The following is a 469915-nucleotide window of genomic DNA, read 5'->3' as shown; positions in this document are numbered from 1 at the left end:
GCCAGGGGCAGATTTCTGCATGAAAAAAGGACCTTTTCCTTAACCAAAAATTTCTACATGAAGATGAAAGAAGCATGGTTTTTATAAGAGAAAAACATGGAAGCCAGATTTCATGCCTGTAATCTCAGGACTCTGGGAGGCTAAAGCAGGAGAATCACAAGTTTAAACCAGTCTGGGCAATTGAGCAATTCAGCTAGACCCTGTCTCAAAATAAGGCATAGAGTTGTAGCTCAGTGTGAAGACCCTGGGTTCAATACTCAGTACTTAAAAAACAAAAATAGAGATTGAATATGTTTATAAAGATTTCCCCATTTCTCTCTGATTATATATTTATTCTAAGTTTAGGGGATTTGGGGGCATTTTGTGGTGCTGGGGACCAACCCTAGGCCTTCATGGATGCGAGGCAAGCACTCTTCCATTGAGTTATGTCCTCAGCCCTAAATTTAGGAATTTCTCAATCTAGAATCTCGGGTTTGTGTGAAGGTCTAAAAAATGCAGAAAGGGCCAATGTCCCATGATTTCCATGTAATTTCATTAAATTTCTTTGCATATGTGGTGTCTTAGTTACTTTCTTGTCACTGGGACACAACATCCACAATTTAGAGATGGAAAGGTTTATATTGGCTCAGTCTGTAGAGGTTTCAGTCCATAGCTGGCTGTCTCCAAGGCAGAGTGGCATGGCAGAGGGGAATTGTTCTTGGCATGGCAGACAGGAAGCAGAAAGAGATCAAGGAAGGAGGGAAGGAGTTAGACCTTCCAGGCCACACCCCCAGCTGACCTATTTCTCTGACCAGGCTTTACCACCCAACATCACATTTAGCTATAAAGTTATCAGTGGACTATCCACTGATGAATATCACACTTCCCTGACTCAGTCTCTTCCTATGAGCTCATGAGGCTTTGAGGGGACATCTAGATATAAACCTTAATACATGGATATGTGCATTTTCCTGGGGAAAGGGTCCCGAGCTTTAGTCAGAAACGAATAAAAACCACTATCTTAACTTGCTTTCAAATTTGTTTTGGAACCCAGTCTGAAGATTTAAGTACCCATTAGGTATCAGGCACTTTCCCTGCCACTGTTCATACAAAACATGGCAAAGCTCACAGTAGAGTAGAGAAACCAAGTAAGTTCATAGCACATTGAGATAAGTTGTGGGAGTATATATAAAGAGTTCGTTATCACTTGTCTGCCTTTTGGCTGAGATCAAGTGTAAAAAGTTTATTGTCTACCCCCAGTCCTGGTTGACTCCACTACACAATTTGATCGTTATGTCACAAACTTTTATGTGGTTACCATGCCATCTGCCAACATGGTCTTTTATTTTTAACAAACTGATAGCTTTTTTTTTCTTTTCAGTTTTTCAGTAGTGGCACTAAATGGTGTCCTTCCATCTCCATGATATTCAAAAATTTCTTAGACTCCAGATACAAAGAATTGAAGAGGCTTACTTTTTTTTTTGACCAGTTATAAATCAATAGCCATTAGAAGAATGATGTGGGACCCTTCCTGAGAAGTTTTGTATACTCAGGAGGCATTGGATCATCTAGAAAATAGATTGTTAAGATGACTCCTTGTTTAGAGATGGTCCAAAAGTAGTCAAGATTCCTTACTTCTCCCATCAGTGTTAATAATTTCCGTTACTACTACTAAAGACCAAAGGAAAAGCACCTAACACTTCAATCCTTGCTGCATACTATCTGTCATCTCCTTTTATAGGGATGGAAACTAATTAGATCAGTAACAGTACAGAAACCAGAGTTCCAGGCTCCATGTCAAGGACAGGCTAGACTTCAGACTTATACTCCATTTACTTCTAATTGTTTAATCGTAAATCACCTTATTTTTGTATGTCAGACCTATGTATTTTATTGCATTTTACTTATTCATTTAATTATTTAAATTTTGGGGGATAATATATATTATACAATTCAAAAGATTCAAAAAAGAGAGGTGATGACAGGTAATTTTTCTTCCTACCTTGTCTCTTCCATACCTAGTTCTTAGAGGCAACCATTCTTGCCAGTTTCTTGTATATCCTTCCAAAAATGCCCCTCAGCTTCATAGTAGCTTCTTACCCACCTGAACGTTCTTTATCAGTAATCAATATTTGGAGGTCTGCTGCACTGTAGTTAATGATTGCACCATTTTCCATTGTAACAATGTACAGTAATTTTTTTTTTACTCATTCCCCTGTTGTTTATTTGTTTTTTTAAATTGAGCCTTGCTGTTTGGTCCAGGCTGGGCTTGAACTTGCTATATAGCACAGGCTGGCCTTGAACTTGCAGTCCTACCTTGACCTCTCAAGAGCTTTGATAACAGGCATGTACTATGGTGTCCAGCTTCAATCTACTATTACTGAATACTTTAAGGTTGTTTTTACTCTTTAGAGATTACAAACCATGCTGCCATGATTATCCTCACAAATATGTTTTCCACATCTTCCAGTTTATCTGCCAAGTAAATACTTTAAAAATGCATTGCCTGTGCTTGCTTCGGCAGCACACATACTAAAATTGGAATGATACAAAGAAGATTAGCATGGTCCCTGGGCAAGGATGACACACAAATTCGTGAAGCGTTCCGTATTTTTTCACTGTGACAGCTCACTCACAGACACCACAAGATACTAATAGAGCTTCTGAAATAGATACACATAGAACTGGAGAAAAAAACATCTCTCAGTCTGAGGAAGATTATATTGAGAGAAGGAAAGAAGCTGAAAGCATCTTGAAGAAAAACTCAGATTGGATATGGAATTGGTCAAGTCGGCCAGAAAATATACCCTCTAAGGAGGTCCTCTTTAAACACCCGAAGTGCACAGCTACTCGCAGCATGAGAAACGCAAGTGTTATGAAGAACGGGAGCATTTTCTCAGCAGAATTTCTGAAGGTTTTTCTTCCATCTCTGCTGCTGTCTCATCTACTAGCCATTAGATTGGGGATCTACATTGGAAGGAATCTGACAACCTCCACCAGCACTTTTTGATGGAGAATTGGATCCAACTTTGTTCACGTGGTGGGGATTTGTATCTGAGATAGCGACAGGTAACTTGAAGAGCTATCATGATTCTTGGGTGGCTGCACCACTTGTTTATTCTGTACATGCTGCATTCCTGATTAGTAAAGGGAAAGAATAGACACCAAAATCATGACGATCTATAATTACACCTATGGGATCAATTAATAAGCATGGGTCACGCGGAAGACGCCGAGTCACCCCACTGCAGACAGGCAGGTCTGCCCACACCCTGCCGAGGTCCCCAGTCGCGCACAACACACGCCGCCGAATCAGCCCGCTTCAGACAGGCAGGTCTGTGCACGCCCTACCGAGGTCCTGAGTCACGCGGAAGACACCGAATCACCCCACTGCAGACAGGCAGTTCTGTCCACACCCTGCCGAGGTCCCCAGTCCCACGGAACACACCGAATCAGCCCGCTGCAGACAGGCAGGTCTGCCCACACCCTGCCGAGGTACCCAGTCGCGCGGAACACACGCCGAATCAGCCCGCTGCAGACAGGCAGGTCTGTGCACGCCCTACCGAGGTCCTGAGTCACGCGGAAGACACCGAATCACCCCACTGCAGGCAGGCAGCCACCTGATTCCACATTACCAAGGCGCAGAGGACACCAGACCACCAGACCAAGGTACTGAGTCCCACTGTTCCCGGCCCAGAGGTAGGGGCTTCTGAGCCGTCGTCCCACTGTTCCTGGTCCAGAGGAAGGGGCTTCCGGGCCACCATCCCTCCCACCGCTCCTGGCCCAGAGGGAGGGGCTTCTGAGCCACCATCCCACTGCTCCTGGTCCAGAGGAAGGGGTTTCCCAGCCACCATCCCTCTGGCTGCTCCCAGCCCACAGGAAAGGGCTTTTGGGTCACCATCCTTACCGCTGCTCCCGGCCCCTGTCCCACCTCACCCAGCTCAGAGGAAGTAATCCGTGCAGGCGCTAACAGCCCCCTGCCCCAGTCGAAATGAGAAAACATGTAAATAAGTCTCAAAACCAGACTTCCAGATCACCCACAGCAACCCCAAAGGGAAATGAGATGGAACACTCTGATACTCAACCACCTGGACCCACTGAACTGGCAACAAAAGGGGATCTGGAAAAAATGAAATCAGAAATAATTTCTCAGATAACAGGAGAAATTGTGCCCTTAGTGCAAGACATGATTAATAAATCTAGAGAGGAGCTGAGGAACATGATGGAATCCCAACATAAGAAACAAAGGGAATCCGTAAAACAGATGCAAATAGATTTCCAGGACATGAAAAACTCCACTGAAAGTCTACACAGCAGAATGAGCCAGTGTGAGGACAGAATTTCAGATATAGAAGATAAGATTGCAATTAGTGACCAGGAAAAGAAAAATTGCTTCAAAATTATAAGGGAACATGAGAAATCAATCCAGCAGCTGCTAGATGATGCAAAACAGAATAACGTAAGACTGATTGGGCTAAATGAAGAAACAGGAGAGTGCAGATGACATACAAAATCTCTTCACAGAAATAATGGCAGAAAACTTCCCAAGCAGGGGAAAAGAGCTTGACATACAGATAAGTGAGGCATATAGGACTCCAAATAGCCTTGATCAAAAAAAATCTACCCATAGGCATATAATTGTTAAGATTCCAGAAACACAACCGAAGAACAAAGTTCTCCAAGCAGTCAGAGAAAAGAAAGAAATCACATACAAAGGAAAGCCCATCAGAATCACAGCAGACTTCTCAACACAAACCATCAAGGCAAGAAGAGCTTGGAGTGACATATTCCAAGCCCTAAAAGAAAACAGCCTCCAACCCAGATAGGTGTACCCTGCAAAACTATCTTTCAAAATGGATGGAGAAATAAGATACTTTCATGACAAAGAGCACCTTCGGAACCTCGTGAATACCAAACCAGCACTCCAAAGAATTTTACACAATAGCCTAGGAACAGACATTGAGGATCACAACCCCAGGAAGCAAAGCAGAATGAACCCATCTGGCATGACAAGAAATTAAATGTAAAGGGGGAGAACCCAACAAAAAGAAAAAGGCATGGCAATGACAAGTCAATATGTTTCAGTTATAACCATCAACGTTAATGGTCTCAATTCACCAATCAAAAGAAATAGACTGGCAGAATGGGTCAAGAAGCAAAATCCAACAATATGCTGCATACAGGAAACACACTTAATTCAAAAGGAAACTCATAGACTGAAAGTGAAAGGGTGGAAAACAATACTGCATGGGACAGGAACCCGAAAAAAAGCAGTAGTAGCTATCCTCTTGGCAGATCAAGTAGATTTCAAACCAACACTGATTAAGAGAGACGAAGAAGGACACTACATCCTTGTAAAGGGAAGAATCCAAGAGGAAGAGATGACAATCATAAATATCTATGCACCAAACACTAGTGCACCCAACTACATAAAACAAATACTAAGGGACATGAAAAGTCATATATGCACTAATACAATTGTAGTGGGGGACCTCAACACCCCACTGTCACAAATAGATAGATCAACTAGACTAAAAATAAGTAATGAAATACTAGAACTCAATCGAACTCTTGAACAAATGAACTTAACAGATGTTTGCAGAGTCTTCCACCCCACAAAATCAGAATACACATTCTTCTCAGCTGCACATGGGTCATTCTCCAAAATAGACCACATACTCAGACATAGAACATGTTTAAGGAAGTGCAAAGGAATTGAAGTTATCCCTTGTATATTATCAGAGCATAGTGCGATGAAATTGGAGATCCATAGCAAAAGAAACTCAAAAAATTTCATAAACACATGGAAATTGAACAACACACTTCTGAATAACCAATGGGTCACAGAGGAAATTGAAGAAATCAGACAGTTCCTTCAATTAAATGACAATGACAGTACACATATCAGAATCTATGGGACACAATGAAAGCAGTCTTACGAGGCAAATTCATAGCAGTGAATACGCATATTAGGAAAACAGAACGAGCCCGATTAAACAACCTGATGCTGCACCTCAAGCTTCTAGAAAAAGAAGAACAGGACAACCCCAAAGCTCATACAAGGGAGGAAATTATAAAGATCAGAGGAGAAATCAATGCAATGGAGACTAAGAGAACAATACAAAAAAATCAATGAAGCCAACAGTTGGTTCTTCAAAAGAATCAACAAAATTCACAGACCTTTAGCCAACCTTGTCAGAAAAAGGAAAGAAAAGGCCCAAATCCATGCAATTAGGAATGAAAAGGGTGAAATGACAACAGACCCAGCAGAAATCCAGAGGATCATCGGTACCTACTTCCAGAACCTATACATCAATAAGATGGACACCACAGAAGAAATGGACAGATTCCTAGATACATATGAATTACCAAAGTTGAATGAAGAAGACCTAAAAATTCTGAACAACCCAATATCAACCAATAGAATTGAAAATGTAATTAAAAACTTATCAACTAAGAAAAGCCCGGGCCCTGATGGCTTCACTGCTGAATTCTACAAGACATTTAGAGAGGAACTGCTGCCACTCCTTTTTAAACTCTTCAATGAAATTGAAAGGGAAGCAATACTCCCAAATTCATTCCTGGAAGCAACCATCACCTTGATCCCCAAAGCAGAGAAAGACCCAACTGAAAAAGAGAACTATAGGCCAATCTCACTAATGAACATAGATGCAAAAATCCTTAATAAGATAATGGCAAACAGAATGCAGAAGATCATCAAGAAGATCATACACCCTGATCTAGTGGGATTCATCCCAGGGATGCAGGAATGGTTCAGTATACACAAATCAATTAATGTAATACACTATCAATAGAGCCAAGGACAAAAACCATATGACTATCTCCATAGACACAGAAAAAGCATTTGACAAAATCCAACATGCATTTATGATAAAAACCCTACAAAAAATTGGAATAGATGGTCTCTACCTCAAACTAATAGAAGCCATCTATGAAAACCCAACAGCCAATATCATACTAAATGGTCAAAAACTGAAATCCTTCACACTCAAATCAGGAACAAGACAAGGATGTCCACTATCACCACTCTTGTTCAATATAGTTCTGGAAACATTAGCCATGGCAATTAGACAAGAGAAAGAAATAAAAGGAATAAAGATAGGAAATGAAGAAGTCAAATTGTCATTATTTGCAGATGACACGATACTCTATATAGAAGACGCCAAGAACTCCACGAAAAGTCTTCTAGACTTAATAACCAAATTCAGTCAAGAAGCTGGTTACAAGGTTAACACACAAAAATCAATAGCTTTCCTCTACACCAATGACAGACTCACTGAGAGAGAAATAGGGCAAATAATTCTTTTCACAATAGCATCCAAAAACCTGAAATACCTAGGAATCATCCTAACGAAAGAAATCAAAGACGTCTTCTCTGAAAACTATGGCACTCTGAAAAGAGAGACTGAAGATGCTATCAGAAAATGGACAGACATCCCCTGCTCCTGGATAGGAAGGATTAATAGAGTGAAAATGGCCATACTTCCAAAACTGCTATATAGATTTAATGCAATTCCAATTGAGATCCCAGCAGCATACTTCATAGACCTCGAGAAAAAAGTCCAAAAATTCATTTGGAGCAAGAAGAGACCCAGAATAGCAAAATCAATTCTAGGTAACAGAGACATGGCAGGGTGTATCACAATCCCCAACCTACAAGTATACTACAAACCTACTGTGATAAAAACAGCATGGTACTGGCAAAGAAACAGGCTTGAGGACCAGTGGAACAGATTAGAAGATGCAGAAACAACGCCAGACACACTCAGCCATCTCATCTTCAGCAGAGGAGCCAAACACCCTCACTGGAGGAAAGATGGCCTCTTTAATAAATGGTGCTGGAAAAATTGGGCTTCCACTTGCCAAAGATTAAAACTAGACCTGTATCTCTCACCATGCACTAAACTAAAATCAAAATGGATTAAAGATCTAAATATTAAAATAGAAACTCTGAACCAGTTGGAACAGAGGTTAGGTAGAACCCTTGAAGACATTGGTGTAGGAAAAGATTTTATGAGCAAAACCTCAGTTGCCCGTGAACTAGCACAAACAATCAACAAATGGGATCTCTTCTTATTAAAAGACTTCTGCACAGCAAGAGAAACCACCAGCAGTGTGAAGAGACAATCCACAATGTGGGAAAAAATCTTCACCTGCTCTTCCTCAGACAAAGGCCTACTATCTCGAATCTATAAAGAACTTAAAAAGATCAGACCTCCCAAATTTAAAGACCCAATCCCAAAATGGGCATCTGAAATGAACAGACATTTCTCAGACAAAGAAGTAGAAATAGCAAATAAATACATGAAGGAATGTTCAACATCACTGGTCCTTTGAGAGATGTAAATGAAAACAACTGTATGATTCCACTTCACTCCAGAAAGAATGGCTGCTAACATGAAATGAACTAATAACAAATGCTGGTGGGGCTGTGGGGAACGAGGAACCCTGCTCCACTGCTGGTGGGAGTGTAGACTGGTGCAAGCACTATGGAAATCAGTATGGAGGTACCTCAAAGAACTAGGACTGGAAATCCCATTTGACCCCGCTATTCCACTGCTGGTTATCTTCCCCAAAGAATTAAAAGAATCATATCACAGTGATACATGTGCACCCATGTTCATAGCAGCACAGTTTGTAATAGCTAAAACTTGGAAACAGCCCAAATGCCCATCAACAGGAGACTGGATAAAGAAAATGTGGTGTTTTTATAAAATGGAGTACTACTCAGCCATAAAAAATGAGAAATTAGAGACATTTATAGCTAAGTGGATGCACATTGAGGCAATACTCTTAAGTGAAATAAATAGGACACAGATGTGTAAATACCAAATAGTTTCTCTGGTGTGAGAAACTGAGAGTATAAATAAGGACTAAATGTATAATAGGTCATGTGAAATAGGAAGAAAAGGGGCAAAGGGGAAGGAAGTGGGAGGGCTAGGGGAAAGGATAGAAGGGAATGGGATTAATATGAGAAAATGGAAAAATAGGAACAAAATGTTTGTAAATAGGGAGGGCTGGAGGGGTTGAAGGGAGGGCTGGGCAAGGGTGAAAAACAAGAACCAAGAGAGACTATGTAAAGGTGCAAATTTCCAATGATGAATGTCATTATATTGTATACCTAAAATGTACCAATGATTAGAAGGAATAATCGATAATGTAAAATAGGAATAAAAGGTCCAAAGGGGTAGGGGTAGTGGGAGGCACAGGGGAAAGGAAAGAAGGGAAAGGAAAAAATGATGAGAAATGGAAAAAATGGAAATAAAGTCTTTGTAAATAGGGAAGAGTGGAGGGCATGAAGGGAGGGCTAGGAATGGGGACAAAATAAGAACCAAGATGCATTATGTAAAGGTACAATTCCCAATGAGAAATGTAAATGTGTTGTATACCTACAATGTACCAATAAAAGAATTTAATACAAAAAAATTAATAAGCATGGCAGACTAATGTCTACTGTATGAATTTGGTGGTAAATTTTGTTTGGATATTAGATACAAATAATATAAATAATTTTAATATACTAGTCATGATGTATGTAATGTTTAAAAATATGTAACCTTAATTCAGTTAAAACACTTTAATATTTCAAAGAATGAATAACATTGATATTAAAATCACTACATTAAGGGGTTTGCCCAAAAGAAATATCGTGGCCTTATAATTACACTATTGTAGAATGTGTTTAATTTAGATGGATGCAGATTGTCTCTAAAGACTACTTAACTATATAAATTGTTCTTAATAGAGAACAAGGTGGTTAGAAATTCCACTGTGAGTTGGTACACTAAGAAGTTGTTGCTTTTCCAGTGTGAGGACTCCAGGTGGTCAGTTTTCTGACAAAGGCGGTTATTCAGCCTCTCTTACCCTTCATTACCCTGGATTGCTGGATTTAATCTTACTGTTTGTGCTCAAGTTTTGTGTGCTTTTAAAATTAGCTTTATTATAAGCAAATCTGTGTCTACTTTGGAAGTCTGGAAGTAGAAAAAAATAAATTATTGCCAAATACTTCGGTGATTATTGTACTTACATAAGATTAAGAATCAAATATCATGAAAGTTTCTTGGTTAAGTCAGGCCTGTTCCCCATTATGTCATTCTTTATCTTTTCTACAGCATGGTTTTTAGAAAGGCTGCATCTTTGATACGATGCTGTGTGTATTATACTGTATTTGTTTCACCTTTCCACCCTTAATTCAGGTGTGTTAAAATAAATGCAACATTTTAACTTTAAAAAAAATGCATTGCCTGGTTCAAAAAGTCAAGGCATTTTAAATATTGACATATTGTCAAACATGAACCATATTTCTTAATATTGTGTATCACAATTGTTGAACTCCAAGGAAAATAAATGAGGAAAAGTGATGGTCAGCAAATAAAGCCAAAAATCTAGCATGATAACCTTTACATTGCCTTCTTTTTCCACTGGGTGACTAGGAGGTAAGGTTACTTCTTTCAGAAAGCAACAAGAATGATTTTAGATAGGAATTTTCTTTCTCTTTTTATGATTGGCTAGGTCCTAAAAGGAATGTAAGACTTCATCCTAGAACAAAGCAAGCATCAGTCTCTTTGTATTCAGGGCAAAATGAGAAAAACCAAAAGATCTATTTTGTCATCCCTGTCCCAAATCAGATGCCTTTCTGTGGTCTTAAACATTTGTGACCAACAAGGACTTTTGTTGTGATTCACAATGCAATCACTGTTCTAAACATGCACATGGCCCACTCTATCTCAGCTTCAATTATAAAATCTTCAGCCAGAAGCCATTAAGTTCTGTTTTGTTCAGTCAGCAGCATAGTTTTTACCCAGTGAATTTCCTATTGGGATCAGGTGGCACTGGAGAGATTTCTCACTTATGACCCAGTATATTCGCTCTGCTGGAGGGTCCCTGATGAGGAGCATTTTGATTTAGTCATATGATAAAGTGACTAACATTGCCTTTCCTTTCCTAATCGCACTTTAGTTAAGGGGTAGGGAAGTAGGAGTAGCCAAATGGTTGATATCTTTCTCTACATGAACATGGGAGCTGTCCATTCACATAGCTTCATCCTTCTGTTTCATTACTGTTATGTCACTAATTCTTTAGTAGATAAACTACACCCTGTGGTCTAACCAGCTCGGGAAGCATCTCTTTCTTTCTTTTTTTTGGTACCAGGGATTGAACTCGGGTCCTTGCGCTTGCGAAGCAGGCGGCTGAACCACTGAGCTAACTCTCCAGCCTGCATCTCTTTCTTTTCTGCCCTTCTTTTCCTCTTTTTTTCCTCCCAAAAGTCCATTAGATGAATGGATGATTCTGGGCAAATCTCAGCAGAAACATAGAATTTGAGGCAGTGTAATCAGTGAGGTGCTGAACAACAGATAACAGGCTTTGTGATTTGGGAGTGAGGGTTTGAGGAGTTTTCTACACAGCACTCTATTTCTAAGTGACAATCAGTGTTCTAGTGTCTGCAGGTTAAATGAGAGGCTAGGAAGGACCAGTTAAGAGTAAACTATGTACAACCACTCCTAAAAGTAGGTTCTTTTTTAAAAAAATGTGTGCAGAATATATGCAGAAGAGCTCTCAAAGATATAACTCCTTTCATAACTCATCAACTAATTTTAAATTGGGATTATAAACTTGTTGCAGAAAAGCCAGACTGCTACCTGGCTGTAGCTACTAAAGTTCAAGTTGGGAGGAAGGGAAGCTAGTTAAAGCCAACTTGTTTCATAAGTGTGGTGTGTGTTTGTATTAAAGCCTGCAGAGATCTGATTAGTTCCTCTGTCTACCTAATAAGATTCTCAGTACCCTATCAGAATTCAGCTGGGGCATGTTGGAACTACCATAGCGCACTGTTTTCTCTGGTGCCAGTAGGCAAAATGTCAATATGCCTGCTGCATTCTTCTGCGGTAATAGGAATGAAGTCATTACATTAGAAAGTGAGTCACATGTCCACGATACTCTTCTCTCACCCCAAACACACTGACCCTCCCAGGTTAAGGTTCTACTTGCCAGGAGAGAGTGAGACAGAAGAACCACTAAAGGAGGCCTGAGGTTCTATGATATTTGAGGTGGTAATCACAGGGGCTGGTGTGGAGGCTGAAATACAAATTTGCCAGTCGGGAGGTAAACGCTAGGAGGCAAGTGTTAGGAGGGAGGGCACAGGAACTGACAGAAGCCAAGTGGCTGTGAACAAAGGCAGGAATCTGAGGAGGGCACTGATACTCAAGATCAGGAAGTATTCAGTTCAAGGACCTGCTCGATTAACAAAATGCAAGATGAATAAGGGAAATTTTTTGTTTTTGTTTTGAGTAAGGGAAGTTTTGCTTTTCAAAAATACTGTAAGAGAATAGCCACTTCCAAAGAATTCTCAGTACTTGTTAACCACAAATAATAAAAGGTGTAAGTTAAAAATCCTAAAACCATCATTACTTCCTATGTATAAAAACTTCTGTATTCATGTTTTAGTGAAATATTACTAAAATCGACCTTTCTTTTGCAAGCCAGAAAAAAATCTAGATGGCATTGTGAGATCCTGGAGAAAGAAGTAGAAGGAGTTGTTTGGCAGACTTGACAAGAGTTAGTAACACTTCTAAGAGAGTATTTATCAATAATCAAAAGGATGCATTATGTAGCTCAACCTTCTAGGAAGCTACCACTAAAGCAAGTAACTCTCACCGATCAGAGATTGCCATCTTAAATCCCAAAAATTATTATTTTTGTCATGATTTTGATCTAGAATCCCTTTGGGTGGCCACAAAGCTAAACCCTCTAGCTCTGCCCTCTAGACATGTTCTCCCATATACCACATTCTTTGAGCACAGAAAATCCACTTTCATGCTGAGTATTTCTTTTCATGCCAAGTCACTTAAAAGATAAGTACAAAAAGTGAAAAAACTAAAAGTTAATCCTTTTCCATCTGGTTTTTGCAAAGCAAACTGCAAGAGAAAGCACAGTCTCAACAGGCATTTTGCTTTCTCCTTTCTCTCTCACCCTGTTTAGGATTAAATGTTCCCCTTGTTCTTAACCAAAATAGAAATATGATCTTGCATTTGTTTACTGTGTTGTCCTTGCATTTCCTAGGTCAGGTTGGTGTAAATTGTGATTCAGTGACACGGCCTCTTCCCACAGACACAGGGAGGTCTTCAGGGAGCTTGCTGTAAGTATATCCGAGCACTGTTGAATCTCATAGGTAGACACTGTGTAAAAATAGAGTGGCGCTTTGAGATGTGAAAATGCATTGCAGCATTCAGTAGTGTCATCTCTGCACTCCAGGTTAAGTTCAAGAATTCTACGAAACACAGGTTGCCAAATACTAACTAAACTAATTGGTTATCTCTGCTATTCCTAAAGTTTTTGATCTTGGTGTTTCTCCAGTAAGAAGAAGGGATGTGCTCCATTTCTCATATAAAATGCAAAAAGTCACATCATATTATGTACTTACCAAGTGAGCAAGAAATTGTAAAGAAAACATTATCTTGTCTCTCAACAATTTGGAAAGAAATATTTATATATTTGTATTTACTTTTCTTTTGCCAATTCTCTTTGTTCAAGAGGTAATTACATATATTTCAAAAGACAAAGTAGGCTAACAAAATATTTGAAGATGAAGAAGTTCATAATAGGCACTCTGATTTTTCCATGATAAAGAAAAGAAAAAAATTTTCTAGTACACTAAAATGAAATATATTCAACAGACTGAAGAATTTCTAGTAATCTGTTAAGGTTGAAGATGAGCTCAGTAATTCAAGGATCCAACAAACTTCTACGCATGTACTATGAGATGTATCTGCTACAATGTTTATGGTAGCTATGTTTATATAGTAGTGAAACACTCAAAACCACCAAAACATCCATCATCAGAAGAGTGAGAGATGTATTGGGGTATATTTAAATAACGGGTTATATTGCAATTTGAATAAACTAAAGCATGATAGATAGATAGATAGATAGATAGATAGATAGATAGATAGATAATAGAGATATGGATAGATATAACCCAAGAACAATGTTGAGCAAGAAAGTGCCATTGCAGGATAGGTTCAGATTACCCTTTTTTTTTTTCCTGTGAGCATAGATGTGAAAGCAGCTGCATTTTTTTCATTAATTTTATTGGTACATTTTAGGTATATAATATGCTAACATTCATTATTGGGAATTTGTACCTTTATATAATCTCTCTTGGTTCTTACTTGTTTCCCCATTCCCCTGCCCTCCCTTCAACCCCTCTACCCCTCCCTATTTACAGATGCTTCATTTCTGTTTTCTCATATTCCTTTCCTTTTCCCTACCCCTCCTACTTCCCCTTCCCCTTGGACTTTTCGTCCTGTTTCACATTATGTATTATACATTTTGATCCTCATTTACACTTTCAGTTTCCCACACCAGAGAAACTATTCGGTATTTATACATGTGTGTCCTGTGTATTTCACTTAAGAGTATCACCTCAATGTGCATCCATTTAGCTATAAATGTCTCTAATTTCTCATTCTTTATGGCTGAGTAGTACTCCATTTTATTTTTTTAAAACCACATTTTCTTTATCCAGTCTCCAACTGATGGGCAATTGGGCTGTTTCCAAGTTTTAGCTATTATAAACTGTGCCACTATGAACATGGGTGCATATATATCACTGTGGTGTGATTCTTTTAATTCTTTTTTTGTGTGTTTGGTACCGGGGATCAAACTTGGGACCTTGCACCTACAAGGCAGGCAGCAGAACCACTGAGCTAAATCCCCAGCCCCAATTCTTATAATTTTGGGGGGAAGATACCCAGCAAGAGAATAGCTGGGTCAAACAGGACCTCTAATCCTAGTTTTTTGAGGTATCTCCATACTGATTTCCACAATGGTTGCACCAGTCTACATTCCCACCAACAGTAAAATCAAAGTGGATTAAAGAGCTAAATATTAAAACAGAAACAGAGCTAAATAAACTGGCGGGGGGCTGGAGATTTAGCTCAGTGTTTCCATTGCCTGCCTCACCAGCACAAGGTACCAAGTTCGATCCCCGGTACCAAAAAAAAAAAAAAACTAAACCGGCTGGAAGAGAGGTTAGGTCGAACTCTTGAAGACATTGCCACAGGAAAAGACTTCATGAACAAAACCTTAGTTGCACATCAACTAGCACAAAGACTCAATAAGTGGGATCTCTTCTTACTAAAAAGCTTCTGCACAGCAAGAGAAACCAGCCACAGCATGAAGAGACAACCCACAATGTAAAAAAACTTTTGCCAGCTGTTCCTCAGACAAAGGACTACTATCTAGAATCTATAAAGACATTAAAAAAATTAGACCTCCCAAATTTAAAGACCCAGTCCAAAATGGACATCTGAAATGAACAGACATTTCTCAGACAAAGAAGTAGAAATAGCAAATAAATATATGAAAAAATGTTCAACATCACTGGTCATTCGAGAGATGCAGATGAAAACAACACTGAGATTCCACCTCACCCCACGAAGAATGGCTGCTATCAAGAAATCAACTAATAACAAATGCTGGCGGGGTTGTGGGGAGAAAGGAACCCTTCTCCATTGCTGATGGGAGTGCAGACTGGTGCAACCACTGTGGAAGTCAGTATGGAGATACCTCAAAGAACTAGGACTAGAGGTCCCATTTGACCCAGCTATTCCCTTGGTGGGTATCTTCCCCAAAGAATTAAAAGAATCATACCACAGTGATACATGTGCACCTATGTGTATAGCAGCACAGTTTGTAATAGCTAAAGCTTGGAAGCAGCCCAAGTGCCCATCAACTGGAAACTGGATAAAGAAAATGTGTTTTTTTGTAAAATGAAGTACTACTCAGCCATAAAGAATGAAAAACTAGAGTCATTTATAGCTAAATGGATGCATATCGAGGCCATACTCATAAGTGAAATAAATAGGACACAGATGTAAATACCGAATAGTTTCTCTAGCATGAGAAACTGATAGTGTAAACCAGGGTTAAAATGATTAAAATGAATAATTGATAATTTGAAATAGGAAAAAAGGTCCAAAGATGAAGGAGTGAACGGAGGGGAAGGGGAGAGGAAAAGAGGGAAAGGAAAAACTATGAGAAAAGAAAAAAAATGGAAATGAAATCTATGCAAATAGGGAAGGGTGGAAGGGGTGAAGGGCACACAGGTAATGGGGAAAAAAATAAGAACCAAGATATATCATGTACAAGTACAAACACCCAGTGATAAATGTAAATGAATTGTATACCTAAAATGTACCCATAAAAGAACAACAAAAAAAATGGCTGCCATCAAGAAATCAACCAATAACAAATGCTGGCAGAGCTGTGGGGAAAAAGGTTCAGATTACCTTTTACCAACATTAACTATATATATATATATGTATACAATACTCTGTAGGGCCGAGGATTTAGCTCAGTGGTTCTGCCACCTGCCTCCCAAGAGCAAGGACCCGAGTTCGATTTCCAGGTACCATAAAAAAAAAAAAGTTACAATACTCTGTATCTTTCATAGATCTTTACTTTGTAATATAAGAACCCTGTATTAAATGCCAAGTGTGGTGGCTCACACCAGCACTCAGGAGGCTGATCCAGGAGGATTGCTGAGAGTTTGAGGCCAGATTGGGCTACATGGTGCGTTCAAGGCCAACCTGAACTGCATAGGGAGACTCGGTCTCAAAAAAACAAAAACAAACAAATGAAAATTCTATGTTAGTCAGGTTTTCATTGCTGGGACAATACCTGACATACACAACTTAAAGGAAAAAAGGCTTACTTTGGCTCAGTCTATGGTCAGCTGGCTGCAAGGCAGAAACACCATGGCAGAAGGGCATTACAGAGGAAAGCTGCTCACATCGTGCCAGTCAAAAGGCAGAGAAAACAAGGAAGAGTGAGAGGCAAAACCAGATATAGTCTCCAAAGTCATGCCCCTGTGACCCACCCAGATACACTGAGAAGTGTGCTTTTTTAATCTCTTAGGCCAATCAGGTTGACAATCCAGATTAACCATCACATCTAATATCAGGCTGAACATGAAACCCATACTTGGGGAAGGGAAGAAGCAGAACTGCAGAAAGACACACAGTGTAGCCATATGATGTCAATCCTGACGTCTGCCTCACCTGTGGACATTCGAGTACCTGAGCCATTTTTCTGTACTGTTTAAACTAGCTAGAGGTGGGATTTTGTTACCCATGGCCAGACATTCTAAGTGATGTATATATAGATGATTCAGTTTCCTTCACTGGATTAGGATTAGTTTCCTTCAGTGGATTAGGTGGTTTGAGAAATCAAAATGAGCTAATATATATCAATGTGCTTTGTAAACTACTAATTTCTATTTAAGGGCAAGTTACTACTATATTAATAATTTTGCTACTAAATGTAACATACAAATTTTAGATTCTGTGTGAATTATGCCTAGAAAATATAGTCATTGAACACATGTATTTTAAATTAATACAACCAAAAACCTTTTGAGAATTAGAGATAATTTTTCTTAAAGCATATAAAGCGTTAAATATTTATAGTATTAGTTGAGGATATCTTCAGCAATAAGTTTTTATACAAGCAAAGAGACAAGCCTTTTTGAATAGCTCTTATGTTAAATGGATTAAAAATGTTTGCTCTTAAATATAATCTTCTTGGCCAGGGATTTAGCTCAGTGGTTCCGTCACCTGCCTTGCAAGCACAAGGTCCCGAGTTCGATCACTGGTACCAAAAAAATATATAATCTTCTTCCTTAAAAACTGTGTAAGCTGGGTGTGGTGGCACATACCTGTAATCCCAACACTGGAAAGAGGATCACAGATTCGACCCCAGCCTGAGTAATTTAGCAACTTAGCAAGATCTTGTCTCCAAGTAAAAATGCTACGTATATAGCTCAGTGTGAAGGCCTTCAGCTTAATCTTGTCTCTTTATCTGTATTTATAAGGAGTAAGAGAGAAAGTCCATGTAAAGTACTTGGAGCACCTGCAACATAGTTGGAGCAAAATAATAGCAAGTTACATTTACTTAGCACTTACTGTGTCCCAGAGTGTCCCAAGCAATACACATTTATCAGTTCATATAGCAGAATTGTATTCTTGTGTTTTCTTGTATTTTATTATTTTTAAAGAAGCTGTATTATTTTAGGAAAAACCTCACTTATTATGATTTTAAAAAGTCAAACAACACAGAAAAATATGAAAAACACCCTAAATTCCACGTTATTACCCTAAATTCCATGTTGTTACCCTAAATTCCATGTTGTTACCTGCATGCTATATAAACAACCAGACTTTTCTTTGTGTAATATTGCAGGTGCAATATCATGTTTATGCATGATATATATGTGCATATACAGACACACAATGTATACACATTACATCAATTACACACGTTTATTTTAGTGGAGCAAAAGGAAAAATGGCATTATTTTTTAAATTGTAATTGATTCCACATCTTAGAGGATAAAAGAAGTTATTCAAGTATTATTTGTAAGTGGGTGGAATCTACTCAGGCAGCAGACATCTAAATACATTGTCTTAGCTACTTTCCTTGTTGCTGAGACAAAATACCAGACACTCAAATTTAAAGGAAGAAAAGTTTATTTTAGCTCACAGTTTGTAGAAGTTTCAGTCCATAGTTGGCTGGCTCTAAGGTAGAGTAGCACAGCAGAGGGGCATCCTAGATGAGAAATAGTCCGTGTCAAGGAAGGCAGAAAGCAGCAAGCAGCACTAGAAGCAGCAGCAAAGCAAGCCTCCCTTTCCCTTTTATCCATTCCAGGCTACAAGCCTTTTGGGTGGAGCCACCCACACCCAGAACTATGCTAATTCCAATCAGTGAACTAATTTAGTACCATACACCTTAATCCCACTAACTGGATCCAGCCAGCTCCAAAAACCCCCACCTCGTCTGGAGATATAGCTCAGTGGTGCTGCACCTGTGTGCCACATGCAAGGTCCTGAGTTTGATCCCTAGTACCACCACCCCCACAAAAAAATGAGTGCATGAGGCTTGAGGGGACATCTAGATACAAGTCACAACGTATATCTTTATATAAACAAGGCCATACTTTTTTTAAATGGTCTTAATTTTTTTATTTAAAGTAGCCCTTCACTTGCATAGCACATCACACTGATTCTTGTCAGCATAGGTACTTATTCCTAAGATTTTGCTTGTTCAGGATTCCCCAGCAGTTCTCTTTTTAAAAGAATTTTTTAAAATTTTAATTGTGATAAAACAAGGAAACATCAAATTTGCCATCTTATCCATTTTTAAGATCTAAAGCTCAGTGTTGGTAAGTACATTCACATTCTTTTTTTATTGTTTTGTTTGTTTGTTTGTTGTTTGGAGACAAGGTCATGCTATGTAGTTCAGGCAGGCCTTGAGCTCACTATGTAGCCCAGGCTGGCCTTGAACTTGTGGTGATCTTCCTGACTCAGCCTCCCCAGTGCTAGGTTTACAGAAGTGGGCCACCACACCCAGCCCCATTCACATTCCTTTTTTTTTTCTCGGTACCAGGAACTGAACTCAGGACTTTGCGCTTGCCAGGCCGGCCTGGCGCCACTGAGCTATGTCCCCGGCCCATCCATTCACATTCTTATGTAACAGAGCTCCAGAACTTTCTCATGTTGCAAAATTGAAACTATAGAGCAATTAAATAACTTCCTTTTTCCTCCTCCCTGAAGTCCCTGGTAAGCAACATTCTACTTTTTGATTCTATGAATTTACATCAGTCTTATCTCTTTTAAGTCAATTTATATTCTCCATGCCTAGAATATTCATGTTTCATAAATATTTGTTGAATGAAGGTATGAATCTGTATTTGAGGTATACACAAATAAGAGATCACAACCTCTTTTTACTAACCTCATTTGTACTAAAGAGTCAGTATTCTCTAAAGAACTCAAATTTATTAAACATTTATTGTATACGAAGCACTTTACATTAATTCTGCACTGGCTTCTACAGTACACTCCCAATACAGCAGCCAGGGTTATCTTCTTTTTTGGGGGCGGGGGTACTGGAGATCGAACTCAGGACCTTGCATTTGCGAGGCACAGTGCTGCTGAGCTAAGTCCCCGGCCCCAGTGGGATCTTTTTAAACATGTTGAATGGTATCACTACCCTGAAGTGACTCTCCAATACACTGGATTAAAAATCAGCCAGGCCCAGTGGCACACACTTGTAATCCCAGCTACTGGGGAGGCTGAGACAGGAGGATTGCAAGATCAAGCCCAGCCTGGGCCTGTTTCAAAAAAAGGCCAAAGTTTTCCCAGTAGATCGTGAGACCTGTTGTCTGTGGACTTCATTCCCTTTCCCTCTCATCACTTTCTGTTTTCTGTCAATGTCCTTTCATCTCAGCCACACTGGATTCTTTGCAGTTTCTCAAACATTCCAGCAACACCCACCTCAGGGCCATTGCCTTTGCTGCTGTCGGTACCTGGAGCAGTCTAATATCAGGATTGCTCAGGCCCTCACTTCCACCAGACCTTTGCTCAAACTCACCTTCCCCAAGAGGTGATCCTTGACTATTCTAACAACAACAGCATGTGCCAGGCCCCACTCTGGTTCTTCCTAATCATTTCCCACTATTTTTGTTAAAAAATTCACCATCATCTCACCTAACATATATTTTATTTATATATTTTGTTTATATTTATCTCTTCATAATAGCAGCTTTTTTGGTTTGTTTTGCTCACAACTATACCCTAGCTCTCAGAACTGCTTGATCAGTAAGTGTTCAATAAATAAGTTTAAAATAAATGAATCTAGACTGGGAGTCTAGCTCAGTGTGAGAGCACTTGGCTGGCACATGCAAGCCCTGAGTTTGATTCTCATCACCCCTCTAACAAATATGTTTATAGGGCCAGGGATGTAGCTCAGCACCTGCCTGACAAGTGCAAGGTACTGAGTTCAACCCCTGGTACCAGGAGGAAAAAAAATACTTGTATTTATATTAGTGACAGGAAGCAGGCAGGTTGTTTCTTTGGGCTTGTGAATAGGAGGAACTGACTAGAAAGAAGTATGAGGAATTTCCTCTAATCTTGATTATGTGTATGATTACACAGTTATACAAATTTGTTAAAATTTCTTAACATATACATTTAAATGATATTTCATATTGTATATAAATTATAACTTCAAAAAATAATTTTTTTAAACTTCAGCTACTGTGATCCTACCAAGATGACAAAGCTACAGTTCAAATCCAGGTGTATCTGATTCCCAAATCTATTGTCTTTGTATGAGGTTATACTGCCCTTTCCAATTTCTAAATCTGTTTTCAGGAATACATATCTCTAGGATAGCAATATATTTTTGGTTATTTCTGCCTCCTATTTTCTTGGGAATATTAAATCATATGGATGACTGGAACACATTTGTCTCCCTCAGGGAGGCATGGTATAATGCAAACAAACGCAGTCTACTTCCTGGAACAAGAGCCATTACCTCTCAGAGGCTTGGATTCCAATTCTAAAATCAGATACTTAACTGACACTCAATGATATTAGTGGTATGATGGTCAATTTTATTTGTCAATATAATTAGATTCTATAATACCAGTCATTCAATCAAATGCTGGACAAGGTATTATTGCAAAGGCATATTGTAGATATGATAAGCATCTATATCCCGTTGACTTTAAAGAAAAGGAGATTATGGTCCATAACCTAACTGAGTCAGAACCAGGCATTTGAAATCCTCATGAAAAGACTTGAGATTTCCTTGAGGAGGAAGAAATCCTGCCTGTGGAGTTGAATGTCAGCTCCTGTCTGAGATTTCCAGCTGGTCCTTCCTGGTGTCCTGCCCTGCAAACTTTAAACCTGCTTACCTAGCTCCAACAGCCACACAATCTAATAATCTAATTCCTTACAACAAATCTCCCCTCTTTTCTTTTGTGTGTGTGTGTGTGTGTGTGTGTGTGTTATCAATAGCACACAGGAGTGTTGAGCAAACATGAGTTCTTCCTTCCATTAATGTTTTGATGATAACCCTTGGAGTTAATTAGTCCCAAAGCACTCACGTTTAACTATATTTAAGCCATCTGCAGATCTGCAGGTATGAGCTCTGAATGATAATGGATATGTTACCATCTCTTCCTTCTCCCTTCCTGTGATAATACGGACTTTCTATTGATTTCCATATCCAAATTACCCGAGGTTCAAGCCCTGCCCTGTCTCTCTAACCCTTGCCCCATACTTCGCCCATTAGTTTGAGTCCTGAGTGGTGAGTAACACCTGGATCTCCCACTGCCACATGCAGACTGCTTCACTGGAAAGTAGTGGTTGCAACTTCCTGAATTGAAATAATTTGGACACTTCTTAGGTGTCTCTGCCTATCTCACCTGGCTGGGCTTTGGGAGGCAAGCAAACTTGGCAAGTCCTTCTTGAGGGTCCATGTTCCTTTCCAACCTTTGCAGATCTTAAACCTCCTCCAGCTCACCAACTCCATGCAGACCATCATGCTTCCCAATCATGGCATAAACTACAGGGTGGTTACAAAAACCTATTACAATTAACCATGAGTGATTCGGCCATGGGGCACAGTGCCATTTCCAAAAGCAAGGACCCAATTTTCCAATGCTGAGCTTGAAAATGTTCAGCATGTGTGTTTGTGTGTATGTATACATACCTAACTTTGTGACTTTGAATATTTTTAGAAACCAAATTCACTTTGCAACTAGCTGTTTTGCTGTAGTATTTTCTGTAGTTCCTAGCTATTATGTTTGTATGCATATCCAGTACATGTTCTGTAAATTTTTAATATCCATGAGAATGGGAACATGTTTAGCAGATACAGAAGTTTTAAAAATTATTTGGTCATGGCCCAACAAGACTGAAGGGCCCTAGGGCACCCTCTGCCTTCTCCCCCTGGCCAGACTGTCATCTCCATGGAGGAGCCCCAGGTAATCATGACTATAGAGGGAAAAGAAATAAGCCTATTGGTGGACACTGGCACCTCTCTCTCTGTTCTTCTCTTCAACCCTGGCCTTCCTTCTAGCTGTCATACCTCAGTAAAAGGAGTCACTGGAGAAGAGGTAACTTGCTATTTTACTCAACCCTTATGTTGTAACTAGGATGGCTTTCTCTTCACCCATTCCTTTTTAATTATGCCTGAAAGTCCTGTACCCCTCCTGGGGAGAGATATATTATCCTGTTTAAATACTGTAATCTATATGCACCTAGGTCAGGTACACTGTGCCTCCCTCTTGTAGAAACAGAATTAAATCCTGAAGTGTGGGCAGCTAAAGATAAAAGAGGAAGGGCAATAAATGCTGCCCCAGTACAGATTCATCTCAATGATCCTACTATTTTTCCTCACCAGAGGCAATATCCTCTAAGGCCTGAGGTTAAAAAGGGATTATTGCCTATAATTGACAACCTAAGAGCACAAGGATTACTTAAAGCCTGTAATAGCCCATGCAACACTCCAATCTTGGGAGTCCAAAAACCCAGTGGAGAATGGAAGTTAGTACAGATCTTAAATTGGTAAAGGAGTCAGTAGTGCCAATCTGCCCAGTGGTACCTAACCCATACACTCTCCTCTCTCAGATCCCTGAAGATGCCTGTTGGTTCTCGGTGTTAGATCTAAAAGACAACTTCTTTTGTATTCCTTTACATTCAGATTCTGAGTTTCTTTTTCCATTTGAAAATCCTCATGATCAGGCCTCTCAACTGACTTGGATTGCACTGCCTCAAGGATTCAGAGACAGTCTTCACCTTTTTGGACAAGTGCTTTCCCATGACCTGGCATGTTTTGAGTTTCCCCAGGTCACAGTCTTACAATATGTAGTTGATATACTGGTATGATCATTTAACCTCCATCTTTATCCCTTCCTTAGGATTAGATGTTATGCAACACATTGAGGCCTTAACTAATTACACTCAACAGGCCTTAAATGACACTTCAACTTGTCTCTCTCTTTTAAATGAAGAGGTAAAATTAATGAGACAAACTGTCCTCCAGAATTGAATGGTGCTAGATATCTTAACAGCAGCACAAGGAGGTACCTGTGCAATTGTGAAAGCTGAATGTTGTGTATACATTCCTGATACTTCTGCTAATATCTTGATGGCTGTTCAAGATATTAAACAACAGGTTAAGGCCATGTCAGATTCTGAGATTCCCTGGAACTTCTCCTTATCCTCTCTGTGTAAGGCTATTACTAGCTCTTCCTGGTGGAAACATCTGTTGGCTATACTCATAATATTCCTGTTGATCTTATTGTTTGGCCCATGTATACTTAACTGTCTTTCTGGCCTTGTCTCCTCCAGACTTAAAGCTATACACCTACCCATGATGGAAATGCCTGATGCCTATCGAGGACATTTAGACAGACCTTCTGAAGGGTATCCCTGACTGCTAACCACAACTACGACCCCCATTCATCCTGAAGTAGCTAGATTGGTCATCCCCCCTGGCCCCTCACAGCAGTTTGGGATACTTCTTCAGAGGGGGGAATATTATAGTTAAATGAGCTAGGTAGAAATATTATAGGCAGCCAGATAGGGCTAAGTCCTTGAGAGGGCCAGGACAAAGGTGAAACACACCACAGCTGCACATAGCCTGAAAACCAGGCCTCAAGATGGAGACAAGATGACCAGGCCCACATACTTCTTCAAAGAACTGGGCTTAGTGAAGCCAAAAACTGGCTTCTAAGATAGGCATCACCACCTGGGGGTGACCAGAGACCTCTGGACCCACCACCTCCTAGAAGAATCCTTGTTCTTTCCATCCACTCTTGGTATGTAATTTGCTTCCCAACTGGACCACCATTACCTAAGTGACTGTACTTGTAACCTCATTGGATGTTCATGGCTGTGGCCCACGTTGTACCCACATGGGTTTCACCCTATAAAACTTCTTTGTAAAGTGGGGTCCTTGGGGCACTCTCTCAGGACCCCTCCTGCCCCTCAGGAGCTTTCCTATCAATAAATATCTTCCTACTTTAAAAAAAATTACTTGGTCATGAGTTTCAACTTACTTCATCACAGAAACTCACATACGCATTGTAAACAACTACCAAGAGTGAATAATTTGTGATTCTTTTTCTTTTCTCACTTTGTCCCTGATGAAGGTAAAGTAGTGATCAAAAAGAAACCACAGAAAGGAAGAAGTCTTAATTATTCCTACACTTAATGGTGATTTTTAGGGCCGGGGATTTAGCTCAGTGGTTCTGGCCCCTGCCTCGTAAGCTGAGGACCCAAGTTCGATCCCTGGCACCAAAAAAGAAAAAAAAAAAAACAGTGATTTTTAGATAGAAGCTGAATTCTTGGCCAGATCACTTAATGTCCTTGGATGTCATCCCTAAATGGAAACAACTGGGCCCGTTGTTTTTCAAAGTTCCTTTTAGCTCTGAGATCCCATGAGCCTGGATGATTCAGCCTTGAGAATCAAAGTAGAGTCAATGTGCCCACTCACCCAAGAAAGGAGAAGATACAGGGCCAGTGATCAGAAGTCCTGTGGTTTGGTTTTATTTGCTACTGGGGATTGAACCCAGGACTCCATGCATGTGCTCTAACCCTGAGTGACCCCCCAGCCTTGAGGCCTCATTTGTGTGAGGTTCTCCTCCGTATTCAGTAGGTTAACTGGTGAAAACGTGGCCAATACAAAATGAGCACTCTCACATATAGTAACAGAAAGAGTTTTGTTTTTCTCTGTCCAGAAGAAAAAATGATTTTTCTGAGCAATCACAAGGCTTTGGATGTGAAAAGGGAGTGAACAGTGTTAATTTTTATTTTTCTCTTGATGATAGAAAAAGGTGTGGTGCTATACACCTGTATTCCCAGCATTCTGGAAGGCCGAGACAGGAAGATCACAAGTTCGAGCCAGCCTGAGAAACTTAGTGATTTAGCAAGACCCTGTCTCAAAATTTTAAATAAAGGCTCTGGGCATGGTGGTGCACACCTGTAATCCTAGCACCCAGGAGGCTGAGGCAGGAGGATCACCATGAGTTTGGGGCCAGCCTGGACTACATAATGAGTTCAAGACCAGCCTGAACTACATGATGAAACCCTATCTCAAAAACAACAATAAAAATATATTCCCATTGTGGTACAACCATTATCTAGCTCCAGTTGTGGGTTTGATTTGTATTTCCCTAATGATTAGTCATGTTGAACATCTTTTCATGTGCATATTGGTCATTTATATATCTTTTTTTGAAGAAATGTCTATTCAAATTATTTGCCTGTGTGTGTGTGTGTGTGTGTGTGTGTGTGTGGTGGTGGTGGTGGTGGTGATGGTACTGGGGGTTGAACAACCCAGGGCCCTACCACTGAGCTACAACTCTAACCCCCTTTTCGTTTTGTATTTTGAGACAGTGTATTAGTCAGATTTCCCTTTGCTTGAACAAAATACCCAACACACAACTTAAAAGAAGAGAGGTTTCTTTGGCTCACAGTTTCCAGAGGTTTAGTTCAAAGTCACTTGGCTCCATGGCACAAATAGCATGGTGGAAGGGCCTGACAAAGGACAGCTGCTCAGTACATGGTGGCAGAAAGCAGAAATAGAAAGGTTGAGCCAGGAACAAGAATACACCCTTCTAGGTCATTCCTAGTGACCTTTCCCCAGCCAGCCTCCCCTCCTAACAGCACATTCTGCTACTGAACCCATCAGTGGATGAGTCCACTGATGACTATAGCACCGGAATGATTCAATCACCTTCTAAACATGAGCTTTTGGAGGGACATTTTAGAGCTAAACCATGACAGGGTTTTATTAAGTTGCTAAGTTGCCCAGGCTAGGCTCAAACCTGAGATTCTCTTGCTCACCTCCCAGAGTGGTGGAATTACAGGCATATGCCACTATAGCCATCTCTTTGCCCTTTTTTTTTTGTACCGGGGATCGAACTCAGGTCCTTGCACTTGTGCGGCAGGCAGCAAAACCGCTGAGCTAAATCCCCGGCCCTCCTGGGCCCAGTTTTTAATTGGGTTGTTTGTTGTTGTTGCGTAAAAATTTTCTTCGGAAAACAGTTGTTAAAGTTGACATGTTTTGATTTTTTTTTCAAGCCAGAAGACATGTATTATGAAATGAATGCTTTTTTGTCCCCCCCAAAATTCACATGTTGAAGTCCTAGTGCAATTGAATTTGGAGATAAGACTCATGAGGAGTGGATAAAGGTTATCTCCCATAAGAGTAGGGCCCTGATCCAGTAAGGCTGATCCCCCTAGAAGAAAAGGAAGAAACACGAAAGCTCACTTTCTTTGCCATGTAAGAATACAGTTCAAACCAGGAGGAAAGCCCTCACCAAGAATGGAGGCAACTGGTATCTTGATCACAGACTTCCCAGCCTCCAGTATTGTAAGAAATAAATTTCTGTTGTTTAGGCCGCTCCTGTGGTGTTTTGTTATGGAAGCCAAAGTTGACTTTCAGAACATGTGTTTTATGATTAAACAAGTGAAATGTGCTCCTAACTATAAAAGGAATAAAGAACCAAAATAATTTGAAATGTCGTAATCCAGAGGGAACTGTCGTGTATCTTTCCAAGGTTATTTCTGTGCATTCAGAAATTTTTTTTAATGCAGGGCGTGATGGTGCACCTGTAATCCCAGCACTTGGGAGGCTGAGGCTGGAGGATTACCATGAGTTTGAGGCCAGCTTGAGTTCAAGGCCTGCCTGAACTACATAGTGAGACTCTGTCTCAAAAAAAAAAAAAAAAAAAAATTTTAACAATTCAGGTTGCAGATACTATTTTGTAACCTTTCTTTAGCCAAATAACATGAATATGCATGATTGTTTTAATGCACTACAAAGCACTCCAATGAATAGATATGCCCAATGTATTTAAGCAGTTCCTAGTGATAGGGATTTAGGTGGTTTCTACCTTACCCCTATTATAAACAATACTTCATGCAGGCCCTTCACACATATCTGTTCATGTTTGTCTAATTCATTCACTGATAAATTCCCAGAGGTTGAATTTCTGGATCAGTGATATGCATATTTGAAATTTTGGTGGCCTGTATATTGCCAAATTACCTTCCAAAATGGTTGAACCAATTTATACTCTTATACCCATTGTTCCACACCCTGGCCAAATTGGCATGTTTTCAAAAATAAAGTCCTTGTCTGCTTTTCTCCTATGAATCCTGCCAAAGTACATGAGGTGAAACTAAATGCAAGGAATATAAAGTTGACAGATGGGAGGTATTTTGGTCACTGGAATGTTTTATCTGAAGTGCACCATTTTCCTCTCAAAGCAAATGTGAGAGATAAGTTCTCTCCATTTTTTTAGTACAAGTTCTAGGAAGTAATTTCCTAAATGGATTGATTCCTTAGAGAGAGTGTGTCTGAGGATGTAGAAATTATTCAAACCAAATGTGCTTTGGGCTGATAGAGGATATGCATTTTTTTTTACATAAGAGTATCTGTCTGGCTTCTTTTTTAGAAAACACAAAATGTTTCACTTTGTACTATCCAAAAATGTCATACTACAGCCTATTTGGAATGAACTTGTTTATTTATCTGATGTTCCCACTGAGGAATTTCCCCTCCAACTTTGTACAGTGTTTTAAATTTTTTTAAAATTTAATGTATAGCTGGAGGCAGTGTTGTGTACCTGTAGTTCCAGCTACTCAGGAGCCTGAGGCAGGAAGAGCACTTGAAACCAGGAGTTCAGGGCCAGCCTGGGTAACATAGTAAGACCCAATCAACTAAGTAAATAAATAAAACTTTTAAAATTGAGGTATAATTTACATTCACTGTAAGTTTTTTCCTTAAAGTCTGATGGATAATAACTGAAATTTTTAACAAAAATCTTTTTACTGCAAATTACATGAGTGAGAACAAAAGCATAAAATTAAATGTATTTATTTTATTTTTTATTAGCATATATTTGTCATGCATATTGATCATATTCATCATAGGGAATTTGTACCTGAACATAATATATCTTGAATCTTCTTTTTTCCCCCATTTTCCTTGCTCTCCTTTCATCCTTTCTTCCTCTCCCCATTTACAAAAGCTTTGTTTCCAATATTTTCCTTCCATTCTCTTTTGTTTTCTTTTTCCTTTCTTTCCCTTCCTGCTTCCCCTGCCCTTGTTCCCTTTCCCATTTGAACATGTTATTCCTTTTTCCCAATATCTATCCTCCATTATGCTCTTTATTTACCCTTTGGGTTTCTCACAGAAGAGAAACAATGCGATATTTGAACTTGTATTTAATAAATCAAACAATTTATTTCACTTAAGATTATGATCTCAAGGTGAGTCCATTTTCCTACGTATGACTCAAGTTTATCCTTCTTTACAGTAGAGTAATGCATTTTCTTAATGCATTCATCTGTTGATGAGCATATGGGCTCTTTCCAAGATTTAGCTATTATAAATTATGCTGCTATAAACATGGGTATGCATGTATCACTGTGGTATAATGCTTTTAGCTCTTTTGAGAAGATAACTAGAAGGGGATTAGCTGAGTCAAATGGAACCTCTAGTTTTAGTTTTTTGAGCGATCTCCGTACTGATTTCCGTAGTGGTTGTACCAGTTTATGCTCTCACCAATAATGAAGAAGGATTCCTTTTCCCCACAGCCTCACCAACATTTGTTGTTGGTTGATTTCTTTATTATAGCTATTCTTTCTGAAGTGAGATGGAATCTCAGTGTTGTTTTAATTTACATTTCTCAAATGGCCAGTCCTGTTCAGCATTTTTTCATGTATTTGTTTGCTGTTTTTATTTCTTTATCTGAGAAGTGCCTATTCATTTCCGGTGCCCATTTTTGGACTGGGTCTTTAAATTGGGGTGAAAGGGTCTGATTTTTTTTGTAGTTCTTTATGTATTCTAGATGTTAGTCCTTTGTCTGAGGAGTAACTGGAAAAAAATATTTTCCCATTCTGTGGGTTGTCTCTTCACTCTGTCGGTAGTTTCTTTTGCTGTGCAAAAGCTTTTTAATTTGACGTGATCCCAGTTGTTGGTTCTTAGTAATATTACCTGTGTGATGGGGATTTTATTTCATAAAGTCTTTGCCTATACATATGTTTTCAAGAGTTTTAAACATACTATTTTTGGAAAGCACAAAAAAAAGAATGAATTTTGTTTTAATACAGTGTCTCACTATGTAGTCCAGGCTGCCCTTAAACTTGAGGTGATCCTCTCGGTTCAGTCACCTGACTGCTGGAATTACAGATATGTGCCACCACGCCTGGCTGAACTTTTAAATTCAGCTATTTCACTCTTGAATATATGATATGGAGCACATTATTTAAAACAATAGGATCTTTTTTTTTTCTCACTTAATAACCTGGCAAAATGAAATCTGCCCTACCTTCTCCATAGAAATATTGGAAGGACAGGGAAATCTCTAGTACTAGAGTAAATTGAATTATATATTTTAAAAATATGTGCATCCAGTCAAATATGTCTAATCTACTTATGTCTGACCTTAAACATTTTGTGCATTTGAGGATGTATTTCTCTCTCAAATGAAAGCATGTAAATCAGATATGTTTCACTATGAAAAAGTATTCTCTTGTTTTGGCATTGATATCAATTAAAAGCATTTTGAAACTGTTCAGCCTCACTGATGATATTAATGAACTTTACATGACAAAAAGCCAGAATATAGTTAGGATAATAATAAAATGGGAATTATGTATTAATAATTCACTAGGGGCCGGGGATTTAGCTCAGTGGTGCCATTGCCTGCCTCACAAGCACAAGGTCCTGAGTTCGATCCCCAGTACCAAAAAAAAAAGTAATAATAATTCCCTATATTTTTCCTTTTTAACTGTTTAATAAACTGAGTGTATCAAATTGTTATGAATGTGGTATTTTCAATGTTGGCAAAATTGTGTTTTTAAAAAACATAACAATAATATTTGCTTTAATTTAGAAAAAAGATCACTCCAAGTCCTGTAATTCTAGCAACAACTTGAATAGAATTCCTCCTATGTTCTCATGTGTCTTTTCTCCCCCTCCCTTTCCCTTCTCCCTTCCCTGTCTTTTTTCCCCTCCCCGCCCCTCTTTCCCTTTCTCTGTCCTTCCCTCTTCTTTCCTTTCCTTTCCTTGCCTTTCCTCCCCTCCCCTCTCCTTCCTTCCCAGTCCTTCCTTCCCCTCCCAGACTGGTTAGGGCTAAAACTTACCCCCTGCACTCTCAGTCTACTCTCAGGATGGTCAGACTGGGGAGCTCAGAACTCTCCCCTGTTCTCTCTCTCCTTGGCAAAAGGCACCTTCTTTGCTAAGACTGAGGGATTCAGCTCTTGCCTCTTTCAGAACAGCCAGTCCTTAAGACTTAACTTGTAATGAACTTAACAGAGTAAGCCCTGCCCTGCAAAAAGGGCTCAAGCGAGAAGAGATTTATTTTAATTTAGGGATGTGAGTACAGTATTAGTAAGCCCATTTGTCCACAGACATGCCACATTGTCCAACCAGCTTTATTATTAATGAAGCTAGCTCTTAATTTTTTGGGGGGGCGGGCAATGCTGGGGATCAAAACCAGGGCTTCATGCATGGAAAATTATTTTTTGTTGTGATAAAAAAAAAACATCTGACATAAAATTTACCATCTTACCATTTCTAAGTGTGCTTTTTTTTTTTTTTAATTGTTTTGTTTTTTGTTTTTTTTGGACCAGGGACCTAACCCGGGACCTTGCGCTTGCAAAGCAGGCAGCAGAACCACTGAGCTAAACCCCAGGCCCCCTAACTGTCATGTTTAGTAGAGTTAATTGTGTTCACATTGTTGTGCAACCAATCTCCACAACTTTTTTATCTTGCGAAACTGAAACTACCCATTAATCAACAACTTCCCATGCTCCCCTCTGTCCAGCCTCTGGCCACTACCATTCTACTTTCTCTATGAATTTGACTGTTCTGTATAACTGAGAAGGGTAGAATCATAGAGTCTTTGTCCTTTGTGTTTGGCTTATTTCACTGAGCATAAAGTCCTCAAGATTCATCCATGTGGTACCACAATGTCCTAACTTCCTTTTTAAGACTAATGAAACTGGCATTTTGTTTTGTTTTGGTACCGGGGATCGAACTTTCGACCTTGAGCTTACAAGGCAGGCGGTGGAACCACTGTGCTAAATCTCTGGCGAAACTAACATTTTGAACTCTGCCTGGTTCCTGCTTCTGCCTCTCAGTTGATTGAAAACCGAGAATGGAAAAGAGGGTATAATTCACTGTCATCCCCTCAAGTCCCTCTGACTGGTAATCATGTGCTGTGGTTACCCACAAAAAAAGGAACCTGAACCTAGATAAGAAACACTTTATTTAAAAGGAGTATTGCAAAAAAGAGGAGGGGCTGTTATATATTATAGGGAGAATGTTCTAATAATAGACCATAAGCTCTGCAGGCATCTCAAAGATCAAGCAGAAAGAGGCTTTTCTTTTATAGGGAGAAGTAAACCAGGTGAGAAAGAAGCAGGTGAGGGTCCCTGGGGAGTAAGAGGTCATTGATCAGGGGTGTTTCTCCCCTAGGTCCCTGAAGTCTCAGCAGGGGCCATTCAGGAGCATTTGTTCCTAGTTCTAATGCTTAAAGCCTTCAGGGACCTGGTGGAGGGAGGGTAGCCTGAAAAATTTATTAAGTTAGTGGGCATTTTGTACAGATTTGTCAGTGGGAACAAACAGTCCAGCCAATCATTTGTGAGACAAAGAGTGGGAATTTAGAAGGTCCCTTATGACTTTGTCATGGACAAGGTGAAACATTTACTGGACTATAAGGGAGGGACACTGTTTTCCAGCAGCACAGGACTTAAAGTTCAACATTGTCACCAGGAGGCTTTGCCAGTCCACACAGTGACAGAACCTCTCTTTCTTGCAGAAAATCCACCTCACTCATTTTGGGTGAGTTTAATCCTGTTTCCCTACTCATATACATATGTTAATATGGACTGGCCCAGGCCTTACCAATTCAAACAGCTTATTCTCCGGTTAATATTGAGGGTCCAGAAAAAGGGTACCCAATCCAAGTAGCACTGATCATTCTCTCCTGAAATCTGATCACATGGGTGCTGGCAGAAAGAACACTGATACTTCTAAGTCCCTGGAACTAGCCATGCCTGGCCTAGTTCCACCTCTACTAACTGGAAATCCCAGTTACTGTGGTGGGCCAGTAAAACTGTCTTTCACTTAACTATGTGATTGCTTTGTTTTGTTTGCCCTAAATAACTGTGTGGCATGCTCTGGAGCCTTGCTGGCATGGGATGTTCGAAGAGTCCTGGCTACTTCTAATAATGACTGAGTTGGGGGTTGTGGCACATACCTGTGATCCCAGTACTCTGGGAGGCCGAGGCAGAAGAATTGCAAGTTTGAGCCCATCCTCGGCAATTTGGTGACTTCATGAGGCCCTGTCTCAAAATAAAAAATAAAAAAATACTGAGAGTATAGCATAGTATGTGAAGGCCCTGGTTCAATCCCTATTATCATACACATACACACATGCTCCCAAGCACACACATACATTTGATTCCAAGATTTTTCCACTCCAGGATGAGAATGTTCACTTCAGAATTCTAGCTGTATTTCAAATTTGAGTAATTCCATCTGCATTTCTTGGAAACTTTTATTTCAAGAATATTCACTATTCTTACCTTTCCTCAAGAGACTTCTAAACAACCTGCAATCTCCTGACCATTTTTCACTATTCATGGAAAGTCTTGATTTGGGAACAAAAGTTAGGATCCAAACATAACTTTTAACAAGAAATACTGTTTGATTTTTTTTTTAAGTGAGTTACAATGCCCTCCATGTTAAAATGATTTTCAAGTTCTATTTGATGTTTTATATGAGCAATAGATGAACATAAAGAATGGAAGGAATTGTTTCTATGAGAACTGGGGGACAGATATATAAAAAGACATCACAGAGTAAATACAATGGGATACAATATAAATCATGAAGCTTCTGTTTACGTTGGACATTTTCCTAACTTCAACAGACATGTTTACTTAGTGACTAGATTGATCTGATAAATAAAAAAATCAAGAGGGCTGGGACTGTATGTAGCTCATTGGTACAGCATTTGCCTAGCATGTACAAGCCCTGGATTCATTCCCCAGCACCACCAAAACAAAAATCATGAAATGGGACATGAAAATGATTTAAAATATTTTGATTATAGAAGGGGAAAATGTAAGTATAATAGACCCCTCATCCAAGATGTCATTGTCCAGTTTTAGTTACCTGTGGCCAACCACAATCCAAAAATATTTATTGGAAAATTCCAGAAATAATTCATTAAATTTTCAATGACACGGCATTTTGAGTAGTATTTGGTGTAGTACATTGTCCAGCTCCATTGTCGAGGGCGTGAGTCATCCCTTTGTCCAGTATGTCCCTACTAAGCTACCCATCCTCCATTTGTCACTTCGTAGCTGTGGCTTACTCAATCCACTGTCCAGATATCAAGGTGCTTATGTTTTGCTTATTATTATTATTGTTATTATTATTACTTTGGAGTACTCAAGATTAAACATAAGGCCTTAGCATGAAGTTACATCCCCAGCCCATTTTAATTTTTAAATTTGGAACTGGGACTCCCTAAGTTGCCTAGTTGGGCTCAAACTTGTGACCCTCTTGCTTCAGCCTCCAAGAATGCTTACATTTAAGTAACCCTTATGTGGTACCTAATGCTGTGTCATGATACCTGTGGCATCTAGCTCCCTTCATCTCATCACACAGGCATTGTATCATCTCATGTCATCATAATGAAAAGAAAGGTGAGCTCACACACAATAATGTAGAGACAGGGGCACATTCACGTAACTTTTATTACAGTGGATTATTATAATTGTTCTATTTTATTATTAGTTATTGTTAATCTCTTACTGTGCCTCATTTGTAAATTAAATTTCATCATAGGTGTGTACGGGTGATGGTTTATCTTGGTTGTCAACTTGACTGGGTTGAGAGACTCCTAGATCAGTGGTGAAGCACACTTCTGGTGTGTCTGGGAGTGTGTTTCCAAGACAACAGGTCAGCAAACTGAGGGGAGACCTGCCCAGAGCGTGAGCTGCACAGGAGCCTGCATGGGACAAAAAGCAGCAGAAGAAGGCGCACACATGTGGGCGCAAGCTCAGCTCTTCACGAGCAGGTGCACTTTTAGCTGCTGGCGTTGCCCATGGACACCGGACTCCAGCTTCTTCAGCCTTTCTGTGTGGACTCATACTAGCAACTCTCCAGGGGGTCTTCCAGGCCTTTGCCTCAGACAGGGGCTGCAGCCTTGGTAAACCCTTTTGCTCTTTGGCTTCCAGCTTCTCTAAGTGGCTCCCTCCGGCTCTGATCATGTGAATCAATCTAATAAATCCCCTCTTATAGCTACATGTACCTTCTATTGGTTCTGTTTCTCTAGAGAAGGCTAATATAGTGTGTGAAGGGGGGAAAAAACCCTCGTACATAGAGAGCTTGGTTTTTATCCCCAATTTTAGGCATAGCTGGGAGTCTGGGAACATACCCCTCTGAATAAAGGGCGACTACTGGAATAGCTAATCTTCATAAGCAAAAGTGAAATAAAGCACTAATTCAACAAATGTTTCTGAAGAACCTACTGTGTACCAGGCACCAAGGAAATAGCAGGGAACAACACAGACAAAAATTTCTAGCTGAGTATGGTGGCACATGCCTGTCTTCCTAGCTGTTCTGGAGGTGGAGGCAGGAGGATCACAAATGCCAGGCAAACCTGAGCAACTTAGCAAGAGCCTGTCTCAAAATAAAATTGTAAAAGGGCTAAGGATGTAGCTCATTGGTAGAACACTTACCCAACATGTGCAAGGTTCTAGGTTCAATCTCTAGCATCACAAACAAACAAAAACAAGGAAGAAAAATTTCTCCCCTCACAGCTTCGAGTGGAGAAATGCACCAATAAAGTCAAAATAATAAGCACCATCTGGGATCTTAGGGCAAGAGAGCCTCTGACGCACTGGCCATCCTGCTGTTCTCTGCTTGTTACCACTTCCCTACACCGAGATGCTGCTGTCCTCTCTGGGTGATTTTTGGTTTCTCTTAAAACTCTGCAGTTTCCAAATTTTCTACAGTGAGCATCTCTCATGTTTTGATCCAGAACTTATTTTTAAAAAATATTTTATTAGTACCTGTTTGCAATATAAAATGAATACATCCATCGTGGGGAGTAGGTACATACACATATTGTGCCACAGAAAAGAACTTACTAAGAGAAAAACCTTGACAAACTAGAAGAGCAAAGTGTCAAGAAATCCAGACCGCTTTGTGAGGATGGCTGACCAGACACCTGCTGCCACCTCCCTCTCCTGCACAGAGAAAGTGTTTGTAGAAAACAGCGTATGAAGCTTTCTCTCTTGAGAGACTCTCCCTCTCTTCTCTTGTTCTTGAGCTCTTCTGACACATTCTAAAGCAGCTTATTTCAGAGTTTCATATGGGTGTTTTTCTCCAGTTTTAAATATTCTGCATGCTGAGAACCTTGTCTCTCTTCTTCCTGACCATGGATCCTTCTATCCTTTTACCTACAAAGATCACCATTTTTCTACTGCTCTGTGGACCAGAAAAACCCTACTTATTCAATGTTGCCCTTCTACCTTCCTTTTTCCCCCCAGTACTGAGGATTGCATGGGGCTACATGCCCAGCCCTTTTTCATTTTTTATTTTGTGACAAAGCCTTGCTCAGTTGCCTCAAACTTGAAATCCTCCTGCCTCAGCTTCAGAGAGTGCTGGAACTACAGGTGTGCATCACCACATCTGGCAAACCTTCAGTGTCTATCTGTTATTTGTCCATGGACTGAACTCTGTTAGCTGTTCTCTGATAAAATGTCAGTCAAAGCCTCCTCTTGTCCACTTCCACTTTCCCGCTGTTGGTGGGCTGAAGCATTATGTTACAGTCTTCGGGAATTTAGTTAGGTCATGATAGAAAAAAATTATGATTGATTTAATCAATTATATTTTTATAATCCACAGTTGCTTTACTTTTCTCTTTAGTTTAAAGAAATTCTTAGCATTTTCTCTATTGCCTTTCCCTCTGAATTCTTAGTAGGTTGCATTCTTTCATCAACATAAAGGAATAAATCACCTCATATCTGGGTGAAATTTCTTTCTTTTTTTTTTTTTTTTGGTACGGGGGATTGAACTCGGGTCCTTGTGCTTGCACAGCAGGCGGCAAAACCACTGAGCTAAATCCCCGGCCCTGAAATTTCTTAACAGAATGATTTTATCTACTGGTAACTGCATTAGTCTATTTTCTGTTGTTATACCAAAATACCTGAGACTAGGTGCTTACAAAGAAAAGAGTTTTATTTTGCTCACAGTTTTGGAGATTGAAAGTCCAAGGTGAGGCAAACCATGGTTCAGCTTCTGGTGAGGGCCTCACAGAGGGTGGCGTCACAGTGGCCAGAGCACAGGAAGAAATCACAGGGCGAGACAGGAAGCCAGAGGCAAGCAGGCCAAGATTTGCTTTTTCATATTTGTAACAACCCACTCTCACAGAAACTACCTGGGGTCCCATGAGAACTACATGAATCCCTACCAAGGGTAAAGTGCAAATGACCCAAGTACATTTTTCAGGGGACAAACCATAGCCAAACCATAGCAATATTGTACAAAATGTAGTCAAAATATACAACGAATGTTTACAAAAATATTTCAGGGAGACTCATTCCCATTAATCCCCTCAAAATACTCCCCCTTTCTTCAAACTTACTTATTCCATTGTTCTTGCCACTTTTTGAAGCAGTTCTGGAAACCCTCTTTCCAGTCTTTACATGACATTGTCAAAAATATGGTGAGTGCTAAATCAGGCATGGTGGCACCCTCCTATTATCCTAGCACTCAGGAGGCTGAGGCAGGAGGATTGCTATGAGTTTGAGGCCAGCCTGGGCTACATAGTGAGTTTGAGGACAGCCTGAACTACATAGCAAGACCCTGTTTCAAAACAAAACCCAAAAACAAATGATCAGGAAAGGTAAGCATTTTGAGTTGATTCAGGACATGGAGGCAGCCACAACAGCACAACTAAAGACACACATGAAAAAGGACTTCCAGAACTGCTTCAGAAAGTGGCAAGAATGATGGGATAGGTATGCTTGAAGTGAGGGGAAGCATTCTAAGGGGGATTAATGGTCATGTGTCTTTACTGTAATAATTTTTAAAAATTTAAAGATTCACCATATTTCTCAATCACGTCTTGTGTTTTTATGCTTTTAAAAAACTTTTAAAATTGAAATATACAGTAAAATACACTAATCTTCAGTATAAAACTCAACTTTTAAATATATGCACATCCTCTTGTATATTGGACATCATGTATTCTAACCTGTGTGTGTGTCAACTCACCACCAGCTCAAGATGTCAGGAAACCCAGCTTCTCTTACTCCTTCCCAGTAAACACCCTCCTTCCCTGCCCTCCTCAGTCCTCCTCACCTTTGCCTGAGGGAAATATTATTTTGATTTCTGGTTTTTTTAGAACTCTAAATAAATACAGTAGATCCACCTAGTATTCACTCTTTTTTTTTTTTTTTTTTTTTTGAGACAGGGTCCTGCTATGTAGCCAAGCTGGCCTGACTTGTGGCAATCCTTCTGCCTCAGCCTCCTGAATGCTGGGATTACAAGTATGTACCACAAGGCCTGGCCTAGTATTTACTCTTTTATGTTGGCTTTTTTTTTTTTTTCTTTTTTGGTTCTGGCTTTAAATCCAGGTCCTGGGCATGCTAAGCACATGCTCTACTACTGAATAGCCACCCCAGCCTGGCTACCTGAGTTCAACTTTGTTTCCTGATCAGATGTGGCATAGATTGCTCTTTTTTATTGCTGTGTTTTATTCTACTAAATAAAAACATTTGTGCTTATAAATCTATTTACCTGTTGATGGGCATTTTCAGTTTTTCTCTACAATGAGAAAAGCTGCTACAATACTCTTGCACATGTCTTTTGCTGGATCCTCATTTCACTTGAGTATATATCAAGGAGTAGACTTGCTGAGTTATAGAGTAGACATAGCTTTGGCTTTGGTCAAGTAGTTAACATATTTACGTGATACACAAGAAAATACACAAGAGAATAAAGTGAAAAGTCCCATCCCACAGTTTTCATTTCTAGCGACAAGTGATATTAGCAATGTCTTGTGTGTTGTTACAGAAACACATTCTATACATGGATGGTACAGTCTTGTGAAACTGGGCCCAATGATGCACACCTGGAGCTCCTCTGGAGGATGAGGCAGGATGATTGCAAGTATGAGGCCAGCCTGGGTAACTTAGTGAGAACCTGTCTCAAAATAGAAAGGGCTGAGGATTTACCTTAGTGCAGAATGCTTGTCTAGCATGGTTGAGCCCTTGGGTTCAATACCCAGTACCAAAAAATGTCTTGTGTTGTACACCAGAGAGACACACAATTCAAAATCGTCTACTCTTTGCTTCTTTCACTAAATAATTTATCAGTGAGATTAGTCCATTATCATTAACACAGAACTGCTTCATTCCATTAAATGACTACAAAATATAGTATTTTTGCACACCTAAGAGTAAAAAAAATAGTCTGGGGCACTCACACTCTCACATAATAGCTTAGCAGACCTTTACATTTTTCTGAGTCTTTAAATGGAAAATGGTATCTTATTGTAGTTTCCAACTTTAAATATCTTGTAATAGGAGAAAAGTCTTTTCATATGTAAATGTTTGGTTTTTTATTTCTTGACCTGAAAACTTTTATCATTTGTTCATTTTCTTAGACTGATCATCTTTTTTCTTAATGCTTTAAGAACCCTCTCTAGAGTGCTCGCTTCGGCATCACATATACTAAAATAAGAACCCTTTCTAGGGCCAGGAGTGGTGGCACACACTTGTAATCCCAGCACTTGGGAGGCTGAGGGAGGAGGATTGTCATGAGTTTAAAGCCAGCCTGTGGTACACAGCAAGACCCTATCTAAAAACCAAAACAAAACAAAACCAAAAAAAAGAACCCTTTCTAAACCTCTTGTTCTTTATTGCCCAGCATTTTCTCAGATGTTCACAGTTTTCCAGGGACCCTAGATACACTTACCTCGATCCAGTCACACTTTCCCACAGGTACTTGGGTGGCAGAAGATAACCTATTTTTTTTTTTATACCAGGAATTGAACTCAGAACCTTGGGGTTGCAGGTGCAGTGCCATTGAGCTACATCCCCAGCCAGGATTATCTGGTTTGAGTTTTCTAACTTTTGCTCCTAGGCAGAATTAAGGAGCTTAAAAGCCCAAACGGAAGTAGGAAGGAGTTAGGAGAGAGTAGCCGAAGGGTTGAATAATTTGAAGTGCAGATAATTGACTTTTGAATAGTCAGACTTTTAGAAAAGTATAAAAATATATCATATCTTTGAAATACAATCTTACTCCCAAACTAAGAAAGTAGAAGAATCAGGGAAAATTATCTGAAGTCCAGGCACTCCGACATGACCCTGAAAGCATGGTCGGCCCTCCATATCTTTGGGTCCCACCTCCATGGACCCAACCTACAATGTTTCAAAAGTATTTGGAAAAAAAAATCTAGCATGTTCCAAAAAGCAAAACTTGAATTTACTGCATGCTAAGTATATGCTGAATCCATGAGAATGAAGCAATGTGTTGGGATTATACTAGGTATTATAGGCAATCTGGAGATGATGGAAAGTATGTGGGAGGGTGTGTGTATGTTATACACAACTACTAGGCCGTTTTATGTAAGGGACTTGAATGGCCATGGATTTTGGTGTCCATGGGGTCCTGGACCCAATTCTCCATGTAAATATACCCAGGAGTAACTGCACTGTGCTCCCTCCTATTTCTTTCCTGGCCCCTTTTCACATGGCTACAAATCATTGGCCATTGATCATCTAAAATATACAGTAGTATCCTAGAGGAATAAGATATTTTTTTTAAAATGGCCTTAGCGAAACATTGAACATAAAATAAATTATCATTGTTCCCTCTTTACCCTGAAATAGATTGTTACTCTCTTTAAGGACATAGAAGTGTTATCAACTCTATGGGTTCATGTGCTGTCTATCAGAACAACAGGCAGGAGCACGTTGGCACAGGAAGAAAGATTTTATTCTTGACTAGTTTTTTTGCGGGGGGGCTACCGGGGATTGAACTTGGGTCCTTGCACTTGTGCAGCAGGCGATGAAACCACTGAGCTAAATCCTCGGCATGAAAGCTTTTATTCTTATGCTCACGCACAAGGGGAAATCGTGGGGGCAGGAGCCCAAGGCTGATGCACAAGTTTTATGGCATCAGTGGAGTAGGCAGGCCCCAGCCCTTGGTGGCATCACATGCAGGGGTGGAGCTTCAGCTGCTCCTGCATGTTCTTCTTCTTCATGTGGCACATATCTCATTGCCATCTTCAGTAGCCATCTCAGGATGCAATTTTATTATGTGAAGAAACTAAAGTTAACTGAAGGTTACTTTGGTGACTATTCTATGCACATATTTGTCCCTTACCACCTGCAACGCTATCATCTGGAAAATTCCTAATTGAGTTTTGGAGCAGGGCAGATCCCACCTCTGCCTCAGCAGGTTTAATTTTAATGATTTTTAAAAGTTTGTTTGCTTGTTACTGTTTTTGTTTTGTTTGTTGGCTCTGGCTTCTTGATATCTCTGCTGACCACTTAGTCACTGAAGGTTGAGCTGACTTCCCATCCTCCTCTCCAAATATGTTTTCTCAGTTTCATAGCCATGAAAATGGGTCCACTTTAACTCCCAGTTTCCTGGTATGTTTGTTAACCCTATAAGCCTTGCTGTCTCAGAAGGAAATGTTAACTTATATTCCAGGCACTTAATATGCATGTAGAAAAACTCATAGACCCTAACGTGGACTGGCTTACTAGCACTGAAATGGAGCCTACAACTACTTTTTAAATAGTAAGAACAATTTTTTTAACTTATATATGTTTTGTGGCACGTTAGTATGAGAAAACTACTGGACTAAAGCATTGGGAGACTCAGGATATAGTCCTAGCTTTGTCATTGACTGTGTAGTCTTGGACTTTTAATTTGTATTTACTTTTTATTGCATTTATTTTATGTATGTATTTATGTATGTGTAATTGTAGTAATGGATAGTGAACCCAGAACTTCGTGAGTGCTAGGCAAGTGCTCTACCACCGAGCTATACCTCCAGCTATTTTAAAATTTTATTTTATTTTGAGAGAACATCTCACAGAATTGTCCAGGCTGTCCTTGAACTTGTGATCCTCCTGCCTCAGCGTTCTGGGTAGCTGGGATTATAGGCTTGCATCACTGGGGCCAGCTTAGATTTACTTGTACTTCTATTTAAGGCAATTTGAATTATGCTGTCAGTGAATATTTTAATGTGACCTATTTGTCCATGCCTGATCCATACCCGCCACTGCAGCTGGGAATGAGATCAGCTTTCTCCTAACTAAAAAGAATGATGAGTCAGAAAGGACTGCTCAAAGAACAGCCCATGGGATGAACTGTCACCAGAAGAGGAAATGGATTTTTTTCTGTACTGGGAATTGAACTCAGGACCTTGTGCTTGCCATGCAGGCACTGCACCACTGAGCTACATCTCCGGCCCTATACTCTGCTAAGGTTGTTTTGGGTTTTTTGGTTTTTGTTTTTTTGGTACCAGGAATCGAACTGAGGGCCATGCGCTTGCCAGGCAGGTTCCACACCACTGAGAGGAAATGGATTCTGAGCAGACAAAAACACTGTATATCCACCATATCCATAGTTTCTTTATGTGTAAAATGAAAGTTGGTATAGAAAGTTCTAGTCTCCCTACACAAGTATTTACAAGCTTGAAAGTATAGTTTTGTCTGAATTAAACTATGAGAAAGCAGCCAGGGTACCACATGCCTGTAATCTCAGCATCTGGAAGGCTGAAGCAGGAAGTTCAACCGCAGCCTAAGCACTTAGTGACTCAGCTAGACCTTGTCTTAAAAAGGCAGAGGGTTGGGAGGCTGGAGAAGTAGCTCAGTGTGAAGGCGAAAGTCTTGGGTCTAATCCTTAATACCAAAAAGAAAAAGGATGAAAAACACTGCTCTTCCTTTGACTTCTAATTTGTGATAGCTGCTCCTGATGACTGTAGGGCAGTTCCATGAGTTTAGACCAGGAGTTGACAGCAGGTTCCTGAGTGACTTTCCTGTTTTTGTGAGCTGTCTGTATATACTTCCTGCAGAGAGGCTGTTTTATTAATAGAACATACGCCCTGAAACAACATATTTCTTTGACCCCATCACCGTCTTTATCTTTGGAAAGGCAATGATGTGTTACTGGGTGTTAAGAATAGTTTACTATTCTGTGTGCAGTTGTCAAAGTGAATTTATTTTTATTCAAAGTGGATAGGACCTGACTAATATGATGACTTTTCCAAATTCAAGTTTTTTGTAGCTTGTCTCCTTATTCCTGTTATTCTGGAATATGGGGTTGTACCACAGGAATGTACAAACATACCTAGCATATAATTTTACTCCAGCAACTGTTTTCTCTCTAGTCTCTAGAAAAGTATAACAATATGACAATGATTACAATATGACAATATTACAATGATAAGTGATTTGTTGTACATCTGTTAAGTGCCAAATCTATGTAAGTAATCAATAATTGTTTTTAGTGGGACTGGCTCCGGTTAAGATAATTCTGGCAAGGCCTTTAAATTATATAACTAAAAGGTAATGTCTAGTACAAATTTTTCTGCTCTACCATCCTAATTGTGAATTTGTCTATATATTATCTCCATTGAAAAATTGTGGTAATAATAGCAGCTCCCTGTCTCAAAAGGTTATTGGGCTGATTAAAATGAGATAATGCATGTAAAATCCTGGGCACAATGTTTAGCACAGACTAAATGGCAGTAACTGTTAGCTATTATTATCATTATTATCATCTATAAAAAGAATATAATAGCTACCTTAGAAGGTTGTTCTGAGGATCAAAAGGGATATAAAGTGTTAACATCTATGTGAAATCATATAAAGCATATAACATGGAATGTGGCACACAGGAAACATTTGGAAATAACTGTTGTTGGCTGTTGCTAATAGAGAAAAACCTGTGACTAATTATAAGAACTAATAGTAGTTCCAAAGTCAGTGCTAGCAACATTTCTCTTACTCGTGAATAAAAAAATCAAAATAGAATACTAGCTTTACTGCTATTTAATAGTTTAACCCTGTTTTGAGCCAGCAAAGTAGTGTTGCAACTAATTATACATAAAGTGTATTATAGTGAAAACAATTTCCAGCTCTGCCATCTATGAGCTATTCCATCCTGGTTAAATTCTTAATTTTTCTAAGCCTTCATTTTCTTATCTTTGAAATGGCTGTAATACTTATCTTTTTTTTTTTTTTTTGTACAGGGGATCAAACTCGGGTCCTTGCACTTGCGAGGCAGGTGGAGGAACCACTGAGCTAAATCCCCGGCCCTGTAATACTTATCTTATATATTGCCTATGATAGTAATAAAAATCATATGAAACTGAGTCGTAATTTCATGAGCTGTTGTGCTTCTGCTAAATACTAAGCCTATGCTAAGTGATCTATCTGCATTGTCTCATTGAGTCCTCACAATGGCCATGTGGTGTAGGTGCAATACTATTTTTATGTCTGTGGATCCTAGTCTTAGAGATGGTACATAGCTTGCTCAAAGTCACTTTTTACATAAAGTACAAACTAACATCTTTTCAGGCCCCAAGATTATTTTCAACTTCTCTATTATACAAATGCAAGTTATTATTATTTTTGCACGATAATAATAGAGTAAGTTTTATCACATAGCGGTATGGAAAAAACATACAGGTGACTATTTGGAGCAGTAATTTGCTAGCATGTTCATTAACATTTCTGACTTTTTAAAAGGGAATACTACTAAATAAAAATGATTGCCTCCTACAAAGATGAGCTTAGAATTAATCATTTTCTAGGACTCCCGGTTCCATTTTGAAATAGCCTGGTGAACTAGGTGAATAAAATCTCTTTTATTCTAGAAACCACCCACTTGATAGGATTTTATAAGGACTCATATTTGGGACAAATGAATTAGGATTTGGAATGGCTCACTTCTAAGAAAGCATTAGAATTTTATGAGAACGGAACCATGATCAAGCATGCAGCCATTATTATTGGTAAATTGATTTAGTTATTAAACAGCCTTTAAATCTGAATCTATTTCATCATTCTGGCACAAAACGACGATCTGCTTAATTTTAGACTATGGATTCTTATAAATAAAACTCTTGTAAGTGTTAACAGCTGAGCTTTTCCGTTATTAGACCCTTAGAGTCTTTGAAAGTAGGTGTTGAGAAACTTGTGGTCTGGGTGTAAGTTGGCATTTGCTGCTCACTTGAGCTAATTTTGAGCAACAAAATGACTGTAATACTTACACTGTCTTGGCTGTCTATTTATAATTACCCACAGAAATCCAAGATTTCTGATTCTTTTTTTTTTTTTTTTTTTGGTATAGGGGATCAAACTTGGGTCCTTGTGCTTGTGAGGCAGGCAGCAGAACCACTGAGCTAAATCCCCAGCCCAGTGATTCTTAATGAGATAGGGCCAGTAGTGTGCTGGAACCTGCTCCTACAAGCTGGAGACATTTGATTATTACATGTTCAGGAATTTTGTGAGCTGATTGTTAAACTTTGGTAGTTTTAAATCAGACTAATGGGAACATTTATATCACAGAAAATGACAAATACCACAAATTAGGCTCTTCATACACTCCATCCTCCCTATTCCTCCATACCTTGCTCTGAAAGCTGATTTACCAACACACAGCTAAGTAGAGCTGTCCTGTTACCAATGAACTGTCAGAAAATGAATCCCTGCAACCTGGGAGAAGCAACTTGCTTCTCATTATACCTAGAAAATGGCACCCCTTGCCGCCATGGTCACCAACTCAGGCAGATGTAAAACTCAAAATAGCAATATTCAGAGCTCAATTTTCATCTCCAAAGAACAGTTCATTTTAAAGTGTCAGCTGCTGCTTGGCAATGAGAGGTTGGCATGGAGCACCAAAATATCCTAAGGTCTGTGGGAAGTGAGTGACTCATTTTCCTGTCAGCAGAGCAAGGGGACATTCATCCCTTAAAACATGATGGAATTTCCCTTCTAATAGCATTAATCACAGTGAATATGATTGAAAATTATATAGTAGCAAGATGGGAGAAATCAGAGCTCATGCGTTTGAAATACCTGAAGAATTGAACTCCCCTGTCCAGGTCATTCATTATGCTCTTGTTTCCTGTGCAAACCCTGCCCTCTCTGAATGTCAGCCAGGCCAGACCTGTTCTAACTGGAACATTTCATCTCCAGAAAATGTTCTAAGAACCATGTTTACTCATTTTGTTTGTTTTCTGCACGTTTACCAGGCCTCTATTTAATTCACCTGAGGCCTAACATAATGTCTGACTCAATCCTGTGAATATTTATGTCTTTAGGCTTTGTGGTTCACAATATTGGAGTGACTGTAAATCCTGGAAAACAATCCAAGTTCTTTGCCAAGAAAGGAGATAGCAGTTTCTTCACACTATCACTATATAGTGCCTGGTTTGAATCTAGTGAGATTTCCCCCAAATACGGAATCTACATCATAAATCCTTAGTCTTTTAAGAAGACCTCAGGAAAAAAGGAAGCTATATCAGGCCTCTTTATGTGGGCACAGAGTTGAGGAATTTGTTTTTGTTTTGTTTTGTTTTGTTTGTGGTAGTGGATTGAACCTAGAGCCTTGTGCATGCTAGGCAAGGGCTCTACCCCTGAACTATATTCCCATTTCTTTTTAAACTTTGGTAAGTTGAGACAAGGTCTCGCCAAGTTTCCCAGGCTGGCCTCAAACTTGCAATACTCCTGCCTCAGCCACCAAGTAGCTGAATTTACAGGCGTGTGCTACAATGCCAAACTGGGAGCTTTTAAAATTAACATCTAAAACAGAAATTCTTAGAAATGCGCTCACATTAGAATCATTGGTGGGGCTTAAAAAAAAAAATCTCAATACAGTATGCAGGTCAGACTACAGACTAATTAAATAAGAATTTGGGGCTGAGCCCAAAATATTGATAATTTATAAAACTCCTTATATGATTTCAGTAGGCAATAAAATTAGTTTTCTGCCTGATAAGGTTTTGTTTAGTAGCTTTTCCTAATGTTTTAGAGATCTTCATATTTTTAGTGTCATATTGCCTAGTTGTTGGTTTTAAGACTAAATAGACAATGGATCATGTACTGAAAACAGATCTGAAATGGGCTAGCTACTTGGCATAGTTACTTGTCAGAGCCTTACTCAATAAAAATTTCATTATTGATAAGATCTGATATTGGTGAATATACAGAGAGAAAAGCATTTATACAGCTTCTTTAATAGCATAAATTGATACAGATTTTCCAGAGAGCAATTTAAAAATATACAAAGGATGATCAAAAAATACAGTTAAAATTTAAATCTTTTTTAACTTATAATAAAAGTTAATATAATAAAACTTATAATAACTTATAACTTATAATAAAAGACACATTGCCAAGGGTAATGGGATAAATGTGTTTGTTCAAAGCAAGAGAGAGTACTTTGGGGGGGATTAATGATAAATGTGCCTTTTACTGTAATAAATGTTTAAAATTTAAATATTCATCATTCATTGTATATTTTGATTATATTTCATTGATCAACTGCTTACAGTAATTTCTGTCAAATAAAAACATTATGGTGAATTCTCACCTACCTTATTTACCAGCTGTGGCACTGTGAGACTTCTGGCTCCACCCTAAAGTCAAAATGACCATGAAAGGTTAACATTTTGAATTGGTTCAGGACATGGAGGCAACCACAACAGCACACCTAAAGACACTCATGAAAGAGGACTTCCAGAACTGCTTCAGAAAGTGGCAAGAATGATGGGATACATGTGTTCAAAGTGAGGGGAAATATTTTGAGAGAGATTAATGGCAATATTTCTTTCCTTCCTTTTTTAAGATGGTGTCTCACTATGTACAGTAGTTCAGGCTGGCCTTGAACTCAAGGCAATCATCCTGCTCCAGTTTCCCAAGTGCTGAGATTACAAGAATGGCAGTGTGTCTTTTATTGTACAAACTTTTTTAAAAATTTGAACAATCACTGTATTTTTATCATACCTCATATCTGAAATTTTAGTATGTATATGTCCAGCAATTCCTCTTTTAATAATTTACCCCAAATAAATACGTGGACAGGTATACAAAAATGCTCATATATTATATTAATACATATTTCCTAGATTTAAAAAAATTTAGTGTCTCCAACTTTTGAAATGCTTAAAAGCTTCCATAGTATATATTGACATGCAAAGGTATTCATACATTACTGAGTAAAAAAAAAATGCAGTTGCTGAAAGCATGTCTACTGTAATTTTACTTACGTTAAAAATTAGATTTACCTGAGTATGGTGGTAAACACCTATAATCCCTGTGCTCAGGAGGTCGTCACAGGAGAATTGTGAATTGAAGGCCAGCCTGGACTACATAGTGAGACTCTGTCTCAAACAATAATAAAAAAAATTTTTATGAGCTTTGAGATATGTAAAGGTTATGCCCAAACTTCTAACAGTGATTATGTCTGAGTAAAATAATTGCCTTACTCTTTCTAGACTTATGTATTTGGATTTTTTAATACATAAATGTTTCTATTATAATTTACATAATTTAAATGTGTTAAATTAGTTTTACTCACCACTTTCTATACAGTCTAAATTCATTGACTTTGTACTTAACACACGCAATGATTTGTCCCTAAAAGACTTTTTGCCAGTCTTTTAGAAATGTTTTTAATGGGATTGAGTTTCACCCTCAGCCTGCCTGTGGGTACTCACTTAAGCTCACCTGTTCTCACCACATTTGCTTTCATGTGTTTGACCTTTGGGAGTGCCTTTTCCTTTGCCTAGGATGTTCTCCCCTTTCCTCCCCACTCACTAAAATCCAACAGAGCTATGAAGCTCAGATCAAGTGTTATTAAGTAGCCTTCTCCTTCCTTTGAATTCTTGTATTATGTCTGCTACTCAAGAAATGATCATTAAATGAAGGAACAAATTCTCACAGTAAAGTTCAAGATCCTGTTAAGTTTAGTGTTCTCATGTATAATGGAGATATGCTACATATCATGTAGTATAATGGAGATATACTACATTGGGCTGTTGTGAGGGTTGAATGAGATAATTACGAAAAACACAACAATACCAGAGCATCGTAATTCAGAGTTCAAAAAAAACTAGTACTATGTTTATCTTTTTAAATCTGTTGACTAGTTATCTCTCCATCTATGTAGTCAAGGTCTGGAAATCAGAAACTGATGTCATATAATTTAGTACCCTTTTCCAAATGGTGTAGTGAGGCCTTCTATATGATACATACTGGTATTTGTTATTGATGACAATGAGATTATGAAATACACATATTACTAACTTTCATAGTTGGGCAAAATTATAAATTTATGGTGCCATAAAAATATTAACATGGAGTTATAATATCAACATATTGCTGACTTGAAATAAAATAATACACTTTCTTTAAAGAAATCACAAATAATACAGTAAGTCATCCCTAGAATTTTATTTTCACAAACACAGTCAATACTTACAAGATGTTAGACAAGAATAGTGAATTATTTACAGAAAACACCAGATGAATTTGGTTTGTTTAATATCTTTTTTGGCAGCTAACACAATATGCTTTCATGGAAGACGCCATGTGTTGTAGAGTTTTGACATATGGGACTTTATATGCAGCCAAAAGGATGCGCTATTCTAAAGGCCAAAACAAGAATGACCACATCTTCATATATTTAGTTCCTCACCTTGTTCTAGTTTAAAGTCACCATGCAATTACAGGTTTAAAATCTCAGCAAAGTTACTGGCAGCCCAATTGGAACAATTGCTGCTCTCACTTAATCTCACCGGACAGACATGATCTGTGTGGCATGGCCCAGTGCCATCGAAACAACTGGAGTCACCTGATACGGAACATTACCCTTGGATAGAGAAAGTCAAAATGTTATTTTATCTTTGGAGGCCTAACAAATGTTTTCCTGAGCATGGCCTCTTCTTCTTTGGTTTGTTCGTCCAAATATTACTTTATAGTTTGTCTTTGTCACACTGATCTGTATTTCAATTCTAATTATGTCTGTTTTAGAGCCAATACCTCTTTAATTTAAAAAGTCAATCAAAATGTGAATCTTTACCTAGCATCCATGAGACCTTGGGTTCAACCCTCAACACTGCAAATAAAAAGTGAGTCACTTAGAAAAGATACATCGTGTTAGGGTTTATATCTAGATGTCCCCCTAAAGCCTCGTGCAATCATAGCAGAAATCTTTGGAGGTGAGTGGATTCTAAAGGCATTATAGCTGACTGGCTGTAATGAGTTGGGACCTGGTCAGAACAGGTAGGTGGGTCACTGTGGGTGTGACCTAGAAGGTTATATCTCCCTTCCCAGCTCCTTCCTGGACTCTGCCTCCTGCTTGCCATGACATTAGCAGCCTTCCTTCACCCAGACCCTTCCATCTTGCCTTCCTACCTTGGAGCTGCCCAACTATGGATTAAAAATATGAGCCAAAATGAGCTCCTCCATTAATTTTTGTGTGTTGGGTATTATGTCCCAGCAGCTAGACAGTTACTAAAATACATAGATTCCTTAAATATCTTATTTAAATTTACTAAGTATAAATGGGCCTAATTCTGCAATCTTTTAGGGGAGAGGAGACTGAGCAGGGGATCAAAACCAGGGCCTTATGCATGCTAAGCACAAAGGTCTTGTGCATGCTTAACCCCTAAGACACACCCTCTGGCCTAAAGCAGAAATCTTTTTTTTTTTTTGGTACCAGGGATCAAATTCAGGACCTTGCGCTTTCGAGGCAGGTGCCGAAACAACTGAGCTAAATCCCCGTCCCCCAGAAATCTTGATAGAGCTTTGAGAGTGCCCTTTCCTTTGCCTGGAATGCTCTCCCTCTTCCTCCTCACTCACTAAGATGCAAAGAGCTATGAAGCTCAGATCAATTGCTACTAAATAGGACTCTCCTTCCTCTGAATTCTTAAATTAAGTAATGTTTGCCACTCAAGAAAATGATCACTAAATGAAGGAACAAATCCTCACAATAAAGTTCAAGGTCCTGGTTTGATCTCCTGATTATACAGTTTTTGGTTTAAAAAGTGAGGCAACTAAAAATAAACCAACCAGCATATATTAGTTAATTTATGCAAAGTGTATAAAAATATTAGAAAAAAGATGGAGGTAGAGGACTTCATGATAATAACAAGTGAATAAGCAAGTTGCAGATTAATATATTTGGCGTAGTCCTGTTTCAGGAAAAATGACCAAACCCTTACATATTGGTGCCTACACTACAGAACAGGAGAAAAGCATGGAAGGCTGTTAATATGCATGAACTCAGGAGCTGAAGACACAGAATTTGGAATGTGGCCGGGAAGGAGGGAAATGATTAGCTTTGCTTTTATTTATTTTTTTAAGCCTTGTTTTTAAACATCTTTTATCACAGAAGCAAGTTATTGTTCATTTAATAATGTGAAATGGGTATTATGATTATTGGCAAACAGAATCTATAAAAAATTGAGATAAGCATTTAATAAGATTGCTGGGTAAAAAGCCAAATTTGTTGTATTTCTAAACACCAGCAACAAACTATTGGAAGATACTATTTACAATAACAGCAAAAGTCTGAAGAACCTAGGAATAAACAAAACATATACAAGACCTGGATGGGGATGATTATACACTTTATTGAATGTCATTAAAGAAGATTTCAATATCTGGACAAACTACCTTCTAATGTAGAGACTCACTATTTAATAAAATATCTATTATTGCAAAATTGACATAGCTACAATGCAGGTATCGTGATAATGACAATGTAGTGTTGCCTGAAGAATAGATAAACCACTGAAACAGAACAGAGAGCCCCAAAACAAAACCACATATAGAAACTTGGTTTATGATAGAATGTTAAAAAATAGTTGAAAAGAGTTGTCCTGCCCAAGGTTATACACCCGCCCTGTGTCTGCCCAAATCCAGTGACTGGTCACCTGGGCTTATAAAGTCCCAACCTCTTTGCCTCAAATAGGGACAATCTGCAGGGCTACAGCTTAGAGCTCCCTGCAAAAGGAGCTGAGGCTCGCTATAACTGCATCCCTCTGTCCAATCCTGCTCCATCCCCTCCTCCACCCAGCTTTTTGTCCAAAGACTGTCCCCTACTCTGAGTAACACATTGCCCGTTCTTTTAAGATCATGATACACGGTATATTAATCATCATTATTCCTTATTTATTTTGTTATGAAAATTTGTTTTTTTATGGAAGTAAGAAGAGTGTTTTTATATTTTCTTTATTAATATCTTCTTGTGTTAGTTAAAATTTTTTAAAAAGACTATTCCCTACTAAAACTTATCCTCATTCATCTTAGTTTCAGAGTCAACTCTCCTGGCGGGGGGGGGGGGGCTCCTTGCCACACAACCACTGATTATGTAGGTTGATAATAACAGTTTGAAATTGCCCAGGAAAGTTGAAGGTGTATATACCTTACAACACACAGTTCTATTCCTGAGCATACATTCTAGAGAAATTCTCACAAAAAGTTCAAAATAGGGGTTCTTCCTGGGGGTGAAGGATAAAGATATATGTGTATAGGGATATCAGGGCTTCAACGATTTAAGGAAGGGGTGGGGATTTAGCTTAGTGGTTGCAGAACCTGCCTCACAAGCGCAAGGTCCCGAGTTCAATCCCCGGTACCAAAAAAACAAAAATTCAGGGAAAGACTAAATTATCTCAAACAAGAACAAAAAATAATAATTACAAGTTTGGTGTGGTGGCACATGCATCTATCCCAGCTACTCAGGAGGCTGAGACAGGAGGATTGCCAAGTTTGAGGCCAGCTTGAGCAACTAAGTGAGACCCTATCCCAAAACAAAATTAGATAGATAGATAGATAGATAGATAGATAGATAGAGCTGGGGATATAGTTCAGTGGTAGAGTACTTGCCTAGCATGTGGGAGGCCCTTGGTTGATACCCCCATAAAAAAAAAGAAAAGATTGCCCCTGTAAAATGAGAAGCTAACTTGTCTGGGGACTGAGAGTGAGCCCACTGAAGGCTGGTTGGATTGAGGACAGTCATATGTCTGTAAAGGGGAATCTAGAAATGTGCTGTCATGCCTGCCCCAGGTTAGAATAGGTGGAAGGATCAGAGTGGCCCAGGTAAGAGGAGCAGCACTAGCACACCATTCCTAGACTGGCCAAAGCAGAAGGACTCACACTGTGAGAAGGAATTTCTGTCCCACAGAATAAGACCAGCTATTAGAAGGCCTTGAAAGCTGACTAAAATGAGGTATATATGATTCAGTGGAAGGAAGAGCTAGGAACGGTTTCAAGAAGAGGAAGAATGGACTAGATGGCTAGAGACTCCTGCAGCAGTTCCTGGGAACAGCATTTACAAATGTATGCTCTCATATTGACTGAAAAAAATGCTTTTAATAAATGGCATTGGCGAATAGGACCAGCTAGCTTGGAACCATCTCTGAACTTAATTACTGGACTTTTATTTGATTGCCCAGTTTGGTGCTAGTCTCTGATAACTATAGTGTATTCTCAGATGCAGCTGTTGTTTCTGATAGCATTGTTGTCTTTGCATGCTAAAATGGTTAATGTTATCCTTAAATAACTGCACAGACAGCCACTCTGTCCTTCAGATTACAATAGCATCTATGTCTGATCTTAGACAAGCCACGCTTGTATTCATGAATCTATGGATTGCAATTAGAGATCTCATCCTGCCATTCTGTAATGGTACTACACCAGTGACTCCTACTTATCTCAAAGCTGAAAGCCATGCGGGTAACAAAAATGTCCTGAAAATGTTCGATATTGCTTTTGTTTTTAGTGCCTGTTGCCCCTTTGCAGGACACTTGATTAAAAGACCATGTGAATGAATCTAAGGTTTCAGGCTAGTCCCTAGAGGAGAGCAGCTTTCCCTTGGTTTCCATGGCTTCCAATGATATTTCCAATGATTGCACTGGTTCCTTTCACAAAAGGAGAGGGGCACACAACAATTCTTACCTGTAGTTTAACCTCACTACAGCACCTGTCATTAACCATGTTCTTAGCCCTAGGGAGTCACAGACCCATGTTATTCAGCAAAGAAGTCACTGCCATTTCTGACCCTCTACTCTCTCTTTGCACCTTTCAAGCAGAAAGGGACTCTGGCCTTGCTTTTGTGGTCAAGTCTCTTTAGTCCCTGTAAGGATCCTTGTCTCATCCCTGTACATCTCCTCCTTCTTTTAAGCTCCAAAACTGCCTCATCTACTCCCAAGTTTCAAGAAATGCAGTTCTTCCTTGCACCCAGCCCCCTTGTCTGGGACGTTGTATGCTCCTGTGTAAATGGCGCCTCAACCTCTGGGGTAAAGGCAAAGCTGCCCCTTTCTACACTTCATCTCGAGGGAAAGGAGCTCAGATATAAATATGGATGAAAGAGAAGCAAAATGGGGTTAAAAATAAGTGTTTGAATGTTTGTTTTTCCTTACTTCATTTTGAGGTATAGCACACATAAAATATATAAAATTTAAATGTATAGTTTAATGAATTTTTACATATTGACCAGATAACCTCTACCCAGATCCAGGTACGGAACACTTCCTAAACCCACAAAGCGTTTTTAATCCCTCTCCAGACAGCACCACCATTAGCCTGGTCAAGAGATAAGTACTTTTCTGACTTTTATCACGATACATTAGTTTTGCTGTTCTTGAACTGATGGAGATGGAATAAGCAGTATATTTCTTTGGTGTCTCTCTTCTTTTGCTCATCGTCATGTCTATGAGACTTCTCCATGAAGTCAGCTATTTCTGCTAATTGACTAACTTTCTTTGGGTTTATCTCTTCTTGCCCCATGTCATCATTGGAGTGGTGAAATCAAGATTTAGTGTCAGGCCTGGTAGAGAGGACACATTTTCAGGATAGGTATAAGGTCAGAAGACCATCAGTCTTTAGCTCTACAATGTGGCCTAGCTGCAAGACCTAAGGATCTTTAGGACCTAATTGGCTTTAGAGCCAAATCTTAAAGGTGACTTTATTGGAGTATTGTAGTGGGCACCTGGATAACAACCAAGTTTTCATTTTACCTTTATTAATACTATATATATCTTCTGGCATCTCCACTTGCTGTATTTCTCTGAGGGTGGCTCCTCCAGATTATATGAACTTCTGTAAAAGTTTTACTATAGATCCTGCTAACTCATCTGTTCACGGCTCTCACTTCTGACCAAGGAGTGAAAGAATAGGACAAATCCAGTATTATTTTTTAAAAAGCAAGTTCTGCTGATGGAGTTGATGTAGCATCCTTATTGTGGAAAAAAAGAAAAACTCATTAACAGTGTAAATTTTATTTTATTTTTTCTGGTGCTGAGTTCCAAACCCAGGGCCTTGCACATGTTAAACAAGTGTTCTACCCCTAAACCCCCGCCTCCCTCCGTTCCTCTCACTCCCCCTGTGGTACTGGGGCTTTGACCCAGAAGTGCTCTACCACTGAACTATCCCCAGCCCCCTTTTAAATTTTATGTTGAGGCAGGGGCTCGGTAAATTGCACAGGCTGGCCTCGAACTCAGGATTCTCCTATCTGAGTTCCCCGAGCAGCTGGGATTACAGTACAGGCATGCACCATGACACCTGGTTCCCATTATTATCTTCTTGATTTCAGCTTCTGTGCTAGTCTTTCAGAAGATTCATTGATTTTTTTGTGGTTTGTTTTTTTTTTTTGGTACCGGGGATCGAACTCAGGTCCTTGCGCTTGTGCAGCAGGCGGCAAAACCACTGAGCATTTAAATGCCTGGCCCTGATGAATTGGCTTTTTAACATTTTGTTCTTTTTCCATGTGTAAGTAATTAACTAATATCCTGGAGCAAAACTTTTAATCCTTCTCATACACCAATAGTGAATGATGCTATTTTGATACATTAGTTTGTCATTTTATAAGAATGAGTTCACTCTTTCCTTTGCCTGACCTCTGAATTCCCACCCCCTTGAAAATGGAGGGAAGAGAAGAAAAACTAATGCATCTCTGGTATCTTCTGTTGAGCTCTGAGTTCTTTGCTATGATCTTCCTAGAGCTTCTGCTGCATGAACCTTTCACTCTCACCTAATTTCTTTCCAGTAAACAATCTGATCTTTACTTAACTATATTCTGCTGAAAATGTGATTCCCTCACTACCTAACTAGAGAGAAAATGTATTACATATGTGTTTTTGGTGATACTCAAGTTATTGTTGGATTTTGTTATTTCATTTTAAAGAATTCTTCCTGCTGTTTCATATTTTACTCTTGTTCTGGCACTGACGTTATTACAGATGTTTCAGGGAGAACATGGCTTACCTACATCTAAATTTCATTTACTCATCCTTTTCCTCATTACACTTGCCTTCCTTAGGGTAGGCCCACTGACACCTGGGCCTAGCATTGTTCCTGGCATACTGCAGCTCTTGGTAAATGATAACCACTGTGTCATTAGGAAGGCACTGACTTACAGGATATTGAATGGAGAAATTGATAGAATTCCTTCACCTTGAACCCCTACTTGAAAAAATCTTTTGCTGCTCTGCTTTTGATATCGCTTACCATTAAATTCATACTCAAACACACAGGGAAAGTAAATTCTAATGTGATCAGTATGACTTTCTCTGACACAGAGCCAAATATAGCAAATAGCTAAAAAAGATCTTCATTTTTTTTTCATAAAGAACTTGAAACTTCAAGAATGAGTCATACAAGCCTTGTTTAAAGCTAAGGTTTCTCCCATCATTCATCACTATTCAACAACATAGTGTGAGCACTGATTACACCCTACGCCAAGGGTAGTAAGGAAAAGATCTATGGCTTGGAGAGTAAGACTAACAGTTTAGAGAGACAGACTGACATTTACACAGATGACAACTCAACATAATGTCACAAGTGCTATATTCAAAAAATAAACTCCAGGCTCTGGTTGCACAGACAGGTGACGAGCCAACTCTACACAGGCAATCTGTAGACCCCACATGGATGTCACCAACAAACTGTCAGACTAAGTGAAATTCACAAAGGCAGGATTCTCTGTAACCAATATTCACAGTTTGAGTGCCTTAGGAAGCAGACTATGAGACAGAGTGTAGTGTTTAGAATGATTTTTGGGGAAAGACAGAAAGAAGAATCAAGTAGTTGTGAAGTAGTCAAGCTGTGATGCTGGCATAGCAGCCTCCATCAGTTCCTTGGGAATCTCAGGAGCTGTCACACGCCTCACAGTTGTTCCACTGGGGCTGAAGCAGCCAGACATTTTATATTCTCAATCAGTCATTCCTTGGATGTGGTATAGGCTACCTCTAGGAGGTGACCTGGGGAGGGTGGATCTCTGTAGCTGAGGTGATTCCCATAGGAACAAAAAATTGTACTCCCAGCAGCTGAGACAACAGATTCTTCCCTCTAGAAGAATCTGGGCAGCTCATGTCCATATTCAGCATATTACCCCATATGTCACTTGCATTCACTGCTTCATGTATGTCCAATGGACCTCTCTTCCTTAGAGGGAAAGGATTGTGGAAAAAACTACACCCTAGCTGCTAAGACTTGCCTTGGAGCTACAAGTTATACATAGTTTATCTCTTTTCCACTAACCATTTCTCAGCTAGTATCTCTGTTGGCTTTATGGCTTACTGGATGACATGACACAGACTCTCGTTCCCAAGGGGAATGAGCCTAGTCTCCATGCCCTAGGGATACTCCTTTTGCCTCTTTTGTCACAATTTGGCAAGAACATAACAAGAGGTGCCCAGGTAGATCACCTGAGTCCCACAACAGATTTCTCCATGCCCCAGATGTATACTAGCAGCTCTGCCTCTGCATGATGATCAGGATTAGTCATCCCTCTCTAGATGTGCCTTCTCTTTTTGCCAGCATGTCTCTTAACACAAGAAGCCTGAAGTGCTCAGGGGCAGCCTGCTGAAGTTTCAGTGGGACTCATTTTCTTGGAGTTCCACTTAAGGTTCAGTGGTCCTCCTTGGAGGAGTGGACTCCCCCCACTACAATCACACCTAGTCTAATGCATCAGCTACTGTAAATGGGGATAGGCAGCAGAAACCCTCTAGGTAGGCTATTGGGAGTGATGAAAATAGGATCATCTTTGCTTGGATCTTGTTATTCTCCGTCCCGTGAATTCTTTTCACTAGGAACATTGCACCCTGGAGGATGATATCCTTTTCTTACAAAGTGTTGGCTTTGGTGTTTAGGCCTGTTTTCAACAAGCCTATTCTAATTCTCTATCTGGCCAGCAACTTCTGCATAGTGTGGTACAGTATGTGATAAAGCCAGGGGAAATCTGTGCCTAAGGGCCCACTCACTCTCTTTCGCCACAATGTGGGTTCCCTGGTCAGATGGATTGTGTGGGATCCCATGTTGGTGGATTAAATGCACCACAAGTTCTTGGATACTAGTACTGGCAGAGGCTCTGTAGGCAGGGAATATTTGTCTATTGTTGTCTGAAAAAAATAGAATGCAAGAGGCCTAATGTATTCAGCTGCTCACTGAGTAGCTGTTTGTCCCTTTGGGGCATAGGGTCCCAGTGATGACTCAGCACTGGTTTCTATTGCCCTTACATTGGACATTCTAGTGAGATCAGCTCTGGTAAGAGGTAGCCCATGCAGGTGGGCTAATGCACAGACTTCATCTGTCTTCCCCGTGGAAGCAAACATTTCAGCAATGGGATGGCTAATGATAATAGCCTATCAACATCAACTAGCAGAGTCATTTGGTCTTTTAGTGCACCTTTCGTAATTATTCCTGGTGGGTACTAATGGGTAATCCATAGGTCTTTATACTTCATGCCTATTCTCATATGTCTATGCACAAATATATATGCTTCTTAATATATTTAGGACACCCAAAACCAATTATTTCTATTTTATCCTTTTGAGCATTCATCATTTAAACTTTCCCATTCTAACTTTTATATAATTTTCTCCTCAAAGACTACCATTGACTTGGTGACAGAATTCCCAAATGTCAAGATTCCTTTCAATTGAAAAAACACAATTTAAGCTTGTTTTCTTTAAAAGGTTAATAATTTGCTTTCACTTTTTCTTCATATATTCTAAGGACCCTATTCCTAATAGTGTTTAAAGAATATCAGGTTGACCCAGGCATGGTGGTGCAGGCCTATAATCCCAGCCCCTGAGAAGCTAAGGCAAGAGAATTGTTAGTTTGAAGCCATACTGGGCTACATAGCAAAACATTGTCTCTGAAAAAAAAAAAAAAAAGAAAGAATATTGTGCTGTATTATAAAATTTGTCTTTTAGAATGTGTAACTTATCAGGGCAGAGAAAATGTTGTACTTTATGAGATTAATATCCATTATAGAAATGTGGATGAAAAGCAAAGCCTTCTTATTCTGAGAAGTAAGTCCCTGACTTATGAACAAGTTCCATTCCAGGAGAAGATGCATAAATTGGATTCATTCTAAAGTCCAACAAAGTGAGTCTTATACGCCTTCAATACAAATATATAATGCAGACTTGCTCTGGCTCCAGCCTGCTGGGTTCTCTGGCGCGTGCACGTAGCTCCCCGCCCTCTCGTCACCACTCGCCCTCGCTCGCTCCCATGCCCAAGCCCGCTGTCCCCTGAGGCGGTTCTCTCCTTAGTCTGCCTTTGGCTCTGGAGCTATCTGCCCGCCCTAGGCCAGACTCCGGGTCGTCGCCTGAGCCTTTCATCTGAGAACTTCAAGGTACTTTGCACAAGTTTGCAACACAAGCCTGTGTTTTGCAGTACTTTTGTAAGTGATGGCGGCCATCCAAAAGAAACTGGTGATTGTTGGTGATGGAGCTTGTAGCAAGACATGCTTGCTCATAGTCTTCAGCAAGGACCAGTTCCCAGAAGTATATGTGCCCACGGTGTTTGAGAACTGTGTGGCAGATATTGAAATGGATGGAAAGCAAGTAGAGTTGGCTTTGTGGGATACAGCTGGACAGGAAGATTATGATACCCTGAGGCCTCTCTCCTACCCAGGCACCGATGTTATACTGATGTGTTTCTCCATTGACAGCCCTGATAGTTTAGAAAATATCCCAGAAAAATGGACCCCAGAAGTAAAGCATTTCTGTCCCAATGTACCCATTATCCTGGTTGGAAACAAGAAGGATCTTCAGGATGATAAGCACACAAGACGGGAGTTAGCCAAGATGAAGCAGGAGCCAGTGAACCCTGAAGAAGGCAGAGATATGGCAAGCAGGATTGGGGCCTTTGGGTACATGGAATGTTCAGTGAACACCAAAGATGGAGTGAGGGAGGTTTTTGAAATGGCCACAAGAGCTGCTCTGCAAGCCAGGTGTGGGAAGAAAAAATCTGGTTGCCTTGTCTTGTGAAACCTTGCTGCAAGCACAGCCCTCATGCGGTTAATTTTGAAGTGCTGTTTATTAATCTTAGTATATGATTACTGGCCTTTTTCATTTATCTATAATTTACCTAAGATTACAAATCAGAAGTCATCTTGCTACCAGTATTTAGAAGCCACCAATGATTATTAATGATGTCCAATCCATCTGACCTGCCAGGATCCTTCTGACACTGCTCCAACAGTCCTCTCTGCACTCCACCTGACACACCAGGCACTAATTCAAAGAATTTCTTAACTTCTTGCTTCTTTCTAGAAAGAGAAACAGTTCGTAACTTTTTTGAATTAGGCTGTAACTACTTTTTAACTAACATGTCCTGCCTCTGTAATCTGTCAGTTGCAGGGAACTCTGAGTCCTCACTTCAGAGCCTTACTCCTCATGGAGTTCATTAGCCTAGCTCTGGGGTGGGCATCCAGTTTTTTTTGAAAACATGCTCAGCCAGAAGCCCCAAGTCCATGCAGCTATGGCAGTTACAGTTCTGTGGTTTTGTGTTAGTTACCTTATTGTTACTATGTAATTAGTGTCACTTAATGTATGTTACCAAAAACAAATGTATCTACCCCAGACTAGATGTAGTATTTTTTTTATAATTGAATTTCCTAATACTGATATTTGTCATTCCCACAGAGAATGTATTGCTTTTTCTGGGGGAAAAAAAAAAAGTTATTTGGAAATAAAGTCAGATGGAAAATTCATTTTTAAAATTCCCATTTTGTCACTTTCTCTGATACAAGAAGGCTGTTGCCTCTTTTCAGCCCTACATATCCCAGTGCCCCTCTCCAGAACTGGGTTAGTAAGTAGGAATTTGGTTTGAAAATGGCATAGCCTGGGGCTAGGAATTTAGCTCGGTGGTACACCGCCTGCCTCACAAGTGCAAGGTCCTGAGTTTGATCCCCAGTACCAAAAAAAAGGCATAGCCTTTCTCACCTGAACTGCAAGGCCCAGCTGTAATTCACAGTGCTCCTTTCTCCTCACCTACCCAGGTGCCCTCCCCAAGAAGCCATCGGTTCTCAGGGATGGCACTCGGTTTTTCTCTTCTCTCCAGCTGACTAAACTTTTTTTCTGTACCAGTTAATTTTTCCAACTAATAGAATAAAGGTAGTTTTCTGAAAAAAAAATATATATATGTATAATATAAAGCATAAAAATATTATAAACTTTTACAGTTATCTTAAAATGGTGGTACAGTACAACTGTAAGTAAGCTATTTTTACTTTGACAGTTATTTTAAAATGGTGATACAGGGCTGGGGATTTAGCTCAGTGGTTCCGGCACCTGCCTAGCAAGCACAAGGTCCTGAGTTCGATCCCCAGTACCAACAAAACAAAACAAAACAAAAAATGGTGATACAATACAGTATAATATTTTCACTTTTGTTTCCATGGATATTGCTTTGTGCTTCCTAGCAGTCCCCTCCACATCACCATGGCTTTTCCTCTTGCATTTGGACATCCTGGGCTCTGACTGAGCAGTGTGCATTATTGCACTATACAGTAAGCACACAGCAGCACAACTGTAACAATGTCTGGCAGACATGTGAGCTACTTCCACAATTTCTTTATATGTGCAAATGTTCCTAATGTGAGGACCATTTGTATCGGCGAAAGTTTGCAACTTGAAGGTTCATAAGTTGGGAACTTGCATATTATTTTCCACATGAATTTTTGAACCATTCAAAAAATATTGTGGGTTGGGCCTGCCCTGATACCATCAGTAAGTGGCTGCAGATGCCAGTGAGAAGCCAGTGCAGACCAGAGTGGTGGGGCTGCAGACAGGTTCAGCCAGGGCCCCACCTCAACCCCAGTGACTTGGGCCCACATGCCCCAGCCAAAGGCCTGCCTGGAAAAGAGCAGTATAAGCACATAAGCAACAGCCAGAGGCCGGCCCAGATTCCATCCACAAGTGCATGCACACCCCAGCCAGAAGCCTGCTCAGACACCAGTGACTGGGGTGCACAGACCACAGCCAAAGGACCTTGCAGACAACAGCTATGTAGTGGGGCAGGGGGTAGGCAGAGGCACACTTAGATATCATCCTAAGTGTGCACAGGCCCCATCCAGAACTCCACCCAGACAACAGGGCAGCGGAGGGATCCAGAAGGCCATGACTCTGAACCCAGGAATTGGTGCACTGGTGAGGAGCAGCAAAAAGGCCACTCAGTGGCTTGCTGAGAATTGAAGACCACTGGGTGAGCAAAAAGTTGCCTCAACAAAGGTTCAGCAAGCTGCATCTGTTGAAATTAGAAGACATGTAAACAAGTCTCAAAACCAGACTTCCAGATCACCTAAGGCAAACCCCAAGGGCAATGAGATGAAACAATCTGATACTCAACCACCTGGACTTCCTGAACTGGCAACAAAAGAGGATCTGGAAAAAATGAAATCAGAAATAATTTTTCAGATGACAACAAAGATTGTGACCATAATGGAAGGCATGATTAATAAATCTAGAGCAGACACAGATAAAAAGAATAGAGGAGCTGAGGAACATGACGGAATCCCAACATAGGAAACAAATGGAATCCATAAAACAGATACAGACAGATTTCCAGGAGATTAAAAATTTCATTGAAAGTTTATGCAGCAGAATGAGCCAATGTGAGGACAGAATTTCAGATATAGAAGATAGTATTGGAATTAGTGACCAGGAAAAGAATGATTTCTTAAAAATAGTAAGGGACCATGAGAAATCAACCCAAAAGCTACTAGATGTTGCAAAGAAGAAGAACATAAAACTGATCAGAGTCAATGAAGAAACAGGAAAGAATACCATTACTTCACAGGAGTAATGGCAGAAAACTTCCTGAGCAGGGGAAAAGAACTTCACATACAGATAAATGAGGCATATAGGACTCTAACTAGCCATGATAAAAAAAAAATGTACACCTAGGCATATAATAGTTAAGATTCCAGAAACCCAACAGAAGAACAAAATTCTACAAGGAGTTAGAGAAATGAAACAAATCACATACAAAGGAAAGCCCATCAGAATCACAGCAGACTTCTCAACACAAACCATCAAGGCAAGAAGAGCCTGGAGTGATGTATTTCAAGCCCTAAAGGAAAACAACCTCCAACCCAGATTGACGTACCCTGCAAAACTATCTTTCAAAATTGATGGAGAAATAAGATACTTTCATGACAAAGAGTAACTGAGGAAATTCAAGAATACCAAACCAGCACTCTGAAATATTTTAAACAATATCCTAGGAAAAGGCAGTGAGGATCACAACCCCAGGAAGCCCAGCAAAATGAATCCATCAGGGATGATAAGAAATTAAATGCAAAGGGGGAGAATCCAACAAAAAGAAAAAGCCATGACTAAGATAAGTCAATCCATATCAGTTATAACCATCAATGTTAATGGTCTCAATTCACCAATCAAAAGAAATAGACTGGCAGAATGGGTCAAGAAGTAAGAGCCAACAAAATGCTGCATACAAAAAACACGCTTAATTCAAAAAGAAACTCATACACTGAAAGTTAAAGGGTGGAAAACAATACTCCATGTGACAGGAACCTGAAAAAAAGCAGGAATAGTTATCCTCTTTCCAGACCAAATGGATTTCATACCAACACTTATTAAGAGAGACAAAGAAGGACACTACATCCTTGTAAAGGGAAAAATGCAAGAGGAAGAGATGACAATCATAAATGTCTATGCACCAAATACTAGTGTGCCCAACTATATAAAACAAATACTAATGGACATGCAAAGTCAAATAAGCATGAATACAATAGTAGTGGGGGACCTCAATACCCCACTGTCACAAATAGACAGATACGCTAGACAGAAAATAAGCAACAAAATACTAGAACTCAATCAAACTCTTGAACAAATGAACATAACAGATGTTTACAGAGTGTTCCACTCCACAAAATCAGAATACACTTTCTTTTCAGCTACACACGGGTTGTTCTCCACAATAGACCACATACTCACTCATAGAACATGTTTAAATAAGTGCAAAGGAATCGAAGTTATCCCCTGTATATTATCAGACCATAGTGTGATGAAATTGGAGATCAATAGCAAAAGAAACTGCAAGAATTTCATAAACACATGGAAATTGAACAACACAGGGGAAATTAAAGAAGAAATCAGACAGTTTCTACAATTAAATGACAATATCAGCACAACATATTTGAATCCATGGGACACAATGAAAGCAGTCTTACGAGGGAAATTCATAGCAGTGATTACTCATATTAGGAAAACAGAGTGAGCTCAAATAAACAACCAATGCTAAACCTCAAGCTTCTAGAAAAAGAAGATCAGGATAAACCCAAAGCTCATACAACAGAGAAAATAACAAAGATCAGAGCAGAAATCAATGCAATGGAGACTAAGAGAATGATACAAAAAAATCAATGAAGTGAAGAGTTGGTTCTTCAAAAGAATAAACAAAATTGACAAACCCTTAGCCAACCTTATCAAAAAAAGGAAAGAAAAGGCCCAAATACATACAATTAGGAATGAAAAGGGTGAAATTACCATGGACACAGCAAAAATCCAGAGGATCATCAATACCTACTTTGAGAACCTCTACACCAATAAAATGAAAGACAGAAGAAATGGACAGATTCCTAGACACATATGAATTACCAAAGCTGAATAAAGAAGACTTAAAAATTCTAAACAACCCAATATCAAGCAACAAAATTGAAAACATAATGAAAAACATACCAACTAAGAAAAGCCCAGGTCCTGATGCCTTCACTGTTAAATTTTACAAGACTTTTAGAGAAGAACTATTGCCACTACTGTTTAGACTCTTCAATGAAATTGAAAGGGAAGCAATACTCCCAAATTCATTCCTGGCAGCAAGCATTACCTTGATCCCAAAAGCAGAGAAAGACCCAACTGAAAAAGAGAACAATAGGCCAATCTTACTAATGAATATAGATGCAAAAATCCTCAATTAGATACTGGCAAATAGAATGGAGAAGATCATCAAGAAAATCACATATCCTGACCAAGTGGAATTCATCTGAGGGATGCCGGGATGGTTCAACATATGCAAGTCAATAATTGCAATACACTGTATTAATAGAGCCAAGGACAAAATCCATATGATCATCTCAATAGATGCAGAAAAAGCCTTTCAGAAAATCCAACACCCATTCATGATAAAAACCCTACAAAAAATTGGAATAGATGGTCTCTACCTCAACCTGATAAAAGCCACCTATGAAAAACCAACAGCCAATATCATACTAAATGGTCAAAAACCGAAATCCTTCACACTAAAATCAGGAACAAGAAAAGGATGTCCACTATCACCACTGTTGTTAAATATAGTTTTGAATACATTAGCCACAGCAATTAGACAAGAGAAAGAAATAAAAGGAAATGAATAATTTAAATTGTCATTATTTGCAGATGACATGATACTCTATATAGATGACCCCAAGAACTCCACCAAAAGTCTTCTAGACTTAATAACCAAATTTAGTAGAGTAGTTGGATACAAGGTAAACACACAAAAATCAATACCTTTTCTGTACATGAAAACAGACTCACTGAAAGAGAAACTGGAGAAACAACTCCCTTCACAATAGCATCCAAAAAATGAAACACCTAGGAATCAACCTAACCAAAGAAATCAAAGACCTCTACTCTAAAAACTATAGCACTCTGAAGAAAGAGATTGAAGAGGATATCAGAAAATAAAAAGACATCCCTTGCTCCTGAGTAGGAAGAATCAATACAGTGAAAACGGTCATACTTCCAAAACTGCTATATAGATTCAGTGCAATCTCAGCTGAAATTCCAGCAGCATACTTCACAGACCTTGAGAAAACAATCCAAAAATTCATTTGGAACAAGAAGAGATCTAAAATAGCAAAAGCAATTCTAGGTAATAAAGACAAGATAGGGAGTATCACAATCCCCAACTTGAAACTGTACTACAAAGCCACTGTGATAAAAACAGCATGGTACTGGCAAAGAAACAGACCCAAGGACCAGTGGAACAGACTAAAAGATGAAGAAACAACTCCAGACACACTTAGCCACCTCATCTTTGACAAAGGAGCCAAACACCCTCATTGGAGGAAAGATAGCCTCTTTAATAAATGGTGCTGGAAAAATTGGGTTTCAACTTGCCAAAGATTAAAACTAGATCTATATCTCTCACCATACACTAAACTAAAATCAAAATGGATTAAAGATCTAAATATTAAAACATAAATACTAAACCAGCTGGAAGAGAGGTTAGGTAGAACTCTTGAAGACACTGGCATAGGAAAAGATTTCATGAACAAAACCTCAGTTGCATGTGAACTAGCACAAAGAATCAACAAGTGAGATCTCTTCTTATTAAAAACTTCTGCACAACAAGAGAAATCATCAACAGAGTGAAGAGACAACTCACAATGTGGGAAAAAATTTTACTAGCTGTTCCTCAGGCAGAAGTCTACTGTCTAGATTATATAAAGAATTTTTAAAAATCAGACCTCCCAAATTTAAAGACACAATCCAAAAATGGGCATCTGAAATGAACAGACATTGCTCAGACAAAGAAGTAGAAATAGCAAATAAGCATATGAAAAAATGTTCAACATCACTGGTCATTGGAGAGATGCAAATGGAAATAATGTTGAGATTCAAGCTCACCCCAGAAAGAATGGCTGCTATCATGAAATCAACCAATAACAAATGCTGGTGAGGCTGTGGGGAAAAAAGAATCCTGCTCCACTGTTAGTGGGAGTGTAGACTGGTGCAACCACTGTGGAAATCAGTATGGAGATACCTCAGAGAACTAGGACTGAAAGTCCCATTTGACCCAGCTATTCCCCTGCTGGGTATTTTCCCAAAAGTATTTAAAAAGTCATACAACAGTGATATATGTGCACCTATGTTCATAGCAGCACAGTTTGTAATAGCTAAAACTTGGAAGTAGCCCAATTGCCCATCAACTGGAGATTGGATAAAGAAAATGTGGGTTTTTTTAATAAAATGGAGCACTACTCAGCCATAAAAAATGAGAAATTAGACATTTATAGCTAAATGGATGCACATTGAGGCGATACTCTTAAGTGAAATAAATAGGACACACATGTGTAAATACTGAATAGTTTCTCTAGTGTGAGAAACTGAAAGTATAAATAAGCATCAAAAGGTATAATAGATAATGTGAAATGGGAAGAAAAGGGGTAAAGGGGAAGAGGAAGTGGGAAGGGTAGGGGAAAAGAAAGAAGGGAATGGAATTATTATGAGAAAATGAAAAAATGGAAACAAAGTCTTTGTAAATAGGAAGGGGTGGAGGGCTTGAAGGGAAGGAGGAGAATGGGGAAAAAATAAGAACCAAGAGAGATTATGTCAAGGTACAAATCTCCAATGATGAATGTCATTATATTGTATACCTAAAATGTACCAATAAAATTAATTTTTTAAATTGTGGATTATATTTACCTTTTTTACTTTTTGTAAATGAAATAGGACTTTGGAAAATCATTCTCTTTTTCTGGTAATGATCCTTGTGTTCTCTTTAACACTAAAAATACTAAAATGTTGTTATAAGTTTTATTGCTGTAAGCTGGCATCCTGAACTTACTTTCAACATGAGTAAAGGATGAAGTTACTTCTGACAGCTACAATAAAATAATATAATAATGAAGAAAGGGTTGTTATTAGAAAGAAGTTGTCCAACCAGTCAGGCCTGTGGTAGTTGCACAAATAGGGCCATGTTCCCTGTTTGTATTTGTATCTCACAAACCCTGTGGGCTCCTGCATAGGTAAGCTAACAGTGTAATCCACTTTGACTTCTGAGTTTAGAAATGTGTTCATCCTGGGGGATCTTGTTCTGATGTATAACAGGAAAGATTCTGGCATTACAAGTAGTCCTGGGCATCATCATTTCACAATTTTAGCTACCCTCATCCATTAATTACACAGTTATTGAAGTAAAAGACCAATAAAGCTCTGTGTTGTATGCCTTGAAAAGAAGTATAATTTACTGTATTTTTCTTGTCCTTCAAGGGTAGAGATGGCAGAGAATTTTGTTGTTGTTGTTCCATTGAAAGAAGTGTTTGTTTATTTTTTCCAGAATGCTTGGCTTCAGGCAGTGAGTCACAGTTCTCCCCTTCTTGTTTGTGACCTGCTGTTAGTTCTCTTTTTTCATCCTCTGTGGTCCTACTTCACATTTATACACTCTAGGGCATGGGGTAAAGCCAAAGAAATCAGAAGAAAAGGTTCTGTTGAGATGGGGAAATACCTGATAGAAGAGATGCGGGTCAATGTGCTTTCCTCCAAAACCAACGTGCAGCCAGGCATGGTAGCGCAGGTCTGTAATCCCAGCACTTGGGAGACCGAGGCAGGAGGATTGTCATGAGTTTGAGGGTGGCCTAGACTACATAGTGAATTCAAGACCAGCCTGAACTATATAGTGAGACCCTGTCTCATAACAAAACAAAACAAAAAATAACAACCAAACCAACATGCAACACATACTCTACCTGCTTTCATATTCCTCCATTATATGCTTTCATTAGAAGTAATAATTTAGTGAAAGAATTTGAATCCCAAGAAGACTCATGAATGTAGAGTTGAAACCTACTTCACTGGACAGTATTGAATAATGACTAGAATATTAGCTCCTCAAATGAAAGAATGATACATTTTTTGTATGTTTAACTATATAGACTTGGTTAATGAAGAAAGGTCATTTTTACAGAAGCATTTCATCTATTACATGTGGAAGGAATAACAGTGTTAGAAAATAATGATTTGAAACTGGGCACTGTGGTTCATGCCTGTAATCTCAGCACTCTGGAGACTGAGGCAGGAGGATCATGAGTTTGAGGCCAGACTGGTCCATTTAGAGAGATCCTGTCTTGGAGGGGCGCAGAATATAAATAATCATTTGAAGATTTAGAATAATGACTTGAAAGTTTTTAAATAATTGATTCAGGAAAAGATCGTCACTGACTGATGCTACTATTTTGTTCTGTTTTGTTTTGTTTTTTTGGTACCGGGAATCAAACTTGGGACCTTGCACTTGCAAGGCAGGCACCAGAACCACTGAGCTAAATTCCCATCCTGGTGATGCTACTATTGAAAGACTGATAGGGAACTTGATAATGGAGGGATTAGGCTGTCACCACATAGACGTTCTGATCAATCTTGGCATCACTAAGAGTAGAACAACCAGGTACTGTGATATATACTAGGGCAGTGATGGAGAACCTTGTAGAAACTGAGTGCCCAAACTGCAACCCAATACCCACTTGTGTATCTCAGAGTGCCAACACTGCAATTAAACCTGAATATTGAGGTTTTAGTTTAGAAAAAACCTCATACACTAACATCTTTTGTCTTAAAAGAAAAACACAATAACAGAGCTTTCAGTGATACAAACAGCATTTTACTGCAAGATAAAAGTTCACATTTGGTGTGTTTTCGTGCACTGTTATCCAATGCTCTGCTGCTGGGGCAATGCTGGGGCAGCTAGGCTTGCCTGCTGACAGAGCAGGCTCTGCATGCCTGCTGTGGCATGAGTGCCATAGGTTCGCCACCCCTGTACTAGGAGGTTCATGAACCTCCTATGAAATGTTCTTGCAGCAATAATTAAAAGTAAAAAGATTGGTGTGGTAATGTCTTCTAGATCTTGATATTGTAATTTTAAAAATGTATAATTGATATTGTTTAATAGGAAGATAAGGTCTAAAGGAGTAGGGGAAGTAGGAGGGGTAGGGGAAAGGAAAGAAGGGAAAAGAAAAAATATGAGAAAAGGAAAAAAATGGAAACAAAGTCTTTTCAAATAGGAAAGAGTGGACGGGGTGAAAGCAGGGGAGGGGAAGGGGAAACAATAAGAACCAAGGTACATCATGTATAGGTACAAGGTCCTAATGATAAATGCAACTGTACTGTATACCTAAAATGTACCAATAAACTTAATGAAAGAAAATAAAAAGGTTGGGGGGGCCGGGGATTTAGCTCAGTGGTGCCACACCTGCCTCACAAGCGCAAGATCCTGTGTTCGATCCCCAGTACCCAAATAAATAAATAGATTAAATTTAAATCTAATCAAGCCTCTAGTGGAAACTTCCATTCATAGAAAACATGGGAACTAGAAAAACAAGTTAAATGGTATGACAGTGAAGCAGAGAGATGGTTTTTAAGTGCAGGACATTCTTCAGGGCAACTTAATTAAAGGTTACTGCAACTCGTCAAAAGAAAGGTGGGAAGAGAAAGGGAGCAAGCTGCTCTGAGGAGGGGCTCAACAGACAAATGTTGTATGGAGATCCTGATTTAAACACAACTAGAGAAGACTTTTTTAAACATCTGAGAACTTTTGTTAAGTAATTTTTACATAATATAAAGGCATTATTGTTAGTCTTTTGGTGTGATAATAGCTTTATGTATATGAAATAACATTTGTTATTTTTAGAGATTCATAGGCCAAGTATTACAAGAAAGAGATAACTTGATATCTGAGATTTACTTTTTAAATGTTTGGCAAAGGCAAAGAAGGGACAAATGAAATAAGTGTAGCAAAATTGTTACAATTATATAATTATATTCACATGTAATTACCATCAGGGTGATGGGTATGTAGAAGTTTATTGTACTATATTTACATGTATGTGCTTGGATTTTTTTTTTTCATTTGTGCTGGGGGTTGAACCCAGGGCCTTCACACTGTGCTACATGTCTAGCCATTTTTTGTTTTTCATTTTGAGGCAGTATTTTGCCAAATTGCTAAATTGCCCAGGCAGGTCTCAAATTTGTAATGCTCCTGCCTCAGCCTCCCAGAGTTCTGGAGTTATAGGCATGCACTATCATGTCTCTAGCTCGGAATTTTTTTTTTTTACAACAAATATTCAGGTATGGGAGAGAGAGAAGAAGGAAAAAAAAGAGCAAGAATGTACACAAATATGAAAGGACATATAGACATCAAAAATCTTTTTTTTTTTTTTTTGGTACCAGGGATCGAACTTGGGTCCTTGTGCTTGCGCAGCAGGTGGCGAAACTACTGAGGTAAATCCCCAGCCCCATTAAATATCTTTAACCCAAAGCTCAAACAACTTTTACTCTTTTATAAAAGCCCACAGGCTTCAAATATCCTACTATGGAAGAAAAGAATTCAATGAGAAAATGATCAATGAAGGGTTGTGTGTGTGTGTCTGTGTGTCTGTGTTTATATCCTTCATTCCTTAAACAAATCTTTAGCAAAATAATAACTTTTTACTCTTCAGTATAGGTTCCTAGATATATATTTAATGTTACTGTATATTTTAATCTTACTGTATCTTTTAATTCCCCAAATGTCATCATTTATAACAACTTCTTAAAAGCAACAAGCTAAAAAGACACTTAGGAACCACTGTTAGTATAAACAGCAGACACAGAGATATACACTGGAACAGATGTCCACCCTAATCCCATCCCCCCCCCCAGGTAGTGGTGGTGCTGAGGATTGAGCCCGAGATCTCCTGTTTGCTAGGCAAGTTCTGCCACAGAGCTATATCTCCAGGCCCAGTACAGATGTCTTATTAGTTCACTGTAATTGTATACATGGACATTCAAATGTACCAAACAAGAACTGGTTTGGTACCTGCCAAAGATTAGAAATGCCAGATCCATAGGAATTAAAAGACCTAAGATTCATCCCTCCCCTGACACTGATGTATTATATGACCTTGGGCATGTTCATTCATTTCTCTTGGCCTTGTTCTCCATCTGTTCCATGTGCATAAAGCTTTCCATCTACGTACCTTGGGGACATAGTGAGGACAAATGAGAAAACATCAGTGCAATGCTTTGAAGTCCTCAGAAAAAAATTTTTTCTCACCACTGCAGTATGTTAATTTTTAATTTTAACAGAGAACACCATCAAGTTTCTGAATCAACAAACTTAGGTTTATAATCATTAACAAGTACTAAAAGGGATTATATTCACTTGCAAAGAATGCTGTCCACATATCTTTTTAATTATACTCAGATTCAATTCACCTTTAAACTTCACAGTTTCATGGAAAGGCTGTGTAAATTGCACTTAAATAGAGACAGTTTGCAAAATTTCAGCTATTTGCCTAAAGGTCTAGAAGGAAAGATTCCAAAACCTTGAATTCTGGTTAGATATGACTGTTAAAAGTTTTGAATTTAATTGCAATAATCACCTGGGAGGAGAATAGGTTAAAATTAGTAATTGCTTTAACTTTAGTTCTTAAATAAAATTACTTTCTAATCTCCCATAGGGTAAGAGCAGTAAAAAAAAAATATGCAGGAATGTTCATTTTTCACCTAGAGTCACTAATGGCAGTAATATTTCTACCTTCCCCTTCAATTATGAAAATACAGTGTATCATAAATGCATTTTAATATGTCAGCACTTGATTCTGAGTACTGAAACCAGGAAAAGCATAGACATATGGTTTTAATATAAATAGGAGAATTTAAAAAGTTTTTTTCACTTTTAGCTCATACTGCTTCAGTCCATAAATTCAAGGATATTTGGGTAAAGTTAATCACTTGCTTAGACCCCTCCAGTGGCTTCCCAGTGTGTTGTTCTTAAACCCAAACCCTCCCACACACATGCCCACCTCCATCTACAACTATGCTGCCCATGTTCACACTGGTCTTTTTTTCTATTCCTTCAACTTGCAAATTTATTCCTTGCACTTGCTATTTCTTCCAATAGCATTATTCTTCTTCCATTTCTTTGCATGCCTGTCTCCTTTTCAACACCCTGACCTCAGCTCAAATGTCTCCTCTTCAAAAACAACGTCCCTGACCCTCTACTGTACACAGCTACCTCCCCACCCTCTGTTACATCACCCTGTTTTGACATCATAGCATTTATCACTTTCTGATTTTATTTTGTTAATTTATTTGTTTTCTTGTTGTCTGACTCTTTCCATCTACACTGCAGAGGCATCATCTCTTGTTTGCCTCTGTTTCTGGCATAGTCCCATAAAAATATTCCAACTATTCATTTCATTTATTCAAACGTTCTGTCCTGCATTATTCTCTGGTACTAATCTTCATATTCTCCTGCTTATCTGTTTTGCTGGAATCTGTGCCTGAAACCATCTAATCCCCAGATGAATGCTCCAACAAAGAATAGGAAATTCACTCTGCCTGGTTTATAACACATTTTGAGAATGAAGTTGCTTCTATCAGAATTGGGGCTTAAGACTTTTTTACAACCCACATGCTTTAGGCTAGTAAGAGAGTACCAGTTGGCTGTAGAATTAGCTCAGTCTGAGCCAAGATCTCCGTCGAGAATTGGAATCCTAAATGATTAAAATGAATAATTGATAATTTGAAATAGGAAGAAAAGGTCCAAAGGGCTAGGGGTGTTGGAAGGGGAAGGGGAAAGGAAAGGAGGGAAAGGAAAAATTATGAGAAAAGAAAAAAAGTGGAAACAAAGTCTTTGTAAATAGGGAAGTGTGGAGGGGGTGAAGGGTGCATAGGTAATGGGGAAAAAAATAAGAACCAAGATACATCATGTACATTTACAAGCACCCAATGATAAATGTAAATATATTGTTTACCTAAAATGTACCAATAAAAGAATTTAAGGAAAAAAAAAAAAAGAATTGGAATCCTGATTTTCCCCAATCTGGCCTAGGTCTGAAGGTTCACTTGCTAATCCAATCAGAGTAACTCGAGCTTTATTTCTAAATGTTCTAGCAGCTCAGAAGCCTGTCGCTTCTATAACTTCATGTGTAAGTTCAACCAATGGGAACTGAGAGCTTACTGGTTCCAGGACTTAACTAGATCCTTTATGAGGCCTTTACAATATCACTATACAAAAGATATAAAAATAAAAAAGGTATTGCATTTGTCCTTAGGGAGCTAGCAACCTAGAAGGAGGAGACAGAGGAATAAATAAATAATAAAATTACAGAATGCAATAAACTCAGATAAGACTAAATATGGGTGTTAGGGGAGTAGAGAGTGAGCACCTTAGTCTAGGACAGGAATGATGCTAGGAAGGCTTCCCAGGGGGATATGCCATCTTCACTGAGACCTGAAATTGTGTGTCATTGATAACCAGTGTCAGGTGATGAAGAAAAGTCAGGGTATTCCAAGTGTTGAGTATAGTACAGTATATGCAAAGACCAGGAAATAATGGAACACATCAAAAGAAGCCAGTTGTGGCTACAGCAAGATTTGTAGGAAAAGGAGAGGAGAAGGAGAGAGTAAAGGTATAGAAACAGGCATGGACCAAGTCATGAAAACCTGATAAAACAACATTGAGAAATATGGATTTAATCCTGAGGGCTGTGGGCATCTCATATATATTTGTGGCAGGAGTGTGACATGTTCAGGTTATGTTTTACAACAATCACTGTAGCTGCAATGTATAGATTGGAACTTTGAGGTCACAGACAGCAGGCAAGGAGGTGATAAGGAACCCTTTTGCATTGATTGAGGCATGAAATGACAGTGGCCTAGATTGCTAGTGGCAGTGGTGAAGGAGAGAAAAGATTTGAAGTATATTTAGTGAGCAGAATGCACAAGACTTGGCATTTGGATAAAGGGAATGATGGACAGGGATGGATCAGAGATAACAGTAGGATTGAGTTCGATCCCGGTACCAAAAAAAAAAAAGATAACAGTAGGAGCCAGGCGTGGTGATGCATGCCTGTAATACCAGTACTCTAGAAGGGTGGGGCCAGGGGTTTACAAGTTCAAGCCTATCCTAGGCAACTTAGCAAAATTTTAAAAAACGGAGAGGGGAGGGGAGTTGGGGCTAGGGATATGGCTCAGTGCGAAGGTCCTGGATTCAGTCCTCAGTAGTGGGGAAAAAAAAAAAGACAAGTTGCTGGCATTGGAAACTAGGAAGATGGTGAGGTCAATCTACTACGTAGGAAATTAAGGATAACAGAAGGAAGAGAATGATAGGGGGAAAAGATGATAAATTTTTCAGTACATAGCACATGAGGTGCTTCTGGTACATCCAAACTGAGATATTTGCTTGGAGTTGGGCAGGTGGTCATCCAGGGCTGAGGAGAAGGGTTTGGGCAAAAGATGTAGTACTAGGATCCACTGACATAGACAAGGCAGCTAGAGCCAGGGGAATAGATGAGATCTACTGTACTGACCTACATAAGGTACATGGGATAAATCAGAGAGTTTTTTAAAAAGAATTTATTTTTTCAAGAAGATCAGCTAAGTAGAATAGAAATGTGCTATCTAAAAGACAAAGAAAGACTTGTACAGTGGCACATACCTGTAACCTCAGCACTCTGGGAACCTGAAGCAGGAGGATTGCAAGTTTGAGCCCGGCCTGAGCAACCTTAGAGAGACTCTGTCTCAAAATAAATAAAAAGGGCTGAGGATGTAGCTGCAAAGGCCCTGGTACACACACACACACACACACACACACACACACACACACACACACACACCCCAAAGAACAACACTGAAGCAATGTATTATTATTGCTGTCAGAATTTGGAATACCCAAGGTGCCTCAGAAGTTGGAACAAACAAGTAGGTAAGAAAAATTGCTTGGGAGGGGCAGGGACTGTGCTAATTGAAGGACCTTGTGTTTCTTCTACCTAATGTGCTTATTAAAACATGCTGTGAGAGGTACAGATGCTGACTGTAGCAGTTATTTCTCCCAAGGTGGTACTTTCTGTCCTATGCTTATGAGCCAGCATAGCAGCTCTCAGGCAAACAGTGAAGAACTGAAGTTAAGTTTGCCTTACTGAAGGTGCCATTTCCCAACCATTTTGTTTTAATTTTTATGAAGTACAATGGTTTGGGTAAGTGTTCCTCCAAAGGCCTGTATGTTGAAGGTTTGTTCCCTGCCTGAGGTACAATTGGGAGGAGGTGGAGCCTTTAGGAGGGAGGGCCTAGAAGGAGGATTTAGGTCATTGGAGGCATGCCCTTTAATGGTATTGTGGGACCCAGTCTCTCCCTCTCTTTTGCCTCCTGGCTATCATGATATAAGCAAGTTTTTCTGCCACATTCTCCCACCATGATGTACTGCTTTACCATGGACCCAGGTCAACTGGGCCAACTGACGATGGACTAAAACCTCTGAAATCATGAGCCCAAATAAACTTCTCTCCTTTGAAATTGGTTATTTCAGATATTTTGATACAGTAATGGAAAGTTGATTAACACAGAAAGGGATCCATAAAAGAACTAGTTTTTGTTTAGGTAAGAAATGCTACAGGAAAATGAAGCAGAAAGAAAAAACAGTTCTTTGGAAAGCTGCTTTGTTCCTTCTTCAGACATCATGAGCATAGAAATTATTTATGGAACACCTACTAAGCACTTTCTCTACCATTAACTAATTTAATCAAGTAGTCTGATGATATAGTACCATCTGTAACCTCTTGAAAACTGATTTCTGTAATGTCCCAGTTGTATTAGAATGCAGAGTTATGTCAGAGGGCCTAATTCATATTCTGAATGTTCTATATAAGTTCTATACAAAGATACAAGTACCAAAGAAGACTAAATTTGGAAGCCACACAAGAAATAATGAGCTGAGAACTGCAAAAGCTTTCTATGCAATTACATTCAGAGAGAAGAATAGCATTCCTGTGCAAAAAAGAAAGAAGAAAAAGGAGGTGAGAAGGAAGAGAAAGAGAAGAAGGAGGGAGAGGAGGAGAAGGAAAGCTATTAATATTGGAGTCTAATAGAGCACATAGCCAAAAGTTAAGATGGGTTAATTCAGTTCATAAATTGAGAACTTAGAGACCACAGGCATTTGGAAGAGAAGTACAAGGCATGTTAAAGACATCATACTTACCTTTAAAGTCCATTAATTTTTATTGATTATGTAAAATGACAACTACTTCTCTTGTAGAAACACTAAAAATATGGAAGAATAAAATAGAAAGCATAATTCTATATCCCATCAACCTTAGTATTTTGGTGTATTTCCTATTTATTTTTTCCAAATACATGTGTACATAATTCCTCTATATTATGATATATTTAAAGCTGTAGTGAAATTGTTGGCTACATTTAATTTATTTTTCCCTGAAAAGAAAAAAAAAAGCTGTTCTCTTAGAATTAAAAGGGCTATATTGTACAATTTTCTAAAAATTTACTTGCATACCATCTTATTTGTAAGTAAAAGTAATACATTCATATTAGGATAACTATGTAAACTTAAAAGAGATTATTTACGAGTATCTTATACTGAGGTAGAGCTGTAAGAGCAAGCAAAAGGGGACTTTCAGGAAAACAGTCTTAATGAAATAATATTAGAAGCCCAGATATACTTCTGCTACAGAATTTCCCTTTAAAAAAAAAAAAGAATTTCCCTTTTTAAATTTTAATTGACACATAATAATTTATACAAATTTATGGGATACAATGGGATATTTTGATGGAGGTATATATTGTGCAATTATCAAATCAGGTAGATTAGCATATCCATCCTCTCAAACATTCATCATTTCTTTGTGACAAAATATTAAAAGTTCTCTCCTTTAGCTGTTTTCAAAGACACAATACATTGTTTTTAACCATAGGTATGCAACTGTGCAATAAAACACTAGAATTGATTCCTCCCATCTAACTGTTACTTTGTGCCTCTTTACCATTCTCTCCCCATCCTGCCTCTCCTCTACCCTCCCCAGCCTCTGACAACCACTATTCTACTCTCTATTTCTACATATAAACAAGGCCATTATAGTGTTTGCATAAGATCTCAAGAAGACAGGCAACAAGGGGCCAGGGATTTAGCTCAATGGCACCGTACCTGCCTCACAAGCACAAGATCCTGAGTTTGATCCCCGGTACCACACACACACACACAAAAAGAACACAGGCAACAAAAGCAAAAAAAGACAATAGACAAATGGCATTTCATCAATTTAAAAAGCTTCTGCACAGCAGAAGAAACAACAAAGTGACAACCTACAGAATTGGAAAAAAATATTTGCAAACTATACATCTTACAGGAATCTAATAACCTGGATATGTAAGGAACTCAAGCAACTCAATAGCAAAAAACAAATAATTGGATTTAAAAATAGGTAAAAGGCCTAAATAGACATTTCTCAAAAGAAGACATACAAATGGACAACAAGTATATGAAAAAATGCTTAATACCACTAATCATCAAATAAATGCAAACCAAACCATGATGTGCTATAACCTCACTCCATTTAGAATAGCTACCCAGCCAGGGATTTAGCTCAGTGGTTCCGGCGACTGCCTTGCAAGCGCAAGGTCCCAAGTTTCCAAAAAAACCCAACCAAACAAACAGAATTTTCTGATGTCAGTGTTAGTCTTATTAATGTGTCCAGAGTATAATTATACCCTTAACTCAAAGGAAACATTCTTATGCCTTCCATCCAGGAATTCAGTAAAGGCAACATTCATAAGGAAAACTGTATTAACATAATTTAATAAACTGATAAGATGCCTCTTTTCCACAGTTCCTGCCAGGTGAGTCATCTTTACTCAATATGACAATCTTGCCAGGGATTTAGCTCAGTGGTTCCACTGCCTGCCTCACAAGCGCAAGGTCCCAAGTTTGATCCCCAGTACCAAAAAAACCAAACAAATATGACAATCTTATTTTTTCAACACCTGGGGAAAAATAGTTCTTTTCTTTGAGTATACTTCTAATTGATTTAAGTGCTTACCCATTCTAGTACCTGTGCTAAGCTGTGGGATATTACTGTGGGAACATGGATATGGTCCCTCTTTCCATAAAGCGGAGTTTTATGTACAAATCAGGGGAAGTGAAATACAGTGCAGTGAAAACAGTAAACAATGAAAGAAAACAGGGTGCTTTGAAAGAACATAAGAGGGTGTTTTAACCTACATTTGGTCACAGTTAGCTGGGAGGCCAAAGATGTGATACCTAGGTGAGTTCAAAGATGAATCAGGGCTGGAGATTTAGCTCAGTGGTTTGAAAAGCGCAAGGACCTGAGTTCGATCCCTGGTACCAAAAAAAAAAACGAATTGAAGGTAGCAGGCAGGAAGGGGGAGCAGACTGTTGCAGAAGTATGAGGAAACCTGGTGACTTCCAAGAATGGAAGAGCTGTAATGCAGAAGAGGAGTTAGCCAGAGATGATGAAGAAAAGGCAGGAGCCACATCCTGAAATGCTTTTTGTCATAAAGGAATCTTTACTTCTTCCTGAGGACAAAAGAGAGTCATGCAAGGGGTCTGAGTAGGAATGGCTTGATTAGACTGCTGGCTACAATGTAGAGAAAAAAGTAGAAGTCTAAAGAAAAAGACAGAGAATTGAGGCTGTGGAGGTCACCAGGAGAGAATATATAATGTCCCTGGTTAAGTTAGTAGCAATGGGAATGGCAAAAAAATTGAACACTTTGGAGAACTGGTTATTTAAAGTACTGCTAGCCTTTTGGGTCCCAGGAATTTTTCTATCAGTGTCATAATGACCAATACAAAGAAAAAAAGTCTGGCTCAAGGTTTTGTCCTTAAGGTAACTCCCCCAAAAAAGTGACTTTCAGGAAAACATAATAAAGTGCTAATTATAATAGTGATGTTTGGTTAAGAATGTTAAAACAAGATACAATTTTTTTTTTTTTTTGGTACCGGGGATCAAACTCGGGTCCTTGTGCTTGCGCAGCAGGCGACGAAACCACTGAGCTAAATCCCCAGCCCAAAACAAGATACAAATTTTGTGGAAAACAAGAGCGATTAAAATACAATGAACCTTTGACTTATGAACTTGATCAGTTCCCAAGGGCTGGTTGTGACTCAAGTTGGTTGTAAGTGATTACAGCTGAGATCTGGATCCTGCTGTCATCATTTAAGACTTTTGCACAGAAGTGAGATTTTTGTGCATAAAATATATGTGAAATATAAAAGGACTAAAACATACTTTGTATAAATGTATCCGAAATTTATAAAATTGTATAAAATTTATATTTACTGTAGAAATGATTACTTCTTAAAATCCATAGTCATCACCTCTGCATCTTCTCAGTCCCAATGTGCTTTGTGAGATAGGTTGCATGACCCAAGCGTCTGGGAGCCTTTCTGCTAGAACAGCTGTCAATGACTGAAAAACAAGCCAGCTCTCAACTGCACAATGTGTGTCAAGTCAGGCAGTTCTATAAAAGGAATACTTGATTTGATCTTCAGTGGCCAGGATCTGGTGCCTGGACGGTGATTATAACTATGTCCGGTATTTATATCAACCTCAATCACTCACTGTCTACCAATTAACTCTAATAAGATACTCCAAGCCCTATATTTAATTCACATGAATTACTTGTTGATTATCCACACTGCAGATTAACTGCAATGAATTTTCTTTGTCCTGGGTCAGCTCCTTGTGCTCTCTACTTTCCCTACTGTCCAGCTGGTGTGCACACAGAGTAAAAGGCAAACTAATGCTGATATTTATGTAAGTCAGTGATTTTCAACTAAGAGTGACTTTTTTTCTACCCAGGGAACACCTGGCAATGTCTGCAGACATATTTGGTTGTCCTAACTGGGCGAGGTGGGGGTGATTTTGGCATCTAGTGGTAAAAGCCAGGGATGCTGTTAACATCTTACAATGCACAAGACAGCCTATACAACAAAGAATTATTCAATCCCAAGTGTCAATAGCATTAAGTTGAGAAATCCTGGCCTAAACAAAGATAAATTAAGAAGCAATTTATAATTAAATATATTTTTTATTTATTTGTTTATCTAATTTTTTTTTTTGGTACAAGGGATTGAACTCAGGACCTTCCACTTGCGAGGCAGGCAGCCGAACCACCGAGCTAAATCCCTGGCCCTAAGTATATCTTTAAATTGAAGCATGATTGATGTGGGAGTGCATTTATTATTCCCTGTGCATGCCTTTCAGTGGTTACTTATGGGTTCATAGCCTTGGGATCAAGAGGTAGATATACTTTCTTTTCAGATGGAAATAGCTGATGCAGGTCTTTTGTATAATGGCTGGGGCACATTTATAGGCAGTAGAAATTCATATGAATGGGCCGGGGATTTAGCTCAGTGGTTCTACTGCCGGCCTCACAAGCACAAGGACCCGAGTTCCATCCCCCGTACCAAAAAAACCAGAAAACAAACAAACAAAAGAGATTCATATGGGGTCGGGGATTTAGCGCAGTGGTTTCGCCGCCTTCTGCGCATGCGCAAGGGCCCGAGTTAGATCCCCGGTACCAAAAAAAAGAGAGATTCATATGAAGAACTTCTCATAGAGTCTTAATGGGGGCTGGAGATGTTCTCAGTAACTTTTTGGGGGGTGATACTGGGGATTGAACCCAGGGTCTTTGCACTCAGCCACATCCTCAATCCTTTTATAAAATTTTGAGACAGGGTTAAATCATTAAGTTGCCCGGGCTGGGCTTGGACTTGCAGTCCTCCTGCCTCAACCTTTAATATTAAATTTTTTGGACTCTAAGAGGGCCAAGCCTCTGGGTTTTTGGTCTTTGTATGTTCATCCAATTTTTTATATGTTCCTTATAAAGCATATTTCATTATGCTTATTTGAGTCTGATTAAGTCACGTGTTCAATTTTGCATGACTTCATAAATTCTTGGCACAGACTACTTTTTCATCTTCATACTAAAAATATGGTTAATATTGACAATTTTAATTGCTCTTCACATTTGTTTCAGTAGTGAGCTTATAACATGGCCACATTTCCATTTGTCTTGATAGCTCTCAAAACACCATTCATTATTTTAAATGAATTTGTTATTGTACTTTATTTGGGAAAATTAAGTCAATTCATTACAAACTTATAAGCAGGTTTCCTACATAAATGTATTGTCGTTTCATGGATGCTGATCTGTACTTTGAACCCTACATAGCTTATTAGATCTCCAACTTGAGCCTTTGGTATCTGAAGGGTTGCTTCAGGGGTCTCAAAGAAACATGCTACTGTTAATGTTCATCTAGGAGTGTGGCCACATCTAGTTCAGAATTTAAAATCCTAATGGCATCTAAGGGAGTGCATTGAACAAATGTACTGGAACACAGTGTCCTTGAAAGAGCTCGAGGCAATGTCAGAAGACCTCAGTGGGTCCAAATTCTACAAACATTTAACCCAAACCTAAGACACTTGAAGTGCAAAGAAAAATGGGTTTTAGAACAAGTGTACTTCCCTTTAAGTATACTAGTAAAGGATATACTTTAAGCATCCAACTTGGTAAAAAATGTGTGAGCTACGTTTTTTAAACTCAGGCCTAACACAAATCATGGTCCTCTCCCCAGACTCTAGCTTCTGAAGTGGTTGAATTTAGAAAGATAATTTGTTGGTTCTTTTCTCTAGCATTTCCAGAAAGCTGCTGATTTCACCTTGGAAAATGTCTTCAAAATGCATAGTAAATTGCATCTTCTTTTTGACTCTCCTTCTAACCAAAATAGAGTAAATGGACCATAATTATCATTATTTAACATGACAATAAAAATAATAACATTAACAATGGGAATAATTTCCCGGAAGCTCCATTAATCAGTTTTTTTTAAACATAGCTAAAACTAAGAAGTTTAAAAGTAAACATGGCAGACTGTTTAAGTAAACTCATAGCTGAAAAGTTATGATAGATTTTTTTTATAACTACAGGGATGCTGTGTAACAAGTCCTTACATGGAAATATGGAGCTGGTGTAGTCAAATGGCCACAACCAAGGAAGTGAAGAGCAGTGATTTGGTGTCAAACAGACCTTGGGTCAAATCTCCATCTTGCCACTTACTAGCTATGTGGTCTTTGACAAATAACTTCAACTTTCTTAGCCTCAGTTTCTTCACATTCAAAATAGAGATAATAATGATACTCATCTCATGAACTTTTGGGAATATTAAGTGAGTGTGTGTAAAATGCTTACTCAGCTCCTCAAATATTAGTTTATATGTGTAAAATGTATTTATTTACCAACTGTATAGGGGACCAAACCCAGGGACTCACACATGCTAGGCAAGTGGTCTATAAATTATATTTATTCTTCTTATACAGCAAATAAGTAATTATGTCTTGGATACCTTGCTAAAGAATATAAATGAAGCATGGCAAGATCATGGTGCATTAAGTTTCAATTAACTTTGGGATAAGCTGTAGTAATTTTTTTTTTAACCACCTGTGCTAACTTTGTCAGTGTGATAAAATAGCTGAGATAAACTTATAAAAAGGAAAGGTTTGTTTTGGTTCATATTTGGTTTATTTTGGCTCATAATTTCAGTTGTTGATTAGCTCATGGCTTTTGTTTCTGTGTCAAGGCAGTAAATCATGATGAGAGTGTGCAACTAACAAAGCTACTCCTCACGGTGGACAGGAAGTGAAAAAGAGAGGAGGCCTGTGGTCCAGTATCCCTTCCAGAACCTTCCCTCAGTGTCCTAACTGCTGTCCAGTAGGCCCTCCGTCTTAGAGGGTCTATTGTCTCCCAAAAGGGCCACAGGCTGTCAATTAAGACTTTACCACATGGGCCTTTGGGGGACACTTATCCAAACTGCAGTACTACTATTTTTTATTGTGGTAAAATACTTATAAAATTCATTACTATTTTCATCTTTTTTTTTTTTCTCCCAGTACTGGGGATTGAACTCAGGACCTTGTGCTTGCAAGGCAGGCGCGATGCCACTGAGCTAAATCCCCAGCCCTATTTTGATCATTTTTTAAGTGTACAATTTAGTGGAATTAAAAACATTTACAGTGTTTTAAAACTATCACTGCTCTTTGCTTCTAGAACTTCTTTATCATCCCCAAAAGAAGTTCTGTATCCATTAAACAATAGTTCTAAATTCATGTTGTCAGTTTAAAGTGATTATTTCATTTACAGATTAATTTTTGCCATGCTGGGCATTGAATACAGGCCCTTATTCATGTTTTATCTTTTTATATAAAGGAAAGAACATTTCTCTTTAATATTAAATGAGTATATCATCACTTAGAAAATTAGAAAATGTACATAAAAATAAAAATGAAAATTAAATCTAACCTTCATCTCCACAAATAAGTAGCATCAATATTTTGGTATAGGGTTCCCACTAGTTTTCCTCTGACAAACATATACACATGTAAATTATGCACATGTATGTATTTGTAAATATACATATATATATATATATCTGAATTCTATATTTTAGCCATTTAAAAAATCTTTTAACTGGGTAACCTCAGGTCAGGAGAGGTGATAAATGACCATAAGCTCCATTTTGAAAAGGCTTTGATGGGAAAGGATAGAGAGGAGAACCAAAATGACTATGAAGACTACTTATCTCAAGACTAATTATTCCTCAGTGCACAACTGTCATGATCCTGAGAATTACTGAGCCTACAGCCTAATTTTCCTCTTTGTACTATCTCAGACTGAGCACAAATAAGTGAAAATCTTTAAAAACTGTCACATGTTGGGCCGAGTATTTAGCTCAGTGGTTCTGCCACCTGCCTCGAAAGCGCAAGGTCCCTAGTTCGATCCCCGGTACCAAAAAAAAAAAAGTAAAAACTGTAACACACAACCCAAAACTAATAAAAATGATTATCTCCAAAGGGAGATACCAGCATATCACTACCAAGGTAGTAGAAAAAGGAATGAAAGGAGACTTCTCTGAAGAGTTATTTCTATATAGTTTGACTACATAAATTACATAAAATTTTCAAATAAAATAAAATTGGAAAAAATTTATAAAAATTTAAAACATTCTGAAACTAATAACCCTATCTGGAACTGAAGTAAAACAATGGAAAGAAATGAGCTTCATTACCAAGTCAGTAACACAAAAAGACACAATGAAAAAGACACAAAGGAACTATTTTAAGGGTACACCTTAATGAAATATATTCTGAGAACAAATTGGTATATAAACAAACCATAAATTTCCCAGTGTGGTGGCACACATAAATAATCCCAGCACTTGGGAGACCAAGGCAGGAGGATAGGCATGAGTTCAAGGCCAACCTTGAGCCCCACATAGTGAGACCTTGTATTAAAAAAAATCATAACTGTATCCTATAGCCTATTTTAGAGGAAATATTCCCATTAGTACCACAAAACTATTTAAAATACACTATAGGGCCAAGGATTTAGCTCGGTGGTTCTGCCGCCTGCCTCACAAGCACAAGGACCTGAGTCGATCCCTGGTACCACCCCCCCCCCGCCCCCAAAAGACTATAGTTTAATGTAAATAAGTAATTATATTAACATTAGAACAAAGATTTTCAGTATAAGAGAGGCAAGTACAAAGTAAAGAATGAAGAATGTAAGTAAAAGAATCCTATAAGATTTCATTGTTTTGATGTTAAATTTGAGTTAGAAATAACATTATTGTAAAGACTTTTCCCTTTTCAAATATAGATAATCCCTGACTTACGATGATTTGACTGATTTGACTTGTGATTTTTTGACTTTCCAGTGATGAGTGATGTGTATTTGGTAGAAAATCCTGCTTCACGTTTTGAATGTGGATCTTCTGATCCTTTCTTGAGCTACTGACATGATGGTGAGCACTCTCATGATGCTGGGCAGCAGCAGTCACTAGGGGAAATGATTGCTCCTCTGCAGTGGACTCTGTTGTCAGGGATTCAGTAACTCACACACGGTAGTCAGTACTTTATTGTAAAACAAGCTTTGTGTTAGAGGATTTTGTCCAACTGTTGGCTAATGTAAAAGTTCTGAGCATGTTTAAGGTAGAATAGGCTATTTTCAAGTTACAGTAGGTTTACTGGAGACATCACCCCACTGTAAGTTGAGAGGGATCTATATAAATATTTCCTAATCCTATTGACAGCAAAGGCTTGGAAGCAACAATAATTTGGTAGCAATGATGAAATGTTAGATACACACAATAATTCTCTTTGGATGCACTGTTGGTTGAAAAGCTAAAGTGGCCGGGTGTGGTGGTACACGCCTGTAATCCTAGCACTGGAGAGGCTCAGGCAGAAGTATTGCAGGGGAACTCTAGGCCAGCCTGGGCTACATAGTGACAACCTATCTCTAAAAAACAAAAAAAGAAAAAGAAAAGCTGATGCATCAAGGACAGGACTGTCAGCCCATGACTGATCAGTTGTTGCATCTCTAGAAACAGAACCACTAGGAACTATGTGCTCCCAAAACGATTTGTTATGAAGCACACAGTGCTTATCAAGTATGGGAGAGGACAAAAAGTTCACCCTGAACCTAATCAGTTCTTCGGAGCCAGCTTTTATTTACAGTCATTAGAGGGGATAAAGAAGCAAGTTAAAGGACAGCACGAAAAAGCAAACATTCCTCAGGCAAGGTATTTCTGCAACTAGTTAATGGCAGGAAAGAAAGAGGAGGCACTACCAAAGGCTGTTTGTGGACACTGTTACAATCCTGAGTCTAACAACCATAGAAACACATTTTTGAGACAATCAGAAAATTGTATTATGGCCTGGATATTAGGTAATGCCAGAGAATTATTGTTAGATTTGTTATGTGCAATAATTATATTTTCGTTATATAAGAATATGTCTTTTTTTTAAAGACAAGGTCTTGCTATGTAATTCAGGCTGACCCTGAACTCATTGTGTAGATCAGGCTGGCCTCGAACTTGTGGTGATGCTCCTGCCTCAGCCTCCTGAGTGCTGGGATTACAGGCATGCACCACCACACTGGCCTAGAAAATGTCTATTTTTCAATATTCACAGTGAATATAAGAACATGACACGGTGTCTGAGATTCAATTTAAAACATTTAAGCAAAGACAAAGAGGAGCAAAGGAAGCAGACATGGAAGACATGAATCTGGGTAATGTACATGAGAGTTCATCAGATAGTCTTTATACACCAGGATATATCAAAAACTCACTGATTAAACTGCAATAAGCATTTAATTATAAATGTGGGAAGAGTTGGCTGGGCAGTTTTGTATCTTTAAGTTTCCTGGGTGGTAGTTGCTGGAGCTGTAACAGTTGGGCAGGGAAGGCCAAGTGTTAATAGCTAGAGCTGTGAAGCTCTCTGTGTCTCTATCCCGTGTGCTGTTGCCAGGCTTTCCCAAGTGTTCTTTCCACAGGGGCAAGTTTGGCCTTCCTCATCCAGGATGGCCTCAAGATAGGCAGAAAGCTCTCTGGGTAGCTGATGTCATCAAGAGCAACATTCTGGCTAAAAGGTGGAAGCTGGCTTGGCTTTTATGCCGTTGTCTGCAAAGTCACCTGGTGTCATCACCTCTGGACTCTATTGGTTGGAGCAGAATCAAAAGCCAGCTCATTTTCAAGGAGATTCATAGATTACACCTGTTGGTATGAGTAATGGCAAAGAAATTGTGGACATACTTTAAAACTGACACACCATCCTTAAAACCTCACCATTTGGTGATCAGTACCCAAAAGAAAAGACCACAAAAGAATTGACAGACTGTCATGTTTACTCATAAGTAGAGACTTTTCTGATTTCTAGGCCTGACCTATGGAAAAATTAATTGCCCTTGGAATTACCATATACCTTGTAGATTTCTCTAAAATTTTCTAAGTTGGTAACTCTTAAATTATTTTATATTGGTGGGCATGGTGCCACATGCCTGTCATCTCAGCGCTTGGCAGGCTGAGTCAGGAGGGAGGATCAAAAGTTTGAGGCCAGCCTGGGCTACACCGTGAGTTCAGGTTCAGCCTGGATGACATAGCAAGACCATATTTGTAAAAAACAAACAAAAACAACAAAAAAAACCCCTTTATATTACATGTGAAATTCCTAACCTACTATTATGTCTATAATAGATACTCTGCCAATACTAGTGATACCTGATACTTATTAGAATTCCTCAGATATTTTTACTAATTGAGCATACCATTAACAAGTGATAATTGAGGTAATTTTATGATTCGCTGACACATTCACATTTTGAAAGTCACAATTTGAAAAGAAGATACATTTACAATTTGAAAGAAGAATGGAAGCACTCTAGCAAACTAAAATTCATTATAAAATATGATGGACAGTCAATGGTTGGTGATAGAAGAAGTAAGTTGTTGCATTGGCCAGAGTGCCTATTTTGTTCTCCATTGTGTTTCTTACTTTCTATCACCTTTCTTCTTCCCCAGATTGCCTCTTTAAAAAACTTCCTTGATTTTGGTTTGAATGTTGTTAAAGTTATGTGGGTATTTTATTTTGAAAGATATTATAGTTTGTATATTTAACAGTAAGGAGGAATATGTAACCAAAATTAGTATTCTTTCTCTATACAAATTGGTACTTGAAGATTTCTTTCAAAAGAAACCCAGCCTTTTCTTAATTTTAGTACTTAATTCCTCATTTAAACTGAAGTCATCTTTCTAATTCAAAAGTTGTGTTCTTTTTTGAGTACCATGCATGGGGGTTAAGCTGATGTTAAAACAGTTTGCAATAAACAACAACAAAAAAAGAATCAGCTTAAGTCATTTAATCATTTCAAGTGTATTCTGCATCCTTTAAAAATAAGTTTGAGAGATTTAAAAGAATTGTGTTTTCATTAAGTTTTGCATATCTTTTGTTATGCCATGTAAATTCCCATTTTTCTTATGATTAAAGGAAGGTTATGATGAAATGATTAGCTTATTTACATTCACTTGTAGCAGTTACATGAGAATTTGAATTTTGTCATGTTTGAGTTTGTTCATTCCTGTGAATGATGGTACAGTTAGGTGAGATTTTCTGTCATGGTACCCAGACTCACCATTTGGTCCTCTTTAATCTTTGAGAGTTTCAATAAAAATTGTTCACTCAAAAAAAAAAACAAAAACACAAAACTTCCTTGAGCAATAGACAAAAATGGGAGCGAGGGGCCGGGGATTTAGCTCAGTGGTTTCGCCGCCTGCTGTGCAAGTGCAAGGACTCGAGTTGGATCCCTGGTACCAAAAAAAAACCAAATTGGGAGCGGCTCCCATACATGAAGCATGAATGTCATGCCAAAGCTTTTTAGGAAAATGTAATGAAGTTTGGAATTCAATCTGTTTTAAAAGATCTCTGAAGATTAAACAAAAAATACACCATGTTTTTGAATCTAAACTATTTCAACTCAGCCTGTGGGAAACCTCAGATTTTTCTTTTGTGATCCTGAAAATCAAAGCTGGCATTAAATTATGGTGTTGGACACAGTAACTCACTTGTAATATAAATTAATATGTGAATTCCCAAAGTGATCATGTTAATCAAATAATATCTGTAGCTATTTAAAGAGAGAAAAATCTAACATTATATGAAGCTATAAATTCTCTGAAAATTATTAGTCATATAAATAAGAAACTGATTATAAATTGTGAGTACTTTATTTAAACACTTTATTATTTTTCCTTGATGCTACTGTATCATTTAACAACAATAAAACTATATCATAGGGTTCCAGTGTTTGACTAGTATAGATTGTCTGACCTGCTGGCATTATATGAACTTTAGTGCCCTGGGAAAAAGTACTCCCAAAGTCATTCCTGGAAGTTAGCATTACTCTAATTCCGAAACCAGACAAGGATCCAACCAGAAAGAACTATAAGCCAGTCTCTTTAATGAACATAGACACAAAAATCCTCAATACATACTGCAAACAGAATAAAACAAGTCATCAAAAAGATCATACACTGGGCTGGGGATTTAGCTCAGTGGTGCCGCCTCCTGCCTCACAAGCACAAGGTCTCAAGTTCGATCCCCGGTACCAAAAAAAAAAAGATCATAGATCATGTCAAGTAGGCTTCATATCAGGGATGCAGAGATGGTTCAACATTCGAAAATCAGGGCCAGTGGTTTAGCTCAGTGGTTCTGGCACCTGCCTCGAAAGTGCAAGGTCCCGAGTTCAATCTCCGGTACAAAAAAAAAAACAAAACCCTGAAAAAATAGGTACAGAAGGACTATCTCAATCTGATGAAAGCCATTTATGACAGACTTACTGCCGACATCATGTTAAATGGGGGAAAACTTGAAAGCTTTCCCTATAAAACTAGTAACAAGATAAAAATGTCTGCTGTTACCACTCCTGGTCAATATAGTACTCAAAACAGTAGTCAGAGCAATCAGGTAAGAGAAAGAAATAAAAAGGATTTGTATAGGAAAGGAAAAAGTCAAATTCTCATTGAAGTACAAATCGTCAGTTAATACGGGAAGAAATGTTCAACATCCCTGGCTTTTAGAGAAATGCAAAATAAAACAATACTGAGGGCCTGGGATTTAGCTCAGTGGTTCCGCCGCCTGCCTGGCAAGTGCAAGGCCCCAAGTTTGATCCCCAGAACAAACAAAACAAAACAAAAATACTGAGATTCCTTCTCACTCCAGAAAGAATGGCTATCATCGAGAAGTAAAATAGGGTTGGGGATATAGCTCAGCAGCATGGTGCCTGCCTGGCAAGCATAAGGTCCTGAGTTCAATCCCCATTACCCCCCAAAAAGAAGTAAAATAATAAATACTGGCAAGGCTGTGGTAGAAAAAGGAACCTTTCGATATTGTTGGTTGGAATGTAAACTAACGCAACCATTATGGAAATCAGTATGGAGATTCTTCAAAAAACTAAAACCACAAATTCCATTCAACCTAGATATTCCTCTTCTAGATATCTTCCCAAAAGAGTTAAAGACATCATATCACAGTGACACATGCTTCCAATGTTTGTAGCAGCATAATTCACAATAGCTAAATCTTGGAAGTGGCCTATATGCCCATAAACAGATAAATGGATAAAGAAAATATGGTGTTTATACACAATGTAGTACTACTCTGCCATAAAAAGAAGAATAAACTTGAGTCACTTGTAGGAAAATGGATGCACCTTGAAACTATAATGTTAAGTGAAATAAATCAGACACATAAGTTTAAATATCATGTTTCTCTTATATGAGGAATCGACAGTATAAATAAAGAGCAAAATAAAAGGTAGATAAGAGGAAATAGGGAAATAGATCTTTTGCAAATGGGAAGTGGACCAAAAGATGGGGGAAGGCACAGGTAGGGGAGAAGACAGGGGTGAAAGAATTGTTATGTACATCCACTAGCTCCCCATGAGGAATGCAATCAGTGTGTGCTGCAAACATGTACTAATAAAAGATGAAATTTGAAAAAATAAATAAATTTCAGTACTTTCACTTTTTCCATTTATCCAAATTTATTTACCTGGGAATATTTGTGAAATTGATGTTAAGATTTCCATGTTTTTGGTCTAGTAAGCTTAAGAATGTCAGGTTCCCAGTCAATTATGATATATCATAGGACATAGAATTTGAGGTTTAAAGGCTATTGATTGAATTCAATTGTGTTTTTTATATCACGGGTAAAAAATAAAATCTTAAAAATTGCAAACAAAGGAGTCTGGAATGATGTAGAAGTCTCTTCATAGTCTCTGCAAAATGGCTTATTTATCTTCTAAGTCAAGTCCTATAAGAAAAATGCTTTCTTGCAGATGGCATTTTATTGAAATCAAAAACACACCCATTAAAAAGAGAAGAGCCGCCTGCTGCGCAAGCGCAAGGACCTGAGCTCAACCCCGGTACCAAAAAAAAAAAAAAAGGAGAATACTACATACATTTTCTTTATTACATTTTTTGTGGAATATATTTCGGCAAAATCGAAGACTTTAAAGAAATCATTTAACTCGGGAAGAAATTTTACTTTAATTGATGGCAATTGGAGTTCTATGAATGGGACAAATGTTGAACTCTAATGTTTAAACTGTGAACCTCTTTGCTCTTGGCAGAGCCTAGCTTCCCAACTGAAAGGCAAGGAAGTCTATGCAAGGATTAACAGGGATTAACGGTCTAGTTTTTCTCTTCTTTTTGAAGCAACAGATGAGACACATAATACCTTCTTTTAAGGTTATTACATACTTTTCAACACAAAAGACATTAAAAGAGGTGGCATAAGAAAGTAAAAGGTAGAGTCTGTGAAAGAAAATTTATGTTGGTAATGACTTTTTTTTTTTTTGGCACCCGGGATCGAACTCGGGAACTTGCGCTTGTGAGGCATGCACCAAAACCACTGAGCTAAATCCACAGCCCTGGTAATGATTTTTAACTACCTTTTCCACTGATAGCTGAGAAGCATAAATGAGTCCTATGCATATTAAAGGAAAAGAGGAACATCAAGATCTTAGAGACTACTTAGTGTATCTGTTTTGAAAATCAGTATTGAGACATGTTTGTTATATTACATTACATATAAGTTGGTTACCAGTAAGATTCCAATGCAAATGATTTTTTGTAAAGTAAGATGGAATTACAAGTGAAAGATGCATTATCCTTAAAAAAAAAAAGAAAGAAAGAAAGAAAAAGAATGCATATTTTTACTTCAAGGTAAACTACTGCAGAACCGTTTTTGATTTAATCCCACAAATAAAGATTTGACTAGTTATGGATCTAGCACAATGTTGCAATCCAAGATCACTTAATGCTGCAAACCAAAATGAACTCTATGTTCTGGACAAAAGGCCTTGAAGTCTAGTCTATATGGTTAGACTGACATACTTGAATAACACCATTATCAAGGTCCTAATTTAAGCTGTTTGTACTTGGTGGAAATTATTTTTGTACTCTTTCGTATACTTTATAAACCTTTCTTTTTCACAGTGCTACATATTGCCCTTACAAGAGAAAGAAAGAAAACCCAAAGATCTGAAACAGGTTTTATTTTAAAGGAGCAGAAGAGGAACATAAACAAGAAGTATTTCAAGATGAAATTAAAACTTTTTGTTTTTATTTGACAGAAGACTGTGGATTATGAAAAAAAAATCCCAATGATTAAAAGTGAAAATGTTGGCTTATATAAAGTGTGGAAAACCTATTGGTATGGGTATTAAAAGTAGTTACAAGATTATATACAGTTGAATAGTTGGCACTTATGCTCTGATCTCAGGTGGCTGGGTTCATAGCCCAGCTCTGCAGTCCCATAGCTTCATGATGTTGCGCAGGCAAGTTACCTATTAACTGGCATCATAATTTATTGTTCTGATAAGGATACACTGAAGAAAAAAAAGGAAGAAAAAGCTTGGGAGAACTGTACATAGGCCAGGCTGTGCAGCTAGGATTAGTTTTAGAAGTTTGGCCTCTTGGAAGTCAGGTACTTGCTTCCATAAGTAGCCAAGAAGGACACTTGCTTGAGAGCAATGAGCCTAAGGCTCTGAGGGCAGTGTCACATTGGCCTTCTTTTTAATTCTCATCCAGGAGGCTCCTAGTGCAGCAGATCCATGTTTTGTGGGAAAATCAGACCTACAAACTGAATGGCCTCTTGCAATTTTCTTTCTTTTTAATTAATTCAGAGCTGATACCGTTTTTTTTTTAAAATTTATTTTGTGGTGCCAGGGATCAAACCCAAGGCCTCACTGCATGCAAGGCACTGCATGCAATCTATGTTTCCATAGATTTACAATGTATCTATATTTCTAATGGCAATGCCATTCATTTTTTCATTTTATTTTTTCCCTTATATATACACTATATTGAAATCAATCTCATTTTTCTTAATTTTAGGAGAGTCTAAGCCTAAATCTTTTTATCCTCTACTTGGTCTTTTTAGTGATATATAACTCTCTTTCTCTATTTATATAGTTTCCTACAAATTTATTTCAATCTTTTAAAAAAGTTTTAATTCAATCCCTAGTTTTAGATTTGCTGTAGTCTTTTTTTAAAAAATGACCTTAAACTGGGCGAGTTGATACATTCTTATGATCCAAGTTCCTCTGGAGGCTGAAGCAGATGAACCTCAGGTTCAAGGTTAGGGTGGACTTTGTTTCAAAAGAAACATCTCAAGGGGCTAGGAGTGTAGCTAGTGGCAGGCGCTTGTCTAATATGCATGAGGTCTTGGGTTCAATCCCCAGCACCCGGTGTGTGTGTGTGTGTGTGTGTAGGGGGGGGCTGTTAAGGCTAGTTATTCTTTCTACCTGATCCCATATTTTTTCTCTGTTACTTGTCTTTATAATAATTGGCAGGAAAAAAATCCAAGGAAGTATGAGGAGTAAATAAAGCCTACTTAAAAGAGAAGGGAAACTTTTTCCCTTTCCCTACCCCATTCATACAGTGACTCCTGTGACTGCCTGCTTGGAGCCTTCCAGGGGATTCTCCAGCCCTATCAGAACCTTAATCCATTGGCTTCAGTTATTTGAGAGTTAATTCTTTTTATGACCTTAAACTCATGACACACTAGCACTTTTTTTTTTTTTTTTTTGGTACCGGGGATCAAACTCGGGTCCTTGAGCTTGCGTAGCAGGCAGCGAAACCACTGAGCTAAATCCCTGGCACCTAGCACTTTTGATTTGCCAAAACAATTTGCTACCATTTCATCCTGTTCAGCCCTTATTTTGAGGGACCTAGTAGAGCTGTCCCTGGGTATCCACAGTAGATGGAATCTCAAGGGCCTCTGCAGGTACCAAAATTCATGGATCCTCAAATTTCTTATATTAACATAGCATAATATTTTCATATCAATTATGTATATCCTCCCATGCACTTTAAATCTTCTCTAGATGATTTATAATATCTAATAAAATGTAAATGCTATATAAGTAAATGGTTATTATATTATATTGTTTAGGGAATTATGACAAGAAAAAAGCCTGTACATATACAGTATAGATGCAATTTTTTCTCCTGGAATATTTTTGATCTATGGTTGGCTGACCTCAGATACAAAACTCAGAGATACCAAAGCCGAATCAGCCCGCTGCACACAGGAAGGTCTGTGCACGCCCTACTGAGGTCCTGAGTCACGTGGAAGACACCGAATCACCCCCCTGCAGACAGGCAGCCACCTGATTCCACACTACAAAGACACAGAGGACACCAGACCACCAGACCAAGGTACTGAGTCCCACTGTTCCCGGCCCAGAGGTAGGGCCTTCTGAGCCGTCATCCCATTGCTCCTGGTCCAGAGGAAGGGGCTTCCCAGTCACCATCCCTTCCACTGCTCCCAGCCCACAGGAAAGGGCTTTTGGGCCACCTTCTGTCCCGCTGCTCCTAGCCCAGAGGAAGGGGCTTTCAGGCCACCATCCCTCCCACTGCTCCCGGCCCAGAGGGAGGGGCTTCTGAGCCACCATCCCACTGCTCCTGGTCCAGAGGAAGGGGCTTCCCGGCCACCATCCTTCCCACTGCTCCCAGCCCACAGGAAAGGGCTTTTGGGTCACCATCCCTACCGCTGCTCCCAGCCCCTGTCCCACCTCACCCAGCTCAGAGGAGGTAATCCGTGCAGGCGCTAAGAGCCCCCTGCCCCAGTCGAAATGAGAAAACATGTAAATAAGTCTCAAAACCAGACTTCCAGATCACCTACAGCAACCCCAAAGGGAAATGAGATGGAACCCTCTGATACTCAACCACCTGGACCCACTGAACTGGCAACAAAAGGGGATCTGGAAAAAATGAAATCAGAAATAATTTCTCAGATAACAGGAGAAATTGTGCCCCTAGTGCAAGACATGATTAATAAATCTAGAGAGGAGCTCAGGAACATGATGAAATCCCAACATAAGAAACAAATGGAATCCATAAAACAGATGCAAATAGATTTCCAGGACATGAAAAACTCCACTGAAAGTCTACACAGCAGAATGAGCCAATGTGAGGACAGAATTTCAGATATAGAAGATAAGATTGCAATTAGTGACCAGGAAAAGAAAAATTGCTTCAAAATTATAAGGGAACATGAGAAATCAATCCAACACCTGCTAGATGATGCAAAAAAGAATAACATAAGACTGATTGGGCTCAATGAAGAAACAACAGAGAGTGCAGATGACATAAAAAATCTCTTCACAGAAATAATGGCAGAAAACTTCCCAAGCAGGGGAAAAGAGCTTGACATACAGATAAGTGCGGCATATAGGACTCCAAATAGCCTTGATCAAAAAAATCTACACATAGGCATATAATTGTTAAGATTCCAGAAACACAACAGAAGAACAAAGTTCTCCAAGCAGTCAGAGAAAAGAAACAAATCACATACAAAGGAAAGCCCATCAGAATCACAGCAGACTTCTCAACACAAACCATCAAGGCAAGATGAGCTTGGAGTGACATATTCCAAGCCCTAAAAGAAAACAGCCTCCAACCCAGATTGATGTACCCTGCAAAACTATCTTTCAAAATGGACGGAGAAATAAGATACTTTCATGACAAAGAGCACCTTCGGAACTTCGTGAATACCAAACCAGCACTCCAAAGAATTTTACACAATATCCTAGGAACAGACATTGAGGATCAGAACCCCAGGAAGCAAAGCAGAATGAACCCATCTGGCATGACAAGAAATTAAATGTAAAGGGGGAGAACCCAACAAAAAGAAAAAGTCATGGCAATGACAAGTCAATATGTTTCAGTTATAACCATCAACGTTAATGGTCTCAATTCACCAATCAAAACTCAGAGATACCAAGCACCAAGTGTATTTTAAATCCATGGTTTTCAAAGTGAATAAAGTGGAATTTGGGTAAACTGTGGCAAATCCATACCCAGAAGCCTAATGGTCTAGCCAAGAGGAACATGTGTAAGAGAGGGCTCACTAGTAATGCCTGGGCCTGAGTGTCTTTGGGGTGATGCTACACAATCTCCTTACAGGCATTCATACAGAGAAACAGCAGAAAAACTCTGTCTAGTTTCTGGGACTATATTTAAACCAGTTTAATTCCAACCTACTTATTATCAAACTGGTTCATTTCTCTTTCTGTTTGGCTCATAGGAGCACTCTTTGATTGTAGCCCAGTACAGTTCTTTTAGTCTGAGAGAACTGAAAAGCAATTACTACCTCAGCAACACTGACAATAGCACAAGTTGGCTGGAGTTACAGTTATTCTGGGAGTTAAGTGGAGTCACCTGGATTTTTAAAGGCTTTACATGTTTCCAAATGTTTATTAGCCCATTATGTTTCCTTTCTGTGAATTATTGGTTTATGTCTTTTGTAAATAGGTTATTTGGACTGTTTATTATTCTCTCTTTTTTGGACTTATAAGAGCTTTTTACATAGTATAGATATGAACCACTCTTTCTTATTTGTTTTCTCTTAGGCTGTCATTTATCTTTTAAGTTTGTTTATGGTGTCTTTTGCCAACAGAAGTTTATCAATTTAAGTAGCGATATCTGTCATACTTTTCTTTGGCACTGTCTGGGTTGTTCTATCTTTGGATTGCTATGTGGTGGCAAAGAGATAGTCAGACACACATTGAAGTGGGAGAAAATTGGGTTCTAATTATGGGTTTTCCACCAACTAGTAGTGTGATCTGGGGCAAGTCCTCAAACCTAAATTCCCTCAACTATAAAATGCAGTTGAACTTGAACCAAGATGACCTCAAAAGATTATTTCTTGCATATTTAACCATTGCTGAAAATTCCCAGATTCTAGAGTTTTAGAAGCTTATTTTCTTTAAGTAGGTCAAACAGTCTCCCCAAAACTAACACTTCTCATTTCTCTAGCAACATTTTCAGAGTGTAAAATCTAGCTAGTGTCTGAATTATCAAAACTTCTGAATTTTTGGTCTTTTGATTCATAACTTGAATTTTAATATAAAATGTGATGAATTTATGTCATCTCTTATTGGTTAGAGACTTTCTAAAGAATAGATGCCACACTTACTATGTAATCTAACTATGTGTACTATGGAGCTACTGAGTCAATTGATATTATGGTTTTGATATTTTATTGATGATGATGATGATGATGAATTGTGTTCCTACTGATAGGAGAAAAAAAGGCTAGCTTTTATTTAAGTAGGATTTATAATATGTTTATCATCTTGTTTGGTATTCACAATAACTTTATAAGATACATAAGACAGGACTTATGTTTCCTTTTTTTTTTTTTGGTACTGGGGATCGAACTCAGGACCTTTTGCTTGCGAGGCAGGCAGTGGAACCAGTGAGCTAAATCCCCAGCCATTTATGCTTCCATTTTATAGATCATGAACTACTACATGGAGAGATTAAATGTTTTATCCACGGTCAGCAGAGTTATGGTTGTCTAGGTGTTCCCCCAAAGCCTCATGCAGTCATAGGTGGGGCTTTTTCAGAAGTGGTCAAATCTAGAGTGTGTGAATTGATTCATGGTGCAATGCTAGGATTGAGGGGACTATGACTAAGGGTGTGAGTGCTAGCTCCCCTAAGTAGCCTGGATAAAATATAAGGGATAGAAAGAGCTGTGATTATCCCTTGTTGTTTTGCTATCTTCTGCTAGCCATGAACTGTTTGTTCTTTGCAGTGCCTTTCTGCGAGCCCCTCTGCCTTGGAGCCAGCTGATAATGGACTGAGACTTCTACAAACTGTGAGCTAAATAAACCTTTCCTCCCTTAACTTGTGGATGTTGGGTATTTTATCTCAGCAATGAGAAAAGTAATTAAGACAATAAGCTAGTAAATGCTGGGGCCAGTTCCTGAACTTTCCTAAAAGATAATCATATTGATAAAAATTATTGGTTAGGTTTCATTATCACAAAAGACAAAATAAAAATTATCTGTGAGGTACAGTGAGGAGAAATCAAGTAAATGAAATAAAATATCAAGAATAAAAAAGAATTATGTGAAAATTATCAAATAAAATACCTGCATTTGAAAACTATTTCTTCTTTACACATTTATTTCTACATACAAAGTACAAATAAATATCATTTGGAAGCAAAGTGGTATTTCTATTAATAGTTGTTATGCTGTAGAGCAGGAAATATGTTTGTTTGTTTTTTGAGGTAGGCTCTCACTGTGTAGTCCAGGCTAGTCTTGAACTCACTATGTAGCCTAGGCTGGCCTTGAACTCACAGCAATCCTCCTGCCTCAGCCTCGAGTGCTGGGAGAACAGGTGTGTACCACCATGCCCTGCTCTGAATGATAAAAAGTTGTTTTTGTTTTTTTTTTATAAAAAGTTTTATATAAGAAAATGAGAAGCCTCAGAGGGAGTTTCAAGAGATATAAGAAGAGGAATTAAGCATCTATAATGGAAGAAAACTAGAAGAACCAGAAAAATAAAAGTAATTAAAAACTAAGAAAGCTAAAATGCTGAATGATGGAGCCAGACATGGTGATGTACACCCATAATCTCAGCACTTGGGAGGCTGAGGCAGGAAGATCACAAATTCCAGGCTAGCCTGGGCTACACAGTGAGTTCAAAGGCAGCCTGAACTACAAAGCAAGACCTTGTCTCAAAAAACCAAAAACCAAAACTGAAGGATTGATTCGGTGGTTGGTGTTAATTTAATGGCATAAAAACAAAGGGATTGGGGCCAGGGATGTAGCTCAGTGGCACTGCACCTGCTTCAAAAGCCCAAGGTCCTGAGTTCAATCCCCGGTTCCAAAAAGCAAACAAACAAACAAAACAAAAAGGGATTGGACTATGGAAACCAGATAGGAAGTATTTAAAACTATGTTATTATTTAGATCAGCATTTTTGAAGGAAATTTGCAGAAAATCCCCCCGAATAAATTTCTTTCCATGGGAAGAAAGTGTGAATATTAAAGTGTCTTCTAATTATTTCATAGTTCTTTTGTTTGAGACAGGGTCTCGCTATGTAGTCCAGGCTGGCTTTGGATTCACTATGTACCTGAGGCTGGCCTCAAACTCACAGCGATCCTCCTGCCTTAGCCTCTGGAGTGGTGGAATCACTGGTGTGTGCCACCACATCTAGCTTGTTTTTTGAGACAGGGTTTCAATGTATGTAGCTCAGACTGGCCTTGAACTTGCAATCCTTCTGCCTCAGCTCCCAAGGAACTGGGTACAACAGGCTCACACCACTGTGCCCAGTTCACATTCAGAATTATTTTAGAAGATCCCATTGAGGAGTATCAGTTTCCAAATACTGATTAAAACAGATTTAGATGAGATTTATCCAGTGTAATGGCTATGATCTGGTAGCCTTTGACAATATAGAGGATTTATTTTTACTCTGAAATAGGAATGATATGATGCTTTACTAAATTTTTGTAACATAGCTGGCATTTTAGAAGAGGGCATTTTGCCTTGTTGCACATCAAATTATGTTTAATATCCACGTGATAGCTATATTCATGGTGTTTTGGTGCTAAACAGTTTTTTTTAAAAAATAAAAAGCTATAGAAAAAAATTTAATTCATTAAGCATGAGTTTAATCGCATAGGAAACAAGTAATTTTATTACCCAGAGTAAGAGAAAATTCTTAACTGAAAGCCTGAATTGAAAGGCAATAAATATCAGTATTTAAACTACTTTTGTTGATTTAATATTGCTATGATTGGGCCAGGGATTTAGCTCAGTGGTTTCACTGCCTGCCCTGCAAGCGCAAGGACCCGAGTTCAATCCCTGGTACCAAAAAAAAAAATATTGCTATGATTTGGGAAGAGGTATGAATATTATAATATGACAGAAACAGATTATGATTTATACTACAGAGCACTGGAGAGGGGACATGAATCAGAAGAGGGCAACAGAACTGGAAATTATTAGGGTGGTCATTTTTCCCAGAACAGTCCTGGTTTTACATTTATTGTCCTTATGTAATTATTAATAATCTCTGCTTTGGATGACAGATTATAATAGCCTTAGAAATGATGGAAGCATTTAAAAGTGAACTACTAAGAATAGCTAACACTTTTGAGTCTGCCAACTAATGTGCTAAACACTTTACTAGCATTGTTTCACTTAGTCCTTCCAGTAATCTGTGAAGCAAATAATATTATGGTTCCCATTCCAGAAATGAAGAAACTCAAATTTATGTTTACCATGTTCAGGAACTTGCCCAAGGTCACTTAGAGCCGAATTTCTACTTCAGAAAGTCTTGTTTCAGAAGCCACACAAATAATCATTAGGCATTATTTTCTTTACACATTAAAAAAATTTATAAGACATTTGAAAGAAATTTAACTTTGATAGTTTATCAAATGGATAGTAGGGGAAAAAAGATTATCAAGCATATACAGTAGTTTCCCTTTCTTCATAATATTGCTTTCCATGGTTTCAGTTACCTTGGTCAACCTTGGTCTAAAAATACATATTTTAAAAATTCTTTTATTGGTACATTTTAGGTATACAATACGTTTACATTTATCATTGGGTGCTTGTACCTGTACATGATGTATCTTGGTTCTTATTTTTTTCCCCATTACCTGTGTGCTCTTCACCCCCTCCACCCTTCCCTATTTACACAGATTTCGTTTCCATTTTTTTTCGTTTCTCATAATTTTTCCTTCTTTCCTTTCCCCTTTCCCTCCCACCACCCCTACACCCTTGGACCTTTTCCTATTTCAAATTATCAATTATTTGCTTTAATCATTTTAATCCTTATTTACACTTTCAGTTTCTCACACTGGAGAAACTATTCGGTATTTACACGTGTGTCCTATTTATTTTACTTAAGAGTATGGCCTCAATATGCATCCATTTGGCTATAAATGTCTCTAGTTTCTTGTTCTTTATGGCTGAGTAGTACTCCATTTAATAAAAAAACCACATCTTCTTTATCCAGTTTCCAGCTGATGGGCATTGGGGCTGTTTCCAAGCTTTAGCTGTTACAAACTATGCCACTATAAACATGGGTGCACATATATCGCTGTGGTATGATTCTTTTAATTCTTTGGGGAAGATACCCAGCAGGGGAATAGCTGGGTCAAATGGGACCTCTAGCCCTAGTTCTTTGAGGTATCTCCATACTGATTTCCACAGTGCTTGCACCAGTCTACACTCCCACCAACAATGGAGAAGGGTTCCTTTCTCCCCACACCCCTGCCAGCATTTGTTATTGGTTGATTTCTTGATAGCAGCCATTCTTTGTGGGGTGAGGTAGAATCTCAGTGTTGTTTTCATCTGCATCTCTCAAATGTCAGTCTGAAAATATTAAATGGAAACTTCCAGAACAATTCCTAAGTTTTTAGTTGCATGTTGTTCTGAGTAGAGAAATGAGATCTCACGCTGTTCTGATCTGCCTGAGACATGAATCACCCCTTTTTGCGGTGTATTCACACTGTATACGTTACCTGCCCATAAGTCACCTACTGGCTGTTATTAGATTGTCATGGCACCGGAGTACTTCTATTCAAGGAACTCTTGGATAATATCTTATTACCTGCATCATTTATCTCACTTCATTCTATCATGAAGGCAGTGTATCATATCACATTACAGGAAGAATGAGTACAATCCAAGATATTTTCAGAGGGAGACCACATTCACATAACTTTTTACTACAGAATATTCTTATAATTGATTACTTTCCCATTAGTTGCTGTTGCTAATCTTTTAATAAGCCAAATTTATAAATGAATCTTTCTCATAGGTACGTATGAATCTGAAAAATAGTACCTACAGGATTCTGTACTATCTGCAGTTTCAGGCATCCACTGAGTATCTTAGAACATACACGTGTGTATATGAGGGGACTACTGTGCTATGGGAAAAAAGACTTCAAAACTTTTCAGTAAGATTTTCACAGATAGAGGCAGACTTTCCTTGTGATTCATAAAATACTTCTGAAAATATGCTTGAAAGAAGCATAAGGAATGATTCCATTCCCAAATATAAAAATCTCTTTTGAGTCTATAAATCCCTTTGTCACACACTTGTCACCCTGACCTCCTGTCCTCTACCAAGATGCTAAGATGGAAGTGAAAATAGGGAAGTCAAACCTCTAAGAAATATACATTCATATCATTTTGACCTAATTGATCCAGTGCTTCTAAACTTCTTTTGAATCTAATCCTATGCTAGTTTGCAGATTCATTTTTCCTAAGCATTGCTTTGGTTTTGGGTAATTAATTTTCTTTGCTAGGAGTTTGAAAAAGAAAAAAATGATCATTTCAAAATTTTCCTTGCCTTTTGCTACCTGGGTCTCCCCAGAGCTCCTGCGCAGCTGCTTGGTGGGTGTGGGGAAGTGACTGGGGGGAAGACCCTTTTTATTTTTTAATTTTTAATAAATTTTATTTTATTTTATCCCATTTCCCCCCAAGCCGCCTCCCCTCCCTATGTACAGAAACTTTGTTCCCATTTTTTTCCATTTTCATGGGAAGTCCCTTTGAAAAACAGTGGACTTACTCTCCTTTAGCAAAGGGCATTTTTTTCTGATGGAACTGTTCCCTGGAATGTCTAAGGCTTAAAACTATCTCTTAGATAAAGTGGCTTATTTTCAGCAGACAGTTATTCTTTTCTTGAGCCCTGGTTTTGGGAAGGGGAATCCCAAAGAAAACATACCCTGCTTTCCACAGAATCATTTAGAGAGTCATAGTGGGAAGATGCATCGGTACTATCAACAAACATTTATTAGTTTAATCTCTAAGATGGTTTTGGAATTCAGTTAATCATTATAGAATCAGCTAGGCAGACTTGCTTAAGGTGGGGTTTTATTTCTCTAATCATAAATAAAAAGTTCAGCCCATCTTTAGTTCAAGGTCCTCTTGGAGGATTTTCAAAGGAAACTAATCTGTAAAGCATGGAGCAGGAATGCCTTATAAGAAGGAACAAGTGGACGAGTTGGCTCTGTATGTGCTGCTCATATAAATTAGAACTAGTCAGTGATAAATAACAAAGACAAATCATTATTTCTGATTATTGAATACCTTCATCATATAGTTGTCACTTTACAGATACAGAATTCATGGGAAAGTAATTTATAAAGGGATTATTAAATAAATATTCCACAAAACAGGTAACTGTTGACAAATGTATCCTGGTTTCCATTCTCTTAAAGCCAATGTTTTGGGATCATTATTTTTTTGGTACAAGGAATGAAATTCAGAACGTTGCACTTGCCAGGCAGGCATAACACCACTGAGCTCCATCCCTGGGCCCTGGGGATCATTCTTACAGTATGAGTAAGCAGTTATTTAACAATCAAATGGGGTCATTTTATTGCCTATACTCTGTCCTCCATACACTGCTCCAAGGAATGAGACCACATAATCCCTCTTATTTCCTCAGCATCAGCATACGTTATCTCTATTTTCCCCTCCCATCAAAAGCAGCTTTAGAGAAACAATCCGATGAACTGGGTATAAATAACTATTCAGCCTTAAAATATTAGCTTTCTCAGGATTATGAAGTTTTGCTAGAGAAATAAACTCAGAGGGATAAAACGCCAAGAGCCAAAGTCGAGGTGCTTTGGGAAGGCGTTTTGGTGATAAGACTTTTTTAGCCTGAATGGTCCCAAGTATGAGTTAAAAAAAAAAAAAAAGCTAAGACCAGGGCAAATCTTAGTCTAGAGGTGTTATTTAGTCCTACTTATTCAAGTTTGGAGAGTTAGGTTTACTTGAACCTATACTACTGTATATCCCAGTTCTGGGAATTGAATCTATGGTGTCACAGTTTTTAAAAGGGGTCTTGAATCAACTTGAGACAAGAAGCAAGACCAGAATCCCAGAATCCAGTGGAGATACTCCACCCTGGGACGCTGAGTAGAATGGTACTTTCAGTTCAGAGCTATGCTACTGAGTTCTAATGAGGCTCATACCATTTTGTGAGAGTGGAGTAAGATATTTCTCATTACCATAAAAATGGCTTGTATAATTCACTAGCTTTCACACTGTGGTTAAGATTCATATTCACTTAAGATAAGCATCAAGCTTCGTATTAGTATACCCGCCTGTCATTTCCTAGCTTCCAGTTAATGCTATTATCTTTGATTCAGCCCTGAATATACCTGAACGTTCTGGCATTATCTTCAACTTTTGCTGTATGCTAAGGAAATGTTAATTCCAGCAGTTTTGGATGTACTTAAAATACTCCCACCTCTTTTCCAAATAACTTCAATATCTTTGGAGTTATTTGGTTTGTCACTAGCATAGAAGTCACTTAGGTAAATCATTCCCTCGTGAGGACTTTACGAAGCTTCTTTTTGGATCCAAGCCAGAAATCATCTGTAGGGTATACAGCTCTTTGCTCAAACTTGGTAATAAATTATCGCTGGAATACAGGAGGAAGAACTGAACCAGTGACTTCAGGGACCCAGAGGCTAATTAACATCAGTGTACACAGTTAAGTACACCAGAGTGGGGGTGGTGTATGATTTGCTCGGTGTCTACTCTTCCTTCTCTGGGTAAAACAAGGACGTCTTGCCTGTTAACATATTTAAAACAAGAACTGCAAAAACTGTGCAATGTTATGGTTGAGGCTTTCTAAGCCATATGTGTTGACAGAATGCTTAGGAGTCTCTCCGAAATAAACGCAAACCCTGCCAGGCTGAACGATCCTGCCAGCGCAATTCAACGACTGCACCGCTGAAACCGCTGGGGCTGGAAGCCTACATCGCATTCGCATTCGGAGGGGATCCAATGTTTCCCCTAACAAAGGCACTATCTTGAGGCAATTTCGCGGCCCATTTCTCCCCTCCCAGCGCCAGCTTTGTCTCCCCGCCGGTGCGAGGCTGCCATTCGGAGAGGTTCCAGCTGCAAGGTTGCGAGAGCAAGCTCGGGGTCGGGGCCCGCGTGGGAAGCTCTGTCGAGCTGTTGCGGCGGCTTCCTGCAACCTGAGCGAGCCATTAGGGCAAGTTGGAGCGCAGCAGCTGAAAGAGATACCTGCTGCCTTTAAATCGGGGCTGGACTGGAACAACCTCTTCGCAGCGATTACTGTCGTACAAAGAAACTCGATAGGCCGAGGCGGTAGAGGACTTGCGGGCGGCCCCTCACGCAGGCCGGCGTCGTCTACGCTCCCCCTCGCTCGGCTCAGGGCCAGGCCCGGGCCTCCCGCCGCGCCTAGCATGCGCCCCCTCCCTCCGTTGCCCCTGGCCCGCCGCCGCCGCCGCCGCCGCCGCCGCCGCCGCCGCCGCCGCCGCCGCCGCCGCCGCCGCCGACGTCGGCCCGCACCGCCCCCGCGCGCTGACTGGCTCGCGCCGGCCCTCGGCCCGACTGTTGGCGGTTGGGGCGCAGCCGGCGGGAGGCCGCCCCGCCCTCCTCGCGGAGTCGCCGCGCAGCTTCTTCCCCCCTCGCCGCCGGGGCGGTGGCGCTGTTGTCGCCGCGGCCTGCGAGGCTGTAACTCCCCTCCGCCGTGTACCTCCTCCTTTCTCTCTGCTCCCTCCTCCCCTCCCCTCGCGGTCTCTCTCTCTCTCTCTCTCTCTCTCTCGTGAAGGTGGCGCGGCAGCGCGGTACGAAGCCTCGGCCCCTGCCGCGGCCCCGTGAGCTCCTGAGGCCGCCAGGCCGCCAGCCCCCAGCTCCTGGGCTGCTCGCGGAGGGACCGCGGCGGAGAGACGGGAGAAGGACGAGCGGGTTCGAGGGCGAGTGGAGAAGGCGGGGACAGAAGGACGGACGGCCCGGGGAGGGGGCCGCCTTCGAACCTGCCCGGCCCCTGGGCTTCGGCTCGGGGCGGCGGCCGCGACGCGGGCGAAGGGCGCGGCAGGCGGTATCGAGACAATAACCTCGCCGCCCGGCTTTGGGGGCGGCGGCGAGGAGGCTGTGGCGGCCTAGTGCGGCCGAAGCTCTCCGCGCTCCAGGGCCGCGTCTGGGCACCCCCGGGCCGCGTTCCGCCGCCGTCGGGAGTGCGCGGCACGCGGGCCGCCAGGAGCCCGGGGTTCTCGGCGGGCGCCCCCTCCCCTCCACCTTCGCGGCGTGCGCCGGGCTGGTTTTCCGGGTTCCCCTGGACGGAGTTGGATCCTGGTTTTCGCCAAGGCAGGAAGTGAGTTTCGCACGGCAATTCCGGGCGGTGTCACGAGTGAAAAGTTTTTTTTTCCTCCGGCGGAGATCCTGGTTGGGGCTGGGAAACTCCTGCAAAACTCGAGACCAGGAAGCCAGCCCTCATCCCAGCCCCCACCAGAGCCACCTACTCGTACTTCTGGAGGCCACTCCACATCCGCTCTCACCGTACTGAGAAATTCGGCTGGATCCCTTTATAAGTGACTCACGGAGGGAAGGAAATCATGTCAAGCGGAGCCTTGAAAAAGCTGCCCTGAGACACTGTCCGACAGAAAGGTAATTATACGAAAAGTGTCTGGAAGTCACAAAGTTCATGGTCCGGAAAGCGGACGGTACTTTATAGTGTTTTCCATTTTGCCGAATTGCCCTAAATTGTTCTTTTTTCGTACGGGAATGGATTTTATTTTGAGAGCTAAATACTAGAACTGATTTTCACCACCTTTTACCATCTGGACTTTAGGTTTGTTTTTTTTTTTAAGAGGTTCTAAGAATGTGGTGGGACGAAAAGTTTTCAGCAACTTGAATAAAGAGTGCCTTTGTTCAGCACAAGGTCCAGATATTGTAGTTTTCCAGGACATACACAATGTATGTTAGATTGCTGAATATGGCAACTTTTGTTTTGGGAGAAAGTTAGGTTGCTGCCGCGGGTGGTTTTCTGCCTTTGACATGGCTGCCACATTTATGTCGATTGCCGATTATTTTGTTTTTTGCGGTAATCATACATGGTGATGTTTTTGTTCAGGCCCTTATAAATATTATTTAGTTATATTTTAGAAACAAAATTAGACATTCTTAGTTGTTTTTCCGAGCGGATAATGGCTTTCTTTTGTTGTAACTATAATGCTAATGCTTGTTTGAGTAATTGAAAGCAAGTACTGTGGCGTATTGTAACTGATACATTAAGAAAAGGAGGTTGTAAGTATTACACATGGGCGTGAGTTACAAAGCAGCACACACCTGTAAGTAGTTGATTTGTTAGGATTTCTATGCAATTCAGAACAAATTATATTAGAAAGTAAAACTAAATTTAAAATGATTTTTGTGGGAATCGCATCTATTGTGTTAAGCTGTACTTTTGAATTGCACCTTCTTTATTTTTGTTTTGGCCCATCTGTTTTTGTTTGGTTCTGCTTAAAAAGTGATAGGTACTCAGTGTGAGGGCAGGAATTCATGAAGCCTGGCAGACATTCCACCACCAGTCAGAGTTATGAACCCTGCTGAACCAATGGGTAGTCTTCACAGAATAAACTAGTTTTGATTGCAGCAAACCCACACTTTTTTCCGTGGTGTTGTGGTGTCTTTTTACAATTTAGTTTTTCTCCAGTACTTTTGTGGTAAAGAGGGATGAAAGATAATACTGTACCTTTGCACAGATATTAAATAAATATGGTATTCTGTTGGTTTATATACTTTGATGTTTATTTTAATCAAATGCTATCCAAGTAATTACCGGGAATCTGAGGAAAAAGTTTATTTTCTTTGGTTGAAAGAGAAAAGGTACGTGTTAAAGATCACAATCACATTATTTCACAATTTGTTTTTTGCTGCTTTATTTTTATAAGTATATTTAAAGAAGAGGATCTTTTAACGATTTATTACTGCCTGTTTTTTGTTTTGTTTCTAGAGCTTGTTCTCTGAAGATTTTTCTTTTTAAACTCTTGGTAAGATTTGTGAACCATCAAGTAATTCCTGTTACGTAAAATTACCTTTATCAAGGAATATAAAGTGCATAACGTCTACTTTTATGATTTTGGGACACATCATTTGGAAGCAAAAGAGGTTATTCTTGGGGATCTGAAAGAGGGGAATAAAATAAATGGCATTGAACTTCAATTTCCTTATATGGATTATACTTGGCCTCAGAGCAACAAAGCCTTAATAGAGCAAGTCTTTTACAGAGACTTACAACTTTTCAAAGATGGTTTCTCTGAATTAGTAAATTTTATATTATTAACATATTCTAGGACTTGAAAAAGACTAAATCCCTGTTTTTAGAGGCCATTTCTTTTTCTTGAAGAAAGAGTAGTGTTTAGATTCTGATAATATATTTTTAAAAGTGAGGTGTTCACCTGTGTAGTTGTGTTTGGTTCTTTTTTCTCACCTTCAGTAATGTTTTATTTTGTGGTTTACTTAAAATTCAATTTAGCACTGAATTAATGAATTTTAGATTGAATGCTACCATAGAACTATAAATACTGTCAGTCTTATTTAAAATTTTTAGGGTGTGCTTTTTGTTAATTAAGTGATAATTATAGAGACATTTTGCATTTGTTATTAGTAAATCTAAAATCCTGTTTAGACATCCTTGTTATCTAGCTAAGATAATGCATTTTAAAATTTCAGAAAAATAGATGCATATTTAGGCATTTATTTGCATTTTTTGTACCGTGATTGCACTTTTAGGCATTTATTTGAAATGATTGCTAATAGATAATAGGATGTAGAGTGTAAGCTGCTTTTGTTGTAGAAGTAGCTTATGGCAGTATTTAGGATTATGTAGAATTTAAAAGATTTTGGATAGCAAAGTAATTTTCTTTTTTTGTAATTGCTGTTTAGCCCAGTTCTTTATAAATACCCTCTGTTGCTTGCATCTTCTTTTTTTTCTTTTTTTTTTTTAATTAAATTCTTTTATTGGTACGTTGTAGGTATACAGCACAATTACATTTCTCATTGGGAATTGTACCTTTACATAATGCATCTTGGTTCTTATTTTTTCCCCATTCCTAGCCCTCCCTTCACACCCTCCACCCTTCCCTATTTACAAAGACTTTATTTCCATTTTTTCCATTTCTCATCATTTTTCCTTTCCCTTCTTTCCTTTCCCCTGCCCCTCCCACTACCCCTACCCCTTTGGACCTTTTCTTCCTATTTTACATTATCGATTATTCATTCTAATCATTGGGACATTTTAGGTATACAATATAATGACATTCATCATTGGAGATTTGCACCTTTACATAGTCTCTCTTGGCTCTTATTTTTCACCCTTGCCCAGCCCTCCCTTCAACCGTTCCGTTCCTCCCTATTTACAAAGATTTTGTTGCTATTTTTCCATTTTCTCATATTAATCCCATTCCCTTGTATCCTTTCCCCTAGCCCTCCCACTTCCTTCCCCTTTGCCCCTTTTCTTCCTATTTCACATTACCTATTATACATTTAGTCCTTATTTACACTTTCAGTTTCTCACACCAGAGAAACTATTTGGAATTTATTCATGTGTGTTCTATTTATTTCACTTAAGAGTATCACCTCAATGTGCATCCACTTAGCTATAAACGTCTCTAATTTCTCATTTTTTATGGCTGAGTAGCACTCCATTTTATGAAAAAACCACATTTTCTTTATCCAGTCTCCAGTTGATGGGCATTTGGGCTGTTTCCAAGTTTTAGCTATTACAAACTGCGCTGCTATGAACATGGGCGCACATATATCACTGTGGTATGATTCTTTTAATTCTTTGGGGAAGATCCCCAGCAGTGGAATAGCGGGGTCAAATGGGATTTCCAGTCCTAGTTCTTTGAGGTATCTCCATACTGATTTCCACAGTGGTTGCACCAGTCTACACTCCCACCAGCAGTGGAGCAGGGTTCCTCTTTCCCCACAGCCCCACCAGCATTTGTTATTGGTTGATTTCATGATAGCAGCCATTGTTTCTGGAGTGAAGTGGAATCTCAGCATTGTTTTCATTTGCATCTCTCGAATGCCAGTGATGTTGAACATTTTTTCGTGTATTTATTTGCTATTTGTACTTTTTTGTCTGAGAAATGTCTGTTCAATTCAGATGCCCATTTTTGGATTGGGTCTTTAAATTTGGGAGGTCTGATCTTTTTAAGTTTTTTATAGATTCGAGATAGTAGACCTTTGTCTGAGGAAGAGCAGGTGAAGATTTTTTCCCACATGGTGGGTTGTCTCTTCACACTGCTGGTGGTTTCTCTTGCTGTGCAGAAGCCTTTTAATAAGAAGAGATCCCACTTGTTGATTGTTTGTGCTAGTTCACGGGCAACTGAGGTTTTGTTCATAAAATCTTTTCCTACACTGATGTCTTCAAGGGTTCTCCCTAACCTCTGTTCCAACTGGTTCAGTGTTTCTATTTTAATATTTAGATCTTTAATCCATTTTGATTTTAGTTTAGTGCATGGTGAGAGATACAGGTCTAGTTTTAATCTTTGGCAAGTGGAAGCCCAATTTTTCCAGCACCATTTATTAAAGAGGTTATCTTTCCTCCAGTGAGGGTGTTTGGCTCCTTTATCAAAGATGAGTTGGCTAAGTGTGTCTGGCGTTGTTTGTGCATCTTCTAATCTGTTCCACTGGTCCTCAAGTCTATTTCTTTGCCAGTACCATGCTGTTTTTATCACAGTAGCTTTGTAGTATAGTTGCAGGTTGGGGATTGTGATACCCCCTGCCATGTCTCTGTTACCTAGAATTGCTTTTGCTCTTCTGGGTCTCTTCTTGCTCCAAATGAATTTTTGGATTGTTTTCTCAAGGTCTATGAAGTATGCTGCTGGGATCTCAATTGGAATTGCATTAAATCTATGTAGCAGTTTTGGAAGTATGGCCATTTTCACTCTATTAATCCTTCCTACCCAGGAGCAGGGGATGTCTGTCCATTTTCTGATATCATCTTCACTCTCTCTTTTCAGAGTGCCATAGTTTTCAGAGAAGAGGTCTTTGATTTCTTTGGTTAGGATGATTCCTAGGTATTTCAGTTTTTTGGATGCTATTGTGAAAGGAATTATTTGCCCTATTTCTCTCTCAGTGAGTCTGTCATTGGTGTAGAGGAAAGCTATTGATTTTTGTGTGTTAACCTTGTAACCAGCTTCTTGACTGAATTTGGTTATTAAGTCTATGCATTTTCATTTTGACTCTTTGTTTTGCTCATTCATTTCTCTATCTGCTTTATTTACTTACTTATTTTTGGTAATATCTGTGTTATAAACCCATAAAGATGCCTTATCTTTTTCTGACAACATGTATTGTACCTCTGTTCATAATGGATTGATTATAGTTTGTTTTTTTTTTCCTGGTACTGGGGATCGAACTCAGGATCTTGAGGCGGCAGTGGAACCACTGAGCTAAATCCCTGGCCTTGTGCAGTTTGACTGCATATTTATTTGTTGTTGCCATACAAAATACAGATAAGAATTGGGCTTTGTAGTGTTTACTTTTGAATTACCTAAGGAAATTGGTATGTCATTGTTGCCTCCCACTTTTCTTTGTTTTTTCTTCCACATTATTTTCTCTTTTTGGTTGCCTATTATCAGTAACTGTTGGACTGTGCTACTCCCACTTTTCAGATTTAACCTACTTTAGCTTTCTCCTTTGGCTTTGGTTTCATAATGATAAAAAAGAAATCTAGTGCGGGGGATGTAGTAAGTAAGTGGTTCTGCTGCCTGCCTGCCTGGCAAGTGCAAGGTCTCGAGTTCGATCACCAGTACCAAAAAAAAAAGAAATCTAGTATTTAGCTTTTTCTTCTAATTCCATTAGCTTCCTAATTTTATAATTGGCTTCATTTACTTCCCTTATTTTTTATGTTTGATTAGATTTAAAATTTTGTCTTTCCCCCTTTTGAAACTTCTATTAGTTCATATTTTTCACCTCAGAAATGTTCAAAACATGCAGTAGAAAAATGTATTTGATCAGCCCTATTAATTATATTTCTTTTATCTTCTAAGTCAGTGTGTGTGCCAGTATTTTGATATTCATTACTGTACTGTTTTGTTTTTATTTATACTTTGTTTTCTCATTTTCCCCCTTTGTGTTGCCTCCAGAATTTACTGTTGAAATTGTATTAGGTTGCTATATAATCAATTTTGTGTCATGACTCTCAACAACCCCTTCTACCTTCTAGTTTTACTATCTTTTTCGCCTTCCTAAGCATGTAAAGTTTTTTCTTTTTCTTTGCACCTATTTTGTTTCATTAGCTCCTATCTTATCTCAGATGTCTTCTGTCCCTAAAATTTTGAAATTATCTTTTTTTTTTTTTGCTTTCTGATATAAGTACATGGGAACTCTGTCACACACTTTATTCTTGTCACTTCAGATTTTGTCCCAGACATTGGATGAAAGCCTTACTGTGTTGTATAAATTATAGCATGTAAGACAATAAATGAGTACCAGAAATTAAAGCTTTACAAATCTGGGGGTCATTTATCTGTCTTGTGAATTTAGGTATATAAAATATAATAGAAAAGCTAGGAAATAAAAATGACATCTATTTAATCAAAGCAGGTATTATAAAACCTGGGGACTTCATTCATAGGGACATCCTTATTCAGAGCCCATTTACCTTTTTTATTTTGTTTTGTTTTTTTGCCTTTTTTGGTTTTTTGAGACAGAGTTTCACTCTGTAGCTCAGGCTGGCTTTAAACTCACTATGGAGTCCAGGCTGGCTTTGAACTTATGAAGATCTTCCTGCCTCAGTCTCCTGAGTGCTGCAACCATGCTGGGCACAGCCCATTTACTTTTTTTTGGGTCCTGGGACTTGAACTCTGGACCTTGGACTTGTGAGGCAGGCTGCGGAATGCCAAGCTAAACTCTGAGCTAAATCCCCGGCCTCATTTACTTTTATACATGAGCTATTTCTTGACTTTTTGGTGTGCTAGAAAGGGTGAAAAAGGCACATTGACAGCATTATAAAGTTATGACCTATGGTATTACAGTAAAGGAATAGGAAAATGGAAAGATTGAATAACTTGGAAAATACAGATGCTCAACTTAGGTTGGGCCCATCATAACTGGAAAATACTGTAAGTCGAGAATGCACTTAGTACAAAACTAACATAGCTTGCTTTTGGACCCCTGTAAAGTGAAAAAAATCAAGTCAAACTATTAATAAGTCAGGGACCATCTGTAGAGTAGTCTGGGATGACTTATTTTGTGGCAGAGTGCCTCATATATTTCAGTTGTCTGTTGGAGGAGTTACTCTACTGTTATAACATTGTATAATTATGAGAAATTGTAATAGCCAGAAGGACACTGTTCTCAAGATTTTTGGTCTTAGGATTCCTTAATAATCGCACAAATGATTGAGAATCTCTAGGAGTTTTAGTTTATATGGGTTATTTATTACATTTCCTGGATGAGAAATTCAAGGAATTTAAAAATTAGGCCTGGAGATGTAACTCAGTGGTACAGCACTCGCCTAGCAAGCACAAGGCCTTGGGTTTGATCCCCAAAGTCACCAAACAAAACAAGAAAACAAAAAAAAGTATTTTGTAAAATAATTATTGTTGTGACTTGGAATTTCTGCTTCAGGCCCTCCTTTGTCCATAAAATCAGTGAATGCCCAGATCCCTTTTATAAAGTGGTATAGTTTGCATACCTCCAGACATCTGCCCCATACATTTTAAATCATCTCAGGATTATCTGTAATACCTAAAAAAATGTAAACGCTAAGCACATAGTTGTTAAACTTCATTATTTAGGAAGTAATGACAAGAAAAAAAGTCTCAATGTCTGGTACAGGCGCAATTTTTTTTCCTGAATATTTTCAGTTGGCTGATGGTTGAATCCATATATGGTGGATTCCCTAGATGTTGGTGGAACCCATAGGGTATGGATGACTGCAATTTAGCAAGAAGAGTATGGCAGTTGTATTTTGCAAGTCTCATGTGTTTGGTTGGTTGGTTGGTACCGGGGATTGAACTTGGGACCTCGTGCTCGCAAGCCAGGGAGCAGAACCACTGAGCTAAATCCCTGGCCCATCATGTGTTTGACTTAATAGAAAACAGCTCAATTCACATATCAGTTTCTTCATTCCATTTGTTGCAATATATTGTTTTGGTTGAAGTCTATGAAAAAAAAATCCAGCCTTAAACAAGTATATGGTTAGAAAAGGGGAGAGAATATTGTCATAGCCTTTTTAGATAGTTGTGGGTAGTGTTAGATACTAAAATTGTATATGCCAAATTTAGCAAGTACTACAGGAGCCCCTCCCTCCTTTTTTTTAAGTACTGGGAATCCAACCCAAGAGCTCTCCACCACTGAGCTACATTCTCAGCCTTTTAAAAATTTTCATTTTGTGAACGAGTCTTGCTAAGTTGCTTAAACTTGTCATCCTCCTGCCTCAAGAGAACTCCTTTGGTACTGTGATTGCAGGTATGTACCCATATGCTGGTTTACGCAATGGTTGGTTAAAGGTTAGTTGCAGTTTTGAATCTGAAATCGTATCAGTGAAATTTTCACTTAACTTTTTAATTAAACATGTTTCTTTTGTACTTTGCATGTATCTTTTACCCATTTATGATTTTGTAACATATATTGGCCATTTGGAAAATACTGGTTCATTGACTTACACATGTTTTCCAAATGTTGACACATTTTATTATATAGTTACAAACAAAAATAAAAAAATTGTTTATAGGCCCCGGGGATTTAACTCAGTGGTTCCGCCTCCTGCCTCGAAAGCGCAAGGTCTGGAGTTTGATCCCCAGTACCAAAAAAAAAAAATTCTTTACAGTTTCATTACAGATATAGTTTTTATTTTATTTTTTGCAGTGCTTGAGATTGAACACAACACAGGTAGGCAAGCACTCTACCACTGAGGTTCACCTTCAGCCCTCACTTTTTTTCATTTTTAAAACTTTAAAGATACTCTCAAGAGCAAGTGGCCTTTAAAAATAAATCTGGGACGGGCCAGGGAGTTAGCTCAGTGATGCTGCTGCCTGCCTCACAAACACAAGGTCCCCAGTTCGATCCCTGGTACCAAAAAAAAAAAAAAAAAAATCTGGAAATATACAATAATGTTACATATAGCATTGATAGGATTGCCTTTGTTCTTGGTAAGGTGCTTGTAGTTTTGCCAACTGTTAATTTTCTACTGTCATTGTAAACTGTCCATATGATAAAATGTTTTTTTTCTTTGAATAATGGGATTGGTCTTGTGCATGCTGGGTAAGTTCTCTACCACTTAGCTACATTTTTATTTTTATTTTATTTTGAGGCAGGGTCTTGCTGGGTTGTCTAGGCTGGCCTAAAACTTGTGATTTTCCTACCTTGGCTTCTCAAGTAGCTGGGATTACAGATGTGAGCCACTGTGCCAGACTGATTTTTATTTTTTAGTTGTGTTTGTGGTTTACATGTAACCCAGAATCTCTGAGATATTGGTTATTATTTTAACATTGTTTTCTGTAGTTGAAGTTTCGATTTTATTGTGCTTGGTATGTTTGTTATGCTTTTATTTTTTCTTCCTATGTGAGATTTTTCATGATGGTCAGAGTTTTGTTATGCATGGCGTGTATTGGTCATTTAAGTGTACTTTCCCAGCCCAAATCCATACAATACTTGTTCTTGCTTTAGGAATTGCTAAGAGGAAAGGGAGGAGTATTTGACTAATGTGTTTCTCCTTTAGGGTATATGAATAGCTTGACTTCTTTTTTTTTTTTTTTTTGGTTTTTTGAGACTGGGTCTCACTCTATAGCTCAGGCTGCCCTTGAACTCACTATGTACCCAAGCTGATCCTCCTGCCTCAGCCTCCCAAATGCTGGAATTACAGGCATGTACCCAGCAGGATAGCTTGACTTCTTGGTACAGGTGTTTTTTGTCCTTCAGGAGGTACTCATCCTATTTTTGCAGTCATACTATCAAATAATACAGAAAGCTGTACTAGACCTTTAGTCATGTAGTGTTCTACTATGGTTTTATTATCTGGTTGACTGACTGCCTAGGACTATTGTGGCGAACCTATGGCATGGGTGCTACAGCGAGCACACAAAGCCCTCTCTGTGGTGACATCACAAATTGTGTGTGTTTTTTTAAACTAAAACTTCAGTATTCAGGTTTAATTTTAGTGTTGGCACTTTGTGATAAATAAGTGGGTTTTGGGTTGTGGTTTGGTCACTTGATTAATGAGTGTCTGCGGTGGTTGAACTAGGTGATTACAAGTTTAGGGCAGTGGTTGGAAACTTGCCGGGCAAAGTTCAGTGTCTCTGTAAACCTCTTACCTTCTTTGTCCTCAGTCTTGAAGGAGGATGAAATGTAAATTCAGGGCTAATCAACCTTGTTTTGCCAACCTTTAAAACAAGACACTCCTTAAATGATAAACTACCCTTATGTAGATCTGAGACCCAAAGATTTACAGTAACAAAGGACACAAAATAAAAGGCAAGCTTTGTTATAGTTTGTTATCTAGAGGATATTTGTAGGCCCAAGTGGAGAGTCATGGTTTTTACCAAAAACTACCTTTACCTGAGTGCATTGAGAAAATACAAATCAAGATTTTGTGAGTATCAGGCTAGTGGCCCCAGATTCTTCCTGTCTAGCATCCCTGTTAGTGATTTCTATGTCATGACTGTGTCAAGTACTAACCAGTGGAATTTAATGCATTTTCCATGGTGACTAAGCTGTTGCCACACATAGTACGTTGTAGCTGTAACCTTTTTTTTTTTTTTAAAGCACTTGGGATGGAATCAGGGTCTCACATATTCAAGGCACTGTACCAGTGAGCTCCCCACCCTGCCCCTCAGTGGCTATAATTTTTGTAGTTTGAGGTGTTACAACAAAACTAGCACAATTTTTTGTGTTTTTTTGTAATTTTGAGAACAAGGTCTTGCTGAGTTGCTAAATTGTCTGGGCTGAGCTCAAATTTGGGATCCTCTGTATTCTCCAAGAGCCATGCCTGCCTTGAAGATAAATTCTTAATGTATAATTTAGCATCCTCAACACATAATTTTGTTTTATTCTTTATTGAGAACTTGAACTTTTTTCCTTAAAGGAAGTATTTTATGTTTTTTCTTTGGCATATCTGAATTGCTAGTGTAACTTGCTCTTTGGGGCTATTATTAAGAAAAATAAGGGTTACTTGAACACAAGCACTACAATCTCTGCATAATTGATGTGGTAACCTAAAATGGCTATTAACTGACTAATAAGTAAGAAATGTATTCAGCTTGGGATATGCTGGATAAAGGGATGGTGTAGCATATAGTGAAAAACTTATGAATTGTTTTTAGAATTTTCTATTTAACATTTTCAGACTATGGTGGACCACAGGTAACTGAAACTGTAGAATATGAATCCCCAGATAAAGGGGAGTTATTATATTGTGTTTTGTCATCCTTTCTCGTAGTGCATCTGATATTCTCAGATTGCTTTCTGTTCTTGTTTGTGGTATACCCTTTCTAGATTTTCAGCACTACTCCATATGTTTTGATTTTTTTTTTTCAAATTTTAGGCCAGGGATTTAGCTCAGTAGTTCTGCCGCCTGCCTTGCAAGTGCAAGGTCCTGAGTTTGATCCCCGGTACCAAAAGAACCCCCAAATTTTAGTTTTGGAGACAGTAATAGACATACAGAAAAGTTGGAAACATTTGTTGCTGAACCATGATGTCTCATGACCTTGAAATATTTCCATCTTTATTTCCTATAAAAAAGGAAAACATCCTCCTACATAATGACATGATAATCTTCAGTCTAAACATTAGTTGCTCTAATTATTCCATTTAATTGGCTTTTTTTGTGTGTGCTATTGGAGATTAAACCTAGGGCCTTTACACTGGGCCTTGTCCTCGACCATTTTTTTAATTTTGAGGCAGGTCTGACAAATTGCAGGACTTGAATTTGCAATCATCCTGCCTCAGCCTTCATTTATTCTTGAGCCATACTTTTTTTTTGGTACCGGGGATCGAACTCGGGACCTTGTGCTTGCGAGGCAGGCAGCAGAACCCCTGAGCTAAATCACCAGCCCGCCTTCTTTTATTCTTCAATCTGAAACATTCTATTTTTACTTTCAAGATGTTGTCACTTTTGAAAATTATAAGCTTAGTTATTTAGTAGAATTTGATATTTTTCAAGGTTAAGTTATGAATTAGATTTCATGGTTAGATTTTATAGTTAGATCTTTGGTAGGGTTATAATAGATGTGATGCTGCATTTTTCTCATTGTGTTTTAACAAGTGCTGGCAAAATTCAGTTTGTCTCCTTACTGTGATTCTCACTTTAGGTGATACAAGTTGTGACTGCCAGATTTTTCCTTTAGATATTTTACCATTTGTAATTAATAGATATTTTGCGGGTTAGGTAGTTTGAAACTATGTAAATATTTTGTTCCATATCGGATTATGTATTTATTTACATGTACATGGATACATGGTTTCCTCCTCACAAGATTATAATCATCTGTCTGTCTGTCTGTCTGTCTGACTGTCTGAGACAGGGTCTTGCTATGTAGTTCAGGCTGGCCTTGAACTCATTAGCTCAGGCTGGCCTCAAACTTGCAGCACTCCCCTTGCATCAGCCTCCTGAGTGTTGGGATTACAGGTGTGTGCCACTACACCAGCCATTGTCAATTATTTTGATGCTCAAATTGTTACTGATTTGGCCAGTGAAAACCCCTTCCATATGGTGTATTGTCTTTGTTTTTTGTTTTTTAGACAGGGTCTCACTGTGTAGTCCAGGCTGGGCTTGAATTTGCAGCGATCCTCCTGTTTTAGCCTCCCAAGTGCTGGGATTACAGGTATGTGCCTTTTTTTTTTTTTGAGATAGGGTCTTGCTGTGTAATTCAGGCTGGCCTTGAACTCACTTTGTAGCCCAGGTTGGCCTCAAACTTGTAGTGATCTTCCTGCCTCAGCACTCCTGAGTGCTGGGCTTACAGGTATGCACCACCATATCTGGCCCAGGTGTCTTATTTTCTTTTTTGACATTTTTTTGAGTACTTCCATGCTTTTTAGCACAATAAAATATTCTACACTTACCTTTTATTCTTTCATTATTTTGAATGGAAAACGGTACAAACCAAGGTCTGAATGCTTGTGTTTATTGCTTTTGGGGTGTTGCTGCTTCTGACTCTTGGAGTATAGAGCTAGGGAATATTTTTATATGTGTAAACATAGTTATATTTATATGTATTTGTATGTCTATGAAGAAACCATGATTTCAAAATAGCCTCAGTTTTAATCTATCAGTGCAGGATTTATCCTAAGAATTTTTTTCATTTCATATTTGTAACTTATCTCTGAGAGTGAGAACTAGTTTCTCTCCTTCCTCCCTCTGTGTGTGTTTGTGTGTGTGTGTATATGTGTATGTGTATGAAATCAAACATCTGTTCAGACATTTTGAGCCAGAAGTCCCTGTAGTACAATAACTGATTCTAGTGGGATAAAATTCCATAAAGTATAAAAAAAAAGCTTTAATTTTATAATAAAGTACAGTTAGGTAAAATAGTTCATTCATCTGTAATTCCAGATTTCATTCCAGTAATTTCATTCCTCTGTGAAAGGTGGATTTCGGGGTGTGTGTGTGTGTGTGTGTGTGCGCGCGCACACACACACGCGCACATGTGCAGTGCCCCTTATATATGCTAGGCAAGTGCACTACAACTGAACTATATCCCCAGCCTGAATCTGGTACTTTTATTGTCTAACCTGCAATTCTTCATGGAAATGTGTAAGTGCAGTGATTTGGGTGCAACTTTTTTCATATTGAAGTCCTATTGTTTGTATCATCCCAGAGTTTGGAGCATGTATCTGTCTTCCTGATGATGGTTTTTAGATCAGTTTGACTCTTTGAGGTGGGCATGGGGAGGGATGGACAATATTTGTATTAGAAGCAGTGCAAGAAACCTTTAACATAAAAATGAATCTCCTCTTGCCAAGACTGTTACCTATCCTAGAAAAAATTGGTTTGACTTTCCAACCCCTGGAGATTTTGGAAGTAATTTAAGATATAGTGAGATATGCTTTTGTGAGCAGGTCTACTTTCACTCTTGTAGAAAAAGATATAAGGATCTTGGCATCATCAAATGGATCCTTTGGGAGACCTGTTAATTTTTGTGGACTTCAAAAGATTTAGTTTATTGTCTTGGTGCTAAATGCAGAATAGAAGGGACTGTATATATTAGATGCTATTTGATTTGGTCATGGATACCTGATAGTAAGCTAGTGTCTTATCTGCCCTTTTTTTGATTCAGTTCTTTTTTTTTTTGGTGCCAGGGATCAAACTTGGGACCTTGCGCTTACGAGACAGGCGCCAGAACCACTGAGCTAAATCCCTGGCCTCTGCTCTTTTTTTGAAAGCATTTCCAAGTGAGAGACCTTAGAAGTCATTTCCCTTATCTTCCTGATGTTAGTTATTGAAATTAATACAGTTCTTATCAATTTTATCATGTCTATAGAGTGAGATAAAAGTAGGATAGGGAGGCTAGTAAAGGGAAAAGCAGTGTCATGTTTTTGATAGGCAAAGAGCTAAAAGAGTTACCAAAATTTTTTTCTGATCATAAAAATAGTCTTGCTATAAAGATTCAAATACAGTACAGAATTATATAACATAGAAAATAAAAATTCTCCATAATGGTATCTCCCAGGAAACTGCTCTGTGTTTAGTTAAAAATGGAGGATGGGGCTAGGGATTTAGCTCAGGGGTTCCGGAGCCTGCCTTGCAAGTGTCAGGTCCTGAGTTTGATCCCGGGTACCCCCCCGCCCCCATTAAAATAAAAAAAAATAAAAATGGTAGATGGAGCTGGGAATGGTAGTGCATGCCTGCACTCCCAACACTCTGGAGGCTGAGGCAGTAGGATTGCCTTGGGTTTGAGTCCAACCTGGGCTACACAGTTCAAGGCCAGCCTGAATTACGTAGTGAGACCCTGTCTCAAAAAAATCCCAAGTGGCCGGGGATTTAGCTCAGTGATTTTACCGCCTGCTGTGCAAGCGCAAGGACTGGAGTTCGATCCCTGGTACAAAAAAAACCCCCAAAATAACAAGACCCAAAAATTGCAAGGTCCAGAGTTTGATCCCTGGTACCAAAAAAAACACCCAAAAAAGGTAGATGGAATCAAGTTCCCTTTGAAGAGTTGCTATCAATTTTCATTTTTACCAGTAGTATATAAAAGTACTTCTTTGTGTACATTTTGTAATAGAATGTATATTAGTTGTCTTTGTTAGTTTTTTTTTTTTTTTTTTGGTACTGGGGATCAAATTTGGGACCTTGTGCTAAGAGGCCGAACAACTGAGCTAAATCCCCAGCCCTGTTAGTCTGTTTTTGTTAGTGAAATGCAAGTAGCTGAGTAGTTATAAAGAAAAGAGGTTTATTTAGCCCACAGTTTTGGAGGCTGAAAGACCAAATATTATAGTAGTTTTGATTTTGGTATGGACCCCTTGGCTGAATCACCTATGGCCCCACAGTGGCGGGAGCATGTGCAAGAGAGGAGGAGACCATGTGGCAAGACAGGAAGCCAGGTAGACACTGAAATTCCACAGTCCCTTTGGAGGACATGCTCCCAGTTGACATCAATACTTCTCACTGACCTCACCTCTTACTCTTTTTGTGGTGCTGGGCCTCATAAATGCTGGGCAAGTGCTCTACCCCGAAGCTATATCCTCAGCCCTAGGCACCACCTCCTAAAGGTTTTACACCAGCACCCTAAGGACCACACTTTGGCACATGAACCCTTAAGGTACAAATCACAGCATTGTCTTACAATACCTTTGCAATCTGAGTGATACAGTATACTGTGTAAGAACATAGACTTTGGAGGCTGTTATGGTTTGGGTCTGAATGTCCCCTCAGCCTCATTTGGTCAGAGGTGGCTGAATCTGGAATGTGTGATGCTGGGATTAAGGGCCTTATGATTACTAAACCACTACTAACCCTGGTAGTCTGGATGGGATAAAAGGGGCAGAAAGACACTGGTAAGGTCTCTTGTTGGTTTTGCTACTATGTGGGTCCCATGAACTGTTTCTCCTCTTTGACGCCCTCTGCCATGTGTAACTCTGCCTTGGAGTCAGCTGATAATGGACTGAAACCTCTACAAGATGTGAGCTAAATCAACCCTTTCCTCTTTGACTTTGGGTGTCAGAAATTTTGTCTCAGCAACAAGAGAAAAGTAATTAAGAGGCAGAGTGCTTGAATTTAAATCCACTATTTAGAAATACTGTAATAACATTGGCAAGTTAAATGTAAGAATTCTTTTAGATGTAGTGTATGTGTTTGTGTGCTTTGTTTGTTTTGCTTGGTTTTTATTGGTTTGTTGCTTATCTGTATGCGTTGGTTATGATGTTAGCTGCGTAGAAGTTTAAATTCTAATGTAATCAAATTTGTCAGTACTTTTGCTTTCACTTTGAGATAGGGCCTAATTTGTACTTTTCATAACTTTTTCTAAGGTTTATTTTTTAAAATTTTGGTGTAAGGCAGTAGTCATCTAGCTTTATTTTTGCTAAATTTCTAACATGTTTTAACACCATTTGTTGACTAGGTAATCTTTTTATATGCTTTTTTTCCTCACCAGTGTTGAATCCAGGGAGAGATGAGCTACATCCTCGGCCCATTACCTTGTATTTTATTTCAAGACAAAGTCTCACTGAGTTGCCTAGGCGAGCCTCAAACTTGTGATCTTTCTGCCCTAGCCTCACGAGTAGCTGGCATTCCAGGTATGCATCACCATGCCTAGACCATCAGTGATATCTATGTTTGTCCTTGGTATGCGTATGTTAGGTTTAGATCTAAAGTGTCTCCCAAAAGTCTCATGTGTTTAGAAGGTGATTGGATCATGGAGGTGCTCTGCTCATCAGCAGATTCATCCATTGATGAATTCAGTTCCCTAATATGCTGTTGGGAGGTGTGGGGCCTGCTTGGAGGTGGGTCAGTTGGGGGGCATGACCTGGAAGGGTATTTTCTTGGCTCAGGCTCCTGCTTTTGCTCTCCGCTTCCTGGCTGCCATGGTTGAGCACCTTACCTTCACCATGCTCCTCTGCCATGCTGTTTCTTCCTCAGAGTCCATCATTTATGGACTGAATCATCTGATATGTGAGCCAAAATAAATCGCTCCTTTAAGTTGCAGGTGTTGGTTATGCAATATTGCCCCACTGAAAGAAAAGTGACTAATATAGCATATTTCTTCTTCTTTTCAGTGAAAATATATTTTTTGTTTAGTTTATTTCTAAACAGATTTTGGAGGATAACAACTGCTATTATGGGTCTCTTTCAGCAGTTGTATTCTTATGTGGCTATTTAAATGGAGGGAAGCAATTGATTTTTCATGTTTATTACCTTTAACACTATGGATGACTTTTGGAAACTCCCTAATATTTATGCTTGTATTTCCTAGGTGTAAAGCTATAGATTTACTAGTAGTGTGTTTTATTTTTGGTGAATTATAAATATATTAAACAGTATGTTCTAATATTTTATACTTTAACATGCATACTAACAGGTACTTTTAAGAACAGTTATTATAAACCATCTTTTCTTTTTCTTTTTGGTACCAGGGATTGAACTCAGGACCTTGCATTGCAGGGCAGGTGGCGGCACCACTGAGCTAAATCCCCAGCCCTATAAACCATGTTTTTAACTGAAGAAATCTTTCCTTAATTTCCTGCCATTACTTTATATAATCATTCAACATTAGGATAAGTGTGATTAATTTATTCTTCAGTAAGGGGTAGGTGATTTTTACTGCTGCTCATGGGCTTCCTGCTGCTCCTGGGCTTCCATGAAATCAGGCTGCCCTTGCCTTCTCTAGCATTGTCTGGCTGTGGAAGTGGAAAAGGATAGAAGGAATTTACTAAATTGAATATTAAAAAAAAAAAATCCTTGGATTAATTCTTCTAAGTAGAAGTTCCCTTTTTCTTCTGGTCATTAACTGCCCCTTGAAGTGTCTCTGAGGAGGATCTTTTGAACATTGTTTTTCCCTTTTTGATTTTTGTCGCTTTAAAAGCTAAAACATTCTCCTTAAACTGCTTAATATTTACTTTAATGCATATTCATGATTATATGTAATATATACATTGTATATCATTTATTTTGATCTTTGATTATAATAGTAAATGATCTTGCTAACATAATGTTATATGTGTAACAAATCTTTGTCACTACTTATACCATTTATAGGTTAATTTTTTTATGGGTTAATTTTCTATTAGTTTGTATGTTTGTAAATTGTACATTGTAGAGCTAGGCATGGTGGCTCAGGCTTGTAATCCCAGCACTTGGGAGACTGAGGCAGGAGGATCACCATAAGTTCAAAGCCAGCCTGGGCTACACAGTGAGTTCAAGGCCAGCCTGAAGTACATAGTAAGAACCTGTCTCAAAAAAAAAAAAATTTAACTTACCATGTTTAAGGACAAATAATACTTCATTGTACATATATATTCTTTGTCATATATTAAAATTATTTAAAATAGGATCTCCAGCCGAGTGTGGTGTTACATGCCTGTAATACCAGTACTCAGGAGGCTGAGGTAGGAGCATCGCCTTGAGTTTGAGGCCAGCCTGAGCTACATAGTGAGTTCAAGGCTAGCCTGAACTACATAGTGAGACCTTGTCTCAAAAAAGCAAAACCAAACAAAAACATAGTATCCCCATATATTCAATTTGATTATTTTGGGGGAAAGAAGGTTGCATATTTTTAATAGTTTTTCTTTACAATAAGATTTCAGATGGCTTTTAATAGGATGTGGATACATAGTTAATAGAAACAGAAAACAAGATCCAGGGAAGCAGTGAAGAAGTATATAACTTTAAGTAATGTAGCATAGTTGCTTTTGGAGAACATCAGGTTTAGCTAAGCTTCCTTAGAGCCAAAATTATTACCCTAAACAAATCACAGATTCTCTAGAGAAGGGAAAATTTTTCTTTGGATTGAATTCTAAACAATTTCTAAAATGTGCATTCCCTTATATAAGAGGTATTGAGTAATGAATGGGCAATGTTATTGTCTTAGTTACTTCTCTATTCTTCTTTTCTTCTATTTATTTTTTTTGCTGAGACAAAATACTTGACACTCAAAGAGGAAAAGGTTTATTTAGCTCACAGTTTGTAGAGGTTTCAGTCCATAATTAACTGGGTTCAAGGCAGATTGGCATGGGAGAGAGGCAAGGCATTACAGAGGAGAAACAGTTCATGGCAGAGGGAAGGTAGCAAAGCAAGCAAGAGACAAGACAAGTCTCTTTTCTGTCCCTTATATTGTATCTAGGCTACTGGGATTAGAGTGGTGCCAAACCAATCAGTGGACTGATTTAATAATCACCCATCCTTAATCATAGACTCCTTAATCTAAGCATTGCACCATGAATGAATCACACATTCTATATTCAGCCATCACTGATAAAGCCCCACATATGACTGCATGAGGCTTTGGAGGGACATCTAGACACAAGCCATAACAGTTATTGGCAATGATTTTTCAGTATGTATGTACATCTCTCAGGCCTTCTCCATAGTAGTTTTCTTTTTTCTTTCTTTTTTTGGGGGGTGGTAAAATATTAAAAAACTCAAGGAAGATGGATTATGTATGAAGATAGTCTAATGTATTTCACAAGTATAGATTTTTGGCTTTTTGTACTTTTTATTTTTTGTACTCTTAACTTCATCTAAGGATAAAATAAACATGAATGGATGTAATATTTTTTACACTCCTAAACATTACTGTTCAAATTTGAACTGTTCCTACCTGGGTACCAGACAGTTTCAAAATGATGTACTAGAATTCTGTTTTGCTTATAGATGCTCTAGAAAGCAGTTGAAGAAGTGGTATGTTTATTATCATTAAGAAAGTTGAGAAGTCCATTCTTTTTCTACAACAGTTAATTGTAAATATTATGAAACTTAGTTTTCTAAGGAGTCATGTTTCAATTGCTCCTGAATTGGATGTACTTTGCTGAGACCACTTGAAAACACCAAAAATGGGGGCCGGAGATTTAGCTCAGTGGTTCTGTCGCTTGTCTTGCAAGCACAAGGACCCAAATTTGATCCCCGGTACCAAAAAAAAAAAACACCAAAAATGTGCTAGAGAATTTGGATGTGGTGGCACACCCCTGTAATCCTAATGATTGGGGGCGGGGTGGGGGGGGCAGGAGGATCACAAGTATGAACCTAGGCTGGGGAATTAGTCACTTAGTGAGACCCTGTGTCAAAAATAAAAAAGACTTGGGAACGTAATTTGGTGTGAAGACTCTGGGCTCAATCCTCAGTTTTTAAAAAAAGTGCTAGAGATGATTTTGACTTGGGAAATTTTTATTTTTTTAGCACTAGAGATTGACTCTAGGGGTCTTCCACCACTGAGCCCTTTTTATATTTTATTTTAAGTCAGGGTTTTGCTGAGTTGCCCAATCTGTCCTTGAATTTGTGAGCCTCCTTGCCTCAGCCTTCTGAGTAGCTGGGACAGGCGTGCAATTGCCATGCTCTGCTAATGTAAATTTTCAAGTGTTCAAGTCATGTTGCCCATCACATGTTGGTGCTAAAATGGAAAAAGATAATCCTTAATCATAGTTGCAGGAAATATGTAACTTTGAGCAGGATAGATAGTGTTCCATTTTGTTTGATTGAATTAGCTAAAGCAAGCAAACAGAAAAACATACCTCCAGGTAATTTAAAGCGGTAACTTTTAGTGAAGCATTACATTTAAAGTACATGACTGCATATTGGAATATCAATGCTACTGACAAAAGTCATAATTCTTCTAGTTAGCCATTCCTTTTTTCACAATAAGTTAAATTCTATTGTAAATCTTTTGAGACAAGGTCTCGCTGTATAACCCAGGGTGGCTTTAAACTCAGCAGCGATCCTTCTGCCTAAGCCTCCCCAGCGTTGGGATTAAAGGCATGTACCACCATGCCCTTCATAGAACAGTCATTTTATACATTTGGAATTCATTTGGTACATATGATTGTCCTGGATCCTAATTCTTGCTGTCATATTACATTAGAATGTGGGTTTTGTGAAGGTAACAATCACAAATTAAGTGTGTGCTGGGCTATAGCAGAATTTTATTTAGAACTAAATGACAGTGACAAGCCAGTGAAAACCCTTAGTTTAACTTTCTTCAGAAATTTTGTTGTCAAGCAAAAATAAAGTTGGGACCATTAGAATGCTACTTCTAAAGACTGCTCACCTCTTAATGTGTTTTTTATATCTGTTTCTCTCTGTGGTGGCTTGTTTACTATACTGTCTATTATTTATTGTGTCTCATGTTAGAATATAAGCTATATAAGGGCAAGAACTTCAGCTGTTTTGTTCTCTACCTCTTTTGAACAGTATGTGGCACATAAGTACATAATGAAAAAGAACATACTAATATTCAGAATTTCATTTGTGGCTGAGGATGTAGCTTAGTAGTAGAATGTTGTCTAGCATGTACCATGAAGTCCTGGGTTTATTTTCCAGTGCTGCTAGGAAAGGGATATTTCTGTGAAAAGAAATGTCTGTCATGAAATATTGATGGTATATTTTAGAAGAGTGGCACCCTATAAAGGAGGAGCCTAGAGGAAAAGCCACTGTTGGCTAGGTCTAAGGGATCAATGTTACTACAGTTTGTCTTTTCTGAAACTTCACCATAGTCCTACAAGTCACACTACTCTACCTATGGACTAATTTTACTAGCGCTTATTAATTAATGGTTTAAAAAAAAAAGTAATAGTTTGTGGGAAGACTAATTTGAATAATTTCCTGAGTTTTTTTTTTTTCTTTTGGTGCTTTGAACAATTTTTTTAAAACTAAAATGCCATACACTGACTTTTATTTATTATGATACATCTTTTCCCCATGGTGATTTAGAGGATCTTCAAACCAATATAAATATTTCATAAATATTTGGCCATTTGGGTTTACACCTGCACAGTGCCTCACATCTTTCAGCAAGAGAAACAGTGAAGAGTAAAGACTTGACCCAATTAACTAGGTACAATGAGAATCTCCTCCATATATTTGTTTTTCTAAGGTAAAAGCACCACATACCTGTTCAATTAAGAAAACCATCCTTACAACACAATGATTTTTTTGTTTAGGAAATACATTCTAACAACTCTGGCTCCTTCCCATTGGTTCTTACAAAGTGTGCTTCTCTGGGTGGGGCAGGCTGGCGACTCTTTTTGAGTGTTTTGTATGCTCACTAGCACATTAATCCTCTTGTCAAGTATCTTGCTCTTTACTTGCTTGTTTACAACAATGCTAAGGGCATGCTGAGTAACATTGTAGACATAGTTTTGCCATGGTAACATTTATGTGGCATTTTAAACATAAAGCATAAAGATGCATCCCCAGCCCATTTTAATTTTTAAATTTGGAACTGGGACTCCCTAAGTTGCCTAGTTGGGCTCAAACTTGTGACCCTCTTGCTTCAGGCTCCAAGAATGCTTGCATTTAAGTAACCCTTATGTGGTACCTAATGCTGTGTCATGATACCTGTGGCATCTAACTCCCTTCATCTCATCACACAGGCATTGTATCATCTCATGTCATAAAGAAAAGGGTGAGCTCACACACACACAATAATGTAGAGACAGGGGCACATTCACGTAACTTTTATTACAGTGGATTATTATAATTGTTCTGTTTTATTATTAGTTATTGTTAATCTCTTACTGTGCCTCATTTGTAAATTAAATTTCATCATAGGTGTGTACGGGTGATGGTTTATCTTGGTTGTCAACTTGACTGGGTTGAGAGACTCCTAGATCAGTGGTGAAGCACACTTCTGGTGTGTCTGGGAGTGTGTTTCCAAGACAACAGGTCAGCAAACTGAGGGGAGACCTGCCCAGAGCGTGAGCTGCACAGGAGCCTGCATGGGACAAAAAGCAGCAGAAGAAGGCGCACACATGTGGGCGCAAGCTCAGCTCTTCACGAGCAGGTGCACTTTTAGCTGCTGGCGTTGCCCATGGATACCGGACTCCAGCTTCTTCAGCCTTTCTGTGTGGACTCATACTAGCAACTCTCCAGGGGGTCGTCCAGGCCTTTGCCTCAGACAGGGGCTGCAGCCTTGGTAAACCCTTTTGCTCTTTGGCTTCCAGCTTCTCTAAGTGGCTCCCTCCGGCTCTGATCATGTGAATCAATCTAATAAATCCCCTCTTATAGCTACATGTACCTTCTATTGGTTCTGTTTCTCTAGAGAAGGCTAATATAGTGTGTGAAGGGGGGAAAAAACCCTCGTACATAGAGAGCTTGGTTTTTATCCCCAGTTTCAGGCGTAGCTGGGAGTCTGGGAACATATCCCCTCTGAATAAAGGGCGACTACTGGAATAGCTAATCTTCATAAGCAAAAGTGAAATAAAGCACTAATTCAACAAATGTTTCTGAAGAACCTACTGTGTACCAGGCACCAAGGAAATAGCAGGGAACAACACAGACAAAAATTTCTAGCTGAGTATGGTGGCACATGCCTGTCTTCCTAGCTATTCTGGAGGTGGAGGCAGGAGGATCACAAATGCCAGGCAAGCCTGAGCAACTTAGCAAGAGCCTGTCTCAAAATAAAATTGTAAAAGGGCTAAGGATGTAGCTCATTGGTAGAACACTTACCCAACATGTGCAAGGCTCTAGGTTCAATCTCTAACATCACAAACAAACAAAAACAAGGAAGAAAAATTTCTCCCCTCACAGCTTCGAGTGGAGAAATGCACCAATAAAGTCAAAATAATAAGCACCATCTGGGGTCTTAGGGCAAGAGAGCCTCTGACGCACTGGCCATCCTGCTGCTCTCTGCTTGTTACCACTTCCCTACACCGAGATGCTGCTGTCCTCTCTGGGTGATTTTTGGTTTCTCTTAAAACTCTGCAGTTTCCAAATTTTCTACAGTGAGCATCTCTCATGTTTTGATCCAGAACTTATTTTTAAAAAATATTTTATTAGTACCTGTTTGCAATATAAAATGAATACATCCATCGTGGGGAGTAGGTACATACACATATTGTGCCACAGAAAAGAACTTACTAAGAGAAAAACCCTGACAAACTAGAAGAGCAAAGTGTCAAGAAATCCAGACCGCTTTGTGAGGATGGCTGACCAGACACCTGCTGCCACCTCCCTCTCCTGCACAGAGAAAGTGTTTGTAGAAAACAGCGTATGAAGCTTTCTCTCTTGAGAGACTCTCCCTCTCTTCTCTTGTTCTTGAGCTCTTCTGACACATTCTAAAGCAGCTTATTTCAGAGTTTCATATGGGTGTTTTTCTTCAGTTTTTTTTTTTTTTTTTTTGTACCAGGGGTTGAACTCAGGTCCTTGTGGTTGCGCAGCAGGCAGTGAAACCACTGAGCTAAATCCTGCCCAAATATAACTTTTTTTTTTGGTACCAGGGATCAAACTCGGGTCCTTGCGCTTGTGCAGCATCTGGCGAAACCACTGAGCTAAATCCCTGGCCCTAAAATAGCTTTGAGGTGCAGGTCAACTGGGCAAATGGAATTCTCTGGTTATTACTCTCAACCAGCATTTTTATTTTTTTAATCAATTTTTTTGCCCCTTTGAGACAGGGTCTCACTTTGTTGTTCAGGCTAGCCTTGAACTCACTATGTAGTCCAGGCTGGTCTCAAAGTCAAACAGTGATCCATGTGCCTCAGCTTCCTGGATACTGGGATTACAGGTGTGTGCCCACCATATCTAGCCCTTCAGCCAACATTTTTGGAGTTCACTTTAAAACTTTAAAAAATGTTTTAGTAGTGAAATTTTAATACAAATTTGATTTTCATTGTGAGATTGTTATTTTTGATTTTTTTGTTTTTACAGAAAAAGCAGATTTAGGTAAAGGTTAGGGTTAGGTGATTTGAGGACTGACATGTAAGCAATAGTGAATTTCTTATATTTGCTTTAAAGTAGTTACTTAATAAGTTGGCCTATGTTTCATTAATTCTAGAAATTTATTTTTTTTAGACTGAGTGTCACTCTATAGTTCAGACTGGCTTTGAACTCACAATGTAGTTCAGGCTGGCTTAGAATTTACAGTGATCCTTCTGCCTCAACCTCCCAAAAGCTGGGATAACAGGTATTAGCCACCACACCCGGGCTTAGAAATACCTTAAACTTTTGACTTTTGTTCCAGTATCAGTGGAGGAAAAAGAGGATGACACTGACTAGTGATCCCTCCCCCCAGGCAAGGTCTCACTGTGTAGTCCAGGCTGCTCTTAAACTCACTAGCCCCTGCTGGCCTCTTAAATGCTTTGATTACAGGCATGTGCCACCACGCCCAGCTAAGACTAATGATTTTGAGGAATAATTGAAATCACCTAGGGCCCTCTTTTTTAAACATACATACTTGGATCACACTTTACACCCTTTGAGGCAGAATCCTTCCAGTTGGTAGCCAGGCAGAAATGCTTGAATAAAATCCTCAGATGATGCTGATGTAGTCATTTGATTAAGATTACTTAAATTCTGTTCTTAAAGAATAGATCATTTTGCAGAGGAAGGAAAACTATGTGCTTGAAATAACATGGACCAAGTATGTACAGTAGTCACAATAATAATAATGATAGCGTCTATAGGGCACTTAATCTGTGCAAAGTATTTAAGTTTCTGTAGACATTTGCACTAGTCTTGCCTTCCAGCAGCCTATTCTCAATACAGTACTTGAATTTTCTTTTCTTCCATGATCTTTAAACTCACAAAGTAGCCCAGGTTGGCCTGGAATTTGTGATCCTGCTGCAGACTCCAGAGTTCTGGCATAACAGGCATGCACCACTGCAACTGGCCCCAAAGCAGTTCCCTAACATAAATTATGCATCTCCTAACAAGGGTGACTTTAGTTAATCAGACTTTTTACTAATTATCTACTGCAGTGAAATAAATTGTCACAAATTTAGTGAAGTGCAATAATCAGAAAGTCATTATTTTTCCCTGTCATGATTCTAGGGCTTGACTGCGCCTACTGGTTGGTTCTTGCTTAAGGTCTTGGATGTTTGCATTACATGGTTGCTGGGGCTACTTTTCTCACATATCTGGTGGTTGATGTGCCTACATGCCAAGGTCTATATAAGCCAGAGCTGTGGATAACCTCAGTAAGACTTACGTTTCCTTATGACAGGTGGCTGTTACCAGATACCCTGCTTCTAAAAGTGCCTCGGCAACTAAATGTTACCGGGTTCTGGGTTGCTCATCTTCTAAGAGTTAGATTCCAGGTTCTTCTCATCTTGAGCAAAGAATTGGATGAAATGAGCAAAAAAAAAAACCACTGGCAAAGTTTATTCAAGAAAGTAAAAGTGAAGAGTGGGAAGAAACTGGCTCTGCAGAGTGAGCTTGGGCAAAGTAAAGAGAAAAAGTGGGTGAAAGCAAAAATAAAAGTACATGCTGTGTCTGGGAAATGCAGTGTGGGCTATTGTGGGAAGTTAGGATAGCGAGTTCTTCATAGCTCCCCTCTCCTTTTATGCCGTCCAGATCTCAGGAAAGCGCACAAGAACTTCTACATAGGGGTCCTGAGAGGTGGTGCTGGGATTCCACACCTCAGGCTGATGGCAGGTCTGGAGCATCCTATTAAAAGCCTACTTGAGGGCCGGGATTTGGCTCAGTGGTTCTGCTGCCTGCCTCGAAAGCGCAGAGTCCTGAGTTCAATCCTCTGTGCCAAAAAAAAAAGCCTGCTTGAATTTTTTTTTTTTTTTTTTGGTACCAGGGATTGAACTCGGGTCCTTGTGCTTGTGCAGCAGGCGGCGAAACCACTGAGCTAAATCCCCGGCCCCCTGCTTGAATTCTTGCAAGAAGTCCATCAGGAGTTTGGGAAATGTTCTGTGCATGTGTCCAGATTTTGTAATTTTTTTTTTTTGGTACTGGGCATCGAACTCGGGTCCTTGTGCTTGCACAGCAGGCGGGGAAACCACTGAGCTAAATCCCTGGCCCCAGATTTTGTAATTAATAGGTCACACCTAGTACCCCAGCCAGCTTTGCCACCCTACTCTCCTGTCTCAGCTGGATTCCAAGGGCAAATAGATAAAAGAAAAAGAGCAAAAAGCCCAAGTAGAAACTGTTACCACCCTTTTCAGCCTAGCCTGAGAAGTCATATCCTTCACTCTTGTTATATTCCATTTATTATAAATATGTCCCTCAGACCAGGATTTTTTACAGTAGAGGGGAAAAGTATTCCATTCTTAAGTATGAGAGAATTTATAGAAATGTTACCACATGCTGTATTTATTCTTTGCTTTTTTGATGCAGAGTCTCACTTTGTAGTGCAGGCTGGCCTGAGACACTTGGTGATCTTCTTGCCTCAGCCTCCTGAGTGCTAGGATTATGGGTGTGTACCACCACGCCCACCTTACCACACACTTCATAAGCTAGTGGAGTCTCATTAGGGATTAAGTTCAAAAGTCATTGTATATAGAAGGTGTCATGATGGAGATCATTGTAATCTCAAAAATAACTAGTTTGTTCTGAGAAAGGTAATTATTTTTTCTACTGAATGTCAGTTAACATGTATTTGGCTTATGTCCAGGGCCTCTTGTACAAAAAATATATTTAAATACTAGAATAATTTTAAAGCAAGGTGTTTGTAAGACTAAGAGGCTCTGTGGAAAAGTGATATCCATATCAAATGCATTTTAAGACCTTCCATTTCCTGAATGAAAGAACAGGCAGAATCACTTGCATTATTTAATTTTTAAATTTAAATTTTGGGAAGAATGTAGAGCTCAGTTCTCTAAATATGTATGTGAATGATGTGACTATTTTCACAAATCTTTGTTTTAAATAACTTTGAGAAAAATAAAAGCTCTTTTGAGTCACAAGATTATAAAGCTTGTGTAGCTTTAATAGAAAAGAACTCCTTCAATTTTATATTAGTCTTTGTGTTGGATGTTCATATATTGTTGAATATTCATACATTATGTTTGTGTTGGATAGTCACATAACAGTTACACTATAGGCATCCTCCATAGAAAAATTGAGATTGAAGAAGTGAGATCCTGTGTTCAGGATCACAGAAGGGTAGGGTAAATGAGAGAATCTAGCCTCAAATGTAAAACGGTATTATTTCAAAGCCATTTTCTTTTGTGTTCACCCACAATATTGCTTCTTATTTGCTGTCATGTTTTAAGTAGAAGCTCCTTGAGGCAGGACCTGTTACATCTTATTTTTTCCCCTTTTTAAACCTTTTTATTTTATTTTTGATTGGTGCATTTTAGGTGTACAACACATTTACATTTCTCATTGGGAACATCTTATTTATCTTTATATCTTTAGTGCTTTAGATTTCAGCACCTAGTAGTAACTTGGCAAACTGTCAGCTGGGCACGCACACCTGTAATCGTAGCACTCTGGGAGGATGATGGAGGATTGATTGCAAATCTGAGCCCAGCCTGATTTACTTAGCAAGACTGTGTAGGTCAGTGTGAAGGCCCTGGTTTTATCCCCAGTATGGCCCCCCCCCCCCCCCCGCCAAGTTTGCTGTATATTGTAATTTGTATCAGAAAGACAAATGTAGCCATTCAACATTAATTTGGCTGATTCCATTTGTGATTTTAATCTTGAATTGCTATTTAAATGATAAGGTTGTACCCATGCAGTCTAGTAGCTTTTCTTTTTTTGCCAACAGCTCTAAACTAATTGGGGTATCATAAAAAAGGTAAGTGTCTAGCAGTGACTGTGACAATTACAGATATTATCTTGTTTATATGACTGGTCTTTTCATTGTCTAAAGTGTGTGTTGTGTCAAATCTTCATGGTTAGGTCTCTGACTTCTGAACACAAAAATTCCCATGTAAGAAGAATGGGTATTGAACCCTTCAGGGTGGATGGAGACAGGTGATTTACAGAATAATTGCTGATGATATTTACATTAGACTTTTCATTTATTGGAAGAAATTTATTTTCTAAACTTTCAATTCAGAGGTTTTGGTTTAAGTAAAGTGTATCAATACGATTTTTTTTTTTTTAATGAGAGAAACCAGTAAAATAGGATAATATGAAGGATGTAGGGTCTTATGGACATTCAGAGGTTAAGATATAGTTGGCCTCAGAATCATATTAGAATAATTAACTAGAAAGCCATCAGGGACTCAGGCCCAACACTCTTTCATACTTTTTTCTCTTCGGGTGACTTCTTTTTTTATGTCCATGCAGTAGAAAGCAGCCACCCCCCAAAGATTGTCGCTTCAGATGTTACAGTTCTGCTGACTACAGACTTTAATAATATCTTTCAGTCTCACATATCCTGGGGTGAAAGAAAATGCTCGACTGGGTCGAGCCTCCTGCCCATTTTTTTCCAGTGTGCTACAACCAAATGGGGAGGAGAGTATTATCTGATATTAAAATGTATGTTGGGGGAAAAATAGGTGTTAGAAAAGGGAGTTGGGGGCTGCTCCCTTTCAAATGAGAGAATAGCCATCACAGGAGAGCTGCCGAATTTGGTGGGTTGGTTACTTGCATATGTGTGCTTGCCAAGTTGCATCTCCCTAAGGGCTGTAATTTTAAAATTTGCACCAAAGTGCTTTATTTGCTCATGTTGAACTTTTCTTAGAGAAAGGAGGAGTAATTATGAATTAAGGGGCTATCCTAAAAGTCTCTGCTATGTATTTATTTTTGATATATATTGAACATTTTGGTATAGCAGAAATCTCAGTATTGATAAATGGTTCCTGCGTATGGGCCACAGTGCTTTATTGGAGGAAGACAAAAACCCACATGCAAGTTAGTGTTTTCTCATCTGAAATTAAAAGGGTATTATATGAGTCCTTGACTGTTGTAGACATTGTGTAAAATGTTCTAATACTTGCTCAGAATCACTGATGTTGTGAGAAGACTATTACACTTTGACTCTTAAGACTTGGTGTCTAATACCTCTCATTTGTCTTGCTTGTATTTCAGTGTGTGTACTAAGTACCCTGCAGTTTCTACATAGACATTTAAAGAATGTTTGTTGCTGGGCATGGTTGTGCACGCCTGTAATCCCAGCTACTCTGGAACCTAAGGCAGGAGCAGAATTACAAATTCAAGGTGCTCGCTTGGAATCCAGCTCAAGGCCCAGAGGTTCAGTTTCCAGTACTGATGCATGTAAAAATAACTTTAAAGTACTTTAAAAATAATTGTTTTTGTTTTTGAGCTGGGGTCTCTGTCAGGCTGGCTGGCCACCTACTACTGGGCTTAAGTGAATCTTCTGCCTCTGCCTTTTGAGTAGCTGAGACTAAAGGAATTCATCATCATGCCCAGCTCAGAATAAGTTTTGTTTTGGTTTTTTTGGTACTGGGGATCGAACTCTGGTCCTTGCACTTGCACAGCAGGGGGCGAAACCACTGAACTAAATCCCTGGCCTCAAAATAAGTTTGATTAGAAGATTCTTAATGTTTTTTCTTCTCTTCCTCTTTACATCTGTGTTACTATTTTACTTAGAAAATAAATGAGTCTTCACCCCTAGGAATGTTTAGGGTGATTTTAACAGTATTATGGCTGTTATGGCTAATGTAGATCTGAATCCTGCTGAAGGTGAAAGTTCTTAGAAAGAAGATTTCCAGCACATGGTGATATTTTAAAGGCTTATTTAACAAATGTTAATAATCTTTAAAATCCTTTAGTAATAGGTGGTTGCTTTGCAAGGTCTGTGATAGTTATAATAATTTCTAGCATAAGTTAATCACTAAGCAAACAACATATTTCAAGCTGGCTTCTCATTGTTTTCCTAATTCCTGCTTTTTTTTCTGTTGTTTCCTCATGGTTCCTTCTTTTCCTCTATTGCTTTTCTTCTTTTGAATTTAGGGAAAAATAGACTTACAAAGAAGTTTACCTCAAGAAGTTAGGGTGTGGGCCGGGCATTTAGCTCAGTGGTTTTGCCACCTGCTGCGCAAGCACAAGGACCCGAGTTTGATCCCTGGTACCAAACACACACACACACACACACACACACGCCCACAAGAGAAGTTAGGGTGTTATTCTCGCATGGTGGTGCACACCTCTACAGCACTCTGTGACCCTGAGGCATATGGATCGAAAGTTTGAGCAACTTAGTGACATACCAAGAACCTGCCTTGAGAAAATGAAAAAAAATGGAAACAAAGTCTTTGTAAATAGAGAGGGGTGGAGGAGTTGAAGGGAGGGGAGGGGAATGGGGAAAAAATAAGAACCAAGATGCATTATGTAAAGGTACAGTTCCCAATGAGAAATGTAATTGTGTTGTATACCTAAAATGTACCAATAAAAGAATTTAACCAAAAAAAAGAGAAAAAGATATATTATGTAAAGGTACAAATCTCCAATGATGAATGTCATTATATTGTATACCTAAAATGTACCAATAAAATTAATTTTTAAAAAAACCTACCTTAAAATGGAAAGGGCTGGGGATGTAGCACAGCATGAAGGCCTTGGATTCAATCCCTAGTTCCACAAAAAAAGGAAAGGAGGATTATTTCATCCAAGTGAATTTATATTTTAAAAGAGATTGTTTGAAGAGGGCCCAGAAGAAATAACTAGTAGTGGAGTTTCATGCACTGTGGCACTCAAATCAGGTCATGCTTTTTAGAAGGTCTGGCTCAGTTTCTAGGACTACAAACAAACTGCATAAAAACTTTTTTATTTAGAACACCAGTTAAAGAGCCAAAGAAGTAATTAGTATTTTGAAGTGGGTAGGTGGAATGAGGGGTCTGTCATAAGATAAAAAACATCACCCGAGCAAGCATTAGTTTCAATAATAAAGTTGTAGAAAGGTAAATTGAGAATAGATTATAGAAGTTTGGGGATTAAGTAATTAAAAAAAATTTTTTTTTTTTTGTACCGGGGATCGAACTCGGGTCCTTGCGCTTGCGAGACAGGTGGCGGAACCACTGAGCTATATCCCTGGCCCAGTAATTTTAAAATTTTAGAGTGGAAAATTATTTTAATGAAAAGATTAGGTGCTGAGTTGGATTAGAAATGTTTTGAACCTATTATGTTAATACATGAAAGTGGTGTCCTAATATTTTTCTTTTAGAGATATTTTTTAAATTGAGGTGTACTTTACATATCATACAGTTCATCTTTTAAAGTTTACAACTCAGTAGCTTTTCATATATTTACAAACTTGCACAGCCATCATCATTCTCTAATTCTAAAACAGTTACCAGTCCTTCACAAAAACTCATTCATTGACATAACTCCCCTTTCTTCCCTGGCCTCACTAACCTGTCTCTATGAGTTTGTCTATTCAATTTATTTCATAAAAATTAATTAATATATGACCTTTTGTATCTGGCTTCTTCAACATAGCATAATGTTTCTTGTGTTTCTTTTTTTTTCCCTTTTTTTTTGTGCTGGGGATTGAAACCAGGGCTTTTGCACTGAGCTATGCCTCCAGCCCTTTTTACATTTTGAGACAGGATCTTCTTGCTAAGTTACCCAAACTAGGTTTAAACTGGTGATCCTCCTGATTCAACAGGAGTACTAAGATAACAAGAATACACCACCACACCTGGCTCCAATTTCTAATGTCTACCCATGTTGTGTTATGTCAGTACTTTGTCCCTATAAAAAGCTGAATAATATTCCACTACTATAGAATGTTGTATGGATATACAACATTTTGTCTATCACTTCATTAGTTGATGAACCTTTGGGTGTTGTAACAGTTCAGTGTTCATTTTGTGGGTAATGCTGCTATGAATATTAGTTACAGGATTTTTGGGGGGATGTGTTTTCAGTCTTCTTGGTTATATACCCAGGAGTGAAATTGTGGGGTTGTGGGGGTAACTCTGTTTAACTTTGTGGAACTGCCAGTGCATTTTCCATTCCCATTCCCATCTCCAATGTATGAGAGTTTCTACAGCCTCAATATATAAATACGTAATTTTTTTTCAGTACTCTGGGGATTGAACCCAGTACTTGTTCATGTAAAGAAAGTGCTCTAGCACTGAGCTACACCTCTACCCCAAATTCTAATATCTCTATATGCTCCCTGATACTGGTACTTGTTATTGCCTGACTTGATTATAGTCACCCTAGTAGGTATGAGTGATAGTTTTGATTTGTACTTCCCTAATGACTAATAATGTTATTATCTTTATGTGCTTTGGGCCATTTATCTTTGGAGAAATGCCTGTTCAAACTCTGTATTTGGATTACATCTTTTACTTTCTTATTGTTGAGTTTGAAGAGCTATAAATGTATTCTGGATACAAGTCCATTATCAGAATATGATTTGATATTTCCTCCCATTCTATGGGTTTTTTCAACTTCCGGTCGTGATAATATTCTTTTTAATAATAATGTGCTTAGTGTTTGTTTTATATTTGAATATGACACTGATAGTTTCTTTTTTTTTCATTAAGTTTATTGGTACATTTTAGGTATACAATACAGTTACATTCATCATTGGGAACTTGTACCTTTACATGATGTATCTTGGTTCTTATTTTTTCCTTATTCCCTTGCCCTCCCTTCAACCCCCCCCCCCATTTACAAAGACTTGGTTTCCATTTTTTTCCTTTTCTCATATTTTTTCCTTTCCCTTGTTTCCTTTACCCTACTCCTTTAGACCTTTTCTTCCTATTTCACATTATCACTTAAACATTTTGATCCTTATTTATACTTTTAGTTTCTAACACTAGAGAAACTATTCAGTATTTACACATGTGATACTGACAGTTTCTTTTTTTTTCCCCCCATTAACTTTATTGGTACATTTTAGGTATACAATACAGTTACATTCATCATTGGGATCTTGTACCATTACATGAGTATCTTGGTTCTTATTTTTTTTTCCCTTCCCTTGCCCTCCCTTCACCCCCTCCACCCTTCCCTATTTGCAAAGACCTTGTATCCATTTTTTTTCCTCTTCTCATATTTTCTCCTTTCCCTTTTTTCCCTTTCCCTTTTTTCCCTTCCCCTACCCCTCCCAATTCCTCTGCTCTTTTAGACCTTTTCTTCCTGTTACACAATATCAGTTATACATTTTTTAAATTACAATATTAAGATCTAGGAGACATTACCACAGATTTTACAGAATTTAAAAGGATATAGAAAGAATATTACAAAAATCTTTTTTGAAATAAATTTGACACCTTCTAAGAAGTAATTTAGACAATGAAACTAACTCTGGAGGAAATATAAAATTTGAATAGCACCTTTTAAAGAAAGTATATTCCTAGCTTGAAAACCTACCTATATGACAACAGCAGGCTCATAAACATTTTAACTGATAAATTATATCAAGCAATTAAAGCAGAAAAAAGAAGAAACACTTCTCCCCTCATTTTAGGAACTCAACATTGTGCTAATCCTAAAACTGGATAAAGATAATAGAAGAAAAACATAGAAATTTGTTTAACAAAACAAACTATTAGAAGTCAGATCTGGCAGGATGTAGAAAGTGGTTTTATTATAGGGATGGCAATGTTGGTTCAGCATTGGAAGATCCACCCCCAAAAGTAATCATTTTAACAGGAAAGGAGAAAGCCATATGATCCTGTCACTAGTTGAAGAAAGAGTATTGGACTAAATTCTACAGCTGTTCATGGTAAAAGCTATCAGGAGACTAGAAGTAGAACAGAACCTTCTCAACAGATCAAAGACATATACTCCATACTTCCAACAAAAACTCCTTCTATGAATGGAGACGATACAATGCTTTCTCCCTAAAGTGGGGAACAAGGGCATATATGCCTACTCTTCATCTGTCCATTAGACTTTGAAACATAGGTCTAAACCAAAATAGTCTGGCAATAAAATGACACAACTAGGATAGGATTGGCACGGCAGAAGCAAAATCTTCATATGTAGATGAAATGATCATCCACAGAGAAAATACTAAGAAATCTCTAGGAGCCCCTAGAACTTGTACTTGAATTTAGCAGGATTAGAAAACACAAGGTATATATAAAAATTCAGGTCTGTGTATACTTGCTATAAATGAAGAACTGGATATTGAAATTTAAAAGTTATGTAGGAGTACAAAGGACCCAGAAAAGCCAAAAACAAAACCAAAAACAGTGTTGGAAGACGTTTAGCACCCAATTTTAAGACTTCTTCTAAAGCTACAGTAATCAAGGCAGTGTTGGTGTAAGGAAAGACAGATCATTGCAATAAAACAGAGAATCTAGAAATAGAACCACACATATATGGTCCACTGAGTTTTGAAAGATTATTTAACATTAGCATTTTATAGAATATAAACTCAATTCAAGAGCCGAGGAAGAGACATTGTCTTCAGCAAACAGCACTAGAACACCTGGTATCCGTATATAAAAAATTAACCTCAACCCTTTTTTTCCATACATGAAAATAACTTGAAGGGATCTATGAACCTAAATAAGAAAGCCTAAAAGTATAAAACTTTAAGAAATTATAAGGGAAAATATTTATGAATTCAGGGTAGGCAAGAGCTATCTAGGATACAAAAACCATGATGTATAAAAGAAAAAAAATTGATGAGATTCCATCAAAATTTAGAACTTTAAATGACATCATTAAAATGAAAAGTAGTCCTTAAACAGACCAAATTTACAGTGCATATAACCTATGAGCAGAATATATAAAGAATTCTTAGAGCTCATTAATAGACAACCCAATTAAAATGTAGACATAAGATGATAAATAGCCAGTATAGCGTAAGGAATGGTGTGCAACTCTAGAATCAGAAAAATACTAATCAGTACAATAATAGGATTGAATTATACACTCATTAGGGAGATGAAGTCAAAAGTTTTAAAAGCCTTGTCATGACTTTTTCTTTTTGTTGGATTCTCCCCATTTGTGTTTAATTTGTCACGCCCAATGGATTCATTCTGCTGGGTTTCCTGGGGTTGTGATCCCATTGTCTTTTCCTAGGGTACTGTTTAAAATTTTTTGGAGCGCCGGTTTGGTATTCATGAAGTTCCTGAGGTGCTCTTTATCATGAAAGCATCTTATTTCTGCATCAATTTTGAAAGATAGTTTTGCAGGGTACATCAATTCGGGTTGGAGGCTGTTTTCCTTTAGGGCTTGAAATACATCACTCCAAGCTCTTCTTGCCTTGAGGGTTTGCATTGAGAAGTCTGCTGTGATTCTGATGGGCTTTCCTTTGTATGTGATTTGTTTCTTTTCTTTCACTGCTTGCAGAATTTTGTTCTTCTGTTGGATTTCTGGAATCCTAACTATTATATGCCTATGTGTAGATTTTTTTTGATTAAGGTTAGCTGGAGTTCTATATGCCTCACTTATCTGTATGTCAGGTTCTTTTCCTCTCCTTGGGAAGTTTTCTGCCATCACTTCTGTGAAGAGTTTTTTTATGTCATCTGCACTCTTCTCCTCTTTCTTCACTGACTCCAATCAGTCTTATGTTATTCTTCTTTGCATCATCTAGCAGCTGCTGGATTGATTTCTCATGTTCCCTTAAATTTTAAAGCAGTTTTTCTTTTCCTCCTCACTAATTGCAATCTTATCTTCTATATGTGAAATTCTATTCTCACATTGGTTCATTCTGCTGCGCATACTTTCGGCGGAGTTTTTAATCTCCTGGAAATCTGTTTGTATCTGCTTTACGGATTCCATTTGTTTCCTATGTTGGGATTCCATCATGTTTCTCAGATCCTCTATTTTTTTATCTGTGTCCTGTCTAGATTTATTAATCATGTCTTGCACCATGAGCAAAATCTTTGCTATTATCTGAGTAATTATTTCTGATTTCATTTTTCCCAGATCCTCTTTTGTTGCCAGTTCAGAGAGTCCAGGTGGTTGAGTATCAGAGTGTTCCATCTTGTTTCCCTTTGGGGTTGCTGTAGGTGATCTGGAAGTCTGTTTTTGAGGCTTGTTTACGTGTCTTCTCATTTTCACGGGGGTGGGGGGGTGGGATGTGCTTCTGGCGCCCATGCGGCCCACCTTCTGTGCCCTATAGGAGCTTGGGATGGCAGCTCGGGAGCCTCCCTCCAGGTGCTGGGACTGGCTGAGCTTCACTGCCCTAGGAGCCTGGGATTGAGGTGGGGAACCCCCTTCCGGGTGCTGGAACCCGCTGAGCCTCTCTGCCCTAGAAGCCTGGGATGGAGGCGGGGAGCTTCCTTCAGGTCCTGGGACTGGCTGAGCTTCACTGCCCTAGGAGCCTGGGATCTGACAGTTTCTTAATTGAGATATTGTTCCTCTATCTGATTTACTAAGTTCTTTTAAAATTAAGAATGATTTTTGAGTGTTTAGATGCCCTTTGGTGTTTTTTGAAAAGATCTGTTTTCTCCTTTTGTACCTATTTGTGTGATGTATTGTTAATAGATTTATTAATCTTGGCTTTTCTACTACCATATTACTGCCTGAATAACTAAAACTACAGGGCACACCACTGAGTCCAGCTCTAATTAAAAATTTTTAAAGAATTCTTTTTTTTTTTTTTTTTTTTTGCTACCGGGGATCAAACTCAGGACCTTGTGCTTGCAAGGCAGGCGCCGGAACCACTGAGCTAAATCCCCAGCCGCTTAAAAGAATTCTTATATGATAACATTGAGATATTAGTGTCAGTTATATTGAATTTGTGAAACGAGATTGGGACATTTTCTTATCTTTCTTGTAAGTCCTGAACCTTGTAATCTGATTCCATTTTTAGAAACTTTGCAAATATGTGCATATTGTCTTTTAAGGAATAATTTTTTCAATTTTTATTAGTACATGTTTGCAGTACATCATAATTATATTCCTACTGGGGAGTTGGAACATGTACATATAACACATCTTAATTCTTTTCTCATCTGCTTTCCCTCCTCCCTCTTTCAATCTCTTGGTCCCTTTCCCATTTGCAAAAGATGTTTCCTATTGTCTTTCTCTCATTTTTCTCTTTATTTATATTTTTAGTTTTTTATATAAGAAACCATGCAATATTTTAGTATATGTGCTGCCAAAGTGAGCATGTAACCATGCAACATTTAAGCTTATGAGTCTGATTTATTTCACTTAACATTATGAAATCAAGGTGCTTGAGGAATAATCTTGACACACTTTATCCATGATTTCATCCACATTTTCTATTTGTTTGTGGGTTTTTAAAAACTTGATAGTGTCTTCCTATGTAGTTCAGCTTGGCCTTGAACTCACTATGTAGCCTAGTGTGGTCTTGAACTTGCAGTGATCTTTCTGCCTCCTGCTTCTGCCTCACAGTGCTGAGATTACAGGTGTACACCACCATATCTGGCATATTTTGTTTCTTGAGCAAATTTTATAACTTACATTTTTATAGGAAGAAGTCGTTCATATTATAAAATATACTATTTCTTTGAACTTAGTTTAAGACCGCTGTCCTTACCAAACGCTCCGAGGAGCTGACTATAGTGAAGCACACCCAGGGATCCCAGCGGTGCCTCCAGAATGTAAGGCCAAGGGCCTTACCAGATGCTCCAAGGAGCTGACTGTAGTGGAGCACACCCAGGGATCCCAGCGGTGCCTCCAGAATGTGAGACCAAGGGCCTTACCAAATGCTCCAAGGAGCTGACTGTAGTGGAGCACACCTGGGGATCCCAGCGGTGCCTCCAGAATGTGAGACCAAGGGCCTTACCAAATGCTCCAAGGAGCTGACTGCAGCGAAGAACACCGGGGAAGGAACACACGGGACAAGTTGGAAAGTGAAACAGACCTTAGTCTGGCCAGATGGCACTCCCAAAGCAAAGTAGCTTAGAGAGGCGTCAGTCCAGAGTTCAAAGCTCTTTGTATAGGGGCTTGCAGGGAAGTTAACAGGCGAAATTTACAGAAGAAGGAACAAAGTTTAGTGGTCTTACATTTGTATGTTAATTAGCCTGACAGGTACTGATAGCAGATGCTTTGTAGATTGTTCTATAGATAGTGGTGTGTGTGGGGGGGAGAGTTGGATAATTATGGCTGATACGGATCTTATCTAGTGTCCTGGAACTAAGAAGCATCTTTATCTATTTACTCACATTCAGTCACAGTTGGGGCTAGGGGAGTTTTATGATTACAGAGTTATGCAGTCCTACATTAGTAATTTTTAATTTTAAAAAAATTCTTTTTATTTGTGCTGTTAAACTTTAGTTCTCATTCCTACTGGCATGTTTCATGTCATTAGATCCTTGAGAAATTATGCTTTATGTCGTTATTCCACTCCCACCAAAAGTAGAATAATCTCTTGGATCCATTCTTTTTTTTCCCTCTCTTTCCTACCCCCTCTTCCCTTTTCTCTCTCCCCTTGCCCTTCACCTTTCGCCCATCCTTCTGCCCTCATCCCTTTGCTTCTCTCACCCTTTCCTTCCCTCTGCCCAGCCCCATCCTGCCCCAGGCCTCTGAGGCACTCCCTGCCCTTCCCTTTCTCTTCCTTTCCCTTCTCTTCCCCCTCTTATCTCCCCTCCACTCTCTCTCCAGCCTCTTCACCTCTGGGGTAGGTCCTTGCTTCCTTATTCTTCAATCCCCCCAGTGTTTTGCCTCTCCACTAAAAGTGGTCTAATCAAGCTATCAGTGGTCTTTATGTTAACAAACAGTAGCAATTCTAAGTCTTTATTAACAGCTTTTGTTAACCCTTTCCTTAAAACATTTTATTTGATTATCACAGTTCTTTTGAGGGTTTTTCTTGCCTCATTTGACTGCCTTTCTTCAGTGCCCTTTGTTAGTCTATCTCTTCTTTCTGATCCCTAATTTTATGTCTTTGATCTGTTATTGGACCTGTTCTTTTTTCTGTCTACCCTCAGACTTCTGATGATTTCACCTAATTTTTATTGCTTTAAATATTATGTATGAGCAGATGTGTTTCAAATTTATATCTTCAGCTCGGATCTTTTTTCATATCTCTAAATTTTCATATCCAACTTCTTAGGGTTCACCCAGGCAGGTATCGTTCAGGTGTTTCAGAATAAAGTTCTAAAAGCAAAAATACAATTGCATTTATCTCCAGCCTTGTAGCAGCTCCATTCTCTGTGGGAGCAAACTGAAGGACATGAGATGTACTGGCAGTCTTTGCTTGCTATACACAAAAGTGTCGTCCCCCCCCCCCCCCCGCCCCAGTATATGTGGCATGTGATATATGTAGAATTTGTTGAGAAGGTTAAATAAATCAAGTCTTAAACCATTTAGCACAGAGGAAAATAGCTTGATGTATTGAGAATCACTGGTAAAATTCTGAAACGTGTGTTATGGATATCATTTTGAATTTTTAAGGAGAAGGTACACACTTATTAAGACCCTTGGTTTGGGTTTTAGGCTGTCTCACTTTCAAATGTGTTGGCTGTGAGTACAGAGTGTGGAAGTGATGGACACAAATACAAGAATTAATTTTACCACATACAGTACCAAGAAGCTGAAAAATAGTCAGGAATTTAGGGTTAGTTTAGCTACTCAACAGTGTTGTTAGAGACTGCTTGCTCAGTTTGTCATTCTATTCTGTCAGCCTTATTTATCCACAGACTTAATCTTCATGCTTGTTGACTTATGGTAATAGGATAGTTGTTGCAGCACTGGACATCATATATAGATTGAAGGCTAGAAAAATGGAAGATTACTAGTTTCAGACACATTTGTTCCTGTTTATCAGGAAAGCAAATGGCTCCTTTTCTACCTCCTAAGCAGATTACTAGATACTGTACAAGTCCTTGATTTCACTTGTGTTGCCTTTCCCTTGTCTCCCCTTGGCCTAGAAAGCCAGGCATTTAGCTGGGCCTGTTACTACACTGAGTAGATTCTTAAAAGTGGAAATAAATTTAATGAGTAATTATCAGTACCTGTACCAGAGACTGATCAAAAACTACTAAATTTACATATAATTGGTGATTAGAGTTTATGTGTATGGAAAAATTTTATTTTTCAGAAAAATGAAAAGTATTTGTTTTTTGATAAAGGATCTTAGTAGTTTACAAGTAAATATATTAAAACAACGTATTTAGTTAGATATTCACAAATATGTGTGAGCACATGTGCTTGTATATATGTGTGTGTGTGTGTGTGTATTTTTTTTGGGGGGGGGATCAAACTCAGGACCTTGAACTTGTGTGGTAGGCACTGGAACCACTGAGCTAAATCCCCGGCCTATGCTTGTATAATTTTTAAGAAATGAGCATTAGGGTTTGACTATTTGCTTATAACTATTTTCAATTTATAATGGTCAGTTTTTAAGAATTTCATTTTAACATTTGATGTAAATTACAAATTAAAGGAGATGTTCCTTAGTTATAAAAAATACATTTTTAATTAATTTTATTTCTCTTTTGCTTTCCATAGCATGTTGACTCAATTAAGAAACATCAGGGAGATTAATTCAACCCAGCGGTAAGTAGCCTTAATTTCTTTTGTTAGAAAGTTTTCTGCTTATTTTTTTATTAGTACATGTTTGTAGTACATAATGTTTACATTCATTCTGTGGAGTTGGTACATGGACATAACACATCTTAATTCCTTTTCTTCTTATTCCCCTTCCCTCTCCTTCCATCTCTTGATCTCCTTCCTATTTGAGAAAAATTTCTCTCTCTTCTTCCTATTATTTATCCTTTATTTTGCTCTTTTTTTTTTTTTTTGAGACTGGGTCTCACTGCGTATATGAAGTTCAGGCTGGCCTTGAATTTACTAAGAAAGGAAGAAAGCAAATTATTATTATTGGCAGATGTCATGATCCTCTACATAGAAGATCCAAAATATTCCATCAAAAAGACTGTTAGAATTAAAAACCAAATAATGTAGCATGACACAAAATCAAAATGCAAAAGTCAGTAGCATTCTGTTCACCAGTAATTGATTAATCTGAGGAAAAAAGTACTATTCATAATAGCACCAAGAAAAATTACTTAGGAATTAACTTAACCAAGGAAGTGAAAGATCTCAACAATAAAAACTACAGTATTCTAAAAAAGGAAATCAAAGAAGACATCAGAAAATAGAAAGACATCCCCTGTTCCCTTTGTTCCTTTCTGTTTTTTGTGGTACTGGAAATTGAACCACTTGCAAGGCAGGTGCAGTGCCACTGAGCTGAATCCTCGGCCCTTCCTTTCTTATATATATATATCTCTTGTATTTTACTTTTTTCTTGTCTCATTGCTCTTGCTAATAGTTTCAAGAACTGTGTTGAACAGGAGTGGTTATAGTGGACATCTTGTCTTGTTCTTGATTTTAGAGGAAAAGTTTCAGTTTTTCCCCATTAATATGATGTTGATAGTATGTTTGTCATAAATGGCTATCAGACTGAGATAGTCTTTCTAGGCATATTTTCTTAAGTGTTTTTATCATGAAAGGATGTTAGATTTTGTTAAAGGCTTTTTCTGTGACTATTGAGATGATCATGTAATTTTTGTCATTGTTGCTGTTCGTGTGATGATTTGCATATATTGATTTGTGTATGTTGAACAATCCTTGCATCCCTGGCTGGGATGAAGCCTACTTGTCACACTGTATGATCTTTTTGATGAGTTGTTGCATTCTGTTTGCCAGTATCTTTCTGAGGATTTTGGTGGAACTGGGGGTTGAACCCAGGGCCTCATGCTTGCTGGGCAAGCACTCCACAGCCTGAGCTAAATCCACAGCCCCGTTAATTGAGGATTTTTCCATCTATGTTCATTAAAAAGATTAGCCTGTTATTCTCTTTTTTGGTTAGATCCTTGCCTGGTTTTGAAATGAGGGTAATGGTAGCTTCCAGGAATGACTTTGGATATACTCCCCTTTCCAATTCATTAAAAAGCTTAAGGAATATTGGTGTTGGGTTTTTTGTTTTTTTTTTGGTACCGGAGATCGAACTCGGGTCCTTGCACTTGCGCAGCAGGCGACAAAACCACTGAGCTAAATCCCTGGCCCTGGTGTTGGGTTTTTAAAAAATTAGACCTTCAGTATCATTGCCTATTACTGAATTATTCCAGATTTTTAAATCTTGGTTCAGTTTTAGTAATCATATATATGTAGAAATCAACCTGTTTCTTCTGAATTCTTCAATATATTGGTGTACAGCTTTTTGCAAAATGGTTCTTAGTAGTCTTTTCAATTTTTAGCAATGTCTAATGTGATTTTACCTTTTTCATTTCTAATTGCATTGATTTGTGGTTTTCCTTTCCTGTTTTTGGTTAGATCTGCTAAGAGTTTGTTATTTTATTTATTCTTTTGGAGAATCAACTCTTTAATTCATTAATTCTTTGTATTTTTCCCCCTCTCAATTTCATTGATTATGATGATTTTTTTTTTTTTTTTGGTACCAGGGATGGAACTCAGGACCTTGCACTTGCAGGGCAGGCATGATGCCACTGAGCTAAATCCCCGGCCCTATGATCTGATTTTTATAATTTTCTTCCTTAGAGTAACTTTGGGTTTAGCTTGTTCTTGTTTTTCTGGAGCCTTGCGGTGTATCATTAAGGTATGTATTTGGCCTTTATCTTTGTCTTAATCACCTTTTCATTGCTGTGACAAAAAACCTGACACCCACAAATTAAGGGAAGAAAGATTTATTTTAGCTCATAGTTTGTAGAGGTTTCAGTCCATAGTCAGCTGGCTTCAAGCCAAGGTTGCATGGCAGAGGGGAAAGAGTCTATGGTGGCATAGGTAACAGAGAGCTTTCCTTTTTTTCCATTTTATTTCATCCAGGCTATTAGCCTGTTGGTTGGTGCCACCCAAACACAAGAGGGGTCTTTTCTCTTCAATAAATCTGTTATCCACACCCAGATTTATGCTAAACCAATCAGCAGGCTAATTCAGTATCACACAACCATGATCCAGTTAGCTCTCAAAAGTCCCACCTGTGAGTGAGTGCATGAGCCCTTGAGTGGCTATCTAGATATAAACCTTAACACTGTTTTTGTGATATGGACACTCACAGATATAAACTTTTCTCTTAGAACTGCTTTCATTGTGTCCTGTAGTTCCAGTATGTTCTACAGCATTATCATTTAGTTCTAGAAACTATTTTGTCCCTGATTTCCTCCATAACCCATAGTTTATTTAAGAAAGTATTGTTTGGGGCCAGGGATTTAGCTCAGTGGTTCTGCCACCTGCCTTTCAAATGCAAGGTCCCCCCCCAAAAAAGAAGAAAGAATGTATTGTTTGGTGGCACACACCTGTAATCTCAGCACTCAGGAGGCTGAGATAGGAGGATCATAAGAGTTCAAGGACAGCCTAGGCTACATAGTGAGTTCAAGCCCAGACTGAAGTACAGAGCGGAGACCTTGTCTCACTACCTTCTTCAAGAGTGCACAGTATTATTTAGTTTCCATGCATTTGCATTTCTATGTTGTCTTGCTGTAGAGTTCTAATTTCATTGTGCTATGAGCTATGATGATAATATGCATGGTACAGTTTCAATTCTTTTACTTAAGTTTGCTCTATTGGCTAGTATGTAGTCTATTTTGGAGAAAGTTCCGAGTGCTGCTGAAAAGAATGTGTATTTTGTTGTTGGATGGAACACTGTAGATAACATACTAAATCCATCTGTCAGCCACACCCAGAACTATGCCAATCCAATCAGTGGACTAATCCAGTTACCACACACCCTTAATCCACATTCTACACCCAGCCAGCTCTGAAAAGCCCTACCAATGAGTGCAGATGGCTTAGGGGAGATATCTAGATAAAAGCCCTAACAATTGCTGAATTTCCTAGGCTGAGCTTTTTGAAGGTTTCAGCCTTCCAGGGTGCTGCGCTTATATGAATACCTCACTACACACACACACACACACACACACACACACACACACACACACACACACACACACACACACACACACACACACACACACAGCTTTGTTTTGAAACTCCCAAAGAAATTTGTCACAAAGACTGCGCTTATATGAATACCTCACTACACACACACACACACACACACACACACACACACACACACAGCTTTGTTTTGAAACTCCCAAAGAAATTTGTCACAAAGACCTTTTGATACTTTAATGGCTTTAAGGAACTATTAGAACCAGATATTAAAAGAAAAATCTTTGTTGTTTTAGAGTGGTTTGTTATGTTTTGTTTTTTGAAAGAGTCTGGCTTTGTAGTTCAGGCTGGCTCTGAACTCACTGTTTAGCCCAGGGTCGCCTTGAGCTTGTGGCAATCTTCCTGCCTCAGCCTCCCGAGTGTTAGGACTACAAGTGTGTGCCACCACACCCGGCAGTATTAGTGTTTTTGAGAACTGAGAAGCAGACATAGGAAGCAGGTGAGCTTGGTGGCGCACACCTGTAGTCCTAGCAGTGGAGAGGTTGAGGCACCCTGAACTGCATGGTGAGAACCCTGTCTCAAAACAAAACAAAAAAACAATTTCTGTAGAAGGATATAAATGGTTACGTCATGGATTGTTTTATAAAGTACAAAAGTACTTTGAGTATAATATGAAATCTGGGAGATAAAAATGTGGATACTAAAGGAATGTTAAATGGATTCCATTGTGTGTGTGTAGCAGAGGGGAGGTGTTTATCTGTGGAATATGAATTGGGGTAAATGAGTTGGAATAATATGTATGTTTTAATTAAATTTGTTTTTATTTGAATATTGCAGTATCTAAAAATGACTACAAAACGAAGTTTGTTTGTGCGGTTGGTACCATGTCGCTGTCTACGAGGAGAAGAAGAGACCGTCACTACTCTGGATTACTCTCATTGCAGCTTGGAACAAGTTCCCAAAGAGATTTTTACTTTTGAAAAAACTTTGGAGGAGCTCTATTTAGATGCCAATCAGATCGAAGAACTTCCAAAGGTATGTTAATACTGACTTGGAAGAATTACCTTTGCCTAACGATTTGAGTTTTTTTTGTTTGTATTTTTTTGAGACTGGGTCTCCCTGTGTTGTTAAGGGTGCCCTTGAACTCACTATAGCCCAGGCTGTCCTGCTGTCAGCAATCCTGCTTCAGCCTCCTGAGTGCTGGGATCACAGACATGTGCTACCATGCCCGGCACAATTTGTTATTTCTAATGATGTCCTAATACTGTCAGTATATGGATGTATGTTGCTTCTGTTTTTGTTTGTGTGTGTGTGTATTGCTTCTGTTTTTCAGTTTAATTTTACCTTGAAATATGTACCCCAGTTCAGATTATTATTGTTGTTTTTTAATTCTGATTCAGATGTTGGTTTTTTTTTGTCTTTTTGAGACAGTCTCCCTATGTATGTAGTTCAGGCTGTCCTTGAACTCCCAACGTAGCTCAGGCTAGTTTCGAACTCAAAGGTAGCCTGCTGCTAAAAGTGGCTCGCCAAGTAAATGTAACCGGGTTCTGGGCTGCTTGCCCCCTCCCTCTGGAGTTATTGAACAAAACAAGCAAAAAACAGTGACAAAGTGTATTCAAGAAAGTAAAAGTGAAGAATGAGGGAGAAACTGGCTCTATAAAAGAACACCCTGGAGAAACCAGGGTGGGTTATCATGAGGAAAGCCACCATAACGAGCTCTTCTTGGCATCTGTGTCTTTTTTTGCTGTCCACATTTTGAGGAAACCTGTAAGAACTTCTATGTACAGGCCTCAGAGTTGGTGCTGGGATCCCATGCCTCAGAGTTCTTGCAAGAATGTATCCAGCAACTTGCAATTAACCGGTCAGGCCTCTTTCCCCAGCCAGCTTTGCCACCCTCACTGTCCTATCTCATTTCCTTGGCCTCCCTAGTGCTGGGATTACATGGGTGTGCCACCATGCCCACCTTCCAATTCAGATTTTTAAAAATAGATTTTTGAAGCTAGATATGGTGGTAGCAATCCCAGAACTCTGGGAGGCTGAGGCAGGAGGATTGCAAGTTTGAGCCCAGCTTGGGCTCAAAGATAAAGATCCCTTGGGCTCAAAGATCCCTGTCTCAAGATAAAAAATGGGCTAGGATGTAGAGGTTCAATCCCTAGTAAAACAAAACAAAATAAAAATTAACATTTAAACTTTTGTTCATATTAATTCTTGAATACTTGTACAAATGGCTTAAAATTTTATATTTACTTCAAACATTATTATAGCTAAGGTAGAAAACGAGACTACATAATTTCTGGAGCCATTAAATTTACCTAGACAGAGTGGATCCCGATAAAGCAATACCTCTGTGCTAGAATGTTAGAAAGCCTGTGAAACAACTCTTGCAGGAGAGAACCTAACAAGACAAGCTCCTAGGGCAGAAAGGTGAGCCGGTTCCAGCACCTGGAATGAAGCTCCTCCGCCGCCATCCCAAGCTCCTAGGGCAGAGAAGGTGGGCCTCGTGGGTGCCAGAAGCAACCCCCCATCTTGTGGAAATGAGAAGACACGTAAACAAGCCTCAAAAACAGACTTCTGGATCACCTACAGCAACCCCAAAGGGAAATGAGATGAAACAGTCTGATACTCAATCACCTGGACTCTCAAACTGGCAACAAAAGAGAATCTGGGAAAAATGAAATCAGAAATAATTACTCAAATAACAGCAAAGATTGTGCTCATGGTGCAAGACATGATTAATAAATCTAGAGAGGACACAGATTAAAAAAATAGAGGATCTGAGGAACATGATGGAATCCTAACATAGGAAACAAATGGAATCCATAAAGCAGATGCAAACAGATTTCCAGGAGATTAAAAACTCCGCCGAAAGTATGCGCAGCAGAATGAACCAATGTGAGGATAGAATTTCAGAGATAGAAGATAAGACTGCAATTAGTGAGGAGGAAAAGAAAAATTGCTTTAAAATTGTAAAGGAACATGAGAAATCAATCCAGCAGCTGCTAGATGATGCAAAGAAGAATAACATAAGACTGATTGGAGTCAGTGAAGGAAAGAGGAGAGAGTGCAGATGACATAAAAAAACTCTTCACAGAAGTGATGGCAGAAAACTTCCCCAGGAGGGGAAAAGAGCTTGGCATACAGATAAGTGAGGCATATCGGACTCCAGATAGCCTTGATCAAAAAACATCTACACATAGTCATATAATAGTTAGGATTCCAGAAATCCAACAGAAGAACAAAATTCTGCAAGCAGTGAGAGAAAAGAAACAAATCACATACAAAGGAAAGCCCATCAGAATCACAGCAGACTTCTCAATGCAAACCCTCAAGGCAAGAAGAGCTTGGAGTGATGTATTTCAAGCCCTAAAGGAAAACAGCCTCCAACCCGGATTGATGTACCCTGCAAAACTATCTTTCAAAATTGATGGAGAAATAAATAGATACTTTCATGATAAAGAGCACCTCAGGAACTTCACGAATATCAAACTGGCACTCCAGAAAATTCTAGACAATGCCCTAGGAAAAGACAATGAGGATCACAACCCCAGGAAACCCAGCAGAATGAATCCATTGGGCGTGACAAATTAAACACAAACGGGGAGAATCCAATAAAAAGAAAAAGACATGACAAGGCTTTTAAAACTTTGAACTTCATCTCCCTAATGAGTGTATAATTCAATCTTGTTATTGTACTGAGTAGTATTTTCCTGATTCCAGAGTTGCACACCTTTCTTTGTGCTGTACTGGCTGTTTATCATCTTCTTATGTTTACTTTTTAATTGGGTTGTCTATTAATGAACTGTAAGAGTTCTTTATGTATTCTGGTCATAGGTTATATGCATTGTAAATTTGGTCTGTTTAAGGACTACTTTTCATTTTAATGATGTCATTTAAGTTCTAAATTTTGATGGAATCTCATTTATCAATTTTTTTCTTTTATACATCATGTTTTTGTATCCTAGGTAGTTCTTGCCTACCCTGAATTCATAAACATTTTCCCTTATAATTTCTTCTTAAAGTTTTATACTTTTAGGCTTTCTTATTTAGGTTCATAGATCCCTTCAAGTTATTTTCATGTATGGAAATAAAAGGTTGAGGTTAATTTTTTGTATACGGATACCAGGTGTTCTAGTGCCATTTGCTGCAAACACTGTCTCTTCCTCGGCTCTTGAATTGAGTTTATATTCTATAAAATGCTAATGTTAAATAATCTTTCAAAACTCAGTGTACCATATATGTGTGGTTCTATTTCTAGATTCTCTGTTTTATTCCAATGATCTATCTGTCTTTCCTTTACACCAACACTGCCTTGATTACTGTAGCTTTAGAAGAAGGCTTAAAATTAGGTACTAAATGTCTTCCAACACTGTTTTTGTTTTTGTTTTTTTTAACTTTTCTAGGTCCTTTGTACTCCTACATAAATTTTTTTTTTTTTTGGTGCCAGGGGATCAAACTCGGAACCTTGTGCTTTTGAGGCAGGCGCCGGAACCACTGAGCTAAATCTCTGGCCCGATTCCTACATAACTTTTAAATTTCAATATCCAATTCTTCTTTTATAGCAAGTATACACAGACCTGAATTTTTATGTAAACCTTGTGTTTTTAATCCTGCTGAATTCAAATACAAGATCTAGGGGCTCCTAGAGATTTCTTAGTATTTTCTCTGTAGATGATCATTTCATCTACATAAAAAGATTTTGCTTCTACCTTGCCAGTCCTATCCTAATTGTGTCATTTTATTGCCAGAATGTTTTGGCTTAGGCCTATGTTTCAAAGTTTAATGGACAGATGAAGAGTAAGCATATCTGCCCTTGTTCCCCACCTTAAGGAGAAAGCATTGTATCTTCTCCATTCATATAAGGCGCTTTTGCTGAAGTATGGAGTACATGTCTTTAATCTGTTGAGAAGGTTCTGTTCTACTTCTAGTCTCCTGATAGCTTTTACCATGAACAGCTGTAGAATTTAGTCCAATACTTTTTCTCCAACTAGTGACAGGATCATATGGCTTTTTCCTTTCCTCTGTTAAAATGATGACTTTTCGGGGTGGATCTTCCAATGCTGAACCAGTACTGCCATCCCTATAATAAAACCACTTTCTACATCCTGCCAGATCTGACTTCTAATAGTTTGTTTTGTTAAACAAATTTCTATCTATGCTCATACTTTTTTCTTCTATTATCTTTATCCAGTTTTAGGATTAGCACAATGTTGAGTTCCTAAAATGAGGGGAGAAGTGTTCTTTTTTTTCTGCTTTAATTGTTTGATGTAATTTATCTGTTAAAAATGTATATGAGCCTGCTGTTGTCATATAGGTAGGTTTTCAAGATAGGAATATACTTTCTTTAATAGGTGCTATTCAAATTTTATATTTTCTTCCAGAGTTTCATTAATTTGTCTTCCAAGGTACTTCTTACAAGTTGTCAAATTTATTTCAAAACAGATTTTTGTAATATGCTTTCTATATCCTTTTAAATTCTGTAAAATCTGGTAATGACTCCTAGATCTTGATATTGTAATTTACAAATATATAATTGATATTGTGTGACAGGAAGAAGAGGTCTAAAGGAGCTGGGGAAGTGGGAGGGGTAGGGGAAAGGAAAAAAGGGAAAAGAAAAAATATGAGAAAAGGAAAAAAATGGAAACAAAGTCTTTGCAACTAGGGAAGGGTGGAGGGGGTGAAGGGAGGGCAGGGGAAGGAGAAAAAAAAAAGGACCAAGATACTCATGTAATGGTACAAGATTCCAATGATGAATGTAACTGTATTTTATACCTAAAATGTACCAATAAATTTAACGCGAAAAAAAAATTTACCTAGAGAACGAACTGAATTGCTGTCTTTTCCTAGTTTTCACAAGTCATTGATGTGTATTGTTATAATTGGGGATAATTGTCATTTTAGTTACTGTGTCACGATTTTGTTAAACTTTTTAAAGATGTTCTGTTTTCCTCAGTTTATAATTTGTTTGAAATGGTTTGGAAGGCTTAAAGATCAGAAGTCTACTAACAGTTTACAAGTAAAGTGTTTATTACCACTAAACATTCTCAAATTATCGCCTTCTTTACTAAAATTTTTTCTTTTCCTCTCATCATTCTGTATGCCATTTCCTGTGTTTCATGCCAAGACTGCAGTCACTTTTAAATTTTAGGGTCCTTAGCCACTCACACAGCAAACTTTGAAGCTGAGCAGAGATCCATTGATGGCTCATAAAATAGTTTGGCATGTGTAGCCAGCACTTTGAAAAATGAACTGTAATTTGTACTATGAGATTTGTAAAATCAAAATTTAGGACATGTATGTAGATAAATGCAAATTTCACATGAATAAGAAATATTTTAATATGTTTTATGAAATATATACTAAAATTATTCATTATTTAGCTGAAGTTCATAATTCGACAATTTGTATTTAATTTGGCAAGCCTAAGCATAATGTAATAGAAAATAATACATGTTACATGTAGCCTTGTTTTAAGAAATACTTATTTTAGGATTTTTGTATGTGTATAAACATGCTGGATGGGAGTGTGCAAAATGCTGTTTTTCTGATGACCATCCAAATGATGTAAAATCATTTGGAAAGCTACTGCTGTCCTAAAGGTAATTTTATAAATAAATCTGTAATGACTGTGGATAAGTATTAAAGGTTATCATTTACACGCTTATGAATTATATACTTAGGTTCTGGTAAGGTGCTTTATAATATACTGTTCTTTGTTATATCCTCTTCTTGAGCATGTAATTTTATCTTCCATAGCCAGTTCCACCACAGAATGTGGAAGATCAAGAATAGGATCTCAATCTGAGATTGTGTTGAAAAGAGAGAAGCTTGCTATAACAGTACAAATAATTGTCATTATAATCTTATGTCTTAACAATTTTACATTTTTGGAAAAATGTTCTTAAATATGGCTTTCATTTTGGAATAAAGTTGCATGAAAGATAAATTCCAGAGTTTATTATATTTAATAGCCACCTTTTCTTTTGTTATTACTGGAGATTGACCCAGGGCCTTCACACTAAGCTATATCCCCAATCCTTTTTTAATTTTTTTTTTTATCTTGGAGACAGTGTAATCCACCTAGCTCAGCCTCCTAGACAGCTGGGATTTCAGGCACATGCCAGTGTGCCCAGCTAGCCACTTACTTTTTGACTACCTCAACAGATAGTGCAATCATATATTTACTCTAAGCGCATTTTGTTTTGGGAGAAGTATGAGGATGTAAATCATTCTAAATGATTCCGGTATATTCTGATCTAGAATAGCGTAATCAGAATATTGAAATATCTTTCCTGGTATCAGTGTAGGTATAACTCATTTTTAAACTATAACTAAAATATTTATTTGTATAAAAGTTAATACATGAAATATTTAGGAAAACTGAAAAGATAATAAATCGTTTCCTCTCTTGTCAACAGCAACTTTTTAACTGTCAGTCTCTACACAAACTGAGTTTGCCGGACAATGATTTAACAGCTTTGCCAGCGTCCATTGCAAATCTTATTAATCTCAGGGAACTGGATGTCAGCAAAAATGGTAAGGTTCCCCTCCTCCCTAAGTTTTTATACTTGGAAACAAGTTTAATTAAGATTTATATTGTTTTCACAAATAAAAATATAAAATTAAAGTCAAATTTATTAGCTTTATCTGAGAATAAATTTATTTTACATAAATGTAAAGACTTTTTCTATTTAAAATTTTTTTCCATCCTGTTTTATATCAGATTTACTAAAATTTAATGTGAAGTCTTTACTTGGAATTTGTATATAAATATAAAATTATGATAGTTTAAAGCAGATGAAAAACCATTATTAACTGCAATCACCACATTGTACAGTAAGTCTCTTGAACTTATTCTTCCTGTCTAACCCAAATTTTGTACTTGTTGGTGAAAATACCCAGTCCTCCATCCCTGTTCCCCTTAATCACTATTTCACTCTACGCTTTTGTGAGTTTGCCTTTTGAAGACTCTATAGGTAAATGAGGTTGTGCAATATTCGTCCTTTAGTTTCTGACTTTACATTAACTTAGCATAGTGTCTTCTATAATCATACTTGTCATAGATGACAAGATTTTCTTTGAATCTAGGTCCTTGCACATGCTAGGCAAGTGTTCTATCACTGAGCTACATCTACATCCCCAGATACTTCTTAGATGATTTAATTTTCTTTGGATATATACCCAGTAGTGGGATTGCTGGATCATGTGGTAGTTCTGTTAACTTTTAAAAGGTGCCTTCATACTATTTTCCATAATGGGTATACTAATTTACATTCCCACCAATGGTGTCTAAGGATTCCCTTTACCAACACTTTTTATCTTTTAGCTCACTTGCACTCTTGAGCTCTCTCTTCTCTGTTCTCTCTCTCTCTTCCCTCCCTCCCTTCATCCCTTCTCCCCTCTCTCTTCCTCTCCTTCCCTCCCTTTCTCCTTCCCTCCCTTTTCTTTTCTTCTTTCCTTCCTTCCATGGCTTTGCTGGGGAGTGAACCCAGGTCTTGGGGTGCCCAGCAAGTGTTCTACCATTGAGCTGTACCCTCATCCCTCTTTTGACATTCTAATAGTTTGAAAATCTTACTGTGCTAGTATACTTTACATTTTCCTAGTGATTAGTCATGTTGAGCATTTTTTTCATACACCTATTGGCTGTTTATCCTCTTTTGAGAAATATCCATTCAGATACTTTGCCCATTTTAAAATTGTGTTTTCTTGCTGTTTGTCATCCTTATATTTTAGATATTAATCCTTCATAAGTTGATAGGTTTTGACCATTTTTTCCCATTCAGAAGGTTCTCTCTTCACTCTTTTTGCTTGGTTGTGTAGAAGCTTTTTAGTTTTACATAATCTATCTGTCTGCTTTTGCTTTTCTTGCCTGTGCTTTTGGTGTTATATTTAAAAAAGAAAAATGACTGTCCAGTCCATTCCCATGCTTCAAAGTGCAATGGGCCCTTTTTCCCTGTGCTTTGTTTTCTTTCTTTCTTTTCTTTCTTTTTTTTTTTTTTTTTGTGAGACAGGGTCTTGCTGTATAGTCGGGTTGGCCGTGAACTCACTATGTAGCCCAGGCTGGCCTCAAATTTGGGATGATCCTCCTGCCTTGGCCTCCCAAGTGCTGGGATTATAGGGTGTGCACCATCATGCCTGGCTCCCCACTGTGCTTTCTTTTAAAAGATTTATAGTTTCAAGTTTTAACATTTAAGCTTTTAAGGGCCGGGGATTTAGCTCAGTGCTTCCACTGCCTGCTTCACAAGCGCAAGGACCTGAGTTCGATCCCTGGTACCAAAAAAAAAAAAAAAAAAACCAAAACATTTAAGCCTTTAATCCATTTTGAATTGTTTTTGCCTATTGTGTGAGATTTTAATTTCATTCTTCTACATGTAGTTATCTACTTGTCCCAACACTTTTTATTGAAAAAACTGTCTGTTCCCCATTGTATATTTTTGGCACCTTTGTCAAAAATAAATCTACTAAAGATGTGGGGATTTATTTCTGGGCTCTCTGTTCTTTTCCATTGATCTGTGTCTGTTCTTATGTCAGTACTTTACTACTTCCTTTTTGTAGCTTTGTAGTAGATTTTTTAGTTATGTACTATGATTCCTGCAGCTTTGGTCTTTTTATTCAAGATTGCTTTTGCTATTCAGGGTATTCATATGACCTGTCTTCTAGAGAAGACTTAAAGGAATGATGCTTAAACTGTTCTGTCAAAGTGGTTTATAGAATATTGGTGGTAAGGTGAGATGAAAGAAATAAAGAGTATATTATTGTTAATATAAGACATAACCAGAAAGAGTAATTCATTTTTGTCTGATTTGGGAGTGCTAGAGTATTAACCAAGGCCTTTTCTTTCATTTATTCATTTATATAATTTTTTGGGTTTCTATTTTTGTTTTTCAACTTGGTCTCACTATGCCCTTAAACTCACTAAGTAGTCTAGGCTGGCCTCAAGCTTGTGGCGATCCACATGTCTCAGCCTCCTGAGTTTTGGAAGGATTACAGATATGTGCCACCATGCCCAGCTGGCCTTTCATTTTAAGGAAGAGTGAATCTCAAGTTTATGGCCAAAGCAGAAAGCAAATCTTTGAACCTGAAAAATGTGATGATTTGGGGTAAACTGGTGAAAAACCCTTTTCTGTTTAAAACTACAAGAAGTTACATTAAGAGAGTATTATATATGGCTGAGGAAGTCACTGTGTTTTGCTGTTATAGTTTAAATTGCTAAAATTACTATTTGCTTTATAGTGAGCACTAAGCCCAGTCATGTTTTAAACTGACCTGAAACGTAAAATTAATGTTTTGAGTGGTTATGAAGTGTTTTAATAAATGTAGACTAACTGGGGTGTGCATCCATTGGGCCTTACTATCAGCCTTACTTATTCAATGTGATACAGCTGGCCCAGATCATATATCTGTCATCCTCTGAAAACTAATCATTGATTTTTATTTTTAAAATTTTTTTTCTATTTTTTGGTACCAGGGATCGAACTCAGGTCCTTGTGCTTGCGAGGCAGGCGGCGGAACCACTGAGCTAAATCCCCTGCCCAATCATTGATTTTTAAATTCCTGGTTTAGACTATTTTGACTGGGACTCAATCTTTTTTTTTTGGTACGGGGGATTGAACTCAGGACCTTGAGCTTTTGAGGCAGGTGGCGGAACCACTGAGCTAAATCCCTGGCCCTGGGACTCAATCTTTTATTCTGTATTATTTGTTATCAGTCTTCAGAGTGCAGAAACTGTTAGGGACTATTAGTTTAAATTCAACAATTAGGACACTAAGGAGTTCATGCCCTCCAGGCAAAGATCAGAAAAACTCTCCTGCAGTTGAGTCCAACAATTTGGGTTTATTGCTCTTTGCAATGAGCAAAAACTCATAGGTAGGAATTCCTGTGAATCTTGGGGTATGTTTAAAAAAAAACTTATAGGAGTTGAGCATTTGGTAATTTTACATGAGATTTAAGAAAAATATTGTAAGTTTGTTCAAGTGAGATGCTGTGAAGCAGGAGATTTCTATGATTAGGTGTCTTACGTCTTATCTATAGAAAGAACAGATTAGAAAAAGACCAAACCTAGAATTTGTTAAGATACAGTGATCACTTTAGTTGAAAGAAAAGGATGTTTGGTATGTTTCGGCCTGGACAGTGATCATGTTTTGGCTTTGTTCAAAAATGATAGGGCTGGGGATTTGGCTTAGTGGTTTTGCTGCCTGCTGCACAAGGGCAAGGATCAAGTTGGATCCCTGGTACCCCCCCAAAAAAATGATTACAATTTTTTTTCTGTTCTTGTTTCATCACATATTTACAGAATGGCCTAGTCTGATGTTGATGTTTCATGAAATAGTTCAGTTCACCATAACCCCAAGATCTCCCTCTGAATGCCAGGCTAGTTTGTAGCAGGACCAAGGACTAGCTGAATTACTGGGCCAGTTTGACGGGATCAGGAATTATTTTGTTTATCAGAAATAAGGAGAGTACTTTTCTCTTTTTTTTTGATACTGGGGATCGAACTCTGGTCCTTGCGCTTGGGCAGCAGGCAGCGAAACCACTGAGCTAAATCCCTGGCCCAAGGAGAGAGTACTTTTCTAATGAGATGGATATGAAGATAGCTGTATTTTGTAATACCTAGTGCTTCATTTTAAGTTTGCGCAAACACTTCAAAGAAGGAACACTATTAAAGTTAAGTGAAAAAGGGCCGGGGATTTAGCTCAGTGGTTTCACCGCTTGCCTCGAAAGCGCAAGGTCCCGACTTCGATCCCAGGTACTTTAAAAAAATAAACTCCCCAAGTTAAGTGAAAATGAAAAGGAAACAGTTGAAATTCTTAGAGAATTAAAAAGTAGGTTGTGATAAAATTTAGGTCCATGTTCTTTATATGGACAAAATGAGGCATCTTTGTAGACTAGCTGTGCTACAGTTTATATAAAAAATATCCTGGATTGGGCCGGGGATTTAGCTCAGTGGTTCTGGCGCCTGCCTTGCAAGCATAAGGTCCCGAGTTTGATCCCCAGTACCAAAAAAAAAAAAAAATCCTGGATAATCTCAGGTACTAAAAAAACGGGACTTTCAGAAAGTGATTGGATCATGGGGGCTCTGTACTCATCAGTGGATTAATCATAACAGTGTGCTGTGGAAAGGTAGGGCCTCTCCAAATTATCCATGTAATGAGAATAATTCTTGAACTAGTTATGATGTGATCATTTTTCTTTGGAAATATATTGTTCACATTTTTTAAAAAAAAGGAAGTAGGGCCTGATGGGAGTTGGGTCAGTGGGGGCATGACCTGAAAGTATATATTCTTAGCCCCTTTTCTTCTTTTTGTTCTTCTTGCTTCTTGGCTGCCATGAATTGTGCTGCTTTTCTCTGCCATAGCCCTTCCTCTGTGGCATTTCTGCCTTGGATCCAGCCAATTGTGGAATAAAAACTGATCCAAAATTAAACCTGTCCTTCTTATTGGCCATCATATATTTTAGCCAGTGACAGAAAAGCGAGTGATACACTAGCTAACACTTGTGTTGAAGTTAAGCATCTTTGAGAAAGTAGTTGAGCAAGAGCTTGAGGAGCTAAGGAAGTTTGTCATGTAGGTTGCAAAGTGTACACTGGAAAGGCAACAGCCTGTGAAAAAGTTTGTAGGGTTCGAGTTTCCATAGCATGTGTGAGGAACACAAGGTGGCTAAAACAGCAAGATAGGAAAGTGACAGGAATAGAGCGCAGAGATAGGGATTTGGAGGAGCAGATAAGGAGAGCCTTGTAGGCATTTGTACTCACTTTGATATTTATTCAGAGCAAAATCATGTGGAAAATTTTGACTAAATTATTCAGAGCATGATGTGACTTGTGTTTAGGTTTTGTCTGGCTAAAGGAAGAATCTGTAAATACATGAGTACAAAAACAATTTCAGATGCTGTTTCAGTTCCTGAAATGATAGAGGTAGAAAATAGTGAGATCTGGACAGATTTTGGATATACTTGAAGGTGGAATAAAGAGCATAATCATGATTGAGTGTGGAATATGAGAAAAAAGTCAAGGATGATCTCAGTGATTTTTGTTGCACTGGAAGGATAAGATTACTATCAGCTGAGATGGAGAGATCTGTGAGATTTGTAATTTTTTCTTTGGTACTGGGAATCAAACTCAGGGCCTCATGCTTGCCAGGCAAGCTCTGTCTGTGCCACTGAGCTACATCCCCAGCCCATGTAATCTTTATTGGAATAAGCCAGGAACTCATTATTTTTGAGATATAAAGGCATGGAATTCAATCAAGAGAAAATGTGCTGGAGGTACATATTTGGGGTATTTAAAGCCAGAGACTAGATGTATTCACCATGGGTGTGAATATGAAAAAACAGAAGCCCAAAGAGTGAGCCCTGTTTACGCCTTAACATTAACAGATCTGGAAGAATAGGAAAAGGTATACAAAATACTGAGAAAAAATACTGCTGGAGTAGGAAGAAACCATCGTGGAGAAAATACTTGTTTTTCTTACTACATTTTAACCTCCCATGAAGAGGACCATATCTTAATGTTTATAATTTATAGTGTAGTGTCTGATACTTGATTTGGTACATACAGGATAGATAATTTCCATATGAGGCGTGTTGAGTTCATGGTACCTAAACCAAAACACTACAGTAATGCTGACTTTGAAGCATTTTGTTATAGTGCCTACCAAATTCTGTTAATAGAAAAATATTTGGTAGGAGGAATCTTTTGAGACTGCATTAATATTCTGTTTATCATCATGTTTTTTACCCAGTAATTTTGGCGTCCATTGGTGGATTTTTTGTGGTGTTTTTGTGTTTTGGTTTTGGTGTTGAGGATTTGTCTGTGTTTAAGCACATACTCTACCATGGAGCTACATGGCCAGCCCTTTGGTGAATTTTGACCAAAACGGTTATTACTGTGGTATTAGGTAATTTGGGCCCTTTTTCATTTTTGTGCACAGCATTATGTTAAACTTGGTCACTTAAAATCATCTAGTGGTGGTGTTGAAAGGGTCTTAACTGTTTATGAACAACCCTTTTGGGTGGGAGGGAATAGGGTCTTTTTCTATACATCATTTTTGGAATATTTTAAAGTTAGTAGCATTTCTTTAGTCTAATTAGAACAGTACTACTTTATTTTAATCTCTGGACTGGTGCTAATTCATAAATTGTTACTATATTTTTGCTGTGATGAGTTTAGGAAATAAGTATGTCCTAGAATCTTGTACCAAAATTTGACATTATCACAATATTACAGTAATTATATGACAGTTTGGAAATGTATTGGGCTACAGTAGATTGGAAATGAAAAAAACCTTAATCCTTCACCTTACTTGGGACACTCAGAAGCTGAAAGGTCTAGTAGATCTCTTGAATATGTACATCATAAAGTACGGAAATCACTGCATTCTTTAAGGAATTACATGGTGAGCATTCCACTCCATTATATGGAGAAAAATATTGAGAGGAGAAGAAGAGAATGTAAAACAAATTGGAAAAAAGGAAAGAAGGGTATGGGAAAGAAATGTTAATTATTGGCAGACAGTACTGGTTTTAGGCATATCTCTGGGCATGTGTGATACAGATTTTCCACCACTTCTGTTTTTTTTGTTTTGTTTTGTTTTGTTTTGTTTTTCGTACTGAGGATCGAACTCTGGTCCTTGTGCTTGTGGGGCAGGCAGTGGAACCACTGAGCTAAATCCCAAGCCCACCACTTCTGTTTTTAACTTTGTTTTCAGCTTTGTTAGTTAATGTATATTAGGAGCTGGCTCAGTCTGGAACCTAGCATTTAAAAAGCAGTCCTTTTTATATGAGTGAAACAGAATGTTAAACGTTCTGCATTTTGTGCCCTTATCACAGCGAAGATACTGATTTTTAGAAGAACTAAAACACAAAAGGAAGGTAAATCAAAGTAATTCACAGTTATGGAGGCAATTGAAGGAAAGCTGAAATAGAAATGAGAAATTGTTGTTCTGTTGGGTTTGCATTGGTGGTGTTAGTTTATCTAGTCTCTGCTTAGTTGATAAATTACTTTCCAAATCTGCAGGGTATACCTTAATTGTAATTGTTACTATTTTTTTTTTCCATTCTCTTAATTTGATCACTTTTTGTTTTCTAGGAATACAAGAGTTTCCAGAAAATATAAAAAACTGTAAAGTCTTGACAGTTGTGGAGGCCAGTGTAAACCCTATTTCTAAGTAAGTTCTCAGTTGAATTATAAGTTACTTTTCTGAGTAAAACAATTGTAAAGCAGCAGCAGAATATTACTTTACATATTCAAAGGTGAAAAATGTGTATTATTCATAAGCTATCCAAATAACTGACTTTTAGAATTAAAAAGGAACCTTTTAAAAATGTTTCTAATCTCATATATTATAAATATAAAATTGAAAACTAAAAGAGGTAATTTTTTTTGTGTGTGCTAGGGATTGAACCCAGAGCCTTGACACTGAGCTACAGTCCAAGCCCTTTAAAAAAAATTTTTTTTGAGACAAGGTCTTGCAAAATTGCTAAATTGCCTGAGCTTGGCTTGAATTTGTAGTCCTCCAGCCTTACCTCCCAGAGTGTTGGGACTACAGAGTTGTGCCACCGTGCCCAAGCAGTGCAAATGATTTTGCTCCAGATCTCACACATAGTTGATGTAAAAAATGAGTAGATTAGGGCATGGTGGCGCACACCTGTAGTCCCAGCACTTGGGAGATTGAGCAGGAGGATCACAGTGGGTTCGAGGCCAGCCTGGGATATGTAGTGAGTTAAAGGACAGCCTGAACTACATAGAGAGACCCTTTCTCGAAAAAAAAAAAAAAGAAAGTAGAATCTGTTTGCTTTCCTCACCAATTGGTATTTGCACAGTGGCACAAACTTTTTTTTTTTTTGGTACCAGGGATTGAACTCGAGTCCTTGTGCTTGCGCAGCAGTCGGCAAAACCACTGAGCCAAATCCCCGGCCTGGCACAAACTTTTGAAATAAAAGAAACTGAAATCAGGCCTGTAACCCCAGCACTCCAGAGGCTAAGGCAGGAGGATCACCATGAGTTGAAGGCCAGCCTCAGCTACATAGTTAGTTCAAGGACAACCTGAACCAAATAGTGAAACCCTGTCTCAAAATAAACTGAAAGGTCAAAAAGGCAAAACAACAGAAGAAAAAAAAACAAACCATGTGATTACTTGCAGCATATACCAGAGGTTATACATGTTCTTTCATGTCAGTAATGGCTGCCAACAAAGGTGTTAAATTTTGCTATATTGGAATGGTAAAGCTAAAGACAAGGAATAGCTTATTACATTGAAAGTTGAAATCCACTTTCATGTATTATAATATTGTCCATCTTGACTAGTTTTTCCAGACCTAAAGTTGCTTCAGTTGGAATGTAAGATGGTAGAATATAAGGGAAAGAAAAAAATAAATGAGTCCAAGTCTGATTTGTCTCGAGTGCATGAGGATTTTATACTAGTTAAAATCCAGGATAGCTGGGGAATTTAGCTCAGTGGCACTGCACCTGCCTTGCAAGTGGTGTGTCCTCAGTTTGATCCCTAGTACCAGAAAAAAAAAAATCCAGGATAGACATGTAAAGATGATATATTCTCTTCATTTGAAAACGTTATTTTAAGGGCCGGTGATTTAGCTCAGTGGTGCTATGCCTGCCCCTCAAGTGCAAGGTCCTGAGTTCCATCCTGCTGGGGGGGGGGGGATTGTTATTGTAAGTATCAAAGACTACATTTGTAACTTATTTCACAAGCAAGAAGAAATAAAGCTGGGCCAGGGATTTAGCTCAGTGATTCCTCCACCTGCCTTGCACAAGCACGAGGTCCTAAGGTCGATCCTCCGTACCAAATAAAAAGAAGAAATAAAGCTAATATACTGTAACTATTCACATAACCTTAAATATCATTTAGCTTTTTATATTATTCTTATTTGCTCATTAAAAAACTGTACAGTCTTAATTGTTTAGAAGCCAAATGTTGAAATTAAAAATAACCAGAACACTGGGGATGTAGCTCAGTGGTGCCGTATCTGTCTGGCAACTACAAGGTCCTGAGTCCAATCCCTGGGACTGGCGGGGTGAGGTGGATAACCTAAGCCAGTGGGTCTCAAGCTGAGGCTATTTTGCTTCCAGGGGACAATGGCAGTATTTGGAAACATTTTAGGTTTTCAAAAACGAGATGTGCCCCTTGTACTGCATGAAGTTAGTAGAGGCCAGGGTTGCAGCTAAACATCCTAGTGCACAAGACTGATTTCTTCTCGGCAAAGAATCAGTGTTTTTGCCAAAGCTTAAAACTTCTTATTGCTTGTTTTTATTTTTGGTTTTGGTTTTTTGAGACAGGGTCTCACTATGTAGCCCAGGCTGGCCTTGAACTTGAGACAATCCTCCTGCTCCTCCTGAGTGCTGGGATCACAGACATGTGCACCATGCCTGGCAGCTATAACTTCTTTATCTAGTTCTTTGAATTGATGTTCGATAAGATGAATTTGAAGGGTGGTTGATTTTTTTTTTTTCATTGTTTATTGGTACATGTAGGTATACAATACAGTTACATTCATCATTGGGAACTTGTACTTTTACATGATGTATCTTGGTTCTTATTTTTTCCCCATTCCCCTGCCCTCCCTATTTACAAAAACTTTGTTTCCATTTTTTCCTTTTCTCATATTTTTTCCTTTCCCTTCTTTCCCTTCCCCTACCCTTTTAGACCTTTTCTTCCTATTTCACATTATCACTTACACATTTTGATCCTTATTGACACTTTTAGTTTCTCATACCAGAGAAACTATTCAGTATTTACACATGTGTGTCCTATTTATTTCACTTAAGGGTATGGCCTCAATGTGCATCCATTTAGCTATAAATGTCTCTAGTTTCTCATTCTTTATGGCTGAGTAGTACTCCATTTTAGGAAAAAAACTACATCTTCTTTATTCAGTCTCCAGTTGATGGGCAGTTGGGCTGTTTCTAAGCTTTAGCTATTACAAACTGTGACACTGTAAACATGGTTGTGCATATATCACCGTGGAAGGATGGCTGATTCTTAATTGACTGTTTTGTGCAGCTTTTGTTACTAAGATAAATACTACCTCACTTTCTTTTTTTAAAAAGTTGAAGTTACAGACATAAAAATAGGTTATAACAAAAGACAAATCTTAATTTGTAATAAAAGCAAAGAGATAAGTTTCTATTAAAAAAGTGTCTGATTACATAAATTATTAGATTTTAGTGAAAGACTGAAATTCTTTATATGAACATAATTTAAATTTTGGTATATTTTGTATAGGCTCCCTGATGGATTTTCTCAGCTGTTAAACCTAACCCAGTTATATCTGAATGATGCTTTCCTTGAGTTCTTGCCAGCTAATTTTGGCAGGTAAATTATAGTTTTTTTCTAAAACCATTTATTGTTAGCTTTTGTAAAATGTACAAAACTATAAGCACTTTAGTAATACCATTAGAGTTTCATATGATCTTCTTTTGTAATTATTTCCAAGCATTGTAATTTTTATAGTTTCTTTGGATCATGTTACTTTTACTTTGAATTTATTTTCCCAAGTAAGCAGTTAGCAGTAAAAGTTTAAAAGAAACAAAATAAAATATAGAAGACAAAAGTAGAGTTTAAAAAGAAAAAAATGGCTTAAGTTCCATTTTTTTTTTATAGTTCATTGTTAAAGTGGCAAAACATAAGATTTTTAATGGGGATAATCTGTATAGTTGAGATACTGAATGCTATATTCTTAGCATTTATAAAATTCTGAATTGATGTAAAAATTGGTTTAGCTGTTTTCCCCATAGAATGAAAATTCTTGAAAACAGAGGAGAACCTGTTTTTGGCATCTACTTTATCCCTCCACACTCATCTCTCTCAAAGTCCCTGAGTAATTTTCTTCAAATAGATGAATAAATAAGAAAAACCAAATTATTGTTGAATTGATACTATATACTTACTAGAGAAAGTGTTATCCAATTAAAGTTTAATGTTACAGCTTTTATCTGAAATAATTAGTATATTTGTTAAGATTACTCTCCTGTATCTGGCATTTGCGTTACTTAATCAGGTTATTTTCTATTTTACAGTCAAATGTGTGTCACTGAAGAGCCAGAGTATTTCTCCTCTATGTCCTTTATGTTCTCTTATGTATTCCTTCGCAAAGCTATACCCTAGAATTGTATTGTTGTTTTCTAGTCTACAGTAGTAAGCAGTTTTTATGGGTATCTTCAGTGAAAGGCATGAAATATGCTCTAGGATTGATAACTAGAACATCACTTTGTTGCTTTGAAAAAAATGTCTAGAAATGCTTACCTTTTTAAAAACCCCACTTTAATTCTGAGGAGTAGAAACAGTCTTTGTGTTTTTTCCTATTCCTGCATAGTAGTTAATATATTACTCTGCACAAAGAAATTGTGCAAGTAATATTGGTCGTTTAAAAACCTTAGAATGTGACATTAATTTATAAATTCCTTTGTCATACATAATTTGTTTTTCTTTTACAGATTAACTAAACTCCAGATACTAGAACTTAGAGAAAACCAGTTGAAAATGTTGCCTAAGTAAGTAAACTTGCTATTCTTTTCAAAATTCAGTTTAAAAATTTTAATCCTTAAGTCTTTAAAAAAATGTTACATTTTTATTATCTAAAATGTGAGTGCAAGTTATTTTTAAAGATTTTTATTTGTGGTCATATGTGTGGTATTGGTGTTTAACATAATACTATAGTAATAGTATTTTTGATATAGGAGAACTCTGCTAGATGTTAACTGCCCAGTTCATGTCCCCTCCAATCGAAGAATGAAGTCAAAGGACAGAGGAGGTTAAAAGTAGGAAAGGTTTATTAAACCTTTCATTAAGAATAGTACCCGAGAAACAGGAGGCTGTCCCAAATGGGGTGGCCACCGAGGCCCTTTGTCCGGGGTAATTTATACTGCAAATTCACAATGTGGATACAATGTGGGTCAAACTGTAATCAGCCAGTAGGAATTACAAGTACAGTACAGTATAGCCATTTATTTAGCTTATATTGATCCAGTAGAGAAGTGGGGCATGTAGCAAGGTTTATATGGCTGATGTCATTAACCCTGGCTTATTTATGATTTTTAAAACAGGAACATTTTGGGGAGGGATGGGTTCAGGTGTTCTGGTCACCCACTCTGGGTGTCAGATGCTATCTGGACTTAATGGACTGGATGGTACTAATTACAGTACAATAGTAGTTTCAAGTTCTGCTTGTCCCTTAGGGAACTATGTACATATGTCTGGCAGCTGTGACCATCTTGAGGCTTTGCCTTCTTCAGATGCACTTCCAACCATAGTTTTGATGTGTTTTCATCTTTCACACTGATCTGAGTCCCAAGTTCACATACTAGACACGCCACTCAATAGAGATATCTGTAGGTCTTCATGTGAACCCTGATAACTATAGAACTTGTCTGACTTTGTAATCTAAGAAATGGAGTGATCTGCCCTCTCAATGATAAGCTTAGTAAGATAAAACTACAGCAAAAAAACAAAAAGGGCTACAAATTCAAAATTCAGTGTAGATTTTGGCCATGTATTAAACAAATGTCTTAAAATACCTTGCATACATTCCTGTACTATTAAGTTTCAGGGTTGGCAAACTACAGTCTATGTGGCCCATTGCCTATATTTACAAAGTTTCGTTGGAACTCAGCCACATTTATTCTTCTACATGGTGCTTTTGACTACTTTTGCTTTACAATGGTAGAGATGAATAGTTCTGACAGAGACTCTATGGTCCACAGAACCTAAAATATTTGTTCTTTGACCCTCTACAAAATTTTTATTTATTTTTTACTGTTTTGAAACAGGGTCTTGCTTTGTGGTTTAGGCTGCCCTTGAATACACTATGTAGCCCAGGCTAGCTTTGAACTCACAGCAATCCTCCTGTCTTAGCCTCTTGAGTGCTGAGATTATAGGCAGGAACCACCATTCCTGGCTCTGCCAACTCTTTTTAACATTGAATCATTGAGACTTAATTGTTGAGGAGTGAAACATTTCCAGTTACTGCAGGGGATAGTTGTTCTTTGTACTTAGCTTCTATGGCAATGTATTTCTTACATCTGTTAGTATATTTTCCACATAGTTTTATTGTATTTGTTTTTATATGTCACTTCTTTCAAAGCTTGACTGGTTTCTAAGATATTTGAATAACCGAGATATAATTTGTTTCCTATAGCTGAGCCTGCAGTTAATGTGTGCTAGAGAGCTTTCCATCACTGTTAAAAAATACCTGAGCTGGCTGGGGATTTAGCTCAATGGTTCCGCCGCCCACCCCACAAGCGCAAGGACCCAAGTTTGAACCCTGGTACCCCCCCAAAAAACAAACAAACAAACCTGAGATAAGCAAATTATAAGGAGGAAAGTGTTATTTTGGCTCATGAATTCAGAGGTTTCAGTCCATAGTTGTTTGGCCCCATCTCTCTAGGCCAGACAGAAGACAGCACGTCATGGTGTTTGGGAAGCAAAGAGAGAAATAGGAAGGAGTCAGGGTTCCAATATCCCCTTCAAGAGCTCCCCTACCCCACCCTCAGTGATGTAACTTCCTTCACTAGGGGCTACCTCCTGAAGGTTCCACCACCTGTCAGTTGTGCCACAGGTTCAGCCTTACAGGCTTTTGAGGGGACATTGAGGATCAAAATGTGGCTTACCATCTAACTGATAGCAAAGGTGATTCACTGATTTTAACTCCTTTTAGGGATGTAACTTGGGCCCTATGAATTTGTAAATATAATTCTATCTAAGATATATGACTAAAACCTTTAACCTAGAGTTACCAACTATAAACAAACATAAGCAGTTTTAAATATTGGATAAGTCATGTATTTCAGATTGCACAATTAGACTTATGGTTACAGATTAGAACAATGAAAAGACTTGTTCTTTTATGTACATAGTTAAGTGAAACTTGATATCTCTTTAGGAATTCTTGGAGGGCACTGTGCTGAGAACACAAATAATGGTATATTCCTGTGAGACAGGAGAAAAGGTTGATACAAATGAATTTTAGAAGTAGATGGGAGGAAATCGGAGAGATATTGATTCTGTTTTTTCCTTAAATTAGGAAGCTGGATCTTATTCTAAGATGAAATTTAATTTGAGATTTCTGAATTATATAAGCACAGTAGAACCAAAGTTGCCAATATTAGCTACAGAGAATTGAAGTGGAAATATTTTGTTGTTGTTATACAATATATTTCCTTTTCTCTGTTACAATAATTTGTATCATTCACATTTTCCTAAATCTTTTATTAATTGATTGAAACTGGGTCTCACTTTGTAGGACAAGCTTGTCTTGAACTCATTATATAGTCCAGGCTGGCCTCAAACTTGTGGTGATTGTCCTGCCTCAGCCTCCCAACTCCTGGGATTTTAAGTGTGCACCACTACACCTGGCTCCTAAATCTTTTATTTAAAACTTAACTTTTCTAGGACACTGTGATTGAATTTTTAAAAACACGTTGCTTTTCAATTTTGTGCCCTCTTCCAAAACAGTCAGCTTTATTTTTATAAATTGCCCTCATTGTTATCAAGTGTTTAATTATTACATGTGAATTTTGTTATCTTGTCATTATAACAATATTGAACCAAGAAATGTATTATTGTTTTGTTCTTGTCCCCTGTGAGGTGAGGTATGTTCTTATATTCTTTCATGAAAAAACAGGAGCATCCTCACTTTGGCAGCACTGATAAATAGTAAAATTGCAGTGATACAGAGATTAGCGTGGCCCCTCCACAGAGATGACAAGCAAATTTGTGAAAAGTTCCATCTTTAAAAAAAAACCTGGAGAAGTGTTTTGAGTTTATTTTACTTGCTGTTAAATTTTCAGAAATAGTTTGTTTTCTTTTGCCATAATTTAAGGTGATCTTGAATCTTAAATGAAATTCATTTCCAAAGTATTAACATAGGAATGTATAATACTAATGGTAGCAAAATAGTTATTATATCTTGGTATTTCTTAATAAAGTTATTCAGGTAAAATTTACCTGAGTTCTTAGTATCCCAATGTATTAAGTAATGAGTTTTTCTAAAAAAAGCAATTTAAGAGCATAAATAATCGTTTGAATTAATTAGCAGTTTAGTTTCAAATGGTACCTTTGTGGAAGAGAAGTCAAAATGCAGCATGGTTTATTTTATTACCAAACAAGTTCATTTTTTTTTTCTGGTTCTTCTAGTTACAGGGAAGTGATGATATTAAATGGGTTGTTTAAAATGATATATTGTTGCTTTAATTTAAAATAAATATCTAATTCTATTTGTGATTCTTAATAGAAGTTTTAAAAAATATTACAGAATTTAACTATGTGAAGAACAATGTAACTTACTGTTTTTAGCATTGAAGATTTTCAGTTACAGTTATCTCAAAATTTTATCATACATGAACCATCTTGAAAAAGACTTAGAATTACAGCAGAAATGACTGTGGATCGTCCATATAGTCTTAACTCATCAGCTGATTTAAACTGTGTAAAAATTTAATCTAAGGAAAAACTGAATCCCATTATATATATTCTGGCCTTTGGGTATAAATTTATTTCAGTTTTTTCTTAAGAATAGAAAAGAGGGGGCCGGGGATTTAACTCAGTGCTTCCACCACCTGCCTTGCAAGCTGAAGGACCCGAGTTCCATCCCCACTACCAAAAAAAAAAAGGAATAGAAAAGAGGCTGGGGATTTAGCTCAGTGATTCCACTGCCTGCCTCTCAAGCTCAAAGTCCTGAGTTTGATCCCCTATACCAAAAAAAAAAAAAATGGAATAGAAAAGAGAAGACTGATCAGATGTCAAAATTAGAAAATAATTGATAATTTATTTTATATAGCATTTGTAGTATTTTTCTTAGAAAACTCACATTTTTGTTTGCCTACATGTGAAAGCCTGTATACGTCATTACATAAGTGTATTTTAAACTGTGAAATTTGAAAGCTGCTATGTAATACTTTTATGTAGTTAACTCTTTATTATTCTACTGTGAATAGAACCATGAACAGACTGACCCAGCTGGAAAGACTGGATTTGGGAAGTAATGAATTCACAGAAGTGGTAAGTTCTCACCAATCTCACTATCTGTAAGTCTTATGTATGAGGAGGCACAAAATTAAAGAATTTCTCTTAAAAACTTGGCAAAGGTTTACATTGTTTTGAGGTATATAAGATAAAAAAGTTCTTTATCTGAACTTTTCAGACTAGTATAAAAATTAACTAGAGGGCCAGGGATTTAGCTCAGTGGTGCTGTGGCTGTCTGGCGAGTGCAAGGTCCTGAGTTTGAACCCCGGTACTGAAAATGAAAAAGAAATGAATGAGAAGTTCAGTGAAGAAATACCTAGAAAGTTTTTAGCATAGGAAGCAAAATTTGATAAATTATGAGTGGAAAAAACTTTATCTAGAATGTCACTACCAAGGTTGTTGCTTATGAATTATCCAGTGCTAAGATACTTCTCTATGGTTATACTTAAGAGCTAAAAGGAGAAATTGCTGAATGAAACAAGGGTTATTTTTCAGTTTGTATTTAGACTTCTCAGTTGTGTTTGTGCTTTGTGTGCAAAGTACATTTTGATGCTAAATCTTAAAGGACAGGAGTGTATGTGCAGGGTTTTTTTTTTTTTGGAGTGCTGAGGATTCTCAGTCATAGCTTTTTTTCCCTATTAAGTTTATTGGTACATTTTAGGTATAAAATATAGTTACATACATCATTGGAATCTTGTACCATTACATGAGTATCTTGGTTCTTCTTTTTTTCCCCTTCCCCTGCCCTTCCTTCACCCTCTCCAACCTTGCCTATTTGCAAAGACTTTGTTCTCATTTTTTTCCTTTTCTCATATATTTTTTTTCCCTTCTTTTCTTTCCCCTACTCCTCCCACTTCCCCTGCTCCTTTAGACCTTTACTTCCTATTACACAATATCAATTGTACATTTTAAAAATTACACTATCGAGATCTAGGAGACATTACCACAGAGTTCACAGAATTTAAAAGGATATAGAAAGCATATTACAAAAATCTGTTTTGAAATAAATTTGACAACTTGTAAGAAGTACCTTGGAAGACAAATTAATGAAACTAATTCTGGAGGAAATATAAAATTTGAATAGCACCTATTAAAGAAAGTATATTCCTAGCTTGAAAACCTACCTATATGACAACAGCAGGCTCATAAACATTTTAACTGATAAATTACATCAAACAATTAAAGCAGAAAAAAAAGAACACTTCTCCCCTCATTTTAGGAACTCAACATTGTGCTAATCCTAAAACTGGATAAAGATAATAGAAGAAAAAAAGTATGAACATAGATAAAAATTTGTTTAACAAAACAAACTATTAGAAGTCAGATCTGGCAGGATGTAGAAAGTGGTTTTATTATAGGGATGTCGGTGTTGGTTCAGCATTGGAAGATCCACCCCGAAAAGTCATCATTTTAACAGAGGAAAGGAGAAAGCCATATGATCCTGTCACTAGTTGGAGAAAAAGTATTGGACTAAATTCTACAGCTGTTCATGGTAAAAGCTATCAGGAGACTAGAAGTAGAACAGAACCTTCTCAACAGATTAAAGACATGTACTCCATACTTCAGCAAAAACGCCTTATATGAATGAAGAAGAGACAATGCTTTCTCCTTAAGGTGGGGAACAAGGGCAGATATGCCTACTCTTCATCTGTCCATTAAACTTTGAAACATAGGCCTAAACCAAAACATTCTGGCAATAAAATGACACAATTAGGATAGGATTGGCAAGGTAGAAGCAAAATCTTTATATGTTGATGAAATGATCATCTACAGAGAAAATACTAAGAAATCTCTAGGAGCCCCAAGAACTTGTATTTGAATTTAGCAGGATTAGAAAACACAAGGTATATATAAAAATTCAGGTCTGTGTATACTTGCTATAAAAGAAGAATTGGATATTGAAATTTAAAAGTTATGTAGGAGTACAAAGGACCTAGAAAAGTAAAGAAAAAAAGAAAAAAACAAAACCAGTATTGGAAGACGTTTAGTACCTAATTTTAAGACTTCCTCTAAAGCTACAGTAATCAAGGCAGTGTTGGTGTAAGGAAAGACATATAGATCATCGGAATAAAACAGAGAATCTAGAAATAGAATGACACATATATGGTCCACTGAGTTTTGAAAGATTATTTGACAGGAACATTTTATAGAATATAAACTCACTTCAAGAGCCGTGGAAAAGTTAGTGTTTTCAGCAAATGGCACCAGAACATCTGGTATCTGTATATAAAAAATTAACCTCAACCCTTTATTTCCATACATAAAAATAACTTGAAAAGATCTATGAAACTAAATATGAAAGACTAAAATTATGAAACTTTAAGAAATTATAAGGGAAAATGTTTATGAATTTAGGGTAGGCAAGAACTTCCTAGGATACAAAAAGATGATGTATAAAAGAAAAAAATTGATAAAGTTCAGGGCTGGGGATTAGTTCAGTGGTGCCGCTGCCTGCCTTACAAGCTCAAAGTCCCAAGTTCAATCCCCAGTACCAAAAAAAAAAAAAAAATTTAGAACTTTAAATGACATCTTTAAAATGAAAAGTAGTCCTTAAACAGATCATATTTACAATGCATATAACTTATGACCAGAATATATAAAGAACTCTTACAGTTCATTAATAGACAACCCAATTAAAAAGTAGACACAAGAAGATGATAGCCAGTACAGCACAAGGAAAGGTGTGCAACACTATAATCAGAAAAATACTAATCAGTACAATAACAAGATTGAAGTATACACTCATTAGGGAGATGAAGTTAAAAGTTTTAAAAGCCTTGTCATGACTTTTTCTTTTTGTTGGATTCTCCCCATCTACGTTTAATTTGTCATGCCCAACGGATTCATTCTGCTGGGCTTCCTGGGGTTGTGATCCTCATTGTCTTTTTCTAGGATATTGTCTAAAATTTTTTGGAGTGTTGTTTTGGTATTCATGAAGTTCCTAAGGTTCTCTTTATCATGAAAGTATCTTATTTCTGCATCAATTTTGAAAGATAGTTTTGCAGGGCAATCTGGGTTGGAGGCTGTTTTCCTTTAGGGCTTGAAATACATCACTCCAAGCTCTTCTTGCCTTGATGGTTTGTGTTGAGAAGTCTGCTGTGATTCTGATGGGCTTTCCTTTGTATGTGATTTGTTTTTCTCTCACTGCTTGTAGAATTTTGTTCTTCTGTTGAGTTTCTGGAATCCTAACTATTATATGCCTATGTGTAGATTTTTTTTGATCAAGGCTAGTTTGAGTCCTATATGCCTCACTTATCTGTATGTCAAGTTCTTTCCCCCTCCTTGGGAATTTTTCTGCCATCACTTCTGTGAAGAGTTTTTTTATGTCATCTGCACTCTCTCCTGTTTCTTCATTGAGCCCAATCAGTCTTATGTTATTCTTCTTTGCATCGCCTAGCAGCTGCTGGATTGTTTTCTCGTGGTCCCTTACAATTTTAAAGCAATTTTTCTTTTCCTCCTCACTAATTGCAATCTTATCTTCTATATCTGAAATTCTGTCCTCATATTGGTACATTCTGCTGCACAGACTTTCAATGGAGTTTTTAATCTCCTGGAAATCTGTTTGCATCTGTTTTATGGATTCCATTTGTTTCCTATGTTGGGATTCCATCATGTTCCTCAGATCCTCTATTTTTTATATCTGTGTCCTCTCTAGATTTATTAATCATGTCTTGCACAATGGGCAAAATCTTTGTTGTTATCTGAGAAATTATTTCTGATTTCATTTTTCCCAGATCCTCTTTTGTTGCCAGTTCAGGGAGTCCAGGTGGTTGAGTATCAGAGTGTTCCATCTCGTTTCCCTTTGGGGTTGCTGTAGGTGACCTGGAAGTCTGTTTTTTGAGGCTTGTTTACGTGTCTTCTCATTTCCAAGGTGGGGGAGGTGCTGCTGGTGCCCATGTGGCTCACCTCCTCTGTCCTAGGAGCAGTGGGAGTGCAGGGCATTTTTTGATGTCTATACTCATTTTTCTTTTTAAACCACTCAAGCTAGATTTTAAAACAGGAATTCACAAAGCTGAGTATCATTATCATTTTTTTTGTTTTTGTGACAGGGTCTCACTATGTAGTTTAGGCTGGTCTTGAATTCACTATGTAGCCCAGGCTGGTTTCAAATATGTGACAATCCTCCTGCCTCAGCCTCCCCCAGTGCTGGGATTATAGGTCTGGCCAGAATTTTGAATTTTAAATTAAAAGTTTTTAAATTACAAATTTAAATTTTAGTTTTGTTGTTCACATTGTGGTAGCTTCAAATGATAAACAGAAGAATTTCTCTGTTGTAGTATTGACTTGTATTATTGATAATTGTGCATTTCAGTTGCAGTCAGTGGAGGACATTGGTGCTTTTGAGATATCTTAGATTTTCTCTAAAATACCTTTTCATTATGATGTTTAAACTGAAAATGGTGTCTGTTGTATTTCCCTGTGCTTGCAGAATTTTTACTTTTCATGAAAAAATATGTATTGTGGTTCCTAAGTTTTCTATTGTGGCTTTCTTTGTTGTTTTATACTGTTTCCATAGTAACTGAAAATTCTCAGTAATTGTTTATTTTATGAATCCACAAGCTTTCAAAAATCATCAATTTTTGTACCATTTTGGTCTTTCAACATTATATATGTTTTTAAAACTAACAATTACAAGAAGACAAAGCACAAAAGGAAATTTCTTTTGATCCTAGTTATATCTGGAATTCTTACCTCTATTATTATGTTTACAGTAGTAAATCTAAATGACATGATTTGTCTGTATGATTCATGTTGTTATGGTGATTAGATATTTTAGTACTCTTTGCCATCATATGGTCGTTGATTCCACATGGCATTGTAAAGTAACATTAATCTTTCAAAGGAGACATTCACATCTTCATCCTTAAAAGGCCAGTGGCCAAAAGCAAATTTTACCTGCATACCAAGGTCCACAAAAACACTTGGATTAGTCTTAGCTCTTCAATACTATATTACTAAAAATTTTCCACTAGGTAATTATTAGAATTGTTACTAGAAGTTTAAGTCACTGAATGTTATGGTCATCTAGTTATATCTTTGCTTATTTATTTTTCCCTTATTATTGGCCTTAGGATGTAGGTTCCGTTTTTACTTCTTTTTTATTAATGTCACCAGGAAGCAATATCTTTATAATTCTACGATTTTCTGAAAGGGTGTATCTTTTACTAATAATGAATGAAAATTTCTTTTTATTGTATACTTTGGAATAGTGAGTTCTATATTAATTGTATAAATACTTGATAGTATTGTACAATCCAAAGCTTAAATGAGTTTTGTCTAATCCATTTTATGGAATGGCTATGTTTAATTACTTGTCTAGTAAACTTATTGTAACTATAAAGCAGTGGAAAGGCTCACATCTTACCTCTGCACCACCATCCCCTTTCCTCTTTCATTTAATGTTTTGAAACTAAAAATTAACATTAGAAATTCTCAGAGCTACTTTTGCCAGACAAAGACATTCACATAAATTAACTGGATTTTCCCTTCTATCCAATCAGCCTGAAGTACTTGAGCAGCTAAGTGGATTGAAAGAATTTTGGATGGATGGTAATAGACTAACTTTTATTCCAGGGGTATGTATATGAAATTCTAAATGACTTTACTTGTTGCCGCCTTTCTTTTGAAGTAGTTGAACTGTGCATTTTAATTAGTTAAAAAATGGATTACTGCCAGACGTGGTAGTGCACACCTATAATCTCTGCTCTCAGAAGGGTAAGGCAGGAAGAACTCTATGAGTTTGAGGCTAGCCTGGAATACATAGTGAGTTTAAGACCAGCCTCAACTCTACATATTGAGCCCCTGTCCACAGGAAAAAAAGGATTATTTAATTCCCTTTTAAACAGAAACAAGTAGAAAAATACTTTTTAAACTGTTTACACTTTACTGATTAAAGTCTGAAAATTCCCATAACAAACCTTGTCAGTCTTATTTTAATGCCGTAGTATCCTTTTCAGTCACAGCTTTTGAATTTGTATCCTAATTTATTTTGCCTAGGGAATTGTTAAACTAGGATGATTTCTTTCTCACTCCCCTCCCCTCCCCTCCCCTCCCCTCCCCTCCTCTCTTCTCTTCTTTTCCTTCTGGTACTTACCATTGAACCCTGGGCCTTCACGCTGAGCTACACATCCAGCCCTTTTAATTTTTTAAGGGTAGGATTTGGCTAAGTTGCTCAGGCTGGGCTCGAACTTGGAATCCTACTGCCTTAGCCTCCCAGAGTGCTGGGATTACAAATGTGCCCCACCATGCCTAGCAAGCTAAGATAATTTTTGTGAACTTTCTGTCTTATCAACTGATAAATTATATATTCCCATATCTAAAGAACCTCAAGAATCCCCTTATATTCTGTTTCCCTAGAAGGTGATGGACAGTTAAATTCCCAAAGAAAAATGTATGACCTTTGTCACTCTGCGGGACTAAAATTAGTAGGAATTCTTAGCTTTATTACTGAAAATATTTCCATTTAATTATGTAAAACTTGGTATTAAGTTTGCTACTTAAAACTTTTCACAAATTACTTGATAATTATTATTTTTCTTAACTTACAGTTTATTGGTAGTTTGAAACAGCTCACATATTTGGATGTTTCTAAAAATAATATTGAAATGGTTGAAGAAGGAATTTCAGCATGTGAAAACCTCCAAGACCTCCTTTTATCAAGCAACTCACTTCAACAACTACCTGAGACTGTTGGTTTGTATTACTTTCTTTTACTTTTTTGGTACCGGGGATTGAATATTACTTTTAAATTTATATAATTTTTATTAAAGTAAATTTAAGGCTTCCATATAAATTCAAATTGTGTTTGTTGCAAGACAGCTTTACTGTATTACCACAGCACAAATCTTATTTGAATTTTTCCTAATGTGAATCAGGTATATTGTTTACTCTTTGTTGATGTTACTATATGTGATTTTTTTTTTCTTTTTTAAATCATATGATTGAACCCAGAGGCACTGGGCTACATTCCTAGCCCTTTTAAACATTTTATTTTGAGACCAATTCTTCCTGAGTTGCTAAGGCTAGGCTCAAACTTGAGATCCTCCTAGGTTAGACTGCCAGAGTTCTGGGATTATAGGCATGTGCCACCATGCCTAACTGTGTTACTATGTTTTTATTTACTCTAAGGAAAATTTTTTTTTTTTTTGGTACTGGGTATCAAACTCGGGACCTTGTGCTTGCGAGGCAGGTGATAGAACCACTGAGCTCAATCCCTGGCCCCAAGAAATGAATTTTTTATAAGTATAATAAATTCTTTAAAAGAAGTTTTAATTGTTTTCCATATTTAACCATTGCCTTTATTTGGTAAATTTTTTCAGTTGCACTTTATAATATACTCACAGACAAGCAAACAGACTTGAACAAATCCTATGAGAGACTTACAGTTATTGAATCTGTATTTTTCAAGTTGCTTTTTTGATAAAATATCAAGGTAATTTCTTGGATAAAATGACTAAGTAAATCTTGTAATCTTTATGAGGCTTGAATATAAAAACTAAAAAATATTTTTACATATTTTCTCAGTTGATTTACATAGTTGATTTAAGGTACCTTTTGTAAATTCATTGGGATTCTACTTCATTCTAATTTAATCAACATGTTTGCTTTTTGAATTAAAATATTTTACTGTTGTAATATTTATATACATAGCATAGTTTGTTATACAGCTGTCAATAGCCTTCACCCTACCATTTGTTTAATCTTCTCATTCATTGAGATTGTATTGTGTTTCCTGTCTGTACTGTGGGATTGTTTTTAGGAGCAGGGCTGAAGCAGTGGACAATGCAGACAGAAAGTCCCTTTTCTTAATGAAGCTTGTATTTTAGTGAGGGTTAATAAAAACAGACAGACACTGTTAAAAGGTGATAAGGAGAGAAATTGAAAGTGTAAGCTGAGGTAACAGAGTTGAATGGGTTTGGAGATGATGTCTCTTAGAGAAAGGTTGATTGGTAAAGTTTTAATTCTTACATGTAATGTATCTCACATTGACTGTGATATTGACTGTGTTTGGATTTGGTTCTACTTTGAGCTCAAAAATTGTATATTCTCAATAGGTTCATTGAAGAATGTCACAACTCTTAAAATAGATGAAAATCAATTAATGTATCTACCAGACTCTATAGGAGGGTAAGTTTTTTGTGAAAATATATAGATCATTGAAAGTTTTACTTTTAGTCTGGTATGCTTTTCTGATACGTGCATAAATAGCATCTAAAGGAAATTTCACAAACAATTGATAATCCTGTGGGTATTTTTGTCATAAAAATACTATTTACTTTTGGTAAAATTTAGTTTTATGAAGTTTCACTAGGCTTGTTAATAACAAGCTCAGATATTCATATGTTCTTAAATTTTGATTACATATAGGAAATCTTGCTTTTAATAATACGTGTTCTTATATAATTAAAGGTTAATATCAGTAGAAGAACTGGATTGTAGTTTCAATGAAATTGAAGCTTTGCCTTCATCTGTTGGACAGCTTACTAACATAAGAACTTTTGCTGCAGATCATAATTACTTACAGCAACTACCCGGAGAGGTACAGTATTTAAAGTTTGTTTCAGATTTTTATCTTTTCATCTTTTTCTAATTGTCTTTATTGCTATCCAGTGTCATTTTCTTTTATTTTCTTTCTAAATGATTTACTGTTTGTTTTCTGAGTAATATAATTTAGAATATATACCTAAATACTTCTTTTGTACATGAAAATTATTTAAAAAGAATAAGCTTATTCCTTTATAAAGTCAAAGAATATTTTTCACAACTTTTAAATATGTTATTTTCCTGTTTATTTACCTGTAGGCCAAATTTTTTATTCCTAATTTATGTTTCTGTTTCAGATTGGAAATTGGAAAAATGTAACTGTGCTCTTTCTCCATTCTAATAAACTCGAGACACTTCCAGAGGAAATGGGTGATATGCAAAAATTAAAAGTCATTAATTTAAGTGACAATAGGTTTGTAATACTATATTCAACTGTTGGTTGTAGATAATATTGATTTAATAAAATTAAAGTTTCATATGATAAGTTTTAGAACAGCTAATGGTGTTTTCATATATTTTAAGATGTTTTTTAAATAGAATGATCTAATTTATCTGATGTTAATTATTTTGCTGTGGTTGTCACTGTTCATCTTTGGTCAACTTAGTGTGCCACCTTTATTCTCTCCTTATAATAACCTTTTTTATTTCTAATGTTAGATCTTTAATACAGTATGGAACAAAGCAGCTTTAGAATCTAATCTGTTGCTTTTTTTTTTTTTTTTTTTGGCAAAGTTATGCTCACTTATGCACAAACTAAAGTTCAGAAAAACTTGAGATTGCTAAATACCTTTTCCAGGGGTAAAAATGCTAAAGAGAATGATAAAACATCGTGTATCTTATGGAGTTCCCATAGTATCTTAAAGGGTTTTCAAAACAACTATATGAGATAGTACAACAGGTATTCCTACTTTATGTAGGAGAAAGTTTTCATATTTAAGGTGACTCATATATCTCGTAAGATAGAGCTTTAATGAAACCTAGTTTTTTGACTAGTTGACAATATTCTGGCTCTTACATTTTACTTAAAAAGAGCCACTACTGGGCCGGGGATTTAGCTCAGTGGTTCTGCCGCCTGCCTTGCAAGTGGAAGGTCCTGAGTTCGATCCCCAGTACCCCCCCCACCAAAAAAAGAGCCACTGCTTTCTTATTAAAACCTTGTTGCAGCCTGTATTTCAACCTTCTCAAACTAGAGTACTAGAGTAGTACTGACAAACTGCCTTTAAAGATTGGCACAGAAGAGTAGTTAGCGAGGTCTAAGATAGCAAGGTCGAGTTAGACAATTTATTTAAACTAGGGTACAGTTTTAACTTGGCATTCTAATAAGCAGTTGTATTACTTTTTATTATCATAAAATAGTCCTTATTGATTGTGCAAGTGCTGGCTCAGAAAATACAGTGTAGTGCAGCTTTTATAGCAAACAATCTCTAATAAAAGTCTTCCTGTAACATTTGTTCATGCCAAATACAAATAAAGCAGATTATGAGACTGTTTAATGTGTCCTTGTTTTTCTGTAGGGCAAGGACATTTATTATTTTTTAACATAATTTTTTGAAGTTATTAGATAATCCAAATTTTTGCTTGTTAAATTGTTTCATTTAAGGAGTTAATATTTTAAAAACTAAATATTTTGTCTTCTGTCCTGTACAAAGACCTGTATTGGGACTTTTCTTTTCTTCTTTTATACCATTTGCTATATCATTGCATAGCATATTTCAAAAGACCATTGGATTTAGTTTTCATTCATTTTATTTTTGTAGTGCTAGGAATTAAACCCAGGGCCTCCAAAAGCTAAGTGAATGATCTTTATCACTGAGCTATACCTCTAGCCCCAAATTTTATTCATTTTAAATAGTCTCATTTTAAAGTCTAATTTTTTCTTTGTATTTTTTTCCTACAGATTGAAGAATTTGCCATTTAGCTTTACAAAGCTACAACAGTTGACTGCTATGTGGCTCTCAGATAATCAGGTGAGCATTCTGATTTTGTAAATTATGAGAATTTCATTTGTGTTTAGAAGCATAATTTTTCTAACAAAAATGTAGAGCTTGCCTGTTTTCTAAACGTATAAAAATATAGAGACCTTAGGAAATCAGATGCAATATTCTCTAATATACTCTCTCAGCAATTTTTTGTTTGTTTTGTTTTGATTTTTGAGACAGGGTCTCATTACGTAGTTCAGGCTGGCCTGGAACTCAGTATGTAGCCCAGGAAGGCCTTGAACTCACAGCAGTTCTCCTGCCTCAGCCTCCCAGGTGCTGGAATCACAGGTGTGTGCCCTCACACCTGGCCTTTCTCAGCAGTTTTTAAGAATACAGTTCATTGAGGTTTGGGCTTTTCTTTTGGACTTGGGATTAAACACAGGGCATGGGTATGCTGGGGATGTACCCTATTCCAGAGTTACAGACATTCCTAGCCCATCTTTTTTCTCTTTTGGAGACTGGGTCTCACTACATTGCCCAGGCTGGCCTCAGACTTGCAGTCCTCCTTGAGTCAGCCTTCTGAGTAGCTGGAATTACAGGTGTTCACCACCGTGCATAGCCCAATATGTTGTTTTCAGTTGTAGTCAGCATGATACTCAGTAGTGCTCTTAAATTTATTCCTCCTCTCTAATTGGAATTTTGTATCCTTTAATCACTATCTCCTAATTGACTCTCCATCTCAATCCCTGATAACCACTATTTTACTTTTTTCTGTGAGTTCTCCTGTTTTTGATTCCATGTGTAAGTGATGTTATATTTGTCATCTATGTCTGGCTTATATCACTCAGCAGGTTTATCCATGTTGTTGCAAATGACAGGATTTCCTTCTTTTTAAAGTGGAATGGTATTTTATTATGTATATATTTTACATTTTCTTTACCCATTCATTCATTGATGAACACTTCAATTGATTTCTTATCTTGGCTATTGTAAATAATAATGTAGTGAACTATTGTAATAGCGCAGATATCTTATTGACATACTGATTGAATTTCCTTTGGATATGTATCCAGCAGTGAGATCACTGAGTCATATAGTAGTTTTGTTTTGAGGACTCTCTATACTGTTTGCCATAATGACTACTAATTTACATCCCTACCAGCATTATCATGGGTTCTTGAAATATGTTATCTATTGAGCTTTTCAATTAAAAAGTTAAGGCTTACTATTTGACTTTAAGCAATACCTTATAATAATTTATCTAAAGTTTTATTTTCCCAGGGTTTGTATACACTAATCTCATTTGATACTTGTAAATTCTATAGCTGGAATTGCCTGGGAAACTATATCACACCACTTTTGGATTATGTTACCAATCCTGAGATGATAAAGAAACCTACTGTGTGATATTTCAGGCTTCTCCAAACTTTCTGACTTGAGGACCCTTAATTCTTATTAACATTGAAAAATCCTTAAGTTAAAGTTAATCTAAGTTTATAAGCCAGGCTGTAACATTTGCTTTGTAAATTTGAAAAGACAGCCTTGAATGATAATTCATTTTCTTTTGTTAGAGCTTGAATACTGCATCTCTTACATGTGGAAGGAACTCTTCCTGATTTTTCATTAATGAATATTTTAAGTTTGGAACTTGACTTGAAATTTTGTAATTGGATTCAGAAAACATCTGCTGGGCCCTGTCTTATGCCAAATTCTCGCTGCAGTATGAATGAGACATAGCTTCTAGTGTCAGATCAACTTTTATTAGTGTAATAGCAATTTTATGGATAAATTTATGCTAGAAAATTATGCCAAATTGTTGATTTTGGTGAAATTACCAAGTACATACTATAGTTTTCTTTATATTTATTGTTCTCTTATTTTCTCCCCATTTCCCACCTATTGTTTCAAAATTTTGAGCTGGCATCTTTGTTCCTTAAAGTTTGACAAAATATTTAGTTAAACAGTATCAGATGTAGAAAGAAAATTTCCTTTATTATGTGAAGCAACAGTTATGTTGGAGAAATAAAATGGGGAGTAGATTGATTATGATTTTTGAAAATAAATAGCTTTATTTAATATTTATTAAAGTAAATTGCTATTTAATTAGTCTCTAGAGGTGTGAGCAGAACAATTGTTTATTACTTTATCCCCTCATTAATTATGTGACTCTCAAGAACCATTATTCAATGATTGCATTGTGCCAGCCAGTGTAAAGTGAGGCAAACAGTGATATTTAGGAAGTTACTATAATACATTGTGACAGGAGTAAGTTTTAGAGTTACAGATGGGAAAGTTAACTTAGGAGATTAAAAGCAAGTTTCCCAAAAGAAGTCCCTGCAATACCTAAATTACCTCCGAAACAAAGAATAGCGTTTAAACCAAGAATGGACAGTGTTCTGGTTATAAAGAGTATCATAAGGCATGATCATTTAGGTGTGAAACAGCCCACTATATTTGGTGACTCAACAAGTAATTGAGTATGACTAGAGTATAACCTATGAGAAGATAGAAAATGAGGCCATGGAGGAAAGAACCAGATCATGGAGAATGTTGTATCCATCCAAAGGAACTTGTATTAGATTTGAAGGATGGCTAGTAGATTTTTTTAAAGATCTGGCTTGTCTACTGTCATCCATCATGAGAGGTTTCCCAAAAATTTATATTGAGGATTCTAAGGCCATATTCAAGCACAGGAGAAAATTGTTATCGCTAGCGTGACCTTGTTATTTGTTCTTCATAGTAAGATACTTTGGGACTAGTGCAAAGCTTTCTTGATAATTATGTCAGAGCCACATAAGTAACATATGTCTGTCTAGGCAAATTTGGTATTTGGTTATTTTAGGCATGGTTATTTATTTTTATCTGCCATGAATATAAGAGGAAGAAGTGATTCTTTTTTTTTTGGTACTGGGGATCGAACTCTGGACCTTTAGCTTGCGAGGTGGTGGCAAGAAGTGATTGTTTTGATAGATAAGATATGTGATCCACTATTAACATTTGAACAGGCAAATGAATAATATGATCAGATTGATATTTTAGAAAGTCATTGTAGAAAATGGGTTTAGCAGGATGTGATGCCAATCATGAAGCTAGGGGAGACTGAAAGGACATTGCCAGAAATTGCCTTGAACTAAAATTAAAACAGGGATAAGGAAGAGCAGGTATACTTCAATAGAACATACAAAGAATGCTTATATATGAGAAGAAAGTAAAAGCTTAGATGAATGTCAAGGTGTGTCTGGAGTAACTTGGTAGGTAGTGTTACTCTAAGAAAAGGAACCACAACAGAAAGAAATACACTTATGGGAAGATGTTAAGTCCTAGTTAAACATGTTGACTTTAAAAAGTAACTTCAAAATACTCAAATAGGGGCCAGGGATTTAGCTTGGTGGTTCTGCTGCCTGCTTCATAAGCACAAGGTCCCAAGTTTGATACCCAGTACCCAAAAAATAAAAAAAAACTCAAATGGACATGTATAGGCTGGTGGCCATGAGCCCCCTGATTTTATTTCAAGCTGTGATTTCTCTGCTTTTGGATTCTCCCATTTTTTTCATTTCTGACCTTCAGGAATTTCTCAGAATTATTTCTGAAAGCGCCATTTCATTTTTTCCATTACTATTATAGACTTTATGCTTTTTGCTTATTTTTAAAATTTCTTTGCCATGTTTAAAAAGTTTTGTGGTATAAAAACTCATTTTTTGGTGTGTGTTCAGCTCATTATGTTAATAACTTTCTTGGGAATAGTTTTATAGCTTTATTATTTTCTCAAAAAAGGAATTCATGAACTTTTTATGGTACTAGGGTTCAGACCCAAGACTTCACACATAATAAGCAAGCATTCAACTACTGAGCTATATTCCAAGTGCTGAAACAATTTTTTAAATGTTAGGAATGAGCCAGGTATTGTGGCCCATGTTCAGTAATCCCAGCACTTGGGAGGCTTAGGCAGGAGGATTGCTGTGAATTCAAGACCAGCCTGAGACCCTGTCTTGGAAAAAAAAAAAATTCTAGAGATGGATGAATCTTGGAAAAATGTTAATATTTAAGTGGCAGGCAAATTTACAGGCTTAAAGAGAGTAGCCATAAAATTGAAGGACAACTGTGTGATAGTGGTTTCAAAAAAGATGAAATGACTGACTTAAGGAAGAAGATGATAGGATAAATGTTGTCGAAAAGTCAGTTCGAATAGAATCTGAAAAATACTCATTATTATTTGGCAACTTAACTTGCCAACTGAAATTGGACTACGTAATTATACAGGCATGTGTGTGTATGTATGTATGTGTATATATATATATGTATATATATGTATGTATATATATGTATATATATATGTATATATATATATATATAAAAAAACAGAGTGAAGCAGTGTTAGGATAGAATGGAGCCACACAATGTTGATTATTTTAGGAAGGTTGGATGAGGGGCTGGGGATTGAGCTCAGTGGTTATGCTGCCTGCTTCACAAGCGCAGGGTCCTGAGTTTGATCCCCAGTACCAAAAAAAAAAAGGTTGGATGAGAAGAAAAAAATAGTTGAACATCTTGTAGCTAGGGAACAAGGTAAGCAGAGATCTTTAAATATTGGAGTTAACATTTACAATAAGTTATTAGAGGATGTATAGAGAATAAGGTTTTGTATAACTGAGGTGGCAGCTGATACAGTTAAAAGCTATGACAGACAGGTTTCCGATAATAGTTCTGGAAAGAAAGAAATGGTGCCTTTGGTAGCAATTTTGAGAAAATCCTAAAGGCCAGAAATTAGAATGATGAAACCAAGCTTATCCTCTTGAAAGAGATCCTAGGTCTGAAGTTTGTCAAAGGGAGTACAAGTAATGTACATTGTAATACTCTTGCAGTGTAGCATTCATTACCTTCAACTGTAGCTGTTTCTTGAATCCTCTGTTTCTTAGAATTTTTAAAGAAGATAGTTTCTTTGGAATACAATTTAGGAAATGCAGAAGGATTTCTAAGCAACATTGAGAAGAACCCTGTGGAAGTACTGCTAATACCACTACACAAGCACGGAAGTATAAATTACTATTGCACAAACTTGTAGTGTTACTAATTTGCTTAGCTGTGTGATAAAGAGAAAGCACACAGTTCAGACGATCTGTACTGGGTCTTTGCCAAGTCAGGTGCAAGAAAAGGACAACACAGGAGATCTTACTTACTGATGAGAAAGTGGTTGAAATGAGATACTGTGTAGTGAAAGGGAAGCAAAGACAGGAGCCAAATGATGGAGAGAATGTTGAAAGGTCAAGGGATTACCAGTCTTGGTCAGGGTGATCAGCAAGTGTTAACAGAGACGGTGATGTGGGAGAGGTACATGATGTCTCTTACCATACCCTGATGGTTTTCCCTTTGACTGACTACCTCTCAGTCTGCTTTTGAGACATATTTCTTTTCCCAGTGTCTTATACAATAGTGCTCTTTATGGTACTTTGCTTCCAAGTTACTTTCTATATCTTATTATGTCTAACAATATCCTTAGTGCAGTGCCTATACCCAAACTTCATACAGCTAATGCCTTCTTAATGTTGCCATCTAGATAATTCAACCAGCTTAAACTGGAGCATACCATCTTCTGCCCCAAATATTTTCTTTTCCTGGGTTACCTAGCTCAGTATAAAGCACTTGATGGAGGCACAGATGTGGAAATGTAATTTAACTGCTGTTTTCCCCTGTACTTTAGTTCAGTTTATCACCAAACCCTGATGAATCTTAAATAGCTCATGTTTATTTCACTTTACTACACCTCTCTTAAGTACTGTCCTCTACCATCCTTCATTTAGATCTGTCTTGTCTAATACAGTAACCGCTAGTGTCATTTAATTGAATCAAATTGAGATGTGTTATAAATACACAGTGGATTTTATAGCTTTAATATGAACAGAAAATATAAATTGTCATTCATAATTTTTATTTTGGATAACATGTTAAAATTATATTTGACTATGTAGGGCTAAATTAAATGCATTATTAAAATCAATTTCATCCTTTTGCCTTTTCAAAAAGTAGAAAATTATAAATTATCTATGATTTGCATGTTTGTCTCATGTTACAGTACTAGTAGATGATGCTGACTTAGACTATTAAGATAGCTTTCTAAGAGGTTTATACCTACAGTGTTGCTAACACTTCCAAACCCTCATCACCCCAAATCTATTCTGAACTACACTGTAACTGAAGTAATCTTTTAATCTAATCCCAGCACTAACCTATTTTAAATCTTTTCACGATTTTTTAAGTCATATCATATGCCTCAAGACTCTGTTCATCATGTAGCTGCATTACCACCCATTACACCTTTATTCTCATTTCACTCAGGAGAGTTCTACTCTCCTGAAACATTCTTTGCCTTTTACCTGCTTTATTTTTTTTCTTCACCTCACACTTTTTTTTAGGATTTTTTCCTAATCATTTAAGACAGTAATATGTAAATCCTCTCCCTGTATGTTCTCTTAGCACCCTATATCTTTTCTGCCCTGTAATTGCACTATATTTGCAGTTGTATACTGTATTTTGTTACCTGTATCCTTCTGATATACTCTACAAACTCAGTAAAAATACTTATTTGCTTTCCCGTCTATACCCAGTGCCTGTTACAGTGCTTCAATATAAAATGCTCTGAGTAAACAGTTGTTAAATGAGCGATTTCAGATTTTAGAGAAACAGTACTTAGAGATTCTTGGAATTATGGCAAAGTAGTGGAATATCTAAAATAGGTATAATGAGCAATAGAATTAGGTGTTTAGGGAACTGTCTCCATAGATAATTCTTAACTCCTTTTTGTATCCTTATACTCATAAATAACAAGTGAATAGTTTTTTAAGAACACTTATTGAAATATATAGTTCATATGCCATAATCCACCCATATTAGAATGTATGGCTTGTAGTATATTCAGAGTTTTGCAGAGATTTTGTCAGTTAATTTTAGAGTGTTTTCTAGAGGAATTGATTTGTAAAAACCTCTCAGATAATTTTGATATTCCCATTTAAAGGGGACTTTATTTCCTCCTCACATATTCCTCATTCACTAAGAAGCCACTTGACCAAGAATATAACTATGTTGGCTCCATATTGTATGTTGAATTAGCCATGACTTTGGAAAGATTTTGGATAAAATAAGTGGGAATACAAGTTGAGTTTCTCTTATCTAAAATGCTTGGAACCAGAAATATGTCAGATTTTGAATTTTTTTCAAATTTTGGCATTTTTACAAGTGCATAATGAGATGCCTTGGGGACCCAAGTCTAAACTTAGAATTCATTGATGTTTCATTTATATCTTCTACACATAGCCTGGTAGTCATTTTATATAATATTTTTAATAATTTTGTGCATTTTGACTGCGACCATGAGACTGAAGATTTTTGGATTCGGGATGCTGAATCATAGATGGATACTTTCAGGAAGTCAGCAGCTAGTAAGAACAGGGGTTGAATATAGAGGCGAGAGTTATATACCTCAAAGGAATAGAAGTTTAAATTTGTGGATGTAGGAGTAATGATCTCAGAACATCGTAAGTGCTTCCCCTATCTTCTAAGTTAGATCCAGTATGAGAGAATAAGCAGCCTGTATTTGAGGCTTCAGGTATGCACAATCTTAGGGAAAGGAATAGAGATTACCACTTCCATTATCTGAGGAAGTCAGTTTTGAGGTTGTAGGGCAGTTTGCTTATTGCACAACAAGAAAGGAGTACACAGTTTAAAAGTTAAGGAGTAAGGTTACAGGAATTAACCATTTGTTAGGTTTTCACAAGAGTACATCCAAAGAATTGGCGTGGTATAGGAGGGGAGAATTGGATAGTTTTCTATTTGCCTGGAGTCCACAGAGGCTTTTATTGGTGGGACTTTACATGAGAAGATTGGAAAAAATAATTAGTTATAATAAGTAAATTTGTAACACTTATTAACCAGTAAGGAAAAAAGTCTTAAAAAAAATAAAGTCCAAAATACCTGAAGGCTTCACGAAAGTATTTGTTTGCGCCAGTAATGGAGACATGAGGGGAGGAGAGAGAAGCAGTTAATAACTTAATGGTTGTTTTTAACACTCTTTTTAGCTTCTAACTAGCATGAACCTATGGATAACTAAACTTAACCTTCAAAATGATGTTTTTCCAAAAGTTCTTTGCACAATGGAATAGTAGAGAAGGCAAAATAACATAAATTGGAAAGTCATGTTTTATAACTCTAAATTAAATCGCTATGTAATAAATAATTTCATGGATTATAGATATACTTGGTATATGATGAACTCTTTTCAACTATTGATATTTCAGTGATAATTGTAATACAGTGAATTTGCCTTATGCTAAAAACCAAAAGTTTTTTGATTTTCATATGGTTCCAATTGAATGCTTACATGCCATGGTTCATATTTAAATTTGTTTTTGTCAACTACATCTTGATAATTTATAGGAAAACAGTGATGAATAGTTATGCAGAGGAATTGCTGGATATGTATTTGCTTTAGGATTGTTGAAAATTAAACATTTATTTTCTTTCCCTAGTCCAAACCCTTGATACCTCTTCAAAAGGAAAGTGACTCAGAGACTCAGAAAATGGTGCTTACTAACTACATGTTCCCTCAGCAGCCAAGGACTGAGGATGGTAGGAATTCCAGAATTTCTTTTCTTTTTAAAAATAAATACAGACTAATCAAAGCAAAGGTGTAAGTCTCAAAGATTTTTTTTACTGATTTAGTGGGACCTAAAATTGGTCAAAAACTTTCTCTCAAAATAATGTGAGAGGAGCTGGGGATTTAGCTCAGTGGTTTCGCTGCCTGCTGCACAAGCCCAAGGACCCGAGTTCGATCCCCGGTACCAAAAAAAACCCAAATAATGTGAGAATTAGGTAACATCTTAAGGTTACAGATGCTTAAATTTACAGGTGTAACTGTTGTATATTATTTAAATATTTCCTTCAATTAAACTAACTTCATCAACTGTAGCTCTCCCTATATAAAATCACATTTAGCTAAATGTTAAGAATGCATGGCCAGGGATTTAGCTCAGTGGTTCTGCCACCTACCTCGCAAGCGCAAGGATCTGAGTTTGATCCCTGGTACCAAAAAAAAAAAGAATGCATGATGTACCAAGAGAGATTATGTAAAGGTGCAAATTTCCAATAAAATATAAAAAAGAATGCATGCTGTGTTATGTGATTAGAAGTATTAAGCCAGGGAACACTTTGTTCACTTCTGTTGTAAACTTTATACTGTTCTTGAAATCTGCACATTAGATCAGATGATCTGTGGAACTGACTATAAATATTACTGTTAAGATCTTTTCCTCATTTTGCCAACAAGGAGGAATACACTTTACTACTAGCCACAAATATTTTTTGTGGATTATGGAATGAAGACTAAAAAAATGGTTTCTAATATATGTTGTACTCTGTGTAACTTTTTAAATATTATACTTAAAATATATGGTTTTCTTTTGGTTTTTTTGGTATGGGGGATCGAACTTGGGTCCTTGCGCTTGTGCAGCAGGCAGCAAAACCACTGAGCTAAATCCCCGGCCCTAAAAATATATGATTTTTATGTATGTGTGTGTATGTATTTTCTTTCCGAAACCTGTGAAAATATCTGTGGTCTAAAGTTGTTTATAGATGGGTGTGGTTGTGCATACCTATAATCCCAGTACTTGGGAGGATCACTATGATTTCAAGACCAGCCTAAACTACATAGCAAGATCTTGTCTCAACCACACCCCCCAAAAAAGAGTTAACTTCTGTTGCATAACTTTGAAGAAAAAAATATGAATCAATCATCAGTCCTTGTTTTTTTTGGTACCGGGAATTGAACTCAGGACCTTGCGTTTGTGAGGCAGGCGCCTGGCCCCCACATTAGCCTTAATGTATAAAATATGCCATGGGCAAGTTAAGTGAGTTCTTAAGCTTGCTTCTTTATCTTGAAACAATGATAGCAATTCTATTTGAACACAACCATATTCACTCATTTACATATTGTCTGTGGCTATTTCCAGTGGTAGTAATAGAAATTCTGTAGTCTAAAAAACCTAAAACAAGGGTCAAGGATGGAGCTTAGTGGCACTGCACCTGCCTGGCAAGCCCAAGGTCCTGAGTTTGATTCCCAGTACCTTGGGGAAAAAAAAAAAGAAAAAAAAATGTAGTACACTTGTATGAGATAATAAAATAAGTGTTAGAAAATTATCAGTAAAAAACCTAGAACATTTTGTTTTTGGCCATTTACTGTATAATTTGCTAAGGTATGTAACCGGACATTAAATTCTGTTCTCTAAAATTCTCATTCTATTTCTTATGTCATAAATATTATAAATTTTATCATTCTGTCCTCCCACATAAAAGAACTATTAAGCATATTGTGTAGCTAATTGTAATATTGTTTACAGGATGCTCAGCTATTTTCTGTAATCCAGAAATCATCTCCATTGTCCAGAAATCGTCTTTACAGATAAAAATAAAAAATTGAGACTTGAGTCCTAGTGAATAAGGCAAACAAGCAAAACTTCTATTGGTGGATCCAAGTATTAGCTATAGTTCCCCACACTGCCATAAGCATAATTTACATATTTTTTTTAATGTTTTAATATTGCATGTGGAAAATTATGTAAGAATACATCAGTGCTGACAGTTTATAATTAGGTATACTATATTTTGTTATGATAACTTTTTTCTGTATTTTACTATATTACTAAATACAGACGTTAGAGGTAGATTTAAATATATGTGAAAGAAATGTTGTAAATTTTTTCTTAAAGCTTCAATGAAGCTGTTTACATTTGTCATCTCACAAATCTTTGAATTCAGTACAAAAACTGAAGTTAGAGGCATTGGTGGTGGTATAGTGGTTAGCATAGCTGCCTTCGAAAAGCTAAAGTTTTTGCTACACCTAAATAAATGTCATCATGTATACCTATGAAACAGTAACTTCTCAAAGCAAGTTGGTTCTTACAAATAGCAAAAAATAATTAACTTATAGATATTAAATAAATTTGTAATTGTTTCTAGGTATGGGAGCAAATTATCTGACATGTTTATGGTCTGTCTAATTATTTCAAAACTATTTGCTTAATCTGACATAAAATGTAAGAATAATAGTTTGATGGAATCAGACATAGGACTAAGCATTTTTTTCTATAATTTCTCATCTTTATAACAGTCTTCCAAAATAGATAATATTATCATCAGTTGCTTCTTGGCTCACTAAGTTTAAAATATTTGTTATCTGGTCCTTGGAAGAAAAGGTGTTCTAACTCCTGTTCTAGACCGTGTTAATCATGATCTCCCTTACTGTTTTCCATTTTCATGATTCAAATTCATCTGAACTCCTTTTACCATTGTATTAGTTCAGTTTATTCACTTACTTTTTCTTTTTAAAGGGGGATCATAATTCAGGTAAAGAGTTTCTTTTCTTTTTCTTGTTTGTTTCTTTCTTTTTTAAATTGAGAATGAACTCAGAGCCTTTGCTTGAGCAACATCCTCGGGCCTTTTTTATTTTTTATCCTTAGACAGGGTCTCAGTAAGTTGGTTGTCCTGGGCTCACACTTGCAGTCTTCCTGCCTCACTTCCCAGAGTGGCAGGATTATTGGTGTATGCCACTATACCTGACTAGAAGTTTATTTTGAGATTTATTTTCACATAGAAGGGTCTGTAGTGGGAAAATTTGCAATACAAGTGTTAATTTTGTTACTCTGGTTTCTCATATAGTTCATGTGCCTCCTAAAGTATCTCACTTTATTATAAGTAGAATACTGCATGTAGTACATTCACAGTCCTGAATCAGAAACTACTTTGGTGTATGGTAAAGCAGGTGAATTTACTTTCAACTGCAAGAGAAGCTTTTTCTTTTATCTCAGTTTCTCTAAGAAATAGATTAATTAGATAAAATATCATTCTTGGGTGGGTTTTATACCACCTTGAGAGAAATACACTGTTTACATTTAGCTCATTTCATTTTTACTTAGTATGACAGGTATTATGATAGAGCCATACATAGAATACCATGCTTTCAAAAGTATACATGAAAAAATGTTCAACATCACTGATCATTTGAGAGATGCAAATGAAAACAACACTGAGATTCCACTTCACTCCAGAAAGAATGGCTGCTATCATGAAATCAACCAATAACAAATGCTGGCGGGGCTGTGGGGAAAGAGGAACGCTGCTCCACTGCTGGTGGGAGTGTAGACTGGTGCAAGCACTGTGGAAATCAGTATGGAGATACCTCAAAGAACTAGGACTGGAAGTCCCATTTGACCCCGCTATTCCCCTGCTGGGGATCTTCCCCAGAAAATTAAAAGAATCATACCACAGTGATATATATGTGCCCATGTTCATAGCAGCACAGTTTGTAATAGCTAAAACTTGGAAACAGCCCAAATGCCCATCAACTGGAGACTGGATAAAGAAAATGTGGTTTGTTTATAAAATGGAGTACTACTCAGCCATAAAAAATGAGAAATTAGAGATGTTTATAGCTAAGTGGATGCACATTGAGGTGATACTCTTAAGTGAAATAAATAGGACACACATGAATAAATACCAAATAGTTTCTCTGGTGTGAGAAACTGAGAGTATAAATAAGGACTAAATGTATAATAGGTAATGTGAAATAGGAAGAAAAGGGGCAAAAGGGAAGGAAGTAGTAGGGCTAGGGGAAAGGATAGAATGGAATGGGATTAATATGAGAAAATGGAAAAATAGGAACAAAATCTTTGTAAATAGGGAGGAATGGAGGGGTTGAAGGGAGGGCTGGGCAAGGGTGAAAAATAAGAACCGAGACTATGTAAAGGTGCAAATTTCCAATGATGAATGTCATTATATTGTATACCTAAAATGTCCCAATGATTAGAATGAATAATCAGTAATGTAAAATAGGAAGAAAAGGTCCAAAGGGGTAGGGGTAGTGGGAGGGGCAGGGGAAAGGAAAGAAGGGAAAGGAAAAATGATGAGAAATGGAAAAAATGGAAATAAAGTCTTTGTAAATAGGGAAGGGTGAAGGGGGTGAAGGGAGGGCTAGGAATGGGGAAAAAATAAGAACCAAGATGCATTATGTAAAGGTAGAATTCCCAATGAGAAATGTAATTGTGTTGTATACCTACAATGTACCAATAAAAGAATTTAATAAAAAAAAAAGTATATAGTGATGGGACTGGGGATTTAGCGCAGTGGCTGCCTCTCAAGCGCAAGGTCCTGAGTTCGATCTCTGGTACTGCAAAAAAAAAACCAAAACGATATAATGATGAATTAATTTATAGAGTGTGGATGGGATTTGATCCTGTGAGAATTAGTCTCAAACATGAAAAAAGGAAAGTATATGCCTATATAACATTAAATCTGTAGCTGGGAAAAGATGTTAGTGGGAGTATGACTGGGAGCTTTAGTATATTTCTTGGCATAGTGAAGTGAAAGAAGCATCTCTGGAATTTGAGGAAGGGCATTTGAAGAAGTGATAATGATTATTATATCATGAAATCTGAGTTTTAATAGAGAAGGAAGTAAAACCTAAAAGTTTTACAGGGAGAAAAAGCAAGTTTGAGCAATAATAAAGAAGTAAATGATTTGGAACCACACATGGGGTGGTCAGAGAGATAGAAAAGATTTGTAGAAGTCAAGATTTTGAATATGGCCATGATTGTGAATCAGGTGATGTGCAGTTGGACATTGGGATTAATGACATCAAGGAACTATGAAATTGTGTTGTTAAGGGAGTGAGTCATTGTCATTATACATAGGCATCATTCAGGACACTGGCAGGTTGTGGGAGAGAAAGCCTATAGCCAAATATTTGAGTCTTCAGTGAATATACCTAGGTAATCAGGATCCGGATGAATGGCTTCTAGAATACGTAAGAAGATGGGAGATCTATACAAAAGTATAGGTGACTAGAAATTGACAAAAATGAGAGGTATGGTCAAAGTTATTTACCTGCAGTTCTGAATACATTGTTAGGAAATTTTTTGATACAATCTAACACTCTTAGGAATCTTTGGGCTAACTAATGAGTGAATAATTTCCTGAAATAGGTAGAGGGAATTAATATGAATCCTAAAAATAGTCTTTGTTGGAAATTGCTTAGTTCAGCTTGGCTTTCTAATGGTTTTATAAAGGTATGTCAATAAGAATTTGAACCACATCCCATATCTGTTTTGAACAAATAGTCTAATCTATTAAGTAAATGGTAGGCAATACAATAAAGCAAATCGAATAAAAATCTTGACCTGAAAGTCAAAAGAAAAGATAAATAAATATCATTCCCCTGTTTCTTATTTGCTTTATGGCATCTGTAGTTTGGACATGAGATTTTAAAAAGGGTACGAGGTCCAAATCAAGGGTTTATTGTAAATCATAATTTGAAGTTTCTGATACTACGCTTTATCCAAAAATGTTCAAATTGACTATATTTGGGTATTCTGGGATTTCAGTATTTCTTTCTTTTTGTGTGTGTGAATGTAGATCATGTAATGCAGAGGGCACATTTGCAGATTTGTGAGGAATGTAAACACAATAATCTTATTTCAGCTCTTGTTCTCCAGTCAGTAGCAAACAAGTCAGTATCTCTTAACACAACAATGTGATTACAGCCCTGGGTAGGAATCCACCCCATATCTTGGGTGGCATTGCTCTATTTATTATAAATATGTGGGCATTTTTTTGTTCCCAACAGAGGAATGCTAGTATAGTAGATGTCAGTCAGATATGTTCATCCCATATCTGAAAATATTTATCTGTAAACCAATCGTTCTCTTTCATCATGAGAGTATTAGGAGTGTGGAGTGGATCAGTACCTCTATATTTCCCTATCTGAATATTAACTGTGAGTAGAGAAAAATTTTTCACATGGCCTTTTTTTTTTTATCCTTTTATTGGTACATTTTAGGTATACAGTATAATGACATTCATCATTGGAGATATGCACCTTTACATACTCTCTTGGTTCTTATTTATTTTTCCCCCTTCCCCTGCCCTCCCTTCAACCTCCCTTTCAGTATTTCTATTAGTTCATTTTGGTTGCTTTTAATTTTTTTTTTTTTTTTGGTCTTGAGTAGGGATAGTCCTGTCCTTTTTTCTTTTTCTTTTATTTTTTTTGGTAACAGGGATCAAGCTTGGTACCTTCCACTTGCAAGACAGGCGCCAGCACCACTGAGCTAAACCCTTGGCCCAATAGTCATTTTCTTTAATGGGCAGAAAGTTGTAGTTTTATTTTGTACTGCATAATTTTCATAATGATATCTAAAAGTTAAATGAATTATTGTAAACCTTGGGTAGTTTTTAGATGTCTACTAAGGTAACAAAAAGCCTGTTAAATATTTACTTTTAATATATCTGATAACAAGATATTTAAGTATTGAGTTTATAATTTTTATATCTTGATATAGAAAGTGTATTAAATACTTAGTAAATAAATTTACATTCTGTATAATATTTAATTCAAAGGTGTAATTTCAGGCCGTCAGGGTAAGTTTACCAAAATAGCTCTATAGTACTATTATGTTACTTTTTTAGGGCACTGCACAAAACTATATCTACAGTGTTTTAATTTGCTAATTCTCTTTAGTAACCTTTCTAGTAACAAATTAAGACAGATCAGCTTCAGAAAAGAAAAATTATAACCGACATTTTAAAGAAATCTTAAAATCAAAATCTGGTTGTTAATCCTAGGATTTAGGGCTGCTAGCATTGATCAGTTTTAAGTCTCTTAGACTTAGTGTAACGAGTATGTCATAATGAAGATTATGTGCAAGTAATAGTTTCCTGTAATTACAGTAAAAGGTAGTAAGATTTTCTGTTTTTCTTTTTTTACTTGTCTCCAGTTATGTTCATATCAGATAATGAAAGTTTTAATCCTTCCTTGTGGGAAGAACAGAGGAAACAGCGGGCCCAAGTTGCATTTGAATGCGATGAAGACAAAGATGAAAGGGAGGCACCTCCCAGGGTGAGTTTGTTAGTATTTCAAATTTGAAACTGACAGTCTGCTGATGTTTAAATTGTTATTATATACCTATATACTATGGTGTTTTGTGTATACAAAGAAGTATTGTATTTATTCTTTGTCCTCAAGATCCAAAATATTTCACCTATGAAAGAATTTGAGAGCAATATAGAACTATCATTAAAACTAAATTTTAATTTTAATTTAGTTTTTCATATATAAACAGATTATGAAAGGCTAAAGAAGCTAACCAGAGTTTTGTCTTCAGTGCTTTTAAAATTTAACTTTAGTGATTATTTTTCTACCCTTTCTCTTTCTTTAATGATTTCTATGAATCATAGAGATAATTCTTTGTTAGGAACTTTTTTTTTTTTTTAATACCGGGGATCGAACTTGGGTCCTTGCACTTGCGAGGCAGGCAGTGGAACCACTGAGCTAAATCCCCAGCCCTACATTTTTATTCTTTATAAATTTGAGAACATAATGTTACAGTAGTATGAGTAGCAAATAATATCTTTCAGGTTACTTAGAGATATAATTATTTACCCTTTATATAAACTAGTTGAAGCCCAGAAAATGACATTTTAGACTGGTCTTGCAAGAGTGTGGTTCATGGCATGTGAGACATAAGTATGTGAATGTCTGAATTTTACAAGCCTACTTACTCGCAAATACATACCTTTTCAAAGCCAAATGACAACAGCTTTTGGCAGTATCCCCATCATAAATCTCTAAATGGCAATTACAGAAGTCTGCTAAAAAAGCATTTATGTTGAAATTTACTGTGAAGTCTTTGGCTACTTTGTGGTAAAACCTTATTTTTACTGAGCCTGAAATACTTTTAGCCTACCATCTATCTACATGGTTAACCCTATGAATTAGGTATGTATTGGTTCAGATGAATTATAGATTAAATTCTGTGAGGCTGACATTAGAAATATTTTTAAACCTTTGTATTTCACTTGTTTCTCTAGGAGGGAAATTTAAAGAGATATCCAACACCATACCCAGATGAGCTTAGGAATATGGTCAAGACTGTTCAAACCATTGTACATAGATTAAAAGATGAAGAGACCAGTGATGACTCTGCAAGAGATTTGAAATCACATGAAGACCAGCAAGTTGCAAATAAAGATGTGGGTGTGAAGGTAAGAAAACTCAACTCAAAAGAATTAAATCCCATTTTAAGTTCTTTCAGATGTTTAAGACGTGACATAATGATCCTTGTAATACACTAAATGTACTTCTCAATTTATGATTTTAGTATCAGCTACCTGAACAAAGAAGGAAACTGATTGAACTTCCTAATTGCTCTTATTACTATTCTCTGGCTGTGAAATGTCCAGATTGGCTAGTAGTGTCAACATAACCTTCCAAAAATCATTGCCTAAGCAAAGAACAAGATAATGATTGTCAGAAAAGTTATTGTGAAAATACTTTTTTCCCCCTATTTTGATAGTTGACAGACCTTTGACTTTTCCTTTGGATAGAATTCTGAGTTAGGATGTCATGAATTTCCCATACCTGTATTATATCACAGAAACAACTTATATTGTTAGTGTTACTATTCATTCCACAATAAGCAGAAAATAATCTTAATTATTTTTTTGTTGAGCATGCTGAGATAAGTAGCTCACTTGTCCACACCAGCCTTGTAACTTACATGAGGAAAAGTAGCTTGGCTAAATTACAAATTTTAATGTAGTTTGTGTGTCTTTACAGCCCAGAATGATCATTTTTATGTATAAATACTATGATTTGCATTTTAACAATTTAAGATTTATCTAGAATTGAAAGTTGATACATTACTTGTAAATTTAATAAAAAATAGATGTAAAATTTAAAGAATATAAGTTTTCCCATTTCTGGAACACAGTACTCAACACCTATAACGTAAAGGAAAAGAGACTTATTTGGCTTATAATTTCAAAGGATTCAATCCATGGTCAACAGACTGTAAGGCAGAAATATGGCAGACCAAAGCTGCTGAGTTGATGGCAGATGGGAGGCAGAGTAAGGGGAACAGTGCCAGAGAGGGTGGGATCAGGGAACCAATTTGGTAACCAAGGTGGAGCCTCCATGCCCCACTCACACACACCCAGAAGTGTACATTACTAATCCCCTAGACAGCTGCCAAGTCAATCAAGCTGACAATTAAGCTTAACTGTCACATGGTCTTTATCTTTTATTTAGGCTTCAGGAAGTACTACTCCAATAAAAAGCAAAGTTGATGAAAGAGAAAAGCATATGATAGGGAACTCCATACAGTCTATACAGATCAATGAAGCTGAGATCAGTCCTGGGAATTTACCAGTAACTGTAAATATGAAAGCCTCTGAGAACTTGAAGCATGTTGTTAATCATGATGATGTTTTTGAGGTATGACTTTTATAATTATTCTTGAGTAATTCTAAGAATTTTCAATTTAACATTTCATTTTTGCTAACCACTCTTAGAAACCTCATACCATGAGTGCAGAAAATAGGTTAGTAACTTCACCATTAAGAATTTTCATAATATTTGCTAGACTTAGTACTTCAAACATAATTTTTATTACTGTTAATTAACTTGTGTTAATTAAACACAAGTGTTTAATTGCTAGGTAAGTTAGATGGCAGTCTACTGTACATAATTGTCATTACCTGTCCTACAATTTAAAAATGAAAAGGCTATTATTTCTCTTATTTAAACATTTATCATTGATATGAGAGGGTTTTTTGTTGTTGGATGTCTTTCTTAGATCTAGAATTTCTTCTAGTGGAACAGTAAAGCTATAACTTATATCCTATACATTCGTTCATTTCAAGTGTACAGTTCAGTGGGCTTTAGTATATTACAAAGTTGTGCAACCATCATCATAGTCACTTTTAGAACAGTTTTATTACCTCAGAAATTCCCTGCACTTTAACTGTTACTCCTCAGTCTCCTCATCCTCCTTTGCCCAAGGCTACCAAAAATCTACTTTATATCCCCGTATAAATTTGCCTACTCTTGGGTCGGAGATTTAGCTCAGTGGTTCTGCCACCGTGCCTTGCAAGCACAAGGTCCTGAGTTCAATCCCAGGTTACCCCCCGCCCCAATTGCCTACTCTTGACATTTTGTATAAATGGAATCATACAATATGTGGTCTTTTGTAACTAGTTTATTTCACTTGGCATGTTATCATCCAAGTTTAACCATATTGTAGCATATGTCAATGCTGCCTCCATTTTTATGGTTGAATAATATTCTATTGGATGTATGTACCACATGTTTACTCTTCAGTTGATGGGCATATGTGTTATTTCTACTTTTTGGCTATAATGAATAAGGCTGTGGTGAATGTTTGTGTACTCGTTTTTGTGTGGACATGTCTTTTCATTTCTTCCTGGTGTAGGAGTAGAATTGCTAGAATGCACTAACTCTTGGTTTGCCTCTTTGAAGAACTTCCAGACAGCTGAAACCATTTTATACTGTTTTCCTTTGACAGACTGGTAATAGTGATGTAAAACAGAAGTTGTAACTTTCAAATAATTATGTTTTTATTTATAGCTACATTGTCCACTCTCATAAACACTAATTACAGGTGGCTTTGTAAGTTTGAAATGTAAATAAACTTAAAAATTGAGGAGCTGAGGATGTAGCTCAGTGGAAGAATGTTCACCCAACATGAGTGAGGCTCAGGGCTCATTCCTTATTGCAACCAAAAAAGAACCAAAAAATTTAAAATGTGAGCTTCTCAGTCAACACTAGCCACATTTTGAATGACTGTAGCCACATGTAGCTAGTTAGTGCCTGCATCTAATACACATAAGCACAGACACAGAGGATTTCTGTCATTGTAGAAAGTTGTATTGGACAACAGTAGTATGTAGAAACAGTGGTATGCTGAGTTACAGTAGCAACTTTCTTTGTGAAAATTCAGAATGCACTTAAAACATTTATTTTCAGAGTTATCTTATGAGCAGCATTTACTACAGAGGGGAGAAGAAAACTCAAACCTTTTGGGTGTACTTTAGATAATGTCACTCAATATACTGTTATATACATTGATGCTAATATACCATTGTCTTTGAAAAACTATTAGGTTTATCCCAGTGAACTTACTACTCATTTAGTGTAATTTCTTTGTTTAAGGCACTGTTTGGAGCTCTGGTGGTGGAGCACAAATATAATCAACACTGTTTTAAGTATGTAAGAAAAGAATTAAATTTTAACAGAAATTTAGAAAATAGATCTTTTCAGGCTATGAAGATCTGTGACTTCTTTAAGGAGGAGGCATTTGATGTATATTTGAAAGATCTCAACAGAAATAGGACAACTCAATGAAATGTGGAAGGATAATGAGAGCAAAAGAATGACATTTGAAAAATGTGGAAAGGAGAATGTTGAATCTGAATGAATCTGTGAGGGACAATGTTTTGAAATAAAATCAGTAGAGTAGATCGGGTCCTGAGTGATAATACTGTGATACAGCCAGATATTAGAGTTGTGTTAACTACAGCTACTGAATTCTCCAAGCTTGATGACTTTTTAAATAAAGGTAACAAAAAAGCATGGGCTGAAAGTTATGAGATTATAGGAGATGTAGCATCTAAGTATATGACTATAAAGAATAGAGAAGTGGGAACACCTAACCATGATTGATTAGGTTGATGATGCCATTAACAATATAGGGCATTACACGCTTGAAGGACGGAAGTTCTTTGGATTTGTAGCATCTGAGCAATTGGCAAGCATGTCAGTCAGACCTATCTGACACAAGTATGAATCTTCAGAGAAGAGAAGCCAAAACTAGATTATAAGTTGGGGAATCGTCTATAGTCAATATAATTATTGAAGAAAATGTAATATTCGGGGGAAAAGAATAAGAAAAGGGAAAAAGTGGCTTAAGTGCAAGATGAATTGACATGAGTACGTGTAACAACAAAGTAGGAAGAGATTTAAGAACTGCAGTTCCCGGAAGCCATGTATAATGTAATTTCATGAAGGAAAAAGTATGGCCAGGAGTATAAATGATGCAGATACCAAAGCGTAAAGTAGATCTTTTGCCCTTCCTTCTCCCATTCTCGCTCTTCACATTCATTGCCACTAAGTTGTATAATTTGCAAATTTCTGTGAACTGCTTTTCCTTTTTGCAAGCCACCATTGCTGTTGCCTAAGGATTACAGACATATTCTCTTTGTCTTCAGAATTTATGGTGATATCTAGATTCTTTTCTGCCAGTCTGTTCTTTCCCTGTACATTCTTAAGACTTAATAATTCTGATCTTATATGTTCCCAGATTGGCAACTTTTAATAATGACCAGTACATGCTTGAGTCTATAGTCAAGAGAACCACCTTTATGCAATCCAGTCTTACCTTTTTTTGTTTTTCTTGCCACTTATCCTGAGCTCCAGCTGCATGAAGCTGGCTTACCTTTTCTTATTTCCTTGCTTCTCTCTACTCAAAATGTCATTGTCTTCTTTATTCACTCTTAAAGAATAAAGTGAATTTACCTCCTGTTCCTGCTGTACTAACTGGCTTCCACTGTAGTACAGTCTTGAGCAGGATTTGCAGATTATGGCCTGTGGCTCACCTCTAGCCCTACTGCCTGTTTTTGTATGGCTTGCAAGCTAAAAATAATTTTACCTTGTTTAAAAGTTTGATTAAAGATCATTGGAAGAATATACTATTTATGACATGTGGAAATTACATGAAATTCAGATTATAAATGAAGTTTTTTGGGAACATAGTCATACTCATTTATTTACATATTTTCTGACTTTTTGTGCCACAGCCACAGAGATGGTTTGGCTTGTAACACCTAAAATATTTATGGTCTCATTTTACTGAAATCTGCGAATCCTACCCATATTTTTGGTGCTTTTTTTTTTTTTTGGTACTGGGGATCGAACTCAGGTCCTTGCGCTTGCACAGCAGGCAGCGAAACCACTGAGCTAAATCCTCAGCCCTATTTTTGGTGCTTTTAAGAGAGCAGCCTTTTAAGGACTTGTTTTTAGTTTCATATTAACTAGAAATTATAATATAGCCTATAGATTATATGATTTCATATATAATATTAAAATTTTTCAGTTAGTATTTGTTAACTAAGAAGTCATTTTCTTTGCATCTGATAGCACTTAGTGATAGGTAATTTGGAAAAAATATGAGAGAAAGAAATCATGAAAAATAATAAAAATTCTGTCCTCACAGTGGGTAAAACCATTCATTCATTTTGGTTACAATGCACCTTAGTCCATTTGATTCCTTGGAACCCAACAATCTTTAAGAGAATAAATTTCATGCCAGGTGTGGTGGTGCACGCCTATAATCCCAGCACTTGGGGAGGCTGACAAAGGAGGAACAACACGAGTTTGAGGCCAACCTGGACTATATAGTGGTTTCAAGGCTAGCCTGAGCTACATAGTGAGATCTGCTTTCCAGAAAAAAGAATAAATTTGAGAATTAGAGATAATTTGTTTAAGGTACTCCCACCAAATTGAATTTTTCAAAGACGGGGTTCTATTTCATCCAATTTTTGTTGATCTATCACTTTACATAGTATCAAGAACATAGTAATCATTAATGTAGTTGAATAAGGCCCACCACAGAAAATTGTCCCATAGGCTTTGACACATTGTTAATAATTATCATAATTGTATTGCCATATCTTGAAAAAGTTAAATCATATCCTAGTTTTAATCAGCTATTACCATAAAAAGGTTTCATATATGTTCTTATATTTATTCAGAGTCCAAAATTTAACTTTTATAAATATTTTCCCCCTTTTTTCTTTAAACTAGGAATCTGAAGAACTTTCTTCTGATGAAGAGATGAAAATGGCAGAGATGCGACCACCATTAATTGAAACCTCTATTAACCAGCCAAAAGTCGTAGCACTTAGTAATAACAAAAAAGGTTAGATGTTGAAGGAAAGCACTAAGAATAGAAATGGCCTGAATAAAATTTATAAATTTTGAAATAAATTTCATTAAATGTCATATTATTTAGAAACAAGGTTTCAAATACGCCTTCCTGAAAAAGTTCTTATTTCTCATTTTTAGCAAATGATCTTGGTAGATCTTTTTTTTCTCTTCATGCAGGTTTACTTCTAAGGACTTGTACTTTACAGACAGATAATCTAATTTACAATTCTGTTTCTTATCTATTATATCTATATTATGATCTTTGGGTTACTTAATTTTATCCAAATGTACATACCTAGTTTGATAGGCAGTGAAGCTAATGAAGAATTTTATATCAAATGGATTGACTGTGTATCGTGATACTTGATACATAGTAGATGCCCATTGTTATTTTATTCTTATCTATCCCAGATCATTTATTTAACCATCCCCAACTCCCACTATTTTTCTGTGTAAGAGTCTCAGATCTCCCCACACACACACATTGGGGATAATCACAGATACTTAAAAAGGATGTAGATCTTTAAAGGATATCTTTCATTTACTAACCCCTTGCCCCGATGCCTCATAGTCTTTACATTATCTCTACCTAAGTATACCCACCCATTTGCATTTATGGCATCAGTGATGCTTGCTATCAAGGTGGCCCTTGAATAGTTTGGGTTCATGATCATTCTGGTAGTGATAACTAGTATTTGTTGAGCATTTTACTTACAAATTATGTAGATACAATGTTAAATATTATATGTTACTATCTAATTGTCATAATAGCCCCATAATAAGGGGAAGGAATATATCTGGGAAAGGCCATCTAGTTTAACAGTATATTAAAAATTAATACAATATTCAGATTCATTGAGGTTGAGACTACTTAAACTGTTGTAAGGTCTGGGAACGTCACAATTATCCTCAATTCATGTAATCTTCCTTGGATATGTCTATATATAGCATTTCCATGATTTGACTAGAATTATTAGCTAAAAATAGTGTTTTAATAACTGCTTTATAAAAATACTCTTTTGGGTGTGAGGGATGTAGCTCAGTCGTATCACTCCTGCCTGACAAGTGCAAAATCCTCAGATCCATCCCCGGTACTGCAAAAAACCCCCTACTTTTTGTTAAAAAATACTACCTGCCTGTAATACACTATGAATACTATTTCTCTTTAATATGATTATTACATACACAGCTATCTCTAGAGATTGCTATTCATAAACAATTCCATGAAATACTTTAAAGAACACGAATAGCTGACCTTTGAGAATTTGCTTGTTGTGTTTGTGGATTGACTGCTTTGCTCATTTTTATTAGAATAGACTGGAAAGAAATTCCACACATATATGAAATAATACCCAGATGAGTTTAAAAAGGTTGTGAAGTGTAACTGTATGTTTTGAGTTCTTAAAATTATAAATGGGTACACAGTATATTTGCTAAAAGTAGTGTTCTTAGAAAACAGTGCTTATCATCTTGTCCATAATTAAATCAAATTCTGGGTAATCCTACCTTTAATTACATTAAAAATGGTACCACAATTTTAAAGTTCTTTAATGTTTGTATGTATTTAGGACAATCTGCAGGGTTACTTCAGGTTATCTTATCCATCCATATAATTTATTACTTCATATATGGAACCAGGACAAAATAAATTTCATTTGTCATCACTTGAAAGTATTTCCCAGAAATTCTTTGTGAATGTATCATTAATGTTATTTTTGTGTGTGTGTTTGTTTCAGATGAAACAAAGGATACAGATTCTCTATCAGATGAAGTTACACATAATAGCAATCAGAATAACAGCAATTGTTCCTCTCCATCTCGAATGTCTGATTCAGTTTCTCTTAACACTGATAGTAGTCAAGACACGTCACTCTGCTCTCCAGTGAAACAAACTCATATTGATATTAATTCTAAAATCAGGTTTGTGAACATCTTACTAAATTATTTACTTGTACAGTAAATAGACATAGGCAAATGCTAAATGCATGCCCAAAATACAGTGTTTCACAATATTTTAGAAGTGGTTCAAGCAATCAATATATATTTTCTTCTTCCATTTTATAACTTTTTGTATATTTCCATTTTAAAATAGATTTTTTTAAGTAGGGAAGGAAAGACTTAAATGAGATTCTCAAGCTTTTGATGTAAAGATTGAGCATTTATACATTATTTATACATAGTACAACATATACAGCCTATTGGGGTAATTCAGGCTGAAAGGATTATTTTTATATTTGGTATTACAGGATCATTTGGGTGAAGCCATTGAAGGGTACATTCAGATATTTTTGATGGGTGCTATATATTTGGCCTACCTTAATTTTGTAAGACAAGCCCTGTGAGAGAAATGTAGCTATTTAATTCCTGTAACCTGGCATGTAAAAGAGGTTTCAAACTAATTTTATTGTTTAAGCTCTCAAGAAATTTGGATATTGAAGCAAGACTATGCCATCTAACTTTGGTATCTGTCTGTCACCTGAAGTCTGCTTGAGAGAAAGATTTAAACTATTGAACCAAAAACTGATTGTTCAGATAGTTTTTTTGGGGGGGTGTCGGAGATCAAACTTGGGACCTTGTGCTTGCAAAGCACTGAGCTAAATCCCTGGCCCAGATATTTTAAACTATCATTTAGACATAAATTGTTCTTAAATTCTATGGATAGTTAAATAAAATGTTACTTGTATTGTTGTAAAAAGAAGACACATTTTCTGCCTGAAATGTTTAAGTATTATACAGTTACAGTTAATCATTAAACATTCACTCTCTGAATTTGAGTATTACTTATTATGTTAAAATATTAATTTTAGTTGGTTACAGTGGCACCATCCTGTAATCCCAGCTGCTTGGCAGGCTAAGGCAGGAAGATCACAAGTTCAAGGCCAGTCTGGACAACTTAATGAGATCTGTCTCAAAATTTAATCAAGGACTGAGGATGTAACTCATTTCCCTCTGGGTTCAATATTCAGTGCTGGTTTTTTTAAAAAAGACATTAATTTTATAATCTCATAATCCCTTAGATGTTAAAATAGCTATTAATTTGCTGAATTAAATTTTACTAATTTTATTTATTGTTGGGAAATAATATGGTATTTTATATATTATTTTTTATGCTATTTCTAATAATGAATGTTATCTTTTGTCTGGTGGGAAGGACAGTATTAAGGAATGTTTGTGGAAACAATTTGAATACAAAAGTTACAAATACATTTGTTTACCACTAATAGAAATAAAATATTGTCTATAATTTTGGAATGGCATATTTAGAAAATATTTGCCAAATACAGTGTGTAGCCACTTAGAATAATGATTACATTTAGTTTCTCTTTTGATACCTTTTGCATAGTTAATGCAGAACTTTGGGCAGTTGTTCAGTTCTTTGTATAATTCTTTTTTTTTTTTTTTATCATCCCACCCCCCCCTCAAGCCCCCTCCCCTTCCTGTGTACAAAAACTGTTTTCATTTTTTTCTATTTTCGCTTTATTTCTTGTCGCTTTCTTCCCTTCCCCCTGTACATGTTTGAATTTAAGAATAACTATGTACTTGGTTAATATTGTTAACTGTGGTTAATAATGTAAGACTTCAGAATTACTTACAAAAATCTCCTGTGTTTTTTTATGTACTCAACATTCTTTCCATATATCTGGCCATCTTCAAGCATTTTATTTTTTGGTACATTTGTGAAAAGATGTAGGAGCAGAAGAGGATACGGAATTCTGCTTTCATTCATATTTCAGACCTTTTAAGTTTTGTGACAAATTAGATCTAGCATATTGATAATTAGTCTTGATATTATCTATGACTTAGTTATGTTTACTTGCACCCAACTTAATATAAATATATATTATTTGATGATAAAAGTACTATTTTAAAATTTAAATCAGTTTTTAAACTAATATGTAAAAACATTAAAATTGTATATAGCAGTAGGGTAAGGTGATTTTCTAATACATGTATACATTATATAACGAAGGTATTATTTTTAAACTACATGCTTGGTGACATCAACTGTGACTATGATGATTCTTAACTTGTGTTGCCAGCACATCGAGTAGTTATTAAATAGTCCCTCATGGGGCCGGGGATTTAGCTCAGTGGTTCTGCCACCTGCCTAGCAAGCACAAGGATCTAAGTTCGATCCCCAGTACCAAAATAAATAGTCCCTCATTACCAAGAGAACTTGGCTTTATTACTTTTTCATAAAATTATCTTTATTTTAGGCAAGAAGATGAGAATTTTAACAGCCTTTTGCAGAATGGAAATATTTTAAACAATTCACCAGAGGAAAAATTCAAAGTTCATGATAAGAAAGATTTTAACTTTGCTGGATATGATTTAAATATTGAAGAACAATTAGTTCTAATTGAGAAAGGTGTTGACTCAACAGCTACATCTGATGAACCTCGCAGATTAGACCATATCAACTTGAACCTTAATAAACTTGTGACTAATGATACATTTCAACCAGAGATAATGGAAAGATCAAAAACACAGGATATAGTGCTTGGAACGGGCTTTTTAAACATGAATTCTAAAAAGGAAACTGAGCATTTGGAAAATGGAAATGGGTATCCTAATCTGGAATCCATAAATAAGGTAAATGGACATTCTGAGGAAACGCCACAGTCTACTAGTAGGACTGAACCACAAGATGCCAGTTCTTCTGTTGATGTAGGTATTTCCAAAAGCACTGAAGATCTTTCCCCTCAGAGAAGCGTTCCAGTTGGATCTGTTGTGAAATCTCATAGCATAACTAATATGGAGACAGGAGGGTTAAAAATTTATGATATTCTTAGTGATAATGGACCTCAGCAGCCAAATGCAGCAGTTAAAATCACATCTGCTATTGATGGACAAAATATAGTCAGGAGCAAGTCTGCCACACTATTGTTTGATCAACCATTACAAATATTTACTGGTTCTTCTTCATCTTCTGATTTAATGTCAGGTACAAAGGCAATTTTCAAGTTTGATTCAAATCATAATCCCGAAGAGCCAGACATAGTGAGAGCACCTACAACAAGTAGCCCACAATCTACACCTCAAATATATGGTCCTCCACAATATAATGTCCAATACAGTAGCAATGCTGCAGTCAAAGATAGTTTGTGGCACTCTAAACAAAGTTCTCAAATAGATCCTGTTAGTTTTCCTCATCGCCTTCCTAGATCAGAAAGCACAGAAAACCACAGTTATGCTAAACATTCTGCCAATATGAATTTCTCTAACCATAACAATGTGAGAGCTAATACTGCATACCATTTACATCAGAGACTTGGCCCAAGACATGGAGAAATGTGGGCCATCTCACCAAATGACCGACTTGTTCCTACAGTAAGTCGAACTACAATTCAGCGACAAAGTAGTGTATCTTCAACAGCCTCTGTAAATCTTGGTGATCCAGGTTCCACAAGGCATGCCCAGATTTCTGAAGGAGACTATTTATCGTACCGAGAGTTACATTCGGTGGGAAGAACTCCTCCAGTGATGTCAGGATCACAGAGACCTCTTTCTGCACGAACATACAGCATTGATGGCCCAAATGCATCAAGGCCTCAGAGTGCTCGACCTTCTATTAATGAAATATCAGAGAGAACTATGTCAGTTAGTGATTTCAACTATTCACGGACTAGCCCTTCAAAAAGACCAAATGCAAGGGTTGGTTCTGAACATTCTTTATTAGATCCTCCAGGAAAAAGTAAAGTTCCTCATGATTGGCGAGAACAAGTACTTCGACACATTGAGGCCAAAAAGTTAGAAAAGGTAATTAAACGTGAGTCTTTTAATTCTCTCTACAAATGTATTTATTTTCTTTAAAAATTTTTGGCATTCTTTGTTTTTAATCAAAGTAGAACAAGAGATTCTGAATTATTGGATATCTACTTATATTGGAGTATTTCCTTAGTACAGAGGACAGAGTTCTAAAAATAACCGTAGCCAAGTCAGTTAAGATGTTAGTATTACACTTCTTTCACTTCTCTTATTTCCCAGTATCTCTAATGGTCATATAGTCACCTTGTATGTTTATCTGTATATCTCTTAGATTATACACACTACTGTACTAGAAAGAATACTTGTGTACCTCTGCTTAGCATTTTGTGACCTCCTGCTCACAACTAATGTATATTGATTATGTAAATAGTATAAGAAAGTAGCAGTTTATAGTTAACAAAATAACAGGAAATGTATTTACAAAGGTAAATAATTTGTGTAATTTTTTTCCAGTCCATGATATATGAACTAACATTGACACTGACTCAGCATGACTTCTGGCATGGCATTCTTGACGTTTCTGAACTGCATTTCCAACCTACTTGAACTTAGTTGAGTGTTTCTATGATTGTAGTACAGCTTAGAAATCATTGTTTAAACAACTGTTGCTTGTGTTCAGTTTGTAAGTTTATGTGCAGCTCTTTATCTTTTGAAAGGAGTTAAAAATTAAAAAACAAAATTATCCTGTAAAATTGATTTTAGTGCCATAATCATGTGGTCCAGATGTATAAAGTACTTCTTTACGATTTAGCTTTATATCTCTCATTGGATTTTACCCAAGAATTATTTCTTCTCTGATTTTAAGTTCAGCTGAACATACAAAGTCACAATTAGTCATTTCAAAATTTTTCTTAATGTTTTTGAGAATTAGTTATTTTCTATCAATTCATATTAAATCCCAGCCTGTAGTTGTTAGCTCTTTTCAGTAAGGTTCTCAATTTTGAATACCTGAATAAGGAGTAACTCCTTCATTCTCATCTTTTTCTTTAGCTATAACTCTGTACACATTGTTCAGTCTATTTGAACTTTCTGCTTTTTCTCAGAAATATGGAAATTTCTTAAGCACAGGAGAGGAGTAACATGACTCTGTTTTCTAAATAAGCTGGTGGCAGTGTGGAACTGGATTTTATGGGGAAGAGGCTGTAGTGAAAAAGATTGAATTGTGAGTTTGTTTAGTGATACAAATAAAAAATAAGAATTGTCAATGGCATTGAAACAGGAATGATTTTAAGAATTCTGAATACACTTTATGACAGTTTATTTCTAGTTGAATACTGTGTTGGGTGTAATCAATCTTTGAAGAAAGTAAAGCTTGAGATTTGTGCCTCAAATAACTAATTTTTGGAAATGCCACTATCACTGGACATAGAGGAAGAATAGCAGATTTAAAGGAAGAGATCCATTTGGTTATTGTGTTCTGTGTAGTCTGCATCTCAAATTGCGTGTTTTCCTACTTCTAGTCTGACAGAGATGTGCCCTGGGCTTCTGCAAATAGAAATCAAGTTCAGTGTGCCTCTCAGCTTTTTATTTTTCATTGCATAAAATACATATTTAGAAATTTATTGTACAATATCTTAGAGAACATAAGACAGTTTTTGTTTTGTTCTTAGAGGTGAGAATTAATTTAGGGAAACTAATAGAAACCTTCTGAGAAAAAAAAAACCAGTACAGACTGTTTCTGAATACCAATACACAGCTGACAGGCTCAGCTCCATTTCTGAGGATGCGTAGATCATACTCTGAACTTGAGAGGAGTACGCTTTGCTATAATAGTCTTGCCAAGACTTTTACTAGACTACTAGTTGACTAGTGAGTACACTGAAGTATATTCCAGCTCAATGGTTAAGAAGCATTTCCTGCAAATACCAAAAGTATATGCTTCTGTTACTGTAGTTCTGATGTATTTTTTTCTAGGACATTTTATGTGCCTTCCTTAAATGTACTCCGTGTTTGCTTCTTTTTGATCTTAAAGGTGTTTGTATATGAGACTGCTTTTACCTGATGTTATGTAAAAGTTTTATCTTCAGATATATTATTTAAAATGGATTCATATGTTTGATAAACCACATTTTAAAAGAATTTATGAGTAATTGTGTTACCTCTTTAAAAAAAATTACTATATTGTGTACCATTTAGACAGTGTAACTATTTAGAATCCTATCTCTGCATGGTAAGCTTAACTGGATAAGTAACTTAAACTTTCTTTTATCTCAGTTGCTTCATTTATAAAATAAATACAGTGAGGGCCAGGGATTTAGCTCAGTGGTTTCGCTGCCTGCTTGCAAGCGCAAGGACCTGAGTTTGATCCCCGGTACCAAAAATACATACATACATACATACATACATACAATGAAAAGGGTACTGTATAATTGCTTAAAACATTGAATGAGTTAATACATTCAAGCAGTTAGAACACCACCTGACATGTTTAAGTGATAGTGTTTGTTGCATATATCCTCAGTATAATTGTCTACTAAACTATAACATCAGCTAATTTCAAAAATATTTTTTATTTAGAACACCAGAAGTTTTAAGATAGGTTTTCTTGTGTTAAAACCCATTTAAAATTATAGTTCCTAATTCTATAATATATAAGCAGATGTTTTATGTCAAAGACAAAGACTTTTCAGAAAATTAAGATAGTATTTTTATTTTTTTAGCTTTTAATATGCCCACTTATCAGGGATAAAGATCTTGAACAATTTCTACTGTATAATAGACTTGCCTGACAGGAAAAAATACCAGTGAAATATTAATAGGGATGTTTGGCTGGGCTATATATTTCTTCATACACATACTTTATATATACATACATATATACTTACAAATACATATAATACTACTAGCAAAAACAAATTTTAAGAGAAATTAGGTATCATAAGATGAAATTTTAATGTATTAATAGTAATTATCTCTTAGTGTTGAGATTTATGGATTTTTTTTTAGATGAGATCTCACCATGTTGCTATTCTGGCCCAGAGCTTCTGTGTTCAAGCATTCTTTTCACATCAGACTCTGAAGTAGATAAGACTATACTGGTGTACACCACTGCACCTAGCATGAGGATTTTAAAATACATTTCTGTCATGTTTTAATTTTGAAACTAATGATAAATACAGGAGTAGTTGCAGAGGACATGACTATTCGAGGAGAACACTACCTTTCGAAATACTGGTAAAGTTTTGATACTCGAATTAAGGTTATTAGATTAAGGTAAAATTTTTATCAGAAAGTAATGTTGAGAGCAAAGAAAGACAAAGACTTCAGTCTGGTTGAATTAGGGAGTTATTTTGAGAAAATTTGATAATACAAAGTTTGGGCCATCTTAAGGATATGAAATACTGTTATAGCAGTTAGGTTGTTTAGTGCTTACAAAGTGCTGGGAAGCTACACTGTACCATTGTCTCTCTATATATATTTATGAATCTTCACATGAGATCCATGAGGTATCTTTATTATCACATTTTACAGTAAGAAATTTGAGGCACAGAACATTTAATTTCCCCAGGATATCATGATATATGCTATGTGGAGGAAAGGGAAAAACTTCAAAAGCCAGGAGGAAGATTTCAGTTTAACATGGTAAATAAAGGGAAGCCACTTTTCAAGACTAATATGATATTCAGGCAGATGTGTTTAGGATAAATTAATAAAGAGTTTAGGAAACAATTCAGTTTTTAAAAAAATCCAAATGATGCATACCTAGGCTAATATTGTGGCAATGAATCTGAAAGAGTGACAAGAATATTGTTTGGGAAAGAAGCCACGGTTCCTGGTTTGGGAAACTTGAACGTCACCTTTTAAAAAAACTGGGTGCAGTGGCACATACTTGTAATCCAGTCACTTGGGAGGCTGAGGCAGGAGGCAGTAGAATCAGGTGAGTTTCATAGTGAGTTCGGGGCCAGGGGTTACATAATGAGTTCAAAGCCAGCCTGAACTACATAGTGATACCCTATCTCAAACCAAAAAAAATAAAATAAAAGTCCTAGTGGTAGGAGAATAGAATTCTTAAAGCAGTGTGGTACAGTATTTAGCAAAAAGTAACTTGGGATTTTGAATATAGTGAATTTTTTATATATAATATATAATTATAGTGAATTTTTTTTTTTTTCTTTTGGTACTGAGGATAGAACTTGGGACCTTGCACTTGCGAGGCAGGCGCTGGAACCACTGAGCTAAATCCCTAGCCCTTGAATATAGTGAATTTGTGATGATAGTGTGTGCAGATAGCTTGGAATATAATATGAAATTAAGGTTAGTGATGCAAATTTGATACACAAACCATGGGCATGAGGTGAATTTTTGTATCTGAGAAATACTGAAAAAAAATACATTGTTTTAAGTAACTATAAATTTCTGATGGTACTAGACAAACTTATTCCAAAAGCAGTTTGTTAAGGTTCTGTTATATGTGCACACAAGAAGTCTCCAACATCTTCCTCCCTGTCCCCTGTCATTAGCTGTTAGGCATTTTGTAATTTTAAGAGCAGAGTGATAGGAACAGCCAAACATTTATGTATAGATTTTGCCTGTGTTCTTCCTTTAATCTAGATCAGTGGCTGTCATACTTTACCATGTTGGTTGTATAAATAGAACCATATTATAGATTTGAGGGGATTTTTAACCATTTTGTAATATTTAATTTGCATAAGTAATTTATTCTGGCACTGTCCCTCCTACAAATTAATTTTATTCAAAAAATTAAGAATTCTTAATATTGAAGCATTAATTTATATATTAAAAACTAATCTTTTATATTTCTGTAAGCTCCCAATACATTCAGAGCTTTTATTTAAAATTGTTTTTTTGACACAGGGTCTCGCTATGTAGTCCAGCCTGGCCTCAAATTAATTATATAGCCCAGGTTGGCCTTGAACTTGAGGCAGGCCTCTTGCCTTAGTCTCCCAGGTGCTGGTGGCACAGGCCAGGCTTGAGATATCTTTTTATATATTAAAAAAATTCTAAAAACTTAAGTGTGAATCTAAAACTTGCTTTTTGTTGTTGTTGTTGTTACCCGGAATCGAACTCGGGTCCTTGCGCTTGTGCAGCAGGCGGCAAAACCACTGAGCTAAATCCCCAGCCCTCTTTTTTTTGTTTATAGAAACCTTGTGCTACACTCTTGTTCTTATTCATTAAATGTGGGAATCAGACGTTTATATGGCCCATAAGCATATTGAGTGTTACACGAATATATCCATAATTAGCTACTTTAATGGCAGCATGATTTAGACTCCAAATTTCAAACCTTTGGTTCAAAGTAGTGGAGCATAATAGAGAACCAGCACAATTATAATGGTAGAGTGGGCATTTAAAGTCCTCCCCTCCAGAGGATTTCATAATACCTATCCAACCTTGTGAGTCCCCAGATTAAAAATTGCTACTTCACATAGCTGGAAGTTGAGTAATAATAGATAATTTATTGAACCTTGAGTGGATTTGTCATTCAGTCTTCATTCCTATCCATAAAAACTATACCTGGAACCCAAACATAGAAAATAGATCTCACCTTGAAAATCTCAAGACTTTATTTAATGAATCTTCAACAATGAAGAATTGAAATGAGCCAGGTGTGGTGATGCACACCTGTAATCCCAGCACTAGGAAGACTGAGGCAGGAGAATTGCTGGGATTTCGAGGCCAGCCTGGACCACATAGTGAGTTCAAGGTCAACCTGAACTATATAGCGAGACCCTATTGCCAAAGAAAAAAAAAAAGAAAACTTTTTTACTTCAAAGTTGAGTTATGACTAATATTAGCAATTGCTAATATTTCTTCCTCAGATATAATGCATTTCAAATTATAGTATCATTAAAACTACATAATACCATTTTCACATAGTTTTTATTTTGTGGTGCTAGAGATTAATCCCAGAGACTTGTTACCACTGAGCTATACCTCCAGTCCTGTTCATTAGTTGTCATACAGGTATCAGCATGTAGTGACCAGCATTGCTCAGGATATTATGCATAGCATTTAATTGTATAATGTGTTGAGATAGGATACAGTTTTAAGTAAATGCCTATGCACAAGTTTGAATTCAAAACCAGACCTCTTTTGAGCTTGGGCCTTATTGTTCAGTGAAATATTGACAATAAGCTTACATATGTTCCAAGATGACAGAGAAAGCTTTGAAGATGTACACATGATTGAAAAAGAGTCAGTGAGGTCAATCTAGTTAACATGTTAAAGCTGTGCTTATAACAAACTAGTAGATGTTATTTTTATATTTTTCTGCATGTCTGAATGATTTCTTCATTTTTATATTCTAATCAAATGTTCATGGAACCTCTAAATTGCCTTTGCTAAATCCTTATCCTTGGGATGAAATGGTTTGGGGAAAAAAATGCATGTTTGGGCCTTTTAAGTTTAGCTTTTTCTTTAGTCATTACTTTAGAATCCACACACACAACATAAAGTGTGTATGGTAATTTTATATATATTTCTGGAATCCAGCATTATTTCTTGGTATTTGATATCAGCTTTGAAATCTAAGAAAGATACATATGTCATAAGAGTAACAATATATAAATGGCCATGTGTGGTGGTCCATGCCTAAAATCTCAGCACTCAGGAGACTGAGGATTGCTATGAGTTCTAGGCCAGCCTGGGCTACATAGTGAGGCCCTGTCTTACAGTAGTTGTGATGTTTCTGTATTTTTTTTTGTGTGTAGGGGTACCAGGGATTGAATTCTGTTCCTTGCGCTTGCGCAGCAGGCGGCGAAACCACTGAGCTAAATCCCCAGCCCATTTCTATATTTCTTAATAGCAAACAGTGCCCAAAATATTGTTTCCCTAGTTTAACCATCAAGCTTTCAAAAGTCATGGACATGACTAAAAGCATCCACAGGAAAGAATAGCAGTTAACAAATCTGAGAATAAACAAATTGGAAAAATGAGAATCAGACAGTGCATTTATTGAGGTACATTTTGGATTCTGGGATTAATGAGTAGGATATTCAAATGAACGCAGTAAATGGGAGGATTCTTTTAGTGGCTCTTTTAAATGTAAGCTGCAGAGGCTCAGCTAATTTCTAAAATCTAAGTAGTGCTGTTTAAAATATGTTTATTTGAATGGGAAATTTTTGTTCCATGTGCATTTTCTACGTTTTTTTCTTCTGGTAATTGTAGAGCAGCTGAACCCATTAACAGTTATATCCTAAAATTGTGCGTTTATGTTAAACTTTTCTGTAATATAAGATATACTAAATGTGGAAGACAGTTTTTAAAAATTTTTTCAAATGGCCATCAGGTAGTGTTCACAAATATATTTTGTGGTATACATTTTGAACTGTCTGGTTAGTAAGATATAATTAATTTTTATAGAATGAAATGGACTCTAGAAAGTCATTTGACTTAAAATTAGTTGTTGGTAAAATTTATTTATTTATTTTTTTGGTACCGGTGTTTGAACTCCATGTCCTTGTGCTTATGAGGCAGGTGGCGGAACCACTGAGCTAAATCCCCGGCCCTAAAATTTATTTTTATAAAAAGAAATTTATGTATGACTATAGATACACATACATCTAAATATGTCATTGATTATATTTTCTGACATTTTTTAGGGTTAAAGGAAATAATAGCACTTAATAAATAAGAGCAGCTATATATACTTTGTTGGTACTCAAACATATGAATGGTTGTATTTACGTGTAGTTTATGTGCATGTTTGTGTTGTCATGTAAATGTATGGTGCATAGGGCCAGTTTCTTTCAGAAGCTCTGAAAATTAAGTGTTGCATGACATTTCTGTGGAGTATGAGGTGGGGCTAACTTGTAAGTAAAACTACATACATAACATGTCTTGTGGATTTTGCATGCTGCACTAATCTCTGTCAAATCTATCCCCCTCTTTATTCAGAGCATGCTGTCAAGGTCCTTTAATTCCAATTTCACTGCTGTAAGCAGCTCTCAGTATGGCAGCTCTAGGGATCTACATGGCAGCCAGGGCAGTCTTGCCTTGAGTGTTGCAGATGGAAGAGGTTCTGGTGGGCACATTTTCCAAGTGAGTACCTGCAATAGACCAATATTGTTAGTGAACAGAAGAGAAAACTCAAAAATTTAAATGTTGTAATGCTTTTAGAAAAAAAAAAAGTTGATTGTGGGTTAGAAATCTTGATTTCCTCTGAGTTTCTTCCATGGCTTATTTCTAAAAATAAGCTTTATTGCTTTCTTTGGCCGTAAGCCAATGATGTAATTAGTCTACACAAGACGGAATGAATAATAGTCGTAACTATTTTTTTAAATCTATTTTTTGTATTTTTCTTTTTCTGTTAAAATTAGCTTGCTCTCTCTCAGAATTTTGTGTTTTGTTTTTGCTTTTTGAGACACAGTGTCATGGCATAGTTCAGGCTGGCCTTGAACTCACTGTGTAACCCAGGCTGCCCTTGAACTCACAGCAATCCTCCTACCTCAGCCCCCCAAGTCCTGGGATTACAGCTGTGTACCACCACACTTGGCCTCTAACTCAAGATTTAAAAAATAGGCCATATGTAACTCACATAAGGGAGATGTTGTAAGAAAGGATAATTTGAACTGTAGTATCTGAGAATTGACTAAAATGTACTACATGTACTTAAATTTAATCATATTTTCCTGAATATGATTTAATGTGAGCCTGGAGGAATTGTAATAAATACCAAAAAATAGGCAAAACCCAAATCATTTATTACCCACACATCACCATAAAATTAGTAGTGAAAAAGATAGATTTATTATTTTAATGCAAGTTTATGCTTAAGGCATAAAAATTACAGAGGCAGAGAAAGAACAACTCTGTGGCTCAATATTTAGAGTTTTCTCTCGGTAAGAACTTAAAGTGGTAGTATGACCTCTCAATAAGTATTTTTTTTAATCCTGAAAAGACCTTTCTCCCCTTTTAACATTATTTTTATTCCTCCCGTATTTTGTTTCCATTTTGACAGTGCTTCCTTTTGGGTTCTGTACTTGTTCCTGAGCATTCTTTGTCTGCCTCCCCCGCCTTTAAATACATCTTGGTTTTACTCTGTTGTGTTCTAGAGTGTAGGACCGTTTCCTGAATTCACGTGCTCTGGACATACCTAATCAATCTTGCCCAGTCCTCTGTCACATGCTGTGACTTGGTATCTGTGCTATAACAATCATTTTGAAGGTTCTTAATTTGAAAGAGGGAGAAAAGGGTGGTTAGTATTGAGCCCTCATTCCAGCAGAGTCCGTGGGGTAAGGACAGCGGCCTTTTTCTTCACTCGGGTAATGTTTACCATTTGTAGTTATTTGGAACAACAGTTCTTTCCAAGTCTTTCACAGTAACATTTTGTGGGTTTTTCACAAATTGAGAGCCTTTGAGTCTGTTGAACTTTACTTTTTCATTCATGATATGCTTGTTCTTTTAGGGAGTAGATAAACATAATTACACATTCGGGTTTGAGTTTAAATTTCAGACTTTCAGCTGAGTTGATTTTGTGCATTCTAAATGTACATTGCAAGTAAGAAGGAAAATACAAGTATACTTTGTGTGAATATACAGAATTGATCAAACTACACTCAAAATTGCTGAGCCATGGTTGGAACTAGCACCTAACTGCATATGATAGATCTATTGCAGGCATAGTTCTTAAGATTAAATTATAAATCTCTTAAGTTTATGTGCTTGCTGTACTATATCATATAATGAGGTAGATTTCAGATTGTTTTTCAGCATGATTAGTCTACATTTCTATGTTGCTGGGCATATACATGTTTGGAATAACAATAGTGCTGTTTGTTACAAGCTTCTGTTTTCTAAAATATATCAGGGTGTGTAAAAAATACAAAGGTCTTGTTTGTCAGCATTTTTCTTTTTTTTTTTCCTGGTACTGGGAATCGAACTCAGGACCTTGCGCTTGGAAGGCAGGTGCAGTGCCACTGAGCTAAATCCCCAACTGTCAGCATATTTTTAATAAGAAATATTCACGAATAATGGCATATTGAGTCTGTTTCCTTTAAAACAATCATAAGGCAAACTATACTATAAAAATATTTGACAAATGAAGATATGGACTAATTTTAAAGCATTTCTCCAAATCATTGCTTTTATAATACTGAACTAATTTTACTGTGACAGAATTAAGATAAAGCCAGTTTTATAAGACTAATTAATGATACTTCTTTATACACATTATGTGCTTTTCATACATTACAAATTTAGGAAAAAACATTGTATTGTACTGTGCTATTAGAACAGGAGGGGTTTTTTTATTGCTCAATAGCAGTATATTTTAGTTGGCTCTTTATATGTGAGACTATTGGGCTGGGATGTAGCTCAATGGATTTAATTTTGATGAATAACTACAGTTATTGCTAAAAGATGTTAAAATTATAGGTATTATTAGGGCTGGGGATTTAGCTCAGTGGTTCTTACACCTGCCTTGCAAGCACAAGGTCCCGAGTTCAATCCCCAGTACAAAATAAATAAATAAATAAAATAAAATTTAAAATATACATATATAAACACAGCACACACGCACAGGAATTATTGTAAATGAAACTAAAAGAAAAAACACAGAATTTGTCTTCTGTACATGTGCATTATAAATTAAGATTAACTGATCCACATAAAATTTTCACATGTTATATGAACACACACTTTTCCATGTGCCTTGGGAAAAAGTTAAAGGTACTGATTGATAGCAGCAAATGATTGTAATATTTTATTTAGATCTTCATCTTCCTGGGTTTTGTTTTGGTTTTTTTGGTACCAGGGATAGAACTCAGGACCTTGCGCTTGCGAGTCAGATGCGGTACCAATGAGCTAAATCCCTGGCCCTTTTGCATTTTTAAAAAAAAATCACTCAAGTATCATCATTTTGGTTTTGCATCTTAAATTGTTTACTTTTTATTTTCCCCTCATTTGAAGCATGCCTGGACATCCAGTCCAGGAGATTCTTGCCAAGATGATACATTCATTTCAGCACAGCAGAGCTACTCATCAGCTACACTTAGTCACAAAGATGTTCTTCCAGACAGCTTGATGAAAGTAGGTGCTTAATGAAGAAATAAATTAAGTAGTACCTGTGAGCTTTCTGTGTTTTGCAGCCTTTGAGCTGTAAGTCCCATATATGCTTTAACTGAAAATAGTTTTATAAAGGCTTTTCTACCTTAATTAGTGAGACTTATTTTTTTTCTTTTTTTTTGTGGTACCAGGAATCGAACTCAGGACCTAGCACTTGCAAGGCAGGCACGGTGCCACTGAGCTAAATCCCCAGCATGAGACTTATTTTTAAATAATTCAGAAATACAAAATAGAATTTGATTCTGCTGTTTCTCAACTTACTCCATTTTTATTGTTGCATTTGTATTTCTACAGTACTGCTTACTTATTTTTTAATTTGAATCAAAGACTTTTTTGGCATTCCTGATTGTAAACCTATCTGGAGAGTTAACACATTCCTTTTAACACTGACCTAGGCAAGACCAAATATCCAGGTGTCAGCAAATCTTAATAGGTCAGGGGCTGGGCATGGTGGTGCATGTCTGTAATCCTGGCACTTGGGAGGCTGAGGTGGGAGGATCACTGCAAATTTGAGGCAAGCCTGGGCTACATAGTGAGTTCAAGGCCAGGCTGAACTACATAGGTAGACCTTGTCTCAAAAAAAAAAAATACGGTCGCGGGACTAGGAGTGTATAATATTTTTCATTCTAGGCTCTTGTACTATTACTAAAAAGATTTTAAAATTCTTTGAATTAATTAGAAATTACCTTGAAAGACTTTTGTATCTGGCTGTGGTGGCACACACCTATAATCCCAGCACTCAGGAGGTTGAGGCAGGAGATTCACTGGGAGTTCAAGGCCAGCCTGAACTACATAGTGAGTCCCTGTCTCAAAAACACGCACATACACACACACACAAAACGTTTTGTATATGGTAGAACAGATGATAGTTATGGTCTTAGTACTTTGTAGAAAGAAAGTAGCACCCACATTTCTTGTTCTCTGTGCTTTTATAATAGTATTTTATATTCTCTCTTTCTCATTCTCTCTCCCTCACTCCCAGACATTCTTTTTGGTAGCTTGGCCTAGACTCAAGCTTGCTGTTAAACACAGGCTGGCCTCAAAGTCAAGATCCTCCTGCCTCAGCCTCCAGAGAGCAGGAATTACAGAAATGTGCCATCAAAACTCCACTCTTTCTCATTTTCTTAACTAATTATATGTCTCTAGTATAACTAGATAAAATTATGAAGCACATTTTTTACATAAAGCCTTACATTGTTATAGAGTAGGTACTTAGCCATCTAATATACGTTCATGCATATCTGGTTTTTTACTCCTCTTTATTTTAACTGAGCACTGTCATCCAGATTCTTTTTCTTTTTAATATAAATTTTGTGGTTGAAGTTACTGACTTTATGCATTTTTATTCCCTTGAGCCATCTGCTAATCACAGTTTAATGTATTGTATATTTTTAACACTGACCCAGGCAAGACCAAATATCCACGTGTCAGGGAGTCTTAGGAATAGGTCAGGGGGAGCCGTGGATTTAGCTCAATGATACCATTCCTGCCTGGCAAGTGCAAGGTCCTGAGTTCAATTCCCGGTACTGGGGTTGGGGATTGATCAGGGGACTAGGGACATAATGGTAGAGTGCATGCCTAATGTGTGCAAGCCCTGGATCAATCTCAACACTGCGTCTATGAATTATTTAAAATACTAAAGTCAGTTGTAATTGTCTGAATTTTTCTCAGGAGAAAAATACTGAAATCTACACATACAAATAAATGGTATAAACACAGAGAAAAGCAAAGACAATCTACAGAATTACATATTGCAGGAGACATGTTCATTATGCCCAAAGCAGGCTGTAAGCAGTGCAGGCTGTGAAGAGTTAACAGCATAATTGGCTACAGAAGTGAGTCTGCCCAAAAAGCCTTCAGGCCGAGGTCAGAGTAACTCACACCCAAATTCCATTCCCACAACTAAAATATTCTTATTACGGTATGTAATAAAGTAACAGCCAGTTAATTATCCATGGATTGATCAGTTGCTTCTAAATCTACAGTGATCAAGTAATAAACCATAGTTAGTTTTTAAAATAGTTGTTATATAGTACCTCCTTTATCCCCACTAATATAAAATTTGTGAGAGTATTATTGTTTCTGTGCCCTGACATAAATCACCCATGTATTTTTCTAGACTTAAGAATTAACTAAGTTCTTAAATATAAAAAAAAATAGCGGAAAAGTACCTTTTTTAAAGTACAAATTTTCTTCTTCAAAGCCAAACTTCTTTGTGTCTTTCAGGAAAATATAAATTCACAAAAAGAAAAGCATGCAGTTTTAAAACTAATACCAAACTGTTCTCCAAACTTTTCTACTTTTGGGTAATTTCAGGGAAATGGGCTCAACTGTTTCCTAACATTTTTCTGCTAATTTCCTTATGAACAAGGCAACCGACAAGGAAGATATAAATGACTGACTAGCTTAAACATTTATTTTCTCTTCACAAAAATCTTTTTACATACAAGCATTTAGTACATGAATGTAACCTCTCATTTTCCAGTTATATTCCTCATACTAGCAGGATAGATTGTTACTTACGTTTCTTGCTAAATTTGAGTCTAAAATTCAGGTTCAACTTGTAAAAACAAGAGCTATTAAGGAATATCAGTGTTTGATTTTTATGGTTAATATTCTTTGAAATTTAAGAGAATTTAAGAAATTTAAGAGAATTTGAGAATTGCTAACTTTTTTTTTTTTTTTTTTTGGTGATACTGGGGATCAAACTCCAGACCTTGTACTTGCCACGTACAGTGCCACTGAGCTACATCTGTGGCCCGAAAATTCCTAACTGATGTATGCATACACATGAATATAAAGACTAAATCCATTTTCTACTACATAGATAGCTAAATTGATCTTCTAATTCTGGAAGGTCAGGAGTGAAAGGTAGAAAAATACTCAAATTAGAAAAAAATTACACTGCAAAATCAGTTTTTTTCCTGAGGAAAACATCAGTAAATGTACCTTTTCTGTATGTGTTTTGATTTAGTATAGGGCAAGGATGGACCTTATAATAGGTTTTAATTTTTTAAATTTAATGTACTGTTTACTATTTTAATATTTGGTTATTGTGAGAAAGGAATATTTATACCTAACAATGAAGCATATAATTTGAAATGTAGGAATAACAATCAGCAAGCACTCGAGCAAGTTTAAAAGTAACATTAACAGTCTTTTTCCTTCTAGAGTTTAGAATTAGAGGAAAATAGTAAGTGACATGGTATTTTGTCATTTGGAATGTTAAAACTAGGTTTTTTTTTGTTAAACTAATTTTTTGATAATGCTCCAAAAAGAAAAATCCAAGTATTTGTAATAAGACATTACTATTGGTCATTTTAAGATACTTCATGTTTTTCTTAGATGCCTTTGAGTAATGGACAGATGGGCCAGCCTCTCAGGCCTCAGGCAAATTATAGTCAAATACATCACCCCCCTCAGGCATCTGTGGCAAGGCATCCCTCTAGAGAACAACTAATTGATTACTTGATGCTGAAAGTGGCCCACCAACCTCCATATACACAGCCCCATTGTTCTCCTAGACAAGGCCATGAACTGGCAAAGCAAGAGGTAAGAATAATCAAGACTATTTGAAATATGAAACTAAGCTTTTCATGTATTCTTAAAGGTTAATTATTAGCAATAAGCCCTTATAGAATTTTAACATAGTATTTACTATCTTGTTTAAAGTTTTAGTTTTCTGTTGTTTATAGAGTATCACATGATACAGTTTTAACTTGTGATCATCTGACACAGGATTTAGTATTTTGGGCATATTCTTTTTAACTGTGAGGCAATTGCTTTACAGGAATTAAGCTGAAATGACTGTGATACTTCTGTGATACTTAAAGCCTTAGATTTTGAAAATTAACTATAGTTGTTCTCCAAACTACTTTGAACATTGATTGATTGACTTCGGTTTATTTTGAGACAGTCTTGCTATGTAGTGCTATGTAGTTCAGGATGAACTTGAACTCACTTTGTAGCCTAGGCTGGCCTCAAACTCACAGAGATCCTCCTGCCTCAGCCTCCTCAGTGCTGGGATTACAGGCATGTGACCCGATACCTGGCTACTTTTGAGTATTTAATCTTTAAAGTTACAGATGATGAATTCATAAATCTTCATAATGTATTGGTAAAATGATTAATAATAAAAGCTTAGAGATCAAATACTTTAATCATTTTGGTTGAATATCTGGTAAAAGAGAGTATCCGGTAACAAAAATTTAGTTTTTGCATCTGTTTATTTATTTATTTATTTATTTGGTACCAGGGATTGAACTCGGGACCTTGCACTTGCGAGGCAGGCGCCAGAATCACTGAGCTAAATCCCCGGCCCTAGTTCTTGCATCTTTTTAATAGCTAGGCTATAGAAATTACTATGAGATGATCAGATTTTAAGATTGAACTCCTTTGAAGCATATGAACAGATTCAGGAAATTAGGAATTTAATACCACCAAAGAATCATTAAAATATCTTATGAAACAAGCCAGTAGATAGGCATACTTTACAATTTAGATGTTCCACAACTGGAAACTGAAAATAATATACATGTTCTATATTTATGCACTATGTCACAAAAATTCATGCTGTCACAATACTAAAGTAGGGTCAGTATTAATTGATTCCCTATTTTCATAAGCAGTAAAGTTAGGTACTATGCTTTATAATCCCACTGTGCCTTTAACTCACTAACTTATTAACATAATGTTCTATGTTGTAGTTTCAGTTCATCTGCCCAAATGTTTATTTTTTATGAATCCTTACATATTTTTGCTTGAACTTCATTTACCAGTATTTAAATATGGATATTATTGTAAACTTATGAAATAGTAATGTTTCCTTTATTTTCATATTAAATCAGATCCGAGTAAGGGTTGAAAAGGATCCAGAACTTGGATTTAGCATATCAGGAGGTGTTGGGGGTAGAGGAAACCCATTCAGACCTGAGGATGATGTAAGTCTTGTTTACATATCCTTGAACACTCACAATGTTTCATTTATTAATTCAGTACCTGTTTTATGCAAGTGAAAATATAAATATAATATAAATAGGTACTTAAGTAAATCTAGGTAGATATCTTTATTTCCTTCTGTATTGTTCAGCTTGTGAAATTTAATCTATTCAAGTTAGTTGAGAAAAAAATATATTTAAAAAACCTCAAAATTTTGAATGTTCTTTTTATTGTCAAGTGATTTTTAAAATTTTCTTACTGCTTTTCCACAAATCTATCCAAGTAAATTTATCACTGTAACAGAAATCACTGTACTAAAGCCAGAATTACCAGAGGCAAAAATAACTGGGTTGTCACTGTGTTACGGAGACAGGGAGGAAATTGTACCATGATTCTAATGTTTGGATGGTATGGAAAAGTAGCTTCTCGTTCCTCTGTTACTTATGCATACTGTTATTGGTTAAATAATTATCTTTTGTTGTTGTTGTTGTTGTTGTTATTAAAGGGTATATTTGTAACAAGGGTCCAGCCTGATGGACCAGCATCAAAATTACTGCAACCAGGTGATAAAATTATTCAGGTAATTAAGATAAATTTTTAAATTATTTCCTTTTCTTTTATAACATCTTATTGTTTATAGTTTGAAATATTTTCACTTTGTATCTTCAGAATCATGCTTATGTGCTTGATAAAATATTTTAAGTTCAGGAATGTTAATTTTTACTAATTTAAGGGGTCAGAATATCACATGTTGAAGGTGGGTTGTCATCATAGGAAAATAGAAAGGAAATTTTCAGAATTTGGGTAGTCCTTTTTATTTTCCCATGTCCTTTTCTCTGTTCCTTCAGTTTTGCCTGACTGCATGCAGTATAGAAGGAAAATAAGCCTCAGGCCCAAATGTAGCTTCTCCTCCTTTACACCTGCCTTCACTGTTGAAAGTTCATATATAGCACTGAGAAATAAATAACTCTCCAAACAAAAAATAATACAGACCTAGAAATGACTGAAAGTACAGACTGTGGAACCAGACTGCCTATGTTTGAATCCTAGCTTCAATGCTTTTGAAAATAATGTAAAAGTTTTTTCTTAATTTTTAATTTCAAGCAGGAAAATCTGCAAAAATAGCCAGGCATGGTGGCACATGCCTTCCATCCCATTACTCTGCAAGGCTGAGGCAGTGGGATCACAAGTTTGAGCCCAAACTGGGCAACCTAGTGACTTAGTAAAATTGTGTTTCAAAATAAAAAAGATCTGGAGATGTAGCTCAGTGAAGGCCCTGAGTTGAATTCCTAGTACCACCAAAATAAAACCTTGTCATCTATGTACACTTCATTTGGTCACCAGTTGCTAATATTTTGTCCTATTATCTTTAGTGTTTATTATCTTTTCCTCCTTCCCTCCCTGTATATACAAGTACACTCTCTCATGCCCATTTACTTTTAACAATCTGGGAATTTGTGGTGTTTTTCTGTTTTTGTTTCTTTTGAGACAGGGTCTTATTATGTAGGTCAGGCTGTCCTTGAACTTACTGTCGAGCCTAAGTTGACTTTGAACTTGCAGCAATCCTCCTGCCTTACCCTCCCAAGTGCTGGGATCACAGGCATGCACCACCACACCTGGAAAATTTGTGATTTCAATTTTGTAACTGAGGAAGTTAACTTTACCTGTTAACTGGGTTTCCTCTGACATAAGATGAAAAAAATCTCTTGAATGTTGTGATAATCAAAGGATTTAATTCATATAAAGTACTTTAAACTGTCTGGTGCAGAGTAAGATACCAATAAATGTTAGCCTTAAATTTTAAAAATCTAGGGGTCTTGAAGTTAAAGAGAAGACTAGGCTTGGCCCTCTCTCACCCTTTCAGTTTGTTCTCCTTGGGTACACATCCAGCGCACATACACAGCACCCTGTCTGATGCAGTCTTAGACATGTGGTTTCTAACATGGGACTGCTACATCAGGATAGTGTGATTACTTGGACAAAATAACGGGTTCCTGAACTGTTCTGAGATTTTATTTCCATAGATATGGGGTAAGGTCCATTAGTCTATATGTTGTTTTAAATTGCCAAAGTAATGCTTTTTTTCTGCCTGCTCCTAAATACAGAAATGAAAACAAATTACTATGAAAAATAAAGCATTTTTCTTCTTTCTTTTAGGCTAATGGCTACAGTTTTATCAATATTGAACATGGACAAGCAGTGTCTTTGCTAAAAACTTTCCAGAATACAGTAGAACTCATTATTGTACGAGAAGTTTCCTCATAAGCACTGTGGACAAAAAAAAAAGATGGGGGGAAGGACAGCAAGATTTATCAGAAGATACTTGCAGGGGAAATTAATATTTTGACTATTTTTATATGTAAAGAAGAACTTGATCCTGTTCAAATTTGTACATTAATGAAATAATGAAGCTTGGGGTTAGAGGGAAAGAACCACTCTACAGAAGATAAAGGAGACTGTTGAATTCATATCATATAAAACTTGTTAGGTTTTTTAAACATAGCAGTCAAGGCTACAAAAACAAACTTATGTTGGTTTTGTATAGATTGTAGGTTTATTTTTGAATTTCATACACATGACTGAACTGTGCAAGGCAATAGTTAGCCTTGATTGTAGCCCAGAGACAGATGGCAGAGCTGTCTATCTTACAGCTTTTATGCCCTTATTTTTATCCAACTTTTGTTAATGTTTTTCTGTTAAAACTATTTTTTTTTTTTGATGTGGGCAAGAGATTTGAAGTGTTGGGTTTTGCTATGTGCATACTGAATTGAAGAGTGAGTAGGTGAAGGTGGTGCTGGTGGGGTCACTTTCCAAGGCCAGGTTAAAAGTTATTTCCTATAAAAATCTGGAAGCAAAGAATTAAAAAAAAGCTGATGAGTTTTTATTAATAGAAAAATGCAATAAAATATGTAATGTCTTTTTAAAGAAGTAAAAAGATAATAATTGCATTTTATGAGCTCTACAAGGTCTGTTGTCATAGCCATTTATATACATTTGCTACTGATGATTCAATTTTTTAATTTTCTAGTCACAGGAAATTTTTAACTACTGTAGATGCAAGTCCATGCATTCTTCATGCTATAGAAATCTTTTTTTTTGTAAATGCCGATACTTGCAACCTGTTTTATAGTTAGTACTCTACTTTAATCTAATTAATGTTTTGTTTTAAACAGCAAATGGAACTAAAATGGCCAGTTTTAAGATTATGCTGCCTGTAAACACAACATGTAAGAAGGTTCAGGAAAGCCTCTTTGTTTTTGTTTGACCTTGAATTGCCTTGGTAAAGTAAAGGAAACATGGAGTATGTGTGGAGCTAGGAAACCAAAGCAAGTTTGTGAAACTGGCACAGTGATAGAGAATTGCTGTGGAGAGTTGTAGAACAAAGGGATGGGTCCTCGAGACCTGCCAGTGTGGAAAATTGTTCAAATAATGGGCTGTTCCTGTAAGTAACATTAAATGTGAACTTGATGCTTTAGAGTCCTTAAAGGGTTTCTAAGTGAATCCATGTAATAGTGTTGCCACCAACTGCCTTTGTTCTAGTTACTGTAACTTACAAGTGTTTGATGATATAGGTCTATTAATTTTGTTTATCTAAATCATTAATTTTGTTTTTATTGTATGTAATCAAATAAAATTTGAGTAACATGCAATGATAAGAATTAATGCATGGTTATTTGGACCAGAAAAAAGTGCCATAGAAGACTAATAACTGTTTTTAGTTGAGGCTGGTCTAAAACCTTTTATTAGAGCCATACTCAGTTCTTCCATTCATTTTTAATTTCTAAGAAATACACTTAGGGAATTTTTAATGTTACTATTTTTCTTTAAGACCTTTATAAGACTAGCTGAAATACCAACCTACACTATTTCTGAAAAAGTGAGTAGAACTCACTTTCTAGTCAGAGTAAATAGCACTTTTAAAAATATGTGAATTCAAATACTGCACATCTTTCAAGATGTTATCAATTGGTTATTATACTGTATAGTTGTAATAATTTTGATTGAAACCCTTTAACAACTCTTTGTAAATTGTAACTCATTTTAGTTGATTTTCAGTACTATTTACATAGGAATTGATTTTTATGGATATAGTAGAAGAAATGTGCTGTATTTTGGTAAAATTCACTTGTATGTGTTTTAATTTCTAAAAAAAAGTGACAAACATCTTTAAGACAAGTGTCAGTGTTCCCTTTATTCTGTTGATTTAAAAATAATAATTTTGGCTTTGTAAAATGCTCACATTTATATTTAATTAATTTCAAGTTTTCATAATCACATTCCACCTTTTATTAGTAATATATAATAATTGTAAAGACCCAAGATTATATTTTGGAAAAGGAATTAAGCCTCACAGAAGAATTGATTCTTCAGTGATCTACTTTTAAATTCATTATCTGCATATTTTATTGAAAAATATTACAAGTGTAACAGCACTAGTATTTAATTCCATTCTAGTTCATTTTAAAGTTTTGTGACATTCTATGTAGAATTAAGCAAGTTTGTTACCATGAAGAGTAGTACATGATACAATATAAACAGAAGAAAAAAGAGGAAAAGGGTTTTGTATTTAATAGCCAAAGTTTTTTTCCAAAATATTGGGAAATTAAAAGACAAGAATTTTTATTAGAGTCTGCTATTATAGTAACCAAGTTTCAAAATTCAGCATACTAATTTAAATCTTTTGAGGAAATGAAGACAACTTTAGGGTTTTTTTTTCCCCCTGCTTAGAGTTTTAGTTTATGTTCTGTTGAGTGAATTATAGTTAAACTCTGTACTCTTAACTGACTTTAGCAAGTATTATGTGGCAAATTTTCAAAACAAAAACTGCCTTCTTTTAACAGTGTTAAAATTTCTTACCCTAAGCAGTAAAATTTTATACCAGTAAAAATGACATTGATCAAAATAATTTATTCAATATAGAATTAGTGACACAAACTAGTTTTATGTTGATTTATTAAGGAATCAGTTCATCTGAATCAGTAGTCTTCTAACATTATCTTGTAAATATTTTTCTGATCTCTTTGGACTGATCTTGAGAATGTGTATATACTTGAAAAATTCTTTTGAACACAACTTGCTGTACTTTAAAAAGTCACATTAGTAGCTGTGTAATATTTTTATCAGCATCTATCCAACATTCCAAATTTTGTATATATCTAGATTGTTTGAAGTAACACATAGAGGGTAGAAAATAAAAGATTGGTGTTTTAAGTTGTGTGGTTTATTTTATGAAATTCAGGGTTAGTGAAATTCTCATAAAAGGAAGGATACACAATTTTTTTTGGTACTGGGGATCGAACTTGGCTCCTTGCGCTTGCGCAGCAGGCAGTGAAACCACTGAGCCCAGCCCTGTTTTTTGTTTTTTAGTATTAAAACCCTTATATTTCTGAGTATGGAAAAAGTATAATATACCAATAGTAATAAATATAGTATCATTATTATTTATTATTTTACTTGTAAAGGAAGCCTTTAAGGTTGAGAAGTATTTTCACATGGAGATTGACAATAAGTCAAATCTATCTTGTTTTTTTTGGAGTACTGGGGATCAAACTTGGGACCTTGCACTTGCAGGGCAGGCGGTGGAACCACTGAGCTAAATCCCCAGCCAGTCAAATCTATTTGGAAAGGTATTTTTTTCATTCACTGTGATGTATTTTTAAATGTTATTTTAATGCTTAGTAAATAGATGACTTATGAAAAAGTAAAATAAAAATTAAAGTAGTATTTTTGATTCATCAAGAATATTAATGAACATTAGGTGCCTTTAACAAAAGTAATATAGATTGGATAGAAAACAACTCAGGCCTTCACATACTGTCTTGTTTTAAATAAGAACCTTCATAAAAGTTTTGAACATCTGATATCTTTAGCTGTGAATTTTTTTTTTTTTTTTGCCAGTACTAGGGATCAAGCTCAGGACCTTGCATTTTGCTAGGCAGGTGTGGAGCCACTGAGCTAAATCCCCAGCCCCAGCTGTGAATTTTTTACAGAATTTATAAGCCCAGGATTCAGAGTTAAGTCATTTTGGCAAATGTTTAAGAGAATGCTATCTTCTTTTTTAGGGCTGTGCGGTCTCATAAAGCAAATTTCAAGATTAAAATTTGTGGTCTCCAAAATTACATGGTTATAATATTTAAGCACTTCAGAAGCTTATTCTAAATTGAAAAAGCTTACTTTAGAGAAAATGATTTTTAGAGAAATTTTTTTTAAGAGAACAATTTAGATACCTCAACCTATTTTTAGGATTATTTGGAAAGAAGTTGTAAAAAGAATCTCTATTACAACTTTATTTTCAAATATAACAACTAGGACCATGATGAACTGTTGTGGCACTACATGTACATGTACATGTATGTGGCCCATCTAGCTTCTCAGGCAACTCATAATTTAATTTCAGGATAAAATTTAAGCAGCTCGTGTATCAGCAGTAAAGGGAGAAAGTTAAGTACAAAATTTTTGCTCTTAATCCAATAAAACCAACTTTGCATGAAAAACCCACATATGTTTGACTTTCCTTAAATTAATCAAACTGATATCCAAGGTTTAACTTTAGAAGCAACTCTTTTTTGGTACTGGGGATCAAACTCAGGACCTTGCACTTGTGTAGCAGGCAGCAGCACCACTGAGCTAAATCCCTGGCCCTAGCAGCAATATTTTCATGTGCTCTCTTCTCAGTGTTTCCTCAACAGAACCTAATGAAAAATTAATAGAAGTTGAAAAGCATTAATGCATGAGCAGGAAGCATGGGTTTTAGGATAAATTATTTTAAGTCTCATCTTTTAAACTGTCCAGAATAGATATTAACCATCTTTTACATTTGGGTCATCCTTTTACATGGCATCCCTCAAGAGGATGCTTATTTTCCCAAGAACAGGAAGAATCATTTGTCGTCTTCAAGGTAGCAGTCTTCACGCTTAAATGAGCCTTCCTCCCCATCTATGCACTTAGAAGGACAACAAAGGTTGTTACTATTATATGTAGGTGGATGTGGTGATGCATGCCTGTAATTTTAGCACTTAGCTGAGGCAGGTGGATTAGGATCAGCCTGACCTCATAGTCAATTCAAGGTCAGCCTGAACTATAGTGAGACCCTGTCTTTAAAAAATGTGTGTGTGAGGCTGGGGATTTAGCTCAGTGGTTCTGCCACCTGCCTCGCAAGTGCAAGCTCCCGAGTTCAATTCCCGGTACCAAAAAAATAAATAAAAAATGGGTGTGTTCTCTTAAATATTTAATCTCCTGGATTAATTTTGAGGAATTCTTTGAAGACCTCAGGCAGATAGGATGTGAAATGTGGATTTGGCTTCAGAGACATCCCAAACATTGGAGACAGAAGTTGTAGATAATGATTGGGATAATACATGATAAAAATTGGTTAGGTCAGTCACCATTTTTTTATGCTAAGGAGTATGCAGAAGGTGTCTGGTTCAAAGGAGGAACAATGAGCGTGGGTGTTTAGAATAAAAACCAATAGAGCCCTATTAAGCTAACATGGTCTGCCAAATTGAATGTCTTCTGTGCCTACCGTTACTGCCAATAGTTTGGAGTAACCAAGTAATACTCTTCAGCCCATACTAAGAAAAGATAATTGAACATTGAGGACAAGAAGAGAGTCACCAAACAGAAGCATCGGTACCTAAAAAAAACAGCACAAAAAGTGCTATCCTTTTTTTTTTTTTTGGTACCAGGGATCGAACTCAGGTGCTTGTGCTTGCGAGGCAGGCAGCGGAATCACTGAGCTAAATCCCTGGCCCAAAAAGTGCTATCTTTTGAGAGATGAGGATACTGGGTTTATAGAACAAGATTTAGACATGGTGGCACATGCCTGTAATCCCAGTACTTGTGAGGCTGATGCAGGATGATCACTGCCACTTTGAGGCCAGTCTAGGCGAGTTCACAGCCAACTTGGAACTAAACAGTGACACCCTGTCTCAAAAACAACAGCAAAAAAAACTATTAAGATGTTATGTAAGGCTTAATTGCTTTTAGGTTTTGTTTTTGGTGCTAGGGATCAAACCAGTGACCTCACAAATGATAGGCAAGTGTTTTATCAGCCACATTGCCAACCTCTAAATTTATAATGTAAAACAAAATTTTAAAATTTAACAGGAAGAAGACATTAAAGAACAAATCAGCAAGCTCTTAAGATTTAGATTGAATGTATGAAATGAATTGTAAAAAATGAGACAGAAATGTTCCAATATGAATCTTCAAAGGGAAAAGGAATTTGGAATGAGTGGAAAAAAATATACACGAGTTAAAGCACAATGTAGGACTTAAGATTGAATTGTTCCATGAGGTACTAAGGAAGAAAATCTCACAAACATTACTTGTAGATAACATAGTATCTTTATGATACTGAGTATGAAGAATAGCCTAAAAAGTTCTAAAGCATGAAGGAAGTGATTGCAGGCACAATCAGACTGACATTAGAAATGTCACCAATATTGCAACCAACATTGCACCAAAAACTTCGGATGCAAGGAGATAGCAAGTATGTCAAAACTTGAAAGTTATTGAAGTTAGCAAACTAAAGACAGTTTTAGGAACTCAAGGACTCAAAATGTTCCTTTCTCTAAAAGTAGCATGGGACATACTCCACAACAAAATGAAAAGTAAATGCAAAAGCACATTTGAGATCCAAGAAACAATATTCATCAAAAAACCAAATGTAGTGGAATAGAAATACATTAGTATTCAAAGTAACATTGGGAATAGAATACTAAATGATCTCTATAGGTGAGAAAAATTCATTTTTTTCTAAAACCATGCATATTGGTTAAAACTATGCAAAAATATAACTTGGAATTTATAGGTGAATGGTAATTACAGAAAGAACAGTAGTATGTGTGGTTTTGAAGCAGGAGACTAGGGTGTGGGAAACCTAGCTGGGGAAGTAGGCATGACCTGTTACAAAATTCTAGGACACATATGCAGAACAGTTCCCAAATCCCAGCATGTGGACTTCTTGAGAGAACTCAAGCAGGTTTTGGATAGTATAGCCAAGATCTGACGTCAGCCTAAGGAGTGGGTGATAACAAAAAGGACAGTCAACATTGAGGTCTTTGCCACTGCACTGTCTCGCACAGTGGTCCACTCGTTGTAGAGTGTACTTGTCTTACTTGGCCCAAACTCACTCTGTAGAGCATGTTTCTGTCTACCTTTATTTTTAAAATTTTTAACCATATGGTCTATTTCAGTACCTCTTTTCCTACCTTTAATAAATGTAAAATTTCACTACCATTTGCGCTTGACTAATTCTTTATTCAGGACAGAAAGAATCTAGGAACCACCTCTAGGAGACTCCAGCACCCCAAAACCTGGTAACATATTTGGTGAGCCAGCCAGGAGATAAGGCCCTTTTGGCCATGTTTTGTTGTTTCTTTCTCTGAAATCTACCACCAAGGTTTTTCTTTTCTTTCCTTCTGCTGGGGAACCCAGGAGGCTTTCTCATGATGCTTGGAAAGTTTCTTTTTTCCACCATGTAGAAGAAGGGAGGAAAGTACAAGGTCTTTGTGTTTTTCCCAGCTGATTAGAGGCCCATAGGCCTACCTCAAATTTATATCCCCTTGTCTTCTCGTTCCCATTTTTGTCACTCATTGTGGTTATGACTCAGTAAAAAGCAGCCAGAGAGCCTGTTACTAACCCAGTCTCAGAACAAATCATTCAGGTTCCTCATGTGTGACTTAGAGTTTAATATGCCTTTTTGGCCTCACATTTTTCTCTCTGTAATACTTTGCTCAGCTTTCTTACTCTTGGGAAAATTAGCTATTGGTAACTTGGTCTCCTGCTTAAATAGCTGCCTACCCCAGTTTATTCCTTTTTGTGCTCAAAGCACCATCTCCACTTTTCCCTGAGATGGCTTTTTAAAAAAATACATTCTATTTTATCCTCCCCTCCCTATGGCATTTTATCTCTGGGTATCACTGGTGAGTTGCTTTCTCAGGGCCTTGTTTTATCCAAGTCCATCTTTCTGCCATGATTAGTAGCCATTTCAGTTCATGATGTGAGTTAGTCACATAAGTTGGCCATTTTGTTTCATCCTGTGGGTTGGCCACATGAATTTTGGTCATGTTGGCCATTTTAGTTGGTCACAGTTGATCACATAGTTGTGCCACAGTTGTTTGCAACTGACATCATGATATCAGAAAATCTCTTGTAGACGGGAGCTAAGCCTCTGATTTTGAACATTGGGGCCTCTTTTCCTCTCCTCTTTAAATCAGCTTAGATCTCTTTCTTGTTTCTTCTAACAGAAATTCAGGTAGTTTAGAAACATATGCTTGATGTCCTAAGCAGAAAAAAGGAACAGCCAGTGGAGGTCAATACAAAAGTAGAGCCATCTCTGTACTTAGAACTTTTTAAGGCTTTTACATAAAATAGTGCAAATGCAAGGGATACTGTTTATCAAATGGCTAGGGAGCCATTAGAGGGCTGCACCTTTGTAGGGCAGTGATGGTGAACCTTTGAGCACCTGCAGTGTTAAAAAACAGCTGGCTGTGGCACACATGCCATAGATTTGCCACCACTGCTCTAAGGCATCAGTGGACCATGGTCTAAGGGAATGAGACCATACCCCAGTGTATGATTCACCCTGATCTCTTAAGAGTTTACTGTTTGGGCCAGGGATTTAGCTCAGTGATTCTGGCTCCTGCCTCGCAATCACAAGGTCCTGAGTTCGATCCCTGGTACCAAAAAAAAAAGAGTTTACTGTTTCTTAAGTGGCTAAGGGAATCCCCAGGGCAGGAGCTGCACCCTGATCTCTTAGGAATTTCTAAGGGAGCCCCTGGGTAGGCACCACCTTTCACTTCAAGGAGTCGGTGGGCCAATACACCATAAGAAACACCCTGTAGGGCCAGGGATTTAGCTCAGTGGTTTCACTGCCTGCTGCACAAGCACAAGGACCTGAGTTCAATCCCTGGTACCGAAAAAAAAAAAAAAAAAGAAACACCCTGTAGATCCCAGCCACCTCACCATTAGTCTGTAATTTCTTTATGAACTAGGAAATGGCAAGAGATGGGTACAGAATAACAGTCTAAATTACAGTATTATTCTTCAGCTAGATTTTTTTTTTTTTTGGCAAAAGGCAAGGAAGATGGTGTGAAATCCTTTTATGTTGCAGATTTTATGACTATTTCTGGAAAAGCCAAAGAACCACGGTACTTAAAGAGGTCTCCAAGGAAGAGAAAATTGATATTGATGATCCTGTCCTCAGATGCCCACCTGTCTCTCAGGAGGATGTGGGTCTCCTCCACCTGTTCCCTAGCACCCTAGAGAGATCTAGTATTTTCAAAAGACCCTGGTAGGTTTACAGATTGGGCCCTAGGCCACTATGACCCAATTGTTGGACATTGCCTTTTCTGTGTTCAACAATCAGGATCTAGATGACGGTAAAAGGAGGACAGAGAAGGACAAGCCAAAATTATGGCTGTTGGAATTGGCAATGCTTTAAGCACACCCAAGTCAACCAAAAGCCCAGGGCCAATTCTTTGAGAAACCCTGGGTAATCTTGGATGTCACAGCTAAGCAATTTTATTTGTACTGGCTTTTGTTTTAACTTCTTTCCCTGAAAAATCGTCCTTTAAATGTATAGCCATAATTGGGGTCAAGGAGAACCCTACTTAGAGCTTTATTTCTTCTCTGACACGTCATTTCAAAGATCAAATGTTCAACCATGAATTTTTTTTTTTGTGCCAGGGATTGAACTCAGGTCCTTGCGCTTGTGAGGTAGGTGGCGGAACCACTGAGTTGAATCCCTGTTCTGTCAAGCATGAATTTTTAATTGTCCCACAGTGTCTAACTCTCAGAGGTTTACTGGCAAAATTTGGGGGGAATTCTCTGATTCTGGCATAAGCCAGAGCAAATTTTACCCATTGGAGCTATGCCAGGCCATGCTTCTAGGCACCCCTAAGGTTACCATAAAGATTTGTACTATGCTTAGTTGTGCTTCAATGATGTCTATGGGCTCAAAGTTTAGCCACTCTTGTGAATGGCTGAGTTCCCAGGCCTATGCAAGCAGACAGGACATCAGTGACTGACTGCTCCAAGACTGTGAAGAGGTATGGTTCACTGATGGAAGATTATACAGTTTTCAGTTTGCAATAGGTCATTGAGGTCAAATCCTTTCCCCCAGGAACCGTGCTCAAAAAGCAGAGCTCATACATAGCTCTTACTCAGGCCTTGACATTAAGAAAAGACAAAAAGCTAAATAGCTATACAGACTCCAGATATGCTTTTCTGGTGCTACATGCCCATGCAGCAATCTGGAAAGAAAGCTTGCTGACAAGCAATCATTGATGAAACACAAGCAAGAAATTCTACAATTCTTAGAGGTAGTCTGTTTTCCCAAGTAGGTTGCTGTGTTTCATTGCAAGAGACTCCAAAGAGACATGTCTGAAGTCTCTCAGAAATCAAAGGCTGGTAGAGTGGCATGAAGGGCAGCCTTACAGCCTCTTAATACCCTAAGCCTATTCTCATTTCATGAGGAACCATTAAAGTAGTACTTCCTCAAGTGATACAGTGGAAAGCTATAAAAAGTCTACATGGGAAATGGTCACTTGGATTTTTACAGGACTAGGAAGAAAGCTACTCCTGTGAACCTCTGGAAGACTTGAGGTTCCTCTTCAAAAAGCAAGACTCTAGTACTGCTCTGGGTACAGATAAGTAAATGGGGACCTGTATTGTGGCTCCTGTTTTTTATTAGATCCATAATGTGGGTAATCTTGCTAAGGCTATGGCTCTCAGTCTCATTAATTTATCTACAGTCCCTCTTTGCCATACATTCTCTACAAAAAGTGTAGAAATCTGACCTGCTACTCTTATTTGGTCTCCACATCCCTAACCTAATAGTAAAGTTTCTCTCATTGAACAGACAACCCAATAATCATTTAACTCTTTTTTTCATTATCTTCTGACAAGTTTGTTTTTTTTTCTTCAACCCCAACCAGTGAGTCACAACACCCAAAGTTGGAGAGCATGTAATCCCCAGTAGCTAGGGTCTATATCCTCTTTTGGCAGAAAGTAGCTATATGAAGACTGAGACCTTCACTCCCTTAGCATTCCATAAAAAATTATGGGGTTAAAAAAAAATTATGAGGATATATGTCTTGGGAGAAACAAGGCAGTAGACTAGGGTGGCTGGGGAAGTAGATGTGACCTGTTAATTATAAAATCCTAGGACACACATGCAGAACAGCTTCAAAACCCCTGCATGTGGACTTCTTGAGAGAACTCAAGCAGGTTTTGGATAGGATAGCCAAGATGCCATTCAGCCTAAGGAGTGGGAGTTACAAAAAGAACACTCAACATTGAGGTCTTTGCCACTGTCCTCTCTTCCACAGTGGTCTTTCCCAGTGGTCTCTTGCACAGTGGTCATGTTGTAGAGTGTACTTGTTTTACTTGGCCCAAACTCACTCTGCAGAGCATGTTTCTTTTCCTACCTACCTTTAATATATGTAAAACCTTGGTACCATTTGCACTTGTCTTGACCAATTCTTTGTTCAGGATAGAAAGAATTTAGAATCTACCTCTAGAAGGAAACTCAAGCACCCCAAAACCTGGCAACAATTTTCATTTATATAAAACATACAGGGCCGCGGATTTAGCTTGGTGGTTCTGCCGCCTGCCTCGCAAGTGCAAGGACCTCAGTTTGATCCCTGGTACCAAAACAACAGCAACAACAAAAAACAAACAAAAAAAACCCCCAATATGTTATATATATTTTCCTCACAATGATGTATACCTGAAACACTTCATTGTATTATCTACATTTTTTTTTTAACATGGAAGATTAAACCCAGGGAACCCTGACCTACTTTGCCAGCCCTTCTTATTTTTTTTGAGCCAAGGTTTTTTGATCCCCCTCCCTCAGCCTCTCGAGTGGCTGGAATTATAGGTATGTGCCACTGCTTACCCATTTTTCTAGAGATGAACATCTATGATGCTTCTACTTCCTCCACCCAGTGCTGCCATAGATAATGCAGAGGTGAGTAGCCTCATACATGTTATGTAATACACCTGTGTGAAAATTTCTCTAGAATGCATACCCAAGAATACAATTGCCAGGTCTTAGACACAATTTAACTTTACTAAGTACCGTTGTGTCACTCTCCAGATAGTCTACATCAGTTTATATTTACACTAGCTAGACTTGAAGATTTTCTTTTCCTTACATATTTGCAAACAGTCCACTTTATGTGACTTTCTAACCTGTACATGGTTATAACTCTGTATTTTAATGTTTCTTTAAACTTCATTCCTCTGCTTAGTGGACTGTTTAATAAATACCTATACTTGATAGCCTTTAAGTTTAATATTCTGTAAATTTCCTATTTTTTTTTAATCATTTGTCTCCTTTTCCCACTCTTTTTCAAAAATTTTAGGGACTAATTTGCAGAAGTTTCTTTCATATTCTAGAGGTTACATTCTTGTCATTTTCAACATTACATATATCTCCTCTCAACCCACAGGAGACTTGCCTTTGTTTATGGTATCTTTTGTTAAAAAAAAAAAAAAAAAAAGATGGACTCAGTGGTGAACACCTGTAATCATAGGACTCTGGGAGGCTGAGGTAGGAGGATTTCAAGTTGGACCCTAGCCTAGGCAACTTGGTGACTTCACAAGACCCTGTCTCAAAAAAGGTTTTGGCATGTAACTCAATGTGAAGGCCCTGGATTCAATCCCCAGTGCAGAAAAACAAACAAACATAATATAGCCTCAGCTAAAAATATAGCTCAGTGGTGGAACACTTGCCTAGCAAATATGAGCCCTAGGGTTTAAGCCACAGCACTCCAAAATAACAAATTTAAATCTTTTTAAAGCTTCATAAGAAAGCCTTTTCCATTCCCAAGTCACAAAAAAAGCTTTTCTCACATATTTATTTATATAAACTATGTAATTTTCTGTTAATATTTAGATCTTGGGCTGAGGATATGTCTTATCATAGAGTACCTCATGTCTAGCAGGCATGAGGCCCTGGGTTAAATCCCCAGAACCACAAGAAAACAAAACTCCATTTAGATCTTGAGTCCACCTTTGCATATTGCATAAATTAGGAAACAGCTCCATGTTTTCTTTATATCAACTGAACAGGCTTAGTTTTTCCTATTAATTTATAAATGAAAACTTCATTATATATCAAGTACCCATGCCTGAACTCAATTTCTGAGTTCTGTGAAGTGTTCTTTTGGTCTTATTATCTGCCTCTCCATCTATACCAGTTTTTTTTTTCCCAGAAAATTTGTAAATTTTATAATGAACACCCATCATCTTCCATTAAAATTTTCTGTATTTTTTATGTAATCACATTACTTTCATACATTAAATTATATATATATGAACATCTTACAGCAGTGACTCTCAAACTTCAGCACATGTAAGAATTACCTGAAAGGCTTGTTGATCCCTGCCCAAATGACTTTTAATTCAGTACATCTAGGCTAGGGCCCAAGAATTTACATTTCACCATCAATTTTGAAGGATAGTTTTGCAGGATACATCAGTCTGGTTAGGAGGTTGTTTTCCTTTAGGGCTTGAAATACTTCACTCCAAGCTCTCCTTGACTTGAAAGTTTGTATTGAGAAGTCTGCTGTGATTCTGATGGGCTTTCCTTTATAGGTGATTTGTCTCTTTTCTCTAACTGCTTTTAACATTTGTTTTTGTCCTGAATTTCTGGAATCTTAATTATTTTATGCCTTCTTGTAAATTTATTTTGGTCATGGCTATTTAGAGTTCTATATGCTTCACTTATTTGTATGTGAAATTCTTTTTTCATGTTTGGAAAGTTTTCTGCCATTACTTTTGTGACCAAGGTTTTCTTTTTTTTTTTTTTTAATGGCATTTGAGCTTTCTCTGGCTTTTTTATTGATTCTCATCACTCTTATATTGTTTTTCTTTGCATTATCTTGCAAATGTTGTATTGATTTTTCATGGTCCTTTGTTGTTTTTAAAAAATCTCTTTTCATGGTCAGTAACCTCAATCTTGTCTTCTAGATGAGATATTCTATCCTAACCTTGGTACAAACAATTGTGTATACTTTCAATAGTGTTTTTAATCTGAATATCTGCTTGAATCTATTTCATGGATTCCATTTCTTTCCTATGTTGGGCATTTATGGTTTCCATCATTTTCTTAAGCTCTTCTATTTTTTTATTTTTATTTTATTTTATTTTTATTTTTATTTTTTTAATTTTTAATTTTTGGTACTGGCGATTGAACTCAGGTCCTTGTGCCTGTGCAGCAGGTGGCGAAACCACTGAGCTAAATCCCTGACCCCACTCCTCTATTTTTTAAATCTGTGTTTACATTCATTGAGCATATCCTTTATTTTGATTGCCATTTCTTTTTTAACCTGAAAGATTATTTTCTCTATAGCCTCATCCATCTGTTTTTTGTTGTTGTTGTTGTTTGTTGTTTTTTTTTTTACTTCTCCTGCTATATCAGTTCAAAAAGTTTAGGTGGGTAGTTTCCAAATTCTTCTGTCTTGTCCCCTGGACTTGTCCTGGGTGGCTGGATGTCTGGGGTTGCATTTTGCTTCTACATCTTGTCATTTCCTATATTCTATTTTCTATTTTGTTTTGTTTTCTGAGTTGTTGCTTGTAGATTTCTTATGGTAGATAGCTTTATTACTAGTATCAAGGTTTCTCTAGGAAATGTCTATTCCTCATAGATGTCTTCTAGTTGTAGGTGGTTCTTGGTCTTTGTGTTTATCCGGAGATCCTACCTTCTCAATCTGTCAAGGATAAGATGTTGATATCTATTTAATTCAGCACCCAGTCCTTTGATACTGGACTATGGTGATAGTTCTGACCTTAGACAAGTACAGTGTTTATATACATGGGAGAACAATTCATTATAACAGGTATGATATCCTGGCTAAAATAGTAGCTAGCAATAACAATAGCATCAAGCACAGCGTTGCAGCTTACAAGCTGTGGTAACTGTAACTATTAGTTTGGTTCCTTTAACCATATGAGCAAGCTCTACCTTTATATAACAAAATTCATCATAAACCAGGAACTTGTATGCAATGAGTTTCTCCTTAGTAGAGTGATTTTACCTTGTGTGTGTAAGGGGATTTAAAAGGGATAGGGAACAGGGCCGGGGATTTAGCTCAGTGGCACCACACCTGCCTTGCAAGCATAAGGTCCTGAATTCGATCTGCAGTACTGGAAAAAAAAAAAAAAGAGGGATAGGGAACAAAACAGAGAGATAATTGAAGAAATATAGTGGAAGCAAGGCTGGAGGGAGAAGCATGACCACCTTGTCTTTGGGAAACTGGAGAAGAGGGCAGGAGAGACAGAGTAAAGGAGAAAGCAAAAGAATTTTGCAGCAAAGCAAAGACAGAAAACACTGTACGCTATCATGAAGATATCATAGAATCAAGAGAGATAGTTGAGGAAAGGGAGAAATAAGATGAATAGGACAGAACAACGATAATGGTATAAAACCTAAACAACAACAACAAAAAACAAAAAACAACCAGGAAGAAATAATAAATCAAACAAACAAATAAAAAGAAAGATAATAAAAGTAATAAGATTTCTCAGACCAGGGATTTAGCTCAGTGGTTCTGCTCCCTGCCCTGCAAGTGCAAGTACCCAAGTTCGATCCCCGGTACCAAAAAAAAATAAAAAAGATTTCTCTGGTGTCCATAGTTCCGTATTAAGTGTCTGAGACAGAACTTACAAAGTGCTGTGCATTCTCCACATAGATGACATATTAGAGCCCTCCAAAATGTCATAATAAATTTAAGATTGAAATCATACTATTCTCTGACTACATTGAAGTGAAACTAAGATTTAACAACTGAAAAATTCACAAATGTGGGGAATTTAACACATTTGTAAAGCAATGGTTCAAACATATGGGATACAAAAAAAGCAGAATTGAGAGAAGATCATACATGTAAATGCTTACATTAAAGAAATATCTCAATCAACAATCTAACCTTATAGATCAAGTAACAAGAAAAAGAACAAATTAAACCCCAAGTTGGCAGAAGAAAAATGCTAAACATTAGAGGAGTAATAAATGAAACAGATAATAGAAAAACAACTGAAGCTGACCCTTGAGACATCTAAAAGGGGTGTGCTCTACTTGCTGCCCCATTGGACAAGAACTCTTCCAGTCACTGGTTAAGCCTCCCTCTTCTCTCATGCTGGGATAAATCCTGTTGACATGTGGTTCCAGTACACTAATATCTTTTTGCTTCAGAGTTAAACAGTTCCTTCTTTGATGGACACATCCTTTTGTGATGGAAAAGTATTCAATTAGTTGACTGTGGAGGCTTGTCCACCTGGGAATGATGTCTTCTTCAGCTGCGTATCTATCTTACTGTGATCCAATGTGTTAACTCACAAGAGGCAATCTCACTTCCTCCATTTCCAAATACAGAAAGTCAAATGTTTACCCAAGGCACCCAAGGAAAGATAACTGAGGGAAAGGCAGGTGGGTTCTTTGTGAAGACCTTTTTACTCTTGGATATTCTGAAAAATATTAATTTTTTAAAGGGGGAGAAATAATTTTAATTAAGACATATACAGCTATTGTGTGCAAAAAAATCCATAAATAAAGAGATAGTTATTACCTCCCAAGTGCTTTTAGGGGTTTGGTGCAATGCTAAAGGATTATCAGCATAACAATCTCATGAAATGGTTATTAATGTCACCATTCAACACTTGAGAGAACTAAAACTCAGAAAGGTGGGGTGACTATGGGTTCCAGGAGAGCTATAATCTCTGCACCAGCCTGTCTGATTCTGAGACCACTGGGTACCCAAGAACCAAGAGAAGCGCTAAGAAGGTATGCGACATGTTTGTGAGCTGCTGATAGTTATGAGTCACTACATCTAAAGCTAAAAGGAAAGTTAGGAAGCTATACTTTCCAATTAGCAGACTGCTTCTCCAGCTAAAACAAGAGTAACTTTCTAGCATTTTTTCCAGCGACTTTGATAGAAGAACTGGTAGCATTCTATAATATCACTGCTTACATCCAGTCAGATTAAGTTTTCCTGCTACAAACCAACAAGGCAGATCTTTTATCTAATTTCATCCTGGAGCATGAGGACAATGAAGTCAAAAGCTGTCAACTTCCTTCAAACACAAAAGGAAAAAACTGTTCCCCTCAAAAGTCCATGAGTGTGGTTTTAGCCATGCACAGAGCTCACCTACACTTGTAGGCAGTAGGTCCTTTAAAGAAATAAAAAGCTGCTCAAAAAGACAGGTACAGTGTTTACTCTAGGCCAGCAGTGGCAAATCTATGGCACACATCTTGTTTTTCTTTTACAACAAAAGTTGTTAATGTATGAGTTATTTTTTCTAAACTGTAACCTCAGTACTCAGGTTTTGCATTGTTGGCATTTGCTATAAATAGGTGGATTTGGGGTTGCAGTTGGACACTTGTCTCTAAAAGGATTGCCAACACTGCTCTAGGACTTGGCCAGCTTGGAATCCACTGAGCTTTCTCTGATTCCTCTCATTATTCACACAGGCCCCCAAAATTATTATCCTGACAGCTCCTACATGGCAACCCCTAAGGCATTATGTTCCTGGTTTCCTGAGCCTTGTCATCTTATGCTGCAAGAAAAGAAAGACAAAAAGAAGCCCTAGGAGATTCCCATTCCCAGAGATAAAAAGATCCAAAAATATGAGGCAGAAAAAGAAGAAGATTGTTGACTGCCATCACGATGTAATGCTGGTTTCTGATTTCTGGCACCATATCACTTCTGCAACCAAGACAGACTGAGGAGCCTTCTTGGGGTATATTCAGTTCAGGATTTCAGGCTCTGGAAGAAAAGGTATAGGAAAGTAAGAAAGTGGCATTGATCAAGTTTGTTTGCTTTTTTAAACAAACAAAAAACCCCATCAGATTTTATTTAATACATCAGATAATCCTATTGTCATCTACATTTTATGCGAGTAGAAACTGACATACAGAGAAATGAAATATACAACTCAATTCTTAGATTTGGTGGGATCAAACCCAGCCTATAGGAATGGAAAAACCAACATTCTTTCGTTTGTTGGTTGGTTGGTTGGTTTTTTTCGTACCAGGGATTGAACTCAGGACCTTGCACTTACAAGGCAGGCGAGCTCCCACTGAGTTAAATCCCTGGCCCAAAACCAACAGTTTGCTCACTAAAATGTGGATTCAAAAGATCTTCAAATGCCAATCAGAGAAAAGAAATTTACAAGTTTACTAATTGAGCTCCAAAATTTCCTAAGCCAAAAGAGCATTGTTAAAAAATAAATATATGTCAACAACAACAACAACAACAAAAGAAAAACAACTGAAGAAAGCAGTGAGATTAGAGTTGATTTTTTTTAAAGATCAAAATTGATAAACTATTAGCTAGACTAACTATGGGAGGAAAAAAGAGAAGATTCAAATAGCTGAAAATAGTAATGAAATAGGGAACATTAAATCTGATATCACAGAAACAAAAATAATTATAAGACTACTTTGAAACAGTTGTATACCAAAAAAATTGGACAACCTAGAAAAATGATAAATTCTTAGAAATAAACACCCTCCCAAGGAGGAGAGAAGATGGCAGCATAGAATCTGGCAGCATAGAATCTGGCAGCATATCAAAATCTATGCAGGATCTGGACGGGTGACATCTGGAAAACAACTTAGGGAAGAGAAAAGGAAGAAAAGCTGTGGAAATTAAATAAGATCCAACAGGAAAACTAGAAATCAAGAGAAGCTGGAGAATCTGAAGACAAAACAAAGAAAAGAAGAAACTAGGTTTGAATGTTAATCCTGGCTCCCAGAAAGGGGGACTACAAATACAAAGTAAGCCCAGAGAAGATAGGCAGCCCCAAGGGAAAACAACAGACCAGACTGCCAGTGATAGCCCCAAGTAAAGCTCAATGCTATTGTAAATTGCAAAAACAGCAAGTTTTTATCTGAAAGTAATTCTTCATGGCAGGCTAGAGATGGAGAAGTAATCTGTTGTAGCACCTGCCATATTTAAGCTTTTTTTTTTTGGTACTAGGAATTGAACTCAGGACATTGTGCTTGCAAAGGCAGGTGTGGTGCTACTGAGCTAAATCTCCAGCCCTACCTGCCATATTTAAAAGTGATTAATTGGAAGCCATTTTGGGAAGGGGTTAATCGTTTAGGACTCAGAGGACCTCTGGGAAGATGGCAGAGCGGTAAGCAGCAGAGAAAGAGCTTCTCTGAGATTTGGTTTCCTGATACTGGAATACAGCAGTGCGAGGAGAAGGAGGAAACTGAATCTCTGGGATCTTGGAAGGATCTGAGGTGAGAACTGGAGAGTAAAGAGAGAGACTTCAATGAAGAGCAGATATCTAGCAAGCAGCACTCTCCCTGAGAGCCCAGACATTCAGTGAGAGACAGTCTGGCCGAACCTGCACACGCACGACAACTACTGGTGATCACAGAGGCCTCCATGGAGAAACGCACCAGTGGAATGGAGCAGTGGACTTAGCAGACTGCAGCAGCTGGTGAGTTATCTAGGTTCAGACCTTACCCAGGAGAGTGTAACTGGCTGGTAGCCATCTTGGAGAGGGGTCTACTGAGCTCAGAACTCAGAGCAGCTACAGACTGACCCCATCTAGTGCCTCCTAGTGCCCAGTGGCTCAGTGGGGGTCCTGAATTCAAGTCAGCAGGAGGTTGAGGAGCAAAGTTCAAACCAGTAGGAGACACATAGACTGTTGTAGGCTCAAGGAATCCAGTTCCAGCCTCAAAGCCAGAAACCCGCCTCAACGTCAAAGGAACTAAAAGGGGTAGGTTGCCTGGAGTATCCACAACCCCACTGTGAAGGTGCAGGTGGCTTGCTGGTATTAATCACTTTGGCTCTGGACTCTGTTTGCCCACATTACCTACCAATGACAACAGAGACATGCCTTTAACTGGATGGTTTTTTTCCTTTTTTTTCCTTTTCTTTTTCTTTCTTTTTGCCTTGGTTTCTAGTTCTTGTTTTGTTTTTTCTTGATAGTTTGAACATGGTTTCTAGGGTTTTTGTTGTTGTTGTTCTGTTTTGTTCTTGTTTTTATTTTTTCCTTTTCTTTTTCCCCACTAGTCTTCTCCACCATCTTCCTAAAGTTTGTCCTCCAGCTTTGCTTCTGAGCTCTTCCTCTTCTTCTATTTCTGTTTTTTACTCCCTAACCCCTTTTAAATCTTCTCCTTTTAGGGTAAAATTGCCATAATAAGGGGTTATATATTATGTACAGTTTTCAGATTCATTCTAAATTTCATTATATAACCACAAATATAGTTCATATGGTTAAAGGTAGCAAATTAATAGTTACCACAATTTGTCATTTTCCAGGCTGTATTTGATCCTTTTGTTATTGTTGATTGTACTACTTTAGCCAAGGTGACATAATTGTGCCAATCATTTGTTCCTCCTGGTATACCAAGACAGATTGCCTAAGGGTCTTAAAAACAAAACAAAACAAAACCTATAGGCCAATGCCAAAGAACTGGTAGCTGGGCAAGTAGACAGAAATTTCTCATCTCCAATAAATTAAAGAGGTAGGTAGGATCTTGCAACAGACTCAAAACCCAAAAGCCAGCTACACCTGTAAGACACTTCTGAGAAGTAGTCATTTGCTAAGTGTTCTGAATACTGGCAGTAAAGGTACTCACCATAAGCAATTTACAAGTATCAACCCAGGAATCTAACTTAAAAAAATAGAAAATGAGAAGACACCTAAACAAAACACAACCTCCCCAGACTTTCAGCTCACCAAAGGCAAACCCCTGGGCAATGAGGTGGAACAATCTGAAAGCCACCCACCTGGACTCTCTGAAGTGGTAACTTCAGAAATAAAAAAGCAGATGAATGAGGCTCTAAAAAAAAAATCAAAGGAGAAATAATTTCCCAGATAACTACAGAGATGGTGACCAGAATGAAAGACATGCTCAGTGACCCTAGAGCAGATACAGATAAAATAGAGGAGCTCGGGAACAAAATGGAAACCATGAACGCCCAGCATAGGAAAGAAATGGAAACCATGAATGCTCAGCATAGGAAAGAAATGGAATCTATGAAGCAGATTCAAACAGATATCCAGAAGATTAAAAACTCCATTGAAAGTATACACAGCAGAATGAGCCACTGTGAGGACATAATATCACACATAGAATACAGGATTTTGGTTATCAATCATGAGAGATTTCTTAAAATTGTTTAAGACTCAGGTATTCCAGGAATCAAAAGTCACTGAACAACTACAATTCAGGATTCTGGAGGTCACCATTTCACACTGACTGGGTGAGAGATAGCTACAAGAGAGAGTCAAGAAGATGCTTTAACCATGCATAGTTAAGCTCAGTCCAAAAAGTACATGGGAGAGGTGTCTCACCTTCCATGTTGAGAAGCCTGGCCAGTTGTGGATGGCTTTCAGAGGGGCTGGGTGTGAAGGTGCTGGCATTAAATCTAGTGAATGTTTAACCCTTCTATCCCACTGCCTGTATCCAGCACCTCAGTGGTCTGTTTGCTATTATCGTCTGTGAACATGATCAAGAAATGCCTCAGCTTCAATGGTTGTCTTAGACATAGGTGTAAGAACAGAGGAGGGATTCCTCACAAACCCGTAGGCTGTAAACCTATATGGAAGAAGCCATGGCTTTGGACACAGAGTAGACATGGAAATTGGGAGTGGCTGGGCTCATTATAGCCCTAGGGTAGACACCATTATCTGACTACATCCAGCAGGAAAGGTAAAAGACAGAATTTCCACATAAAAGAGTGAGGAAACAAAATAGGACTTAGTGGATACTCACAAGCCCTCCCTCATACATGGTGTGGGCCCTGGAAAGAAACACTTACTCAAACACAAAGAGGAATTTTTTGGACTTATTTTTCTTCATTAATTTTTTAAATAAGGTGGGTTTTTTTCTATTTTTTATTTCTCTCTATTGCTCATTTCTTTCTTCTTTTTTTCTATTACTTTTATGGAATCCTATTTGTTTTCTTTTATTCCTTAATTGGATCTTCTGTCTTACTTTTCCTCATCACCTTCCTTTTATTTATTTTTCAAATTTTTCTTCTCTTATTTTTCCCTTCCCCACCTCCTCCATTTTTATTACTATTACTCTTAAGCTTTACTAATTCATAGACTTTTTTACTTGCTATTCTTATTTAATGCTTTTCTATTGCTAGTGGTGCTATAGTTGTTGCATTTAATACATATTTACTGCATGTATATATTTGGTTTGCCTTTAGATTATTACAGATCTCTTTTCCTATTTTTTCTTTTTTTCTTTTAATATTAAATTCTTTTATTGGTACATTGTAGGTATACAACACAATTACATTTCTCATTGGGAATTGTACCTTTACATAATGCATCTTGGTTCTTATTTTTTCCCCATTCCTAGCCCTCCCTTCACCCCCTTCACCCTTCCCTATTTACAAAGACTTTATTTCCGCTTTTCCATTTCTCATCATTTTTCCTTTCCCTTCTTTCCTTTCCCCTGCCCCTCCCACTACCCCTACCCCTTTGGACCTTTTCTTCCTATTTCACATTATCGATTATCCATTCTAATCATTGGGACATTTTAGGTATACAATGTAATGACATTCATCATTGGAAATTTGCACCTTTACATAGTCTCTCTTGGCTCTTATTTTTCACCCTTGCCCAGCCCTCCCTTCAACTCCTCCATTCCTCCCTATTTACAAAGATTTTGTTGCTATTTTTCCATTTTCTCATATTAATCCCATTCCCTTCTATCCTTTCCTCTAGCCCTCCCACTTCCTTCCCCTTTGCCCCTTTTCTTCCTATTTCACATTACCTATTATACATTTAGTCCTTATTTACACTTTCAGTTTCTCACACCAGAGAAACTATTCAGAATTTATTCATGTGTGTCCTATTTAATTCACTTAAGAGTATCTCCTCAATGTGCATCCACTTAGCTATAAATGTCTCTAATTTCTCATTTTTTATGGCTGAGTAGTACTCCATTTTATGAAAAAACCACATTTTCTTTATCCAGTCTCCAGTTGATGGGCATTTGGGCTGTTTCCAAGTTTTAGCTATTACAAACTGTGCTGCTATGAACATGGGTGCACATATATCACTGTGGTGTGATTCTTTTAATTCTTTGGGGAAGATCCCCAGCAGTGGAATAGCGGGGTCAAATGGGACTTCCAGTCCTAGTTCTTTGAGGTATCTCCATACTGATGTCCACAGTGGTTGCACCAGTCTACACTCCCACCAGCAATGGAACAGGGTTCCTCTTTCTCCACAGCCCTGCCAGCATTTGTTATTGGTTGATTTCATGATAGCAGCCATTCTTTCTGGAGTGAAGTGCAATCTCAGCATTGTTTTCATTTGCATCTCTCGAATGACCAGTGATGTTGAACATTGTTTCATGAATTTATTTGCTATTTGTACTTCTTTGTGTGAGAAATGTCTGTTCATTTCAGATGCCCATTTTTGGATTGGGTCTTTAAATTTGGGAGGTCTGATCTTTTTAAGTTCTTTATAGATTCGAGATAGTAGACCTTTGTCTGAGGAAGAGCAGGTGAAGATTTTTTCCCACATTGTGGGTTGTCTCTTCACACTGCTGGTGGTTTCTCTTGCTGTGCAGAAGCCTTTTAATAAGAAGAGATCCCACTTGTTGATTGTTTGTGCTAGTTCACGGGCAACTGAGGTTTTGCTCATAAAATCTTTTCCTACACCGATGTCTTCAAGGGTTTTACCTAACCTCTGTTCCAACTGATTCAGAGTTTCTATTTTAATATTTAGATCTTTAATCCATTTTGATTTTAGTTTAGTGCATGGTGAGAGATACAGGTCTAGTTTTAATCTTTGGCATGTTGAAGCCCAGTTTTTCCAGCACCATTTATTAAAGAGGCTATCTTTCCTCCAGTGAGGGTGTTTGGCTCCTTTATCGAAGATGAGATGGCTGAGTGTGTCTGGTGTTCTTTGTGCATCTTCTAATCTGTTCCACTGGTCCTCAAGTCTGTTTCTTTGCCAGTACCATGCTGTTTTTATCACAGTAGCTTTGTAGTATAGTTGCAGGTTGGGGATTGTGATACCCCCCTGCCATGTCTCTGTTACCTAGAATTGATTTTGCTCTTCTGGGTCTCTTCTTGTTCCAAATGAATTTTTGGATTGTCTTCTCAAGGTCTATGAAGTATGCTGCTGGGATCTCAATTGGAATTGCATTAAATCTATATAGCAGTTTTGGAAGTATGGCCATTTTCACTCTATTAATCCTTCCTACCCAGGAGCAGGGGATGTCTGTCCATTTTCTGATAGCATCTGCAATCTCTCTTTTCAGAGTGCCATAGTTTTCAGAGAAGAGGTCTTTGATTTCTTTGGTTAGAATGATTCCTAGGTATTTCAGTTTTTTGGATGCTATTGTGAAAGGAATTATTTGCCCTATTTCTCTCTCAGTGAGTCTGTCATTGGTGTAGAGGAAAGCTATTGATTTTTGTGTGTTAACCTTGTAACCAGCTTCTTGACTGAATTTGGTTATTAAGTCTAGAAGACTTTTGGTGGAGTTCTTGGGGTCTTCTATATAGAGTATCATGTCATCTGCAAATAATGACAATTTGACTTCTTCATTTCCTATCTTTATTCCTTTTATTTCTTTCTCTTGTCTAATTGCCATGGCTAATGTTTCCAGAACTATATTGAACAAGAGTGGTGATAGTGGACATCCTTGTCTTGTTCCTGATTTGAGTGTGAAGGATTTCAGTTTTTGACCATTTAGTATGATATTGGCTGTTGGTTTTTCATAGATGGCTTCTATCAGTTTGAGGTAGAGACCATCTATTCCAAGTTTTTGTAGGGTTTTTATCATAAATGCATGTTGGAGTTTGTCAAATGCTTTTTCTGCATCTATGGAGATAATCATATGGTTTTTGTCCTTGGCTCTATTGATATAGTGTATTACATTGATTGATTTGCATATATTGAACCATCCCTGCATCCCTGGGATGAATCCCACTTGATCAGGGTGTATGATCTTCTTGATGATCTTCTGCATTCTATTTGCCATTATCTTATTAAGGATTTTTGCATCTATGTTCATTGGTGAGATTGGCCTATAGTTCTCTTTTTCAATTGGGTCTTTCTCTGCTTTGGGGATCAAGGTGATGCTTGCTTCCAAGAATGAATTTGGGAGTATTGCTTCCCTTTCAATTTCATTGAAGAGTTTAAACAGGAGTGGCAGCAGTTCCTCTAAATGTCTTGTAGAATTCAGCAGTGAAGCCATCAGGGCCAGGGCTTTTCTTAGTTGATAAGTTTTTAATTACATTTTCAATTTCATTGGTTGATATTGGGTTGTTCAGAATTTTTAGGTCTTCTTCATTCAACTTTGGTAATTCATATGTATCTAGGAATCTGTCCATTTCTTCTGTGTTGTCCATCTTATTGGCGTATAGGTTCTGGAAGTAGGTATTGATGATCCTCTGGATTTCTGCTGGGTCTGTTGTGATTTCACCCTTTTCATTCCTAATTGCATGGATTTGGGCCTTTTCTTTCCTTTTTCTGACAAGGTTGGCTAAAGGTCTGTGAATTTTGTTGATTCTTTTGAAGAACCACCTCTTGGCTTCATTGATTTTTTGTATCGTTCTCTTAGTCTCCATTGCATTGATTTCTCCTCTGATCTTTATAATTTCCTCCCTTGTATGAGCTTTGGAGTTGTCCTGCTCTTCTTTTTCTAGAAGCTTGAGGTTCAGCATCAGGTTGTTTAATTGGGATCTTTCTGTTTTCCTAATATGTGTATTCACTGCTATGAATTTCCCTCGTAAGACTGCTTTCATTGTGTCCCATAGATTCTGATATGTTGTATTGTCATTGTCATTTAATTGAAGGAACTGTCTGATTTCTTCTTTAATTTCCTCTGTGACCCATTGGTTATTCAGAAGTGTGTTGTTCAATTTCCACATGATTATGAAATTTTTTGAGTTTCTTTTGCTATGGATCTCCAATTTCATCACACTATGGTCTGATAATATACAGGGGATAACTTCAATTCCTTTGCACTTACTTAAACATGTTCTATGTGTGAGTATGTGGTCTATTTTGGAGAATGACCCATGTGCAGCTGAGAAGAATGTGTATTCTGATTTTGTGGGGTGGAACACTCTGTAAACATCTGTTAAGTTCATTTGTTCAAGAGTTGGATTGAGTTCTAGTATTTCATTACTTATTTTTAGTCTAATTGATCTATCTATTTGTGACAGTGGGGTGTTGAGGTCCCCCACTACAATTGTATTAGTGCACATATGACTTTTCATGTCCATTAGTATTTGTTTTATATAGTTGGGTGCACTAGTGTTTGGTGCATAGATATTTATGATTGTCATCTCTTCCTCTTGGATTCTTCCCTTTACAAGGATGTAGTGTCCTTCTTCGTCTCTCTTAATCAGTGTTGGTTTGAAATCTACTTGATCTGCCAGGAGGATAGCTACTCCTGCTTTTTTTGGGGTTCCTGTCGCATGGAGTATTGTTTTCCACCCTTTCACTTTCAGTCTATGAGTTTCCTTTTGAATTAAGTGTGTTTCTTATATGCAGCATATTGTTGGATTTTGCTTCTTGACCCATTCTGCCAGTCTATTTCTTTTGATTGGTGAATTGAGACCATTAACATTGATGGTTATAACTGAAACGTATTGACTTGTCATTGTCATGACTTTTTCTTTTTGTTGGGTTCTCCCCCTTTACATTTAATTTGTCATGCCAGATGGGTACATTCTGCTTTGCTTCCTGGGGTTGTGATCCTCAATGTCTGTTCCTAGGCTATTGTGTAAAATTCTTTGGAGTGCTGGTTTGGTATTCACGAGGTTCCGAAGGTGCTCTTTGTCATGAAAGTATCTTATTTCTCCATCCATTTTGAAAGATAGTTTTGCAGGGTACATCAATCTGGGTTGGAGGCTGTTTTCTTTTAGGGCTTGGAATATGTCACTCCAAGCTCTTCTTGCCTTGATGGTTTGTGTTGAGAAGTCTGCTGTGATTCTGATGGGCTTTCCTTTGTATGTGATTTGTTTCTTTTCTCTGACTTCTTGGAGAACTTTGTTCTTCTGTTGTGTTTCTGGAATTTTAACAATTATATGCCTATGTGTAGATTTTTTTTTTGATCAAGGCTATTTGGAGTCCTATATGCCTCACTTATCTGTATGTCAAGCTCTTTTCCCCTGCTTGGGAAGTTTTCTGCCATTATTTCTGTGAAGAGATTTTTTTATGTCATCTGCACTCTCTCCTGTTTCTTCACTGAGCCCAATCAGTCTTATGTTATTCTTCTTTGCATCATCTAGCAGCTGCTGGATTGATTTCTCATGTTCCCTTATAATTTTGAAGCAATTTTTCTTTTCCTGGTCACTAATTGCAATCTTATCTTCTCTATCTGAAATTCTGTCCTCACATTGGCTCATTCTGCTATGTAGACTTTCAATGGAGTTTTTCATGTCCTGGAAATCTATTTGCATCTGTTTTATGGATTCCATTTGTTTCTCATGTTGGGATTCCATCATATTCCTGAACTCCTCTCCAGATTTATTAATCATGTCTTGCACTAGGGGCACAATTTCTCCTGTTATCTGAGAAATTATTTCTGATTTCATTTTTTCCAGATCCCCTTTTGTTTCCAGTTCAGTGGGTCCAGGTGGTTGAGTATCAGAGTGTTCCATCTCATTTCCTTTTGGGGTTGCTGTAGGTGATCTGGAAGTCTGGTTTTGAGACTTATTTACATGTTTTCTCATTTCCACTGGGCCAGGGGGCTGTTAACGCCTGCACGGATTACCTCCTCTGAGCTGGGTGAGGTGGGACAGGTGCTGGGAGCAGCGGTAGGGATGGTGACCCAAAAGCCCTTTCCTGTGGGCTGGGAGCAGCGGGAGGGATGGTGGCTAGGAAGCCCCTTCCTCTGGACCAGGAGCAGTGGGATGGCAGCTCAGAAGCCCCTAACTCTGAGCCGGGAGGGGTGGGAGGGATGGTGGCCCAGAAGCCCCTTCCTCTGGGCCAGGAACAGCGGGACAGAAGGTGGCCCAAAAGCCCTTTCCTCTGGGCTGGGAGCAGTGGGAGGGATGGTGACCGGGAAGCCCCTTCCTCTGGACCAGGAGCAGTGGGACAGTGGCTCAGAAGCCCCTGCCTTTGGGCCAGGAGAAGCGGGACTCAGTACCTTGGTCTGGTGGTCTGGTGTCCTCTGCGTCTTTGTAGTGTGGAACCAGGTGGCTGCCTGTCTGCAGCGGGCTGACTCGGCGTCCTCTGCGTGACTTAGGACCTCGGTAGGGTGTGGGCAGACCTGCCTGTCTGCAGCAGGGTGATTCGGCCTACAGATCTCTTTTCTATTGCTAAGGATGGTACAATGATATTTCATTAGTTTTTATGGTATGTCAATATCTGGTTTGTCTTTGACTCTATTATTGTTTCTGCTTTCTTTGCTTCTGCAAATGGTGGTATAGTTGTTGCTATTAATTGTTTTTTACTGTATGCCAATATGTGGTTTGTCTTTGTGTCATCAAATGTACTACAGTTTGTTTCGAGAGAACTATGTCCTGGGCCAATTTTGCTGTACCCTCCTTTCCCAATTTGAAGAGGTTAGATTTGTGTATGGTGTGTGTGTGTGTGTGTGTGTGTGTGTGTGTGTGTGTGACAAGGTCTCCTCATTATATAGTTCAGGCTGGTCTTGAACTCACTATGTAGCCTAGGCTGACCTTGAAATTTTAGCAATCCTCCTGCCTCAACCTTTTGAGTGATGGGATTACAGGTGTGTGCCACCATGCCCAGCCCAAGTGGTTGGATCTTGACAAAGGGAAGGATCTATAGTTAGCCATGCCTAGAGGGCATAACTGGAAGGCACACACTAACTAAAGAAATGTGAATGCTAGCAACAAAGTCTTTCCACTTCAATCAACCCTCAGTAAAACAAAAACAACACCCCCCTCCAAACCCCACAATAGAAACATGAGAAAACAGGACAACAAAATTCCTCCAAAAACTCCCAACTCTCCCAAAGCTGATCCATAGGGCATTGATAGAAAGGAAATCAAAAGCCAAACAACTGAATTATATGATGTGATAAAATTAGAAACAAAACAACAACAACAACAAAACCAGATCAGTAAAGTGCTTGGAGAGCTCACAGATCTTATAACTAAACAGATAGTGGATTTAATACACAAAAAATAATCAGGGGTCTTAAAGAAGACACTAATAAAAAGCAACCTGAGCTAACCAAAATGATACAAAACATGAATGACCAGTTTAGCACAGAGTTAATATTCACGAAAAGGTACCAAATAGAAACCCACTGGATAAAAATTCCATTGAAAGTTAAGGCAGCAGAAGCAGCCAATGTTAGGAGAGAATGTGATATCTAGAATATATAACTGATGCTGGTGACCATACTCAGAGGCATTTACAGGCACACACATATACACACGGTTGTGGAAAATGGATCCAACTCTTGCTAGATGACACAAAGAAGACTAACCTAAGATTAATTGGAGTAGTGAAAAATTGGAAAATGGCACAAATAGCATTTTAAAAACAATTTATTTACAGAAATAATAGCAGAAAACTTTTCTAAGTATGGGGAAAGAATAATATACAGGTAAACAAGGTAAATAGCCATTATCAGAAAAGAACTACTATGCAATACATCAGCGACAAAATCTCAGCTGTCCAACACAAGGAGAGAATCATAAAAACTGTTAGATAGGGCCTGGAATTTAGCTCAGTGGTTCCACCTCCTGCCTGCAAGCGCAAGGTCCTGAGTTTGATCCCCAGTACCAAAAACAAAACAAAACAAAAAAACTGTTAGATAAAAGCAAAAAACCATGTATAATGGAAAACCCATTAGAATTACAGCAGACTTCTCAACACAAACTTTAAAGTTGAGAAGTTGGAATGTTTCAGGCCCTAAAAAACAAAACAAAACAAAACAAACAAAAACCTTCCAACCCAGACTGATATATACTGCAAAACTATCTTTCAAAATTGATCGAGAAATAAGGTCTTTCCATGACAAAGAGCACTTTAAAAAATTCATCACCACCAAGCCATCTCTCCAAAAAGTTCCAACAAGATGTACTACAAACATACAATGAAGCCAAGAATGTCAAATTATCCAATGAAATGAATACATCAAGTAGGGTGAGCATTTAAACAAAAGGGAAGGGGATGGACCAGCAACAGGAAAATAATGCAATTGCGTAAATATATCAATTCCTTTCAGTAATAACTCTCAATGTGAATGGTCTCAATTCTCTAATCAAAATATAGATTGGCAGATTTGATCAAAAAAATTCAGTGGTATGCTGCATACAAGAAACACTGAATTAAAGAAATTCATAGACAAAATCAAAGGATAGGAAATGATATGCCATATAATGGAACCCTAAAAACAAGCAAGACTAGCTATCCTATTTTTAGGCAAATAGACAAAGTCACTATATATCTGTTAGGGGAAAAATTCAACAGGAAGAGTAATAGTTGTAAATATATCCACCAAATACAAGTATACCCAAGTTGATAAAACAAACACTACTGGACATAGAAGATCAGATAAATATATCACAATTATAGTTGTCAACCTCAATACTCCACTATTACAAATAAATTAACTCAACAAAAAAAAATTAACTCAACAAAAAAAAGTTAACAAAGAAATATCAGAGGTGAATGTTGGGCATGGTGGCACACGCTTGTCATCCTAGCACTCAGGAGGCTGAGGCAAGAAGGATCCCATGGGCCAGCCTAGACTACACAGTGAGTTCAAGGCCAGCCTGAAATACACAGTAAGACCCTAGCTAAAAAACAATCCCAAACAAAATGAAACAAATATTAGAGTTGAATCACACCCTTAAACAAATGGACTTAATATATATTTACTGAGTGTTCCACTCTATTAAAACATAATAAACATCCTTCTCTGCAGCACATGAAACTTTCTCCAAAATATACCACATGCTAGCCCATAAAGCATACTTAAATAAATACAAAACAATTGAAATACTCTCATTGCATATTATCACATATAAAGCATTGAAACTAGAAATTGGTGACAAAAGAAGCCACAAAATTATACAAATTCATGAAGATTAAACAATTTTGAATAATCAGTGGGTTACTGAAGAAATTAAAGAAGATATTAGACAGTTCCTAGAATCAAAATGACCAGGAAGATAGACACAATGAGAACAGTTCTATGAAGGAAGATTGTAGCTATGAATGCCCACATCAGACAAACAGCGTGAGCCCACATAAATAACCCACTGATGAACCTCAACGTTGTAGAAAAATAAGAACCATCCAAATCCAAGTCTAAAGCTAGTACAAGGAAGGAAATGATAAAAATCAGAGCAGAAAATAATGAAATTGAAACTATAAAAGCAAAGAAAGAATTAAGGCATGTAAGAGTTGGTTCTTTGAAAGAATAAACACAAATCTATAGCCAATATTACAAAAAAAAAGTAAAGACCATTTCAATGTAATTAAAACTAGAAAAGTTGAAATAGAAACAAACACCACCAAAATCCAAAATATTCTTAGTAACTGCTTCAAAAACCTGTATTCCAGCATAATGGATGTTGGGAAATAAGAAGAAAATGGCCAAATGGGAAGGGGAACAAGGGAGGAGAGAGGACGAAAGGAAGGAAGGGACAAGAAAAAAAGTGGAAATAGAAGGAAAAAATGAAAACAAAGCTTTTGTACATAGGGAGGGGAGGGAGACATGAGGGGGGAACAGGATAAAATAAAATAAAATTTTTTAAAACCTCTGTATTCCAATAACTTGGAGAATCCAGAAGAAATGAATAAATTGGTAATTTACATGTGAATTACCAAAATTGAACCAGAAGACATAAATACCCTGAATAATCCAATAACAGGCAATGAAACTGAGGCAGTAATAAAAAACTACCAACTAAGTAAAGCCCAGGACCAAATGAATTCACCAATGCATTCTACAAAACTTCAGAGAAGATCTAACACCAATAGTCCTCAAACTTTTTAATGATATCAAAATGGAAGGAAAACTGCCAGACTCATTCTTGGATACCAGTCATTACCTTGATTCCAAAACCAGACAAAGACTCAACTAAAGAAGAAAACTATAGGGCAATCTCCTTAATGAACATAGATACAAAAATCCTCCACAAGATACTGGCAAATGGAATGCAACATGCATGACATTAAAAAGATCACCACATCCTGACTAAGTAGGATGCATCCCAGTGACCCAAGAATGGTTCAACCTCTGCAAATCAATAAATGTAATGCATCACATAAATAGATGCAAGGACAAAAGTAACATAATTACTTCAATAAATGCAGAAAAAGCCTTTGACAAAATCCAACATCCATTTATGATAAAACCCTGAAGAAAACAGGTATAGAAGGACCTTATCACAATCTGCTAAAAGCCATTTATGACAAATCTACTGCAAAGTTTATATTAAATGGGGGAAAACTAGCTTTTCTTCTGAGATCAGGAACAAGACAAGAAAGTCTATTGTCATTCCCCCTGTTCAATTTAATCAAAATTTTAATAATCAAAATTTTAGTAATCAAAATTTTAACCAGAGCAATCAAGCAGAGATAGAAATAAAAGAGATACAGCTGGGCATGGTGTCACAAGCCTGCAATCCCAGTACTTGGGAGGCTGAAGTAGGAGGATTACTCCATGAGTTCAAGGCCAGTCTGAACTACATAGCAAGACCCTGTCTCAAAAAAAAAAAAAAAAAAGTGTATAGGAAAGGGAGATGTCAAACTATACTTATTTGCAGATATGATTCTTTACATAGAAAAACCCAAAAAATTCCACCAAAAGAATTCTAGAACTAGTAAAGCAAGGTGGCAGGGTACAAAATGAACGCATAAAAATCAATAGTGTTCCTGTATAATGAACACACCAAGAAAGAAATTAGGAAAACAACACCATTCACAATTATTTCAAGAAAAATTAAATACTTAGAAGTTAACATAACAAAGGAAGTGAATGACCTGTATAAAGTATAGTATTCCAAAAAAGGAATTTGAAGTGGACATCAGAAAATTGAAAGTATCCCCTATTCTTGGATTGGCAGAAATGACATTGTCAAAATGCCATACTACCAAAACTAATATATAGATTTAATGTAATCCCAATCAAAATACCAACATCATTCCTCATAGAACTAGAAAAATAATTCTAAAATTGCATGTAACCAGAAGAGACCTAGAATAGCAAAAGCAATCCCAGCAACAACAGCAAAGCAGGAGGTATTACAGTTTTGGATTTCAAGTTATATTACAAAGATACAGTGATAAAAAACTGCATGACAGTGGCACAAAAACTGAATGAAGATCAGTGGAACAGAATAGAGGATGCAGAAATAAACGTGGGCACATTCAGCCTTGTGATGTTTGACAAAAGGGCCAAAAACAGGGCCAGGGATTTAGCTCAGTGGCACTGTGCCTGCCACACAAGCACAAGGTCCTGAGTTCGATCTCTGGTACTGAAAAGCGGGGGCGCTGAAAACATATTCTAGAGGAAAGATAGCCTCTTTAACAAATGGTGCTGGGAAACTGTAAGCACACAGATTTGTTTCTTTTTTTCTTTTAATGGTTCATTTCAGATATACATAATGATAACATTCATCATGGGGAATTTGTACCTGTATGTGATATATCTTGCTTTTTTTTCCCCATTCCCTTCCCCAACCTTTAATCCCTCTTCCCCTCCTTGTTCACAAAAGATTTGTTTCCATTTTTTCCTTGTCCTTTCTTTCCTTCCCCCCTTTCCCTTCCCTTGTTCCCTTTTTCATTGAACACTTTCTTCCCAATTCCCCATATCTTTTATACATTTTTGTCCTTATTTACACTTTCAATTTCTCACACTAGAGAAACAATGTGGTATTTAAACACGTGTGTCCTATTTATTTCACTTAAGAGTATGGTCTCAAAATAAGAACCAAGAGAGACTATGTAAAGGTGCAAATTTCCAATGATGAATGTCATTATATTGTATACCTAAAATGTACCAATTATTAGAATGAATAATCGATAATGTAAAATAGGAAGAAAAGGTCCAAAGGGGTAGGGGTAGTGGGAGGGGCAGGGGAAAGGAAAGAAGGGAAAGGAAAAAATGATGAGAAATGGAAAAAATGGAAATAAAGTCTTTCTAAATAGGGAAGGGTGGAGGGTGTGAAGGGAGGGCTAGGAATGGGGAAAAAATAAGAACCAAGATGCATTATGTAAAGGTACAATTCCCAATGACAAATGTAACTGTGTTGTATACCTACAATGTACCAATAAAAGAATTTAATACAAAAAAAAAATAAAGAGTATGGTCTCAAGGTCCATCCATTTAGCTAGAAATGTCTCAACCTTAAACTTCTTTATGGCAGTACTCCACTGTATAAAATAACCAGATCTTCTTTATCTGTTCATGGATTGATGGGCATTTGGGCACACATACAAGATTGATGTTAGAGCCATATCTCTCACCATGTACCAAACTAAAAATGAATCGAGGACCTACATATTAAAACAGAAACACTGAATCTGCTGAAAGATAAAATAAGTAAAACTCTTGAAAACATAGCCATAGGCAAGGACATTTGAACAAATCCCCAACTGCCCAAGAAATAAATCAAGAATCAAGAAATGGGATTATATCACATTAAAATGCTTCTGCACAACAAAGGAAATAATTAACAGAGTGAAGAGACAACCTACAGAATGGGAGAAAAATTTTGCCAGCTACTCTTGGACAGAGACGTAGTATCTAGAATATATTAAGTACTCCAGAAAAATAACCACCCCAAATAAAAGACCCAATCAAAAATGAGCTACTGCAATGAATAGACACTTCTCAGAAGTACAAATGAATACTATATAGATGAAAAAATGTTCAACATTTCTGCCCATTAGAGAAATGCAAATCAAAACAATGCTGAGATTCCATCAACAGATAAATGGATAAAAAATGTATTTATACACAGTGAATTTATATACTCTTCCATAAAGAAGCATAAACTTGAGTCATTTATAGAAAAATTGATATACCATAAGACAGTAATGTTAAGTGAAATAAGTCAGACACACAAGCTTAAATATCACATGTCTTTTCTTATATGAGATACTGAAAGTATAAATGATTTAGGAACCAAATCTCAGATGGATGGTAGGAAACAGGTAGACAGACTTGTGGAGATGGGAAGGAGACCTAGGGATGAAGGAAGACAAGAGCAAGGGGAAGAGGGGAAGTAAAAAAGATCAAGATGTTACACATATGTGTGTGTGTGTGTGTACATATATATGTAATGTGTCCCCATAATGAATGAATTTCCCATACTGAATGTATTTATTATGTATCACAGACACAATTCCCCATAATGAATTCCTTATAATGAATGCATTTATTATGTATCACAGACAATATACAAATAAAAAGAATGGAAGAAGAAAAAAGAATCTAAATCAGGAAATAGTTGTACATCTGGGCTCATTACAGCGTTATTCACAGTAGCTAAGAATTTGAAGCAACCCAAATGTCCATGGACAAATGAATGAATAAAGAAAATGTGATTACACACTTACACATACAGGCACAAAGAGGATGGGAGGGAAGAAGGAAGGGAGGGGGGAGAAATATTATTCAACCTTAAAACATAAGAAAATTGTGGCACATACTACCAACGGAAATGAATTTCAAGGAGACACCATGCTTAGTGAAATAAGCCTGTCACAAAAGGACAAACGCTGTAGCATTCCACTCATATGAAGTATATGAAGCAGTAAAAATCATAAAAACATAAAACTGAACAGTGTTTAGCAAGAGCTGGAGGAGGATGGGAGGGAAATCAGGGTTAGTAGTATGAAGTTTCAGTGTTGCAAGATGAAAAAGTTCTAGAAATCTGTGGTACATCAAGGTAAATATACTTAAACTACTGAAACTGTACACGTAAACATGGTTAAGACAATAAATTTAATAATATGTGCCTTTTAATCACAATTTTTAAAAAATGGTTAAATCCAAAAGGAGAACTTTATATTTAAGTTGAATTTCACTTTGTAAGGTGAGGTTTATTATTCCTGCCTCTTAAGATCTTTTTGAATCTTTATTCTATCAACTTATTGGTGAAGGTTTTTTTTCATCAAGTTTATTGGTACATTTCAGGTAAACAACACATTTACATTTCTCGCTGGGAACTTGTACCTTTACATGATGCATCTTGGTTCTTATTTTTTCCCCATTTCCCAGCCCTCCATTCACCCCTCCACCCTTCCCTATTTACAAAGACTTTGTTTCCATTTTTCCTTTTCTCATGTTTTATCCTTTCCCTTCTTTCCTTTCCCCTACCCCTCCCAGTTCCCTTTCCCCTTTAGGCCTTTTCTTCCTATTTCACATTATCTATTACACATTTTGATCCTTATTTACACTTTCAGTTTCTCAAATCAGAGAAAGGTGAAGTTGTTCTTTCTATCTCCTTGCAATTCACAAATATGGTAAATATGCCTTTTAAAAAAAATCTGGGTCACTGGGAGATACATTGAGTTTTGTACTGCATTCTGTCCCTCTTTCAGATCTGATCTCTGTCTTCATCATGAAGATCATGTTTAGATGGTAGCCTCAGGGATATTTAGTCACACTTCATAGGAAACTCCAGATTGACACCCACATATCTGTCTTTACAGGGAAAAATCAACTTCTGTCTCCAAGTATTCCTCCTTTGGCATTCTTTTTCATCCAAGGCCACTGCAAGCAGGATATAGGCTACCCAATTGTGCCCTCCTCAACAGTCTTGAATTTCAGATCTACCATTTAGCTAGTAGTGCCTACATGACCTTAGTGAGTTCTTTGGTGCTTCTATACTTTATATTACCCATCTGTGAAATAGGGGTAGTAATAATATGTGATTAATGGGTAATGGTAGTAATTTAGCAAGTTATCTACCCCCAAAGGGAACAAATTCCCTTTTCATAATGTATTTTTGTTTCCATTTTTTCTCCTGGCACTGGGATCATAATGTATTTTTAGAGCTGGTATCATAGAAGGAGGGATAATAAAATTGAAGGGCTATCCAATTAAAGATATATTGAGGAAAAAGAAAGAGACAGAGAGATAGAGAAAGAGAGAGAGAGACAGACAGACAGAGACAGAGACAGAGACAGAGACAGAGACCAGCCTTTCTGGGAAAGAAAGACTTGAAGCAAAGACTGTTAACTTTAAAAAAGCAAAAAGCCATTTTGGGGCCGGGGATTTAGCTGAGTGGTTTTGCCGCCTGCTGCGCAAGCTCAAGGACCCGAGTTCGATTCCTAGTACCAAAAAAAAAGGCATTTTGTAAAGTGCCTATGGAGAGGGGCACCCTATAGCAGTGCTGGGGAACCTATGGCACACATGCCACAGTGGTTTGTTGTCATTGAAAGCTCTAAAAGGTTTGTCATCACTGCCCTGTAGGAACTGAGGGTTTCAGTCCTGTAAGTGCAAGGAACTGAATTCTGCCAAAAACCTGAATGAGATTGGGAGAGCACTTCAAACTACAGATGAGAATGTGGACTACCCAATATCTTCACTGCAGCCTATGGAACTTTAAGCAGAGGTCCCAGCCAAGCCATCTTAGATTACTTACAGACACTATGAGATAATATATGTTTGTGGTTCTCAGCTGCTAAAGTTGTAGTCACAGCAACAGAAAATTAATACAGCTAGCTATGTGTATTAGTCAGATTTCTGTTTGTGTGGCAGAATACCTAAGAATATAAATTTAAAGGAGGAAGGATTTATTTTAGCTCATGGTTTCAAATCCTTCAATTCCTAGCTGGTATATTAGTCAGCTTTCCTATCACTGAGACATAACACCCAACACTCACAACTTAAAGGAGGATAACTTTCATTTGGCTCACAGTTTTAGGGGATTCAGTTCCTGGTAGGTTGTCTATAAAGCAGAAACATCATGGCAAAAGGACATTATAGAGGAAAATTGCTTAGTTTGTTGTTGGGAAGTAAAATAAGAAAATTAGTGGAATAAATTATTTTTATTTAGAAAGATCATTCTACTCTGTGTTTAATCGATGGAGGCTCACAGCAGGAGAACAGTACCAGAGAAAAAGGGATGAGGGACCAGATATAGTACCCAAGGTCACAGCTCTATGATCCACTCAGACACACTCAGAAATATGCTCCACCAATCTTTTAGGTAGCCCCCAAGCCAATCAAGTTGACACAAACAAAATTAACTTTTACAGTTGGATGGCTCTATTGCTTTAGGCCTGTGTCAAGGCTGAACAACATGGCAGAAGAGCATGACAAAGGAAAGCTGCTTACCTCATGGTGACCAGGAAGTAGGATAAAAGAGCCAGAGAGAAAGTGCCTGGGGATCAGATATAGTCCCCAAGATCATATGCCCATAGGCCAGTGACAGCAAACCTTTTAGAGCTTTCAATGATAATAAACAGCTGGCTGTGGCACATATGCCATTGGTTCACCACCACTGTCCTAGACCCATTACCTTCATCTAGGCCCCACCTCCTATTTTCATTACCTCCCAATAGGACGGGGATTTAGCCTATTGGTTCCACTGCCTGCCTCGCAAGTGCAAGGTCCTGAGTTTGGTTCCAGGTACCTCAAAAAAAATTTTTTTTTCTGCTTGTTTTGTTTTGTTTTTCCAGTACTGGGGATCGAACTCGGGTCCTTGTGCTTGTGCAGCAGGCGGCGGAAACCACTGAGCTAAATCCCCATCGCCAATTGGCTTGTTTTGAGAAGTGAGTCCAGCCAAAGCCTACATGCTGAGGTCAGAGTAACTTGCACCTAATTCCATTTCCACAATTAAAAACTAGAAGGACAAGGATTTAATTATAACCATATATTTTGTCTATTCTGTTCCTAACTGGAGAGTACTTTGTCTTTTTCCTTTACAAGCCTTGCTTGCATTAGTATCTATAGTAACTGCACGACTGCATGTCTTCACACATAGTTCCCCTTTAGCCATAGTTCACCTTTACCCCAGTTGATTGCCAATAAAATCAGTGGCTTGGACTGACCAGCGCCTTTGCTGAATCAGCAGCATTGGCCATCCTGGCTTCCTGGTTTCTCTGTCTTTTTAGTTCTGTCTTTTAGTTTTTTCCCAGCCTTGCACCTTGGCACGGAGCAGGAGACCAGAACCTACTGCAGAGGTCTCTGATAAGCATCACCACGCCAGCTCCACCTCAGATCATTAGGCTTTAGATTCTCATAAGGAGCACACAGCCTAGATACCTCATAAATCACAATAGAGTTGGTGCTCCTATGAGAATCTAGTGCCACCACTGATCTGAGAGAAGGTAGAGCTTAGATAGTAAATTGATCAGCGGGAAGCTGCTGAAAATACAGATGAAATTTTGCTTGCTCACCTCCTGCTGTGTGGCCAGGTTTCTGCTGTATAGGTCTGTGGCCCATAGGTTGGGGTATCCTGAGCTATTGTACTGGAAATGGAAGTTTAGAGAAAGGATAAATATCTAAGAAATACATAGTAAGTATTAGGTGAGGAAGGTGCAGAGAATGTTGAGAAGGAATTAGGGATGACTTCCAAAGTTCTGGGTGGAGTTAAGGGATAGGTAGGTGGTGATGACACATATTCAAAGTGGGAAAAATAATTTTGGATTGTGCTTGCTTAGTTTGGTGCATTTGAAAATATTTACCTGGTACTCAGCAGAAAGTGTAACCAATCTGCCCTCTAGGGAAAAAAATATTTTTTAGTAGAGATCCCTAATCTATTTTTTTCTCAGGTCCTTTTGCAACTCGTCCTTTTGGTATTTTAATTTCTAAAGAAACCCCTCTGTAAACACTCTTCTCAGCTCATATAAAATAGCAGAGAAGTAATGTGTTTGTCAAAAGGGACATATTCCTCTGAAAAGAACATGCAGATATTGGCTCTAGGAGATCAAGGTCCGATTTCATTTCAAAGAGGGAGAAAGAGAGCAAAGAATGACTGCAAGTAGAAACCATGCTCTAAAGAAGACTTTCCTCACCCAGCATAGACTTTGCTGCCAGTTATCTCACTGTATCCCATCTTCTTTGGAATAAAAAACCCTTTGCACACCTGCGCATGAAAAACTAGCAATTTGAGACAAGAGCCCTCCATTTCCTTTTGAGCTAACTTTGAATAGCCCATTATCTTTCCACCAAAATTCTGTCTCCTGAATTTTGGGGGAGCAACAAACTGTATGAAATTTAACCTCCAGTAACAAAAGGAGTGGGACCCAGAGAAAAATCCGGAGCATTCAGTTTGTTACTGTTGAAATAAGAATAAATACAAAGAAAGAGTATTCATGTCTTTTCTGAGCTTTGAACTTTCCCATTCTGTTACTTAAAATGGATACTAAGTCAACTTATTTATTTCATATTGCTATGTGTATTATTTAGACTAATTTCCAAGACTATTGGAAACTTATTTTTTCCTCAAAGCTGTGCTGAGGTCAAACCCAGGGTCTTGTGAATCCTAGGCAAGGGCTTTGCTGCTGAGCTATATCCCTATCCCTATCCCTTATTGAGAACTCTGGTCAGAAGAGTCTTTTATATCCATACTGGCATACTTGATATGCAATAGGTAGTTAGCACTGGCCTCTTTAGTCCTCTACAACGGAATTACATTTTACAACACAGGGAAGCAGGGAAAAAAGGAGGAGAGAAGTAGAGAAAAGGGGAGAGAAGTCCTTGTGTTTAGACACGTATGAGAGGTACGTGGCCAGGGCAGTGGTGAATGTCTGTAATTTCAGTTATTGTGGAGGCTGAGGCATTGAAAATTCCAGGCCAGCTTGACAATTTAGTGAGATCCTGTCTAAAAATAAAAAATAAAAAGGGCTAGGGAGATAGCTCAGTGGTACAGTATTTCTAGGTTCAATGCCCAATACTGGAAAAAAAAAAAAAGGTAGTTTATGTAGTCTTTTAGGCTATTGTAAGGAGCACTGTGGCTTTTACTTGCAGGGGGAGAATATAAAAAGCAAATGATAAATACTGTAAACAGAAGTGAGGAAGAAGAATTCCTATGGGACTTCATAGGAAGTTCCATGCTGACTTACAGCATAATCAGCTTTGACAATAAAGGATTTGTTATGTGGATGTTAAAGTACCCAACATCTGAGTTCAGTAAATAAATACTTGTAGATGAATGAATAAATTATGTGTGTGCTGTTCAGACTGTGACATACTATCATACACGACAGTAGCATTTCATATCAGCAGTGTTTCTAGGCATGAATGTCATTCATTAGAAAACTGACATCAGTAAGCTGTCAAAAGTGAATCTTAAATTAGTTGCCTGGGACCACTGGAGGTTAGAAAGGAGAGCTCTTAGCTTTAAGAAAAAGTAGTTAAGATGTCTTCTGACTGGCAAGCCCTAGATGGCACTTCTTTAATTGACTGAGGTATTATGAGCACCATATGCTAAAGCACTAGCCAGTTCCTGCTGCCCGCAGTCAGACTTGCCTAATATTTGCCAAAAGTCCCATCTGCTCTCTATTCCCAGTTTCTTTACAACTCAGCAGCATGTTCAGTATCTTTAGGAACAAATGCAAAAAATCTCTAAGTATACTATTTTTTATTTAAAAATGAATTGGATTTAACTGGTTAAGTTTTTCAACTATTATTTATTGATCAATCAGCCAACTATTGATAATCAGGTCTTCTGCCTAAATATTTTTGAAAACCTTTTCCTACTATGTTGAGGAAATGGTATAGAGCTGTATATATTCTCATTTTTAATATCATTACTTATGCTACTGTTGTGGAGACACAATAAGCTAAGAATTTAATTTATAAAGGATTTATTATAAAATATGGAGGTGAAAGTCAATTTGTACTGAAACTTTAAAAGGGGGAAAAGGAAGGGCTGGGGACGTTGCTTAGTGGTAGAACACTTATTTAGTATGCACAAGGCCCTGCGTTTGAGCACCAGTGCTACAAAAAGAAAAAGAAAAAAGCAGGAAAGATTTTACTTTGGATTACTATTTTGGGAAAAATCAAAGTTCATTTTTTTGTACTTAATAGTTACTGGGCATCTTTAGTTTTGGTCAGTAACAAAAAATGTAAATTTTTTCATCATTCTGAACATTTTTTAAAGCCTTCTGTAATAAGAAATAATCTAGGTATTTAATTCTATACAATTTCTTTTTGGCAGTACTAGAGAGAAAAACCAAGGCCTTTGCACTGAGCTGTAGCTCCGAGCTTTTTCTGTTTTTTTATTTTGAGATAGGGTCTCATATATTGCCAAGAGTAAGCTTGAGCTTACAATCCCCTGCCTCAGTTTTCCAGAATATTGAGATTTCAGACATGTTCCATCACTCCCAGCATCCAGACAATTTTTAAAAGCCTGTATTGTTTAGTATGTTTTAAACTCTGCCAAATATAAAAGAATATAAAATGAGAAATTGACTTTCAAAACAAATTTTATGGTGCTTGGGAGCAAACCAAGAGCCTTGTATATGTGCATATGTGCACTCCACCACTGAGCTGCACCTAAGTCCAGAATATATATATATGGTCTCTCTGTGTAGTTCGTACTAGTTTTGAACTCACTATGCAGCACAGGCTGGCCTCAAACTTGTGGCAATCCTCCTGCCTCAGCCTCCTGAGTGCTGGGATTACAGGTGTGCACCACCATGCCTGGATGTCAGCCCAGAATATTGACCTATGAATTAGTTGTCATCAGACAAAAGTAGTTAGTCTCATGTTCATAGTGCTAGTATATATGAAAGTGAAAAAAACCTGGTAGCAATACAAGTAGGCAATGATATGAGCATATTTTGGTTTATTGTATAATTTTTTTATTGGTACTGGGGATTGAACTTGGGACTTTGCACTTGCAAGGCAGGCGGTGGAACCATTGAGCTGAATCCCCTGCCCTATTGTATAAATTTTAAAAGTGATAATTAGGAAAGTAGGAAGACAACATAGAAAAATGCTTATGATAAACAAGGCTAAATGGAAAAGGCAGTTTATAAAAGCATATGTACACTAGCGTTGCCACAATAGAAAAGTTATAAAAAGACTGAAGTGGAAAGTTCTCTATCACAAAAATTTTTAAGGAAAATAAGTGATCTTGAATCAGTCATTATTAAATATGCTAGCAAATATTTAGCCACCAGAAACTAACAGAGAAGTTTGAAAGCAGGCATATTTAAAAACAAATCTAATAAAGTAATTCTTCTGAAAAGAACTGAAATATTTCTGTAAATGTACCCTTCAATTTACTCTGCATGAAAGGTAGTTATTTTCTATACTAAATGGTTTCTCTTTAATTTCTCCAATGTTCTTTATATTTTTAGTTTTTCTGATAGTTAATCAATAGATCCATTCTGGAATTCAAGTTGGCTGATGGTGCATGGTTGTAATTCCAGCACTCAGGAGGCTGAGGCAGGAGGATTGCCACAATTTCAAGACCAGCCTGGAATACATAGCGAGGTCAAGGTCAGCCTGAACTATGTGGCAAAACCCTGTTTCAAAAAAAGAAAAAATGCAATTCAACTTGGCAAGGTACTTCATTGCAGCAATAACTGCAAACTAATATATATCCCAGATCAAGGAAGCAGTATTGTGCAAGCAAAACAGAGAGGCTATGATATTTATTAATGTTCTGTTTTGTGATTACCTAACTTAGGAATTTTAGAGGTAAAAAAGCATAAGCATGAGAATGAGTATTGCTTTTATAAATATTTTTCTATTCTTAAAAGCTAAAGATGTAATAAATTTAGGGTGAAATTACTTTTCTGGTAAAAATGTATCATGAATCAAAAAAATAAATGCTTATGGCTATTTTAAATCAATTAGATGAACGTTTTTATTTACTAAACTTGCCTCCCTAGAATAAAGTAGTTAAACCAATGAGTAATAACCATAGGAGGAAAAATACGTGTGAGAGATACATTATCTGTATCTTATGTATAACTTTGAGTAAGAAGGTTCCTGAACAAGAGCTGAGGTAGGAGTCACACACTGGGATCTATGTTTATCCGGATAGGATGTCACCAGGAGGTTCAACCTCACTCCTCCAATTATCACTGGGATGGCAGAAAGTAGGACCTGAGGCACCAAGTCAGTGTTCAGATGGCCCAAAAACATTGTACCTCCTGAAAGCCACTGTATTAGTTACTTTTGTCATTGCTGGGACAAAATACCTGACATGCACTGTTAAAGGAAGATAGGTTTATTTAGCTCACAATTTATAGAGGTTTGACTCATAGTCAGCTAGCTCCAAGGCAGGGTGGCATGGGAGATGAGCATCACAGAGGAAAAACAGTTCATGGCAGGGAGAAGACAGCAAAAGCAAGCAAGCGATAGCAGCTTCTTTCTGCCCCTTTTATATTCCATATTCTAGGCTACCCAGTTTAGCATGGGTGTCAAATCAGTGGACTGATTTAGTAATCACATACCCTTCATCCAAGCATCACACATTCTAGATCCAGCCAAGTCTGAAAAAGCCCCACCTAACTGCATGAGGCTTTGGGGCAACATCTAGACACATCAGAACAGCCACATACCTTGCAAAGAAAAAACTGTCAGATCCCAGAAAGCTTTCTAAGACTCAGGAATGAGGTAATGAAGGAGAAATGCTAGGTGTTTGGTGCCATTAATCTTTTCCTTTGTGTCTATGCAGTACCAGACATTAACTCCTATATGTATTAGGAGCAATAAACTATGGGTAGCATTAATTCACTTCTGTAGAGCAAAAGTAATAAATTGCAATAAATGTGAATATTTATATGACATCTTGGAGGAACTAGATGCAATTTAACAAGACTAGACCATAGGGCCAGGGATTTAGCTCAGGTCCAGAGTTTGATTCCTGGTACCAAAAAAACAAAAACAAAAAACCAAGACTAGACCATAGCATGCATGGCAGGTAAAGGTATATAGGAAAGGATACACAGCTGGAGAGGTTGATATGGGCAATGAGATACTTTGACATGGGAATCAGGAATAATAATGCATCATTTTGGGCATTTTTAATTTGATCAGCTTATGAGACATTAAGAGGAGATGACCAGGAGCCAGTTAGATATACAAATCTCTAGCTTAGGGTAGGGATCTGGGTTGAAGATATTGATAGAGAGATATCAGTATGAATGTCAAAACTAAAGACAGATAAAGCCAGGTAAAATGAAAACAACACTGAGAAGGACCTGTGGTGGACCTGCCTCTGCTGCTTCTCCGGCCTCCTCTCTCACTCTCAGTCTTACAGTGTGCTCAGTCTGGCACCATGGGAAGTGGAACAATCAGGTGGGAAGAAGTGAAAGACCAACTAGAAAAGAAAAAGAAAAGGTCTAAGGCTCTGGCTGAATTTGAAGAAAAAAATAAATGAGATTTGGAAGAAAGAACTAGAAAAGCACAGGGAGAAATTATTAAGTGGAAATGAGAGCTCATAAAAAAAAAAAACAGAATGAAGAAAGAGAAGAAATCTGGTAGGTTGGTAGGTATTCATCTTCTTCTTCATCAAGCTCTGATTCTTCCGGCAGTTCTTCAGATTCTGAAGATGAGTAAAAGGAACAAGCAAAAAGGAGAAAGAAAAAAAAGAACTGTTCACATAAATCTTCCGAAAGCTCCATGCCAGAAACTGAATCAGACAATAAGGACCGTGTAAGAAAGAAAAGTCAAAGGATGCAACTGAGAAAGAAAAGGACATTAAAGGACTTAGCAAAACAAAGAAAGCTGTATCCTGAAGATAAACCTTTATTATCTGAGTCCTTGTCAGAATCAGATTATATTGAAGAAGTATAAGCAAAAAAGAAGAAAAGCAGTGAAGAACAAAAAAAAGCAACAGAAAAAACAAAAAAGAAAATGAAGCATAAGAAACACAGTAAGAAGAAGAAAAAGAAGGCTGCTAGTTCAAGTTCTGACTCACCATAACATTAACAAAAACCAGATTCCCTTATGAAGAAACTGCAATGTTTAAGGAAATTTCAACTGTGAAAATGATGATATATTTACTGAAATGCATTTACTAAAATGAATTTTCTTGTTTTTAGAATTGTTCCTGGACTATTCAATAGCCACTCAGATGTTGCTATGTGAAAAGGCCATAGTTGTTGCTTGCTGCTTGAACATCTACTTTTTCTCCTCCAGTGTGTGATAACCCCTCAAGATAATACACTGCAGTCCTACTATTGGTTAAGATATTTGGGGAGAGGCCGGGGATTTAGCTCAGTGTCACCCTGCCTGCCTCACAAGCTCAGGGTTCTGAGTTCAATCCCTGGTATCAAAAAAGGAAAAAAAAAGATATTTGAGGATAAAGCTAATTTTGGGGGGGGGGTGCCGGGGATCGAACTCAGGTTCTCGTGCTTGCGCAGCAGGCAGCAAATAAAGCTAATATTTTTGAAAAGAAGTATCTAGTGGTAAATCAACAGAAATTGAATCTAGATACATCTTTAAGATGTAATCAGAAATGGCCAGATGACTCTAGTTAAATTTTTTAAAGTAGGGATTACATTAATATTTTGAAATCCTTACTCTGTAGATAGGTGTAATTTTTCCCCTGGTATACTTATATTTACCTCAGGAAGGAGCTTTTCAGGTGGATGGAGGGGTGGTTTGCTGTCCCTTTAGCCAGCGGAATAGTGTGCCTTTAGGCCGGAGATTTAGCTCAGTGGCGCTGCACCTGCCTTACAAGTGCAAGGTCATGAGTTTGATCACTGGTACAAAAAAAAAAAAAAGAATAGTATGCCTTTGATCCTCACACATCCTACTCTTGTGGACACGGTAGCCATGCTTACTGGGGAGGTCGGAACTGGGTACCAGCTGTCTCACCTTTTACTGAGCTTGCTGACATCCGTGGACTTTGTCATGTGCTGCTTTGAGTGAGCCAGAGAAACAGCCCTTTGCAGGGTGAGAAAGCCCCGGAGCTCTGGGTTTACCTCCACATCAATACCAACTGAATGTTTTTTAGCTTTAGAATGTGTTATATCATTTGAATTAATTCTTACACTTTGGCTTTGGAGAGGAATTGTTTCATGTAGACGCTGGTACTTTTTGAGCTTAATAGCTAAAGATTCTAAAGTGCATGCTTTACTTTGAGTTTTAACCAGTCAGGAAAATTTTATATAACCAATGATAGTTACTTTATTTCTTTTGTATGAATGTTGTTTAGGCTGCCATTTATAGCTTTTGTTAACTCTTTACTCTTGCTGTCTCAAGTTCATTACTATGTTTAATGGCACCCTTGCCAAGATATTTAGCATGTAAAAGGAGGTTTTGATTTTTTGTTTTTAAACAACTTCATATTGAAACTGAGACTTATAAACAAGTTGAGTAGCAGGCCTGGTATGCTGTATCTTTTTACATAAAGCTATTGCCAGAATCTTAGTAAATACAATGTTTTAAAAGATTGTTGTCTTTGCATATTAATAACAAATTATGAAAAGTTAACTTTAAGTGAGAATTGTATTATTGCTCTTCTTGTGTCATATTTTACTAAGATTTTGTACCTCGTATCTCTTATTGAATTATTAGGAATGTTAAAAGGAATTGATTTTTTATTTTACATTTTTATATAATCAGGTGATATGAAATATAATTTGATGTACAATTTTGCCTGTTAGAGAGGGTGTGCTAATTATAGTGGTATATGCACAGAACATTTTGGCATGACAAGAAGCTCAATAAATAGCTATTTTACTTAAAAAAATGAAAACAACACCAACATTTGATAGGCAAAGAGAGAGATTGTGGAAAATGGAAAAGAGGAAGAAAAAGGGATGAAAAAAGGATGATGGGTAGAGTAATAGAAAGAGGAGAAGGGGGAAAGAAGAGGAAGAAGAACAAGAGGAAGAGGAAGAGAAGTAAATAAAAGAATTATGTAAGAGTAGTGTCTTTGACTCAATGAGGGTCAAAGATAAACCATCTGTCTAGAGATTCATAAAGGTAGAGAAGGTGGGGAACCTGGCAAAATTTGAAAAATTAATCAGTGGGATATGAGGAGGAGAAAAGAGTTGGTTCTTCAAAAGAATAAACAAAGTAGTCAAACCCTTCGCCAATCTAACTGAAAAAAGCTGAGAAAAGTCCCAAATCAATGTAATTAGAAATGAAAAGAGAAATCACAATGGACATTGCTGAAATAAAAAAAGATTATTAACAACTACTTCATAAACCTATATGCCAATAAATTGGAGAATTCAGAAGAAACGAATAGATTCTTAGGTACATATGAATTACCAAAACTGAACCAAGAAGATTTTAAAGCCCTGAAAAATTCAGTAGCAGGCAATGAAATTGAAGCAGAAATAAAATCTACCAACTTAGAAAAGTGGATCCAAATGTATCCACTGCTGAATTCTACACAAACTTCAGGGAAGATCAAATACCAATACTCCTCAAGCTCTTTAATGAAACTGAAAGGAGAGAAGTACTACCAACATCATTCCTGAAAGCTACCATTACCCTGATTCCAAAACCAGATAGAGATCCAACCAGAAAAGAGTACTATAGACCAATCCCTTTAATGAGTACAGATGTAAAAATTCTCAACAAAGATACTGTCAAACAGAATGCAATGAATCATCTAAAAGATAATACATCATGACCAAGTAGGCTTCATCCCAGGGATGCACAAATGGTTCAATATGTGCAAATCACTAAATGCAATACGTCACAGAAACAGAAGCAAGGACAAAAATCACATGATCATCTCAATAGACGCAAAAAACCCTCTGACAAAATTCAACTTCCTTTCATAATAAAAACACTTTAGTAAATGTATATGGAAAGACCTTATCTCAGTCTTATAAAAGCCATTTATGACCAATCTACTGCGAACTTCCTATTAAATGGGCTAAAAACTGAAAGCTTTCCTTCTAAAATCAGGAATGAGAGAAGGATGTCCGCTATCACCACTCTTGTTCATCTTAGTAGTCAAAACATTAGCAAGAGCAATGAGGCAAGAAAAATAAATATATATGGAAGAAGTAAAATTCATTATTTTCAGATGACATAACCCTCTAGATAGAAGACCCACAAACATCTGCCCAAAGACTCTTAGAATTAATAACCAAATTCAGTAATGTAGCTGGATACAAAATTAGCACACAAAACCTCATAGCATTCCTATATATCAAAGATGAACCCACTGAGAAAGAAATTAGGAAATCGATACCATTCACAAAAGCATTAAGAAAAATTACCAATGGCTTTCATCTTACCAGTACCCAAAAGGCTTGTAGTCTGGATGGAGTAAAAGAGAAAAGGAGGCTTACTACTATTGCTTTTTTCTACCTTCCCTGCCATGAACTATTTTTTCTCTGCCATGCCATGCTACCTTGGAGCCAGATGACTGTAGACTGAAACCTCTACAAGGTTTGTAGCTAAAATAAACCTTTCCTCCTTTAACTTGTGGGTGTCAGGTGTTTTGTGCCAGCAATGATGAAGTAACTAAGATACTACTCAAGACTTAACTCATGTGACTTTCTAAATATTATAAAGTTTTAATCTTTATCTTATATACCATGGAAAATCATTCTTTGGGGGATAGAGGTCTATGAATTTTGACAAATAGAGAAGTTACATGACCACCACTCCAGCCAAGATGCAAAATAGTTCAGTTGGCCAAAAAATTCGCTCACATGGCCCCTTCATAGTCAAACTCCCCTCCCTCCCCAGTCCTTGGTGTCCACTCATTCATTTGCCTTCTCTATAAGTTTTCTTCCTCCAGAATAGCATATGAGCAAAATCATCCAGTATGTATCATTTGGGGGATTTACTTTTTAAACTTGGTGTAATGCATTTGAGATTTGCCTGTATTGTTATGTATAACAATAGTTTGTTTCTTTTTATTGCTGAGTAATATTCCATTGTATGGATCTAGAAGTTTATCTACTCATTAATTGAAGAAACTTTTAGTAGTTTTCTGCATTACTGATTATGAGTAAAGCCATTATAAACATTTTCTCAGAGGATTTTGTGAATATAAATTTTCATTTCTTTTATATTATTTGATTTTGAAATGTTGAAACAATCTTCTGTTTCTAGGATAAGCCTAACCCTGGCCATAATGTATCTCCTTTTTATACATTGCTGGATTTTTTTCCTTGAGAATTGAGACATTTATTAGGTTCTTTGTATGTTAGGTAATTTTCACTTATATGGAGAATATTTGGAATATCATGTAGCGAAGTGTTAGACTCTGGTCCTATTAAAACCCTTGGAGAATGTGTATATGTGTTTGGTGTGGACTGCCAGTTCCATCCCACTTTCTGTGAATCATGATTCTGTTAATGGCCTATGTAGTGCAGGCTGGCCTTAAATCCTCTATGTAGCCCGGTCTGGTCTCAAACTCTCAGTGATCCTCCTGCCTCAGCCTCCCGAGTGCTCAGATTATAGGCATGCACCACCACACCTACCTTTGGTCTGACTTCTGTCCTTCCTTGGCAATTCATAGAGTTAAGATTTTATTTTAAATGTTTCATTTAGAATTTTTTTCATTATGAAAATTAGTCCAAGGACCTGTCTACTTCATTATTCAGATAGAAGTCTCTTTTGGATATGCCATTTCAACAACCACATTCTAAATCTTTTAATGTGCTTTCTTCCACTCTGCTTGTGTAATACCATACCATCTCTCACCTTGAGACATAGTCTTGCTCTGTTGCCCAGAATGGCCTTGGTCTTCTGAGCCCCCTCCTCTCTCAGCCTTCCAAATGGAGCAGACTGAACTGGGCATGGTGTTGCATGCCTGTAACCCCAGCATTCAAGAAACTGAGGCAGGAGAATCGCTGCAAGTTCGAGGCCAGCCTGGGCTACATGGTGAGTTCAAAGCCAGCCTGAACTATGTATTTAGACCCTGTCTCAAAATACCAAACAAATAAACAAAAAACAAAACAAAACAAAAAAACCTCAGACTGCAGACATGTACCACAACACCAGCAAATCTCATTCTTTATGGATATACAACAATCTTCAAAATCCTTTGAACATAACACTTAGAATTTTAAAAGTTTATTTACTTTCCTTTTATTGTTCTCTTTTTTGTGTATGTTCCTATTTTCTTTCAAAGTTCTAGCATATGTCTTATGTTTCTTTGTTGTCAATTTATGTATGAATGCAAGACTAGGGACAAGGGTGACTTTCCTTTGTGATATGTAAGTAGTCTTGCTTCTTTATGGATCTCCCCACCTTAGAAAGTCTACACTGAGTGGGGCTGGGGATTTAGCTCAGTGGTTCCACCACCTGCCTTGAAAGTGCAAGGTCCTGAGTTCAATCTCTGGCTCAAAAAAAAAAAAAAGGTCTTTTAGAAAGTCTATGTTGAGCTTTTTATCTACAGAAAATATCATCCTGCTCATTTCACTAATGTGAAAAGGGCAGTGATTCCACAAGCAGACTAAATGCCAGAATGAAAAGATCATTGTGCTTGGAATGGAGGCCCAAGAAGGGGATGAGGTAAGATAAATTATTCATGTGCAGACCTTCAGTTACTTTAGACCATCATTAGATAGTCTGGTTAGTCTGGTCATGTGTTGTTGTATGGTAATCCTGCTCAGTAATGCAGGTTTAAATATTTGGTGTTGTGTGCATGACCAAGGAGCCAGTGAAGGGAAGGTGCCATATGTAAAATTATAACTGAGTGCCCCTAAGTCAGAATCCTGCCCAAGTGGAAAATTATTTTTCACTGATAAGATGAGGAAAGGAATCAAGCCCCAAAGGAATCTTGATTCTGGCACTAAGTGCCTGGATGCAGCAGCTGGGCATGACCTGTTACATAAATAGTATAGGGAACAGGGAAAGGGGATGTTACTAGAACCTCTGCAGTAAGTCCTGGTCTCCTGCAAGCCACCGCAGCACAAGGCGAATTACAGGAAAGGTAGAAAAATTAGACTGAGAAGAAGCTGAGCTTTGGGTCTGATCAGTGCTGCTCTGGGAGGCAAAGACTGAAAGACCCCAGTTTACCACACCTTTTATTCAGTACATCCAGAGAAACAAATGTAACAAATGTAACAAATGACATGCAGAGAGTTCAGTACATTGGAGTAAACAAGATGTAACAATCCAAGAACAATGAGGAAATGAGTAGATGAAGATTTTGTTTCTCCCAGGATGTCTTCAGCTGGTGTAATCTTGTCCTGGAGAATCACAGCATCACCAGATCATTGAGGTCTCAGTTATGACCGGAGGCCAAAATGGAATTATGTCTCAGAATACCATAGCTGGCCTGTAGGCAGGAGAACTAGGCTAACCAAATGATTTTTCCCTAAAATTATGTAGCATTGCTCCCGACAAAATAATACCAGATGAGAAGTTTGACTAGGTTGGTATACCTATAAAACCGTAATGGAAGTGGCCTGTATTAGTCATCTTTCCTGTTGCTGGGACAAAATTCCTAATACCTACAATTTAAGGCAGAGAGGTTTAATTGGTGTATGTTTCAGACAGGTCAGTTCATGGTTGACTGGCTCCAAGGCAGAAACAGAATGGCAGAGGAAAGCTGTTCCCCATGGCAGCCGGGAAGCAGACAGAGAAGAGAAGAATGGGGGACAAGAATACACCATTCCAGATCACACCTCAGTGATCTACCCCTTCCATCTGGGCACTCCACCCTTAACAGGAATTCAACTATGAATTCACCAGTAGATTAACCCAGGGATGAGAATAGTGCCCCTATGATCCAATGTAGATAGGGCAGTAGGGTGAGCCACACTCCTAGGAGAAAGGACACTTCTAATACAGTGACACCATCATCACTGTACACACAACCAATTAGAGGAGTGCTTTTTTGGACCAATCAGAAACTAGCTATTTTCAGTTATTGATGTGAATCTGGTCCTGTTCATAGGATCAATCAGAAGATGCTACTTTCAATCCTTCATTTGCACATGGCACAACCAATCAAAAGACACTAATTTCAATCCTTCATTTACATGCAACAGGAAGCCAAACAAGTTTTTTGATAGACCAGATGATGCCAAGTGAGTGTTTAACACGACAACTTTCTCAATGTACATTTATGTAGAAGAGAGATAATCTGGGAATTTTGGATACAAAAACCCCCTTCCTCTTACCCTTGGAGATGCTGTGAGCCTTTTCACTGGTCCATTCTCTCTCTGCAGAGCATACTTCTTTTCTGCCTTCAATAAATGTACACTTTCACTGACTTTTCTGTGTGTCTTTTCCAATTCTTGTTTTGGGACACCTGGAAAGAAGCTCCACAAGACCCTCCATTCAGTAATATTTCTTGACAAGCCAGCCAGGAGGTAAGAAAGACCCCATATCTTGTTGTCACATCTTAATTTTCTGGTTGCACTCTCTCGAGCATTGGTTGGATAGTTAAAATCCATTAGGGTGTCTGCCACTTCAAGACTCCCATGACAGGATAACTTAGCCGTGGAACCTTGAAGGCTCCACCAGGCTCAAGACATCTCCCATGCATCTGCTAGGTTTATGCTTTATGTTTGTGTAACAAAAAGATAAAATGTCTATGTTGCACATCCTGTACCTTGAATGTTTTGTCCTGTTTGCTTCTGAGTTTTGAGGGGCTCACCTATAATCCTTTGTCTCCATTCTGAGTCACATTCTTTCCTGTTACTCAAACTCTTCTCTTTCTAACACTCCCACCCACCAAAGTTCTGTGCTATCCTCCTGGATGTCAGATAAACTGATATTTTTAGAAAAAGGCTATGGTTTTCATTTTTGAGGTTCCATGAGGCCAATTTACAAAGCTGGATATTGGATGGGAAAAACACCTCTGAATTGGTACGCAGCCTGCACTGGGTCCTACTAGATAACAAAGTTGGGGTCAGCTCCTCTCTAGGGAAACAGGAGGGAACAAGCCTTCTTGGCAACATTCAAGGAGTTAATAAGAGCCCATTGGGGTGCATCTTGGTTGATTGGTAAATTTACTTTGGATCCCAATTTGAATTGGTATTTTTGTCTAATTGGCATGCTTAAAACATTTCTTGTGCAATGGGGTAGTTCTTAAAGTTCAATTAGAGGGTTAACTTGCTCTTCCGCTGCTCTCTGCTAGAGCAAAGATTAGTCACTTGGAAATCTGTTGCTCAGCCAGTCATCATCAGAATATAAATATCTGTAAGTTAACTCTGAGATCAAAGGGAAAACAGTGTACTGGGGCATTTTAAAATCCAAATAGCTACAAGGCTTGTTACTAAAGGATACCAGTTAGTAGGACATGTTAGGTAAATGGTGAGAACCCAGTAAAGAACACAGCCAGTTGAATTTGGGGGTTCCAGGTGGGACCTCCAGTAGTAATTCCAAAGAAGATTCCAAGTCCAGTTTACTGAGCTGGATATTTTATGGATAGGGTAAGGGCTTAGTGGAATGGGCTTAGGTGGGCTGACATGAAGGTGGGAGAGTGAGATTGGGAGAATGAGAATGGATGAGTATGTGGGTATAGCATTGGGTGCTATGAACTAGTAGGTGGGGTGGGTATGTTATGTCTTAGGATAGTAGACATTATTCCTGGGCTCAGACAGGGAGGTGCAGGATGTAAGAACGGGCTGTGATTATTCTCAGAGCTCAGGAACTTAGGCAGCTGGGGGAAGATGAGAGTCAGACTTTTAACAATTCCCTCAAAGGCCCCCAGCTGACCCTCCTCAAGACATTTAGATTCTTAGAGATGAATAATCCCATCCTCAAGTGTGTGAGGCTGGGTTAGAAAATCCTCTGAGGCCTCTTCAGGTCATTGGGCATTCAGGTGGTTCACACCTCCATCCCTGGCACTTTAGGAGTCATGGGAGGCAACAGTGAAGGTCATAGAGGGTCAACAAGAAGTTTAACCGAGTTTGATCCCTGGTACCAAAAAAAAAAAAAAAAAAAAAGTTTAAAATTTCCTGGCTGAAGTAGTTTTACAAAATAGGTGAGTGCCCAAACTCCTTTCAGTTGAAATAGGGGGAACTTGTGTGATGCCCAATGAGACCTGCTGATTTTGTATAAATAATTTGCAAAAAGTAGAAACCAGTTTTACCAATCTGAAACATCTAGCTAAGGTCTATGATAATGTCAATAATAACCTCAGTTAAAAACCCTGGCTGAGGGCTGGGGATTTAGCTCAGTGGTGCCGCCACCTGCCTCGAAAGCGCAAGGTCCTGAATTTGATACCCGGTACCAAAAACAAAAAACCTAGCTGGGTCATCTTCTCAAATCCCTCAGGAGCTGGATCTGGAGTCTTATAAGACTTCATAACAATGTTGGCCCTCCTTATCCTCCTTTATATTCTTGGCCCATGTATACGTAACAAACTAATCCATATTCTCTCCTCCTGGCTTTACCACATACTTCCTGAACTCATACTTGTCCTTCAATGATACCAGTGACTCTCTATTCATGACGATATCTCATCTCCCCTGGATACTGCTGGACAACAATTATCCAAAGAAGAAAGAGGAGGAGGAGAAGGAGTAAGAGAAAAAAACCTTAAACCTTAACCCTAAAATAATCTAACTCATTATTAGTCTAGGCCCAAAAATACACTGAGGCTACACAGAGGGAAACTGCTGGCTGTCAGTGATGAGTGATTGCCTGTGGTTGCCAGTTACAACAGATCCATACCATATAATTGAAGGGAAAATTGGAGCCCACAGAGAAAATGAAGAGACAGGCCTCAATGCAGAAAAAGGAAGGGGCGAACTGCACTTTCTCCCCAACTCTTGGCTTGTGACGTGAGAGAGGAGGATTAAATCTGTAAAGACACAGTGTGGGTGGGTGACTCCAGAGGCCTCCAGGGAGAAATGCACTAGTGGAACAGAGCAGTGGATGCTGTGTGCTACAACAGGTGGTAAGTGACTCCAGTCCAAGCAACTGTCATATTCCCTGGAGAAGATGCTTGGCCAGACACCATTTTAGGGAGGGGCCAACTGAACCTGGGATTCTGAGCAGCTATGGCTTGCCTTAATCTCAGGGGTCCCAGTGTTGAAATCCCACAGTGACTGGGTGAGAGACAACCATGGGAAATGTCCAGGATCAGGGTGCCATGGTTAGGCCAACAGGAGACACCCAGAGTGTTGTAGGCTGACCAACTTAGGCCTCAACACCAGGACCAGAAGCCAGAGTCAGTCTGGACATCTGTGGATTTGAAAGTACCAGAATTGGCACCCTGCAAAACTGTGGACCTCAGAAGAAAACCCCAGGCTTGAAATCACAGAGAAATTTCTTTTTTTTTTCTTTGCTTTTAGTTTTCTTTTTTTATTGTTTCTTTTTGTTTTTTCATGAATGTGAACATACTGTTTAGACTGTTCTATTTTTTGTTCTTGTTTTTGTTTTTTCCTTCTTTCTTTCCTTCTTGTCTTCTTCACCAGTTTCCTGAGGCTTGGGTAATCTTCATTTGTCATCTAGTCTTTCTTCTTATCTTTCTCTTCTTTTATTTTTCTATTTTTTTCTCTTATCCATTTGAAATTTCCTCCTTTTAGAGTAAAAATGGTCTATTGAGTGGATATATATATATATATATATATATATATATAACTTGTCTTAAACTTTGTTATATAACCATAAATCTTGTACCTATGGTTAAAGGTGGCAAATTATTGGTTATCACAGTTTGTGGTTTTCTAGTCTATGCTTGATGCTATTGCTATTACTGATTGTACTACTTTAGCCAAGGTCACATAGCTGTTGTGATCAGTTGTTTTTCCTTGTATGCCAGTACCTAGATTCTCTGGGGGTCATAAACAGTACTACATTCCAGTACAAAAGAGCTGAGTGCTAGGACAAACAGGCAGCAATCTTTCATCTTTATTAAATTGAAGAGGCAAGATCTTGGGACAGACTCAAAAGCCAAAACTCCCTGTCACAAATAGACAGATCAATGAGACAAAATGTCAACAAAGAAATATAAGAGCTGAAACAAACCTTTGAACAAATGGACTTAGTAGATATTTACAGAGTGTTCTATTCAACAACAGAATACACATTCTTCTTAGCAGCACCAGTACATAGTACATTTTGGAGAAAATAGACCACACACTAGTGCATAGAACGTGGTAAGGTAAATGCAGCAGAATTGAAATTATCCCATGGATATTATCAGATCATAGCACAATGAAATTGGAAATCAGTGGCAAAAGAAACTACAAAAACTACATAAACACATGGAAATTAAATAACACTCTCCTGAACAACAGATGAAATTAAAGCAGAAATTAGACAGTTTCTATAATTAAATGATAATACAACATACCAGAATTTATGAGATGCAATGAAAGCATTCCTATGAGGGAAATTTATAGCATTGAATTCCCACATTAGAAAAACAGAGTGAGCTCAAATAAATAACCTAGGGTTAAACTTGAACCTTCTAGAAAAAGAACAACTCAAACCCAAAGCATGAATGAGGGAGAGAATTATAAAGATCAGAGCAGAAATTAATGCAAATGTGCCTAAGAAAACAATACAAAGGTTCAGTGAACCAAAGAGCTGGCTCATTGAAAGCTTAAATAAAATAGACAAACCCTTAGCCAACATTATCAAAAAAAAAAAAAAAGGAGAGAAAAGATTCATATCCATGCAATTAGGAATGAAAAGGGCAGAGTCACAACAGATCCTGCAGAAAGCAGACCATCAATACCTACTTTGAGAACCTGTACTCTAATAAGATGGAAAACTCAGAAGAAATGAACAGATTTCTAGATACATATGAATTACCAAAGCTGAATCAACAAGATATAAAAATTCTAAGTAAACCGATATCAATCAGTGAAATTGAAGAAATAATTTAAAAACTAACAACAAAGAAAAGTCCAGGTCCTGATGGATTCACAGCTGAATTCTACAAGAACTTCAGAAAAGACCTAATGCCACCACTCTTCAAACTCTTTAATGAAATTGAAATGGAAGCAATACTCCCAAAGCCATTCCTGGAAACAAGCATTACTCTGATGCCAAAACCAGAGGAGGATCTAACCAAAATATAGAACTACAGCTCAATCTCCCAAATGAACATAGATACAAATATCTTGTAAAACTGGCAAATGGAATGCAGCAAATCATCAAGAAGGTTGTATATCATAACCAAGTAGGATTCATCCCAGGGATACAGGGAAGGTTCCACATATGCAAATCATTAGCTGAGCATGGTGGTGAATGCCTGTAATCCCAGCACTCAGGAGACAGGCACTAGGATCACTGTGAGTTTAAGGCCAGCCTGAACTGCATAGTGAGACCTTGTCTCAAAAAAAAAAAAAAAAAAGAAAAACGGGCCAGGGATTTAGCTCAGTGGTTCCACCACCTGCCTCAGAAGTGCAAGGTCCTGAGTTCAATCCCTGGTACCCACCCCCACAACAATAAAACAAAAGAAAAAAGAAGTCTCATGCCAAAATCAAAGCAAGTATATACACTCAGAGAAATGAACTAATTGGACACAAATCTACAGAATCAGAAGCCAAATGAACCCAAGCAGGAAAAATAAAATGTTATAGTAATATTTCAGGACACAAAATTAACAGGGAAGATCTTAAAGGCAGTCAGGAAAAGTCACCAATAATAATCAGTAGGTAGAACAAGTAAGTGACTGCTGTTTTGCTATTTCAAAAGCAAAAATGGAAGGCAAAAAGTACCAGAATGAAATTCTATACTTTTTATTGGTATTATGGGTTTTTAAGGCAGGGTCTTTGCTATGTAGTCCAGGCTGGCCTTAAACTCACTATGTAGGTCAGGCTGGCCTCGAACTCTCAGTAATTCTACTGTCTCAGCCTCCAGAATGCTGAGATTACAGTGCTGGCATTTCACAAGGCACAGCTGAAAGTGTTATTACTATGTATTTTTTGAGATGGGGGTCTCGAGATGCTCCTGCTGCAACCTCCTGAGTAGGTGAGATAACAGGCGTGCTCTTTTTGCACTTTCGAGGCAGGTGCAGTGCCACTGATCTAAATCCCTGGCCCTAATGAAAGTATTTTAAAGGATGAGGTAAACAGGCTGCATTTCTTTCAGCTTCCTTTTCTATCAAAATGTCTTATTTCACTATCATTTTGTACTCATATTTTATAGGACACATGATTCCAGGTTGTCATTTGTTCTTCTTTCAGTACTTTAATTTTCCTGCATTTCCTTCTGATTGGTATTAATTCTTATGAGAATTAGACCTTATTCTTACTAATGTCCTCTTTTAAGTAAGATATCTTACATCTTGGGCCAGGGATTTAGCTCAGTGGTGCTGTCACCTGCCTCCCAGGTACAAGGTCCTGAGTTCAATCCCAGGTACCAATAAATAAATAAAAAAAATAAAAAAGATATCGTACATCTTTGACTACTTTTACTTTTTTTCTTTATCATTGTTTTTCAATAATTTGACTATGATGTGACCAGATCTTAGTTTCTCTTATTTTGCTTGTTTAAAAAAAATTTTTTTTTTCGGGCCAGGGATTTAGCTCAGTGGTTCTGTCGCCTGCCTTGCAAGCGCAAGGGCCCAACTTTGATCCCTGGTACCAAAAAAATATATATATTTTTTTAAGTTCTTAGGTTCTAGTAAAATTCATCTTGGAAAAGAGAGAATGGATAATATTAGACATGAAAACTGGAATTTCAAGGGCTGGGGATATAGCTCAGTAGTACAGTACCTGCCTGGCAAGGGCTAGGTCCTGAGTTCATTCCCTGGTACCCCCAAAAAACAAAACAAAACTGGAGTTTCATTATATACATTAAAATATTAAAGGCATCATATGAACAACTTTATGCCAATCATTTAGAACTGTATGCAAACAATACACTAAACTAGTAAACAAATGTACCTACAACAAATCTGTGTAACTCCAGGGACAGTTCAGTAGTCCTTAAAAAATATCATTGGCACAAACCTCAGAATATAGGAAAGTTCTTAGTACTTTTTTTTTTTTTAGAAAATACCATGTAGTATTTTCAGTAAAAGCAGCAAACCTGACAGGAAATGAATGAAGAAGGTCCACAGTTCTGCCAATCTCAATTACAGTACTGGTTGGGGCAAGTGGCAGTCCACACTCATCTACATCTTTTATCAACTCTAACATTCTCATTTTGTCCCTGGGTGGTGTTCCAAGGAGTTCCACCAAATAAGAGATAGGGACCTCAATTTGGCTGGCTAAGTATGTTCTTGACTTGTCACAGAAAAAGAATTTCAGGACAGTCAGGAAGAGGCATAAATAGACTTGCGTGGGCAAAGCTAAAGAAATACACACTCAGAGAAATTAGAGTGCAGGACCTCAAGAGGGAGGCATGCTATGGTCTGGGGTTGGGGGATATCTGTGTCCTTGGAGGTGTCTTTTAGATGGTTGATCTAAGATGTTTTGCCTAACAACATTCTTCGAACCCTTTGAATCTGTTTTTTAATCTCAGATTCAGCTTCTTGTCCTTTGTCTATCAAGTAGGTTAATTTATAGACTTAGAGTGTCATTAAGGGATTTGGCTATAAAGGGCCTGGAAAAATAAACAAGCCTGTGGAGCACAAATAATCTTCGGTAATACATATATGGATTACAGATATGAATAACCTCGGGCAACTTTAATTGTATCCTGAAGTGCAGCTTTGTCTGTTTGGGACAGACTCGTACTGTGTAATCCAGCCTGGCCTCAAACTTGTGGCAATCCTGTCTCAGCCTCCGGAGAGCTGGGATCACAGGTGTGCACCACTATGTCTAGCATTCTTGTCTCCTTTCTACCTGTCTTTATTTCTTCTACCCTACCCTGTGTACTCCTTTAAACTTCTCCAAAGTCAAATCTTTTTTTAAAAAAATTCTTTTATTGGTACATTTTAGGTATACAATATGTTTACATTTATCATTGGGTGCTTGTACCTGTACATGATGTATCTTGGTTCTTATTTTTTCCCCGTTACCTATGCGCTCTTCACCCCCTTCGCCCTTCCCTATTTACATAGGTTTCATTTCCATTTTTTTCTTTTCTCATAATTTTTCCTTTCCCTTCTTTCCTTTCTCCTTCCCCTCCCACTACCCCTACACCCTTGGACCTTTTCCTATTTCAAATTATCAATTATTTGTTGTAATCCTTTTAATCCTTATTTACACTTTCAGTTTCTCACACTAGAGAAACGATTTGGTATTTACACATGTGTGTCCTATTTATTTCACTTAAGAGTATGGCCTCAATATGCATCCACTTAGCTATAAATGTCTCTAGTTTCTCGTTCTTTATGGCTGAGTAGTACTTCATTTTATTAAAAAACCACATCTTCTTTATCCAGTTTCCAGTTGATGGGCACTTGGGCTGCTTCCAAGCTTTAGCTATTACAAATTGTGCTGCTATAAACATGGGTGTGCATATATCGATGATTCTTTTAATTCTTTGTTGAAGATATCCAGTGGGGGAATACCTGGGTCAAATGGGACCTGTAGCCCTAGTTCTTTGAGGTATCTCCACACTGATTTCCATAGTAGTTGCACCAGTCTGCACTCCCACCAACAATGGAGAAGGGTTCCTTTCTCTCCACACCCCCGCCAGCATTTGTTATTGGTTGATTTCTTGATAGCAGCCACTCTTTCTGGGGTGGGGTGGAATCTCAGTGTTGCTTTCATCTACATCTCTCGAATGACCAGTGATGTTGAACATTTTTTCATATATTTATTTGCTGCTTTTACTTCTTTGTCTGAGAAATGTCTGTTCATTTTGGATGCCCATTTTTGAATTGGGTCTTTGAATTTGGGGGGTCTGATTTTTTTTCAATTCTTTATATATTCTAGATAGTAGTCCTTTGTCTGAGGTACAGCTGCTAAAAATTTTTTTCCCACATTGTAGGTTGTCTGTTAGCTCTGTTGGTGGTTTCTCTTGCAGTGCAGAAGCTTTTTAATAAGATGAGATCCCAGTCGTTGATTCTTTCGGCTAGTTCCCGTGCTACTGAGGTTTTGTTCATAAAGTCTTTACCTATGCCAATGTTTTCACGAGTTCTACCTAACTTGTCTTCCAGCAAATTTAGTGTTTGTCTTAATATTTTGATCTTTAATCCACTTTGATCTTAGTTTTGTGCATTGTGATAGGTATGGGTCTAGTTTTAAACTTTGACAGGTTGAAATCCAGTTTTTCCAACACCATTTATTAAATAGGCTACCTTTCCTCCAATGGGGTGGTTGGCTCCTTTGTCAAAGATGAGGTGGCTGAGTATGTCTGGAGTTGTTTCTGCATCTTCTAATCTATCCCACTGATCCTAGGCTCTGTTTCTTTGCCAGTACCATGCTGGGGTTTTTTATTTTTTATTTTTTTACTATGCTGTTTTTATCACAGTAGCTTTGTAGTATAGTTTCAAGTTGGGAATTGTGATACCCCCAGCCATGTCTCTGTTGCCTAGAATTGCTGTTGCTATTCTAGGTCTCTTCTGGTTCCAAATGAATTTTTGGATTGTTTCTGTAGTTCTGTGAAGTATATTGTTGGAATTTCAGTCGGCATTGCATTAAATCTATATAGTTTTGGAAGTATGGCTATTTTCACTACATTGATTCTTCCTACCCAGGAACAAGGGATGTCTTTCCATTTTACCTCCTCGATCTCCTTTTTTTTTTTTTGGTACTGGGGATCGAACTTGGGTCCTTGCGCTTGCGCAGCAGGTGGCGAAACCACTGAGCTAAATCCCTGACCTTCTCCTTTTTCAGAGTGCTGTAGTTTTCAGTGTAGAGGTCTTTTGCTTCCTTTGTTAGGTTGATTCCTAGATATTTCATTTCCAAAGTCACCTCTTGATTCTCTGTCCAATAAATACATTAAAAAGTTTTAATGTATGTGTTTTTCATTTTTTCCTATTTATTTACTGTACTTTATCTTTCTTGTGTTTGGTTTCTGGTTGGCTCTTATGGGCCTGACACTCCTTGTGTGGAACTTTGAAATGTTGTCACTGTTTGTTATATCATTTTGTTTTAGAAGGTGGTAGGTTAGTATGTGGATGCAACTGAATCCTCAGGATGATGAAATATGTGCAGACTTGGCCAGTGAGAGTGATTAGTGTTTGGAGACAGAACGTGGCATGGAGGTTCCACAATTATAACATATATTTCTGAGATCTGGGGTGGAGCATCTGAAAAAGGCCAGAGAGGAAGGGTGAGGACAGGCCCAGGTTTGGGAAGTTTCATTGAGAGATTCTTGAGATTCCTTTGACTTTGCTTCTCTAAACTGTTCCACATAACTTTTTGTCTCCAACAGTCACATTGTATCTAATAACAAGCATAGTTTATTATTCCTGTCATCTTTCAGAATGACACTTTTGTTCATTCTTTCTTCCCTAATTCGTTTTCCTTTTTAAAAGGTTTTGGTCCCTTAACTTTGATGACTATCCTCTTTCCTCCCTTGGTTTTCAGTTTTTACTTATTGTCCCTTTAATATTACCCACTGCACTTCTGCTACAAGTGTTTCTGGCATAACTGTATCTACTTGCAATCTGAAATCACAAGCTATACTAGTTCTAGACATTTTCTCTAAATTTCAGAAACCTTTCCATAATGGATCTCAATAGTTTCTGTTCCTTTCTCATAAAGCTGTTCTTCCTTTGTGTTTTGAGACCTAATTTATGGCATTCTTCCATAATCTTCCAAAGGAGAAACCCAGCCTTCTCCCTCTGCTTTACTATCAACAGTACATTACCAAGTCTGTCAAGTATATCACTTTTGTGACTTTATAAATCAGTGGTTCTCAAAATGGAGGTTGCAGTCCAACAGCAGTATCACGTGGGAACTTGTTAGAAGTTTAAAATTTCAGGCCCCACTGCAGACCTACTGAACCTGAAACACTGGGAGTTGGGCCAGCAATGTGTTCCACGTACCCTCTGGGGGCTTTCTGACACACCCAATAGTCTGAGTACCGCTGTTCTAAACTAGTTGTTGTCAGTTCTAGGGATCCATGGTTGAGCTTCCAGAGGACCAAAAAGCACCAGTCACTGTAGCTAAAACTAAGGGCATGCCCATATATATTTTTCTCAGGAGATAACTTTTTTTCTGTCTACCTTCAGGTGGGTTCAGTGATTCCCAGATTTGGTCTATTAATTGTTTTCCATTATTACCACCATTTCCCTTTGTTCAAAACCTCATTATAACTTCCTCCCAGGTCCTTTGCCTCTAGCTTCTATCTTTTTCAATGTATTTCTGTGTTGCAGTGATGGTAATCATTTTAGACACAGATCTTCTCATGATCATACTCATGCTCCAAGGTCTTCAATGGCTCCCATCACTAATGATAAAGTGACCTCTTAAAGTGACAGTATCTTTCTCATTAAGGTTTCTCAACAGCCTTACAGGGGATTGAAGGGAGTGTTGAAGTACATCCTCAGCCCTTTTTGAGACAGGGTCTCGTTAAGTTGGCCAGGCTGGCCTTGAACTTGTGATCCTCCTGCCTCTGTCTACTGTAGCTGGCCAGAGCACTTACAGCTTATTCTTTTACATGCATTTCTAGTCATGCTTGGCCTTTGGTCCTACAATAATAAACCTGGAATATTCCAGGATTCACTTGGGCTCTTATCTTACCCTGCCTAAGTACATTCTGCATGCTTGGTCTGGAATGCCTTTCATTGCTCCTCCCCTCCTTCCTTGCCTGGCTAATTCCTGTTTGCTCAAGTGCTAGCTTTTTTGGCAAGTCTTCCTGAGGACTAGGTTTACGTGGTACTCCTCTGTGCTCCCAGTTCCCTTCTGCTTATCCCTATGGTAACAGTTCTCATACATTTGGTCTTAGGACCCCTTACACGCTTAAAAATCACTGAGACCCTGAAACAGCTTTTGTGTATGGGACATCTGTGTATATTTACCATATTAGAATTAAGCCTGAAAATTTTTTTTAAGTTCTTTTATTGGTACATTTTAGGTATACAATTCATTTACATTTATCATTGGGTGTTTGTACCTGTACATGATGTATCTTGGTTCTTATTTTTTTTTCCCCATTATCTGTGCGCCTTTCACCCCCTCCACCCTTCCCTATTTACATACACATCATTTTCATTTTTTTTTCTTTTCTCATTGTTTTTCCTTTCCCTCTTTTCCTTTCCCCTTCCCCTCCCTTCACTTCTTTGTCTTTGGACCTTTTTTCCTATTTCAAATGATCAGTTATTCATTTTAATCATTTTAACCCTTGTTTACACCATCAGTTTCTCACACCAGAGAAACTATTTGGTATTTACACATGTGTGTCCTATTTACTTCAGTTAAGAGTATGGCCTCCATATGCATCCATTCAGCTATAAATGACTCTAGTTTTTCATTCTTTATGGCTGAGTAGTACTCCATTTTATAAAAAAACCCACAGTTTCTTTATCCAGTTTCCAGTTGATGGGCACTTGGGCTGCTTCCAAGCTTTAGCTATTACAAATTGTGCCGCTATGAACATGGGTGCACATATATCACTGTGGTATGATTCTTTTAATTCTTTGGGGAAGATACCCAGCAGGGGAATAGCTGGGTCAAATGGGACCTCTAGTCCTAGTTCTTTGAGGTATCTCCATACTGATTTCCACAGTGGTTGCACCAGTCTGCACTCCCACCAACAATGGAGAAGGGTTCCTTTTTCCCCACAACCCCGGCAGCATTTGTTATTGGTTGATTTCTTGACAGCAGCCATTCTTTCTGGGGTGAGGTGGAATCTCAGTGTTGTTTTCATATGCATCTCTCGAATGATGAGTGATGTTGAAGATATTTTCATATATTTGTTTGCTGCTTTTACTTCTTTGTCTGAGAAATGTCTGTTCATTTCAGATGCCCATTTTTGAATTGGGTCTTTGAATTTGGGGGGTCTGATTTTTTTCAGTCCTTTATATATTCTAGATAGTAGTCCTCGCTGCAGACAGACAGGTCTGCCCACACCCTGCCGAGGTCTCCAGTCGCCCGGAACACATGCCGAATCACCCCGCTGCCGACAGGCAGGCCTGGCCACACCTCACTGAGGTCCCCAGTCGCCCGGAATACACGCTGAATCATCCCGCTGCAGACAGGCAGGTCTGTGCATGCCCTAACGAGGACCTGAGTCGCGCAGAAGACACCGAATCACCCCCCTGCAGACAGGCAGCCACCTGATTCCACAATACAAAGACGCAGAGGACACCAGACCACCAGACCAAGGTACTGAGTCCCACTGCTCCTGGTCCAGAGGAAGGGGCTTCCCGGTTACCATCCCTCCCGCTGCTCCCAGCCCAGAGGAAAGGGCTTTTGGGCCACCTTCTGTCCCGCTGCTCCTGGCCCAGAGGAAGGGGCTTCTGAGCCACCATCCCACTGCTCCTGGTCCAGAGGAAGGGGTTTCCCGGCCACCATCCCTCTGGCTGCTCCCAGCCCACAGGAAAGGGCTTTTGGGTCACCATCCCTACCGCTGCTCCCGGCCCCTGTCCCACCTCACCCAGCTCAGAGGAGGTAATCCGTGCAGGCGCTAACAGCCCCCCGCCCCAGTCGAAATGAGAAAACACGTAAATAAGTCTCAAAAACAGACTTCCAGATCACCTACAGCAACCCCAAAGGGAAATGAGATGGAACACTCTGATACTCAACCACCTGGACCCACTGAACTGGCAACAAAAGAGGATCTGGAAAAAATGAAATCAGAAATAATTTCTCAGATAACAGGAGAAATTGTGCCCCTAGTGCAAGACATGATTAATAAATTTAGAGAGGAGCTGAGGAACATGATGGAATCCCAACATAGGAAACAAATGGAATCCATAAAACAGATGCAAATAGATTTCCAGGACATGAAAAACTCCATTGAAAGTCTACACAGCAGAATGAGCCAACGTGAGGACAGAATTTCAGATAGAGAAGATAAGATTGCAATTAGTGACCAGGAAAAGAAAAATTGCTTCAAAATTATAAGGGAACATGAGAAATCAATCCAGCAGCTGCTAGATGATGCAAAGAAGAATAACATAAGACTGATTGGGCTCAGTGAAGAAACAGGAGAGAGTGGAGATGACATAAAAAAATCTCTTCACAGAAATAATGGCAGAAAACTTCCCAAGCAGGGGAAAAGAGCTTGACATACAGATAAGTGAGGCATATAGGACTCCAAATAGCCTTGATCAAAAAAAAAATCTACACATAGGCATATAATTGTTAAAATTCCAGAAACACAACAGAAGAACAAAGTTCTCCAAGAAGTCAGAGAAAAGAAAGAAATCACATACAAAGGAAAGCCCATAAGAATCACAGCAGACTTCTCAACACAAACCCTCAAGGCAAGAAGAGCTTGGAGTGACATATTCCAAGCCCTAAAAGAAAACAGCCTCCAACCCAGATTGATGTACCCTGCAAAACTATCTTTCAAAATGGATGGAGAAATAAGATACTTTCATGACAAAGAGCACCTTCAGAACCTCGTGAATACCAAACCAGCACTCCAAAGAATTTTACACAATAGCCTAGGAACAGACATTGAGGATCACAACCCCAGGAAGCAAAGCAGAATGTACCCATCTGGCATGAGAAGAAATTAAATGTAAAGAAGGAGAACCCAACAAAAAGAAAAAGTCATGGCAATGACAAGTCAATACATTTCAGTTGTAACTATCAATGTTAATGGTCTCAGTTCACCAATCAAAAGAAATAGACTGGCAGACTGGGTCAAGAAGCAAAATCCAACAATATGCTGCATACAAGAAACACACTTAATTCAAAAGGAAACTCATAGACTGAAAGTGAAAGGGTGGAAAACAATACTCCATGTGACAGGAACCCGAAAAAAAGCAGGAGTAGCTATCCTCTTGGCAGATCAAGTAGATTTCAAACCAACACTGATTAATAGAGAAGAAGAAGGACATTACATCCTTGTAAAGGGAAGAATCCAAGAGGAAGAGATGACAATCATAAATATCTATGCACCAAACACTAGTGCACCCAACTATATAAAACAAATACTAACGGACATGAAAAGTCATATATGCACTAATACAATTGTAGTGGGGGACCTCAACACCCCACTGTCACAAATAGATGGATCAACTAGACAAAAAATAAGTAATGAAATACTAGAACTCAATCGAACTCTTGAACAAATGAACTTAACAGATGTTTGCAGAGTCTTCCACCCCACAAAATCAGAATACACATTCTTCTCAGCTGCACATGGGTCATTCTCCAAAATAGACCACATACTCACACATAGAACATGTTTAAGTGCAAAGGAATTGAAGTTATCCCCTGTACATTATCAGACCATAGTGCGATGAAATTGGAGATCCATAGCAAAAGAAACTCAAAAAATTTCATAAACATGTGGAAATTGAACAACACACTTCTGAATAACCAATGGGTCACAGAGGAAATTAAAGAAGAAATCAGACAGTTCCTTCAATTAAATGACAATGACAATACAACATATCAGAATCTATGGGACACAATGAAAGCAGTCTTACGAGGGAAATTCATAGCAGTGAATACCCATATTAGGAAAACAGAAAGATCCCAATTAAACAACCTGATGCTGAACCTCAAGCTTCTAGAAAAAGAAGAGCAGGACAACCCCAGAGCTCATACAAGGGAGGAAATTATAAAGATCAGAGGAGAAATCAATGCAATGGAGACTAAGAGAACGATACAAAAAAATCAATGAAGCCAAGAGTTTGTTCTTCGAAAGAATCAACAAAATTGACAAACCTTTAGCCAACCTTGTCAGAAAAAGGAAAGAAAAGGCCCAAATCCATGCAATTAGGAATGAAAAGGGTGAAATGACAACAGATCCAGCAGAAATCCAGAGGATCATCAATACCTACTTCCAGAACCTATACACCAATAAGATGGACACCACAGAAGAAATGGACAGATTCCTAGATACATACGAATTACCAAAGTTGAATGAAGAAGACCTAAAAATTCTGAACAACCCAATATCAACCAATAAAATTGAAAATGTAATTAAAAACTTATCAACTAAGATAGTAGTCTGTCTGAGGTATAGCTGCTAAAATTTTTTTCCCACATTGTAGGTTGTCTGTTAGCTCTGTTGGTGGTTTCTTTTGCAATGCAGAAGCTTTTTAATAAGATGAGATCCCAGTTGTTGATTCTTTCTGCTAGTTGCCATGCTGCTGACGTTTTGTTCATGAAGTCTTTTCCTATGCCAATGTCTTCAAGAGTTCTACCTCACTTATCTTCCAGCAAGTTTAGTGTTTCTTTCTTAATATTTAGATCTTTAATCAACTTTGATCTTAGTTTTGTGCATGGTGATAGGTATGGGTCTAGTTTAAATGTTTGGCTGGTTGAAATCCAGTTTTTCCAACACCATTTATTAAATAGGCTATCTTTCTTCCAATGATGGTGGTTAGTGCCTTTGTCAAAGATGAGGTGGCTGAGTATGTCTGGAGTTGTTTCTGCATCTTCTAATCTATTCCACTGATCCTCAGGTCTGTTCCTTTGCCAGTACCATGCTGATTTTTTAGCTTTGTAGTATAGTTTCAAGTTGGGGATTGTGATACCCCCAGCCATGTCTCTGTTGCTTAGAATTGCTTTAGCTATTCTAGGTCTCTTATGGTTCCAAATGAATTTTTGGATTGTTTTCTCTAGTTCTGTGAAGTATATTGTTGGAATTTCAATTGGCATTGCATTGAATCTATATAGTAGTTTTGGAAGTATGGCCATTTTCACTATATTGGTTCTTCCTACCCAGGAACAAGGGATGTCTTTCCATTTTCTTGTATCTTCTTTGATCTCTTTTTTCAGAGTGCTGTAGTTTTCAATGTAGAGGTCTTTTGCTTCCCTTGTTAGATAGATTCCTAGATATTTCATTTTTTTGGATGCTATTGTAAAAGGAATTGTTTCTCTAATTTCTCTCTCAGTGAGTCTGTAATTTGTGCACAAGAAGGCTATTGTTTTTTGAGTGTTGACCTTATATCCAGCTACTCTACTCAGTCTGTCAATTAAGTCTAGAAGTCTTACAGCCTGAACCCCGAGATGCAGACAGGGAGGGGGCGCCTAGGGGAGGCCATGGCCCAGTGGGTTTCCTGCGACGGTGCCCTTCACCTGACCTTCATTCAGACTGCACATGTTATCTTACTGTGATAAATACATCCCGTCTGGCAACACAACCTGGATTACCTAGTGGAGAAGCCAATGAAAAATGGCCAGGATCTTTCTAGGGTTTCCCCTCTGCATAGTGCAAGATTCATCAGCCCCTCCCACGACTGTGTGGCCAAAGGCAAGTCCGACTGCACTGGTGTGAACCCTGCAGGCCAGGTGCCTGTGGGGACACGAGAGGAGCAGTGGCTAGGGCCTTGGGCAGGAGCCACCAAGCACAGTGCTCTGGGGATGGGCGCACACAGGGAGAAGGCACTTCAGGCCACCACGCTGACCCTTTTAAACACTAAAATTTTAAGTTTTCTTAAAAGCTAGTTCTATTATTTATATAAAACCAAGAAATAAGGGCAAGTGTAAATACCAAAACATGAGCCAGCCTAAGTGAGGGGAACAGTGGGAAGGGGCCAGAAGCTGGCCCCAGGTGGAGCTCAGGAGGTGACACCGACAGCCATGCAACCACCGGGTGCCCCAGCACTGCAGCAGGTGAAGGGGCTGCCACAGGAGGCTCCGTGCTCTGTGGTGCGACCACCTCTGCCTTGTTCAGGGCAGTCCAACACACCGTCTCCCCACCCATCCCCACTGTCAGCTGCATTAGAACAGAGTCTGGTGTCTGCTGCTTGTTACACTCAAGGGCACAGGGCCACTGCTCTGTAACGATCTGAGACATGGGGGACAGTGGGCATCTGTCCCGCCCACCTCTCCTCAGGCTTTAGCTCTGCAGCGCTGTGCTGCCTGGTGTCTATGCCGCTCCTGGGCTCCTCTTGTACTGCTATGGATCCACATCTAGGGAGGCCGGGAAAGTGCCAGCTACTGCAGTGTGAGGAATGCTTGCTCAGCTGTCCAGGGTGACTGAGTACCCCAAACAGCACTGAAGCCCCAGAGGGCAGGGGTTGCATCTGCTCTGGCTACTGGCGATCACAGCTGAGCCCTGGGAAAGGTCTGCACACAGTGTGTCTTCACATATGTCCATGGAATGGGGACCCCACCTGCTCTTCCCTGATGTCAGTGGGCCTGGGCCCTTTGCATCCCCACAGACTCCTGCTCTGGGAAGACCAGAGGCCTGCAGAGTCACTCTGTGGTCTCCTTTACAGGGAGCGGACAGCCTTCCCCTGTGCAGGGCTCAGTGGGGCAAAGCGCAGCCAGCCAGGGGTGGAGGGGAATCCAGCAGGCCCGGGTCAGCACTGCCATGGAGACCCCAGTTCTGCCCCGCAGTGATGCCGAGAGCCCAATTTTCCCAGTGCCCTGCTGCTCAGAGTTGCGAGCAGGCTGAGGCAGGGCTCATACCTTCCTGAGACTTGGGGCCACAGTGGCCAAGTGCCACTGGGTGCCGACCACAGAGCTCACCTTCCCACCATCCCCTCCTGCAGGGCGGGAATGCAGGCCCCAAAGGGGTCCAGGAGGGAGTCCACGTGGATGGGGCGGCTGTCCAGGAAGTCCCATTCCGGGGGCTCCCTTGGGGGACGCTGCATGCCTGCCAGCGCCGTCCTCACCATGCAGTCCTCTGCCCAGCTCTCCTCCCATTGGGCCCCAATCTGTGACAGAACAGATGGGAGACATGGAACTGGGGCCCACCCAGGCCATCAGGAGGGCTGAAGGCCAAAGCCCAGACCACTCTGCAAGTCGCCATCACGGCTCATACCAGAAGGGGCACAAGTGGGCCCGGCAGAAAAGCGATGCATGTTAGAAGGTAATTTCAGAAGGGACACACAGAAATGCTACCGATTCATGGCTCATTAACAAGGAGAGGTCATGGCCTGGGGCATGAAGAGCCCACCCACCCTCAGGTCCCGTGGTGGAGAGAGAAACCAAGGCTCAGCCTGGCTCCAGGCCTCCTGCGAGGACAGCCTGTCCCTGGTGTCTGTTAATGGCTCAGAAAAAGTCAGGCCCACTTCCTGGTCCTGAGAGGCTGCCTGGCTATGCTCACTGCCACCTTTGCTGGTCGTGTAGCCCCTGTGGGTACCACATGGGCCCTGGCCAGGAGTTCCCCTGAGGTGACACGGCAGAATAAAGCCGTGACAGGACGGAAGTGACACAGTGTCCTGTGTGCAGCTCTGTGGGGACAGTGCCCAGCAGCTGGCATCAAGCACAAGGCTCTGCCTGACCACAGTTTGTGCTGTTTCTGCCCTGGGTAACCTTGTGCTCCTGAAACACAAACAGCTCTGTCTCAGGCTTCTACCGAGGAGGACAGGAGAAGGCTCTGTGGGCTGTGGATCATCACTGGGCACTGCCCTTCTCCTCTCAGCCCCGTCCTGGGGGCACAGGCCAGGGCCCCGGGCTCACAGCCTCCAACACCTGCCCCTGCCCAGGAGGAGCCTCCCTCATGACCTCGTCCCCCACCCTCCTCAAAGTGAGGAAGAAGGGCGGGAGTTATACAGGGGACTCACAGTGGTGGCCGGGCCTGACTGGACCTGTCCTGGACTCGGTGGCCCCAAGTGTCTGGTGTCCAGGTCCAGGGAGATCTGCCCTGGGCTCCCGCTCATCTCAGGTCCCCAGGTCTCTGGGTCTGGTAAGACCCGCCCTGGGCTGCCCCTGATGGCCAGGTAGTTCCTGGTGAGTGGCCTGAAGCATGGGGACTTAGCCATCCAACCTCTCACTTGCGTCCAAGTCCTTTCCCTGTGCGGGGTCCTGTTGCTGCGGCCTCGAGGCCTGGGAAAGCAGCACAGCATGATCGCTGCTGACTCTCTCCAGCCAAGTGACTGTTAGGCAGCCGTCGCTGGACTGTGGTGCCCAGTGACTCCAGGGTTCCGAGTTCTGTTTGGACCTGTCGCCAAGGAAGTGAGGTCGCAATGCTAGGGTCATAAGCCAAACCGCCCCCTCTGATGAGAAGACCCCGTGGCCCCTTCCTTTCATAGTGGAACACATCTATCTGTGTGCTCCTTAGGAAGAGCAATGAGAAACCAGAAAAGCTGCCTGTGAAGTTAGAGTTTGATAAATCAGAAGTTTTAATTCGGCAAATGTGTAGATGCTTAAGATGCAGCAGGCACAGGGAGAAGTGTGCTTTCCCATCCAAAGGGTCCACTCTCTCTCAAGACACAGTGCTCATGTCAGCACTTAGGGATCTGATGGATTTGAGGATGATTTTCTTTCCTGGATTGACTTCAACTGCCTTTCAATTCCAATAGGGACTATGGAGATGATCCCAAAATGTCCAATATAATTTTCTTTAAAGGATACAAAAGTTTCAGCTGATAACCCCTGGGTGGCCAGGAGTGGAGGATTCACAGCAGTTTGTAACTTTCAAGTGCACATGGATAGCTACTTAAGCACAGATACCGAACTCAACACAAAGTGCAGTATGCAGTGCAGAGACAGTGTGAGGGGACAGCAGTCTTTGTGAAACCTCCCACCCAGCGGAGGTGCAGAACACTCTCGCGCATCACTTGGGAACGTCTCTTGTGGCGCTGCTATCCCCTCCTGTCCTCTCATCCCAAGCTGACCACGTGCTTTTTGTCCCTGGTGGAGTACAGAGGGTGGAGCTGGAACCATTCAGTATAAATGTTTCCGGCAGGTCTTCTTCAAGCAGTAACACCAGGCTGGGATCCCTGCGTGCTGCTCCTCCTCAGTGGTGGCACCGTCACGGGGGTGGAGCACAGCTGTCCCGCATCCTCTGCTGATGGCCATTCATTCGGCTCCCAGGGTTGACCACTGAGCAGTTCCCACCAGCATCACTCAGGCAGGTGTCTTTTCAACCATGGATTCTTCTTCCAGGAGACACACTAGCATGTCTGTTTATTTGCTTTATTCATCACTAGTTTTTACCTACTTTTTTATTTACAACATTTCATTCTCCTTTGATGTTTCTAATGAAATCTAATAATAAATTCAGGTTATTATCTTTAAAAAAAAAGTCTAGAAGTCTTCTGGCGGAGTTTTTTGGGTCTTCTATGTAAAGTATCATATCGTCAGCAAATAATGACAGTTTAACTTCTTCTTTTCCTATCTTTATTCCTTGTATTTCTTTCTCTTTTCTAATTGCTGTGGCTAATGTTTCCAGAACCATATTGAACAGGAGTGGTGGTAGTGGGCATCCTTGTCTTGTTCCTGATTTTAGCGTGAAAGTTTTCAGTTTTTGGCCATTTAGTATGATGTTGGCTGTTGGTTTTTCATAGATAGCCTTAATCAGGTGGAGATAAAGACCTTCTATTCCAATTTTCTGTAGGGTTTTAAATCATGAATGGGTGCTGGATTTTGTCGAATGCTTTTTCTGCATCTATTGAGATGATCATATGGTTTTTGTCCTTGACTCTGTTAATATGGTACATTACATTTATTGATTTACGAATGTTGAACCATCCTTGCATCCCTGGGATAAATCCGACTTGGTCAGGGTGTATGATCTTCTTGATGACCCTCTGTATTCTGTTTGCCAGTATCTTGTTGAGGATTTTTGCATCTATGTTCATTAGGGAGATTGGCTTGTAGTTCTCTTTTTGGGTTGGGTCTTTCCCTGGTTTTGAAATCAAAGTAACACTTGCTTCCAGGAATGAATTTGGAAGTATTGCTTCCCTTTCAACTTCCTTGATGAGTTTAAAGAGCAATGGTGTTAATTCTTCTTTAAATGTCTTGTAAAATTCAGCAGTGAAGCCATCCGGACCTGGGCTTTTCTTTGTTGGTAAATATTTTATTACATTTTCAATTTCACTCATTGTAATTGGGGTGTTTAGAATTTCTATATCTTCTTCATTTAACTTTGGCAATTTGTATGTATCTAGGAATCTGCCCATTTCTTCTGTGTTTTCCATTTTATTGGAGTAGAGGTTCTCGAAGTAGGTATTGATGATCCTCTGGATTTCTGTTGGATCTGTTGTGACTTCAGCTTTTTCATTCTTAATTGCATGTATTTGTGCCTTTTCTTTCCTTTTTTGATAAGGTTGGCTAAAGGTTTATCGATTTTATTTATTCTTTCAAAAAACCAACTCTTTGATTCATTGATGTTTTGTATTGTTCTCTTAGTCTCCATTGCATTGATTTCTGCCCTGATCTTTATAATTTCCTCTCTTGTACGAGCTTTGGATTCGTTATGCTGTTCTTTTTCTAGGAGCTTGAGGTTCTGCATTAGGCTATTTATCTGAGTTTTCTCTGTTTTCCTAATATGGGCATTCACTGCTATGAATGTCCCTCTTAGAACTGCTTTCATTGCGTCCCATAGATTCCTGTATGTTGTACTGGCATTTTCATTTACTTATAGAAACTGTTTAATTTCTTCTTTAATTACTTCTGTGACCCATTGCTTGTTCAAGAGGGTGTTATTCAGTTTCCATGTGTTTGTTGGGGTTTTGCGGTTTCTTATGTTATTGATCTCCAATTTTCACTATGGTCTGATAATATACAGGGGGTAATTTCAATTCTTTTACATTTACTTAGGTATGTCCTATGAGCTAGCATGCGGTCTATTCTGGAGAATGACCTGTGTGCAGCCGAAAAGAAGGTGTATTCCGATTTTGTGGGGTGGAACACTCTGTAAACATCTATTAAGTCCATTTGTTCAATAGCTTGGTTCAGTTCTAGAATTTCCTTGTTAACTTTTTGTCTAGATGATATGTGTATTTGTGATAGTGGGGTATTGAGGTCTCCCACTATAATTGTGTTAGTGTTTATTTGGATTTTCATGTCTATTAGTATTTGTTTTATATAGTTGGGGGCATTTGTATTTGGTGCATATATATTTAGGATTGTCATCTCTTCCTCTTGGATTGTTCCCTTCACAAGGATGTGGTGACCATCTTTGTCTCTCTTAATTAGTTTTGGTTTGAAATCTACTTTGTCTGAAAATAAGATTGCTACCCCTGCTTTCTTCTGGGTTCCTTGGCGTGGAGAACTGTTTTCCATCCTTTTACTTTCAGTCTATGAGTTTCTTTTTGAGTTAGGTGTGTTTCTTGTGTACAGTATATTGTTGCATTTTCCTTTTTGATCCATTCTGCCAATCTCTTTCTTTTGATCGGTGAATTGAGGCTATTAACATTGATGGTTATAATTGATAGATATTGATTTATCCTTGTCATGATGTTTTACTTTTGTTGGCTCTTTTATTTCTTATTTTTTCCCCCTTTCCCTTTAGTGTCTTACCTTGCCTGGTGGCTTCCCTCTGTGGGGTCTCATGGAGTTGTGACCTTCATCGCTTTCTTCTAGGATATTGTTTAGAATTGCTTGTAGTGCTGGTTTGGTGTTCATGAAATTTCTCAAGTGTTCTTTTTCATGGAAGTATCTTATTTCCCCATCGATTTTGAAAGATAATTTTGCAGGATACAACAGTCTAGGTTGGAAGTTCTTTTCTTTTAGGGCTTGAAATACTTCACTCCAGGCTCTCCTTGATTTGAGGGTTTGTGTTGAGAAGTCTGTTGTGATTCTGATGGGCTTTCCTTTGTAGGTGATTTGTTTCTTTTCTCTAACTGTCTGTAGAATTTTGTTCTTCTGGGTTTCTGGGATCTGGACTATTACATGTCTAGGTGTAGATTTTTTTTGATCGTGGCTGGGTGGAGTTCTATATGCCTCACTTATCTGTGTGTCCAATTCTCCACCTCTGTCTGGGAAGTTTTCCACTATTACTTCTGTGAACAGTTTTTTTATGTCAATTGTACTTTCTCTTGTTTTTTCATGGACTCCTATCAGTCTTATGTTATTCTTCTTTGCATTGTCTAGCAGTTGTTGGATTGATTTCTCATGGTCCCTTACTATTTTTAAGAAATCTCTATTTTCATGGTCTCTAACCATGATCCTGTCTTCTATATCTGTTATTCTATCTTCAGAGTCCCTTAATCTGCTGTAGATACTTTCAGTGCAGGTTTTGATCTCCTGAATATCTGTTTGAATCTGTTTCATGGATTCCATTTCTTTCTTATGTTGAGTGATCATGGTTTCCATTTCTTTCTTATGCTGGGTATTCATGGCTTCCAGCATGTTTCTGAGCTCATCTATTTTTTTTTAATCTGTTTCTGTTCTAGATCCTCTAATCATGTCTTTCACTTTGCTCACCATCTCTGTAGTTATCTGGGAGATTATTTCTGCTTTGAATTTTTCTAGAGCCTCATTCATCTGTTTTGTTACTCCCTGTGCTATCAGTTCAGGGTGTCCAGGTGGTTGATTATCAGACTTTTGCACCTCACTCCCCCCAGAAATTGCCTTTTGTGGAGTGGAAGTCTGGGTTTGTGACTTGCTTAAATGCCTTCTCATTTTTGTTTTGGTACTGTCCCTGGTTTAGTTCCTGGGTTGATATCATGAAGTTGTTTATTGTAAGTATCTTTGTTGATCTATTTAAAACCCTTATGGAATGATTGCTTCTCAGAAGTGTCTACCAGATAGAGCTGTTCTTTAGGTTTTGAGTCTACAATGACTCTGAAGCTATTTCATTTTCATTATACCAGGAAGGAAAACTGTTTAGATCAATCACAACGCCTTAGCCCAAGTCATACAATCAGCAACACCATAGTATCAAATACCTCTTAAAGAATGACAATTTGTGGTAGTTATTAATCTATCACCTTTAGCTGTGTGACTTAAATCAAGATCGAGGACCAATCCAACATATAGTGAATAAACTCTTCAATATAACAACTTTACCCTTTGGGATGGGGAGTTAGAAGGGGTTGGGGAGGGAGGGACAGATGGGAAGAAGGATAGGGGAAGGTTAGCAGTGTGGCCAGAGGACACAGGTGAGAAGGAAAAAGAGAATAATAGGAAAATAAAGAAGAACTCTGACTGTGGACCAAAACAGGGACAAAAAGGGAAGATGAACAATGTGGGAGAGCAAGAGAGTGAGTGTAAGAGAGAGAGAAAGGAAAGGGAAAAGAAAGAAGAAAAGAAAAGTAAAACAAGGAGAGAAAAACAAATATTTGCAAAGAGTATGCAAAAAAATTAAAGACAAGAGGAGCAAAAGAAAAGAAAAGAGAAAAAACCAAAATAATAAAACTAATTTGGGGAATAATAAAGAACCATGAAGATGAAGGGCCTCTTTCAAGGTATGTCTCTGCTGTCACAATAGACAATGTGGGTTGCAGTGTACAGATATGAGTCAATGAGTCTCAGGAAGCTAGTCTCAGACCCATGAGATTCAGGCAGACTTCTGGCTCCAAGTCCCAAGTTGAGCTCCCTGTCTTCCTGTAGGGTTGAACTCTGCAGAGTTGTATTGCAGGTTCCAGCTGCCCTTTCCCTGAAGATAGTCCCGGTCCTGATGGGAGGTGAAGATGACTCCAACTTACCCAGTACAGTGGTCTGGCGGTCCGGTGTCCTCTGCATCTTTGTAGTGTGGAACCAGGTGGCTGTACAGAGAAGAGGCCAGAGGAGGGGGACGGGGGGTATCCAGTGGATTGCTGCCGGGGCACAGGCTGATTTGGCATGTTCTGCGTGACTCGCGACCTTGGTACTGTGTCTGCAGACCTCAAACCTGAAAATTTTAATATTTTTAAAAACTCATTTAAAAACAGCTGTTGGAAATGCATTGTGTTATTATAAATGATGTTTCCCCATATTGTTTTATTTTTATTTTTGATTTTTTGTTTTAATTTTTTTTTTTTTTGATACCAGGGATCAAACTTGGAATCTTGCGCTTGCTAGGCAGGCAGCAGCACCACTGAGCTAAACCCCTGGCCCTGTTCTAATATTAAATGATAGTGCCAATATAATATACCAGAACTTATGAGACTCAATGAAAGCAGTCCCATAAGGGAAATTTATAGTGGGGAATTCCCATATCATAAAAGCAGAGTGAGCTGAAATAACCTAATGTTGAACTTCAAGCTTCTAGAAAAAGAACAGCAAGTCAAGCCCAAAGCTCATAGAAGGGAGGAAATTATAAAGATCAGAGCAGAAATTAATGCAATGGAGACTAAGAGAACAATACAAAGAAACAATGAATCAGGCCGGGAATTTAGCTCAGTGGTTCCACCCCTGCCTCACAAGTGCAAGGACCTGAGTTCGATCCCCGGTACCAAAAAAAAAAAAGAACAAAACAATGAATTGAAGAATTCAGTCTTTGAAAGATTAAATAAAATTGACAAACCTTTAGCCAACCTCATCAAAAAAAGGAAAATAGAGACACAAATCTATGCAATTATGAATAAAAAGGGTGAAATCACAACAGATCCTGGAGAAATCAGAAGACCATCAATACTTAACTTCAAGAACCTATATTCTAATAAGATGGAAAACACAGAAGAAACAGATTCCTAGATATACATGAATTACCAAAGCTGAATTAACAAGATATAAAAATTCTAAATAAACCAATGTCAGCCAATGAAATTAAAGATATAATTAAAAACCTACCAACAAAGAAAAGTTCAAGCTCTGATGGATTCAGTGCTGAATTCTACACAAAATTTAGAGAAGATCTAATGCCACTACTCAAACATTTTAATGAAATTGAAAGTGAAGCAATACTCTCAGAGTCATTCCTAAAAGCAAACATTACCCTCATAACAAAACCAGAGAAGGATCCAACCAAAAGAGAGAACTACAGGCCAATCTCCCTAATAGACATAAATGTAAAAATCCTCAACAAGATACTGGCAAACAGAATGCAGCAAATCACCAAGAAGAGCATACACATAACCAAGTAGGATTCATCCTAGGGATGCAGGGATGGTTCAATATACACAAATCAATAAATGTAATACATCATATTAACAGAGCTGAAGACAAAAATCACATGATCATCTCAACAGATGCAGAACAAGTATCTGATAAAGTCCAACACCTGTTCATGATAAAAACCCTACTGCAAATTGGAATAGATGCTCTTTATCTCAAGATAAAAGCTATCTCTGAAAAGCAACAGCCAACATAATACTAAATGGAAAAAAACTGAAAGCTTTCACTCTAAAATCAGGAACAAGACAAGGATGTCTACTCTCACCACTCCTATTCAATATAGTTCTTGAAACTTTAGCCAGAGCATTTAGACAAGAGAAAGAAATATAAGGAATAATGATAGAAAAGGAAAAAGTTAAATTATCATTATTTGTTGATGACATGATTCTCTACATAGAAGACACCCAAAAACACAACCAAAAGACTTCTAGATTTAATAACTAAATTAAGTAGCATAGCTAGGTACAAAGTCAACACTCAAAAATCAATAGCATTCCTGTGCACAAATAAACTCACTGAGAGGGAAATTAAGGAAACAAAACCTTTCACAATCTAATGAAGGAAATAAAAGACCTTTACATGGAAAACTACAGTACTCTGAAAAAGGAAATTGAAGAGTATATCAGAAAATGGAAAGATATCCTTTGTTCTTGGGTAGGAATAACCAATATAATAAAAACGGCCGTATTTCTAAAACTGTTATACAGATTTAATGCAATCCCAATCAAAATTCCAACAGCATCCATTTAGCTACAAATGTCTCTAGTTTCTCATTGTTTATGGCTAAGTAGTAGTCCATTTATTAAAAAACCACATCTTCTTTATCCAGTCTCCAGTTGATGGGCAATTGGGCTGTGTCCAAGTTTTAGCTATTACAGACTGCCACTATAAGCATGGGTGCACATATATTACCATGGTATGATGCTTTTAATTCTTTTGGGAAGATACCCAACAGAAGAATAGCTGGGTCAAATGGGACCTCTAATCCTAGTTTTTTGAGGTATCTCCATACTGATTTCCACAGTGGCTGCACCAGTCTGCACTCCCACCAACAATGAAGAAGGGTTCCTTTCTTCCCACAACCCGGCCAGGATTTGTTGTTGTTTGATTTCTTTCTTTCTTTTTTAGAGTTAATTATATATATTTTAATATTACAAACCATATTTACAAATGTCTGCACAAAACAATTTTCCTTACATTTTTGGTAAGATGAAGCAATGGGGAATATTTTAGGATATTTTACTTTGCATGTAAACATGAAACCTTTGAAAAAAGAATCCACATTTTCACATGAACCTTCATCGTAAAGAAAATACATAAATACTCTCTAAGTGTAGACACAAATACACCATCTGCTTTTTCATAAAAGTCCTGGAAATCACATTTTTCTACACAGAATCAGAGTTTGAAAAATAATACTCTTTTTCTTCTTCATCTAAAGATTCCATTGTATTAGTGAAAAGTTTTCCAATACCAGAGTTTTCTCCTAAATCTCTGTTAAACAGCATTTTTCTTGTTGGGGTTGAGGAAACAGTTTCAACTTTTTTTTTCTTTTTTGGTACCACGGATTGAACTCAGGTCCTTGAGCTTGCGCAGCAGGTGGTGAAACCACTGAGCTAAATCCCCGGCCATGTTTTTTTTTTCTTAACATTGCCCAGGCAATGCCACCATTACTTTTATGATTTTTTTTGTATCCAAGAAACGTATTTATCACAATCATTCCTTTTTATAGAGCCTAGCATGCCAGGGCTGACATGCTGACATTGAGGAGTTTTTGCCAATGGAAAGGTAACTGATGGAGTTGCTAAATTTCTGTCCATAGCTGGCAGAATGTTATCACCTTCTTGACTGTCCCAGAAACTTGCCAACAGTACTCCTTGATTACGCAAAGGTGTAGTACTGAAAAAATCATCATGGTCATCTTTTGGCATCTTTTCCAGAAAATCCCTCATTTGTTGTTTCCTTTTAAGTGTTTCCACTTTGGCGGTTATCTGAACAGTCTTCATGTTATTAGCACTGTCTGTGTCACCTTTGGGATTGGCTTGTTTTCTCTTGGTGGTATTTTTCTGAGATTATTTTCCTCAAGGATCTTCCATGTATTTCTTCTGGCATTTTTTAGCAGTTTGAGAACCTACCACCAGAGCTACATCGGACCAGAAGCCAGGTTTGTGCTTTGGAAAAGATGCAAAAGCACAATGAAGTTTCTGTAATTCTTTCTCATTCCACTCCTCATCCTGATTTATGCCAGGTAAACATTCTAAGGAACCCTTGTTAGTTTCATCTGCTCCCATTGCCTCAACTGAAAACTCATTCCTAACACCACATTTCAGAAGAGTTTCTTTAGCAGAAGACCTAGGTTTCTTGTGTTTAACATGATACTCCATGTTACTTTCCTCAGTTTCAGATTCTGAAGTCACTATGATATGCCTTGTAGTGTTTTTTTTTGTTTTTGCTCAAGTGAGCAACTGTTTCTTTTGGTATTTCTTGCCCTGTTTTCTTAACTCCAGCTTTTCTTCTAATTTCCTTTTTGGTTTCACTCTCTTCACTTGACAAATCTGGTGAGGACTGACAATTGTATAATGACACAGCTACTTGATTTTCAATTTTCTTCAATTTTGATGGCAACCTGATATTTTTCTTAAAGTCTCGAATGCCCATGTGTTCATTTTTAGAGCTAGGTGTTTTTATTTTCTGGTTGATAATGAGTAAATCACATTCATTGCAATCTTCCTTGTTTTTACTTTTATGAGCCACACTGTACTCAGATGTATTTTCTAAAGTCTCTATAAGACTTCTTGATGGAACTTTCATTAAGTCTGGTTCACTTTTATTTTTTGATGCTTTGGCATTCAAAAATCTGTTGTTATAATCTGGTGTCATAGAACAGATTATACTCCTTGCATCTTTGCTCTATCACCTTCTTAGTTTCAAGCGGTGTTACTAAAATACAAGCTTCTTTCTGATTGATAGTCATGTATTTTCTCTCTTCAGCTAAAAAAATCTGTTCCCATGAAATCAAAATATCAGTAGATACATCTGATTCTTCAGTTCTCTCTTTAACTTGTTTTTTACTTTTAGTTATTCTTTTATTTATTCCTTCACAATTTTTGAGTTTCTTTGAAGACAATTGTTCGTACTCTCTTTTGACAATTCCTGATTAGGTAAGTTATAGCCTCCTACATTGTCAATAGCTTTATTTACTTGGTCATGTGGGAGCATTATTGGTGGTTTACTTTGATAATTACTATTGCCAATGTTTACTTTTGTGGCTCCTCTGGTTGATTTCTTGATAGCAGCCATTCTTTCTGGGGTGAGGTGGAATCTCAGGGTTATTTTCATCTGCATCTCTTGAATGATCAGTGATGTTGAACATTTTTTCATATGTTTATTTGCTGCTTTTACTTCTTTGAGAAATGTCTTTTTATTTTAGGTGACCATTTTTGGATTGGGTCTTTATATTTGGGGGGTGGTCTATATTTGGGGGAACAGCTGGTAAAATTTTTTTCCCACATTATAGGTTGTCTCTTAGCTCTGTTGGTGGTTCCTCTTGCAGTGCAGAAGCTTTTTAATAAGATGAGATCCCAGTTGTTGATTCTTTGTGCTAGTTCCTGCGCTCCTGAGGATTTGTTCATAAAGTCTTTTCCTATGCCAATGTCTTTGAGAGTTCTACCTAACTTATCTTCCAGAAAGTTTAGTGTTTCTGTTTTAATATTTAGATCTTTAATCCACTTCGATTTTATAGCTAAATGGATGCACATTGAGGCTATACTCTTAAGTGAAATAAATAGGACAAACGTGCAAATACCGAATAGTTTCCCTGGTGTGAAAAACTAAAAGTGTAAATAAGGATCGAAATGTATAATTGATAATTGAGATAGGAAGAAAAGGTCTAAAGGAGTAGTGGAAGTGGGAGGGGTAGGGGAAAGGAAAGAAGGGAAAAGAAAAAAAAACATGAGAAAAGGAAAAAATGGAAACAAAGTCTTTGTAAATAGAGAAGGGTGGCAGGGGAGGGAGGGGAGGGAAATGGGGAAACAATAAGAACCAAGATACATCATATCAAGGTACAAGATCCCAGTGATGAATATAACTGTACTGTATACCTAAAATGTACCAATAAACTTAATAAAAAATAATTCCAACAGCATGGGCCAGGGATTTAGCTCAGTGGCTCCGTGCCTGCTTCGTAAGCACAAGGTCCTGAGTTTGATCCCTGATACCCCCCCCCCCCAAAATCCAATGGCAAATCTCACAGAATTTGAGAAAACAATCCTAAAATTCATTTGGAAACAGGAGAGACCTAGAATAACAAGGCAATTTTAGGCAACAAAGGCAAGGCAGGGGGCATGACTTGAAATTATTCTACAAAGCTACTATGATAAAAACCCCATGGTACTGGCAAAAAAACAAACCTGAGGATTCATGGAACAGATTAGAAAAGAAACAACTCTAGACATACTTAGCCACCTTATTTTTTTTTTTGTACCAGGGATCGCACTCCGCTCTTTGCGCTTGCGCAGCAGGTGGCGTAACCACTGAACTAAATCCCCGGCCCTAGCCACCTTATTTTTGACAAAGAAGCCAAACATATTCTTTGGAAGAAAGACTCTTTAATAAGTGGTGCTGTAAAAAACTGGCTTTCCACATGCCGGAGATTAAAACTAGATCCATATCTTACAACATGCACTAACCTAAAATAAAACTGGATCAAAGATCTAAGTAGTAAAGCAGAAACACTAAACGTGCTGGAAGAGAGAATAGGTATAACTTTTTTTTTCATTAATTTTATTGGTACATTTTAGGTATACAGTATGTTGACATTCATTATTGTACCTTTGCATAATATATCTTGGTTCTTATTTTTTTCCCTGGTAGAATTCTTGAAGACATTGATGTAGACAAAGTCTGTATGAACAAACCCCCAATTACATGGGAAATATCACAAAGAATCAACATCTGGGATCTTATCCTATTAAAAAGCTTTTGCACAGCAAAAGAAACCACCCACAGGATGAAGAAACAATCCACACCGTGTGGGAAAAATTTTTTGCCAGCTGATCCTCAGACAAAGGACTATCTAGAATATATAAAGAATTCAAAAAAAATTAGACCCCCAAACTTAAAGACCCAGTCAAAAAATGGGCATGTGAAATGAATAGACACATCTCAGATGAAGTAGAAATGGCAAATAAATATATGAAAAAATGTTCAGCATCACTGGTCATTCGAGAGATACAAATTAAAACAATTCTAAGATTCCATCTCCACTCAAGAAAGAATGGATATTATCAAGAAATAAGCGAATAACAAATGCTGGCCAGGCTGTGGGAAAAAGGAACCCTTCTCCACTATTGGTGGGAGTGTGGTCTGGGCAACCACTGTGGAAATCAACGTGGAGATTCCTCAAAAAACTAGAACTACAGGTTCCATTTCACCCAGCTATTCCCCTTCTTGGTATCTTTCTGAAAGAATTAAAAGCATAATACCACAGCCATATGTGCATACCTATGTTCATAGCGGCACAGTTCATAATAACTAAATCTTGGAAACAACCCAAATGCCCATCAACTGACCAATGGACAAAGGTGTGGTTTTTTTTCTGATATAATGGAGTACTACTTTGTCATAAAGAAGGATAAGCTTGAGACATTTCTAGCTCAGTGGATGCAACTTGAGACCATACTTTTAATGAAATAAATCAGACACACATTTAAATACTGCATTGTTTCTCTGGTGTTAGAAATCAAAAGTGGAAATAAGGACCAAGATATATAATAGATATTGGGAAATGGGAAGAAAATTTTCAACAAGAAGAACAAGGAAGTGGGGAGGGGCCAAGGAAAGAAGGGACAAAAAAAAGAGAGTGGAAGGAAAACATGGAAATAAAGCTTTTATAAATAAGATTTTGTAAAAAAAATTAAAAAATAAAAGTACAGTACACACTGAAAAAAGTTTAGAAAAACTTTATTTTCCTTTTTAAAATAGCAAAACATTTATTGGTACATTTTGGGCTTACATGATAACACTCACCATAGAGAATTTGCACTTGTACATGGTACATCCCGCCTCTGTTCCCCCACCCCCATACCTGTCCCCTCAAGTCCCTTCCCCTCGCTATGTACAAAAGCTTTGTTTCCATTTTTCCTTCTATTGTCACTTTTTTTTTTTACTTGTCCCTTCTTTTCCCTTCTCTCTCCCTCCTCCCTTGTTCCACTTCCCATTTGAACATTTTCTTCCCATTTCCCAATATCTATTATACATTTTAGTTCTTATTTCCGGAAAAACTTGTATTTATGTGTGAAGTCTCAACCACCATACAAGTGCTTTTACTGAAGATAACTATTCTACCTTGGTCTGCAGCAGTAATTTCTGTTTCATCACATTTATTACATGCATGCTAGGGTGCACATTTGATAAATATTATTAAGAAAAAAATCTTCACTTAGAAATCAAATTTTTTTAATGATGTGAGTAGATAGAGGTGAAGAAAATACAACTATTACCAGTTTGGCAATACTGCCTTGGTTCCTGCTATAAGGTATCAGTTTAATCTACTGACCATTAACGCAAATATCAACAAAATGAAAAAGGTCAATAAAGTCGTTATTAACCCCAGGGTTCCGCAGATGGCATTTCGGGAATAGCTGCTCTAGAGTCACTGTAGTCTCTCATTAGGTTGAAAAGTGGACCATTAGGTTATGTGGACCATCTGTGTCTTTTATGTGCCCTTGTCTCATAGGATCTAGTATCCAACACTATTAATACCTTCAGGGGGAGAGAATATATTACAAGTTATGAGCATGACTGCAGAGCCTTTAATTTACTGTATTCTTTCTAAATATGATCCTCCATGTTTTGTGTAGAATTCCAAGGTTTTTCACAATTAGGACACGTGACAATTTTAAAATAAAGGTGAGGGGCCGGGGATTTAGCTCAGTGGTTTTGCCGCCTGCTGCGCAAGCGCAAGGACCCGAGTTCGATCCCCGGTACCAAAAAAAAAAAAAAAAAAAAAAAAAAGGTGAGGTGAGGCAGCCGACTCTCTTTAATACCGACGCACTACAGTTTGCTCTGTGATGCCGGGTCGTCGTTCCTTCTCCACAGCCCCGTGCGGGCAGGAGGGGCTACTTGGCTTTGCAGCCGGTACTAAAGACTGGAAAGAGCTGGGTCTCCTCCACTGACAAGAGCACTGAACTTGACCGACGTTTGAGGGTTGAGTCTCCCAACCACAACAAATACGGACAAAAATAAAAATCTTGGCGGAGGGAAGAGGAGCAGTAATAGCCCCAAAGACCCTGGGACTTGACAAACAGAGGCCACAGCCGCGGGAGACCCTCCGGTTGCCGGGGCGACGCTTCCGGCTGGCGCGCGCGGCCCCAGAGCAGCGGAGTTGCGAGAAGAGCGGCTAGACCTGCCCGGCGCCGAGAATTCGCCAGCGGGGGCGCGCTCGGGGCCGCGCGTCCTCCGCTTTCCCGGCTCCGTCGCTGACGCGTCGTAGACGTTGGGGAGCGGGAAGGCAGCGGCATTGGCAAGCGGGATCACGATGAACAGCGGCGGCGGCTTCGGTTTGGGCTTAGGCTTTGGCCTTACCCCGACGGCGGTAATTCAGGTGACGAATCTATCGTCGGCGGTGACCAGCGAGCAGATGCGAACGCTTTTTTCCTTCCTAGGAGAAATCGAGGAGCTGCGGCTCTACCCCCCCGAGTAAGTGCTGATTTCTGCTGGGGGAGGGGCGCGGGCGCCATAGGGACCGGGGGAGCCGAGGCGTGGGGGGAGCGCGGGCGCGCTGCCCCTGTCATGTGACCGCCGGGCCTTACCTTGGTGCCCATGTTTGATGAGGGCACCGGTTCCGTGGCGCTGAGGTCTCGCTCTTCTGTCCTCCTTGGTAGTCGGATTTGCGGGTTAATCTCTGCCCCGAACCCGAGCCCTTACAAATGATTGGGAGTGGTTTCGTTTGCCAAGCCTCCGGTACTGTGGCGCTTCCGGCCTTGGAATTGGGTGCTCTATGCCCGTTTCCCCCCCGAATTTAAGATGGCCGCAGGTGGGCCTGGAGTAGTCATGGTAAACGCCTGCTAACGTTTGTGCTCTCTGAAGATCGCGGAAACTGCGCTTGAGCAGCTGTCCCGTTCTTAAGACCTTAACGTCAGGTTGTGAATACTGATGAGAAAGCCTGCGGCTGAAGACAAGATGCCCTCAGGACTGTTTGTTTTCCAGGGTGGTTTCAGAAATTCAGCATCATTTTAGTTTAACCTAGTCCACCTACATTCTTAAAGAACCTGCCTATTCACGCTTTCAACAGATTGAATTTTCCTCGTGGAAAGTCACACCGACCGTAGTCTTTCAAAAAAATTGTAAATCGTTGAAAGATTATTCCCACTCTGTATGTACTGTTATATAAAGTCCAGATCTTAACTGGCGTTCACAAGTCGCCGCCGCTTCCCAAATAATGTATTTTGAAGTGATAAATTTCCATTATACGATATTATCTAATCAGAAAATTCGTAAGGCATTTGCAGGTTCTTTAGATTATTGCACAAACTTTATTATTATTATTATTATTATTATTATTATTATTATTATTATTATTGGTACCGGGGATCAAACTCAGGACCTTGAGCTTGCCAGGCAGGCGGTGGATTCACTGGGCTAAATCCCTGGCCCTATTATTATTTTTTTGAGGTAGGAGATAGGTCTTAGAATATGAAGTTCTACAGTGTTTTTTCTTTATATTAAAAAATCTTTTGAAGGAAGGAAGTAGTTGCTAACGATTTATTTTTGTTTGTTTGTTTGTTTGTTTTTTGTGACAGAGTCTTGCTGTGTAGTTCAGGGTGGCTTTGAATTTACTGCTTAGTCCAGACTGGCCCAACTCACAGCGATCTTCCTGCAGGCCAATCCTGTGGGGGCAAGCCACCACGCCTTGGCCGTGATTTCTTTCTTTAAAAAAACTTGACATTCGGTTTATTAGGCTTATTTTATAGTGATGCAAATAGATGTATTTTGTTTTTTATCTGTAAGTAGATAGCACTACTGTGTACTGATAAAAGTTGTGTGTTTGAATATTTAAGTTTTCCTTTTTCAGTTTTTCTCAATTTTTTGTTGTGAAACATTTCATGCATACAAACACATTGCAATAAAAAATGCATTAGTTGCTTCAGTTAACGTTTCTTGTGTAGTTACATTTTTTTAGGGGGATGTAGGTTGTGTCCACCCCTTGTATTTAGTTTTCTCCTTTAGAACAGGCCCTTCCTTCCTTAATTTATAAAAAGTCTTTCATGACAGCTCGGCATGGTGGCACACCCATAATCCCAGCACCCTGGGACACCGAGGCAGGAGGATTGCAATTTCCAACCTAGTCTGGGTAATTTAGCCTCTTAGTGAGATCCTGTTTTGAAAAAAAAATCTTGGATGATATTGACATTCTGTTGTACTTATGTTAAAGTCTTTTGGAATTACCCATAATCTGAGTTTATAGAAGTGGTTTCTTTATTCTTCGTGTTAAGATTCAGGTAATACTTTATCATAATTATTATTATTATTATTATTTTACAGTACTGGGGACTGAACCTAGGGCCACTGAGCCATATCCCTACCTTTCTTTTGTTATTGTTGTTAATAAATTTTATTTTATCCCAATGTATAAAAGCTTTGGTTCCATTTTTTCTTCTATTTTCAGTTTTTTCCTTTCCTTCATCTCTCCTTCCTCCCTTGTTCCCCTTACCATTTGAATACTGCCTTCCCATTTCCCAACATCCATTATACATCTCAGTCCTTTTTTTTTTAAATTTTGAGTCAGTGTTTCACTAAGTCACTGAATTGCACAGGCTGGGCATGAACTTTTGATCCTCTTGTTTGAACTTTTGATCCTCTTGTCTCAGAGTGCTCAGTCTCCCAGTGTGCTGGGATTATGAGATTGCAGGCCTGCACTGCTCAGCAAGTTAGACTTTTTTAATTCATTTTTTTGGTTTTTTTGAGACAGGGTCTCCCTATGTAGTTCAAGCTGGCCTTGAACTAAGTAATCCAGGGTGGCCTTAAACTCACAGCAGTCTCCTGCCTTAGCCTCCCAAATGCTGAGATTACAGGCGTGCTTTACCAGGCCTGGCTCAAGTGATACATTTATGACAAGAATAGTGAGAAAATGCTGGACATGGTGATACAGCTTTGTAATCTAGTACTCTGTGAGGCTGAGGCAGGAGGATTGCAAATTCAAGCCCAGCCTGGATGACATGGAGAGACCCTGTCTCAAAAAAACAACAAAAACAACTGCATAAGGGATTGATTATCTATGATACTACAGCTTTGAGTATCTTTAACTTTTGAAGATACTTTCAGCCATCTTAATTAAGTACTTAACATCTCTTAATAATTGAAGTGGTTGAAAGAGTGATGTATTCTAGAAGAGTTTGAGTCAATTACTAAAAGACTCTGTACATGAACCCTTATAAATTGACCTTGTGGTAATAGGATATCTCATAAATAGAAGAAATATATCACAGTGTTTTTTATTGACAACGTAATACCATTTGTATGGTTGAAACTTGGATTTGGGTGGCAGTACACTGACAGTTATTAACTGATGGCCTGTATTTTTGAAATTAAATATCAGTGGAGTTTAAAGGACAAAGAATACAAAGCTCTTACACATATAATGTATTAAAATGGAGTTGTGTGTCACAAATTGTAATACATTTGGCATAATTATAGCATAAACATAACAAAAGCCAGGCATAATTCTTAAGTACTGCAGTTTTTCCATAAGTGCATTACTAGATCTCCTATTTTTGTTTTGCAGCAGTGTTAACATGCATTAACAGGTTTTTGCTCTATAATTATCTATATCTATATATCTATATCTATATCTATCTATATCTATCTATCTATCTATCTATCTATCTATCTATATATATATATTTTTTTTCTGTACCGGGGATCGAACTCAGGACCTTGTGCTTGCCAGACAGGCAGGTGCCACTGAGCTAAATCCCCAGCCCACTTGGTCTTTATATTAGATGTGTTTGTGGCTATTGGCTGAAACAGATCAAAATGCAGTAGTAGTTGTATTGAAGATATAATTTGTTTAGCAGTGTCATGTAAACAGTATTTTGTGATTAATCTTTGGAAGCTGAATAGAAATTTGATTTAAAGTAGGAAATACATTTCTTAAGTAGAATGTAAAAATAGTTTCTTATTAAAATTTTATGGACCTTAGTGGCAGATGGCTTATGGAGAATGCTGTGACCCTCAGTTCAGTCCCTAGTGCACACAAACACATCATATTAGATATGAAAACTTAGATTTTAAAAAAATGTAATTCTTTTGCATGAGACAATGATTCAGTGTCATTTTAATTTTTAAACATTAAGAATTCTTGGGCCAGGGATTTAGCTCAGTGGTTCGCCACCTGCTTCGCAAGCTCAAGGACCCGAGTTTGATCCCCGGTACCAAAAAAAAAAAAATAGAATTCTTATTTGTAATTTGACATTTTTTTTTGTTGTCAGGTGATTAAATATCCAGAATTACTATTTTAACTTTTTTGCACAATGTGTGAATCTCATAGCTCATGAAAGCCTTTTTGTAAAAGTAAGAAATCTTTGTTTTTTCAGTACTTTTCTTGGAGGTATAATGTACATACAGAAAAAAGAACAGATGAAGAGTACAGTTCAATGAACTTATTTTACAAAGTAAACCTACCTGTGTAACCAGTGCCCAGAAGCTCCTCCCTGTGCTCTTTTTTTAGAGTTTTGGCTAACTTGGAAAGGATAATTCTGTCCTTATTTCTAACACTGGAGATTTCACCTGGGGGTTTTTTAGCTTGCTGTTTTTCTTCATTTCTCTGGTCTATAATACTTATAAGAACACAAGATAAAATGTATCAATTATTTATTTAAGTTTATTTAGTTAAAATATATAGTCCCTATAGCTGCTTTATGGAAAATAGATAAAAAGAAACATCTGTGATCTTACCAGCCTATCACAACACCTTCCATTGTATTCCCTCTAGTCCTTTTTTTTTTTTTTTGGTTTTTTGAGGCGGGGTCTCCTTTTGTAGTTCAGGCTGGCCCTGAACTCACTGTGTAACCCATACTGGCCTCGAACTCACAGCAATCCTCCTGCCTCAGCCTCCCGAGTGGTGGGATTACAGTCGTGCACCACCAGGCCCTGCTCTCTAGTCCTTTTTATATGTCAGCAATTCATAAAGTCTAACAGAAGGAGGAATTGTACTATCCATAGTACCATTGGAGTCCTGTAGAAGAATCTTGTTAAAAATGTGCTCGTTAATATTTTCCTGCATAAAACCATCTATTTTGGCTGTGTTTTGAATTATATCTTTTTTGATTCTTTAAAGGATATATACTAATATACTAATAAAATATTGTGCATGTTGTTATCACATTGGCTTTTGAAAAGATTGTAGAGTGCCATCACCACGTTAAATGAAAAAATAATCACTTAAGGACTAGGAAATTTAATAGATGCACAGAAGGTGATTCTTTGTTGTCTCCATTTAACACTCAGGAGAAATTCTGATTTTTTTGAATAATAATGTTTTATCTTTTTTAAAAATTTGAGATTCAACAGATGAGGTCAAACTATCTAGATCTGGGTACTGCTACTTTCTGTAAAGGCTTACATTTATATGAACTAGACTATGCATACACATCTGCTTTTAAAAATTAAAACTGTAGGTTAAAATTACATTTTAAAATGATGATGTTTAAATAAATCTAGGTGCTCCGAGAGGCTCAGAGGCCTTGATTTGATAACCAGCACTACACTAAATAAATTAAAAAGGTAGGACAATAAATCTATTTGATAGTTTAGATATGCTAGAGAAAAAGTGAAATACAAGATTTGAAAACATACTGATTTATAAATACAGGTTTATTTCCTGAGATCTCACTACTCTATCATTTTATTTTATTTTTTTGTGGGTAGTTTTGCTGCTAGGGATCGAACTCACGACCTTGCGCTCATGAGGCAGGTGGGGTGCCACAGAGCCAAATCCCCGGCCCTACTCTTATCATATTTTAGTCTGTAGTGTTCAACATAAAATTTTACCACCTCTCCTGAAAGTTCAAATATTTACAGTTTTGTAAAATTAAGCTGAGCTCAGGCAGGGGGATTGTTGCAAGTGCCAGGCCAACCTGGGCTACATAGTGAGTTCAAGGCCAGCCTAAACTACATAGTGAGACCCTGTTTCAAAAAAAACTGGGCTTTATTATTTCAACAAATGTAATTGAACATAGGATTAGGAAAAGGATTAAAGACATAAGAGGAAGGACACAGGATTAAGAAAAGGACATAGGATTAAAGCTTTGAGGTAGCTAAACTTCATATCCATGCTCCATAATAATGTGATTCAGAAGACTGTCATTTTCAAACCAGTTCCTGAGCTTTTCACATGTTGGTGGAGTTTCATATGCAGTTTCTTTCCAAATCAGTCTCACATTTCCTATCAGGTTTCAACTAGGGTTATTTGGGAATAAGCTTTTAATTTTCAATAGTGATTACTTAAGTATTGATTACAAAAGGATCTGTCACTTCAGGAATTGTAGCTTTAGTGGTGGCTTGTCAGGCTCCTAACAGTTTCAGGGCTAAAAGAGTATTGCTGTTGCGGTTAGGATTTTAGTAGGTCATTGTAATCATTGAATTCTTTTGGTTGCAAAGGACAGAAACAGTGTTACCCAATCTAGCTTAAGAAGAGACATTGTTTATTAAAAAGAAAGAGACCAATAAATTGAAGAATACAGACTCTTAATGGCTACAGAACAGCCAGGCCTCATGGGGACTGGGACTGGGGACCAGAAAGGTTATCAGCAATTAGAGTGACTCTCTCAGGAGGTTTTATTGTCAGCTAATTGTTTCTGTGTACTTGCTCTGTTTCTTTGCAGAATTGTTCTGTACTTCATCATTTGGGCCAAGATACTTTCCAGCCTAGCAGAAAGAATCTGATTGACCTCATGTGGTCAAACCTGACTACCTAAATTACAGGTTGCTGGTCAGCCAGCAAAATGGATCCTTGGGACAGGTGGTTAATCAGTTTTGGCTGGGAAAGCTCAGAGGCTGTATAGAGGGTTTCATGTAAGCAATTGTGATAATGACTGTGCTGAAGCTGTGTAGAATGTGGTATCATTATTTATCAATGTGATCTCAATTAAGATGTTTTATCAGAGGACTTCAAATTTGAGACTTAGAGAAAAGTGAAACTATCATTCAGAAGGGAGGTAGAGAATGAATCATAGCCAAATGGAATAGCACATACAAAGACACACATGTTCAGGATGTGTTTTTACAACCACAGTATTTGAATACCTGTAGTTTTGGATCGGATGTCTTAGATGATAAAGCAGGAACAGAGGGAGTCTTTAAGGAATGTTAATCTGTGAAATGAAATGCAGTCCAGAGTTTAGAAGGATCACTATGGCAGCTTTGTGCAAGACCATTAATAATGGGTTCAGGTTGAACACAATGTGATAGGTTGGAAGTCGTGGTAGTAGTAATCTAGGTGAAAAATGCTGAAGGACTAAAGGCATTGATAATGAGAATGATGAAAAAATTAATGTGACAGAATATTTGGCAGATGTCTCAGAAGGGTTTATTGACTGATTGGATGAGAACATAAAAGGTGATATATCAGGACAGGCAGGGTTTAAAAAACAACCCAATCCCAGTTTACCAGAGTATTTCTTTTTTCTTTCTTTTTTTTTTTTTTTTTGGTACCAGGGATCAAACTCGGGACCTTGCGCTTGCAAGGCAGTCGGTGGAACCACTGAGCTAAATCCCCGGCCCTATGAGTATTTCTTACCATAAGATGGTGGAGTTTGGCACTCTGCTCATTGGGGGACTCTGGGATGAAGCCGACAAATCATTCCTGCATTTCTTGAAACTTGCTGTTTGCTGTGACAGGAAAAGCACCAAGTGATGGCTCTTGAAACTTCTACAAAATAGATACATTTTAGTCCTCCTCACATTTAATTGATTAAATGTAGTTAGTGGTCACATCTAAGTTCAGGAATAGAAAAATGGCATTTTACCACATATCCAGAAGAAGCTTTGGAAATATTTGGTAAATAGCACTGATAACCGTCACACTAATGACTCAAATTTTAGACTTGGGAAATGTGATGGTATATTTAACTGGGATGTAAAGTACCAAGGGCAGCATTGGTAACAAAAGAGGATATTGAATATATTTTGGAATTAATAAATTAGGGGTGGGTGAAAGTATAATATTAATATTCAGCATATCATTGGGTCTGGAAATCTAGAGCTCAGGAGAGGCCTAATTAGAGATTTGGTAATGTAAATGTACTGGTTTAAATGGATAAAAACAAAGTTGGGGATGTAGCTCAAAGGTAGAGCACTTTATATAGCATGCTTGGGAACCCACCATGCCTCCTAGACAACTAAAAGCAACAACAAAAAACACTAAAATCTTTACTGTAGTCTTAGAAACACTCAAATATGAAATTAAATTAAGGTCTTTTTTATATACCAGACACTCAGGCTAGATAGCCAGCCATGTGATTTTCCAGACAGATTTTTACAAACAAAATTTTACACACATTATTGGGCAGTGTAATGTAGACTAGTCCATTTGATTCAGTTGAATATAGCAGACCTACAGTAAAATGAACAGAACAGATGAAAGGAATTTTTCCATAATATGAACATACCTTGTTGAATTCCAAAACATACTACCTTCCTGGGCAATCATTTTGACATCATATCTATAATTGTTTTTCATTAAAGTCTGGAATTTTCTTGCTAAAGAGCAAGAAAAAAAGACCTAAATATATACCAAATCTATAACATAATTGTATAATCATTTAAAACATTAAGATTTTTCTTTTCATACTAAAAAGAGATTATTTGAAAAACATCATCTATAAGATGCAATAATAATTTACTTTGGTTTACAAACAAGTCTAGGAAGTTGACCACAATCTTAGAGCTAGTAAATGCCAAAGTTAGCATTTAGTCTAATCATCCAATTCTAAATCTTAGGCAACCTTAATCTTTCAAGTAATCAAGAATTTAGCTGGGTGTGGTGGCATGTGCCTGTAATCCCAGCACTGCAGGAGAATCACTGAGGTTCGAGGCCAGCCCGGGCTGAACTCCATAGTGAGACCCTGTCTCATAAAACAACCAACCAGCCAACCAAAAAAAAAAAGCAAAAAACCCCAAGAATTAAAAAAACCATTTTGAGGGGCACAGGGTGCAGCTCAGTAGTACCTCACCAGCATAAGGCCCTGGGTTCAGTCCTTAGCACACATAAACCTATTTTGAATTATTTATGCAATTGGCCAAACAGTATAATAAAATGGATTTATATTTAAAATGTGAAACATGTATATGTACACAACATATATAAATATGAAAACATAATTAGTAAGGATAGTTAAAGTTGTAAAGACAAAACCGTTCTACCCCTTTGGTAGTCAGTTCAGTTTACCTGCTCTGCCTAAGGTCATCCAATTCAGATTTCATATCAGACTCACCAAAAATCTCCCTTACCTAGTTATCTTAAGTCAGAGCATTGCATATATTGTCAGAGAGGTAAATATACCCACGTTCAGACTTAAATACTGGGAAATCACATTTAGGAAGAATTGGAATGGTTACAAAATGATGGGATTTACAGACTGACTGAACCCTTTTGGTTTTACCAGCTGTTTTCACAGTTGACTCAGATTAAGGATTGACTAATTTGTTTCAGGTTTTACATGTAAAGTTTAGGGTTGCCTCGTCAGACAAATCACTTCTGAATGACTGAGTTTTGCCATTTTATATTTTAATGAGCCCTAGTAACAAAAATTTTCTAAACTTGATTAAGTTTATGTAAAGATGTGAGAAAGAAATTGTAAATGAAAATGACAAACGCAAGCAAATGTTTATTCAGTTGTTTTTCTTTTTATCTTGCAGCAATGCACCTCTTGCTTTTTCCTCCAAAGTATGTTATGTTAAGTTTCGTGACCCATCAAGTGTTGGTGTGGCCCAGCATCTAACTAACACGGTTTTTATTGACAGAGCTCTGATAGTTGTTCCCTGTGCAGAAGGTTGGTATCTCACATTTTTTTTCTATTATTTTAATCTCTGTCCTATTACTATAGCCTTCTGTCCTAAAAATTAGCAAGTAGGCAGTACTCTGGGGAGTGTTGTGTGTATGTGTATGTGTGAGACAGAGTGTGCACAAGGGTGAAATGTAGAGAAAGAATTTTTACCTAATAGTAAATTATAGTAAAGTGATTAATTTATTACTTGTGTACGTACATTTGAGATCTTATAACATAGCATTTAAAAAATTCATAAAGTATTTGGCTTCTCTAATTTCCTTTGGCTTTCTGTAGTCAATTTTCAGATTCTCAAGAGAGCTTTATGAAATTACAAGAATAGTTTTAAGTTGCTATGAGTAATTATTTTAAATATGTAAATAAATATACATTTACCTTAATACTATAAATAGTATTACAAATAAGAACAGTGTATACATTTTGCCAAATTTCTGGGTTAATTATATTTGTAGGAAAAATATCTATACTTTCAAGTATCCTTTTAAGGTAATTTACCTTTATCGTTACCATGAGACTGTTCTTTTGTATTCAGTGTACTTGTTTGCAGTGCAACTGGAATGTTTTCTTTCATTGGCCTGTGGACAATTGAAAAAAAATCATGGAAAACAATTTTTCAAAGGTTTCATCAAGAAAATAGTTGTTGAAGATAAGAACAGGGCCAGAGGCCTTATACTTACTTATTAAATTTTATGCTTTAAACTGCTTTAAGAGCTAATTATTACTAATTATTTTCTAGTAACTTATTTTTACAGAGCTGCTCACATAATAATAGGCTGTGCTGAATTTTGACAGTTCTGGTGTGTAATTAACTTTCATTTAGAGCACTGACTATGGCATGTGTATATGGATTTTAGAATTGGGTTATGGCAAATTGAAGTGTCCTTACAAATAGATATTTTCTGTGGATGGTGGTAATTATTTTACAACATAAAAATTTACCAGAAACAATTTTTTCATATATAATTTTAAATTTAAACCTTTTGTAGTGACCAGGTTAACATTAAAATAATAATGTGTAATAAGCATCTTGTCCCACTTTCAGGTTTTTATGCTTATTTTGGAATGCTTTTTCTGGAATGTCAAAAACAGTTAAATACAATGAGTAGCAGGCTGATACTTTTGAAATCCAAGAATAGAACATTCTGGATTTTTCCAGATAAAACTGAAAATGTCTTTCCCATGTTTTAGGGCTTAGAGTGGGTAGGGAACATAAAAATGCATTAAAGTTAATTATTGATATGTAACAAGTATCCTTATCTGATGTTCTGTTAAGGGTACAGTGAGCCTCAAATTTAAGAACGAGCTGGGAAAGGAGATGGTTAATGATTTAGTTTTATATAGTTTTTACTGAAATTTTATATCAAAAAGCTGTAGGAAAAAAGAAACCAAATAGAAGATATATTAATCTGGAATATTGTATCAGGAAATTATTCCACCAGCAGCACAGGCTCTTTATAACGATCATTATTGAATTGTAAGGAAAAATTTTTTGTAATCATTGCTTTGTTGGAACCTTGCTGTATTCCCATAAAATCTTTTGTACATTAGAGAAGCCCTGTTATTTGTCATAAATGTTCAAGGTTATTGGCATGTAGAGGTTCCTTTTACTGTTTACTTGATAGAGATGAGTAAATACACATTGAGTTACAGATTTTAAATATTTTTGATATTTTGATACAAATTTTTATTATTTTTGAACAAATTTAAGCATACTTTTTTGTAATTTAGAAGTATTTCAGAACACTGGCATTAGAAGAACTTAACATTACTTAATAGCATTAGATATAACTGATATTAGAAAATTTCTGGTACTAGAAAAAATTCAGATACTGTTTTTAAGTTATATTAAATACAATAGTGATGAATTTGTGGAAGTTGAAGAATTTCGTAGTGAAAGTCTGATTCTGCAGTGCCAGCAAAGAAATAATGCATTCTTTTTTTTTTTTTTTTTTTTTTGTACCCGGGATCGAACTCTGGTCCTTGCGCTTGAGAGGCAGGCACCAGAACCACTGAGCTAAATCCCCAGCCCAAATAATGCATTCTTGTACTAAAAAGATAGCAGAGCGAATTTGAAGTAAACCCAAGGAAAATGTTCCAGTGGAGGAATTCTGTAAGAGGAGACATGCTGTGGTGCTAAGAGCATTCTGTGGTACATTTCTCAGACTGCATTCTTTCCTTGATATCATAGAAACAGTATCATGACATAAATGAGAAAAATCATAGAAAAAATTTCAAGAAAAGCTTTTTAGTTTCTTTCAATTTGCTCTTTTTAGTTCAGAGAATAGCAGAAGATCCTAAGATGTATAAATAATGTTTGATGTGTAACGGATTCATACATATTAAGCATTAACTATTGTTCATAAAATATGCCATTTCTAAATAAAGTATACTTTCATTGTACTTGTGTAACTATGACCTCTTTTGTTGTTGCGTACATTTCAGATTTCTTTTTATAAATGTTAACACTTAGAAAAGATAAGGTCAAACATAACAAAGGTGTCAGCCTAATCATCAGTCATAAATTTATGTCCACATTTTCTGGTAGATGGATTTTGACTATTAATTTGGTTTTGTATGTTTTCTCTATGTGATATTTGTGCATTATTAGATGACTAGACTGGCCAAGGCAGACCTGTTACACTTGCCTGAGTTAGGCATTGTTTGCCATGCCACTAAACCTGCCGTCAAGTGAAACCTTCATTTGGGAAATGAGATCGGAGTCTGAACCGCAGAAGATGGACGCCCTGTCTCTGTTTTTTATTGTTTTACTTTGATTTCATTTCTTTTTCTTTATTTTGTCCCCCCCTTTTTTTTGTTTTTGTTTTTGTTTTGTTAAATCTCTTTCACTTTAACTTGTGAGCTGGTTTTCCAGTTCTTTGTAAATGGTATTCCATTAAGGTTCATAACGTGTTGCAAATTATATCAGATGATTTAACAGCTCAACCTTAAGATAAATTTTCATGTAGTAAGTTAGAAGAATATGGTGTTTTGAAGCTCAATGGGTCTTAATGGGTACTTACAGATTCATCAGTTACATTTTGTTCTTAAACAATAAAACACAGGAATCTTAGAAACACTTTCTGATCTTAGTGCAAGATTTTTGTAGGTTTTTTTTTCCAAGTTTACATCTCTCACAAAAACCAACTGATGGTTTTTGATTTTCATTCTTTCCCCTAGAATTCTAGGCATACAGAGTCATCAAGGAAAATAAGTAAATTTCTTAAAACTATCTGGGGGTAGGGAAGGAGGGTCTTTCACTTTTATGGTGGTTATTATACAACTTATATTTCCTTGTCTTAAGACTTTGTTGCCTATGTGGGGAATGGATATTTGAGACAGTTATTTGCATGTGTATGTTTCTGTTTGCTTGAGTTTTTTAAGTTGAAAATTCTTCAGATATTACTAGCTTATAAATGGCTTCAGAGATTATACTTTAATAATACTTTAATAATGTGAGAGATGTTGTTTTTCCTCTTAGTTGTCTTTGAGGAATACAGCTTGGGAAAAATGCTAAATGATTATTTGTTTTATACTTTTATATAATCTGATAGTAATTAGAAGATAAATTTGATACAACTTTATTTTGAAAATTAAGCAATGGAATTTTTTCCTCAAGTTAATAAAGTAACAAAAAAAATTAACAGTAACAGTTAGTTACAGATTTATAATAGTTTATTACTATCAAGAAAGACAATGAGAATCTGACAACCTACTGATATTTAACCCAGAAGTGAGACTTTCATAATACCATGTAATCAGTTTTTAGCCCATGTTGAAAACCCATTTCATTGGTATAGTCTTTTTACACTGTCTTTATGGATAGTTTTGCTTATTTGTTGACAAGTAATATTAAATTTGGCACATCTCTACTAGATTAGCACTCTTGTTTTTTTAGGTGTGTAAAGTAGTGTACTGAAGCATGGAGTTTGCATGTCAGGACCCTGGTTGGTTTATCAAGGGTGTTCAAGCTTTACAGATCTCTTTAAAAAATAATAACTGTTTATAATAGATGAAATGAGTGTGATATCAATATAAATAATACAGTATATATCAGTATAAATACATGTTAATAGTAACTAATACATATAAAATAGATTATTGTTATTCAGTGTCTTCAATAAAGTCAACCAACCTTTTATTTATCTTTGTGCATGTTAAGAAATATATTCTCCAGAGTTTAGATCGAAATAACTTTGCTTTTGAAATTAGTTAGAATGATAGAAGCTTAGATGCTGCAAAGTTAAAACAATAGGCATTTGCTAAAGCTAATGTAATTTTTATTGTTTCTATAGAAAGACATAACCATTATTTAAAACAAGTTTTTAAATTTTACCTATGTTTAGAGATAATATTCAGATAATATTGTTTAGAGGTTTATTTCTGCCCATCTAATTGTTTTAAGTAGGGTTTTTTACCTCTGAAACCAGGAATGGTTCTTTTGAAAATTTAATACATATATTTCAGCTTAATGTAATTTTGTACACTGTTTTAAAACACTTTTGACAGGTTTGTAATGGAAATGCATAGACAGCTAGCAGATGAGTAGTTATAAATATACCTGCAGCTTTTCAAGACACTTTATTTTGGTAAGAAGATAAGGAAAAATATGAAAGTTGTGGTCTGTCAAAATTAATTGATAAAAATTCAGCAATTAAACATGGCACATCATGTACTTGTTTCAATTTTCAGGTTGTAGGCATTTTTTTAGTTTCTAAGATTGTTTTAGTGTTACTGTTTTTACAGTTAAAATGTTTATAAGCAAGACAAGCATTAACCACTTCTCCATATAAGTATACATAAATTGGTTCTAAAAGTATCGTTAAGTTTTCAGAGACTAGGGAACTTTTATTATTCTTAAAATTTTTTAGCAATTTTCCAAGGCATATTCTTTAGGCATCACTGATACTAGTGAGATGCCTTATTAACTGAGTAGGTGTAGATTTCCTTTTAAACTGAGCATGATTATATGAAGTAGGTTTTGTTTTCTTCTGTTTACTTGAAATTGAATGGAATCTGTTGAAGGGTTACTGAAATTGTTTGCATCACAAGTAGGTAGTTTCAGCAACAGGATAGGGACACTCATTAAGGAACAAATTTCAATTCGCACATATTTGTTTTTTCTTTTTCATTTTTTTGACTAATTTGGTTATTTGCCATTTCTGGGGATTAAACTTTAAAAAATGTTCTTCTTTTCTGTATCTGATGTTCTGTGTGCTATTAGTGATGCAGCCAACACGAACGGTTGTCATGTGTAACACAACTTTCGATCACCGCGAAAACACCGTCCTGGGAAAGCGTCCATGCTTGATATCGTTTGGTTCATGAACATTAAGTTTCCAGTACAGGTGACCCATAGCTCAAAGTGTTAAATAATTGTCTACATTATTCAATTTTTAAAATAATATTCCATTAATGAGATTGTTAGTCTTTGAAGTTTTGCTCACTTTTATTTTTCCTAATAGAGCAGGCTAAAAGGAAAGACTTAAGTTCTTATTTATTTCTTTGTGCAGATCTGATAGATAGATTCATTTATTATTATTATTTTTTAAGTGCAAGGGTAATTGTAAAATCATAGTATAAAGTTGGTGTGGTGTTTCTGCTTTCCATAATGTTTGGAACTTGCTTCTGCAGGTAAAATCCCAGAGGAATCCAAAGCCCTCTCTTTATTGGCTCCTGCTCCAACCATGACAAGTCTGATGCCTGGTGCAGGATTGCTTCCTATACCAACTCCAAATCCCTTGACTACAGTAAGTACTGTTCATAAGGAAGTATCTGTTATGAATGGGATGAACACTGAACTATGTAATCAGTTGAATAAGGAGCTTAGAGAACTGTTTCCACTTTAGATCTGTTACTATATTTTTTTAATTGAGAAGTTTCAGAATCTCTACTTAAAACCTTTTCCCCCATATATCACTGACTTAAGCTGCCTTTTGTAATTAGTGCTGAAGTAAGTATGGATTCATTTAAATTTGAATTCAGTAAAGTATTCATTAGAAAATCATTTATTGAAAGTATTTTAGGTAGCACAAGGCATTGGAGGATCTTGGTAATTTCCCAGTTAATGAGGACTAAATTCATTTTAAAAATGTGAGATGATCGACAACTTTGGTAATGGTCAAAAGTGTTCATCTCATATTAAGAAATAAGATGAAAACATGGCACATGTATTTTACCATGAACTAAGCAGAATTAGATGGTAATTAATTCCTCTTCTGTGATTTCCAAGTAGGCTTAAAAGATGCTACCATACTTGGCTCTTAGTTTTTGTACAAAAGATTCTGGTCTTCTTTTTTAAAAAGGGCCATTTTTCATCAAATACAAACCTAAAACAAAATAACAAAGCTTACCTTAACTGGAAGCTGAATCTAGCTTTTATGGTGTTCAATACAGAGTAAGTTAATAAATAACCTTTGTGATTATAGTTAGTGTATCAAATTTATGAAAGTTTTAAAAAATTTTGAAGTATAAACTTTGGGTCTTTTTAATTTTTACATATATTATTCTGGAAATGTGCATTGTGGCCCAAGGCAAGCAATCCTTCTTTTTTTGGTTTTGTTTGTATGTTTGTTTTGTTTTTTGAGACAGTATGTCAGTATGTAGACCAGGCTGGCCTCAGACTCCCAGCAATTATCCTGTCTCCGTCTCCCAAGTGCTGGGATTATAGGCAGGAACCACCATGGCCATCAGGCAACGCTTTTTGATTGAACTTTTCTATTGAAAAAGCAGAATGCTGGTCAGGGTTGTTGAAACACAGCAAGTGAGGGAAAGATAGTGGATATTTGAGCTTGAAGGGATGGTTAGGACACTAATTATGTAGGGCTATTTAGATTGTGGAAAGGAGTTTGAATATCTTTAAAGTACTTAGAAGCCACTGAAGAGTTTTAAACACGAGTATAAACATGATTTGACATCTTTTTGAAAAAGATCAGATTGGCTACTGTGACAGAAAGAAGTGACACTGGTTTTATGAATTGTGTTTTCACCTTTGGGAAGTGCCATTACTTAAGTTAATAAATCTTAGTAGTGTATAGCGCATTTGTAGTCAAAATTGTCTGCAGTAGCATAAGTAGAAATGAAAGTGGTTGTGTTTTCTTTTTTTTCTTTGAAAAATCTTTCTGTTAATTCTGATATTTTTTCCCATTTTCCCGTTCTAGATCTTCTGTCTCAGTTTAAGTTATATTAAAAATAACATTTTGTTTCTGTGTGTGGTGGGAAGCTGAGCAAGGAGAGTTATAAGTTGCAGTCTCAACTGTTAGCAAGACCTTGTCTCAAAATTTAAAAATAAATAAAGGGTTGGGAATGTAGCTTAGTGTGAAGGTCCTGGGTTCAATCCTCAGTATTTCTGAAAACAACATATTCTTTAATGTGTGAACTATCTGAATTTATTAATGCTCTGGGAAGATCAAAGTTTTTTTTTTTTTTCCTACCATAGCATATTTAAGAACTTACTATTTTAGATATTTCTTAGGTGAACTTTGTCTCTATTTTCAGTTTTATTGAGAATTAAGTTAATAACTCGGCAAAATGAGATTCTGTGATAATTTAATGATTAGGAATTCATACAATTGATAGTCTTGAATGACCAACTCCAGTTGACTCATTATTTGTGAATTCTGTATTTGTGAATTCACTTAATAAGTAAAAACCTATTGAAACTCTAACATCACTGTTTGCAATACTTTGTAGCCATTTACAGAAATACATAGAAAATGCTAATTGTGCATATTTTCGATGAAGTGAAAGTGACACTTTGCCTTCTGTTTTGGCACTCATGCTGTAAAACCAGCATACTTTTGTGGTCTGCTTAGTGCAACATTTTTTAAAATTTTGTGCTTTTGGTCATTTTACTGTTGTACACAAGCCCCTACACATATGCTAAAGAAAGTGCAGGCAGTGTGTGATGTGCCTTAGGAACAAATTGTGTCTGTTAGATAAACAGATTATTCCGAGTTATAATGTTACAAACCCTGACTTCAAGGTTAATGAATCACCAACACTTATTAAATAAGATGCCTTCACACAGAAACATGTAAGAGTTATGTATTTAGTGGTTTATGAAAATACTATAACCTGTCTCCCAGTAATTTAACCTTGTATCTTACCTGGGAACAATTGTTCAGTATCCAGTAATATTGTTTTTGGAATTATTATAGAATTTAATTACCTTGAATGAGAATCTCAAAACTAATGTGACTTCACTTTTAATAATTCAGAAGTATGCATGGCTTAAAGGTAGGAGTCCTTAGTCTTTCATTCTTGTTGAGTTGATCCATTTTTCAGGATTAGAGAATGGTAGTTTTAGATATTAATAGAAAATATATGCTGTTGTGTGTGTGTTTTTTCCCCCTTATAGCTTGGTGTTTCACTTAGCAGTTTGGGAGCTATACCAGCAGCAGCACTAGATCCTAACATTGCAACACTTGGAGAGATACCACAACCACCACTTATGGGAAATGTAGATCCTTCCAAAATTGATGAAATTAGGAGAACAGTCTATGTTGGAAATTTGAATTCCCAGGTAACTAAATAAAAGAAGAAACCAAGTTGTAGTACCTCTTACTCTCTTCTTAAAACTCATATTGGTAAAGTAATATATACTTGATGTTTTGAAAGAAATACATTATTAAAAGTGTCAACTTGGTTTCCTTAGACAACGACAGCTGATCAACTACTTGAATTTTTTAAACAAGTTGGAGAAGTGAAGTTTGTGCGGATGGCAGGTGATGAGACTCAGCCAACTCGGTTTGCTTTTGTGGAATTTGCAGACCAAAATTCTGTACCAAGGGCCCTTGCTTTTAATGGAGTTATGTTTGGAGACAGGCCACTGAAGTAAGAAATCTAAACAAAGAAATTTTAATGATTAAAGTATATTGGATGGAATTAAGGCTTTTTTCTTTTCAGTAGTAATTGGCAATTTGTGGAAAGGAAGACTTAAATAGACTAGTGAAATATGTGTCATTTTAGCCTTTCAATTTCTTAAAGTTGTACTTGAGGACATTTGTTTCTCATTTTCTATTTTGAAGGTCTGATATACTATTAACATGTAACCTACATAACAGTGTTAGATTTTTTTCTGTAAGTTTTAATATGGGTTAGTTTTGTAACATGACTCTAGATGTATGGGGAACTTAATGTGTAGATTGAACCACATTACTTTCAGTAATAAGAAAGAATTTTGCTAAATTTCAAATCCCGGGAAGAAAATGTGTCCAGAAATGTTTTAAACCAGACATTTTGACTTTTAAGATTTGTTCATATCCTTGTTTGTAACAAAATGATGTAGTGTTTTAGATACTCAAGACCATAAATTCTATTTTATGCAGATTATTAAGGCAGACAATTTTATCTATTTCATAGGTGATTGTTTTAGTTACACAATTTGATCAGTATTTTGCTGTTAAAGGACGAATAACTGTTCTTAGTGGGTGCTTATCTTCATTGTGGAATAGGTAAGGCAAGACACATCACATTCAGATGTGTCATCAGATTCAGATGAAGCTTTGGAGAAGCTTCTCTTGCCTGGTAGTGGAAGTTTTTTTTTTTTTTGGTACCGGGGCTCGAACTCTGGTCCTTGCGCTTGCACTTGCGCAGCAGGTGGCGAAACCACTGAACTAAATCCCTGGCCCTAGTAGTGGAGGTTTTATCACATCCCTCCCACATTCAGAGGTGTGTCTAGGCAGGGCATGGTGGTGGACGCCTGTGATCCCAGCACTCGGGAGGGTGAGGCAGGAAGATCGCTTCAAGTTCCGAGGCCAGCCTGGGCTACATAGTGAGTTCAAGGCCAGCCTGAATTATACAGCGAGACCCTGTCTCAACCAAAAAAAAAAAGTGTTGTCTAAGCCATGGAACAGGGTTGATTAAAATGGTGCACATAATATAGAGCTTTCCCTTCATCCTGCCAGGGTGTACAAATTAACAGCAGAATCTTACACTCTTAATATAAAAAGGATTCATTTTAATATTGCTATCAGCATTATGATTTATAATTCTAAGCTATGTAGACACTTGCTCTTCTTCTATTTGTGCTATTCAAAGAAGTTGGCAAGAGTTTAGCTTTTCCTTTTCACTTTTAGCAAGCGATGAGGGGAGGTGGGAATGAGATTGTGGATGTGAGATTGTTTATTCTTTATTTAGCTGTATAAAGGTGCTTCTGAGTTGTCTTCAGATTTTAAATATGGATCATATAAACATGTGTTTTGTGTTTTATAAAATATGGTGTGTATTTGTGATATGCTAATATTTTTAATTTAGAATAAATCACTCCAACAATGCAATAGTAAAACCCCCTGAGATGACACCTCAGGCTGCAGCTAAAGAATTAGAAGAAGTAATGAAGCGAGTACGAGAGGCTCAGTCATTTATCTCAGCAGCCATTGAACCAGGTAAGGCCATAGTGTTGTTACATAGGTCACAGTTTAATGATCACAGAATCTTAGAACTGGAAGGAATTTTAGAAATTATATTGTTCAGTCCCTTTGCTCTACCAATAAGAAGACTGAAACTCAAGAAATAGCAAGTGGCTTCCTCAAAGAATGATTTAGCACATATTGGTCCTTTCCCAAAATACCGAATTTTGAGGCATGTTAGCCTGAGTTAGTTAGCTTATATTTTAATAGCAAAATTAGTATTCAGATTGATTGGCTGAAATCAAAGTATTATTGTGAGGCTAAAAAGGAAAGTGCAGATGTATTTAAACTGTTGCAATCAAGCAGGCTTACTTTCCTTAAAGTTTTAATTTTAAAGCTAGAAAAGAACTCTGATTTAGAAAAAAATAGATACTCCTTTAATAAGGTAAAGGAACAAACTTTTATGTTACTAAATAAACCTTTGGATATTTGAAACTGACACTCAGAACTTAAGCTTCAGTTCCATCAGGATAAATAGAGGAAGAATGTAAAATCATTGTCATAGGAATTGCAGACATGTTTTAATCATACATTATGGCAGCAACAAAATATTACGAACAGCTGTTTATAATCATCTGGTTTGTATGTACTGCTGCAGGGTGGCTGCACTCAACGAGTTTATGCAATGACTTTCTTGGATGTTTCTGAAGGATAATTGCACAGGCGGAGGATGTACAGAGAGTAGGCCCCTTGCACTATATGTGGTACATTCCACTTGTGCCTAATTATTAACTGGGATCTTTAATTGTTCTGAGCTTACACTGCAAAGTGGTTTTTTCCTCCCAGAGTCTGGAAAGAGCAGTGAAAGAAAAGGCGGTCGATCTCGTTCCCACACTCGCTCAAAGTCCAGGTCTAGCTCAAAATCCCATTCTAGAAGGAAAAGATCACAGTCAAAACACAGGTGAGAGTTTCTACTATCATATTTTGCATTTTTTCAATTTTTAATTTAAGAATTGATGAATTTTTGTTAAAATATCATACAGAAATTTCATAGTGTTCATCTGGAAGTGTAGTTACCTTTAGAAACTGCTTTGATTATAATACTGTAGTTAGGATGAAATTTCATCTGATAATTTTTAATTTTTAAACTAATTTTCAGTTTTAGATGTTGGTTTTCTGTCTACAAATGCTGTTCTTGGGCTGGGGATGTAGCTCAGTGGTAGAGAGCTTGCCTAGCATGTGTGAGACCCTGGGTTTGATCCCTAGTACCTGAAAAAATAAGATACTTTGTTGATTTTTCTAAAAGCAAACTAGTCTTTAAATAGAAATAGCAAGAACTTTTCATTCTTCATATTAAGAAAAGGGAACATATTTAATGGCTATGCTGAAAATATTGTTTGGGTTGCAGATATTTTTTCTCTCTCCCAGTGCACTCCAGGTCTGGGGAATACTACCCCAGGTGTGGTTCCAAGCAGTTTTCTTTCTCCAGGACCATGTGTCAAGTGGAGTACTTCAAGTCCTTGGTACTCCTGGTGATAGGAGCCTCTGCCCACTACTGAAACCATGCAGAAACATGCAACCTCAGCAAGAACATTGTGCTGTGCTTAAGCGCTGTTTGTGTTGTGTTTATCCTATTTTTTTTATCATAGCTATAGCTTTTTAATTTTCTCTTTTATCTTTCATTGCTTTGTGGTTGGTGCAAAGGATACCTCAAAGTGTAAAGCATACCGTCTTGATTGGAAGTACCTTAAGAATCCTGTCTTCTGCTGTCTTTAGGGTGTGGAGGGGGCTTTGAAAGGGTATATAGTAGACCCCAGTTGCATGTTACATTACTTTTGTCTTGATGAGGTATGGAAAATGTGCATGTGTGTATGTTGTAGGGGTATTAGAGAAGGAGGATGGTTTGTGGGGAAGGAAAGAACCAAGGTATTGTGTGTTGAGCCTCACAAGCAAGCTGAGTTTAGCTTGTTTTTCTGTGATGATCAAGGAGATTTCAAGGAATGAAACAGACTACTATGATTTTCTTTGATTCTAATAAATTATATTTCTAGCTATTTGCTGGTATATACTTCCTTATTCTTAGTTTGCAAAATCTTTGGAATATTGTTTTATTTATTAGATCTTACAGTAAGGCAAATTCAGAATCAAGTGAAGGCAGTTTGTTTTATGTACAAGAAATATAAAAGCAGTGCAGCTGGAGTCAGTTGGAGAAAGCAAGCAGAACAGAGTGACATTGGGTACCAGACTGTGGGCATTCACATATGTTGACCAGGATATGGTCAGGGTAAAGCAGATCAAGGAAACAGAAAATTTTGTTGAAGAATAATTTCTCTGAGGAAAAAAGGGACCAATGTCCTGAATCTTGTTTTGAGTGATTTATTATAAGAGAAAGTCAAACTCCAAGGCTGGAAAAACTAAAACTTGATGATTAACATTGTTTCCTTGATAATATATGTAAAGCTTTGTGTTTTTTGAAATTAAAACAGATGTTTTGTCTACTTTGTCTACTACCCATTTTAAGGTTTTTGTTTTAATTACTCTATATATGGGTATATTTCTCCAGAGGTTTTTATTATTCAGACTGTATTGAAATTTATTAATTATCATTGTGATAGTCATGAGAATACTTTCATGTTGTAGATCTAATCTATGTACCAAGGATTTTGTTTTATTTTGTTTTTAGTCAGCACATTCTACTTTTATTATATATGCATGTAGAGACACATATCCATTACAGACTTCATAAATACAAAAGAGGATGACTTCTCTTTAAAGGAGGGGAAAAGAAAATACCTTATTGATATTTGGCTTAAGACTCTTCAACTGGAAGAGCCCTTGTCTCCCCTAGGAATCGGGAAGAGGATGACAAACCTTTCTTGGCTTTTTCTTCTGTGCCAGCGGAAGCTGGTATTCTTGGATCTTGCTCTTATCCACTAGACTTCTCAGGAGCCCTTGCTCTTGGGCCCACCCTCTTCTACTTTTCCCCCATCTATGGATGCTTTAGAGTTTGTTTCTCCAACTTAAAAATTTGCTTTCATAAACTGGTCACCTGAGAGAGGAGAAGTGGAGGGAGGTTAAATAATAATTACTAAAATACAGTTAAATGATAGGAATAAGGTCTCATGTTCCACAGCACAGTTGAATGACTACAGTTTACAATGATTTATTATATATTTACAAAGAACCAAAAGAGAAGAGTTCAGAGGTTCCTAGCACAAAGAAATAGTAAATATTTAAGGAGCTGGAAATGATATGTTATTCTGATTGTTCACTACACCTTGTATACATGTATTGAATTACTACACTGTATGCACCCCCTAAATATGTACAATTATATGTGTCAATTTAAAAAGATTAATGACAGGTCTGGTGTTGAATACCTACAATCTCAGCACTTGGGAAACTGAGGAAGGAGGATCACTGCAAGTTCAAGGCCAGCCTGAACTGCCTAGTGATACCCTGTCTCAAAAAAAATAAAAAACAAAATAAAATTAGAAACACCCTCCTCCCCCAAGCTCCTCTCACCTTATTCTGTTCCTTCCTCTTATAGTAAAAGGGAAGATGGGATTTCCTGTGACTGTGTCTTTGGCTAGTACTAAGGAGATATGTTTCCACTTTGTCCAAATTTGATACATGTTTTATTCTTTTTTTGGTATTGGGGATAGAACTCGGGACCTTGTGCTTGCGAGGCAGGCGCTGGAACCACTGAGCTAAATCCCCAGCCTACATGTTTTATTCTTAGAAACAGTCTTAGGAAAAGTAGGCAGAACTATAATTGTAATTTTAAGGTAAGTAACCTTTACAGACCAGCATAGGAAATATAAGACATTTTATAATGTTATAATGTTATAATGTTTTAATGGAAAACAATTGATATACAAATGAACTTTGAAGCAATATGATGGTAAGTTGCTATGTATTTACAATTTAATTTTAAAATATAATTTTGCAGGGGCCGGGGATTTAGCTCAGTGGTTTCGCCGCCTGCTGTGCAAGCGCAAGGACCCGAGTTCGATCCCCGGTACCAAAAATATATATATATAATTTTGCAAATTATTAAAAATGCAGAAACTGTTGATAACAACTCTTCTTTATCTTTGGTTAGATTAGACCTATTCTTCACTGCTTTTAGCATTCTTAACCAGAAAACTACTAGTGGGTGAGATAGAGACATGAAATATTTAGTGTCAAAATTCACATATAATAATTACTCTTGAGCAATGACTTTTGAACTCTTGAGACCTACAGGGCAAGGTAGGAAGCCAAATGATCAGTGCTTTTTTTCCCCTTTTTATTACTAACTCATTTATTAGGACTATACTTATTTTTTTTTAAAGGAAGTTTATTAATGTTGGAAAGCACTGCTTTGAGGAAGACAAAAGAATTGTTTATATTTTTAGGAAGACTAACTAGAACAGAAATCTTAAGCCTTGTTACTAAGCACATAAAAGCAAAGACACTTTAAAAGATTAACTTATGTGAATATAAATGGACTAAAAATGTCCTCAATTTTGTAGTTTTGCCTTAATATCTACTACTTGACCTTCACGTCTCAGATACTAAGTGATAAAGATTTGAACTAACTCTGAATGATCTTATTAAACAGGTGATATAAAGATAAATATATTATCTTTAAAGTCATATAATAGATGAGTAGTTGAAAATTAGCTGTAGGAAAACAAATTTCGACTAAAAATAAATGTATTTTAAAATAAGATTTCAAGCCAAGCATGGTGATTCACACCTGTAATCCCCGTACTCTGGGAAACTGATGCAAGTCAAGCCCTGCCTGGCCAATTTAGATCCTGCCTTAAAATAAGTACATTAAAAAAGGGGTTGGGATATATAGTTCAGTGTGAAGGTCCTGGGTTAAATCCCCCATACGGGGTGTGAGGTGTTGAGTATTATCTGGGGATGTTTTTGATTTCATAACATACCACAAGTATCGTCATTTAACCCTTATAGATATTTGTTATAATTTAATTTATTGAAATATAACCATCAAGATGATCATCGTACTTGTGAAAGTTCATTAGACCTCCTTTGAATAAAATAGATATAATTTAAAGTTTATATTTGTGTTAAATTTTGATGATATGATCCTTGGTACCAAAAAAAAATTTTGATGATGATGATGACAGTGATGATGATACTGAGAATTAAGTTTTAAGCATTTTCTCTGTGCCAGAGACTGCAATACAGTTTTCCATATGTTGTATGCTTTAATTCTCATGATAGTTGTAGGAGATATGTGATTCTTACTCCATGAGGTTAGTGACTAGCCAAAGGCCTCAGAGATAGCGATGACAGCTGGCTTTCAGAGCCAGCTGGTTATACTCCAAAGTTGGTGGTGAGTCTAATCCCTTTATTATTTAAGTTGTGTGCACCTGCCTTATATTTTAATGAGTTGTGCCTGGGATACTTCATTATGAAAAAAATCACCAAAACCCCATTTCTTCAGTTGGGAAAGGGGCCTGTTCAGAATGGAAATTTCAGTTGTTTTTCCTAGGAGAATTCAATAATAAAATATTCTTTTAATAGCTATGATTATAGTTAGAGCTATAAAATCAAGGCATTGCAAATTAACATTTGGTTATATCTAGTTTTACCTCATGGGTAATGAATGACTTATTTTCCTGTCACACTAGCACTCTCATTAAGTACTGTGCTTCCTTATCTGTGGTTCTTAATGTTTGTTGTGACAAACAGTACACAGCAATGTATAGAAATTACTTTGAATTGGCCCGGTATGGTGGCACATGCTTGTAATGAATCCTAGCACTTGGAAGGTTGAGGCAGAAGGATCACCATGAGTGGGAGCCTGAGCTTCATAGTGAGTTCCAGGCTAGTCTGAACTACACAGTGAGACCCTGGATTTTTTTGTCTCAAAAAAAAAAGGAAATTACTTTGAACTATGTAACCACTAGTACCCATCTAGATGAGGTTGAAACCAGCTTATAGACGCATCAAGAGTTAAAGACAATTTATGGCATTGAAAACTTAGACTGTGGAAAATGTCTGTCTTCTATAATTTGAGGCATATACTATTTTTTTAAAAAAAATGATTTCTTGGAAATAGTCTGATTGTGACTTAGAAAATAGCTCTCAAATTCTGTTTTGTGTTCTAAATAAAATATCTGGTAAAGTTGCCAATAAATAAACTTAATTTCTGGTAATCTAACTCATTACGTAAGGCAAATTTTAAAATGGTAAATACTGTTAGGATACACTTTTAAATTCTCTTAGAAGAGGTCTTCAGTTTTTTATAATTGAAATTCTAAGAGTAAGTTTTGATTTTCTAACAACTTATTTTTCTTCAGGAGTAGATCCCATAACAGATCACGTTCAAGACAGAAGGACAGACGTAGATCTAAGAGCCCACATAAAAAACGCTCTAAATCAAGGGAGAGGCGGAAATCAAGGAGTCGTTCACGTTCACGGTGAGTTCTGGAAAAATTATGAATGATTCTGTCATTAGTTTTGTTAATTTTTCTTTTGTGGTTTGGGCTTTAATGAGAAATAAAATTCCTGTGATTGTTTTAGTAATGTAGAATTAATATTGAGTGCTGCTGATTGGAACCTGATCGTCAGTATGACGCTTGAGGTTTCCAGATGACTCAACTCACCCTGGTAATTGCTTTGTTGAGCAACTATGTGCACTGGAGTTACATAGAAATTTATATGTAATGTCTATAGCCATTGCACATGATTTTCTATTGCTGATTGCTGAAGAAAGAGGGAGGTCCTTTTTGGGGGGAGAATTATTTTAGTTATCAATTTATCTTTTTGTTTTTCAAGGGACAAGAGAAAAGATACTCGGGAAAAGATGAAGGAAAAGGAAAGAGTGAAAGAGAAAGATAGAGAAAAGGAAAGGGAAAAAGAGAGAGAGAGGGAAAAGGAACGTGAAAAAGAAAAGGAACGGGGAAAAAACAAAGACCGGGACAAAGAACGAGAAAAAGACCGGGAGAAGGACAAGGAAAAGGACAGAGAGAGAGAGCGGGAAAAAGAGCATGAAAAGGAGCGAGACAAAGAGAAGGAAAAGGAACAGGACAAAGAAAAGGAACGAGAAAAGGACAGATCCAAAGAGATAGATGAAAAAAGAAAGAAGGATAAAAAGTCCAGAACACCACCCAGAAGTTACAATGCATCAAGAAGATCTCGTAGTTCCAGCAGGTTTGATAATGCTTTAGAAAATTTTTTTAACTAAGAGGTTTCATGATGACAAATGAAAATACAAAGTTTTAACTAACAGAAATTATTTTATGCAAGCTGAACCCATATAGCAATATTGAAACATTTCCCCCTCCCTAAATATAAAGTAAATATTTTTCTAGCTGACGGATCGCTACAGTATTGAACCTGTAAAGAGGAAAAGATGATAGTTGGACAAAATTATCTGAAAAATTTTAGCTGTCCTTCATAATGCATAACCCTGGCTAATTTATTATCATTATTATTTTTGTTTTCTTGCAGGGTAGCTGTTAGGGGAAGGTATTTTAAAACTGTTCTGTGTGTGTATACATATACATGTACGTATACATACATATATATTAATCTCACATATATACGTGTGTGTGTGTATATATAATATAAATATACCTGTATATATCTATTTTTAAATTGACCACTTAGGTGTCTGTATTTCTTTGGAATAGTAAATTTTAACATGCAAAATAGTTTGTGAAGTTGCAGTGTCATTCTTTTCTGTCATTTATGCTGGTTTTTACCTCTTGAATACATGCCTTTTAAATTTTGAGTTGGGTGTGGTGGTGCACACCTGTAATCCCAGCACTTGGGAGGCTGAGGCAGGAGCATTGCCATGAGTTTGAGATCAGCCTGGAATATGTAGTGAGAACCTGTCTCAAAAAACAAACCCCCAAACCAGACATTTAACTTAATTCTCCTGTGTCAAATGTTAGATTTCCCCCCTTAGGACTGTTCTCTAGATTTATTAATAGGCACACTGCCACTAGGTGGCAGCAGGTTACCGTAGTAACACTTGCAAATGAATCTTCCTCAAGGTTATTGAAACTCACATACTATATTCCATGACTACAAATAAGGTTTCTTACTTACGTCAAAGTGTATCTTAAAATATATATATTTTAACAAAAATAATTTTTCATAGCAAACAATTTGAAATCAAGGAATATTTTAAAATTTGTTAGTTTGAGAGTATATTAATACTAGTCTGACAAATATCAAAAGATAAACAGCAGACTTTTTCACATCTCAGTTTGTTTAGCCCTCACAATAAGTTTGAAAAGATTGTTATTATCAGTGTTTTAAAACTGTGAGGGAACTGAAGCTTTAGAGGAAATGGTCTATCCTGTAGTTTAGTATCAGAAGTATAGTATACCCCCTTTCCTTCTTTTTAGAAATTAAGTTTGAGAGTTTGCTAACCAATATTTGGTATCTACTTTTAGACACTGCTTTAGAACCATGAAGTTGAAAGCAATAGTTTATGTTACAGTGGGGTTTAAAATAAATAGATTACTGTGACATTGCAGCGTGTTGAACCAAAAATTGAAGAGAAACTGTCACCTCTTTTGTTATGGTTATCAGTGTGGCTTGTGACTGGATCTTTACTGCAAAGTAATTTTACTGATTGTGTCATATGCCTTTGTGATTATATGACTATTTAGACATTATCCTTCACAGCACCAGATGCTTTGGTTCCTTTTTAATAGCTTAACTTTTCCTGAAGACTTTGAAACATTTAATTTCTCACTGGCCATTTTAAGTCACTTTATGTTTTAAAAGTTCAGATGGTCACATTTAGTCCTACTTTAAAATAACGTCTGGGACCTGGAAAATAGGATGGCTAGCAACTAGATTAGTTCATAAAGGTTCAACAATTTGGAATGTTCTTCCTTTTGAAAAGCTCAACAAAAATTTACAGTTTCTCTATTTAACGTTTTCCTGCTTTCCAAATGGTTACTGAACTAGAAGACATCTAATTGCTCAGAAACAGGCTACTTTACGTTTTTATTTCCAACATTGTCTTCTCATTTATCTATCATATGTCTGTTCCTTACTGTATTGGGGATTGAACCCTGACCTTTTGCACTGAGCTGTATCCCCAGCAATTTTTTTTTTTTTTGATACCTGGGGATCGAACTCCTTGGGACCTTGTGCTTGCGAGGCAGGCAGTGGCACCACTGAGCTAAATCCCCAGCCTCTAGCCATTTTTTTTTAAGAGACAGGGTCTTGCTAAGTTGTGCAGGCATTGAAATTTTAAAAAAATATTAAAGTGTTGCCTAATATCTATTTTTAAAGGACATTTAAAAAAGTGTCAGCACTTTAAAGTTATTATCAATAAAAATAAGTCCACAAAACAGAAGAGAGCTAGTAGTGTAGCCCATTGTGGAGGCTCTGGGTTTGGTTTTCAGCATTGGAAAAAAAAGAAAGGAAGAGAAAAATAATGTATTGAATATTTACTTTGTGCCAGACTCCATGGTTGGTACTTAAGGTATGATGCTGTAGCTTTATAACAACACTGTAAGACTTGAGTTATTAATTGTCTTTATTTTCCAATTGACTAAACAGGCACAGGTTAAATAATATTTGTGTTCTCAAAGCTCTTGAGCTTCTTTGGTCTTTTTGAACATCTTCCATATATAACACTAATATACAAGCTTTATTTACTTTTTAATTTTAGGGATGAAAAATAAGAGATGGTGAGAACTTAAATTTGAGAGGATTGATTTGTTTCAGCCACTGTGTGGTCACTGATTATCTGAACTCCTTATGAGAGATCATTGGATATGTTAATCATTTAATGCATATCCTTACATCTTGTCCCTTGAATTATGGACATAGTGAAGTTTATTGTTTCTTAGTTGACTACTCTTATAAACAAAGTAATTTATACTATTCATCATTTGCTAATGGGTTTAACACAAGTCTTTAAAGCATTGTTAATCTATTTAGTAAGTCTTACTTTGCCATATTTAAATCCTAGATTTTAACTTACTATTTTATATCTAAGTAACTTGTGCAGTTTTAATAGAACAGTAATAAAATGATAGGAGGTGGGAGGGAAAAGCAATTTCTCTATAAAATGATACTGACTTAAGTGCATTTTTGGAGACATTCTAATACTTGGGCCTAGATAGTTCATATTTTGCAAGCTCACTCACCCATTTCTAGAGAATGTGTTTGTTGCAAAATAATCCACAGTGGGGCAGCAGGGAGTTAGATACATGACAGGATCCTCTGATAGGCAAAACGTGTTATAGATGCTGCAAAAAAACATATTTGAGAGAATCTGGACATTATTTATATGTTTTATACTCAAGAAGTTGTGGGGGCTAGAGATGTGGCTTAGTGGCATAGTGCTTACCTAGCATGCACAAGGCCCAGGGTCCATCCCCAGCACTGCAAAAATAAATAAATAAAATTAAAAACCTAAATAAATAGAATAAATTAAATAAACAGGCCTCTGAGGAGGGCTACTCGAGAGTATCCAAAACTCTTTTGCTTTTATATTTTTGAATTGCCTGTTATTTCAGTTGTTATTCAATGACCTATTTTTGACTTTCAGGGATAGGCGCAGGAGGAGAAGCAGGAGTTCTTCCAAGTCACCAAGAGCGTCAAAAACCATAAAAAGGAAATCTTCCAGGTCTCCATCCCCTAGGAGGTTAGTTTTAAGAGGCATAACCTAAAACTAAAGAAGAGGATGCAGGAAATAAAAATATTTTCAAAATTATCTTTTCAATCTTTAAAAAATTTTGTATTTTGAATCATAACCTTTGTATCCTTTAGAAATTGATCTAAAAAGTTATATGTTGTCTTTCACCCATGTATTTATCCACTCTAGCCCCTTAAATAATGACATTACTAGTTTTTCTGTATATTCCAGTTTTGTATATAGACATAAGACGAGAATATATCTTGTTTTTTCATATAAGAAGCACAAAATATATGCAGTTGTACACTTTTGTTGCTTAATTACCAGGAAATCTTTCCATATTGTTGTGAGACAGTGTCTACATTCTGTATATAAATGCATGGACTTTGTCTGGAAGTACCTTGGTTTATTTAACTTGCCTGTGGTATACTGGGCTTTCTTAGTTTTCCTATTGTGTGTGTGTGTGTGTGTGTGTGTGTGTATATATATATATTATTTATTTATTTATTTATTTGGTACCGGGGATTGAACTCAGGACCTTTCGCTTGCAAGGCAGGCACTGGAACCACTGAGCTAAATCCCTGGCTTTCCTATTGTAAATTACATAATTCTGTAATGAATAGCTTTGGACTTAACATTGCTTTGTAGTATACATATGTGTAGAAAATTTTCCAGAAATGGTATTGTTAAGTTAGAAGGTGTGTTTGTAATAGCTACAACAGATTGTTATCACAGTTACAGGTTTTTGATCATTTGGTAGGTAAGAAGTGGCATCATTGTCAGTATAATTTTAGTTGCATTTCTCTTATTATATGTGAAGGTAACCATCTCCATATATTTCAAGGCCTATTATATTCCCTTTTCTGTGATTTTATACTTTCTTACTTTTCTGTGAGGCCTTGTTTTTTTTCCTTTTTCTGTTTTCTACAGCTCTTCTTTTTTTTTTTTTTTTTGATTGAACTCAAGGCCTTCACATTGAGCTACACTCCCAGCTCCTTTTATTTATTTTTAAAAAGTTTTAGTTTTTGTTTTTTTGAGCTCATTGTGTAGCCCAGGTTGGCCTCAAATTCATGACAATCCTTCTATCTGAGCCTCCCAAGAGCTGGGATTATAGGTATGTGCCACCACACCTGGCTGCTCTTTTTATTTTGAGACAAGGTCTTGCTGAATTACCCAGGCTGGCCTCCAGTTTGAGATCCTGCTGCATTAGCCTCCCATAGAGCTGGGATCACAGGTTTGTACCACCGTACCTGGCTTTTACAGCTCTTTTTGTATTAGGGAGATTATTCTTTATTGATTTGATTATAGATATTCACAGTTTGTTATTTCTTTTTGGAAATTTATGAAACTGCTGCAAAATGACTAGAGTATCTTTAAAAAGCTAACTGGGCTAAGGAATGGAGTAGGAGGGGTTATATGACCTATTTTTGTTTTTTTGTCAAATCAGCTTAGTAGGATGCTTTTTTTAAATGCATTATTTTAGATAGCCAGTGTTATAAGGATATTTTATTAAGAACATAGTATTTAATTTCTTAGAAATTAACTGGCATATATCAATATTCTTACAGCAGAAATAAGAAGGATAAAAAGAGAGAAAAAGAAAGGGACCATGTTAGTGAAAAAAGAGAAAGAGAGCGTTCCACCTCTACAAGAAAGAGTTCTAATGATAGAGATGGAAAGGAGAAGCTGGAGAAGAACAGTACTTCAGTTAAAGTAAGCATCAGTGCCTGGTTACTGAATAATTGAGATTGTTCTTTGTCACGTAGAAGCAGTTTTTTGACTGACTGACTTGACTGATTGATTGATTGATTAATTGTAGTACTAGGGATTGAACCCAGCCCTTCCTTGTTTTGGTAAGTCGCCAGATTGTCAGGGCTGGGCTCAAACTTGTGATCTTCCCGCCTCAGAGTGCTGGGGATTACAGGTGTGTAACACCATGTCCCCACATAAAAGCAGTTTTTGTTGGTTTTTTTTTTGGTACTGGGGATCGAACTCCAGTCCTTGTGCTTGCACAGCAGGTGGTGAAACCGCTGAGCTAAATCCCTGGCCCAGCAGTTTTAAACTGAAAGCTTAATGAGGGCAAGAGTATCTTGTACATTGTTGATATTTTAAAAATTTTGTCAAGTTTTAAAAATTAAGTTTTGAAGAGATGAGAGCCAATTAAAATTTTAACTGTCATGTTCATCTTAAGAGAATCAGAAATTAGCATACTAATAAATTCTTTTGAAAATCTACAGATAATGAATGTTCTTGATATAAATATATATAAAAATGCTTTTTGTCTCTTTCCATTTTCCTCAATATATGTCTCATTAACTTTAATAAGACTGTATTGTTACTGGCTTTGTAATACGTAGTTAAACTTAGGTTTGTTAAATATTGTTATGTTGCAGAAAAATAAATTCTACCAAGTGTGCTTTCTCTTAGATAATTTAGGAACTTGTAAGTTAGTTCCCTTACTATCCTGCTGAAGTTTATTTATATTTGGAAATTAGGTGTTCTAGAACTTGTATTGATTGAATAGAAGTTCATCATCGATGACATGGGTAATGTTTATTGAATGTGTTCTGTGTGCCAGACACTCCTTGTTCTCATTTAATTCTCCTTTAAGCTGAGGACAGAATTTAGATTTACTTTTTTAATACTGGGAGTTGACACTAAGGCCTCTTTCTTTCTAGCCAGGCACTCTACCACAAAGCTACATCCACTGCTCCTTTTCTAATTTTTAATTTTGAGACAGGGTATTGTCTTTCTGAGTTTCCCAGGATAGCCTCAAACTTGTGGTTCTCCTGCCTTATCCCCTCACGTAGCTAGGATTACAAATATGCATCACTGCGCCTAACTGGACTATTCTTGAACAGTCTTTTTAAAGAGAAATTGTATTAGTCAGCTTTTCAATTTCTCGACACAGTATCCAACACCCACAACTTCTATTTGCTCATGGTTTCAGCCCAGGGTCAGCTGGCTCCAAGGTTGTGGTGGAGCAAAGCTGCTCAGTTTTTCCTTTTTTTTTTTTTTTTTTTGTACCGGGGATCAAACTCGGGTCCTTACACTTGTGAGTCAGGCAGCAGAACCACTAAGCTAAAATAAATCCCCAGCCCTAAAGCTGCTCAGTTGATGGCAAAGCAGAGCAGGGGAAGAGCGCCAGAGAGGAAGGGACAAGAGGCCAGGTACAGACCCCAAGGGCGGGCCTCCATGACCTACCCAGACATACCCCAAAACCAGTCAAGTTGAACGACCACCCTAATGACCACAGGAATAGTGACTTTCTTTTCTGTGTTCCCTTGTTTTTGTTTCTCATGGCATTTTTGAAGCTCTTTGACTCTTTCCGTAGATCTATTCCCCCTTTTCAAGTCTGTTGGCAGTATTTATTTTATACTTCCTTAGGACTTCTGTTCACTGATGTTCAGCGTCCATGGATTTTCCATATTTTATGCCAAGAATAAAGGATATGTAATAGAAGAAAATTACCCAGTTTCATTAATTCACAGAAGATGTAGTTATATCATTTAGCCATAATAAACAGTTCTTGAGGAAAACAGTAAACGTGTACCTTAATATTCATTGTAGGAGAAGGAGCACAATAAAGAACCAGATTCAAGTGTGGGCAAAGAAGTAGATGATAAGGATACACCAAGGACTGAAGAAAATAAAGTACAGCAAAATGGAAATTGTCAGCCAAATGAAGAAAACCTCTCTACCAAAACAGAAGCAGTATAGGACCAACCAATGCAACTCTACACTCAATGCTGGAATAAAATCCAAAGCTTTTAATTCTCTCTACCACAAGATGTAAACAGGGAAGAAATCTAGTTGAGCATAAAGATAGGTGCACCAGTTGTCAGGTGATGTTGTGGACATCTTGTTACTGAGTAAGGAGATAAAGCACGGACATTGTGAGAATACCACGGATTATCCAAACTCTTCATCTTCTAAAATCTGTGCATTTCCATGGTGGCTGACACACTTGTCATGTGGTTTGTTAGTGTTTGCCAAGAACCATTGCAAATAAATTGAATATCAGTCATCCAAATTTGTACTATCCCTAAAGACTGGAGATAAGCATTGGTGACTCTTTGAAAAAAATGCTAGTTACTTAATTTTGTATTGTTTTACTTTTTTAAAAGAAAAATTTCAGTATATACAATTTGATGATGTGCTTGAAATTGGTGCAAATATATACACACAATTGTAAATGCAAAGTATGTAAGAAGTTTTAACATTTCACAGGATTTACAGTGATTGTGTTAAATTCTCACTTGTGTTTTCTTTTGCTTGCTGTTTAGGGCAGCAGTTTTTCTTTAAAATAGTTTTACAGATTAAAATTGCTTAAATAAGTGGATTAAAAAACAACTGACAATGCATGCTACTATTCTCTTTTGAAAGGAAGAGCAATTATATTGAATACTAATAGTAATGTGTTAGTATTCAGTGTTTAAAATCATTCAGTCTTCCCACAAAGTAAGCTTTTTTTTTTTAAACTCTTGATATTTCCAACTTTAATATGAATATTGCAGTGTGTTTTGTCAGCTGTAGGTGGCAAAGATGCCCTTATAAAAAAGAAACTGGGTTTCAAAATGGGCAATGGGAGCACAAGCTGAAGCTTTAGTGCCTTCTACAATGTGGTATACTGTTTTCTAGAATTTTATATGTACTAGTCATTCTCAATTCATATGGAATCTAGATGGATATTCTATTCAGACCCATAGAGAAGTGTGTAAGTGGTATGTCAGAAGAGCTTCTTACTTAGTTCATCAAGTATGAAAGGGAAGTCCTGTTTTCAAGACTGACTTTAGAGTTTAAAACAATGCAGTTTTGGGACCATCAGTTTTATACTGTGATAATTGAAAATAAACGTTCTTTTTTCCTCAAATCAAAGGAAACCTTTTAGTTGACTACATTGGATGGCCTTAATTATTGCCTTTCAATCAATTTCTCATAAATATTGTATAGAAATCATGGTTTAAGGGAGGACTAAGAGTATAGCAGAGGTGGTTTATGTTTAAGCATATGTTTACTTGACTTTAAGATATAGGTCATCCATCATCATCAAGCTTACATTTCGCAGAATGTATGCGAGGAGTAAAATGACAGCATTGCTAGTGTTTTCCTGGAGAACTGTGAATTTCTGAGCTTTTTCATTATTTCCAAAAAAGTAATACTTTTAATTAGCATATTATTAAAAATCAAGTATAATTATTTTAATGCAATCTAATACAATCAAATTCTCAGTTGCCTTACCTCATGGGAAGAGTTACTTTTGTAGATTTTTAAAAGCTGAGTAGCACATTAGTTACTTGGTTTCAACTTGAGTTTTCTTTTAATGTTAATACAGTTGAAACTTAAGTATTTGGTGGAGAATGGGAAAAGTTGTCCCTTTTGCAAGTAATGAAGCCTAGTTTGATAATGAAGCTGCTTAATCATCTTCATGTGTTCAGAATTACCGTGTTTGGTTATTTCCCTTTTTGTCACTGTGTACATTAAAAGTTTCCAAAATGCTTTACTATGTAAAGTATAGATGGTCATTTTAATCATTCAGCCACATATGGTTGGCTGGTAAACAGCTTATTCTGATACAGGAATGCTTGGGTGCACATGAAAGATTGTGAGGGAGTGTGTGTCTTGCATCAACAGCTGTTTTATTTATGATATGTAAGTAGAATAGAGCAAATGTTTGAATCTTTGTTATTTTTAGTACCATTTCTCTAATAAAGCTAAGTATTTTAGAGGAAAGTATTTGTTTATGCATTTCAAAAAAGCATCTTAGTTTTCACTCTTGTTTTAGTTGGCACAGAGACTGTTTTGGCATGGGGAGTGTGTGTTTGTGTGGTGTCTGTAAAACAATCATTAAAAGTTTGTTGTAGTCTGGACACTGAAAATTTTCAGTGTTAGAAATTATTTGATTCCTGCTGCTGATATTTTTCTTCCTGATCATACTTTGTAAGTTTTAAAATAATCATACTAATCTTGGAAAGCTGATTTATAAAACCTTAAGAATAAATAAAAATACAAGAGATCTGGAGAAAGTGAAATTAGATTACTATGAGAGATTTGACATTTTCCTACAGGGAAGCAAGGCTTTGTTTGAGAGGTCCATAGAGGGATGCTTGAGAGAGACAGAGAGAAGAAAAGGGGGAAGGTGTGGTGGTGGAGAGGGAACAGTTTTTGTTTGTTTACTTAGAGTTACTATGTTTCTGTTTATTATTATCTTTCAAGGTATTTTGTTTTTTTCATTCAAGATTCTTCTTTTTTCATCCCAGGTAGATGTTATCAGGAAAACTTGAGGTAAAGCCAAGAAGACAGCCCTTAGACACGTGATACACTCTGTGATTGTCTTTTTTGGTTTGATTGTACAGAGATTATATGCTACTCCTTAAACTAGTTGCTATTCATCATTTTAAACAAACTGTATTCTTAAATGCTTTCCAGTAATGTACACTGAACTAGAATCATAAGATGGTCCTTCATAAGCCAGCCAATCAGTTCCATGTGTGAAAACATAAGATTCTTAATTTCTACAATTATCTCTTTAGTTATTATTTTGTCTAATTAGCTTATTAGTAAAAACACAAGTCAGATTGTGACCTTCCCTGTGTTTAGAATTTTGTTCAGTATTTGGCTATGTTTATCGTCATAAATGTCAGAGGCTTAAATTTTGACATGCTCAATTAAAAATAAAAACACATATTCATAACCAGGGTTTTTTTTGGTCAAAAAAATAATTTTTTGGTGATATTAATAATTTTCAGAGCCCTCAATCTTCCTATGTATATATTGCTACCCTTATGTTAAAATTTAAAAAATCTGATCCAAACCTTCCTTGAAATGAAGATACTTGAATTTAAGGATTACAAATTATTGTAGTAGTTTTTGTTTTCAGTCTACACTATTAAAAGTATAACATATACTTATTTAATCATCTTTAGTTGTGGAATTAGCAATTACATGAATCGTTTTAGAAGGATGCATTAAATAACATTTCGGTGAGTCATTTCTTATTTTCATTTTATTTATTTATTTATTTATTTATTTATTTTTGTATCAGGGATTGAACTCAGGACCTTGCGCTTGCGAGGCAGGGAATGGAACCACTGAGCTAAATCCCTGGATTTAGCCTCCTGCTTCTTATTTTTATTTTAAAGGACAGTAATTCATTATAATTAATTGTGTGGAGTTAATCCATTCTTAAAAAGGTAATATACAGTAACCATGTCTTCTTGTGTGTTTAAATATTTTTTATTTCCTCTACATTTATATTTAGTATTTTCTTATGTTTATTGCCTAATGTAATCACTGAAATTATTTTCAGATTTTTCAAGTTTTTTGAAAAGTTTTCTTTTTAAAAGGGCTAAATTCTGTTTCTGGAAGGAGTATAGTATAAATGTAATGTAAGTAATCTTTTAAAATAAAACTGCCTTCCCTATTTTATCTTGGGCTTATGAGTGAGTCTTTCGGAGGATATTTTTATTTATAAAGGTGATTTTGCCTGAAGAATGATAATTATTTTAAAAATAAAAACTAATGTGTTTTTGGTTTTTCAGTCCATAGGCTAGATTTAGTAATCAATAGATCTCTTCCATTTCAATCTAAGGTACCTTTATCATTTCTGACAATTTATTATAATTATTAATTTATATCTTATATCTTTCCCTTTTGGGGGATGATGGTGGTGCTGGAGATCAAACCCAAGACCTCATGCACACTAGCCAAGCACTATGCTACTGAGCTATCCTCAACCCCTAATACAGTGTTCCTTACAAAAATACTTTCAAAAGGTTTTAATTTATTGCCTGATTTAAAAAATATGTAGCTAATGTTTTAATTTGGAAAATTACCATTTTGGAGGAGAGTTCACATATTTTACCTCTATAGATTTTATTTTTATAAGATTGGAATGAAGTAGTAGTTAATCTCTTCTCTCTTTTTTTCCCCCTCTTTTCAGACAGGGTATGAAGCTCAGACTGGCTATATATCTCAGACTGGCCCACTCACTATGCAGTCCAGGCTGACCTGGAACTCAAGGCGATCTTCCTGCCTTTGCCTCTGAGTACCTGGGATTACAGGTGTGCAGTGTATGCCACCATACTTGGGTTTGAAATTCATAAAAATTATACTGAAAAAAATCAGAAGAGATTAATTTCTATCAGTTTAAGGGTACTTTTTGGTAACACGTTGTGGGGAATAACCTAGAGAACTCCTGATTTTCACTGAACATTAAATTTGAAAATAATATATAGCTGTCTAGATCAATTTAATAGTTCAGTAATTATCTCCTTATCTTGATTAATAGAGTGGTGTTGTAGATTATCAAAGGAAGAGTTTAAATGTAAACAAATATGCTGCATAGGTATTATATTTTTATATAAGTAGGACTTTTTTTTTGTTACTGGGGATTGAACTTGTGTCCTTGTGGTTGCGCAGCAGGCGGCAAAACCACTGAGCTATATCCCTGGTCCTGTAAGTAGGACTTTTAAATGGTAGTAAAAGTATCAAATGCTGCTATTCTGTTGCTGTATTTTAATAAAATGAAAATAATAAGTCTTGCCACTGTTGAGTAGTAATTTCACTTGTTTTGGTGGTATTTGCATATTCATAGATATGAAGTTTTTGTATTAGCTTTTTGTTTTTTTGAGACAGGGCCTTGCTATGTAGCCCAGGCTGGACTTGGATTCACATTCCTCTTGTCTTAGATCTGTGCCACAGCTCACAGCTTGTGACAGTGGGGTATTGAGGTCTCCCACTACAATTGTATTAGTGTATATATGACTTTTCATGTCTGTTAGTAATTGTTTTATATAGTTGGGCACACTAGTGTTTGGTGCGTAGATATTTATGATTGTCATCTCTTCCTGTTGGATTGTTCCCTTTACAAGAATGTAGTGTCCTTCCTTGTCTCTCTTAATCAGTGTTGTTTTGAAATCCACTTGATCTGCAAAGAGGATAGCTACTCCTGCTTTTTTTTGGGTTCCCATCACATGGATTATTGTTTTCCACCCTTTAACTTTCAGTCTATGAGTTTCACTTTGAATTAGGTGTGTTTCTTGTAGGTGTGCAACATATTGTTGGATTTTGCTTCTTGACCCATTCTGCCAGTCTATTTTGATTGGTGAATTGAGACCATTAACATTGATGGTTGTAACTGATATGTATTGACTTACCATTGTCATGACTTTTTCTTTTTGTTGGATTCTCCCCCTTTACATTTAACTTCTTGTCGTGTCCGATGGATTCATTCTGCTGTGCTTCCTGGGGTTGTGATCCTCATTGTTTGTTCCTAGGATATTGTCTAAAAGTTTTTGGAGTGCTGGTTTGGTATTCATGAAGTTCCTGAGGTGCTCTTTGTCATGAAAGTATCTTATTTCTCCATCAATTTTGAAAGATAGTTTTGCAGGGTACATCAATCTGGGTTGGAGGCTGTTTTCCTTTAGGGCTTGGAATACGTCACTCCAAGCTCTTCTTGCCTTGATGGTTTGTGTTGTGAAGTCTGCTGTGGTTCTGATGGGCTTTATGTGATTTGTTTCTTTTCTCTCACTGCTTGTAGAATTTTGTTCTTCCGTTGGGTTTCTGGAATTTTAACTATTATATGCCTATGTATAGATTTTTTTTTTTTTTTGATCAAGGCTAGTTGGAGTCCTGTATACCTCACTTATCCGTATGTCAAGTTCTTTTCCTCTGCTTAGGAAGTTTGCCATTACTTCTGTGAATAGTTTTTTTTATGTCATCTGCACTCTCCTGTTTCTTCGTTGACTCCAGTCAGTCTTGTTATTCTTCTTTGCATCATCTAGCAGCTGCTGGATTGATTTCCCGTGGTCCCTTACAATTTTGAAGCAATTTTTCCTGGTCACTAATTGCAATCTTATCTTCTATATGAAATTCTGTCCTCACATTGGCTCATTCTGCTGTGTAGACTTTCAGTGGAGTTTTTGATCTCCTGGAAATCTATTTGCATCTGTTTTATGGATTCCATTTGTTTCCTATGTTGGGATTCCATCATGTTCCTCAGCTCCTCTATTTTTTTTAGTCTGTGTCCTCTCTAGATTTATTAATCATGTCTTGCACTATGGGCACAATCTCTGCTGTTATCTGAGAAATTATTTCTGATTTCATTTTTTCCAGATCCTCTTTTGTTGTGAATTCAGAAAGTCCAGGTGCTTGAGTATCAGATTGTTCCATCTCGTTTCCCTTTGGGGTTGCTTTAGGTGATCTGGAAGTCCTGGTTTTGAGACTTATTTACGTGTCTTCTCATTTGGATGGGGGAGGGGGCTGCTGTTGGTGCCCTCACAACTCACCTCCTTTGCCCTGAGAGCGGTGGAACGGCAGCCCGGAAGCCCCTACCTCTGGGCTGGGAGCAGTGAAATGCACAGCTTGTATTATAATTGAAAGGTGCTAATAGGTTCTTCCAGTGTTCAAAATTATTATCAAAATAGAGGTTTTTATATACTGAGCAGTCTTCATGTTGTGTATCAGCAACTCTGGTCAAGACTTTCATATTAAACGTTTTGTATTCTAGTAAATGATAGTTGCTTTTTTTTTTTCTTTTTGGTACTGGGGATCTAACTCAAGACCTCAAGCTTGCCATGCAGGTGCTGTGCAGCTAAGCTAAATCCTCAATGATAGCTGCTTTCTGAATTTCTCTTTTGTTCATAGAAAACAGTTTTTCCTGCGATATTTACACAGTGAAAATTGTCACCATGTCTTTTTATTTTTTTAATTTTATTTTTCCATTGAAAGCCATTTATTTTTCTGGTATGAGTGAGCAAGGTCACTACAACATTAACCTCTTTTGTAGAACAATGTAAATAACAGTGCATACACATCTTAAATTTGGTACGTAACAAAAGTTAGAACGCAATCATCTTTTGATGCAACAAGATAATAAATAAATAATTAAATACTCAAACTTTAACCCAACATTTGATATCGACAAATCAGTAATGTTGATTTCATATATGGACAGCAGAATCTGTTTTTTTTTAAAATGCTCAATTTGGGCTAAAGATATTTAGAATATTAAGTTTTTCCTTTTTGCTTAAAGGAACACAATACAATCACCATCATGGTGCTCTTGTAACTCAGTTTAAGCTGGGGTAAAGTGACCTTTTGGTCCATGGCTCAAGTTACATATATCACACTTTTGTCAAACTGAAACCTTGTAAGATTTCATGTTTATAAACTACAATACACACTGACCAAGCTATCAGTCCCTCACAGTTTTGTAGAAAAATATCTACATTTGTCTTTATGGGTGTCAAAATGTTACACCATCATTTGTTTAAAAAAAAAAAAGATGCACATTCGTACTGTGAAGTTATTAGGAAAATACTCTTGCAAATAAACTATATAAGATAAAATACACTTAAAGTATGTGGGTTGTTTTTTGTTTGTCTGTTTTACAATATTCTGTAAAGTGCAAGAAATCCTAAGTAAAGGGAAAAACTACCCTATATAACAAATTTAATTACAGCAGCTTTTGCATAGCAATACTTAGAGGAAGTTGGACACTTCAATTTCCTCAGGAAGAGAAGGATGGAAGAGGATCTTCCAATTCAGATTTCTTTTTGGCCATAAGTGCTTTCTTTAGGAATGGTTGCTGATGTCAAATCTCCGTTTAAGTGTATTTCTTGAACGGTGAACAAGTCTGTCTGGGTCTTCAAGGGGAATATCATTACAAGAGTCTGTATCTGAGTAGGTTCTTCAGGGTCATGGGAGAGTTGGTGAAGTGCAGACACTGGTTCTTTTATAGAGTAGGTGCTCCTTTCTGAACTTCAAGAACCAGGGTGTCACCATGTCTTTTAACAGCAAGTAGAATGCCTTTTCCAGTTTATCAGAATTACAGCTCTCTTGGGGCTGGCGATTTAGCTTGGTGCTGCTGTCTGCCTCGAAAGCACAGGTCCCGAGTTTGATCCCCGGTACCAAAAAAAAAAAAGAGAAATACATTTCTCCATTTGGAGAATGAGCTGTGTGTTCAGGATAGTCATTTAAGTAAGATAGCCTATTAGTCAACATCCCTGTTATAAAACTACCTTTCAGATATGTTGATTTAGAATCTTGCATGACCTCATGGCTTAGTTGACCAGAGATGATGAGCTGTGTGTATTGATTTTTCCATGTAGGCCAGTTCCTTAGCATCTTCTTGGTTAAAGGCTGTGGGCCATTTTGGTTTCCAAAATGTGTTAAATCTCATGTGCTGGAGTGGAAAAGGAGAGACCTTTAAAGTGTACCCTTAGGCATTAGTGGTTTTAGACTTTTCTGTCTGTGACCTTTTCCAGAAGCCTTCGGAAGGGTGCCAGGTTGTAGCAGCAGCTTTTGATAATAGACATCCACCCAGAATCTTAAAAAGTTGCATTATCTTTGAAGGATTATTTGGTCATAATCAAGGACTATAATTATAGTACGTTTCATTTTTGTAATTAACACTTTCTTACCTTGGAATAAACATCCTAAAGTTCCCTGAAAGGAGTTAAGTCTTTAAAAAATTCTGCTACTCTCTTAATGTAGTATAGCTGTAGTAAAACAAGAGTTGGTAAATGCAATCGGTTATATAGGCATGAACTCTACTTCTGCATTTCCTTCTCTTGAACTCATCTTGCATTTCCATTTATCTGACAGACCTTACTAAATATTAGCTGTTACTATGTTGGATATCTTACCAGCACCGTAAACTCATCCTGTTCCAGTTCCAGACAAAGCACTCAGTTAACAATTCTGAATATATGCCCTGATACTCATTGTTTTCACCAGCACTACATCTTTCTTGTTCCTCATTGCACATGTTGACCTGACTCAACCTCACCTTGAACGGCTTTGCTAAGTCCTCCGAATTGTGCATTTCCTCTGCAGTATCTTTAATGCGTGCTTATTCAGTCATGATTGTAGTTATGTGGGATAAAATCACTCTTGGCAGAAAGATAATTACAGTATTAGAGTTAAGTGCTTTTCCTTTTCGTCTGTTCTGTAGCCTACTCCTTTTCATATTCAACATGTTGCTACTTAAACTTAATTGGTCTGTTGTTTTCCTTCTTTTGATAGAAAGGTAATACCTGATAACGTGAATTGGACAGCATTCCCTCATCTTTAGTTTTCTGAAGGAATTTTGTCACATTTTCAGGCAAAATTCTCCAATAAAGCCAATCTTATCTTGGAATGTGCTGTGTTGTAATTTCAATATTAAAAGTAGAGTTAGGGTTTGTTTCTTGTTTAAAGTTTTTGTGGTACTGGAAATTAAACCCAGGCTTTGTGTATGCTAGGCAAGCGCTCTGCCACTGAGCTGCATCCCAACCCTCCTCCCTTATTAACATTTTGCTTAGTTTCGGTTGCCCAAGCTGGCCTCAAACATGTGATCTTCCTGCCTCAGACTCCTGAATAATGGAATTATAGGTTTCTGCCACTGCAGTGTTCAGCTATATTTATTCTGAAGTGAGTTTGAGTGTTGTGTGTTTTTAAAGGAATTTGTTGAATTTAATGGTGTGAAGTTGTTCATAATACTCCCTTATCTCTCAACATGTAAGATCTGTGGTAATTTCCTGAGTATTATTAACTTGTGTCTTTTTTTTAATCTGGGTCAGTCTAATACGATTATCAGTGTATTTGATTTTCTCATATAATCAGATTTTGCTTTCATTTTTAATTTTTATTTTACTGATTTTTGCTCTTTATTACATCTTCTGCTTATCTGGGGTTTTGTTTGCTCTTTTTTTTCCCCCTAGTTTATAATGGGAGCAGGAGTTGTCATTACTTAAGACCTTTCTCTTCTAGTACAGGCTTTTGAGTACTGTGAATTTTCCTTTCAGCCCTGCTTTACCTCCATTCTAACAAATTTTGATATGTTGTGTCTTCATTTTCATTTATCTCAAATTTTTTATGATTTTCCCTTACGTTTTGACTTTGACCCATGGGTTATTTAAATAAGTGTTATTTAGTATCCAAATATTTGGGAGTTTCCTTTTTTTGGGTACTGGGGATTGAACTTGGGACCTTGTGCTTGCGAGGCATATGGTGGAACCACTGAGCTAAATCCCTGGCCTTTGGGAATTTCTAAAGATCTTTCTGTTACTGATTTTTAACTGAATTCCATTGGGGTTTGGAGCATATTTTGTGTGATTTGATTCATTTAAATTCTGTTTTCTGGCCTACAAATAATCTACTTTAATAAGTGTTCCATGTGCACTTTTAAAAGAATGTATCCTCTGTCTTCTATTCTTCACTGGTTTTGTTTCATTTTTCTGTCAATTAATGAAAGCGGTCTTGAAATCTCTAACCAATTACAGATTTGTCTATTTTTCTTTTAGTTCTCTGTTTTTGCTTTACTTATTTAAGCTTTTTTATTAGGTTTATAAATATTTAAGGCTGTATATCCTATTCAGTTGACTTGCCATTATTAAATTACACTTTTTTATTTCTGGTAATGTTCTTTGCATTGACATCGTTTTAATATTATCAGTTAAAGCTTTTTAATTTTAATTTTTTATTTTTTTAGCATTAGCATGATATTTTTATTCCAAACTGGGCAACATATACTTTGGTCTTGCTAATATTTTTTTCCATTGTGAAAATTTCTGCATTTTAGTTGAAGTGTCTAGATCAGTTACATTGAATGTCTTTTTTTTCTTCCAGCAGTAAATATTGAACCCAGGACCTTTGCACTGAGCTGGGCTACATCCTCAGCCCTAACAGTGTTTTTAAATTTGAGATAGTCTTGCTATGTTGCCAAATTGACCAGGGTGGCCTTGAATTTGGGATCCCCCTGCTTTACCCTCCCATAGTTCTGGGATTAAAGGCATATGCCACCATGCTGGCTGAATGTAATTATTGATGTTCCTGGGTTTAAACCTGCCATCTTGTTATTTGTCCTTTCTCTTTTCTGTTTTTGTTCCCTCTTTCCTCTGTATATTCTTTTGAACAAATTGAGTACTTTTCATTATATATTTCATTTTATTTTCTTTGCTGAATACTAGCTATAATTCTTTAATTTTCAAGTAGTTTTAGAGCTTTGTGTGTATATATTTTTTGTTTTGTTTTTGTTTTTGATACTGGGGATCGAACTTGGGACCTTGCGCTTGCGAGGCAGGCGATGGAACCACTAAGCTAAATCCCCAGCCCCTGTATGTACTTTTTAAAGTTAATTTTGTCCAATTTTGAGTAAAATAGTATAAGAACCTTATAATAGCATTCTTTTCCTCTCCCAAGTTTGTGCTATTTTTTTTTGTCACATTTAAGATGCGTTAAAATGCCCACATTATATTGGGTATATTGGTTTTGTTTAAATTCTTGTATTTTTCCTTTTTGATCGAACCCAGGGCCTCATGCATACTGGTTATGCTCCATCACTTAACTGTTAAACCTCTAGCCCTAGTAGTTGTATTTTAAAGAAGATAAAAGTATCTCATGAACCCAAAGATTTAGAATTGCCGGTATTCTTTACTTTTATGTAGATCCAGATTTCAACTAACTTTGTACTGTTTCTTGGAGGTCTGCTGGTTATGGATTCCATCATTATTGCATGCTGAATAAGTTTTTGTTTCAGTTTTAATATTTTAAAAATATTTTCTTGGCTGTACAATTCTACATTGATTGTTTTTCTTTCTATACTTTAAATGTATGATGCCATTGAATTGTGAGTTACTTTGTTTCCATAAAGATGTCGGCTATCATTCTTGTTCTAAATGTTGCTTTTATCCTGTAGCCACTTTTTACATTTTTTTTTTTAATTCCATGAACCACTGAGCTAAATCCCCAGCCCATTTAGTGATATTTCTTCTTTCTTAAACTTGTTGGGTCTGTTTGTATTAAGTTTGAAAAATTTCTAATCATTACATGTTTTTCTCCACTTTATGGACTTTGGTTTTGTGTACAGTTATCTGGAGTTGTGTACTATAACTCACTGGTACTCTGTTCATTTTTCTTAAAAGCTTTTTTCTTTCTTTTTGGATACTCATGTTCTATCTCTGAGTTTACTAATATTCTGTACAGTTAAGTGTCATTTAATGATGAGGCTGTATTCTGAGAAATGTGTCTGGTTATTTTTGTTGAATGTACTCACAATACTGTTGTGGGACTACCACTGTATATGTGGTTTATTATTGATGAAAATGTCATTAATAGCATGTGACTGTAGTTTCTTGTCTGTTAATCTCATCAGCATATCTTGAGAAATACCCTCAGATACTGTATTTTGCAATTAAATTTAAGTTGTTTATATAGTTTCCTTGTCTCTATTTTACATGCTTATGTGTAAGTTAAGCTATAAAATATAATTTGTGAGGGCCCAGGATGTAGCTCAGCAGCACAGTACCTGCCTGGCAAGCATGAGGTCCTGAGTTCAGTCCCTGGTACCAAAAAAAAGCAAAACCGAAAACCCAACAGCGAAAATATAATTTGTGAAATTTAACTTTTTGAGTGCCGAATATATTTTGAATCCTATTGATATTCTTGAACTTTATTCTGATGCACTTAAGTTACTTGGGAACTATTTCTTTTTAGGTTTTGTCTTGGAGCCTCACATCACCTTTCCCTCTAGGGCTCATTTTGCCCACCACTGAAGTGACAGACTTCTGAGTACTGGATACCCTGGGAATTGTTTCCCTGGCCCCAAACTCGTGGGAACACAAATAGTGTTCTGCTCTTTTTGAGCCCTGGAACTTTTCTTTAATTGTTCATGTTTTTTCCTGGACTTTGGTTAGTTACTTGCTATACATGTGTTGATCATTCCTTAGCCGAAGACACAAATGATTCACAGTGGTCTGCAGCTCATTTCTGTATACTCTTGCTCTGTGATCTCTGGCCACCTCAACCTTAGTAGATGCCCAGCTTGTGCTCAGACCACTGGGTTCAGCCTTGGTTCCCCCTGGTTCCCCCTTCCTCTACTTCAGTCTGTGACTTCTTCCAGGCAGTAGGCTAGAACAATCATATATGATTCACCTGTTTGTTTATAAGGGGAACTGACCTGCACTGTCTGATGTCCAGTTTTCTGAAAACCATTGTGTGTATATATTGTGTGTCTCCAGTTTTTTGTTTTATCAGGTGGGATGGACATAGTTTCTGTTAGTCTATTTTGGCTAAAAATGAAAATCTGCTATCATAATTTTTAGCTTATAGTTTTTGGCTCTATATTTTTTGCCAGTATTTTACTTCTTATAAGGAGAAAACAGTTGACATTGTAGACAAATTGCCAGAGTCCTTCTCAGAGCATTGGAAAGGATCATTACAAGCAAGGGGGTCCTATAGCTTAAACTGTATAAGCGTCACAGTAAATTCTTTGGTTCTTAAGAGGAAGAATGAGAAGTAACAGGATAGAATCCTCAGTCCAGCATGGTTAGACTCCTCACCATGCATCCTGGCCAGTGACAACCAATAAACAACCTGTGTTTGCAAGGACTGATTTCTGAACAGATCATCATTTCTTTAAAGAGTCAAGAAAGCCACCCTACCCACGGGAGCTGACCTACTAGTAGATCTACCTGTGTTTCTAGAGTTAAGCAGCTTGGCATCCAGGTAGCTTAGGAGCAAATGGAAGTGAGGCCATCCATCCAAGAGATTGCTCACCTGCAAGGAAGAGGTCTCACTTTATAGTACCACTTGTGCTGAATCTGTTTCTATGCCCATATCTCTTGTATCCTAACTTCAAACTCTATTAATTGAAAGGTATGAGAATAAGCAAATATCAGAAACTTGAATAGAACTCAAGATACACTATAATAAGGATAATGTGATTATACAGCAAATCATGAAATTCACAATCTAAGCTGTTATGGGTTGTATCTAGATGTCCCCCTAAAACCTAATGTGCTCATAGGTAGGGCTTTTGAGAGGTGCCTGGATCATGAATGTGATGCTGGATTAGGGTGTGTGATGCTGGGATTAAGGGTGTGTGGATGACTAAGTAGGTTTAACAAATCTGGGTGTGGATAATGGAAGCTCCACCCTGGGTATAGGTGACACCACCCAAAAGTCCTGTTGTCTGGATGGGATGGAAAGGAAAGGGAGGCTTGCTGCTGCTTCACTGCTTCTGCTTTCTGCCGACCCTTCCATGAACTGTTTCTCCTCTGCAATGGCCCTCTGCCATGCCACCTTGCCTTAGATAAGGCCAGCCAAATATGGACTGAAACATCTACAAACTGTGAGCCAAAATAAACCTTTTCTCCTTTAACTTGTGAATATTGGGACAAAATACTAATACTCATCATTGTTACAAAATAGTAACTAAGCGAAACAATTTATAACTGACAGATTGTTGTAAGATTATGTAACGACTAGAATTTTGAAATTACATGACTAATCTCTGGTTTGAGAATTTACTAGGTTCATGTGCATGTAAACTTTAATCAGTTCCTAAGAACTCTAGTGATAATAAAAATGGTAATTAACAGCAGTAATAAAAAGTAAATATATTCTCTAAGTACTGTATCTTCCCTGAAACCAAAAAGGAATCTGGCAGCCTGTCAAAGAGACTGAAACTGAGGGCAAAAGGAGCAAGACCTCCCTCCACTGCACCTCTCTAGTGCCTTGTACAGTTTAGGACAAGGTGCCATTTCTGAGTGGTGCAACCTTGTGGTGCAGGGCTTGGCATTTGGAGCTCACTTTGCAGTGCAAGTTCTCTGTCTCCTGCCTTGGGCATTACTGCAATAAACAGACCTCACAATTGAAGGTGGGGCACCAGTGGTAGGAGTCTGCCTCACCAAGTCCTCTAGCCTGTTTGGCAAATAAGAGGCATTGAGAAATTAGTAAGAGATCTATTGGCTTAAAAAGGAAGAAAACCTAGGTATAAAATCTTGAGCCCATTTAAATATGCTGTAGAGGAGTAAGAATAAATTGTCCACAAATAACCATATTCTAGAATCTTGGAAATAATCTAGTTCATCCCTTCCTGCTCTTTATAGGTGAAGAATCCAAAGCTCAAGGAATAAGTGAAGAGTCAGGCCTCATTACTATTTAAGCAGTGGATTACAACTCAGATGTGATTCTAGGCTGTTTCAGTCCTGACTCAGTGATCACCATCAGCAATTTCTTTCCCAGTATTTACCAGTTTTATAAATAACAATTTGGAGCCAGGCATGATGGCACACAACTGTCCTACCAGCACTCTGAGAGGCTGAGGCAGGAGGATCTAAAGTTCAAGCCTACCTTGGACAACTTGGCAACTTAGTGAGACCCGGTCCATAGTTTTTTGTTTTGTTTTGTTTTCTTAAGTGCTGCTTACATTGCAACCCATCTCAAGAATACAGATAAAAATATACCTTCTCTGAATGACTACAGGGCTTTTAAACATTATTTATAGTATTTGGAAAAATATAATCTATTTCAAAGAGAGTCATGGCTTCTGGCAGTAATAATTTCAGTACTCTTGTAGAAACAACTGAGATATCTTGAGTTAATGCAGTTTATGTTCCAAGATGTCCTAAAAGGCTGATGTAACTTCATTATCAAGTGCATGACTTTTTAAAATACAGGTTTGAAAATAAACAATGACAACATCTAATATCACATGTAATGTGATTTTGTTGTTCTTCCAGACCAGATGGGAAAAGTTTAATGAGCAGTTTCGTTGTCTGATGAATCAAATGGATCTTATGTTTTGTTTCAAGGATTGGGGTAACATTGGTTCAGAAGAAATATGAAAGTTTTAGCTGGGTTGTGGTAGTATAACCCAAAGGTGCTTGAAAGACCAAGGCAGGAAGATCACAGGTTTAAAGCCAGGCTAGGCAACTTAGTGAGGCCCTGACTTAAAGAGGTGTGGGGATGTAACTCAGGGGTAAAGGGCTTGCCTAGCATGGATGAGATGCCAGGTTCCATCCTTAGCACTCACCCACTACCCTGAAAAGACTTCATAAGAATATTTTACCTTCATGAAATAAGACCTTCTTTGTATGTTCCCAGGTCCCTCAAGTCCTTTATTGTGTTTAGTTTCACTCTTACTAATTACTCTTTATAAAATCTACAAACCTTAGTGCTATATTTATTTTCATTTTGTCATTTTGTGCAAGTGGCAGCAATTAGGGCTGCTAGAACTAAGTACCACACACGAAGGAGGCTTATGACAACAAGAGTTGCTTCTTTTGAAGTTTTGGATAGAAGTCTGAACACCCGGTGTCAGCCGGGCTGTGCTTTCGCCAGGCTTTTTTTGTTAGCATTTGTTGGGCTTATAGGTGCAGTACCCAAACTCTGCCTCCGTTATCCCATGACATTCTCCTTGTGTGTGTCCTTGTGTCTCTTCTTTTAAGGACACCAGTCATATTGGATTAAGGGTTCATCCTACTCCGATATGACCTCATCTTAACTAATTATATCTGCAATGACCATGTTTCCAAATAAGGTCACATTCACAGATAACAGGTTAGGACAGGGCTGGGGATTTAGCTCAGTGGTGCCACTGCCTGCCTCAGAAGTGCAAGGTCCGAGTTTGATCCCCAGTACCAAAAAAAAAAAAACCTTCTTTAACAGAGGTTAGGACTTAAAACATCTTTTTTTTTGGAGGATACAATTTTACCCACTGTAATATGCAACTTTTGTATTCTGTGAATACAAAAATACTACAGGCGGGCGGGGGATTTAGCTCAGTGCTTCCAGCTCCGCAAGCCCAAGGTTGGGAGTTCGACTCGGTACCAAAAAAAAAAAACCAACCAAACAAACAAAAAATACTACAGGCACTCATTAATTACCATAGTTCTTTGTGTGACCCCCTTTTTTTTTTTTTTTTTTGGTACTGAGGGTTGAACTCAGGACCTTTACACTGAGCTACATCCCCACCTGTTTTTAAGTTTTTTCTTTTGAGACAGGGTCTTGCTTAAGTTGCCTAGGTTGGGCTTGCCCTTGGAACCTTCGTGTATCAGTGTCCCATAGTGCTTGGATTACATGTGTACTGCCATGCCCAGATTCTGTGGAGATCTTTAAGTTAAGTGTGAGTAGGATGGATGCAGGTCACAATCATGTACACAAACCATTCCTGTCCTCAGAAGGCTTACATTCTTGGCTGGAGATGGAGCTCAGTGGAAGAGTATTTGCCTAGTATTGTCAAGGCCCGGGGTTTGATTCCCAGGACCAAAAAAACAACCAAAACTTCATTTTTTAACAATTAGAAGTTTAATATGCTCCTTTGTTTTTTGGGAAAACAACATTCTTGAATTAAATTTAAATATTTACAAATTAGATATCCTCCGTCATTGGCTTATTTTATCTGTTTTGAAAAAAAGACTTTTGGCAGTGCCTGAGAATGAACTCAGACCTCTCACATGCTTGGCAAAAGACCATTTCACTTACTGTCATTCCCTGCCCAATTTTGAAAAACTTAAAGCTACAACAAAGTTGAAATGCTACTATTATTTCTTTATTTTTGAAACGCTACTATTATAAACATCTGTATTCTTTTCACCCAGTTTTACCAATTTGTTATTACCTTAATTTTACTGTAAGGCTAAGTCACTTTGTTTTTCCAGGTCCATTTTGTAGTAATTTTGCTTGAACATGGGAAGGACCAATTCCCTGGTCCTTTGGTGATTGCTAGTTTGTATGTGTGGCCTAAGGCTGGGTGTGGCACTGGTTGGGAGGTGGTGGAAGGTTGAAAAGGCAGCCAAGTGGAAAAAAAAATGAGCTTACTGCCGATGTGTCCTTGAAGGGGACTCTGGGACTCTCGCCTCCTCTCATTTTTTCTTTCCCACTGCCACATTTCCCCTGCCATGATGTTGGTCACACTAAGGGACCAAAAGCAACAGAGCCAACTAACCATGGAGTAAGGCCTCCAAAATCATAGCTGATAGGTCTCCCACCACCTCAGCAGCTATTATGTATCATAGCTGCCCTCTTCCTATGGTGCCTTGCCCCCTCCCCTGTGTGACATCATGCCAAGATGGTTGCTCCCACCAAAGAACAAACCCTTCTTCCCAGCATGCCCCTGTTCCCACCTAGAGAGTAACCTAATACTCGCTCACCTCCTACCACCTAGTGACATCACCGGCTCCTCCATTCCCTAGTCACTACCTCACTCAACCCTGCCTCAGCCCCTACAAGCCCCACCCCAGTCTCTATAAAAGACTCTCCCTGCCCCAGCCATATTGCTTTTGTCTCTCCTCTGTTCAGAGACAGCCCGGCAGATCTATTCCCCTAATAAAGGCTTGTTGTGGCCTGGTCTGGTCTTGGTCTTCGGCCCTTTTACCTGACAATAGCCAAAACAAACGTTTCTTCCTTGCAAGTTCTTTATCAGATATTTTGTCACAGTGACAGTTGACTAACAATGATCAACTCAACCTTCAGCCCCTCTCCCCTCCCTAGGGGGAGCAGATGATCACTTAAATAAAATGAAGCAGGTTTGCTTCTGTTGTGCTGAACAGCTCTGAGCCCCAGTCCTGCTGTCTGTGTGTCGGGTGTTTGTGTATGCACATGTGCTCGTGCTGTGCTGAAGGGCTTTTCTGGGGTAAAGCGAAGTTCATGAGCCGAGACTGAGCCGAGCTGTCTAAATTGGTTTCAGCTGACGGCCTTTGTTGTAGTGGCCATGTTCCTGCTATCTGTCTTGTTATTTTTTTCATTTTCTTTCTGAATTCATTTTTGGAGCTTGGGGCCTCAAAAATAACAAGCTTTTAAAATGACTGAGTGTGCTTTCTGGCTCCACGGAGCCTAACTTCCACCATGACATTTTCTAAGCAGGATTCTCTGGGTCTTTGTATTCCAGCCTGAGCCCAAAGGAACAGTGTCAGGGAGTACAGACCGCTCCTACTCTGGCTAGGGTAGGAGGTTTTGGCAGCCAGGAGGACAAGAGAGGGTGGCATATGAGTCGGAAGAATTGGGAGATCCTGACAAACACTAGTGCCTCACAATAAACAAGTGGTCTACCACTGAGCTACAACCTCACCCTTTTTAAATTTTAAAGATTTTTAGACAGTCTCACCAAGTTGTCCAAGCTGATCTTGAATTCGAGATCCTCCTATCTGAGCTTTCCAAGTAGCTAGGATTACAGACATGCATTCTTTAGCAGTCTCAAGATTATATTGACTTGGCAATGGCCGAGCAAATGTCTTTTGGTAGCAGACACCTCTTTGCTCTTGTTCATGTCTTCTTGGACCATGTAGTACCTGAGCGAACTTAACACACACTTAGGAAGCACGACCTCACAAGATGGGATTTGTCCTTTTCAAGATCTGCCCTTCCAAGATTTGCCTCCGGACCCAAATTAGAGTCAGCTGGAAGTACAGCCCAGTACACAGATGAAATGCTACAATGAGTGGAAAGGTTAGGAGGCCAAATAACAAGTGTTAGCAAGACTTAGGGGACATTAGTGTGGAAATGGATCTTGAGGGTTTGGAATTGGGGTTGGGGCGAGAATAAGTGTGGGAGGGAGAGGATATATTGATATAGGAGCCTCCTGGCAAAGGCACCCAGGTCCATCCTAGCAGGCTTCTGGGTCACCCCCTGAGACTTGAATGCACTGGTAACCTGCTGTTACAGAGGTGGAAAGGGGAGCTGTCTGAGTACAGTATAGTACTGAGAAGGGAGCTGGGGATGTTTGGATGTATTTGCTAAGGCCAGAGAGCCTACCTTGTGAGAAGTGGAGGATAATCCCTTCACCAAGGAAACAAGGGATGCATTGGTGAGGAGAAGATGGGTGTTTTGGGGAAGCTCAGGGATGGCTGAAGGAGTGCTGACAGAACATGCTGACACTGAACTGGCCTCCCTGGTGTCAGTGAGTATGATAGCAATGCTCAGTGGTAGACACCAAGTGAATATAATTAGCCTAACAAGCAGGGGGCAAAGCAACACTGGTTTATAGTGAGCTTTAAACACCTAGCGCAGTGATGGCGAACCTTTTAACCCCAAACCCATTTATTTATCGAAAAGTGCCAACGCTGCAATTAAATCTGAATATTGAGGTTCATTTAGAAAAAACGTACATTAACATCTTTTGACTTAAAAACAGTGAGCCATAGGTTCCCCATCACTGATAGAGCTTTAGACTGGACCTTGAGAAAGTATTTTCATGTTGTGCTAGGGATTGAGCCCAGGGCCTTGTGTGTGCTGGGCAAGTAAGTGGTCTACCACTGAGCTACATTCCCAGCCCTTAGACTGGACCTTGAGAAAGGCCTCTTCCCACAGCTTTCCTCTCAGTGAACAATATCACCATCTAGTGGCAGCTCAGACCAAAAAGCCATGATTTGTACCCCTACTACCCTCCTGTTAGTGTTCCTCACCACGTGAGACATTCCCTCAAGCTCTCCTTTATGCCCTGGGGCAGATTTTCCCCTCTGCTCATTCAGATTACCCTGGGGTTCTCCTAGCAGTTTCCTTACTGTGTCTTCCCACTGTGTACTGTGGGCTTTCTAAACTCAAGGCTGTTCACGCCACTGTCCTGAGTCAAATATTCCAGTGGCTTTCCAGTACCCTCAGAGCAAAGCCCCCATGCTGGGTGCAGCATGCTGGGGAGGGGGTGGTGGTGACTGAATGTATGGCTTTCCAGCCTTCCAGTCATCCAGATCTCCTAGGTCACCTGAAGGAAGTTGCTCTGTAGAGGGAGAAAGTGAGGACAGTACCCCCTGGGAAGCACAGCTGATGATGGGAGAGAGAAATTGAGGACTTTTTAAACACTTGGATTAAAATGGCTGAAGCCTGCAGCATCCCTAGATTTCCTGAGGTAAGACAGAAGAAATGAGAGGTAGAAAGGAGACAAGGAAATCATAACAAAAATTGTGCTTTTAAGAAGACTGCAACTGAGCCAGGGATTTAGCTCAGTGGTTCTGCCGCTTCCCTCACAAGCGCAAGGTTCCGAATTTGATCCCCAGTACCAAAAAAACCCCCCAAAACCCTGCAACTTCTAGGACCCAGCTAAGTTACCCAAGTTAATCTGTATCAGCATTCCTTTGGTTAAATTTACTACCAGACCCATCACACAAAAAACTCAGGAATACTAAAAGTCCATAAATTGGCTTGAGAAAGTAAAGAGTAAGAATCTGATCCTAAGATAAAGGAGCCAGTTGAGAGAATCCAAAGAATGTTTAAATTACCTTTTCAAAACAAAAACAGAAACTGGCTCCATACCTGTAGAAGGGACTACCACCCTTGGTGGGGCACTTTTTCCCAGGGTTTCCTCCCCATCAAAAGAAGCATAAATGTTTCTTGTTAAGTAAATGACAATTTGATTGTGTACCTTTTAAATCTTGTCTAATAAACCCTTCCTGTGCCTCTTACTGACACATCTGAAAATTCTTTTTCTGTAACAGGAGTCAATGAACTTGCAAACTTATTCTGCAAAAGTATGTGTTAGGCTCCTTATTTTAGTTTCAAGGAGATTCTGGGACCCAGTCTAATGACAATCCCAGTAATGTGAGAAAATGATTCCTTACCTTTGTTTGAGTCACCTAATTTGAATTAGGTTTTGGCACTTCCGTTGAGAGTCCTGCCTAATACAGACCCCATCAGGCTTTCCAATTCATGTTCCTCTTTCATCCTTGGAGAATATATGCTGTGCTCCGGTCAAACTCTGTCTCCATCACATGGGACCACCTTTCCTTCCTTATCTACTCAATTTAGAGTGACATCAGCTTCTTGTCCTCTCCAGTCTCATTTCTTCAAGTCTACATTCCACTTCTCCAAGGCCCGATGCAATGGGCCTCATCAATGAGAGCTTCCCTCCAGTATTATGATGTAATGATTAGATATGGTTTCTTCCCCTATGCATTGCAGCTCAGCCTAACACATTCCAGGGAGGGTAACAAGCACTTAGGGTGCACTGGGAGCTGTCCCTTTCAGGAATCGATATGCTGTACTTAAATGGGGCTGTTAACACTGCCCCAAAACAAGACAGAAATCACACCATTTATCATAGAAATCGACTTTTCTCCAACCTGTATTGCCAAGATATATCCATCTTACTTTGAACTTGGAATGTGGTGCAGCACAGAAATCAAAATAAGTATTCAGCAAGGTAAGTCAAAGGAAGGTATGGATACTCAGAAACAAATTGTTTCATTCTGATCTCAGAATCAAGAATGGCTTTGGAGGGGCCGGAAATTTAGCTCAGTGGTACCATGCCTGCCTTGCAAGCACAAGGTTGGGAGTTTGATCCCTGGTACCAAAAAAAAAAAAAATGGTTCTGTGGTTTGCATGAAATACCTTCCAACCATCTCTGCCATTTTTTTTTTTTTTTTTGGCCTGCTATTTGAGATCCAAGACGCAGCTTATGAGGTGTAGCCAAAACCTAATACTTCCCAAACATTTTGGAAAGCCTGTACTTCTTTCAGGTTCAGGGGTTGAACTCGGTTTCCTTTCCTTTCCCTTCCCCTTCACATTTTTCCTCTTTCCTTCCCTTTTCTCTCCTTTTTCAGTACTGGAGATTGAAGCCAGGGCTTCATGCATGCTAAGCAAGCACTCTCTACCAGGGAGCTATGTTCCCAGCCCTTCTAGTGACATGGTTTATCTTTCTGTTCATTTCCAGATATCCACCATTACTTGGTGGGGAACTTTTTAATAGCTGCTTTGATATCTTTTATCAGATAATTCCCACATCTGTGTCCTGTCTGTGTATGCATCTGTTGCTTGTCCTTCATGGAGATTAAGATTTTCTTGGTTCTTCATATTCCGTGTATTCTTGAACTTAATATCAAACATTTTTCTGATTCTGTTCTGAGGCTTTGTTTTTTAAACTCTGTATAGTATATTGATATTTTTCCCTTTTGAAGGTGGTAAATCGGCTTGGGTTTAGGCTACAAGACTAAAAGCTTTTGTGGGTTGTGGTTTCTGTGTTGAGTGGTTTTTTTGAGCCTTTGCAGCACCATTCAGATCTGTCTTATGTGTGACACTGGGCTGGTCATTTACCCTTAGTTCATCCCTCTACATCACTTCTGTTCTGATTAGGGTCAGATCTCTGCCAACAGCTTTCTGGAGTTGATTTTCTTCAGTGCTTTTCCCAAGAGTTCCTTGGGAATCTCCTTTTTTGGTGCTTCTACCAAGAGGCTGGGGCATTATTAACACTGCACTCCCACAATGTATTTCCTGAAATGTCAGAGTTCGGAGAACAAAGCAATGGGCCTACACTTAGGGACACACAGGTCCTTGGAGGAGTTGTTTCCCCTCCCTCAGTTTAAGGGTTGTGGTCCTTTTGGCACCACTATCACACCTGGGAGACCTATCCGCTGCTCCTGGAACATTTTGCAGCATGCTCACTTTCACTCTTCCCCACCACCCACCCCTAAAGTCCAATCAGGGACATGCTGGAGTTTAAAAAAAAAAAAAAGACAAACTGCATTGGTTTGGTCGAACTTCAGGTGCTGATTATCTTTGTCAGTCCTGCTATTCTTTTTTTCAGAGTACTTAAACTGCTGCTTTTTGCATTCTGTTCTGTTTTTATAACTATGTTGAATGGGGTGTCACTGTGTTTGACCATACTACCACAGAGGATGAAAAGATTACTTAGAGATGAGACTTGGTCCAAACATCAAGAGGCCCAGAGGGACTGTCCCAATGAGAGTGCCCATCATGAGGGAGTCTCAAGTCTGCACCTTGAGTTGCAGGTGTTGTAATCCATTTCTAGCACAGATTAAACAGACAGATGGACAGACATGCACAAGACAATTGCATTTAAATTAGAGTGCACTCTTAGATGTATTGGCTATGGCATCTTTAAGCCTTTTTCCTGATAACTCTGTCCCAGTTAAGAATAATTTACTGACTTGACATCTGTTGTCTTTAAAAAAACAAAACAAAACAAAACAGGTCCAATTAGCATATAGAGTTTAGAGTGGGGTCCCCCCCATCTCCTAGGGCAATGAAGGTGAGCCTTTTAGAGCTTTCAATGATGCAAACAGTGGGTTGTGGCACAGGTTTGCCACCACTACTGTAGGGGGTCAGAGGTGGAAGGGGGCTTTCAAACGGAGCCAAGAGAGGAAGAAGAAGCTTTTTAGGGGGACCTCCTTTGTTTGAATAGATCAAATAGATGCCAGGTAGCAAGATGTGCAAATTCAGGACCCAGTGATTGTCTTAGTTTTCGGCCTACATGTTGCCAATCTTCCACCTCCAGGCTACCCTCCAGGAGGAACCAGGGGCATTATTGCTGGATAACAATTAAGAGTTCAGTAAGCTGAGATTCAGAAACTTTACACTCAGATGTTTGTGAGAGTCATTGGTTAAATTGTTTTTCTCCTTTGAACAAAGTTTGACCCATATGGTAGGCAAAGCAGAAGAAATGAAAGCAAAACAGCAAAAAGAAAAACAAGTGCACTGCCCCTACTCACTTAGCAGTTGAACAGTTAAAAGACCTCTGGGCTAATAAACTGAAACTTCAACCTTACTGTAGATATGCCAGGGTACTCCGTGGCCACCTGTGTCCCCTGAGAAGTTGGACGTCCTTGTTCCTTTTCCAGGCTTTGGAAGGTCAGTCCTCCACAGTGATCTGCAGCAGATTGCCTTGCTGTTTGGCACCTCACATGGGGCACCATTGTCACAGCAACAGTGGGGTGCTGTAGTTTGGATCTTAAATGCCCCCCAAAGGACTGTTTGTCAGGATGGTACTAACGGAAGATGGTGGAAACCCTTAGAGGTGAGGCTTGGAGGAGACAGGGTGGGACCTACCCTTGGAAAGGATGTGGGACACTGATCTCCCTCTCTCTTCTCCTAACAGACATGAGGTGAATGAGCCTCCTCCGCCACATGCTTCTGCCATGATGTGCTGGCCACAGGGCCAAAACAATGAGGTAAATCAGTCATAGGTGGAACTTGAGAAAGTAGGAGCCCAAATAAACTTTTTATATTAATTTGATTTATTTCAAGTTTAGTTACAGTTATGGAAAGCTGACCAGTTTGGGAGAGATGGTAGAAGTGGCTTACTTCATTTTCCCTACAATTGGAGCTCCACTGTTCAGAGATCAACATTGCTAATATAGTGAGTGGTACCTTGGTTCATGAACTATTCATTCCATGATTCTGGAAAAGATGGCTACGTTGGTGTTCATTTGGGAAAGATGGCCATGGTTGTGTTTGTCACTTATTGTAGAGTTACCTAATAAAAACAAAATTTTGCCAAATGCTTTTGTTTCTGAACCAAATTGTTCCCAAACAAAAGCATTCGCAAACTGAGGTACCACTGTATTTTGATGACATTTCTTCCAGTAAGTATATTTTTTTAATGAATACATATACACAATTGGAATCTACATATAGTTTAATAGATAGCTTTTTTCAGTATCACTGTGAGAGCTTCCCAAATATCAAAATAGGAAGTAAAATATTTTAAATTTGATTGCAAAGTGTTATATATTATTAAAATGTTGGAAAAAGAAAATCATAAACAATAAAATACACAGTCCTACCACCCAGAAATCACATTTTTGTGTATACCTTCTAAACATTTTATGTATTTAAATTATTATGCATACTACTTTGAAACTTGTTTTTTAAACTTGATACATTGTAGTTTTGATATTATTCAATTATTTTCTATAGCACATATCCAAAGGATACATTCTATTACATATATTATTGTATGTTTAATCAGAAATTATAAATTTAAGTTGCTTATAATTTTCCCTTTATAACAAAAAAAATCTAATCAATCCTTATAGCATTCATAGAAGTGACCCTTTTTGTACATCTCTACTTTTATATTTAGGATAAATTCTAATATATAGTTGGGAAAGACAAAGACATTGTATACTTATTGCCAAATTATCCTTTAAAAAAAGGTTGTACCTGTTTATAATATTAACAGATCTCTGGACTTATGCCAAACTAGATGTCATCACTTAAAATATATGTTGTAATCTGATGAAAAGAGACAATTTAAAATTCTGTTTAATTACTCTTATGTGTATATTATGGAGAATAGTGTTTTATGATTGGTAATACTTCACAACATGGAAGGAACATTCTTCTATTATTTGAATTTTGTGCTACTTTGCATAATTCTGCCCTAGGTCTTTTTCTTTATGTATTTATATACGTATCTATCTGTGTAGTATCCAACTATCATAACTTTTCCCACACTCTGATTCTTTCCTTACTACAGACTTAAAGAATCAGGTTATTGGATCAAAGATTATTAATGTTTTCCCTTTTTCTTAACTAAAGTGCACTTTTTCATTAAAGAACATTTATAAAATGAAGATAAGTACAGTATAAAGGAGAGAAAAATATCCTTATGGCAGAGAAGGCTCCCTGTCCACCAAAATTCTATTCTCTCTTTCATAATTAGTCTGGGAATACATTTCCCAGCCCCACACCTGCATCTAGGTATCACCAGTGGTATGTGAACTGTTCTCTTTCAAGCCAAGACTTTGATGTTCAGGTGTACTGGACTTCCTTCATGGTTTCTCCTCCTTTCTGATGGAAGGATGCAATTGATAATGAGGCCTGAGGGGATGTGAGGAACCACAACATGGAGTCTGGATCCCTGGGTCACTGCATGGAAGAGAGCTGCCTGCTAAGAGCACTATTACATTTTTACACGAATAAGACACACTGTTACATTAAACTGTATTGGGTGAAGTCACTAAAATTTTTTAGAAAGAATCATTGTTAGTATTTTGGTGTATTTTTCTCAGTTTTTTTCCCCATCATACTTTTTTCCTTGGTTTAGAACAGGGAATGAATTTTTTAAAGGCTTTTGGTATGTATTAACAAAATGCTTTTCAGAAACATTGCTTTAAAGTAAGCAAGCAGTATATAAGAATGGATTTCTTGATATTGTTGGTATATAGTTGCTGTATTTTTATGAATATTCTTTGTAATAGCCCACTCCAAAAAAAGTCTGAGATATGACAATCTTTTAAATATCTTATTTTCCTTATCAAATAATAGTCTTTTCAATTTGATGTTTGATTTTTTTTGAGACAGTATCTTATTATGCAGCTGCCCTTGAATTCACTATGTAGCTCAGGCTGGCCTCGAATTTGGTGGCAATTCTCCTGCCTCAGCCTCCTGAGTGCTGGGATTACAGGGTTGTATCACCTTGTCTGGCATGTTTGAATGTTCTTGAATATCGTAACAGCTTAACAAATATTTGTTTAATGACTCTAAGCACAATGTTGAGAATACCTACTAAAATTTGTTTGAACTCTTACACATTGTGGTTCTGAAAATCCTTTTTGGGTTAGTTAGTCCACTTTCAGAACCAACTTTATTTTGTCCATTCTTTTAAGTAGCCTTTTAAAGGCTGTCATGGATCACACAGTGTGAGGCAGGTGCACGGTGCAGTTCTGTCCCCGAGTTCCCCTGGCCTCCCAGTCTCCAAACTAACTCTACTCCACTGGTCCTCATTCATTTACCCACTAAGTCATTCCTCAGATATTTATTCAGCACCCACTTTGTGCTAGATGTTTGGGATACGACAATGAATAAAATAAAGTGTCCTCTCCCCCCACCATGGAGCTTCTATTTCAAAGGAGGAGATGGGCATTAAATAGTAAATGTAGCAGGTACATTATAGATAATGTTAGGGCAGTGGTGGCGAACGTATGGCATGTGTACCGCAGTGGGCACGCAGAGCCCTCTCTGTTGACACTCTAGCCAAGTTGCCCCAGCCACGATCTGACAAAGTATCACCAGCTACACAACAGCAAAGATTACATTAATTGTGCAAAAGCACACCAAATGCAAACTTTTACCTTTCAATAAAAAGCTGTTTGTATCATTGAAAACTCTGTTACTATGTTTTTCTTTTTCTTTCTTTTTAAGAGATTGTTATTGACACTGTTTATTTTATTTTATTTTTTGGTACTGGGGATCGAACTAGGGACCTTCTGCTTGCGAAGCAGGCAGTGGCACCACTGAGCTAAATCCCTGGCCCACTATGTTTTTCTTTCTTTCTTTTTTTTGGTACCGGGGATCGAACTCCGGTCTTTGTGCTTGCGCAGTAGGCGGCGAAACCACTGAGCTAAATCCCCAGCCCTGTGTTTTTCTTTTAAGACAAAAGATGTTACTGTCTGAGTAGTTTTTTCTAAACTGAAACCTCAATATTCAAGTTTAATTGCAGTTGACACTTTGCAATAAATAAATGGGTTTTGAGTTGCAGTTTGGCACTTGGTCTCTAAAAGGTTCAGCATCACTATGTTAGAGATTATAGAAAAAAGAAAACAGTGTAAGAGGAGTAGGGAGTATCTTGGGGAGGTGTTGCAATTTATTTATTTATGTATTTATGTATTTATTTATTTTTGTATCGGGGATCAAACTCAGGTCCTTGTGCTTTCGAGGCAGGCGGTGGAACCACCGAGCTAAATCCCCAGCCCAGGTATTGCAATTTAAAATGTGATGTGTTGGGGCCAACCTCATTGAAAAGAAGTTGGCCTCTTTTCCTCATTTAGGAAGACTTCAAGATGATAAAGGATAACTGGATAGTACAGGGACAGTCTGTGAAAAGCCCTAAAGCAGGACATGTTGGTGTATGCCAGGCATTCACACTGCTCTGGACACTGCACCCACAGCAGGGGAGAGAGGGAGGCCACAGGGGAAGTGAAGAGTGTGCAGAAGTTCTTGGGGCTTCCAGTCTAACTGAGTGTAAGTGGGAAGAAAAGGAGTGATACGATCTGACTTTCTTTATCAGGGTCATGTTGTGTTGGGTACAGGCTGTAGATAGGAAGAGGAAAAGCAGAGGAACACATGGGAATTTTGATTAAAATCTAGGAGAGATGGTAGTGGCTTGGATCAGAATGGTGGCAGTGGCTGTCGGGAAAGAAACAGGGATTTGGACGTATGTGGAATATGGCATCCTTAACATTTCTTGATAGACTGGATGTACTTATGGTGGTGGTGATGAGAGAAATTATGCAGCATGCACAGAGATCTCCCCAAAATGTGAAATCCAGACTTTAATGGCCTAACACTCAACAGTAATGCCCCCTCACCACCAGGCATAAACGCCAAGCAAAACAAAACTAACAAACATACTGGGCTCCCAGTAGTCTGACCCATGACTAATCTTACCTTTCACCCTCTTGCATTTTACACACCAGCTATAATCAGCCAGGGACTTCTCTGCCTCATCTACAATTTAGTTTGTGCATCCCCCTCCACCCCGAAAGTCTTTCCCACCTTGTGGTGTAGTAGTTTCCTGCGATTGCTGTGATCAGACATGATTACAAGCTTGGAGGTTTTCTGAAGATCAAGGAGTAGGCAGTGTTGCATTTCTGCAGAAGCTCCTGGAGGAGAGCAGGCTTGGGCTCCTTGTGGCTGCCTTATTGTGTTCTCTTCTTGTCTCCATGCGGCTTTCTCTTCTGTCTCCCTTTACCTCCCTCACTCAAGGACACTTGTGGTTGGATTCAGGGCCTAACAAGATAGTTCAAAATAATCTCTCAGTCAAGATCCTCAATTTAACCACATCTGCAAATACTTTTTTCTCTAAGGTAGCACAGTTTCTACGGGTTGGTACCTGGAATCTTTGGGTGGCCATGTATCAGCCTACCAGCTTCGTCAGAGGCCTTTTATCCCCAGCCATAGCATTCACACCCTTAGTGGTAGTGACCTATTTTTTAGCATGTGTGCACACACAGGTCTTCCCTTTTCTTATGGCCAGGGTTAGATCTTAATAATCACTGCTTCCTCACCCCCAGGACAGCTCATAGCTGATGGTCAGCACACACTGATTAGGTGAATGACGGATGATTCATGAAGCGGAGTCTGTAACTGCTATGTGCCACTGGGATTTTAAAAACTTATGAAAACAGTATTGAGTTCATCAGACATCTGCCCAGGGGCTTTCCTTTGTTTTTCTCCTGTTTTCTTGTCAAGTCCAGCTGCTGCCCTGGAACACCCCATTAGATAAACCTGCTCAGTCCAGGGTTTGGGGCCAGTGACAGCTTTGGAAAAAAACCAGTTATGGTTGAATAGGGGAAAATCATATGCTTTCCCTTAGCTGATATATAAAGTTTAGAATTTAGGGTCTTTGAGATTAGCTCTGAGGTACTGGGGAGAGAGCCTGAGTGGCCTAATTGGAATCAGGTATCTCAGGACATAGGAGAGGGTGGCAGGCAGCTTCTTCCTTTGTTATGTGGGCAGTCAGGACATTGTGTGGGGATGAGGGTAGGCCTGCAAGTGGGGTAGTAGGAGTTCCTCTGATTTTTGTTTTTTTTGAGATAGGGTCTTGACATGTAGTTCAGATTGGCCTTGAACTCACTGTGTTGCCCAGGCTGGCCTTGAACTTGTGGTGATCCTCCTGCCCCAGTTTCCCAAGTGCTAGGACTACAAGCATGTGCCACCATACCTGGAGGAAGTTACTTCCGATTTTGGCCTATAAATGAATATGTGTAATCTATTTAGGTTAGGGATTAACTGGCTTTGGTTGGTTTACATGGTATGAGAAATAATGAGGTCAACATAATCTCCCAAGATTCTATTTGCCAATTAGTTTCTGATTTTATTAACATTATTTTGGTGCTGTCTGGTATTGTAGTGACCAGTTGGTCCTTTCCAGGCTCTTACTGTCCTGTTCAAAGAATTGGGCAGAACAATGAAAGTTTAATGTTTATTTAAGGCAAAAGAAGAAGAAAAGTGCCAAAAAAGGGCTCAAGAAGAAAAAGGGCTCTGAAAAGAAGTGCTCTGCAGAGTAAGAGTGAGCCAAGTAAGGTAGGAAGAGAGGTGTACCTTGCAGACTGAGGCGGGCTGAGGAAAAGGCTCTCAGCAGCCTAGAGCCTCCTGGCTGCTGTCTTTCAGATTGCCTTTCCAATGTCAAAACCCGCTGGATCTCGTGCCAGAAGGTTGGTATCAGGTGCAGGGCTCAGCCTAATCTCGTGAGGACTCAGTGCCAGAAGACTCGAAGATAGCATTTTCCATGACTAACAGGTCTCTACAGTTAACAGGTCCTGCCCAGTTGCCCAGGTGATTTGCCCCAATCTTCTGGCTCACTGGGACAGTCACACAAATAGACTTGGTCCTGACGGTTGTAAAAGGTGGGTTCTATCTCTAGAAAAGCTACATTACTTGATTGTTCTACTTTAAAAATTAGTTTCCCATAATTTTCTAAAACTCTGTGTTCCTTTGATGATTGTGAGCTGTGTGTTTGCAGGCTGAAGTGATCCATTTTACTATGTTTTAGTGAATCAAACTTACTTTCAACTTGACAAGGGTAAACATTATGCTGGTTAAAATCATTTGTGTCTTAAGACCCCTATGGGGCAAACTGTAGCTCATTTAAAAAAATTCTTGGGCAACGTCTGGATGAATGAAATGATAAATTTTCCCTGCTGCTATGGATAATGCAATGACAAATTAACAGTCTGCCTGGTGGCAGAGTCCTCCTGAGTCCTGTCTTTTTATTTATATCCTTCCTTGTGTACTAGCAATTTGTCCCAAATATCAGGTAATCCCAAGCCAAGGGACCATGGATTTTATTTTTAATCAATGAGAAAATCCTAAGTGTGCCGACAATGAGGGACTAGAGAAAACGAGAGAAAAGAGGGAAAATGGAAGCCAGCTAGGAATAAGAAAACTCTTTCAGCTGGGTACATCTGCACCCTTTAAATTGCTATCATTTCTCAGACATGTTTGCAGTAGCTCTCACAAGAGACTCACTTTACAGCCTCTGCACTGCTGTGTGTAGGTGATTTAAAGGGCCAGGAAGATCACAAAAACTGAGTCTTCTGCTTAGAGTTCCAGGGAGCAGAGCAGGAAGGAGTTGGGTGAGAGAGAATCCCGCTGCTGCCTTGCTCCCAGCGAGGACCTGCCTTGGCCCCTGTTTCTCTGGGGCCCTCTGAGGTTTGCCATGCTTAGTGTTTCCTGCAGGCAGCTTGACTGACTTCATGGCCCCGTGTGTTAGTGGCTTTTCTCTCGTTGGTGAGACAAAATACCCAGCATCAAAAGTTAAAGGGTAAGGGGGTTGTTGTAGTCAGCAGAATTTGGCAAGGGAATACATTAAATACAGGACACATAACTTATAAGATTATTTTTATGATAATTACCCAAAGAGTCAAATACAAAGAAGTACAAAAGATTAACCACACACTAGAAGCCCAAAGGATTCAGCTGAGAGCCTAGATCCCAGCAGTTTCCCACACAAGTCCAGCTAAAAGGCTTAGAGTCCAAGGCAATGTCCTTTCGAGTCCAGCCAGTGGCCTAGAGCCCATGGCAATGTCTCACGCTTGTTCATATTGAGGATATGCCCCTGAAAGGCCCAAAGGCTAGTGGTGGAAACCAGAAAATCTATGCTGGTGAGATGAAGGATTTGTGCCACCAAGCTGAGGGATCCACATTGGAGCCAGGAAGTGATGCTCACGGTAAAGATCAGACTTCTCTGATGAAAACAGCAGCCATTCCCAGCAACAGCAAGGCCCCAAGCTCCTCCACCGATGAGAACAGCCAAGTTTGCATCAGGAAAACCATCTACAGGAAGCTTTTCCTAGAAAATCCACAGGCCAAGAGCTTCCTCTCCATTTCTCTTTTTATGGCTATTGGTAACAATCTTCAGGTGGATCCTCCATGCCCAGACCATGCTGATTCAGTTCAACTGGGCATTACAAGTTGACCATTAGTCAATCCACCACAGGGGTTTATTTGGCTTACAGTTTGCAGAAGTTTCAGTCCATAATCGACTAAATCCAAGGCAGAGATAATGAACAGGCATGACAGAGCAGAAACAACATGGCATGCACAAGGCAGCAAAGGCAACAAGAGAGTTTAACAGCATCTTTCTGCCCCTTTTATCTTATTCAGACTACCAGGACTAGGGCGTTATCAAACTAATCACTCACGTGTAGTGGTTTAGTAATCTCAGGTCCTTAATTCTGGCCTCGCACATTCCAGATTCAACTACCTCTGAAAAAGAAAGTCCCACCTCATCTGCATGAGGCTTTGGGGGGCCGTCTAAACACAAACCATCACACCCCTCTTCCTTCCCTCCTAGAGGCTGGCTCTCTTCCATGGGCCAGTGTTGCAAGCTCTTATTTGGCTCTCAGCCCCTGCCCAGCCAATCCCTTTTCAGAACTCTGTGATGGGTTAAAATGAGAACTCTCCTGGTGAGTCATTTGCATTTTAATTGTGGATATTTCAGAACAAATCTAATTCTTAATGTTATTTTATAACAATTACTAAGTATGATTTACAGTACAGCAAAGAACCCAAGTGCTAAGTGTATAGCTTAATTTTCATGATGTCAAACCACAACCCAGAAGAAGATTAATAAATTAGCTGTACTGTAGAATCCTTCCTTGAGCAGTGTCTGTACTGCTCAAACTGATGCCCAAAGCAACTGCCATTCTGATTTCTGTAACTGCAGTTTAGTTTTGCCCGTGTTTAATTTTTTTTATCAATAGAATCATAAATACATAGTTTTTCAATCTGTTCTTTTCCCCCTCAACATTGTCTGTTAGAATTATCAGTGTTGCTATCAGTAGTGGTATTTATTCTTTTCATTGCTATATAGTGTTCCATTTTGTGAAAAAAATATATCCTCACAGTTTACTTCTCCATTCTATGGTGGATGAACATTGAGATTGATTTATGAATATACTTCTGTTACTGTTCTTAAACATGTGGTTTGATACATATTTGTGCCTTTTTTTGGGTATATACTTAGGAGTGGGATTGCTAGGTCATAGGATGTGCACATGTTCATTAGGTAGGACGATTCCAAAGTGGTTCTGCCAGTGCATGTTCTAGCAATAGTGTATGAATTCCAGTAACTGCAGGCCTCACCAACATATGATATTGTCAGTTTTGTTATGTTTTTAAATTTTAGTTATTCTTGTGGATAGGGAGAGTGTTTGGTTACTATTTGAGCATCTTTTCATAGGCCCACTGGACATTTGGATATTCTCTTTTTTGTAGTACATGGTCATCTAGGAATTGATGTCAATGGATGGTCTAGGTATCCACATGCACACACATATACATATTACATATACGTGTATGTTTGAGTGTGTGGGTCTATCTATAATATATAGCTATATTGCCAGAAAAATAGATATATATGTGCCACCATGCCTGGCTAATTTAAAGTTGAATCATTTAAAAGGTGATTCTGCCTATGGAGATGTCATCTCTCCAACATGTTTCAGACTATCTTTTGGTTTAACGATAAAAACCAATTTCTTTTCTCACTTAGGATTACCATATACTGTATACATAAGCAGAGTTCTTTAATTTATACTGCCTCATACTTTGAAAGTGAAGCTGGATTTCTTAGAAGCATCACCTATGTGTGTATGTGTGCGTGCGCACATGCATCATGGTTTCCCCTAGTGTGACACAAGGCAATCTGTCATTCTGGCAATGAAGAATGAGTCTCATAGATAGCAGGATTGAGAGGCAGAAGTCTCCTTCTGCTGCCATTCTGGGCTGATGAACTGGGGCCTCCTCACACATCAAAGCACTCGCCACAAACACTTGGGTCATGACTGAATGAAGTGTTTCTGAAGCTGGCAGCCTTGATGAGCTTGTCTGGAGTTGAAGCATAGCTTTGTTTTCCCATCCACTGATGAGAGTCACTGCCTGTCCATTGACCAAAACAATATATGAGCCATTTGAACCTTCCTAAGTACTCCCATATATGCCACTCCAGAGCTGTACATAATGATTGCTACCTTTATACAAACGTGATCCCTCCAGATTTTCAGAGGCATTTGGATCTCCTTCCTCTTTCTGTGTTTTCTGTTTCTTCCTGAAGGGGATGTCCCAATAGGCCATAAGATTGGCAGGTGATATATAGATTGATGATTAAGCCTAAAGGCTCAAATCAGCCTACCCACATGACTAGCTTGTATAAGTTCAGTAACATCTTTCCCATCAGTTTAAAAAAGAGAACAATATCCACCACAGACAGTTGCTGTGAAAATGGTCCTGTAAGGTGTTTGTAAATATTCAACAAGTGAATTGTGAAATTTACATTTCTAGTAAGTTCCCAGAGGCTGCTGGTCAGGGTTGAGAAAGGTTAGGAAGGATGGGTGGATGGATGGATGGATTTATTTATTGGTTGGTTGTTTTGTTTGTACTAGAGACTGAACACAGGACCTCCCACATGCTAGGCAAGTGCTTTACTACTGAATTACATTCCAAGCCTATTAAAATCATTTATTTTGAGATGAGATTTCACTATATTGCCCAGGATGACCTCCAACTTTTGACCCTCCTGTCCCTGCTTTCCGAATAGCTGAGATTATAGGTGTGACTGCCACACCTAACAAGAAGTTTTCAAAGCCACAGTATGAGAAATTTGCATAAGGATTATACCTGTTTATTGACTTTTAATCAATTTTTAAATTGTTCTTTGTCACAGCATTTAGCAGGCTATTCATTCCTGGACATTGGTTTGGAGACTGGTAACACCATTCCATGTCTGTGGGATGGCACTGATCCTTTCAAATGAGTTAGCCACAATCATGTGTGTCCATGTATTAGGAAAAAACCCCTCAGCCTACTTATTTAGCAGAAAGCCTTTTTGTTTATTTATTTGTAATTTCCATTTTCCTCTTCTGGTTCATCTACTAGGGAAAAAGCTCGCATTCTGATGTGGTCATATCCTGCAGATTCCTTGGGCCCCTATGTGCTGGGTGATCCCTGTGGCAGGAGAGACTTTAGGGAAAAGTCTAGGCAGGATGTGGGAAGGAGTGGTTACTCTGATCAGCATCTCATTGGACCATAGGAACAAACTGTGTACTTGGGTGAACTGACGAAATGGTACTGAAGTCTAGACATAGCCAGACGACCACCATAATGCAGTGAAACTGGGATGGCCTGTGCCTGCAGGAGAGATCTCATCCAATTGGCACTGGGTGAAATTACTTGGTGGGAATCATGCTTTTCTCTTGAAATGTTTGGAAAGCCTTCAGATTGGCTGAGTTTTGTTTTGCTTGAGCTGTAACTTTGCAGCTGCTCATCTGTGAGAGGTACTTGCCGAGGTGGTACCTAAGCTAAGGAATCTCTGGCCTGGTGCTGGTGGGGGCTCCATCTGCATGTCTGCATGTCTGTGGTCAGGAGAACAGAGCTCAGCAGCACTGTTGGACATACTGCTCCACATGGCCTGTGGGAATGTGTATAGGGAAAGAAAGTGTTTCCCTGCTACATGGCAGCCAGAGACTATAGGCCTTTCTTATGATCAGGATCTCCTTCCTTTTCTCCCTAATCCCAAGACCCAAGCCCTGGGAGTGCACTGTCTTTCCTCAGCACCATAAACACTGCTGTCTACTTGAGGGGAGCCACGGAAGGCTTTGTGCTTGGGGGAAACATCTCACAGTGCCATGGGTAAAGGCTCTGGACATCTGGAGCAGTCTTCTCTGCTGTGTGCATGTGGGCCCCCAGGACCTTGTTAGGAGGCAGAATCTGCTCCAGGAGTCTGGTGAAAGGACTGACACTGCATTTCTAACAAGCTTCCTGATGATGCTGACATAGCTGTCCTGGGATGGCAGGTTGAGTAAGAGGGTCTGGAGCAGAGGTCCTCAAGGAGCTGTCACCCCTCAGCAGCAGCAGCCCCAGGGACTTGCTAGAAATGCAAATTCTTGGGCCAGATCTCAGATGTAATTTAATAGGAGCTGCCAAAGTGAGCCTAGCAATCTGTTTCAATAAACTCTGCAGGTGACTCTGACATTTGTTCAGGTTTAAGAACACCTGGTCTGGGGAACAGGTCCATTTACCACTCAGAAGTCATCAAGGTACTCTCTGTCAGAAAGGACGAAGGGAACTTGTAGAATACCCATGTATTTGTGTTTGAATATAGTAGGAGGTTCCTGGAGAAGTGTAACACATCTTGACATCAGCTGTTCACACCTGGCAGTTTTCACTTAGCTAGAAGCTGTGAAGAAAGAGGAGACCAAAAAAATTTAATTACAAAAGAGATTCAGATCTTTAAAAAATTTGCAGAATATTGAATGTTAGAAAGTAAGAAAAAGTGGTGGTTTTCCACTTCTTCCTTCTCTCCTCATTTCCTGTAAAAAGTAACCACTGTTCACAATCTGATCTTTACATCAGAACTTTTTCTTTAAGCAATTAAAAGTTTGTACAAAAATACACTATATGAAATCCAGTTTTTAAATATAAAAATTATATTCTCTTACATGTTTGCAAACTAATTAGCTATCTGTCTGTATCCATCTTTAGTTTCTGATGCAGAATTCACAAAAACCCTCATAATCTCCTGAGTGATAGAGGTACTAGGAGCATCTTAGGTTCTAGGATTTGGTGTCTGACTCAGGATCCTGACACAGAGCCCCTAATTCCTGAGTGCCAGGAACTTTTTTTTGTTCCAATGAGGTGACCCTTGGTGAGCTGCTGGATGGGGCTGGTGACCAGAAAGACCAAGTCATGACAAGGAGCTTGTATCTCTCAGGCCTATCTTCCATCTTCAGGGAAGGAGAGAGGAGCTGGAGACTGAGTTAATAATTGATCATACCTATGCACTAAAGCCTCCATCAAAATCCCTAAGGAGCAGGGTTGAGAAAGCTTCCAGGATGGTGAGCTGAACTCGATGTCAGGAGGGTAGAACACCCAACTCCACAGGACAGAAGCTCCTGGGGTAAGGACCTTTTCTGAGTTTACCCCATGTACCGCTTCATTTGCATACTGAATCATGTCCTTTATAATAAACTAGTAAATGTGTTTCCTTGAGTTCTGCAAGTTATTATTGAACATGAGGGGTGGGTAGGGAAATTCCTAATTTTTGGCCCAGATGGACAGCAGTGTGGGTAATTTGGGGAGCCGCTATTCTTCTGTGTCCTCTCTAGATTTAATAATCATGTCTTGCACCATGAGCATAATCTTTGCTGTTATCTGAGTAATTATTTTTGATTTCATTTTTCCCAGATCCTCTTTTGTTGCCAGTTCAGAGAGTCCAGGTGGTTGAGTATCAGATTTTTCCCTCTTGTTTCCCTTTGGTGTTGCTGTAGGTGATTTGGAAGTCTCTTTTTGAGGCTTGTTTATGTGTCTTCTCATTTCCACGGGGGTGGGGTGGGGGTGCTTCTGGCGCCCGTTTGACTCAGCTTCTCTGCCCAAGGAGCGTGGGATGGCAGCGGGAGAGCTTCCTTCCAGGTGCTGGGACCAGGGGAGCCACTATTCTTGTTTGGTGGGTAAAGTTGGGGAGCAAGCCATGTGCATGCCTATCATCCCAACACAAGGGAGGCTGAGACAGGAGGAGTGCTGTGAGTTCCTGAGTGGTAGGAGCTTCTTTGTTCCAATGAACAAATGAAGTGACCCTTAGTAAGCTTCTCAATGGGGACGGGTGACCAGAAAGATCAAATCATGATGAAAAGTTTGCCCTCAGGCCTATCCTCCATCCTCAGGGCTATATAGTGAGTTCAAGGCCTGCCTAACTACATAACAAGACCCTGTTTCAAAAAGCCAAACCAAACCAAACCACACAAAAAGTTGGGGCACAATCTTATGGGACTGAAGCTTCACCCCTGGAATCTGTGCTAATTCCAGGTACACAGTATTATGATTAAATTATGGGATACCTTGTTGGTATCTAGAGAAACAGACAACTGTTTGGTGTTAAAAGGAAAATGTGAGAGTGAGTAAGGAAAAATATGCCTTTCCTTTTTAGTATTATTCTCCAATTTGTTGATCTTGTTTCACCTTCTTCACAGGTTTATGGGCATTTCTGAAAACCTGCAGGCCTAGGGAAGCAGATCTGTGATCACCTCCTGCTCCCATGAGAGTATCTGGCAGGGCTGTGATCTGTGCACTGAGCCTCTCCCTGGTTGTTGTTCCAGAGGCGACTCTTTGAGAGCCTGGGCTTCAAGCCCTGCTGCTTTTGAGGCCTGCTTCCTCCGCTGTCTTGTTGCCCTGCTCCACTTTGTTCTAAAGGGCGAGTTTCTTCTTGTCTTTCTGTTTGGTGGAACTGCTCAGCAGTCATATCTTGAGCCTCTTCTCGCACATGAAAGAAACTTGATGGCCTGAGCTGTTCAGTGAGGTGCCTAGTAAAGGGTCTGGGTCTGGGTCTCAGTCTAGGTTCAGTTCCAGGTCACAGGGATGGCCCTGGCTGTTTTTGACACCTATGTTTTTAACACTTTGTTGGGCAGGACAGAGGAGCCTGGTAGTTCCCCTGGAACAGCACTGCAGAATTAGCCCACTGAGGGGTTGTGGACTCACCAAGGACTTAGGAAACCTCTGCCCTAGCTGCAGAACCACAGGACCTCAGCAGGTTCCAAGTCTGCACAATATGTCCTGTGCTCTGCCAGCAGAAAAGCCACCTCACCGGGGCCTTGCAGGTTCCTGCGGTGCTCAGCTGAGTGGACGCCAGGTTACAGGCACAGCCTGAATTCTAATGGGGTCAGGGAGACACCCTCCAGTGTGCAGACACCCTCCAGGCTTGATGAACCCTCCAGTGTGCAGTGCAGCCCCCAGAGAGCTGAGGTAGAAATGTGAGATGCCTGCATTTCACCCAGAGCAGTGTAGACTAGAGCAAATAGAGATGAGATTGTATTAGCTAAACAGTATCGATGTCGTTAACATTGTGATTCCAGAGGCACAGTGTGCTTAACCCTCTTGTATTTAAATGGTTTTAGAACTCCATCTCAAAACATGCATATTACTTCTTGAGTTTGGGTTTTTCATATATTTATGTAAAATGATGTGTCCTTTCATCTTTACAAAATGCTCAGTAGTGACATTTGTAGACCAGAACTTGATGCTAAGGATATTTCAAAGTAAAAAAAAAAAAAGGCTTTGACCCCATGGGATGTAACTCTAATGGGGAGTCATAGGAGCTACCTAATAATAATCATCATCACTACTGAGCAACTGCTGTGAACAAGAGCACTGGGTACTCTATACTAGCTTCTCACTTACGCCTCACAGCAGGCAAGGACTATTCACTCCTGTCTACACAGGAGTGTCTGGAACTTCAAAGAGGTTGGATCATTTATCCAGTGTCACAGCTACCACAGACCAGGGCTAGAATTTGAACCCAGAACCTGGCGAAATCAAAGGTGGTATCTTCACTTTACATGATTGCTTCCTATAATTGCCTGAGATTTGGAACAACATTATGCATCAGCCTAACCATATTTTTACAGATTTGAATCAGGGGGAAGCAAATTATACCCTGTGGGTTGTATCCAGTCCTTAATCTGTGTTTTTAATAAATACAGTTTTATGGAACACAGACGGCCATGCCTGTTTGTTTTGGGTTTTTTTGGGGGGCAATCAGAATTTTTGTTTTATATATTTATTTATTTTTCTTAAATTCTTTTATTGGTACATTTTAGGTATACAACACAATTACATTTCTAATTGGGAACTTGTACCTTTACATGATGCATCTTGGTTCTTATTTTTTCCCCATTCCTAGCCCACCCTTCCCTATTTACAAAGACTTTATTTCCATTTTTTCCATTTCTCATCATTTTTCCTTTCCCTTCTTTTCTTTCCCCTGCCCCTCCCACTACCCCTACCCCTTTGGACCTTTTCTTCCTATTTTGCATTATTGATTATTCAATCTAATCATTGGTACATTTTAGGTATACAATATAATGACATTCATCATTGGAGATTTGCACCTTTACATAGTAGTCTCTCTTGGTTCTTATTTTTCACCCTTGCCCAGCCCTCCCTTCAACCCCTCCAGTCCTATTTACAAAGATTTTGTTCCTATTTTTCCATTTTCTCATATTAATTCCATACCCTTCTTTCCTTTCCCCTACCCCTCCCACTTCCTTCCCCTTTGCCTCTTTTCTTCCTATTTCACATTACCTATTATACATTTAGTCCTTATTTACACTTTCAGTTTCTCACACCAGAGAAACTATTCGGTATTTATACATGTGTGTCCTATTTATTTCACTTAAGAGTATTGCCTCAATGTGCATCCATTTAGCTATACACGTCTCTAACTTCTCATTTTTTATGGCTGAGTAGTACTCCATTTTATAAAAAACCCACATTTTCTTTATCCAGTCTCCAGTTGATGGGCATTTGGGCTGTTTCCAAGTTTTAGCTATCACAAACTGTGCTGCTATGAACATGGGTGCACATATATCACTGTGGTATGATTCTTTTAATTCTTTGGGGAAAGATCTCCAGCAGTGGAATAGCTGGATCAAATGGGACTTCCAGTCAAACTCTTGAAGACATCAGTGTAGGAAAAGATTTTATGAACAAAACCTCAGTTGCCCGTGAACTAGCACAAACAATCAACAAGTGGGATCTCTTCTTATTAAAAAGCTTCTGCACAGCAAGAGAAACCACCAGCAGTGTGAAGAGACAACCCACAATGTGGGAAAAATTTTCACCTGCTCTTCCTCAGACAAAGGTCTACTATCTCGAATCTATAAAGAACTTAAAAAGATCAGACCTCCCAAATTTAAAGACCCAATCCAAAAATGGGCATCTGAAATGAACAGATATTTCTCAGACAAAGAAGTAGAAATAGCAAATAAATACATGGAAAAATGTTCAACATCACTGGTCATTCGAGAGATGCAAATGAAAACAACGCTAAGATTCCACTTCACTCCAGAAACAATGGCTGCTATCATGAAATCAACCAATAACAAATGCTGGTGGGGCTGTGGGGAAAGAGGAACCCTGCTCCACTGCTGGTGGGAGTGTAGACTGGTGCAAGCACTGTGGAAGTCAGTATGGAGACACCTCAAAGAACTAGGACGGGAAGCCTGTTTGTTTATGTATCAGCTGTGGCTGCTTTTGTGTTTTAGCAATGAGGTTGAGTAGTCGAGACCAAATGGCCTGCAAAGCATGAATTTTTTTTGAAGCAAAACATTCATTGGTACATTTTAGATATACATAATGATAATATTCATCATAGGGAATTTGTACCTGTATATGATATGTCTTGCTTCTTCTTTTTTTCTCTCTTCTCCTTTCCCTTTGACCCCTCTTCCCCTCCTTATTGACAAAAGCTTTGTTTCCATTTGTTCCTTCTGTTCTCTTTTTTTCTTGTCCCTTCTTTCCTTTTGCTCTCCCCCTTCCTTGTTCCCCTTCTCATTAAACATTTTCCTCTCATTTCTCCATATCTTTTATACATTATTTCCACTTTTGGTTTCTCACACCAGAGAAACAAGGTGGTATTTAAACATGTGCATCTGATTTATTTCACTTAAGAGTACGGTCTCAAGGTGCATTCATTTAGCCACAAATGTCTCAAGCTTATTGTTTTTTATGGCAGAGTAGTACTCCATATATATATATATATATATATATATATATATATAAACCCCACATCTTCTTTATCCATTTGTCAGTTGATGGGCATTTTAACTATTTCTAAGATTTAGCAATCACAAACTGCGCCACTGTAAACATGGATGTGCGTATATCACTGTGGTATGATGGTTCTAATTCTTTCAGGAAGACACCAAGAAGGGGAAAAGTGGGTGGAATGGAACCTCCTGTTTTAGGTTTTTGAGGAACCTCCACACACATTTCCACAGTGGTTGCTCCACTCTCACCAGCAGTGGAGAAGGGCTCCTTTTTCCTCATAGCCCACCAGCATTTGTTGCTGACTAATTTCTTGATAGCAGCCATTCTTTCTGGAGATGGAATCTCAGTGTTGTTTTAATTTCCACCTCTCGAATGACCAGTGATGTTGAACATTTTTTCATATATTTATTTGCCATTTCTACTTCTTCATCTGAGAAGTGTCTGTGCATTTCAGATGCCCATTTTTGCCGCTTCCTCCTTCTTTATTGACGTCTGTGTCTCTTTGCCCTCCCTGTGGGCTTTAATTCTTGCTTCAGACCCACTTCTCTCCTGCTTCTCTTCCTCCCATTGTTATATTCTAGCATCTGGACACCAGCTCTCAGAGAGGCTCTTCACCTCTCTGTCATCTTCCCAGTAGTTCCCTAAAGCATGAAATATTTACCATTCAACTTTTTGCAATGTTTTCTCTAATGTAAATAATTCTAAATTGACTCTTTTAATCCTTACTCTTTCTAATAAGAGCAAGATAACTCATCATTAAAAGATATATTATTTCTCATTGTGTCTATTTGCAGGCTACCCCCAATATGCAATTACGAGAGGCAACCAGCAGTGCAGGTTGCAGCTCAGGTAAATGTGTGTACGAGTTGCTGATGAGCTCTTGACCTTGGAGAAATGACTTCATCTGTCCAAGTCTATTTGTTTTCATTTATGCACTCGTTAATTTAAAAATATTTATGGAGTACTCATTATGTAGCAGACACTATTGTACATGTTGGGGGCATAGCAGTGAACAGAATAGACAGGAATCCACACCCTTGTGGAATTGTGACAGATGAGGGCAGACACAGAAGTAAAAGTTTGCAGAAGGAAGATGATAGTAAGTATCATGATGAGAAATATAGCATGAAAATTTCAGGGCAGGGAGAAAGAGTATGTGGGGGGCTGTGATTTTAAATGCAGAGGTCATAGACGCCTCAATAAGAGGTGATGTTTGAGTAAAGATTGGGAGGAGGGAACTTCGGAAGGTTGTGAAAATCTGAAGAAAGAAAGAAAATTCCAGTTGAGCCGAGAGAAAGACGAGATCCAGAGGCAAAATCATGTCCAGCCTGTTGGTGGAGCAGCAGAATAAACAAAGAGGGCAGTCCAGGAGGGATTTGTGTGTGTGTGTGTGTGTGTGTGTGTGTGTGTGTGTGCAGATACAAGGTTTTGTAAGTTACTGTGAATGTTTGTTTTCATTGGTGCTAGTGTGTTTCTGAGAACTCACCTCTCTGGATTGTGGGGCAAAGAAGGGGAGTTCAGAGAGATGAGGAAATGATTGTGATTGAGGAAACACTTGCCAAAATGTCTACTTCATTTAATGTGAGGTTCTCATCTATAAAATGAGAGTTAATTGTAGTCTATGTTTCAGTCAGTTGAGGTGAAGATGAAATAAAGTAACATAGGATGCACTGAGCACAGAGCCTAGTATCCAGGTGGCATTGCATACCCAGTAGCCTTTACTTTTATAATCATGGAATCTGGCAGTTTGTCATCCACATGAGGGACAGACTTGAATTATTTTTGCTGTGTGTGAATCATTCAGCTCAAGAGGAAGCTGGGGACAAGGTGTGTGTGTGTGTGTGTGTGTGTGTGTGTGTGTTGGGCAGGAAGGGCGTGGGGGTCTGGCTAGGTCCCCAGCAGTACTCCCAGTAATGAGCACTGACATTTCAGTGTGGCTTTGTTGTTCTTGACTTCTGTCTGAAAAGGACACATTGCATTTCTATTTGTATTTTACTGCTTTTTACTGGGGAATTCTCCTACAGAAACTTACTTGAATACTGGACCCCTGATGGTCTGGGACTCATTCTTAGAATGCTAAGGGTTTCAACTGGTGTCCTTTTACATGGTCTGCTGTGGCAGCCCCTTTGCCTCCCTGACCTTTACTGTTGGCCTCTGCTGGCTTAATTTCTAAGAGGACAAATCTTAACTGTGAGTATCCATGCATTCACCTCCTGGACAAGAATTTTAGTTAGTACTTTTATTTAGTTATTTTGAATTTATTACTTATGTATCTATCTGAGCACTTGTGGATAAATGTGGGCACAGTGCATAGGTGTGCCCTCTATTGTGTTCTTTACAGAGATCATAAATGTATTGATGGAAGCTGTATAATAAGAAAAATGAGGTTTGTACCAGAATAATCTTAGTTCCCACTGGGAAGCCCTGAGGATGCCTAAATGTACCGAGTCTGTAATGTATTATTGAAGAGACTATTCTAATGCAGATCACAGTGATTTGCAGCTACTGCAAGGTCACAGAGACCCTTTCTATGATCACCTCTGGATTGTTCCAGGCAGCAAAAAATGTTAAACTGTTGATATCCAATGCTGATTTTTCTGACTTCCTGCTTTATTGCCGTGGCTCTTGCTGTAAAACATGGGCACAATTTTAGGGAAATAAACTGCTAGAGAACTGAAGAGCAAAAACCCCAAGGCGTTTTGACATGAGTCATAAATAAAACACAGTTGTAACTCAGAGAATATATGACCATAGAAATTCCTTGAGCATGTTACTGATGATATTATTTGATCAGCTTCCTCCAATTTATCCTATCAGATGTCTGAAAAAAGTAGACAGGTGACCTGTGGCAGGTGTTTTAAAATAGATGATTTAAAAAATATTGACATTTTTATACCTACCCTCTGATGACAGAATAAGTTTCTGAAACTAAGGGAGTTTTCCTCATGGTTATTTATGACAAATAACAACCAACCACAGAGGTTCTTTTTTTTGGTACTGGGGATCGAACTCGGGTCCCTGTGCTTGTGCAACAGGTGGCGAAACCACTGAGCTAAATCCCTGGCCCCAACAACAGATTTTCTTATGAACACTCATGTGCAATCACTATTGCTGTTGAAGGGAGCATGAAGGATACTGATTGGTCCCCTTTACTGCATGGTGTTTTGTTCCTTCATTCTCTCTGGTTTTAAAGGATTTCATGGCAAAATGCATACTTTATTACTGTAAATGGATTGTAAAGAAAACATCTCATGGTTATTATAAAGTATCTTCATTCAATTTGCCTGAATCTTGGAACAGAAAAATTTAAAGCGTTATCGCAAGTTATTGGTTTGAAAGAGACATATTTTTATGATGTAGAACAATTCATGAGGGTAAAGAGGACATAAGCATTGGATTTTATGTGAAGGAAAATATTTCAACTGGCACAGAACATAAAATATAGCACCCATAGTGTATGATGAACTTAATCCTAGAATGAAAAACAATGGGCAGATCTAGTTTATTGCTGTTCTCTGAGTGTTGTTGGATCTGGCTTCTCTGACCTGATGAGTCATTCACGTTGTTCATGGCAATTTAAAGAGCTCTTACAATGTGCGAAGCAGCTTCTCACAAGCCATCAAATAGAATAGATAGTGGTTCTATATATACATTTAATGCAAGATCCAAATCTGGAGTCTGGATGGCCCTTCAGGGATGGGCCAAACCAGTTTTGATGTACTCATCAAAGCTGGTACCCGTGTGCAGACTAGGGCTGATGTATCCCCATGGAGGCAGCAACCATGTAGCCTCCACAGAGATCCAGGTCACCTCCAAGAAGACAGCATGGACTCCAAGTTCACCTTTGAGGACCTGTCTCAAGGAAATGTAGCTATTACTTCTCTGAGATTTGCCATCCTTACTCTAAAGCCAGGATATTATAACCACATGCATTATATAGTGTCTATGCAGAGAGCTTCAAAACAGTTACTTTCATTTCTTTTTTTTTTTTGTATTAAATTATTTTATTGGTACATTGTAGGTATACAACACAATTACATTTCTCACTGGGAATAGTACCTTTATATAATGCATCTTGGTTTTTATTTTTTCCCCATTCCTAGCCCTCCCTTCATGCCCTCCGCCCTTCCCTATTTACAAAGACTTTATTTCCATTTTTTCCATTTCTCATCATTTTTTCCTTTCCCTTCTTTCCTTTCCCCTGCCCCTCCCACTACCCCTACCTCTTTGGACTTTTCCTTCCTATTTTACGTTATCGATTATTCATTCTAATCATTGGTACATTTTAGGTATACAATATAATGACATTCATCATTGGGAATTTGCACCTTTACATGGTCTCTCTTGGTTCTTATTTTTTCCCCTTGCCCAGCCCTCCCTTCAACCCCTCCAGTCCTCCCTATTTACAAAGATTTTGTTGCTATTTTTCCATTTTCTCATATTACTCCCATTCCCTTCTATCTTTTCCCCTAGCCCTCCCACTTCCTTCCCCTTTGCCCCTTTTCTTCCTATTTCACATTACCTATTATACATTTAGTCCTTATTTACACTTTCAGTTTCTCACACCAGAGAAACTATTCGGTATTTACACATGTGTGTCCTATTTATTTCACTTAAGAGTATTGCCTCAATGTGCATCCACTTAGCTATAAATGTCTCTAATTTCTCATTTTTTATGGCTGAGTAGTACTCCATTTTATAAAAAACCCACATTTTCTTTATCCAGTCTCCAGTTGATGGGCATATGGGCTGTTTCCAAGTTTTAGCTATTACAAACTGTGCTGCTATGAACATGGGTGCACATATATCACTGTGGTATGATTCTTTTAATTCTTTGGGGAAGATCCCCAGCAGTGGAATAGCGGGGTCAAATGGGACTTCCAGTCCTAGTTCTTTGAGGTATCTCCATACTGATTTCCACAGTGCTTGCACAAGTCTACACTCCCACCAGCAGTGGAGCAGGGTTCCTCTTTCCCCACAGCCCCGCCAGCATTTGTTATTGGTTGATTTCATGATAGCAGCCATTCTTTCTGGAGTGAAGTGCAATCTCAGCATTGTTTTCATTTGCATCTCTCGAATGACCAGTGATGTTGAACATTTTTTCATGTATTTATTTGCTATTTCTACTTCTTTGTCTGAGAAATGTCTGTTCATTTCAGATGCCCATTTTCAGATTGGGTCTTTAAATTTGGGAGGTCTGATCTTTTTAAGTTCTTTATAGATTCGAGATGGTAGACCTTTGTCTGAGGAAAAGCAGGTGAAGATTTTTCCCACATTGTGGGTTGTCTCTTCACACTGCTGGTGGTTTCTCTTGCTGTGCAGAAGCTTATTAATAAGAAGAGATCCCACTTGTTTATTGTTTGTGCTAGTTCATGGGCAACTGAGGTTTTGTTCATAAAATCTTTTCCTACACCGATGTCTTCAAGGGTTCTACCTAACCTCTGTTCCAACTGGTTCAGAGTTTCTATTTTAATATTTAGATCTTTAATCCATTTTGATTTTAGTTTAGTGCATGGTGAGAGATATAGGTCTAGTTTTAATCTTTGGCAAGTTGAAGCCCAATTTTTCCAGCACCCTTTATTAAAGAGGCTATCTTTCCTCCAGTGAGGGTGTTTGGCTCCTTTGTCAAAGATGAGATGGCTGAGTGTGTCTGGTGTTGTTTCTGCATCTTTTAATCTGTTCCACTGGTCCTCAGGTCTGTTTCTTTGCCAGTACCATGCTGTTTTTATCACAGTAGGTTTGTAGTATAGTTGCAGGTTGGGGATTGTGATACCGCCTGCCATGTCTCTGTTACCTAGAATTGCTTTTGCTCTTCTGGGTCTCTTCTTGTTCCAAATGAATTTTTGGATTGTTTTCTTGAGGTCTATGAAGTATGCTGCTGGGATCTCAATTGGAATTGCATTAAATCTATGTAGCAGTTTTGGAAGTATGGCCATTTTCACTCTATTAATCCTTCCTACCCAGGAGCAGGGGATGTCTGTCCATTTTCTGATATCATCTTCAATCTCTCTTTTCAGAGTGCCATAGTTTTCAGAGAAGAGGTCTTTGATTGCTTTGGTTAGGATGATTCCTAGGTATTTCAGTTTTTTGGATGCTATTGTGAAAGGAATTATTTGCCCTATTTCTCTCTCAGTGAGTCTGTCATTGGTGTAGAGGAAAGCTATTGATTTTTGTGTGTTGACCTTATAACCAACTACTTGACTGAATTTGGTTATTAAGTCTAGAAGACTTTTAGTGGAGTTCTTGGGATCTTCTATATAGAGTATCATGTCATCTGCAAATAATGACAATTTGACTTCTTCATTTCCTATCTTTATTCCTTTTATTTCTTTCTCTTGTCTAATTGCCATGGCTAATGTTTCCAGAACTATATTGAACAAGAGTGGTGATAGTGGACATCCTTGTCTTGTTCCTGATTTGAGTGTGAAGGATTTCAGTTTTTGACCATTTAGTATGATATTGGCTGTTGGTTTTTCATAGATGGCTTCTATCAGTTTGAGGTAGAGACCATCTATTCCAATTTTTTGTAGGGTTTTTATCATAAATGCATGTTGGAGTTTGTCAAATGCTTTTTCTGCATCTATGGAGATAATCATACGGTTTTTGTCCTTGGTTCTATTGATATAGTGTATTACATTGATTGATTTGCATATATTGAACCATCCCTGCATCCCTGGGATGAATCTCACTTGATCAGGGTGTATGATCTTCTTGATGATCTTCTGCATTCTGTTTGCCAGTATCTTATTAAGGATTTTTGCATCTATGTTCATTAGTGAGATTGGCCTATAGTTCTCTTTTTCAGTTGGGTCTTTCTCTGCTTTGGGGATCAAGGTGATGCTTGCCTACAGGAATGAATTTGGGAGTATTGCTTCCCTTTCAATTTCACTGAAGAGTTTAAACAGTAGTGGCAGCAGTTCCTCTCTAAATGTCTTGTAGAATTCAGCAGTGAAGCCATCAGGGCCTGGGCTTTTCTTAGTTGATAAGTTTTTAATTACATTTTCAATTTCATTGGTTGATATTGGGCTGTTCAGAATTTTTAGGTCTTCTTCATTCAACTTTGGTAATTCATATGTATCTAGGAATCTGTCCATTTCTTCTGTGTTGTCCATCTTATTGGCGTATAGGTTCTGGAAGTAGGTATTGATGATCCTCTGGATTTCTGCTGGGTCTGTTGTGATTTCACCCTTTTCATTCCTAATTGCATGGATTTGGGCCTTTTCTTTCCTTTTTCTGACAAGGTTGGCTAAAGGTTTGTCAATTTTGTTGATTCTTTCGAAGAACCACCTCTTGGTTTCATTGAGTTTTTGTATCATTCTCTTAGTCTCCATTGCATTGATTTCTCCTCTGATCGTTATAATTTCCTCCCTTGTATGAGCTTTGGGGTTGTCCTGCTCTTCTTTTTCTAGAAGCTTGAAGTTCAGCATCAGGTTGTTTAATTGGGCTCATTCTGTTTTCCTAATATGCATATTCACTGCTATGAATTTCCCTCGTAAGACAGCTTTCATTGTGTCCCATAGATTCCGATATGTTGTATTGTCATTGTCATTTAATTGAAGGAACTGTCTGATTTCTTCTTTAATTTCCTCTGTGACCCATTGGTTATTCAGAAGTGTGTTGTTCAATTTCCACATGTTTATGAAATTTTTTGAGTTTCTTTTGCTATGGATCTCCAATTTCATTGCACTATGGTCTGATAATATACAGGGGATAACTTCAATTCCTTTGCACTTACTTAAACATGTTCTATGTCTGAGTATGTGGTCTATTTTGGAGAATGACCCATGTGCAGCTGAGAAGAACGTGTATTCTGATTTTGTGGGGTGGAAGACTCTGTAAACATCTGTCAAGTTCATTTTTTCAAGAGTTTGATTAAGTTCTAGTATTTCATTACTTATTTTTAGTCTAGTTGATCTATCTATTTGTGACAGTGGGGTGTTGAGGTCCCCCTCTACAATTGTATTTGTGCATATATGACTTTTCATGTCCATTAGTATTTTTTTTATATAGTTTTGTGCACTAGTGTTTGGTGCATAGATATTTATGATTGTCATCTCTTCCTCTTGGATTCTTCCCTTTACAAGGATGTAGTGTCTTTCTTTGTCTCTCTTAATCAGTGTTGGTTTGAAATCTACTTGATCTGCCAAGAGGCTAGCTACTCCTGCTTTTTTTTGGGTTCCTGTCGCATGGAGTATTGTTTTCCACCCTTTCACTTTCAGTCTATGAGTTTCCTTTTGAATTAAGTGTGTTTCTTGTATGCAGCATATTGTTGGATTTTGCTTCTTGACCCATTCTGCCAGTCTATTTCTTTTGATTGGTGAATTGAGACCATTAACGTTGATGGTTATAACTGAAATGTATTGACTTGTCATTGCCATGACTTTTTCTTTTTGTTGGGTTCTCCCCCTTTACATTTAATTTCTTGTCATGCCAGATGGGTTCATTCTGCTTTGCTTCCTGGGGTTGTGATCCTCAATGTCTGTTCCTAGGATATTGTGTAAAATTCTTTGGAGTGCTGGTTTGGTATTCACGAAGTTCCGAAGGTGCTCTTTGTCATGAAAGTATCTTATTTCTCCATCCATTTTGAAAGATAGTTTTGCAGGGTACATCAATCTGGGTTGGAGGCTGTTTTCTTTTAGGGCTTGGAATATGTCACTCCAAGCTCTTCTTGCCTTGAGGGTTTGTGTTGAGAAGTCTGCTGTGATTCTTATGGGCTTTCCTTTGTATGTGATTTCTTTCTTTTCTCTGACTGCTTGGAGAACTTTGTTCTTTTGTTGTGTTTCTGGAATCTTAACAATTATATGCCTATGTGTAGATTTTTTTTGATCAAGGCTATTTGGAGTTCTATATGCCTCACTTATCTGTATGTCAAGCTCTTTTCCCCTGCTTGGGAAGTTTTCTGCCATTATTTCTGTGAAGAGATTTTTTTATGTCATCTCCACTCTCTTCTGTTTCTTCATTGAGCCCAGTCAGTCTTATGTTATTCTTCTTTGCATCATCTAGCAGCTGCTGGATTGATTTCTCATGTTCCCTTATAACTTTGAAGCAAGTTTTCTTTTCCTAGTCACTAATTGCAATCTTATCTTCTCTATCTGAAATTCTGTCCTCACATTGGCTCATTCTGCTGTGTAGACTTTCAGTGGAGATTTTCATGTCCTGGAAATCTATTTGCATGTGTTTTATGGATTCTATTTGTTTCTTATGTTGGGATTCCATCATGTTCCTCAGCTCCTCTCTAGATTTATTAATCTTGTCTTGCACTAGGGGCACAATTTCTCCTGTTATCTGAGAAATTATTTCTGATTTCATTTTTTCCAGATCCCCTTTTGTTGCCAGTTCAGTGGGTCCAGGTGGTCAAGTATCAGAGTGTTCCATCTCATTTCCCTTTGGAGTTGCTGTAGGTGATCTGGAAGTCTGGTTTTGAGAGTTATTTATGTGTTTTTCTCATTTTGACTGGGGCAGGGGGCTGTTAGTGCCTGCACGGATTACCTCCTCTGAGCTGGGTGAGGCAGGACAGGGGCTGGGAGCAGCAGTAGGGATGGTGACCCAAAAGCCCTTTCCTGTGGGCTAGGAGCAGTGGGAGGGATGGTGGCCGGGAAACCCCTTCCTCTGGACCAGGAGCAGTGGGATGGTGGCTCAGAAGCCCCTTCCTCTGGGCCAGGAGCGGTGGGAGGGATGGTGGCCCAGAAGCCTCTTCCTCTGGGCCAGGAGCAGTGGGCCAGGAGCAGCGGGACAGAAGGTGGCCCAAAAGCCCTTTCCTCTGGGCTGGGAGCAGCGGAAGGGATGATGACTGGGAAGCCCCTTCCTCTGGACCAGGAGCAGTGGGACAGCGGCTCAGAAGCCCCTACCTCTGGGCCGGGAACAGTGGGACTCAGTACCTTGGTCTGGTGGTCTGGTGTCCTCTGTGTCTTTGTAGTGTGGAATCAGGTGGCTGCCTGTCTGCAGGGTGGTGATTCGGTGTCTTCTGTGCGACTCAGGACCTTGGTAGGGCATGCACAGACCTGCCTGTCTGCAGCGGGGTGATTCGGTGTCTTCTGAGTGACTCCGGATCTCGTTAGGGCGTGCACAGACCTGCCTGTCTGCAGCGGGCTGATTCGGTGTGTTCCGTGGGACTGGGGACCTCGGTAGGGTGTGGGCAGACCTGCCTGTCTGCAGCGAGGTGATTCGATGTCTTCCGTATGACTCAGGACCTCGGTAGGGTGTGCACAGAACTGCCTGTCTGCAGTGGGCTGACTCGGCGTGTCTACTTTCATTTCTTCCAGTTTGACCTCCTTGCCTTTGCATAGGCCCTTCCCTCTGCCATCTCTGCAGCCCTTTGTTATGGCTTGTATCTAGATGTCCTCCCAAAGCCTCATGTGCTCATAGGTGGGGCTTTTCAGAGTTGGCTGATCTCGGGCAGGTGATACGGGATTAAGAGTGTGTGATACTAAATTAGTCCACTTATTAGAATTAACATTGTGAGCCGGGGATTTAGCTCAGTGGTTCTGTCACCTGCCTTGCAAGCACAAGGACCCGAGTTCGATCCTCAGTACCAAAAAAAAAAAAAAAAAAAAAAAATCTGGAAAGGAAGAGGAAACTAAACCCAAAGCAATCTGAAGTAAAGATATAACAAAAATTACACCAGAAACAACTAAAATTAGAATTAACATAGTTCTGGGTGTTACCACCCAAAAGGCTAGTAGCCTAGATGGAACAAAAGAGAAATGCAGGCTGGCTGCCAGCTACTTGCTGCCTTCTGCCTGCCACACCATGGACTGTTTCTCTCCTGTGATTCCCCTCTGCTATACCATCCTGCCTTGGAACCAGCTGAATATGGACTGAAACCTCTACAAACTGTAGGCTGAAATAAACCTTTCCTCTTTTAACTTGTGGGTGTCGGATATTTGGTCTCAGCAATGAGAAAAGTAACTAAGATATCTTACTTCAAGCTTTTTTCTTCATGTCTTTCAGAATGTAGCTTAGAGGTCCCCTCTCTGTGCTCCCTCTGAACTGTATCCTGACTTAGGTGCTCTTCTTGTTTGTTTCTGTTGGGAGAATTCTTCTTGCTCCACTGTGGAACTTTAGTTTGTAGCTATCTCTCACCAGGCTATAAACTATTTTCTTCATCCTTAAAAATTTGCTTCTATTTTGCATTTAAGTTATTTAAATCATGTATATCATTTAAATCATTAAAATCATTTAAATTCATCTTTATTTGGTGTGAGATCCCAACAGTATCTACCGAAGAATCCTTACCTTAAACATTCCCTTAGTTATTCTGAGAAGATCACAATGGGCTCATTCAGTATTTATTGAGGGACCACAGTTCTTGATGCTGGGGATGTAGAAATGAGTAAGATATTGCTCCTCACCACAAGCAATCTAGTTGTCGTTTAAAAAGAGAAAAACACAGGGCTGTGGATTTAGCTCAGTGGTTCTGCTGCCTGCCTTGCAAGTGCAAGGTCCCAAGTTTGATCCCCGGTACCAAAAAAACCCAAAATCCAAAAAACACAAACACAATCACCAGTGAGGTGAAATCGACATCCTTATAAGTAAAAATGATCAAATATTGGCAATTGCACTTGATTTAATCCAATACAAAAAACTCCCATAGTGTCTTAGGTTGCATTTTCCTAAATGCAGTGTTTATTTGTAAATGATATAGTTTTAAAATGAATCCATGAAGTTGTAATAAAGGAGGGGTCAGGATTGTGGTGGAAAAACCAAAACATAAGAATGCATATAGAGGGCCAGGGATTTAGCTCAGTGGTGCTGCCGCCTGCCTTGTAAGCACAAGGTCCCGAGTTCCATCCCCTGGTATGGGGCTGGGGTGGGGAAGAATGCATATGGAGTTGGCCACTGCTCAAGCATTCAGCCTGCTGAAACTGCTAAGGAGCTTTATGAAAGTGGCTGAGGGGGTGGGGGACTTTTCCTGTGAGTGGCCTCCCTGGGGTTACCTCCCCTTCAGTTCTTCCAGGTGGCCCTTGTGTGTGTCTAGTGTATTTCTGCGGATCTCTAGTCTTGGTGTCAGAGAAGCCAGGAGCAGCAAGTGAGAAGTAAGCGGTGTGGGCAGAGGAGGAATAGTCAGAGGACACCTGGTGAAGCTGGTTGAGGTGGGGTTGGCCCTAGTTGCTGCAGTAGAGGTTGGAGTAGGAGACTGGCCAAGAAGATGTGAAGAGATGCTGGATACCAAGGACAGCAATGGGTTACCTAAGGAGGAATGGTAAACTCTGTGGAAATTTGTCTGGGAGAGAGGAAGGAGAAGTAACTAGGGAAACAAGGATAGGTTGAGTTGAGGCTTCGAGGATTTGTTGTCTCCTCCAGGTGGACACTACAAGGAGATGGAGCAGCATGAAACAAAGCACTTTGGGAAACTTGAAGGCTGAAGAGTAAACTTGAGGAGGGAGGTGGGTGATGGCTCAAAAGACAGCGGTCAGATTAATAAGGTGACTTGGAGGTGGATCACTTCTCTAGGCCTGCTAAGACAACCACAGAGAGGTGGCTTAAACAATGGAATGTATTGTCTGACTGTTTTGCATGCTAGAAGTCCAAGATCAAGGAGTTGGCAGGGTTGATTCCACCTGGGAGCTGTGAAGGATGACCTGTTCCAAGCCTGTCCCCAGGTTCTGGTGGCTGCTGTCAGTCTCTGGCTCCTGTGGTAGCATCATCCCAGGCTCTGCCTCTGCCTTTACATGTCTTCTCCCTGTGTATGTCTCTGTCCAAATTTCCCTCTTTTCTAAAGACACCAGTGGATTAGGTCCTGCTCGATTGGCCTCATTTTAATATGATTGCCTCTGTAATGGCTCTGTCTGCAAAATAAGGTTACATGCTGAAGTACTTAAACAGGGATTTTTTAGGAAATAAAATTCAACCCAAATTAAGAGGGAAATAGGGACTTGTTGGTAGTCCGAAGCCAACCTGAGCAGCCTCTGGTGGCCCTGTAGAGCTGTCATTTCTCTTCATTATCTACATTTCCAGTAGAACAAGGGTTTTGAGGGCTGCTTCTTACACCTGGGCTAGTTTCCCTTACAAAGCTCTCATGTACATTCAGCAAGGTAGAGCAGTTATGTTAGGGGTGTAGGGTTTTTTTTTTTGTACCAGGCATCGAACTCTGGACCTTGTGTTTGTGAGGCAGGCAGCAGCAACACTGAGCTAAATCCTCCCGCTCCCCCCTTTTATTTGAACAGGACATTTTTTAGAAAATGTCTTCAGACAGTTGAATTTGCAACAATTTTTCATGGCTAAATCACTCTTTGGTTTAAATTTTAGCCCTTGGATTTTTCATTGTCTTCTTTTATTACTAGGATTTTTAAAGGTATGTGTGGCTAAAGAAATCTAGATAGTATTAATAAGCGTAGGTTGTATCAGATACTAGAGGGCAACTTACTGAAGGGTTGTAAGGCAAGAGTGGTGTGGTAAGATTATTGTTTTCCAAAGATCAGTCTGAAAGCAGGTTAAAGGAGAGAATTGAAGAAAGCAAGCTGGATTCATGGGCCCAGGCAGATAACTCATGTGTAACTCAGGTAAGCAACAATGAAAGCATGAACTAAGGTGGGCCTGCAGGTTAGCACCCCCGGGAGTTTGAAAAATGCCCAAGTGTTCAAGCTCCATCTCAGATGAGTCGCAGCCTCTGGAAGCAGGAACTAGATGCTGGTATATTTTAAATTAAAGCTTCCCAGTGTGGGGCTAAGGTTGTAAACCCTGATTGCAAGGCAATGGGAAGGTCAGTGGCAGCTGGGCCAAGAAATATTAAGGATATTGAACAATACGTCTTGGCACTTTATTCAGTGAAAATATGATGGGTAGAAAAATTTTGGGGATGAGTCTGGTGTCCTACTTAATTGGATGTTACTATAGTTATGTTACAAAATCATAAATTTCTAAAGAATTGTAATATTCCGAGTGTGACCATTAATCCTGATATGTCAACTTTATTGGATTAAGAAATGACTAGCTGATTAGTAAAGTATGATCCTGGGTATGTCTGGGAGGGTCATCTAGGCATGGCCTCGGGTACAGTATGAATCCTGGGTCCTTCCTCTCTGGTTCTCTTTCCCTGCTCTGTTTCCTGGCCACCATGAACTAAGCAGTTTTGCTCTGCCATGTCATTCCTCCATGATGTTTCTTCTGCCTTGTAGCTGCAACATGTACTGAATCTCCTGAAACCATGAGCTAAATTAAACATTTCCACCTTAAGTTATCTTTGTCAGGTACTGTGTCTCAGCCACAATAAAGATGACAACACATTGAGGTACACTTCACACTAAAAATTACATTAATATATAATTTAATCTTTCTTTGATTCCAAAGATATCTTGGGATATGCCATAAGGAAGTTTGTTGTTAAGCACTGTGCTAGATGTTCACATGCACAAAACAGTTTGTCACACATATAGCTGCCATCCCTAGCTTTCTGTGACACCATTTCATGCACATCAGTGAAACCTTTAATGACCCACTAATGTTTACACTGTGATTTCCATAGTCCCTTCATGGAATTCAAGATGAGATGCTTCCATTCTAGGCACATACTATTATATTCTTTCTAGTTTTCATTAACAGCACAATAGAGTTGGCTTTATTATCTCTTTTACATAGGCTCAATAATGTTATATAATTTGCTTGAGTTTCCACAGCTAGCTCATAGCAGAATTTAGAGCTGGAATTCGAACCTATGACAAAGCCCATGTCTTTCAGCTTCTCCCATTCTGCACATAGTGTTATTTCCTTAGGATGTGGCCTTCTTCTAGTGGTGTGCTGGTAAATGTTTAATAACTGACTAACATGGATATTAGCTAAGATTTCATTTACATAAATGAACATGCCTGAACTTCACTGTTTATCAGTGATGGGAGGGATTTGTTTGCTGAATCAGGTAGTAAATGGTAGGAAAAAAATTTCTAGTGGTACAAGTCAACAGATCAGTAAATTAATCTTAGATTTGTAGTATTAGATTTCTGTTGTGTAAATACTCCTACCATGGAGTCACGAAAAGATATGCACGGGCATAGGTTTACATAGTATTTTCACCATAGTGGGCATAGCCCAGCCCAACCTTTTAAAATATACTTTATTTTATTTTAAAAAATTTTAATGGTGCATTTTAGATATACATAATGATCACATTCATCATAGGGAATTTGTATCTGTACATGATACATCTTGATTCTTCTTTTTTTCCCCATTTCTCTCCCCTCCTTTCAACCCCTTTTCCCTTCCTTTTTTTTTTTTTGTTATGGGGGATTGAACTCAGGACCTTAAGCTTGTGAGGCAGGTGGTGGAACCTTTGAGCTAAATCACCATCCCTGGCCCTTTCTTCCTTTTAACAAAATTCTTTTATTGGTACATTGTAGGTATACAACACAATTACATTTCTCATTGGGAATTGTACCTTTACATGATGCATCTTGGTTCTTATTTTTTCCCCATTCCTAGCCCTCCCTTCACACCCTCCACCCTTCCCTATTTACAAAGACTTTATTTCCATTTTTTCCATTTCTCATCATTTTTCCTTTCCCTTCTACTAGCCCTTTTTTTTTTTTTTTTTTTTTTTTTTTTTGAGACAGGGTCTCATTATGTAATTCAAGCTGGCCTTGAACTCACTGTGTAGCTCAGGCTGGCTTTGAACTCACAGTGATCCTCCTGCCTCTGCCTCCCAAGTGCAGGGATTACAGGTGTGGGCCACCACACCTGGCTTTCCCTTCCTTATTTACAAAAGCTTTGTTTGCATTTTTTCCTTCTATTCTATGTTTTCTTGTCCCCTTACTTGTTTCCCTTTCCATTTGAACATTTTCTTTCCATTTCCCAATATTTAGTATACATTTAAAAATATACTTTAAAACTATAAGTTTTTATAATTTAATTTTTAATAATCACCCTGTTTAACAAATGGCTTACAACATTCATGAAACTGTAACAGCTGCTCTTATGAGGTGACTTGAGCCAGCACCAGCACACTTTTCCTGCTTTTTCTCCACTGATACCAATTCTACCCAGTCTTCAAGATCAGGCCATAACTCTAACTTGCTAGAAAGCCTACCCCAAATCCCCAAAACCTACCCCAAATCCCCAAATCAGGTTTTGCTTTCCATAGGCCCTTCAATCTCTGTAGCTGATGCCAGTCTTTACCATTCACACTGCTACTCAATGCTGTCTTTTGTTATTCAATCTGTCTTAGTGTGTTTTCTTTTGTTATGACAAAAATACCCAAGACAGGATAATTTATAAAGAACAAATGTTTGTGTAGTTCACAGTTGTGGAGACTGGGAAGTCCAAAGGCATAGTGCCAACATCTGGTGAGATGTTTTTGCTATATCATAACATGACAGAGGGCCTCACATGGTCAGACAGAGCAAGCATACTACCTTAGGTCTGTCTTTCTCTACTTATAAAGCCACTAATAGCTTTATGATTATGGATGCTCACCATCATGACTTGCCTAATCCTAATTTTCTCCGAAAGACCTCATCTGCAAGTACCATTAACATGAGAATTTGGGGATTAAGTCTCTAACACATACATTTTTGGGTAATGTCCAAACCACAGCAATCCATTTCACCAACAATATGGTTAACTCTGTGAGGACAGGGAGCTTGCCAAATAACATTTGCAGTTTTCCCCCTTTGAGACAGGGTCTTTTTATGTTGTCCAGACTGGTCTTGAACTCCTGAGTTCAAGTGATCCTCCCACCTAAGCCTCCCAAGTAGCTGGGACTATAGGCGTGTGCCTCCATGTTTGGCTACCTCTGTTCTTTCTGACATCATCTTTACACAGGACATACTATGACATTATGCTGTTGATCTACTTGTTTTTGGTTAAGTTACTCCTCTGCAGTTGTAAGATCTGCACTTGTCCCTATCTTACAGAGGTGAGCACAGAGATACCTGTCTGGTTCCAGGTAAATGGGAGCTTATTATGTTTGCAAAGCTCAGACTTTGCTGACTTGGGGGGCCACAAAGCTTGCTCAGCATGACCTTGTGATGTACTGTTCACATCTCCAGACTCACTTTTTTGAAAAGGCCATCTTTGGCTCTCGGAGCTCTGGCAGCCCACATCCAAGCATCATTACTGTATAGCACACTTGCCTCCCTAGTCACTTCGTCCTTTTCTTATGCAAGAGTTCTGTCTACCTGTTGAATTTTGAATGAAAACCCAATGGATGGAAGCTCTGCACTGAATTCTATATTTTGTTTCTTGCTGAGCTTCCATGAATATAAAACACCCACACAAAGAGGGGAGTCAGCAGGTAGAGATCAACACTATCCATATTTAATGGAAAGGGAGTTGGAATTCATAGGTAGGAAAGCCAAGTTAGAAGAAGGTCAAGTTCAATAACTTGCCTGTGCTCACTGAGTGAACTTCTGTTGAAAAAAGGAATAAGTATCTTAGACAATACTTAGGATGTGTGCTTTAAAGTAGCACTATTATTTTAGTGCCAAAGGAGAAAAAAATATCTCAAGAATGGGATTAAATAGCAATTGGCAATCAGGACATTTCCCTCATCTGCAATGGAGTACACAAGTAGAGATGGAGCCTACATCTTTCACCATAAATGGAGCACTCTGGCTGGCCCGACACCGCTTTCCCTCAATTCTCTCTCCTTCAGGGGAAGACACTAAAATGTCCCCATCTCTAACCTCTACTGGAAAGTTGAGGATTGCAAGGCAGGGAGACCTGGAGCCTGAAGCCCGTGGTCTTTCTACCTGTCCCAGGTGTGGGGTCCCTTGGCTCCCACAGTGGGCCTTGGAAAGGCTCTCCTAACGACAGTAAGCCCTAGCATGATTTCTTCCTTGGTCCCGGTGGCTTTGATGCCTTGCTGAGGTAGCTCCTCCAGTGGCAACACAACCAGTAGCAGTGGCTTTAATCATAGGACCTGCAGCTCTAAATAAATTGCCCTTTTTGGGGTTTCCAGGATTCTTTCTGTGTCTCCAGCTTTCTCTGGCAGGTGCTAGGTTTCTCTGTGGCTGTGCAGTCATCAAGTCTGTTAGCACCAGATACACAAATACAAATATTCTGAAAATAACCACATCAACAGATAAAACATGCTCCTACTCCTGTTTACATACATGCCTTTTTGCATCGGAGAGAGAAGCACCAAAGAATATCACAACCTAGCTGGGGATGGTGGTACATGCCTATAATCTCAGCACTCAGGAGGCTGAGGCAAGAGGATTTCTCTGAGTTTTGGTTTAGTTTTTAAACTAAAAAGTGAGACCCTGTCTCACCTGTTCCCTCCAAAGAATATCACAACCCAGAAATTTCCAGCAAGCACTTAGCCTACATTGGGTGTGATTCTAGGTTGCATTCTTGCTTTCACCATTGCTCACTCATTCAAATAGTTGGAACATTCACTCAGCCACCTACGTGATATTACTGAGTGTTTGCTCTGTACCTGGCACCGTGGCATGGAGAATCAGAGCCAGTCACCCTGTTCAGTGTCCTCACAGTCTATTAATAAAAATAACTGACAACCACTTACTGAATATTAACATTGCCATTCCTCAATAGCATGAAGTAAATACTGTTATTCCTCCCATTTTACAGATGAGAAAACCAAGTCACAGAGAGATGCAGTTTCCTATGTTCAAGCTCGCTGATGAACAATTACTGTTTCCTGGATGCAGGGAAGCTGTGTGTACAGTGAGTGTACTCAAGAGCAAGGTGTAGTGCAAACCTAGCCTATTTGTACATTTGCCCCAAGGCACCTGATTCTAGGACTTTTCCTGGGGTAATTAAATTGTAAAAAGAATGAGTATTTCTTTCAAAGAGAAATTCACAGGAAGGCATTGACCGTAAAAGTGAAGTACTCATTTCAAAAGTTGAAAAAAGTTCAATTGGAAAAAGGTTCAGTTTTAGGATTAGTGTGACCTTTAATTTACACTTGTCTTTCAGTGCTTCTGGAAAAATTCAACCTTATTCCTGGAGAAACAGTGTATATGTGATAAATCAGAAAGGGTCACAAAGATTTGCAATTGCTGAGTACTCTCGGGAAACTTTTTCAGAGCAGAGAAGACCAGATACATGGAGTTCATATCTTTCCATGTGGAAGAAGCTCTGAGACACAGAAGGGAGAGGCCAGAAGTGGTGCTCCATGCTGGCACCTGCTGGGCTGCGCTCCCTCTGCTGTGTGCCGGCAGCCTTTTGAACATGAATGGACACCAGATCTTTCATGGATCTTTTGAGAACTGAGAGGGCATTTGAAAATAAATGATATGCCCCACAGTTTGAGATGCTTAATACACACTTTGGCTATAGCCACACTTTATCACATCCCTCATCAGCTCTTTCAGAGAAGAAAAAAAAGTCAGTACAATGCAAGGCCCATTCATGTTTCATGGGATTAAAAGAAGCCCATACACTGATATGTTCAGCCATTTGTTTTGCTATCATGTAGTAGCAGCCCGTGATTTGGTTTCTGTCTTTCTGTTGATATTCTGCTTTGGTGATCAGCTGAGAATACTTGCTACAGTGAGAGCTGAATTCTCTTGGTGGTATTTTTTCACATGGGTTTGGGAAAGGACAGAAATTTTTGCTGTCAATAAGAACAGAGGATCATGCTGAAAGGGAGCAGCCTAATGGGCTATTGGCAGTGATTCAACACTTAGCTCTAGAAGAAAACGCTTAGAATGCAGTGTGTTTTGGCAGAGTAGTGATTCATGGTTGACTTCTTCCTAACCATATTTTTTTCCCTAACTGTGAAGAAATAGTTACAGTTAATCTCTTGAGGTAATAAAAGGCATTTAATAAAGAATATTTTGTTTGATGCCAAGGGATTTTTGGGAGGCTTTCTCAATCAGTTTGAACTCAGTATGAACCACTATGGGGCTGGGGATTTAGCTCAGTGGTTCCGCCGCCTGTTTCAAAAGTGCAAGGTCCCGAGCTCAATCCCTGGTACCAAAAGAAAAAACAGTATGAACCACTATCCAATTTTGGTTTTAATAACAGTTTTTCACTTTTATAGCCTATTCTAGATTATGAAGCATGTTACTATACATTATGCAATTTTACTTTGGGGACAACTCAATGATGTGATTAGGGCAGGCATTATATTCTTTAGTTCAAAGTTTAGCAACTGATCAACTCAGAGGGCTTAAATGTCTTCATTACTTAAATCGCAGAGCTGAGATTAGAATCCATGTGTTTGGTCCAGTAGGTATAGACAAACAAACATATATTTGTATTGTATATTTTGATTTTTGTTATACTATTGTATTGGAGTTAGGCTTTCCTATGATTTTCTGAGAGCCTACAATATTGGCAGAGCCTTTTCAGTAAGATCCTAAACTCTCTGACAGGGTCATGTCTTAGGAAGATATAGAGTTATGTGCAGGAATGACAAGGCAGTGGCACATGTGGTGTGGAAAAAGGCCCACGTCTGGAGATCAAGGTCTAGCCTTGATGATATCCCAGACCGGCTCTGTGATAAAAGGCGAGCTGCTCACACTCTGCCTGTGAAGTGGGTGTCACCAGTAGTCAGAGCACAACAATGAAAGCATATTGAGGAAATGCAATGCATTAGATAAATAGTTCTAATAAATGGGAACTCAGTACACATGAGGTATTATTTGTTATTTCTATTTTTTTATTATAGAAAATTTAAAGCACACTCACATGTAGGGACAGTGGTACTATGAACTCTCCATATCTGTCACTTAGCTTGCACAATGATCAACTCAGAGTGTAACTAATTTCACTTATATCCCTATCTCATTCCTATCCACCCCTAATTACTTTGAAGCAAACCCAAGGCATCATGTCTATATTTATTTTGCAAAGCTACCATGACAAACTACCATGACTGGGCAGGTTAATACCACAGAAATGTATTCCCTCACAATTCTTGAGGCTGGGAGTCTGAAATCAGACTTCTTGGTGCATTGAGTGGGAATCTGTTCTATATTTCTGTGTGGGCTTCTTCTGTTGCTGCCAATCCTTGTTGTACTGTTGTGATTCTTTGTTTCTAGAAATTGTTTTATTTCTTTCCTTATTTCTTCTTTAACTGATTGAATGTTCAGGAGTATGTTATTTAATGTCCAGCTGCTTGTTAAACTTACATGATTTCTTTTGCAATTGATTTCTAGTTTCATTGTGCTGGGTTCTGATTGGATACATGGGATGATTTTGATTCTTGTGAATTCATTTAAGCAGGCTTTATGACTAGAATGTGGTCTGTTTTGGACAAAGTTCCATGTGCTGCTGAGAAGAATGTGTGTTTTATTGCAGTAGGGTAGCACACTCTGCAGTTATCTATTAAGTCCATTTATTTGAAGGTGTGGTTTAACACTGGTACTGTATTTCTTTGTTAATTTTTGTTTGGTTGATCTGATTATTTGTGAAAATGGGATATTGTGGTCACCCAGTGTGATTGTTTTGGTATTTATTTGATCTTTTATGTTCAGTATGTTTGTTTTATGAAGTTGAGTATGTTGATATTTGGTGCATATATATTTATAATTGTTATCTCTTCCTGTTGAATTATTTCCTTAACCAATATGTGGTAACTTCCATTGCTTCTTCTGATCAGTTTTAGCTTAAAGTTTACTTTATCTGAGAATAAGATTACCACCCTGCTTGCTTTTGGGGTTCTGTACATAGAATGTTGTTTTTTATCTTTTGATTTTTAGTTAATACATTTCTTTTTGGATTAGAGAAGCCTCTCAAATGCAGTAGACCATTGGCTTTTGGATTTTGAACCAATCTGCCAATCTTTGTCTTTTAATTGGGGAGTTGAAGCCATTTACATTGAGAATTAATACTGAAAGGTTTTGACTTATTCCTGTCATTGAATTCTTTTCTGTTGTTGACTCCTTTGTTTTCCTATTTTTGTTTAATTACCCACCTTGTTTTATGTATTCATTCTATCCAATTTTTTGGCTTTCTTGGCTTCATTGTCTCTTGCTAGGATATTCTTAAATATTTTTTGAAGTGCTGGTTTGGTACTTACAAATTTCTTTTTTTTCCATCAAGTTTATTGGTATATTTTAGGTATACAATACAGTTGCATTCATCATTGGGAACTTGTACCTTTACATAATATATCCTGATTCTTATTTTTTCCCCATTCCCCTGCCCTCCCTCCAACTCCTTCCTATTTACAAAGACTTTGTTTCCATTTTTTTCCATTTCTCATATTTTTTTCCTTTTCCTTCTTTCCTTTCCCCTACCCCTCCCACTTCCCCTACCCTTTTAGACCTTTTCTTCCATTTTGTATGTTGTTCTTTGTCATGGAATGCCATTATTTCTCCATCAATTTTGAAAGATAGTTTTGCAGCTTCTATTAGTCTGAGTTGAAAATTGTTTTCTTTTAGAGCTTGAAACACATCACTCCAAGCTCTCTTGGCCTTTAAGGTTTGTGTCAAAAAGTCTACTGTACTCTTAATGGGTTTGTCTTTATAAGTGATCTTTTGCTTTTTTCTAGCAATTTTTAAGATTCTGTCTTTGTGTTGGACTTCTGGGATTTTGACTATGATGTGTCAGGGAGTTTCTTTTCTTTTTTCTTTTTTTCATTGTAGTTATATGGCATTGTGTAAGCCTTGCTTAGCTGTATGTTGAGTTCTTTCTCTATATTTGGAAAGTTTTTTTTGCTATGGTTTCTATAAAGATATTTTATTCCATGTGTGCTGTCCTTTAATTTCTCTCTAATTAGCCTTAGGTTAGTCTTCCTTGAATCAAAAAGCTGGTTCTTTGAAAGAATAAATAAAACAGACAAATCCTCAGCCAATTTACCAAAAGAAGAAAAGATAAGATCCACATCATTGCAATTAGAAATGAAAAAGACTATTTGAGAAATCCAACATCCATTCATGATAAAAACCCTGGAGAAAATAGCCATAGAAGGACCTCATCTCAATCTGATAAAAGACATTTATGACAAACCAATGACCAACATCATATGCTGACTCAGATTATTGTGGTATTTTGGGAAACAACAGGAAAGCACCTACTCTGGACCAACTCTGTTCAGTCTCTCCCCCTCCCCATGTCTCCAGGGATGTGATTCATGAGTCTCTGCCAGCAGGTATGGTACTATCCAGTTTATGGTGTTCAGCGTCTCTCTGAATAGGGTGGGGTGCCTCCTGTGCCAATGCTGAGTGGTGGACAGTGGGTAGGATGCTACCACGATCCAGTGTTACTTGGTGTTTGAGAGGATGATGGGGGTGAAGGACAGCCCATTTCCATGTTGCTGTCTCTCCTTTTCACCCATTTATGTTCTTGGCTTCCCTAGGGCCTCAACCACAATTTACTCCCACACTGAGTTTCCTCCTCAACCCATTGGTTGTTCAGGAGGGTGTTATTCAATTTCCAGGTGTTTGGGGGAGTTTTGCAATTTCTCATGTTATTGATCTTTAATTTATTCCACTATGGTCTGATAATATACAGGGGGTAACTTCTATTCTTTTACATTGACTTAGACATGTCCTGTGAGCTAGCATGTGGTCTATTTTGGAGAATTACCCATGTGCAGCTGCAAAGAATGTGTATTCTGATTTTGTGGGGTGGAACATTCTGTAAACATCTATTAAGTCTATTTGTTCAATAGCTTGGTTCAGTTCTTGAATTTCGTTGTTAATTTTTTGTCTAGATGATCTGTCTATTTGTGATAGTGGGGTATTGAGGTCTCCCACTACAATTGTGTTAGTGTTTGTTTGGTTTTTCATGTCCATTAATATTTGTTTTGTATAGTTGGGGGCATTTGCCTTTGGTGCATACATATTTAGGATTGTCATCTCTTCCTCTTGGATTGTTCCCTTCACAAGGATGTAGTGACCATCTTTGTCTCTCTTAATTAGTTTTGGTTTGAAATCTACTTTGTCTGCAAATAAGATGCTACCCCTGCTCTTTTCTGGGTTCCTATCACGTGGAGAGCTGTTTTCCATCCTTTTACTTTCAGTCTAGGAATTTCTTTTTGAGTTAGGTGTGTTTCTTGTATACAGCATATTGTTGAATTTTGCTTCTTAATCCAGTCTGTCAGTCTACTTCTTTTGATTGGTGAATTGAGGCCATTAACATTGATAGTTATAATTGATAGATATTGACTCATCCTTGTCATGATGTTTTATTGTTGTTGGCTCTTATTTCTTTTTCCCCCTTTCCCTTTAGTTTCTTACCTTGCCTGGTGGCTTCCCTCTGTTGAGCCTCACGGAGTTGTGACCTTCATTGCCTTTTTCTAGGATATTGCTTAGAATTGTTTGGAGTGCTGATTTGGTGTTCATGAAATTTCTCAGGTGTTCTTTGTCATGGAAGTATCTAATTTCCCCATCAATTTTGAAAGATAATTTTGCAGGATACAACAGTCTAGGTTGGAAGTTCTTTTCTTTTAGGGCTTGAAATACTTCACTCCAGGCTCTCCTTGATTTGAGGGTTTGTGTTGAGAAGTCTGCCATGATTCTGATGGGCTTTCCTTTACAGGTGATTTGTTTCTTTTCTCTAACCACCTGTAGGATTTTGTTTCTTCTGTTGGGTTTCTGGGATCTTGACTATTATATGTCTAGGTGTAGATTTTTTTTTTTATCATGGCTAGTTGGAGTTCTATATTCCTCAGTTATCTGTAGGTCCAATTCCCCACCTCTGTCTGGGAAGTTTTCCACTATTACTTCTGTGAACAATTTTTTTTATGTCAATTGTACTTTCTCCTGTTTTTTCGTGGACTCTTATCAGTCTTACGTTGTTCTTCTTTGCATCATCTAGCAGCTGTTGAATTGATTTCTCATGATCCCTTACTATCTTTAAGAAATTTCTGTTTTTATGGTTCTTCACTGCAATCCTGTCTTCTATATCTGATATTCTATCTTCAGATTTCCTTAATCTGCTATGCATGCTTTCAATGGAGTTTTTAATCTCCTGAATATCTGGTTGAATCTGTTTCATGGATTCCATTTCTTTCTTATGTTGGGTGATCATGGTTTCCATTTCTTTCTTATGCTGGGCATTCATAGCTTCCAGCATGTTTCTGAGCTCATCTATTTTTTTTTTTATCAGCTTCTGTTCTAGAGCCTCTAATCATGTCTCTCACTCTGCTCACCATCTCTGTAGTTATCTGGGAAATTATTTCTGCTTTGAATTTTTATAGAGTCTCATTCATCTGTTTTGTTACTTCCTGTGCTATCAGTTCAGGGTGTCCAGGTGGTTGGTTATGGGACTTTTCTGCCTCATTTCCCCCAGAATTTGCCTTTTGTGGGGTGGAAGTCTGGGTTTGTGACTTGCTTAAATGTCTTCTCATTTTTGTTTTTGGTACTGTCCTTGATTTAGTTCCTGGGTTGATATTTTGAAGTTGTTTATTGTAAGTATCTTTGTTGATGTATTTAAAACCCTTATGGAATGATTGCTTCTCAGAGGTGTCTTCCAGATATAGCTGGTCTTTAGGTTTTGAGTCTCTAATGACTCTGAGGCTATCTCATTTTCATTATACCAGGAAGAATATCTGATTAGATCAATCATAACACCTTAGCCCAAGTCATACAATCAGCAACACCATAGCATCAAATACCTCTTAGAGAATGACAATTTGTGGTAGTTATTAATCTATCACCTTTAAAAAATAAAGGGCCTCCTTCAGGGTGTGCCTCTGCTGTCACAATAGACAACGTGGGCAGCAGTGTGCAGTTATAAGTCAATGAATCTCAGTAAGCTAGTCCCAGACCCGTGAGATTCAGGCAGATTTCTGGTTGCAAGTCCCAAGTTGAACTCCCTGTCCTCCTGCAGGGTTGTACTCTGCAAGTTTCTACTGCAGGTTTCAGCTGCCTTTCCCCTGAAGAAAGTGCAGTTTCCGATGGGAGCTGATGATCCCTCCAACTTACCAGTCACGGTGGTCTGATGCGCCTTTATTGCAGAGATTCCCTTCACTTTTCCAGTGAGCTTGTTTTCATCAGGGAGCCTGAGACAGGTGCTCTCTCTGTTGTTCACTTCTGGCGCTCAGGACAATGGCTTTTATGTCCCCCTGTGCCTCTGTAGTGTGTAACCAAGTAGCTGCTCAGCCAAAAGGCCAGAGGCCGGGGGGCAGGGGCAGAGTGTTGTTGGAGGCACCCGGGCGGCCAAGCCGTCAGCTGGTGGGCCTGCCCGGGGGGCGGCGGGGGGGTCCTCCTCACCCTGTCCTGGTGGCAAGCTGGTCCATTTCTGGGTTTTATTGTCTCCCCTGTTTCAGAATACCTGTATTTTGTAGTGACTCTTTTCCAAGTTATCTCCAAAGCACTTCCATCTCTGATCAGCCTTGTTGGATTAATTTATTAGCTTTAATAGTTTTTGAGAGATTATTTAGGGTTTTCTCTATGAGATCATGTCATATAAATGGAAGTTCTTTTCTAAAGTGGATGCCTTGCATTTCCCTTTCTTGCCTAGTTACTCAAGTTAGAACTTCTGTTACAATATTAAGTGGAGATGGCAACAGTGGGTGTCCTTATCCTTCTCTTGAATACAAGGGGGAAGATTTCAGTTTTTCATCATTCAGTATGATGCTGGTGTATCTTTCTGTAGATGTCCTTTATTGAGTTGAAAAGTTATTTTGTATTCCTTATTTAATGAGGTTTTATTTTTTTAAATCACGAAATGGTTTGGGTTTTGGCAAACGCCTTTTCTCAATATTGACATGATCATGTGATGTTTTTACTCAATTGACAGGGTCTATTACATTGTCTTATCAATATACATAATCTTTGCATATAAATACACAATTTATAATATAAACTGATTTTTGGATGTTGAACCAGCTTTTATTCTTGGGATAAATCCCTTGACCATGATGTATAATTTTAAAAAATTGATGTTGAATTCAGGTTTGTAATGTTTTACTGAGGATTTTCGGATCTGTATTCATTAGCAACATTAGACAGTGGTTTTCTCTTTTGGTTGTACCTTTGCCTGTCTTTGTTTGCTACTCTAGTACTACCAGTAATTGTAGCCTCATAGAATGAGTTAGGCTGTGTTCCATACTCTTCTATATTTTTGGAAGAGTTTGAGAAAGATTGGTGCTCATTCTTTAAACATTTGGTAGAATTAATCAGTGAAGCCATCTGGCCCTGTGCTTGTTGGGTGGACTTTGATTACAGATTATATCTCTTTACTTGTTACAGATCTATTTAGATTTTTAACTTCTTCTTGAGTTAGTTTTGTAGTGTGGACATGGCTAGGAATTTCTAAATTTCATTCAATTTTTCTAATTTGTTGATACACAATTGTTCATAATCTTTTATAATCTTTCTTATTTCTATAAGACTAGTCATCTATATACTTGTTCTTTTCTCATTTTTAGTAATTTGAGTTTACTTTGTTTTTCCTTCAGAGCAAAGGTTTTTTAGTTTGTTGATCTTTTTAGAGAATAAACTTTTGATCATTGCTTTTCTCTATTTTTTTTTTTTTTTTTTTTGCCATGTACTCTCATTGCTCTCCTGGCACGGAGAATTCAGGGTCTTATAAATGCCAGGCAAATACCCTACCACTAAGCTACATTGCCAGACATTCTATATTATTTTTCTATTCTCTATTTTATTTTTTCTAATTTAATCTTTATTATTTAGTTTTTTCCCTCTTTCTTTTAAGTTTCTTCAGGTGGAAGATTAATTCATTTGCCATCTTAACTCTTTTTTTTTTTTTTTTGGTACTGGGGACAGAACTTGGGACCTTGTGCTTGTGAGGTAGGTGGCAGAACCACTGAACTAAATCCTGGCCCCTAACTCTTTTTAAATGTAAGCTTAATGTAAAAAAGCTTAAATGTAAGCTTTTGTGGTCATGAATTACCTTCTAATTACTACTGTTGATGTGTGCCATAGGATTTAGTATGCTGTTTTGGTATTTTGTTTTCATTTATCTCAGTGTACTTTCTGATTTTTCTTGAGATTTATTTTTTGACCAGTTGGTTATTTAGGAGTGTATTCTTTGATTTCCACATATTTAAAATTTTTCAAATTTCCCTCTGGTATTCCTTTTCAATTTTATTCCATTGTGGTTAGAAAACATATTTTGTATGATTTCAACTTTTTTTTGAATGTACTAAGATTTGTTTTATGGTGTAACATATGGTTTATCCTCAAGAATGTTCCAGAGTATACTTGAGAAAAATGTATATTTTGCTGTTTCTGAATAGAATATTTAACAGAGATCAGTTAAAACTAATTGTTTTACAGTGTTATTGTAGTTATTTCCTATTGATCTTCTGTGAAGTTTTTCTGTTATTGAATGTGGGGTAATAAGTCTTTAAGTATGACTGTTGAATTGTCTTTTTCCTTTTAATTCTGTCAATTTAAAAAGATTAGATTACTTTTAGAAACTGATAGAAACACAAAATTGTACATATTAATGGGGTACCATGTGATATTACAATATATGTAGGATGGAGTGTCAACTTGATTGGCTTTTTGGGATCTGCCCAAAAGATTGGTGGAACAAACTCCAGATATTTCTGGGTGGATCATGAAGATGTGGCTTTGGTTCCTGACTAGTCCTGTTTCCTGCTCCATTTCCCAGCTGCCATGAACTAAACATCTTTGTTCCTCCAAGTCTTGCTGCATGAGCCAAATTAAACTTTTCCTCTAAGTTGTGGGTTTCAGGTATTGGGTCTAACAATGGGAAAGCTGACTAATACAAAAAGTTGGTACCAGAGAAGTGGGGTCATTGCTGTGACTATAACTGACATGTGGTTCAGAAGCATTTGGAACTGGTTTGCAGGAGGTGTTTGGAGAGGTTTGGAGATGCAGGCTAGAGAAGCCCTAGAATGCTGTAAACAGAGCTTGATGAATGGTTTGGTCAGAGCTCAGAATACCAGAATGCTGATGGAAAGGCAGACAGTAAAGGTCAGGCTCAGGAGGTTTCAGTTGGGAACAAGTATTCCATTGGCAGTTAGACTTGAGCTCATGTGTATTATACTCTGGCAAAAAGTTTGTCAACATTTTATTTGTATCTTGAGACTTTGCAGGAGACTAAGGATTGTGCACTAATTAATCTGGCAGAGGAAATTTCAAGACGGCTTAATATTCAGGCTGTAGCATGCATACTGCTGACTGCTTTTAGCCAGTTTTATAGTGAGAATTAGTGGCAAAAGGCAGAGCAGACAAATTTTAAAAACTTAACTTTTGGCCCACAAGAAACTATATGTAAATTTAGGTTCAAAGGAAGTGTGGTTGCTGAAGAGACTGGCACCATTAAAAACAAGGGCACACAGAAAGATGCCTAAAGACATCACAGAAATCAGCAACACCCTACCCATTGCAGGCCCAAAGGTGCAATACTATAAAGCTTTCATTTGAGGAGAGAGTCCCTGGCACCCCTACTGGAGAAGCCCCTCCTAGAGAATTGGTTCTCTGGGATTTATTTCACTGAGCTCCAACATCCAGGCACTCAGAGGGTGCTGCCACCATGGTCCAAGGAGTCCTGGCTACTGCTTCCACTGACAGCAGACTTTGGTGTTTTCCATGTGATGCTGGTTTTACCAGGATGAGTGCAAGACTTACGAGGTTAGCAAGACTTCCACCCAGATTTCAAAGGTCTTTCTATACTATATTGAAAAAATGTGATGAAAGTGGACACTTCTTCTTTGTCCTGATCTTAGAACAATGACACCACAGAAACACAAAAGATTATTAGAGATTTTTATAAGTAACTATGTACTTGATAGCGTATATATAAATTGATAACCTAGAAGAAATGGACAAAGTCCTGAATATATACACCTTACCAAGATTGATTCAGAGAAAACAGAAAACTCAAACAGACCAATAGCAAGTAATGAGATTAAATCAACAATAAAAACTCTCACCAAGGAAAAGTGGAGGACTGGACAACTTCACTATTGAGTTCTACCAAACATTTAAAAGAGGAAGTAATACCAATTCTTCTTAAATTATTCCAAAAAATTGAAGAGGAGGGAATTCTTTCAAATACATGTTGTGAAGCCAGCATTACCCTGCCGATTTTTTTTTTTTTGGTACCGGGGATCGAACTCGGGTCCTTGCGCTTGCTCAGCAGGCAGCAAAACCACTGAGCTAAATCCCTGGCTGACCCTGCCTATTTTTGTTTTGTACATTTTAGGCTCAGATGTATTTATAATTTTGACATATTGGTCATTTTATCATTATATAATATCCTTTGTCTCTTGTGATACTTTTGGTCTTAAAGTCTATTTGGCCTGATAGTAGTACACCCATTCCAGCTCTGGTTACTGTTTACAAGTGTTACAGTTTAGATCTAGATGTATCCCCAAAGCCTCATGTGCTTATAGGTGGGTCTTTTGGGAGGTGATTGGGCATGAGGGCATGATACTCATCAGTGGATTATTAGTCCGCTGATATGATTATAGCTAAATGTGATATTGGGAGGTGGAGTCTGGTCAGAAGAAGCAGGTGTCTGGAGGTGTGGCCTGGGAGGGTTTATCTCCCTTCATGGCTTTTCCTTTACTCTCTGCTTTCTGTTTGCCATGCAGTGAGCAGTTCTTCTCCTCTGTGCCCCTCTGCCTTCTACCACTGCCATGGTGTCCTGACTTGGACACTAAAACATGAGCCAAAATAAATCTTTTCTCCTGTAGGTTATGGGTATTGGGTATTGTGTCTCAGTAATGAATAAAGTAACTAAGACAGTAGGGAATATATTTTTCTGTTCTGTTACATTCAACCTGTTTGTGCCTTTCAAACTAAGGTGAGTGTCTTATATACAGCAAGTATGTAGGTCATGCTTTTTATTGTTCATTCTTCCAATTTGTCTTTTTAAAAAATGGTACTAGGGTTTTAACCAGCACTGAGCTACCTCCCAGGCCTTTTAAAATGTTTTATTTTAAGACAGTGTTTCACTAAGTTGCCCAGGCTGAGCTTGAACTCTTATTCCAGCTTCCCAGGGTGCAAACACTGCCTTCTAATTGAAGTATTTAATTTATACGTTTAATGTAATTGGTGATAAGGAAGGACTTCCTTCTGACATTTTCTCATTTGTTTGCTTCTTGTTTGGATAATCTATTTTTTACGACTTAATTCCTCCACTATGACTGTTTTTGTTGTTAAATGTATTTTCTGGGGTACCATTTAAATTCTCTTTTTTCTTTTACTACATATTTGTGAGTTAGTTTATTAGTGATTGCTCTGAGGATTACAATTACATTTTAAATGGCAACAACCCATTTTAAATGAATACCATTTTAATTTCAGTAGAATATAAGGATTCTGTTCCTATGGAGCTCTACCTTTATATGCTATTGTTTTTATAAATTATGTCTTTTTTTTTGTACTGAGGATTGAACTCAGGACCTTGTGCTTGTGAGGCAGGTGTGGTGCCACTGAGCTAAATCCCTGGCCCATGTCCTTTTTTTTTGAAATAGAGTCTTATTATATTGCCTCTTGAACTCATGGGCTCAAGTGATCCTCCTGACTCAGTTTTCTAAATAGCTGAAATTACAGATGCATGCCACCATATCTCACTTCTCCTTTATTTTTTACAGGGCAGTTTTGCTAGAATTCTTGGCTGTCAGTTTTTTTCTTCTCACTACTGTTTGGCCTCAGTAATCTAATGAAAAATTAACTGTTAACTCTGTTTCTTTTGGTACCAGAGATTGAACTCAGGACCTTGCGCTTGCAAGGCAGGCGCGGTGCCACTGAGCTAACTCCCTGGCCCAGTTAACTGTTAACTCTTATTGGTGATACCTTGTTTGTGTTAGTTGCTTTTCTCTTGTTGTTTTCAAGATTTACTCTGTGTCTTTAACTTACTCATTGTTTCAACAATGATGTGCTTGATTTGGATCTTCATATGGTATCTTTGAGCTTATTCTACTTGGAATTTGTTGTTTCTTAGATGTGGAGATTAATGTATTTCTTCAAATACAGAAGGTTTTGGACTAACATTTCTTCATATATTCTTTCTTTCCCTTCTTTTATCTCATCACTTTCTGATACTCATATTATACATGTTAGTGTGCTTGATGGCATCCAACAGGCTTCTTGAACACTTTCCTTTTTCTTCATTATTATTTCTTTCTGTTCTTTAGATTGAAATCTCAATTGATTTATCAACAAATTTACTTATTCTTTCTTTTGTTTGAAATGTTGGGCAGTGTCAAACCAATCAGTGGACTGATTTAGCAATCATTCATCCTTAATCCTAGCACCCTTACTCCTAGCATTACACCATAAATCTACCATATAGTCTAGATTCATCCACTTCTAAAAAAGCCCCACCTATGACTGCATGAGGCTTTTGAAGGACATCTAGACACAAGCCATACCATTCTACCCCTGGCCTCCCCAAAGCCTCGTGCACATCCCTTTATGCAAAAGACTCCAAGAGTTGCCAAAGTCCTACTAGTTTCAGCATTGCTGAAAAATCCAAGTCCAAAGTCTCCTCTGAGATTTAAGGCAAACCCTTAGCTGCAAGCCCCTGTGCAATGAAGAGAAAGTTAAGCACTTCCAACATTCAGTGGCACAATTATCATTCCAAAAGGTACAAATGGGGAATACAAAGGAATGAGACCAAAGCAAGTCCAAAATCCAACAGGGCAAACATAAAGTCCTGTAGTTCCATGTCCATCATTCAAAGCAATCTGTGGCAAGATGTGAACTCCAAAGGGCTTGGGTGGCTCCACCTTTATGGCATTTCTGGTGGTTGTAGCTCCTATAACTTCTCATTTGGGCTGGCTCTGCTTTCTCCTTGCAGTTTTCCATAGATGATCCACATTCCTGGTTTCTCCAACCTTCTGGGGTCTCCACTGCACCTTCACCTCTACAATCATAGCTTCACACATTGCCCTATTAAGGGCTCAATGCTTGGCCTCATGGGCCTTCTTCTGAAATCTGGGTGGAAGCCTTCCTGACCTCATAACTTTTGCATTCTGCATGCGCCTAAAACCAGCACCACGTGGATGATGCCAAGTTCTGCCGCCAGGTGGAGCAGTAGTCAGATGTCTTTCTCTCTTGGCTGTAAGAGTTGAGTGTCTATGAACCAAATCCCAAGGAACAACTTCCCTAGGCTAGTGCCATTCTGGAACATGGTTCTCTGGGGCTCTCTTCTCAAAGCAAAGTCATTCACTTTTGCAACTCTGAGGCTGCAAAGACTGGAGTCCTGCTGGTTTTTGTGCTGTCCTCTGGCCATTTTCTTCTCTTTTCTTTTTCTGAAATAGCTGGCTTTTTCTTGCTAGTCTTTTCCGCAACCAATTTCTCCTCTGTTCCATCTTTGCAGGCTGCAGCTTTACTGGAGCTTCCTTTATGGACAAACTCAAAATGTTTTGAGTCATTCTGCTGGGCTTTTTGCTCTTAATTCTTAACATAAATCTAGTTAAAAGCCCCCAGCAGTAGCCGTGTTACCACCTCAACATTAGAGTGTTTTAAAAATTCTTCTGCCAGATTAATTAGTCCATCACCCTTAATCTCAGTCTCAGGCAAAGTCTCTGGACATAAGTAAAATGCAGACAAACTTTCTACCAAGCCATAACACACACCATCTGGAGTCCAACAGCCAATTCAGTCCTCCTTCCCAGCAGAAACCTCCCAAGCCTTCTGGTCTTCAGAGCTCTGACCAGAACCTCCCATCAAGTACAGCCTCAGGCATTCCAGCTCTCCTTTTTCACCTAGCATCTCCAAACCTTTCCAAGCCAGCTCCAAAGGCTCTTGAACCACATGGTCAGGTACAGTCACAGCAACAACCCTACTTCTCTGGTTCCAAATTCTGTCTTAGTTACTTTTCTTATTGCTGAGACAAGATAACCAATGCCCAAAGTTAAAGGGAGAAAGGTTTATTTAGCTCACAGTGTGTAGAGATTTCAGCCCATAATCAGATGACTCAAGGCAGGGAGGGATGGCAGAAAGGATTGCAGAGGAGAAACAGTTCATGGTGGGCAGAAGGTAGCAAAACAAGAAAGAGACAAGACAAGGCTCTTTCTGCCTTGATACAAGCCATAACAGGACTCTAATCTCACTCACAGGGCTCTGCTGTCAGCCACCTCCTAATACTATGACACTAGAGATTAGATCTCAACATAGGAAATTTGGAGGAACACAAATGTTCAGAACAGAGCAATAACTCCTTTCATTTTCTTTTCTTTTTTTTCCTCCTTTCATTTTCAAACACACATATGTTCATCCTCATACATATGTACACATGATCATCTTGCTTTGCTTTTGAGAAATAGACGTAACTACAAGCTGAATATATTTTACCCAAGGATCACTAAGCACATTAGTATAGTACTTTTTTTTTTGGTACCAAGGATCAAACTTGGGACCTTGTGCTTGCAAGGCAGGCACCGGAACCACTGAGCTAAATCCCCAGCCCTAGTATAATACTTTTAAAATGACACTAAACCTCTCACCTATCATTTGCCAAATCTGAGATAATTTTACACTATTTTTCACTTTTTAATGTATTTATTTATTTCTAGTACTGGAAATCAAACCCAGGACCTTGGGGGGCTTGGTAGGCCAACACTGTACCACTGAGCTGCATTCCCCAGTCCCTCTTCATTTTTAAAATGCAATTTGCACCTATAACTGCTTTATTTCCACAGTAATCTTGTGGCATTAGGTGGGGGTCTGCTATCCCATTCTAATTTCTGAGGAAACTAAGGCACAGAGGCTAGTCAGCTGGCCCAGGGAGGGGTAGGGATTAGAACTCATATTTTGTGTCTTAATGCTTATTCTTTGTGAGATATTCAAATGCCTGCAAACCCTTCTGCTGCTATTAAAGCCTATTTCTTACCTGTACTCAGAGGAATAAGGAGACAGCTGCTCAGCATCCTCTATTATAATACCCCTTCATATTCATGAATCCTGTAATTTTGTTCCGTTCCAGCCTCCTCTTCAGCAGGTTAAATAGCCCTGATTCTGCTCCTCATAGAGTTTATCTTCCAATTCTTTTGTCGGTTTTAACAAAGAGGTTATGACTCTAGGGTTTCTGCTCAACAGAGCTCTTCCTCATTATTTTGTAACCTTTATCCCTTCTTCCAGGGAGAGTTAAATAAAGCCTGTGGATTTTTGATATGAATTCTGGCAGGCTGGTGCCACACAGAAAGGTTTCCAGTGGGGCTTGCTGATGAAAGCCTCAGTTCGACCACTGAATCTTATTCATGGCAAATAAAAGGTGGTGGCCCCTCTGCTCATCCCCAGACCCACAAATGGGAAAAATGCCCCTGTGAAGGTCCAGATTCTGGAGCATTTTGGCAGGAAGAGATACATTGTAGTGAGAATGTGGACAAGGACCTATTGGCTAATTACTTCAGGTGAACAATTCTTTTCTGAAAAGACACCATTCATGTGTGAAAATTACCCCAAGCCAGAATTTCACTATTGTGCCTGAGCCAGCTTGAAAACTGGAGAAATTAAATGCCATAAAATATAAGCAATAAAAAGGAAAATAAGCCTTGACAGTTAACAGCCAGCCAGTATTCTGGATGTTAAAGCATGAAGCTTATCAGGCATGCTTCCGTGACATTTCTCTTTTTTTTTTTTGGTACTGGGGATCAAACTCAGGCCCTCATGCTTGCGAGGCAGGCGGCGGAACCACTGAGCTAAGTCCCTGGCCCTTCTGTGGCATTTCTGATGACACTGGATGCCACTTCTCTTTCAGCACCCCAGACTTGTCTTCTGAGCCCCCTTCTCTCTGTACCCACTAAAAGGGGCCAGGTTTAGAGGGTGGGAGGCTGCTTTTACCATTGACTGGGTGACTTGTTTTTAGCCTTTTCAGGAGTAATATGTGGCTCTGCTATCACAGGGAACATTGACCCCTGAGTCAGAGAAGTGGGTTCACAGCAGCCCCTGAGGTGCCACCTTGTATGTTTCTACCTAAACGACTTCTCCCTGTCTAGGAACAGAGTCCCTCTGCAGCTGAGTCCTGATCCCTCTTTGGGTTCCCTGGTTATTCGGACCCTAAGCCCTTCAGGGAATGGAAGGACCACTTTCCCTTAAAGTGAAGTCCTTCAAGGTGAGCATCATACCAGGTGAGGAAGAGAATCTAGGAGGGGCTCAGGGAAGCTGTTTTGTACCATCACAGAGTGAAGAACTGGAGCTGGTGTAGAGTTCTTTCTTTGTAAAAGACGTGGACAGTGAGTAGGGAGAACTTTCCAGAGAAGGAATGTGGTAAATAAAGGGTCAATGTACAAATGCTAAGGTGGACTGAGGACCAGGAGTCTTCCCACTACAGCCTGAGGCAGTTTTATCTGGGTAAAGTGGGCCTGATTGGAGAGGTCTTCAGGAGCACTGTGAGGTAGATGGGATCTCTATTGTTTCTTAAGCGGGGGAGGATTTCATAAAAGTGGCATTTTAGAGAAATGAAAGTATGATAAAAGTGTGTCAGCAGTGAGAGTGACAGGAGAGGATGACACTAACGTCTATTGTGAAGGGAATTTGCTCTGACCTTTGGTAAAAGGAGGATATGGGATAGCAGAGAAAATACTAGTTTTGGTGTGACAAGGCCTTTGTCTGAATTTTTGTTCTACTTTGAACTATCTGGATATCTTCGAGAAGCACTTCTTTCAGCCTCTAAGTCACAGTTGCAAATTGGATCTGTTTTGTGTATCAGTTTTCACCTACAGACATGTTTATTTTGGCTAACAAAATATTTTAGATTTCCACAATCCACACTCACCCCTACTACACCAGACTTAGCTTCATATGTTTATATCACTGCTGGAATCTGGCTCCTTGAGGGCTGCAGTCTCTGGTATAAATCTTGTTCAAGTAAGAGTATTTATATTTGCCTACTTTGCTGTCCACTTCACATTAAAAATTCCTAGATTCAGGAGGCTGTTTAACTTATTTTCATCTAGCAGAATATTAAGGACAAATTAGTGATTAATGGTTGACATTATTCAAGTATGCTAACATATACTTCATCCCATTCACTTCTCGCTCCCCCCTCCTGAGAAAACTTACCTGGTTAAAAAGTGCTGTAGTTTGGACCTTGAGTGTCCCCCAGTGACCCATGTATTAAAGGTTTGCGTCCAGGGTGGCACTGTTGGGAGGTAGGTAGGGCCTCATGAGAAGCCCTAGGTCACTGGGGACATACCCTTGAAGAGGACTGAGGGCCACTGATCCCTCACTCTCTGTCTCATTACTTCCTGGCTGTGAGGTGTTGGGTTTTACTCTGCCATGTGCCTCCACCATGAAATGCTGCCTCACCACAGGACTAAAGCAACAAGATCAATAGATCAGGGCCTGCAACCTCCAAAACCGTGAGCAAAAACAAACCTTTTCTCTCTGTAAGTTGATTTACCTCATATTTTGTTATGGGAACAGAAAAGTGATAATATAGAAAGCACCTTTGGAGAATTAGTATAAGGTCAGAGTTTATTTTGCTTATACTTTCCCTGCTCCAATTTGGACCTTTTATATATTTAGAGCCACAAATACACTAATATCTGTGTTTGGAAGGATAGCAGTTCTGGCCCCTGTTGTTAATTTCTGAGAGTGCTTTGGGGATTGTGGGCAGGGAGACTGAATAGCAGAGCAGGAGAAGATTCCTGTCATAATCAGGCTCACCTTTATTTTCCGGAGGGGACAAGTGAGCCTGAGTTAGGGAAAGCAGCATGCTTAGGGTTCCACATCCAGGACCAGATGCCAGGACCCTCTCTTGGAGCCAGCTCATAGCTGCTCTGGTACAGCTGCTCCCAAGAGGCAGCATCTGCTTGAAACTTGGCTGAAGGCATTTGTCTAAGGCGAACTAAATCTTTTGGGTTGAATATCTACACTGAGTTGCTAAAATTACATTGAACAAAATTAGGGTAGTGATGTGTTCTTGTAGGACTAGAAAGCTCTAGACTAAGTTTTCTTCCCCCCCAAAGATTTAAGAATTGAATCATAGAACCCAGATTATTAAAAACTGCAGAGATTAATTCAATTATGACAGATTCTAAATATTTAATCACATTTTGAGATAATCATTTAGTTATGGCAAATGGTTCCATTTCACTTTATTTTATTTATTATGGATTATTTCATTGTTCCTAAGAGGCTATAACTTTAAAATGAATTAAAAGCTTACACCGCATTTTCTTTTATAATGTGAAATTCAATTATGTTCCATTTAATTCACTTAAGTGTTCCTCTAAAATGGTACTGGGGATCAAACCCAGGGCCTTGTATATGTTAGACAACCCCTCTACCACTGAGCTATGAGCCCACCCCTAAAGACTAGGCATTTAAGTGTTTTTCATGTTACTAGAAATATAATTTTTTGTTTTCTTCCCTATTATTTTTTCTTTTCCTCTTCTCCCTCCTCCCCTTTCTCCTAAAATCCTCCAACATTATTTTCTGCTTGCAGATTCACAAAATTATGGCATAGTAGAGCTGGACAAGCTGTGGAGATCATTTTATTTAGGGGTTCTTGACCTATTGTGTGTATTTCTCTGGGAAGAAGGTCTATAGACTTCACCAAATTCTCAGAGGAGTCCTTGACCCCAAAGGTTAAGTAAGGATCACAGTAGCTCCTTCAGGATCATATAACTAGTGGCAGAACTAGGAACAGAAACTAGGCCTTTTGGCTTCTAACACAAGGCTTGTTCTGCTACACCATGAAAGCAGGCTTAATTTCCAATTTTACATTATATACTGCTGTTATGTCTCCTTAAAGTCATATTCTCAAGAATTAGAAAAAAAATCACTTATAGGATCAGATTGATTAAAACATATTAACCCAAACAAACCAAAATGATTTCTAAATTCGGAAGTGCAGTAATTTCTTTTATGTAAAATTTCACACTCTTTGACTACATTTGATATCATATTCCTGAACACAAATGGTACGAGGGAGAGAGGAGAGGGAGAGAGGAGAGAAAAAGAGAGAAGGTGTGTTGAGATGGGTGGGTGGTTAGTGAAAACTTCCAAATTAGTAAGTCTTTTGTCTTCCCCAACTCACAGAGTACTTTCCCTAGGGAATATCTGGGATTTCTTGAGATCCGCACAGGATCATTTCTGCTACTTTTCCCAGCCAAGAAAGTACTTCAAGATGCAAGGGAGAATGATGCATTCACAATAGCAATACCTTGTAAGCAGGTTGAATGTAATCACTCTGTACTGCAAACATGTACTAATAAACCAATCACAATAGCCCCAGTGACTGGCTGTCAAGCCATGAGGATGCTGGACACAACTATCAAATCCACACATCATGGAATACTTCTTCATAAAGCCAAGAACCACAGTGCCAGGGTTTATCAATCCACTGACCTAAAGAAAAACAGGAGGTGGTGTTTTCCATAATATGCTGCATGGGCTTCTTATACTCTGAGTGTTATGAGTACTTGCTGGGGCTGCGTGACTAGGGAGGATCCTTTGTTCTGGTCTCCATGCTTCATTTTAGCAGTTTCATCAGGTAGTGGAGATGTCTGGCCTCATTGTTCACATTAATGTAAATTATCTTCTTTTCAGTCACGAATATGAATGCCTCCCCAAATGCTCTGATCATGACCAGCTCATTGATTGGTAACAACCCTGAGTGGATTATAAATCTTCAAGCCAAGGCTCAGCTCTCAATGTGCAGGGAGGGGCTTTTGTTTTCTCCAGTGATGATAAAGATGATGGTTTAATTTTTTTCCCTTTTATTTTCTCATGCTCTAATAGGATAGACACGAATTATGACCAAGCAGCTCAATCATACCTGTCATCTGGAGGCTGTAATTCTTTGAATTCTGTTTTATTAGCAGTATTTAAACATCTGCCCCAACTCAGATTGCTCAATTGGCCAAGCAGTCTGATATTTTTTTCAAAACTAACAAAGATACAATAAAGGAAAGTGTTATGGTTTATATCTAAAATGTTTCTGCAAAGTCTCATGTGTTCAAATGTGGGGCTTTGGAAAGGTGATTGGATCGTGGGGCACCATACTCACCAGTGGATTAATCCACTAATGAGTTAGTAACTGAATGTGCTGATAGGAGATGAGAAATTCACTGGCTGTGAACTGGAAGAGTTCTTGTCCTCAGCTTCTCCCTTTTCTCTCTGCTTCTTGGCTGGTATGAAGTGAGCAGATTTCTTTTGTGAGCCCTTTCTGTCATGCGATTTCTGTCTTGAAGTCAGCTGGCCATGGACTGAATTCCCCCAAATCACGAGCAAAATGTAACCTCTCCTTTAAGTTGTAGGTGTTGGGCATTTTGTCTAAGCAATGGGAAAGAAGGAAGAAAGGAGGGAAAGACTGATCAAGTCTGGCAGAAGTGGTTTGAAGTTCTGGGCTGGGCTGTTCTAGGGCTTGCTACTTTAGAGGGAGGCAGGAGGTGAGGGGTCGAGAGAAAAGGAACAGGATGCCATTCCTGAGGCTAGCCACTGCCCACATATCCTTGAGAGAAGGACTCCTAAGATGCTTGGGTGGGTTCTAGGGGGGACATTAAGCTTAGGTTTGCTTTGTGGCTCAACCTGGATTTTTCCTACTTTGGGTTCCCACTAAACCCAAGTAGGTCTTGAGGTTTTTTGAACTCCCATGACTGGTATCTTGGATCTTGACTCTGACAGCCTCCTTAGATCTGCCCTTTCTTTTGAAAATCAGAAGGTCAGGTGATGTTGCTGGTGCACTCCAATCCACTACTGGACTTGCCATCCCTCTCTGGGATTTTGGGGGAAGATAGTGATTTTTGGCAAGATTAAGATCTTGGCAGCAAAACTATGCATCTCTTTCACCTTTCTGGGTTTTTAGCAACATTTACTAAGCCTCTGGTTGTGGTGGAAACTATGTGGCATCATATTTTAGAGCACGCAGCATTTGGTGGCAGCCTACTACTCTCAAGGAGGAAGTAGGAATGAGTTTTTAATATATCAAGACCATCATTTAGAACTAGGAATGTAGCTCAGTTGGTAGAGAGCTTGCCTAGTATGTGTGAGGCCCTGGGTTTGATCCCCAGCACTAGAAAAAGGAGACTATTTTGTGGCCAGTGGGAAAGGACATCTGCCAGGATCTCTTTCCTAGGTAGAGGGAGGGAGCAGGATAGTACACGGCAGGCAAGCCTAGCAGGTGTATTCCTTTGGCCTATGGATTTAAGAGTCCAAGTTCACTTGCCCTGTGAACTTCCCAATATATGAGGGGCCACTGTAACATCTGAATAAATCTAACCACCTCATGGAAGAAACTTCGATTTCCTGAGATTTTGTTTGCCAGAAACTTCTTTGATTAATTTCTAAAGACTTTTTTTTTTGCATTTTTGAAATCAAAATTAGATGAAAAGGAATCTTAAATCCCCTGGAAGCAATGTGTGTGTGTGTGTGTGTGTGTGTGTGTGTGTGTGTGTGTGTATGTGTGTCTGTAAAGCCTTGGATCTTGATAGAAGGGGGCCAGCCCTATAACCTTTCAGGAACAATAGTTGGAAATAAGGCCTATAAATAGTTGAAAAGTGTTTCTCTCTGGTGTTTCTTATTAAACATCTGCAAAGACCCAGAACAGTGTGAACATTTATATCATCATCCCAAAGTAGACAATTTGTTTTAGCCCATTCAGGCTGCCATACCACAGACTGGTCCATCTACATTGTTGCATATGTTGGAATTTCCTTGCTGCTTAAGGCGAAGTAGCTCGTTGGATGTGTAGACCAAGATTTGTTTATTTATCAGATTTTTTGGAATGGACAGTTGGTTTGGGTTGCTTCCTCTTCCAGTCTGTTGTGATAGCCCTGCTGTGAGTCCAAGTGGGCAAGTACCTGCTCACATCTTCTCTCAGTTCTGCTGGTTGTGTACTCAGAGACTTTAGAACAATAGAAATTTATTTCTCATAATTCTGGTACTGAGAGAAGTCAATATCAAAATGCTGGCAGATACAGGGTCTGAGTATGAGTGGTTTTCTGGTTTTTAGAAGGCCATTTTTCATGGGATCTGCATGTGATGGAAGGTGCAAGGGTTTCTCTTGGGCCATTTTTGTCAGAGTACTAATTGCATTGATGAAGTCCTCACCTTCATTACCTAATCAGTTCCGAAAGTCCCTAGGTCATAAAAATTTCAACATATGAATGGGGCAGTGAGAGCATAACCATTTAGTCTATTGTACAATGACAGAATCTGAGAGGGACTGACTATACTTACAAGGCAGATGGAATTGCAGTGGGAAAAATCTACTCAAGCTTTAAGTTTGTTTCCAAAGAAGATTGCCTAAAAAGAAAAAGTCAAGAGAGATTGCATATCTCCCCACCATCTGTCCTCTCACTAGGAGAACTTAGGTTATGTGCAACTTGCAAATGATCAGTTACACCTCTTGGAAACCCCTGTTTCAGGCTGGAAGAGTACATTTATTTTCCCAGGTGTCTCCCTGGGAGACACCTTTCTACATCTAGGCAGACACTAAAAAATCTCAAAAGTCATCTGAACATGAAGCCTCTTTCTCTCTGCACATGTGATATAGCACTATATATTTTGGGAGATGTAGTCTCCATGAGTAAACCTCCAAGTTAGGATCAGAGACATGAAGATCTTGGCAGCAATGCATGCTGGGAGTCTCTCATGTACCACATTGTTTCAAGGGAACAAGAAGGATATATAAAGTATACACCTATAAATCAAATGTTTATTAGATGAAAACCCACATGAAACCAAGTAGCCTGGGAGACTGTCTCTTTAAACTCTGAGTCTAGATAGAAGCTTCATTCAAGGAAGAGAAGACAATAACCTGGGGGACATGTCTTGGTTCTTTGATTAACTGTCACCTTAACAAAGTGCTTGTATTCAAGTAGCCCCTATTTTACTTAATAATGGTCTCAAAGTATAAGAGTAGCAATGCTGGCAATTCAAAATGTCAAAGAGAGGACATAAAGTACTTCCTTTAAATGAAAAGATGAGTTGATCATAGGTATTTATGTATAGGAAAAAAACATAGCACACTATCTGGGGTTTTAGGCATCTAATGGGAGTCTTGGAACATATCCCAAGTGTGGCAAAGTGAGGACTATAATATGAGTAAAAACCAACCAAATAAACATAGCGCTTAAAAAAAGAGCCCTATAGGTAAATCAAAGCTAAATCAGGCAGACAGGCAGGTCTGAGGACGCTTTAGCAACGTCACCAGTCGCGCGAAACGCGCCGAATCAGCCCGCACCCCGGCACTAATCCACTGGACAACCCCCCACCTCCCCACCCCGCTCCTCTGTACGGCCACCTGGTTCCACACTATAAAGATGCAGAGGACAACGGACCACCAGACCACTGTACTGGGTAAGTTGGAGTCATCTTCACCTCCCATTAGGACTGGGACTATCTTCAGGGGAAGGGCAGCTGGAACCTGCAATACAACTCTGCAGAGTTCAGCCCTACGGGAGGACAGGGAGCTCAGCTTGGAATTTGCAGGCAGAAGTCTGCCTGAATCTCATGGGTCTGTGACTAGCTTGCTGAGACTCATTGACTCATATCCGCACACTGCAACCCACACTGTCTATTGTGACAGCAGAGACATACCCTGAAAGAGACCCTTCATCTTCATGGTTCTTTTTTATTCCCCAAATTAGTTTTATTATTTTGGGTTTTTTCTCTTTTCTTTTCTTTTGCTCCTCTTGTCTTTAATTTTTTCCCATGAGCTCTGCAAATATTTGTTTTTCTCTCCTTTTTTAACTTTTCTTTTCTTCTTTCTTTTCTCTCTCCTTTCTCTCTCTCTTACACTCACTCTCCTGCTCTCCCACATTGTTCATCTTCCCTTTTTGTCCCTGTTTTGGTCCACAGTCAGAGTTCTTCTTTATTTTCCTATTAGTCTCTTTTTCCTTCTCACCTGTGTCCTCTGGCCATACTGCTAACCTTCCCCTATCCTTCTTCCCATCTGTCCCTCCCTCCCCAACCCCTTCTAACTCCCCATCCCAAAGGGTAAAGTTGTTATATTGAAGAGTTTATTCACTATATGTTGGATTGGTCCTCGATCTTGATTTAAGTCACACAGCTAGAGGTGATAGATTAATAACTACCATTAATTGTCATTCTTTAAGAGGTATTTGATGCTACGGTGTTGCGGATTGTATGACTTGGGCTAAGGTATTGTGATTGATCTAAACAGTTTTCCTTCCTGGTATAATGAAAATGAGATAGCCTCAGAGTCATTGTAGACTCAAAACCTAAAGAACAGCTATATCCGGTAGACACCTCTGAGAAGCAATCATTCCATAAGGGTTTTAAATAGATCAACAAAGTTACTTTCAATAAACAACTTCATGATATCAACCCAGGAACTAAACCAGGGACAGTACCAAAACAAAAATGAGAAGGCATTTAAGCAAGTCACAAAGCCAGACTTCCACTTCACAAAAGGCAATTTCTGGGGGAAGTGAGGTGCAAAAGTCTGATAATCAACCACCTGGACACCCTGAACTGATAGCACAGGAAGTAACAAAACAGATGAAGGAGGCTCTAGAAAAATTCAAAGCAGAAATAATCTCCCAGATAACTACAGAGATGGTGAGCAGAGTGAAAGACATGATTAGAGGCTCTAGAACAGAAACTGATAAAAAAAATAGATGAGCTCAGAAACATGCTGGAAGCCATGAATACCCAGCATAAGAAAAGAGCCAACAACAATAAAACATCATGGCAAGAATGAGTCAATATCTCTCAATTATAACTATCAATGTTAATGGCCTCAATTCACCAATCAAAAGAAATAGATTGGCAGAATGGATCAAAAAGGAAAATGCAACAATATACTGTATACAAGAAACACACCTAACTCAAAAAGAAACTCATAGACTGAAAGTAAAAGGATGGAAAACAGTACTCCATGCCACAGGAATCCAGAAGAAAGCAGGGGTAGCAATCTTATTTGCAGACAAAGTAGATTTCAAACCAAAATTAATTAAGAGAGACAAAGATGGTCACCACATCCTGTGAAGGGAACAATCCAAGAGGAAGAGATGACAATCCTAAATATATATGCACCAAATACAAATGCCCCCAACTATACAAAACAAATACTAATAGACATGAAAATCCAAATAAACACTAACACAATTATAGTGGGGGACCTCAGTACCCCACTATCACAAATACACATATCATCTAGACAAAAAGTTAACAAGGAAATTCTAGAACTGAACCAAGCTATTGAACAAATGGACTTAATAGAAGTTTACAGAGTGTTCCACCCAACAAAATCGGAATACACATTCTTTTCGGCTGCACAGGGGTCATTCTCCAGAACAGACCACATGCTAGCCCATAGGACATACCTAAGTAAATGTAAAAGAGTTGAAATTACCCCCTGTATATTATCAGACCATAGTGCAATAAAATTGGAGATCAATAACATAAGAAACCGCAAAACCCCAACAAACACATGGAAACTGAATAACACCCTCTTGAACAAGCAGTGGGTCACAGAAGTAATTAAAGAAGAAATTAAACAGTTTCTATAAGTAAATGAAAATGCCAGTACAACATACAGGAATCTATGGGATGCAATGAAAGCAGTTCTAAGAGGGACATTTATAGCAGAGAATGCCCATATTAGGAAAACAGAGAAAACTCAGATAAATAACCTAATGCAGAACCTCAAGCTCCTAGAAAAAGAACAGCATAACGAATCCAAAGCTCGTACAAGAGAGGAAATTATAAAGATCAGGGCAGAAATCAATGCAATGGAGACTAAGAGAACAATACAAAACATCAATGAATCAAAGAGTTGGTTTTTTGAAAGAATAAATAAAATCGATAAACCTTTAGCCAACCTTATCAAAAAAAGGAAAGAAAAGGCACAAATACATGCAATTAAGAATGAAAAAGCTGAAGTCACAACAGATCCAACAGAAATCCAGAGGATCATCAATACCTACTTCGAGAACCTCTACTCCAATAAAATGGAAAACACAGAAGAAATGGGCAGATTCCTAGATACATACAAATTGCCAAAGTTAAATGAAGAAGATATAGAAATTCTAAACACCCCAATTACAATGAGTGAAATTGAAAATGTAATAAAATATTTACCAACAAAGAAAAGCCCAGGTCCGGATGGCTTCACTGCTGAATTTTACAAGACATTTAAAGAAGAACTAACACCATTACTCTTTAAACTCATCAAGGAAGTTGAAAGGGAAGCAATACTTCCAAATTCATTCCTGGAAGCAAGTGTTACTTTGATTTCAAAACCAGGGAAAGACCCAACCCAAAAAGAGAACTACAAGCCAATCTCCCTAATGAACATAGATGCAAAAATCCTCAACAAGATACTGGCAAACAGAATACAGAGGGTCATCAAGAAGATTATACACCCTGACCAAGTCGGATTTATCCCAGGGATGCAAGGATGGTTCAACATTCGTAAATCAATAAATGTAATACACTATATTAACAGAGTCAAGGACAAAAACCATATGATCATCTCAATAGATGCAGAAAAAGCATTCGACAAAATCCAGCACCCATTCATGATTTAAAACCCTACAGAAAATTGGAATAGAAGGTCTTTATCTCCACCTGATTAAGGCTATCTATGAAAAACCAACAGCCAACATCATACTAAATGGCCAAAAACTGAAAACTTTCACGCTAAAATCAGGAACAAGACAAGGATGCCCACTACCACCACTCCTGTTCAATATGGTTCTGGAAACATTAGCCACAGCAATTAGAAAAAAGAAAGAAATACAAGGAATAAAGATAGGAAAAGAAGAAGTTAAACTGTCATTATTTGCTGACGATATGATACTTTACATAGAAGACCCAAAAAACTCCGCCAGAAGACTTCTAGACTTTTTTTTAAAGATAATAACCTGAATTTATTATTAGATTTCATTAGAAACATCAAAGGGGAATGAAATGTTGTAAATAAAAAAGTAGGCAAAAACTAGTGATGAATAAAGCAAATAAACAGACATGCTAGTGTGTCTCCTGGAAGAAGAATCCATGGTTGAAAAGACACCTGCCTGAGTGATGCTGGTGGGAACTGCTCAGTGGTCAACCCTGGGAGCCGAATGAATGGCCATCAGCAGAGGATGCGGGACAGCTGTGCTCCACCCCCGTGACGGTGCCACCACTGAGGAGGAGCAGCACGCAGGGATCCCAGCCTGGTGTTACTGCTTGAAGAAGACCTGCCGGAAACATTTATACTGAATGGTTCCAGCTCCACCCTCTGTACTCCACCAGGGACAAAAAGCACGTGGTCAGCTTGGGATGAGAGGACAGGAGGGGATAGCAGTGCCACAAGAGACGTTCCCAAGTGATGCGCGAGAGTGTTCTGCACCTCCGCTGGGTGGGAGGTTTCACAAAGACTGCTGTCCCCTCACACTGTCTCTGCACTGCATACTGCACTTTGTGTTGAGTTCGGTATCTGTGCTTAAGTAGCTGTCCATGTGCACTTGAAAGTTACGAACTGCTGTGAATCCTCCACTCCTGGCCACCCAGGGGTTATCAGCTGAAACTTTTGTATCCTTTAAAGAAAATTATATTGGACATTTTGGGATCATCTCCATAGTCCCTATTGGAATTGAAAGGCAGTTGAAGTCAATCCAGGAAAGAAAATCATCCTCAAATCCATCAGATCCCTAAGTGCTGACATGAGCACTGTGTCTTGAGAGAGAGTGGACCCTTTGGATGGGAAAGCACACTTCTCCCTGTGCCTGCTGCATCTTAAGCATCTACACATTTGCCGAATTAAAACTTCTGATTTATCAAACTCTAACTTCACAGGCAGCTTTTCTGGTTTCTCATTGCTCTTCCTAAGGAGCACACAGATAGATGTGTTCCACTATGAAAGGAAGGGGCCACGGGGTCTTCTCATCAGAGGGGGCGGTTTGGCTTATGACCCTAGCATTGCGACCTCACTTCCTTGGCGACAGGTCCAAACAGAACTCGGAACCCTGGAGTCACTGGGCACCACAGTCCAGCGACGGCTGCCTAACAGTCACTTGGCTGGAGAGAGTCAGCAGCGATCATGCTGTGCTGCTTTCCCAGGCCTCGAGGCCGCAGCAACAGGACCCCGCACAGGGAAAGGACTTGGACGCAAGTGAGAGGATGGATGGCTAAGTCCCCATGCTTCAGGCCACTCACCAGGAACTACCTGGCCATCAGGGGCAGCCCAGGGCAGATCTCCCGGGACCTGGACACCAGACACTTGGGGCCACCGAGTCCAGGACAGGTCCAGTCAGGCCCGGCCACCACTGTGAGTCCCCTGTATAACTCCCGCCCTTCTTCCTCACTTTGAGGAGGGTGGGGGACGAGGTCATGAGGGAGGCTCCTCCTGGGCAGGGGCAGGTGTGGGAGGCTGGGAGCCCGGGGCCCTGGCCTGTGCTACGCTGGCTCATGTTTTGGTATTTACACTTGCCCTTATTTCTTGGTTTTATATAAATAATAGAACTAGCTTTTAAGAAAACTTAAAATTTTAGTGTTTAAAAGGGTCAGCGTGGTGGCCTGAAGTGCCTTCTCCCTGTGTGCGCCCATCCCCAGAGCACTGTGCTTGGTGGCTCCTGCCCAAGGCCCTAGCCACTGCTCCTCTCGTGTCCCCACAGGCACCTGGCCTGCAGGGTTCACACCAGTGCAGTCGGACTTGCCTTTGGCCACACAGTCGTGGGAGGGGCTGATGAATCTTGCACTATGCAGAGGGGAAACCCTAGAAAGATCCTGGCCATTTTTCATTGGCTTCTCCACTAGGTAATCCAGGTTGTGTTGCCAGAGGGGATGTATTTATCACACTAAGATAACGTGTGCAGTCTAAATGAAGATCAGGTGAAGGGCACCGTCACAGGAAACCCACTGGGCCGTGGCCTCCCCTAGGCGCCCCCTCCCTGTCTGCATCTCGGGGTTCAGGCTGTAAGACTTCTAGACTTAATTGACAGATTCAGTAGAGTAGCTGGATATAAGGTCAACACTCAAAAAACAATAGCCTTCTTGTATACAAATAACAGACTCACTGAGAGAGAAATTAGGGAAACAATTCCTTTTACAATAGCATCCAAAAAAAAGAAATATCTAGGAATCAATCTAACAAAGGAAGCAAAAGAGCTCTACACTGAAAACTACAGGTCCCTGAAAAAGGAGATCAAGGAGGATATAAGAAAATGGAAAGACATCCCTTGTTCCTGGGTAGGAAGAATCAATATAGTGAAAATGGCCATACTTCCAAAACTGCTATATAGATTCAATGCAATGCCAATTGAAATTCCAACAATATACTTCACAGAACTAGAGAAAACAATGCAAAAATTCATTTGGAACCATAAGTGACCTAGAATAGCTAAACCAATTCTAAGCAATAGAGACATGGCTAGGAGTATCATAATCCCCAATTTGAAACTATACTACAAAGCTAAAAAATCAGCATGGTACTGGCAAAGGAACAGACCTGAGGATCAGATTAGAATAGATTAGAAGATGCAGAAACAACTCCAAAAATGCTCAGCCACCTCATCTTTGACAAAGGAGCCAACCACCCTCATTGGAGGAAAGATAGCCTATTTAATAAATGGTGTTGGAAAAACTGGATTTCAACCTGCCAAAGATTGAAACTAGACCCATACCTATCACCATGCACTAAACTGAGATCGAAGTGTATTAAAGATATAAATATTAAGACAGAAACACTAAACTTGCTGGAAGACAAGTTAGATAGAACTCTTGAAGACATTGGCATAGGAAAAGACTTCATGAGCAAAACCTCAGCAGCATGGGAACTAGCAGAAAGAATCAACAACTGGGATCTCATCTTATTAAAAAGCTTCTGCACTGCAAGAGAAACCACCAACAGAGCTAACAACCTACAATGTGGGAAAAAATTTTTAGTAGCTGTACATCAGACAAAGGACTACTATCTAGAATATATAAAGAATTAAAAAAATCAGACCCCCCAAATTCAAAGACTCAATTCAAAAATGGGCATCTGCAATGAACAGACATTTCTCAGACAAAGAAGTAAAAGCAGCAAACAAATACATGAAAAAATGTTCCACATCACTGGTCATTCAAGAGATGCAGATGAAAACAACACTGAGATTTCACCTCACCCCAGAAAGAATGGCTGCTATCAAGAAATCAACCAATAACAAATGCTGGCGGGGGTGTTGAGAGAAAGGAACCCTTCTCCATTGCTGGTGGGAGTGCAGACTGGTGCAACCACTGTGGAAGTTAGTATGGAGATACCTCAAAGAACTAGGATTAGAGGTCCCATTTGACCCAGCTATTCCCCTGCTGGGTATCTTTCCCAAAGAATTAAAAGAATCATACCACAGTGATATATGTGCACCCATGTTCATAGTGGCACAATTTGTAATAGCTAAAGCTTGGAAGCAGCCCAAGTGCCCATCAACTGGAAACTGGATAAAGAAGATGTGATTTTTTTTTATAAAATGGAGCACTACTCAGCCTTAAAGAATGAAAAACTAGAGTCATTTATAGCTAAATGGATGCATACTGAGGCCATACTCTTAAGTGAAATAAATAGAACACACATCTGTAAATACCGAATAGTTTCACTAGTGTGAGAAACTGATAGTGTAATCAAGGGTTAAAATGATTAAAATGAATAATTGATCATTTGAAACAGGAAAAAAGGTCCAAAGATGAAGAAGTGAAGGGAGGGGAAGGGGAGAGGAAAAGAGGGAAAGGAAAAACTATGAGAAAAGAAAAAAAAAATGGAAATGATGTCTATGTAAATAGGGAAGGGTGGAGGGGGTGAAGGGCGCACAGCTAATGTGGAAAAAAAAAAAAGAACCAAGATACATCATGTACAGGTACAAACACCCAATGATAAATGTAAACGAATTGTATACCTAAAATGTACCAATAAAAGAACTAAAAAAAAACCAACAAAAAACCCTAAGTCAGCATTAAGAAAGCAGAGAATATGAAATAAAAATGTTATTAAAAGAAATTGATTTTTACAGTAAGTAAAAATATAGAATCCAATTTATGCTGTTGAAAACAGTAAACCCCAAACAAAGTGAAGCAAATATATACGTGTCAAAGGAAAGGCAGTGAATGACCAAGAGCTAGAATAAGGGGCCAGGGATGTAGCTCAGTGGCACAGCGCCTGCCTGGCAAGTGAGAGGTCCTGAGTTTGATTCCTGGTACAAAAAAAAAAAGGAAGTATAATAAGCAAGCAGTAATATAAATATGATTAAGAAACCCATTTTACAACAAATTAAATGAGATTGTGAAACATTTTATGTTGATAAAATAAAAAATTATTGTCAAAATATCTGTTATCACCCTTTGTAAACTAAATAACATTGCTTTAAAATACCAATTACTGTTGGAAATAGAATCCAAACAGCATTCATAAGGTTTACTTTGAATATATATTATTGAACATATATATTGAACAATTGTGCAATATATATGTGTATGTATATGAAATTAGGCTTATGAAAATAAAAATAAATCTTTTCCAGCATGCATGAAATTATAATTAAATTACTTTAAATAATCTAAAAGAAAAGTAAATAATTTTCAAAAAACTAAAAATTAATAAAACAGAAAACCCAACCAATTACAGGAATTATAAAACACTTCCACAAATAGCTTTTGAGTCCAAGTGGAGTAAAAACTCCAAGTGCAAATGCAGTAAATAGCAAATCTTAGAGCCTCATTATACCTTTAACTAGAATGTTCAATTAAGAAAATTAAAAAAAAGCTATGGCATCTTTTCTTTGAATATTTAAAAAATACTAGAACAACCATTCTTAGAATGGTTTATATAAGATTTCTTATATAAGAAGAAAAGGGTATTCTGAGGTTTCTAAATATATCTGTTAACTTTTTGAGGACACAAACTTGCCTTTTTCCTAACTAATTAAAAGAAAATTACTTGTTTTAACATGAAAACAAAGTAAAACAATATTTAATTTGCAAAGCAAAAGCAGAGAAAATTACAGTGAGACAAAATACCCATCCAACCAATCAAACAAAAAACTAGAAACCAAACCCTTGCCCCATCCTTGTGATCCCAGGCAGGGCAAGGACATTTTTGTATGCACAGCCTCTCTGGGTCTCTATTTTGCCGTGGTCCTGCCATTCCCTGAATGTTTTACTCATTTATGTGAATTGCCTGCTGTGTTCTCTTGAGTTTGCAATCATTGATAAAGGCTGAGTTTAAGAAGTTGCAAAGATTCTTGTTATCTTCTTTTTGGTTAAAAGCTATCACACAGGAGTCCGTACTCCCTGAGTCGCCTGGGGCAGGGCTGGGCAGTGTGCCACAGTGAGAAATAAGTTCAGATAAAGGCTGTATTGCAAAGGCTGCAACAGAGCTCTGCCAAAATTCTCATGAAGGATCACTGTTCAGTCTTGATTGAGATAAGAGTTACATCTTCCTAAAGCAAAATAGAAGAAAAAAGATTCAACAGTGTTTGATAACAGTTTTAGATTTATGGGAATGATTTCAATATGTTTTCCTATAGGCAATGATATTCTGAGGTTCCTAAATATATTTTCTAGGTACATTTGGTTCTTAGGTGTATTTGCATCCATTCATTTACGCGTGCCTCATTCTAAAAAGGATTTGAGGCAGTCATGATAGCTGCAGCATACCAGTGGATGGGGAACAGTCCACCCCAGGGACAAGCAAAGAATTTTAAAATCAATAATAAAACTGACTAAAAATCAGTCTGCTTTTTATTATCACCAGCACTGGCAATTCTAAAGAATGTCAGTGATAAAATACTCCTCCCTGCCAAGATGGGTCATTCCACCAGTTATTTAAAATACAAATATTCATATCTATATAAAATACATGCATTTATTTTAAATCATGTTTCAAAATTGTGGTCATTTTATATAAGTTGGGATGTAGTTAGTGGCAATACTTCATTTGTAATAAAAATTTGTTTTCACTGAAAACCATATGATACGGCTAAAAAATAATGAGTTAGTTTTCTGTGGGCTCAGCCAGTGACCTGCTTAGATAAATTGCCTGGGTGAGCTGCCTTTCCTTTCAGACCACTGATCAGACATCACCCTCACTACCTAGACTCAGTTGCTCAGTTTAAGGTTCAGGGACTAGAAAAAAATAAAAATTTTTGGCATGTGCTAGTATTGCAAACCTATATAACAGGAAATAGCACCTATGTTTTGTAAAAAATTGTCAGCAGAACTGACATTATGCCACATTCAGACTCTATTTGTTGGATGAATCTTTTCCTAGAGTGGTGCTTACCTGTAATTTATCCATATGCCTTTGGTCCACTTTAAATTAGACTTTAAGCCAATTCCATGTAATCCCCCTGTTGGTTCTCCTTCATCAATTAGATTGATTGATGTAATTAGATTCCTTGCTGTCAGCCAGCGGAGCCCTCCTTTGCTACCATGTTTGCTCACTGTCTCATTCACTATTTCTCTTTCCAAGAGAGGAAGAGGGTGTCTGCACACTGAAAGGTTTTCATCCTTTGTTGTCTTGCTATTCTTCTGAAGTTAAGAAGCCAGCTTCAGGAAGGAAGGTTGACAAGTCACTTGCTGTAGAAGTATAGTTGGCCCTTGAATAACATGGGCCACATAGGTCCACTTATACATGGATTTTTTTGAAAAAGATTTGTGACAATTTAATATCTTGCTTCTCAGGAAAGTTTCAATCCATTACTCAACTTTCAGGAACAAAACAATCCACTCTGTATAGGTGAGGATCTGCTGATTCCCTCTTGCACCAGGATGCATATGACATGACAGCACAGTAGGAAGGGATACTTGTGCCATAAAAGAGAGTGAAAGTTTCAGCACTGGGCTGAAAATATGGTTCTACCAGCTATAGAAACTGAAGAGAGGTTGATTCCTTTGATTTCAATTCAATCCCCTTCCTGTGAGCTGGTCTGTCACCATCAGGCTTGTGATGAAAGGGACCCAGGATAAAACAGAAAGCAGGTGGGAACACTCAAGGGTCTTATATGTGAATAATTCAAAGCAAGTGTTGCATGGAAGAGTGACATGGTTTGCTGTTGCCCAGACTTAGACTGTAAGGCCACGTGTAGCTCAGATTCAATCCAGCACCACAGGAATGTGGGAGGAGTGTGTGGGCTGTGCCCTATCCCTGTCTACGCTGCCCATCAGGCCTATCACATGTGCCACAGGGAGGGGGCTTTGACAGCTGAGCCCAGTTGTTAAAACATAACCTATACAAATTGTTCAAATGGCTTTGAAAATCTTCAAACAGAAGTGCTGTGAGAAAAACACATCTGAGGAAAGAGATAGACAGGGCCACAATCTCCTCTATTGCAGATTTTCCTGTTTCTTTCCTTATCTTTTGAGAGGAAAAGAGCCATAAAACACAATAATTTTCAACCTGGCAGATGATTGACTTTGACAAACTTTCAAAGGACTATAAAGGACTAGCAGTGGTATATATTGAGATTGCCAGTTGTCCAAAGGAGAAACAGGTCTAAAGGTTTTAAACAGGTCCTTCGGGGAAGATCATGAATGTGACTTGGTATATCTAATATATTCTTGCAGATATATTCAGATTCACAATAGATTTTCTTTGGTTATCTCTTTTCTTACACTGATATCTGAGCCCTTGAATGATTGGTTCCCCAGTGTTATCACACAGCCAAATAGTCAAGCAAATGGTACAGCAGGGGTTATGTGAAAACTATTTAACAACTGGCAGGGCAAGCACCAACCAGTCAAATGAGGTCCCAATGAATCAACACAGATGCATGTAGCTGGAACAGCTGTATCAGTACATGCTGGCTGAGTGTCAGCCCTGAGCATAACAAGGCATGGGCTGACCTTGGAAACTTCAGTATGTCTTCATTAGCTACCCCATCCTACCAGGAAACATGAAAAACATGAATGTACTTTCTCTCTGTCTCTCTCTCTATGTATCTGTCTCTATTTTTCTCACAATAAAAAGTGAGTTTTATGAGAACCAGATTAAATGCATTCACACAAAGGCCAACAATCTATAAAAGGCACTAAAACATGAGTAGAATAAAATGGGAAATAGAATACCAATTACTTCAGGGCTTTTTACATAACTAATGAAATATAAATCTATTTCTCTATTACTGAAGCAAACAGTATCCATGAGTGCAAGTACAGTATAAGGCATCGATCTGTTTCTTTTTGTAGTTCTCTCTGTATTTCTGTATGGGGCAAGATTCATGGCACAAGTATGAATTGTACCACCAGGGCTGATACCTACCAGCTGACTGCATGAAGTCTACATTGAGTTCAGCAGAGAAACCGAAGTAAAAAGGGTCATAGAGGTCAGAAATTCCCAGTAGTCTGTCCCTGGTTCACCAAGATGTCACAGATGGGTACATGTGTGCTGCAAGACATTGTTTCTCTCACCTTAAAGTGGTTGGGCAGTGCCTGAGGAGGTGGAGCTCCTTGGAGCAGAGCCAAGTGGAGCAGAGTCCCCTAGCTTCCCTGTAGTTCCTTCAGGTGGCAAGTATGATGAGCAACGTCCATTGCTCATGGCTCTAGGGTGTGTGCTACATGAGGTCAGGGTGTCTACCACTGAGAGATCTCCTTTAGCAGCCACTGGTCAAGTAATGTTGTTGCTTTCCCTTGTGGACAAGTGGCCCATGAAGTTGTTGAAGGATCTGGCTTTTGTGCCTAACAAGTGTACGGTTGGAAGTGGCAGAGGGACAGATATTGTTTATGGTTCCTTGTGGGCCTAGCTCTAGAATCCTGTCCTAGGATCAGGCCATACACACACACACACACACACACACACACCACATTATACTTGTATTCATTTTCTATTTTTGCTGTAACAAACTACCACAAATTTAGTGTCTGAAAAGAATACAGGTTTTTTCTCTCTTTCTTTCTTTTTTACCAGGGATCGAACTCAGGACCTTGCATTTGCCAGGCAGGTGCGGCACTGCTGAGCTACATCCCTGGCCCTGTCTTTCTTTCTTTCTTTTTTTTTTTTTTTTTTTGTGGTACTGGGGACTGAACCTAGGACCTCAAATGTGCTAGGCAAGTACTCTATCACTGAGCCATATCAGATTTATTATACTATAGTCCTAGAGTCACTAGTCTGAAATGGGTTTCACTGAAAATCCAGGTGTAAGCCCAAGTTGCCTCCCTTCTAGAGGCACTCAGGTAGGACCTGTTCTTGTTACTTTTTTTTGATTCTAGCATATACTTGCATTTGTTGACTTATGACTCCTCCTTCCAGCAACAAAGCCAATAGCATGGCATCCTCAGCCCTCTCTCCCACCTTGCCCTCTGTCTCTGTTGCCACACCTCCTTCTCTGACTGAGACTCTCCTGCCTTACAAGGACCCTTGTGATCACATTGAGTCCACACATGGAGGATCAGGGTCATTTTCTCATTCCATAATCCTTAATTTATTTGCACTTGTAGGGTCCCTTTTGTCATGAGAAGTAATGTATTTGTGGGTTCCATTTTGATGGGCCATGATTCAGGCTGCCACATATATGATGGCTACTCCTGTGTATTTTGCAGATGATTGGCTGTAAAGGATGACATTCATGGCATCCAAGTTGGAATATTATCATTTGAAATTTATTCCTGTCATTAAAGATATTTCAGTACTACATTGGCCAATGAAAAGAATGTAAGATTTACTTTAATCACAATTTTAACTATTGTGGATTTTTCAAAGGCTGTAAAATGGTTTTAAAATTTATATTTTAATTACCTAATTATGTGAACCCAGTTCCTCATTGATGTAACTTTCACAAATGTGAAGAGCTTTCATTGTGTGTAGCTATTTCAGCCTTGAAATGTGATATAAGTAAGCTGAGGTTTCATGGAAGCACAATAAAGATTCTCATAAAAATGTAAAAAAAAAGATTGTGGGGAAAGATTTATTCAAATTCAGTATTTAATAATGTCTCTGATATTTTATATTTTTACCATATTTATGTATAACAACAATGAAAAAGTCATGAGGCTTCTCTGACACCAAGTTCCAAATTACCAGATTACCTTATTGCTATTCAGATATTACCATATTTAATGATGTTATCCTTTGTAGTTGGGACAAACTCAAAGGAGTTTCAAAGGAAAAAAGTATAGATTGGTAATAATTCTAATATAAGATTGATTTATATGTTTAGAATCCACAACATAGTAAAACCCTTATTTTGACCATAAAAAAGAAGCCTATGGCTTTATTCATAATACTGGCCTTTCCTCATCACTACTAGGAGATGTTGAACAAATTCTTATCTTATAAAGGGTGCTCAATTATTTAGTCTTTGTGTCTCATGTTTTTTAAAAATTAATTTTCTTGGTACATTTTAGGTATAGAATATAATGACGTTCATCATTGGAAATTTGCACCTTTACATAATCTCTCTTGGCTCTTATTTTTTCCCCATTCCCCTGCCCTTCCTTCAACGCCACCCCCCATCTACAAAGACTTTGTTTCCATTTTTTCTTTTTCGCATATTAATTCCATTTCCTTCTTTCTTTTCCCCTACCCCTCCCATTTCCCCTTCCCCTTTGCACCTTTTCTTCCTATTTCACATTATCTATTATACCTTCTAGACTTATTTACACTCTCAGTTTCTCACACTAGAGAAACTATTCAGTATTTACACATGTGTATCCTCTTAATGAAATGAGAATACTTTAACATGGTTAAAGAGAGTAAGAATTTACTCTGAATTTTAGTTTCTAACATTTTCTTTTGTAAAGTCTGCATAAATGGAGATAATTACACTTAAAATGTAATAGAAATAATCTTATTTTCAGGTTATTACTATTTTCCATAATTTTTGTGATATTGTCTAAATACAATAGTAACATTGGTACTGGTAACATTGATGCTTCTATTTCATTTAAAATCTTGTCTTGAAAGAGTAATATTTATTGGATGTAAATGACTTTGTATCTACAATATGGTAATGGATTTGCATATGATGAATATTCACTATTTTGTGCATTGGATAGTTAAGTGCAATAAAAATTTTACCTTTTTTGTTTTGCTTTTTTCAAACAAAAAACAAAAAACAAAAAAACCACATTTTCTTTATCCAATCTCCAGTTGGTGGGCACTTGGGCTGCTTCCAATTTTTAGCTATTACAAATTGTGCTTTTATGAACATGGGTGCACATATATCACTGTGCTATGATTCTTCTAATTCTTTGGGGAAGATACCCAGCAGGGGAATAGCTAGGTCAAATGGGACTTCCAGTCCTAGTTCTTTGAGGTGTCTCCATACTGATTTCCACAGTGGATGCACCAGTCTACTCTCCCACCAGCAGTGGAGAAGGGTTCCTTTCTCCCCACACCCCTGCCAGCATTTGTTATTGGTGGATTTCTTGATAGCAGCCATTCTTTCTGGGGTGAGGTAGAATCTCAGGGTTGTTTTCATTTGCATCTCTCAAATGACCAGTGATATTGGATATTTTTTTATATGTTTATTTGCTATTTCTACTTCTTTGAGAAATGTCTGTTCATTTCAGATGCCCATTTTCAGATTGGATCTTTAAATTTGGGATGTCTAATTTTTTAAACTTCTGCATAGATTCTAATTAGACCTTTGTCTGATGAACACCAGGTGAAAATTTTTTCCCACATTGTGGGTTGTCTCTTCACACTGCTGGTGGTTTCTCTTGTAGTACAGAAACTTTTTAATAAGAAGAGATCTCACTTGTTGATTGTGCTAGTTCACAGGCAACTGAGGTTTTGTTCATAAAAATCTTTTCCTACACCAATATCTTCCAGAGTTCTACCTAACCTCTTTTCCAGCCAGTTCAGTGTTTCTGTTTTAATATTTAGATCTTTAATTCATTTTGATTTTAGTTTAGTGCATGATGAGAGATATAGATCTAGTTTTAGTCTTTGGCAAGTTGAAACCCAATTTCTCTAGCACCATTTATTAAGAGGCTATCTTTCCTCCAGTGAGGGTGTTTGGCTCCTTTGTCAAAGACGAGGTGGCTGAGTGTGTCTGGAGTTATTTCTGCATCTTCTAATTTGTTCCACTGGTCTTCATGTCTGTTTCTTTGCCAGTACCATGCTGTTTTTATCACAGTAGCTTTGTAGTATAGTTTCAAGTTGGGGGTTTGTGATACCACCTGCCATGTCTCTGTTGCCTAGAATTGCTTTTGCTATTCCAGGTCTCTTCTTCCAAATGAATTTTTGGATTGTTTTCTCAAGGTCTGTGAAATATGCTGCTGGGATTTCAATTGGGATTGCATTGAATCTACATAGCAGTTTTGGACGTATGGCCATTTTCACTATGTTGATTCTTCCTACCCAGGAGCAGGGGATATCTTTCCATTTTCTGATTTCATCTTCAATCTCTCTTTTAAAAGTGCTATAGTTATCAGAGAAGAGGTATTTGACTTCTTTTGTTATGTTGATTTCTAGGTATTTCAGTTTTTTGGATGGTATTGTGAAAGGAATTATTTGCCCTATTTCTGTCTCAGTGAGTCTGTTGTTCGTATAGAGGAAAGCTATTGATTTTTGTGTGTTGGCCTTGTATCCAGCTACTCTATGGAATTTGGTTATTAAGTCTAGAAGACATTTGGTGGAGTTTTTGGGGGTCTTCTATATAGAGTATCATGTCATCTGCAAATAATGACAATTTGACTTCTTCATTTCCTATCCTTATTCCTTTTATTTCTTTCTCTTGTCTAATTGCTGTGGCTAATGATTCCAAAACTATATTGAACAGGAGTGGTGATAGTGGACATCCTTGTCTTATTCCTGATTTTAATGTGAAGGATTTCAGTTTTTGACCATTTAGTATGATATTGGCTGTTGGTTTTTCATAGATGGCTTCTATCAGTTTGAGGTATTCCAATTTTTTGTAGGGTTTTTATCATAAATGCATGTTGGATTTTGTCAAATGCTTTTTCTGCATCTATTGAGAAGATCCTATGGTTTTTGTCCTTGGCTCTATTGATATAGTGTATTGTATGGATTGATTTGCATATGTTGAACCATCCCTGCATCCCTGGGATGAATCCCACTTGGTCAGGGTTTATGGTCTTCTTGATGATCTTCTGCATTCTGTTTGCCAGTATCTTATTAAGGATTTTTGCATCTATATTCATTAGTGATATTGGCCTATAGCTCTCTTTTTTGGTTGGATCTTTCTCTGCTTTGCGGATCAAGGTGATGTTTGCTTCCAGGAATGATTTCGGGAGTATTGCTTCCTTTTCAATTTCACTGAAGAGTTTAAACAGGAGTGGCAGTAGTTCCTCCCTAAATATCTTGTAGAATTCAGCAGTGAAGCCATCAGGATCTGGGCTTTTCTTAGTTGGTAAGTTTTTAATTATGTTTTCAATTTCATTGATTAATATTGGATTGTTTAGAATTTTTAGATCTTCTTCATTCAACTTTGGTAATTCATACATGTCTAGGAATCTGTCCATTTCTTCTCTGTTTTCCATCTTATTGGCACATAGGTTCTGGAAGTAGATATTGATGACCCTCTGGATTTCTGCTGGGTCTGTTGTGATTTCACCCTTTTCATTCCTAATTGCATGGATTTGGGTCTTTTCTTTCCTTTTTCTGACAAGGTTGGCTAAAGGTTTGTCAATTTTGTTGATTCTTTCAAAGAACCAACTCTTGGCTCCATTGATTTTTTGTATTGTTTTCTTAGTCTCCATTGCATTGAGTTCTGCCCTGATCTTTATAATTTCCTCCCTTGTATGAGCTTTGGGTTTGTCCTGCTCTTCTCTTTCTAGAAGCTTGAGGTGCAGCATCAGGTTGTTTAATTGGGGTCGCTCTGTTTTCCTAATATGAGAATTCAGTGCTCTGAATTTCCCTCGTAAGACTGCTTTCATTGTGTCCCATAGATTCTGATATGTTGTATTGTCATTGTCATTTAATTGAAGGAACTGTCTGATTTCTTATTTAATTTCCTCTATGACCCACTGGTTATTCAGAAGTGTGTTGTTCAATTTCCACATGTTTATGAAATTTTTTGAGTTTCTTTTGCTATGGATCTCCAATTTCATCGCACTATGGTCTGATAATATATAGGGGAAAACTTCAATTCCTTTGCACTTAGTTAAATATGTTGTATGAGTGAGTATGTGGTCTATTTTGGAGAATGACCCATGTGCACCTGAAAAGAATGTGTATTCTGATTTTGTGGGGTGTAACGCTCTGTAAACATCTGTTAAATTCGTATGTTCAAGAGTTTGATTGAGTTCTCGTATTTCATTGTTTGTTTTTTGTCTAGTTGATCTATCTATTTGTAACAATGTGGTATTGAGGTCCCCCACTACTCTTGCATTAGTGCTTATATGGTTTTTCATGTCAATTAGTATTTGTTTTATATACTTGGGTGCACTAGTTTTTGGTGCATAGATGTTTATGATTGTCATCTCTTCCTCTTGGATTGTTCCCTTTTTATAGTGTCCTTCTTTCTCTCTCTAAATCAGTGTGGGTTTGAAATCCACTTGGTCTGCAAAGAGGATAGCTACTTCTGCCTTTTTTTGGGTTCCCGTCACATGGAGTATTGTTTTCCACCCATTAACTTTCAGTCTGTGAATTTCTCTTTGAATTAAGTGTGTTTCTTGTATGCAGCACATTGTTGGATCTTGCTTCTTGACCCATTCTGCCAGTCTATTTCTTTCGATTGGTGAGTTGAGACCGTTAACATTGATGGTTATAACTGATATGTATTGAGTTATCAATTGTCATGACTTTTTCTTTTTGTTTGATCCTCCCCCTTTGCTTTTAATTTGTTGTCATGCCTGATGGATTCATTCTGCTGGGCTTCCTGGGGATGTGATCCTAATTGTCTTTTCCTAGGATTTTGTCTAAAATTTTTTGGAGTGCTGGTTTGTTATTCATGAAGTTCCTAAGGTACTCTTTGTCCTGAAAGTATCTTATTTCACCATCAATTTTGAAAGATAGTTTTGCAGGGTACATCAATCTGGGTTGGAGGTTGTTTTCCTTTAGGGATTGAAACACATCCCTCCAAGCTCTTCTTGCCTTGAGGGTTTGCACTGAGAAGTCTGCTGTGATTCTGATGGGCTTTCCTTTGTATGTGATTTGTTTCTTTTCTCTCACTGCTTGTAGAATTGTGTTCTTCTGTTGGGTTTCTGGAATCTTAACAATTATATGCCTATGTGTAGAGTTTTTTGATCAAGGCTAGTTCAAGTCCTATATGCCTCACTTATCTGTATGTCAAATTCTTTTCTCCTGCTTGGGATGTTTTCTGCCATCACTTCTGTGAACAATTTTTCTTGTGTCATCTGCACTCTCTCCTGTTTCTTCATTGACTCAAATCAGTCTTATGTCATTTTTCTTTGCATCATCTAGCAGCTGCTGGATTGATTTCTCATGGTCCCTTACTATTTTAAAGAAGTTTTTCTTTTCCTGGTCACTAATTGCAATCTTATCTTCTATATCTGAAATTCTGTCTTCACATTGGCTCATTAGGCTGCATAGACTTTCAATGGAGTTTTTAATGTCCTGGAAATCTGTTTGCATCAGTTTTATGGATTCAGTTTGTTTCCTGTGTTGGCATTACATCATGTTCCTCAGGTCCTCTATTTTTTTTTATCTGTGTCCTCTCTAGATTTATTAATCATGTCTGGCACTATTGGCACAATCTTTGCTGTTATGTGAGACATTATTTCTGATTTCATTTTTTCCAGATCCTCTTTCGTTGCTAGTTCAGGGAGTCCAGATGGTTGAGTATCAGATTGTTCCATCTTGTTTCCCTTTGGGGTTGCTGTAAGTGATCTGGAAATCTGGTTCTGTGGTTTGTTTACATGTCTTCTCATTTTGACACAGGGTGGTGAGTGGTGGTGGTGTGTGTGTTCTGGGCACCTGCGCGGCTCACCTCCTCTGTGCTGGGAGCCATGGCACGCCAACCCTGAATCCTCCTCTAAGCTGGGAGCTACGGCATGCCTACCTGGAAGCGTCCTCCTGCCATCCCTTAACAATATAGTATAACAACTGTTTATATAGCATTTATATTGTATTAGATATTATAAGTAATCTAGACATGAGTTTTTTAAAAGGGGAGGATGTGTATAGATTATACTATACAAACAGTGAACCTTATTATGTTAGGGACTTGAGTAGCCAGGGATTTTAATACCCTTGAAAGGTACTAGAATCAATCTCTTAGCCATATATAAGTTTTACAGAAATGTGATTCTGTGATGCTGTTTGTGAGATGTAAATATTAAAATGTCATATTAATATAGGTCAACCATCATTAATATACATATGTGTGCTGTAAACACACACGTTAGAAGAATCTTATACTCAACACCCCACAACTCTAGCCCTTGCTGGCTGGCCTGAGGCCTGGGAGTCCAACAGCAATAGGCCTTTCTGGACCCCTTCTTTGGGGTCTCTTGCATGAGTTAGTTACAGACTTGTAGAGGACCAGTGTCTAACTCGCACCTATCACTTAACTCATAGGATCATCGGGAAAGTTGGAGATAAAATGCGCCAAGTGTCTGTTACAACTCCTACTGCTACCAGTGATTACTCAAAAGGAAGGTTAATTTTCTTTTAAACTCTTAGTTATAAAAATGATTCATACTTCTGGGTTTTTTTTTTAAGTGAAAAGATCCATTTTATGAATAGATGAGCTGAAATTACTATTATTTTGATGGTTGTGTCAAAGTGACTCACCACCAAGTCCTCAGAGTTTGTATAAATTCCTGTGCCACCCAAGACTGGCTGGCAGGCAGTCAGCGTGGTAGTGGTGAGGTGGCTTGCCGCCCTTGATTTCTTTCTCCTCTCCTACAGGTGCATAGGCAGTCAGCTCATGTGCGTTATCTGCCAATATGAAGGCAGCAGACAATAATTGGTAAGCAGTGTGGGCTGCTGCCCTTGGCCTGCCTTTAGCTGTTCTTCTTGTATGAGATGCTGGGATCCCTGCTGGGGCAGGGGAAAGCAGCAGAGGAACAATGGTGAGCTCTCCTTGAGGCCCACCAGTGTGTAATTATTCTAGCAGTCTCGTAGGTATAGATTGAATTCATCATCATCTGTGACATATATTTATTACGCTCCACTTTGTTTTCGGTTTCTCAGCATAATAAATGAGGTTGTGTGAGGTTTTAGGTTAACAGGCCCCAAATCCATTTAATGGCTGGATGGTCATCAGAATTAGGTGACAAATGAATCGTGTGGAAGTCAAGGCAAGAAAAGTCTTTCCTGAAGTCAGTACAAGCACTGAGATGATGATCTCCAGATCATTTCTGTATTACTTTGCATTCCCCACAGTCCTATGGACCCAAATAGATGCCTATTTGGAGAATGCTTGCTAATTTGTTTTCTTTTGTAATTTAGCATTATGTAAGCATGCAAAAACAAGGTATCACTGTTGATAGGGTAAAGATGTCTGTATTTGTATTTTAGCCTGGGAAGGAATTAGAGGACTGAAAACAGATGTGTATGAGCAGCCTCTTGGATGAGCAGGGGCAGCTGCTCAAGTGTCCCTTGTGCTCGAAGCAGTTTGTTCTTAGGTTCATGTACCTCAGTGCCTCCACGTCTGGGGGAAGGCCGGAGGTGGCAGAACTTCAATTTGGATATACTGTACTTAAAGCAAAAGGGCCTAAGTTTTGCCTAATTTTACCAATGGACCAGTGTCTATTGTTAATTGTATTTCTAGATTTTGTCTTTTGGGAGAAGTGAGAGTGTGGTGGTGGTGGTGGGGAGCAACAATGACAATGTGGCCTTCTTTAAATGCTCTCATCTGCGAAATATGTGGGTTGGGTTGTCCAGCTTGGGTTCAATGGCCCTTTCTTTTCCATGGCTACTTCCTCCTTTGTCTATTTTCCATTTTTTCATTCAACAAACATGTAGCTGGTGCTGGGTACTATGTAAAGCACTGGGGGGAGGTGTGTCAAGAGAGGCCTGCCCCCTCCCCATGTGGCTACAGATAGCAGGAGAGACAGATAAATGGTTGCAGTCCAAAGCCTGGATAGGTGGATCTGAGGAGAGTGGCTTGGAAGTGAGGGAGCAAGCATGGTGTGGTCTATTAGGGACTCAAGATCCTTCTAGTCTGTTATTGAGGGTTCCCAGAAAACAGGAAGGGGTGTGGTGGACAGCAAGGAAAAGAGGCCAGCAATGGAGAGGAAATTGTATTCTCTTATCTTTCCCTTCTTTTCTTTCTTTTTTTTTTGGTACCAGGATTGAACTCGGGACCTTGCGCTTGTGAGGCAGGCAGCAGAAGCACTGAGCTAAATCCTCAGTCCTTCTTTCCTTTCGTTTTTACTTTGACATTTCTCAATTGTGAGAACTCCTCTAGCATAGGGCTATGCATAGAACTATGGGGACTTATAAGGAGCAAATAGTTCTCTCCATGTTGAGTGGAAGACAGTGGTGGTTTGCTTCACTGTCTAGCAGAGCAATTCTGCAGGGTTCACATACATCAGAATCTCCTGGGGAGCTTGCTGGGCCCATCTCAGCAGCTAGTGTTTCAGTACACTGGGGGTCAGGCCCAAGAATGTGCATGTCTAGCAAGTTCCCTGGGGCTGCTGCTGCTGCTGAGAGGTGACTGCATTTTGAGGCCCTCTGCTCCAGACCTTCTTACTCACCTTGCGGTCCCAGAGAAGCTGCATTAGCACCACCAAGAACTTGTTAGAAATGCATTCTCAGTCTTTCTCTAAATTTCTGAAACAGATTCTGCCTCCTAATAAGCTCCTGGGAACTTCCATGCATGAGGCAGTCAGAGAACACTCCTCTAGATGCCCAGAGCCTTTAGCCATGGCACTGTATGGTGCTTTGGACAAAGCCTTCCATGGCCCCTGCTCAAATCAAATCTTGGGCCTGTGGTGCTAGGGCCTTGAGGTCAGGGGAAGGAACTAGGGGAATCTGGCTGTGACAAGAGTGACCTTGGCCACTGTCTCCAAGTGCCATATAGCACTTTCTTCCCTTATTCAGATTCTCACAGTCTTCGTGGAGCTGTCTTTCCAACAGTGCTGCTGAGCTGTGTCCTCCTGACCACACCAAGAGGCACAGAGCCAGATTGGTTTCTAGATGGGCCCCCCTCTAGGGCTGGGTTGGAGACTCCCAAGTTTAGACACAACCTCTGTGACACCCTCTACTGTCTTGGATATAAAAAAATAAAAAGAGCTTTTATCATCAGTAAGAAGGCTAACAATTCAATAAAAAGATGGGCAAAAAATTTTGATAGGACACAGAAGATATATAAAATGTCAGTAAGCACATGAAAATATGTTCAACATTATTAGTCAAGAAGCACATGTGAATACCATTAAACCATTATGAAATATCACTATGCTATACTCATTAGAATGGTAAACAAAACAACACAAATCTCTAACCTTATCAAGTATTGGAGATGATGTGGGGTGATGGGAATTCTCATATACTGCTGGTGCAAATATAAATTGTACAGTCATTTTGGAAAATAGTTTTGCAGTTTCTTAAAATGTTAAACATACACCTGCCATATGACAGATCCCTTCCACTCAGGTTTACCTAAAAAATTGAAACATGTATCCATAGGAAAACTTGTACACAAATATTCATGTCAGCTTTGTGGTAGTAGCTTCAAACTGAAAACACATGTCCATCAAGAGGAACATGGCTAATTGTAGTACACCTGTATAACAGAAGACTGTTCAGCTGTGGAAGAAAACGACCACTGATCCACACAACATGGATGAATCTCAAAACAGTTTTGCTGAGTGGAAGACCCAGACTAGATAGGATCCCTACTGTATAACTTCATTTATATAAACTCTAGGAAGTGGAAGTGATCTATGGTGAACTGGAATGTTTGTTATCTTGATGGTGGTGATGGTTTAAGGTAGTGTATGTGCACCAGGCTGATCTTATTGTGCACTTTCTGTGTGGTTTAGTATACTTCCATTTTACCCCAATAAAGCTGAGGCCCATGCATCCATTTCAGTGTCCCTTGGAGTAATCTGAACTGAGTGAGTGGTGAAAAGGTTGCCCTGGGGGTGTCTGATATTCAGAGGCCAAACAGAAATCTCGGAAGGGAGGAGAGATCTCACCATAAAAGTTACCACAAGCTTGCTAGCAGGCTTGGCTCTATTGTGGACCAGGTCAGGACCCTGGATAAAACAAGGCAATTTCACCAGACTTTTATTGGCCCTGTGCTGAGTTCAGAGATGGAGAATACGAACAAGATGTAGATAAAAGTTACTAAAGGGGGAAACAGGGAAATACGTAAGAATGACTAAAGGGAATGTGTTAGCTGTTGGCAGGTATTGGACAGGGAAGGTTTGTTTATTGAGTAATGCAGAACTGTTTGGCTCCTGCAGAAAGGGATCAGGAAGTGTCAGTGACTAGACACTCCTGGTTTTCTTCCTGGAACTTCCTTGCTTAGTTGTGTTGTATCATCTTGGTTATTTATTTTTTTGGTACCGGGCATTGAACTCGGGACCTTGCGCTTTTGAGGTAGGCAGCAGCCCCACTGAGCTAACTACACGGCCCAAAATAATCATACAATTTTTCTTTTTCTTTTTTGGTACTGGGGATCGAACTCAGGACCTTGCGCTTGCAAGGGAGGTGTGGTGCCACTGAGCTAAATCCCTGGCCCTTCCTCTTGGTTATTTACCTCTTTGAACCTCAGTTTTCTTATCTGTAAAATGGAGATAATACATGAATAGATTTTATTTTTAGGAGAAGTTTAAGGTTTATAGAGAAATTATGCAGAAAGTGCATACCCCCCCCCCCCCCCCCCGTTTTACAGCTCTATGGGTATTTACAAAAGTATGTCATGCATTTTTCATCACAGTATCAGAGCTGTTGCACTCCCCTGAAAATCTCTCATATCCATACATTCATCTCCCTTCCTCCATCCCCCACAAATCCTGGCAGCCACTGAGCTTTTTACTGTCTCCATAGTATTGTCTTTTGTTTTGGTACTGGGGATTGAACTCTGGACTTTGCACTTGCGAGGCAGGCGCCGGAACCACTGAGCTAAATCCCTGGCTTTAGTATTGTCTTTTTAAGAATGTCATATGGTTGGAATCATACAGAGGTAGTCTCTTTAGACTGACTTCTTTTACTTCAAATATGCTTTTAAGATTCTTCAGTTTTTTTTTCATTGCATGATAGCTCATTTCTTCTTATCACTGAATAATGTTGTGTTATAAGGTTGTGGCTATTTTCTTTTCCATTCATCTATTGAAAGTCATCTAGGTTACTTCCAACATTTGACAATTATGAATAAAGCTATTATCAACATTTGTGTGCTGGTTTTTGTGTTGACATGTTTGCAGTTCATATGTAGGAACAAGTCGGCTGGAAAGAATGGTAAGCCTGTGTTTAGCTTTGTGAGGAACCACCAGCTGTCTTCCAAAGAGGCTGTGCCACTGTGTGTTCCCACCAGCAACAAGTGAAAAGTCTTGTTGTCTCATACCCTTACCTGCATTTGGTGATGTCAGTGCCTGGGGTTTGGGCTGTCACAGGTGTTTCATGAGGATTGAATACAGTGAAGAAGGTGAGGCTCTGAAAGCGCTGCTCAGTATCTTGCAACGGTTGTGACCATTTCCCAGTTCTTTTCCTCCCTTGCCCCTGCCCTTCTGCCTATTTCAATCCTCTCTTTTATTTGAGGTCTAGCTTTTGGTCCTTAATCTCTTTCCCCTTCTCTCTCTAAGCCTCTCCTAAGCCCTTGTCACTTCTAATTACAGCATATAGACATCTTATGTTCATTGATCATCTTGGGTGTTAGGGTTTTCAGAGAAATGAACAGGATGCATGTAGATGAATAGATAGGTAGACAAAGAGAGATTTATTTTATGGAATTGGCTGCTTACCTGATTCTGGAGGTGACAAGCTCACCCTGGGAACAGCAAAGAGCTGCTGTTGTCTCCCAAGCCTGCTGTGGAATTCTCTCTTCCCCGGGGAGACTTGTGCTTTGCTCTCATCAGGCCTCCAGCTGTCTAGATGAAGCCTGCTCTTGTGGGGAAGGATAATCTGTTTTGCTCAATCTATTGATACAAGTGTTAATCTTATCTGCAATACCCTTACAGAAATGCCCAGAATGACGTTGACCACACACCAGGGCACCATTGCCAACTATGTAATATAAAATTAACCCTCATAAGTATGTTGATGGTGCTTTGTTCTCCTTGCCTGTCCTGGGTAGCTCTAGCACTGGGCAGGGCCCTGGTGAACGTTGCCCGAGAGGCAGCTCTAGGGAAGGACATCTCCAGTCACAATTTCAGACCCAGCATGGGGATGAGAGGCAGGGAAGAGGGTAGGTGACTGTCTTATTACCAGAGTGATCATTTGAATGAAGGTGTTCCTGCTTGAAGGACTTCATTGTAGGGGTTAATTTTGAATTTAAAGACATTTCAATAAATTTTTTTTTGATACCAAGGAATGAACTCAGGACCTTGTGTTTGTGAGGCAAACATTGGCACCACTGAGCTAAATCCCCGGCCCACATTTTAGTAAGTTTTAAGGATAATGGCATTTCCAAATGAATCAAGAAGGCAGAGTATTAGCCATTATAAAATTTTGGCTATCCTTATGTACCCTGCCTTCTTCTTTTATTCCCTCTTCACTTTGGGAGTAATGAAAATAACAATGAGCTGAAAATATACACAAAAGGTCCAGGTTTTTCACAGAGACAGATATGTGTGATTATTACATTGTGGATTGTTGTAAATGGACTCATGAGTCACAGTGAGTAGTAAGTTCTGGGAGGCTATGGCCCAGTCATTGTGACTGTGCGATCCATCTTGGCCAGTGACCTCTATCCTGTCTCCCTGCAGGTTTCCCACCTCCAACGTCATTTCTGCCTCCTCTATGTTGAGAGCCACATGCTGTGAGATAAAGAGCCAACAATATGGTGGAGAAATAAGCAAGCAGAGACCAAGGGGACTTGGAATGCACCGCACAGTGACCAGGGTCAGGCAGATGCTGACTCACAGCAAGAAAACAGAGGTAGTTAGCTTAACAAATCTGGGCATTTGGAACAGCAACTAGCTGCAACTACTGCTGAATAACAAATGTGCAGAACTACAGGGGTTCTTTGAGGGAACAAGGTGCAACTGGGAAGAACACAAGACAGAATCAGGAAACCTGAGTTTGAGACCCTAATCTGTTGTACATATGTGTTATCTTAGGTGGGCTCCTTGGCCTTCCTGAATGTATGTCATTTCTAAAACACAGATAATAATTATGGTGCCTCCCTGGATAGTTGGAGCCATTAAATGAGCTACCTTTTGTGCAAGCTTTGTATCAGTGTTGTTATAGAGCTCTACTTTATCATTTAACTAATGAGAAAACTGAAGTTCAGAAAGGCTGTGTAATTTAAAGTTGAAAACTGCAAAGCTTTATCTTATCTTTCAGTGCCCTGTTGTAGATCTGTAATGATGATAATTGCTAACATTTACTGAGCAATTGCTGTGTGTCAGGAACTGTGCTCAGTGCTGTATGTATATCTCTCCTTTGCAAAAACCTTACAAAGTTGGTATTTTTATCAGTTTCCTCGTCTGCACCACAAATTCTCATATGTTTAGTGGCTTAAACAATACTCAGTCATCATACGATTCTATAGTTTAGAAGTCTGGGCATGGTGTGGCTGAGTCCTCTGCTCAGGTCTTAATAAGGCTGAGATAAAGTGTTAGCTGAACTGTGTTCCTTTCTGGCATCTTTGTGGGGGAAGGATCCACTTCCCACCTTGTTCAGGTTGTTGGTTGAATTTAGTTCCTTGCACTTACAAGGCTAAGATCACTATTTCCTTATTAGAGGCCAGCTCAGATGCCTAGAGAGTACCACATTGTCACTTGACCCCGGTAGCTGGGTAACATGGTTGCTGCTGCTTCAACATGGTCCTGCTGCAACAGCAGGAGTGTATCACTGTGACTTCTTCCCCTGTAAACAGCTAGAGAAAATTCCCTATTTTTTAAAAGAGCTTACCTGATTGGGTCAGGGCCACCCAGGTAATCTGCCTTTCTTAAAGTCCATAGGACCATATAACATAATCTATTTTGGGAGTTAAGTCCATAATATTCACAATCCTGGGGTTGTACAGGGCATGTGTACCAGGGAGTGTAGATCATAGGCCGTCTTAGAGTTTTAGCTACTTCAACACAAATATTAACTTCTCCATTTTATAAGTGAAGACACAGACCAGGAAGGTTAAGTAAACTGTCCAAGAGAGGCCATCAGTATATGGAAGAGTAAGTCTTTCTGCCTTGGGAACCCATGATTTTAGCGATTCTATTAGAGTGTATCTTCAGCTGCTAAGATTTATTCTAGAGACTCTTGGGGATCTTGAGAATACCCTGTTCTCCTGACAGGAAGGGAATGAATGGTTCTGGGGTTGTCAAGTAGAAATCCCTTTTGGAGATGGCCACCCATCCATAATCACTGAGGCTTACCAGCGGCAATGCTGGGGGCCCAAGTGTGCTTCTCTTGGTGATTATTACGCTTTATACTGGTAAAAGCATTCTGGAGCCCTTAAGTGATACCATGAATCTTAGGAATTTCAGGTGATACAAAGGGGAAAGTATAGAGCTCTTGGGAGTGCTCCCTCAAACTCCATGTGCAAGTCCCTGTACAACCCTGGAAGTGATCTTAGAACATCTGATGGCCTCTGTAATTGTCAAAGCCATAACTTGATCCCTGCTTTGATTTGGATGTGGTTTGGCCCCAGAGATTCATATGTCAGAAGCTTGGTTCACAGCATGGTGATGTTGAGACTGTCAGGACCTTAAGATGTGCTATCTGTGGGAGGTGGTTAGGTCATTGGGGCCAGTGCCCTCAACATGGATTAATGTAATTTTGGGGGGACCCTGGTTAGTTCCTGTGCATGAGTTTTTATAAAAGAGTAAGCCTAACCCTTAAATCTCTCTGATTTTCTCTCTCACCATGTGGTTTCTTCCATATATGTTCCTCCCAGCATGCCATCTGCCATGAGCTCATTATGAGGGATGAGTGGAGTCTGGCACCTGCTCTTGGACCTCCAGAACTGTGAGCCAAATAAGCCTCTTTTCTTTAAAAAGTACCTAGCTTTCGGTATTTTGTGACAGCAACAGAAAATGGTCTAAGAGAGCCTCTATGTCATTTGACCTTAGTGGCATGGGCAGGAAAGCTCTGCACTCACCTTTCCTTGCTCTCTTGTCTTTAACCTGTGCTCGAAATCTGCAAACCACACCCCTTTCTGTGTGTCTCCTGGTGTCCCCATAGGAGGAGCCTGAAGGTCAGGGGCAGGTAGAGTCAGTGTGCCTGCTTCTGTGGTGTCCTGGGCAGCAGCCAATGGCTGAGATGGTGACAATTGTACCCCTGCCATGTGGTGGCAGCTTCAGTGGCACCAGCAGGTATGAGGGCTCCTCATGGGCAGTGGCGGCTCCCCCAGCAGCAGAGCTGAGTGTTCAGATTCCCTCCCACCCACAAGCAATAGAAACTTTCCCCCCCTTTTTTTTTGTATTGAAAATTGAACCCAGGTCCCTCACACTGATATCCCTAGCCCTTTATTATTTTTGTTTTGAAACAGGGTTTCATTTACTTGTTAAATTGCCCAAGCTGGGCTTGAACTTGTGCTCCTTCTGCCTCAGCCTTGTAGGGTGCTGGGATTCGGGGCATGTGCCCAACTTTCCTACCTTTGAGTACAACTCCTTTCTTTCTGCTCTTTCAGCCACCACACCTTTCCACTTGTCACTTCTATAACCAAGTCCCCACTTCCATCCTTGCTTTCCCAAGATGTCTCCAGGGCCCTTGTTTCCCTGAGTGAACACTGATCCAGCCAGCAATTCTGACAAGGTCCAAAACCATTTCCACAGGGGCCCAGATTTGCATGCTTTTGTTTTCTTAGCTTTCAAGTTTGGTCTGGCAGCTTGTGGAGCCTTACTGCGATGGTTAAGAACTGTTAATGTTATTTTTTGAGGGTTGGTTTTGAAAAAGAGAAATGATCAAGGGACCGAAGGATATCAATAAACTGTAGTGATTAAAGGCAGGGAAGAAAGTGTGGGGCAGTAAGCAGTAATAGAAGTTTGACCCTAATTTAGTTCTGACAGGCCTGAGTCTGCAGACTCATCAGGATGTTAGGTATCAGACAAGTTTTGTCAAAATGAGACGGAATCTGTCTGTTGATGTTGTGTAATGAGTGAGAGTGAACACTGGTTCCTTCATCTATACTATATTTCTTTCTTTCTTTTTTTTTGGTACTGGGGATCAAACCTGCATCCTTGTGCTTGCGCAGCAGATGGCAAAACCACTGAGCTAAATCCCCAGCCCTAATCTATACTATATTTCAAAGACAAAGGGGATGGCTGATAGGAAGATGGTTTACTTTAGAGAATTAAGAAGGGAATGAATGATTAAGTGATATTTTTCAAGTGCACATATAATTATCTTGAATATATATTTCAGGTGAGATAATTTTGATTATGAGCAAGAATCACAGCATAAAGAACTCAAAGGGAACTGAATGTGATGACACACACCTGTAATCTCAGTTACTCAGGAAGCAGAGGGAGAAGAATCACAAGTTTGAGGCCAGCCTGGGAAACTTTGTGAGATCCTATATCAAAAGTAAAAAAGGCTAGCATTGTAGCTCAGTGGTAGAGCACCCCTGGGTTCAATCCCTACTACTGCAAGAAGCAAGCAAGCAAGCAAGCAAGCAAGCAACCAACCAACCAACCAACCAACCAAAAACCTCAAAAAGACTTAAACAAAAAGAGGTATATTGGCCTCATGAGATTTGGAAGTGGAGTAGTTTCAGTACTGGCTTTAACCCAGGGTCTCCTGCCCTATTTTCCTGAATGCTTTGGCTCTACTGGCCTCTAGTTTGTTCCTGGGCTTTCAGCTTGGCCATATATCTGCATCTGGCAGTGTCCAGAAAAAGTAAGGGAGGGTTACTTCTGGGAGCATGAGTCCTCAGAAAATCTTTTCTCATGTCCTGTAAGGCCAGATTGAATCATATGCCCTTCTGGAACCAATCCCTGGAAAGGGATGGAAATAGCATTATCTTTAGAACATTCTGGAGCTGAGTGAGGCCAGTTTTTCCTATGGACTGCATGGAGGAGGGTGTTTCTCTGAAGGAAATCAGTTAGGGAGGAAGAAGAGGGAAGGGCTACTGGAATAATTAGGTCTGTGGGACAGCAGCATGGCTTTTGCAAGTCTCTTTACTGTTCTGACTCGGGACAGTCCTCCAAGGTGATGATGTAATTGGTGGCTTACCAGTTTTACTCATTTGACATTTATTGAGCCATTTACTATGCCAAGTACTAGTGATAAAAGGAAAAATAAAATATTATACTATCATTTGTTCATTCTTGCAGTTTAGTGGAAGAGACATATAGGTGAACAAAATTATTATGAATAATAGATAGAAATTTGAATAGAGAAAAAGCAATGTTTTATAAGAACCCAGAGAGAGGAGCAACTAAATCTGTGGGAAAGTAGAAATTGAAGGGTATGGGGAAGGGCATCCCAGCTAAAGGCACAGCGTGCAGAATGACACAGAGGCACAGAAGAGGGTGGAATGTTCCCAAACCTATGACTCTGTATGCATGATGCTTGGGGATCACATGAGGGATGGTGAGAGATGAGCCCAGAACCCTGGTTATAAGGAGAGTTGAACTCCATCCTGCACATAGTGAGAGAAGAAAGTAGGTAGGAGGCCATGGCGTAGGACTGGAAGGGGTGTTATGGCTTTGTGCGGAGAGTGAACTGGAGGAGATGAACCTGAAGGCAGGGGGATTATTTCCACAGCCAGGTGAGAGATAAAAGGAAGGAGGGTGGAACTGAGACAGGCCAGAGGGACTGGAGCAGTGGGAGATTTAGAGGGAAGAGCTAGTGGGGCCTGGTGACTCCCTGGGTGTGGGGAGGTCAGAGAGATGAAGCAGCTGAAAGAGGAGATGAAGCCAGAGCAGATGCCTGACCATCCAGATGGAGACCTGTCAGTGCTGGGGACAGGGAGTGCAGGATGGGGAGCAGGTCTGTGAAGTTGATGGTTGTTTTGGGCATGTCAAGGATGGAATGCTTGTGGTACATCTAGGAGGCCCTTCTGACGGCAGCCAGAACTGCACATCTGGAGGCTAGGA

The 469915-nt window shown here is 38.1% G+C and overlaps 3 protein-coding genes, 1 long non-coding RNA gene, 2 other non-coding genes and 2 pseudogenes across 37 annotated transcripts; 6 read left to right on the top strand and 2 right to left on the bottom strand.

The window, feature by feature from the left end:
* Positions 1 to 2487: 2487 nt before the first annotated feature.
* On the top strand, positions 2488 to 2594 carry LOC147824430 (U6 spliceosomal RNA). Its single transcript, XR_015442371.1, has one exon. It is a non-coding gene; the product is annotated as a U6 spliceosomal RNA (small nuclear RNA).
* Positions 2595 to 59608: 57014 nt separating this feature from the next.
* On the top strand, positions 59609 to 60576 carry LOC101710891 (transforming protein RhoA-like). Of its 2 annotated transcripts, XM_087189618.1 has the most exons (2): positions 59615 to 59773; positions 60026 to 60576. In XM_087189618.1, the coding sequence occupies exons 1-2, from the start codon at positions 59618 to 59620 to the stop codon at positions 60197 to 60199; spliced, it is 330 nt and encodes a 109-aa protein (XP_087045744.1). In that variant the 5' UTR covers positions 59615 to 59617; the 3' UTR covers positions 60200 to 60576. The 2 variants fall into 2 exon arrangements, with proteins under 2 accessions (XP_087045745.1, XP_087045744.1); XM_087189619.1 differs by having other exon boundaries at positions 59609 to 60576.
* Positions 60577 to 105906: 45330 nt separating this feature from the next.
* Positions 105907 to 234933, top strand: Erbin (erbb2 interacting protein). 19 transcript variants are annotated; one of them, XM_021242991.2, is made up of 29 exons: positions 106440 to 106872; positions 118963 to 119045; positions 122811 to 122952; positions 147338 to 147385; positions 151580 to 151777; positions 158158 to 158275; positions 165825 to 165903; positions 168976 to 169065; positions 170187 to 170243; positions 174684 to 174747; positions 180213 to 180287; positions 181260 to 181404; positions 182766 to 182838; positions 183121 to 183250; positions 183552 to 183667; positions 185153 to 185222; positions 193691 to 193790; positions 200984 to 201105; positions 202077 to 202250; positions 203296 to 203481; positions 207868 to 207982; positions 209727 to 209910; positions 212208 to 213750; positions 221617 to 221760; positions 224629 to 224748; positions 228130 to 228336; positions 229632 to 229724; positions 230228 to 230302; positions 231880 to 234933. In XM_021242991.2, exons 5-29 carry the CDS (start codon positions 151589 to 151591, stop codon positions 231985 to 231987), a joined length of 4377 nt encoding a protein of 1458 aa, XP_021098650.1. In that variant the 5' UTR covers positions 106440 to 106872; positions 118963 to 119045; positions 122811 to 122952; positions 147338 to 147385; positions 151580 to 151588; the 3' UTR covers positions 231988 to 234933. The 19 variants fall into 19 exon arrangements, with proteins under 19 accessions (XP_087045667.1, XP_087045658.1, XP_087045660.1 ...); XM_087189534.1 differs by lacking the exon at positions 203296 to 203481 and having other exon boundaries at positions 106431 to 106872; XM_087189530.1 differs by lacking the exon at positions 230228 to 230302 and having other exon boundaries at positions 106435 to 106872.
* LOC147824429 (U6 spliceosomal RNA) lies at positions 173376 to 173483 on the top strand. Its single transcript, XR_015442375.1, has one exon. It is a non-coding gene; the product is annotated as a U6 spliceosomal RNA (small nuclear RNA).
* A 10579-nt stretch (positions 234934 to 245512) lies between the features above and the next one.
* On the bottom strand, positions 245513 to 319251 carry LOC147824427 (uncharacterized). The gene is made up of 4 exons (XR_015442347.1): positions 318936 to 319251; positions 309735 to 309919; positions 259829 to 260000; positions 245513 to 249500 (listed from the first exon to the last, which is right to left on the bottom strand). It is a non-coding gene; the product is annotated as an uncharacterized LOC147824427 (long non-coding RNA).
* On the top strand, positions 267248 to 278937 carry LOC147824428 (protein FAM133B pseudogene; annotated as a pseudogene).
* Positions 312611 to 314788, bottom strand: LOC101700505 (mis18-binding protein 1 pseudogene; annotated as a pseudogene).
* Positions 318530 to 365371, top strand: Srek1 (splicing regulatory glutamic acid and lysine rich protein 1). Of its 13 annotated transcripts, none has more exons than XM_021242937.2 (13): positions 318537 to 318822; positions 328042 to 328175; positions 333822 to 333937; positions 336547 to 336711; positions 336844 to 337022; positions 338445 to 338575; positions 339386 to 339500; positions 342492 to 342560; positions 344860 to 344979; positions 345338 to 345712; positions 349086 to 349181; positions 350744 to 350885; positions 352743 to 365371. In XM_021242937.2, the coding sequence occupies exons 1-13, from the start codon at positions 318662 to 318664 to the stop codon at positions 352890 to 352892; spliced, it is 1953 nt and encodes a 650-aa protein (XP_021098596.1). In that variant the 5' UTR covers positions 318537 to 318661; the 3' UTR covers positions 352893 to 365371. The 13 variants fall into 13 exon arrangements, with proteins under 13 accessions (XP_021098600.1, XP_087045673.1, XP_021098599.1 ...); XM_021242936.2 differs by having other exon boundaries at positions 318540 to 318822; positions 350741 to 350885; XM_087189546.1 differs by lacking the exon at positions 342492 to 342560 and adding an exon at positions 333412 to 333535 and having other exon boundaries at positions 318592 to 318822; positions 350741 to 350885.
* The last annotated feature ends 104544 nt before the right edge of the window (positions 365372 to 469915 follow it).

The sequence above is a fragment of the Heterocephalus glaber genome, unplaced genomic scaffold (assembly GCF_053883595.1).
Source record: "Heterocephalus glaber isolate CG9 unplaced genomic scaffold, H.glaber_assembly_v1.0 deba00001543, whole genome shotgun sequence".
Classification (NCBI taxonomy): Eukaryota; Metazoa; Chordata; class Mammalia; order Rodentia; family Bathyergidae; genus Heterocephalus; species Heterocephalus glaber.
Note: the sequence above shows the minus strand (reverse complement) of the source record. Positions and strands in the feature narration are given on the sequence as shown.

What these genes read in the sequence shown, in the direction of transcription:
- LOC101710891 (XM_087189619.1), top strand. Translation starts at nt 59,618, where the DNA reads ATGGCGGCCATCCAAAAGAAACTGGTGATTGTTGGTGATGGAGCTTGT.
- Erbin (XM_087189529.1), top strand. Translation starts at nt 151,589, where the DNA reads ATGACTACAAAACGAAGTTTGTTTGTGCGGTTGGTACCATGTCGCTGT. An exon ending in ATCATGATGATGTTTTTGAG is followed by an intron (nt 203,482 to 207,867) that starts GTATGACTTTTA and finishes TCTTTAAACTAG; the next exon opens with GAATCTGAAGAACTTTCTTC. An exon ending in TTCCAGACAGCTTGATGAAA is followed by an intron (nt 224,749 to 228,129) that starts GTAGGTGCTTAA and finishes TGTTTTTCTTAG; the next exon opens with ATGCCTTTGAGTAATGGACA.
- Srek1 (XM_021242936.2), top strand. Translation starts at nt 318,662, where the DNA reads ATGAACAGCGGCGGCGGCTTCGGTTTGGGCTTAGGCTTTGGCCTTACC. An exon ending in AGTTGTTCCCTGTGCAGAAG is followed by an intron (nt 328,176 to 333,821) that starts GTTGGTATCTCA and finishes TTGCTTCTGCAG; the next exon opens with GTAAAATCCCAGAGGAATCC. An exon ending in TTGGAAATTTGAATTCCCAG is followed by an intron (nt 336,712 to 336,843) that starts GTAACTAAATAA and finishes TGGTTTCCTTAG; the next exon opens with ACAACGACAGCTGATCAACT.